General features: G+C 37.6%; 42 protein-coding genes and 7 long non-coding RNA genes across 144 annotated transcripts in view; 26 read left to right on the top strand and 23 right to left on the bottom strand.

Annotated features, from left to right (window-relative positions):
* Positions 1-555, top strand: part of LOC124298296 (anaphase-promoting complex subunit 2) — a 3684-nt gene extending 3129 nt beyond the window's left edge. Inside the window, exon 8 of the mRNA XM_046750119.1 lies at positions 1-555. This exon is cut by the window's left edge and continues 52 nt beyond it. Coding sequence (XP_046606075.1) covers positions 1-388 — 388 coding nt within the window. The 3' untranslated portion in view covers positions 389-555.
* Positions 1-12837, bottom strand: part of LOC124298299 (uncharacterized) — a 15867-nt gene extending 3030 nt beyond the window's left edge. Inside the window, exons 1-7 of one of the 4 annotated variants that reach the window (XM_046750130.1) lie at positions 12400-12530; positions 11357-11467; positions 9401-9801; positions 7755-7834; positions 6536-6629; positions 5627-5693; positions 3938-5226 (exon numbers count right to left, since the gene is read on the bottom strand). In XM_046750130.1, the coding sequence (XP_046606086.1) occupies positions 3938-5226; positions 5627-5693; positions 6536-6629; positions 7755-7834; positions 9401-9418 (1548 nt within the window). In that variant the 5' untranslated portion in view covers positions 9419-9801; positions 11357-11467; positions 12400-12530. Of the gene's footprint in view, positions 1-3787; positions 5227-5626; positions 5694-6535; positions 6630-7754; positions 7835-9400; positions 9802-11356; positions 11468-12084; positions 12256-12399; positions 12531-12729 lie in introns of those variants that run through there. The other 3 variants (XM_046750129.1, XM_046750128.1, XM_046750127.1) reach the window with 3 other exon arrangements.
* Positions 934-3907, top strand: LOC124298309 (uncharacterized). Of its 2 annotated transcripts, XM_046750154.1 has the most exons (7): positions 935-1142; positions 1355-1481; positions 1566-1712; positions 1826-1950; positions 2044-2282; positions 2466-2664; positions 2745-3907. In XM_046750154.1, exons 1-7 carry the CDS (start codon positions 1086-1088, stop codon positions 2775-2777), a joined length of 927 nt encoding a protein of 308 aa, XP_046606110.1. In that variant the 5' UTR covers positions 935-1085; the 3' UTR covers positions 2778-3907. The 2 variants fall into 2 exon arrangements, with proteins under 2 accessions (XP_046606109.1, XP_046606110.1); XM_046750153.1 differs by having other exon boundaries at positions 934-1142; positions 2466-3907.
* LOC124298300 (longitudinals lacking protein, isoforms H/M/V) lies at positions 11878-26726 on the top strand. 4 transcript variants are annotated; one of them, XM_046750131.1, is made up of 6 exons: positions 11878-12036; positions 13569-13917; positions 14618-14971; positions 15762-15891; positions 23323-23900; positions 24413-26726. In XM_046750131.1, the coding sequence occupies exons 2-6, from the start codon at positions 13606-13608 to the stop codon at positions 24683-24685; spliced, it is 1647 nt and encodes a 548-aa protein (XP_046606087.1). In that variant the 5' UTR covers positions 11878-12036; positions 13569-13605; the 3' UTR covers positions 24686-26726. The 4 variants fall into 4 exon arrangements, with proteins under 4 accessions (XP_046606087.1, XP_046606090.1, XP_046606089.1 ...); XM_046750132.1 differs by lacking the exon at positions 11878-12036 and adding an exon at positions 12375-12508; XM_046750134.1 differs by lacking the exons at positions 23323-23900; positions 24413-26726 and adding an exon at positions 19643-22517 and having other exon boundaries at positions 11879-12036.
* Positions 26727-26974: 248 nt separating this feature from the next.
* On the bottom strand, positions 26975-29171 carry LOC124298314 (NADH dehydrogenase [ubiquinone] iron-sulfur protein 3, mitochondrial). The gene is made up of 5 exons (XM_046750160.1): positions 28944-29171; positions 28792-28875; positions 27881-28128; positions 27459-27704; positions 26975-27330 (listed from the first exon to the last, which is right to left on the bottom strand). Exons 1-5 carry the CDS (start codon positions 29008-29010, stop codon positions 27175-27177), a joined length of 801 nt encoding a protein of 266 aa, XP_046606116.1. The 5' UTR covers positions 29011-29171; the 3' UTR covers positions 26975-27174.
* Positions 29172-29230: 59 nt separating this feature from the next.
* LOC124298315 (transcription factor MafK-like) lies at positions 29231-30595 on the top strand. Its single transcript, XM_046750161.1, has 2 exons — positions 29231-29441; positions 30091-30595. The coding sequence occupies exons 1-2, from the start codon at positions 29409-29411 to the stop codon at positions 30454-30456; spliced, it is 399 nt and encodes a 132-aa protein (XP_046606117.1). The 5' UTR covers positions 29231-29408; the 3' UTR covers positions 30457-30595.
* Positions 30596-30946: 351 nt separating this feature from the next.
* LOC124298310 (tRNA (cytosine(38)-C(5))-methyltransferase) lies at positions 30947-32839 on the bottom strand. The gene is made up of 2 exons (XM_046750155.1): positions 32702-32839; positions 30947-31983 (listed from the first exon to the last, which is right to left on the bottom strand). Exons 1-2 carry the CDS (start codon positions 32754-32756, stop codon positions 31010-31012), a joined length of 1029 nt encoding a protein of 342 aa, XP_046606111.1. The 5' UTR covers positions 32757-32839; the 3' UTR covers positions 30947-31009.
* A 17-nt stretch (positions 32840-32856) lies between these two features.
* On the top strand, positions 32857-38644 carry LOC124298293 (protein CLEC16A homolog). 10 transcript variants are annotated; one of them, XM_046750100.1, is made up of 15 exons: positions 32857-32997; positions 33299-33520; positions 33774-33902; positions 33972-34105; positions 34204-34361; positions 34595-34824; positions 34987-35179; positions 35334-35972; positions 36052-36175; positions 36259-36413; positions 36526-36687; positions 36838-36976; positions 37208-37511; positions 37676-37806; positions 37958-38644. In XM_046750100.1, exons 2-15 carry the CDS (start codon positions 33447-33449, stop codon positions 38413-38415), a joined length of 3030 nt encoding a protein of 1009 aa, XP_046606056.1. In that variant the 5' UTR covers positions 32857-32997; positions 33299-33446; the 3' UTR covers positions 38416-38644. The 10 variants fall into 10 exon arrangements, with proteins under 10 accessions (XP_046606056.1, XP_046606055.1, XP_046606057.1 ...); XM_046750099.1 differs by having other exon boundaries at positions 32977-33098; XM_046750101.1 differs by lacking the exon at positions 32857-32997 and adding an exon at positions 33209-33298 and having other exon boundaries at positions 33371-33520.
* A 433-nt stretch (positions 38645-39077) lies between these two features.
* On the bottom strand, positions 39078-42713 carry LOC124298297 (uncharacterized). 2 transcript variants are annotated; one of them, XM_046750120.1, is made up of 5 exons: positions 42532-42713; positions 41813-42107; positions 40709-41351; positions 40231-40506; positions 39078-40084 (listed from the first exon to the last, which is right to left on the bottom strand). In XM_046750120.1, the coding sequence occupies exons 1-5, from the start codon at positions 42560-42562 to the stop codon at positions 39386-39388; spliced, it is 1944 nt and encodes a 647-aa protein (XP_046606076.1). In that variant the 5' UTR covers positions 42563-42713; the 3' UTR covers positions 39078-39385. The 2 variants fall into 2 exon arrangements, with proteins under 2 accessions (XP_046606076.1, XP_046606077.1); XM_046750121.1 differs by having other exon boundaries at positions 41813-42104.
* A 150-nt stretch (positions 42714-42863) lies between these two features.
* On the top strand, positions 42864-75584 carry LOC124299223 (uncharacterized protein C1orf112 homolog). Of its 2 annotated transcripts, XM_046752275.1 has the most exons (13): positions 42864-43154; positions 69937-70042; positions 70778-70924; positions 71238-71455; positions 71604-71761; positions 71878-72074; positions 72296-72441; positions 72685-72811; positions 72944-73109; positions 73418-73619; positions 73930-74257; positions 74448-74648; positions 74817-75584. In XM_046752275.1, exons 2-13 carry the CDS (start codon positions 69947-69949, stop codon positions 75435-75437), a joined length of 2607 nt encoding a protein of 868 aa, XP_046608231.1. In that variant the 5' UTR covers positions 42864-43154; positions 69937-69946; the 3' UTR covers positions 75438-75584. The 2 variants fall into 2 exon arrangements, with proteins under 2 accessions (XP_046608231.1, XP_046608232.1); XM_046752276.1 differs by lacking the exons at positions 42864-43154; positions 69937-70042 and adding an exon at positions 70079-70455 and having other exon boundaries at positions 70747-70924.
* LOC124299226 (gamma-soluble NSF attachment protein-like) lies at positions 43802-47017 on the bottom strand. 2 transcript variants are annotated; one of them, XM_046752285.1, is made up of 8 exons: positions 46823-47017; positions 46633-46700; positions 46473-46557; positions 46247-46264; positions 45574-45781; positions 45236-45484; positions 44906-45157; positions 43802-44780 (listed from the first exon to the last, which is right to left on the bottom strand). In XM_046752285.1, the coding sequence occupies exons 1-8, from the start codon at positions 46870-46872 to the stop codon at positions 44646-44648; spliced, it is 1065 nt and encodes a 354-aa protein (XP_046608241.1). In that variant the 5' UTR covers positions 46873-47017; the 3' UTR covers positions 43802-44645. The 2 variants fall into 2 exon arrangements, with proteins under 2 accessions (XP_046608241.1, XP_046608242.1); XM_046752286.1 differs by lacking the exons at positions 46247-46264; positions 46473-46557; positions 46633-46700.
* Positions 47148-49203, top strand: LOC124299229 (DNA polymerase epsilon subunit 3). The gene is made up of 2 exons (XM_046752288.1): positions 47148-47370; positions 47558-49203. The coding sequence occupies exon 2, from the start codon at positions 47558-47560 to the stop codon at positions 47933-47935; it is 378 nt and encodes a 125-aa protein (XP_046608244.1). The 5' UTR covers positions 47148-47370; the 3' UTR covers positions 47936-49203.
* Positions 48438-54737, bottom strand: LOC124299224 (E3 ubiquitin-protein ligase LRSAM1-like). 4 transcript variants are annotated; one of them, XM_046752277.1, is made up of 13 exons: positions 54482-54737; positions 53855-54097; positions 52639-53052; positions 52505-52549; positions 52007-52108; positions 51841-51949; positions 51600-51761; positions 51423-51522; positions 51100-51343; positions 50861-50986; positions 50544-50738; positions 50235-50453; positions 48438-50149 (listed from the first exon to the last, which is right to left on the bottom strand). In XM_046752277.1, the coding sequence occupies exons 1-13, from the start codon at positions 54587-54589 to the stop codon at positions 50024-50026; spliced, it is 2193 nt and encodes a 730-aa protein (XP_046608233.1). In that variant the 5' UTR covers positions 54590-54737; the 3' UTR covers positions 48438-50023. The 4 variants fall into 4 exon arrangements, with proteins under 4 accessions (XP_046608233.1, XP_046608235.1, XP_046608236.1 ...); XM_046752279.1 differs by having other exon boundaries at positions 52520-52549; XM_046752280.1 differs by lacking the exon at positions 52505-52549 and having other exon boundaries at positions 54482-54736.
* LOC124299212 (uncharacterized) lies at positions 55986-65975 on the bottom strand. Its single transcript, XM_046752244.1, has 5 exons — positions 64151-65975; positions 60694-61036; positions 57851-57992; positions 57239-57399; positions 55986-56213 (listed from the first exon to the last, which is right to left on the bottom strand). Exons 1-5 carry the CDS (start codon positions 65973-65975, stop codon positions 56150-56152), a joined length of 2535 nt encoding a protein of 844 aa, XP_046608200.1. The 3' UTR covers positions 55986-56149.
* A 234-nt stretch (positions 75585-75818) lies between the features above and the next one.
* Positions 75819-80485, top strand: LOC124299225 (uncharacterized). Of its 4 annotated transcripts, XR_006906962.1 has the most exons (12): positions 75820-76118; positions 76544-76665; positions 76803-76973; positions 77178-77275; positions 77649-77693; positions 78092-78242; positions 78326-78460; positions 78519-78653; positions 78776-78907; positions 79039-79225; positions 79408-79627; positions 79737-80485. XR_006906962.1 is itself a non-coding variant. In XM_046752282.1 (11 exons), the coding sequence occupies exons 2-11, from the start codon at positions 76546-76548 to the stop codon at positions 79572-79574; spliced, it is 1341 nt and encodes a 446-aa protein (XP_046608238.1). In that variant the 5' UTR covers positions 75820-76118; positions 76544-76545; the 3' UTR covers positions 79575-80485. The 4 variants fall into 4 exon arrangements, 3 of the variants coding, with proteins under 3 accessions (XP_046608240.1, XP_046608238.1, XP_046608239.1); XM_046752282.1 differs by having other exon boundaries at positions 79408-80485; XM_046752284.1 differs by lacking the exons at positions 79039-79225; positions 79737-80485 and having other exon boundaries at positions 75819-76118; positions 79408-79540.
* On the bottom strand, positions 79835-82247 carry LOC124299228 (uncharacterized). 2 transcript variants are annotated; one of them, XR_006906963.1, is made up of 4 exons: positions 82095-82247; positions 81404-81570; positions 81106-81312; positions 79835-81006 (listed from the first exon to the last, which is right to left on the bottom strand). XR_006906963.1 is itself a non-coding variant. In XM_046752287.1 (4 exons), the coding sequence occupies exons 1-4, from the start codon at positions 81926-81928 to the stop codon at positions 80665-80667; spliced, it is 966 nt and encodes a 321-aa protein (XP_046608243.1). In that variant the 5' UTR covers positions 81929-82241; the 3' UTR covers positions 79835-80664. The 2 variants fall into 2 exon arrangements, 1 of the variants encoding a protein (XP_046608243.1); XM_046752287.1 differs by having other exon boundaries at positions 81679-82241.
* A 2942-nt stretch (positions 82248-85189) lies between these two features.
* On the bottom strand, positions 85190-86830 carry LOC124298101 (uncharacterized). The gene is made up of 4 exons (XM_046749701.1): positions 86265-86830; positions 85990-86156; positions 85692-85898; positions 85190-85592 (listed from the first exon to the last, which is right to left on the bottom strand). The coding sequence occupies exons 1-4, from the start codon at positions 86512-86514 to the stop codon at positions 85233-85235; spliced, it is 984 nt and encodes a 327-aa protein (XP_046605657.1). The 5' UTR covers positions 86515-86830; the 3' UTR covers positions 85190-85232.
* A 1879-nt stretch (positions 86831-88709) lies between these two features.
* Positions 88710-90639, bottom strand: LOC124298205 (uncharacterized). 2 transcript variants are annotated; one of them, XR_006906749.1, is made up of 5 exons: positions 90501-90639; positions 90156-90405; positions 89914-90072; positions 89215-89379; positions 88710-88846 (listed from the first exon to the last, which is right to left on the bottom strand). It is a non-coding gene; the product is annotated as an uncharacterized LOC124298205 (long non-coding RNA). The 2 variants fall into 2 exon arrangements; XR_006906748.1 differs by having other exon boundaries at positions 90168-90405.
* Positions 90640-90706: 67 nt separating this feature from the next.
* LOC124298202 (26S proteasome non-ATPase regulatory subunit 10-like) lies at positions 90707-92174 on the top strand. 2 transcript variants are annotated; one of them, XM_046749900.1, is made up of 4 exons: positions 90707-90842; positions 90930-91028; positions 91388-91676; positions 91758-92174. In XM_046749900.1, the coding sequence occupies exons 1-4, from the start codon at positions 90735-90737 to the stop codon at positions 91952-91954; spliced, it is 693 nt and encodes a 230-aa protein (XP_046605856.1). In that variant the 5' UTR covers positions 90707-90734; the 3' UTR covers positions 91955-92174. The 2 variants fall into 2 exon arrangements, with proteins under 2 accessions (XP_046605856.1, XP_046605857.1); XM_046749901.1 differs by lacking the exon at positions 90930-91028 and having other exon boundaries at positions 90710-90842.
* A 1905-nt stretch (positions 92175-94079) lies between these two features.
* On the bottom strand, positions 94080-132417 carry LOC124298199 (myosin heavy chain, non-muscle). 3 transcript variants are annotated; one of them, XR_006906747.1, is made up of 12 exons: positions 131763-132417; positions 109072-109228; positions 108313-108431; positions 102887-102910; positions 102400-102432; positions 101466-101558; positions 101203-101365; positions 99780-101116; positions 96740-99659; positions 96028-96643; positions 95834-95900; positions 94416-94573 (listed from the first exon to the last, which is right to left on the bottom strand). XR_006906747.1 is itself a non-coding variant. In XM_046749891.1 (11 exons), exons 1-11 carry the CDS (start codon positions 132117-132119, stop codon positions 94444-94446), a joined length of 5949 nt encoding a protein of 1982 aa, XP_046605847.1. In that variant the 5' UTR covers positions 132120-132417; the 3' UTR covers positions 94080-94443. The 3 variants fall into 3 exon arrangements, 2 of the variants coding, with proteins under 2 accessions (XP_046605847.1, XP_046605849.1); XM_046749891.1 differs by lacking the exon at positions 95834-95900 and having other exon boundaries at positions 94080-94573; XM_046749893.1 differs by lacking the exons at positions 95834-95900; positions 102400-102432 and having other exon boundaries at positions 94080-94573.
* Positions 94836-103633, top strand: LOC124298208 (uncharacterized). The gene is made up of 3 exons (XR_006906754.1): positions 94836-94880; positions 101215-101299; positions 101495-103633. It is a non-coding gene; the product is annotated as an uncharacterized LOC124298208 (long non-coding RNA).
* A 2860-nt stretch (positions 132418-135277) lies between the features above and the next one.
* Positions 135278-138648, top strand: LOC124298201 (probable low-specificity L-threonine aldolase 2). Of its 2 annotated transcripts, none has more exons than XM_046749899.1 (4): positions 135278-135978; positions 136530-136686; positions 136779-136862; positions 137144-138648. In XM_046749899.1, the coding sequence occupies exons 2-4, from the start codon at positions 136620-136622 to the stop codon at positions 138019-138021; spliced, it is 1029 nt and encodes a 342-aa protein (XP_046605855.1). In that variant the 5' UTR covers positions 135278-135978; positions 136530-136619; the 3' UTR covers positions 138022-138648. The 2 variants fall into 2 exon arrangements, with proteins under 2 accessions (XP_046605855.1, XP_046605854.1); XM_046749898.1 differs by having other exon boundaries at positions 135279-136496; positions 136569-136686.
* An 87-nt stretch (positions 138649-138735) lies between these two features.
* Positions 138736-140493, bottom strand: LOC124298204 (nucleoside diphosphate kinase). Its single transcript, XM_046749902.1, has 3 exons — positions 140249-140493; positions 139272-139373; positions 138736-139143 (listed from the first exon to the last, which is right to left on the bottom strand). The coding sequence occupies exons 1-3, from the start codon at positions 140375-140377 to the stop codon at positions 138904-138906; spliced, it is 471 nt and encodes a 156-aa protein (XP_046605858.1). The 5' UTR covers positions 140378-140493; the 3' UTR covers positions 138736-138903.
* Positions 140494-140853: 360 nt separating this feature from the next.
* LOC124298200 (UDP-N-acetylglucosamine--peptide N-acetylglucosaminyltransferase 110 kDa subunit) lies at positions 140854-179746 on the top strand. Of its 4 annotated transcripts, none has more exons than XM_046749896.1 (12): positions 140854-141509; positions 145115-145265; positions 145431-145674; positions 145904-145972; positions 150543-150739; positions 173197-173286; positions 173637-173817; positions 175143-175745; positions 175909-176423; positions 176602-177052; positions 177164-177540; positions 178523-179746. In XM_046749896.1, the coding sequence occupies exons 1-12, from the start codon at positions 141416-141418 to the stop codon at positions 178707-178709; spliced, it is 3159 nt and encodes a 1052-aa protein (XP_046605852.1). In that variant the 5' UTR covers positions 140854-141415; the 3' UTR covers positions 178710-179746. The 4 variants fall into 4 exon arrangements, with proteins under 4 accessions (XP_046605852.1, XP_046605851.1, XP_046605850.1 ...); XM_046749895.1 differs by lacking the exon at positions 140854-141509 and adding an exon at positions 144008-144399; XM_046749894.1 differs by lacking the exon at positions 140854-141509 and adding an exon at positions 144008-144462.
* A 1400-nt stretch (positions 179747-181146) lies between these two features.
* On the top strand, positions 181147-221002 carry LOC124298206 (uncharacterized). 2 transcript variants are annotated; one of them, XR_006906751.1, is made up of 4 exons: positions 181147-181360; positions 182168-182350; positions 220254-220463; positions 220800-221002. It is a non-coding gene; the product is annotated as an uncharacterized LOC124298206 (long non-coding RNA). The 2 variants fall into 2 exon arrangements; XR_006906750.1 differs by lacking the exon at positions 181147-181360 and adding an exon at positions 181858-182082.
* Positions 192218-228557, bottom strand: LOC124298207 (uncharacterized). 2 transcript variants are annotated; one of them, XR_006906753.1, is made up of 4 exons: positions 228407-228557; positions 194011-194785; positions 193891-193934; positions 192218-192753 (listed from the first exon to the last, which is right to left on the bottom strand). It is a non-coding gene; the product is annotated as an uncharacterized LOC124298207 (long non-coding RNA). The 2 variants fall into 2 exon arrangements; XR_006906752.1 differs by having other exon boundaries at positions 193891-194785.
* Positions 228558-242682: 14125 nt separating this feature from the next.
* On the top strand, positions 242683-248099 carry LOC124298209 (uncharacterized). Its single transcript, XR_006906755.1, has 4 exons — positions 242683-242872; positions 243162-243234; positions 244104-244310; positions 247699-248099. It is a non-coding gene; the product is annotated as an uncharacterized LOC124298209 (long non-coding RNA).
* Positions 248100-248111: 12 nt separating this feature from the next.
* Positions 248112-249558, top strand: LOC124298210 (uncharacterized). Its single transcript, XR_006906756.1, has 3 exons — positions 248112-248453; positions 248867-249045; positions 249448-249558. It is a non-coding gene; the product is annotated as an uncharacterized LOC124298210 (long non-coding RNA).
* Positions 249559-278602: 29044 nt separating this feature from the next.
* Positions 278603-293670, bottom strand: LOC124297898 (PHD finger protein rhinoceros). 6 transcript variants are annotated; one of them, XM_046749275.1, is made up of 10 exons: positions 293652-293670; positions 291259-291311; positions 290651-291168; positions 290145-290301; positions 289756-289908; positions 289349-289651; positions 288998-289171; positions 288705-288874; positions 288454-288577; positions 278603-288334 (listed from the first exon to the last, which is right to left on the bottom strand). In XM_046749275.1, the coding sequence occupies exons 3-10, from the start codon at positions 291109-291111 to the stop codon at positions 281360-281362; spliced, it is 8517 nt and encodes a 2838-aa protein (XP_046605231.1). In that variant the 5' UTR covers positions 291112-291168; positions 291259-291311; positions 293652-293670; the 3' UTR covers positions 278603-281359. The 6 variants fall into 6 exon arrangements, with proteins under 6 accessions (XP_046605231.1, XP_046605228.1, XP_046605233.1 ...); XM_046749272.1 differs by lacking the exon at positions 293652-293670 and adding an exon at positions 293258-293532; XM_046749277.1 differs by lacking the exon at positions 293652-293670 and adding an exon at positions 293258-293531 and having other exon boundaries at positions 289349-289636.
* Positions 293671-293852: 182 nt separating this feature from the next.
* On the top strand, positions 293853-297311 carry LOC124297911 (NTF2-related export protein). The gene is made up of 4 exons (XM_046749317.1): positions 293853-294242; positions 294649-294735; positions 294933-295077; positions 295178-297311. Exons 1-4 carry the CDS (start codon positions 294234-294236, stop codon positions 295351-295353), a joined length of 417 nt encoding a protein of 138 aa, XP_046605273.1. The 5' UTR covers positions 293853-294233; the 3' UTR covers positions 295354-297311.
* Positions 295839-307369, bottom strand: LOC124297901 (tyrosine-protein kinase Abl). Its single transcript, XM_046749280.1, has 14 exons — positions 306649-307369; positions 305159-305366; positions 304800-304909; positions 304314-304612; positions 304088-304229; positions 303815-303945; positions 303459-303721; positions 303195-303366; positions 302799-303054; positions 302484-302618; positions 302225-302357; positions 302008-302114; positions 299911-300122; positions 295839-299566 (listed from the first exon to the last, which is right to left on the bottom strand). Exons 1-14 carry the CDS (start codon positions 306773-306775, stop codon positions 297380-297382), a joined length of 4482 nt encoding a protein of 1493 aa, XP_046605236.1. The 5' UTR covers positions 306776-307369; the 3' UTR covers positions 295839-297379.
* Positions 307370-307881: 512 nt separating this feature from the next.
* On the top strand, positions 307882-313512 carry LOC124297905 (BTB/POZ domain-containing protein 10). 25 transcript variants are annotated; one of them, XM_046749304.1, is made up of 8 exons: positions 307882-307928; positions 308508-308555; positions 309493-309618; positions 310877-310972; positions 311374-311511; positions 311668-311939; positions 312621-312818; positions 312957-313512. In XM_046749304.1, exons 3-8 carry the CDS (start codon positions 309503-309505, stop codon positions 313415-313417), a joined length of 1281 nt encoding a protein of 426 aa, XP_046605260.1. In that variant the 5' UTR covers positions 307882-307928; positions 308508-308555; positions 309493-309502; the 3' UTR covers positions 313418-313512. The 25 variants fall into 25 exon arrangements, with proteins under 25 accessions (XP_046605260.1, XP_046605256.1, XP_046605259.1 ...); XM_046749300.1 differs by having other exon boundaries at positions 308508-308576; XM_046749299.1 differs by lacking the exon at positions 307882-307928 and adding an exon at positions 307935-308045 and having other exon boundaries at positions 308508-308576.
* A 787-nt stretch (positions 313513-314299) lies between these two features.
* Positions 314300-323177, top strand: LOC124297902 (protein nervous wreck). 3 transcript variants are annotated; one of them, XM_046749282.1, is made up of 22 exons: positions 314300-314429; positions 316097-316194; positions 316916-316961; positions 317547-317632; positions 317739-317883; positions 317988-318124; positions 318332-318395; positions 318595-318723; positions 318828-318950; positions 319042-319145; positions 319226-319370; positions 319471-319548; positions 319634-319685; positions 319839-319942; positions 320077-320236; positions 320333-320505; positions 320603-320912; positions 320997-321211; positions 321322-321421; positions 321534-321668; positions 321974-322005; positions 322308-323177. In XM_046749282.1, exons 1-22 carry the CDS (start codon positions 314409-314411, stop codon positions 322872-322874), a joined length of 3024 nt encoding a protein of 1007 aa, XP_046605238.1. In that variant the 5' UTR covers positions 314300-314408; the 3' UTR covers positions 322875-323177. The 3 variants fall into 3 exon arrangements, with proteins under 3 accessions (XP_046605238.1, XP_046605239.1, XP_046605240.1); XM_046749283.1 differs by lacking the exon at positions 316916-316961; XM_046749284.1 differs by lacking the exon at positions 321974-322005 and having other exon boundaries at positions 322308-322450.
* A 105-nt stretch (positions 323178-323282) lies between these two features.
* LOC124297908 (3-hydroxyacyl-CoA dehydrogenase type-2) lies at positions 323283-324881 on the bottom strand. The gene is made up of 3 exons (XM_046749314.1): positions 324609-324881; positions 324100-324264; positions 323283-323994 (listed from the first exon to the last, which is right to left on the bottom strand). The coding sequence occupies exons 1-3, from the start codon at positions 324615-324617 to the stop codon at positions 323401-323403; spliced, it is 768 nt and encodes a 255-aa protein (XP_046605270.1). The 5' UTR covers positions 324618-324881; the 3' UTR covers positions 323283-323400.
* A 483-nt stretch (positions 324882-325364) lies between these two features.
* On the top strand, positions 325365-331878 carry LOC124297904 (zinc finger protein on ecdysone puffs). The gene is made up of 10 exons (XM_046749288.1): positions 325365-325508; positions 326050-326288; positions 326540-326680; positions 327292-327527; positions 328737-329043; positions 329168-329326; positions 329450-329690; positions 329802-330002; positions 330089-330276; positions 330466-331878. The coding sequence occupies exons 2-10, from the start codon at positions 326055-326057 to the stop codon at positions 330937-330939; spliced, it is 2181 nt and encodes a 726-aa protein (XP_046605244.1). The 5' UTR covers positions 325365-325508; positions 326050-326054; the 3' UTR covers positions 330940-331878.
* LOC124297910 (selenoprotein F) lies at positions 331804-333156 on the bottom strand. Its single transcript, XM_046749316.1, has 4 exons — positions 332964-333156; positions 332663-332781; positions 332432-332550; positions 331804-332227 (listed from the first exon to the last, which is right to left on the bottom strand). The coding sequence occupies exons 1-4, from the start codon at positions 333006-333008 to the stop codon at positions 332046-332048; spliced, it is 465 nt and encodes a 154-aa protein (XP_046605272.1). The 5' UTR covers positions 333009-333156; the 3' UTR covers positions 331804-332045.
* Positions 333157-333334: 178 nt separating this feature from the next.
* Positions 333335-338236, top strand: LOC124297903 (pyruvate dehydrogenase phosphatase regulatory subunit, mitochondrial). Of its 3 annotated transcripts, XM_046749285.1 has the most exons (14): positions 333341-333789; positions 333877-334089; positions 334237-334400; positions 334507-334670; positions 335073-335256; positions 335343-335548; positions 335658-335973; positions 336096-336253; positions 336332-336480; positions 336562-336769; positions 336871-336960; positions 337381-337560; positions 337644-337844; positions 337945-338236. In XM_046749285.1, the coding sequence occupies exons 1-14, from the start codon at positions 333536-333538 to the stop codon at positions 338152-338154; spliced, it is 2697 nt and encodes an 898-aa protein (XP_046605241.1). In that variant the 5' UTR covers positions 333341-333535; the 3' UTR covers positions 338155-338236. The 3 variants fall into 3 exon arrangements, with proteins under 3 accessions (XP_046605243.1, XP_046605242.1, XP_046605241.1); XM_046749287.1 differs by lacking the exons at positions 337644-337844; positions 337945-338236 and adding an exon at positions 337049-337131 and having other exon boundaries at positions 333335-333789; positions 337381-337522; XM_046749286.1 differs by lacking the exon at positions 336871-336960 and having other exon boundaries at positions 333340-333789.
* Positions 335799-350181, bottom strand: LOC124297900 (CCR4-NOT transcription complex subunit 1). 2 transcript variants are annotated; one of them, XM_046749278.1, is made up of 22 exons: positions 349689-350181; positions 348553-348765; positions 347984-348418; positions 347588-347899; positions 346529-347472; positions 346282-346429; positions 345148-346149; positions 344717-345040; positions 344522-344635; positions 344164-344412; positions 343786-344073; positions 343399-343641; positions 342903-343319; positions 342305-342568; positions 341967-342184; positions 341644-341850; positions 341083-341209; positions 339465-340993; positions 337244-339315; positions 336516-337121; positions 336074-336413; positions 335799-335867 (listed from the first exon to the last, which is right to left on the bottom strand). In XM_046749278.1, exons 1-19 carry the CDS (start codon positions 349788-349790, stop codon positions 339237-339239), a joined length of 7215 nt encoding a protein of 2404 aa, XP_046605234.1. In that variant the 5' UTR covers positions 349791-350181; the 3' UTR covers positions 335799-335867; positions 336074-336413; positions 336516-337121; positions 337244-339236. The 2 variants fall into 2 exon arrangements, with proteins under 2 accessions (XP_046605234.1, XP_046605235.1); XM_046749279.1 differs by having other exon boundaries at positions 347588-347884.
* Positions 350182-353443: 3262 nt separating this feature from the next.
* On the bottom strand, positions 353444-383527 carry LOC124297554 (keratin, type I cytoskeletal 13-like). The gene is made up of 7 exons (XM_046748718.1): positions 382891-383527; positions 382364-382767; positions 379789-379897; positions 357374-357706; positions 354792-355024; positions 353993-354250; positions 353444-353727 (listed from the first exon to the last, which is right to left on the bottom strand). The coding sequence occupies exons 2-7, from the start codon at positions 382750-382752 to the stop codon at positions 353535-353537; spliced, it is 1515 nt and encodes a 504-aa protein (XP_046604674.1). The 5' UTR covers positions 382753-382767; positions 382891-383527; the 3' UTR covers positions 353444-353534.
* Positions 383528-383684: 157 nt separating this feature from the next.
* On the top strand, positions 383685-386109 carry LOC124297555 (39S ribosomal protein L38, mitochondrial). The gene is made up of 6 exons (XM_046748719.1): positions 383685-383861; positions 383952-384107; positions 384220-384550; positions 384676-384834; positions 384926-385062; positions 385401-386109. The coding sequence occupies exons 1-6, from the start codon at positions 383732-383734 to the stop codon at positions 385688-385690; spliced, it is 1203 nt and encodes a 400-aa protein (XP_046604675.1). The 5' UTR covers positions 383685-383731; the 3' UTR covers positions 385691-386109.
* Positions 386110-386737: 628 nt separating this feature from the next.
* LOC124297557 (uncharacterized) lies at positions 386738-396049 on the top strand. 2 transcript variants are annotated; one of them, XM_046748721.1, is made up of 3 exons: positions 386738-387545; positions 393361-393653; positions 395073-396049. In XM_046748721.1, the coding sequence occupies exons 2-3, from the start codon at positions 393477-393479 to the stop codon at positions 395490-395492; spliced, it is 597 nt and encodes a 198-aa protein (XP_046604677.1). In that variant the 5' UTR covers positions 386738-387545; positions 393361-393476; the 3' UTR covers positions 395493-396049. The 2 variants fall into 2 exon arrangements, with proteins under 2 accessions (XP_046604677.1, XP_046604678.1); XM_046748722.1 differs by lacking the exon at positions 386738-387545 and adding an exon at positions 390469-390628.
* LOC124297550 (ATP-dependent DNA helicase Q4) lies at positions 395912-420521 on the bottom strand. 3 transcript variants are annotated; one of them, XM_046748706.1, is made up of 10 exons: positions 420517-420521; positions 414585-414589; positions 399765-401549; positions 399577-399688; positions 398702-399501; positions 398239-398526; positions 397805-398146; positions 397552-397714; positions 397155-397477; positions 395912-397025 (listed from the first exon to the last, which is right to left on the bottom strand). In XM_046748706.1, exons 3-10 carry the CDS (start codon positions 401544-401546, stop codon positions 396795-396797), a joined length of 4041 nt encoding a protein of 1346 aa, XP_046604662.1. In that variant the 5' UTR covers positions 401547-401549; positions 414585-414589; positions 420517-420521; the 3' UTR covers positions 395912-396794. The 3 variants fall into 3 exon arrangements, with proteins under 3 accessions (XP_046604662.1, XP_046604661.1, XP_046604660.1); XM_046748705.1 differs by lacking the exons at positions 414585-414589; positions 420517-420521 and adding exons at positions 402222-402426; positions 402737-403137 and having other exon boundaries at positions 399765-402113; XM_046748704.1 differs by lacking the exons at positions 414585-414589; positions 420517-420521 and adding an exon at positions 402222-402520 and having other exon boundaries at positions 399765-402113.
* Positions 403619-448020, top strand: LOC124297548 (disco-interacting protein 2). 8 transcript variants are annotated; one of them, XM_046748701.1, is made up of 13 exons: positions 403619-403913; positions 421014-421085; positions 423825-424070; positions 433779-433910; positions 436400-438208; positions 438335-438765; positions 438872-439103; positions 440348-440478; positions 440601-440987; positions 441129-441464; positions 441611-441907; positions 442025-442578; positions 444845-448020. In XM_046748701.1, exons 1-13 carry the CDS (start codon positions 403829-403831, stop codon positions 445095-445097), a joined length of 4965 nt encoding a protein of 1654 aa, XP_046604657.1. In that variant the 5' UTR covers positions 403619-403828; the 3' UTR covers positions 445098-448020. The 8 variants fall into 8 exon arrangements, with proteins under 8 accessions (XP_046604657.1, XP_046604659.1, XP_046604658.1 ...); XM_046748697.1 differs by lacking the exon at positions 403619-403913 and adding an exon at positions 413722-416367 and having other exon boundaries at positions 440366-440478; XM_046748696.1 differs by lacking the exon at positions 403619-403913 and adding an exon at positions 413723-416367.
* LOC124297559 (uncharacterized) lies at positions 435038-453661 on the bottom strand. Its single transcript, XR_006906631.1, has 3 exons — positions 453165-453661; positions 448530-448540; positions 435038-435050 (listed from the first exon to the last, which is right to left on the bottom strand). It is a non-coding gene; the product is annotated as an uncharacterized LOC124297559 (long non-coding RNA).
* LOC124297551 (band 3 anion transport protein) lies at positions 449030-508568 on the top strand. 8 transcript variants are annotated; one of them, XM_046748710.1, is made up of 11 exons: positions 449031-449353; positions 449937-450288; positions 473783-473996; positions 486942-487116; positions 491189-491270; positions 497116-497556; positions 500601-501285; positions 502469-502531; positions 503827-504421; positions 504505-505576; positions 505672-508568. In XM_046748710.1, the coding sequence occupies exons 3-11, from the start codon at positions 473922-473924 to the stop codon at positions 506342-506344; spliced, it is 3861 nt and encodes a 1286-aa protein (XP_046604666.1). In that variant the 5' UTR covers positions 449031-449353; positions 449937-450288; positions 473783-473921; the 3' UTR covers positions 506345-508568. The 8 variants fall into 8 exon arrangements, with proteins under 8 accessions (XP_046604670.1, XP_046604666.1, XP_046604665.1 ...); XM_046748709.1 differs by having other exon boundaries at positions 449031-449550; positions 473786-473996; XM_046748708.1 differs by having other exon boundaries at positions 449031-449550.
* A 138-nt stretch (positions 508569-508706) lies between these two features.
* On the top strand, positions 508707-509971 carry LOC124297556 (serine/threonine-protein kinase mos). Its single transcript, XM_046748720.1, has 4 exons — positions 508707-508864; positions 508934-509142; positions 509232-509617; positions 509684-509971. Exons 1-4 carry the CDS (start codon positions 508791-508793, stop codon positions 509969-509971), a joined length of 957 nt encoding a protein of 318 aa, XP_046604676.1. The 5' UTR covers positions 508707-508790.
* Positions 509972-510060: 89 nt separating this feature from the next.
* On the bottom strand, positions 510061-511729 carry LOC124297558 (U6 snRNA-associated Sm-like protein LSm5). Of its 2 annotated transcripts, none has more exons than XM_046748724.1 (3): positions 511564-511729; positions 510295-510491; positions 510061-510190 (listed from the first exon to the last, which is right to left on the bottom strand). In XM_046748724.1, exons 1-3 carry the CDS (start codon positions 511583-511585, stop codon positions 510158-510160), a joined length of 252 nt encoding a protein of 83 aa, XP_046604680.1. In that variant the 5' UTR covers positions 511586-511729; the 3' UTR covers positions 510061-510157. The 2 variants fall into 2 exon arrangements, with proteins under 2 accessions (XP_046604680.1, XP_046604679.1); XM_046748723.1 differs by lacking the exon at positions 511564-511729 and adding an exon at positions 510730-510954.
* Positions 511179-557720, top strand: LOC124297546 (kalirin). Of its 7 annotated transcripts, none has more exons than XM_046748690.1 (35): positions 511179-511389; positions 513247-513546; positions 513636-513746; positions 514227-514551; positions 514656-515314; positions 515981-516091; positions 517731-517909; positions 518449-518596; positions 518687-518878; positions 518969-519172; positions 519325-519609; positions 519695-520021; positions 520323-520734; positions 520852-521090; positions 521178-521479; positions 521595-521841; positions 521931-522122; positions 522241-522504; positions 522621-522977; positions 531476-531776; positions 547745-547817; positions 550533-550884; positions 551189-551272; positions 551705-552030; positions 552187-552346; positions 552424-552651; positions 552738-552926; positions 553109-553341; positions 554742-555000; positions 555398-555436; positions 555542-556073; positions 556186-556714; positions 556783-557118; positions 557224-557416; positions 557508-557720. In XM_046748690.1, exons 2-35 carry the CDS (start codon positions 513286-513288, stop codon positions 557613-557615), a joined length of 8757 nt encoding a protein of 2918 aa, XP_046604646.1. In that variant the 5' UTR covers positions 511179-511389; positions 513247-513285; the 3' UTR covers positions 557616-557720. The 7 variants fall into 7 exon arrangements, with proteins under 7 accessions (XP_046604646.1, XP_046604650.1, XP_046604647.1 ...); XM_046748691.1 differs by lacking the exon at positions 515981-516091 and adding an exon at positions 516774-516869 and having other exon boundaries at positions 511180-511389; positions 513258-513546; XM_046748689.1 differs by having other exon boundaries at positions 511180-511389; positions 513258-513546.
* A 326-nt stretch (positions 557721-558046) lies between these two features.
* Positions 558047-562169, bottom strand: LOC124297553 (zinc finger protein 808-like). 2 transcript variants are annotated; one of them, XM_046748715.1, is made up of 2 exons: positions 561408-562169; positions 558047-561312 (listed from the first exon to the last, which is right to left on the bottom strand). In XM_046748715.1, the coding sequence occupies exons 1-2, from the start codon at positions 561711-561713 to the stop codon at positions 558766-558768; spliced, it is 2853 nt and encodes a 950-aa protein (XP_046604671.1). In that variant the 5' UTR covers positions 561714-562169; the 3' UTR covers positions 558047-558765. The 2 variants fall into 2 exon arrangements, with proteins under 2 accessions (XP_046604671.1, XP_046604672.1); XM_046748716.1 differs by having other exon boundaries at positions 558047-561309; positions 561408-562168.
* Between the last annotated feature and the right edge of the window lie 10965 nt (positions 562170-573134).

Raw genomic sequence — 573134 nt, 5'->3', positions numbered from 1 at the left:
ACTCCGTCGTAAAATAACGTTCTGGGTATCCCAAGGAGTTTTGAAAGAGATCTCAAGCGATAAGTTTTTACTACAAGAAGAAAGTGCAACTAAAAATCGGTCGACGGCTGAAATTGTTGAAGAAGAGGAAGTAGAAAGTGCAATGGCTTCGGCTAGTGATCAGAGGGAGGAGGAATTACAAGTATTTTGGTCATACATCGTTGGAATGCTGACGAATTTGGATTCTATGCCCTTGGAGCGAATACACCAAATGTTGAAAATGTTTGCCTCGCAAGGGCCAGGTGCTGTGGAATGTGGTTTACCAGAATTGAGACATTTCTTGGACAAAAAAGTTAGAGAACATCAGCTGTTATTTTCTGGTGGATTATATAAATTGCCTAAATCGTAATGATTGTCTTTACGATGACCGAAAAATAATTAAAAATATAAAATAATTGTAGGCCTTTTGTAAGCCAAAGAAATCATATTGATTCGACTATGACAATTTTTTTATCATCATCAAAGTGTAATAATTATTGGTTTAGTTTTTGTATAGAAAATATACCTTACAAATAGTAAATTGTAATTTTTTGACAAAGTTTTTTCCTACATATTTTCTTACAGCTTAAAATTCAAGCTTATTGAATAATTGTAAAAATAATTATTGGCAACTATTTTACAATCATATTATTTTTTGGAAATTTATTGTTGAAAGTAAGGAGTAAACTGTTATCAAAGTTTAAATGAGCTGTCGTATTACATTAATATTGATTTTTTACTGCAAACTTTCTGATTTATCAAGCTGCAACTCTACACATAAAGAGATGTTCGTAATCGTAGTATGAAATCGTAGTATGAAATTCAGTAGGTAAAGTATGAAACCTCTAAGAGATAAATATCGTATTGAAACACAATAACTGAGTTTTATCAGAAAAATCCAGATACCATGATATCAGCGTCAGTCAGTGTGAGTGGGTGGGTGTCTTGATGTGAGATCATTTATTGAGCATTGATTAGATATTTGCAGTATTCCCGCATATCAAAAGGCGTAAAACGTATTACAATTAACAGGAGGCAAATTCAGCAGATAGAGAGTCGATTGCCAAATGGCGGTCTCGTCACTTGTTCGACCTTTGTGCCTTTGTTTAGGCACATTGGGATTGGTAAGAGTCTAATTATACTGTATTTGATAATATATTCTGAAACAATAAGCGCTATCAAACTTATGAACGAAATTCAACATCACGAACTTTCAGATGATGTGAAAAAAATGGATTCGTAAACGTGCTTCACATTATTGTACCGATATGTGTTAATCAATTTTTGAACTCTTGTTATATTAAACTCTGTGCATGTGTAAAAATTTATGGCTTAGGTACAAGGATTGATACTCTGTATACTCACTCTATTGGGTGTTTTGGTACATCTTTGTGTAATCACAGTGGATTCCGATGAAACTTTCAGCACTTTTGTACCGCTTGTAGTAGGACTATACTTTCAAGGTAATTCTACAATTGCTGATTAAAAATCATTGGTACTTCACTGAAGTATGCAAAGTATAATAACACCAACATTTCTCATTACAGGGGCAGAATGTCAGGTCTACAACACTACGGTACTTTCAGATGATTACTTTTTAAACCTTGTCACACCAGAATGGCTGTTTATTTGGATGGCAGTTTACGTTGGAGTTTCTGGACTCTGGATCATCTTTAGTACACTGATAATGAGCGGTATGTACTGGAATATTAACTTTTTACGAAATTGCGACATACATGCATTGTGTACTCCACTTACCGAATTATTGTGACCCTAGCTTAGAACATGAGTTTATAATTTTGTGTAGGATGTGTGTACAGAAAAAAAATTCTGCATTACTTCCTCCCATGTTGGATTATACTAACACTTGGAAATTGTACGATGGATCTCGTATTAGCTGTCTACTTCGGATTTGATTTCACCGATCTTATTGTAAGTATTGTTGCATGCTTATTCAAATGACATCGAATGTTGTGTTAAGGTTCAGGATCCACACTAAATGTACTAATTTAAAATTTTTTATAGTCCAATGCTTCCGAAATCTATGGAACATCGCTGGTGCCTGTTGTTCCTTTTGCCATGATGATTTTAAGCGTGAAAGGTGGCGCTTTATGGGTCATAAATTTTATTGGCAGTATATTTGCTATAGTTGCATTGCACAACTTTGTGAAACACAAAGATGATCGTAAGCCACTGTTTTTGGAACGAGCTGGATTTCTTGACCAAAATCCAATCGATGGTTTTGCACCAATTGAAGTGCCAAGGTAATTTCCAATTTTTTATCCTTATGATTCCTGACATATATAATATTTAATCTATCAATTGGATATGACCAATGGAAAAAATTATCCAAAACTATTAACGGACATTTAAGTGAACAGCCTACATGACTATGGTTGATATGCTTTCTTTTGTAAAACGATCGAATTGTGCTTTCGTTTATTTAGGCCAACGTCGCTTTTGCTCAACACCAACTCAAAGAAAACAAATATTTCAACAATTCCAACGCTCCATAGTTATTATATAAATCATCAAGACACTAGAAGCGAACTGCAATCTCCAATATCGAATATTTCACCATTGGATACATGGAGAAAGCCGATTTTGAGGGATATTCCAGACCCTGATTACAGTCCAACATCGACGGTAACTGGTTTGAAAAATGCAACGGATTCTCAATCTACCCGGCAACAGCAGAGTCTATATAATCCAACTTTACCTTTAAGGCCAAGTTTGAAGAAGAGTCAACAGAGCTATGAAAGGAAGGAGGATATTAGTCTATAGAATCATAGGAAGGGCATGTTGTATTCAACGATTACTGGACAACTCTATGTTATCACATCAAACGAATACCAACTGAAAAATAGTAACAGGTATCAGAGCACAGTTGTATTTTTCTTTACTAGTGAGGTGCGGTATGATTTGTGGTTTTAAGTTGCGATCATGGGAATTTCTCTAGAAAATTAACTCATCTCTTTACAACTATCAGTCATCCGATCATCCTATCAGTACACAGATAGGTACTTCATATTCTTCGACAAAGTGAAATTATTTCTTCTAGTTACCATTTCTGCTTGAAAAATTGAGATGAATACAAAACGCGGTCAACAATTTTTGTGATCGATTCAGTGTGGAGATCTCTATTTATATTTCAATAGTGAAATCCTAAGCTGTAGCTAGTTTCGTTGCACATATTATTAAGAAAGTGTCTTCTGCATGTGTGACAATGAGTCCCTGTTCCTAAACTACGTAATTTCATCTATAGGTATTTCATATATTCTTTAATTTTAATAGACAATTAAAAAGATATTGAAAGTATACGATATCACTTGTGTCGCATAATTAGAAGAGTGAAAAAATCCATATCATAATTTATTATTCAATGATGTTGAAGAGGCGTGTGGAGAGCAAGAATCGTCTAATTTTCTGTTTCTTCTAGATATTATTAGATGCTGTATAATTCACGTACACTGTAATTACACGATGAAAATTATTTATCTACTTATAACACTTTTTTCAAATACAATATATTTTATAGTTCGGAAATAATTATGTACATACACACTTTCACGCGCATTGATCTGACATTTTTAAAAGTTCATGAAATAATCAATACTCTCAAAACTATAGATATACTATAATTATAGTCAATCGCTTACGCGTTAATATACTCTTGATATAATTGAACGTGCGTAAAAACAAGGAAATCATTGTTTAAAAATGTTGCAAAACACCATTTCTAACAATAGCGTTAATTAATACAAATGACTCGCCGATCTTCCGAGCCCTTTCGTTTTCCGGCCTCCAGCACCAAATCACATCTCAGAATAAATAGCAAGGATTGCTTGGTGTCAATAAAAGCAGCAAGTTACCGCAGTCCGTGTACAAATCAAATGAATCAAGATTGATAATTCCGGACTCAACGTCCTAATTGATACGGTTCACCAGAGATGACGTACTTCTTTGGCATGTGATTGACGAATGATTTATACCGCTTTATAATCTTTGTGAAACCATTTTTCTGCGGGATATGTCGTTTGTAAGTAACTCTGTGTCCTACGGCGTACGGTGAATTAGCAAATCCTTTAATGTTATGATCGGGGTATCTCTGCTGCTGATGTGAATGCGTAGGCGGTCTCTGAGGCGGTTGAACAACTTGAATTCCCCCAGAACCGAAACGCCCGCGAGCAGAATACACGGGTCTAGAACTGTAAGGATGGTAGGAATTCGGCCGCCTCTGATAAGCATCGCGGTATTGCGTTTTCTGCGAGCTTGATCCAAGAGATCGACCAATCCAAGAAGTCGAAGGGTACTTCCTCTGTCTTCCGTAACTCGGAGGCCTTCGACCGACGGTTGGATTTTTTTTCTGCTGCTGTTTATGACCATAAATTGGCTTGCGATTGGTCCCATAATCAAAATAATTGGATCCTAGATACCCGCCGCGATAAGGATGCCGTTTTCTTCCCTGTTCCAGATTCCCTTTGTGGATTTGGGGCGCGGCATAATCATCAACGTATTTCGTTGGCTCCCGGAGTCCAGGATTTGAGTCCGACGAGTAGTCATCGCCTCCGCCAGGAATCCCGAAGCTGTTCGTCCTGACATCCTCCAGACGTTCTTCCCTGACGTCATGCTTCACGTACTTCTCCTCAATCATTTCTCGCTTCGGATGGAGGAAATCGTTGTAGTCTTTAGGCCGATAAAGTCGCCCCCCTCTGACATCTTCGTCATCGGCGTCATCGAACGAGGGCGGGTTATACCCCATGGTTTCCGCCATGGGGTCATAGTACTCATTCTCCTTGGAACCACCGTTACCGGTTTCCGGCAATCCGCTGTTGAACCTGCTCAAAAGGCTGTCGCGATATTTCTCGTAGAGTGAGCCGTCATTCGGGATCTTCGTATCCTCGGCGTCGTCTTCGTTATATCCGCTCTTCACTTTCTGCGGAAGTATCTGTATACCTGCACCCTTCGAGTCGCGGATACCAAAATCGCTGTACATGTCCGGCTTCGAGGACGCAGAATCCGTCGAAAACGTCGCTGACGATGTTGCCGAATTGTACTTCTTCGGACGCAAGAACGATATGTCCTTGTAAGTTCGAGATTTTGGGGTCGTGATATCGATTGCGGACATGTCCGGGTGCGTCGTCACCATGTCAACGTTACTGCTGGCCTCGTTTATACTCTCTCCAGAGTCCATTGCCTCCCATTCACCTGTTTGCGATTGAAAATTTTTCACTTTGATTAAAGGGTTCGAATATTTAAAACAAATTTTATCAGTGATACTTTTTCTAAAAAGGACCATTCAAGTATCAGCTAGCGCTAAAACTAGCTAAAACGTAGTTGATCACGATGTGACTGTAAATAACATTTCTGCCATTCCCAGGTAACGAATCGATTTTTCAATAAACTTGTCAAAAAGTTTGCAAAAAATGCGATAGCTAATACTTGAATGGCCTCAAACTTACGTAACACTTCTTCAATCCACGCATGGACTTATTGAAATAGAATTTTTTCCGACTGACGTTCATAAATTTAGGTATTACGTGGTCTTCTAAAAACATGCGGTAGTACGTAAGGATATTTTAACATTTTGAACCTTAACGATACTCACCGCACTCGACGGCACAAGGATACATCATTTCCTTCTCTCCCTGATAGTAGAGCGGATGTAGATGATGCTATAAATTAAAGCTTGAAATTCACAATTGCATGGTCAATCGTGTATGGTACTTTGTAGATGAGCTTTGCGATAAGTCGTAAACACATGCCAAGGTTCAGCATTTAATTATAATAATTTGTACACGGTATCAACCGGTTACGCCGTAGCGCATATATCATTAATTACGCATCATGGATGTAAATTGGAAAGGGATTTCTCGAGCTGACGTAGTGTGACGATCATTTTATTCGGAATCTAGTTCAATTTCAAGAATGATCCGAATAATTAGCCTGAGACTAGATAAAGAACGATTGTGATACTTCCTCGATTAGTTTCAGCATTCTAGGCACGTCCGTACCTTCACACTTTCTCGGCGAATTTAAAAAATAGAAGAAAACTTCGTCAGAAATAACGGACCACTTGTTATATTATACGCAGTATCATTCGAATCGAGATACTTTCAATGATTACAAACTAGTCTATAACATCAAAGTACGTGCATTAGGGTGTTTATGAAAAAAATATTTTGTCATTTTCTGCCATGGCAATCCCTGAAAAGTTTGTTTAAGTTAAAAGAAAAATTCTGGCAAAAGATGAGCGTCCTACGTTATGTGGAAGATCACGCTCGGATAATTTTTCGCCTTTATACATTTTTTTAAGTTCACGAAGAAACGTGAATACATTTTTTTTATCGCTTACATCAATCGTTATATCAATTTACGTCACAAAGAAGATCCACACTTGTAGTATTAAGTCGAAAGAAAATCGTAAATTATTTTACATACATGCACAATCAGCCGGTCGAAAGCTTCATGCCGTATTTCGCCAAGAAAGTTAAGACAAAGTGAAAAAACAACTTACTCCGTATCCAACGCCCGCAGTGACTTCGCTTTTCGGGTAAGAATATTTCTTCATCATTTTATCCATCAGCGAGTTCGGATGAGGCAGCGTTTTTCTGCAAATGATATGAAACCTATACATTATAAGAATTTACCTTGTACAGTACTGCAACGTTTAAATAGCGTGAAAGTATACTCGAACGTAACGCGATCGGTTTGTCGCGCAAGAAATTACGTCCTGTGACGATTTTCTCACGGTATATACGTGTGTAAACAGTATGAGCGAAATTTTTTGATTATTTTTTTTTATTTGGTTTCTGATACGAGAAACTTTATACTTTTTCAGCCTAATTGATGTTTTTTGTAATTCAGTTTGGTAACTCATTGCCTGTAATCAACGATAGTTGTTACAAGAAACAAAAAAATAGTCAAAATTATACAGTAAAATTATTTGATTATTAGCAAGGTTTCGAGTTGATTGTTAATTGGCCTAAAATTCTGTATGTTTTGAAAAAACAAACAGCCATGCTCTGATCTCTTTAAACCGAATGATTAGAAAATGAAGAACTATACCGTGACTGTTCGAATAAATATAAATAATCAAGCGTGAACGATCTTTTACGTGTTTGTAAAAACGAAGAGAAGAAGCAGAGGTGCAGCACTGAGTCGTGTCATATTATTCTCTCACCGTTGAGGAATTAACATAACGGGTAACTGGCACTAGCGGGCCACATGTATCCATCACATATACACAATTATACAAATATACACGCATTCATTTACCACACAAATACCATGTCGAAGTAGATTTTAATCGTGACATTACACTGCTACTATACTTCTTCATGTTTATTTTTTGCCCTGAATTTCACCAGAATCGTACTAACAATGGATTATACCTGTACATTAACTTTACGCACATATTTATTAAGATAAGAGGATATAAAGAGTGTCCGTGTGGATGTTGGTGCATAAATTATGTAGGTAATGTACCTAAGAAAAATGCTTGAAATATTTTATTCAACAAAGATTTATATTATAGGGTTTCCTTTTGATTGCATAAAGTTTATATACCTTGGCGCACGAAAACGTCGTGCAGTGGATCATAATCGTAACCGTTTGAATCTAACATCATATTTATCCTTTCAGCTAACATTCGTCATTGGTACTAGTCCTATTACCGTCGTATTTTTTATTTACTAAGATCACAAGTGTATTCTATACAGGTATGTATAACTTACGTGAAATCCTGCTTCTTTTGCTCAGCTGTGAATCCGTGACTAATTAAATTAATCACCAACAATGAAACCCACCGCAAGCTCTGGAACAGTAACGAATGATTGATTTTTCTAGGGCTTACAATAATTAACTGAACTATAAGGACTCTCCGTCTTTCGTGAAATATTTTTTATAATTTTCAAAGCTACTAATTGTTAATCACGAACGAAAAAAATTATTCTAGACGAGTTGATGACGCATGGTTCTAGGCTTTTCGTCAACGTTTTGTACAGTTTTGCCCTGTTTGAACGAGGTTGAAGTTAGTAACTTTACTCTAACGAAACTTTGAGAGAAAATCACTATTTTCTTATTTTTCTGGGGATTTTGGTGGAACAAGGATTGCTAAACATAACTATATTTCGCTTTATTACGGTTTACTGAATTTCAAACAATTCGAAAATTGCGAAATAACAATTTTTTCTCAGCATGAATGGTTACGATAACGTTGCCAACTTCAAAGTGATCTTTTTGAAGAGACATAATACTATTACAACCCTAGCGTGATTTTCATTGTTCAAGAATGCTGAATGTACAGGTAACAATTAACAACAGCAATAAAAATACGTTTAGTTCCGTGGACAGGGAGAAAGATTTTTATACAAAATAACCGATTGTCAATAGCGAAATACTTGAAGATCAATCGTATTGAAGTTAGTAACGTTATCGTAACGATTCATGCTGAGGAAAAACCGTTATTTTGCGATTTCGAAATTGTTTGAAATTCAGTAAACCGTAATAAAACACAACACACTCACATTTAAAAATCTTAGTTCGTTAAAAATCATTATAAATTTAGAAAATCGTGATTTGTTCTACGATAAAGTTAATAACTTCATACTCGTGAAGATCATATCTCAACCGTTTGTACATTGTACAGAATATCCTCAAATAATTTACACTGTTGATGAAGCTTATGTACTGTTTGCAAGATTGTGATTTATATACTCTAATAATATTTACGCAAGTGATCACATAACAAAAATTAATGTGAACAGTAAATCAAATGAATGTAGGTATAAATCACTGAAATAGTATTTCTATATTTCAGTGGTACAAATATAGTGACTTGGAGCAATAAGTTCCGATCAAATTGACAGCAATTTTATTAAAATACAATAATTGACGTGTTAGATCATGTTTCCTACGTATTCTCACGATCGTTCTGAGCAAACTGTCAAAATTTGATATTTTGATCCTGTATACAACGACTAACAATATTTGCCACCTACACATGAAGAGGTCATAATACTTCGCTTTAGATTTTAACATCACAACATAGACTCGCGATTGATTTTTCTTATAATTAACAATTTTCTTTGTCCATTCGCAATATAACGGTTGCCCATAATCCCAGTCCCTTAATATATTCAGCACTAATCTCAATGAATATTCATACACTCGAGGGGTTTCATCCCACACGCACAGTGATGTAATTGTAGATTAATATAATTTTTCAACACTCTCTAAAATTTTAAAAACTTCGAGATCGTGCGCGATGTAAATATAATATGCACCCAGTGATCAAAAACTGTTGAAATTGACAAAACAAGAATCAAGAAACCAAAAACAAAATATCAAAAAACGTGTATAATTCTAATGATCTTCGTACCGCGATTTGGAATCGCATTTTGCCTTGGCAAAACACTGCAGATATATCTATATTATTGGTACACGTATGTTCACTTCGTCTTCGGAGCAGGATCCCGCTGTTTCGCCGAGGCGGGCGCGTATGAAAATGAGCTGCGACCCGAGGAGACGCGGTCTTTTGTTTATCATCTTTACGGTTGTTACACGCTCCACTTAGTTTACATCAAAGTTAGACGCGATGAGATCCACCTCCCGTTTCTCCAATCTCGCGGGTGTAACGCGTCTGAATCGGTATAATGACTGCCGGATTAAATCCCCTGCAGCGGCACCGCGACGCACGTCTGCCGATGAATCGCGAGCTTCTCCGATCTGTCCAGTGAAAAGAAAGTTCTTCTAGTCCAATCGGAATGTCCGAATAAACATCTGAAATTACAATTTTTAGATACCACCATTCTTTTTTTTTTTTTTTGCTAAGCTTTGGGAAAGAGAGAAATGGAGAGGAGGGGTGGGGGATCATTCTCGGTCCAAATTGGTCCAAATCCAGGATTTCGACCATATTCCGAAATAGCTTTGGCCGCCATCTTGAATTTATGGCTTAAGTCGGGAAATATCGGTTGTTGTATACAAAAATTTGTCACGAGCAAAGTTGTAAGAGAATTAAATTTTCTATAAATTTAGTTGTGACAATTTTTAGTCAAATGTTGCAAATGGGCGAGTTATTTGACAACAATGAATCCTTCCATAAATTCAAGATGGCGGTCGACACTCCTGCCAAATCTGGTAAGAAATTTTTATTTAGACTACCCATGACCCCCCTCCCTGACCTCCAAGGAATTTTAGAAAAAAAAAATAGTGGTATTGAAAAGTTATAATTTCACGCGTCTTGCCATGGTTATGATTTGCTTCGCCACTTTCTGCACCTGCAACTATGCATCAATCTATAGGACGCCGTTTCCTAAACTTGATGCTTCGGCGGATTCACGCGGTCGCGTAACAACCGTTTGACAATTGAAATACCACGCTCACTTTATTCGACTTACTGCAAGTTTCGGCAATCGTAATCATAACGAGTGCTCGACCAGAAAATTGGATTTCATTCAACACAACTTACGATACGTAATTTGTTATACCGGCCTGCAATTACCTTATATATATGCAACTTCAAGACCTGAAGCGAAATTGTGTACGATTCAGTTGAAACCAATCAGATTTATATCTGCCGCCATGCGCGAAGTAAAGCTCTCGTTTTCTACGGCACCGGAATAACTGAATTTCACTTATTTTCCACAGTTTTACATAGGATGTATAATGTTAATATATAGTTATACAAAATATATCCCCGTAAATTATTGAATCGTAAAATATACTTAATTCATCATTTTCACAATTGTTTATTACAATTGTAATTCCATAAAATTAATGTCACGTCAAATCAGATACATTATAACCGAATCTTGAAAATGAATAAACTATACATACGTATAATATTTGTCCCAAGTGAAAATAAATAGAGATAAGAAATTATTCATGTCAATTAATCAGCAGTTATACTTTCGAACGTGTGGTATATTAATTTGCTCATCTATTTGAATTTCTACCATTAGTTTCTCAACGGGGCTGTGAATAATGCACACAAAATAAATAAAAATAATTGTGAAAGCGAGTAAAATCAAATTCCCTTTCGACAACGAATCGATGGTTTGCTGATTTTCGCCAAGCGGCTACACTGGAATTTCAAGTCAGTAATGCGGAAAATTAATATAAGGTATTGGTCATGACTAACAACTGCTGTTAATTTGCTTCGCTATGCAGGCTTCCATTTCATGATAGACAATATATTTCCAACCATTCTAATATAAAATTTTTCAAGCACATGCCACTGCAAAAAATGTTGTTCAGAGAGGACGCATCGATTATGTCCATTCATGATCATTTTTCAGTCAACGGTACGGATCGCGTGTAGTGAAAAATTTCAAACCTCCACCAGTTCCTGTTTGAAAATGGCGATCCACTCGTCGTCAGCCCCATCGAAAAAATCAATGAGCTCCACCAATCTCTTCTTTTCTCCTTTACTCCGTCCACAAATAAACTGAAAATAATGCATTATACGTCATAATAAACTCCAACTGTAATTTTCGTTTTCATTATTCAACGTTCTGAAATAACAGGGTCAAATGACGATCGTTAAAAGCAGAATTACGGCTTACAGATCAACGAACTACAGAGACGATTTAGAAAAGATCACCTAAGCTAGAAAAATTTATTTATAACGTTGTAAGAAATGATCGAATTGAGGAATAATTTTCTGTCGTAATGTATTTGAAAATCGTATACGCTCGTTGATATAATCAATCGGGAAATTGAACTTGAGTGCGTGCGCCATGGAAGTGAAGTTTGCAAAATTGGCGAGAGATGGCAGCACAAACACGAATGGTAAATATATTGATCAAGTTAGACTTTATTAATGCAGGTAATCTTAGCGTCGAACGAATTGACGTGTCATCCGTTGATACTTATAAAAAATATCAATTTCGGTGTTAAAAAGAGTTAAAATAATCCGGGGATATTACAACTACGTAATAGGTTGGCTTATGACGTCATTCGTGAGTTACACCAGCGTCATCGGACAGTCTATTGTGGAAAATTTACCAGATCAAGGTAACTTGCAATAAAATTAATAAAATCCCGTTCGCGATTCGTACGGACCTCAGAGGACAGTTAGTTCGAAGATAGGCGAATACCGTGGGAAACAGGCTCCGTTTATCAAAGAACCATTTTGTTCAGCCTCGGCCGAACTCCCCTCTTAACCCCCGTTGCTTTTCGGACCGACTTTAGCGATCGCGTAAAACTGCTCATCAATATAGCATGTAAACAGACTGCTGGTCATAAACAATCCTATGGCGTTCAAGTGATCGATAATACGAACTCGATCATCATTTCAACCATTTTCTCTCCAAAGTCCGCACCTCCGCTTGCTTGCGTCGTCGGATTCGATAAATTCAGTGATACTTATATTCTTACCGTCGCCCGTCTTTCTGCACTTTGTTACACAGTTTCCGTCTCATCTTATTCTCCTTGTAGCCGTTAACCCCGAGTTACCTAGCAAATCGGCCTGCACTCGCTTAAATAGGTTGGTTCAAATAACAATCGTCATATTCATACAATCGAACTATTCTCTACTCATTTCATTTTCATTTAATATATACTCCGAATACATGCCTGCTTCAATCTTAAACGTTTTTACATCGATATATACAGTGTTACATTGGGCATTGACTCATTATCGCGACCCTTTACTAACTGGAAGAGAGAATAATAATAATAATAATTATAATAATTATTATAACTTACATTGTCAACGAGCAGGGCTGGTAGCAAGTCACTTTTCGTCACTTTAGTCACTTTTGCTATTTCCGATTTGAATTTTATTGTCAAATTTTTCATAGACTTGTTTGAATTATCTTTTTTGGGATTTTTTTTTTTTTTTCATTTACTGTAATTCTACGTACCGCAATCTCAAGCTTTGCTCATGTTATTCGACGTTCAATTTTGTCGGTGAGATTACGACGCCGCTTTGTTTATCCCAGAGTTATGATGTCATTTTGTTTGAAACAAGATTTAAAAATTTTACACTACTTTGGTTGGAGTAATTGCAAATTTAAATAAGAATCCTTTGTAAATTTTCTCATCCACATTTCATACTTTCCGAGCCGTGCGTTTTAAGCGATATTACTAACTGGCAGAGAAAAATCTGTGAAAAATTGCTGTGCGAGATATGTCGTGCGTCGTGTAATGGCTAAACTGTAAATAAAATTCATCAAATTTTCCCTTTTCATATCACAAGAAATAGTATAAATAAAACTTGGCCAAATACATATTGAAACATGCAATTTCACTAATATTTCACGAATCATATCCTTACAACATTATTTCACGCAACAACTCTACGAATAAAGTTATTAAAAATATCGAGAATAATGAACATAGAGACATAGTGATTTAGTCTTGTAAATTTTTTTTGAATAATTCACCTGCTACCAGCCCTGTTTTAACTAATTGTTCTTCATTGTATTTCATTCTTCATTTTATTTTATTTATTTTTGTTAATCATTTCTGCACGTGACGGTGTGTGTGAGACATGTAGATTATTTTGTTATCAATTTTTTTTCCTCATTTTTCTGAACTTTCAGTTAAATTTCAAGCGTCACAACGGAAACCGTATTAAGGATGTCGATGCAGCAGTTTTGCCTCCGATGGAACAATCATCAGCCAAATTTCATATCAGTTTTCTCAAACCTATTGAACAACGAGACATTGGTTGACGTAACATTGGCAGCTGAAGGCAGACATCTCCAAGCGCATAAAGTTGTACTATCGGCCTGCAGTACATACTTCCAATCGTTGTTCACCGTCAATCCTTGTCAGCATCCGATCGTCATATTAAAAGACGTCAAGTTTTCCGATCTGAAAATAATGGTCGATTTTATGTACTACGGAGAAGTCAACGTCTCCCAAGATCAACTGCCCTCCATCATTAAGGTAAATATTATTACAGGGCTGGTAGCAAGTCATATTTACCGTACAAAGCTGCACTTAATTTTATTTAATTTTTTTTTTTCCACATTCTAACATATCGCACACTATCAAACTTCATCCAAGTTATGCGTATCGTGTAATTTTTAACATCTAATTTACCAGGGAGATTAATGAGATTAGGTTACTCATTCCAAAGACCTTAGATCATTTCACTGCAAAGAAGTAATGAAATCTCATACCTAGCTTATTTTTTTTTTTCTGTCTTATTTTTCTAATTGACCACATTTCATTCCAATTTTTACGATCTACGACTTCACTTAATATGAATACTTAGCAAGCAAAACGGTATTAGAAAATATTGCAATGTGGGAAATTTTTTAAGTCCTGTAACAGCAATTTGTTGACGAAAATGTGTAAGCAATTTTTTTCACCTGCAGTACAAAGAAACAGTAAAAATAAGGATCAGATAGATTTTGAAAGAGCATAGCTGGGGTGAAGATTAAAGTTAAACAATTAACTGAATTAGTTTTGGTAATTGTTAAAGTCTACTTGTCATAAACAATAAACTCCCTACGAATCCTGGACGAAAATGTGAAAATGGGATCGAATTTAAATTATTACAGTTAGATTTTACAATTGCTGTGAAATTTCTTGTCGTAGCCAGCCAGGAAATTGCCAAAAAGCTATTCATTGATTATTACAGACTGCCGAAAGTCTAAAGATTAAGGGCCTTGCTGAAATGCATACAGCCTCTGTAACCAAGTGGCCAAGTGGAAGCAGTGAACCCGGTGGAGGAGATCGAGGTGAATCTTGTTCTCCCAGTCCATCGCCATTGTCACCGTCGTTGCGACGAAAACGTCTAAGGAAAACATCTACTGGTTCAACTTCTGGTTCAGGTGAAAAGTCGGAGGAAATTAATGAGATAACACTGGTAGCGACCAACGTCATCAAACCTGAGCCGTCAATGATGTCTCAAGAAACTGGCGAACACTTACGACGACCTTTGAACGCTAGCACGGAATCACAAGGAAGTATCGACGAAGACCAGATATCAATTGTAAGTTGACAAATGTATTGCCTTATAGTCGTCAGAAGTGCACTGACTCTTACTCTATGATTATTCATAATACAGGCTTTCCACTCAAATCCCTAAGCACCGCTTTGGAGCCTATTTTTAAAAATTCAAACTGACTATTTACCACTTATTTCAGATTAAACACGGAGGTTTTTTTTACTATTCATTATTAACGAAACGCCCTGATCATGTCCAGGAATAAATTGGTCAAATCAAGTATGAATATTATTCAACACATTCGACAATTGATCCAGAATTCTCTTTCATCGCTCTTTCTTTTAGGAAAAAAATTAGTAGAAAGCCTGTAACAAAATATATTTTATAGCTTGCTAATAATTTAAGAAAGTCAGTGCATGAAACGTTCTTTGTCAAAAATATTTAAGTCATTTTCATGGGTGTTGCTACATCTATAAAAATTCATGTCATTGTCAACAGTTGATGTATTCACGTTTACTGATTATGATAGATGATTATGATTTGATCCAGAATTCTCTTTCATCGCTCTTTCTTTTAGGAAAAAAATTAGTAGAAAGCCTGTAACAAAATATATTTTATAGCTTGCTAATAATTTAAGAAAGTCAGTGCATGAAACGTTCTTTGTCAAAAATATTTAAGTCATTTTCATGGGTGTTGCTACATCTATAAAAATTCATGTCATTGTCAACAGTTGATGTATTCACGTTTACTGATTATGATAGATGATTATGATTTTATTCGACATGTCGCGAAATTTTTGTGAGAGATGTAATTCAGTGTCGGATGTTTACTGCAGATGAGCAATATGGAAAGCAGTTCTGCTAATACACCGGCGCAGAGTGAAGCATCGATGCAAGATATAAGTCAACAATCCGGGGCTAATGCAGCACAGAGTTCAGCTGTTTCCCAGCCGCCAGCCCATCAAGGTAAGATACATTGAAAAATGTTTTTCCCTCTTCTATTAATCGTTGTCTGAATAATAAACGGTCTTTTGAATATTTAAAAAATAACATCACCACATTCGATAGTTTTACTTTCGTAATGACAATAATTCATACAAAGTCCCAAGCTAATAGAAATCCACCTCACAAATAATCATACTATATGTAGGATATTTTTGCCCACTTTAGTTAGCCCACGAACCTTGTGACATTCGATTTTGTTTTAAGTTTTAAATTTTACGCATCCTCATGAAAATATGTTTCGAAAATAATTCTAATGAATTCTTTGCGATGAAAAACGTTTTTTTTTTCTTTTTCTTTATTCTTATTCCTATTGAAACCTCAAAATTCTCTTTTGTTGCAATTTTCCCTTCAGACTCGTTGCGATACAATTTCTAAACACTCAAGTACATCTATTGTAACATTCATATTCGCGGGAGAGTAGTTATTCTCGTAATTCAAATCCGGTGAAGATATTACGACGAAAAGCTGAAAAAATTCATGAAAAACCATTTTGACACCGGTATTGTTCATAAAAAAATATACAACAAATTCTAATATCACAAGGGTTACAGCCTAGCTGAATTTAGCTTGAATGGCCTTTACATTTTGAACCGATATAATTGTTCTATTCAAAAATATCTGCCTCACTGGAAAATGGTTCTACATTTTCAAAAACCATGAACACAGAGAAGATTTCTTTGGTAAAGTCAAACAAAAAAAAAAAGATGAAGAACAAATCAGTAGTTGATATACTATTGGGGTTTCCTGAAGTGAGATTCTCAAGTCACTTGAGATGACTTAATACATCACTCTGAATATTATAAGTTGTCTCTGCATTAGCTTGAGGGTCTGGTTTCATAGAATCCTCAAAATTCATTTCTATTAATGTACAGTTCTTACTTCCGCATCAATATTTGTTAATTTTTACACGCCTATTATTATTGTTATTATTGTTGTTGTTGTTGTTGTTGTTGTTATTTTATTATTTTATTATTTTATTATTATTATTATTGTTATTAATAGTAGTACAAAGTTTTATATTGGCATCGTAAAAACAATGTTTACCTTTGCAACATCTCGTCATCTCATGTAATAAGCATCCAAATTGGTGGTGTGAAGATAGTCCATTTTTTCATATTCACCATCTAAATCATGACCAGTCCATCTGAGTTCCACTCTCCTACTGCAAATTTGGTAAAAGAATCATGCATGACTCCTTATGGGTATATATTATTAGGGTATTTCAGAAAAAAATGATTGCGATCTTCCACAATGATACCCCTGCAAAATTTGTTTGGGTTAAAAGAAAGGTTCTGGCAAAAGATGAGCGTTCTACGTTATATGGAAGATCACGCTCAGTTCATCATTCAAAGTTATAAATTTTTTCTAAATTTATGAAGAACCGTGAATATCAATTTACGTCACTAAGAAGACCCACACGTTTAATATTAAGTTTCCAGTCGATGTTTGAGAAGTGGATCTGACGCCTTTTTCGTTATTAATTCAATCTCATGAAATAGTTACAATTTATTACGATCTTTTGATTTAGCAGAATAAGATTCCCGAGTTGATATATCGTTGTGTTATGAATCGTGATTTTTTGACTGAATATAAATGTCAGGAACGAAATAATAATTGAAGTGATACTACGTGTTTCTTCATTTCCAAAAAATGTGACAATAAGCGAAAAATTACCATAAGCGCAATCTTCCACATAACATAGTATACTGATCTTTTTACAGAATATTTCTTTTGACCTAAACAAACTTTTTAGGGTGTGCCACGGTAGAAAATCGCTAAATATTTTTTCCTACAATACCCTAGTATATCATACTTAATGAGGGAACATGTAACCAACAAATAGCCACGTATTTTGGATAATTTTTTCGTGCCAATGCTAAGTAAACAGGATCTGTATGGAAATAGTTTAATTACTATGAGACTCACAAGTCGGCTCCTGCTAAATAAATAAGTACGTTACTTTGAAAGAATCGTTAGTGTCGCGACATAAGTTTCTTAACTTTCTTCATCCTCTGGAAACAATCATAAATTCATGGCTATTGGTAACATAAATATCCTCTTTTCAGTCGTGTCGACCCATGAAAGATGCTCTCTAGTATCCTATTAAACTTACCTCCTTCAGCCACAAACGGCACCCCTTGTCCTTGCGCCCATGGCGAATCATTTCATAATAGCATAATGCTGTCATAGTCATAATTTTTATTTCCTTTCCTCAAAGTCGTTTACAATTTTCATTTGATATATTATATTGGATTCATTGCTCTTCATTAGTACGTACAATTATTGTGCTCTTCAAAGACTTATCACCATTACTTTACTATTCATTCATTTTCTTCTTGTTATCATAAAAATTCAGAAAATTTTGAAACTTCATTAGGGTGTGTGAATTGGCGATGAGTGTATAATAATTGTTCGCGATATCTTGGCATCGATGATATATTATGCTACTTTCGAAATCATAAATTTAAATTTAACACTAGCGTCGCGTTACAATGCCTGCAAGTCTCAATGATTTATTTATAAATATATATCTTCTATAGCAGAGCTGGATAATAACGAAAAGTTTCTACAAATATTTTCCAGTTGTATTTAAAATTTATTATTACTCGAGCAATATTTCTCTCGTGGTAGGTATATCTTGATTGCATGTTACTATTTTATTATGTTACATAGATATTAGAATATATTACATATGCTGGCACAGATGCGTTCAAGTATGTTGCACATTGGATCAACAGACGTTTGACATGATAATAGATCGATGATAGATCCAAACTTGAAATTATATTAAAAAGTACGCATATACATATATATACACTAGATATATATATATGCATACACTTATGAATATAAATAATTTTCATTCACAAAATCATCATGGCACGCAGATACATAGCACACAGAATTTTTTAATTTTTTTTTTTTTTTTCTCTTCTCCGTCACATTTATGATAAGTATATGTACAGTCTCTCTTGTCACTATGTGCGTATGTGTGCTCTGTCTTGGCCTTAATTTTTGATAGAAACAAAAACATTAAGATTGTTTTTGCGAATATTTTGTGCTTGAAAATGTATCTGTGCCATGCCATAATTTTTCTACTTACAATTACTTTAATTGCGGTCATTTTTGGTTTATGAATTATTCAACGGCGGATGTGATATAAAAATTGGAGTTTATGAGAAAAAAAATTGCTGAAACAGGTTTAATTACTGATTCGATCTTTCTTTTCTTTGGAATATATTGCTAAATTAATTTTAGTAAAATACATTGAATTATAATGCTTAATCCCTGTACCTCATCTACTTATATTCCATTTAGTCACTGGATAATTATTTTAATTCTCATCACAATCACACAATCATATATTTCAACAAAACGCATGTCCGGCCTTTGAAAATGACTTTAAAAAAAAAAAAAAAAAATCATTCATAATTTTTATAAAATTCGCAACGATCATTATCCTGACCAAAAAAAAAATTGGTCTGTCCCGCAGGACTGCAATGGACAATAATGGAGCACACGTATCCCCGTTTCGCTCTGTCCTCATGTCAAACGAATCTGTCGATCCAAGCACCATCAGCTTTTACGACACCTGAAATAACAACGCCGCCACCGGTCAGTGGTCAGTACTCGACTACGAACACGACCGCATCTAGCTGCGCCCTGACCAACTATTCAAACTCTTCTCATTCAACGGTTCAACACTCCTCAGGCGGGACAACGCCACCGGCGCCGTGTACAACAAACTGCCAAAGTCCCTGCGCTAGCCCACAAACCGCAAACAAGCGAAAAAGATCTACAAATCCACAAGCTGATGAAAATTTTATTAGAGCTCTCGACGCCGTACGGTACGGAGGTATAGGTTTTTGCAAGGCGGCACGTATGTTTGGTGTTAACAATCGAACTCTTTGGCTCGAGTATAAGAAGCGAGGATACCCCAACAATCGTCCCAGTGTGAAATCCAGAGTTAAACAAGAAGTTAACGCTTCGCCGCCGCCTCCGACTCAGCTGAGTCAGCCCATCAATTCGCAAAGTCCTTCGCCCATGGGGCCGCCGTCTACGCCGCATAGTACTCTGAATGCTCATACCACGCATACAATGCACATGGCGCATACACCGCACACCATGCTCAGTGGTTATCTAGACAACAGGCATAGCGATTTTGCCCTTCAGAGTACAGCGATGCCTATCAATTTACACGGTGTCAATTATAATTCCATGTGAACTGAACTAAATTCGGACAAAAACCAGTATCGTTATTAAACTCTGACAAACCATACTTTTCATTTAGTTAAAAAGAAAAACAAGTATACCTGCTTGTGATAATGTCTCTGTACGATATTGTGTGGGGGGGGGGGGGGGTCGTCTTTTTTTTTTTTAATATTTTCTTTCTTCCCATAACGTTGAGTTTGAACTATATGAAAAGTGTTATTCCTTATTATTAACACAATGACAAAGAAATAACTTTCTCCAATCATTTTAAAATTCGCACAACTTTGTATATTCAATTTAGTCTATGGATGATACATTTTTTTACGTATATTTCCGAACTGTTTGATATATATATTTCTTTTTTTTTCAGTTCTGTTATTTCAATGCATCTATACTTTTTACCTTTAAAATAATTTTTACTTTCTATTCCGTAATAGAGTTATAAAATATATACTTTTTCTTTGTGCAATCTAAATCTTATCAACTTTTTTCCTCAGATGTTAATTAATTCTCGTGTGGAAGAAAAAAAGAAATATACAATTTTTATCTTTTTATCATACCGTTGATGGTATGAAAATAATCCAAATTAAAGTACGATCCAGGTGATTGAACGGCTCTTAATGAAAAAAATTTTTTTTTCCTGTTCTTACTAAAACTGTACGTTTTTTTCAGGTGCTTTGCTTTATATCAGTTAGAATATAATAATTATACATATACACGATCATTTATCAGTTGGTGATCGCAAATGCTACTAACGCATAGATTTTACCTCAAGTCCTTGTAAACGGCACCGTCTCGTTCCAAGTATCAGGTGTGTTCAACAACTGATAAATAACCCTATAGAATAAATATTGCATGACGAGATACGTATTTAAAGACATGATCACCAGCAGAGAGTCGAGATAATACTTTCCTTTTTTTTTTTCAGCTATCAGTTACTAAAAAGTATTTCCGTTTCGCTTCACATTTCACCCAGTATCAAAATTAAAAGCATATTTACATATACCTTTTATGTAGCCTGTGAGAATCTGCTGCTGTTGTGAACGATGTCTCATCGTCTTGAATTGCGTATTTATATAAGTGTTGTTGGTACCTAACTAAGCAAGCGTGTAAACCTTTTTGTAAACATCTTAGGGACGTCTAATTTCTTATTAATCAAGCAATCCGATTACATTAATGGTTATTACCTTCCTATCATTGTTGACATATACACACACATATATATATATATATGTATATATATATATAATATATATACACATTTTTTTATTTTTTTCATTTCTCATTTCTCTTCCTTTTATGCAATTCAAAATTATTGTAAAATTACTATTGTACTTATGTGCTTAGTTGTATCGTTAGATTTTGGCAAAGCTTACAGAAATAGTATCTATTATGTATGCGCACAATCAGAGGTATTTTGGTCGCTATATTTTTAACAAAGAAATAGCGCAGTTAGCAACATTCAATTTTATCGATAATACATTAGAAACAGCGCACCGGTGAACAGCCTTGCTTTTTTTTTTATTGTAACTCTTCCTCATATTTACTTCATATAAGCATCGTGAGTAAAAATCTGATGACCATACGAAAAGGAACATGGTCTCTCTCTTGTTTAGCTTACCTGCGGAAAGATTGCGAAAAATTGTTTTATCTGAATTTGAGAATTCTTACTGTGTGTGAAATCGAATTCAGTGTGTCAGTAAGTTTGGTGATTCTTTATTATCAACGCACATTCTATTGGTTGATCCGAGCACTCTGATTTTGAAATTTCATCATATTTTGTGGGCATAAATTGTACTGATCATGACAACTCAATTACTGGAATTAGCTAAAGTCTTCAGATGGATAAAAAATTACCAAGTTGCAACTGTGCTTTGCAATTTATGTATGGACTTTCCTAATCAACATCATATAAACAAATAAACATTCCACTTGATCATGCAGTTAAAGTATTAATACGCCTCATTTTACAGTACAACAAATCTATCTAACATTAAGAAGATGATGATTCATTAACAATATAGCTTCCAAATTATCGCTGAATATCTGTTCTTGGCAAATAGTGTTTGAGAAAAAAAAAATTAAAATAATAATAATAATAATAATAATAATAAGAAAGAAGAAGAAGAAAATAATGAAACCAACCATGCGAGAAAATGTGTATATTCTCTAGGACGCTATTTATTGAATTGTGTAAATAGTTTTGAAAGTCGTAACAAGTTTCAATAATACACATTAGGGCGTCTTTGTACGTATATTATACTAGCTACATGTAGTATGAATTTTAATTGTTCAATAATGATTATCCATGTTCACTAATTATTCATATATATAAAAAAAAAAAAAAAAAAACTTTGTTATTCAGAGTAGTATAGGAATAGATCTGGTAACTTAGTTGTTAGAATTTTTGTGCAAATGTGAGAAAAATTTATGGCAGGATTTTGCTTTTCATATTTAGAGCAATAAAAATAAACATAATTATTTACTTCTACGAATCCATCGGTTTGATCTACCTTTGCTATACCTTTGTTCTATACTATCGCAGTATATACCATATTTTCTTACATACAGATAAAAAGTAGCGTTTTCTTATGGCAAAGATTTGGTTCGTTGCTAGTTCGAATATGGAAAAACCAAGTTGAAACACAATCGATAGTATTCAATAGTCTGCTTCGGACTTGCGTATATAGACGTAACGTTTTATTTATTTTAATTTTTTTTTTCTTTCACATGAGCATTCTAATAACAAACACTTGGCCTCATAAGACACTTTTCATCTCAAAATTGATACCATAACGCTAAATTGAAATTATCCATTGTTTAAAGTACCAAAGGGTATGATTCCATTCAATATAACTATCCTCTGTTTTATTCTTCAACGCATTGTACATAAATTATATGCACTTTAATACTCATGCACAAATCATACATAACGCTTGGTATATAACATCACAGAATAACTGTACGATTCATAATTTGTCATGCAAACCTATAGACATGGAGCTTGTCTGAAAGATGGTTTAGCTCCGCATACCCCCATCCCTTTCCATCCATCATCACTCTATCGAAACATGAAACGATTAATGCGCACCCATGTCATGTTTTTTCATCATCCGATTACAGATAGCTAAATGGTGAATAGGTAGACGACTCATACTTTATTTCTACTGCAAATTTCAGCTGTCCAATGCAAACAGACAGGAACAAAACGTGGTCGGCTACTAATGCGTCAACCCCGTGTAAAAAAAGAATCAGAACCAGGTCATCCGTCGCCAGATAGCGAACCAGGCTCTCCTCACATTGTTGCCTCTCCGTCGAGCTCCTACACTCCTACGTCTTCTCATCCAACTACCCCAATTCTAAACCTTCCGCAATCTTCTCAAGCATGGGAGGAGACTCAGAGAACACCTTCGCCTCACATTGCTGTGGTTAACCAACAGAACTTATCGACGGCCAACACAGCGACAAATCTTCTAACCGTCCCGCAACCTTCCTACTTAGTCAAACAGCATTCCCATCCACTTTTACCGAGTCAACAGCAGAGCGTGTCCGGCGGTCATTTGATACATAGACAACATTCGAACCCTGAATATCCTGGAAGATCGACTAGTCCTAGTATCATAATAGAACACGCACCATTCATAAAGACAGAAGACAGTAGTCACGGCGAAGGAAGAGATATCAGAGAGCCTGGAAGCAGTATGGGCGGATTAAGAGTAAGGACAGCTGAGTTGAGGCGAAGTTCTTCTTCCCCGCAGGTTGGTATTAATTAGTAAAGTCTTGGAGAGGTGATTTACGTACCTTGAGTTTGTTGTTTGGAGACGATCACACCCTGAGCCAAATTTCTAAGCAGTTGAACGATCTTTATGCCGTCAGAGTTCTCATATGACTTTCTATTCCGTCTAATATCTCTCCCCTAAGATGTTTTAGTTCGATCTTGGTTCATTAACTCATTTGTTGAGCAATTACGCAATACCCTGTAAATCAGGCAGATATTCAAAATACTCAAGCTATGTTGAATCTCCTCAAACTATTGTAATGTTGAATGTTGCATGATACATTTCTTACGACGATCGACAACAATGTCAGCGGTATGTTTGAAAGTGACATGTCACCTAGAATTCTTATAACCGAACGGGTTGAATTTTAAAGTGATTTGACCAAAAGTTCAATAAATTATTGAATGGTATGACATACACGAACGATAACTGTGGAAAATCACTGTGTATAAATTGAAGAAAAAATGTAAAAACATAGCTTTCTCCAACAGACTGGAGTCAGAAGTGAATCGCGACTGTCTCGAGAAGGATCAAGCGATCAACGACTTGGTCATTGTCCGGTACAACGACCTGGACCAGCTTTGGGTTGCAATCATTGTTGGAACACGATAGACGCGCATGGTAGGATACTGAGGAGGAAGACTAAATATCACTGTCCCGAATGCCAAACTAATCTCTGCATTGTACCCTGCTTCCAAGAATTCCATGAACGACAAAGAGAAGTCTCTACCTTAAGACCTCTACCAAAAACTAGTTCTATATAATTTTATTATTCGTTTTCATCTATATTTTACGGCATTGACTTTTTGTTTTGCAATGATTAAATTTCAGCTGGAATTCAGCGTGTACAAAGGTGAGCGTGTACAATTTAATCATATGTGTTAAAAGTTACCGAATTTTACTGTATAATTTGTTTATATATTACTAACTGTATCGAGGAAAGTAACGACGAGGCAAGGATACAAATTGGATACGTACCAAGCAATTTTCATTTGCATTGCAGTAAAGTTTTACTTTCGTTACCGTTGTAGGTAATCATAGTACTGTATTATGGTTTTCACTGGTTTTCCCATTTTTTCCAAGTAGCTAAGAAACGAGTATATTACAGAAGTTTGTCAACGAACAAACAATTCTCAATGAAAATCAATATTTTAATCAAATCGACATCCTATTACTGAAGATAAAATTTATCCCTTGTGTTACTAACGAATTAAAAGTTCTAATTACGTTTTGTAATACCTCTCAAATGACACGATTATGTTCTAAAGATAATAGACAGACAACGAACATCATCCACGGTACCAATAATCTTAAAAATCTAGGTGGCTCTGCAAATATCCTGATAGCCGCAACTCCTCAGCATGCTACAGAATATCTTTAAATCTTACATATGACCTTGTAGAGTTTTGAAATCATCCAAATGTTTTTACAGACAATTAATTTAAACTTAGAATATTTGATATGAAGAAATGCACAACCATAGTACCAAGTCTCAAGCACAATTAAAAGACGAAAAGTATAGTTGTGGCTATATTTATGGATAAAATTGGTTTGACGGTGGTGATGAATCGCAGCTTCAATTACGAGACATTGCAAATTCACTATTTGTAGTGTAAACATGAACCATTTGTAAATATTAATCAATTGGTGAATATCCAGTTGGTAATAACCATTGATATGTTATTGTATTAATAACAAAAGTAGTGCAAAACTAAGCTACTCATATCCAAAGCCACAAAGTTTAGTATTTAATTGAAAAAAGACTTCTAGACCTGTTCAAGTCACGGATATGAGGAGTTTTATTTTGTTGAATACATCTTCGGTGTATAATTCTTCAAACTTAGTTAAGCTAATTTTTTTGACATGAAAAATTTTATGTATGAAATAATTTTGTACTCAATCAGTGTATCATTTTTATTATGATATTTTTCTTCCATTTTATCATGTTGATATAATTCATTTCAGTGTATCGATTGCAAAAGTACGGAATTACTTATAAATTTGTATTTTTAATGTTGATTGGAAATTTTATAACTACTTGAAATATGTTTTGGCAAAATCTGCACGAATTGATTTATGAAAAATTCAAAAATTTATATAGGTATAAATATGTCAATGTATATATCAGTGCATTTATGTAAGCAAGTTTTGATGTAGGTTTAATCTGGGATCAATACGATGTAAATCCCAAACTGGAAATACTGCATTATAATACTAAACAAAATATATTTTTGGCAAATTATATATTACATGTTAGATAAGCTCATCGTCAGTTCAAATACACAGTTTATTCATTACGTGAAAATAATTCTAGGCCACCAACCACTTGTCTGATAAAACCGAACGAATATTTTGAATCTAAAACTTGCACTGTAGGTCATGACAAGTTGCAATCTTATAAAAAAGCAACAAAGTACAATTTATTGTATATAATTGTAACAATCTTAGTATTTCAGATTTTTTTTTTCAAGCCATAAACTTAATATATTATTTATAACTGTATATTAATTACGTGCGTCTTGTTGGCACTAGAATGCACGTGGGTTTTAGATAACGCAAACACATCTACTCTGTTGTTGTTTATTGATTTCACGCGAGCAAGTGTTTTGAACAAAAATTTGTCTATTCATTACGTATATGTTATTAAAATATTTATCGTTATACTACCGAAAATGAAAACGCTTCATCTCCAATATAATTTGCCTCTTCGATAGTCATTAAAATTTTGATTAATTGATGTGTTGAAATTTGGGGTATAGGAAACACACGAATTGAGAATGAAATAAATAATTAACAATAAATTTATAGCAATTGTGTATCATTTATTTTTCAACGATTATTTTCACATACAGCTTTCGCTTTCTCTCTTTCTCACACTCTTTTTCTCTCTGGCTGTTCAATTATTTACGATATGCGTTTATTTAAATGATTTGCGTGTAACAAAACAGCATAATCGTTTTAGTATTTCTAGAATGGAAACTCAAGTGAACGGTAAACCAATTACATGTATTATACACGTATGTTTGCAGAGACACATTCAAGATAATATGAACTTCTCGAACAAAAGTTTTTAATGTAAAATTGTACAGTTGTTATACATCAACACCGGCGTACGCTATTATCTGGTAAAATCAGATTTGAGAAGAATATTAGAGAACTTGAATTGTAAATAAACAACTACAGCAACTAATACAATCTGGTGACAATCAATCCATGTTTATTGTGTATACTATATCAGAGCAATAATACATGCTTACTTCTTGTCGACTGGTATCTCCTCAGAACTGGGCGGTGCACCTCGGAAGTTAGGAAACTGTTCCCACGGAGCAGCCAATTCAAATCTTCGGAATTCTTGAGCCATTTCAAGTGGCTCTGCAACCACTCTTTTCTTTTCGTCGTCATAACGTACCTGAATAATTGACATGTTATAGATAATTGTGAAAACACACAGTTAGAGAAGGGTAAAGATTGTCATTGCTTCTTTGAAGCTCTATTAGGGAACGTTGGAGTGGATGATCATAAAAAAAATGTGTATACCTCGACGTATCCGCTCAATGGGAAATCCTTTCTAAGAGGATGCCCTTCGAAACCGTAGTCGGTGAGAATTCTGCGTAGATCAGGATGATTGGCAAAGAATACACCAAACATATCCCATATTTCACGTTCATACCAATTGGCACCCTTGAACACTTCGCAGGCTGAGTCAACTGGCGACAGCTCATCCGTGTATGTCTTGACTCGAATTCTAGCATTGTAGCGCAGCGAGAGAAGATTGTATATGAGCTGTGGATAAGTGATTATTGGACAACATACATGAATAAAAGTATGATGCAGGAAACAGTCTCAAGTAAATTGAGACTAACCTAATTAAAGATGTTTTGAACACTTTCGAATACTTGAATGAAAATTTTCCACTTTATTGCCACATTGTAATTTTATAAACAATTATCAAATGGTACCTCAAATCTGTTGTCTCTGCTTGGAACGTCGATTGCGGTAATGTCTACTATGTTCAGAAATTGAGCATTTTGATGATCTTTGAGGAAACTTAAAACTGGAACAACTCCTTCCGGTGCTATCAAGACTTCCAGTTCATCTCCTGCTGTCAGTTGAATCTTTTGTACATACTTAGGAACGCAGTCAGCAACGTAGCGACCAAAGTCTGTTAACTGACTGCGAGCAACGTGGTCAACTTTGCGAACAGTAGCTGAAAAATAATTCCGTTTTTAAAAATTTGCGATGCACGAAAATCCCATTCCTCAGAGAAGAAATATTAAAATATATAATGTGGTGATTCCGCTACCATATGAACAATTGATAAATCGATTACATCAACATTATCACATCATTTTACATGGAATAAGTTAGCATAAAATGTCACAGAGCACGGGGAGTTGAATTCGATTCAAAGTTTTTGTGAGGAAGAAATAATGTTAATCTTTAGACTGCAGTAATAATTTTTGGGTAGATACCTGTGGAGCAATGTTTAAATAAATGCAGCAGTTTGGAGTCGCATTTCTTTAAATATCCAGCTTCTACTAGGTGAAAAGTATTTAGAAAAGACTTGAATATCAGAAAAACTCAATCAAGTAAATCTCTAACATTTTCATACCTTGTGAAAATCTGGAACTTCTTATAAGATACTAGGTACATCTTTGAAATATCTTGTTCTACGGCAACGAAAACTTATTCATTCAAATGGCGATATGTGTCTATTCATGTTGGCCCTGTTACCACTCACAAAATTTGCATCAAATTTGATCGCTCTGACTGTGAAATCTCTCTTCGCTAACAAGACAGTTATTCCGCAGCCCATTAGACAAGTGTTATAAAAAATAGTGAGAATTGAACTTGATGTATGAAACCTTACGACGTGTTTCTTCTGTTTTTTCAGCCGGTGGTGCAGTTGGCGGCTGAGCTTGATTTCTTAGCGCAGGAAAGGCGGAAATACAACCTGCAATTGAAGTTTATATAACTTAAAACAGTACGTGATATTGTTAACCGTAAGATTAAAATTTTTACGTTTCGGAGCTGCTACTGAGGCTAGGCTAGCGATGGCCCGAAAATTTCTCATTATTATTGTGGCCATTTTGGAGTGACGCGATTATCAGTTAATTTTAGTTCTCAATTGAGAATTCTGGTCACTCCATTAATTTTCCTCGATTACAACAAATCCGCACATTTGCTACGTCCCTTTTTCAGCCAGCCAACACTGGCAATCGTCTGCTAAATCAGCTGCACAGCTATGTTCACGACGGTCATAAGTTATACTCCTGTTATCATCATAGATTTCGAAATCGATCGCGTTACTTCGACTACGGACCAGCTTCGAGCCATACGATGACTGGCTGCTTGGTGTACGAATCGACAATTTCGAAGCTGGGGAGCCGTCTTTCACGATGACAAAGCATAATATTGTGAAAAACGGAGAGCTAGGAAAAAGTAGCTCGTTCATTGTACTGTCCAACTCCTGAAACGAAGCTGATCATGCCTTCCGAAGGCAAAAGAATGATCGATATGGTAAGTTGTCTTATTCCAAGATATGAAAATTCTCTGATCAACTTCCCCCCGTAAATTCCAAATGCCTACACGCTCATTGATAGAACTACACCTTGTTTGTAATTACGATAGGCGTGTCACTCGTTCAATATTGTAATACAACGTTCGATTCGAGTGACGATTACAGTTCGCGGCTACAGTTTTCTTAATTTCTATTATTATCGTATGTTTTCACGTTTCCTTGTTCATAACCTAAGTAGCTGAGAGTCTTTGCATCGCTTCAAGGGTGCCTAGACCAGCTGTTTGCACAACGATATCAATTATATTGACATTCCTATCTTGTCATTCCTCTGCCTTGTCTGTTGTATATCGTCTGAAATCGTCTTTCTCTAGAAAATGTTGCTAATCGTTGATAAACAATTTTTTACTCTGATTAAACATCATCTTTAAACCAACTTTACTATGATTAAAATTGTTGTATTTTCTGTTCTACGAATTTATAATATAGAATCACAGAGTGACTAAATTTTCATTCATATGATTAGTATCTGTGATTCAGGAAGTATGAAGAAAACCAGAATGTTAGAAAAATGTCATGTATTCTTTGTCCAGTATTCAATATCACACTTAAATATGTTTTTCGAACAATAAATTTATGTGATGATTTCAGGATCCCCTGTCACCAGGACCTTGCTTAGACATAAGCGATGACGAGCTGGTGACGATTACAGTTCGTGACTTGAATCGTCAGCTGAAACTTCGCGGATTGACGAGGGATGAAATAGTTCGAATGAAACAGCGCAGGCGAACACTGAAGAATCGTGGCTATGCAGCAAGCTGTCGTATCAAACGTATCGAACAGAAGGATGAGCTTGAAACAGAAAAAACTCAGGAGTATAGAGACATGGAGGACATGCAGGATGATAACAACTCTATGAGAGAGGAAATAGAATCGTGGCACAGCAAATACGAAGCACTAAAAAAGTTTGCCTTAGGTAGAAAGATCCACATTCCTGCAGAGTTAGAAACAATGTAGAATATTTCCAATTTCATATTTCCATACGAACTTGAACTTTTCTTTGCTATAGTTTCCCTAATAAAAAAAATAAATAAAGAAATGAATAGGACACTTGAATCAACTCAAATTATACTGAATAAATATTATCCGGCAGATATATGACAAGCCTTTTACTCAATTTTAGTTTAATTTAAAGCTAGTATCGATTTTAAAACTGAACACAAAATTATCATGATCACTCATAGATTTGAAAGATGTATTAGCAGAGTGGCCATCAAAAAGTTACTCAAATTATTTGCCATTTCTGAGGTTTTAAATGGAAGGCCGGTAGAGGCTCTTAGTTAAATCATTCATTGAAACAGCTTTTCTTTGTAAATAAAACTATTAAACTAGTTGCATTCCGTGCTATATTATGTTAAAATTATTCTGTTTTCTTGCTCAATAACTACCCACCCATATTGAAGAGGTATCAGTAAAACGAAAAAAAAATCTAAGCAAAAGATGATCATTTGATAAAATGTATGTTTTTATTCACATCAGATCACGGAAATATTATTGTTCTAATAATGTCTCAATCCAACGCATCAGCATCGCCATATTTCAATAATTTAATTAATTGGCAAACGACAAAGACGTTTATCGAGTTTCCCAGTAGTCTGTACTTTTGTTTCGTCGTCGTAGTCTTTGGAAAGTGAAAGTCTTCCGGAAAACACATTAATCTAGCAATCTCACGGGGTGTAAAGTAACGCAATTTCAAACTATTCAATACTTCTGCCTTCTTTTCGATATCGTCTCCGTGCATTTTAGATTCTAAGTACTTCTCTGAAACTAGCTCCTCTGACATTGGACAAAAAACAGATCCGGTGCCTTCTGCATAACGACCGTAAGCTTTTGTGAAACAACAAGATTTAGTCGACGCTGCTGTCCGAATGTCAAGGACTCCGGCATGTTTCGCTAATATTTTAGTAGAAATAAGATAGTTGTTCTCATCAATGTTATCCTCCAAGATATTTAAAATTCTCTTGGCATCTTTAACATCTTCTAATAATTCCTTGGGATAAAATTTTGTCAAAGATGGATCAGTGAAAAAGAACTGAAGTTCTTTCCTTTTTGCTATCATATAATATCTCTGGCGCGTGTTGGGTATTCCAAATTGACACGGACTCAATAAAAATTCTTTGTAATTGAATCCAGAGTTAACAATACATTCTACTAATTTATCTCTGGCTTGAGATGTTTCGAAACCTTTTACATTCTCGACTAAAATATAATTCAGCGTTGAAATCTGTGGAATTAACTCTAAAACGTGTAAAAAAGAATCTGTTCTGTTGTCCAATATATCCTTTTTTAAACCAACTCTGGTGAATGGTTGACAAGGAGGACTCATCAGTATGGTATCTACAGATAGCTTTCTTATCTGTTCTATGTCAAACGATTGTATATTACGCCCCAAATTCACAGTATCGGGAAAGTTTTCACGGTAAACTTCGTTCGCTGCCGTGTTTATGTCAATCGAAGTAAGGACATTATACTGGATACCGCTTTCTGAAAAGGAAAACAAACGTTAGCAGTTATTGTCATTTTAAAACTGAAACTGCCATTACTACAATTTTTTAACAGAAATCTGAGTTTCTTTTGTTTCTCATAATGGATCATTCATCAACGTTGTAATTGCAGAACTTCAAGATAACCAGTGAAATTGAGACAAAAAAAATGACTCATTCAAAACGCATCTGTCATTAGAGATCAGACAATGTAACGAGAAGAAAAATCCGAATTTTTAGTAATTCCGTAGAATATAAATACATGAAGATTATTTTTAGTTATTTTTATTTACGTTCTTCGAAAAACTGAATCAGCTATCAAATGCTATATTAAAAATTCCTCGTATTTGTTTTAGTCTTATTCACGAATTCATTGACTGTGAGTCCGTGGTTTCGTAAACACGTTACACGTGCATTTAGTAACCTCAAATTTCAATATTTCTACGAATTGATCCGATCTGAACAAGGTGAATCCAGTTTGCGCAAAGCTGTGGAATCCGTTGGTTGATTTCAAATAATTTGGGCGTCGGTGTATTAGATTGAATAAACTGATTTCGAAAAAGCTTCGCACTCGACATCAAGATTCGATAGAGATAGGAAACACGTAAAAGGGTCAATATATTTGGAAATGATTGTAAATATGAGTAGTTTGGCCACGCGCAACAGGATCACACGCGTTCATATGCATAATTAGATAGTTATCTAGTTGAAGAAATTACCTCGCAAAGCGAAATGCATCCCCCCGACTCCGCTGTATAATTCTAAGACCTTCATATCCTTTTATGCGGTAGATTTTATTAACAACAGCAGCGAAACGTGCGGTAGTTCGTGGTTGTCAAAACAACAATGGCAGGCTGGTAGTTCAATTCGCTGTGTGTGCACGTAATTCGTATGGGAAACGAAATTTGAGTGTATATTTTTGAAGAATTCTTTCTACAATAACACCGATTTTTCGATAAGGCTAAGATACGGTATCCGGTTACATACGTCGATAATTGCGGCAGCCCTCTTCTCTGTAAGATACTGTTACCTATTTAAAGAAAAATAAAATAACCTTCGCAAAGATGTCACGTTCATACGTCAGTCCCATGATCGCAGACGACAAACAGTAACTCGGTGCGTGAATATTTTTATTTACCTAAATCATTCCGCGTGTAACCCGTTCTACGACTAGTTAATCGTTGTCTTCGGTAATAAGAATTAAAAATAATCGAAATGTAGGTCGGTGAGACGCGACGACGAATCCGTAGTATTAAATAGCGAATTTCTAACCTTAATTATGTGATGTGATTATAACCTTCGAGAATTCGTCACAGGTAGTAAAAAATTACAAATAGTATCGCAATACGGAAGAATAAAACCAGGAAAATATACCACCCAATAATCAGGCAATCTCAAACACTGTGAGGTGATTTGTGTAAATGAGAAGACACACCCTGAAATTGGATTCTTCAACGAGAGACGATGTTTCGAAGTCGTAGCTGGTTTGGCGGGGGCCTTTGGAAACCTAAAAATCCACATTCCCTCGAACATCTAAAGTAAGTCTGCCGTATTAGGTATATTCTTTTGTATCCAAGCATCATAATTTTTTTAGTATAACAGACAGCAAATTGTCTGCTCGTTACCAAAATCTTAACGTCACTTATGTAAATTGAAACTTCTTAAGAATTACATAGAATATCGGATTTTTTTTTGTAGTTATGTAATGGTTTTACATTCAAATTATTTTTAAATTGGATTATTTATTTGTGTCAAGAGGAATGATATTACTGTTAATTTAACACTTTTCAGATATCTTTACAACGTTTTATCTAAGAATCATACTGTCTCCGAGAATAACAGAGGCCTACTTGTTGAGACCTTGCGTTCGATAGCTGAAATTTTGATCTGGGGTGATCAAAATGATAGCAGTGTGTTCGAGTATGTTATGAAAACTATGTTTCTTGTATTGGGAAGGTATTCCATTTTGTTGATTTAATGTGATTTCAGTTTTTTCCTGGAGAAAAATATGCTTTCATTTTTTCTTCGGATAATGAAACAGAAATGTGGTAGCTACGTATGTGTTCAACTCCTCCAAACGCTCAATATCTTGTTTGAGAATATTCGCAACGAAACATCTTTGTGTAAGTTACGTTTTTTCAACCATCTATTCGACTATTGATAAAACTTTTTTACTCGTCACGAGTCTGTTTACTATCAATTTATTCAATTTTCATTTCAGATTACTTATTGAGCAACAACCATGTAAATAGTATAATAGTTCACAAATTTGACTTCAGTGATGAAGAAGTCATGGCTTACTACATAAGCTTTCTCAAAACTTTGAGCTTAAAACTGAACGTGCATACTATTCACTTCTTCTATAACGAGGTAAACGAGGTACACAGAACACTCTGCATATTTTATTTCCTCAATTTTACATGATTTCATGATTTTTCAGTAACAATCGAGATAACAATATTATTTAGTTGCAGATGCTTCAATGTACTTTTTCCCAATTACCTTCTAGATTAATGCAATACTTAACAACAACTTTCTAAACGCACTACACTTTCTCACTATCCAGATTTCGTTTACAGATTCTTCCATATATCTTGACATCTTAATTTCAGCATACGAACGATTTCCCACTATACACCGAAGCTATCAAATTCTTCAATCACACTGAGGGCATGGTGCGCATTGCAGTGCGCACTTTGACGCTAAATGTGTATCGTGTTGAGGATGCTTCAATGCTGGCATTCATCAGAGATAGGACAGCAGCTCCATATTTCAGTAATCTTGTTTGGTTTATTGGAAATCACATCATTGAACTAGATACTTGTGTTAGAAACGATGCTGAGTAAGTTTGTCATATTTAGAGTTAAACATGCATTACTTACGAAATATCCCATGAAATATTTTTTTGTCGTTAATACCGAATTTAACGAGTAATTAGCTGATATTTAACCAGAATAATGATGACTCACAAAGTCTACTATTTCATAGTTAATGTCCATTTTAGTCACCAGAGTCAGAATAGGCTCTCGGATTTAGTAGCTGAACATCTCGATCATCTTCATTACTTGAACGACATTCTTTGCCTGGATATACCGGATTTAAATCAAGTTCTTACCGAACACTTGCTTCACAAATTATTGGTGCCTTTGTACGTATATTCGTTAACCAGGCATAAGTCACAATTTTTTCAAACTAAGGTATGTTGTCAACGAGTGTTTCTTGTCTGTTTATAGATAAAAATAAAAACGGAAATAACCATTCAATATTTAGCACTTTGAACTTACAAGATAAAGACTTATAAGACCCAATGACAATAATGAATTCTGTTAACTTCATTTCATTAATTTTCAGGAGAAGAAAAAACACGTCAGTGCCGTTGTATCTTTGTTTCTACTTTCACAAGTATTCTTGATTATATCGCATGGACCACTTGTTCACACTTTGGCTGCCATAATATTGAAGTCTGATTTAGATATAATCGAAAATGGTGCAAGTAAATTACTGGAGGAATATACAAATGTGTCCGCAGGTGACAAAATAGCATTTGTACAGCCGCAGGAAAGCCTACAAAAATCGCTCGAAAGTTTGAACGAAACACAGAGCGACGAGGCGGTGTCGGAGATTGAGTTTACTGCCGCAGATACAATTGAGAAAACCACAGAATGTGAACTGACTGACAATCCACCTTCAGTTGAACCAAGCACTTCCAGTAATATGTCAAAAACTTTGCCACGACCTGAAGTTCTAAATATTGACATTTCAAACGATACACCAAATAAAATAAAGAACCTTAATGTGACAGATGAAGAGAAGGAACAGCGGCTGGCTCTCGAAAGCCCATTAACACCTCAACAATCGTCGAGTGATGTACAGGAATCCTTGGCTAATAAACCATTCTTGGAAGCTATATTAAATGCTTTGAGCTCTACGGAAAATGACTATGCAGCATTATTTTCATTATGTTTACTGTACGCATTAGCTAATAATCAGGTATGACTAGTCATTACAAATCGTTTTCGTAATGAAACTAGTAGAAAAATTAATTTGGAAAACAAACTTTCGATTGCAGGGAATCAAGCCTGAAATGTTGGACCTTGTATTATCCCCGTCACAAAAAACATCTACGAAAAATTGGTATAATGAAATTCTTGTAGATAGACTGATCCAGATAATCACGTTGAGTTGTCAAACAAGTTAGTTCACACTTATGTCTGTATTCAGTTATGACGCTAGAGTGTTGTTGCTGGGTATTAGTAGAAAGTGACATTTTTTTCAGACACTAAGGTACGGTTAGTCACTCTGGATTTATCGATCAAGCTACTTCTACAATTAGTCATGTCAGATGGTCAGAGTTTGTTGCAAGATTGTCATTTAGCAGCCATTGAATCTGCTAAAGAACAAAGTACTTCGTTACTTAGGAATTTTTATAAGGTGTGAAATTTCTTCATTCAGTTTTGGAGCATTTACTAATAGTTAAAATAAGTTGAAATATATATATCGCATAATTAAACAATTAACAGTATTAAATGCTTGGTTCTTGCAGAGCGAAGACATATTTTTAGATATGTTTGAAGATGAGTATAGCGAGTTACAAAAAAGGCCTTTGAATGTTGAGTGGTTGATGATGGATAGCAACATATTGCTTCCGCCCACCGGAACTCCGATGACTGGCATTGAATTCAGCAAACGACTACCATGTGGCGAGGTATACTTCTGTTTAAAATCAATTTTGGCTACAGTTAATCGAATAATTGACATGTGCTAAGTGTAATTATGCGTTCGTTATTTCTTAGCTATTAAACAAAATGGCAACTTAATAACTCACGCAATTAACTGATAAATTTGATCGCTTCAGGTGGAAAGAGCAAGGAGAGCGATAAGAATATTCTTTTTGATCAGGGAATTATCGTTAACACTTAGTGGACAACCAGAGACGCATCTACCTTTAACAAATTTGGCAACCTGCGTCCAGGTTAACAACGTCCTTGATCTAAGTACAAGTCATTTTCTTTTTCCTTACAATTTAAAATTGTCGCGTACGATGTCGACTTCTTTTCAATACAAAATTTTCATGTAATATCCCACAAATATTAAATTTGATGAACAAAAACAGAAATTACGTACAGTTTCAAAAGCGACATCGAAATATCTGACAAAAAATATAAACTACACCCTTTGCACTTGACATCTTTGTTAACCACTTGCTTTTCGAATGAATTTTACAGACAATACAGATCTCATTTCCTGCACCATTGTTGCAAAAGATGGGCAAAAAATTCGACGATTCTTAGTGATGGACTTAATTCAAATAATTCTTGTCGAACCAGATACGAGGAAGTTAGGATGGGGGGTAGCGAAATTAGTCGGCCTACTACAAGACATAGAAGTTACAGGTGATAAAGATGATTCCAGATGCCTCCATTTGACAATTCACCGACCTTTAAGCAGCAGTGCTACCAATAGGGTACCCTTGCTTTCGGCAAAATGTATTCTCGATGATCACATAAGATGTATGGCAGCTAAACAGAGGTGATTATGAAATTTCGATAATTGACTTAGCAAAAAAAAAAAAACATATGAAATATTAGGTAATTTATATGTATACAAATTAGCATTGCACCGATTGATTTAGTACCTTCGAATCAATGTGCTATGCATCTCGTTTATCATTGAATGTGGATCTATTACTTCAGATTGACAAAAGGAAGAATTAAGGCGAGACAAAAAAAAATGAGTCAAATAGCGAGGCTGCTAGATATTCCAACTGGCATTCCGCACTGTCCCACACCTCCGAATTATACATTGCTCAATGTAAGACAAGAACGTGAGTTGCCGCCTGTTTAGAAAGTTCGTAATAGGTTTTTTAATTCTCTTCTTTTATTCCTTTATTACGTCTGATATTTTATTTTGTAGTTTTCCATTCGAAAATAGAGAGTATGTAGCACCTGTATTAAGAGTGTTCAATCTGCCATCAGGTACAACAGGAAGAGGACAAAAACAAAAAGACCATCCAAGACCCATGTTTACAGTAAATAAAGTCCCAGGATTTGCAGCTCAAATGCGACGCGATAGTTCGGCACGTTCCGTTGCTGGGCAATCTGCAGCGACCGGTAAACGTTCTGATAGTAGTCCGAACGGCAAAGTGTGCGAAAATGGTCTGAAGTCTCGAGAACATTCGCCGAAATTACCAAGACCAAGAAGTGAGGAGATTCCACTTGAAGATATGCGTAGTAGAAATGCGTCTCTAGGGAAAAATGTCACTTGCCTCCCCATAGCAATTCAGGAGAGAATAGATGTCACAATCGCCAACACACCTCCTCTATCTGACACATCTCCAGTACTGAGAAAATCGTCTGAAGAAACTTCGTTCACGTCACCTCAAAATCAAGGAGAGCCAAAACCCCGTAGAAAGGGTCAGGTTGAAACTGTTTGATCTTTATCCGCAATGTAAAAAGACATGAAAATTTATCAAATTCAAGAGAAGTCATAATGAATTATTTGAAGATTCGGGTATCATAGGAATCACGGCTATAATCAATGTAACATTACACAAATTCATGACGTTCTTTTGCAATTATCAAGCTCATGTTACTGACGCATCCCTACATATCAATACTCAAAATAATGAATTGCTTAGCAAAGTCCTCTTTAATTATATTGTTTAAAAAAAAACGTTGCATTTGCTGAAAAGTTCTTTATTTGAATCCCCTACACTGTAAAATATTGTTCATTGATCAATATAATGCATTGAACTGCATTGATTTGTAATCCAATAGAATCATGGCGGCGATATGTGAATGTACCTACGTGCGAGCATCCAAATACGGCATTTTATTGTGAATCTTTACGGGTATGTGATAGCGTATCATTTTGTATGATAGCGAAACTCGATCATTGCTTTTTAGCCTTGTAAAAAAGAATGGTGGCACATTGTTGTCTAATAATAAGTTACTGACTACGTATGTAATTAAAATGTGTATATAAAATTTATTAATTGTTTATTACCGATGCTTGGATTTAGCATTCATTCTAAACTTGTATTAAATAAATTAATTCAATATAACGTATTTGTTAACTGTTGATATAAATTTTATTTGTTTTTTTTTTCTCTCTTAATTAATAAAAAAACTACACAGGAAAATATATGAATATTAACGATACACTTTCAAATTTATCTCACAAAATAAACACTCTTCAGTAAAAATAGATATTAGAAACAAAACATAATACTCAACAGTATGAAACTTTTTCAGATTCAGATATTTGCTGAGCATGATATTTTATACACACGAAATAACTTTCTTCGTTAAAGAATTCAACCTGAAATATTTTCATAGAATTCGTAATAATGATTTACATCATGATTTCAGCCGAACGTTCAAAGTGATTACCGTGAGGTAAACTCACTTTTGCATATCTAGATTTTTAAAGGTTCTCACAAGGGAACACGATACCATTGCTTCACCGTCGTTGTCTGACAATGAGACGTTATGACTTACAGATCTCATTTTTTGCACGCCTTGCTCACGATTTGTGAATCCGGACCCTCCTGTATTTCTGGATGCACTCAACGAATGCGATTCCTTACAACTGCCTCGGTTACTCTGCAACTCACGGCTTGTCCTCCCGCATCCTTGAGCACGCCCCTGGGTATTATCAACATTTCTCGGAATATGATTGGGTATAGAGCCACGATTTGATGTACGACCACGTCTGGTAATCCCTTCTGCATTCACAGAACCTTGATGAAATCCTCTGGCATAATTTTGGGTGTCACGAGCCGGCCACCTCGGAGTAACATTTGGTGCAGAGCCTCGATTTGTACGACCTCTTTCACTTCTGTTATTCCCTTTCGCATTGACAGAACCTCGATGATAATCGTGGAAGCTCTTTGCCGTTGGTTGACTCGACGTGTGTAATTCAGATGTAGAGATTGAAGGTAAATCTTTACAATTCCTATTACAGAGCTGCACTGTGTCGTTCAATATTTCCATTTCATCATCACTGAAAATTGTCGACTTGGTTTGTTTTACGAATGCAATTTCTTTTGCCAATACATGGTATATATTCACTTTGTATCCACGGAATAAATCAAAATGTTCCTGAAATGCGAAAAATCCAAATGTTAAAATTATTCATATAATTTTTTGGTTTTATGATTAATATTAAACGTGAACATTTTGAAATGATTCATATCATATGTTCATATTTGGAATGCATTGATAATGTCTGTACATTAATTACATACCCTTAGTGCCTTAGCATTTGGTTTAATTTTTATAGCATTGGTAATATATTGACATGCATTTAAAATGTCCTGCATTTCAAAGAGATAATACGATCCAATAGTAATGTTTATCTGTTGTTTTACATGATCAGAGTCTTGTGCGTATTTATTCAACAATTCCAACATGTACGGTAGTGGATCCCAAACACCTTCAACGATTTTCTTACATTTCATGTATTGGCACTCTGCCGCAAAATTTGTGCCCTGTATTGCTGCTGTATAATATGGAAGGGCAGCCTAGAAATTCAATCAATAATTATTAAACGGTTATTCTTCTGCTTTTCACGTATCTATGGACAATAATATTTTAGATATTATATTTTTCGTAATTTGCAATGATACTTTGGTTTAAATCAATGCAGAAAACACCCAGCTGAAATATTAATAAAGCAAATAAGGACGGATTGGCATTTACTGGACATAATTTATAACCCATTACTTCAAAATTTCTGTTGCACTTTTCCTCATATATACCCATGTAGTGTGCATATGCCGGAGAGTTAGGCATCTTTTCAGCTACAAAATCCAAACAATTTTTTGCCAATCGACATTTTTTCATTCGTATAAAACCAAGGGCCAATTGCAGTTGCACTTTGGTGCAATTCGGTTTAAGAGCATAAATTTGCTCATAGATTTTATTAGCTTCATCGTAGTTTCCAGACTCTCGATACATTTGAGCCAAAGATACACCGAACAAAACTCTTTTTGAAATTTTGTAAGCTGTCTCGAAGGCTTTTGCTTCTTGTTGATTTGGCCGGTTAGCTAGAGAATTATCCCTCCTTCTCAATCTTCTGTAATTTTTTCCCAACAAAAAATACCATTTGCCATTGTCAGTTTCGTATTCAATAGCTTTCTGTGCATATGTTATCGCCTCCAATTTATCGGTTGCATTATACAGTGACCAGGCTAAACACTTGCATCCATTCAACATAGCCAATTCCACGTTATTCATGCCATCAATAGGACAAATCCTCTTCAAAAGGTCATTCGCTTCTTTCAACTGTTCCAGCTTCTTGAGCACATGGTATTTCGTTCCAATTAAAATATGTTGTAAAACGTTTTCTACGTTTACAAGTGTTTTCCTGGTATTAAAAGAGAAAATTTCAGTAATAAAATGAAGCATGAATAGTCAGTAACATTACTGTAACGATGCATGTTTAGGAAAAATCGTTACTTCGCACCTTTAGAAATGTATGAAATTTGGTAAACCATGATAAACAAAACATACTCTTATTTTGAAAAGCCAACTTCCTTAAAGTTATTCTAAAATTGTGCATTTATGATTTTTTCACTAGATGTTTCGTTACATTAACGTTACTATCTTCAACCTCATATAATGTAATTTGGTAAGCTTGACCGGTTTTATAACCAGTTCTGGTAAACTATTTAAATAAACATATGGATCAGTCAAAAATTAAGGACACGCAAATATTTGAAATATCTGAAGCGATCCATGTGAATTCACTCTGAAGTGCAACAAGCCACAACATATAAACTTATGTTGGTGATACTAGATTGTTAAAACGGAAATTTGGGTACAAACTTTTCTTTAATATCTGTCAAACACTTTTCAGCATCCATAATGCATTGGGTGGCAGCCGACAGCTCATCATTTAATGTATTTTCGTACACTAGCAAAAGATGATATATCACTACAAATTCTGGAAAATCGTCTTGTATATCAGTAACAGTTTCCAAACGATATTCGATTGTGTCCAGTAATTTAATTCGACTTTTAATAGTATCCTCCATGTCCCAAGTGAACGGACAGCTGAGTTCCATTCTAAATTGACGATTCGTATCAATTTCCAAACTTTCCTGAGATGCAGAGGAAACTACTATAAAACATTAAAAAGTTATGCCAGCATTATTAATTATTCTGAGTCTTCTTGACGAATATGGTGAACTTCGATTTTATTAAGACATCAATATAAAAATTATTCTACCTAAATTAATTACGTTAGCCCGCGAAATGTCAACAACATAGCCACCTATATACTATAACCTGATCATTATCGTACAAAGTTAAAAAAAAAAAAAAGTCGAAGCTTTACATTCACACAAAGCCACGAATTTCGATAGAATACTTTTTGTATTGAAAAAATTCAAGGATGCTCATTTTTGTTTGAAAACGCGTGATCCAAGCTTCACTGCGCAGAGGTGGTTAAGTACGTACATACATACATGTAGGGACCACGCAGAGTAATGCTTACTGTTGAATATCGAGTCGCTTAAATGTAAATTAAAATGTTGATTAAATACCTGTTTCTTCATCCGTGGTTATATCACTCATGATTCCAAGTTTTTAGAATTGTTGTAACGCTTGAGCTAAATAATATCCAAATCGACCCAGCGAATCACGTGTGCATCCTGCGTCATAGACATGCATACACGAAAAATGAGAAAGATGGGGATTCCCCGTGTATTTCCGAGTTACCAACGTTATTCATTGCAGTGCTGGTTTATCTCACACATACGTTAAATATTGGTATCTAAAACTCGGGTGGAACGCAACAACTCTTGACGGTGCTGCACTCTACGCCAGTTTTCACCGTGGATTCTAATTCTAGGGAACCCACACTCCGTTCATTTCAGTAATTTCAGTTCAGTTCGGTGCCATTCGGTGCGAGCACCGTGGCGGACACGGCAGAACCATAGGCAGACACGAATTACGTAGTGAGTAGTGTGTGGTAGTGAGCTCAAAGATGTGGCTAGGTATTTAGAGGTTCCCGCGGGTTTTTCATGAATTCTAAACAATTCTGTGATATCTGATTTTGCAATTGTGGATAAGTGAACATAAAGGCTATAAAGTGATCCGGTGATAAAACTCGACGAACGTGGAATTTTACTAGCTAATGTCAACAGATTTTTCATAGCAAAAACGGGTGAGTAATTTTCAAATCTCGGCATGTTTACATCTGTATAATATATGTGCATTGAGCCGCGTGTGACCACTGAAACGTAACCTATTGACAGAGTATTAAAGTTTTGAATTTCACGCAAAGTTGGGTAAATATTATTGAAGCGTTATATTTATACCCTTTTTAGAAAACTTCTTGGAAACAAGTTTCGGAATATGATATATTCGAAAAATGGTCAAAACCATGTCAACGGTTCAATTTCGATGTATTATCGCTCACTCTGTAAATGAATATTCTACAAATTATTTAAACAATAAGTATTTTATGATGTTATTATCAAAAATATATCTTAGGTATGATTTGTAGAATATCCATTTACAAATGAAATGTGAAAAATTTTTGAAAGTTGGCGTAAAAAAGGAAAATGTTCAACCATATGAGCTCCATCTAAAGTTGTTAATAACTGAGTTTATAAATAAAAAATATTGGTTTTTGAGTTTTGTTTGTACAAAGCAAATATCGGTTCAATGAAATTGAACTCGATCATCCACATTTTCACATTTTAAACCTTTTTTTCGCATCTTTTTTGACTCGACCGACTAACAATAGCCAAAAATTACATGCATGTGAGTTTGAATGAATCCCCGAAGGCTCGATGATGGAAGTGAATCTTATTTTTAGAATCACTGAATAACTTTATTTTATTTATTTTGTCTTGACAAGGAATTGTTATGTGACATACATTAGTTGTTTTACAATTAAAAATCAAACATTACTTATCGTACAGTATATTTAAATAAATTAAAGCGATACATATTAGTTTCACTTTATTACTCCTATGTTTGATTAATCTTTTCATTTTCATAAAGTTACAAATAATTAATCACTCCGGCAAAACCGTTTCTAATCAAATCCTCTGATTGGCATAACTGTAGGCGAATGTCCAGATTTTCAATCATCTTGCATAGTAAAAATCTTTCACTATGATTTCTTTCTCATGTAATTGGAATATTTAAATGTCTCGCCGATTATGGATGAAAGTTCGCGCTTCATCATTATCAATACATTAAGACTATTTAAACAAAATAGACTACTAACAAAAATTTGAAACAACTGTTTAAGAAATATTCGCATTTAAAATTTCAAGGATAATGGAGAAAATCTTGCTGCAAAATGTAATTTGCATAATTTTTCTGTGCATATTATTTAAATCACGTGCGCGACAGAAATATTCGTATTTTTGCCAGGCATCTACAATAATCAACATATCGTTGTACAAATTTATCTCTGCATACGAGTATTGCACCATTGACGCTATTTGAATCATAGGAAATAGATGCAAACGTCATTGCAACAGTTTATACACTATTTGGATAGTAGTAAATATAAATGCAGAGTAAAGCGGAAGATATTGAGTAGCTAATAATTCACAAACAATAACCACCTATCGACAGTTACTTTATGTTACTACGGATTCTTATACCTAAACAATAGCATCAGTCAAAATTTAACAAATCAGCAAAGTCCCCCTTCATACTCATCTTCCGGCTCTTCTTCTTTTGTTGAACTTTCTTTTGGCTCTATGACCGGATTTGCTTTTGGATTGCCTTGACCGACTTGTCCGCTAGCAACGTCTGCAGCATTGTCTTCCTGTTACAAAAAAGAATATATCGTCTTTAACAATTTATGGTGATAAACCTTACTTCAGATGAACACATCGAGAGTTGTACTCAACAGCTGGTCACAAAATGTAACTCGAGCCCAGCGACCATTACCTGATTAACTTCAGCCTCAACCGTCGCTTGGCTAGTAAGTTTGGTAGCATTTGGCGATATGTAAGAAGCTGCGGCATTTGGTCGAACACCAGCCGGTGGAACTGCATATTCTACTTGCGGCAGAGGAAGCCCTCTTGCTAATTTGGCGTATTCTACATCCATGTGTTTGATGAAAGGACTGTTCAATGCTGACCTTGCAGAATCTGCATCCTCGTTGTCGTAGGCCTGTAGTAGCATTTCCAGAGTTTGTACCTGTGGAAAATGCCAATTTTACATTATTATACGTCCTTTACATGCCTTAATTAATAACGATTCCTTTAGTCTACTTGCCTCGGGAACGTCGCAGTAGTTTCCCCATTCTTTGAACGCCTTTTCTGCTGCCACTTGATCCCCTCTGGCGAGTTGAACCAATACTAGTGCTACCGCTAGTCGTCCTACAGACGGAGTGTGATCTATCTGTTGATGCATTCCAATCTCCCTACGAATCGCGTCTGCAGCTTGATCGTACATTTTTAGTTTTACTAGAATTCTAGCTACTTTGCTCATGTATTCAGCCGCTTGTCTCGGACTGTCTTCACTCTGTAACATTTTATAGCCGTATTATTTTTTAATCTCTAACGCTGGAAATACTATCAGGCTTTTTGTCATTATGAAATTATTTCTTATACCATAACAACATCAGCTGCACGCTTGTACAACTCCAGAGCTTGTGCGGGTTCAGTAGCTTCCAATAATTTAGCTGCTTTATCCAGTACCGAAGCACCTGATTCAGGTGAGCCGTGTTGCTGATATAACGAACATGCAGAATGTGCCAATTTCGGTACTTCGGTTAAATTTCCTAATTCCTTGCACACTAGAAGTGCCTGTTCCATACTCCTACACAACATTATTAGTCATTTTATTTAGTTTATGAAACCACCATTTGTATGCTCAACATTTTTTTTTTTGAAGGTGCTTATGCAAACTATTTTTAGAAAGCCTTTTATACTTATGAAAACGGATATTTGTTTTATATCAATTTCGTACAATTTGGGAGTAAAATCATAGCCATGGCAAAGAATGCTAAGACTAGATCTGATCTAGATTCGATCTAGATCTGGATCAAATTAAAACGAATATGGTTCGGTAAATTATTTTAACACTTGAGATAATTATTTGAAACAAAAACAATGCTGATTTGCATACATTGGTTTTTATTATTCTGTATTTGGAAAATATTTTTCATTTTCGCTTTTTTTCATCCACTTGATAAAATACCGTATGTCCAGTTTCTATAAACCAAGCATCGTTTTCCAAGTTTTAAAGTCTGCTTGAGTCTTTGAGTCAATTGGCCATACTTACTTTGCAGCGTGAAACCATCTATTAAACTAATTAAGGATTTAACTATAAACCAGAGAAAAAATTGTTCCGTCGAAACAGATGAAAACTCTGACGCATGATCTGCATGTTTTATACTGATTCAAAAACTTTCGATTTCGATATAAGAAAATTATGTACAGAATTCATCGTTAATGAAAAAGTAAACCATGAAAATTCAAAAAACACTGATCGATGTTTGAAAGGATACGATCTGTTCTGTTTGTGACAGTCTGAAGCCTTCATTAGGCATTCCTTGCACTGTTGAAAAGCTTTTGCATTTCGAAAACAGGTGGCTGTTGAATGGAAGGAGAAGATTAAATATTGACAGTAATGAGGCGCGCAAATATATTATCGCATGGTATATTTACCCGCATGGGAGTATTCATCAGCAGCGATTTCAAAATCAGGTCTCCACTTTAAAAGTGACGTTTTTAAACTAGGGGAGAAAATTAATAAATTATTATGATCTAAATTAATGGTACGTTTTTACTGGTTAGGGAGTTAAAATGATCAAATTCTTTTCTAATTTGGATTGATGTACTAAGAAAAAAATCTCACCTTTTTTCGGCCTGCCGAATGTGGGCCATTCCTTCCTCCATTTTTGACATTTTTCTCAAAATGTTGGCTCACGTTTGTAAAATCACTTTGTTTTTTCGCAAAAATATTACTGTCAAATTTTCTTGTGTCAAATCAATTCAATCCGTGAAATGCAGACGACGTATTCCGTACTACGAAGCAGAAACCTTGGGCGTGTTCGTAAACTCATTTGAAAATGTCCTGACAATGAGTCACGAAAACTAGACGAAAATATGGTACTTTGTAAAATCCTGTAGATGGCGTCTCAGAATCGCATGATGGATAAAAAAAAAAAAAAAAAAAAAAACATCACCCTACCGCGAATGAAGTTTATGGAGCGAATACACGACATGTTTATATTTGATTTTCAAATTCACAGTCGCGTCCCTCGGTGATACAATAATTACTTATAAAATCTGATTGAAATATCGACGAAAACGAAGTCAAACTCAATTGAAACGTCACCACTTGCTGATATTCTACTTTTTATTTACCTTCCGTTGAAAATCATTCAATCGTAAAAGCTAAAGGTAAGTGCATCAATTTTTCTCATCACGTTGTCTAAATTCTCGGTATCGTAGTTTTTATAACCTCAAAATTTCTCTCACTTTTTTCGACGAATTTTCTGCCATTGTAAAACGTGTTTTAATATTTCACGACAATATAATTTTGAAATTCTCTCTTCGCGAATTAACGAATAATGCTTCACCTCAATAGATGGCTGAGAGATTAGAAGACTTGAATCTCCCTAATGCTGTTGTAACAAGAATAATTAAGGAATCTCTGCCGGACGGAGTCAATATTGGCAAAGAAGCACGAGCGGCGGTCGCAAAAGCTGCTTCGATTTTTATATTGTACATAACGTCAACTGCCAATACAATCGCTAAAAAAGGAAAAAGAAAAACTATCAGTGGTACTGACGTTATTCAAGCTATTGAAGAAATTGAGTTTGACCAATTTCTTGAACCGCTCCAAGAGGCATTGGAAAATTTCAAAAAGTCACAGAAGGAAAAAAAGGATGCGACTACAAAGAGAAAACAACAGAAGAAAGATGACGAAGAAGTGGAAGAAATCGTTTGCGAAGACGCTGAGTAGCTTCTACTTTTTTTTGCATTTTTTACATTCACACACTATTTAATACATCGGATTTTTAACTTAAGTATATGTATAGGCTGTGTGTAAACCACAATTTATATTGAATAATATAAGAATATTTTTTTTTTTCACTCAAATCCTGATTATTATTATTATTTTCCCCTCGAAGTATCTACTTATGTTTTATTACTTTCTCCTTTTCCAAATTGACATTATCATGAATCGTTAATGTGACACCTGTGCTTTTACAAAATCATTACTGCAATACATTTTGTACAAGTGGGTCATGTGATGGAAGGGTTGCATACTATTCTGACAAAGTTTTGGTGAGTCACCAGGCTTCCGCTTTTTTGAATTGTATCACGAATTCAATAGTTTGTGGCATTGAATTGTATGACGAACAATATGCAAACAGTCTCAGAAAATTTTATTAATTGTATATAAGACAATATTGGTGTGAGAGTAAATAGATTACATAATATTTATGCAGAAATCGTTCGTTAAAGTGTGTATCTCAATGGGTACATAATAATATACATAGTAATATATATATACATATACATGTAGTTTTCTTTTTTTTCATTCAATATCATTAGATCAATAATTGAACAATCTTGCAAGCTTACAGTAATGGTAGGTATAGACTATAGGGTTAAAAAACATTTACTCCGCTTGTTCTAAAACTCCGTATGAGAATAAGAAAGATTAGCAATGTTCTTTCTATGTGGATTTTTAAATCAAGTGCAGAATGTGCGGTATAGGAAATGACTACAATTCGATCATTCTATGCTAAATTAATGGAATTTTTCATTTCACTACGAACAGTGTTTAGTATTCTGTTTACCAATAGTAGTGAGTCTAATCAATTAGAGACATGCCTATCGAATCCATATTTCGTTCTGTAATATTGGTTTACTTTGTGTCTTCTCCTTCACTATGTTATAAAGTTATATCTTATGCCTAGCTTATATCTCAGTTCCGTTTACTTACTTTACATAGGTAAACACATCGCAATAATATCTTATATGTAAGAATTAATTGTATGTGTATATATGGCACTTTATGTTTACAAAACATGCAAAGAAAGACTAGCATAAAATTATTGACTACTCAAGCTACTATTTCTTGATCAGCGCTGTTTATTAAAATTGAACGAATTCTAATTATTTCTAGTAATCAAAGAATTTTTCATCTGAATTAACTGCGATGTATATATATAGCGCCGCCTTCCAATAGTTAGGCATTCTTAACGAGTAGTACCACTTAAATGTTATTTAGCAAAAATTTACCATTACTCGTAGTTTAGAATAATTTCGGATCATTTTCATATCCTGCATTAGTAATTGTAATCATACTTGGCTTTACTATTCATATTTTAACAGTAGTTTAGAAACTTTTAAGGACATTTAAATTCTTTAATATCGTTCTTTGAGAAATGTAATTTTGATAGAAAAATTTATAAGCAAATAAACATTAAAAATTCTATATCAAATGTATATAAATATTATACATAGATATTTATGATTTGCATTTTCGATAAGTGCTCATCAACTTGAATCATAGATTTTGGTTGAAACTTGTCCAATATTTTGATACTTAACTTGAGAATGAAATATACATCACCATGAAAAATATTTTATAATAAAAATTGTTTGTCTTGCACATTCAATTCTGTCTCTATTTCAGTACACAAAGAAAGAAAGAAATCTGTAGAAATAACAAGACATTATCCAAGCATTTTTATCATTGGCTTTCTGAGATGTTCACACTATTTTTAAATACTGGATAAATATGCAATGATTTTCTTATGGAAACATCATGTTCTCTTGAGCTTCGCACATTAAGTCTAGTCTGTATAGTGATGCAAGTATGCAAATTTTATCCAAGGATCTACTTGCATCAACCATAACACAATAGATATTTTAAAATAAAAGATAGAATATTTTTACAAACCAACTTTTATGTCTTCATAATACAAAACAGGGGTATGGCGTTGTTTTCTTTCACACTTTGCAGTTCACCAAATCGTCTGACTAATTAAAACATTCTTCAAATGTTGTGCGAGTTTTGTAGAACATATCGCTGTGATCATGTTGTTAAAACTCGTATTCTACGCTCAACAACACTGCGACACATTGGACACTCCGTTGCTACTTTATTCGCACATTCTGTGCAACAGCACATGTGTCCACAGGGAAGGAAAATAACTTGACACTGAAATATGCAATGAAACAGGTTGTCGCATTACAAGGAAACATGTTAAATTTTCAATTTTGAAACTGAATATTATGAAACTCACAGCCATGTCGAGGCAGATAACACATTCCGTGGAATTTATGCCCTGTGAATCTTCGTTTTTATCCATCTTAGAACTTGTGCCAACTTTGTCTTCTGGAGCAGACGGTACGACAGATGGTATCTCGTGCAAATGCTCGCTAGCATGCAGCTTTTTCTCTGCTAGATAATTTTCTGTAGCTAATATGATTGCTGTTCGATCATTTGCGCTCTTGATTCCAACCTGTGAAAAAACAATTGCCAAATTATTCAGTTTTTGAAGTTGATTTCGATTCATAGTTTTCCATTTTCTTTGATAATTTTATGTCCTCACCTCTATTAAATCCTCATGAGTAATATGTGGCAAAAGTGACTGTATTGTACTCAAAAATGGGAGACAATGCATCACTCCTGCAATAGCTAAATGTCTGACTAACATTGGCTCCAGTGTCTCCAGTAAGCCTTGAGGCCTGGTTTCCATGAGTGATTGGTATTGCATTAGCCAGAATTGGCTGCCTCTTCTTGAACTCTTTAATAGTAAAAACGTAAATGTTCAGTTATTTTTGCTCGATACCACAATTACCGCACAAATCTATGCTCAAAACTTGAAAAGTTTCAAATGTGGAAGAAGATATTAAATATATTACTCACATCTGTATGTTGCTGTTGCGCAATTTGATTAATGGTTTCTATTAGCTGTTGTCTCCGATTTTCCTGCTGCTGTAACAAGTCCATAAGAATGATACTCAAGGTCACCCTTTTGTCAGCGATATCATTCTGAAAGAGAAAGTTTCAAATATGATTAATTGGATATTTGCTTTTGTATGTCATAGGAGTTGCAATAATCTAGATAAATTTTCACGGATGATTGCAGTAATTGAATTTCTTACGATCTGCTGGTTTGTTTCTAATTTTCGTTTTTCCAACTCAATGGCGGTGAGATTCGCAAGCTGCGCTTGAACAAGATTAACTTGTTGCACGATACTCCAGGAGCGTGTATCACTGCGTTCAAGTAACGCAGTGACAGCAGCCTTTTGTAGTGCTTCATCTTTACGCAGACTGATTACTAAATCTTGCCTTGTTCTTTCTTGATCTTGTACTATCTGCGTTAAGTGATCATTGTTTCTTACTTCTCTGTAATGAAATTTAGGAATTAATAGTCTCGTGAAATTAAATAGTCTGAAGATAATCAGTTTTTCCTTTCAATGCTTACAAGCCCAGTAAAGATTGGGCGGTATAATCACGGAATTTGGTATACTCTTCAAGTTTTTGTTCAGTTAGAAGTTCCTGTCCCAGCAACTCTTCCATAGCACCTGAAAAAATAATATGTAGGAATTTTATTTCATGTCAAAATGTATCAGTATTGTTGTACAAAAATCTTCTAACTTACTGAGGGTGTCTTTTGTACGCAAATTGAATTGTGCCGAATGACTTGCCGCCAGTAATTGAACTTCCTCGAGTTTTTCTTTCTCCAAAAGTTCTGCCTGGCTCTGTCTCTCTTCTTCGCTATGATGCAGGAATTCCTTGATCACATTGTCAGCTTCTTTTTCAGCTGAAATATCATTGGAGTATGAGTTTTTATCTAAAAAAATTTTTTTTTATATTACAGTCGTCAATAACCAGTGCTTTACCATTATAGATATAAGATAGCAAGCGTGCCCGATCATTGTCTCTTTCCTGTTGAACCTTTTCGATTTCTTGCTCCAACTGTGTTTGTTGCAACGCCAAATCCTCCAGTAGCTTTGAATTCGTAGTATTAAATAAAATGGAAATTGGATTTCAACAAGTTTTTCTCACCTTTTCTCTGTGAGCTTTTATTGAGGACTGCAATTCGTGCTCATATTTTTGTTGCTCGCGAATATTTTTCTCCACTTCTAAAAGCGCGTGTTGTCGGTGTTCCTGAATTAAATACATATTGTTAGTAGAGTAAATTGGTGCTACACATCAAGCTAATTTCGGCACCCAAATTGAAAGTGCTGAGAAAACAAAACGCTCACATTACTACATCCAAAGAGAAACAAAAAGTGTGCAATGAAGGAATGAATAGCAAATGAATTGATCATTTAAACTGGTAAAGTAAAATTTTCACGAATGATAACGTTCTTACATTTCTTCAACGACTATTTTCAAAAATTTACCTTGGGTTACCGAATACGTATAAAATATGAAAATTGAAATAGGTAGTTATGAGTAAATATTAATTATGTATGAATAGTGAGCAATAATTTGGAACCTACAATGTGCGTTAAGCTATGAGGATAATGTTGCAATGAAAAATAAATGAAGCTTACGAACAACGTAAAAACATGCCTTGTTTTTTTCTAACTTCATTAACGTCGCCTAAAAATGGAAAATTATAAAATGATTAACTATGGCGGTGCAGTGGTTACAACATAGATCCATCGATGAAAAATATCAATAAGTTGAACCTGAATATCATTGTCTACATTCTGATAGCTCATTTGTCTATTTTCAGAGCTTGAATTTCGACTGGTGTTCGTTGTTTGGATACAATTTTCCGGGGTGTATTCAACTCCAGATTCCTTAGCCAGAAACGCAACTATCACAACAACGCCACCAGATATTACGTCCTGTGGTGGGTAAGAAAGTTTCAGTCCTTCAATTTTTATCTCTGATAACAACTGTGAGTAACCTAGTGATTTTGGTAGCTTATCGAGGTGTTTGTTATGGCTTATGTCAAGCACGGTGAGCCGGCGTAGCTCTCCCATTGGTTCCGGTAAATATTTCAAGTTATTTTGAGCGACATTCAGAACTGATAAATTTGTTAGATTGAGTATTTCAATTGGTAACTTCCTGATCGTATTATTTTGTAGATACAGTTCCTGCAAGCAAAAAAATAATCAACAATTTACATTCGTACTGTACGGTTGTGGAGTATCCACATTTGTTAGTGACATTATCGATGTCTCATTGAAAGAACCACTATGAATTACTTTTGATAAATTGAGTACATACAAAATTTATTACTCATATAATAAAAAAACGTTTATATCACTCATAAAGATATAGGGTTTTGGGAAAGTTATTTCTGTCATTTATTATTGTTATTGGCAACTGACGATGGTTGGCTAGATCAAACAAATTGAAGGTTTTTACAAAGATAACTTGGTTTTCACAAAATTTGTAGAATCCCAGGCGTTTACTTTAACAAATTGATTTTATAATAATGCTAGAAAAAAGCCTATATTTGAGTTGTTATTTTTATTGCACGAAGAAAATGTAATTCTAAATAGAAGAAAATTTTTAACTGAGAAGAATCACGTTTTGCCGATTAACGATTTTTAGAAAGCTTGAATGTCTATTCACATCGCTGATTTCTTTTATGTACCTGAACACTTTAATTGATCAAGCTTGATCTAAACAAGTTCCAACAATAAATTAATAGATTAGCACAATTTTTAACCATAATTTTACTTGGTTTCATTCACACCTCCGGAATTTATAATCGTAACTCACTATCAGTGGCAACTCGAGTTTTTGATCAAGCTTGCTCGATTGAAATTTCAGACGCATCCTTGGAATAATCAGAGTTTAAAAAAAAATGTTCACAAGGTGACTGAATCTGCATTTCAATAAATTAGTAAAGCGAGTCGCAATCGCGTTTTCCGAATTGCATTACATTACCTTGAGCGATGTAAGGTAAGCTATATCGCTTGGTAAAAAAGTAAAGCAATTGTCGTGTAGATCCAATACTGTGAGAAGGGATAGATCGCTTAAGGCACCACCTCCTGACAGCGAACTTAACTTGTTGCATTGCATCCATAGAACTTTTTTCCTAAATACTTTACACAGAGAATATATACCAGACGGAACATTCTTCAGCGCACATTCCGATATATCAAATACCGGCTCTGGATTTTCTCGAGCCTGGAAAAAAAAACATTATGTAAATCTTACATAAATCGATCATTTTTTTTTTGTGTAATGCAACTTGCATAATTTCTCGTTTTCCCTTCTGCTCTTTTTTCCTTGCATTCACTCTTTTCGACATCTGAATAAACAACTCAATTACGTCATGACTCATAGGTTTATTATCAACGGTTGATGAAATATGTGTGTCATTAGTTTGTACGTTATTTTTATTCGTATATTTTCACTTTGGAATGGTTAAATATTAGCGCGCAATACGATAAATCGTGATGTTGCTTTTCCAAAATAACAGCTAGCTGATCGTTGTTTTCAATCTCGAAATGTATAAATACTGATGCATAAATGTAGAAATGCTTCTGAAATGAAAGAAACGACACTTACCAGATACAATTTGTGTTCGAGGCGAGCTTTGTAGTCGACTTGGACTTTATTTCCATATTTTCCCAAATTTGACATGATTGATTCGATGTGAAAGCAGCAAAAAAACATGACGAATACACCTCAGCACGTGTCATCGTGCCATTGCAATGAATTTAAGACATATCTGGGATTCTGACATTTAAGTTTATTACGTTTTTCTTAAAACCAAACCAACACTCACGATGACTCCCTTCTTCTTTCTCCGCCCTTCCATTCGCAGCGTTTATCAACATGCATAAACCTAGCGTAAACCGCATTAAAATTCTAAGTACAAAATATCTAAACAATAACCGTTTTCTGTTGGTAATTTCTGAATTCCTCATCTTTGATCGTTGATAATGCAGGATTTCACAGTCTTATCGACTACCGGTATTACAGTTGTTGTTTGCTAATTTTCAGACTTACCAACAGATGGTATCGGTATTCAAACATTTTCTTACTTTCATCTTTCATTCCCAAATTATCAGAAATGATTCTTTGTAAATTTGAAATTCATACTGAATAATTTGGTAATGCTGGTATCAATGCTGAAAACATTGAGCTCGACATTAAATACAATCAATTAAGCAGCGAACCCAATGTTCTTCGGCTGAGATTTATTTTCGGGATAACATCGCAGTAAATTCGTAACAATCAGTATACTGATGGGGATTAAAAATCGTATTGTAACAACGAGTCAACTGTTTTATTGAGCAAGGCGATACTTCAATTACAAAATGAGTCGAGTGGTAAAAATCTTTATACAAATAATAATAATAATAACAGCAAAGACACGTATAATATACAGTATAATACTAGATTCGGGTATCATAGAATGTCATTCTCAGTTTTTCTTTCTTTTAAATGAATGAATAAATTCTTGGCAAATTGTTATACAGCTACCACATCTATATTATATAATAATATAATATATTAGTAACAACAGTCTCTACACTTCTACAGTGTTGCGTATGTATGTACATACATATGTACATATCTAGGTATGTACGTTCTAAAAATAGGCAGTTTTAAACCAAAGCTCGTTACCGCTAATTTTCAATTGGATTTTTTTTTTTCTTATTACCTCAATCTCTTTTCATCTTCGAATTATCCACTTCCAACGCACCCAACGAGTTTTACCACGCTCGAGAATTTTTCAACGTATACATAGGTAATTTATATATCTATGTTAAAGCGATTGATGATATAAGAAGTGAAATCGCACGGTTCTACTGCGTGAATTCGTATTAATTTGTACGCATTGTCGAAACAAACACGTCGTACGTAAAACAAAAATTAAAATATAAGAAAAATCGCGAAATCAATAATCCACCGCATCGATCTTGCGTACAAAGATACTTTCAATTGTTAGCTTTACGTGTAAAAAAAAATTTCTGATTAATACTGCAATTATATTATACATATATGTATGTTTTGTTTTTAATTCTCTTGCTCCACATAATAACGAGCGTCGCGGCGTACAAATTGAAAATCTTACGTGTCGGTATATCTACGTTGGTACGTGTATTATTTTTATTATTCTTGTCAGTGAATTCGTCTGGTAATTTTTATATCGCTCTTTGTTTTCGTTGGCCATTTTCCCATGTGAAATCCATAGGGGTAAAACTCTTTGGTCTTACGCTGGCCACGTCAGCAATCAGACGGCGATGCTTCCTTTTGCCGTAATCGGTATTCTGTTGGTGTCAGCATTCCTCTGAAACATACAAAGTATGCTTTCAGGCTCAAGCCGATATCGAGTGTACAGTCTGTTCGAAAAATTATCGAACCAAAGGAAGAATAAACTGACGAAATAATAATGTTCAGTTCACAAGGTGCAACTGATATTCGTTGAATTGAATTCGACTAAAACAGTTTCAGCCTTTGGATGCATCTACAGAAAAATAACTGGGACACTTGGAATTACAAGTAAAAGAACGTGTTTAAAGATAAATATATATTGTCCGCTTAAAAAATTTTATAAATAGAGGTAGAACCGAAAGTTATTGAAAATCTGTTCAACGAAACGAAGGGGACGTTGTTGCAATAAAAATTTGCACCTCGGGTAACTTGACGATCGGTTCTCAGCTTGACATAATTTTTGTATTTTCGATAATATTTTGACCAGCCTGTCATTTTGACGGATGCGCTAATTGTAGGCAATCGGCACGTCGAATGTCAAACACATTATAATTAAAAGTATGTCTGACTCGCGAACTCGTCGAGGCCTATCTTATCTATCGTTTTATACATCCTCTTAATACAGTACAGCGAGCAGGACATTTTTATTACTTAACGCGAGCATATTTATTTTTTTTCAGGCATGTTTTCCGTACACAAAGTGCCCGTTTCTATGACAGCGAATTCGCACGCGCGAAGTACCGAAAAAACCATTTTTAAGTCCCAGGAGTTGAAAGTGGTAGTTTCTGCACTGCGCGCATGCGCTGACGCAAACAAACATCTGACATTACGCGACCCTAACCTCAATTTCGTGCTTCGCGAAAAAACGCCTAACGTACTCTTATTGTACAAAGAATCGTGTGCAACAAGCAGGCGACGGTCTTTTCGCCTCTCGTACTTGCAATATTCGTCTTCGACTTCACCAACGACTCATATTGCAAACTTACGCTCTTTGTTACACAGCATACTATTTTTTTACAAACGTATTGGGAATTCAATTTGCGCTTTTTGTCGCGATAAGAATGCAATTGTTTATTTGGTATAAATTTGATTACTGCGAACCTGAGAACAGTGTCGAACGATACGTAGACCCCTTTATCGCACATCCTTCTGTACAGATGCCAGCATTCGCGTTCTTTTCTCGTTTGAAATTGCGGCTCAGAGGAAGACGTAGGGGTTTCCGGTTCCGGGTCCAATCCGAGTATATCGCTCTTTGCATCGGTCTGATATCGTAATTGGAATGAAAAAGAATTACACGAATATCGTCAATTAATCACATTCCGAGAATTACCTCGGATAATAATAATCAGCAATATGTAGACATGTATAACTTTATCAGTGACATGTTTTATGCATACTTTTTTTATTTGTTATCGTTTAAATTTACCTCATAGACGATTATCGGGAAGAAACATCCACGATTTTGACGTCACTTCAATTTTTGAAGAAAAAGGAAGAAAAATAGCCAAGTGATTTTTGACTCCAAGAATTTTTAAATATCTTTTTTTGGGGTCTAGTTTGCGGAAAAAAATTATTTTCCAATCATAATTCGAAAATGGAAACGGTCTACTTTTCAACTGAGATTCATTTTTACATATTATTCTTTTTCTCGAATGACAATCTTATCAAATAAGCACACAGTTTTCACGAAAATAAATTTCCATCGAAACTCACCTTAGGCACCGGAAGTTCGTTACTCGCGGCTGAAAAAGCGGTCGTCTTGTCAATTGCAACATCTTGATCTCTAACTGTTCTCAAAGTCGAATTTTCTGCGGCAGGTGTAACCGGAGAATTCAAAAGTCTCTCGTCGGCAGCACTGAAAGCGGAAAATAAGAGAATAATAAAAATCGCTGCCGATCATTATTTTATCCTCTCATCATGCTTTTCATAATTCCATCTATATATGCATATGAACATGTATACGTTATGTATATACGTAGGCTAAATACACCGGGATTAACCGGAGCTACGGAATGTATTTAATCGATTGTCCCAGTTCCACTTACGAAACTGAATAATCATTGTCGTTCTTTTACAATATCTCTGTAGAAATACACCTGCTCCATCTTTCCACTCTCAGACACGAGTACGTGTTTAGACACACACACACACATGCATTTATTATTCATGTTGCGTAGCGCTTAGCTTCGATCATTTCACCTCAAGTGCATTATAGGTACATACACATAAAATCCGTATGATTGACAGTAAATAAAAGCGATTTCTTTCACTGCAGACTGTCAAGTGCAGAATTTTTTTCTCTTATCAACACCTACATCACGACAATGCGTTATATGTTGAGAGTTGAATCAATTAAAGTTTAACAGAAATCATGTGTCATGGAAAAATATAGGTCAAGAGATTAATTGACTCGATGGTTTTACAAATTCATCATCATCGTCATCGTCGGTATGATTGCCATTATTATTATTATTATTAAATTGTGAGTATGGCAGTGCATGAGGTAAAAAGAGAAAAATATAGAGTTTAAAAACTCTTGAGTTATAAAGTTTTATGACAGGTTTTACGCCAAGTCACTTTCCCTGTCATTCGTTGTATAATTATATGTATATATAATACACGCGATCAATTGGATCACTTTTGTTCCCGTATGTCTTTGGGGAATGTAAGTTGTAACTAACTTTGGAAGGATTTTCGATCGCACCGTAATACGCCTGTCTATAATTTGTGATGCCGATGAGAAATAATTGCGAAAAATGATAAAGCAGTTATACCGACAACATATGTATATATGTAAATAAATGTGTATATATATATATATTCGCGTATACATGTCCGTTAGAGATTAACGATGTACCTATGTAGAGTGATTAATGATTGACTAAACTCGCCACGTAATCGGCATCGAAAAGAGCAAACAATTCAGAAGTAACTTGTTAAACCTCCGTCAAAAACTGTGCGAGGAATGAGGGAGAAAAACAAAAAAGAAGAAGAAGAAGAAAACGTAGGAATGGAAAAAAAATCTGTAATCGAAGTTTTTGTCGATGTAGGAAATATTCTTTTTCAAAGTTTGCCTAATCAATATTATAGTTATTCCCATATTGAAAAGCTAAAGTTTTTTATGTAATCCTACACAGGCTTGTAGGGAAAAAATGTAACGAAAATTTATCTAAAAGTTGATTTGAAATAATCGGATAATAGTACATTGAAACTTCGCCGTTACTATTTTTTTCGCTTATAAACCTGACGTGATTTGTAATTTCAAGCCGAATAATGTTTGTAACGTTTAATGTAACGATTAATTTTTTTTTTTTTTCTTTCTTTCTTTCAAAAATCATTATTTCGCAACTGGTCTGATCGTCCCAAATCGAGTAATTTATTTTTAAAAAGCAAAGTGTATACAGATTTTGAAAAATTAAACTCCTTTAAACTCGTTCTAAATTTTAAAAAGAAATTATTTCAATTTCAATATTTCGTTACATTAACGTTACTAACTTTAATCTCGCGCGGTTATATTATACAAGGATATCAGCTATACTTAATTCGAAGATATTATCTTCCGCTTGGCGAATGGTCGAGGGTATATATATATATACACGTACACTCACCTGCAGAAGTAACACGACTCGGTGAAGCGTTCCATTTTTGGCTCGCGGTTCTCGTAAATCAGAACGAATCGAACCTATCATGCAGATCTGAGTATGTAGTATAACAAGAAGACCGGGAATCGCCGACTTCGTGATACCTTCGCGATTTTAAAACAACGATGGAATGAATATAAACGAGGCCGTGGAATTATCCTTATCCCTTATTCTTATTCTATTTCGCAGATTTATTATACGCTTGTACCACCTCGATCCTCGGCGCCGAAATATTTGCATACGATTTCCACGAGCCAGTTTCGACCCAGCACCACCCCCTATTTTTTCACCCTTTTTTTTTTTTGTCGGTGTTTTTATTTATATTATTTTATATTTTTGTCTCTTTTCTTTTCTTGTTTACTCTCTTTAATCGTCGAGTATTCAACGTACTTCGATCCATAAATATTTTCTAACAGATATAATATATTGTTTAAGAGGATGTAAAATCACTGCACACTGCGATCAAGTATGGCGAAAGAAAATACTGTTTCAAATTAAAGAAATGTCATTTTTTTTTCTCCACACTGACAAAGTAGTGGTCGAGTTAATAATTTGTGTTATCGAGGGAAATCGTATTTACTTGATGTAACGATACATTTAAACGTTTATTAAACAGCGGAATCTTCCATTTCGGAAGTTTGAGCCGTCGGTTTTCCGACCATTCGAAACTTTGTTATTTCTTCAAAGTTTGATTTCTTTACTTCAAGTTCCACCAGCAACAAATAATTCGGAATTAAGCGCTTTCGCAACTTCAAACCTCACACCCGTTTCGTCACCATATCCGGTAAATTACTAATCTTCTTTTTTTTCTTTCGCATGTGAAATGTGCAGAGAATTTTCCCGTTGGTTATTCAATGCTTTTAATTATAATATTACAATACCTTTGTTCTCCTAATGTTTGGAATAAAAGCTTACCAGGGATGCGGCGGCGTACTTTTCGTCCGCAGAAGCCTCCGTTTCTTGTCGCGAATCGGATCCCCGATCGGAACAGCCAGGCATCTTTTCTCCCGATCGGTTACCGGGGCGATAAAAGCGTCCTCTGGATCAGTAAACTCGTTTCTCGCGGTCGTCGACGAGAGCGGCGGAGCGTCGTCGGATTTCCAACTCGTCGCTTCTTCCGGTGTTGGAAGGGCACTTCCTCCGCTTCGGCATACGACAGGAAATTTTTGCTGTCCGAACACTCCGACCACTCCCCATTTCCGTTCATCCTTCGGATTTTCGTCCCTTTCAAAGTCGAACGATTCCTGTTGAAAGGACACTGCATCCGGGGAAAATATGAATTAAACACCTTTAGGTTTAGAGGTTCGGATTTGCTCGATTGATGTTGTTTTGAAACGTGAAAACCGTTCTGGGAATATCACGCGTTAAATTATATTATCGGCGGTATCTTTGGCTATGCTCTTATGGACATTGATAATCGTACTTTAGATTATTTTGATAAAACTCCAATTTTATTTTTGCGATTTCGCGTTTCATCGATATTCGTTAGCGGATTGAATCGCGATGGTATCACGGATCGATCGATAGGCAAAATCCAACGCAACATGCACGTCGAGCATCCCATTAACTACAAATGCTGAAAGGACTCGTTATACATCATTTAGTAAGAAGGAACGCTCTGCTATAAAATCAAATTAACTGACAATTCCTTCAACAATATAAGATATGTTTCGTGTATCCGTGAAAACGCGTTATCTATTTTCATAATATAATTGTTGCGTCCGATCGATCACAACTGAAATACCTGTCGGTTCATACTTGTTTATGATTTTCTTACTGTGCGCCCTGCGTTGCCGGTAAAAAGAGAATCCAGCAAGTATTTTTATGCATTAAAAACATCTGTCAATTAAATCGCACTAAAAACTTAACGTGCTAAGCTATCTGCAGTAATTGTTTGAAGAAGATGCAACAGTTTGACAAACCTGCTTCAATGCGATATACTTTTGACACGTGTTTTGTATATGCTAATTACTACTAATAACGAAACTTTTTACGGAGTTGAAAAAGTTTGCAAGCTGCACGAAAAATCTATTTTTCAACAGCTTATAACTTTGCTGTTTCTCGCGTACTTGGATCGTTTCAACTTTAGTGCAAGTGAAATTCTCCACTGTGTATAGGTATACATACTTATACGTGTATTAATCATTTGAATCACGAATTATTGTGCCGAGTCAACTTTTGTAAATCATTTATAGTCAACTACTACAAGATGGTATTCCACGATTTTCGGGGACGCTGATTACGAATCTCAAATCAGATTTAAAAAATTCAAAATGGCGGATCCAATATGGCGGACGAAAATTTCAAATTTGATCGAATCCGGTCAAAAAAATTAGATTTACCGTACTGGATTTTGAAAATCTGATTTCAGATTCGTAATCAGATACCCCGAAAACCCCTGGACAAAGTTTTTTATCCGGATTAGATCGAATTTGAAATTTTCGTCTGCCATATTGGATCTGCCATTTTTAAGTTTAAATTCCGATCTCAGATTCGTAATCACCGATCCCAAAAACTTATAATTTATGTAAAACATGTATACGTATAGAGGGGTAACTTTCTCGGAAATTAATTATTCCATCAATTTGCACGATTATTTTCAATAAATTTGTTTCTAACGATAATAATTTACATCATTATCGTTAGAAAATGAAAATACTTACCACTATGGCTCAAAGGGTTAAACACTTTAATATTGATGTGTATCGCGTGATGGGTTGATTCGCAATTTGTATTCAAGTAGAACTTGTAAGACCTCGAGCTGCGTAACGCGATACGATTATATTTTCTCTTGGCTTTAAACCGCAATCGACGTTGCGTTAAATTTTCGCATCGATAACGAAGCTCGCCGCTTAGTCTCGAATACGATTCAAAAGATTTCATCCATTTCGAGGTTTTCAAAGAAAGAATTTAACCCTTTTACATACACCCACCCCATATCCTTATCCGTCTGTGGTACCTTGTTTTGTCTGCTTCCTATGTTACACGTAATTCGGTTGCAAATGAAACTTTCACTTGTACGAACTGCACCCCGGCATTGATGGATGTGCCTGATTGACGCAGGGTGAAAATTATTATGCGCATCGATTTTAATATTAACTTGAAGCTGTTATAGATACAGGTAGGTGTGTACGTGTAGTTAAATTGCGGAGAGTGAACTGATTGTGAGTCGGTATCAAGTTCGTTGCACGAATTTAAGCGCGAATTTCATTCCATCCTCAATAATTTGCCCCCCTTGATTCAGTTGTCGCTATAGTCACTCATGAAATTATTCGCGATAATTTTCTTCTCCTTTCTTCCTCTTATGAAAAGGAAAAGCTCTGCTCATCATGTTGTGCCCGTCACACTGCAGTTGTTATAGGGATACAATAGACGGGTATAACGTACGGGAAACTTTTATCTCGTGACCGGTTTATTAGCGTTTGACGGTTCTGCAAAACGTTTGTTAAAAATTGGGTCAGGGACGACAGGTTGATGGAATCTGTTAATAACTGTACCTATTATATAATTCATTCATCGAGGCGGTTTCGATCCACAACTTTTCACTGCACACCACTTATCATACCGTCGATGATTTCTTCCGAATACACCCCGAGTCTTGATATATACATGTTTGGAATACAAATATAAATATAAATATAAGTTGAGGCGTTATAAGTCTTAACGAAGCTGGAAATTAATATTTGTGGACATGTTGTTTGTACTTGTATGTATATCTGAGATATCGAGAAGAGAAAAAATTACTGATTCGAACGATCGGATAAAGTTGTGCGCGTGTATGATGAACTGTAATGGATAAGATAAGTGAGATAAGTGTGACGAGTATTTCACAAATATTTTACGTATGCACGTGGATTATACGTATACACGGCGCAAGAGGGATGATAATTATTATGCGAGGTTGTGTGTCAACGAAGAAGAAGGTGGAATGCGGTGGTTGCGTGTCGTCATCTAGGGTCTAATTAACTCCGGCCAATTATTACCGCCGGCACTTTGCCACACCTCTGCCATTATGGGAAGTGAACAATATAATAACGTCTTTGCGTGTTTCTTATTAAATCGACACCTCGCCAAATCGCAAAGATCAATTTTGGTACCCAATGTTCAGCAACACATCAATTATATAGTGTTGATTTTGAGCGCATATCAACGTTCCGAATTTTCGAAGTGCGGACTGGCCGTTACAGATCATTGGGCCAAAATTCCGATTGGTCGAAATTCCGAAGGGTCAAAGTTTTTCCAACGTTCGAAGTTCTGAACATTAACAACCTCCGCAAATGCGATGAACGCTTCCAACCATTCGTAATTTCGATCATTCGTCATAAAGGTCAGTCTGAACTTTGACAATTCCTTTTATCTTTAAGTGTTTTACCTGACTTGATGGGTTTCCTCTGAAGCGTCGAAGCCATTGACGTACATCCGGCAGTCGATGAGGTCTTGATGATGGGCGTGGTTGGCAGCTTGTTTCTGAGCTCGTGAATGAGCTTGTCGTCCCTCGGTGAATTCTGGTCGATGTCGCTGTCGCTGTCGGCCGAACTGACGAGGGACACCATCGTGACAACGTCGGGAACCTTCGTCTGGAGCGAGGGCCGTCCCCGACCACCGGAACGTCGGGACTTACCGTCCGAATTCTGGGCCTCTTCTTCGCCACCGTCGCTGATCCTACCTCCGCCACTTCCGCCCGATCGCCGCTTGCCGCTTTTCGCTCGCCTTTTTATTATCGGAGCTGATTTTATCGCCCGATTGGAAATTGACGGTGATCCTTTTACCAGCGCTTCGCTCGCTGCCCCCAATTCCGGCTTGGTTTCCTGCGACGACGAAGACGACGACGGCCCGATTGACGGCGCGTCGATTACTATGCTGACTTGGGTTCGACCACCTGCTCCTGCGCTATGAGCTCCGGACGATTGTCGACGATGCTGGACCGGTGGTGCCGAATTTGTTCGCCGCATTCGACCCGTTTCCACCATTGAAATCACACCACTAGAACCGTAATTATGCTCCCTGGTAATCTGAGTTGGGACTTGGATCCTTTCCCGTCGCTCTGTTGTACTTTGCCCAGGAGTTACCGTTGCTGATCCGCTCGTTGAAACTCTTTGCGAGTGAAGCGAATTGTTTGAAAAATTTGCTCGCTTAGCCTTCGCGCTCATCGTCGACGATGTTGCTAACGACTCCTTGACGCCACCGCCATCCTGGTCCCTCTTTTTTGGAATGGAAGTAGAAGAAGATGGCACGTCATCCACTGTCACGTTTCCATTGGGTCTCGACTCACCCTCCACCACGTCCTGATGCTCGTCTCGATCCTGCTGCAGCGGTTCTCGACTCGGTCCTATTTTATCATCATCTGGAATACTGACCCTGCCCTCTTCGATGTCCTCAAAAATCGCAACTGCGTCAATGGTGCCTGAATTAGGAGCGGGTTGAACACGAATCAAACCTTGATCAGATGCCCTTTCCGTGGATATTTCAAGTTTCTCCATTAGAGCGTCCGTCGGTACCTTTGTCATGGCGATGATTCCGTTCTCCGATTCCTGCATCGCATTCAATGATGGTTTCAAACTTGTAGCGATGTTTTCTCCTTGGTGGTACGCTTTTTCAGGTGTCGTCATCGTTACGGATGTGCAAGACGTTGTTTCGCTGCTCGGCGTCACTCTGGAGCTTATCCTGTTGGTCCGCGGCTCGGTGACCGTCTCTCGTCTTCTGATTCCCGAAGATGGTGCCGAAGCGGCGCAGGACGATGGTCTGGAGTCGCAGTTTGACTCGACGGCGTTTTGGGCGAGGAATATATCAATGTTTGCTCTGTTCTCCTCGCGCTGTTTCCACGCGAGGCGTAACCTCTCGGCCAATTCTTGTCTCGAGTACAGGATCGAGGCTTTTTCGCTAATCGCTGGACGAGTCGTGACCTTCGTCCTGGCCGTTGGCGGTCTCAGCTTCCCCGGTATCTGCCTCGCGATAACCGCCACATCGTTCTCCACCGAATCCTGATTGTTGTCGTCCCACGCAACTCGCACCTTCGGACGGCCCGGGTCCACCTTTCCATCTTGACACTGAAGCCGATTTCGTATCGGATTCGCGAACACCTGCAGTGGCTTGTTGTCCTCCTCCGCCGATCGCTGACGTCGCACTTGTTGACGTCGCGGAGGCTGCTGGAGCGACAACTGACGCACTGGACCAGGAGGACGTCGTAGGTTCGACATTCTAGGATTGGTATAAGATGGTCATTATCGACTCCCTAGAAACTACTGCCCAGACGAAGAGCAAGATCACGATCGGTTTCCTAATTTTAGTAAAATCCATCCCAATCCATCTTTACAGACGATGCTTTACATGCCTACATTTTACGATTAGTTGTGATGGTGCTGCTTAATTAGAGCCTCTCATTTGAACTGTCGTTAGGACATTTCACTCGCAATTATATATCACGGTCTTCGATTTTTCTTACCCTACCGCGGTCCGTTGTGCATGCATTAATGAATATCGTACCAAGTTCACTGAACTCATATAGGGTTGCAGCTGGTGTGACTCGTTTCGCACTGTACTTGGATTGGTTAGCGTGGGGTTGTTACGACACTCGATATTATAACAGACGAAAATTGACGCAGTTTTACAATCCACGTAATGATTGACTACCTCGTTTATACCTCCGGATTGCTGATCTATATTGTATATCTATACCTGTATTTTTGAGCTATAAAAATTCGCCGACCGTCGTTACCTGCGAAACAGAACAGTCGCAGTTCTATCTCTGATTTTTTATTCGAGGTTCGCGTGCGGTACCAGCTAGGAAGGATCATGTTGTGCTTTTTCACTGATCAGGGCCTTTAGGGCGGTTATATAGGGAAACAGCGGGCAAAATGGGCTCCTTAAGGGTGGAATAACGTTAGACCAATTTCGAAAACGCAAGTTTTTTTTCGTCTTACATTTCAAGCGTTACGAACATTTTTTTAAATCCCACTTCATTGTACATGGGGCCCATTTTACACGCAAAACTGAACAATCGTCGTACTTCTACGCTAAAATTAGTAAATCAAAAGATGTCTTCCCATACTAGCAATTAAATGATGAAGAAGTCAGTGCAAATACTGCGTTAAAGTGATGACGATGAGGAGATTTAATTAATCGAAATGAAAAATTTGTACGGTATCGAAAGAACAACGCCGCAAAAGGAAAAACGGCGCCACCAAACCGCAATATCGTGGCTTATCATGGGGTGAAATCATGTTATACGAGACGTAGAATGAGACTGGAACTCTTTGGCGACTTTACCTCTGCAGAGCAGCGCGGCCGTAATTATATAACGCTCAATTCCCTGACTCGTTGCTGTCCCCGCGTTTCATGAATCATCGAATCGCACGGTCCACGTACCTCCTCCAGGCGGTTGTGGGACACGCGGTTTGTTCGGCGGGCAGGTCGGGTCGACCCGGAGTCGTCCTGGGCCGCTGGCACACGCCGACTGACTGAATGCGACCAGCAACCCTTCTGTAAACCACCCCGCTTTTCTGCCGCCCTCCTCAGGTTCAAACCTCACCATCGCCTTCCTCCTCACCGAGGAGAAGGTGGCGAAGAAGGGGTAGGACAAGGACTGCTGTTACCATCACTACTAATACTTTGGTGCTCGGCGTGTAGTATATCGTACATCGTTGCCAATAGTATGATTTAGACGAAGGAGGAACACGAGTGCCAGTACTATACGGCGGCTACAACAATACCCGAACTCGACTCAACTCTAGTAGTCACCTGTTATTGATCAAAACTTTACCTATCATCTGACAGCTTGTTGTCCATAGTTACCATGGCATCGCTCACCGATCATTCAAATCGCTCCAGCTATTCCGTATACCCTCCTTGCCCTGTTTCTCCTCCTCTCCTCTCCGCTCCCTTCCTTACAACCACCCTTCCCATCCACTCTTCCGCCAAAACTTTGTGGAGGAACAATTTTACCTTATAATGCAACCCACAACTCGGAAGCCTGAAAACTTATACCTTCACTTCGATTCCTCGATGAGAATCAAGTCTGCCAATTACAAACTTACTTTAATTGGCAATGCTTATCTAGATTCACTGACGCGAGGGGTTTGGATCTTCCAAACATCTCATCTACCAATTGTTAACCGATCATTAACCGCAGGGAACGACTTTTCTTAATGGATTATCTTCGTGGCCGCGTGCATATGTGATAAACGTGTGGTAGGCTGTAACTGAGACGTTACTTTGATCTGCACGTATTCGCACTGTAGGTGTTTCTCTATCAGATTGCACAGTCATCCAAGTGTAGTTAGTACCTCTGTATGTATAGTGTGGGCTGGCACTTCTAATTAAACAGAGGCCAACCCGTGAAACAACTCATGTATCTTCGATCCCGATCTTTCCTCGACGTAAACTTCTGCCCAAGGTTAAACACCGTTTTCACTCTACAGACGCGTTTATCATATCGTAAATTATTTCCTTTCCATATCATTTACTGGAAAAATCAATCAGCTTATTCGGTTCGTTGAACCTTCTGTTTACTTCTATCATTTTTATCCTACAAGTAAATGCTACTGACATTACACGTTGATTCTATTGATGAAACAACCAGTAGAACTCGTTCAATTTATCCAGTCGGAACAGTGATCTTCAGTTTTCTTGGGTTCCGTATGAGTAGTCGATAAGCTATCAGTTAAGTTAGCCTGATATTATATCTCCCGTTATATTTCTCCTTCTACTAAAGAACCTGCAAAATATATCGGACAGTATCGATGAAAACTGGCGATCATTGTTCTATTTTTTGTAATCAATAATGTTATAGAGAATACTAAATTTTCCTATTCTTACTAAGAAATACTTAAAAGAATTCTTGATAGAATACACGGAAAAAAAAATTCTGTTCGGCGAACTGTATTCTACAGCTCCAGTAACTATACGCACTCTACGGTCTATCTTGTAGTTACAGCAACTATATATTAGTCAGCTCTGATAGCTGCAAGTTGTTCAGCTCTCACAGCTGAATGGTTTTGCTCTAAGAGCTGTAAGTTGCGCTGTGCTCTGGTACGTTGACATATTTCATAACCTTCAAATTTCATGAGTATGATTTAAATACAGTTGATAGATAATTGTTTAAATAGTCCATTCAAATATGTAAATGACACTGAATAAATAATGATAATAATGATGAAAAATAATACTAATAGCAATATAATTGTACTATTTAATAATAAGCGCTGTGAGCGAAGCCGAAAAATTCTGGTCTAGCTCTTCGAACGAAGCTGTTTAGCTGAGAGAGCTGAACAACGTACAGCTATGACAGCTGACTAACAGTCAGTTATACGAACCATGCAGTGCTCTTCCAATAACAGAACGTTTAGTTCGACGAACTGTTTACAAGTAACTATCTAATATTTAGTTCCACGAGCTGAATTTTTTTTTCCGTGTATGATAAGAAAATTTGCGTGGCAACTGTTCATCTTTCTCTGTACCTTTGAACGGTCTTGACAGTACCGTCATTGTACCGATCAACTCCGTACCGTAAGGTGAACGACTTCGGCAAAATTAGATCAAAAGAGCAAGGGTCGAGAGAGAAATGGGGACTGCTGTTCAACTGCAGCTGCTGAGAACTTCGTTTCATACCTTAATTGTACGAACTGCGATAAAAGAACTGCGCATAGCTACGCCCTTCTTTTTTACGATTGAAATAATGATTTCATATCTTATAAAAAAACAAACAATCCTTGTATAGTAGTGTTTGACTTTTGTAGAGAAATTTTTTTTTTGTTCAATTTCACTTACACCTTCATGGAAAAATCGATTAGGCTTTATAATGCAATATCGATATTGATTATCAGCTGCTATCAGCACAGGAACATTAAAAACTAATAATGAGCTGACGGCAACCTTTTTACGATAGACGAAACAAATATCTCTTGTCCGAGAGGTAATTATGGTATTTTTTATCTATAATATACGTATATGCATATCATTGACATATTTACACAGTGTAATAATCTGACTTTTTAATTAGTTTGCGAATGTTTTTCCTCTTTCTTCTCATCGCAAATGAGGAAATGTGGTTTTCGTGGTAAATTTAATATTTCTAATGATCTGTCGCGTTTTTTTCTACGATATCGCAATCTTTACTCTATCCGTATTCATACCACATGAATTGCTTGCATATTTTTTTAGACAGAGCACAATGGGCAGCCAACGCTTAGGATCGTTATCACAGACGTCCGACGGCTGCTTTTCCGTTGATGAACGTAATTTCCAAGAACTTCTGCCAAGGCTTAAAATATCCTTTTATATGTATCGCATGAATATATTTATAAACTATGTTCGAAAACGCAAGTGCTGACGTACTCGCTTCTGATTACACCTCTGGCCTTCCGAATAAGGAAAAAACATATATCGTCAACTCGGTTCTGGAGCCGTACGAGATATCTTATCTTAAATGAGTTCATGAGAGATCAGTCATGAGAAAAACCCAAAATACTAGGCAATTGTCCAGACCTTACATTTCGTGTTTTCTTTTCTAAAATTAGAGATTGTTAATCAGTGATTGTATAATCCAGGAAAATGTAAAAATCTTATTCCTAGAAATGCCAGTGAACTTGAGCGTCCATTCATTTTCCGGTATATTCATTTATCCAATTCATGAATCACACCAGATTAGTCAGCCAGTGCTGCCGAGCTTGAAAAATGTCTATAAATGTCTAAAAAAGACTTTTTATACACGTCTATTTTATAGCGTATAAATTTGTTATGTAAAGGAAAAAGTGGATTTTTTTACAGTCAGAAAATTAAGGGTATAACAAATTGCGTGGATTATTTTACTGATTGTTGTGAGATGATTCTAAATCGCTGCAACGCAACGAGAGCCGTTACGCTTTCAAAAATGGATGAAAAAAAAAGTTAAAAAATGGCAGGCGCGTTCGAATCTGAAAGCCAAACACGCATGGCTTATACAATGTATGGTTTCAATTAGCTACGTGCCTGACGATATGTTGATCCTTAAAGCACGATCCACGATTTTCTTAGAGAAACTGATCGCCGAGTTCAGTTGACGGCCATCAGGACATTGTTGGGACCATGTATGGCAATTTGCTCACCAAATTTACTAGGCGAGACAATTTTAGACGATGCAACTCCCGTAGCGCGACGATTATTCTTCGAGGTAATTTACATGTGCCAACGAGCATTTGTAGCTAATGTTTTTTCCGATAATTTCAATGTATATATTTTGATGTAATTGTAGAGAAATTAAAGTACACAATAATGGTAGTCAATAACACAGCCTTTCTCAGTGACTGAATATTTATTGCACTATACATAAAATATAAATCTTTTAATAATAATTGTTTTCCGATAACAGCGTGCTATAAAGATTAGCAAAATTCCTACCGCGGGAAAGCATTCTTATATAGTATATATCTATACTTGAATGTGATTTATTGTTGAGGGAAAGAAATGAAACGATCGATTTACAGACCGTCGACGAGGTAGACGGACTGGTAGCATCAGCGAAATTCGATGTCCTGGATGATGTTAGAGGAAAATTGGAATGCTGTGAGGATTTGATGGAATGTTGGACTCAGTGTCTCGTCCAACTGTGCAAGATCGGAAAATTACCTGCTCTACAAGTACGAGCGGTTTTGGAAAATGTTATCGATGTAATAAAACGGTCCTTCGAACATTGCAAAACAAGGTCAGTGTGGGTGAATTTTTTTTTTTTTCCATTCAAACGTTTTTCTCGTACCTCGAACCGCAAAATTAGCAATTATAGTCGAAAACGATTGGAACGGTGATATTTTATTGCTAATTCATGTATGTTTAAAGAGACGATTTTTCAACAGCGAAGAAGCGTACGGAGTTTTTTTCGAAAAGGTTAACGAAAGGTTGACAACGCTGTTTCGAAAAACTAACGAGGTTCAAAAATTATTTTGTCACATTCTAGAACGTGCAATCGTATTTGATAACGATGCCAAATCTGAATTATCAGCTCTAGCTAAAGGTGAGCATTGTTATTGTGTAGCTTTCGTAAACACTTACGGTTACTGCAATGAGACACAAAACAGTTCGAGTATCGCTGGGATTTTATTTTACATTTCTTATCGTTCTTTTCGGCAGCTGTCAGCGTATCGGGCGATATCTGCTTGCTGATCGACGGATTGGATACGAAAAGTATGGTAGAATGTTGGAAGGGATTTACTAAAATCGCGGTAATTTATTGCAAGGACTTGAAGACATTTTCACCGCCTTGTGTAGCTCCACACTTGGCTTCACTCGCAGATGTGGTTTCTTCGTCTGTTCGAACGATAGTAGAAGTAGGCAAATTCAAAGATATACAAAATTAAGGAGGTGTGAAAAAGGTTTCGCAAATGGAATATCTCTACATGGAAAAATTTTATCACCGAGCGATGTATGATCACTAAAAAAAAAAAATACACAAAATTCACGCATGTTGGGAGAAACCTTTTTTTTATTTCTAGAATTGTAAATGAATTAGTGATGACTTTTATTGCGACAAATATTTATGCCTGTGTAGGAAGCTGACCAAGGATACGTCGAGCGATCGATAAGGTTGCACAAACTCTTATTGAAAATTTTGCACAAACTGTGCGGTTATTATTCAGGATATTTGGGAAACGTTGCTGCCTCAGCCGTGCTTCGACTGCTTGTTCAACTTCATAGGTTGATATTACAACTCTTGTTACTTACATTGCTGAATATATAGGAAAATTATATGAATATAAAGATTGGAACAATGCAAACCGTTCAAATATCTAATATTATAGTTGAATTTGGTCAGTCGTTCTGTTTTCATTATACATTCAGAATTAATATTTTTACTGTTCATACTAAGAGTTACATATTTCCATTACGTATGCTTCAAGGCTGCCTTTCACTTTTTCTGCTCACTCTCTTACCGAACAGGTATTCGCGATCCTGTCTAAAAATGCTGGACATTCAACTTGAAATTGTTGACTCTATTGAGGCTAATTTTACATCAAGTATAGATCAATTATTAGACACCGTTATCACCGACTCGGAACTTAAGCAGGTTTGTGATCAATCGATATTCTGTCAAATTTATTGTCGTATCATGTCTATTGTACGTATATATATATATTTATTTTTTTTTTACGAAATTTTTACAACATGCGTTGTACATATCTGTAATTAATCTTTGCAGGCTCTTTTCACGTACCAATCGAACGGCACCGCGGATGATATTGGATATTATTTTTTAACAGTAAACGTAGTGAATAAACTGATTGCAAGTTCTAGCGAATCAGAACGCTTATGGCGGAAGTCACCACACGATATTTTGGAAGTAGCTTTTACAAATGTCAACCTTCGTAAGTATCACATTAATGCGTCAAATGGTGTATCGACGTTATTTGTACTACCGAAACTGTTCGTCTTTGGCGTTGTTGAAGTTTTGGCACAAAAACAGCCGTATTGCAAAAACAACGAGTCATATCAGAAGTTAGAATTGTATTCAGCATGTTTGACGGCGTTAATAAATAGGAAAAAGATGAGAATGAAATTAAATATTAGATGCATAGATATTATTACTTTTTCACCATTTTTCCATGGAATTTGGGTCGAATTCAATGAATTAAAACTATAAATTCATATGCTTCTTTTCTTCTTGATTTTTAAGTACAAGAAGAACTTTTTGCGGGGGAACTTTATTTGGGAAATCTGCCGCTTTACGATGCTACCTTGATCGCGATCTGCGGCCTGGTAGCTTCGACGAGAGACGAAGATTTTGCATCCCTCGAAATTCTCCTCTTGAAGAATCTTTTGGGTGGAAATCTATGGTGTTCTCTAATGGCCGCGGACGTTTGGTGTTTCGTTGAAAAGTCAGTATGTCTACAGGGTGTATGTTTCTCTTGAATTAGAGATCTTCTTGGATCTCACTGTTTATCACGTAGTTCTTCGTATTTTCACTATCGGATATGATACACCAAACCTTACCACCAGTAACTTTTCTATTTTTTCAAAACTCATCCATATTTTAGCTCAGCTACTGCACTTAAATTTTTATGTATAAAAAAAAAAAAAAAAATTACACGAAATCCAAAAAGTTGTCAGGTCTTTAAATTCCACTCATAGTTTAAAAATTACAGCATTTCCGCTTTTAACATGTTTCTTTAATTTTATATCATTCAGGTACGCGTCCTCAGACCTGTGCTACAACCACCTTACGTACTTGTTGTCTGTATATGAACATTTAAAAAACCGAAACACCTCTCTTGAGGCTGTGATGTTGGAGAATCTGATATTTCGACTTTACGTCCAATCGCCGTGTGAAACGAAAAATCGTCTAATCGACAAATTCGAGACAAATAAGGCCCGTTTTTGGAAACCTTTAAGACGTTGTATTTCCCAAAGCGATAAAATGTTTTTGTACGAGTTGACTTCGCTGGAAGTTGAAAGTATTGCCACGACTTGGGAAACCCTTCACAAGCAACCCTCCGTTGCGAACTGGTCTCGTCTTGTGAGTTTTTAATTTAACTTAATCTCTCAGCCGCTCTTTAGTTTTCAATAAATAAACGAATTAAAAAAAAAAAAACAACATTTAAACTGATTCCTTTATAAATGTGCAGATGCAGTAATCATCTGTAAAGAATTTCGTATTTCGTAGGAATTGTTGACGTTCTGTATTGAATAATTTTTCGTAAAAACAGGTAAATCAGTTGGCTATTGTCGGAACTTTCGGTCAATACCCAAATGAAGAAATTGTCAGAACTCTAATTGAAATATGGAACTTCCTGGGGAAATCAATGGACGAGTTTCACGGTATACATTTGCATATTATCACTCAGCTGACTGCTGTTCTCTTTGAGGCTACACTAATACTCCAAGATCGCGACAAAGATCACTGCGCTGTAAGTGAGAAGAAAATTTCAATTAACTTTCCTGTTTGAAAGACTTTTTTTTTCAAGAAAAATATTGTACAATAATCCATTTCAAACGAATCAACGAAACTTGTTAATAATAGATGAAAATTGGAAAATTAAATAATGTTTTTTCTTCCTTTGATCTTATTTTCATAGATACTGTCAACACTCACGTCTCTGGTCCCTCAAATAGCTCCATGTCTGCGAGTTCGCGTGTCGAATTACCTGAAAGAATCAACAGAGAATTTTGAAAAAAGCGGCTCGAAGACGGAAGAAGCATTGTCGAATCTTTACTGTTCACTGTTGGAAGATTCAAATCCACGGAGTAGAGAGGAAGCATTGGAAAGTCTTGCACACGTAACGAGCGCGTCACGCAAAGAGTTGGCGTTAGGAATCATAGATGCAGTCGCTGGCGTTCCAAAAGTACGCGATAGCGTTTCCTTTTATCTATCTCGGACTCCCTTGGATAATCTGCGGGGATTTACATCGCCGGAATCGTTCCTTAGACAATTATTCCAAGTCTATAGACGAAGTACGGCGGGGAATCACGCTTGTACCGATCACGGGGAATCCCACAGAGAAGAGAAACGCCGGAAACTTGAAGCTGCCCCGCGAACGAGGCCGGGGACTCCAGAAGATATTCGATACCGGATCGATAGATTATCCGACGATATTGATCACATATTATCACGAAAGCAAGATCTGACCGAATTTTCGTTAAATAGACTCGGCGTCATAGCTAATAAAATAATTTCTTCTTCTCACCATGAAGGATGATTTTGAAAATATGAATTCATCCAGTACAACACACATGTTTCGACATAGTTGCTAAGCTTCACAATATCGTAATCTATATTTATTTATAACAAGAAAAAACGCAGTAAATAAGAACCTGAAACTATGGGATAAAAAAAAAATGAAGTGATAAAATAAATATTTTGAAAAAAAAAAAATTATAATTCTGGTATGAAAAAAGATTACAATTGACAATGCGCCTCTCCTGTGCGTATAATTTCGAATCGAATTTGTCGTGCAAACCCGCCTTAATACCGCCTCATGGCGAGTTGCGATCTTTGCGATTGGCGGAAATGCCGGCTGCGTGCTGCTTTATGAATCCGGTTTGACGTTGAGCTTTCAATGCAGGGAAACATCATTCGATCCAGAACCGTCTACGTGTCGTGAGATGGATTCCGGTCTATTTTGATCATTTATAAATCCGGGGAATCCTATAACGGCGTACAACTTCGTGTATAAAACAATCGAGCGGAAAATTGAATTTCAGTTCAACGTCGACGATTGACGCGTATTTTCGTAAATTCAAGGAAACACACTTCTGTCTATTGTTTATTTAACGAGTGTTCGATACGTGGTTCGATGTATGTCACATAACGCCGGGAGAATTCAAGTATAACAGTACGCACTCAGGTTTTCATAGAAATTCTTTCCCACAATCAAAAGGTACGTTTCTTTTACGTTATTTCGCATTGACTATCATTAACTAGTCTACAAATTTTCGACGATGAATTGATCATTGAGCCGCGCGTTTGCGAATACCAAGCTTTAATTTTTAACCACTTTTAACTAACTTTGTGAAACATTGTATAATTATGGATATCTGATTAGTTGTTGGTGATAGTTCAAATATTTGAATTCAAGTTTGCTAAAAATTTAATTTATATTTGGGTTTAATTAGGAGCTGCCAATAGGCAAATTACCGCGATTTCTGTATACTTATAGACGTATTTGAGATGACATTATCAAACTTGGATAGAAACGACTTTTGTATAAATATGTTTCAAGGAATATACAATTGATAGTCTATATTAGGAAACTGTTGACAGAATAACAGAAGGAGTTACGTATTTTATTTCAACTGATTACAGACATGGCGCCTATACCTGTCGATCCAAGATTTAAATCAGACCGCATTTTCAATGAAATAAATAAACAATTTGTCACATTGAAACCTGGCGAAACAAAGGAATACAATGCCCATTTACAAAGGGTGTGTATTATTATATTGTGGTACTTTACGAAAATTTGAAAAAATTACCTTTGTTAGACATACAAAATAATAGTTGGTAAAAATAAATAAATAAACGAACGCAAATGGAAATCAGTATTTACAATTGTGATATATAGGTCTTGTCGACGTTCATTGAAAGAATGAAAGAAAAGGATCCACTATTCAATGCATGTTATCGGCGGATTGTTTACGTGGGCAGTTATTATGAAGGCCTTAAAGTAGGCAAGCCGGAAGAGTATGATTTAAATGTTATCATAAATCTACCAATCGACTACAAGACTTTGAACGTAAGAAGCCCAAATATTAAGTTTCTTCTTATGCTTTCGTTGATGTATATTGAAAGGTCACTCTTTTTATTGACCAAACCTTAGGTACAAATGCGCTTTGAAATTGTTCATTGAGAAATAATTTTTGGAGACGAAGGAAAAATAAATTTGCAAATATTTGATGAAAATTTTGTTTTAATCTAGTTTTCGTCTTTTGCTTGATAGATTTTAATAGCTTCCGAGAAGCCAGGATATGTGAAAATTAAAGCAATGTCAGATGTTCTACCAAACTTAAGAAAACAACCTAGATGGTCTGAGTATAAGTAAGTTTTATCCACGTTCTGAGTTAATATTAAACTATAATATCAATTTATATACAGTGAGACTCGCACCTCTCAGTTAGATGTTATAGATATTGCTACTATCCAAAAATATGCCCCTGCAGCTATAATCGTGAAATACATTCAGACTCATAATATCTTGGAGATCAGTATTATTAAGACAAATTTCTTCTGATCTGATTACAAGCAAACTGAATAATAAAACGCTTTTTTTTCAATTTGAAATCAAGGTTTCATCCTATCAGTTGGATGCAGCAATCCAATTTGTGAATACCTGTTATGAAGAAACATATGCTAGCAATAATTATAATATATGTTCGAAGATTGATCAAATTCGGAATGAAAATTCTTTCAGGAGACCTCGTGCAGCTGTTTATCAAAGGCAGAGATATAGAAAGTTGTGAGTCAAGTTACCTGCAAACCTAATCAATAAGAAGACAGGGTTTTATAATCTTGCTCATATTTGATTTTCACGGTTGTCAAAGCTCAGATTTGCTCATGATTTTGTTTTTCTTTAGGTCTATGCAATGTGAAACAAGTTTTTTTCACCATAGTTCTGATGCCTGTACTTGATTAAATTTAATTTTCCCGTCATTTATTTTACCTTATTTTCAGGAAAGCAAACACTGTTTGAACTGACTTTTCCGAACTTTATTCTATTAAGTTTTGAGTAGCATATGATGTTTTCCGAGAAAAATATCCGAGAGAACCATCACTTCCCATATAACATACTTTGGCTTACTTATTCAAGACTTTACTACACGTATATTTAATTGATGTATTATTTTTTATCTTCAGAGTTATGGATAAGTGGTTTGACAAATCAATGTATCTTGATCAAAACCAATTCCGTCAGTGGTTCGAATCGGTTGCGAGTAGGGTGTTCCAATCATTTCCAACTCCAGCTAACAATGAGTACATTTTATCAGTGGACGGAATAAAATATACAGTAAGTAAAATAAATGCTGTTACCAGATCTGTTACTTCTAAGTCTCAGGAAAATGTAAAATAATTATACATCACTTATTTCAGCTGCGTCAAAAAAAAAGTGGCCCAGCACTAACGTTGAAAATAAACATACCGAACGGACACAACGTAGATGTGGATCTCGTTCCAGTCCTTGAATTTCTGACCGCACCTCCTCGACCATTCAGGAGTCACACTAAGGTAATACAAAATCAAATATTTCTCAAACTGACTATGCAACAAGTTTTTATAATTACAGAAGAAGAATTGGTTCGCCGTATCGAAACCATTACAGAATTGTTCCAATAATCATATACTGTGGAGACCAAGCTTCTACGAAAGAGAACAGGAACTGCTTAAAGGCAGTATTAAACAAGTCATCAGACAGATGAAGGTACTAATTATTGAATATTGCCGTAAAAATTAATACCATTATTTATCCTTTTTTGTCTTAAGAAACTTGGTTTTTCAATACATCCAAATTTAAAATCCTCAAATTTGTCCTTCTTTGTTTAGAAATTGAGGGATACCCAAAACTTTAAGAGCATCGCTAGTTACTTCATAAAAACTTTGTTCCTTCGGGAATTGGAGAACCAAGATTATAGTTCCGATTTTCAAAGATTACCATCCACGTGGATATTTTACTATGTAAGTACATCTATTTGTTTATTGCACTGTCAACAATTAGTAATTCCTACAGCCGTAATTTTGTGATTTCTTCGTATTACTGCCAATTTTAAATGTTTTCAAAATTCACTTTAGCTTGATAAATATTCCAGATGTTGAAAAAATTTCAAGAATCGACTGGAAAAGGTATAATATACGATTTTTGGAATCCGACAAACAATCTGTTGGTCAACATTAGCCAGAAAGAAATGTCAAACATAAATGACAGATTGAATAAAATAATCAAAGATATCGATAAAAAAATTCAGAGCGATGAGTATATCATTGCAGAATACATACGTAAGTTTTAAATTGTTGGAAAATTTCTTAGTATCGAAAGAGCAGATACGAAATTTTGATGATTAATGTACAGAAATTTTAACTAGAAAGGAAATTGTTACAAATCAAAATAAGAATATTTTGATATCAGCCTGTAAATAATACCTTCCACCTTCTAATTCAAGATGTATCTGATTTTACAGTGAACAAAGACGAATTGGCAAAGTTGAAAACGTCAATGCTTTCTTCTGCGATGACAGAAATGAGAATCGAATCCGCATCAGCATCAACTTCTCAAAATAATGGTATTTTATCAAGTCTATGGAACGCCTATTGGAATATTTCAGCCCCGAATCCTGCAATTCAATAACGACGATAGAGTGTGCATTAATGCAGCAGATTTTTCTTGATGCTTATGCATAGGTAACTTTTGCATTACTCAAGGATCAAATGTTCAGTAAACTATAAACGAAGATATACTTGGGTATACATAGGTATATTAATAGATTATATAAATTTTACACTGGTACAGGTATCACGTAGCACTTCGAATAGCAGTCAACAAACCAAATTGGAAGATAAATTGCTACCGAAAGCAATGTTTTATTATTGTACTTTTTTATAAGCATATTTGACGTACACTTGTACAGCACGATATTCGTCACTGTACATAAAAGTGCGGATGTTGCATAAATGTCAGCGGGAGTTTTAGATATTGTACATTATCGGGAAAAAATTGTAAATTAGGAATTCATGTGACAATATTATGTTAAAATCTCGTTAATATCGTAGGTTTATAAAAGGTTTTTTAAAAATATTTTTATTACAGTTATACAAACTATTTTAGTTAGAAAATTTTATCCATATAAAAACTATTTGTTTAAAATTTGTTTCAGCCTTTATCCGATCACATATTTTATAAATATTTTATATTTAATACGTGTTTCAGCTGTTATGACTTTATAGCTACTTTTAATCATTTTTAATTATAGGTAGGATATGTAAAATATTTTTTTACCCCGTACACATTGGTTTTATTAGATATAAGATTTTTGTACATGCATGAAGTAATATACGCGAAAATAAATTGTAGATTTTTTGTCTGGCAAATCCAAATATGACTTAGTTTTAATTAAAAATATATATGAATTTTAAATAGGTAAAATCTGATAAAAATTAGAGTAATCGATGGGTAGAAGATTGCATATCACAGAACATTCATTATGAAGGATAAATCCATTTTTGCAATAACTTCAAATTTCTCTTTCAACCCAACTTAACTTAGTAGAGCAAAAATGCTATGCATTGTATCTGCATAGTTTACATTCCTGTTATGGATAACTTTTATTCAGCAGCAACTCTAACTAGCATGCTATATTTATTTTCACAGCAACATTCACAGCTTCTTTTGGTACTGAGATCTCATAATAATAAAACTCCATGTAAAAGATGAAGCTGTATTACTTTTTTATTGCACATCGAATCAATGGACCAGCATTGCGGTCTGCCCAAGAAACGAACGAAACACCAATTTTGAGTACGCAGGTAAGCAGCGATAAAGAATCATCCTCTGCAGAGTGAGAATTGCGTGGATCAACACCTATGAGGTGCCTATATAGTGTTTCCAATTTGAAATTAGTGGGCGGACCATAGGTAAATGGCAATCGTTTTTTAGCTAGTGATCCATTTTTGTTCTTGAAGGGCTTACGTGGTTTAATATTCATTGGATTGCTTTTCTGATGCGTTGGTGTTGTCTCATTTAATTTTTGCCTTGACTGTACGTATTTTACATCAACGCACTCCTAATAAACAAAAGCAAAACTTGTCAAAATGCTATTTAGATTAGACATTTTCTAAATATTTGATCAAATTAATAGTTTAATTGTTTTAAGATCTCTTACATTTCTTAGAGACGTTGAAGAGACCTCATATGCATCGAGGGCTGCAGAGAGTTCTGCGTCGCATCCGTCATCAAAGAATGTTGTACTCTCATCGCTGGATACAATTAACGGCGCAACAGGTTTTTTACTTTCGTCAGGATGACCGTGGTTAAAGAAATTTTTAAACGCATCTAACGAATCAACGCATAAAATATTCTTGGATAAAGTCTGTGAAAATGAAAACAACAGGTCATCGAATATTGAGATGATGATGTGCATGAAACTTTAATCAATAAAGGAATTAATCGTGGTGAATTACCCCTCCGATACGATTCAACTCAGACAAAATAATCGGGTAGTCAAATCTGTTTCCATTGTGAGCCACAAAACATACCGGAGGATGTAGCCTACTGATAAAAGAGTTCAATAAGTCGGATGCATGGTGATCAAACGACTTCTCATGTTCCAGTAAATCGTTGTAGAGACCTGGAATTAAGAGAATCATTTAGTATTTCAGTACTGTTTAATTACTGTTTAGTTACTGTTTAAGGGAGTCTCATTAGATGATAACAAACGTTTGTGGTATGTAGTAACCTGTTATTTTAGAAATTTCCAATGGAATGAGTCGCATAGGTTGCAGCGGGATTAGGAGCTTGTGCAAAACTCTGGGCAAGGTAAGGTCCGTACTGAGTAAGGAATCTCTTGACGTTGCAATGAGAGATATTTCGGTTATTCTGGGCACACTAGAGCCATGAATGAAACCTGTCGTCTCCAAATCAAAAAATACAAAGGTCTGAATCTTAATGACAGATTCTAAGTCATCTTTTGATTCTGTCTCACTCATTTTGATATAGAAAATTATGATTACTGTGTGACGTGCTGAGACAAACAAGTTTTAAAAAATATTAATCCCCTGCTGTATCAAGTCTGAATCTATGCAATAATAAGAATTAAATAAATAAAATACATATATTAGTCTTTTGTTAAAATAATTTGGTCTTTTCCGTTACTTCGTTAATGTTCAATGGACGTCTCACACATCACGTCACAGTCACGTATCGCATGGCGTCATGTGTAATAAATGAGCACTTTATTATTATAACAGAGGAGTACGCTTGACGCGTGGCTCATGTCTCCTGATGCCTCCATTCGTCTTTGTGTTGTCTGTCGTGTGTCGCGTTGTCGCTAGGTGGCTACAAGTTTGGTCGTATGACCGGTCGTTTTTCGCTCTATTTGTATGACCCTTTCCTGACTAATTGGACCACCAAGAACTCAAAAAACGCAGCGAAAACAACGTGAGATCAACGGCAGAGAAATAACGAAGGAAAAAGTACCTGCTGAAATATGTCGAAAACACAGGTCTCGTTTTTTGGCTGTAACTTTTGATCCGTTGCTCGCAGCGTATTCGGACTGCGCCCAATCAATTTCTCTCGGAAAATTACGTCGGAAAAGTGCACGAAAGAATTTATTGCAGCACTTTTCAAAATCGCGAAAATTTTCGCCAAAAACACAAAGGGGTTAGCCTTACTTTTTTTTTGGGCAAAAAACTTTTGGTCTCAGATTCGATTTGGATGACTCTTTCTTGACTAATTGGACCCCCAGCAACCCAGAAAACGCAGCAAAAGCAGCGTAGGACCAACAGTAGAGAAATGACGACGGAAAAAGCACCAGTCAAAAAATGTGGAAATCACAGGTTCTTGTTTTTTGGCTCTAACTTTTGATCCGTTGCTCGCAGCGTATTCGGACTGCGCCCAATCGATTTCTCTCGGAAAATTACGTCGGAAAAGTGCACGAAAGAAGTTATTGCAGCAGTTTTCGAAATCGCGAAAATTTTCGCCAAAAACACAAAGGGGTTAGCCTTACTTTTTTTTTGGGCAAAAAACTTTTGGTCTCAGATTCGATTTGGATGACTCTTTCTTGACTAATTGGACCCCCAGCAACCCAGAAAACGCAGCAAAAGCAGCGTAGGACCAACAGTAGAGAAATGACGACGGAAAAAGCACCAGTCAAAAAATGTGGAAATCGCAGGTCCTTGTTTTTTGGCTCTAACTTTTGATCCGTTGCTCGCAGCGTATTCGGACTGCGCCCAATCGATTTCTCTCGGAAAATTACGTCGGAAAAGTGCACGAAAGAATTTATTGCAGCACTTTTCAAAATCGCAAAAATTTTCGCCGAAAACACAAAGGGGTTAGCATTTTTTTTTTGGGCAAAAAACCTTTGGTCTCAGATTCGATTTGGATGACTCTTTCTTGACTAATTGGACCCCAGCAACTCAGAAAACGCAGCAAAAGCAGCGTGGGATCAACAGGAGAGAAATTACGAAGGAAAAAGCACCTGCTGAAATATGTCGAAAACACAGGTCTCGTTTTTTGGCTGTAACTTTTGATGCGTTGATCGCAGCGTATTGGGACTGCGCCCAATCGATTTCCCTCGCAACATTACGTCGATACAGTGCATCAATAAACAGATTTCAGCAATTTTGCAAATCGTCGAAAATTTCACCATAAATCCAGCAAAAACGCTGAGGGGTTTTTTACTCGTGATTTCCAGAGCAAAAAGTTTTTGAACTCAGTATTGACTTGAACGATACATGTCAGATTAAGGGGGGAACCTGCTTTAGAGGCTTCAAAAAATCGGTTTTTTCGAGGATTTTTTTGGGAAGGAAAGAAATATCCGATTAAAACAAAACTTCCAGGATTCATTGTTATGTATTTCAACAGTCTTCTCGAATTTTTTTATTAGGATACATGTTATATTATGCCTGGTACAAGATTTTTTGTCTGGCAAACCCAAATATGACTTAGTTTTAATTAAAAATATATATGAATTTTAAATAGGTAAAATCTGATAAAAATTAGAGTAATCGATGGGTAGAAGATTGCATATCACAGAACATTCATTATGAAGGATAAATCCATTTTTGCAATAACTTCAAATTTCTCTTTCAACCCAACTTAACTTAGTAGAGCGAAAATGCTATGCATTGTATCTGCATAGTTTACATTCCTGTTCTGGATAACTTTTATTCAGCAGCAACTCTAACTAGCATGCTATATTTATTTTCACAGCAACATTCACAGCTTCTTTTGGTACTGAGATCTCATAATAATAAAACTCCATGTAAAAGATGAAGCTGTATTACTTTTTCACAGAATTGGGCAGCAGAAATTACTTTCGTCATTTCATTACCCGTAAATTACAATTACTGTGAATAACTGTAATATTTAGTAACTAATTACAATTGCGGGAAATAATTATAAATTTTGATTTATCAATTACAGTTGGTATAAACAATTGTAATTTTATGAGTATCAATTACAATTACTCGAAATAATTGTAATTTTTTTGTTGTCAATTAAAATTACTTGAAAAAATTGTAATTTTTTTGCTACTAATTACAATTACTTGGAACAATTGTAATTTTTCTGTTATCCATTACAATTAATGGAAATGATTATGTTTTTTTTTCAAATTTCAATTGTTTTTCATAATTTATTTAAACAAATTACCTCGGAAACGTAATGTCGAATTCTCAACATAATTTCAAATTCCGAAAACATCGGGAACTTCATGGAGCTTACATATTCACATTGACTGGTCAAGCAAATTATTTAAACAAATTAATTTTTCAAAGTAATGTGAAATCCTTGATCAGCTACCCAAAAAACTTTGGTAACCATAGCCCATTCACATATTGACTGTAAAAGACTCGTTCCGATCACACCATTTGAATACTCCAAAAACGGAGTAAATTTATTTGTCTATTTGTTATTATTTCACAGGAATAACGTTAGAGAAAAAAATTCAATTGGACCACATCGTGTGGTTTACAATTACTCAAAAGAATTTTAATAATGTCTGATTTACGTACAATCACTGAGGATAATTGAAATGATTTCTGATTAAATTCCAATCACTGAAAGTAATTTTGATAAACTTTGAATAAATTCAAATTACTCAATGTAATTTTAATGAAATCCAATTCAATTACAATTACTGGAAATAATTTCGATGGACTCTGAGTCAATTACAATTATCAAAAGTAATTTCACTGAACTCCGATTCAATTATTATTACTGGAAATAATTTTAATGGAATTCGATGTCATTAAAAATTATTCTTAGTGATTTGTAATTGTTAATTTTTTATTACAATTTTGCCCAACACTGCTTTTTTATTGCACATCGAATCAATGGACTAGCATTGCGGTCTGCCCAAGAAACGAACGAACCACCAATTTTGAGTACGCAGGTAAGCAGCGATAAAGAATCATCCTCTGCAGAGTGAGAATTGCGTGGATCAACACCTATGAGGTGCCTATATAGTGTTTCCAATTTGAAATTAGTGGGCGGACCATAGGTAAATGGCAATCGTTTTTTAGCTAGTGATCCATCTTTGTTCTTGAAGGGCTTACGTGGTTTAATATTCATTGGATTGCTTTTCTGATGCGTTGGTGTTGTCTCATTTAATTTTTGCCTTGACTGTACGTATTTTACATCAACGCACTCCTAATAAACAAAAGCAAAACTTGTCAAAATGCTATTTAGATTAGACATTTTCTAAATATTTGATCAAATTAATAGTTTAATTGTTTTAAGATCTCTTACATTTCTTAGAGACGTTGAAGAGACCTCACATGCATCGAGGGCTGCAGAGAGTTCTGCGTCGCATCCGTCATCAAAGAATGTTGTACTCTCATCGCTGGATACAATTAACGGAGCAACAGGTTTCTTACTTTCGTCAGGATGACCGTGGTTGAAGAAATTTTTAAACGCATCTAACGAATCAACGCATAAAATATTCTTGGATAAAGTCTGTGAAAATGAAAACAACAGGTCATCGAATATTGAGATGATGATGTGCATGAAACTTTAATCAATAAAGGAATTAATCGTGGTGAATTACCCCTCCGATACGATTCAACTCAGACAAAATAATCGGGTAGTCAAATCTGTTTCCATTGTGAGCCACAAAACATACCGGAGGATGTAGCCTACTGATAAAAGAGTTCAATAAGTCGGATGCATGGTGATCAAACGACTTCTCATGTTCCAGTAAATCGTTGTAGAGACCTGGAATTAAGAGAATCATTTAGTATTTCAGTACTGTTTAATTACTGTTTAGTTACTGTTTAAGGGAGTCTCATTAGATGATAACAAACGTTTGTGGTATGTAGTAACCTGTTATTTTAGAAATTTCCAATGGAATGAGTCGCATAGGTTGCAGCGGGATTAGGAGCTTGTGCAAAACTCTGGGCAAGGTAAGGTCCGTACTGAGTAAGGAATCTCTTGACGTTGCAATGAGAGATATTTCGGTTATTCTGGGCACACTAGAGCCATGAATGAAACCTGTCGTCTCCAAATCAAAAAATACAAAGGTCTGAATCTTAATGACAGATTCTAAGTCATCTTTTGATTCTGTCTCACTCATTTTGATATAGAAAATTATGATTACTGTGTGACGTGCTGAGACAAACAAGTTTTAAAAAATATTAATCCCCTGCTGTATCAAGTCTGAATCTATGCAATAATAAGAATTAAATAAATAAAATACATATATTAGTCTTTTGTTAAAATAATTTGGTCTTTTCCGTTACTTCGTTAATGTTCAATGGACGTCTCACACATCACGTCACAGTCACGTATCGCATGGCGTCATGTGTAATAAATGAGCACTTTATTATTATAACAGAGGAGTACGCTTGACGCGTGGCTCATGTCTCCTGATGCCTCCATTCGTCTTTGTGTTGTCTGTCGTGTGTCGCGTTGTCGCTAGGTGGCTACAAGTTTGGTCGTATGACCGGTCGTTTTTCGCTCTATTTGTATGACCCTTTCCTGACTAATTGGACCACCAAGAACTCAAAAAACGCAGCGAAAACAACGTGAGATCAACGGCAGAGAAATAACGAAGGAAAAAGTACCTGCTGAAATATGTCGAAAACACAGGTCTCGTTTTTTGGCTGTAACTTTTGATCCGTTGCTCGCAGCGTATTCGGACTGCGCCCAATCAATTTCTCTCGGAAAATTACGTCGGAAAAGTGCACGAAAGAATTTATTGCAGCACTTTTCAAAATCGCGAAAATTTTCGCCAAAAACACAAAGGGGTTAGCCTTACTTTTTTTTTGGGCAAAAAACTTTTGGTCTCAGATTCGATTTGGATGACTCTTTCTTGACTAATTGGACCCCCAGCAACCCAGAAAACGCAGCAAAAGCAGCGTAGGACCAACAGTAGAGAAATGACGACGGAAAAAGCACCAGTCAAAAAATGTGGAAATCACAGGTTCTTGTTTTTTGGCTCTAACTTTTGATCCGTTGCTCGCAGCGTATTCGGACTGCGCCCAATCGATTTCTCTCGGAAAATTACGTCGGAAAAGTGCACGAAAGAAGTTATTGCAGCAGTTTTCGAAATCGCGAAAATTTTCGCCAAAAACACAAAGGGGTTAGCCTTACTTTTTTTTTGGGCAAAAAACTTTTGGTCTCAGATTCGATTTGGATGACTCTTTCTTGACTAATTGGACCCCCAGCAACCCAGAAAACGCAGCAAAAGCAGCGTAGGACCAACAGTAGAGAAATGACGACGGAAAAAGCACCAGTCAAAAAATGTGGAAATCGCAGGTCCTTGTTTTTTGGCTCTAACTTTTGATCCGTTGCTCGCAGCGTATTCGGACTGCGCCCAATCGATTTCTCTCGGAAAATTACGTCGGAAAAGTGCACGAAAGAAGTTATTGCAGCAGTTTTCGAAATCGCGAAAATTTTCGCCAAAAACACAAAGGGGTTAGCCTTACTTTTTTTTTGGGCAAAAAACTTTTGGTCTCAGATTCGATTTGGATGACTCTTTCTTGACTAATTGGACCCCCAGCAACTCAGAAAACGCAGCAAAAGCAGCGTAGGACCAACAGTAGAGAAATGACGACGGAAAAAGCACCAGTCAAAAAATGTGGAAATCGCAGGTCCTTGTTTTTTGGCTCTAACTTTTGATCCGTTGCTCGCAGCGTATTCGGACTGCGCCCAATCGATTTCTCTCGGAAAATTACGTCGGAAAAGTGCACGAAAGAATTTATTGCAGCACTTTTCAAAATCGCAAAAATTTTCGCCGAAAACACAAAGGGGTTAGCATTTTTTTTTTTTGGGCAAAAAACCTTTGGTCTCAGATTCGATTTGGATGACTCTTTCTTGACTAATTGGACCCCAGCAACTCAGAAAACGCAGCAAAAGCAGCGTGGGATCAACAGGAGAGAAATTACGAAGGAAAAAGCACCTGCTGAAATATGTCGAAAACACAGGTCTCGTTTTTTGGCTGTAACTTTTGATGCGTTGATCGCAGCGTATTGGGACTGCGCCCAATCGATTTCCCTCGCAACATTACGTCGATACAGTGCATCAATAAACAGATTTCAGCAATTTTGCAAATCGTCGAAAATTTCACCATAAATCCAGCAAAAACGCTGAGGGGTTTTTTACTCGTGATTTCCAGAGCAAAAAGTTTTTGAACTCAGTATTGACTTGAACGATACATGTCAGATTAAGGGGGGAACCTGCTTTAGAGGCTTCAAAAAATCGGTTTTTTCGAGGATTTTTTTGGGAAGGAAAGAAATATCCGATTAAAACAAAACTTCCAGGATTCATTGTTATGTATTTCAACAGTCTTCTCGAATTTTTTTATTAGGATACATGTTATATTATGCCTGGTACAAGTATTTCACCGAGGCGTCTCCAGTATGCATTTGTCGTGCGGCCGGAAAGGTGCAGGTCGCAATTTCCATCTGAAACAAAGAAACCAAAAAAATTTTTACTTCTCAATAGTATAGCTTCTAGTTAAACCAAGAAAATTCCGCAAAAAGTGAAAAATTCAACAATTTTTCGCAAAGGAAAAAAAAATTCATTTTTCTTGCGAAAATAATTCACTTTAGATTCTTTAAAAAGTGGGTTAATCTCAACTTTCTCAAGGTTTTTTAGGTTCAACTAGAAGAGAATTTCATCCCGAGTACAATGCAATTTGTCTCGTTTCGAAAGGACGTTTAGTTTTTTTCCTATCTTTCCCGCCAATTAGGAAAAAGCGTAAAAATGAAAAACGGAGAAATCGTGCGTCAAAGTTTTCGTACATAAAAAATCGTAATTTTCTTGAACTTACCGCATTAATATGCTAATCGGCGATTCCTGGTCCATAGAGTTGCCCTTCAGATCTTCAAAGAACTGGTTCAAAACTTCAAAAAACTGGTTCAGACTCTTCAAAAAACTGGTTGAAAACTTCAAAAAACCGCTCGTATACCTGCTGGACGCTTGCTCACTATTTCTTCTGTAACTCCGAAAATATTTTGAATTTGCGACTGAAATTTTAGGGACACATTCTTGGATAGTTTGGGTAGACATCTATGCAAAAAAAAAATCGGTTTTTTGAAGCCTCTAAAGCAGGCTTAAATGGACACTGAAATATGTGAAAAACACATCCAAAACAGCGTCGGATAATTTTTTTCCATTCGAACACTTTTCGAAAAACAATTCTGCTTCTCTACCCAACGTAGATACTTCACTTGCGACTAGCTAAAACAGCGTTTCGATTCCATGCCTACGGAAATTCAAGATCGAGAGAAGAAATGAAAAGTTGTTGTAATAATTATGAATATTAATGTTATGGAATTCATCGAGCGCGTGTCGAATAGAATCCCATTTCGAAATGAATAATTCTTCTAATTTCATATTATAGCCGTATTATCGTAGATAATCTAGTTTGTCTCTAGGAAAATTATAAAATTTACGGTATGCACGACGTATCAATCGTACATGGATCATATATAATAATATCGTACATGGACCGCATATACATACATACTTCTTGGTCTCAGCATCATTATTACATCTGATCTATTATTATTTATGATCTATGTATACATTCTGCTCTCGGGTACCTATACTTCAATTAAATCACTGTTTTCAGGGTTTGTACGCTTTTTGGAACCCGAAATTCCCTGACTTTTCGAGGTGTTCCAGCCTGAAAATAAGATTTTTTTCAGTAACCTTCCAAGAAATATGCTGCTGGTTAATGACAATTTTTTTGCTTAATAATACTAATACCTTTAATATTACCTAGTAATTAATTTACTGTCCGACTACTAATTTACAAACAACAGCCAGCGATTTTCAGTAAGAAAAAAAAGAAAGTAGGTTTGATATCAAGTAATGTACGTATAAGAACGAATTTCTCCAAGAAACTTAAAATTCCAGTCCTATTTTCGAAATTCCCTGACTTCTCTCTGCTGTAAAAAACTCCCTGAGTTTTCCCAGTTTTTCAGGTTTTCCCTGTGCGTACGAACACTGTGTTTTGCTACAAATTTTGGAAGAAATTTACTCTCATTATTAATTTCTTGTATCGCCGACAAGGTGATAAGTACACACAGGCAAGTACCGGCTTGGGCTTACCATTTCGAAGACAGTGTTACTCGGAAGGTGAATGCAGCCAGGATCATGTCGACATCGGTAACTCTCTAATGTTCGGCAATAAGTTCTCAACTCTACCGTTAAAACATCTCAGGGGGCGCAAGCGCACGAAGATTTTCGGTTGTCACACCAAACCCATAAGGGCAACTGTCTTTATATTCTTTAGTCGACGGAATCTGGTTCAAATTAGTGAAAGTCATAAAATTCCAGTCAAAAATGGGGCCGCCGGTATCATCTGTATACGATTTGGCTTATCGAGGCAAAACAGAAGCCGTAAAAATACTTATCAATGAAAATCCAAAACTCAAAACCGACATGGACGCGGTAAGCACTGCATCTACAGTTTCTTTCACCTGAACCGCAGATACATGTTTATACCAAAATAACGCTCATCCATCACACGGCGTATAGAATGGCAGAATGCTCATTCATTGGGCTGCTTTAGGGGGACACGATGATCTGGTCTCGTACCTTCTGTCGCTAGGTTTTCCAACGGATCCAAAAGATGATGTGAGTATTCCGGGAGAAAATATGTTCATATCGGCAATACCCGTTGTACGCTATTTTACACGCCAGTTATGCGTAATCTTGGTTCGTCGCCATTTCTTAAAGCCTGATAACAATTGTACCGAGTGTAGCAACTGGAAAACGAATACCCAACAAGATGAAAAGTTTCTGTCATACGGAGCCAATGATAAGGCTTCATTTCGCCCGTCGCTTAAGTAGAACGCTGTTTGATCATGTGACCAATATGGAAATGCAAATCCATACGTAGGGTCGCAATGCTTATGAATTATCGTAGCTTATTTAAAAACGATTGAACGAATGGAAAACTATAATTTTTTCAAATTTGTCTTATTGTTTGACAGATGGAAATGACGCCGCTAATTCTTGCAGCTTCGGGGGGTCGTGAAAAAGTGGTGAACCTACTGTTGAGCCAAGGCGCTAATGTAAACGCTCAGACGAACGATGGTCATTCAGCGCTTCAATATGCAGCTTCGAAAAATTGGAAAACAATATGTGCCGCGCTGCTTGAACGAAATGCAGATATAAATATCGCCGACAAGCGGGGATCAACGCCTCTTCACCGAAGCGCGTCAAAAGGAAATTTAGCGATCGTAAAACTTCTCCTGGAGTACGGAAAACAGCTGAAAATCGGTAGGTTGAATTTCACAAAAATATTACTTTATTTTACTATAGAATTTATATGCATCCGTAACTTTTTGTTTTCAAATCCAGATCAGAGAGACGCGTATGGTAATAGTGCGTTACATTTGGCATGCGAAGAAGACAGACAAGAAGAAGCTAAAGTATTGGTTTCAAACGGTGCTTCGATTGAATTGACGAATAAAGATCGTAAAACACCGTTGGAGTTATGTAATGTTGTATTCGCCAAACAGCTGAAAGAACTTCACGATAAGAATTCACTAGTTTGAAAAATGAGAAGATGAAGTAAAGATCTGCGACGTGCTGTAATTTATGCATGAAATTGAATTTATAATATTGAATGTGTCAAGATTCGTGCGAAAGTATACTTACAATAATTAAGTTATACATGATATAAGTTTGCTACAACCTATGCATGCCTTGGACCATATATGTACATAACTTATGGCAAATAAAAGGATCGTTTACTTTTTTCATTACAAATTTTAATCAGCATGTTTTATTTTCTAAACCTAACATTCAGCTGAAGTAAAAGTTGCATGCTTTCTATTTCAATTATTATGTATAATATAAAAAGTTATTGAAAGGTTTTCTCCTAGTTTCCTTTCTGTTCAACAATTTCACTCTCAATCACCTTACCAATGACATACCACATAATAATGAAGACAGGAAAAAACAAAAAAGAAAGATATACAACATCTGATCATAACATTTTCGAAGAAAAATTAATATAATTAGCTTCCCTGAATAAAATATCCTGCGTAAACATATTTACAAAATACTTTCGCTAATTGAAGAGTAAAGGAAAAGAGCGTTGTATCTTAAATTACAAATTATTAGGAAAACAGAGTGACAAAATGTTCGTCTTTGTCTCTTAGTCATTCAGTACTCTTTCACGTTATCCTCTTAAAAATCCTACTATTCACGCTTGGGAGATAGTGGATTTAGAGTTTCAGTAAATCTCCTTGCCAGTATGATTCATTAGTTGGCTGGGAAGACGGCATCAATTACTCATCATCGGTTAAACTAATAAAAACTTAACTCCAGCTCTATATCCAATAACTCTGTGTTCTCTTCAAAACCAACAAACATTACAACTTTCTAAAATTACTCGATCTAAATTCTTAGCCTTTAGAATGCCATTTTGGATACTTCCTGCTTCGTTTATTCGATCAATTTCTATTTTTTTTAATCCTTTTCATCACTACTTAAATGTCTTTACATATTGATTAATATTAATATTTCTCACAATTACAAAATATATTATCCTTTCATTAAGAGGTGATGAAATGTTTCACCGCTTTCTAAGTGTAAATCATTCTAAACGACAGCTTGTAAAATGCTTACTGTATAAAAATGCACGTTTAATTCTTATTCGAATACACAAACTACTATATAATTGTTGTATAAAATGTTATTCTTTCATTTCTCAAGGGTTATAATGCCTATTATTTGTCCAATAGTAAAAGTTATTCTGAATTTTTTATCAGTCAAATTAGTATATTTCTTGCGAATCTTTATTTGATTTCTTCGTCTTTTTTTCATTTGGCCGCAATTGCTTTTGAATAACGTTATGTGTTTGTATGCCTGACCCGGTGAAATTTTATTTCAAGAGGTTAGGAAATGATATGATCCCGGAAATGGGAAAATTAAATGTCAATTAAGTACTGTATTCAGTTTTAAAAAATATATAAATAATGATAACAATTTTTAAGTATTTTATTTGCTTTTTTTCGGAATAATATATAAAGGACTTATTCTATGGTTTTATGAAATATATTATATAATCATGCCAAAAATAATAATAATCATAATAATAATATATGTATATATAAATGCGTATGTAGGTATGTATACTAAATGGTTTTCGAAATAACAGGAAAAAAAAAGAATTGTTAACGAAGAAGAAAAATACTGAAAAAATCATAAGACATAAAACCTTTTAAAATGAAACTACTAGCCCGAGAATGATGCGTCGCGTGTATATTATTGGTCAATTATTAAAATATTTAATAACCATAATAATATATGCGAAATAATTTACGGTTATCAACGATTTACACTAAATGTGTTATTCGTGTTTCTTCCTCTAATTATGCAGTATTTTTTCTCTACTTCATGAAATCTTTTAAATCCAACTTAATTTAAGTTTTACAAATTTTTTAGTCCATATGCAATTGGTACTATTAAAGAGTCGGGGATCAAATGGTTCAGTTTTCAATTCATCAAAATTCGTATTCCTTCATTTATAATTATTATCGTTATTCAATTCGTGATCTCATTAGTAAGGTGTAAAGTTATGTACAGATTGTAGATTTTTTATTTTAACTCTTTATTTTCTTTCATGAAAAAAAAGAACTTGCTTTTTCTTATTACTTTTCCTCATTTTTTTTCCAATGGCAACTCAGATTGAAGCCTTGTATTGAACTCTATCTCTACCTATGTATCTACCCTCTTTACTCTCTTTCGCATATCTATGACTGTATTAGTGGTTGAAAAAAAAAAAAAAAAATTAAAAAAATTAATTTAACATCAGCTCGGAGATGGCATACCATTTTATTATTTGTATATCTTTTCTACCGTTGAAAAATGGCTAATCGACGAATCATCCAATGGTTCGCTTAACTCTAGTATCATCTTCATATATCTTTTTAAGACCGTTACTTTCATTTCTGCAGATGGTCTGTATGCATTATGCGTTACGACATAATAACAGTATATTGTATTATATTGTTAAAAAGGAAGATCCATGGCCACTTTAATTCGCAGCTTCTTCGCCATCCATACTTTCGTCCTGGGTTGTTGAATCGTCACCGGAGCCACCGGTCTGCGAGGAACCTCGTTTTGTGAGACGAGTAGTAGAGCTGAGACCAATTCCTGGCGTTCGTCTTAAAAAAAATACAAATTTAAATTAGTCAAACGTCTTACTCTTGACGGATAAAACTTCAAAAATTTTTCACCATACTTGGAATATACAAAAAAAATTATAAAAAAATCATTGTTCAACAATTTTTAAATACAGTACTGGATCTAATATTATCCCTGCTCGTATATCAATGATATGCTTGGTAGTGCCTTCATGGTATATGAACCTCATTCTAAAAATAGCCCGCTTTTTGTATCTGCAGCGTCACGTGACTTCTGCATTTTTCATTCCTTTTTTGAAGCCCATAGGTAGAGAAAGAGAGAATGCTAGTAAGTAATTTTCTCCCGATCTTTTAATCGATGTAGGAATTGAACAGAAAATTATAAATGTCTGATATCATTGTACAATATAAAACTTTTGCCAATATTACGTATTCTATACTCTTCATATTTCTCAAAGAGTAAGACAAAGTTTATTTTTGAAAAATGTCAATACTAATAAGCATTCTATTATATTGAGGATTAAGAGAAATAGAGATATGTGAGAGAGAAAGAGAGAGAAAGAGAGAGAGAGAGAAATAAAATATGCAATAACGTTCGATATATTTGATTTGATACAATTTCGTACATTATTATATGCTGGGAGGATTTGACACATGAAATAGGAAGATATCAGCAACAGGACATAGAGGGTATGGATGGCAGTCATAAAAGCATCAGCCTCCTTTCAGAGAAAAGGCAGTGGAATTGTTTTTCCCTAAATATCATCCGCAGCTAAGAAGCAAATTATTTCTGTCCTATACAGTTGCGATGTAATGAAGAAAATGAATGACGAGCATTGAAATAAACCAAATATAGACTGGGCTGTAATAATATTTGAGAGTTGAATCATCAACTTGTCATGAGATAAAAATTGTCTCCCAGCTTACAGTTAATCAGTTATGCAGATTCACATATAAAATTAGTTATTAATTCAGTCATGATTCGTTAAGCTTATAAAAGTTCAGTCAGGATTAAATTTTTTTACTTCCGACATTACGAATCGTAATCTGTCTCCACTGGTTGAATAGTTAGAAAAACAGTTTAACCGTCTTTAAGAGATAATGTGATAACTTACTCTAAATATTCTTTATCACGATTGGGATGTAAGCTCATTCAATGATAATTATTCTTTTTAACGATGATCACCTGATTAATCACCTACGTCATTGATTCCTAAATATATAGGGATATACACATATATCACAAATTGATAACTTAATTTACAATTCGACGAAATGCACCTTGGGTTTCAATTGTATTATTGAAGCAGCGACTGCTCTTTTGCCTGTTTTCCAAGATCAGTAGGAACTAAAATCAATCGACGATATACATTGTAAAATGGATATCAACAAGTAAATTGAATAGTAATTACCAAGCCACCCTTTAATACACAGATGGTAAGAGTTAAGAGAATAGAAAAGGGGAGTATAACTACCTCCATTTATTCCTCAAGTTGGCAACCTCACGAGTCAGCGATTCGTGAGACTCCATCATGTCCTCCAAGTCCCGTTGTGCCTTTCGTTTCTGAGTTTTTTCTCTAGTTACTTCTTCCTCAGCTTCATCTAGCTGTCTCTTCAAAGCCTTCATTCTTACATTGACCTTTTCAACCTGTTCCTTATATTGATCAGCGTTTCTTCGCTCATCCTCGAGCTGTATAACCACCTCCTTGTACTTCTTGTCTAACTTTCTGTTGATTTTCTGCTGTGCAAATCGTTCTTTGCCTTCAGCTTCGAGCTGTTCATCAAGATTATTTATCTTCGACTCCAAAGCTTGAATCGTTGCTTTGGTTTTTGTACGTTGTGCAGTTTCCAGCTCAGCCAATTTCGCCTTCAATTCTTTGTTCTGCCTCTCCAGTAACATTCTGTGAGTTTCAAGTTTTTGGGTCGTCGAACGTTCCGTCGCCAAATCTGTCGTAAGCTGTTCAATATTGATCTGTCCTTTCCTGGCTCGGTCCATCAGAATCTCACTGTTAGATTGCTCCTCCTCCAGCTCTTCTTCTAAGGTCGCAATTCTCGCTTCCAATCTACGTTTTTCGTCTAGTAGCAAGGTACCTTAAATAATCGAAAATTGCTTCATTAAAAACATTCTTAAAATACTATCAGGAACAAAACAAATTGCAAAATTGTAAAAGAGGAAACGCATTGTACCCTTATTGGCATTGTTGTTGATTTCCTCTTGAAATTCATCCCTCTCGCTCTCAGCAGTACGCCGATTTCTTTCGCTGCTTGCCAAATCTTCAGTGAGTTGCATAAGTTCGGCTTCTAAACTCTTGACTTTTCTCTCAGTTTCCTTGGCGCTAGCGGCCAAGTCATCTCGCGCAGCTCTGGCTTCCTCGGTTTCTCTTGCACAGTCTTTGACCTGTGCCTGAAGTTTCTTAAGCTGTTTAAGAGCATCTTCCTTGACCTTGTTATGCATTTCCAACTGTTGTTCAATGTCCTTATAATCGGCTTCCATCTTTTTACGCTGTACAATGGCTGCAGCACGCTGCTTCCTCTCATCCTCAAGTTCGGCTTCGAGATCTCGCAACTGCTTGACCAAACCTCTACGTTTTTCTTCAGCCTGTTCCTCTTTGGCTTGGAGATCACGTTCAAATTGCGCCCTAAGTGCCTGCATGTTTACCTCTAGTCGCAACTTTGCGTCTTCGGTAAACTGAAGCTCGTCCTCCATCTCCTCAACTTGAGATCTTTGCTCAGCCAACTGGGATTCGAGTGCGCGTTTAGCTTTCTCGAGCTCGTGTACGTTCTTGTCGGCGGTACCCTGGTTGTTCACCAGTTCGTCGAGCTCAGCCTGAAGTCCCCGTCTGCCCCGCTCAAGCTCTTCAACCTTATCATTCATCTCGTCCAATTGACGAGTCAACGAAAGTACCCTGGTTTCCTTTTCTCGCGCTTCCCGTTCAGCGGCGTCACGTTGTTCAGCATACTGTTCAGATATCGCCTTTTCTTCCGCAAGTACCTTGTCAAAGTTCTTCTGTTTCTTTTCCAGCTCCATCACCTTCGCCCGCTGTACTTCCAGCTCGATATTACTGTCTTCCAATTCAGCTTGAATCTTCTTCTTAGACTTGTCCAATTTGTCGTTTGCCGCTTGTAGTTCCTCAACTTGCCTTTGAAGGGCTTCGATGTCTTTCAAACAGCGTTTTCTCGCCTCTTCCAAAGCCACCGCAGCCTCGGCCTCCTCGTCGCCACGTTTCTTTGCCTCGGCTAACAATATGGTCAGACTTTGTACTTGCTTGTCCAAAGATCGTTTGGCTTCCTCCTCCTCGTCCAACTGCTCTTGAAGACTCTCCTTTTCGCCTTCAAGTGCTCTCAGCTTGGAACTGAGGGCAAGTTTTTGCCTTGTCTCCTCTTCTAGTTGCTGTTGAATCTCGGCAAATTGCGACTCGCAAGTGGTGGCCGCTTTCAGTGCAGCGGACGCCTTCAATTCGGCAGCTTCCAGCTGTTGAGAAACACTCTCCGCTTCCTGCTGCAATTTTGCAGCTCTTTCAGCCAGTTCCTGTTTGGCCCTCTCAACTTCCGTAACTTTAGCATTTAATTCGGCTAACTGTTGTTCGGCTTGTTTGCGCCTTCGGTCAGATTCCTGTCTACTCGCACCAACGGACCTTAGTTCGGTGGTTAGATCGGCATTCTCAGCTTCCAGGGTCGACTTTGCCTTTTCTAAAGCGACTTTAGCCTTCTTCAGCGCATCCATCTGCTCGTTAATTACCGTCAATTCGTGAGAATGTTTATGGCGCATATCGGCCAAAGTACCTTCATGCATGGATGTCTCTTCTTCAAGATTTTTCTTTAACGTCGCTAATTCTTGTTCCCTTTTACCTCTAAGTTCCTGTTGTGCCGCTGTAACGTCCAAAGAGTCGAGTAACTCGTTTTTCAAGGCCTCCAATTCCTCGTTAAGGTCTCGTTTCAATTTCTCTGCCTTACTTCTGGCTATTTTTTCAGCCTCCAAGTCTTCCTGTAATTCTGCGAGTTGCGATTCCAGTTCCCTGAGAGCTTTCTGAGCCTGTGCTTTGGCAGCTCCTTCCTCGTCGATTTTCATCATAGCCTGAGCTAACTCTTCCTCGCGTTTACCCAGCTGTAATTGAAGCTCCTCGAACTGCGTCCTACGCTCAGTGAGCTGTTCTTTCAAGTCCGAAACTTCGGTTTCTACCTTACGCTTAGACCTGTCCACCTCTTGTCGCTGCTGATGATCCTTGAGCAATCTTTCCTCAAGATCGGCGATTGTCGCCTCGTGTTTTGCTTTCAATTTCGAAAGATGCTTAGCCTTCTCCTCTTCCTCGGCAAGAGTTTGCGACAAATCGTTGGATCTCTCCTCAAGAATCTTCTTTTCTTTGAGCAATTTTTGATTAGTATCGTCCGACAGCGCAAGATCTTCTTCGAGCTTCTTTATTTTAGCATCACACTGAACCTTTTCAAGCTGTAACTTTTGCCTAGCAGCCTCTTCCTCCTCTAATTGTTCTTCAAGATCACTTATGTTTAACTGCAACTTTTTCTTTTCTTGCGTTAGGCCGGTGCTTCGTTCCTCTTCCTCTTCTATCCGAGCCTCCAAGTCGTGTAATATTTCTTCCAGCTCCTGTTTTCTCGCAGCAAGTCTCGCCCTCATTTCCTCAGCTTCGGCACAGAGCTCGACTTCAGCCTGCAACTGTTCGGCTAGAACCGTTTTTTCCTCAATAGCCATCTGATACTTTCGCTCGTACTCTTGAGCCGAATGAAGCTGCATCTCAAGCTTATCCCGGACTTGTTTCAGCTCATCTTCCTTCTGCGTGAGCTTTTCCTCTTGCTTGGTAACTTCAAGAAGTGGCTTAACCTTCGTGTACAACCTCCACCATTGCCAGTTGCGAAGTTTCAAGTACGCTGCACAGTTCCTCTGTATAATACGTATAGCGTTCAACTGTTGTAAACGTTTTTGATAATTCCTGCGGGCCAAGAAACCGCGACAGAACGCCTGGAAATTCACAATCAGATCAGTGATTTTGTAATCTCTTTCCTCCTCAAGCTGCGCCAGCACTCCTGCACGGAAAAATATCTTCGACTGACCAACGCGGTAAAGATTCGGATCCAATTCCAAGGCTTGAATCTGTAAAAACGCGACAAAAATAAGTTTTATTAAATATTCTACATGACTATACAGCTTGTAATTATCATTTTCGGAATAAAAATCTACAACTAAACCGAACCCGAAAATCTCGACACTTACCATTTTTTCACAAGCCTTTTTGCCATCCATAAATCCTTTTGGAATAACATTGGGAGTGAGGAGCTCGTAGCGTTGCCTGAACTCCTGGAAGGGTATTCTGTTGGGGAAGCCTTGACGGCATATACGAATTCCTTCGAGAACACCGTTGCATCTCAGCTGATCAAGTACGAGAGGAGCGTCAATTTTTCCAGCCCGTTTCTCGTGATTCGGTATAATGCATCTGACGAAGTTCGGATTCGTGTTACGCAGAGTGACCATAAGCTTGGCCAACTGTTCTTTGTACAGCTGAGAAACGGTCCTGAACATTCCTTTCCGAGTTCTCGCCCCGAACTGCGTATCGGTGAGGGCTTGCTGCGCCATTCCAACGATTTCTGCATCCTTCCAAATGTGGCACACAAACTGATCCTGAGACTGCTGCAAAAGACTGACGACGTTTTCGTTCAGAGGATCCATATTCTTCATGAGCCATTTGGCGGCCGAATAATCGACCTTACCAGCGTAATGAATTATCGCGAAATCTGCGACACCGCGGAAATCGGTCTTCATGAATTTCGGATGAACGCTGTGAGCTCCGACCAATTTTTCAACGAACGTTTTGTCCGTTGCTTTCGGGAACCAGCATTCTTCGTCGAGCAGAGCCATTATGCCCATAGGTTTGTCGATAAGGTCGATTGTCGGCTGGAGATCGAGGCCAAAATCAATGAACTTCCACTCGATACCTTCTCGCTGATACTCTTCCTGCTCGAGGATGAACATGGTGTGGTTGAACAGTTGCTGCAGTTTCTCGTTGGTGTAGTTGATGCACAACTGTTCGAAGGAATTCAATTCGAATATTTCAAAACCAGCCATATCCAGTATGCCGATGAAGCTTGCTCCCTGTCGCTTCGTTCTGTCCAAGGATCTATTTATCCTGTTGACAAGCCATCTGAACATTCTCTCGTAGCAGGCTTTGGAAATGGCCTCGACCGCAAATTCGACCTGTTCTTTTGTCTGCGCTTTGGTCACAAAGTCTCTGCCGACTTTGATTCTCGGTTTGAGGAATGCCTTCGTCATTTCTGTCACGCTCAGACCCAACAAGTGAGAAACTTTCTGGGCGACGGTATTGTCGGGGAGTGTCGCTTGGTCGGAATTTCTCTCCTGTCGAAACTGCATCGACCCGAACAACATCACCGCCGACACAATTCTGAATATCGATGAAAAATCTTCGCTCGTCATGCCCATTATGTTCATTGATTTTACCGTCGACTGAAACTCGGCAGAATCGTCAAAGCCAGGCACTGGCAGCGATCCGTTGGACAGGAAGAGATAGTTTTTGGGATCTTCCAGAATGAATTCCTCTGAAAATGAGAAATGGAAAGAATTTTAATTTTAAAATTCTATTGCAATATCAAACTACTCGGTAAGAAGATTACTCCACACTTACTTTTCTGTTCAGGTGAGGCGCCGGCTAGAAGTTGATAAAATATGTGGAAGGTTCTCTCGTCCTTGGCCTGACGGATAGCCCTGGATTTTTCAAGGAGGTAAGTTTCGATGTTGGCTCCGGCAATGTAACCAGATGCATCAAAGTTGATCCTGATGAATTTTCCCTGGAAGTGTACAAAGCGCATAAATTTAGTTGCACTGCAATGTTGAGTAAACTAATGGAATCGATTTTTTTTTTATGTTAAATAACGATTTTATTCTTACAAAACGTGATGAATTGTCATTCTTGACAGTTTTCGCATTTCCAAAGGCCTCCAAGATGGGATTGGCTTGCAGTAATTGTTGTTCCAGTTCACCCTGCGAAACAGATTCAGTCACAAGTTAAAAATCTGCGAATAATGACAAAAATAATGCGAGACTACAGAGTGCAAAATTTTACCAAAATTCCCTCCTTTTGCAGCGAAAATTAATTAAAAATTCCACATGCGATTACCTAGAGTAACTTTACACGACACTTGTACCGTATCAAATTTTCATTACAAATAATAAAAAAAATACCAACTCTCATACAGAATCGTTCTACTGGTAAATATTTTTGACGTCATAAAACAAAAATCTGTTTGATCGGTGAAAATATTGAAGTTTTACACACATGCTGGAATATGATTGAAGAAATTTACTTTCTTGCAATACTACGTTTTTTTTCTATATTTTACTCTGAACTCATATTTTTTGTATCAGTATTGGTAACGGCAAAGAATTTTAAATACAGATAGGAAAAAGAACTTCAAACGTACAACATGATACGGCACAGCGACCGATGCAGAATGTTTACGAATTTTGCAAGCACTGCAGATACACATATACATATATGTAAGGAATGCGATAAAAAAAAAAAGTTGCCCACGTTGCAACACAGGTAATATATACCCTCAGGCAACGATTATTATCGTCCGCACATGAAATATATCAGAAGACACAGAGAGTTAAAAATTACAGCAAGCATTAATTCTGCACTTTTTTTTTTCAAATAAACTACCCTGTTTTAAGATTGTACAAAGAGAAAAGAAAAAGCAATTTTCAGGATATAAATAACCACATTAAAAAATATCAAGCAGGCAGCACCATCGTTATGCATATAATAATTATACATTATAGATTACACGTGTGTTCGTATATAATGATCAGTGTTAATTACCGAAAATTTTTCCGTAAGCGTCCCTGTAGGTGACTTCATTTACGATGAGCAGGAAAGCGAGTGAACAAAACAAAACAAAAAAAAAAGACAACAACAACCCATAATTAGATGTCATTATTTTTTGTTACTTTCACAAATGAATTTGTTACAAAATTGTAGTAATAATGAATATTGATGTGAGAAAAAAAAGCAACACGAAACAATGATACTGTTAATACTTAGGCCAAAATTTGGAAAAACTGAAAAAAAACACAGCCACATATATTTGTTAATTATATATATATATATAAAACAAGAGGAAAAAAAATCTGGTAAATTCCGTAGACGTGTTAAAAAACGGTCGAAACCTAAATAATTATTAAAAAAATTATTTTTCTTTCTTCTCATTTTTAATAAAGCGTCACATCTAAGGAATGGTGTATAAATTATATACCTATATAATACGTTAAACCTGATTTGGCTGTTCATATTTAATATTTCAACTTACAATGATCAACGCCGGACTTGGAGTCTGTGGGTGGATCCGGAAATGTCACCACCGAGAATAAAAGAAATTTTAAACATTAGATTCACTCGCCTCTTTACACAGAATATAACGTAATTTCGATAACATTTTTGCTTATATAACTTACACGTATTATATGCGTTTAATTATCTAAACTTCGTAAATTAGGATAAAAAAAAAAATAAATTAAATAAAAAATTTTCACATACATTCTTCGTGGAAAAAAATAAATTACAAGTATGACAAACCAATCGTGAAAATTAAGACGGATTTAACATTGTGCGGGTAACCCTGTGTACAATTCATTTATATTTTTTGTGCTTCTTACAAAAAAAGAGGGGCAGGGGGGGCAAGAAATTGGGAACACGCAAAGGTGTGCGCGGTGAATTGCGTAAAGTGCATTCATAATGCAATTAACGATAACTATCTCGTATAATAATGATTGACGGTGTTGCTCCTAATCTAATTTCATAATGTGCGGCACGCGATGCGAACCAAGTACCGCGTAGTTGAATAATTACGACAATAACAATAATAACAATAATAATAATTGGAACAAGTCGCAAGAAAAATAATAGTAATAATCGGTAAATACTTTTACAACTATTTTACAAAATTCCGTACAGATTGCTAAACGAATAAAAGAAAACAAAAAAAAAAAAAAAAAAAATAAACCATCCCGGATCAAACGAAGCATCCGAGTGCAAATTCGATTAGATACATTAAATATAGATCGATGTGATTTCTCAATTTACTTCAACGCCTTGTAAAATTTGTAAATACGTGTGTATAGATAATAATTACTTATCATCGTAAACATGATTATAATAACGATACTCTGATAATTGATAATTACACAATTATATGCTTATATTAATATCATCTCGACGATAAATGCTAATTGTTACTTATAGACGATGAATTTTCTAAACCGGAGTCACGACTTCCTGTAGATTAAAGATAAGAGAGGTAAGAAAGAAAGGAAAGAATGTAAGAAGAAGAGAGCAATAAAAGTAAATTACTTAACGGTTACGCATTACCGACCACGTCAAAGTCCCATGCTGTGGTCAATTTTCTGTCCTATGTTAATATCGTCGTTAAAGACTTGTTATAATTTATCCGGTCAACGAAGATAATTTATGCGCCACAATATTCCTGTCTGCACTTGTCTGAATGTAATATACAATTTATTATACAACTTTATTGTTCACAGGTTAATCATTATTATTACTATTATTATGTATGTATAATATTGTCTATAACTCTGTTTCTCGTACGACGAATGTTTTTTAATTCCTCGGATTTTTTCGGTTACCTTTTTTTTTCTTTTTTTTTTTCATTTTTAAATTCTTATTATTGTCGACTGTTGGAGACTGCAGAGAGACTCGGGAATTTCGTATCTCAGGTATATAATAACGATAATAACAATAATATTAATATACAAGCCGGGGCGAGTGACTCAACGTCTGAGACCTTTTCAAAGCGCGATGTGTAAAATGAACGTAAACGGAAAGAGTTAAAAAAAAAAAAAGGAGGGGGAGGGGGGGGGGGGGAGAACACTACACATAAAACCTGCCCCGCTGCTGCAACAACTGACGTTGAAACCAACGAATTTACAGCGGGTCCTTAAAAAATGTAAGAAAAAAAAAAGAAAATGCTCGTAATCGCCGGAGTGAACGAAGAAGAAGAAGAAAAAGGAAAGAATACACCTGAAGCGGTACACGCACCTTATAGGTATACCTATATATGTGTATACGTATATATATATATATAATATATTGAGGGATACATATTCTCGTTAATCAATTCGCGAGGCGATCTCAATATATTCGATGTATGTCGAGGTTGCAGGATTATAAAAATACCATTGCACGTATACTATACGTACGTTCTTATATACATTACGAGTCTGCAAGAACGTCCATTGATGAACATAAAACTGCAAATTGTGAAATTGTAACGCGACTTATATGGTTTGTAATAATGTACATAAGAATTCCGCAAGCCACGCACATGATTATTATAATATTATATATAATACTAATAATAATAATAATAATAATAATAATGCAATTTTCCTCATATAATAGCTATTTTATCAATAAAACATTTTTACAAATAAATTTACGTATCAACGAGTTACATCTGCAGAACGTCGTCAAAGAAATTAGACCGAGTGTTTGTAGATACCTAGGTATAATCAAAGGTATGTTACTACGTGTATATTTAAGAACAATCGAATTCCGCCGCAACCGTCAAAGTCAAAGGTCAAATCTTGGCCATTCGCTTTTACGATCATTGCCATTTACTACCCGCAGCTTTTTATACGACAATGTGCTGCGAAACTGGTCCGCGTTATGATTGTTGTTATTTGTTTTGTTTTTTTTTATTTTTATTTTTTTTTTTTTCATCCAACCTTTTCTTTCTTGCGTAGAAGAAAAAGAAAAACCGAACATTTTTTTCAGTCCTCAGTTTGGGTAATTTTCGAATTGGTTAGCATTGTTGTAATTTTCATACCAGGATGAGGAATAAAAAAAAAAAAAAAAAAAAACTTGTCGCATATACGTGTGTATGTATAAATATATGGGCAATGATTTTGATACGTGTAAAAAAATATTTCCGTACATTATATATGCAAATTGAAGAGCTAATGAAACTAACCCGACTCAACCGAATCTCGCTTGCGATCTTTAAACTATGTACTCAAATTGAAACGGTAAACAAACGCTACGGTGTATATATAACACAATAAAAATAAGCCTGCCTTTAATTATCGCATATCGTGAATTCCAAGATTTCAAAATTGTTTCAAATCCATTGGAATTTCCGAATTTCGGATATTGCACGTTACAGATTTTTCTTCGACCTGAGGATATAATATTTTTTACAGACTAAGAATTGGAAGTTCATAAACAAAATAAGGGCATATAAACTAACAAGAAAAATAAATAAAAATAAGCAAATAACAACAATGCTTCAATTTCGTATTTAAAAATTCACGAACAACTCCAACGATCCATTTCCTATTCAATATAAGCTACCTGTATAAAGTAACCGTGTTCATTTCGCAGTTTACTCCGTATATAATATCATACGCGAACGAATAAAATATAAAATATAACGCTCAAGTTGATGGTGTAACATCTGTGCAAATATTCTACAGATATGCTATATATATGTATGTGTATATATATTGCAGCCAAGTTATGCACGTGATGGCGGGTATGGATGAAAGAAATATTTATTTATTTTTATTATCATATTTGTACACAAATGTATGTTACGTACAGAAATGCCAGAATACTGTGCAATTGAGTGATACCCATAATTTTTTCACGGAAAAAGAAGAGATACGTATACCGTAAGTATGTAACACATACATATAATATGTAATATGCATATACGCGTATATAATAAATGAAAAACCGCGCTCATTGTCAAAACACTTTAATGTGTAAGTATTGCGTCATTTTCAAGTAGGAGGTATAATTTTAAACGTTGTTCGTAACGTCGAAACCTCTTATGTTATCGGTTAAAGAATACTTTATTGCGTCTAAGTATATATGTATATATATATATTTGTTTGAAACAGGTTGAATCAGTCAATAATTACAGCATTCTTCAATACCGATCGGTCTACTTCTCTGTCAGCCGGAAACATGTAATTTACGGTATTGTTCAATTTCGAATTGATCGAATATCCTTTTTTTCTTTTCTCTTTTTTTTTTGGAATTTAAAGTACCGACAAAAATAATTTATGTGTAGAAAAAAATACATTCTTTTGCGAAACAATACGACTCGCTCAAAACTGAATGTTATTATAACTAAAATTGTCGATTTACGTAAGTGTATTGTGTTAAAAATAAAAAAAACGTTTCCGGCTCTTTCAACGGATTTCACAAAAATTTTTCATTATCGCTACGGAATGAGCAGCTATAGAGGATCGTTTAAGCCGAGTCTCGATTGTTAAGTGTGAAATGATCTTACGATCATACCATCTAAGGTAAGTTGGTAAGATTTATGAACGTTTTTCTCATTATTACACGCCCTGCGGAGACCTTTTCCGGATTGCGGTTCAAGCGGTTAAATTCAACTCACGCGTTAATCTCTCGCATATTTCTCCATGTTCCGTTTCTTATTTCTTTCATTACAATTTATGTTTCAACGATCCTCGAAACGTTTGCAGTTTCATTCACATTTAAGTTGCAATGATTTTCATTAAATTAAATATATTATTACAATACTGAATCACGATAGAGACAAAGTTTAAGGTTGTTTTTCAAATTTTTTTCATGGAGACCGTAATAAGCACAGTATAAGACATCCTGAACATGTACCGAAACAATCTCTTGGGACTTGAAAATCAACCGCGCATGCGCCGAATAATTCAATCTCATTGGTCGGCCAAATCTTCCCGCGGCGATATTCTTGTCCGCGATGCAGGCGGGCCAACGTACGCAAAATGTGTACGTTTGAATTTTCAAAGAGCATAAGCGTTAAATTCCGACCGTTCTTTGAAGAATGGACTTTCCGACCCGATAACAAATGCTTCTCAAACCTTTCCGAGTCGCCGCCTCAATTATTTGAGATTCTAACCTCGAAAATTCGTATCAACCACATCGCCGGCAGAAACAGTTTGACAGATGAAACTCGGGATGGCCAGCCTGCGCGAACAGACGATAAAACTCGCGCATGCGCGGTTGATTTTCAAGTTTCAGGACATTTTGCCGGTATATCATAATCGTGGTGGCAACAATTGTGTTCAAATAAAATTTCCCGACTTTTTCCCATGAAACTTAGGTAATGTTGGGCAGATTTATAACCTAAAGCTCAAAAAGTTTTGTACCTTGAATATATAAACTTGGATCTAAAAAACCACACAGCATTGCTTCGTTTCGCACAAATAATTGGAAATTGAACAATACCATTTACGAAGCGTAGCTGAAGTTTGAAAAGGATTTACAATTAAACTACGTTTTTCCCTGTGCTCCATCGTGATTCCCTGACTATTTTCGGTTTTACCGGGAAATGCCGCCACCCTGATAATAATTAACACACTTGTCTACATGAATTTCGTATTTACTTTGAATTGGCAAACCGCGACTTTAGATTTTATTATTATTCTCGGATGTGCGATAGGCTCGGTTTAGTCATATTGCCGTAGCGGCTGCAGCCTTTGCAAAGTATTGAATTACGCTGACTGTAAATGATACAGTTATAATACACGCGAATCAAAAGTAATTCGCGCTAGTCGAACGTTACGATATCATCGCAGGTCCGTAGTTATTCAAAACTGATGGGAGAATTTTTTAAATTTATATACATCGATATATTTCTTACACATTAATTGATTTTTATTATTCAAACTTTGTAAATTATATAAACTTTCGATGAAAGTTTAAACTTACCGCGTTTGATTTTGGTTTGGAGGCAGCCACGTATGCCAAATACTGGATCACCTTTTTCGTGTTCTCTGTTTTACCGGCACCGGATTCACCCGTGCATAAAATCGCCTGATCCTCCCGATCTGCAAAAGAACAACAACAGGGATAAAAGGAAGAAGTCAAAGAATATAATATACATGATACGTAGTTAAATAGAGTATAAAATTTCTTCAACTGTAAAAACGGATTATTCGTAATGACGATAACTGCAAAATCGTGAATCTGCAAGTTTTATCGATCAGTTGCGAATTTAACTGAACAGCGAATCAACGACTTTATTTCCTTCGGATTAATTTATCCTCACGGCAACCGCGTTCGCTTTATAAAAGCTGGATATAAAATTAAAAAATTTTAAAAGTCTGCCATATTATTATTATTATCTATCTTAGACTTTTCATGCATACATTTTCCTCAGATTCGATTCGCATGAAATTTTGCATTTATGGGGTTTAGGGGTCGCTGATTACGAATCTGAACTCGAAATTCGAAAATTCAAAATGGCGGATCCAATATGGCGGAGAAATAAAACCAACAGGGAGAATGTTTAAAAAATTCTGTAAAACTTTTGGGCATGTATTAAGAATTTGCATACGGATTTTCGTTGAGAAGTAAAAATTTCCAACATTTCTTTACATGTGCTGTTTTTACAATAAATAAGTAAATAAATTTTGTATCACTTTGAGACTTGAAAATAAAAAAATTAAAAAATAAAAAAAGGTTTACCTTGAAGCATCGAACGATAGGCCGTATCGGTTATGGCGAAAACGTGCGGCGGTACTTCGTGACGTTTTATACCCTTATACCTCTCCATTATTTTCTCTGTATAAATCGGCAGTCTCTTGTAGGGATTCACGACGACGCAGAAGAGGCCGGAGTAGGTCTGAAAAATATAAGATGAAAAAAATAAATCATCGTCGTTGTAATAAACACTGCATTCATATTTTCTACACGTAAAATTTCGTTCAATCATCATGTGTAATGAATATTCAAAATTTATTGCAGGCAAATGCTTGAATAAAAGGAGGAAAAGAAATTTTATCTTGTGAGCGCGAGGAAGGAAGAAAAAGGAGCAAGGAAGAGAAAAAAAAAAAAGAAAAACCAGTTTATTTAACCGATTATACATCATGTGTATGTATATAATATATCAGGGACAATTTTTCGGAGCGAATAATTGGGATATGCCTAATTAACATCGATCGTATAATTAGCTGAGGCAATAAGAAATTCGTTAATCGGTATAATTAATCGAGCCTGAAATGATTTCATTACCTACACGGTGAAAACAACCGGATATACACGCGGAGCCAACACACCTAGTCAAGAAATGTGTAATCAATATACCGGGTGTCCGGTTAACCCTCAACGATGTAACAATAACCCCAAATTTTCTTTCATAGGTATGGTATTTTTAACAAACCGGTTTGATTTGTCAATTCATGTCAATTATTTCGCATAATCGGAGAATCAGGAATAATGAATTCTTTTCTTTTTTTTTTTTTGCTTATTTTTCCTTCTCTTTTTCTTCCTCCTTTGTGCGTATTTTTAGTATACATTAAAACCGCGAACGCGGAACGACGTTTTAGCGATTTTGCAACGGATATAAATTTACGGCGATGCAAAATGCACGCGATGTATTTACCGGTTCAAAGGAGTGATTTAACGATACATATACAAGCATATTTTAATCAGAATCTTGAACTATGCGATGAAACAGAAACTGAGGGAAAAAATCAAGTTTTTTTTTTTTTTTTGTCCACCCAATCAAAGTCATCTTTCGTCAAAACTTGATTTTTCTTTTCACCTCTGTGCTGTGAACATTGTAATATGTACATGTAATAAAATTGCACGAAACAGCAAATACGATCTTTCGTATACATACGATGGAGATTTGTTTGTTTATTGTTCTCTTATAAAATAACATTTTATTTATATTCATTCGCACCTTGATCTTTTTAAATTTTATGACGATTCAAAAATATCAAATGATGGACAAATAGATTGAAAATACATTTTACTCAAGCATTCTCAATTTTTCGTCATGGAATATTCGCCATGGCGTCGAAAAAAAAAAAAAAATAAATAAATAAATAAATCTGCCAGTACCCTTTAATAGTCAGATAGAGCATCGAAACTTTGAGGATTTTCTTTTCATCAAGATCAACTCAAGATTTTTCAACTTGTCGCATAAACATTTCATCGAACGGCCAATCCTGAATACATATATACACATATATATGTGTGTGTGTGTGTGTAAATGCAGCGAGTGCAAGAACGGCCGGTCATTCGGTTAATTGTTTATCGTCGTGTATTATGCGTTATAATAAGACCGAGAAGAGTTGTTTATAATAATTTTCGATGTAGGTTGATAATGTGCCGGGTCGTTAATTGCGATAATATATACGTAGTAATAAAATAACGATAAGAATAAACGATAAATCAATAAAATAGCCGTTTGAAAATAAGACGGTTAAGATGATAATCACGAAGCGTTTCACCGATCAAGATGCATTAGACCAAAATTAGCCTTTCTGCAGGCTGCAGGCACGCATTGAAGATATTTGCCTGCAAGAAGAACATCTCATCTCTCCCTCTCTCTCTCTCATTCTCTCTCATTCTCTCCCTCATCGCCTCGCGGAATTAATCTATATTTATACGTACTTACGTACACACACTCACACTCGGAAACTTGATGATAGAACATCAACCGCTGCAGAAATTCAAAATCTGTTTTTCTTTTCCAAAGAAATATATAATTCACACGAGTTACAAAGGAATTCGCCAAAAAATCCGCGCAAATAAGATATCAAATTTATCGCGTGCAAATATCGTCCGGACGTGATCAAGAAAAGCAAACAAAAAATTTACAATGAAGTTTACTGCAAAATTGCCGCGACAATACTTGTTCGTGGATAATTAATCGAGTAATTATTTATTCATCGTTGGAAGAAGACAAAATTGAAAAATTTAAAAATTTTTCAAACTCAATTATTTCTAATAGTACACGCTTGGTGTGGAAAAAAAATAAAATAAAATAAAAAATTACAGAATTTCAATATCTCGCAAAAGATGGACGATGACGAATTTTTTTTTTTTTTTTAAACAAACACGCTGTATATCGTTACGCAATAGAAACATGTCACCTACGTATGTATCTACGTTACATATTGCACCTACGCGACGTATTTTAAGCTAGACAAAAGTTTAGTTAACATGAATTTAATTCTCGCCCGATCAATTGAACACCATCGAGGTATTCACCTGTTGCTTGCCACGCCTAGAAGATAAGAATTGCAAAGTTCTAATACAGTAGGTAGATGTACCAAATAGCGCTAATATATATGTTGCTCCTAAATATTCGTTCGTATGAAAGTACGTTGCAGATACAAGCGTACATATATGTATAGCGAAAATAACAAATAACATTTGAAATTTCACTGATCGAATGAAAAAAAAAAAAATAATAATAACAACAATAATAATAACAAATGCGTTGTGTCGGATGTCGCTGAGTACGAATCTGAAGTAAGATTTTGAAAATTCAGTGTGGCAGATCCAATCAGCGATCCCGAAAATCCCTGCATAGAGTTTTAAAAAAATGAAGTAGTGGTAAAAAAATGAAAATAGTTAACCAAAAATTTCTCTACACGCATAGAGTCATACACATATTATATTAATTCATTATCGGCATATCGGATCGTCGAGTTACGGTTAATACGGTAAATCCGATACACTGCACATGCGTATTATTCGTGTATACATTGTACGTATGTACCTACATAGATCCATATACGTCACGAGGTCTTTTCTCTCGTCTCGTGTATAATATGATATGGCAGCAATTACATACCTCAGCGCTGCACCGCCATTGGTAGCAGAAGCAGAAGCAGTGACGTAATTGATTCAACATTCCGCCAGTCGTACAATATATTTATAATCTCTAAATCCCATTACGGTGTATAAGTTATACATATTAATACGCTTAGCAAGTGCATTTCGAATATAAATTTATACGCCGTGTGCTCCGTTATTACTAACAATAAATTACAACTTATACTATGTACGTATATATATATATATATATATATATCTAATACAATTCTTAGAGAACGTGCTTTCCACGCACGTATATAAATGAGAAAGAAAAAAAAATTGAGAAACAAAATTTTCACAAAATGTGTTAAACTCGACGTCCGACCGCATCGGTTTAATTTTATTAACAATTTCTTCTATTTTTTTTTCTCTCATTCCTCTTCAATTTAAGGTGAGAAAAAAGGAATCGTCGGCATTGAATTTCCACGTGACATTACTTTGACGAACAAGCTTTTTCCGTGAAAAGAAAAGGAAGAGGAATGATTTTTTTCGAAATTATTCCATCTTCGGTATTATGTTCTTCTTCTGATCGGCATCTAAATTCCGTTGCCTTTAAAACTTTCTTGCGAAATTAATGTTCACCGAGAGAGGAAAAAAGAAGAAGAAATTGAATTTCGACCAAACTACAGTTGCGTGAAAAATCGTTTCTCCTCTAAAAAAAAAAAAAATCCTAATCTCAAGAAACGACATTTTTTCTTTCTCGTATTACACATTCGAGCATGTCTGGAATGAATGAAAGCCCGCATTTCGTGAGTCCGTAAACGAAATCGCTTTCCGTGTTATCGTACCGCTATAATAACGAGGTTGATTCTTTCTATCTATCTATCTATCTATCCAGGCGGCATGTATTGTATATCTATCGCGTAGGTATACAACCTCCGTACAATCATCATTTCCACGAACACGACGAGTTATCTGGTCGCTGATACAACGAACACGGTGTCGAATAAGTAACGCATTCACAAGGTGTAAAACCATAAAATGACATAAAAAAAAGAAATATGTTATAAAATTATGATAAACATTTGAAATTTTCACGGTTTGTTCCTGTCATTGTAACGAATTAACTGGTTGTTGAAAAACTACACGTACGTTACATTTAAAACTGTTCCAGTTGAAATAGAGGCTTGAAATTTTATACAGATATTTTTTGTTTTATGATTTCGAAAAAAAATCTAGGCGGCGTCCCGGTGAAAATTTTGTCCGAACCCCAAATAAAGAGCAACCTGATATAATGACGAATGAGCATTCTCATTACGTGAAGATCAGCGGAAGATTTCTTCAAATAGACAAAAACAATAAAATAAAACATTTAACAAGAAAATTTACTCACGACAGACGAAATTCCAGGATTCAAAATCCGGCTGTTCTTTTTTTTTTTTTATTTCTTTCGAGAAAAATCATTCGAATCGCGAACTAATCGCCGTGTTTCATGGAATCTCGAAAGCTCAACTAATTATACGGGGAAAAAGATGATCGTCGTTAAGAAGATGGAAAGAAAAAGCGGTAAAACAAAAAATGATCCAAAATTCATCGATAACAAAACGATCGTTCATATTCAACGACCGTTGAAGAAAATTACAACTCGTCTGTAAGAAATTTAAAGATATCTCCTCGATTTCGAAAATAGACGGCGGCAAAGAGATGTTTGGAAAAAAAAAAAAACCAAATGTGTAACCCCGTTAAAAACGTTTCGGGAGATTATTCTCGTGGAATTCGTGATCACATGCACGAGCATTTCGAAGAAAAAAAAATGCATCAAGGTATATGTATGTACCGGAGTTCTTTCTTCGCTTCTTTACGATTAGCGCGAGTAAGATAAGGACCGACCGACGACCTTCTTCTACCTTCTTATTTCACCTTGAACATTACTGCAGCTCTACGTATCGCCGGAATTCTTATTATTATTATTATTATTATTGTTATTATTGTTATTTTTATTATCATTATTCACTTCACTTCTCTTCTCTTCTCCTAACGTGAATCATCGCATTAAATACATTCCCCTGATAGAGGCAGGCATGCAGGCAGCAACCAGGCAGGTATATTCGTCAGTGTATCGTAGATAAAACCAAACACTTCTGGATTACATACGCGACCATACGTGTGTGCGCAATGATGATAATAATAATAATAATAATAATAATAATGACAATGACGATCATATTAAAGAGTCAACTTTGTGTGTGTGCGTTTGTAGGTAAACATAAAATTTATACATGCATGTATGCATGTATAGTGTATGTATGTATACCTGTGCCCATGTAATAGCAAGATCGATTCTATTCGTCATCCATGCTGACCGCCATATATATGTATATATATATATATATATATATATATATATATATATACGCACGCACACACAGAATCGAATAGAGACAGAGAGTTGTATAAATACCGCTAACCGTATAACCATGAACAATTCACTCTGCGCACGTTTACATTGCACAGTATTTTCTTTCTCGGCCCACACGTGTCACTCGCAATGACGATTCCGCGGGGCGTGTAGGTGTTGACGAAAAGGATGAAAGTAAAAAAAAATAAAAAAATAAAAAAAAAAGCCAACACATTTTTTGCGCAAATTTTTCAATTTTTCTTTTCCATCTTTTATTTGATATTTTTTAATTTTTTTTTTTTTCCTTCTGTTTCCAGTCCTTCGACGGGAAGGTAAGAGGAAGAAAAAAAAGGCAATTATTTGGTACAGTCGCCAACGGTGAAAATGTTTGTTCTTCTGTTTTTTTTTTTTTTTTTTTTTTTTTAATATATTTTCCAATTGCTCGGCCGCTCTTTCAGGAAAATTTGATCTCATCGAACGTTGTGCAATGTAATAAATAGGTATTAATATCAGTGACTTTGGATACACATAATTAATGCATGATCAATTTTTCAACGAGGTGTACAATGTTCTTTTTTTTTTTTTCTTCTTCACTTCTCTTCTTGATAAACGGATCTGAAGAATTGATTTTTGGTTTGTTTGCATTTAGCGCTGCGAAAATTCGATGTACTTCTTGAAAATACTTCGGATACGCGAAAAAGAAGAAGAAAAATAAATATATCGTTGACCGAAAATCTGTCCGTACTTGATCAATTTATTGCAACGCTGCGCGCGAAAAATCGGGAAACAAAAAATTGCAAATTCCAAAATTTCTAATCGCGGTCTAATCAATTACAAAATAATCTCTCTTATCCGCATACGATCTCGGAATAATAATTGCCAAAATTTCTTTGCTGCAGTGAAATCAAAATCACGAGCGTGTGTTATTACAATATATATAATTTATGATTCTGCAAGAATTGGGGGAATGAAAAAAAATAAAAAACTACCAACGATTCATAAACGAGAATAAAAGTTCGGAGCCAATAATAATAACAACAACAACAACAACAAAACGATAATGAAAAAACAATTTTAACGGGGTTTAAAATACAGCGGTACAAAAATAGATGCAGAGAGAAAATGAGAAAGAAAAAACGAGAATCAATAACGAATAATATACATAATACGTTAAATAAATAACATAACGTTAATATTATTTTCGACATTATTATCCGATGCTGTTGTTTTTTTATTTTTTTTTTATTTATCGCTCGTTCCCGTCGTGTTTTTTTCTTCCGTCTCGCGACGCGACTCGAATTTATGCAGGCAGACCGCTCACTCGGACCCCGAACGATCTCGGCTAATTTCGCCTGAATTGGTATTCTTTCGTCGTCGGATTTTGAGATCTGTCGCTTACAAGACCCTGAAACCGGTCCCCAAGCCCGAATGTCGACGACCTGTCCAACATTCCTCCTTAGCTTACGTTATACATCCACGGTTAAACGTATGCATCCATAAGTTTACACAAGTTATGTAGATATATATATACATATATACGTATATACGTATTATATGCGTAATCGATGCGGGTACAAGTATGTACACCTACGTACACATATATATATATATATGTATGTATGTACACACGTAAGTACGAAGGTATGCATGAGCGCATCCTGCATGTGGTAAATATTATTATTATTATATGCCCGCCGATGACGTTGTTGAAAAAATTCCAGAACAACCCTCGGATATTCGGCAACTTGACATATGTGATCTTTATACATATACACACATATATATATATATATATAAATATATACGTACATTGCTGAATATATATTTTAATTGCTCATCGAATTTTAATGTGTTATTTATTACTTCGACGAATATCTCGGAACGACCTGGGATATTGTTTTGTGAAAGTAGAAGAAAAGTGTGAGTGTGATTGTATCGAAAATGTGGAGAAAAAAAAAAATTATCACACCGACTCAAAGCGGTAATTAAAAAAAGAAATTCATCAATGATTATTGTCAATAACAGTAACAGCACAACCGTAAATATATTTAAATCTAATTACGCATCCTCTGTTAGTCGTTGACATTCTATGATCGTAATCGCACGTCTCGCCTGTCTCGACAGTTTGAAAAACCAACGATTTCACGGATGTTACTCGACGTGGAAGAAAAAAAAAAAAAAAAAAAAAAAAAAACGCCGTTCGTCAATAATCCGTAAGCATCGCAGAAAAGTTTAACGTCACCGTGCGAATGGCGAACGAGAGTGAGAGAGTCTGACAATGAGAGGAGGTAAGTAAATAGGGCGACCATATAAGGCAGCCCGTTGCCGATGGGCTTTGCTCGCGGCAAGCGTAATTCTCCTCTTATTCTCTTCGCGAGACTTTTAAAACTTCGTGCTGATCGCGGCGCGGCCGCGGGATTTTCTTCTTCTTCTTCTTCTTCGCGGATTGGCCGCAGCGGCGACTCGTTAAGTAAACAACTCTGTATTAAACAACCGGGTAAAAATTTCCTTTCCTCGCCGTTTATACGTGTAATAATATCCTTTTCTCTTCCTCCGATCGGCCGACGCGACGTCGAACCGGGTTAAGGACGCTTTCCCTTATAAGGAGGCGTCTTTGCCCGCGGAGCTTAAACGCCACGAGAAGACTCTCGTCAACCTATATGTACATATATATATATAAATATATGTGTGTGTGACAAAGTAACGCCACACGTACCTAATTATGTCACACACATGTTAAACTCTACCTTATTATCAACATCATCATCATCATCATCATCATCATTACATGTACCGACATAAAGCTTACCATTTTTAAATGGCCTGTCAAGCGAATAATGCCGATGATGATTATGAAACTTCAGGGCGTAATTACTAATTTAGACTGTACGCAACTCGAGCGATTTATATATACATATGTTTCACATATTTCACGTAAATTTGCATTCGTACGAAATTAGAGCGAAATAAAAGAAAAAGAAAAAGAAAAATTAATCGAGAGAAGGTAAAATTTTTAGGTCGATTAATGTTTATCATTCATTTTTTTTTTTTTTTTATTATTTCGAGGAAAAATCTACTACCGACGAATGAGGATCTTGTATATATCATACAATTTGTACATGTGTACATAATACAATATACAATACCCTGATCTGTAAATAATTTTTTTTTTTTTAACTTTGGCACTCGCACCGTACGAAAGTAAGTAAGAAAAAAAGATAACCCGACTTCAGGATTTTAACTGAAAATAAGGAGGAAAGAAAAATGAAGGAAAAAATAAAAAAATATTATATCCGGACTGGAGATTACATTTTACAAACTTAAGGTTATACCTTCGATTTATTATTATTATACGCAAGTATAAACGCTTCTGTTTCCAGTTTGCACCCTCTTTATGGGTAAGGTGGGTATACAAGATCAAGTTTCGTCGTTAAGAATAACGAGCTAATAGGTATTACGTTCGCGTGTTGCGTGTGTTAACGTTTACGTATATACGTATATATCGTGTGGTAATAATGATTGTTTCAGCAACGGACTTTGAACTTATGAACTTACGAACCCCGCAAGTCGCGACGATAATAACTTGAACTGATCAGCTGCACGTTGACACCGACTGTTCGCGACAATTATTCATATTTCATAGAAGCGTAACGATATAATCACGTTATTGTGTAAACATCGATTTAATTTGATTTTTTTTTCATTTTCTTTTTTTTTTCCTACTTTTTTTCTACTTTTTTTCATTATTACTTTTCTCCTCTTTTTTCTTCCCCGACCATTTTCATATTGAACGAACGTACGTATTTACGAGTGATCTTCTTTCAACCAGAGACGCGATCTTCGCAGGTTTTAAAGTTCCGCTATTATGCGTAATATATTATTTACATAATATAGTTTAATTTGTTCGTCCCGCTTATTATATACAGTACAATCCTGGAATACGACGTGAGTGAAATTAGAAAATGTATAACGAGATCTCGATTTTGTAATTCAATTGATTACCATTCGCGATATATTCTTCGAAGGAGACGGAAAGAAATGTAAAAAAAACAAAAGGAAAAAGGTTCGTTACCGAGTTCTTTTTCATCAACCTGTCGAATTTCGTCAACATTTTCGTGTTTGTTCGTTCCTTTATTTTTATCCTCCCTCCCGCCGGTCGAGTGAAAAATCTATGAAAGAAACGAATGAAAGAACGAGAGAAAAAAAAAATAGTTAAATTTATGAAACTTTCCTACGACATATTCGCGTGATGACGAAACTTGAAAAGCGTTTGTCTCTTTTCATCGAACGGAACATGTAAACACCGAAAGAAAGGGAAAAAAAAAGAGATAAAAATGGTTTCCCGTAGGTATCGTTTGCACAATACGTGACCGGTAATAATTTCTCAGGCTTTCCCTTGCGACCGTAAATTAAAAAGAAGGAGGAAAGTAAGAAAAATTGAAAGAAAGAACGAGTGAAAGAAAAGAAAAAAAAAAAAAGGTTCCAGGGGATGTTTGCAAAACCCTGCTACGTAGGTACAACTCGTGACATGCATACACGCATATCACACAACGAATATACACTCTGAAAGGTAAACATTAATCCCCGGCACATCGGTTCCCATCCCATCCAGTCGTTTATGGTTTTAGGATTTTTTCCGGCTATGCGTTTACTCGCAGTTCGTCGGGCAACCAGTTTTATATTCGTTAAAGGTGTCCATGTAGCAGCGATGCGCAGGTAGGCAGGAATGCCTGTGTGATTTTACTGTACGTGTGCGTACACACACATGTACACATGCATAGACGCGAGTAATGCCCACAGGTCCGAGGCAGGTGGGTAAATACACCGTACGTGTACATACCGGAACAATCTCTTGAAACTTGAAAATCATCCGCGCGTGCGCCGAATAATTCAATCTCATTGGTCGGCGAAATATTCCCGCAGCGATGTTCTTGTCCGCGATGCAGGCGGGCCAACCTACGCAAAATGTGTACGTTTGAATTTTCAATGAGCGTAAGCGTTGAATCCCGACCGTTCTTTGAAGAATCGACTTTCCGACCCGATAACGAAATGCTTCCCAAACCTTTCCGAGTCGCCGCCTCAATTATTTGAGATTCTAACCTCGAAAATTCGTATCAACCACATCGCCGGCGGAAAAAGTTTGACAGCTGAAACTCGGGATGGCCAGCCTGCGCGAACAGCCGATAAAACTCGCGCATGCGCGGTTGATTTTCAAGTTTCAAGAGATTGTCCCGGCGTATGTATGCAGATGTATGTATTGTATATATACACACACACACACATGATGCAGGTTTTAGTACTTGTTAACAAACGTCGAGATGGGTGCAGGTCAGCAGGCGAAGCGTCCCTGGAACACGATTTTCCTATTGGTGTTTTATCATTTTAACACCCATACCCGATATTCGTATACATATGCATTCGTGTGTTGCGTGTACGACATACCGCACCCACAACCTGACACGCTGCCTGCTGGGCATTGTATACCAGCTTCAATTCCTTTGTTTATCAACTATTTGGTATGTACAGTGCGTGTATACAATTATAATTACGTACGGGGCATTCCCTGCCGATTGTAATGGTTTTGTCTATTTCTCTTTTGCTTTTTCATATTTTTCTTTCTATCCCACCAGCTTATAAGTAATTTTTCCCATATGATTATACTGCAGAAACGTGCGATGGTTGTAAAAAGCTTATTTCTAATTGACTGATCGATTAATTGTTATAAAACAATAGGCGTAAAAGGTTTTAAAAACTCGTCATTCGTGTTCATGCTTTCACACGTGCATTATCATCGATATTTCGAGCAGCCTGCAAGAATGATTGTTGCAAAAATATGAACAATTCAACAACAAGGAAGGATCGTTATCGTCATTGTAATTACAATACATGTTACACACGTATCTATGTATATTCAACAGGCGTACGCATGTTTATAAGATGATGATTTAAAGGGGGAAAAAAAAAAGAAAAAAAAAAAAAAAAAACCACATAGACGCGAAACAACGCCGTCCGCGCTGTTGAATCACACGTATATGTAACAAGTATGAGACTTGCCTATGTATTACACGTACACAACGTATGTGTTAAGTTTCGGTTACACATCGCGCGCCATAATGTTTTCACCAATAATTCATTGTCACTTATCTCAGATAAAACGGACTCGCAATTAACGAAAGGTGAATCATTTATCATTGGGAGTGCAAAATTCATTACATATACTTATGTAAAATTACAACGATATATGTGTAGACGCATACAATTTTTGTACGCACTCGAAGAAGCAAAAAAAAAAAAACAAAAAAAAAAAAAAAACACGTGAAGAGAAGACAGAAAAAAACCCTTAAACCGTCATAAAAATAACAATGATAATGATGATGATGATAATAATAATAACAACAACACACTCAAAGATACACTAATTTAGATTAAAGAAAAAAAAACGCGATAAAATTCTGTCAGATATATGTTACATGTTTATAAATAAACCTACTTGTGATACAAATTGTCAATTTTATAACCGTCAATTTATCAATTACAGAGAATAAATTTTGTCAAGCTATAAACTTAAATACATTATATATACACACACGCACACGCAATTTGCATTAAATTTGTATTAAATTTAGATTATTTCCTGTTTCAACTTTGACGAGAAGTGAACGAGACTCGAGATAAATGAATCAGGGGTTTGTGAATTGAACTGTGTAAATTTTTGTGAGTATCGAGTTACAATTCCGGTCGGTTGATTTCTTGATTGTGATTGTTTTTGTTTTTTTTTTTTTTTTCCCCCGCAACCTATCCCGCATTCACGTCTACCAGACATTTTTCTTCCAACCAGCAATAATTGTACAGGAATTAAACTTTCGACAATATCGCAATGTCTGCAAATAAATATTGTAAAATTGATTCCTCGCGTACATTCAATCAATATCTATTCGCCGACAGAGGTACGCACACATCCGGTAGTTAGCGACAATATTGATATATGTATACGAAGAATATAAAGAGTAAAAGGAACCAAAAGGAAAAAATAAATAAATAGAAAAGAATCTGTCGTTGTTCAAATGGCGCAGGAATGAAATGATAAAAGAAACCAAACAAATACCTATCAGACGATAATGAGGATAACGTGTACAAATGTCCATCATACTACAGGTATTCATTATACATAATATACAAATATGCATATATATATATGTATGCATATATATATATATATGTATGTATAATAATGAAAAGGACGGCAAGGACGTACGTATGGATGTACAATGTACAAATGTGGCGCATAATTTTATACTATACCTAACATGTACGCAAGTATTATACGTATACATACATCACCTCAATACAGACATCCAAACGTAACAAGAATTGGATAAGACGAACAATATCTCCTTTTTTGCATACAAAGTATGGTACACACATGAATACATACGTTATATACGAGTACATACGCTAACACAACAATATAATCGCCAAAATACGTGTTACCCGACATATGTGTGTGTGTGTATATATATATGCATACGTGTATGCATGTAACGCATGGATTCGAGTTTTTCGATATAATATGAAGGTACGTATAATTCAATCAATATATGTATGTATCGTTTCTTCTTTGCAGTCATCGACGAATGACTTGGTGGGAAAGGAGATGGAAGGAAAGTAAGGGGAAAAAAAAAGGAGAGAAGAAGAAGAATAAAGAAATACATAGACAGAATAACGTGATACGAACGTAAATGTTTTTACAGCGTGTTCGAAGCCGGTAATGACATCATCGTAGTTCGTTCGATAGGAATACGTGTATATGTAAACGGACGTAGGTATTGATAATACAACGCACAGACGGTCTTCCTCCTCCTTCTCACCAATCGTGTCGTCCGTATCGCGGTTCTCTCGTGTAAAAGCGCATAAACGATACACACCTACAAGCGAACCCTGTACGATATGTGTATATTTTGTAATTTTACACGCGCGGAGACGGGAGTGTGTGAAAAAAAATGTGGCCGTTGTTCGCCGTGTGTAAGGCAAAAACGCGTATAGTACGGTCTGCGTTTAGTCGGCGTGACGTCATCGTTCATAGTACGACACGTTGCAACGACATACCTGTGATTTACACGCCTACTCCCGAGTACGACAAACGTTCGTAGGGATGTATCGCGCGTAACGCGTACTGGAGTAAAAAAAAAAATAAAAAAAAAAAGAAAGAAAGAAAGAAAGAAAGAAAAAACTAAGACGAAGTGGAAAGGTATGAATATTCGCAAAATGTAGCGACAATTATGAAAAATAAAAGAAAAAGAAAATCGCCGTATTATTTTTGTTAATTAAAATCGACGGATTTAATTTGTGTTACAAATAACGAAGAGATTTATGCACCCGAGAAAAGGAAAGTAAACCGAGTCATTCAAATTCCGTTCGTTTCTTTTCTTTTTTTTTTTTTTTTCATCTTATTTTTTCTTAGTCACAACTCGATCAATTCATTAATCATGACTACTGTAATTGACAAACCTAGTTTTTGAACGTTGAAAATTTTTTCAGTCAATTTCAACGTAAGACGTAATCCCAAATAGAAAGTAATCGTTCTCATATTTTTCTTTTTTTTATCCACATCCGTGAAAGTCTCTGACTCATATTCGACATACTCTGCAGTCATCAATGATTACAGACCATTATAGCGTATGTGTTGAAAAATTGGTGGAATAACCGTTGAATCACAAACGTCAGACGCCACCGGAGTGCAACGCACTCTGAATATTGAAATGATCGTCGGTTACTTTTCCATATCAATATACATAATTGAATTTGGACGAGTCGTTTGAATCGTCGAGAACGGTTGGCTTATGATGATGATGATGATGACGATAATGATAATGGTAATAACGATAATATGCGATGAGGTAACCAAAGGAGGAGAGGATAAACCCCGTTGTGACGTTTAATTGATTGATTATATATACAAACACACACACGTATGTAATGATATATACTTGTATACATAAACTAGGTGCGAGTAAATAAGAGTTTAAAGTGATTAGGAGCGTCGATTGACGTAACGAGAACGCATTTTACGTGTACTTCTAATATTGGTTTTTATTACGATATAATCGTGCAAATTGGGTATAATTGTCAAATTGTTGGTATTCTTATCAGTTAGGAAGAATTTCAAAAATTCTAAAAGCGATTTGAATCGAAGAATCGACGCGATCTAAGCTTACCTTTACAGGCCCGATATATTTTCTATTTTTCTATTGTTAAAGAGATTCTTCTTCGTATAGCTTAATTGGAAATATAGGTAGGGGGTTGAAATTTGAAATTTGAAAAGTTCCGAACGCGAGAAAATGAAAAATGAGAAAATTTAAAAATCTGAAACATCGAAGTTCCGAATGATTGAAGATTTTCAGTTGCGTGAATTTCTGTCTCGGTGAAATTTCACCACTTGGATCTTTCTTTGTTTCGGATTTTCGATAGTTTAACGTTTGGAATCCAGGTCATCATTCCGATTTTTTACACCCACTGTTTGAGTAAACTACGCTGTGTGGGTATATTTTAATATTTCGAATTTGACTCCATCGAACTTTATTTTTCGTAATTTATCTCTATCGGAACTTTTTTACTCTTCGGAACATTGCGCAAACGTAATTTGAATTTTCGGAATCTTGCACTGGGAGAATTTTTTAGTTCCGGTTACCGCCCAGTCCATAACTATTTTCATTTTTCAATCAGGCGCTTTCGTAAAGTTTTTCAAATTCGGAACTTCAACCCGGCCGCGATGTATGTAACAACAAGATAAATATTCGATCAATACAATTTATATCTCGCAATGATATTGATAAATATCGTATTATCGATGTTTAGCCAACCAATTTCCTCGAATCAAATCTCGTCGCATACCTGCATCATCATCATTATCGTTATCACTGTCATTATCATAATCATTATCGCCCTCGTCGTTAAAACGAAATTACTAAATCACAGAAGAAACAAGGAGAAGTATAAGAGAGTGGATCGTGGTAAGCATTGAATTTTTACGGCATATTAGGAGCTGCCAATCGCAGCCAGAGATCTCGGTTCACTCTCAAAGAAGCTGCTGACCGCGAGAGATCAATTCGGCCCATTTAAGGTAACGAATTAAATCGTATCTCTCTCTCTTTCTCTCTCTCTCTCTCTCTCGCCGAACGTGTGCAATATTCACGCACGTATGGCCCGAGAGTAAAGCGATCAATGGCAATGATATGGGGAAAAAAGAGAGAAGAAGAGAACGGTTGACGTATGCTTGTCCTAATTTTCTTTTTTTACCTTTTAAAATTTTTTTTACACAACGCTCGTTCGTTATTATTAAGACGAAAACGTGATCATAGGTCAGTTTAAAATCTCCTCTGCACAATCATTCGGCACGACATTTAAATTGACGTAATATGCCTACGTCCATTTAAACATATAATACTGAATGAGCAAAGACTTGGTCTAGATATTCTTATTATTATCGTTATTATTGTTGTTTTTAATAATACACCGCAGCGAACCTGTCATCTCATCTCAAATAATTTGCCGCGGTGGATGCAATTCGAACGTTGTGTAATTATGAATCCGTCAAAATTTTATCATTATCATCGAGTATTCGCAGTTATTCTAATCATCGAAATCTAGCGGATTTCTTTTCTCGAACTGTACAACGATGTACATTGTATTTTATAACTATATTCTCAAATTCAATATTAATCAAAATAGTCCAATTAAATTATATATGTATATATATTTATATATATTAATAACAATAACAATATTATCGACAATAATTCGTAATTATTTCGAGGTTTATATAAATCAAGATAAAAAAAAAACGAGACACTGGAATGTTTTACCCGGGGCCAAGTTATTTTACCCCTATACGTATATCTCAATATAAATAATTGCAACCGGTTGTTTATGTCGTTATTTATAATCTTAGCACAAAAGAGACGAGTTCGAGTTGATTTGGTGGAGTGGCAACGGCAACAGCAGCATCAGCAACAACAGAAAACAGCATTGAGCGAGGGGGAATTTCGATATTTTCGAACTTTACCGCTTCGTAAATATACTCCGTATAGTTCTATTTATAAAAATAAAACGTTCTATTTTCTTCCCGTTAGAGACCACGTGGGTTTATTATACGTGCGAACGAACGAAAGCATCGCATCATCCAAACACACAAAGTGTGTATATAACATAAATAGAGAGTGTAATGTACAAAATTAGATCCGAAACGTCGTACTCATATTTTCACTTCTTTTTTTTTTTTCGTCATCCTCCCTTGCGTGAATTTGTTGAAATTGAAAGATTATTCTTATTTTTCAAAATTTTTTAATTTGTGGTGCTAATTTTTATTTATCAGAGTAAAAATGTCGTTTCATCGTTTTCACTATTTCGATATCTTAAATAAAATTCCTTGAGATTCGTTAAAGATCTTTTTCCGCGCTTCTTCCAACATCCGATTCGGACCGTGGATCCCATTCATTCTTAACCTAGCGCAACGACGACTGGACGAAACGACGCCTGCACGAATGATTCAAGGGTGCGTTAACCCCTGGCAACCACCCCAAGCCTTCTAACTAAGCACCAGACGTCGAGTATGGCCGACGAGTCTGGCCTCGGCGAACCGACCTTACCTTAAGGGTGCTACCAACGTGATACGTCGAACCTTAACCCCTTTGAGTCACACATTATTGTGCTGAGTCGACTTTTGTAAAGAAATAGTACTCGCTGATTACGAATTTGAAATCAGATTTTAGAAATTCAAGATGCTGGATCCAATGTGGTGGAAAAAGAAGTTCAAATTTGATCAAACATGGTCAAAAAACTTCTTCGCCGTAATGAATATTCGTAATCTGGCTTCAGATTCGAAATCAGCGACCCCAAAAACCCCTGAACAGAGTTTTTTCTCCTGATTCGATCGAATTTCAAAGTTTCGTCCGCCATATTGGATCCACCATCTTAAATTTTTTAAATCCGACTTCAGATTCGTAATCAGTGAGGCCTAAAAAAAAAATCATTTCTCGGAAATGAATCGTTCCTTCAATTTTTACGACTGTTTTGCATCGATTTGTTTCGAACAATAATAATTTACATGATCGCAATAATTAATCTCGAGTATTGAAAACCTATCAGTATACTATCGGAACCAGCAACACGGAGATATTAAGCATAACTTATTTTACTAAAAATTTTTCGCCAAATTTAAGAAAAAGTACGAAAAATAGAGAGTTTTTCACAAGCTAAAAGTGATTGAAAATCATCAGCTGCGTGTATTTTTTATAGTGTTTTTGTAAGTTTTTTTTTTCAACTGTGGTATTTTTCATTCAGTGATCGCGTAATGGAGAAACAATTGCCAAGTGTTTGAAACGATTTCTTTACCTAGGAAATATAATGAAAAAGTGTAAAATAGTATTTTCTCACTCGAACGAGATTTTTTACGAACAAGGAAACAATCTGAAGAAAAAAAGTAAACTTGTTGCCTAAATAAAAAAAAATCATTTCTAATCTCCGTTATAGAAAACTGATATTTTCAGTTTTTTTCCATGATCAAATTAAAAATCCCAAGACAATTCCAGGTTTTTCAGGTGTGTGTCCACCCTGATTGAAGAGTTACGAATTGACTATGAATAATAGGATCTAATAAAAAAAAAAAGAGAATAACAAGACGTGGTCTGCTAAGCAATCTTTATCGACCAGGGCGTTCTTCTTGGTGATATTCGTGAGTCATGGATGAGTGATTCAGTCAACATGAGCATGAGAAGAAGGAGAAGGAGAAGCAGAAGCCGTTAGAGACAGGAGAGGACTCATCTTTAGGATGAAATAGTTGGAGCAAATATTTGACGGTTTTTTTTGTCTGTTCTAATCATTTTTTCGCTCATCTCGTCATTGCTTAGCTATTTTTAATTTGAAAAGGGCATTCGGTTGTTCGTGAGAGAAGATCCGCGCGATTTGTCTAAGAATGAATTTGTTTATTATAGCATAAAATTCCCGTATATTATAATAAATACGATTTTTATATCTTAAACAAAGTTTGAATTTAAATTTCGAAAATTAAAGAGATATTTTCATTCAACCAAACCGATGCCGCATGTCTTGTATAATATAGCCTATCTTATTATTCAAGAATTAAGGAAGATTCAGGAATTCGTTATACCGATGAAAATCTATAAAAAAAAAAGAACAACGAAAATGAAAGAAAGGATGTAAGAAGAAAAAAAGAAATTGAAATACTAAAGTCGTGAGGATTATAATAACGGAACTTGTCCTATTATTTTTTCAATCGGTGAATACTCATTATAGCTAGCATCTTCTTAAGCCAGTGCAAATGCACTTACATAAGCGATAAGACTGAAATCGACGAATCAGGTAAAAAGTACACAAAACATTGTTTAAAAATTTTAAACTTGCGATTATAAAACAATCATGAAGCAAAAATAAAACATCTTAGATCATCGAAATTACGATGTAAAGATAAAAGAAACATGAGTCGGAAAAGTAAACTTCTCTCACGCGTCTCACTTTGACGGGTTAAAAAAAAAAAAAAAAAAAGGATAAGAAGCTTAAAATTCGTTAAAGATATTAAATAAATTCACCGCAGCCTGAAGAACCTGAACGGTAAACTCTCAAAAGTAAAAAAAAAAAGACATCCTTATCCATATTCCGAAAAGGAGTGTTCAGCTTTTTCTATGGCAAATTCTGTTGTTTTTTGTTGTTCTTTTTTCTGTTGTTTGATTTTCTCTTCTTTTTTTCATTTACGTGTAAAAACCGGAATTACGAAAATGTTTGAATTGTTAATGGTACTTGTACATGTAAAATACAAGTTTCCGTAGTGATTACAACAACAATAATAATAACAACACGACATATGGAACAGCCATAGTAGGCGTAAGTTCGTCATACACACATAATACGTGTATTGTGTACCTATATATACCTATTTATAGAGATAGAGTAAGTACAAGTCGGTAGCGTTTTCATTGTGGGTGGTTGGTTGGTTGGTTGGTTGGTATATAACAGAATATCAATGAAACGAAAAATAAAACAAACAAAAGAGAGAAAAAAAAAAAGAGAAAAGAGAAAAGAAGAGAATTTTCAGGAAACAGCTGTTGACGCTAGCTGTTTAAATACACGAGGAATTCCTTATCTTATCTCGTGTCCTTTTCTCTCTCTTTTTTTGTACCAAGCGTTATTAAAATTCGATACGTAATCGTCATATGTTTAGGCGGAATAAATATAGATATATCGTACAATCGTAGGTCGCATATCGTTTTTCACCCTCTAACTTCTTGCGAGACAGGGATAGCGATTGGTTTTACTATTTCTTCTATGAAATGAATGTCGACGATACGTTATCCGTTCGTTCGACTAGCTGACATTGTTTGACGAATTGACTTTGTAGGCGGATTTTCTCGATAAACGAATCGATAGTTTTTAAAAATAGTCCAAAATGTAATTACGTACATGTGTCGTAATGTATGCGAACTGCTTTCAAGCGTTTTTCTTCCACTTTTCTCTATCTCATGATCGATTAATTATAGTCAGAAAGCTAATTGCAAAAATCCATCTGGTTATAAGCGACGAAAATTGTACAAAATATTATACAATAATTTATCGTCAAGAAATAAAAGAAAATAGTAATGCGATGTAATCATTAACCGGATTCTGCCGTTGAAAAAATTCACGATTTTCTCGCTCTCACATCTCCCATTCTTTAAGATTAACTTGTACGGTCCTGCAGCTGAGCCTTTTTTAGACAACAGTAATATTTTTTTTTCACTCCCCCATTTTGCATCGTGATTCATTAGTAGCCAGATGTCGGTATAACGGAGTATTATGAATCCGATGTGCTGTACTTGTTATAAACCAATACATCGTTATTAATAATAACCGACGTGCAAACAGAATTAGCTACATATACACCGAAGAAGAATCGTGTGTGTGTGTGTGTATGTAAACATTGAAGAGGCGCGACGTCGTTTCGAGAGATGAGATACGTGCAGTATTATAAGACGCTTTGCAGCATCGAAGCTGAAGAAGAGAAGAGAAGCTGAGACGAAGAGAGGAGACGATAGAGAGAATCTGTCAGGCTGACAGCCGCGTTCAAATCGCGCACATATTTAGTCGTGGCTACTGCAACGATGTATAATAAATGAATGAATAGAATAAAAGGGTGGGGAAAGGTAAAGAAGATCAAAAAACTAAAATAGAGGACATTGGACTTTTTTAAGAGTCCGTGGGATACTTAAATTTTGGAAAAACCGCGATGAAAAATCAAATCCCAGAAAAGATGTGAAGAATTTACGGAGCGAAATCGAACGACTGATGACAGCGAGTTCCGGGAAGTTTGATTGAAGTCATCGACTGACTGGCTGTCTCTGGATATCGAAACTACATACTCGAGAATGATTGAAAATGTATTTTAAACGATTTCTCAGATGAGAAATCTCTAGGTTGATCTACGAGTGAGTCACATGTAGTAAGCAGAATTCGATTGGGGATTTGGCGATTAGGGAGAACCTCGAGATAAATTGACGGGCTTTATTGCTGTTCTTTTTTACAAGGTTGAAGTTATCAACGTTATCTTAACGAAATATTGGGGACAAAAATCACTATTTTCTTAATTTTGCACAATGATTTTTAAGAAACTAAGATTTTGGAAGCAGGTATGAGTATTTTTTCTTTTATTACGGTATACTGACATTCAGATAATTCAAAAAAGTTTTAATTGTAGGAGTCTCTGAAATGCAGTAAATTATAACAAGTCAAAAGCAATTCATGTTTTCAAGACTTAGCACCTTCAAAGTCACTAAAATTGCAAAGTAGTGTTTTTATTCCCGCAATGTTTCGTTACGCTAGTTCGTTACTAACTTCAGCCTCATTGAAATAACGGTTTTTCCTCGGCATGAATCGTTACGATAACGTTACTAACTTCAATACGATATCTTTTTCACGTGAAACACCTGAAAGCAAAAGAACAAAGCGAGAGAGAAATCAGATATTTAGATAAGATCGAGACGCGAAGTTGTTGCGAACAGCGGATAAATAAATTCTCAGGTCGATCCGCCGACGTGCATCTCTTTCTTGAATTTTTTTTTGTTGGAAAGAAGGCAGAAGAAGAAGAAGAAGAAGATGAAGAAATAAAGCACGAGGGTAACGAACGAAATATCGGTGCAGTACGGATGGGCGGAGCCCCCGAACAAAGACGGTCGTCATCGAGGAGAGTCTCTATCCTCTCTCGGGATCGGAGAGAGCGAAAAAGAGAAAGAAAGAAAGAAAAAGAGAGAGAAAGAGGGAGAGAGGCGTCGCACGCGTTGTGTGAAAAAGCTCACTCTCGCTCGGATAAGCAAGTTTTTTTTTCTCTCGTCACCTTATCAGGGATTCGAGTTCGATCGCGATAAGAAGTACGTTTCAACTTCCCGCAATAATTTCACTTGCAAAATTGACTCACGACGATTAGTTCGTTGTACAAGGTGGCTGTGGCACCGAGACTCGACTGATAACGTATCGTCGCCGGTGACAGCAGACGACAAAGTGTCCTGCCGATTCCGACAGGTATAATAATCCCGCAAATTGGCAAATGAATTATTTAGCGAAAAGTTACCAGCTGGCGGGAAAATTTGAATGTCTCTTCACCACTTTTACATATACACATCGCATTCTGTTTCTCTGCGGGTGACGAAAAGTAACTGTAAAATATTCTATCCGAAACTCTGACGCATCGCGGTACCATGATTCAACTTCAAGCAGGAGGTTTGTCACACGGAACTTGGAATTTGTGGGAAAGAAAGCCGCAATCACCTGTTTCTTTTTTTCTCCTCTATCACTCTATCTCTCTCTCTCTTTTCTCTGTTACTAGTCGCGTTATCAAACGACACGAAACCAGTTTTAGGAACACACCGTATCACCATCTGTACTCTTAAGTCTTATTTCGACTCCTTGTCTTCCGATCGTGGATATTGTATGTACTTTAAGGAATAACGAGATGAGACGGAAGGAGGAGCCGACGGTAAACATTCGCGTAAACACAGGAGTAGCGGCGAGGCGAGAAGATGAGAGGAGACTGACTGAGGAGGTGGGGAGAGGCAAGAATTGGAGGATCAGAGAAATGAGAGAAGGCGAGGAACGGGACGATATCTTGAAGAGAGCGTGTAGAAGATGAGAAAGAAAGAAGGAAAGGAAGGAAGCGAGTACTCACGTAAATCAGTCCCGAGTAGTAGCGATCTTTGAGGTTATGGAGCACGGACGCTTCGTTGAGACAGGTCAACTCAGCCATGTCCTCGACCTTGTCAAATTTCGGCGGATTCATCTTCTGTATGTCATCTTTGGCGACTAGTACGCGTTTCCCGGTCTCGGCGACCTCGACCTCGACTTCGTCGCCGCGTTCGCCCTTTATACCGGCGGCAACGAATCCCTGGGACTCGTGCGGCACCCAGACAAGTTTCTTCTGCGTCCATTCCGCCTGCGTGGCCGGATCGTTGAAGCTGTTCCTATCAACGGAGAGGTATTTCAGCTCGGGATCAGACCGGTCCACCCTCGAGTCGCCGTCCGCCATTTTTGTTTAGCGCGACAATGCGCCAGTAGCCGCACGAACACCGTTTTTCCCCCGTTTAAAATACGAACGATTTTTACCCGCCGGTTCACGCGACGCTTCCTTCGGACAACCGGTCGGTCACTCCCTCAAATACGCCGCGTTGCGATATCGAGCCCCGATTGCGATCGCGGGACCAAGACAACACTTCTCTTTCCCTTCGCGTTCAACTTCAAACCCACCGGACTCCACCGTTGCCACTCTACTTCTGCGAGTCTTACTCTCCGACTCTCGCCTGCCTTCTCGCTGCCTGTCGCTCTGCCCGTCGGCCGAGCCACCGCGCGGCTGTCGCCGCTCTTTTGCGTCTGTGTGCGTGCTTTCGTCCGTGTGTCGTCCGTCGGGCGACTCTCGATTCCGGACCCTCGATTATTTACCTCGTGAAAATTCTGCAAAACTGACCGCGTTAAACGCGTTCCCGCAGATAATCAAGCACGAATTTATCCGCCTACGCAATCACACGATCGCAAATCGATCGTAGCTTACCCCGATCTTGGTTAATAGATCGAGTTTACCCTCTTGTTGGATTATTATTCATGGGTCAAAACAACGGCCTTTACGCTGCACACCACGTTTCGATTAATCGCCGGGTGCGGTTATTCGTGTGTCACGTGTTGCGTTGTACAACACACGCACGAACGCGAAGCTTGATCGTTTGGCTAATTGAACTGTTGAGAACCGTCTCTTCCCTCCAGCCCCTCAACAAAAATCGACAATTAAGACACTGCTAACGACAGTTTCGGCTTTACAGGTGAGCTGCAGGGAAGCGTCGATTTTAGTACGCGGAATTTTATACTTAAAGCGATTCGACGAACGCGTGACGACGCACCATCTGTAGTTTTACTTATTTTCTCTTTCTTTTCATTTGAGAATATTTCAAGTCCTGGATGCCACGAGAAGGTCTCAGCCGTCTCAGCGGAAGTTCTTGGCTCTCCTAACGCCAGGTGATCGAAATATTCGTTAACGTCTGTTGCAGACCGTCAAACTCGCCATGCTTGCCACTCCCGAAGTTCAAACTTCACGAAACCAGGTTCAGAGCGCGCTGAAGTCGATTTAAACGAATTTGTGGCTCAGAAACTTGTTGAATTAAATACATAATAAGGCAATTATGATGTTTTATCGCATACGCCGCATATTCCATACCGCGAATCTTATATGCTGCGCTCATTCTAATTACGAATTACCGCCAAACGCGCTTTGCCAATTGTTTCGAACGTTCGATCCGTTGACGCAAACTCGAAATTCAAACGGTTCAACGGACTTTTGCCTGTGTCAAACTAAACCTGTATTCATTCGTAGGTATTCGATACGAAACATCGGGGAGTTGCGTATAGTATCGCATTTTGAATTGTTCAATTGTATGTATATGTATGTACATACCTTTCATATTGATGTGTATAGAGTATTTTCATTGAAAACAAAGTAGCGAATTCTTTACAATCCTATTTGACATACTTTTTTTAAAATTCTCTGAAAAGAAAGACATGAATTCTAGCGAGAAGAATGAAATAGATTTTTACATTCTGGACTAGGAGTCGCGATATAGGTATAATTATAATTGGCGAAATTCCGAAAATGGATATGTGGGACTATGTCGCGACTACGTGTGCGAATACCTGCGATGAATTACATTACAATTTCTTACAACCAGAGGGAAAAATATATATACGTATATAATGTATACGATCGTCTTAACCTGGTTTCTAGTATGTATAGAGGCGGTTAAAACTCGTGACTCATGTCTCGTTTCCAAATATGGAAGATATGTCGGTTTTATTTTATGACGCAACATATATTGTAACAACGTGTGTGTCAACAGCTATGTACACACACACAGTCGATATGTACACGCGCGTCAAATTCCGCAAGTTTCACGATCCTTCAGACCCTTTTTGGACTACTGCGAAGTTCGTATACCGTATGTATACATATAACCGCAGTGCAATTTGAAACGCGGATCGTTTGCGTAACGAATTTTGTATGATTTTTTTTCTCTCTCTTTTCTCTTTGCGCGGTAGTCTATGCAATGGCGAAACATCGAAAGCAGCTGTTATACATATAGGATAGGATGTGCCAAATCGGAGATCATTTTTCGTGCGATTTAAGGCCATGGATTCATCGTTCGTATTCTCATATATATTATGCATATAATCTTGTACACATCCAGCGCTTAATCATGCACGATGGTTTTTCGTCGTACATTACGAATAAGCGACCATATTTGGGCAAGCTAAGCTCAACGGTGGTAATACGTGTATGTATGTATACGTATAATATTGTGAAATCTGCACCAGTCGAGCCGAGAAAGTTATGTCTTTGTCGTTCCCGACATGCAATTCTCCTACTACAATTCGACGCCGCGGTCATTTCCAGCATTCGGCCAAACCGCATTACTGTATCAAGTGCGTGTGTATCGCTCTTTTTGGTATATGAGAGCCCAGACATGACATCAGCTGAGAACGGTAAAACGATCTCGTATTCCATTGCTTTCCGTTTCTAGTTGGAAAATAAAATATAAATATAACAAAATTATTCACATTTTATCTTGAATTTAAGTTCGTTTTATTTATCGTCGTACTTCTACCAATGGAGCAATATTTTTACCTCGTACTTACAGAACTAAACGAATTGCGGTCGGGGCTACAAGACGCGGCGGGAGGGCAAGCAGGCAACCAGGCGGTATATAAATTGAACTGTCTAAACTCTAAACTGCTCATAATGACGGCTATATAAATGCGTTAGCTCCATATTTGTCAAGATTGATCACAGCTCACGTATATATGTTGAATTGTTTGCGAAAATAACCGTGGTTTGATTTCAGATAATCAATGGAGTATTTATATATACCAATTTGGGCTGCAGAACTAAATGAGCGAATATAGCGGTGGCTTGAATAAACGTCATTGATAAGATTATATTGTCCGTTATTCAGAACGATCATTATGGCCGTTGCCTATCATGCCGTACTTCTCAATTTGAATTATTCGCGGGCTTCTTGTTGCCTCTACGTGCAGGCTGCGACTGGATCACGTGATATCGTTATAATGGCGGTTCGTCGGTTTTCAAATTTAAATTCAATTCTTTACAACGTAAAACTCACCCGTTAACACGATTACCAGTCTCGTCGTTCAAATACTCGTCGAAATTAACGCGCCAACAAGTCGCTCTGCCGTACCATTTTATCCTAAATCCAAGATAACTCATTCAAATATCCACGACTAATCTGACGCAATTTATGCTAAAACTATGCAAACGTAGATACGCTTATTCAAATTTTTTTTACTTCCTTTCCTCCTCGATGTCACGTGTTGGCGTGAAGCGACGCGATTTTCGTCGCCTCCTACGATAATTAGCGAACCGTAAAAACAGGCCCTTTATTTTCCATAAATTTCGACTTTGAACCAATACTTTGATCCTTGTAATTTACAAGGATTTAAATATCACTTCTAGCCACGCAGATTTTATCATAACATAAACATTTTTATAAACTGATAAATATCTTTCTTCCTGGAAATAAAATGGGATGAGTACAATAATTGATACCCCATAGTCTGAACGTTATGCATGCGTGTGTATAGAATGCACATACATACAATGATATCATAGGCAATAAAAACATTTTTTTTTCTATTCCTTCAACCTCATTTACGAGTTCGAGTCATGCGTTGACCTCTCGTTTACGATTCAGCCCCCGAGGAGATAATTTCGCAACTTGATTATACAAGTCCGCGAATGATTGTTCCGATCGCCTGCATATGGTTGAGGGGAGCACTTGACACAGGCTTGTGCAGATACAGACGGCTGGTCCCGGACCTTAACCAATAAGGTAGTATACCATATGGTCCAGGCGTAGCAACGACCTTTATCGCGTTCGCTGCACAGCGTTGGCCACACCTCCTCGCATCACCGGATCATGTTCAACGACAAATTCAATTGCGCATCCCCGGTTGTAGAGCTCGGATGATATTACGTAGTACTGTTGCGGTTTACGTTCTTCTTCGGATACGTACATGTCATGTATCTCTGACCGCAGCCCGTCCATATTTCTTGTCCAACGCTGTACTTTGACGCTGATCGTATCTCCGATTCTGGCTGCATAAATTTGTCTATGTGACGTTTCCACGCTTAGTTGTAGGAATTATCAGTTGTATTTTCGTAACGGTTTGATTACTTATCGCGCTGTTGCGTTCATCACGACCATAGCGGCTATTGCAATTTTCATACAGTAGTCCCCGCACCGCTGAGCAAACTAGTTGTGACCACAGACGTTAAATCGAAGAGAAAATGTCGTCCTACGGAGGGATCGCCGGAAATCAGATATACTCCTATGCCGACGAGAAAAATGTGAGTTATCACCTCGGTTTTCACACTCTCTAGATCTGTACAATGTTCCTTCAACGATGATCTGTGATCCAGGCCACCATCGTCGATCTGCGAAGCGATACGCTTTCGAGGCCTTCACTCGCCATGCGGCAGGCCATGTTTAACGCCGAAGTTGGCGATGACGTTTACGAGGAAGATCCTACCGTTGTAGGTACGTGTTTTTGGTCATCTCCGTGGGGTTAAAACTGTTTTCCATTTTTCGTAACTGACAATGAGAGAAAATATCTGCTTCGATTGTTACAGAACTTCAGGATAAGGCTGCTGCTCTCCTCGGCAAGGAGGCCGCCTTATTCGTTGTTTCCGGTACCATGGGGAATCTCATAGCGAGTAAGTACATGAACGACTAATCAGCGCAGTTCCCATTTTTATAGCTATCGCAAATTGATATAAGCCCTGCGAAGCGCAGACTTATATTATAGGTAACGAAAATATATGGAAATTTCAAAATTTCATAAGTTTCGGTCGTGGAGTTCGTCATGGTACATGCTTCATGATTCTTGTATTACCTCGATTCCAGATTACAATTCAGATTCCGCGACTTCCAGCAATCCGCAACAAACCCAAAGTAGAGATGCGCCAATTTCATTATACGTTTCTTATTTTACAAGTAATGAACCACTGCAACGAGCGAGGAAGTGAGGCTTACTGCGGCGAAGAATCTCACACGTTTCTGCACGAGCAGGGTGGAGCAGCTCAGTTGGCCGGAGTAATGCTCTGTACGTTGCCAAACAACGCGGACGGGACCTTCGACCTGAAGACTTTGAAAAACCGGCTGCGATCGGACCGTCTACACGAGCCGATCTCACGCCTTGTCCTCATCGAGAACACGTTCAACGGGAAGATATTGCCGCAATCCTGGATTGACGAAGTGTCTATATTCGCAAAGGAGAACAACCTCAAGCTACACATGGACGGCGCCAGAATCTGGAACGCCGCAATCGGCTCGGGCCTTCCGGCGAAAGAGATCGTCCGCGGTTGCGATTCCGTAACATTTTGCCTGAGCAAGGGACTTGGAGCCCCTGCCGGTTCCCTCCTCTGTGGAAGCAGATCCTTCGTCGAAAAGGCGCGGAGGATCAGGAAAGTTCTGGGTGGCGGGATGCGGCAGGTAGGCGTTTTGGCCGCGGCCGGACTGATAGCATTGGAACAAGGTGTTCAGCTCCTGAAGGAGGACCACAGGCGAGCTTTTCTCATTGGAGAAACCATTAACAGTTTGGGTTCCAAGACGTTTTCAGTCAACCTGAAAACCACCGCGACAAACATGGTCATGGTCAATATCAATTCCGAGGACATTACCGCACAGAATTTTGTCGACAGGTTGGAATGGGTCATCGACGACGTGCCGGATGATCGAACCATCGTGCGAAGCTTGGCGATCAACTCCAGACTCGTCAGGTTTGTCTTCTATTACGAGATCGATGATGAGGCGGTAGAGAGAGCTCGGAGAAAAATTTGTTACGTCATTGGGAAGCTCGACGCCACAGTTTAGCGACTCGTCGTTTTTCATCCTTCCAGATTGTCCTGAAATACGTAATTCAAGCGATGCATTGTTGATGATAATAATAATGAATTGTCTCGACCGTGAAAAACGTCCTCTCGCGTTCTCCGACGTCTGGTTGATATTGAATGATAATGAAGTAATAGTAAAATATAATCATTCCTCGATGTGATTGTGGTTACATTTATCAAGGCGTGCTTGCATTTTTTTTTTTGTTTTTTTTTCTTATTACATATATACACACACTTGCTCAGCTCATCGTTTATTAAAGTATGTATGTACTCAGCCGTAGCATAAAAGAAGCCCCAGACAAACACTACATATTATATCTTCGATATAAATTACAATAGGAATACCAGGCTATCAAGTGTTGAAAATATTATGTATAATAAAATAACGACGTTCTAATAAATTTCCAACACATCTTTTTTTTGGTCAAAGTGCCAAATACAAATTAAGAATAGTCGGGTGAACTGGAAACTAGACTTTACACACTTCAACTTTGTCAGAATAATAATGAATTTCAATTAAATCGAATGAAATCTTTCTAATTAAATTATTCCACCTGCAACCAAATCTTCATACCTGTTGACGAAACAAGTGATTCGGCACTGTTTTCATTCTATTGAAAAAGCGGTGAGGAAGAGGAAGCAAATGTAGATTTTCAGTTTGGAAAACTGGTACAGGTGAGGCAGATTCTTCCCCTTTTGTTTAACGTTTTTATTTTTGGACTTTTTGGGTTGTTCTTGTATGTACAGTTATAGTCGCACCCACGTATCTCCAGCAATGGGTATACCGTGAACTGAAGTAGGAAACTGGGTATAAATGATATCGTAGAGGTGTGAGAATGTTACTGTTTTATTGGACGGTAATCTATTCGTAGATCCATTTCTCAGCCCAAGAAGACCAGTCGACAACGTCTTTCTTTTCCTTCTCTCCGAACCACAGTTTGATCTCTTTATTGGCAGATTCAACTGAGTCGGATCCATGGATTATGTTGCGTCCTACCTGGATGCAGAAATCACCACGGATTGTTCCTGGTGCTGAATCCTTTGGGTTAGTTTCACCCAGCATAACGCGACCAGTTTTAACCGCATTCAGACCCTCCCAGACCTAATTGAGAGAAAGATACATGGTCAGGAACTGGCTCAAATTTCAACGCACAGAAAAAATCTTTCTGTTTTTAACGTTTCTAAGTTGAGTAACTGGTGAATGGATTTTACAACTTTTTTTATAATTACCATTGGTACGACTGGACCGGAACTCATGTACTTGACAAGACCTGGGAAGAAGGGTCTTGCAGCCAAGTCAGCGTAGTGCTGCTTGAGAAGGTCCTCCGAAGGCTGGAAAATAAATACAATGATCACGATTAATAAGAAAATAAATTACGACGATGAGATTGAACAACCCAAGAAGTATCAGGCCTACGAATTAGAAAATCATGCAAGAGGCAATAGAATTTCGATCAACTGCTGGTTTCATTGATTCTAGAACAAGATCTTGATAAATAAATTGATTATGCGCTGATCGGTTAACGACAGGTCATTTATTACTGCAAGTTTTTAGATAAAAATTGAGAAACTTTTCGACAAACTGAACAAATGTGAAAGTTTCAGGAATGGATACTGTGACTGAAAGAAGCGTCAGATATCGAGGTGAATTATCTTACTCAAAGTTCTTAAATTTTCTCACAATCCAAAATAATTTCCCCCACTAAATTTTCCTAGGTATGTCATCCTTGATCTGGATTGAAAACACACTAAAATGACTCTACTACTAATTAACCTTGGTTGCGTATTGAAGGTCGAGATTATTCCATCCAGTGTGTATACCTATGTGCAGCTGTATCGATTGCCCTGGATAATCCGATTCCATTTGATTAGATCAGAGGTTTATTGTTAGAACTATGATCTGAACGAACAGCGACAAATTGGACTAGATGGCCACGTAAGTATCGAGATCGAACAAAAATGCTCTACTTGAAAAATGCCCCTTCCGCGTCAGGCGATGCGTTTTTTTCAACCAATTATCGACATAGTCGAAGGGACATTGTCGCCGCATAAAGTTGGCTCATATGCAACACAAATACCGTAATTTGGTTACGAAATAACGAGGCAGTTAAGGGCAAATATCTCCAGTCGATACAGAGACACCTTGACCACGTGTTGCCTGACAATGATGGCCGCGATGCCAGAGATCATACAGTTCCGAGACTTACCCAGACCATCTTGAGGGCGACGAGTTTGAAGCCTTTTTGCTCAAACCGTTGGATTATCTTTCCTACAAGCCCGCGCTGCACGCCGTCGGGCTTGATCATGATGAAGGTTTGCTCTTTGTTATCGCCCATTGTTATTGTCGGTTATTTAGCAGAGGAAATTGGCAAGGCAACGGGCACAAGAGGTGAGACAAAACTTCGCCGGCGAACCACAAGAGAGTGAGAACGGGATGACTGCTGTTGCCGTCTCGAAGCCGGGAGGATTCGCTGTTTTCAATCAGGGGCGTACAGTCCAAGGCACGTGAATCGTTTTCACCATCAGGATGGTGAAAATGCCCTCAATACGCCTCGAGCGAAATCGCTACGAAATTAAATTTCTATTCGACGTAAATTCTAAAGCAATCTAATCAGTCGTTAGTGTTTTGTTTTCCGAGTCACCAATCGATGTAACAGAATACAAGTCCAACACCCTGCACGAAGTCTTCTCATATTCTTAAATAATTCACCCGAAACATCGAGCCATCATATCGTTCTTGCATGTCATTGCTAGACCACGCCCACAAACTGGATTTCAAAACATTTTGCAAACCTAATAATTGTCGGAAGATAACTAAGCCACGGGCCCCCGAGCTGTTAGATACGAGCCTTCTATTCACCGCCGGAAGTTGAGCTGACTCCATGCTTGTCGATACTGACGTCACGTGTCGTTAGCTCGTCACTAAAGTCTCAAACCCAGGCGTACTGCAGTGCTTATAATCAGGTTTAAAACGATTACAGACTTGCTTTTGTTAACTCTGAGTAGCTTAAAGTGAAAATTAGTAATTAACGAGCTCGTACACGAACGAGAATCCGTGAAAGTGATAGTTTTTAAAAATTTGTAACCCGGTGTCTCGACCGAATTCAAAATGGCCGCCGTACAACGATCGCGTTCTTGTTCTGGCTGATGAAGTCATATATCGCGATAGATATTGTTTTCTTTTATCAATTGGCCTGTTAGCGAAGTTGCTGCGTACGTCGAGTACGTCTGTGGATAAAGTTTAATCGTGACGCGACCTTGCGGACGAAGATTCAGCCCACGAAGTATCAGCATCAAGGCTAAACGACGGACCTGGATTGTATTTTTTCCCGCGATTTACGGGATAGACGAAATTTTCACCGTCACGAGTTTCGATGCAAGCCCAGCAGCAACAGCAAGGACACCAGCAAATTGCCGGAACAAATGTCATACTTAAAATGAATGAAATTCAGCAGTTGTCAACAGTCGGTGAGTCGAACTACTCTTTTTTTCGATGCAGGTTCCGCTGCCTCGGTGCTCCAAATTCCCTTCGACTTTGGGTCAGGAAACTCAGTGTCTAAATTCCGTACCTAAAACGAAAAACAAATAGGGAAGACATGACAACAAAAGACAGTCACGGAAATTTTTTCGGGGCATATTGTTGGGTCAAAATGGCTCCGAGGTGTTCTTTCGATTTACCAATTTACGTGAATGTAGGAATAATTTAAGAATTCCTGTCTATTACTCGAGCCCACGTGACTCTGACGATATAATTTCTCGGCTATTTCGGGATAGGTAAAAGTTTTCCACCAGTTTACTAAATATATATAGGTATACAAGTAGACGAGTTATGATTATATCGAATCCAAAATGGCCTCCTCTTACTCCTTGTTATAATTTTGCTGTTACTTCTGTGTGTAATTATTTGCACGAACTAAACCTGCGCAGTTTTATAGATTTCGTATGAGGGAGAAAAGACTCTGCACCTAGCCTTTCATCAATCGTTTTTCCTGTTCTTTATTTTACTCCTTACATTCCCACCACGTGGTTGCCGCAACGCGAGGAGTAATCGACTGGTTCAGTTTTTCGTAAGCCGATCACGCAGTCAGCCGTCCCGTAGAATATCCAACATGTACCCATCTGTCTCGTTTCCATTTGTCATACCATGTTCTCACATTTGGAAATCATTTTGTATTTGCAACTCCGCGGGAATAAATCGCATCTTCATCGTCCGAGCTTCGCTACGCTGCGCGATAACCACGCGAGGTCGTAATATTGAACTTGGAAATATCCGAGTTGCGCAATTGAGTTGTTCGAACGTTCAGATAAAATTTTCTAGAGGCCTATTCACGCTTGCGAAACTTGCGTTAAAACTCTGCAAAAAAATTTGCCTGCGGCATTGCAGGTTTGGACACGCGTGGCGGCACGCAAAAATCGATAATCGATAAAACAAAAATGCTTTTCTAGGACCCGCAATATGGTCATTGATACGTATGGTTATCTGTCACCTGCTGCTCACGATATTGACATAGAGTAACGTCATTGCGGCTTATCGGCATGATGCTTGTACGAGAGATGGTATAAATTCAGCACGAGGTTTGTTGACCCGTCGCTATCCGTCGTTAGTTAAAATCTCGCTAATAATCGGAGGGACAAAGATATAAAAAAAACCACAACGCGTGGTCAGTCGAAAATCTATAGATAGGTACACGAGTCTTCGCACGACGAGAAACTTAATTCTCGTTCAAAATGAACAATATCAATAAAAATGATATTATTACTTGAATTTCACGAATAAAAATAGTACCTAATCGTAGATGTTTACAATCAACGCAATTCCAAGTTTTGTATTTCTTCGCTGTAAGAACATCCCAAATGTAAATCCTTCCGAAATACCTAACATTCATTTGTTAATTCTTATCGTTAGCAGTTTCCTTGATCGGAAATCTCTTTGTTCCTTGTCGCAAGTTGATGTTTTCTTTTTTCGTCTTTTTATTTTAGTTTCTTGGTTTTTTTCCGCTATTCCCCTCGCCAGTGAAACTTCTCCCTCCCTTCCTAGCCGTGCGACCGAGCGAAACGGTTGGCTGCTCGCAACCCGTCGCCACTGTCAAAACCGATGGAATATTCCACTGCGTACTCCACCGACTATGCCATCTGCTCACCGGCCCCGGCAGCGCGGCGAAAGGGGGGCAGGGTCCCCTCGTCCTTTCGTCGGGTTAACCCCTCTTCCCCTCACCGCCAGCAAAGTATCATGATTTCGAGCACCATAGGTCGGAACACTTTTTGTTGGAAATTTATATTACGTACTTGCGTCTTACACGAAATTGCATAATCGTTGTTTGCCCGAAGTCTGTATACGTTACGTAGGAACAGCAATGGAACAGTAATTTTAACGAGGTTGAAGTTAGTAAAGTTATCGTAACGAAACGTTGAGAAAAAAATCACTATTTTCTTATTTCTACTATGATTTTTAAGGAACCAGGATTGAAAAATATGAGTTCATTTCATTTTATTGCGGTTTACTGAATTTCAAACAATTCCAAAATTTCGAAATAACGGTATTTCCTCGTCACAAATCGCGTTTCGATAACGTTACTAACTTCAATACGATGAATTTTACGGGTGAACGACGAGACAAATGACGTACTATCAATTGCCGAAATGCAGGGGGATTTCGGTAAGAGATGTAGGTACATCCTACTTGTTTTTTTTCTTTTCATGCTTTGCTAACAAGATCTTATCAAGTTTTTACGAATGTACGTACCTCTAACGTCTCTTTGTAAGAGAAAATAAAATTCGTCTTCGGATCATCATTACGAGTACTCGTTATCGGCAAGGAGATTTAATTTTTATTTGCTTTCTGCGTTTGCCGGCGAACACCAACCGCCTCGACGTGTAGGTTCGGCCCTGTTTCCTTCGTCCTCCCCTCCTTCGAATCCCATCACCTTGCTCACCCCTACTTTGGGCTTTGGCCCCCATCGCACAGAGGCCAGCTAGCATCAAGCGGCTTACAGACAGAGAACGTCGAGTCCGGAATTAAATACGCGGTGTGAAGTTATCCCGAGATTGACGTCGAACTTGTTTCACGGTGTGTTTCACGTCGCGCGTCTTCGTTGTTTCTCGCTCGTTTTTCTCGCGTGCCGGATTTTTGATAAAAAGATAATTAATAAAACTGATTAAGTAGATAAAGAAAATCATCCTCGAGCGCGGTTAAATATGATGAGCAGCCAGGTGCAAAATCGCGGTAACGTAAACAACGATCCGAAGGGTGTTACGGCCGTTAACAGCCTTGTGATTAACCCCGATAGCGGTACTCTACAAAGTATTCACACTCTTCAAAACGGCCAGAACATGTTGGTCGTTACGCAGGACGCACAAGGCAAGGAGGTTCTTGCCGTCGCTGACGAACAAACGATTGTTAACCTCACCCTAGATTCGTATTGTTCGTATTCCATTTCCTCGTTTTTTTTTTTTTCTCATCCTTATATCCGTCGCTTTCGAACTGCCTCTTTTTTTTTGTAGTCGCTATAGATTCGACATCACCTTTCAATGTCCGATAATATTTACAGTACTGGTTATAGAAATTCATACTTTTCATCAATTTTATCGATGGAGATTTATTCCACAAATTTTATCCTGTACCCTCTTTTCTTTCACTTTTCCGGTCACCTCACAGTTGATTAAAATTTTGAATAAAAACACGTGTAGATGCGATTAAATGAACTAAGATTTCAAGTAACAGTTTGTTTCGGTGGAAATTATTCACGCTCCGATTCCTTGTAGCAGAGAAAAAAAAAAAGAAGAAATTGTAACCTCTCTCCAAGTGAACCTAACGAATCGTTTCTGGCCAGATATTTCCGTTCTAAGATTATCCTGCTCAGGGGTTTAAGAATAATTTTTAAATTACTCGAAAATATTTTCTCTGCCAAGAAATACAGTGGAACTTTTTCTTCCTACGTTTGATGAAAGATTTGCAAAAGTTTTTAGATAACTTACTAAAAAGTTAGCGACTATAGTATTCCGAACTACAATGAAATTTCTTCGACTTTTATTCTGGTCAATTCATATTCATGCTTTCTCTTTTCTCATTACAGGGTTGTTGGAATTGGCGCATAGAGAGTACCAGGCAGGAGATTACGAAAATGCGGAAAGACATTGCATGCAGTTATGGAGGCAAGAGACCAACAACACTGGCGTTCTTCTTCTCCTGTCTTCTATTCACTTCCAATGTCGAAGGCTCGATAAGTATGTTTTAAGCAAATAAATATTTTGGGAAATATTATACTTCTCGGTGTAGTTGAAGGAAATTAAAATTCATATCCAAAGAGAATTGTATATTCATTGTTGACGGCCGACTTGTAAATGCGTTTTTTTTTTTTTTTTTATTAACCTGAGACCTTTTCTTTTAAGGTCTGCACACTTCAGCTCACTGGCTATAAAGCAAAATCCGTTACTCGCGGAGGCGTACAGCAACTTGGGTAACGTTTTCAAAGAGCGTGGCCAGCTACAAGAGGCTTTGGAAAATTATCGTCATGCTGTCAGGCTCAAGCCCGACTTCATCGATGGGTACATCAATCTCGCAGCTGCATTGGTCGCTGCCGGTGATATGGAACAAGCAGTCCAGGCCTACGTTACCGCTCTGCAATACAATCCCGTAAGTGGATTATCGTTGATTAATTTGAATGTTTTTTCTGTGATTTGTTGTGCTCGAATTAACTGAAAGTTTTTTACGACTCAATAAGTCATTCTTGTATGATTGAAGAAAGAGAACTTGAATACCTGCTGCTGTGTTCGAATACATTGAAAAGAAATTTGTTAATAATATAAATCTTACGGTATTCGAGGCCAGTTTTGTCTAACACATGGTATGCAATTTGTTACAGGATCTCTACTGTGTGCGCAGCGATCTTGGTAATCTTTTGAAAGCATTAGCAAGGCTTGATGAGGCCAAGGTAAGTTGACGTTCAAACCCTGTGTAAGTTTAGACACTAATCCTACACGCTACATCCTATATGTTTTTGTACCACTGTTGAATAGTGCGTAAAACTACACTTGAAGTCGTTTTACGATGATCAAAGTATCGCTACGAATAATTAATTCTCGTGAGTTTAAAATGCGTTGTTGAAACCGTTTTCCAGCTAGCAGAAGCAGGCATTTTCTATTTGTTACTTCGGAGTAAGATTCCTATAAACTTAGAAGCTGTTAAATATAGACATTAACGCGTGTTTTTAATTTTCGGAACTTCAAACTCGTACAAAGGCATATAGGTGTCTCGTGTCTCCTGGTTAGTGTAGTTCTGAGGAATGTGTAGAGCGAATGTTTGTGTATATTTAGCTCATGCAGAAAGCTGTCTTTCTTTGCCACAATAACGATATTATAACGAAAAGCTGCTGCGCGGCGCGCGATCTGCCATCAAAATAAAAACATGTTTACATTTTCCATTCTCTTGTTTCAGCATTTAACGTTTTGATTGCAGACGAAATATTGTTGTGTACTCTTGCTTTTGGGAATTTTGGGTTTACCATGTTTGACGCCTGTTCGTTGGCAAAAACTTTTTTTCAATTTTTCATCATATTCAACAAATGTTTCAAACTTGCAAGTCTCGAAAAAAGCGGTGGTAAAATTTGTGTCAGACATGGTTAATGGGTTTAGGTTTGTGAAGTTGTTGGAGGAGGCGCGGAAACAACGTCAACAATGCGCGAATTGATGCAACGCCATTAATTACGATCATTCTAAATGGTGCTACAACAATTGATTTCAAATACCTCTTTGTTGATCCTGACAATATTCATCATGCCACTAAAAGATTTTTTTTTTTTTCCTAAACACTTGCCACATGCAAGTTGTCACAATGTGTAAAGTAATTTCCTATCTGAAAATAGTCAAATCGATGTGTAGCATGAAACAGGATCAGCAGCGCGCGTGTAGTATGTAAGTTTGTCCTGATTGTTTGTTCCTACAATTTCTGTTTTTTTCTTTTTTTTTTTTTTTTTGTACAGCGCTTTCTTACATCCATACAACGGTTGATTTCAACTGTTTGTATTGGCGCGAGGTTACTTGACAGGATTTTTCGACAGCCATTACTGTGTCACAATTTCATACTCTGCTGAATTTCTAGCTTAATTTATTTTTCAATCACTTAATGCAAAATTGTTTTTATCGGTGAAGAACAATTGTATATCTAACAAATATAACCTGTTAGTAAAAGGGTGAAAATGTGACGCAAGTAATGGCTGACCTAGTCAACGAATCTGCTGCGGCGCGGTGCTTGCGATCTTCGATAAATCTGTGAACTGAATAGAAAGTATGCTTCAAACTGCGTAAAATTAACATTAAACGTTGTATCTTGATAGATGGCTAAACAAAGCTGAGTAAGTTATTCTATGAATATGTCAGACTTACCTTTTGAGCATAAAATTTCAATTCAGAGCATATCGGCAATGAGGGAAGTTTTCTGCAACTATTATCGCCATTCCCAAGAACTCACTAGCATCTCATTATTCCAACTTCCATCTCCATCAGCCACCTTTTAAAACAAGTCAGAAAGATAGATTTTTTTTTTTTCGTCAACTTATTGAGCTAGAATTTGAAAAAAATTGCCTAGTAATTTGATTTTAAAAGAAAATATTTTGACAGCTCAGCAGTCGAACCGATATCCTAAAATTTAAATTCCGAGTCTAGCATTCAAGTTTATTTTATCTAATTTATCATACTTAGTGACCTTACAATTACATATTCCGATCAGAAAAAATAATGACAATAAGTTCGACTTGATGAAATAAATAACTACAATAGTTTTTCTTCGTCACAGTTGCCAATTTAAAATCTTTATTTACCTTCTTTTTTTTTCTCAAGAATTTGTGTAAATAATAATATCAAAGTAGAGTATTAATTGAGATTCCTCTTTGTTCGCTGATTATTGTGAAAAAAAATAAATTAAAAATTTGAAAACACAAAAGCAAAACTTAAATTATGAGCAACTAAAAAAAAAGTTGAGGTAATATAGTAGTGAAAAGAGATTAACGCAGCTGTCTTGTTGTTGTGGATGGAATGAACAGCTCTAGGAGGGGAGATCGGCGCTATGCAAATGGTCGGTATCCGTGCTGGTTACTTCGTCAAAGGGTGAAAATCTGAATCTGGTTATTCAGTAACACACTCTCAGTCTATGTTTATTATGAGAGATTTCGACCCATACCTACCATCAACCTACCGAAGGGTACTCTGAAGGTAAAGTAGCTCCCGCGGCCGGTCTCTATCCCATCCCAATACTTTCCATCGACAAAAGCTTGATCCTCAAGTCGAAAAAGTATCCAATATCTTTCCGCGCTCGTCGTAACTGTCTGAAAAAACTTTGTTAATTACAATTGCTTACTTTTATTGCAACCGTCAAACTTTGGCGGCAAGAGATTAATCTTTGTCAAGAAAAAGCACTGAAATTGAATTGAATATCGAATTCCCCGCAGTTAAAACGAATGAGTAAACACTTGATTATCAAGTGAAATGGAAATGTATTGAATACTTGTAAGACTTGGATGTCGGCTGCTTTGTCTCGTCTCGTTCCGTTTCGCATAAACGTCCACAGTTCAGGAAGCCTTGCCTGTTTAGAGACCGAGCCAACTGAAAATCCTGTTTTTAAAAAATTTATTTCATAGGCACGGAATTATAATGTTTTTAACGCTGCCCACACCTCTCTGCGTGCGCGACTCATACTCATGCTTTTTGAATGGAGCGTCATTGTATTTTATCGAATGATGTTATTTTTTGGCGGGAAAAGTGGATATTTTAATTGATATAAAAGGACTGAGAGTTTGATTTTTTCTTCCAAACTTGTGATTCTATCAAATTCTCTAGCAAGTAACTGTCATTTTTCTCTTCTATCTGTTTTCAAGTTGTCGTTACTACTAAACGAACAATGTCAAAGCGTTGGCTGGCTTGTAATCAACAGTCCGACGATTACAATTTTTTGTCTGGTGATTGATAGATTCAAAATTTTGTATCACATGAAGATTTTTATCGAATCTCTGAAAAGCCGATATAAAATCAGTCGCAACGTAAAATCTATAGAATGAAATGAAGTATAATGTAAAATTCACTGTTCGTAGCGCCAGTTTTTTCTCCATTGTATTGAATGCAACACAGATAGATGATAAAAAAATCAAATGATTAGTATATTGGTGCCAACTATTCCGCCGGACGCATTCCGGAGAATCTTTAGCACCACGTTTATATGACGCTTCAAGCGCGTTGTTTGTTTACGTATACCTTTCACTAATATTCTGTAGATATTGTTTCTGGTGATGAAATAATGGAAATATATTTATACATATATTACTATACGAAAGGAGATATCTCGTATTCTCTGAAAGAAGCTTGTCGCTGTGAGAAAAATACAAATGTGATATTTTTTTCACCATACTTGTTGCGCGCATCGCAACAATTATCGCCTCATCAGAGAATCGCAGACTATTTCTAACCATACGTATTTCTGTTTTAGGTATGGTCTAAACCTGTGTAGACTCACAACTCGAAACTGTAAACAATGAACGGTTCTTATTTTATCGTCACACTCGCGTAGCGCAACTTGGAATTTATATGTCACGTATTATCGTTATAATCGATATCGCTACTACAGACAGGTTTAACTAATTAACCAAATATAACTTCTCACTTCTTATCCGTACTTAAGTAAAGTTCTAAGCACGTAACACCGAGTGTGACAACGATGCCACATACTTGGATTGTAGAGTTGATCGTACACAAAACATGTGAAATACTGTGTTTCATCATTGCGATTTATGGATTATTTTCTTTCTTTTTTTTTTCCAAATTTTGTTTGTTTCTTTTTTTAAATATATTTTACAAGCTTCTCGACATTGTCTTGTGCTCGCCAAAAATCATCGATTTTTCAACATCAATTTTTCCTCACTATATTATCTCATACTTTATCCTATCGTTGTTTCTATTCTTCGTGTGTGTGTCTATATATCTTTTGGAAAAATTTGTTTAATCTTAATTAAACAAGATTCACTTTTTCTCTTCTAACAATTGTCGCGTTATCTCGAAAGTTCCAGTTTCTTGTTGTAAAATAAGCATTCACTATCGGGCGGTGAAAAACTTAGAGCTAAAAATGAGTCGAGCGGATCTAAAAAATCATAGAGCCACAACACAATAATTGAATCCGGATTACTGCAGCCCCTGTTATGTATAATGATGTAAATAATGATAAAGCGGTGCGCAGTGGTTGTATGGTGTAAGGATTTAGCTCGACTTTTTTACTTTCTGTCATTCGAATTGTTATCAAGAGTTATTACTCTGTACGATAATTTTGGCGAGTTCGATACTTGGGAAGCAGCTGTGCGCGGGGGAAAAGAGAAAGAAAGAAAGATAGCAAGCGAGAAAGTAACAAAGCAAGCGAGAAAGAGGAAAAGAGAGAGGTTGGGCAAATGGCGCGGCGCATCAATAACTGAATCGCGAATATTATTTACTAATATATTTTCCCCTTTTTCTTTTTTTCATCTCTAGGCTTGCTACCTGAAGGCCATCGAAACCAGACCCGATTTCGCTGTGGCTTGGAGCAATCTTGGCTGCGTCTTTAATGCTCAGGGTGAAATATGGCTGGCAATACATCACTTCGAGAAGGCTGTCGCTTTGGATCCTAATTTTTTGGACGCTTACATCAATCTTGGCAACGTATTGAAGGAGGCAAGAATATTCGACAGGTAAGACGATGAAGTTTTTAACTTTGCTATACATTTATCCAACAACTAACGTACTCTCAACTTTATTGTTGTCTGCGTAATTGACAAGTAACGCAAAACCAGCAATATTTTTTAAATTGGGATTGTGAAGCGCGTGGATTGTGTATGTGTAGTTGATTAGCAACTTTCCGCAATGGAATGAAATATTATGTATACTGAAAGAATTTTCAATTCATCTCTTCTCATTCTTGATGTGGAAATTCACAGCTCTCTATCTATCTAATTTTCAACACGTTTTATTATTAAATCGGAGTCTAGAATACGGTAGCGGAATCCACAATGAAGAAGAAGGTAGAAAAGTTGGGGATGTGTTTTGTCGCAGAGAGAATATAAAAAGGCGAGCGGATGTGACGGAAAAAAAAAACAAAAAAAAACAATAGAATGAAAATTGAAAGATGGGAGGAACGTGAGCGGTTTTAGATCTTATAAAGTGAACGGAAGAAAGGAAGAAAGAAAAAAAAAAGCACGGTCGTATCGTGCGAGGAATAATTTTTTTTTAGAACTTCAGGGCACGAAGTCCCTAGCTTGCTAAATTTCCTTGTAATCCTCGACAAATTTTATTTTACAGTTTTATAACACCGCGTTCGTTCTCCTTAGTTTCGTACGCGGTCTGAATATAATAACGCAAAGTAAACCCTACGTTTCAGGATTTTATTACTTTACCTCTGCTGCTACTACTCACTAAATCAAGCTAATCTCTAATCGCATTTACGGCCTGCTGGCACTGCGGGAAAAATACTAACAATAAATCGCAGATGTGGTGATTTAAAGATTTATTTTTAAACAACGACGCTTTTTTCATTAAAAAAAATGACGCATTTCTCTGGCTGCTTTTAATTCTCTTCTTAGACGTTGTCCAATCCTGTGTGCATGTATGTGTGTACAAAAAGTACCTACTCTTCATTTTCGAAATCGATGAATAACTTTCTCTCTCCGGTTTATATACTTATAATTGTAATTATACCCCGATATTGTGATAACTTTTTTCGTGTTTAATATTCTCCTCGAGAACATAATGTAGATAAGTTATTAATTTAATTTCGAAATGCTGTAAAAGAAAGGCGAGAGATTGCCTGATGAATTATTTAGGTGACTGTAGGCGGCGTGAAGCCGGATAAGTTTCGACGTATAAGGCGGAAAAATACACCAGAAATAGGAATCGAAAGAATTTTATTATTCCGATAAAGGGGATGGTGCGAATAAACGTGAAAGACAATGTACGTACATATGACTATCGCCCCCATTCGTGACGGAGAACGATATCGAACCTCTGTAAATGTCAGCGTGGAATAGCGATCATTGGTCAATGAAGAGTCGGATATTGCCTCATGAAAAACTGAAAGTAATATTCAGGGAAGAAGAACTAACGACAGTAAAATGCGGTGATTGAAGCGTTATTTTAGTCGGTTAGTTGGAAAATTTTTACGGAAAGAAAAAAGAGAGGGAAAAAATGAGGACGAATTTGGTAACGTTATTGTATCGATTCGCGTTTCGAAAAATCCGTGATTTCGTAATTTTAGGAATCTCTGAAACGCAGTAAATTATAATAAGGCAAAAGTTTGTCATATTTTAAAAATTTAGCCACGTCGAAGTCACTAGAAAATTGCAAAATAGTGATTTTTTTCCCCCTCAATGTTTCGTTACGCTAATGTTACTAACTTCAGCCTCGTGGGGGGGAAAAAGGCGATTGTAACGGCTGGTTATTCATCTATTTACACTCTTGAAGAGGTACACGATTCAAACGCAGCAATTTTGTTACTTAAAAGCAACCTTATCCTCCTTCTTTCTTCTATTTACCGTCTTCACTTCGTGCAGAAGGAAACATTCCTTATTCTATAAAGTCGATTTTTATTACTTGTGGACCGTGAGTTTTGTCCCCCTGAAGCGCATGTGGCTGAAATTAGTAACGAACTAGCGTAACCAAATATTGGGGTAATAAAATCACTATTTTGCAATTTTGTCGTGACTGAAGTGGCTAAATTTTGAAAATGTGAATTACTTTTGCCTTGTTGTAATTTACTGCGTTTCAGAGATTCCGAAAAATACGAAATAACGGATTTTCCGAAATACGAATCACTACAATAATAACCTTGCTAACTTCAGACTAATCCACGCGACCAACGGCTGGGTTAATACTTGACTCTGAAGAATGCTTGCGTCATCTCGAATTTCACCTTTTATACATGCATCCATGTATGTACGACTATGTATTATATGCATAGAGGTATTTCGCGAAGTTGAAGTAAAGCTACACATGCGTGACGCATGCGAGAAGAGAAAAGGACAAATACGATGTATATCACGTGACTCGAGACGGTTAGACAAAGTTGAGAACTGAGTCGGGTGATATGTAATTCATAGAATATATTTTCCTATTTTCATACGAACGAAAGCTCCGTGGTGTATATTATTCACGACGATGATGATACCCACGTCGAATGAACTTTATCGAGAAAATAAATTCCGGACAATTCTTTTGCTTCCTTCTTTCTTTCTTTTTTTTTTCTTCTCTTGCTCTTCATTTTTCGGCCTCGGGTCGTTTTCAGGATACGTCTCGCACTTGTCAGGTTGATTATTATGATATCCGACCAGTCAATCGATCGATTTGAAGACTACGAACGCCGTCTGATTGGGTTGAGGGGAAAAAAAGCACATCCAACGTCTGATGAGATAGTACTTTATACTCTACGACGAATGGATCTCATCGTCTGAATCGAAAATTAGAGAACACGAGATTGCAGAATATTTTTTTAGAAAATTTTTTGGCATCTGGTCAATGAGTGAAGTTAGTCAAAGAACTTTAGAATCGGATAAAAATCCCAGAGCTTAAACATTTTCACGTTTTCCATTACACTTAGAACCTTTTCTTAAATTTTCGACATCTTAGATTGTCTCGATCAAATTTCTTCGGATTCATTTCTCTCTCATAGTAGGTCTGTTTAAATGATTCGCGTGAACACAGTGATAGTCACAAATGATATTGCTGGCGATATTTTACTTAAAATGTTCCGTTTTTCCTTCCAACTTTTAATTGAAACAATCGAGGCCGTTCATCTTTAAGCGATTCTGGTCGCTTCTCTGTCTGGTCTCCAATAAAATGGTAAGTTACCGCGAGAAATACACACACACTGTGTTTCTTTTTATCTTTGCTATCTTAATTTGAGAACCGCCACTAAATCTGTAACAATAGGTACCCTAGGTAACAAACTACCTCAGTATAATACCGTTTGCCTTTTACATCCACAAAGCGATTGTAAGACATATAGCAGACAAGTTGTCTACATCAAATGGATTGCACGTTAAGGGTTGAACCGTGTTTCCTCGAGGGGACGGTTTCTCGATCGACTATTTGGTCTCTGGAGTCTAAGGACTTATTGGCAAAGCACTCGAGGTTTCTACGAGGATGAGATTGAGCGGTCCGAGAGTTGCGGCTTGGGGATGGTCTCTCACCCTGTACGTAATTGAATGTCCTTCTTCTATACTTGCCTATTCAACAACCGCGATTATATCGCTCTCTTTGCCTACCAGAGATCGACCCTTACGTCATGTATAATACATGGTCATTTGGGTTTAGGGTCTCTGTATATATCAACGTAAACTTTTTTTTTTCATCTCAATGCAGAGCGTTAAACTTTTGATTACATAAGCCTCAAGTTAGGTATATGGGTAATAAGATCGCGCTAAAGTTCCATGGAGGATATCCATCTCAGACTTCGTTTAGACACAGGGTACCGAAGATACAGAACGAAAAAAGCTCTTATCTTCTGTTCGAATCGGATGAACCCGCTTTGATTCAATTCTGCAACCCTCGGTATCTTATTCAATAGCTGGGAATACTTGTATCCGGTTATTGGATCAGTACGAAAAATCTCTTCATCTGGAAAAATCTCTGTTGACTGGATACAAGGTTTACACAACCCATACTCGATATCGATACATTATTGTCTTTATCTTTGAAATTCTAATCGAAATGTACACTTACTTTTTCATCGAGGAAATAGGTTTCATTTTTGAGATGTGGTAGGTAGACTGAAAAAAATTCCATTCTCAAAGTTACTGGAATATTCTGTCAACATTAGTATCAACCATCATGAAAAATACTACTATTATACTACTAAGTAACAGGTACCAGATTTTTCACAAGTTATAGAACTAGAAAACTAATTTTCATTTTCTATCCAGAACTACAATGGTGCAAATAATAATAAGCAAGACAAAAAACATTAGTTTGGTAATGAACTTTATTATTAAATTTTGTCTTCACATTTGAATCACACTCCAACCTCAAAATTATTTTGTTACCGTTATAAATTTGTCGTTAAATAATCAAACAAACGATCGGCTTTGTTCGAATCAGCTCGGCAATTTCCGGAATAAGATGGAAACGGCGCTAATATCTGCGTGTGACTTGCATGGTGTACCTCTCGGTCAATCAATTGTCAACCCTTAGTCACAGAGAAATGGCGCCAGATTCAAAAACGTATATTCGCATTCGCTAATACTTAAAACTTTAACATTCGTTACATCGCTACTACGAAGACTCTTTGAAAGACTGGCTTTGGTTCTCTACGGAAAGCTCGAGTTGGGGTGCAGGAAAATTGTAGCCTGCAGCATCCGGGCTTCTGTTCATCCTGTGGTTTTCGGTCTTTTCTCTCTCTCTCTCTCCCTCTCTCTTTCTCTTCTCTCTCGCTTTCTCTCTCTCTCTGACACGAGAGATGACGGCGTCGCGACATCGGTCGCCAGTTCGCCCATACCTACCCTCCTCGAAGCTTATGACCCAGCAGCCGAGCGGTGGCAAGGGCGATACCTACACTCCTCGAATCAATAACGCCGATCTCCGGGCTGCGGGTAATAGGAGGCCAGGAAACCCAGCAACATTCCTTTCCTCCTTCATGGCTTAGTCACCCGAATAGGAGAAGAGTGCAGTTCGACGAAAGCTTGAAACGCACATTCCGTTTCCACGATACGAACCTGTACGGTGTTGTTTAATCATCGTTACTCATGCTTCAAGGGTAGACTAAATATATAGGATATTCGTTTCGTTCCGTGAATTTTCCCACGAGACTGAAGTTGGTATCTCAACGATTCACTGACTCGATTAATCGTGTAACAGGCAGAATTTTCTTCAACCGTAGAAAATTTGCTGTAAACGAATATACCTGTTATTTCGGAATTTTCGAAACGATAGGGAGAAAGATTAAACGTGAAGTTTGAAAATATTGTAAATCCTCGGGTGATTTAGAATTTCTGATTTATTACGATCTCTCATCTCAAGACTGGCGTATTTGAATAGAATAATATATTGTGTAACCAGAAGGAAACTGTATTTTCGTAGGTGAGACGAAGACGAATATTGAAAATACTCGAGGCGAAAAGACCGTCGCCTAATTGTTGCAAGCGATTCTTTACATAACGAGAGTACGTTACGTGTTTTTTCACCCAGCACAAAATTGAGGTTAGGGTCGCGTAATGTCAGATTTGTTCGCAACAGCGCATGCGCGCAGTGCAGAAATGACCACTTTTAATTCCTAGGACTTGAGAGTGGTATTTTCTCTACTCTGCGCATGCGCATTCGCAGACTCGCACGACCGTCACAGAAACTGTTACTTTGCGTACGTAAAACACGCATGGAAAAACGCGTAAACCATGCTCGCGTTGTATAAATAAAAACGGCTTAACACCGAACAATTTTCAAATCATTACGTATCACGACAGCTATACAAGGCAAATTTTCGAGAGAACGGGCTTGACAAGAACCTTTCGCAAGATGTAAATGTTGGAAAATCTCCAACGGGAATTTATGTTTCCTGCGTAAAAGAAATTCGAGACTGTAAACTTTCGTTGAAAAAAAAAACAACAATAACAATATAAAGTTAATAAATTCTCTATCTAACTTGCGAAAAAGGTATCGAGAAAACTAGCTGTTACCGAACCTATAAATCGACGTTGGAAAATTTATGTGTAAGAAATAGAAAATTTTTTTCTGATCGAAACCTCTTTATCATCGTGTATCTCTTCTCCCTTTCCCAGAGCGGAAGTATAATATATTCTTTGGCACCGACACCGCCGGCTTTTGTCAGGTTCAAAACCACGCCCGTGAACCTTCGATTCGTTCGGGTCGTATAGTCGCGGTTTACACCGTCAGACGACGAGAGATTCGAGGGATAATGGCGCGCTGCGTATGTGAATCTTGGAGCTTGTAACCAGCTGGATTGTAACCGGATCCAGTGCTCGGCTTCCCTAAACCGTTGATCTCACGATGTCTACCCTTCCTTCCGCCTACCGACGTTTCAGGGTTAATTTATTGGACGTAAAATTTTTGAGACTCGACGCGGAAGCGACTCCTCTTTGAAGATTTCGCTACTCATGGAACTTAATTTATTCCAACAATTTGTTGGAAGGCAAATTTTTATTGCAGTCGAGAAGAAATCAATGGAAGTATGAAGAAGATTAGCGTTGACTCGCTTGTCTCGCGGAATATCTCTTGTACAATATACAATAGGAATTCGTGAAATGCTAAAAATTTCTTGGCTCTTATTGCGAATTCCATTCCTTTTCTCTCTTTCTATTTCTTTCTCTTTGCAGATTCTGCATAAATCTAAAATTCCATTATTCAGAGAGAACCGTATTGGGGTTGGATTTATGTCGATAGACGAATCGCAGTTTTGCTTCTTTTTTAATACATACGGTGACCAATCAATTACATGTGCGAAGCGAGGTGTAGTTCAGTTTCTCTCTATCGGCAATTCACGAATTATTCTCGAGTTTATATTTTTTATACCCTCGCATTGGTACTAGTTCAGTTTTTACAACCAACTTTACCGAGACCAATGAATAAGGTGAAATGCTGCTTTTTACCAGTGCTTGCCAATGAAACGTTAAAACTAACCTCGATAATACACCATTGCACGTGTCATATATAAACAGTATATTTGGCAAACTCTTTGAGCGGAGGGTAAGAATAAGGATGTTAGTCTGCTGAGACGAGTTTCTTCATCGTCGTATAATTTGGAGGACACTCGTAAATCTTTGCAGAAGTGTTAATATTTCCGTGGAAATTACATCATTTCAGCCGTAGCTAACCAAGGTTATATAAAGGGGTGACGTATGCATACTTTATATCACCATCTTCCTCTTCCCTGGGACTTATTACTATTATCACTATTATTATTGTTGTTGTTATCATCGTCATTCTCTTCGTGTATAATAAGGGACGGTCAACGTGTCGGTTATTTATCTTCTACTACGCCTGTCATTGTCGCACCGGACTTGTAAATGTTTCTCTCTCTCTTTCTCTCTCTGTGTGATGTTGGTGTGACTTTATCGTAAGTTTCCTTGAAAGTTATCCCGATAGTGAAAGTCGCATGTTTTGAAAGGCTTGCGATAGGGGAAACTAAGATACGCCGAAGGAAATTTCTAGCTTTTAATTCAATTTTTATCATTACCAAAAAAGTACAGCTATGCGTGTAAAATGAAAATTAGTTTTGTAGCTGTAATCTGAAAATCTTATCTTTTTTTATTACGGTCACTTGTACTATAAATTTTTATTTTATTTTGAGGGTTTTTTTTCCTCCCCTTTCTAGAACTTCTTTCATCATAACTATAAGAAAATATCGTATTATTCTCAGTCGAAGAGTACGAGGAAATTTTCCACTTATCAAGAGAGATCTTCTACAATAGAGCAGAAATTCTCTGAGTGATGTATAATTATTAGATTATTTATTTTTTGTTTTCTCTCTCTTTCGCTCTTTTTCGCCTCGTTCTTCCACATCCTTTGCCGTGCGTTCTTTGAAATTCAACGCTCGTCGATATCCAGAATTTTTTTTATTTTTGTCTTCATGTCTCGAAATAATCAAAGCATATAATTATACTACGTAGTCAATTTTTACGGCACCTTGTCAACCGTTCAAAGAGGTTGTCCGGCGACAAATGGATATTCCTTTTGAGAAAAAATTTTTAAAGAAGAAAAGACTGAAATATTCGTCGATTTTGATGAATTTTGAAGCGTCAAATTTATAACTCGAAAATTATTCGACAAGACCATTTCTACCGCAAATTACATTGTTCATTTCATTTCTAATGATCTTAAGTCATTCCTTTTTTATATCCCGAATTGAGCCGTTCTTAACCAATGACTAGCTATTTGTTTTTAGCCGAGTTTACGTTTATATTTTCTTTTTCTTAGAGCATTCTTTTTATTTTTTTCATAACATATAGTTTCAGAGTAATTAACAGTTGTCTTAACAAATAAATTTCAAACGCACAAATTTTTCCATATAAAAACTCGACTGCTTGGCGGGGTGTGTTAGAGTTTTAATATCGGAAAATTTCGGGGATTTAGCCAGATTTTCTTTTTATGTATGTCGATTACTTTATGGACGGGGGGCAGATTCCGACATGACCAAAATAAGAATCACCCTAAATTCTATATAACGGAAAGAATTACGCTTTCGTGTTTTTCCGAAACTGTTTACCTCGGCGGGAATATCGATGCGGAAGGTGATTCGGTATACGTGATACGAAAACACTCGGGCATATATATTGTACGTAAGGTGTATAAATGTGTATATGTATATATAAGTATAGATATGTTACCCCCGGCGGCCATTTACTCGGGAATAATTAACTTTCCGGTCTTCGGAGGATTTAAGGAGCGGCTTTACGCCCCGCTGCACGATTTATCATCGACAAATATTTCCTTTCATTCGTTAGCAGTGGCATACTGAGGTTCACAAAATTAATCCGGCGAGTGCCGTTTATACGTAGGTAGAATTTTCATTGATATTCCGAATTTGAAAAGATCCCAAAGCGCAAAATTCCGAAAGGGCGTAAGTCCGAAAAGTCAAGGTTCCGAAAGTGCGTGAATGAGAAAATTAACATATCTCAAACATCGAAATTACGAACGATCGAAGGTTTTCATTCGGTTCCTTAAATTTCTGGCTCGGTGAAATACTTTCTTCGTTTTGGATTTTGCATATTCTTACTTTCGAAATAATATGGAACCTAATTTTCATTTTTTGATTGATTTATCAATATATCATTTACGTCCTTTTCTTCTCTTTTCTATTTTTTTTTTTTTCTACTGCCTTTTACCATGGAAAAACCATTCGAAAGCATGAATTCGTACATTGATTCAGGGATCTCTGTGTCTTTCGCGAACTTCTCTCCGTATCCAAGAATTTAATTCTTTGCTCGTGTATGCGTGTATGCGTTTTTTTTTTTTTTTTTGTTTTATTTATTTTATATTCTATATTATTACCCCGCATACTTTTCGATGCATGAATATTTATAGAGAGGTGAAAATTTTTTTCCATCAATTTTCCGCTTGCCTGCCGGCGGTGATGCTTTTTATCCTCGAACCTTTATTTCTCTTGAAAATTTCATTTTTCCCCTACACGTATGAGTTATCATTTTATGCAGATGAAAATTTTCTCTTCATTTATTTTTCCGCTCCACACGTTTTTTCGGACAATTCGTAACCCGCATATACAAAATCGAAAGTAAACAATATGGCAAACATTGCGATGTAAAAACTACGTACAAAATCAAATCATTCGCTCTTCTCATATTTATTACATACTTGATTCTTCTCTATTACACTTTATACATATATCTAGCCTATCTATATTCAAGATACATATTCCTGATCGGATAAGAAAAAGGTAAGATTTCGTAACCTTTTTCTTATCATAAATATACATATATAGCATAAATCTATACATCAGACTAGCGAATAATTTAGCCTAAATCATCCGTGAATTACAAAGAACGTAAACGATTGATAATAATAATAATAAAAGATAAAAATTGAAAGAAAAAATGTATGAATTTAACAATATTGTCCCTCGGAAATAAAAAGAGAGGAAACAAAGAGGGATTACTCAACTGTCTCCCAACGCACAGTTTGATCAATTGATGCCCCTTCAAATGTGGGCTTCAATTTTAAAGTCTGTGCTAAATTATACGCCTTTGATGCGATGCGGGCCACAGCCATCCTCCGTGGAATTCCTACTTTAGATCCCGGGGGATTTTCATATCGGCCCTACAATTCCTTTTTTTTTTTTTTATATATATACCCGATGTACGATTTTGAAAACTTTAAAAAAAAAATAAGTTCCCGATTTATTTCTTACTTTTTTTTTTTTTATAATTTTTCAATCTTCTTTCGATGATATGTAAAATCCTACGAAATTAATGTGATACAAGAATTAGTAAATTTATAGTGAAAATAATATTTTAAACAGAAATATTGTATTTTTATTACCAGAGTATATGAGTTGAGACGTAGGTTGCGGATTTTAAACCGCGTCTAAAGCTAAAAGAGAAAGAATAACGACGAGCGTCTCGTAATCTGACTGGGGGGGGGGGGGGGGGGGGGGGGGGGGTTTGGTGAAATGGACCTTTATGTTAAAACTTGACGATTCGTAAAATCAGATTTCAGCTGCTGCTGCTGCTTCCGCGGTTTGTTTTATTACTACGTACAGAGATTGATGCGATACCGCGAAGAAAATATTCATCTTTTATCTTGTACAAAAAAGGACGTTGTTTACCTTTCATGTACAAAGACTGTATCAAAAAAACGACTTTTTTTTTTTTTTAATTCAACATTCACGTTGAAAACATTGTTCAAATTACAGCTCTTAATATTATTATTTAGAGGTGTCGGATAGCGATTTTCTGTTTCCCATTTCTGTGAAATGAAAAATTGTTATTTGTTTGAACTTTGGAATTTTGCAACTCGTCAACGCATTAGCGTACCGATAGGACCGGAACGTATTTTTGTAGGGAATTGAATGCTCTATAAAAAAAAAAAGGTCCTTTGTAACTTTATGATAAATCTGCTATTCGAAAAGTTATCTTAGGTCCCTCCGTTGACTTTAAACTTTACAATAATTTGTTTTTTCTACGTTAATTATATAAGTAACGATGCTCAGCTCGATGAAATATTAAAAATTTCTAATTGCACGATTCATCTTTCTTAGCCTTATTTCTCTCATCCCATTTTTTTCCAACACAGACGCATTGCGTTAAGTACAATTATCCCAAAAATTTTACGTGTGCTGTGTAAATGTTGACGTACACAGATATAATAAAACTCGCTAACGAGACTATGTCGAAAATGTTGAAATTTTTCTCGCATTTTTTTTCCCCGCTCATCGCTTCACGTGGAAAGTAATTGAACCCCTCCCCTCTCCTCCCCCTCGAAAGCTCGTTAAATTAAATTATTTGAAATCCTCAAAGCTCTTTCGTTTACATTTTTCTGTATATTTTGAATGTATGCCTATACAAGCAATTACACGCTTCTCGTACTCTTGAAAGAGAAAATGGAAAGGAAAAGGAAAAAATGGAAGAAGGACAAGAATAATTTGTCAAATTTAAACGACGTGATTTGCATCGGTTTGTATACGTGTACGATGTACATGTAATCCTTAGGGAAAACTCCACGGTAAATCGCTTTAAAATCAAAGAATGAAAGCATATTTTCTTTCTTCAATTTTCTCTTTATAATCCGTCTCCTTCACTTGTCGTCAGCCTTGTTGTAATATGCACTGAGAGAAATTTTTAATTCCGGGTATTCTTTCTCCTTACGATCACTGTTGCTATATTTTCTTGCAACCGTTGCGATAATTTAATGCTCGTGCAAGAATGAATTGACGTTAAAGGCTTGTTTAACTAAAAAAGTAGAGTCAACCGAACGAACTGATTTTGCGTTGCAATAACCAAAAAAGGATCGACGATAGCGCAAAATGTTTTTCGTAATTCCAACAATATTCAAATAGTATTTTCAACGACATCTGTTTTACTAAATTTTTCTAGTCACTAGGTATAACAAATGAAATTTTTCTCAGTGCGTATAATGCTGTCTCGTCGACGCGAATATTTACCCCCGACTATTTATCAATCCGATTGAAAAGAAAGAAAGTAAGTAAGAAAAAACATCCCCAAGACCAGATTTTGCTTTTAAGAAAATCGCGAGGATTTTGCGAACATGAAATAGCCGTGGGTGAAAAATACGTATCTTAATTTATACAATATTTAACGGAGTGAAAATTTTCCTCTCTTTTATTCTTGAACATTTTTTTGAAATTTGCTGAAAATTAGGTATCTGCGTCAAATATACAAATATATATATATATATATATATATATATATATATACATATTTTTTTCTTCGTTTTAGGAAAAAAAAATATACGAAATTCGGTTCGATATCGAAGAATGAGTATATATGTATGTATAAGCGATCCCAGATGATATTTTAATCTGTACTTTTTCTAGAGCGTTGTATAACTCGTACATCATACAAATTTCCACGAGGGATTTTTCATTGTCAGCTTTTCTGTCTTAGGGGTTTAAGAAAACTTCTATTCCTTATATATATATGGATATATATGGATATATATATAAAACAATGGCGGCAGGAATTGAGAGTTAGCTTTTGGAAGTTTGGAAAATTGCCAGGACTACCGGGATTGGTTTATTATGTGTGTGTATATATATATATATATATATATATATATATATATATATATATATATATATATATATATATACACACATAATATATATATATATATATATATATATATACTTGTTATAACAGCAGCTGCGCGGTCTTCTCAAACAGACAAGAGAATTAGAAGTAGAAGAAAATGAAAAGGAAATAGGTATTGTCGGATATAAATATCGGTCGGTGAAAATTTACCAGAAATATTTTTCATCGACATTTCACTGTTTATTAATAATATACCGATTACATGGACGTATAACAAAGACAATGTTGAGAAACGAAAAATAAATAGGTTGTACGTTTTTTCTTTTTCGATAAAACAATAATAATAACAATAATAACAATAGTAATGGATTCGATTATTTTTTTTAACGTTTCTCTCAATGTTATCGCAGAATATTCCCGTCAATTTGTGCCGTGATGCCGGTTTTCCCAAAATTATACCTCATGCCCCGAAATTCCCTAATCTCAGTAAAGTTTCTCTCTTCACTTCTCTCTCTATCTTTTTCCGCAAGCAAAAGCCACGGTAATATTCAAGATAGAAATGCGAACGCTTGCCGCGCGTATAATAATATTTGCCTTTGAAATTCCCGCTACGGACATACCGGAGGTTAGAAAAATACACGCTGCGGGGAGTATAAATGTGAAATTGATTAACACTGAGCTGCTAATCCTAAACACTTCGAAAATTCCAACAAGAAAATTCTGAAACTGCTGCTTTTTTTTTTTATTTTTATTTTTTGTTCTTTATACGTAACGCGAAATTGAATTCTACTTCAATTTTGACAATCGTTCATTCGATATCCGTTTTAATAATTGACATTTGATCGGTCTTATTAACATTCGATTTCAACGATCTTGGGAGTAAGCGTGGTTTTCTATATCGGCTCCATTTATTTATTTTATCGACATTTTCATACATCGCTCCAAAAAACCAATACTTGGATGAAATTATTTCTTTCTTTTGTAATACCTAAAGTCTGTTAGAAAAAATAAAAAAAAAGAAGAAGAAGAAAGAAAGAAAGAATAATTTTTTTTTTTAAATTGCCCCAATTTTTTCCGTGAACGTTTGAGAATGAAGAATTGACGAATAAAATCATGATTATATTAGAATCCATCCACCTCCTAACAATACTACAACAACATAAAAACTATAAGCGAGTGTAATATAATTGTGATTTTATTCCTGAATTCTACGTTCTCAAAACACTGAAATTCATAAAAAATTTCTATTATTCGTACAATGAACTGTATTTATCTTTTTTCTTGTACCATCATTGCTAATTTAAATTATTATAATAATTGTAGGCATGTCGAGGTATGTGGGCTGGGTAATTGCGGCGAGATTATAAAGGACTAGAGTATAATATTCGTTCCTTGCAAAATGAGCGAGTGGGCGAATTTTCGCGTAGAATAGAATTAATTAACCACCGAGGGATCAGGGAGAGGTGAAAATATCTGGCCAGGTTCGCCATCAGGCGTTGCCTTGGTCACCGCAAACTTGCGCAATTAGCCGAAACTTTGCCACTACACGCGTAACTATAATTTGCGGTTTATGTATACTTCGTGTAATATTGCATTTACCTTTCTAATACGATTATAATATCTCCGGAAAAGAGACAAAATTGCACGGAAATCCCTGGAATGTGAGAAAATCGAAACGCTTCATTTTTATTATACATATTTGTACAATATTTTTCTCGTGCAGATGATCGTCTAAACAAATTTCACCGCTAATTATTCGAAACTTTTATTCTCATAGAGTACAGATTTGAAAAATCGTTTTGCAAATTATGTAGGTTTTTTTTTTTTTTTTTTTCAAGTTTTCATTTTCTTTTTTTTTTTTCTTCTCTCTTCAACTTCATTTTATTTCTACGATTTATTATAATATATACTTTGTGTAACAGCTGTAAAGTATAATTAATATCGGCAGATTTCCCGTTCCTCGCTGCTAATAAAAAATAAGTTTCTGAACTATATATATAGAGAGAGAGAGAGAGAGATAGAAATGTTGAGAAACTTATTTTTTTCTCTATACCCTCAGTTATTCTTGTTTCATTCTTTCTCTGTTTGTTTGTTTGTTTGTTTGTTTCTTTTCTTGTTTGCCCCGATATGAGACGGGTTTCTTATTACTAAAAGCAGTACGAAGTTGTGGCGATATTTTTTTTCCGCCACTTGCTTACCACTCATCACTTTCATTCTTCACCCAAAGTCTAACCATTTATATATATATATGTATTTAAAAAAATAGAAGTGTTTATGGAAAAAATTTTCTTTTCTTTCTAATTTTTACTTTTCGTTTCATTTTTCCTTCACTCGTTCCCTTCGTCACAGCTCAAAAGATGTTATTTCATTTCTTTTGTCTTTCCGCGACGATAAAAAGCGCGGTGGCGTCGGCTTCTATTTTTCTTTTTTCCTCTCATCTCTTCCTCCCTATTTTCTTTCCTCACCCTCTCATTTTCACCCCTGAAAAAAATCCTCGGCCAAACCGTCATGCTATGATAGAAAAACCGTTAATCGTCGGAAATTTGCAATATGAAATAAGAAAAAGAAAAAAAAAAAAAATTGCCGCTTGATTAACTCGATTATTATACTCTCCTAGATTTCGTCATCGCTCGTCTAATTATCGCGCGTAACGATGCGTGGGGAAGAAGAAAAAACAAAACGGTTACAACAATCATAACGATAATTACAAGTTTGTATATCTGCTTAAATCCGAAAATATACAGCGACGAAAATTTCGGTATTTTTATGGCTCGGTTGTAGGTATCGTCATCATCATTATCATCGTCATTATTGTTGCCAACTTTGTCGAGCCTCGGATTTAACTGCCGGCACTTTCTTTCCCTCATCTTTTAATTCCTTTTTGTTTTAACGGCGAGAATGTACCTCGGTAGAGAAAACAGAAATGCGGAGGAAAGGAAAACAAACACATAACGTAGTAATAAAGAGAGAAAGTATTCGGCAGTTTATTTAGTACGGAAAGAGAAATGATGGAAATGGAGAAAAAGAAGTTTTTAGCCAATCGGGGAAAGGGAGGAGGAGGAGGAGGAGGAGGTGGTATAAAACTTTATTGATCCGCTCACCGCGTGATTAAACGAATGAAAATCTAACTGACGTAATTCCTGATTATTATTTTTTCTTCCTTTTTTTTTTTTTGCGAACGCGTAGATTGGAATCTGCATCTGTGTAGAACGTCGCTGGAAGAATTCAATCCGCGTGCTATATGTATTTACATACATTGCGTAAATGTACATACGTATACAGAGATCTATTATGTGTACATAACTTGACTCGACGCGCGAATTAATCGAATCGATACGGTTTATTCTCCATTTTACAACGCAATTGCGAAAATTGTGCGCATAAGTTTATTTCACATGTAGATGTAGGTTGCGTTTACAAAAGTTACCCAATCGTATGTGTGTATAGAAAAATATACAGAAGATACGAAGATGCGAAAGTATATTGTTAAAACATGTCTAGGCAAGTTTTCTTCGGCTGGAGGGTGAATTTTTTTTCGATGAGTTTTATAAAGTGAGGGGGGAAGAAATGAAAAAAAAGCGTGAAAAAAAGTTGCGAGAGAAACTCGAAAGTATGAAGGAGAAAAACTCGATCCGTTATTATACTTCAAAGTCGTATTTCATGATTATCGTACTATTTTTACGCGCAGGTATGTATATACGTATATACATATATACAATGTGTATAAAAGTTGTCAGTCTGAGAAGTTTTTCATCGATCTATACGCGAGTATAGACACAACCTTATTCGTCGTATAGATATATGTATGCCTGCGTACTGTATACGTATATAACTTCATAGTTGGCCTTATGAAAATTAATGGTTCAATTTCACTCGCCGTGAAGTTGCCACGGCAGTGTTTATGCACTTGAAAGTTTGTTATTCGCGTAAAACGATGACGGGCGCGGTTTTCGGCTATTTATGACGGTATACGAAGAGGTTTTCAATTATCGAGAGCCATTATTGCGATATTATGTAAATTATTATTGTTGGAAGCAAAATTGATTGAAAAAAATTTTTTTACCCTCCCTCTAGACGTGTACATGTTTTACATAAATTACAAGTTTTTTGGGTCGCTGATTACGAATCTGAAGTTGGATTTAGAAAATTCAAGATGGCGGATTTAACACGCCGGACGAAAATTTTAAATTCCATCGAATCCGGGGAAAAAACTCTGTCCAGGGGTTTTTCGGGTCACTGATTTACGAATCTGAAATCAGATTGTGAAAATTCGGTATAGATAATCCAATCAGTGACCCCGAAAAATCCGTATTCGATCAAATTTAAAATGTTCGTCCACCATATTGGATCGCCCATCTTGAATTTTTCAAATCTGATTTCAGATTCGTAATCAGCGACCCCAATAACCGTAACTATTTTGTAATGAAAGTTAACTCGGCACGATAATGTGTGACTCAAAGGTTTAAGAAAAATGTCTCGCAAAAATTCTGCTGAAAAAGGTAGTATTTTTATTTATTTTTTATTTTTATGTAATGAGGTGTGTATAATTATTCAAGATATAACAAATACGTCTCGAAATCAGTGACGCGTCGATGTCGATAAGCCAATGATTCGTCAAACGCGATTTTCATTTACCGTGCAACAAATTTTTTGTCAGAGTTCAATATCGATCGCTGTATGTGAACTGTACGTATAACTGTTCAGGACGGATGCAGCGAGCCGTGTTGTTGCTACAGTAGGAAATTGGAGGATTATAGGAAAAGCGCTCCGCGCCACTTTGCCCAGGGAAGCTGGAGCTGAATCGAACCTTTCCAAAATATTATTGAATTCGGCCAAATGTCGAGCTCTCAAGGCTCTCCGAGGCTTCGCTGTTAATTAAATTGTCGAGTTACAATCGCAAATTGTTACCCCCTCGTCGTTGAATATTGCCCGGAAATTGTTGAGACGAAGTTATAATATTTAAGGGATAATTAATTCACCGTAGGGTACGGTGGAAATTATCAGCCGATGCGACAGATTCGAGATTTCGTTGAGAAAAATCTCGTTACGTTTCATATTTACAAATATATTTTAATCGCTAGGCGATAAGATTCATTTTTATAGATATAAACAATCATTTTCAGCTTTTGATCATTTTATTCTCACATGGTGTATTAAAATCATCTCCGTCAATGATTTATGAATTTATCGTGCCTATTTCGTGTCTCGTTTTTCACTGTTATCAGTATGTAATTGATTTGTTTTCTATTTTATTTTCAATTCATTTCTTTTATCTCTTTGTTGATTTAAAATCGTGCAATAAAATGATATAGTTTAATACCGATTTTGAGTGAAAACAGATAATAAGAGATTGCAAAAATAATCGCAGAAAAAAAAAGGGGAAACTTCAATTTGTTTTTACAAACAAATAAATTACGCGTCTGGTCCATTTCATTATTTGGACTATCATTTTTAGTCTGGTCTGGTTACAAATCTTTATTGCGATATAAATATTTAGGCTCAAGGTATATATATCAATTTTTTTTTCTCTCGCTAATCGTGGACGGAGAAATTTACGTTTAAAAGATGCGAAAAGGAAATCCAAGTGAAAATCGACAGGTTCAAAGATAGTATCGACAAAACGAATTGTACTTTATTTTTTTCCAAGTTGAAATACATCGCGATATCTTTTTTTGACTTCTTTGCTTTTTTTTTTGTTCCGGACTCGTTCATCATTTTTAATACAACGACAGATTCGCCACGCTCTTTTCTATGTTTACCCGTATTTAATATATAGCCGTATAAATGCTGCAATACCAGCATTCTTAATCCCCTTTTAATGTTACGGTACGCGAATTTGACTAATCTCGCAGATTTTACTTGTGTCGCAAAAAAGTTGGAAAAAAGGGTCTCCCGCTATCCGCGAGTGACTTTCTGTGTTTTATACAAACGCGTTGCTCTCATTTACGCAAATCTGTCAGCGTATAAACACATTTACGTTGTTAAACCGGATTTCGGGGTCTTATTTTACCACCGTTGGGTAAAATAAATTTGAATAAAACACTGTGTACATATGTACAATATAGTGGAAGAAAAAGCTTGTTTCATTGAAATTTCAAACAAGGTTTTAATATCTTATCATTTCGTTTTTCAATCACATTCAATGTTGTGTATAATTAATGTACTTGCAGTTTTTACAAGCTATGTTCTTTTCATTCCCGAAACAAAGATGTTAAACCGAAAAACAAGAGATAAATTTTCACTGATAATACATTGTTGGTAAAGTTTCCTTTCTTCCATCTTTTTAACAACGTATTTTTATTTATTTTTTTGTTTCGTCTGCTTCTTTACTTACATCGAAATTGAAAAATTTCTTTTCTCGGCGACTGCGTGGCGCCGGTGTAACAAATCATCTTGAAACTCGAACACCTCGTTACACAATCTAGATATATTATATTTCTATGTTTACTACGAAAACGCGACATGAAACGCAACGCGTTAACTGTAGATTTGAAAAGGTGTAAGTAAAAATCATTAGAGGAGTATAGAGTAAAATGGATTTTCTTGTTTTTATTATTCATTTTATTTATTTATCATTTTAACAAATATATACGGCGAAGAGAAAATAAAATGAAAATGAAAATGGAAGGGACGGAAAGTAAGAGAGATTAAAGAAAAGGGAAGGAGAAGAAGAAGAGAGAAAAAAAAGAAAAAGAAAAAAAACTTGTCGCCTAGCAACCGTTCGCGATCTCCCCTCCAACGTTCCTCGCCGCCTTTCGACGCCGAGCGTCGCGACGCACCAACGCCACTGCCGCACCGACGGCCAACCAACCAGTAGTTTAGTTCGCAGCCTCCGCAACACGCCGTCTGTCTCCTTATATCAGGATCTCTCTTTATCTCTGTCTATCTCTCGCTCTCTCTGTACATATATACAATAATTATAATAACAGTAACATCACCCTTCGATCGTATCGTTCTCATATATCACTGTCTTGTTTTAATGCGTAAACAAACGAGTAAATAATGAAAAGAGACAAAAATAAAGGAGATAAAAAGACATTTGAAATCATCGCGTTCGTTTGTTGTGATTTTTCTTAAACTAATCGTAAGTTGAAAAAAAAAAAAGAAGAAGAAGAAGAAGAGAAGATGAATAAATTTTGGAGAGCTTCGACACTTATTATTTGTACACACAATATTGCATATTTTTAGTCGTTGAATTTTGCATCTAAGTATCGTATTATAACATAAGAAAAAAAATATATATGAACTCGTATATGCGTCGCGAAAATACGACGATTTTTAGTAGCTCGTCATTGTATATTGATATATTAATACTGTATAATCCAAATGCAGCTGCCGTCTAATATTTGTCGTATTGAAAAGGAGAAAGCAAAAAAAAACAAATAGATTTTCGTCTTGTTTATTGAATACGTACAGATACGTGTGATATGTCGTAATTTTATATACTCGTGTGTATAGAAAACTATGGAGAGTGTCTATTGCGTGTTTGTATGTATTATTATATAAAATATAAACGAATCCGTGCACCGATCTCTTTGTGATTCATATAGAATTGTTCATTTTATTTGCATAAGTATTTCGTTTGTTTGAAATCAATTTTCTGCCGCGATCTAGAAACGAACATCTTTCATTATCGTTGATATTTGAATTGAAATATTTCTTTTACGTTTTCGAAAGAAATTTTCTCCGGAATATCGATGCACTAAAATTTTTTTATCGCCTGCTCTCGTTTAACGTCAGTGTTTACGTCACACGTTGTAATTTCGTTTCATTGCGTCGGATAAAAATCGCGATAATTATGTCGTTACATCGTAAAAAAGGATAAAACGTATAAAATGAAATGAAATGAAATGAAATGAAATAGCCGCTGTTCTATGTCATGTCTGCTGTAATTTATGCGCCTAATGACCGTAATTAAGGGACGAATGATCACATTATATATTTTCGCCGAAAGTAACGAGGTGTAATAAAAATGATTACAGCTAACCAGCGAGAATGAAGAGTTCGTTACTGTATATTTAATGCCGATGTAATATTGTCCAATTGATATTACATATTGACTGGTTACAATTATCGCAAGTTGGTACAGAACAATCAATTTGAACGTAACGATTTATAATTTTTATTCTCTTCGAAGAGTGTGCAGAAAAGAAAAAAAAACAAAAAAAAAAACATTCAAATCGCGATAAAAAAAACAAAAAAAAACAACCAAATTATACAAATCAATTTCATAATTCTGTCGACGACAATAATAACGATAAACAACAATAAACGATAACAATAATTACTCAAATTTTCGACACGGTTTTAAACTCCGCCAGGAAAACAATCCCTGTAATTACGTCTTATCGAGCTTGTATTAAAAGAGGATAAAAAGTGCGATTAAATATTTTAGCACCTATATTAAATACTTTACGAAGACTGATCGCAGTGCGGAATGAAAATTTTCCATTACGATGAAAGAGGAAATCGACTTTTCGAGCTTCAACGTATAATTACAATAAAAACTCTGACGATATAATAATTATCAGATACGTATAACTCGAGTTTGTGTCGTATTTTTAATTATTTTTTTTTTGTTTATCGTCTCGAGTGAAGTTTTTTTTTTTTTTTTTTTTTTTTTTCTGACCCCAACATCACAACTATCGCACCCAAGAGACTGAATCGTATAATATATACGTATATTACAAAAACTGCGAAACAAGCTCAATGTTACATATTATATATATACATATATATACCGTATGTACGTATTAAATGGTGATAAATATTATATTTATAATCGTATAACATACCGTATCGATCGATTGTTGAATGTGTGAGGAAATAAAGAAAAACGAAAAGAAAAGACGACGAGAGCCTTTTAAGAATTTAAAATTAAACAAATTAAAAACAAACGATTGCTGTGAGATAAAAATGATGTTTTTTACGTCTGTTATAATAAATCGCTAAACAAGGTATTCCAAACATATATTTGGTATATATTGTAATAATCGCGTAAAATTGTATTTACAAACACGTATTACATATACGTGAAACCTTTTGTACATTTGGAAGGGAAAAATAATAATAGCAATTCTTGAGTTTATACACATGATCGCGTGATGATCGCGTGGTAGCGATGGATAAGGAATGGATTACCAGTGTGTCATAGTTTATACGGTGATTTCACCATCGACTACGGTTGCACCGTCCTTTCGCCTTCAGCTGGAAAGCACCATATCTCGGCCAACACCTCCGGGATGCATTTCCTGGATCAAGTCCTGGATTAAGAGGTTCATCATCACTTGGCATACGCGTCTCCTTTTTCAATTTTTCAGAGTTAATTAAACCGCGTATATATTATTTTATTCTATTTGCGGTAAAAATTGTACGCGATCAAGCTTCAACCGTTAAACGGAAAACCGGTCCGTTTTCATTATTTATTCATTCGCTTTTTTTTTTTCTTTTATTTACTTCTGTACTTTCTTAACAAGACATCAATAACTAATCTATTGTTGTATTAGTTTACAAGAATTTATTCAACAACAGAGCGTGTCGTTCAAAAATGTCGAACTACTGAAATGAAATTCGGTATCTTGAATTCTGTGTAATAATTCAGCGTAAAATATTGTCAAATCGATAATCTGCGAGGAAAATTTTGGAAATTCCAGTCGGTGGTTGAAATTTATGCGTAGCCGCTCTCAAGTGTCGTAACCTTCGATTTCACACGATCAGTGCGCGCCGAGAGTTTATTAGCTTTCTTTTTTTTTTTTTTTCTCATCAGCGTATATCTTCGGAAAATGTTGACGATAATCTGATGGACGACATTATTATTATTGTTGTTGTTATTGTTATTATTATTATTATTATTATTTATTCTCTTGTTCTTTTCAAATGCGCTAGTGAAACTAATTTTAACGAACGATGTCTTTTTGTTTTAGAGCCGTTGCTGCCTATCTACGAGCACTAAATCTCAGCCCGAACAATGCAGTGGTACATGGAAATTTGGCCTGCGTCTACTACGAACAGGGGTAAGTAAACTTTAGGAGAGTAACATATTTTTGCACGGAATGACAATACTCGGAAAAAAATATTTTTTTTATTTCTTCGAGTTGATAGATAATTTCCGATAAAATGTGGATGTAATATATCTTTACAATGCACGGTTTTAATGTTATTGAAGATTCAAGAAAATAATGTTACTGCAACTAACTATTTAGTGTGATTATTAGTTTCGAGTATTAAATTTACTGGTTAAATCTGTTCTTTAAAAATGAGAATAATGATTGAAAAAAAAAAAAAAATTGTCGTAATTTATGACTTTGGAGTTATCAGATTTAGAAATATTTCTTTATGATTGTCTAATTTCTATATTTTTCAGACTCATCGATCTTGCGATCGACACTTATCGCCGGGCGATTGAACTTCAGCCAAACTTCCCAGATGCTTATTGCAATCTGGCGAACGCGCTTAAAGAAAAGGGCCAAGTCGTTGAGGCCGAGGAATGTTACAACACGGCATTGCGTCTTTGCCCGACTCACGCAGACTCCCTTAACAATCTGGTTAGTTATAATATTGCAATAAGAAGCAGTTATTTCTTTAAAAAATATTTTTCGCGTAGGTTTTTCAGGACCTTCACGCGTTGCTGAGCAAATTTAACCGGTCAATTGTTTAGAAATCTCTCGTACAAATTTAATCGCCGTGACGTGAAAAAAAAAAAAAAATAAAAACGCTGACGGATATGACAAAGCCTTTCTAAAATACAGTTATGATAAAAGAAGAGGGGTGATGATGCAATAACGGTTCCGCTGCTTTGAGTCTGCGTTACTACCCACGGATAGGTTTCAGAATATTTCGCAGCATCCAGTACCACCACCACCACCACGACCACCACCACCATCATTATCATCTCACCAAGCTTTGCTGTATATTTCAATTTTGTAATTTCTCAATTAGCACAACTTCGGTTTAAACAGTAAGCTACTCGCTTCCCTGCACCGTGTACCGACGTTATCGTCTGTCGCCGTGTTCACGTTCTCTCGGAAATCGGATTGCCATGCCGCCTTATCACTGACGCGATCTATTGCATTCATCTATTTTTTTTCTCCCCTCTTCTCTATCTCATTTTCTATTTATAGTTAGAACAAAGTTAGGATACAATTTCTACAACAATCCTCTTCCCGTTTCGTCTCCTTTCCTATTATTATTATTATTGTTGTTGTCGATGTTGTTGTTGTTATTTTTACGTTTAATTCTTACTGAACAGTACTTTATTTGTTTATTTCTTTTATTCGCAATTTCCTTTTTTTCCGCACTTAGATGGTACCCACTAAAAAATTCCGAAATAAGAAAAGAGAAAGGAGAGGAAAATGAAAGAAAGAACGATCCCATGATAACATAATCGCGATATTTTTTTTACGTGTAACTAGTTACGGAAGGTTTTACCTGTTTCAAAAAGATTTGAATCCTGTGTTAATATACTTGTTTAAAACGAAAGTTGTAATCAAATCGTAAAAAATGTTTCACAATGCAAAATGGGACGGATACAATGTCATGACTTATATGGTATGAATAATGTTTTGTAATAAAATTATCGTTTTCTTGAAGATAGATGATAACAATAGTATTTGCATTGCGTCGTTTCTCGCTTGGAGATTGGAAATCGCAAACGACCTGAATATGAAATATTGCAAAAACTCGGTGAACTTGAAAAAGTTGAAACGTTTCAAGAGATGCTAATATTAATTTCACTTATTCCAATCACGAGTAAACAGCCACTTACGAAATGCATGCAAATTATTGTGAGAAATACCAATGGCAGTCAAGTTTCTTCAATATTTTGACACTGCTTGTGAATGATTTTTGTTTTGTTTTTTCTCGTTTACAGGCCAACATAAAACGAGAACAGGGATACATAGAAGAGGCGACACGTTTGTACTTGAAGGCGTTAGAAGTGTTTCCCGAATTTGCGGCGGCTCACAGCAATTTAGCTTCAGTTTTACAGCAGCAAGGAAAACTAAACGAAGCACTAATGCATTACAAGGAGGCAATACGCATACAGCCAACTTTTGCTGACGCGTATTCAAACATGGGAAACACCCTGAAGGAGATGCAGGACATCCAGGGAGCCCTTCAGTGTTACACAAGAGCTATACAGATTAATCCTGCATTTGCCGATGCCCATTCAAATTTGGCATCGATTCACAAAGACTCCGGAAATATTCCCGAGGCTATACAATCTTACAGAACCGCTCTTAAACTGAAGCCGGATTTTCCTGACGCTTATTGCAACCTCGCTCATTGTCTACAAATCGTTTGCGATTGGACTGATTACGAGGCCAGAATGAAGAAGCTCGTATCCATTGTCGCGGAACAACTGGACAAGAACAGGCTGCCCAGCGTTCATCCTCATCATTCCATGCTTTATCCGCTTTCTCACGAATTCAGGAAGGCCATTGCCGCCAGACACGCAAACTTGTGCATCGAGAAGGTAGATCAATATTTTTGTCTCATCATTTTCCACCAAATTCCTTTTTGGTTGAAATCTTGCGAGATGCTCTAGAGTCGCTTGTTTTAGAAGCCACATTTTCTCATTTCTGTGATTTTTCGCAAGACCTCAGAATGCGCTGATAACCGGATGACCTTTATTTCAGATCCACGTATTGCACAAACAGCCCTACAAATATCCACGGGAAATTGGATCACGTCTAAAGATTGGCTACGTGTCATCCGACTTTGGAAATCATCCGACCAGTCACTTGATGCAATCGATTCCCGGTCTTCACGAGAAGAATAACGTTGAGATATTTTGTTATGCCTTGAGCGTTGACGACGGCACAGCGTTTCGTGCCAAGATAGCGAGGGAAGCAGAACATTTCATAGATCTTTCGCAGATTCCGTGCAATGGCAAAGCCGCCGATCGTATAAACGCCGATGGAATTCACATTCTCGTCAATATGAACGGCTATACCAAAGGTGCCAGGAATGAAATATTCGCTCTCAGACCCGCCCCTGTTCAAGTTATGTGGCTCGGCTATCCAGGAACTTCCGGTGCCAGCTTCATGGACTATCTCATCACAGATGAAGTGACTTCACCACTTGAACTCGCCAATCAGTACAGCGAAAAACTCGCTTACATGCCACATACATATTTTATCGGAGATCACAGGTAGGCAAATTCATGTTCATCGTAATCGTCATTTGAATAATTTGACAATGAGTCCTGCAACATTGTGTTAGAATTTGAATTTTTGTTCGTTCGTAAGCGAAAAAAACTGAGAAATTACGTAATGTATATGTGTACGAATTCCAGTCTCGATAATCGATGCAAAAAATTTGTTTTCCAGACAAATGTTCCCCCATTTGAAGGAACGTTTGATTTTAACGGACAAACTGAACTCTAAAGGAAAGGTTGCCGACAACGTGGCGGTGATAAACGCCACCGATCTTTCCCCGATGATGGAAAGTACATTGATAAAAGAAATCCGCGAGGTAATCGTACCGGATTCTAAGAAACCGTTAGAAATTTCACTCAAAGTTGCCGAACTACCAACGACAACACCGATCGAGACAATGATCGCTTCTGGTCAGTGTCAAATGTCCGTGAACGGGGTAGTCGTTCAGAATGGAATGGCGACTACGCAGGTTAACAACAAAACCGCAACCGGCGAAGAGGTGCCGCAAAATATCGTCATCACAACAAGACAGCAATACGGACTGCCGGAGGACGCGGTTGTCTACTGCAACTTCAATCAACTCTACAAAATCGATCCTCTCACTCTTCATATGTGGGCACACGTAAGTTTGCACAAGTTAGATTTTTTTTTTTTTTAGCTTTCCAAATCAGTTTTTACGACCAACGCGGACACGGAAGACAAGAAATCCCCTGAAACACATTCTCTTCTACAGATTCTGAAACACGTGCCGAACTCTGTTCTTTGGCTACTTCGATTCCCAGCTGTCGGAGAACCGAATCTACAAGCCACAGCCCAGCAACTTGGTCTTGCACCCGGTAGAATTCTGTTCAGCAACGTCGCTGCGAAAGAGGAACACGTGAGGCGTGGACAACTCGCCGATGTCTGTCTTGACACCCCTCTCTGCAACGGTCACACGACGAGTATGGATGTTTTGTGGACTGGAACACCGGTCGTTACACTGCCCGGTGAAACTTTAGCATCTCGTGTCGCTGCTAGCCAATTGAACACTCTTGGAGCCCCCGAACTTGTCGCAAGAACGCGCCAGGAGTATCAGGATATCGCAGTGCGGCTTGGAACCGATCGTGAATTGTAAGTACAAGACAAAATTACACTTATACGGGTGTTTCCTTTGACGATGATACTTGAAATTATCGGCTGCGAGGATATGCACATTAGAAACCTAGGATAGTGTTAGAGAATTTTTGTTGCGAGTGAAGTTGCTTGGTGCAGAGGAAAAAAATGGGAGCTATCGTTTTTTAGGTTCCCGTTTCTCTGTTTTCAGAGAAAAAAAGATTGTTAAAGTTGAGATTTTACTAGATTTCGACATTTTGAAATGTAGAGAATTGCCTCCGAATATTTTTCGATAAATGTTTGTGTGTGCGTACATACCTATGTGATAATTTTTTTATCGGACGTTATCTCCAGAACGAGTTATGGGATTTCAAGGATTTTGGTCTCAATTGACGAGGTTTTTTCAAACTTACAAGCGATTAGATTCTGGTTTTGATCGGTTGAGCACTTTTTGAATTATTTAAATAACAATATTCTAAAAAATAAAATTAAAATGACGATATCTTGAGAATGGATGAACAGATTTTAACGAAAATTGGTACCACGAGGATTTTTGGGCCGCTGATCACGAATCTGAAGTCAAATTTGCGAAATCAAAAATGGTAAATCCAATACAGTGGGAAAAATCTAACAATATTCGAATTTTGATAGAAATCGGTAGGTGGAAGTTTCTTAGGTCACCGATAACGAATCCAAGGCGAGACTTCCAAATTTTGTAATGGTGGATCCACCATAGTGGTTAAAAATATCAAGAATCGTCATATCGTGTAATGTGCAACCTGAGGGATTTTGAATCGTTCATTACGAATCTGAATCGGTAGTTCGAAATTCGAATTAGATATTAATATTTTCTATTTGTGACCTTGGCACCGGCAGTATGCAAACGGGAAGTTCGAGGGCTGGCTCACGGTCTGCCTAAAGCTGTTTGTGTTGTATCGAATTTCACAGTTCCATCCGTTCGATTTGTGTAAGTCAATCTTGTTTTTTTCCACCTCCACAGTTTGAAAGGGATTCGCGCCAAAGTTTGGAAGGCACGATCAGAGAGTCCACTGTTCAACTGCAAAATGTATGCACACGGAATGGAAATGCTGTATCATCGAATGTGGGAGAGGTACGCGCTAGGAGAGAAGCCGGACCACGTAGCAGCTATCGAGAAGTCAGAAAACCAGAACCAAATGTCTGACTAGATAGGCCATTTGGGATACGGTCGATGACCGTTGTTTCTTTGCTGTTGTATTCGATCTCTGGAGAGTAATTCTTGCAATCTGTTTACAGTGACAGTTACTTGGCGAGCGCACTTAGCCTAGTTTAACCTAGCCTCGACCTCCTACTGTGAAAGCTTAGCCTTCTATTCAACGCGCGCAGTAGTTCTGATGATCGTCGGTTGAAAAAGAAAGAAAAAACATGAAATGACAAGATGATAAAGCAGAAAATTTTTCGTTGTATAGTAACGGGGCGAGTTTAGATTATTAGACCTGTAATTCCTAATTTATATATTATAATCGTTTATCAACTGTTTTCGGTTGTACGTCCAGCGGCGAGCGACGACGCGCTAGTTATCGATAATGATAATTTATTATAACGTGTCTACGCCGGAACTGATTTCCTCTAATATCCATACTGACGCGGGTACGATTAAGTGCCAATGCGGTACTTTGATTTTTGTACAATTTCACGTCAAGATTGAGTGTAGTAATATTGCAATTGTACGCAAGCCGACCTCTATTATTATGCTTGAACCGTGAAACTCGCGGGGCTTTATGTGACACTTTCGTTTCGCTGATGACTAGTTACTATATCACACGCACTCGCGCGCGCGCGCACACACACACACACACACACACACACACACAAATAAATACATATATAAACTGACTTTCTAGGACTAGATATAATAGACACAAGAAGCAACTTAACTTATCCCTCTAAACATTCAATCAATGTGAGCGAGTATCGTCGCAACGCTATTTGTCACCAACGATCCAAAACTTACTATTATGATTGTATCATATTTGGTCGACGCTATTATTGATATACCAAACTTGTACATAGTTAAAATATATTATTATTATTATTATTATTATTATTAATTATTAATTATTATTTTAACTTGATAGTTTATAGAATCAATTGGAAGTTCGAATGTGTGTTTGAAAGGTATGGAAACATTGTAATACTGACACCACCATACATAATATACTCTGATGTAAGTTGATGAAGAGAAGAAAAAAAATATATATATATAAAATGTGTAAAATTTATTTTCTCATAACAGTAAAATAATTTTACCCATCTTATATACGGGTGGTACTTCTAAATCCGTATATCCTCTTCGACTCTGTGATTGGCAGTTTCTATGTAACTGCAGGGTACGTCAGGTGTACCCCATGGAATTATTGAAAAAAATTTAATTCCAGTTTCACTGGAAAATGTGCTAAAAAATCGTTTGACAAAGGGTTGGCTTAGCGTGGCTCAATTTTTGAAACCGAGTTTTGCATTTTGAAGAATTTCGTGAGATTCATGAGAGCGTCACCGTCAGACAAGTGAATTTATACTGTACGGGGTTTTCTCCGATGGGTTCAGAAAAAAAATTATAATACCACCCATTGAAACTTATTTATGCATAACAGATATTTCGATAATATTGTTCATCAAATTAGTCACTCAAAGTTTTGATTGGCAATTATTTTCAAGTTGACAAAATATTGGTTTTAATGAAATCCCGGCCATTTCCCGATGATATTCTTATCATCTTTTTGAACGTACGTTCCTGTGATTATTCAGATTTCACCTATAAAATTTTTACCTTCTAATTCTTGAGCACTTGCGTAGATATTCTGTGAAATTGATTGTAGAGTTCTATGAGGAAAAAAAAACCATTCACATTTAGGTTGTTCGCAACTGTGTCTACGATACGATTAATCTCATTTATTTTTTCTTTCGAAAGCGCATACATCGATAGACTAAAATGCAACTGATGTACCTGTATTAGTATCTAATATTTGCAAATTTTATTCTGTAACTCGCTATGATAATTTACGAAACACGATTTCCTGACTGCTTATGATTTTCATACTCATAACGCAACGCAAAAGAATTAAAGAAAGAGATGATAAAATTACCCTCCTTTTTATAGGTACTATTCTGAAGATAAACATTCTATGCGAGACCTGGTAGTGGCTTGGTGTACTAAACAAAATGGCCGCCACGGGGGTTCAGTCAGACATCATCGTAGGCATTGCTGCGCATTATTCGCACACATGGCGAATTGGCAGAAGTTTTATACAGTTTCGCACGTACTGCCCGTCTATCCACGTAAGATCATTCACCAAAATTTTTGCAAATGACGCGTTGATTAGTATATGGGTATATGGTAATGGTCAACCCTAATTATCAACTCCTTCGATCTTCATTGAATTTCAAGTAGCGAAAGATATCTTCGTCTATTCGTAAACCGATTTAAGAGATATCAACAACATTTTTAAAAGTAGAATTGAAATTGTTATCGAAGAAAGAGAACACATTCTGTTCAAATCAACGCGAATCTTGCTGGCGGCTAAGTACTGTAATAATACATTTGTTTGGTCGCAGCAGCGCCCTCTAGATTCTCGCGGATGTTTTCAGTCCGGATAATATCTTCAGAGGATAAACTGTGTTAACGAACGTTACCCGCTGTGCTGTTGAATGTATTTTCAGTCGGTTGAAAAACTGGAATCATTTTATCCACGGATTCCTTCCAGTTCCTTTGTCGGAACGGAAAAATCAATGTGATAGTCACAGGTCCCGGTAAGAATGCGCTGTATGCGATCGTTGTCGTAAATTACTGCCGTACTAATAGGTATGTACTGAAATTCCCGACAGGATAACTTCGTTTAGAATATAAGACATAGGACACATGTAGCATTAGAAATCGACCATATACTCGGTGTGTGTGGTAATACTAACGTGCATATCAATTCATTTCAATTGTTTGGAATTATTGCATCGTGCTCTGGATACCTTAACGTGGCATCGATACATGTCGCGTCTGTACTTCATCGACATTCATAATATTATGAGTATGAAATATGGAGAAAGATACAAAAACAATTAAAGGATTTTTTCTGGGCTGTTCAGTGCTCTGCGTTACATATTCTGTTCGCGTCACGCTTAGATCATTTTATGCAATGATACACTGGCCGAAAAGAACAAAAATTGTCAAACGATCGTACATACATACATGCATACATCCGCCTAGGTTCGCTTACAAGCATAATCCGATCAAGTGGCGCTTATGTGATTAGCGGCGAAATTTAGCAACTCCTCATCGGAAACAACTGAACATAAGTTGTGCGTGAATAAATATTCGACAGACATTTCACACGTCTCTATATTTGTACAAAGTGTGTTTATTATGATAAAATAATTTCAATGAAAGTACGCTGGTACAATACCGGTGATATACCTACCCTGAAAAAAGAATAACAATAATAAAACTCGAGGGTTACTTCTTACAAGATGGCGTTACTATTGCGACATTGAGTGGGTCTTGCGTTGGAGAAAAAATTCTATTATATAAAAGTAATGGAACTTTTTACACGGTTTTCTTAATTATTATCTTGCAGTTGTTCATATTACGTTATTAATTTGCTTCTTTTCATCGCAGATCTCAGGCAGGAGTGACGGAATCTGACGCCTTCGATCCCAAAAACCGCACACACGTCCATCTGCAGATCAATTTCACGGGTCTCCGCAAGTAATATCCGGCTGTTAACCAACGAAGAACGGTTTTTTTGGCGGCAGCGGCGGCGGCACAACGTCGTACGTGGATTCGACAATTTCGAACGAGGTGCGTAAGTCCATATCGTAGATTTATAATATATGCATACACACACACGTCGTTTGCGTTTACCCAACGGAGAGGCGGGCGTCCCGTTAATCCAAATCTAGACGGGGCCCGAGGCGTCGTACCCCGGTTATAGAATCCAAGCCGCAGAGTTGCCTCCTCTCATCTCATCTCATCTCCTCTCCTCTCCTCTCCTCTCCTCTCCTCTCCTCTCTTCGCTCCTCTCCTAGGAAACATAGCGATGCTCTGCTGCTGCACATACGAATAGGAGTGTTTAACGGAAGCGCCGGACCAGCGACGGGCGCCGCGACGACGCGGAGATTAGAGGCGGAAAGCGAGACGCTGGGAGCCAGGCACGAACGGCGTCGCGCCTTGGCCTTCCACGTGTATGACCTGCGGCTGCTATGCTGAGCGACACCTGCAGACTGCGGGTGCCGCAGTGGCCTGGGTCACATCCGTAGCGCACCTACCACATACTCGAAATCGCTGCCCCGTTACGCCTCCCGGCACCTACAAGGGCTGCTCGATATTTTCGGTTACTTATCGACGAAACGGTATTTATACGTACCGGCATCGACGGGCATCGATCCGCTTTTCGTAACAAAAATACATACCAATCTGAAGTTTCAACCACGGAGGATGTACGAAGGAAGAATTCGTTGATTTTGGGCATTGTAGACTTTTTTATCAGCAAATCTCGTCCTGAGACTAAAGTCTACAATTACCAAAACTACGAATTCTTCCTTCGAAAATACAGCCCGACGATATCCGCAGAGATGTACTGTATTTAAATTTAGCCTTCTAGTTCTTCGTTTATTTGTTTTATCGAATATATCAAGTTATTGTCGGTAAGTTTTTGCATACGTTAGGGGATGTGTGATTAATCGTTACGTTTAATTAATTGGTTTCTCTATTTATGTATTAATCGTAGACTTCGGTTAATTGTTTTTTCTATTAATCGTAGACTACGATTATTTATTTTTTCTAACAATCGATCAACCGGTATTTCCGATTAATCGGTTTATCACTTAATTCGGAAAACGAATAACCGACGTTACTTTTAATCGATTAATCGCAAAGTCCTAGCAGCCGTTGACAAATTCCGACTTTCTGATCAGAATTCAGGTTTCAATCAGTCAAGCTTAGGGTTTGATTAATATCAATTCAGTTTTGAACGGGATTTCGGTTCTCTAGTATATGGTATTTTCAATTTACTTGAATACCGAAATCCTGTAATCAGAACCCGATTCGTAAGGTCAGAGATTCAATTTAACCTGTACGATAAAACTTGAATCCTGATCAGAGGAAACGAAATATCAAGTAGTGTGAACAAATCAATGTAAAAGAATTTGGACTAATTTCGTGATTACAAATTATTCTTATCTTCGGTATTCTGGCATTATTGCATTATTTTTATCGAACTTACGTATTCAATGCGGTCTTGAACCCATTGCGCAGACTAACGCTAACTTATATAACATCCATCCGAATTAATCGGTTTCCCTTATCTTCCGCTTTCATGTGACCGCGATCAGGTGACTTGTGCTTTTATGGCAAAAAGCTTGCGTCAACCAGGGTATCATTGGTATGGAGTTTTATTGTCGTGATTCAGAGGGCGAGGAGAGTGCGCTGTCCCGATGACCTTCAGGGGCGAGAATGCGTGGGAAAGTCCCGCCTTCGCGTGCATGTATATAGACGCCGCGCTTTTGTTAAACATTTACATTTACCTCTCAATTTATGTTCTCCGTATGCGCATGTACATCCATACATACGTATCGTAAGGCGCCTCGGCGAAGCGGAAATTTTTATAATCTGCACTAAAGATCGTCAGTGATAAGAGTGCAATGCATGCAGCAATTTTTCTCAATCTTTAATCGTTGTCGAGCATTACGAAGAACTCGGAAATATTTCCAACTTCTTAGAATCTACCTGGCCTTTGATTTTTCATCCTAATACAGCCTTAAATCTGCGATCTTTGTAATTTAGTTCTAATAAAATTCCAAGCAGTGGGTGGGGGGGAGGGGGGCATAAGAAGGGGGACCGGAAACAAGGGTGCTTCCAAATGTTACTCGTTTTCTCATCATGCGTGCGTTATCCAGTGTGTTAATAATAGATTGCGTGCCGTGGAGAAGCTGAACATATTTTTTCTTTTCATATACACATATTACGACACACGTATATACATATGCACCGAAGCTTGGACGTCTACGGACGTATCCTGCCCATAGTTAGGTATCTTACTCCAGGAATTATATCCTTGAATACAATAGCCGTGAAAAAGTATATAGCATGTATTGTTCCTCCACTTATTACTATTATTCGATACAATTTTTTTGGTATAAAATTTCGAGGTGCAATAGGTATACGATATTCAGAGTTAATTACAGCAACTTAATTTCTGCCAGGCATATATCATTCGTTCGGCTAACTTTCGTTTAGCTCATTATATGTGGTATAGGTAATGGAGAAGTATGACAGTTTTCACTGAGTAACGACGTGTAACCGTTTGAATGTAATCGCACATCGTTTCGAAGATTAGGGTAATTAGCTAATTGGCTAATTGGCTAATTGTGTAATTAGCGGCACGATTCTGTAGTAATGATCGTTGCGCGCAAGTTTGTCGGTATATGCAATTACATGCACATAAAATTCATACACCAAAATCTGTATGTGTGTGTGTGTGTATAGTATAAGTATACATTACACTTGCGTGAAATCTATATAACGCAATTACCGCAGGCGTGCAAAATGTCACGGGCAGCTATTTTGAATAATTAGTCGGGCTAATCGTGAATAGATGCGTTTCTTAACGTACTTAAAATTCGAATAAATTCACAGAAATACACGTCGTTTAACAGACTTATAACTTTCGAACGGGATGCAGAGACGCGGTATGTATACTACATGTACGATATGCTGCGGCCTTTCAAAAGTTCGTTAAAACGGGGGAACCGCAGAACTTTATTGCACCTACAGGCCTATACCTAAACGCACGTATAACGGATTCCGTTTCACATGCGTGTATACCCATATCACGTTAGGGGGAACACTCGATCAGTTTCCAGGGTAGATATCAAAAATTGAGTAACTGACAACGTTACAGTAATTATTAGTTCCCATGTAATATCGTCGGCATTAAAATAGTTTCGTTACTGTCAATCAAATTAAAACTCAAAATTCAGAGCGATATTATAAAGAGGCTCGAATGAATTGTATTAACAAAATAGAAGATAAGAAGTTTTGCATTCACGTTATCGTGTATCTCGATTGTCATTTTAATGAAAAAGTATGTACGTATAATATGCATATGATATACCTATAATGTTATACCCACCTTGACCAAAAGACGCCAACGTTGTTCACAGCATGACGAATCTTCTTGGAGCTCGATTTCTGTAATTTTGTCAGATCCTACACAGCCGTGACGAATATACGTGCAAGAGCCGCCGCATCTTTATTTGCGTCTACGGGGGGACCGAGAATTACTTAGTAATATGATTGAAAAATGAGTTATACATCGGAAGAGTACCGAGGGGTCAACGGGCCTCGGTGACCTCTCCTTAGTTTCAAGTTAAAACTGGTTCCATTAACATCTGCGGGCCGGAAAGCCGCGGGAGATATATAATAATGGATATATATACATATAACAATAACAACAACAACAACAATAATAATAATAATAATAATAATAATAATAATACCTGCAGCGATGACTGGAGTCCAATTATCTTGCCTAGTATGTATATCATACATATTATATTATACATATAGGTATAGGTATATAATGATATTGCGAAGCATACAATAATTTCACATTATACACGGAGAATATAAAATAATTATTTAAATTTTTGTGCGTATTATCGAATAATCGCATCGCTGCAGATTTTATTGTATAAATAGTTGTAAGAATATTATAAACTCGAATTAGCGTCAAGGTATTTCCGTACGGATGTATTTTGTATCGCCGACAGCGGTGTGCAAAATAAGGTACGAAAGAAAAAAATGGCCTCGAAAGGAAAACAATTTTCCCCGGTTTTCCCCACTCCGCGTTTCAGCAAACCGCGAGGTTATCCGCGTCAATTCTCCCTATTCTCCCGTGCCTAGAACAATTCTTTCGAATGTTTCGGAGCGCGAGCCGCTCCCGAAGGATCATAAATCACGTCGAAGGTCGCAGGGGCGGTTCGCCTTTGCGGGTCTGGTGGACCGTATCCTGGGCCCAGGATCCACCCTCCGCCTAGGTTTGACTGCAGAGCGAAATAAGAGGAGAATATAAACGCCGACCGTGTGCGGCTCCTTTACCTGGAAAGCGAGGAAACCATTGGGCCACGGACGAAAATCCAAGGACTAACCCGGTAGGACGCTTTACGGCAACCTATTAGAAAGGGTCTGCATGTTTAATATACATGTGACTCCGAACTACATAGGCATTTATACCTTATACCTTTGCCAGGTATAATAAGATGAGTCGTTGGGTGGGCATGATACGCATATATATATATATATATATATATATACATATATACCTACCTAGTCGGCAGGTTAGTGGAAGTCTGCGGAGATCACGCCCTCCTCTTTTGTCTAGCACATACATTAGACTGGTTTCCCAAAATCAAAATCCCCTATGAAATACTTTGGGGGGGGGGGGGGGGGGGGGGATGCCTGTCGAAAAAGGTCGCTACCAATTATTGTCATATTTTTTTAATTTATCTTTACGTGTACACCTTAACGACTTGTATGAATACATTAGTTTATTTTATTCGTATCGTGGTCCAATTAATCATTGCTCATAAAAAATCAGTACTGAAACGAAACAGGGACATTAAGATATTGCGAATACTCATCTTTCGGTAACTAAAATTGCTATCCAAATTTCTCCGAGACGATTAATCTTTCTGATGAAAGACCAGGACAACATCCGCAACTGTGGAATTGTTTGGCGCAGTTTGCTGTTGATTGGTGATCGATTAATTGGACCACAATATAAGAAACAAATATTATTGTAAATATTTTCCTACCTCCTCCGGGTTTTACGACTGTTTTTTTTTTATTCCAGTCTTTATACACAAATTTTTCGATTCGCACCTTAAAAAAATAAAAAATTAAAAAATGAATGATGGCATTCCGTTGCGAATTCAATCAAAAATATTTGCAAATGCTTTTTTTGGCAAAATTGTCAGACAACGGTATGTTTTCGCGGACTTTTTAGTAGAGCTCCTCGAGACGTTGAAAACTCTTGGACATTACTTTTCTCTAAATGTTTAAGAGTTTAGTTGGCGTTTGCATAAGTGGCTGACACATATCATTATACATCCGAAGCTATTGGTCTGGTTGTAACGAAGTATAGCCTAAAATCTGGCCTGACGTTGTAACTATCCATCGAAAAGAAAAGTATCAAAAACGGTCCAGCAGTATTTTGGAGTTATAAACGAACGTACAGACAGATAGACGGAGAGACTTTGAGGATCGGTTTTATACTGTATGTACAGAGAAGTGACGATGAGAAGGGAAGGGATGAAAAGAGAAGATATAGTCTACTGTATACCGGGACAACCTCTTGAAACTTGATAATCAACCGCGCACGCGCGAGTTTTATCGGCTGTTCGCGCAGTTTAGCCATCCCGAGTTTCAGCTGTCAAACTGTTTCTGCCGGCGATGTGGTTGATACGAATTTTCGAGGTTAGAATCTCAAATAATTGAGGCGGTGACTCGCAAAGGTTTGGGAAGCATTTGTTGTCGGGTCGGAAAGTCGATTCTTCAAAGACCGGTCGAAATTTAACGCTTACGCTCTTTGAAAATTCAAACGTACACATTTTGCGTAGGTTGGCCCGCCTGCATCGCGGACAAGAATATCGCCGCGGGAAGATTTCGCCGACCAATGAGATTGAATTATTCGGCGCATGCGCGGATGATTTTCAAGTTTCAAGAGATTCTCCCGGTATGTACTTACCTGCGTGCAGCGTATCCATTTCCTGGTAAAATATACCCACACACCTCGTCGCCGATGTATAAATATGCGGTTATATACGTCCTGCAGGTTTTCGCCGAAAAATTATACATGCTATTAAACGTATACACCTAACTATATTATGTATACATTATACCATGTATCCGCTGCATATACATATATACCTATAAAAAACGTCGATCGCGAGAGGCGCGGGGAATAGGCGAAGGAAGGATAGAGGAAGGGATGAGATGAAGGAGCGGAACGCGATGAGAAGAAGAAAAAGTTGACGAAAAATAATTAAGTATAATGTGCGCGGTTCGGTCGGAATTTCTAAAATTATACGAACCGCGCGTTATGCAGCAATCGCCCGCGCTAAATTCATCTGAAATCATCATAGGCGGTTTAGCTTGACGGTTATAATGTAGCCATTATATATTATCCTATGGATCGACGTTTAATAGTGTACGGTATTACATACATATATATTTATACATATACACATATACAGACTCGGTTTCCCCGTGGCTGAAATAACTCACGCACGCAAACCTTTCTCGTTGCGAAAATTTTTTTTTGCAGGAAACAGAATAAAAAAAAAAAAAAAAAAAAAAACGACAACGATCGAATCCGTCCGCCATATTCGGTGGTAAACTATCCGTGTAAAGTTTCAAGCCTCTACGTCAACTAGAACACCTGCCTCTAAGCTACGAAAGTTTCAAATGTGATATACATGTAGTTTTTAAACGAGTTATTACGTTTTGTATGACTTTGGTATAAATTAAGGGACCGATTTGAAACTTCGCCAGAGTCGTTGCTTATAATGATAGGAACAAACCGTGAAAATTTCAACATTTTATCGTAATTTTATAGTGTATTTCTTTTTTTATCATAAACTTAATAGCATCACGTTTTTTTAGGCTTGTATGTGATAGAACAATAATTATAAAACCTTGAAATTTTCACGGTTTGTTCCTACCATTAAAAGGAACTACTCTGCCAAGTTTCAAATCGGTCGCTCAAGTTGTACCAAACTCATACAAAACGAAATAACTGGTTATGTAAAAACTACATGTATTTTATATTTAAAAATTTCGGAGCTTAGAGGCACGTTGTACATTTGACGTAGAGGGTGAAAACTTTACACAAATTTTTTTTTCATCGATTCGGAACAGATCTGGGGGGCGTCCCAACGAAAATTTTTTCGACTCCCAAATAAGGACCACGCTAATATATATATATATACGATATGAGTAAAGATCGTCGTTTAGAAAGAAGGAAAGTTATTTAACCGAAAACTTGATACCGATAATGCTTGTACAGTTTTTCACGTCAAGATCCGTGCACAGTTACAGGTGTTACACTGTACCAAAAAGTAATCACAATTAATAATAATCATCGCAAAACTTAATTTGAAAATTTACCTATAAATTTATTCACATCGAATTCATATTCATCGTCGAGTTAATGATACATAATGCGTTTTTCTTGTTTAAATTAATATAATCATCGTTGAAATCCGTTGAAATCAGGCAGAAAATTATCACCCTTTATATTATTTTCACGGTCCAAACCCCTAAAGTCAACAAGTTAATTGATACATACATTTATGTAATATTTACCTATGCGAATTGTAGAAAAATTCTGTCATATACGATCTAAGTGCAAACGTTTTATAAATTTATAAAAAAAGTTGACTTGCAATTGAAACGATGTATGCCAATTCTTCTTCAAACATTCGCGTACTAATATAACGTGCAGATACCTAGTCCTTTTCTATTTTTTCTCGGCTAGCTAAATTACGATTAAAGTCCGCCTGAATATATGTTATAACCTGGGTATAGCTTCCTCACCGTAAGCAGCATCTTGCGGTCGGGGCTGTAAAGACTCAAGGTGATATCGATTGGTGCGGAACTACTGCAGGGGGTAACTAGGTCGAAACTATCATACCCGCTCGTATAACTCCTTCTCTTCCCTGTATATAATATATTACATATATTAGGGTATTCAAAAAAAGAAAAGAATATTTTTTTTGTCTTTGAAACAGGTTCAAAAGATCCATTTGGGTATGAAAATACGCCTGTTCAAATTTGAGCTCTTAATATTAACATTAGGAGGTTGCGCATCGCATTTTTCTATTTTTCATAAGAATAACACGGGAAATATGGTTTTTGTTTCTTCTGAGTTTTATAACTATTTTATAACTAATTCACAGACATATTTTTGTAGCGAATTGAACGTTCTAGAAAAATGCTCTTTTATCATTTTACGATAAATTTACTCTTTCAAAAGTTATTTAATGGTCCTGGAATAACATCTGATATTGAATAATTTTTGAACGAGTCAATTTATCAGAAAATAGTAAACAACCTTTTTTGAAGAGCGTTCAATTCTCTAGAAAATTGTGTCTGTCAATTTTCTGTACGACTCATCGTCGCTCGAATTTTAACAGGCGTATTTTTATACCTAAATGGAACTTTTGAACTTGCTTGGAAGTGAAAAAAGAAATAAAAAATTTTATGTATATTTGCGATGGTAAACCTATACTTTAGGGTGAGCCAAAGAAACTAATCAATAGAATTTATGGTCATAAGAGGACCTATTTACGAAGAAAAAAATTCTCCCATTGGGAAAAATTTTTAGCTCACAATTTCAAAAGATGTCGGTGGCCATTTAAAATTTCCCATTCAAATGACAAGCAAAAAAAATTTTTTCCAGTAAAAATCCCATAACTTTTCAACTGTTTGAGATAAAAAAATCAACTCCGGGGTCTTTTTTTAGAGAATTTAACGCTCTACAAGAATATGCCTGGAAATTTTTTTTTATCTCAAACGGTTCAACAGTTACTGGATTTTTAATGAAAAAAAATTTTTCCGCGTGTTATTTAAATGGGAAATTTCGAATAGTCACCGCCATCTTTTAAAATTGTGCTAAAAATTGTTCCCAATAGGAGAATTTTTTTCTTAGTAAATATTTTAGATCCTTTTAAGACCATAAATTCGATAGGTTAGTTACCTTGGTTCACCCTACTATACTTTATACCATGGACCACCCCCGCAGCGCAGCGATCAAATGCTCATCGGGTTTCTCGCAAACGTCGCTGGTTCTGGTTCTGGTTCTGGTTCTGGCGGTGGTTGCGGTGCTACGGGATCCTTGACATAAATAATCAGGAGTAGAGCATCGCGGCGCCCGTAGCCATGACGACGCCATTGATCGAGACGCCTTCTCCGACGCTGTGCAGACCCGCCTCTCGGCTCCCGTAGTCGTGTTCTAGTTTCCCAAACTGGCGCCCTAGAATCGCGGGTCTCTGTTACACCCGTGATTCTCACGACGCATATATAGATATTCGTTTTTTTACTAAGTTCTTACCATTTTACCAGTCCGTCAAAATTCTAAACCGTCATTCGTTATGTCATCCCGCACCCCGCATCCATGCATGCGGAACAACACGAGAAGAGGAATACAAAGAGCCGTTATTTACGTCATGCCAATTAAAGAGATCTCTCCGTCAATTAACCAATCACGCGATGTATAGACTCTCGTTCTCGACGTTGTAAAACTTGAACCAGGAAAAAAACGAACTTAACTGCCTGATCATCCTTGTACCGATAACCTAACCTAACTTCGTATTTAAGATATTTTTTTTTCTCTCTTCAAGTGTAATTCATGGAGTTTATAGTATATATTTCTGGGAATAATATCGAAGGATTGTAATTATTCTCTGCATGCCATGGTTGGACGCTGGTTATAATATTACAACGAATTGAGTATTTTTTTTTTTTGCATTGATTTTCGAAACCAGATAATTCATCTCAAATTGATAATTTATTACAATTAAAACAATTGCGTGAAAAAATACTCTATTTACAGGTACAATTTTTACCAAACTTCGGATAATAACGCGCAAAAATTAACGTCGTTGGTAACATTTGCCTGGGTTGTGTTATATTGTTAAAACGATGCAGTCAGATACACATACACGTGTATTATACATATATGTTCGTCTAATTAAATAACGTCGATACATCGTGTATATTTGTATAACAATTCCAGTTCACTTTCAATCCAATGGTGCTGCGACAATACATTATAAGAATACAAATCACGACGTTCTATGATTCTTACACATCATAATAGACTTTATGGCACTGGGGGTACATTTTCTAACCCACTTCCGTGCCCGCCTCAACCTTTGGAAGCCACGCTCTCGGCCTCGCCCCAATTCCTCCCCCTGTCCGAAGGGTCTTCCCATGGTCGTCACCCCAGCCCCTCGTATTACTATAGGTAGGTGGGTCATGGTGAACGGTGAACTCCACCCTTCGCATGTTGCATATCACTATTTTTGGTTCCCATGTTGGCTAGTGTAATTTTTGTACGTTTAAAAGTCCTCTCTGTCCATGGCAAAAAAGTTTTATCCATCGATCAATGAGGGTAGATCCAATAATATCGTGTACGTTATCTGGTCACATATTGAAATTAAAAATAATGTATACAAATGAAAAACTATTAAATATATTTACATATGTTGCAGGTACACTTGGGGACAATGAATCTGAGATGGCTTATTTTTTCCACCAGACAGTTAGGTTGGCAACACAGTGAAACCTACAGCTCCACAGTCGGCCGAGCGCGAAACAAACTCAATCTCAATAAACGTAACGTAACCCATGGCCGTTGAATCTCACCTTAGAATACCGCGGGAATAATGACTTGTTAGATTGACACGCATTTTAAGGTTAGATTCGACAGTCATGGGTTATGTTGTGTTTATTGAGATTGAGTTTGTTTCGCGCTCGACCGACTGTGGCGCTGTAGGTATCTCTGTGTTGCCAACTTAACTATCTAGTGTGAAAAATTAGCCGTTTCAGATTCATTGTCCCCAAGTGTACGTGTATAAATTATAGGTAGATATTACTTCGTAGTAACATTATAGACAAGCCGATTGTCTCTGTCATTTACTGTGTTAATATAGGTGTATATGCATACCGTGTGTATAAACCGGAATAACCTTATTCGATTTGAACCCGCCGGAAGTTTGATACATTACGAATTGATCGGGGGATATGCACGTGTGGTATACCGGGTGCCGCGTGCAGTAAGCGCAGAGACCTGAGCAGGAGTATACTGTACAGTGATTTTAACGAATATACAGTCGAACCTTGTAAGACGGACAATTATACATATTTTGGAAGTTCTATACGGAGAGAAGAAAAAGAGCAGATTTTACTCAAAACTGCAGGAAAAGAGGGACGTTTCACCAGGTTTTTTGGTGAAAAGCTTCCCCGTCAACTATATTTTTTACTACAAATGTAGCAGATGTTACTTTGTGCACACAGTGGTTTTCACCAAAAACCTATTATTATAACTATTATATTTTATCAAAAAATCTGACGCGTCCTTCTTTTTCCAGCAGTTTTGAGTAAAATCTAGTCTTTTATTCTCTCCGTGTGATACGATTTTACGTGCAGAGTGCATGTGACATTTGGCAAATAAAATTAGCTAGGAATACGGTTTTAGAACGAGTTTACGTGACCAGTTTCGTATTGCGGTGACGTCATCGCCGCAAAATATCACACGTTAATTCTATATTCTTTACCCAATATCCTCGCTGCATCTCCAGGCAATCGGATCGAACTGCACCTACAAATTCTGGTTTATAGTAGCTGGCTGTCTCTTAAATACGCAGCGTGAATGTAACCGTTATCGTGTAACATACCTAATATCTGGTCATTTCGATCCTCGCGCAATGAAATGGTGAGAAAAAGGCAGGAGCGAAGTTGTTTCTCGCCTCTCGCATTTCGCCTAGCTACTTTTACCGCATCCGTATATTATTAATATTATACAGCCTACGTCAATACGTGCAGGTTACATATATAAGTAAGTAAGAAGTAAGCAGCATGCGTCGAGACGTTTTTACGCCGCGATAAAGGGAACGAACGAGGAAGGTGGGCAGGAATATACCGTAGCCGCTTATACATAGACGGTGCTTCCTGTACTCGAAAAGTGAGGGGGCGTTCCCTTTTTTGGCAGTTTCTCCTTAGTCTTGGCTCCTTTCCCTGGGGCGAGGCGATCGAAACGCCAGCGCCGCGAGGGATAACCGTTACCCTGGCGTCCGTTGTCTTCCTCTTCGAGGTTAGCTAGGGTATGGATGTCGGATAAACGTGCGGGCAACAACGATCACGCCGACGCCGCTGCGACGAGCCATTCAGAATTCGGCGTCGATCGAAGGCCCGAAGGTCGACCGGACGCCGACCAGAATCCTAGACTCGGTGTGCCACCCAGAACCCCCTGCATTCCATCTCGGCTACTTTGCCATTTTGCAGGACCGATCGCCTCTTATTTAATCCTTTAATTCACGCTGGGACCACAGCGTCTCAGTTTTTTTTTTTTTTTTTTTTTTCTTGCCAGCTTTTTATTCATCGAAACTACATTTTTTGTAACAACTGTCAAGTTTTTTTGGATCCACATGGTCCCTGCAATATCTCGTAAGTCTGAAAATAATGTGAAATTGATTTATTTATTGCAAAAATAACACGTGTAAACAAATGGTCGAAACTCGTGCTTTTTCACGAAAAAAAAAGAATTTTCTGCCATAATCTACCGTGAAAATTCGGATGCCAATTTTTACACAAACTCAGTACGCACCAAAAAAACTTGTAGAATTTTTTCAAAATTTTTCGTGTCGTTTTTGTTTGGCCGCCATATTGGATTCGTCATTTTGAATTTTCGAATTTCGAGTTCAGATTCGTAATCGGTGAAAAATTATGTAACATCAAGTTTTATCAAAATCAAATAACTTTTTGAATTTACGTCCGTTGTGTTGAATCCGTCATTTTGAATTTCTGAATTTCGAGTTCAGATTCGTAATCACCGACTCCAAAAGCTCGTGCATGCAAAATTTCAAGTGAGTCGCATTTAAGATAAAATTTATCCATGAAAGAGTTAACCGCAACGAATCCAGGGTATGAAGTATGGTGAAAAAAGGGGGAAGAAATTTTCGAGGTATGAGAACGAGAAAGACAGAGAATTCGTCAGGGCTTTTTTCATTATTTTAGCTTCTCAAGTTTTTATATCGACTCCCTGTCTACACACGTATCATAAAATTGACTTGCACCTTACTTTGGATACAGTAATCTACCCGTGAACAATCTCATACATATATGTATACATATACGCGCTTTGCTGCAGCTGTCCATTTGTTTTTTTTTTTTTTCCCTTCACATTTCGTCCTCTCTTTTTCGAGGTTCTTTTTTCTGGAGAGAATCTGGTTACCGCACAGTCCCTGATACCCGTTTTGCCTGGCAATCTTTTCACGAGTGTGGATGTACCTTGTTCGTATACCTTTCGGTGTGTAATACCATAGCTCTTGCACGTAGGAAGAGTTTTCTTTGAGCTCGAGCTAATCTAGGAGCACCTCGGAGTCCCACGCACAAGAGGCGCGCTGATCCGCGTGTCGGCATGTCCGGGTAGCCTTGACGCAAAAATACCGAACCCTCGTCGTCGTCGTCGTCGTTTTAACCTGCATAACCGGCAGGGGTTCACGTTCCCGTTCCCATGGCAACCAGCCTAACCTAACCCAATCTAATGTAACTTAACCCTAGCGCAACCCTAACTTCACTTTACCCAACTTAACCTAACTTTTATAGCCCAAACCCGATATGGCTCGTTTCAAATATATCCTGTTACGCAATGGTACAGGCGATGTGGATGATCATTGATAGGAATTGGGAACGATTTGCGTTATAATTGTTGAAAGAAAGATTAATTTCAAGGATGAATCTCTTTTTTTTTTTTTTGAAGGCATATTTACGAAGTGATTATATATAAAGATCACGTATACGGTGGTCAAAGAATTGCTCAAAAAAAAAAATTGAAGAACATTAAAGAATTAATTATTCAAGATACCTACCGATATGCGTATTAGAGTTTCAACATACGTCGGCTGTTTATCTGTCAAAATGGCGGGAAATTTGAATCACTTCGTTTAGGTACAATAAAATAACGATAAAACTAGTTATACATCGCATTTTTCTTTCTGCACTGACTTAACGTGTGTAGTACAAATCAAAATTCTGACAGTTAGTACGAGGTTTTTTTTATGGCTATGCGTTTACACGTATAATTTGAGTTTAAACTGATTATAGCCTTTTTTCGACGCCATATTGTTCAGCCACGCCCCATATATTAGGGATCCCAACCGCGATCGTGGGTCGAAATTTAACGAAACTCATTCAAGTTTTGAGAGTTGGACAAACGATGATCGCGTTACGAAGTTGAGAAAGCCTGCGGCGTTATAATTTTCGGCAACGAAAAGTATTAACAAGAAAAGAAAAATTTGAGAAATAATTAAAAGTAACAAACGCTTTCCATCGAGACCGAGAGTGCGTGATATTTATATTAAAAATTAACTGTAATATGCACTGTAATATTCTCGGAGTTTGCAGGCGGAGGCGGGTTTATTAGCGCGTTCGCGAACATACAATATTGATCCTAATTACTCGGATATGGACGATAAGTTGTGCGCGTGGGCTGGTGCAGAATCTGCGAGGGCAAATAAGCCCCGGCAGCTTCCAATTTATGGGACGAATATACATCAAAGGTTTTACGTAACAGGCTTCGACCCAACGACCCACGGAGCAACGGCTATAACCAACCGAAAAGATGCTCGGGGCGGTTGGTAATTACTGCAGAAGCGAGCGTAACTATGCTTCTCGCTACATGTGCGGAGTGAATTCCTAACGACTGCAAGGTTCGTCGTTTGCTAGAATTTGATGCGCGTGCGCTGATACGATCCGAGAGCGATTATTTTCCAGGGTTACCAACCGGCGCGGCGGCGTAGCCGAAAATGCAGTGAGTCGAGCGCAACTGTCACCAATTTTCGAGGTTAGAAACAGTTGGCGAACCTGGCAAACAATTACTGGCGGATTGTAGCGCGTGCGTATTTAACCTTAAACGAACGACGGACCATGCGGTCGTTAGGAATTTACTCTGTATGTACTAGCGATGTAACGAATGTAAATTTTCAAAAAATCCAACAAGTTTTTAAATCTAGCATCATTTCTCTACGGCTAAAAATTGACTATTCATCGACCCTCGGGCACACCGTGCTAGTCGCGCGCATAGATTGGCACAGCTTGCAAACTTGTTCCGGAAATTTCCGAACTCATCCGAACCAAGCCGATTGCTTGTTTGATTACTTAACGACAAATTGATAACAGAAAAAGAAATTAATTTTGAGGCTAGAGTGTGATTCGACCTTAAAGAAAAACTTTTATAATAAAATTTCATCATCAAACTAATGTCTTTTGGCTTATTTAATATCATTTTCACAATTTTTATAAGCAAAATATGAAGTATTTGTGACAATCGCATTCGCAAAAATCGTGCGAATATTATATATATATGTGTATGTGTGTGTGTGGGTAACGTATGTACCCTGTTATACCTACAGTGCACGTAAACACAATCCCGATACATATACCTGTGTTGCGACAGCGTTCCGTTTAACGACGAAACATTGTTCCTTATCCCGTGCGCAGCAGTGCTCGGCACTCTCTCTGTAATCTATCCTACTCTCTCTCTCCCTCTCTCTCTCTCTGCTCCGAGAATGCGAGCGAAGCTGCAGCACACCGAAGCGATAAGTTATCAACTAGGAGATGGACTCGGCTCGCGAAATTACTCCGCCTCTCTTATAGGTACGTATAAACTCAGCAGAGCTGGAATTATACATGCCCGCGAGGCTCTCGAGGATGGTAATTATTCTCAAACAAAAGACGACTCTAAATCTCCACCCGTTTTATAAATTAGTCAAATCTGCAACCATGCATCCGGAGGAGAGTTAATTTCACGATACACATTTATTATACATACATATATACCTACGTGTCAGAGTTACAGAGTTGGGTATATTTTATCCCGCCTTCGTATTAAAATCGTTGTTATTATCGTGCGTTTTTTCAGTCCGAAGAAAGATCCGTCCATTGTCTATTTTATACGTAATATTTATTTTACGATTTTGCCATTTTCCAAACGGAGAGGCAAAATTGCCCACCAGTCGAATTCTCACGGGTTTATAGGGTACGTGTATATCAAAAGTTTCTACGGGATATTTCGTTCGCGCGCTTTTTTTTTTCTTCGACGCCTTTGTAAGTATAATACAATGTAAAAGAAATTGATATAATATTATGCTTTCTAACTAACGATAAGCTGTGTAACGTCTAGTCTGAATTAATTATCGCATAATAAATGTGTGTGTGTGTGTGTGTGTACACCTATATGCTATACGCATTTCTTCTCCTATTAAGATGGAGTAATTTACAATCATCGCTATAACTTATCTATGCGGACGCGTTAATAGATTACACACTAGGTATATATGCTACGAACAGTATTTTATGATTCGTCGAGGAATCCGCGGCGTGAAGTACGCCGATTATTATCTACGGTCGCAACGCGGCTAGGGATATGTCTATATCTATCCTTGTTCTTCGTCTTTCCCCGCCCTCTACGTCGTTCTTTCTTTTTTCTTCCTTTTTTCATCAGTCTCGGATTTTTTTTTTTTTTTTCTCCCTTTTCGCTCATCTCGTTCACCTAAGACGGAATGCGGCTTCAATTTTTTCCAAGTGGATACGACATATACACGGTCTCCATCAGGAAAACGACTTTACCTTAGATTCCTGGCAATTTCTGCGTTGTTTCGGTTTGTTCTATTCTTTTCTGTTTTTCATACTAATTTTTAATAAAAAGAAAAGGGAAAAAAGAAAGACATCATTTTTTTCGAAACACAATTTTCACGCCTGAATTCCGCGAGTCACGAATTCGCGAATAATCGTCTGTATATACGGGACTTAAATTTGGCGCATGCAGAATATCGTAGGCACACCTATGCAAACACTGTCTCCACATCGGTGTATACAGTATGCATATAAACATATAGGTGTATGTGTTTAGACACAAGTATGCGTGTGTGTGTGTGTGTGTGGTAATCGGGCGAAGGCCAAGTGCCTTCTTTTTCACGACAAGCACCGTCAGCAGCTGGCACTCGGTTTGCGGTTTGCGCGCCAGCAGCGCATAAATACCTACAGTTTACTATTTTTCAACCTATATGGGGATGTTGGCGAGCAAAGGTACGCACGCGTGTGTAAAAGACCAAGAGACGCGAACACGCGGGATTGTGTAAGGCGTGCATAATTCCTGAGCTAATGCTTACCGCTCGGAATGACATGCTGAACTATCAGCTTGCGTGGCTGAACGGATATATAATAATTAAATACATCGCATCGTAGGCTGTCGTGTATGTAAAATGGGGATGCGGAACGTTTAAAACCGGACGCATAATTCATATTCATGACAATTATATTCGATGTTTTATTCCGCTATCGTCGTTCGAGTGGTTATACTTATTTATCGTAGATCTAAATTCGTATTATTTGCATTCGAAGAATTGTTTCAAATAAGTTCAATACAGATCTGTAATAATCACGTTCTCTTCCCTGTTATCTTCATTTTGTAGATCATTTTCTTTAGCAGCTAAATTCTCGGGTGTACCTACCTACTTATAAGTTTCGTTATTGAAACTCGTACTTTTCTTCTCTTTCTGGTCGTCCAGACGACGCGAGAACAAAACACCGAAAACACGGAGAACGGAGAATTCCTATTGGCAAAAATATATTCGGATGCAGAGACATCCTTGGTTTCGCATACAACTTGCAGGAGTAGGTATACGGTTTACGTAAGCGGACGAAGTCGGCTGAACCGGTCGAATCGGACCCTTATTGTTAGACTTAATACTTTTATTCTTATTCCCTCTGGAATGGAAAAGAACTGCACTTACCTGTCAAGCTGAAAAATTGTGTCGATCAATAAACGACTGCTGGAAATTTTTCACGTAATAATAAAATGCTCCAGCTGCGATTATTGATATTCAAAGTTGCGTAGAATTCTATAATACACAACGTTTAGCAACCCAGTTGACTAGTTCGGTGAAGAGTATAACAAGATATATTGTAAATGAATATTTTTTCATACACGATCAAACTTTTACGGAGGTATATCCACGCATGCACCGTCTGAAAAAAAATATCCCAGGAGGTTCACTAAAATTTTTCCAAAAAAATGGTCAAATGATTGGAAATATATATATATATATGTATGTGTGTGTATATGGCTGGAGGAACAGCAATAGTCATCTTACGGTTGGACCACCACTTTGCTCTCGCTCGCGACAAAACGCAGGCTAAACGCATGCGTGAGCGACTCGAGCTAGCAAAGCGGCTTGCCAGCTCAAGGCTAGAGACTTAATACCGTCGAACGTTTTGTTGCGTAACGTATACGTACGTGCGTGTGTGTGTGTGGAGTCAGGCATACGTATTTCGTCTTCGCTCAGTTACATGCTGTACGTGTATAAGCGGTAGGCTAGACACGTATGGATACACCTAATTATTTCCATATACGTATTATATATACATATAAAATATTCATGTATACCTACTCATAATAAAATATATATATACACGCGCACACACACTACGTGGTTGGGTAATAAAAAGTCGAGCCGTTTATACAGAGAGATATCATTGATGCCTAAATAAACGAAGAAAATTTCAGTTTCCATAGCAATTTCGTATCGAAAACTGCGCGCAATGACAACCAACGTGCAGTTATATCGGTTTGCCCAGCGATTCTTTCGACAGAATTAATCAAAACATTTTTATAATTGTTAAAAGTGTTGTTGATAAAAAATAAAGTAAAAAAAAAAAAAATCTCGCACAGCAGGGCGAGCAATCTCACAACGCGAGATGGCAATTATCGTGCACGAGGAAAATTTTTTTACATCCTTCAATTTTTTTTCGCGAATTGCAAACTTGCTTGCTTCCGTTGTAACATATATTGTGATAAGGCGATTTTTTTTCGGGATTTTATCTGTGTAATTATAACATAGTTGCATGTAGATACGTGCAAAACCGCGGTTAAAGTAACGTAAAGAATTTATATCGTGCACCGTATATTTTTAATTACTAAATTAGTATTTAATTAAGATTTCCTAAACGCTTATCCAAAGGATGCTTGAGTAAAACCGGACATGAGGTTGGTAATTACCGCGTGGGAATAATTAATAACTGTCTAGTATGTTAATATACTCGTATTATACATTTATATATATGTATGAATCCGGTAACGCGCTTGTAATGCGGTTTCGTCGTTTTTCCACCTGGTTAACTTTTCACGAGAACTGATATTTTCAATCGGGAGTCAACGTTGGCGATAAATAAATGAAAAATGCGGCTCAATATGAGATTAAAATTAAAATACAAAGAATATATATATATAAACAGCTTACCACTGTACGTACGAATAATTCGATTGTATATAATAACGGAATTATTTACAACACAGTCTCGGTTGGTTTTAAAACTGCGGAATTAATTAACTCATACGTTTAATTTCGTTTTATGAAAATTGCAGTATACTAAGATACAAATAATTCGAGTGTACTTATTTTTACATACATATACCTATTGTCTATAGAAAATTCATATTTATTAGAAAAAAAAAATACGCATAATTGTTGTAATAATAATATTATAATAATAATAATTGCTCGATACACGCGAGATCAGCGAAATAGCGAAATGATTGCTTTAGCTTGGAGATGTGCAATGTCAACAGCATGGATGTACATCTATATCCAAATTATATATAATAATAAATTATTATACATATATATGACATGTCATATATATATATATATAAAAAAGGCCAACTTTTTACGAGTGCTTTGCATTGGTAGGTACGTGTATGCGTAAGTCCATATGTAAATGATTCACAGTCAGCAGTTTCAAAGCAAGGCAGGTCTCACATTGTAAAAACACTGCAACCCAGCATCGTGTAGGCCACAATGATCATTTTGCGGTTTGATTATAATTGAAACACGCTGTTGTAACGTTGTAACATCTGCTCCGTTTTAAATTGAATATACAAGTTAGAAAAAAATTAAATAAAATTAAAAAATTGAATACTTAGTGTTATATACTCGGATTTGTTGAGGTTTGAGAAGCTGATAGATTCATCGATATTCGATCAATGATCAAAAACTCAATTACAATATTGTGCGTAACTTTGGTTGAAAAATAAATTTATGTATATCGTTAAATCAGATACTGCAAATACGGTGAATTCTTTAACTCTGTTGATTGAGATTTTGATATCCCAATTAGATTATTACTGTTAGAAAAAAATTGAATAAAACAAAAATCGTGATAATTGATGGAATAATTCATTTCCGAGAAAGTTACATAAATTATAAATCTTTGGGCTCGCCGATTACAAAGCTGGAAGCGGATTTTAAAATTTCGAGATGGCGGCTTCAATATGGCGGACAAAGATTTCAAATTCGATCGAATCTGGAGAAAAAACTCTGTTCAGGGGTTTTTGGGGTCGCTGATTACGAATCTGAAATCAGATTAAAAAAATTCAGTGTAGCAAATCCAATCAGCCACCCGGAAAACCCTTGCATACATTTTTTTGACCGTATTCGCTCAAATTTGAAATTTTTGTCCACCATATTGGATCCGCCACCTTCAATTTTCAACATCTGATTCCAAATCGTAATCGCAAAAACCACGGAATAGTATCTTGTTATAAAAGATGATCCGGCACAACAACCTGCGACTCAAAGGGTTACAAACTTTATCAATACTATTATAGACGCACTGCGGTTGTTCGATTGTTCGATTTCAATCGTGTGTATAACAAATTACAAAGCCGCGCAAATACCGCACAACGAATTAATAGTAACATATATAGTACATATACCCATAACGATCGTTTACAATTAGACCCGATATTGTTACAGGCACGTTCGCAATAAATATCCGCATGTCCATCTAGGTATAGGTATACGCAGGCTTGTATGTACAATCGATGTACACAACCATCTATACACGGATGTATAGTCGATGACTGAATGTACGTGCGTCGAGTACACGCGGATTTACGGCAAAGCCAATTAGCCAATATATCTGCGTACACGCGGTTTAACGCCTTCCTCCCTGCACGCGCAATTATTAATTGTCTATCCAATGATACGTATTTATATATATATAAATGCAGATTTACGCCCTTCGATTCGACCTTGTCCCGGCCAATTTTTTCCCTCCTCGTTGTTTTTTAACCAAAGCTTGCAAAGCCGTTACAGTATACATCCGATGAAAATACCGTCGAGTATGTGCACGTGAACGTAATTATAATTCAGTGAAAGTCGAGTGATTAAAAAATAAAAAACAAACCGGTGAACAGACACTGAGAAAAATCGTTGAAAAAACTGTTTGAATATTGTTGGAATTAGGAAAAACGAGGTACGCCTAACCATTTTGCGCTATCGTCGATCGTTTTTTGGTTATTGCAACGCAGAATCAGTTTCTGAGGTTTACTCTACTTTTTTAGTTAAACAAGGCTTTAACGTTTTTTTCAAATTTCACCCCCTGCTAAAATAAAAAAAAGTGAAAAAAATCCAAGACCTTTTTGGGTAGATGTAAACATCGTACTAAAAAATTATGAAAATCGAAGAGGGTGAGGTACACGAACTTCTAATTTGACGTGGAATGTCCGATGTATACCACGGAACGTTGTTATATGTATATAATATACACGTGTACGTTATTGGATAAGTTCGTGGCGTGATTGATTCGCGACATGGGCATATATACGTACATAACACGCGTTCTATATCCTGAAATGTGCTTACGCCGAGATCCATTATAGACGGGGATTTTGGGCCAAGGGAAAGCCGCGTTATTGATTACCGCTGACCGTATGGTAAAGCGCGTTGTTGTACGCAGGAGGAACAAAATTCTCCAATTAACGGGTTCCGGTCTACGGAACTTGTTATACGCTCTGGGGGCGCCTCGCGTCCAATCATACGTCAAACTTCGTATCTATCTCTATAAATTTCGGAAGGGTTGAAATCTGCAGGCTGAACAGATTTGGCACGGCTTCGTAATTCACTGAGAGAAATTTTTAGTTCGTTTCATTTTTTACCACAATCGAAAAATATAGTTATAGTTATTTAGATAACAAGGCGTGATAATAATTTACGCAGAGATTGTAGGAAGAGGACTTTGGGCTAACTGAAATTCAACTTATGTACCTGTGAGAAATCACAAGGCTTTTTAGAAATGCCTTAAAGATACTTGAGAGCCTCCCTGACCTCTTTCAAATGTTACAACACCGCATGTTTTGACTTGCAATTAGATCCGCAGATCGAAGAATAACCGTCAATTTATTTTTACGGTGTGTAACAGACGCACACCCACGTTTTTGTCAGTAAGGTCGTGCCTAGCTGTCGTACGTGATTTTAGAATCGATGAAAACGGTAATCGGGGAGTCGGCGACGAAAAATTGGCTATTGTAATCTAAAAATAACTTGATAGAAATTATTGCAAAAAGTGGCCGGTATACATACCTGTTATTAGTCGCTGAACGCGTATTACAAAACATGCTAAAACAAAAGACACGCATATTTCGAAATCTTAGTTCCTTAAATATTATTGTAAGATTAATAAAACAGCGATTTTTCCCCCAATTTTTCGTTACGATAACGTTACTAATTTCTACCTCATCATAGGATACAGTCGATCAGGGGTCATGCCAGTAGATGTATCATAATCTCGACGATTTTTTATCGTTGACAAAGACAAGGATTTTTGACATAAAATTCATAAGGGTAAGGATGTATCAATTAATTCAAAAACAATACTTTAATTTTTCTCAAAATTTTATCTCAACTCTGAATCTTTGCCTGTAAGAGAGTGGATTTCCCCATTTGAAATAAACGTGTTTCGGACACATTCTCGGTATATATACATTTTATTGTAAGAATGAAAATGTCAGCTCAGTTAGTAGCACCAATCCCCACTAAAACCTCGCAGTTACAGATTTTCTTGAACATTGTTATTCGTGAAATAAAATATATTATACCGACAATACGTATCTGCAACACGTCTGTTTTAAACACGGGGAGGAGTTGTAATAAATTCGAGACAAACATCTGAAAAAATTAGCCAATCATTTTTTTCAATCATTTGAAATTTATTTGGTGGTCGGTGCAGCAAACAGTCGTCAACACCCCATATACGGACCACCCTAATTTATAAACATATATATATATATGTATATATATATATATACTTACATGTGTAGCAGTAGATTATACTGTGAAAAATTTATGACAAACTTCTATGAATTGCGGCGTAATGATGATAATAATGTTAGACTTCGAGAAAAACTCTAGATGTTCGTATATACATACGATATCCCTCGCATACTACCATACAGATATATTCTGCAAAGCGGATGACATCACCATTGGGGGGGAGAGGGGGGGGACAATAGTTCTTTGAGCGGAGATGATACACGGAGACGTCGGTTTCTCCCCGCTTGGCGCGTCGCGGAGCGTCGGGTCTGAGCTGACGACGCTGGTTTTCAGGCCTCTCATAATGCGCGGCGGAGAATTTTTCCTAGAAGAGAGTGTGTATCTCGCGATCTTCCTCTCCCTCCCCTCCTTCACCCTCTTTATCGCTCTCTCTCTCTCTCTCTTTCCCTCCCTCCCTCCCTCCCTCTCGCCGGCGTGCACCGATAACTTCTCTCGGGATGCTTCGCATGTGTGAAGGAGGAAAATAGAGAGGCGAGGCGTGCGGCTTACGTAAGAACAAGACGACCGGTTATTCGGAGGATCAAGGCAAACCGGTGTTGAACACACACGCTCAGGCGGCAAAAACCCCTCCCCTTGGATAGCGGCAGCCCCTCCTCGCCTCCCCCGCAGCGGCATGGTTAAACATAGCCGTAGCTGTCGTAGCTCTAGCCCCTCACCGTCCGCCATTATTTCGGCTTATGTTCTATCCCTCGATTCTCACTGGGCGAGATCGCATCCGGAACCCAAAACATCGACGAACTACGTATACCACGTTGAAGCATGCATTTTCCCTTTTTAGTAAAGTTCCTTGAAACTGGGAGCACAAGGTGGTTTTTTTTTTTTTTTTTTTTAAACGGGGTCGGATATGAGAAATTTTCAAAGTTCAAAATGGTGGAATTCAAATGCATTACGCGTTTTGAATTTTGTAATTTTTACATTGAATTCAATTTCATCGACTTCGAAAACCGGCCCGAGTGGCAAATTTCAAGCAAATCAGATCGGTTTTCATATTTTCAGTCCGCCATATTGGATCTGCTATTTTGAATTTTGAAATTTTTACGAAATTACCAAGTTCCACTCTTCTAGTTCCCATAAACTTTTTTATAATTATGCAAAAAAAGTGACAGCGATATCTCAAAAATTGAATGTCAAACTTGAATAACCGATTCAAAAGAGTTGTCTCATATACTAGACACTGTGTTGCAAAGGGATACCCTGTCCTGAACCTAACCTAACTTTTCCCACAAACGCGTACCTACTTCTGCAGTTATTTCCGATTTCGCCATTACCCAAAACCCAATACCGGTATTCTCTATGAGTAATTGATATCTATTTGCATTACATGCCGATTCTTTCATTCGATGTATATACAACAATGTGAACCTTTTTTGAAAATATTTTATGATACAAAGTTGCAATTTTTCACGCTATTCTGTTGTTTTAGAACCTATCACGTGACACTCTCTCGCAATCTATCCGCATTGCTGCTCTATACTTTCTGTTTCTTTCCTCTTAATATCGGTCCTTGCAAGCTGTGTGGAAGATATTGTTGCATCGACAAATTGCCAGCAGAAAAAGAAACATTAATACAACGATACATAATAATATATATATATATATATACGTAAAAGGCAGATTAATTACGAGAACGAAGTTTGAGCGGTGACGCGAAGTTAATTCCATTCTTTTTTTTCTCATTTTTGCCATTCTTCTTTCCGATCGGTCGAGGGTCTCAGCTCTTTTCTCGTTTCTTTTCTCTGACGGCAACCGTATTATATATCCTGAATTGCCGCGCCACTACGGTGATCCATCCAAACTGACTGTGCAGTACAGTAATTTCAGTCAAGTAGTTGACCTTGCGACTGCGCCGAACTTACTGTACATTATAACGCCATACATTATACCTATAGTATCCCCTGTAGACTCGCATGTACAGACTTTTCGATTAATTCGGACGCATTCAAGACCAGCGGTAGAGTCCGATACACCACTCGCTTGGCGTCGAAAACAGACGCCATTGGTGGCCTTGAACGTGTCAGAATCAATCCGAGGGTATGTACCTACATATCTTTACTTTTTACACAATATACAGTCACACGAGGTTTTTCTCTATGCAAATTGGGTTACAGACTTTAAATCTTACGACAGTTGAACGGTATCGTAGAATAAGATAGAACGACTAAAAGTCGTCACGGAGGTTACATCGAACCTGTTCGAATTATGCTGTGTATATTACACTGTACACAATATACGGGTGATTCGCCCAGAAGTAACTTACGGCATGGGTAAGCTGTTACGGCTCGTTTAATTATTTCGCAGCGAGTTACGCTGACACGTATTTCATATCTTACGTCACATCCCGCGTTCGTGATCCGGAAGTCTTGGCGTACACATCATGAATTCAATTATCGTTAGAGTTCGTTCTGTTTTGTTCAGTCGCTCCAACCTTCGCAGGGCTTTATTCGGTATGATAGTGTGAAATTTTCGATAACGTATCGCAATGAAAACGTACTTGGGTTTTAACACATTCAAGTAAGAAGTAGGTACGAGAAAATTCGATGTTTTCACAGATGAGGTGACAATTAATATACCAAATACATCAGAATTTTCTCCCTGTCAGAATATTAATGGGGTGTCCCTTTGACTGTTCATTAAATTTTAACTTGATTTCCATTTCACGCTCAACTCATGCAATGTGTATGATACGAATTATTCTTGATATCAAAAGATTTATGACACGTCTGAAGATATAGCCATAAAGGACTACTTCCGATTGGAATCTTAGTTCAAACAATGTCAGCCGTCTTCAAACCATACCGTAAGTAATAACTCTACAAGTTAGACATACCTAGTTATCATATTCGATTGTAACCTTCACAGAAATGACATTCTGAACAGTTCGAAAGAGGTGGGTGTCAAAACTTGGAAGGATTAATACTTGGAAAGGCCCATATATCAAAATTTCAAACATACCAATGAGTGACACTTTTAAAAATCAAGATTTCGAAAAATTCATCTCTAGTTCTTTTATTTTCGCATGTTTGAAATTTCGATATACATCGGCCGTTCCGAATATCGACTCTTCCGACTGTTGACCCCCCACCGTTCGAAAGTGCAAACGACATCGGTTAGCTGTAATAAAAGTAGCCAGGTTTTAAATATCCAAAAGTACAATAGCTGACTACTAATTCCTGTTACACGTAAGCTGAAAATAGTCGCGCGGTTTAGGCGAGGACGACGCCATTTTGCCACCGTATAACCGTCGTATTATAAGCTAGGCAGACTGCAGAATTAAGGCTACTGGGCCGTCGGTGCCCCACCACCTCGTCCTACTTGCGGCCCTGCAGTTGCGCCCTACTTATATCAGAGCTAATGCCCTACAGAGACACATGGCAGAATTGTGCTGTCCGCACACTTTGAGAACGTAATCGAAACGCGTACGTACCTACGCGTGTTATGCACGCGTGTATCGCCGTCTGGGGGCGTTGCGTCGTCTATATCTAATCACAAACCAAACACATCCATCCCAGTTTCCCGCTTCGTTGTCCCTCCGTGAATGTGTAGGTACGTACGTACCTGCATCGCATGCCTGCCAACCTTGTACGGTAACTCTATAACCTATACACCTCTCAAAGAGAAACCGCGCGTCCGTTCCCGCACGCAGAAAGCTTCGTGAACCCAGCTTCTCGCGTAACACCTCCACCATATTCGCAGCGTCATATGTGTGCCGGCAGATTACAGCGACTTCCGGTCCCCGGCGGGCAAATGTTATACTCGCGCAGCGTGCTCTCCTCTTCTCTCCGCGACTCATGCCTCCCTCTCTCTTCCTCCTCCTCCTCCTGCTCCTCATCCCCTCTCCCTCTCTAGCCAGCCAGCTATTCCTCTACACGTGTCCTTGGGGTATCCTTGGCGTGGTGCGGAGGCATTAGTCGACGGAGGGTTTCGTGCGCTCTCCGTGGGACGGGAGGTGATGGGACGTGATGGGACGGGACTAGAGTTTCACCCCCACGATCGGGAGATGGCCGTATAACCAAACAGCCGAGCGGGCACCCGGCCAGGGCGTGGCCTACGCACCCCCGCGTTTCAGGATGCCTAACGCCATCTTGAATATCTGACCCGGGTGCAGAGGGCGATGCTTACACTCCTCTGGGGGTTAGGGGTTGACGGCTAGGGACGCCGGATACAGGCGCACCACGATATTTCGACAATTCTCCATTTTCGATCATGTCGCATCAATTGTTTATACTAACGTGCTGCGAGCTATCTTGTAGCCTTTACGCAACAACAAATAATAAATACAAATGAATCCTAATTTACTAAGTAAAATAAAAATTACACGTCCGTTGTAATACACGATTCTTTGCGGGAATTTTTTAAGGATATTTACTTTGGAAACATATTTAATATTATTTATAAATCGCAGAAAATTGTTATAAAACTCGAGTTAGTTAGCATCGCGAAGTTAAAGCTTTGTACATAGGTATGTGAATATATCTAACGCCATGATCGTCGACGCGTGATGTCATACATACCCCACGGATTACGTGATCGCAATTCAAAGAGCAAGGGTATAATAATATTTGCAACCCAAAGGAGAACTCCATCATGTATATATGCGGCATTACTGGCTGCACAAAGATGAGTATAACAAGTATAATGTGTATTGTCCGTGAGAGATTTTTCCTACAGACGATTATACCTACCTACACTGGGAATTCGTCCTACGGATTATATGCTTTTCTACAACGCGAGCATGTTTTAAGCGTTTTTCCATCCGTACGCAAAGTACCCGTTTCTGTGACAGTTGAGTGAGTCTGCGAATGCGCATGTGCGCAGTACCGAAAATACCACTTGTAAGTCCTAGGAGTTGAAAGTGGTAATTTCCGTACTCCGCGCATGCGCTGACGCGAACAAATCTGACGTTACGCGACCCTAACCTCAATTTCGTGCTTCGTGAAAAAACGCGTAACGTACTCTTGTTATATAAAGAATCGTGTGCAACAAGGAGGCAACGATCTTTTCGCCTCGCGTATTTTCAATATTCGTCTCCGGCTCATCCACGACTCATTATATTGGAAACTTACGCTCAACCCGAAAAGACCGAGTTTGCCTCCTTGTTGCACAATATACTGTAACGTTTCAAGACGTTACGGAATAACGTAGAAGCCGCTGAAAAGCAACAACAGCAACCTTATTCATTTTAAGACATAAGACGTTTATAAAATTCTTTTATCCACGATGACTACCAGATCGTTAAAAAGTGGGTAAAACGGGTGATTTCACCCTATGTAACAATAATATTTCTTATCGTACTGCATACGCCGTGGAGATCCATCGATCTATAAAATGATCTCTTAGCGTATAACAACGCGTCCTCGACGATCTGCTGCTGTTGCCGCTGCAGTTGCGTCACCGTGCGGATGTTACGCCGCCCCTCGACCGCTGCCGCCCAGTTAGTTACAGGTTTATCCAGAACCACGCGGATATTAGGTACACATGTCGTGTGTACATACCTACTGGAACCACAAACCCACTTGCCTTCTATGCCGCGCTCCGCGCTTATTTTATATACACAATTAGAACGCACGTCACCGGCAAGTTTTTTGCTCGACTGTCTGCAATTTTATCCCGAACCGACCAGTGTCTCCAATTCGATCATTTTCGTCGCTCCTAATTCCGTATAATATATATTGGGCTGTCCCAAGATATAAATAAAACTGGGAAATATTTCGGGTAATGAATATAACTTGTACAATAATAGATCGCTTGATCATTGTGTGAAAATCAGTTTTGTTTTAGTCATTTCTTGATCCCCGAATAATAAATCACTTCCGAAAAAGGTTGCAAGTTTATTGTGGCATAGATTATATACACCCAACTATATTACTCGAAAAATTCTTATCGTTACGTTCGTTGTCAGAATTTCAGATTTATATCAGACAAATTTTTTCAGATTTTTCAATTAACTCGTTTCGAAATTGGTTTTCTTTTTTTTTTTTTTTTCTCTCAAACCTTTATATCATGGAAGATTAAAGTCGGGAAAACAAATTATAGCACAAAAAAAAATTATGTTTTCTCATGAACTATTTAATGCATATTCCTTGTATGCACTGCAGGTAAAATCGACAAGTCAAGCTGATCACCGGTTCGGTAATCAGTCTGAACCGATCACGATTGCGATATCAAGGTACCACTATAAATAATGTCAATAGTATATAATATATCTTCTATATCTATAAGATTCTTTATTTCCCTGTAAAGGCACGTGGCGTCGCGTTTATCTGCATTTTTACATACATATTTAGTGTCGTTTATTCACAGGGAGAGATGCATATGCATACAAATAGAAATATAACGAGTGTATCATCCGTATAAAAGCAGCGAATTCTAGTTTCGCGTTCGGAAATACCTACGCCGTGCGAGAAACACACACGGATGATTTCTTGTCCACACCAGCTGTTCAAGGCTAACTCACCCAACCGTCGGCGTCACACCAACTTTCCACCCTCCCCCCCCCTCCCCTCTCCCGACAACTGGAGGTTCGCCAAAGCCGCGTTTCGCTCCGTTCCGTTCCGCTCCGTTCCGATCCGTTCCTCCCAGCAGCGCGCGGCATAGACAATGTACGCGTGTAGATGTGCGAACGTAGAAACGTTTAACGATCCTTCTTTTCCAACGGAGCATCTCGGCTTGCTCCCGACCATCGTTGTTGGTGAATAACGCCGAGGCAGCGCAGCATGACGTCATCTCCGTGAATTCTTTTGCGGACGAACCGACGCGCCGCTTTGGTAGCGAAGTTCACGCGGTTGAAAAGGGATCCGGTCCATTCGAGTCCAGGCTGCGGCCCCCCCCTCCTCTCTCAAACTTTTTCACCTTATTTTTCTCAAATCGCGCTCTTTTTTTCCACCTCTCGTCTATCTTTCTTTTCTTCGTATAACACGCGCAGACTAATTCTCTTTCCGCGATCCGCAACCTAGGTCGCTGTTCCTGCTCCTCCTCCTGCTGCTGCTGTTCCTCTTGCTGCCATTGCGGAGCCGTCGGATTGCTTATATAAACCCCGTTATATGTATACCTACCTACGTTGTAAGCATACATATGGTATACTAAACCGGGGAGAAAGGGGGACGCGAACTCGAGGACCAATTCAAAATGTCTGCCACGTTGCCGGCGCGGTTGCCACCCGGCAGCCTCGAGCTTTTTACCCACGCGGCGACGCGAATTATACGTATACCACATGTGTACCCAAGATTTATGAATGATTGCCAAGGTGTTGCGGGATAAGAATAAGTAATTATTATTCATGATATGAAACCGTTGATTAGTCGTTTACTGTGACAATACGGCTAAGATATAATTAGGAATTATCCTATAATTATACACGAGATTATGCGAAGCCGATCCAAACCGGACAAATTAATTGACCCACATCACCATTGATGAGAAGGGTTAAGTTGGTAACTCTGCAAAACTTTTTATTTGAAACTCGTATTGTTCTTTGTTTCCTCATTCCCCCATTTCTGCGGTCACTATACGCGACTATATGTATACATATATGCAGCAGAAGTTCAGCTAGCGCGGGTTAGTAATTGGAATCATAAACTTCACGGCGCTGAGTCACCTTTTCCCCGAAAATTAGTTTGCCACCGTGTATAATGTAACATATATAGGTACGCTTTTTCAGTATATACACAAGGTCACAGTATATGTCCACATTTTTATGAATAATATACGCGTACATGGAAGACGAGAATTATTTAATTTATTAATTTTCACTCCGAGTTCGCCGTGCAGGTGGCGAGATTAGCTTAGGTTTTGCCGTCCGTAAAACGAGGCTTTGTAAGTTCGTATATCTGCGAACGCGTTGCGATCAAAGTTTTTAAGCGTATCTGATTACGGTTGCTGAATTATAAGAGATTAGGTTAGGTTAGATCCACCGAAAAGGGTGTCTGCAGTTCGCACGTATAGGTATCCGTATGTAACATATGACGTGCCTGCAATGTGGACAGCTGTAGGTTTTTGCATCACATTATATGCAGCGAGCTTTTAGTAGGTATACATATTGTAACGGACTGGGCGTTGCAGAATTAATAATTGGGTTCGTGAGCTTATTAAACGAATTATCAGGTAGCAAAATTGAATGTTTGGAGAAAAATTGTTTAACGGGTAAAATGCGTGCTTACAGTTTAAAGTCGGTAGCAAGACTGTTTTTACAATAATGATGATTGACGCGGCAACCTTGTACATTTTATAATATATGAGAGATCTTTCACGTCTTTTATATACGATGACTGCTAGATCAATAGAAAGGCGGGCAAACGGGTGATTTCACCCTATAAGTGCAGTTTCGTGTTTCGTTCTCTGGAGATGAGGAAGTTTCTCGTTTACCGCGACGCGGTTGGTGCAATAAGCCAACTAAATATATAATGTTGATTGCGGCCCGAACCATTGCAAATATACATAGATTAGCGATATTACTGCACTTTGATCAGCAAGCTGACGCAACGCGATACTCCTATAATTTTATATGACGTTTTTAAACATTTATCTTCTGAAACCGTCTAGTATTATAATATACCCAAAATTAATATCATAAATGATTTTAATTCTGTTGCAAATGCGTTTCGCGTATCTCAAACATCTCACAGTTCGGTTGCAGGCTAAAGTTGTAGGTGTAATGAAAAAAAATATCAGACATCCGAACTGAAACCATGGCTAATACAAAACCAAGATGGCCGCGCGCTGTTAACACGCTTGCCGTTTCATTATAACTGCACGCTCATTTCCGGCACTTGCTTATTATCGAGCGATGTTTTATGGAAAACAAAATGACGGCAAAAGTCGTTTAGCTATGACTTCACCTCTGCAGATGGACGGCTACCAACTGAGAATTCACGGCACGGAAAGTGCTCGCACACACATATATATGGATATATATATGGATATGTATATATGTACATACGTGTATTGCCTGCAGTTCACTCCGTAAGGTCGTTGGACTAAAACGGCGGAAATGATACGTATAACTGGCAGGATACATGAAGTGAAAAGTGCTGCGATCTGCAAACAGAACGCTAATCGGAGCAACGTATTAATACATTCCTAATATATACCTACGTATTATAACCGCAATTCAACGCTTATAATTCGCACAATCGTTGCGAATTAATAATTGCAGAATTCCAATGCGACTGTGTAGATGAAAGATTGTCTGTTAGTGTTGGACCGCGTAGCTGCTAGCTTATGTCGCGAGACCTTATTTTTGGTACGCATGTAACGTACTTGTAGTTATTCATTAACAAACAGCATGTGCAGGGATGCGAATGCCTATTTTAGATACATAGAAATTCCTGGGTTTAACGTAGATATAGTATTACAGTAACTAAAAATAGATTACGTGTACCGCGAATTCCGCGACGCTCTGTGGATTTCGGCAGCTAAACGTGATCGGTATTCGTTCTAAAATACCGTACGTTAGAGATTTCAAACGAGAATAATTATTCCTAGTTTATTTACATTTTATTCTTTTGTTCAATATAGTGAAATAGATATTTTCCTTGCGGATAGGTAAACTTGTGAAAAAACTTCATTGACGATATTACGACCAAAGTAGGACGAGTATTGGTCGAAATTCTTGCTCGGATGAACTTTGGAAAGCATATAAAATAGGATGTATAAAAATACGCTTGCCAATGTATAAACATTTCAGCAAGATAAGATGAAAGGTGATAATATTGAAATTCACGGTGCAATGTTGAATAGTTAAAAACACATTTATTTTAAACAGTGTACACAATCATACATTGTACAGAAGAGAACAATTCTAAAGATTTCGATCGACTTAAATCCTACACTTTGTTACATACTCTAACTCGTATGCAGTCTAATCGTACTTTTATCATCCATGGATTTGACCCTTCGTTAGCCAACTAGGAGGAATTCGTTCTGGGCTGTTTTTTACCTACTTAGGAATGAGCAGAAATTCTAAAAATTTCTTGGCAGCTAGTTTGAGGTTTCTTTTCGGTATCCCGACAGTCGGAATAATAAAATATTTAGTCACGCAATAAATAAAAATGACTAAACAACGAGAAATCGAGTCGAGCAACCATTCCAGAAAAAGTACGACTAGGAAGAATTCTTCCTAGGTGGCCACCAACGAACGGTTAAAAACGGCGCCTGGGCGCAGTTGGTTTTGCGAATTAGAAGACGGCGGATGCTTGTGGCAATCTTATCGCTGCGCCTAAACACTCGCCCCATAGATCGCGTAGATAATACATACGTTATACGCATACGGCGCTAATGTGTAGACACGTATGTGCGTGTGTAAAATAAAAAGAACATACGCACGAGCAACGCATACTTACGTATCGTTGCACGTGCCGCACGCGCTTCGCCGCAAGAACGGTCGAGTTGAATATTCTCACGGTCAACGATTTTGCACACCGGCAAAGCGTCCCGATGCGTTGTGCCTTTACATCTGCACGATATATGTTTATTTCTCCACACACTTATACACGCGCGTGTTACACGCAGAATTCGCCATTTCCCCATTGCCTGATAAGGCTTCGATTATACATAGACGTAGGTGGACGACTCGAATCGGCCACTCGGTGGTGGTGGTGGTCTTGTTAGGATTGGACAATAAATAAATTGCCCTTTCGTATAACACAATTACTGTCGTTGTTATTATTATTAAATTATATCGTCATTGCGTTTCAATTTTTTGAATTTCTCATTCAATTTTCTAAATTTATTGCTGGCGCAATGTAACATATATGTAATATGTATTACAGAGTGTCGACAACATCGGTGCTCGCGACCTCGCTGTTTATATTATAATTTTAATGTCTTTTACACGCCTCGTTTGTATTACTTATGTAATATAATAGATGTATGGAACGTATCATGATGGACTTCAATTTCATTACCCTTGGCGTGTATGTGTATGGAGGCCTTGGACGACGCCGGTTATCGCACACACACACACACACTCACACCTTGTGTATACCACGGCGAATTATGACATGTATGAGAAAATTAATACGCTGTGAAACTTAAATTAAGCATTTGACGGCCAGTCGAAATTTTCCAAATTTTTACGCTTAACCTTCGACCTTAACTTTCGACCAATTGGTTTTAGTCATCGAGGAATGCACAATTTGTCCGGTTAATTTATAATTTTGCAAAATAAAAGGGTTAATAATTGGGTCTAAACGTGTTCATAACTGGTACACTAACCCTAACAGAAGTAAAAGATAAGTAAATGCTTGCGTACGAATTTCGGGTAATTATTGACATTTTCGTTAGACAGAAACGAGCACTCGTATGAGAACACGGTTTCAATCACTTCGAATCTCATGAAGTTTTTGTTGGCAATAATCGACCAAGAATTTCGTAGTTTTGCCTGTATCTATTTACTTCCTTTTCCCTTTCCAATGCTACGTATGCATAGCCATTTTGGTTCCTATAGAAATCATCGTCAGTTATAATTTTACCAATTGACGAAATAAGGCCCTTTTTGTTCCAATAGAATTTAAATAGCTTTGTTTGACGACGTAGAAATGATGAAGTGTCATCGTAGATACGAAATTGTAATAGTTGGCGATTGTCAACTGCTACAAAGATATTTGCATTTCAAGATGAAATAAATCGGACATTTTAAAACACATATTTATTTATTTGATGTAACAACCATTACATTGCACGTCAAATAGTTTGAAATCATTTATATTTTCAAATTGTTTTATTAGACTCATCGTTTTGATCGTTTCATGGCTTTTTTTAAACAATGATTATTCTACTTGTTCTGGTAATTTACGTATTGGCGTTTGTTTTTCAGATAAAGTACAAGATTTGTGATCAAAGCCTCAAAGAAGATATTATAATAAGATAGTATGAATTTCTGTCGAGTTTGAAATTCGTAAATTCCCTTTTACGCATTGAATTCGAAATCTTCATAAATCACTATGTAATCAAGAATTTTCATTAGATTCCTCTTCACTCTCGGACCTATAATGACAATGACTCACAAAGCGTCGGGTATCACTTAAAAACAAAGAACTACAATACTTGGATCATTAGAAGAAGTGGAATTAATGTTAACAAAAACAGAAAACGATCCAAACGATGCGTCTGAGTCCGGAGAGGATGGAACGATCAATTTGAATTGTGATCACGAACAATGTTTCGTTCCGCTTTTCAAGATGAACTATAATTTGTGCATTGTAATAATTGATTCATCAATGTAACCTAAAACTTCGGAAGGTAGTATTGAATATGGTTGTTATTCAAAGCACTAAGAACCGTACGATTTCTGCCTGATCTTCAAACACGAATATCTTTGTAACCAAGAATCTTGGAAGCCTAATCGAAGTCTCAAATTACAAATTGGAGTTCAGGCTTTAATTTGTTTCCTTGAAGAAGTTTCTATCACCAAGTTATCGTATAATATTCATTGTGCGGTTGTTTCATACAGTTCCATACCAATATGCGTCACCGAGTATAAAAGTCTGAACAAATTGTATAAAATTTTTCAGTTTAATGCGGGGTATGCGCGATGTGTTTTCTGCGATATCACTTTGAACTTTTTCAGTTGATAATATTTGCAGCCATTCGATTATCGTAAATTAGCAGTATTGAAAACGAGAGTGGTATAATAACCTCAGCTCGAACTAATTGAAATTTTAGTGAATATATCAAATTAATTTTTCTTTTCTTTGGGAATAGCGCGGAAGAAAGTCACACCCTAGTTGTACTAGAAGACAACCTGGAGTGGACACGAATTTCCAAGTATACTGAGATGCAGATAAATAAACGAATTACGAAAGTCACGTATCCAAAACCGTACAAAAAGATATAATACACACCATGCCATTACAATAAAAAAAATTAATTTCCGATGCATATCCGCGGGCACTGGAAAAGTCAACGCGTGTGCATGTGCATAAGGATTTCGCGGAACGGTAGGTGGTAAGGTTAGGGTTAGGGTTAGGTGAGGTTAGGTAAACGGGTGTATCGGTGCCTTGGAAATATTCGATTTCCTAGGTGCCGCGTGGCAAAGATGGCCGTCGTACTCTGTCGGCGTCAGGTTGGGTCGGTTCGGGCCGGTCCGAGGAGAAGAAGAAAATGGCGGTTCTCCGCACACGCGTATAATATACGTTCGCCGAAAAAATTCCGTCTTCTCTCTCGCCGCGTACCGGGCAGCACATCTGCACACATACGCGGTACCTACGTGTGCGAAAGAGATGCTCGAAAGATCCCCCCTCCCCGATCGTCCAGCGTCATTCGCACACGAAGTGGAACCAGCGCCAGATTTCCACACAGCCAACCCCCCCCGCCCCCACATCAACGCAAACACATGCTGCTCGTTTTGTTCTTGAGTAGTTCTATGTATATTCGAGATGCATGGTATACGTGTAATAAGCGTCGGGAGAAGAATTACGAGGAAAGACGAGGCTGAGTTAGTGACGTTATTGCAATGATTCTTGTTTCGGGAAACCGGTTATTTCGGAGTTTTAGGAATCTCTGAAATCAGTAAATTGTAATAAGGCACATGTTATTCATATTTGCAAAACTTAGGCACTTCAAAATCAGTAAAAAAATTGCAAATTAGTGATTTTTTCCCCCCGTCAATGTTTCGTTACGCTATTTCGTTACTAACTTCAGCCTCGTGAGGAAAGCCGGTGTTTCGAGAGTGCGAGTTGCCGCTCTAAGGTGTGTATACGTTTTCTGAACGGTTCGTTTCATCTTTCTCAATTTCACTTTCCAGCTCTCACATTGTATAGCTGTTGCGTATTTACATATACTGTATCTTCCGAACAGTGCGCGATCATGTTGGTTGAGTTAGAAGTTGCGGCAAAACTAATGCTTCTTGAATCCTCCAACCCACGCTCGGTTTTATTTTCCCGCCGATTTGAGGGGACAACTCGAAACTACGTGACTTTTACTCTCGACACAGATGCCGAGGAGCGGAATCGCCTTCCGCTACCACTACCACGTCTGCCGCCATGCAGCGTTGCGTTTTGTTACGAAAGTATACAACGCGGTACGTTGCATGTACCAACTCAACGGATTAGAAAGTACGCGGTAGGTACGATAATGTTGGCGGGGCAAGCTTTGAGAGAATGGTTCATTGCAGCATACACCAAAAACCAACCTTTGCAGGTATCAGCGTTATTATAATTATCTCCGTTTGCGTTTCCATATTGGTAATGTTATTCCGATTTTGCGTACAAGAGAACACACAGGCAAATCGTCACCTCCACACACACTGCTTTATACATAACAATAAATATCGCAGGACTTTTCTTCTAACGAATTACCAATTACGGAGCGTATATCTTGAAATGTTAATATCTTTTCATTTGATGTCTGGCTAAAACTCGCTGCAGTGGATTCCATGATTCCAGAGCCTCTGCAATTCTGACAGCAAAGGAAACACAGTTTTCACTGCTGAGTCTGGCCTTTAATCACGCTATCGTACACGTGACTCGAATATTTGGGCGCAAAGCATCGACAGGGCACAACTCCATCTTTTCTGTCCAATACAGTCATTATATGTGTATATATATATACCATTTACATATATACGCGTAAGAAGAACAGAAAAACAAAAAAAACGGGGCGTACCTCTGCCGGATGATAAGTCATTGTGTCGATAGGAGAGAGAAAAAGACTGACTGCTAAAGCAGAGCCAAGCCAGTTTCTCACCCCCACTGACCCAGCGACGGAATATAAAAATGTAGCGGACGATATATGTCTTCTTTGTTCTTTAGCTGCTGCGGCGGGTGAGAACAACTCGTCGTCCTTCCCTTCGACGTCCGATCGGTAAAATGCTAGATCACACACTAGCCTGGCTAAAAAGACGACTAGCCACGGCCTCGTCACGTGATGATTGCGTCACTCTACTCGATTGCCCCACACCACCAGCTACGGCGAACCGGGCGGCCATCTTTACCCAGTAGAAGAACAACGGACGGCAATAGGTAGAGTTAGATAAATATATAGATACACATTTGCAAACGTCATCTCCGTGCGTGTGTGTATGACACGTTTCAAATATTTCTTTTTTTTTTATCGCTCTCTTCTCTTTTTACCAGTTACTATGCACAAGAGTAAATTCCCAATATTTATTTATTCTTCCGTGACGCGACGCAGTTTTATATTTAATTTTTTCTCATCTTTGCTTTTTGTTTTACTCTATAAATGTAACAGCGCACAATCAGTTTTCACGACATTAATTTCACGTTAGGTCAACAACACACGAATATTATATATATGTATATGTATATATTTTAAAACTGCACTGCTACTGGTTCCAGTTCTGCAGGTGAAGGGTGGGTGCAGCTGATGGGGGGGATGTGAACCACAGTTACTGTGAATGGAACAGGTACCGTAATCAACAGTCTTCCGGAACAAAACGGAGAAAAACAAAACAACAACTCACGAGTTTCGGTGTACGCAATAGACGGAATTCGAACAGAATTACGATCCGAAAATAAAAAAAGAAAGCTGTGGTCAGTAATCGCGGTGACCCACTTGATGCATTCAAGATGGCGTCTCTCGTTCGCCAAGTTGTGAGATTCGAACAATGCGGAAGTACCGTTGGTTGCCGATAATTCCGTACGTGTTCTTCACGCGCGGCACACCGACTTAAGTTCGATCGTAGTAGTTAGATATTAGAGTAATTTCGTGGATCACGAACGTCGCCTGCATATTACAGAGCTTCGATGTACGTGAAGAGGTGAGATCTGATTAAAAAAAAAAAAACGGGTAAATAGATATAAAATTAATTATATACCGTTTCAACCGAACCACTTGCGCGCAACGTAGTCTTCCGTAATTTTATTCCACGGTATATTAACACGGTTTTTTGGTAGAATGCGATAACGAAATTTATTAAAAATCATTTATAGAAGGTTATTAATGTACAGAAAAATCACATTATTTGTGTAATTTAACTTGTTATATTTTATTAACAACTAGTCGCTGCTGCCCATTGACCGACTTCTTTTTCTCTTTCTTCAGCGTGAATTCCCGGCATTGCGTACAAGTCGACGGAAGTTTATTCGTGTTACGTGCGGTATTGCGAGGGCACGATAAAGAGAACCTGCGAGCGAGGCAGCAGATCGCGGAGAACCGACCCCCTCGACGGGCAGCGGCGAACGAGGATGTTGTATTCCGCTTAGCCACCGGCGCACTCTGCCAATCTCCCACCACCGGACACCCAGATGCTAGCCTTGCGCACTCTCGCACAAATATCGCACTCTCATTGGTCCACCACCACTCGGTTTCACTTCCTGGTTGGCTCACGCGCGCGCGCGCGCGCTAGACGAAGATAGCGAGAGCGAGATAGAGTCACATGACATGACGCGCGGATAGCGGAACGCCAGGCGCGAAGCGCGGTCGAACGGCAACTGGTCGTACCACGCGTCAAATGCGCTCTACTTATACGTTCAGCCGTGATTCGGAGGGGGAAAATAGCTCGGATAATTTTCGTTCGTTGATGGTTTTTTTTCCGGTTTTCTTCGGGTAGGAAAAACCCCCCTGAGGGGCGCGCGACGCGCTGGCACTCAGCGCGCTCGGTCAACGGCCCGGGAAAATGCGATAGGTGCTCACCGTTCGAACTCCGGAAGGCAAGTGCCACGGATTGCCAAACGAAACGCGCAGAAAGACCACCGCCCCATCGCATCGCCCCACCGCAATACGGCCTTTTCCTTCCCCTACTCGTTCGCTCTCCGCCCTCCTTTATTCCCGATCGTAGCAACTCCACCTCCGCCACTGACCCCGGCCCCGGACTCCAGTCCCTCCGCCCCTACTCAAGCTGGCACAAATTTTGCTTGCCCTCCCACGCCACCTACACAGAGATAACCGAAAAGCGCGCGCGCGCACGCGGCCATCTATGACCTATTTTTCCATCGATTTCCCACGTGGAAAGTAGGACGGTAAAATGGCCGCTGCCATAGTAATTTCCGCCACTCCCTATCTGAGCGAAAGAGAGAGAGAGAGAGAGAAAGAGAGCGATTTCGTAATCGCTATTTAACGCCCATGCCACCATATACCACCACTACTACGAATCCCACTCCGTAATCTCGTGCTCTATAATACTCGGGTCCCTACCGAGGAGGGTACGGCTACTACTCCGTATCTCATGACACGTTCGCTCGTTGATTGCTGATTGCTACATGCCATGCCATGCCACGACTCGCCGCAATCCTCTCGCTTGTAATATTGTACGGTACTCAGGCATGCCAGCCACTCACACTGCTCTGACCAGGTTCATTCGCCGATCGAGAAAACTTATACCGTTAGAAAAAAATATATCTCCATGAGTATAAAGTAGCAATGATATGCGAGGATGATTATCTCGATACGCGTGAGGTTCGATAAAAATATCGAGTGCAATACGCTTTTCTCAGTCTATTCACGAAATCTATGGCGGTGTTTCAGAACCGAATCTTAAGCGAAGGTAACGCATGAGAAATTTCAAATTTATACCAACGACCGTGCGTATCGCTTGTAAACTACGCGCGGAGTTTCCGTGGATGAAGTGGATAACCGGAAAAAGGATAACAACTACGTGAGAAGAAGAAGAAAAAGAAAAAGTGTTGCGGTGCGGAAAAAAGTAGTGCCGACGGGGGAGGAGCCACTGGTACCAAGTGCGCGTCCTATTTTCGTGTTCGGTGCTGCTCGAGAGCGGGCCGATCCTGCACGAAGTGAGGCTGTAAGTAGGTCGCTCAGAGCCGCACGTGTCGTCCTTGACTCACATAGCGACTCGCGCATGCGCGTTGCGCTGCCGCATTGCCGGTCGACGCGGCTCTTTGTTCTTCTCCGAGTGTGTGCAAGAGAGGGAGTGAGAGGAGGAGACAAACGACGAAAGAACGAAAATCCCCAGTTCTCTTCACGCACACACAAGTTGGCTGCTTGTAAGTATATTGCTATGTGTTTCCACGCATTGCGTGTAGGCTACACGCGAATATGTATGTATTGTGCATAAATGATCAACGCAAAGGCAAGCTCGACACGGCTACCAATAAAAGAGCGTGTACATATGCGATATGAATACACGGGGGTATCCCAAGCGTGCTAATTGCTGACCTGCGGTAAAACTCACCTCGGGATAATGAAAGGTATCTACTTGAACGATTCGAGAGGATCCTTTCGTAGCTACTTCTCGTTGTTTCGTTATTTCTTTCGCAACCCGGGGTATCGAGATCGGCCCTGTGGCGGTATCTTTTTTTTCCTCCTCTTCTTCGAACCGCTACTTAATTTATGCGATTCGAAAATTATAAGATATTCGACGTTCGTGTTGGAACTGGAGAAAGAAGACGGGGTACACTGTATTACGTGTAATAATCGGGACGCGTTTCGGTATGTTTCTCACGCGACACGGTCACCCGAAACCTGGTCCCATTGTGAGTAAGTAGAGCTAGGTGTACCGCGCAGCAGCAGCAGCAGCAGTACATCAGTGCTCTTTGTTAACGGTGTAGCTCACCGTACAGTAGTAGTTGAGAATAACAGACATCGGCGTAGGAGCTGAATTCTACATTATCCAGTATTCAAACGAGGACTGAAGTTGGTAACGTTAATGCATCTAAATGGTAAAACAAGAATCAATATTTGGCACCTTTAAAATACCTGAAGAAGTTGAATTTTCAAAATTCGAGTTTGTTGATGCTGTATTAACAGTTTACTGAATATCAAGTAATCCCAAAGTTGCAAAATAACGACTTTTTTCAAAGATGCATCATTACAATAATGTTACAAACTTCAGCCCCTAACAAATACCAACCCGAGTAACAATTTAACGAGCTGAACACACTCTGTGTGCCTTAGAAATACATTTTATATCCGCGGTTTGTGCGTGTACATAAAGAAATCCAAATACGCAACTCGTATATATACTCATACACATATAGTATATCTCCTCTGCTGCACGTGTCGACTGTTACGTACGTAACATACCATATTGTACACCGAGTGGAGGCCACGAAGCCGCGTGTGTCGCTCCACGAGGATCGTTTATAATCACAGTAAATGTACGCGCATGTAACACGAACAACGGGTTGCCCTCACACGATACTCGTTACAAGAACGTACGATGAAAAAATACGTCAAGATATGGTAGAACCGAGAGTTAAAGGTTATCGCCGATCTCAACCATGATGTCATTTCCTTGTCGGCCTTGCCCGTTACACTCGCTGAATTTCAATTTTATCCGCATAGCGCTGAAACTCATCCGTTGATTAGCTTATCTCTTTATTCTTTCCCCGCTCAATGGAAAGAAATAAAATAAAAACGAACATCGCTCGATTAATTTCCACGTTACAATCTTAACTCCATTCCTGTGATTGCAAATCAACTCAAAGAGTGTTCAAACAGAACCGTTGGACGGTTCGAACGTGTTCAATGTCATTCGCGGAATTTTGTTGCGGTGCAGACGGGAAGAAATTTTCACCATCTACGCGCTCCTTGGGAAATCGTGTTGAGAAATCCATAGGCATATATACGACTATACGCACATACTCGTACCTACTGTATATATGCATGTGTATCTCATAAAAGATGCAGGCCGCGCGTTTAGACACCGTCGAGTATTGATCGTGCCTGGCGGAAGACCGTGTGACGGCCGCCACTGCGGGCTATTTAAGCGCCAATTGGGTCAGGCCTAGGCTCGTTGAGCAACGCTTCTCTCTGTTTTATATAACCTATACCTACACATCGCTAACGCCGTGACGAACTGCCGCTGCTACTGTTGCTACTGGTACCATTGCAGTGCTGCTGCCATGACACGGAATAAGACAAGACAACTATTATACGCGTCATAATTATAAACGAAGGGGGTCACTCGGCTGTTTTAGATTACCTACAGGAGTACGAAAGCGGGGCGATGAAATATTCAATAAAATATCCCGCCAATCTATTTTCCTCTATTTATCATCTACTGCACGCGCCAAGACAAATTATATCTTCAAACCGCACGTTTCACGTACAGTTAGATTGCTTTCCGGTCCCAAATCTCCGACGTATACATATACAACCTAAACAAAGATTAGACGATTCTTTGCAGAAAATCAAATTACGTATTGTAAAGTCGCGTTATTTTCAAAACTAGGTGTCGCATCTATGTAAGTATTCTCGCGAGCATATCAGGCACGAGTTTTCATCGCACGAAAGGGTTACCCTCTACTTGGATAGAAAGAACGTAGGGAAAACAGGTGCGCTCGGTCGTGTGGGACATAGAACGAATTATTCACGAGATGTTTAAAAACGCAATATATATTAATGCAATAAAGTAGAACAAGAGGGGATAGAATTTCACCGAATAAAGTTGAGGAAAAAAATGAGATGAGTAAAGTTGACAAAAATTAAAAAAAAAAAAAAGAGACTCGCGTGTGTACAGATTTGTATATAAATAATTCCAGATGTTATTTACCGCCGCGTATTACTATTGCCATAAGGAAATATAAGATGCGTTGCGTTATTTTTTTCGACTGCTTTCTAAAATTTTGCATCACGAAGTGTCTACATGTATGTGTATTATATACCTACGTATGTACAAAACGATGAAAGTATATTAAAGACTTTTTAGAGACTGAATCTTACATTCTCGCATGGCCTCAATTTCTATTATAATACGTAATAATATATTCCTAAAGTTTTTCAGATACACACATATCGTATTCTGGCTAATTTTAATCAAATCCATGGACAAGATAATTTATAGAAGATCGGGTATTGCAATATATACCTACGATTTTATTTTCTCGGACAAAACCGAATACTCAATCACGAAAATCAATTTGTGTACCCGTAGGTGATTCCTCGAGTTCCTGCAGACTGTGCATATGTACGCTCAATTTGAATAAAGAGTAAATTTGATCACTTCATATATCAAGCGACTGCAGCTCCACCGCGATCGCACACTGTTATACAGCAGCGACTTTCTATACTATGTAATATATACGTATATGATACACATACACGATAAAGGAAATGAGTTATTACGTATAACGGTATTACAAGTATGTGTGTATATGTATCGTGTGTACTTGAAGGATGGAATTGATCTCGCGGGAAAAGACGTTTATTCTTTCGTCATCTGAGGAGAGAGAAAAAAGAATGCATACAATTCTACGAAATATGAAGATAGCTGGATCGTGTATATGAAACCGTAGAGAAACGATGTAAAATCTAGCTGATGAGGCCGAAAAGGATGATTGGGGGGGGGGGGGGGGAACTGGTGATTTAATGATTACGTATTATACTGTCGCGACTTGTATATACGGATAGTTGTGCAGTTGAAGAGAGAGTGAATTCTAGGAATGGAGGGTACAGTGACTGTAAGCATAGTAGTCTGCAGCAGTTGCCTTGCACCACGATCAACTGTAACCTAGATAGGTTATTATACTAGAATTCTCAACTTCGTCACAAATCTCATGAGTATCTTGAATACGGCTAATGCATTACATGAAATTTCTATCTTACGTGGTATACGGAGTTTGTATTAAACTCGTGTGTAAAGCTGGTAACGCACGCTGCAGGAAACTACGCAATCATATTGTGGTTCCCTACTTCCGGTGGTCCAAGCACTATAAGCGTCGACGAACATAGCCAACTTCTAATTACCTTGCTTGCTCCCCCGCGCAACCCCCTCCCCTCGCCCCTCGAGCTTAACGGACTTCTACGACCGAATCATTACTTCTCGTAATACGGAATATAAAACAAATATAAACTACGAAAAAAACCTTTCATCGATAAATGTGGGGTAATAAAAAGGAAGAAAATCTCTACAGGATGCAATATAACGACTCGGGAGTTGAAGGAGGGGGGGGGGTGGGGGGGAGGACGAGTGGAATTAACGGTACGATAAATGTCGAATCGCTCGAGCGAGTTAATTATACGATTTAATTGTATACGCTATTAGAGATATTATATATGATATATTACAAGACTCATGTGACGGTGACTGTATTCGTGGAATACTACTTGTATAGTTTTATTCGATTTCCTTATTTTCCCTTGTGTAAGACTGTTCGCAAGTATCGGAAAATTTATCCGCATCAAAGGTGATTAATATAAGCTTCATATTGGATTAAAATCGATGTCGTAATTAATGCATAACATAATTAAAGCTAAGCCTTTCACAGTGAATGCACTGATGTTTGTATTGTATCACCTACGTGGTGTTGCTATAGTTTAATAGTAGGTACGTACACACTAATACGTTCACCGATATTGCCCTAATGGCCACGTGGTTTAGATAAGCTGCTGACTGAGTCTTATCTGCTATAAAAGAAGAGAGTGAGCGCGTGAAGAGGAGGAGGGGGAGAGGGGGGTGGGGGGTGGAGAGAGTTGTTGGTTATGTAACCCGTGTGCCCATGGAACAATCACATCCGAGCTGGAACGTCAATGGTATACTAAATAGAATGGTGAAATAGTGACTCGATGATCGGCTAAGAAATACTAAATAAATCGAAGTACTGAAGGACTTGAGTAGTTTGAAAATACTCGAAAATAGTAGGTACCATGTAGCGTTATTTGGAAACACGATTTGAAGAAGTCGTGGAAAAAATCGCTGCACAATAACGAAGCCTTTTATTACCGCGATCGGGTTAAATGCGATCGTAAATTCATCGCGGCGGTGCCAGTTTGCCCCCACTCTTTGTTCCGCAATGCGTTTTGAGCCCAATGTAAAGTTTTTTTCAAAACACGCGTGTGTATTGGTATAAAAATTACGGATAGTTGGTAGACGCGTTGCGTTTGAATTTGAATTTGGCGATCGGACCGTAGGAGTAGAGTGCAGGTATCACGTGAGTTTAATATTTCGCGTTATTGGCTGGGCTCGAAAGTGGCGCAACTCCAGGGATTTTGAAATTTCTTGCGGGTGTCTCCGGGTGGTTGCGTTCAAAGAAATCTGTTCCCATACCTTGATCTGCAACGCCCCCCCTCGTCGATACGTCCTTCTGAAGTTTCCAGATTTCTCGCTCGGTGCCCGTCTCAGTTTGTCCATCTACTTCGCAAGCGACATGCCACGCATAAAACGAACCAGTGGAATTTAGACTCTACCACCGACTGGCGCTAACGGCGCGCGCGGCAAAACCGTTTCCGCTCATCGCGCAGCCGGCTCGCGCAGCTACCCCCCCTCTTCGTCCTTCACTCTACCCTAACTCGAACCGAACGCCCCTGTATTCCAGAGTCCTGGATCGCTCCATGCCCGGAAAGCCCGAGCCTCCGGTAGCAGGTGGTCCTTGTCGATTCCACACGTACATACATGCCTGCGTACCGCAATGACGGGGACGACGAGGTTCTTCAAAGTGTAAAGGGGCCTTTGTGTCGAGAAGCAGAAAGGAGGAGCAGATGAGAAGAAGGAGTTCGTCGAGGACTATAGTCTTTGTCTAGTTCACGCACTTTATCCTCGCGGCTCTACGACATGCTCTACAATTTTCACCGGTTTGTTTTACCCGCAAACTAATTCCTCCCGCTCTCTCTCTATCACGCATTAACACTGCAGGTCCGTAGTGTCCTGAATCCCATGTAGCATTGCCTTTTGCTCTTCCTGTGTTTTAAGGAAACGTTGTACAGGGTATCGAATGAAACGGAAAGAAAAAAAGAACGCGAGGACGAAAGCGAGGCCCGCTACACCCGCAACATGAATTTGCAAATCATGTTTCTCTCTCTGCCGCAATGTCAAGTTCACTGTACCTATGTTGACTGCCGTACAGACTCACTTTTAACACGGTTGTAATTGCATCTTATAAATGCTGCTGTACTTTTCTCACGCGCCTTTATCGTGTATATGATGTATGATACCTACTAAAGCGTAATACGATCTGCGTTCGTACCTTTTAATTTTCTGTTCTTCTCTTCTTTTTTTCCAACTTACAGGGAAGTTCAGTAGGTCGGTTAGGTAAGCCGATGTTCAGGGTCGTGGAATCCAGAGATTATATAATCTTCCCCCAACACATGCTTGGAAAGTTACGTTTCCTAAACCTGTGGAGTGTGCGTAAATTTCCCTGTTTCCTTAAGTCAAATTCTCTATTTTACGCACTATGGCCTTCCTGGTGCATGCGCACTTTCCACTTACTTAATTTTAACGCACGGACTTTACGCACCGCCAGTGACGCCGTCGGGCTGAATTCTACTTGAAGTTTTCGCATTTAGGTTAGGTTTATGAAACCCGGCCTATACCTCTTGATTGCCCTTGATATACTTATTTTAAGTCATTATATTACATTCATTTGCCTCTCAAATCAAATTTTCCTTCACAGGTGTTAGAAAAAATATCGCGCGTATACTGTATATGTGCGGATGGGTGATATTTGACTCGTGTGCCTATAGCGGCCGCCTAATTGGCTTATGCTGCGTTTACATTAGTACTCGACCAATTGCAGCACTCGATTTCGGCTCACGCTGCAAAGGTCACACTCGTCGGAAATCGCTCACTTTCCACACTTGTAACACAATATACTAATCTTGGTACATGTATAATTCTAGGAACCCTCCGCTTGATCGACGATGTTAAATTACTAAAACCCAACAGCTTAAGAATCTTTCAACTAGGACAAGAAGGATGAGATGATAATCAGTGACAGTGAAACAGATAATGATACTGTAATCTACGATACGCACAAGGTGCACTTCCTTGAATGTTTCTATACACCATATTATGCAGCGAGCGGGGTGCCGAAGGAAGGGTTAGCCTGGCTCTAAGCACCCTGCAGCCTCCCCATACAGGCTTCACGTACGTGTAACGTCTGAACGCGTGTGTGCGTCGTGGGGAGGAGAATTTATCATGCATTATATCGGATAGAATCTAGGTACATGGACACAGACACGGACGAACTGCGGTTATACATATATGTGAAGGGATATCTGACACATAGACACAACCGTCCTTGTCCACTGAGGCGATAATTCAGACTCATGATTAATCGCCTGTTACACCTATGTAACTATACTGGTGTGTAAGTAAAACTATAAGTTATTGCACAAACCGGCTCTGACGTTTTGATCATGCTTTGCGAAATATACTTAATGGCATATACCTGTTTCGTGAGATTGTTCTAGTTGGAAACAAAGTAGATTTATCAGGGTCAATTCAGTAATTGTGAATATTCTGGAATAATAGATTCGGTTTAACGGCTGTTCAAAGACCAAGGAATTTTTGATGGCCCGAGAAGCTCGGTAAGATCGACTCCTAAAGTAAAAGAAATTCTCGCAGTCCAGGAGAGAGGATCGTACAGTTATCGACCTATAAACGGTTCGTCATCCTGGACGAGGACACGACAGTGGTCGAAGAGGTACATGAAGTATAAGTGTTCATCGCGCAGGTTTCATTCGAAACGTTGAATTACCCAACTAAAATTCGCGACCTCCTTGTAACGCGGTGAAAAATACGCACGTAATGCGGAGTACCATCATCGTGATCAGCACCGTCATCAGCAGCAGTACCTCGTTCTTATCCTGGATGAAAAGAAGAAACCGCTGGAGGAGGCCTGCGAGTATTACGGACACGAGAGCTGGTGGTGCAGGTTCCTTTGTTACACAACCAACACCAGCAGCTATCGACCCCAGCCGCCCCTCACTGCCTTCGCGCTTAATCCTCGTTCTCCGTAAGATGGTGGGGAGCCACGTGCTCGCGCTACGCGTCAGGGATGGTTGACAGTCCTGGAAGGAAGGGTAGTCACGTGGTGCCCCCACCTCGCCATCGTTTCGCGTGGTACCAACGTGATGCATGTGCGCCCTTAGTCCTTACCGAAGACCCGCGTATATCTAGGCACATGCCCTGCTGCATCGGAGCGTGTAAGAGCGAGTCGGTCCATAGTTCCATTGTGCCTGGCTAACTGCGGGGGTCTTTGCAGTCGCATCCCTACGCTTCTCGAAGCATCCGAGGCATATCTCGTAACCTAGCTCCTTAGTTCATGCTCGTCCTCCCTACGACATGATTATATTCATGTATTGTTTCGACAAAGGGTTACAACGGGGTGTAGTACCAGCTCCGATGGGATGGATTTGATTAAGACAATGTGGCAAATGAGATGTATTATATGCAACCGGGATTGAAAATGTCGAGACACATTTCACTGTTCATGTATAGAATTTTTTTTACGAATTAGATAGTAGAGATAGACGCAACTTCCGCTGTTGCAGGTAATACGGACAAATTTGTGATTAGAGAGAGTCAAGGATTAACCGATGTTGGTATTTGCTGATAAAAATTCAGAAACGTCGCGGTTTACGAAACTATTTCATTATTGGTTGCGGGAACAATCGTTCGTGTCGTTTTCATTAGGGGTAATGAGGAATCAATGAAATTCTAAGACACCTGCGGTAGATATCATCATCGTCATATACCTGAAAATACTACTTTCTTGTGCATAATCGCTTTTTAGTTCTGCTCCCGCAGTAACTAATTCCTTACATTTACACAGATGTACCGGTAAGCTGCACGTTTATATTCAATGCCGTATCACCAATTATACGAATTTACCAATCTTACTGGATGGGATTGAAAAATCACGATCGCATCGCGTTTGTCTTCAAATGCCTTTTTTCATCCGCACTGCAAGCTTCTGTCACATTCGCGTACTCATTCCTTCTCTCGTTAATACCTCTATTTACTAACCCGTTAGAGCGGAGTGGCAGGGGAAGTGTAGTAGTATATTGTGTAACAATGAAGCAAACTCGGTCTTTTCGGGCCGAACGTAAGTTTGTAGGTTAGCCAAAGACGAATGTTGCAAATACGCGAGTCGAAAGACCGTTATCTCCTTGTTGCACACGATTCTTTACATAACAAGAGTACGTTACGCTTTTCTTCACGAAGCACGAAATTGAGGTTAGGGTCCCGTAATATCAGATTTGTTCGCGACAGCGCATGCGCGCAGTGCGGAAACTACCACTTTCAACTCCTAAGACTTGAAAAGTGGTATTTTCGGTACTGCGCGTATGTGCATTCGCAGACTCACTCGACCGTCATAGAAACGGGTACTTTATGTACGGAAAACAACCATGAAAAACGCGTTGAACATGCTCGCGTTTAGTGAAAGATTTTAATTTGTAATTCAAGGTCGGCACCTTTGATGTTGCGTATAGATCAGATAGGAACGGAAAGTCTCTACAATCACCGATCAGCGATCGGCACGGTTCTCTATCACGCTCGTGTGCGGGATTGATACTGAATGAACCGTAATGCGAGCTTGTGTGTGGTCGGTGCTGCAGAGTAGCTGCATGAATGTGTTCAATTAACCGGGTCTGCATGGTTACTACACAGGCAGGAAGGGAGTCGGTTGGGCGGTTATACCCAGGTCGATAATTAATTATGCAATTAGAAGCAGATGCTAAGTACACCGCCAAAGCGAGTGTTTCGATTCAAAGATTCGCATTGTTCGCGGTCGGTTGGCAGATTGTACATGAAACTCGAATACCTAGGCTCTGAACCCTTTGAAGCATCGATTCTTGCACCCGAACTCTGATTATCCGAACTCAAATTTTGAACATTTATCACAATGTTAACTATACCAGATTTTATCGGTGATTACAAATGTGGTGTTTCTGTATAATAATCAACATGCCGCAGATGCGGTACGACAGAAACTTATCAGACGATAGCGGAAGTTGGTCATATATGGACCGGGGAATCCGTGACCCGGAGAAACGTGGCAACTCCAAGGGATGAGTCATGGGACATTCGGCAGCAAGAACAAGAAGGCTAGCACAGTTCAGTGGTCAGAGATCGGGGTGAGATAAGGACGTTGCAGAAGTACGAGAGAAATTTTCTTGTTGCAAAATTCCAAAATTCCCAAACTGTTGCGGGTATCTTTCATCTCATGCTATAAAAGAGGAAAGTTGAAAACAATCAACAAGTAATTTTATTCCGACGCGATTTAGCTCGATGATCGTGGGTATGTATTCAGGAGGCAGGTCACAATTAATTTGATACTTTGTCTTTATCGGAAATTTTCTCGACCTTATTATGCCGTAGCTTTATTCCTGTAATCTACCATCATAGAATCAACCTTGCGCGTGACTGATTGTGAGAAAAAGTGAGCGCAGGACGTCCGATCTTTTGCTTTCAAATTTTATTCATGTTTTTTCTCTTTTTTTCCCTCTTTGTTATTCTTTTTCACTACAATTGAATTCTGGGACAGATGCTACGTGGAGTAGATCGTATATCCATGCAAAACCTGCATTCTCACCTTGCAGCGACCAGCCAAATTATACACGAACAATTCCACCAGACTCAGCTGTGACTTTTCTTGAAATTGAATCCGGCTGAATGATTTCCTTATCTTTCCTATCTGTAGATTCGAGCCTGACCAGGTTTGCATTTTAAATGTTGATTATCGCGTGATCGTTCGGCGTAATGTTATACCTACACCTTGGCGCATAATAGTTGTAATTTCTGATCTGCAAGAATCTAGAAAATTTCGAGTATTCTTTATTGCTTGAGTATTTTATATCGGGAGCATGGTTACCAACTTCTTCATTCTTGCATGAATTTATTGACGCAGTGTTCCTTTCACGCATGATGCACTTGGGTGTAATTACCCGATAGTTCAATGCTACATCGATACATAGGTACACATGCATTACACCTATAGGACTGCAATTATAACGGGCCGATAATACACCGTTTCAACCTTCACTTATTCATGGCTGGATTTCTCAAGCAGCCTGGACGTATGATAGAAGAGAAAAATGAGAAGGGGTCTCGCAGCTTAGCGCGGAGACATCAAAAGGATACGGTATGAGAGTTAACTCTCGACTCGACTCGACTCTACTCGACTCGAATCCTATGAAATGAAAGTGAGGTTGCCCAATTGAGGCTTGGCCTCGAGGTACCAGTTTCTAAAAATAGAAGATGCTGATAGGTGACGAGCCGATGGGCCAATAGACGAGGAAAAGATGCCCAATAGTCAATGCTGCTGCACGTAACATTGTTACAACAAACGATCTCTCCAAATTTTTTAAACAAAAAACTTTTTATTCCCATATATTCTGTGCAATTAAAAATACTACCAAATTGCTAAGAGATTTTTTTCCCGTCATTCGGTCATTCATAATTCAAATTTCTCGTAACTGTGCGTTTGTTATTTCACTGCATCAAGTGTCATATAATTATTGAGGTATCTATAATTAAAAATTTACCAATAAAATTTCAAACAACTTTGCGCAATGAGTCTTGGTAATAATTATGGAAGAAGAAACACGGTTTAGAATACACCTGCAGTGTCTTCACCTCTCCTCGAGTACCCTATCTTACCATCGTCTCTACAGCCAAATTGAGATTATGCACAATTACGCATACACGCAAACAGCGCGATATAAGTGTGGGTGTAGTAATGCAGGGCGCGTTGTTCAAATGACGTGGGAATACGTGCTCGGACGTTTAAATGAGGAGACAAAAAACAAAAAGAAAAACAAATAATAAAAGGAAAGAAGACGAAGAGGAGAAGAAGAAAAAAGAGTCACTGCTACTCGGTTACGCTAGAAAATAAATTTCACTTTCGATCTCCTATATGTATATGTCTGCGTACAGTGGAGTGTTCACGCACTCACGGTATACGCATATATAACAGCGACGCGTATTCTACACACTTGAGTAACATATATTTGAGTAGAAGTTTTATTTTTTTCTTCCATTCCCTTTTTCATTCTCTCTTTATTTATTTCTATCGTTGCTCGCTTAAGGCTGGTCGCGTATACCGTATAATCTATACCGTTTATACAAGTTTCGAAAGAACAGTGCGCAGCTTTCTTTACTTATACCAACGGTTTTTTCACAGTTGCCTGTGTGGCGTTATGTAGAGAATTCTTGGGTTATAAAGCGAGCGGGCAAGCCAAGACGTGCCCGAACTTCGGCTATAGGTAATAAACAAAATTCGTTGGAATCAAAACTGTGTGAAACAAAGAAATCTATTTATATTAATTACGGTCGAACGGTGCAGGAAACCTTAGTCGTAAATCATATGTGTTCGGTAATAATGTTACGGACGTTTGCAGGATTAATCGAAAATCGTACAATCTTGCGCAAATATCGAATACGATGCTTATACACAAGTTGTGAAAAATGAAAGGTAATAATCGGAACAATTATGGCTTGTGATATAAATGTTGTTACGTAAGAAATCTGTTCACCATTAATGTCCGTGTATAAATAACAGTATCTCGTTCCATGTACTTTCGTAGTGGATATAACGCGAATTCTAGATCAAAGTGCAGTCATAACGCCGGTTTTCCTTTATGTCTTTTTTTTTTTAATTTTTTTTTCCACAGTCTGTTGCGGTAGACGTTTACTTTTATGCAGAAGCTGTATATGTTTGTTATTATAATCCGAACATATATCGTATCACTTGATAGCTGTATCATAGACAGGTATAGCATGTGATATTCGACACTGGCCAACTCAAAGAATATAATAATACAGGTTATGTACATATTCTTTCCCTAAGTTTGTACTAATATTTGAAAAGGTTTTACAGGAAATTTGTACCTGCAGTGGCGTAGCTATAAGCGTGCGTAGTATAAAGTGCATTATAAACAAGAGTTTTGTCGTGTTCTTTAGCGAACAATCTTAGGCGAGAATTATTGAATTATCAAACAACGGTTTGACCAAATGTGCAAGTTCTTTTTTCATTTTTTACCCTACGAATCTACAGCAAGTGTGCTTGATTAAATTTGCCTTAATTAGAACAAAATTATCCTAGATTTATTAAGAATGGTAAAGTTTTGTATTGAAAAAAAAAAATATATCTATCACGTATCTTTGATTCGACAAAGCTTCGCGAAGAAAATACTTATACAATGAATTCAATAAACTTCTGAATGCTAAATTTTGCATCTTGTTAAAATTGATTCAATTTTTGAATACATTTGACACGTGATACGCGAAGTGAAATGCATTGCGATCGCATTGCTGCCACAAAATCTTTTCCCTGTAGTTGTTACGCCACTGATTACCGGCTATATACAGCCCTTTCTCTTTGCCAGGACCAAATATTAGCTCAACACTAGTCTAGGAGCTTATGTGGTGTGACATCGACTCACTATTTCACGCGTCTTAATCGCGGGAACAGCTCGCTATAAACAAGCGGCTCTGCGAGAAAGACTTTAGAGGCACTCTACGATCATAATTGATTCTTTCCATTATCGCCGTAGATGTCGTGATTTTTTGTTACACAAATGAAAACGTTATCTCTTCCATTCTTGTTTTGCTTGTGTACCTAAACGTATACATAAAACGTAGTTTTTGCAATTTTAAAAAAGTCAAAAATCTTCTTTTTGTGATTGCATTATGTACTGTGTGTATATATATATATACAAGTATATATTCTACATGTACCATATTACCAACTTTTTTCGAACGGAGACCAACATGATTTTAAAACTGAATCAAGATACTCTGTACAGTCTCGAGCCAAATACTACACACAATATAAATTAGAAATTAGAATCGTATTAGAAAGAATTTCTCTTTTACGAGAATGGAGCTTAACTGGGTGTTCTTTACTGCACTCTAATGTGATTCCTATCCGATTCGGGCCGACAATAAAGTACACACACAGTGAATATTTATAATTATCTTAACCCTAGAACAATAATGTTATTTATTTCAGTGTCTCGAGTCGAAAACGTAAGTCGTTCTCTTGCGGCGGGAAATTTAAATTCGCGTGGGGTATTTTTTTAATCCCCCCCTTCCGTTACCGTTCTAGGGTTAAACCGAGTGGAAGGCGTCTGAATTCATTTGAGAAATGCAGGAATTAGTCGTTGGGCCAAGCCCAGAGCCCCGGTTCTGCTATCATTCAGTTTTGCCCTCGTTTCGGGTTGGTTCTGTCCTCTTTTTGCCCTAGTTTCCTCGTCCCACGCGAGGCGGCACGCAACTCAGCCGTTTTTAGGTTAAACTAGTCAAACAGTTTGAGGCTGGGCCCGGGTGTGTGTGCCTTGGCTTGTATCGCATGTGCGGCTATGCGGGTGTGAGTAAATACGCATCCGTCCTTCTAACGCGGTTGTCCACATATCCATATCTATCTACATGTGTGCGAACAACGATTGGGCAATCTAGCCTCAATCTAGCAGCAGTTGGCTCTCGCGGGCTACAAATCTGCCACGAATACACGCGTATTATTTCTCTCTATACGTTTGCGGGGTCCACGGTTATATACCGTTAGGTGTCTCGAATACGTTATTAATAGCTTTAAGCCGTAAAATTTGAAACGTAAAATTTACCATCTTTCCTCCTCCTTTTCTTTTTTCGCATCTATTTAACTTTTCCCCCAAGCTTACACGTAATCCCAACAAGGCAGCTCTCCAAAGAATCCCGTAATAATCTTATGGGAATTGGGTTTCAGTGAAATCGTCCGGGTTTTTGATATGTTGTAGATCGTGGTATTCTGAAACAAAATTTTATTTTATACAGTCATAGTCCCGAGGAATATATATATATTCCTCGTGTAGAGACACAGACGCTATTGTTTAATATAAATATATAAATAACTGTTGTCGTCTGTTGAAACCCAATTTATAGGTTCTTAATTTTTACGCATTGTTTTTTGTCTTCTCGAATTTTTCTTTTTTTTTTTCTTTACCGCGGAATATTTTATCGGGTCAAGTGGAAAACGAACGCTCGGCACAATTTAAAAGTTCTGTTGTGATAAGAGACGAGAGCGATCACTGCGACGCCCTCGCATCGCACAGTGAAATGCTAATGGACGGCTATGACACGGATTTATATACGACGAGTTCCGTATCGCGCCAAGTGTGGCATGTCAATGAAGCAACTTTGTTTAAAAAGACCTTCACCTGCTCGACTGACACGCTGCTGCAGCCGAGGAAAATTGTGCAAGTCATCGTTGGCTGAGGTAGATAGTTCGTTCCCACCTAGCGTATGTTATAATATAGAGATATTACATGTACGATATACTTGTTCGTGGTGAAAAATGTGAAATCAAAAATTTTCAGTCAAATCTATGCTTCGATCTGAAGGAATAAAATCAAATTCGTTACCCCGCTGGCACTTTAAGGGTGGCTTTGAACTCTGTATGCACAAAACCATACGAGCTGCCTTATATTTTTATTCTTATTACCCAGATACATTCACGTCGTAAGTAGGTGAATGTTACAGCTTATACATTTTTATCCTATACGGGTACGTATGTACGATATAACGTGCGTAGTTTCATCTTCAGGATTGTCCGTGACTTCAGCAGACATGTGCACAGCGCCCTGCCATGCATGCTCTCCTCGGCTCGATATAAACTCGAACCTTTTGACCATCGGGCAGGTGTGGTAACAAGACAGGAAACAGCAAAACCTTTCAGTAAGCCATGGTGCAGCGGTCGCTGGATCCTGCTACTTGGACGTGCAGTAGCTTTTGGTCTGTACAGATTACTAATATCGCCGGGTCGACTTTCATTGTTGGGGTATATAACATTTATAAACGCATCGAATTCAGAGCCCGTGCGAATCAGGTTTATAATGCAATGGTGCCATGGATGGAAATCTCCGAATTGCAACTTTGAGAAACAACATGTTGGTAGAACACGGTGTTTATTGAGGTTCCACGGATTCTCCGGGGAGTTTCAATATAGGACCACCCCTGTCGTATCCAGTGTAACGCATCAACCGGATATCATTTTTTCATAAAACTGAATACGATTCGTGGGGTACGAGGAGAGTAGATTTGGACTTCGAGAAGGAGATGAAGAAGAGGAAGAAGAGTAGTGCTTGCTCGGCTTACAGTAGCCGAGATGCTGCGTTACGGGGTTGGATAGCATCGGTCGATGCAGTTACCCTGGCAACCCCGGTTATGAAACGGGCGGGTTCTATTGCCCCCGTTACTTCGGCTTCCTTTGGTTCACGTTGAGGCCCACGGGTTTCGACGGAGGATCGGTAGCAGTCGATCCTTAATCGTCTGACAAAATTTTACCTGAATATCATTATTTCCTACCGGAGAGGGGGAAAGAAGAGAAAAAGGGAAAAACAGAAACGGGATAGAAGCGGTGCGAAGCGATGTGTCAAAACTCTCTCTCTCTTTCCCTTTTCCAAACAGCCGCTGAAGTGCCTCGTGATCTAAGACCGTTATCCAACCCAAATCAAATAACACTCCTCGAAAGCACGTGTCCGAAACAAACACGGTCAACACGAAGCCTCGAAAAAACGGACGAGCCTATCCTCCGGAGGAAGGAAGAAGAGGAAGAAAAAAGAAATAAAAGAAAAGCCAGTCGAGGACCTGAAGAGATTTGATCGCAGAAGGAAGTTGTCGAGGTTAATAGCCGTTCGATGCTGTTTTTTTTTTTTTTTGCTACACGAAGCGCTCAGTTCGCCAAACTTGGTGGCATCGATTTTTCAAGAATGAATTTTTCATGCAACAGCCACTTCACCTCAATAAAACATGGCCCTGTACGGCCTTCAAGTTCTTCTTCTTCTTATTCGTCTTCTTCTCTTTGTAACTCCAGATGAGCTGTTTGAGGTGAAGCTTGAAAGTGAAAAGCTCTCGGGGTGAATAGTCCTTTGTTTTTCAGTCCTCAGCGGTCCGGAATGATAATGACCAAGAGTCGAGATCCCTTTTCTGCCAGCGATGCAAAGCTACTGTACACGTATAAGCCGTCAAGCGGATCACGTGACGTGATCCACGTATTTGAACCATCGATTATCACTGCAGTACCCAAGAACTTTCTGCCCTTTTACAATTTTTTCGCCGTTACTTTTTTTTTCTTTTAACTCGGTTCCCACCGCGGGGCGAGAAGGTTCTTCGTATATATCTATAGGACGTCGCTCTGCGCCCTCGTGAACACTTCCTAGAGTGCAACCCATCGTGCATTCTCTCCTGCACCGCGCGTTACGCTCGGAAGGAAATCAAATTTAATCCAACCCGGGATCGACGACCTTTGGACACGTGCGCGTTGCCACGTGCTGCACTAGCTGTTCCATCCTGCAGGCGCTGCGCCCTACCGCCTCTTTCCTTCTTACGAACGTGGGGTGTAAGACAGCCAGCCCTTCAGGACTCCGGCACGAGGCTTGGGCACCCCGTATAGTATCCGTCGTATCATTCCTAAGTCCGGGGAAATTGTCGAGCTTGTTTTTTCTCCGCGTTAACCATATCGGGAAGGTACACGCGTGCTTCACCTGCAGTTGTACCTCATTTGTGCCTGATCACCGAGGTCCGTTCTCCCGTAAATTACAACTGGGGAGGGCTGCTTAGACCACGGTCTTGTCGTACGGTCGCTTCGATAGGAGAAAAGCAAGCCAGGTCACTGGTGTGTTCGGTGTACGGAGTCACGTAGGACTCAATCAGGCCCCACGTGACACTTGACCCCAAGGTTGAACAGGGATCATTCCTTTCTTTCTTTCCTCTTTCTTTCCCCTCTTCCTTTCAGCCGTCTTATGAACTCCTCGACTTGTTATACCGAGTAAAAGTCAATATTTGATCAATGTACATTGTACTACGGTGTTAAAGGTTCCGAAGGCCGTTTCAACGGATGTGCACTGATTGTGTAACGTGGGGATTTCTCTGGGTTTATCTGGACGAGTGAACCCGCAGGCAATCACGAGTATCTACACAGCAGCTGGATAGGTTCAATACCGTAATTCCATTTCCTCCATCGAGTCTTCAGAGAATATTTGAGTTCTTAGATTCTTGTACTTATAGCCTAATTTCTTGGCTGACTATGAAATGGGTTTTTATTTATTTATTCTCTTTAAATTTCTGAATGTCGACTGAAAGAGCAACACAGACGATTCTGCAACCGTTTGATTACATGCTGGAAAGTATATTTTACATAAAGTGATTCTGTAATCTGCATAAATATAAAAGGTATTTCTTGAGAATATACCTAGTAAATCTTTCAACACACACGTACAGTTATGCGCATAGGTAATCAGCGGGGTTCGACGGAAATCCATAAATTTTTAATTCACGGACATAATTCTTCTCAACCGGAATGAGAACAGCGTTTTAAATGTCAAGGGTTTCGAAATAGCCGAATAGGCCGCAGCAAATCGAAGATATACATAAAGAAAAGGAAGAACGGACAACGCGAATATCCTTGAAAAATGGTGGATCTTTGTATGTGTGAACGGCAAGACTACATGAGAAATCATTGGCTTTGGACCCAGGGGCATAATTCTTGACTGAAACGAGCGTCGCGTACTAAAACTCGAAGGTTTTTGGGTCAATTGAGTAGGCTGGACGAGTTCGTAGAGAAACAAGAATATTTACATCTAAAACGGTGAATAATACAAACGGGCCAGAAATTACGCGCGTTTAGTTTGAGGGCATAATGGTAAATGAATAGGAATGAAGATTGCGTGTCAAAAGTCAAGGTTTTCAGAATGTTCGTACGAAATTGGAATTTTTCCACTAACCTTAATCCAAGTACAAAGAATGGATGAAAGCTTGGAATGAGAGTTCAAGAAACTTGAATCATAGAATTTCTCTGGTATTTACAAAATGCTGTTCTAGCATGGGTTTTTTACTGTATAATTATAAAGTAATGTATTATGAACAAAATACTCGACGCTCGTCACTCGAGTAACTTTTCCCGAACCGGGTAACCTGACGTTTCAAGCTGTGCACGAACCGAATCACAGATAATTCCGGACTTGGACAGCCGTGAAAGAAACTCCTCCGTAACATCGGGACGCGATTGTAACTGACAACAACGAGCAAGTTGAACAGAGAATAACTCGCAGGGAAGCAACGCGGAATCACTCGGGTGTATCGGAGGCGTGAGGCAACGTCGAGAAGCTACACGGAGTGAGATTGGTATCGGGAATACAAGAAGGAATTTGAAGGGAGCGAAAGAAGAATAAGACGGGAAAAAGATGTCAGAAAGAGAGGAAGAAAAAACCGTGGTGTGTCTCGGACGATGAAATGCCAAAGTGTTATCGATATAAGTGGCACGTGGGGCCGAGGGAGTTCGAACTGCACCCGGACTTGTATCGATTGATAACACCAAACGTATGAATTCAGTACGAAATGGCGTGGAAGGATGCGGCCATACCTAGGATGAGTATATATTATTCTACTTGGCTGCGCACGATTGAACTTGGCAAAGAATGAGGAACAGAAGGAGTAAAGTGGGCGAGTCAAAAGCGAGGATGAGAATGAGAAGGAACAAGATGGAATTGTACAAGTTGGAGAAAATTCACCATCGACTTCGGTGTAGTCAAATTCTAACTCTTTCGGATAACGGAAACCCGGCTGAAAGACCTTGCGGAGTAGGAATACAAGTAACGGTTCACCGATCCAAGGCAAACTTGCAGCACTTGCCTAAGCATCGGGCTTACGTGGTTGCCGGGTGCCAGAGCCTGCCGAAGTAGTTTGGAGTGTCTAATGGGGCTCCCTGGGCTGCTGATCACTACTCGCCGTATTACTCCACGTGATAACTAATCGGTATAATTTACTTCTAGCCGATCCAAGTTAAGCCCAAATTCGATTACATCCATTAGCAAATTTACGAGCTACTAATTGCGCCCCCAACCATCGTGTTAACCAAATGTTAACAACCAGTCGGACCGAGTGTTTTGTCCCTCTTGAAATGTGTTCATTTCCGATGGTGGGATTTCAGACTCCGAATGGCTTCTGATACCATCTAACATTCCGGCTCTTCATCATCGTTATAACTCGGCGTGTGACGTAACGAGCTGATTAAAACACAGTAAATGCCTCTGCATGATTACAGTGGGAGGTGCATCTACCGGCAGGAATGGCGTGGTCGTTGATTCAAAAGTTTACATCTTTCAGCCAGAAAGTAGGTAGGTAGAACTCGGTGAGCATACTTGCGAAACCTCACTTGAAACGTCAGAATGAACAGGCGAGTAGTGGGTGTCCGCGCCATACGTCGACTGGCATAGGCATGTGTGTAGGACCGAATTTTGAGTGCTTATGTCAAATATTGACTTTGTGATTATACTCGGTGTTGACAAAGATAACTATCTTTTGTTGTTCGCGTTGTACGATATCGAACGTTTTACGTTACGCACATGTATTTCGTGAGTTGTTAACAAGAGAAAAAAACCCGTTTATTTTCACTACTGAGAAACGAGAAAACATCTTTCAAACGCATAATACGCAATTGCTCATTCACCTACAGTATAGACGCGTTATTCATAAGCTTTACAGGTATTATCATTTTTCACATGTAATAGAGTTGAGAAGTAATTTGGGAAATCAGACCTGCGTGTCGCTAATTAGCGCAGCTGCCTACCATCAAACGCGAATTAACTGGTTTCTTAATTCCATCACCTGTCTCATTACGGCTTCATCAATAGGCAGACCTGGCCTATTTATCCCGGGTCCTGATGATCGGACATGTGCTACTTTCAAATTTGTTCATATTTTGGGATAAAATTCGAACTGGAAAAAGAGTCGTTATCTTGTAATTGGTAAGAACACTTGTTCAGTCAAAATAAGAATCCACAGACGGTTCAGCTACCCCATGAAAATACATATTACGAAGCATTATGCCTCTTTTCCATTTCCACAACGGTGATGTAAGAGCGTAAGTCAGGAAAACGTAACCCGTCATTCTAAGTCGTGACCAACGCTGCGCACCAAATCGTAATTCCTTCTTACAAGAAACTCTCTCTAAAGTCTGGAGACTGACTATTTGTGCTATTTCTAGGCCTGCCCAAACTACTTGGCAAAGTTGCAACTGTGACGAACAGGCACCGTCATCCAGAGTAACCAGGGGCACCAGGTGGATCGAGGTTAGGTGCGAACGTGCAGAGTACTGCCATTTAGACGCTTGCACGTGACTCTTCCCACGCCCAGTCCGAATTCTGTATTTGAAATAAACGACTAAACGACGGAAGCTCGAGAACTTAAGCAGGTGTGCCTCACGCAAGTCTATTGATCTCCAATCTATCAGGAACTCCTAGCCTTGAGCATTCCCTGAATTCCCTTTGTCCAAATACTCGGAATCCCTAACGGTTGACGTTCAAATTTCCCGCGCGCGGTTTTTTTCAAATTTCAAACGCTTAATCATAACATTTCGTATCTTAGCTACTGATAAGTAACAGTTTTGTCCCGAATGTTAGAGAAAATAATTTTTCGTACATATCTAGGTCATTAATCTCTGCATAAAGGTGACGTACTCAACAAAACCTATGACACTATGTTATTCTTTCGAAAATTACTGCAGGGATTTCGCGATCGATGCGAATAGTGGAAACGAAAGTAACTCAGAGTCAGCAAGATTGCTCAAGGGGTTGTACCTAGCCAGAATTTTTCGAAAACCGATATTTTTTTTCATTTCATTTTCGTAATGTACATACATTCAAGTATATGTACAGAAAACTATGTTTTCAAAGTCGGTAAGCGAAATTTCTCGGAAAGAGCTGAACCGAAATTTTTACACAAGCTTTTCGAATATATTATTCATTCCTTGATAGCAGGTTTTTTTTCGCCGATAAATATTTTCCATTTTATAAACAAACTGAGCCGAAAATTTTTATGAAAAATCGAAATTTTCTTTCTAAGAAGCTGCCGTTTTGTTAAAAATTAATATATTGCTTATTCCGTCGTTTAAAGACCAGATAACACCTTATATTACCTAAATCTTTTTTGTCTCATTATTTTGGATGATCCAGTTTAGAGATATTTTGCTCACCGCAATACACCATTTTTAGAGCTGTTCTCGACGATCGTACATACATAAATTTTTATACTAATAAATTGAAATGTCTCTTCTTGTAAAATCCTTGAAAAATCGCTCTCTTCGGTTTCCTGACTAGGTATAACCCCTCAAGACGTTTACGCATTTCTCAGGCGCCTGGAAGATGCGTGTTCAGTCCTTCGGTTTTCTGTTACCATGCCGAGTCGCAATGTTTGCGCCCGGCAGGTTGCAGGGCGCGGGCGGCGTCGCGACGCGGGCTTCGGTATTGATCAAACCCGACTCCCACGGTGCCTGCCTACTTCACATCCGCGCAGACCCGGGCCCGCAACCAACCCTACGCAAGCTCTGACCCATTTGGCAGCATTCCCAAGCTCGAGGTGAAGTTCCGGCGTCGCGTCGCGTCGAACCGTCCGATCATTATGCGTGCCTACACGGAGCCAGCTACCGGGACGCCCGAATTCATCTTTACAGATTTTTTATACACCCTTACTATTTACGCTCGGATCGAACGCTGAACTAAATATCATCAATCATCGATCAATTGTGCATATTCAGGGTTCGCGCGCACAGGGAAAAAATCAGGGAATTTTTTGTCTGTCGGAGAAATAGAGTCGTTCTTGTACAAAGTACTATCGATCTTAAGAAAAAAAAGAATGGTACTTAAAATTTTGTTTCGTCGCATACCACTTCGTAACTTCTATGTACATCACTCAATAACGAAAACCTCCCTTCGTTTCTTCTTACGGAAAATCGCAGCCTGTTGTTTTTAAATTTACAGTCAGACAGTAAGATACTTGTTAGGTATTAGTATTGAGGTGTAAAAAAAGATTGTCATTAGTCAGCTTTATATTTCTCGAAAGGTTACTGGAAGAATTCTATTTCCAAGCTGAAATACCTGGAAAAGTTGGGAAATTTTAGATTCCGAAAAGCGTACGAACCCTGATACCAAACTTATACCCCGAGTTTCCATCCTTTTTTACATCAAAGAATTCGACATCTCGAATCTGTGTACGAACTTTTCTCTTGCGTAGGTGAGTGTACGGTCACTTTCAAGAGTCCGAAGCGTTGACAGCAGATTTTTTACCTTTTCTCCTGCATCCCAATTCCTTTTGTGTTGTTTGTTTTTTTCCGATATTATCTAGTAATTTCATTCGTAGCAGTGAAAATATTTTAAACGACTACATAGTATAATAGATCGAGTGGCCTAGTTTTGTCCACACTTTATTTACCACAAGAATCTGCTTTATCACCGCATCGAATCTTGAAACCAAAAATGATCCACAGCAGTTTATGTATGCAGGCATCGATCGATCAAGCAACTTTATAAGGATAACTAGCGATAGATTGAGACCGTGTGTATAAGCACCAAGCCGAATACATAAAAGAACGGACGTATCATCGATTTCCGTATTTTGAGAACTTGTATTGGTTGGAAAATATGTTTACGAGTCCCGGCGATATACATATATCGTAAATAGTTGATTTTTGTTCGATCTTTTTTTCATTCTTCCCTGATATATATATATCGTCGGTGAGGGGGGAACAAAGAGAGCGAAAGCAAGTCCAGCGCGCGATCGACCTGAAAACGGCGCCGCGACGGCAGTCTCTCGGGTTGTTTTTACGCCGTTTCACTCGAAAGTAGAGCAAGCAGCGAGCTTTCGGGAAATGTGTCAACCACGGGTATGGATCAATACTATGCAGCCCCGGGCGCTTTTTCGCGCCCCCTCCTCGCCCTCTCTCATCTCAGAGAGAAAGAGAGAGAGAGAGAGAGAGAGAGAGATGGATTGGTGGATGGATAAAGAGGGTGCAGGACTCTGAAAGAGCTGGCGATTGCGCGGGCGCGGAAAAGAGCAAGAGAGAGAGATAGAGAGAGAGAAAGAGAGAGAGAGAGAGTACGAGCTATACGTGAACCAAAGGGGAAAAACTGCTGGCTTGCAAACCCGTACCTGTAACAGTTTATAAGTTTATTTCAACATCACGAACGGCGAACGATGAAAGCTCTCATTGACCCCGCGTTGCTACGGAGGCACATCATGTGTATTATAAGCGATGAGAATTAGTAATAACCGGAGTTATTTGGAAGATACAAATTTCCTGCCAACTCTATATTCGAAAGGGTAATTAATTATCAGAATATCCGTTGTTAGATTTTAATTTTAATCGTGGTATAACCGATGGATTGAAGAGAAACAGAAAGCAGACAACCGCATGACGCGTGTCAGAATGAAAATCGTTCGTGTCTTACGACACCGCTTCCCACTGAATTGAAACAAATAATAAAATGTAATTTCGAAACATAGTTGCGTGGTATCTCTGAGAGGTTAATCGGCCCAATAAAGATTCACAGGAGTATCATATTAGAATAAGTAATATTCATTAATGAATATCAAGCTTTTGCATATGTTTACATTACGCATCTTTTTCACGAACTGACGCCTCTTATCCATCGGTCATAGAAGGTTGGTTATTCAGAGAGGATGTTTCGTACACACACCTATGTGTCTAACTTGTCCATCAGACCTTAGCCTAACTATTTTTAAATTCAGGTTACAATAGTCGTGTACGGTAACTCGTTATTAAAAATCCCATTTTACGTCCACAGGTAGGTAGGTCAGTAGAGGTTGACCTGCTCACCCCGTTCGCTGGATTTAAGGGTGCGGAAAATAAATCGGAGACTAGTTTTTGGAATAAATCTCCAGTTTCTGACTTGGCTTGTGATGGTACACGCAAGAAACAACGACGGAAGAAAGAAATGGAGCAGAAACTCGTAGGAGGTTCGAGGGGGCGCAGAATTACAGGTTGCACCCCTAGTTAGTAACGCGAAGAGGCTATAAGAGGGATGCCTGGATGGATGACTCTGATGCACAGTTCATTAGCGGCTCGAGGAGAGAAGAGGAGAGGTGCCGGACTCTTGCTCGGAAACGAGGCTACCAATCCGCTCCGCACGCGCTCAAGAGGCCGCAGCCGCGTTTCGTTCCCGCGCGAGTCGCGGTGCCGTGTCAAGAGGTGGATAGAAATAAATTGAAAAGGCCTCTGGATGTGTATGAGGTGTTTGCGGTATGTGTTAGAGGCGAGGGAAGAAGACTCGTACCTCGGATCGTCTTAACTGTAGTACCGCGGAAAGTCCACATCGCTCATTGCCGTTTGACACTGTTTCGAAACCGCCGCTTCGCTTCGCCACGTGAAGACGCGTATTACGTACAGCGGAGGCGACGGATTTCGTCACACTTAAATGTACCCAATCCTCCGCCATTAGGAATAAGTATATTATTTCCTGGTGACGAAGAACTGGCGAAATTGCACTCTCGGCAGGTTGGCACTAAAAAAACACCACAACACCACGGAAGAACCTGCGAGGTGACGCTCAAAATTTGTTACAGTCTTCAGATGTAACTTGTTTGAATGTTCAATTCTGTTGGAATGATTACTAGTGGCCAAAATCGATGCGGGATTTTTCATATGTCTTCAACAGAGTGGTTCATTTTTTAAGTTTTTTTTTTTAAGGTGCCTACCTGGTGAAGGTAGATAAATATTTAGCGGTCGCTACCAATTATTGTAATATTTTTTATTTATTTTTATGTGCACACCTTACGGACTTATATATATATATATATATATATATATATATTAGTTCATTATTTTTTTTTGTATTGCAATTTCGTAGAGTCCGTGCCATTTCTTTATTTCAGCATCAAATGAGTTTGTATTGAAGTGTTTTTGTTCAGGATTGTGTATAGAATGGAGCTGTCGAGCCATTTCTCACGCTTCAGATACATGGACTTCGATATTTGGCGATATATACGTCAACGTCGAAATGGACTAGGACACCCTCTTAAGTCAGGAACCCGTTTGTCATTAATTCGATCCGCTGAAATTCAAAAATTACGTCTGTAATATCGTAGGATTAACAGCATGCAGCGAGAATGCGACGTTTCTTAGCGTTTTCGCTGTAAGTTTTTTGTGGTTGATGACAGCGACTTGTGAGCCCGAGAAATCGATTATTCACAAAAAATGACGTCAGTCTAATATCATGCTCAAAACAAGGGCCAGCATTTTTTCTAATCAAAAATTGAAAGAGACGATGATTGTTACTTCCGCTCATTTCACTTTCCGAGTTGTCCATAACTGCATGGATAAGTTTGTCATTAAATGCAATCGATGCGATATTGTTTCAGTCAAATTTGAGTAAATGGACTTCTTCTCTACCCTGGCAAATTCACTGACAGCATAATTCATACCGTGAAGAGTACCTCTCCGTAGTAACAACCGTTCTCTTGTTGCATGTCCTGTAAAACAAGCGTAAACAGCTCGACGAATCATACACCGTCCTAATCCATTTTTGTCGTTGCAGATTAGATTGCACGGAAGTCGTGGCCACGCCACAGCCTTATTCGTAGCTTGCGTAACACCGCAGAGAGTGATTCCAGAAATAGGTCAGAGAATTTTCTCTCGCAATCTCTTGGAAGCATGGAGGTATAGTATGTCAACTCTGATGTAAATAGTCATGTCCTCGGTTGATTGCCGGCACGTGTATTACATGCATCCAAATAGAACAGATCAAACGGTCGCTAATGAGCAATTAGAAATCCTATGATTACCTCTAGGCTTGTACAAAGTTTTTATAATTGTCAAACAAACATCTAACCTATAGTACATCCATTAGTAAAAATTTGTAACTTCCAGATGTTCCGATGCATACACCTACAAAGACAAAACAAAATGAATTAAAATAAGAAAACTTATGACAGGTATCGCGTAGCACGCGATGCGTCGTTACACAGAACCGTATGGTTGGCTTAAGTGAGATTCAAAAACCCGACGCGGCTGGACTGATGGTTGTAAATATTCCGATTATTTGACTGCACAGCTTTAACGGTACATACGCATTAATTATCTATCATACATTCACACCCTGCATTCAGAGGGAAGCTCTGCGGTACTGGTCAGTTCGCGACCAACCCCAACGTAACTTATTATGTACAAAGCATAACTACGCCGGTCTAGCGACGCGTCGAAAATCTCACCCTCGGACCTCCCCAACGGTTAGCTAGTGAAGCAGCTCGGCTCAGCGAGCTGCAGATTATGTCCCGAGGTAATACAGCACAAGGACTTGTGCATTCCTCGCTCTCACGCGATTCCGTGTTTTCCGTATCTTACTCTTCTTGTTTCCTTATCCTTTTGTTACGGGTGCAGAAAGGAGGCACCCCTGCACCTCCGAAGGGCGTGGATAAAATTATTGCCCAGGTCTTACCCTGCAACGAATTGACGTGTCCCGTTAACGCGAGGCACCATAGAGTCCTGCGGCATGCAGCAGGGGATGATGGAATCGATCGACCCCCCTGCAGGCGGTCAACTCGGTGGAACATTGTAGCTCGTAACCCCACCAAAGAGAGAAAGAGAGACAGAGAGAGAAAGAGAGAGAGAGCTCATTTTTCGCCCCAGGTAGTAGCAGTGGTCAAACCGGACCACGGACGTGCTCCGCGAGTTTTCCCTGACCCCAAATCTATTATCCCAGCTAAGCTGCAGGGGTTCGAAACATCCCCCAACCCGGAGACGATACCCCATGAAAAACTCCGGTCCAAGGGTTGACATTCCACCACGCTAAATATTATACCAACGACCGAAATTATCTTTTTCACACCATCAATGCGTGGACGATTCTTTGAAACTCCCTACCCTTTTATGCATTGCTCAGCTTCTTACTGGTTGGTACTTATTTGTAATGAAGTAGATCAGTCACGTAGTAACGTCGTCGTCAATCTTTACAGAACGAATGCAATTTTTAATGTTAAACAGAAGCGATCAAATTATCCTTAACCGCATTTACTCTTTCCAAGAGAAATCGCTTCTAGCGTTGATCGGTTTCGTTCCATCATTCTCAACTCATTGTGCAACCAGCAGAAGTTCTTCTAACCGCCATTCCGTAATAGTTAAAAATGCGATAAACGAATATCGTTGAAGGTGATACATCGATTCTACTCGAGTATCCCGACATCTTATAAATCTTTCACCGAGTGATTACCGATAGAATAAAGTCCACTCTATAAGCACTTTTGAAGGGCCCTCGTGCAGGATAGCGAGTGGTTACATTCTTCGTATTCTTTGTGTACACACTTTCTCATTCGACATGATTGCAAGAATTGGGAAATATTCATAATTATCTATGCCAATAGCTTGCTCAACCGCGATGCAAGCTCATGTAAGTGAGTAAACGTTTATTATGAATTTCAATAAAGCAATTACACAGATGTAAATTGATACACATCGCAGAAAGCCTTCTGTACGTGGTTATCACAGAGCTGATATGGAGCCTACGTAATCCACGCACCTTAAATTTTGCTGGTCAATTCTTTGACTATACTCTTAGTGAATATACGTTTACAGATATAAGTAACGCGACTAAGTGGACTTTCGCACGAGTTCAGTCTGCGTGTAGCGTCTAATCAAGCGATATGAAACTAGCCCAAGGTCGTTGTCGAGTTGATAACTACGACCTCTTTCAATTCCATTTCCTCAGCTTTGTAATACCATATAATTCAGCGTTGTATAATCGCGTCGTGCAGCTGTATAGAATATTGCGGATATTTTACATGCCGCAGGGTTAATGTTATTATACATATACTAGGTATGCAATTTATATCAGGATGTGTAATACAGTGATTAGTGCAGAGGCACAACTATGGAGACTCTATTGCGATAAATATACGTACAAGCATTTTAGAAAGTAATTTATATATTCGCCCGTGGTAGACTGACAGTAACCTTAATTATATGTAAACCATACGCACATCTAGGTATACATCGCTCGACAAACGTACGACTATTTACTTTTAATGAAAGTTTCCACAATATCCAGATACCTCAATACACACGTATAATATTGATTGTCGTTTTCAGACTTATATATAATTATTAAATATATTTTTAACCCGCGCGAACAAATATTATTCGAATTAAACTGCCAATCTTGTTTCAATTTCCAAGCTTCTGTACATTTTCTCCAAAGATTAACAACTCAAGAATGATGAAAGTAGAGCTCGCAATCAGCCTCTCCAACGTATTGGATAAAATTTTACAATCGAAATATTTTTCGTCAACGAAATCTCGCAACGAATGACTGGAACTCAAAAATAACACAATAGCTTGAAATGGGACATAACTGTTTTGAATATAGCCACAATTGAGTCTCAACCGTAAATTTATTTCAGCCATTGACAAGTAGCACATGCATAATCAAATGCTTCAATTATGGAAATAAATGTGAAACAGTGTTCAGCGTATGAGACGAAACTTTCTTGTTCGGTGAAAATCGAAAATTGGAAAACGTCAGAGGTTATAGCGGCAACGCAAACGTAATTAGACCCATACGTGGTATTCTACAACTAATTGTGTACATTGTATTCGAAATTACACGATCAGATAACTGATTCAAAATCCTGTTACACATACACATGATCCCATTCGAACACGGTTTCTACTTTCCTCAATTTTTTCCTAATCTGCAAATACATAATTATCAAGTATACCTATAAAGCGATCAAACGTTCTAAAAAGGTTGCTAAAATTCATCTTGCGACACGTGTAATTACACCGAGAATGATGAATTATCGCGTTTTCATCTACTCCGAATTCCGCTTTACTCGACGTTTTACAAATTCAACAGTACAAGGTACACTAGGAGACAATGAATCTGAGACGGCTAATTTTTTCCACTAGATAGTTACGTTGGCAACACAGAGAAAGCTACAGCGCCACATTCGGTTGAGCGCGAAACAAACTCAATCTGAATAAACTTATCATAACCCATGGCCGCCGAATCTAACCTTAGAATACGTGTCAATCTAACAAGTCATTATTCCCGCGGTATTCTACGGTTAGATTCGGCGGCCATGGGTTATGTTAAGTTTATTGAGATTGAGTTTGTTTCGCGCTCAACCGAATGTGGCGCTGCAGCTTTCTCTGTGTTGCCAATGTAACTGTCTAGTGTAAAAAATGATCCGTCTCAGATTCATTGTCCCCAAGTGTACCTACCTATGGACCTCTAGTCAATGTCGCGGACCGTTTTATAAACTGAAGCTTGTGTACATGTAACCGTGTAACAAATTATTCCAGTTGTTCCTCGGCGCACCTTGTTGAACATTCGGTACCTAATATACATACGCACCTATATATACACGTATAGGCGCCTACCTATAATATTTTCCAACGTATTCAGAGGCACGAATGCCGCAGCAGACTACGTTTAGTCCAGTTACCTTCAATGTCGGTCTACACTTTGTCTGCTTATCATTACGTCGGGCAAGAGCACACTCGTACGTATGTATATTGAAACTGAAAGTTTGGTTTTAAAACCCGCACGGGCCTCGTCGCATGAACTGCGATAATATCGCCTCGAAGTCCTTGGACCCACCCGCGCGTTTTGCACTTTGCATGATCTCGCGATTCGTATGTACGTTCTTTTCTTTTTTCTTTTACTATTATTGTTGTTATAATTTTTTGTTTTTTTCTTCAACCGCGAAACTTATCTGCTGTACGGTTGGCGGGCGGATGGCAAAAACGTTAGTTAATATAAAAATTTCCGCCTCCCTTGATCGAAGATAAAAACGTATCGTCTGTAGTACAATAGATTATTATATTATACATGCATTTTATCTTTCGGTGGATGATATATTTTTACAACGGAAATATCTTCTATATTGTTGCGTAATATTACGTCAAGGCTCGTTCCTTGAAATCCATGATACGATGGTCAGACTATCGAAACCGACAGGAAAATATTGATTTATAACAAGTATTGTGGGCATACCTATTACCGGTATACGTATGGTAAAATATCACTTACGTAACCTCCCGGTTTAGTCAAATTAAATCAGAGGTTCTCAACTTACGTGAGAAAGAAAATCCGTAGCCCGTTTTCAATGTTCTTCTATTTGAAAGAATCGTGTCATTTATTGTGTACAATAAATATATTTGCTTCGTCGTTGAATACACTCACGATCAGTGAGATTGATTCTGAAACGGAAGTGATAGTTGGACAAGTCGTTTAGCATTGCCCGCAGCATTCGCCCAAACTAAATGACTTGTCCAACTATTACTTCCGGTTCAGAATCAATCTCACAATTATAATGCACGTATACAGTACGCAGGCATGGGTATACGTTAGGGTGTTTTACAAAAAAATAATTTGCCACTTTCTACCGTCGCACCCCTAAAAAGTTTGCTTGGGTCAAAAGAAAGATTCTGTGAAACGATGACCGTTCCACGTTATGCGGAAGATCGCGCTCAATTTATTTTTCGCTTTTTTCACATTTTTTTGAATTTCTGAAGAAACACGTTATAGCACTTTAATTATTATTTCTTTCCTGACTTATTTACATTCAAACCGAAAATCACGATCCGTAACACAATGCTTTATCAATCGGGAATCTTATTCTTCTAAATTGAAAGTTCATATGAAATTGTAAGTATTTTACGAGATTGAATTAATAATGAAAAAGTCGTCAGATACGCTTCTCAAACATCAATTGGAGACTTGATATCACAAGTGTGGGTCTTCTCAGCGACGTAAATTGATATTACGATTGATGTAAGCAATGAAAAAAAGAATTTTTATTCACGATGCTTCATAAATTTAAAAAAAAATTTAATAAAAATCAACCGAGCGCGATATTACACGTATCATCACGCATCATCACGCATACACGGTCATCTTTTTCCAGAAACTTTCTCTTAACCTGAAAATCGCAAAATTATTTTCTTCTGAAACACCCTAGTATATACATCCACCTTCTGCTGCGTAAAGTAATAATTCCAGAGACGCAAAGCGGCAAAGTCTTGGGCATTGGCCATCGGTGTGTAAATAAATGAGCTATCAGAGTGCATGTATTACAGGAACGAGGTAAGGTAACCACAAATCGTGCGTATCTGTACCGCACAATGACGAAGATCCATCATTGTTCGACCCAATCGAACGAGCTCTATCCATTCCGGGTTTAATGCACCCTGATTTGTCCGTTTTTGTCGTTAGAAAACACGGCGTTCTTAATCGAGCCAGCTTCGTGGCTTAGACTAAAACGATGTTTAGCCTAAAAAGAATGTCCATTCCTTATAGGTACTACATCAAATCCGTTATAAAGACAATTATTGTATCTCTTGGCGGATGAACAATTCTGCGATGCACCGCGAGTTAAACCTGATCGAGCTGGGATTAGATCTGGCGAGTATATTAAAAAAAAGCGCGATTGCGACTGATCCGGTCTTCAGAGATAAGATTTTAAGGGATAAAAGTTGCTCGATGTCCTCGGCACTTATCTCCGTCTTGATGTAAAAACATGATCATTTATATGTAGGTAGACGTACGTAATATAATAAGAGTACCAGGCGATTGAAACTGTACCTGTGGGGTCATAAAATAGTACGAGGTCATTGTGCTTTTAAAAATCCGTTGTCATGCTCGAGTACAAGAGTGTGTGCGTGTATATACATATATTAATATATATATATATATATATATATATAAATATATATATAAAAGGTATTACATTGTTATACCTACACGTACGTATGTATCTGGCTTTGTAATATACCGCGTGCAGAAGAAAGTTAGTTGCAGGGAACGGAAAATAACGATGAAGCAATATTAGAAAGTGGTTGTAGGTATACATGGGAAGTTTATCTGTATAACACCTTATTGTATGCTCGTGTGTGTGTATCCATGTACGTACCCCCTACAACGCTACAATAATATCCATGAACTGTACTTCATATAACCATAGGAGACGAGTTGTTGGGTATAATATACCACTTATACTTCTCGCGACGTTCGACTAACTGACGGTTGTTCGTAAAAATAAAAAGTTTTTATTCTAATTTCATTGCATGCAACGCTAGTTTCACTCGGTAATCACGCTTTTCCGTCCACTATTATTCTCGGATACACGTGCGTGTATATCGACAAAAAGATAAAAAAAAAAAAGAAAATCGAAAAAACATCGAGACGCGGTTTTTACTCACTGTTGCCAGCTCGTAAAAATCTGAGTCTAGATTCAGGCTAATCCGAAATTCAAGCAGTTTTTGAAATTTTTGTACTTTTTTTTTGAAATTAAATAAAATCGAAATACAACTCTTCTTCACAATGAAAAGCAGCTGACTCTATCCTCTATTGCAAAACCTTGTACCATGAGAATCTGTCGGAAGTTCAGGCCACATTTTTCTCAGCGTAAGGAAAATGGAAACAATCAGTTCTTGCGAAGAGTTGCAAGTTGTCGATTTATTACGCATGTTCTTGATCAAATGAGCCACAAATCTTGGCATTTTGTGATGTAAAGAGCGATTGTCTAGGTACACAACAAGTTTACATAGAGACTTCGAGCAAATTCGATACCGTTCAATCTCAGTAAAGTTACAAGTTTATGGCATCGTTTTTAGAGTCCAAAGTCACACGAATAATTAAATACTAAGGTTGCATGAATTTCAATACTCTATAATATTGTCTTTATTTAAAGAAATAACTACCAGTACATTTCAGCTGAATAAATGAATATTTAATCATACTGTAACTTTTTGCTTTGATTCCAGAGATAAATGTTGTTTTGCATTTGGTAAGCAGGAAATGAATTTAAGAGTTAATCGAATCTTTCCTTTTTTTTTTTGATTCCGTAGATCGATAATCGATTGCGCTAATAACAAAGCAGATTTCTATTTTTGGCGCTAATATTCAAAAGTAAAGATTTGAAGATAATGGGACGAGAGAAATAATTAGGTTCACGATATTGAATTTAACGGAGTGATTGTGGTAAAAAAAAAATGAAAATAGTCAAGGACTGAGCGGTAACCGGAACTAAAAATTTCTCTCAGTGTGGGGGAGGAGAGGAGGGGGGGGGAGGTGGGTGGTTCATTTACGGATTCGGACACCCTGTATACCCCCGGGTCCCTCTCTCTCTCTCTCGCAGCAGTCTTTCTCCTTATGCAGTCTCCCTCGTTCCGTAGTGTCGTTATAGTGTGCAGCGTGACGTAATCGTGTGCGTGTCTCATATCTTTATATCCGGCGGGTCCGCCGTAGAGTGTACATAAGGCCCTTGAAATTTTATAGTTTATATCCGACCCCCTTTCCCCTGTCGCTCGTCGAAAGTTTGGTTAAAGAAAAAAAGAAAATAAAAATTCATCATTTTCTCACCGTCAGGCGTTTTTACCTGGCGCTACAAAAGCGGCGTCGAGGGTTCCCTCGAATAGATGGCAATGCGCGGGGACTTATCCGCGCAGAGCATCTTTGTCAAGGAGACAAAAGCGGCGCAGCCCAGTTAACCATTAAAAGGGAACACGAATCATTTTTATTATAACATCATGCGTGGTTTATGCGTTAAACCTATGTTATACCTACGTGTATAACGTATATGAAAGATACGATTTGACGCGCTAGATAAACGGGGCAAAAAAATTTTATATCACAATTTAAATCGCTCTTAGAGTACCTCGCAGCGACACGCTCACGGACGTGAAATTATACACGTATGCGTTTTTGTTTTCCCACCGACGTGTATTGCTCCTCCAGACTCTCCGACAGCTGTCCAACGGGCGTAATATCACCGCAACGCAACATTTCCAATTCGGTTTGCAACAGTGCAGGACACGGCATACGACCGTGATAAAAACCGTAAAAGTTTAAACGCCCCGCTCCAGCTAATCGGCAGAAACTTGTTTCGTTATGTTGCTCGAGTCAAACGGGTTGCGGGAAAGTAAGGGGAATCCCCATAGACTTCTGAACCGTATCTATCTTCGTGTATAATTCACTAAGTCGGTTTTACGATCTTACATATATATCCTACGTTGATCGAATCGCCGCGACGCGCCGTGACGCCGGCGTAATTGGGTAATTAACTCCCCAGGGCGGCCGGCACGCGTCCTAAGCCAATTTCGGAAAAACTAGACGAATCTGGTGTACGTCGCGTATCGGCGTTTTTTTTTTCTTTTTTATTTATTTATTTTTTCATAACATATGAGCGGGGTGATCAACGGGAATACTGCCTTCACGTACGATGATCCACAGACTTGTGTGTCAAGTATTTCAAAACTGTACTCGTGTTTTCGCGTCCATCGTTTGTCTGAACGGGCCAAGTCGTTTCGTCATCGTTTTGCCATAATTGAGAGAAAAAAAACAACCAAAAAAAAAAAAATTCTGGAACAGGACGGACCCCCTCCAAAAATTTTACAATTTTTTTTTTCAAATAACTGCACCATTTAATTCTACCTGTATTAAATGAATCGTCGATCATCTATCAATATGTATGAAAAAAAAAATTTATGTTCTGGAGCAAATGGCCTTTGTCGAAAATCTCAATTTTCAAAAATCTTGAAAAAAAATTAAAAATATCGAAAATCGAAAACGAAGAAAGATCAAAGTGGGGAAATTCTACCGATCCAGAAATTCACGCAACTGAAAATCTTCGATAATTCAGAATTTCGATGTTTAAGATTTTTAAATTTTCTCACCTTCGCACTTTCGGAACTTTGACTTTTCAGAGTTACGCTCTTTCGGCATTTTGTCCTTTCGGAACTTTGCACTTTCGTAACTTTGAGCCTCGGGTTTCGGACCATTCGAAACTTTGATGTTTCGTCAGAGTTCTATTTCTTTAGTTTAAGTTTCGCTACCAAAAAATTCGGAATTTGTCGCTTTCGGGACCTTTAAAATTCGTAATTTCATCCCCCCCCCGCTCGAGGGTGTGTCAGAGTTAGTTGTATCGGAAAAGTTTATACCCGCAGTAAGCCCCGGTATTCTTCGGTGCGATGCCGGGGTAAGATAAAACAAATTGAATCGATCAAAGCGAAATTAGAGTAGACTTTTCGGGGATGGAGTCAAGCGTATTTTCCGGGTTACATAGGGCCCCGGGGGCGAGGTCGTTCAGGGCGGATCTATCGAGGCTACGGAGACCCGGGATCTGGGTCAAATCTGGGTCATATATGGGTCACCAGGTCGCCTCTTTCATTGATCCAACCTCGGCGCCCAATTTTCCCTTGTTTTTCCAGCCCTCCACGCGAACTCCTCATTGTGCACAATACCGCGACCCTCTTTTTCAGGTCTAAATTACAGCCAATTTTATTCCCGACACGCGCCAAGGTAATTCGACATCGCTCTGGAAATCTGACAGCATTCGCTTAAGGTCAAAATCGCTGCGATACAAGTCCAAATTTCTGAATCGTCCGAGAATTCCCAAACACGATAAAAAAAAAAAAAAATTTCTTCCTAATCTGTAAAATTTCATCACTGATAATCGATAAACCAAATCGACTTATAGCTCGATGCATCATCGATACTTATTACAGTCGCCGTTGTTTTACAGATAAAATATGTTGAAAAATTTATATATTACAACCGAATTTATACCAATCCGGACTTTTCTTTCCATTTGTAAAGGTAAAATGAAACGGCTGGGTTGCTTGTTTAAAAAAAATTCAATTATCCGCCTGCCTAGCGATGCGACGTGTAAGGCGATTCAATGTTTTGCTTACAGGGGTTGAATTTCGTCGGATTTAAGTGGCGCGGAGTGAACGGTTGTAAAACCGTCGAAAAGCCGAATGATATACGTCAAGTGGGAAAAGTCGTACGATCACAATATTAATATTTACATTCGGTTACACATTCGTTGACTGCAGGATCTTGAGATCAGTCAGGTATCTACGTAATACGTATAACCGTGGCACATGTGCGTGCATACGAATCACTAACGCTTCGGTTTCTGCTTGTTATTTTTAGAAATAACTTCTTATATACTTGGCTCAAACTCTCTCAGAACCCGTGGGAGAGATACGGTTCCTGTAGACCGATGGTATCATCGCTTCTTCAAGTACCCGAATCAATCGTAACGACAAACCGTGGCGTAAGCATACGTGTTTAATACGTTTTATACATCGATGACTGCCTCGCTCCTTTATTATACCTACGCGGTAACTTGTCAGGGAATTCCTTTGAGGATTTCCACCAATGCCAAACGAAATCCGTTGGGTATAATTCGCGATACATCTTCTCGGCGTACGGTGCATCCGTAACATATTTCTTTCTCGCTCTTTTGTTCTTCAAAGTCTCAAGTATGCTTTACACCTTTTTTATCGCAGTTGAATGTATAGCCGCATGCATTGAAAACTGTACCACCGCGATAATGTTTGAAAGTTTGAAAGCGAGGCACACCTTTACTTAGGTTTTTCTTGTATAAAAAGTTTATTCGTCTACTCGAGCTGCCTCTTTTTTCGTCTTCATTCTCCTTCTCGAAGGTTTTTCACGCTCTTACTTATTCATACTTATTCACTTAGTTTGTTGTAATCGAAGCGAATATACTAAGGTTTCCTGAAAAGCTGCTCGATCACGGACCAGCTGGACACACACATCCATAACGACTATAAATATCGCGTGAAACCAGCAAAGGACAGTGTGAAACACCTGGACAACTTCCATATGGGCATAAATTTTACTCGACGAGGTATATAACAGATACGTTCCTGGATACACGGACATGTCATACACAAGTGTATCCTCACAATACAGAGCAAACATTATAAATCGTGGAATTTTTTTTATAAAGCCCAATTCAAAGAACTCCTTTCACCTTTGCCAGGACTTTCGCTATCTACGGAAATTCTTCTTTTTTTTTCTTTTCTATCTTTACCATGCCTTTCAACAGTGGAATTAGGTGGTCGTTAAAAGCACAAAAATTTCATTCTTTCTCTGTGTAACATCTGTGAATTTAATTCACCGGAAATATTCGGCTAGTCTCAGCTCCCGGACGGTGTGTTTCTATTTCAGTATTTGGCACCAGAACCTGATGCAATTTTCAATAGCTATACCCTCCACTGATTTTCATTTGATATAAAACGACATTTTAAGAGAAATCAGAATCAGTACGATGAGAACGTATTAGTACTTCTCTAAATATCGATGTAATATTAGGGCTGAAAATAAGTCTCTTGAATCAGGATGTTCTCTACGGATACGATTTACCTCTTGTCGTAACTCTTAAGATGGAGGAAAGTCCATTCATTTAATTTCCATTAGACAGACAGGGAGTTTATTTAATTATCGTTCACTACCGTTGGCGAAAATAACCACGCTGGAGATATCTTAAACGGTATTTTCTCTTTTCCTGTCAACTTCCGATTCAGACTCCAACGGTCCATTCATCCTTTATAAGCCCCGTTCGTGCCATTCTCTGCATATTATGCCATCGGACCGCACATAACGTAGGAGTCAAAAGCGAAAGATATATGATAACAAATCACGTATATTTATTGTACATATTTATTGTATATATATATATATACGTCCAACCCCCGCGCGACGTGATGCAAGCGGATGTTTCTCGCTAGGATGTTTACAAAACATAAAAGGGTTATTGATGCCTATGGTCGTTGTCGTATCAAGTATGGACTAATCGCATAAGTCAAGCTGCAGCATTGCTAGGCTTGGAAGGCAGGCAGGCACATATAGTCATTCACCACTCGATTGTGGGTGGAGAGTGTTGAAATAATATATGTGTAAGTACAGGCCTCAGAATCAACATGTAATACACACTTAGCAGCCGATTCATCAGGGCCACCTCCAAGTACACGAACGTGATTATTTCACTTCTGTACCTAATGGAAGCAACGTATAGTCTTTTATTTATATTTTCACATACCGATGATAGACGAACTTGATTATGCGGTAAGAAACCTCGCTCTCGTTGCAAGAGCCGATGAAATTTATTACACGATATATTTCACCGTAACCAAAATTCATGCCAATTAACACACCGCGGTCTATGGAGGTCAAAATGACCTCACTCTCAACTTTAACGACATATAACAACAAGTTGTTGTTGTTGAATGAAGTTTGTTCGCTATCTGGTAGCGTTTTGAAGTGTCCTCCGAGCATGTTAATATCCGTGCAAAAATCGTTGAGAAAACATTGCGTGCGTGTTGGGGTCATACTGGCCCCATGGCGACTTACGAAGAACTGTTTCGTGAAAATCGTGTTTTATTTTTGTTGTTTTTTCAACACCGGAGTAGCTAAAGGAAACGTAAGTATTAATATGATAACCCTTTTTTTCCTAACAAGTATATTACGCGCACTTACTGCGATATTTGTAATCAGATGGTGTACAATTTACGAAGTCGCATGTTTCGAGACACCTTACTTCGTGATGTGTCCCCAAAAAACTGACCGCTAATCGAACATTTTGTGCATTGACTATACGGGACTGGGGTACTGCAATACCTTTTGTTCGTAATTGATATGATAACCTATTCCTATAAGAATATTTAATAAAATGACTCGAGCTTTCAACAATTTTCCGTTTTTACTTCACTCCAAAATAAACCCTTTTTTAGATTGTTCACCATCAAGCTATTTTTTCCTTGAAAGTACCACGTTTAAAGAGTATTACCCATAAAGTTCATAATAAAATATTGAAAAACGCAAAAGCTATGAATTTTTTAGTAAAAAAAAACGCATTTTTCACACTTTTACACATTCCAGATTTTTTTTAGCCACTTTATCATTTGATTCTACGCATAACAACGATTGATCCTTAATTCACAGTGTCCGAAGTGCATCCGTTAAATTCTATGAGTCGATAGAGGCGATACTGTTCGTGCGACAGCTATTTAAAGACGATTGGGGTCATTCCGACCCTTTCCGACCAAAATGTTACATGCATGAAGTATGACCACGGAGGATTAAAAACGTGATAACATATGATACAATTTTTTTCTCTTTTACTTTTCTCGCTCTCGAAACCGTTGTGGTCACGATTTATGTGATCTCTTCGATAATACCAACTGGGTAATAAAGCCGCAAACCATTCTGGAAAAATCTACGCGGTGCGAAATGTGCTGGGCATGTGGATCTAGAAATATTATCGTATTCCAAGTAAACAAACGAACGAGTGAACGAATACGAAGTATCGCGAACTCAAACGTAAATTAACGCAACTGGTAAGCTTGATAAGATTCTTTTTTACCGTATTCGTTAGGTCATATATGCGGGGCAAAAGCATCTGTGCGATAACCGCACGATGTCATGTATATACATGTACATGTGTGTAATAAAGTAAATTGTACACCGGCCATACTTCGTGAGATGTTTTGCAATTAATTTTTGCGCGCCACGCGTTTAATAAACTACGTATTCGTTTACAGACTTTTGGTTCTTATTTTATTTCATGTATGTACGTATATCTTCTGTCCGTTGGGTTTCGCAGATCTGAAGTAGAAGTGGCGCAATTTCCTGGGGCCACCTCGAACTTCTATATCCATCTATGCGTATATGTAACAGTAATATCCGCGATCTTGTATACACACATATACATTTATGTACACACAGTTTGTCGGAGAGTAACGATTGTCAGAACCCGAGAGAAGGAGACATGTTTTTCTTCATTTTTTGCTAACGATCACCTTAGTTTGGGACTTGGATGAAAATCATCCTTATAACTTTTCTGCGTAAGAACATGATAACAAGATTTTTTACACGTAGTTACTTTTATTATAGCTGTCACGTTGCTAATTACAATAGATCAATAGCCGTCTTGCATGATGCTAACTTCTGCGATGTATAATTTTTTCGGTTGTTTACTTTTACACATCTTATTCAGTTTTCACTCAGTCCAATATACGGAGTGAATTGCTAACGATTGAATGATTTAATGCGCATGCGCTGAAAATTCGAGAACAAGGGCAGTGCTTTTATCAGGGTGAGCAATATTCATAAATTCAGATAACATTTTACCGCGATGTATGTAACCTCAAAAATTATCAAAAATGTCGGTCATCTGCGACCACCTTTGCAACCATTCAGACGTTAGCAATTCACTCTGTGCATTACTTTTAGGCTTTAAGAGCACCCAAAATTTAAACCGTGCAGGCAATGGTACAACTCGTTTCAGATCGAAAGCTATAATAGCTCCCGAATAGATAATAATGCTAAATTCCCTCAGGAAAAAAGTTGAGGATACGAACTTACACCTAAGTTGAGGTTTTTTTCCGTGAGAGAGCTAATCAAAATATTCAAAACCCAAAACCTGCTCGTCACCTTTCGCACTTTCTGTATTTTGTAACGTAAAGAAATATTTTATACATAACATAATTTTATTTAAAAACCCTAATCTCGTCTGGCGCCGGTATATTGGAACCTAAATTTTATTTTCTCATCTTGTTTTTCATTTTTTCAGAAAAATGCAGGTGACGGTCCGCTATATGAGAAACTCGCCCGCTGCAACGGTAGGTGTAATATGGTTCGTCACGTAGTTCCGAAATTGGAACTTGAAGAAATATGCACCACGAAGACGGAGAACTAATTTTTTACTCTCCTCTCAAATCGCTGCTATTTCCGTTCAGCTTGCAAAACTCAAAGTACAGTAAGTTAGTAGCATTGATTTTTTTTTTTTTATGAAAAATTCAATTCCCATCATGAAGCCTTGTACTATGATACCGAGACTGTAAAATTAAATTGCTTTTGAAAATAAATATGAAGTTCGTTGAATAACACCGATGTATGTACATTTGTTAATCCGTCCAGGTATCGACCATTGTAAAATTTCTGAACTCGATCGTAACACGCCTCGATATAAAAAAAGGGAATTTCTTGGCCTGCAGGGGTCAGATATTCCCCCAACTATCACATTACACATATTCATCAGGTATTGGGATATTTTTAAATGCGTTATTGCCTATGGTTATTACTCGACTCTCTCATCCCGTAGTCAGGTATCTAAGGTACACGAATTCATCTTTCCGAAATACACAGCTCAAAGAAGAGACTTGTATTAGACGAGACATCACGGAATGTGCATAGGAGTCTTTGGCTGAATGGGAACAAGTGGGGAGATTGAAAACCGAATGAAAGCAATGAAAGGGGGGGGGGGGGGGGAGGGGAGAAAAATGTAAGAAAAACTCGGAGAATCGACTATGTCGTCGCATTGTCCTGCTTAATGGAAAGGAAAGGTGAGGTGGCGCTCGACTCGGTCCCCTTCGGAGCAGCGCAATCGTTACGGTGGCTCGGCAGCTCGAGGTCGTACATCCAAGTCCCAGTGTGCACGCTTCCTTAAGGGTTTCGATCGAGTGAGTTTTCCCAGTGCAGCGCGGCCTGCGAGTCAGTCGTGATCGTATGCAAGGCGAGGCAAGGCAAGGCAGAGCCCGAGAGGAGCATAGAAACACGAGCTAGGTGGCACGGCAGCGTAGTATAGCTGTATAGTACTAGCACAGGCCACCCGTAGCATAGGCGAGGGGAGAGGTCGTTGACCCGCACACGTGGAGCGGCGCAAAGTAGGCCACGCCGTGACATCACACAAAACCAAGATGGCCGACCAGTTCGTTCCCACAATGCCGCGCGCGCAACGCTAGCGCCGAGTCGGCCCGATACGCACCGCGACGCGTTTTGAACGTACGTTACACGACGCGTGATGAGTTACCACGCCACTGCGAAGTGCCGAGAGACGAGAGCAGAGTAGGTGGACGAGCTGGGCTAGGCTAGACTTCTTCGCTCTCACCTACTCGAATCTGCTTATAACCTGTTGATGATTATGATGAATTCCCCGATCCCGGCGATAGCTCGTAACAAAGGGGGTGTCCGTAATTGGAATCGGTGAAATACGTTTACGTTCACATAAACATGTTGCGCAACCGTGTGCGCCGGTCATTGGTTGCGAGGAAGACGGACGAAGGAATTATTGTTCAAGCTCGCTTTTATCGTACCGGTGAAACGGAGATAACGGCCGAACAGTTGTCATATAGTTTATGCTTACTTGTACTTAAAATAATGCCTGCACTAATTGACATCCACTTATCTCTTCGAGTCCTTGGCTTATAGCTACGTGACCTTTTGCATTGCTTCCGAGGAATCAAGATAGGTGTGAAGATAACACCATCAGCTTGATATCATCGATCAAGTAACGATGCTTAATTGAAAGATATTTTAAAGCGGTAATTAATTTTCTGCAGAGATAACAACCTGAATAAAGGAGAGTAAAGAGAAAATAGAGAAAAGTATTGTTTCCCTTCCTGCGTGAAACGAGACTACCTGTCGACTCCGTGTGCATACTGCATTACCGTTTTGTTTTTCATGCCCGGAAACGGAAGAGAGCACCGATCCGCAGCTGCTTAGTTTTGTGATGTTTAAATGCCTCTGGTCCATTTGGGGTCTGTCTGCAGCGCTCTACGTAGGATCTCGAACTGCATTCGTAAACAGGGAAGGTCGTTTTATTATACGGACCTCGATCGGGAGCCATCCTTTGTCATTGCTTGCATACACCTCTAGTTAAAATTATTGCCATTGAAGTAAGAAATGTGCGGAAGGGAATCTAGTTCCCTCACTTCTTCGGATACAAACTGCATTCTTCTCCGCATAGATATATTATATATATATATATATATACGTATTCTTCATTCAGCGTTTAGAAGCTCATTTGGGCCTCTGCGCTGATTGTTTATTCAATAGATTGATTAATGCAAAAGGAATCGTAAGTACTGCAGATATGCATTCCAATTTTTAATTCTACTAACAAACTACCAATGGCGTAGACGCTGACTATACAGTGAATGTGTCATCGTTCAAAATATTACGAGATGTATTTATTGCTCGTCGTGTAATTATTTTTAATAGCGTTGTAGCCGTTCCGCCATAATTCAGACTAATGGCTAAAATTACTTTTTTCAAACTTGGCACGATAGATACGAACGGCTAATTCTTATAGAAGATTGAGAACGTGGTGATGTATTATATGTACATACATACATTCGAGGAGTGCTGCATATGCCCGAGGAGCCCCCGTTCGCGTACGTTTCATGAGAATAAATACGTACGAGCATGCGTGGCAAGGAAAATTTCCGAGGCATATACATATACGTAGTTTGTATAACCGGCGAGGAGGGACACGTGACGCGAAACTAAAACGAAAATTCGATTTCGTGCTCCGTTGGCCTGCGATCAAAACTCTTGGCTGTATAGGTTTATCTATGATACTCGAAATTATCGGCGCACAGTTTTAGGCCTCGCCACGTGTCACCGAAGGCCAACGTAGTTTATGCCTATGTATATACGATCTGCTTCTCGGTATAGGATATAAGAATCGATCGTCGTCGTATCTTTCCAACGCGATTCTACATGTGTGACACTCAAAACGCGATCAGTTATTATTAGCAATGTAGCGATTAATTCTACATCGAGAATAATCATCGACGTTCCGTAATAAGCGAACATTCTATTACTTGAATTTATACGACGCAGATGCAGCGACATGCGCGTGTGCGATGTGCAATGATCGTTTCGTGCAACGCCTCTCTTTTCTAAGTCCTATCATTAATCCAGTAATGTAAAAAACGCACGCGCTGTGAACAATTGAGTAACAACATCGAGGTCACCGCGTGGAATGCTGGGTATAAGGTGTAATCTCACGCCGCGTGATCGCTGATGACTGCGATTACAAATATCGTAAAAATCGACGGATGCTTCATCGCGCCTAGGCACGCTACGTCAAGCCCCATGCTTCTTCACTTTACATGTGTACAATGTATGTACATACATGCAGCTCTCGGGTTGAAAGCCTACGGGATGCAGGGGACGACGAGAGTGCAGTGCTCGCTCGCCTGGTGCACTTTCAGTTTTCAAGGTCAACGCGTTCAATTACTCTTACTCTCGACAATAGGAACAGGAACTGAAACTGGAACTGGAACGCTTCGGCGTGTGGTTCGAAAGGCGATCTTTCACGTTTAAAATAAAACTCCCGGGTAATTTGTGACGCAACCTGCCACCGCGCTTTCGGACGTGCGTTATCGATTCTATGGCGTTACGACGCATCCGAAGGTTTCAATTTATTATACATTCGTCGATTAACGACTATCCAGATGCATAACGCGTTCTTCAACGTACTATGTGATAAATTCTACAACAATGCCACGGCTACCGATACGAAGACTTATAAGCCGTGTCCTTATGTGTACCGTCAACTAATTATAGTAATTATCGTTATTGGTATCATAAAAATCTGGATTTGCGCTCCCACTACTGGTTACACGAAATACTATGGCAATGAGCCGCGCAAATACCGGTCATGGATTGATCATCGAATCGGTATATCGTTGAGAAATATTACTTCTCATTCTTAAGTTTCGTTCAGGCAACAATAAGACTTAAAACATCGAGTAGTCACCGGTCATATACACAGAGATTTCTGCATTGCGACTATGATCCATCATATTTTCAAGTGATTTTCAAAGCCCGTTTTATACACAAAAAGTGCTTTCTACGAGCTAAACACTTTATGCCTACCTGTTTAATCATGCGTAACGTCCGTTCATTGCCACCAGCTTCGACAGAACGACGTGTTACTGTCATTATTATCATTACATTTTAACCGCGTTCAATTTTTTGAGCGGCATCATTTACGGCTACATAACAAGTTTACAGGGGCTACATAACACGCGTTGAAATGGTGAAAATAATCTTTAATAATAATAACCGCATAGATCTATCACAGCCTGGTGATAGGTGGTTATTTTCATAGCAAGGCGTGTTTTAAGATAGTTCGGTTCATTTACGGATCGTATAACTTGATGGCGTGAAAAATATATGTCGGTGGGGATGTTTTGTAGCCTCTTTCATCTATGGAGTTTTTGAATTTTTAATTCTTTCATAAATTGCAGGTTTACTATATACCATATAAGTGAGTGCCTCGGCTTTCACGGAGTCAACTTATGCTGCGCAGAATTCTTCAACGGGAGAGCTGTGCTCGCTACTCGAATTTGAGAAACCTTGTTGTCGCATAGCCCTATGCTGCCATCTAAGAGATGCTTAGAGAATATTCGAGCTGCAATGGCGCAGCCGATTAGATTACAACAGTGTGTTACCTGTTCACACAATGCGGGAGATAGTGGTCGGTAACTGTTTGGTGGGTAACAAGATTACAATGCTCTACTTCAGGCTGGATTTTCACGGGCGTCAAATTGACGCGACGGCAACTTGACGTAACAGCGCCACGCCGTCGGCGGGAAAAGTCGCTCGGTTGAGTCAGTGGTACTGTTGCGTTTTTATCCTAAGAATTGAAAAATCTAGGATTGTTAATACGAAATTTGAACAAACGAAGATAATGAAGAAGCAAAAAGGAAATCAATTTAAACGTTAGCAGTTTTTTGAGGTGAGAAAATAATCCAATTTATTCTCATTACATATTCCAGAATCGTGCACTCGTGCATAATTATCATGCCTTTTCATACGTTTATTACCGCATGGTCTACACTGAAAACATTGCGGTGTGTCCAGGGCCTTTCTTCTGAACAATAAACAAAAATGAAAAAGATATTAACACTTTATTCATTTCACGGCATTACATGTATGACGATTCTAGAATAATGAGAATGAATTAGATTTTTTTTCTCATATCTCTAACAGCTACTCATAGAGCTTATAGAAAAGTTTTGTGGAATACACTGCGAGCGAAGTATCAAAAGTACAGCCGAAGACGTAAGATTTTGTTCGTAATTCCTCTGCTGTTGGTCCTATGCACGCTTTATTAAATGTCTTTTCGGCATTTTTCAGGGTTAGAATTATCTGATTTAAAAAAAGTCCTGCAAAACGATTTTACGACGAAAAGTTTCCAAACTCCGAGAGTCGCAAATTTTTGGCTGATTTTGGGATATGCTGATATCGATTTATTCACACCCAGTATCAACATAATTTTGCAACGAATCAAAACTTATGGCTGAAAAACATCAAATTTGCACTGGATTTTTAACGAGGTGGGAAAGGAAAATCACAAACTCGTAGGGACAAAGTTCCAGTTCCAGTTCCAGTTTATTCAATGTAGTACAAGTGTTCTGGTGTCAGTGTATACTACTTTACCAAGTTACCAAATACTATGAATCTATTATGTTATACTAGTACAATATACTAATGATTTTATACCGATAATTACTATAATAATATTCTCATTAATATAATTAGCATGTTATTTCTATATAGAATAGATACTGCGATATATATTGCATTGAGCAGAATATAAACAATGTTGTATAAAATAGTTATTAATGTTGTTTGTAAGCGCAGCTTGGGTTCCAGTCTGAGTACCTACAATGCTAAAAGCTAGAATGCACCTCTGCAGGATTCAAGATGTGTAATGTTGTATTACTATTATATGTAATATTGAATAAATTGAATAACACCTACTGTAATTTCTCCGTAATTTTTTCGTATCTTCTCCGGTATTGGTCCCACGAGGCTCCAAATACCTTTTGGTAATACTAGAGTTCCAATGAGTCTGGAAAAGGGTCGTTCGGATTAATTCTATGACGAAAAATTATCCGCTCGAAAAAAAGGGAGGTAGACCTCGTCAGTTTTTTTCTATCCGCTGTTTATGAATTTTGGACAATGCTGAAATCAATCTCTTCATACGGTACATCGACGTCGTTTACTGAGAGAAGTCGATTCGAAGCGGTTCCAATACGCTGCGAGGAACACACCAAGAGCAGCGGACAAAAAATAGAAGATTCCGTTAGTAGTTCCCCTGCTGCTGATCCTACGCTCTTTTTTATGCTATTTTTGCGTGCCTGTGGGTCCAATTGGTGTAACGGGCATACTAATCGAATGAGAGACTAATATCTTTCGATCAGAAAATGAAAAAAAAAGTCAGGCTAACCCCTTTGCTTTTTTGGCGAAAATTTTCACGATTTTGAAAAGTGCCGGAATAAATTCTTTCATGCACTATTCCGACGTAATTTTGCGAGAGAAATAGATTGGGCGCAGTCCCGATACGCTGCGATCAACGCATCAAAAGTTACAGCCAAAAAACGAGACCTGCGTTTTCGACATATTTCAGCAGGTGCTTTTTCTTTCGTAATTTCTCTCCTGTAGATCCCACGCTCTTTTCGCTGCGATTTCTGAGTTCCTCGGGGTCCAATCAGTCAGAAAAGGGTCATTTAAATCGAATCTGAGACCAAAAGTTTTTTGCCCAAAAAAAAAGGAAGGCTAACCCCTTTGCTTTTTGGCGAAAATTTTCGCGATTTTGAAAAGTGCCGGAATAAATTCTTTCATGCACTATTCCGACGTAATTTTGCGAGAGAACTCGATTGGGCGCAGTCCCGATACGCTCCGATCAACGCATCAAAAGTTACAGCCAAAAAACGAGACCTGCGTTTTCGACATATTTCAGCAGGTGCTTTTTCTTTCGTAATTTCTCTCCTGTAGATCCCACGCTCTTTTCGCTGCGATTTCTGAGTTCCTCGGGGTCCAATCAGTCAGAAAAGGGTCATTTAAATCGAATCTGAGACCAAAAGTTTTTTGCCCAAAAAAAAAGTAAGGCTAACCCCTTTGCATTTTTGGCGGAAATTTTCGCGATTTTGAAAAGTGCCGGAATAAATTCTTTCATGCACTATTCCGACGTAATTTTGCGAGAGAACTCGATTGGGCGCAGTCCCGATACGCTGCGATCAACGCATCAAAAGTTACAGCCAAAAAACGAGACCTGCGTTTTCGACATATTTCAGCAGGTGCTTTTTCTTTCGTAATTTCTCTCCTGTAGATCCCACGCTCTTTTCGCTGCGATTTCTGAGTTCCTCGGGGTCCAATCAGTCAGAAAAGGGTCATTTAAATCGAATCTGAGACCAGAAGTTTTTTCCCCAAAAAAAAAGTAAGGCTAACCACTTTGCATTTTTGGCGGAAATTTTCGCGATTTTGAAAAGTGCCGGAATAAATTCTTTCATGCACTATTCCGACGTAATTTTGCGAGAGAAATAGATTGGGCGCAGTCCCGATACGCTGCGATCAACGCATCAAAAGTTACAGCCAAAAAACGAGACCTGCGTTTTCGACATATTTCAGCAGGTGCTTTTTCTTTCGTAATTTCTCTCCTGTAGATCCCACGCTCTTTTCGCTGCGATTTCTGAGTTCCTCGGGGTCCAATCAGTCAGAAAAGGGTCATTTAAATCGAATCTGAGACCAAAAGTTTTTTGCCCAAAAAAAAAGGAAGGCTAAAAGGAAGGCCCTTTGCTTTTTTGGCGAAAATTTTCACGATTTTGAAAAGTGCCGGAATAAATTCTTTCATGCACTATTCCGACGTAATTTTGCGAGAGAAATAGATTGGGCGCAGTCCCGATACGCTGCGATCAACGCATCAAAAGTTACAGCCAAAAAACGAGACCTGCGTTTTCGACATATTTCAGCAGGTGCTTTTTCTTTCGTAATTTCTCTCCTGTAGATCCCACGCTCTTTTCGCTGCGATTTCTGAGTTCCTCGGGGTCCAATCAGTCAGAAAAGGGTCATTTAAATCGAATCTGAGACCAAAAGTTTTTTGCCCAAAAAAAAAGGAAGGCTAACCCCTTTGCTTTTTGGCGAAAATTTTCGCGATTTTGAAAAGTGCCGGAATAAATTCTTTCATGCACTATTCCGACGTAATTTTGCGAGAGAACTCGATTGGGCGCAGTCCCGATACGCTCCGATCAACGCATCAAAAGTTACAGCCAAAAAACGAGACCTGCGTTTTCGACATATTTCAGCAGGTGCTTTTTCTTTCGTAATTTCTCTCCTGTAGATCCCACGCTCTTTTCGCTGCGATTTCTGAGTTCCTCGGGGTCCAATCAGTCAGAAAAGGGTCATTTAAATCGAATCTGAGACCAAAAGTTTTTTGCCCAAAAAAAAAGTAAGGCTAACCCCTTTGCATTTTTGGCGGAAATTTTCGCGATTTTGAAAAGTGCCGGAATAAATTCTTTCATGCACTATTCCGACGTAATTTTGCGAGAGAACTCGATTGGGCGCAGTCCCGATACGCTGCGATCAACGCATCAAAAGTTACAGCCAAAAAACGAGACCTGCGTTTTCGACATATTTCAGCAGGTGCTTTTTCTTTCGTAATTTCTCTCCTGTAGATCCCACGCTCTTTTCGCTGCGATTTCTGAGTTCCTCGGGGTCCAATTAGTCAGAAAAGGGTCATTTAAATCGAATCTGAGACCAAAAGTTTTTTGCCCAAAAAAAAAGTAAGGCTAACCCCTTTGCATTTTTGGCGGAAATTTTCGCGATTTTGAAAAGTGCCGGAATAAATTCTTTCATGCACTATTCCGACGTAGTTTTGCGAGAGAACTCGATTGGGCGCAGTCCCGATACGCTGCGATCAACGCATCAAAAGTTACAGCCAAAAAACGAGACCTGCGTTTTCGACATATTTCAGCAGGTGCTTTTTCTTTCGTAATTTCTCTCCTGTAGATCCCACGCTCTTTTCGCTGCGATTTCTGAGTTCCTCGGGGTCCAATTAGTCAGAAAAGGGTCATTTAAATCGAATCTGAGACCAAAAGTTTTTTGCCCAAAAAAAAAGTAAGGCTAACCCCTTTGCATTTTTGGCGGAAATTTTCGCGATTTTGAAAAGTGCCGGAATAAATTCTTTCATGCACTATTCCGACGTAGTTTTGCGAGAGAACTCGATTGGGCGCAGTCCCGATACGCTGCGATCAACGCATCAAAAGTTACAGCCAAAAAACGAGACCTGCGTTTTCGACATATTTCAGCAGGTGCTTTTTCTTTCGTAATTTCTCTCCTGTAGATCCCACGCTCTTTTCGCTGCGATTTCTGAGTTCCTCGGGGTCCAATTAGTCAGAAAAGGGTCATTTAAATCGAATCTGAGACCAAAAGTTTTTTGCCCAAAAAAAAAGTAAGGCTAACCCCTTTGCATTTTTGGCGGAAATTTTCGCGATTTTGAAAAGTGCCGGAATAAATTCTTTCATGCACTATTCCGACGTAGTTTTGCGAGAGAACTCGATTGGGCGCAGTCCCGATACGCTGCGATCAACGCATCAAAAGTTACAGCCAAAAAACGAGACCTGCGTTTTCGACATATTTCAGCAGGTGCTTTTTCTTTCGTAATTTCTCTCCTGTAGATCCCACGCTCTTTTCGCTGCGATTTCTGAGTTCCTCGGGGTCCAATTAGTCAGAAAAGGGTCATTTAAATCGAATCTGAGACCAAAAGTTTTTTGCCCAAAAAAAAAGTAAGGCTAACCCCTTTGCATTTTTGGCGGAAATTTTCGCGATTTTGAAAAGTGCCGGAATAAATTCTTTCATGCACTATTCCGACGTAGTTTTGCGAGAGAACTCGATTGGGCGCAGTCCCGATACGCTGCGATCAACGCATCAAAAGTTACAGCCAAAAAACGAGACCTGCGTTTTCGACATATTTTAGCAGGTGCTTTTTCTTTCGTAATTTCTCTCCTGTAGATCCCACGCTCTTTTCGCTGCGATTTCTGAGTTCCTCGGGGTCCAATTAGTCAGAAAAGGGTCATTTAAATCGAATCTGAGACCAAAAGTTTTTTGCCCAAAAAAAAAGTAAGGCTAACCCCTTTGCATTTTTGGCGGAAATTTTCGCGATTTTGAAAAGTGCCGGAATAAATTCTTTCATGCACTATTCCGACGTAGTTTTGCGAGAGAACTCGATTGGGCGCAGTCCCGATACGCTGCGATCAACGCATCAAAAGTTACAGCCAAAAAACGAGACCTGCGTTTTCGACATATTTCAGCAGGTGCTTTTTCTTTCGTAATTTCTCTCCTGTAGATCCCACGCTCTTTTCGCTGCGATTTCTGAGTTCCTCGGGGTCCAATTAGTCAGAAAAGGGTCATTTAAATCGAATCTGAGACCAAAAGTTTTTTGCCCAAAAAAAAAGTAAGGCTAACCCCTTTGCATTTTTGGCGGAAATTTTCGCGATTTTGAAAAGTGCCGGAATAAATTCTTTCATGCACTATTCCGACGTAGTTTTGCGAGAGAACTCGATTGGGCGCAGTCCCGATACGCTGCGATCAACGCATCAAAAGTTACAGCCAAAAAACGAGACCTGCGTTTTCGACATATTTCAGCAGGTGCTTTTTCTTTCGTAATTTCTCTCCTGTAGATCCCACGCTCTTTTCGCTGCGATTTCTGAGTTCCTCGGGGTCCAATTAGTCAGAAAAGGGTCATTTAAATCGAATCTGAGACCAAAAGTTTTTTGCCCAAAAAAAAAGTAAGGCTAACCCCTTTGCATTTTTGGCGGAAATTTTCGCGATTTTGAAAAGTGCCGGAATAAATTCTTTCATGCACTATTCCGACGTAATTTTGCGAGAGAACTCGATTGGGCGCAGGCCCGATACGCTGCGATCAACGCATCAAAAGTTACAGCCAAAAAACGAGACCTGCGTTTTCGACATATTTCAGCAGGTGCTTTTTCTTTCGTAATTTCTCTCCTGTAGATCCCACGCTCTTTTCGCTGCGATTTCTGAGTTCCTCGGGGTCCAATCAGTCAGAAAAGGGTCATTTAAATCGAATCTGAGACCAAAAGTTTTTTGCCCAAAAAAAAAGTAAGGCTAACCCCTTTGCATTTTTGGCGGAAATTATCGCGATTTTGAAAAGTGCCGGAATAAATTCTTTCATGCACTATTCCGACGTAATTTTGCGAGAGAAATAGATTGGGCGCAGTCCCGATACGCTGCGATCAACGCATCAAAAGTTACAGCCAAAAAACGAGACCTGCGTTTTCGACATATTTCGGCAGGTGCTTTTTCGATCGCCGTTTTCCTCCTGTTGGTCCTACGCTCTTTTCGCTGCGTTTTCTGAGTTTCTGAGGGTTCAATTAGTCAGGTAAGGGTCATTCAAATCGAATCTGGGACTACAAATTTTCGGCTCCAAAAACGAAGAAAAAGTATGGCTCAGAGAAAAAAAATTTTGGATGACGTCACTTTCTGATTATCGGAACATCCAAACTTTGGTTTCCAACTTCAATACTACGAATGATGTATTATACATGATATGTATGATACGTATGATATGATGATACAATATGATACGATGTATAATGATTTCAGTTTTCACACTTCAGACAAGAAATACGCACTGCCATCTTTTCTCCCGATTGCAGACTTAAGCCGCTTGGCCATTCGATGGTCAGCCGTGGAAAATTCGTGCATCCGTGATGTATTACTCTGAATTTTTTTCCATACAAACACTTTTCGAAAAACAATTCAGCTTCGCTACCCAACGTAGATACTTCACTTGCGACTAGCTAAAACAGCGTTTCGATTCTATGCCTACGAAAATTCAAGATCGAGAGAAGAAATGAAAAGTTGTTGTAATAATTATGAATATTAATGTTACGGAATTCATCGAGCGCGTGTCAAATAGAATCCCATTTCGAAATGAATAATTCTTCTAATTTCATATTATAGCCGTACTATTGTCGATAATCTAGTTTGTCTTCAGGAAAATTATAAAATTTACGGCATGCATCACTCATTAATCATAAACGGATCATTATAATAATATCGTACATGGACCGCATATACATACATACTTTTGGTCTCAGCATCATTATTACATCTGATCTATTATTATTTACGATATATGTATACATTTTTCTCTTGGGTACCTATACTTTAATTAAATCACTGTTTTCAGGGTTCGTACGCTTTTTGGAACCCAAAATTCCTTGACTTTTCGAGGTGTTCCAGCCTGAAAATAGGATTTTTTTCAGTAACCTTCCAAGAAATATGCTGCTGGTTAATGACAATTTTTCTGCTTAATAATACTAATACCTTCAATATTACCTAGTAATCAACTTAGTGTTCGACTACTAATTTACAAATAACAGCCAGCGATTTTCAGTAAGAAAAAAACGAAAGGAGTTTTGATATCAAGTAATGTACGTATAAGAACGAGTTTATTTCTCCAAGAAACTTAAAATTCCAGTCTCATTTTCGAAATTCCCTGACTTCTACCTGCTGTAAGAAACTCCCTGAGTTTTCCCGGTTCTTCAGGGTTTCCCTGTGGGTACGAATCCTGTGTTATGCTACGAATTTTGGAAGAAATTTATTCTCATTATTAATTTCTTGTATCGCCGATTAGTTGATAAGTACACACAGGCTAAGTACCGGCTTGGGCTTACCATTGCCAAGACTGTGTTACTCGGAAGATGAATGCAGCCGGCTTCATGTCGAAATTGGTAAGTCTCTGATGTTCTGCAATATTCGTCAGTCAACGATCGAGCAGATCGACATTTCTAAGTCGCACTTGATGAGTAGTCTCACGCGTTCACTTTGTACCTACTCAACCTCAGGCATCCATACCGATACTACTTTGGCTGCTACGAATGTCGTTGCGAGCCTGTTAGGTAGAGTCGATAGAGCAGAACCCTCCTACGTTCCCAGGCCCTCCTGGGCCCACTCTCCCGACGAAAAGTGGACACAAAAATTTACCCAGGGGTATCCCTCTTTATATTCTTAATAACTAAGAGAGGGACGGTGAGGGAGCTTTGCTACAGAAATATCCTACCGTTACCTACTCAGTTAACATTGTAAGCCTTACAACCGAGTCGGTAAAAGCAAGGTACTGCCATTACCCCTACACCCGTCACGCCCTTTTGCTCGCGTTGAAAGAATATCCATGTATGGCTGTCTTCAGCGATCTTCAGTCAACTCTGTAGAAAAGAATTTCAGTCTGAAGTACATTGAATTGCCCGTGATCAGGGGCTTAACGGATTAGCGTTTTAGTACCTTTAGAATCGATCGATTGGAGAAATTTACACACAACTACACCTTACGTGCTATATTATAGTATTCTTCGTTATCAAACGAAAATCACTAATCTTGTTTAAGCGCAAGCAAGGGTTTCACCATATTTTCATTGGTTATTTGAGAACCAACCAGTAGCATCGATTTCTCAACTAAGCATATACATTTCTATGTTCCGCTAGAGTACGATGCAATGCATTCTTATGATTCAAATAGAACTAAACCATCTCTCACTTCTGAAGTTTAATCGAAAATGGCCTCATTTATGAAATGGATCGTATGATATGTATTGCAATAATTCTCCGATTTTTGTTCAAATTAGTAGATACAAATCATGAATTTCGCAATATTTCAAAAAAAAAAAAAAACTATCAACAGATACTCGTTTGTTAACTGAATATATCAAAACCAAATAACTGTATTCTCATTAGCAGATTATTCAAATTAAGTATTAGACAAGATCTATATATATATATATTTAGCAAATCGATCTAGAATTGATCAACAGTCTAGATCAAACCGAATATTGATAACACTGACATTGTCAGAAGTTCGAGCCGTTTCCTCAATCTGCCAAAATACCCGATCGGGATTGCACACGATGTATTATTATTGGTTTCACACATGTGAAAAGTAAGGTAAAACTGTGCTCAGAAACATTGTATCGTTTGGCATCCGTTCGTATGTATATAGCTATAACAATGTGGGTTAGAGTGTGTAATCAATTAACAAAATATGTAATAACTGAGTCACAAGAGACAGAATTTAAAAAACTGTAATTATTATTAATCGTAGTAATATGATTATTGACAATGACGCGGCTATGTGCACATTAAAACACCTTATCTTTATCTTACAAGACCAGCTTCTCTTGTACACTATATACAATAACTAAATATCATAGTACTTCATTTATATTATAATAAAACTATATAATATTAAATTTATTATTATTATCAATTATGTGTACGAAACAATCGAAAATTAACCAATATTTATATTACATTCTGTACAATATAGGCTTTTAAAACTTGATCTCTTATCACTGACAATGTACAGTACACACTGTAGGGTATGAAGTGCAGATTTGCAAATTGTATAGTAATTCGCGGAGCATATATGCAGCTAACGAAAGGAATTGCATAGGGAATATTCAAAAATTATAATCGCGACGTCTTACTGAATTATCAAATAGTTGATATTTTTTTCACAAATATTGCAAGTCCTTGTCGAGGCCAAGAGAACTGACAATGAATGTGTTGTGGGTGTGCAACAATTTTGCGAACTCCGCAATTAATATCAAGTACCTAAACGTTCTACAGGTTTCAAGAAAAACTCTTAGGGCAGTAAATAATTACTCGCCCATGTCAGTTACTCTGTGATGAAATAATATTGCCAAATTGACAAAGAGAGGATAAAAAATGTTCAAACCGCGACATTTTACCAAGTAATTCTCTTGGCCTATGATAATCTAATCATCGAGACAAACACTTTAACTATAGTAACAAAATAGTTGGAAGATAAGACCATACAACTTTACACAGCCGTCAAAAACTTTATACCAATCATATTACGAATTAATGATAAGTAAAGATTCAGCAAAATACAATATATACAATTATTTAATCTTTCGATTGAAAATTTACATGCCGACTATTTTGCGAAATTCAAAACGAGATTTCACTTACAGCTGAAAGTTTACATACGTGAGTCTTTCACTTATTGCATATACTAATTACTTTTCTGATAAAATATAGCGGGTTGATTACACGTGGTAATTGGTTAGTACGGTTGTTTTTTTTTTGGCCAGAAAACGGAAACCCACAACAATGCAAAATATAAATGATACAGAAGAATTTTATATAAAAATTTATTTTAAAAAGTTATTAAATGCATAATCAATCTCACTATATTTTATACCCAAATAATATTCAATCATTTATAGCGATCAAAAACTGACGCATGTATTAATACCAACAACTTTCGGCTAAAACTGAATTCTTACTCTTCTATAGCATCACATTCCAGTAAAATTAGATATATATTCATTACGTCTTAGCAGCAAGTAGTTTTAGTAAGCGGAAAAAAAGATCTGTATATTTTAGAGCAATCACCAACTTTTGTACTTTGCTACTGAAATGTAATGGAGTGCCCTCTTATTTTATCACAATTATCTAAAATTCAACATGGTGTAAAAAATCAGTACAAAAAAAGAAAGACAAAATTTTTGCATTATTAACAAATGTACATTTTAGAAGTAGGATTCGAAACAATAACTAATATGATTACAAATTTTTGCACAATATCAACAGTGATACTATTTTGTTGGAAATTGGTTAGTCAAATTTATTAGTCGTGCTAAATAAGCGGATTGTGGATTTTTATCTACCGTGTAAGGGAGTTGAGTTCAATTCATAATTTTTTTTTTTTTTTTAAATCATAGAATTTTTAGTCATTAAAAATTGATACTGACCCAACACCCAATACTGATTGCTAAAACTAACTGTTACACTTTAGATGATCTAGAACCTCTGTGCACTTAGGCAGTCGCAAATCCAATTACACACACAGTAGCATAGTTTGATGTTGAAATTGATCGACAAAATATATAAATCTTTTTCAATTAAGCTTTTCATCTCAAATAAATAATATGATCTGCGTAGCTGTGTTCATAAATAAATATATATGCTATACACTGCAGAGTTACGAAAGTTCACAAAACAAGTTTAAAAAAATACTCAACAACTGGGTGTTAACTAAAATAAGATATACGCCTTTCGAATAGATTACATAATAGCTGCAACTATACATAAAATAGTGATAAAAAAAATCGTGGACACTTAATTTAATGACTCAGTTGGGCTGATTATTATTCGTTTAAACTTTAAGCAAATTTTACCACATGGTACATTGATTGTAGTAGTTATTTAAAAGACACACGTCATGATACTCTGCATGTTATATAGCAATAAAAATGATTATCTATATAAATTGATGTGAATGGATTTTCTTCTTTAAATAAACTGATAATCTAAATTCTTTTAGAAATAAAAAGTGATTTCTTTCATTACTATTATTATTCCTCGATTAATATATATAATATATATATAAATATATATTCATATACAACATATATATATGTATATATTGTATATATATATTTTATTAAACGTTAATAATAGTCTTCGGAAATATATTTATATGTATAGTATTTTATTAAAAGTAATTATATGTAATGTGTTTAAAATCACGATTTTAAACTGTGATTTTCTGAATATTTGTACAGGGTATTTATTTATTTTCATTTTTTCATTAAAATTTAGGGTGCCCAGAACGGTATCAAACGTTATTTGAATAAAATCATTTTCAATTGCCTTTATAAGAATATGAGTTTGAAATGACGTTACATTGTACAGTTCGACAAATGAATGATACCTTAATTAACAACCTGCACTTTACTCTTGCAATGCACATGCTAATTGTGGTGTATTTTTTCGTTTTGGGCACTTTGTGACATTTCACTTCACCCGTCATCAGATCATCATTTACATGCCATTAGTAATATATATTACACAAAACTTTTTCTAGTGAGTCTCTGTCTCAACATTAATATAATATACATCATTTTTTGTAGTTTTTTTGTTAAATTTTTTTAATAATAATAATAATAATAATAATAATAATAATAATAATAATAATAATAAGAACCATTAATTACTGTATTATACAATTATTATCACCTAACTTGGCATCCCTGTGGGAGTGGTGCAGGCGGACAGCCTGGAGAGTTGTGAGCAGTATGTTGAGGCAGCATAGGAATATCGTCCTCCTTGGAAGATTGCTTTGTTGAGGATTCCTCGCTCTCCTTATCAACAACGGCCACATCTTCCCCTCTGGATATTAAATTTGAGGTCACTTTACCACTGTCGTCGCACGCACTACTGACCACCGGTGCTTTCAGTTCATATCCTTCTTGGCATCTAGTTAATTTTAACCTTATGGGTGTGACTTTTGCAGAACGGACATTCCTTAATGAAGTTATACTGGCATTTGGATCAGTTGGCAATTTTTCATCAACTCGACTATCCAGGGGGTAGCCCACTTCTTCCTTCGACGGTTCAGGTGGCGGAGGACCAACTCGACTGTCTTGGTTATCAGGATGATTGACTCTGCTTGCCTTGTCTCCGTCAACTATGCCAACCGGATTGATGCTGGGCACCTCATTTGACGTAGTTTCGTGAACATTAGTTGCTGAGTTGGTGCCTTTCCCTAATCTAATGATCAATTTTGGAGGGGCAGGGCCATCGCCCACAATTTCTACATGTCCCTCTTTTTTGTTAGATTGTTTCTTTTTCCTCTTACCATTCTTATCTTTTTTACTCTTGACTTTAGGCTTCTCGTCGTTATCGAATCCCGCCATAATCATTCGACGGAATTTCATCGATTCTCTTTTTAATTCTTCCATTGTCGGCAAGCTAGAAATACTGCTTAATCTTTTCTTTGGCGGTCTTATTCTACTACGATCATCTTGTTGCACGTTGCCCAATTCCTGTCCAATTATGCTATTGCCGATTTTTATTTTAAGCTTAGGAGCAAGACCGCTATTTGTTACTGTGGTTGCTGAAGGTCTTGTTTGTCTTCCTCTTCTTCTATCTATATTACTGGCACCTACACCACGCCGCCTGTCCGACGCACCTTCTTCGTCAGGTAAATCAAGGAAACTTCCCCCTCTTTCCTTTCTTCTTTTTTTCTCCATGTTTGCATCGACGACTGCTTTGTAATCCTCCCTAGTTGGGAAGCTAGTCATAGATGCAACTGCCTTAGGAATAGTAATTACATTTCGACTAACAGGTGGTATTGTAATTGGTGCCGAAGTTATATTGCCACAAGTAGAATCTTCCATGTTCATATCTTGAGTACAGTACTGCCGTAAGAGTTCTTTTTTTCTCATTCTACGCAGATTCGACGTTCCCGAAGCAACTGAGGCGTTAGTTGCTGCAGGAGTTATAATAACGGGTGCTTGTTGTGCAAGTGGAGGTGCAGAAGTCGCGGGTACATAATTAGCGTCCAAGAATGGGCCCTTAATTTTAACTTTCAACTGATTACGAGAATCTGTAAGCAGTACTTTATTGGACTCATTTATGTTTGACGAAGGTGCTTCTGCGGTTGGATTGGATATATGGCCATCTCTGCATGGGTCGGATTGCTTGCTTGCTATAAGAGCGGAATGTAATTCTTTCTCTAGGTCTTCATCAATATCCGGTAATGATTGGTCCGCAGATCCACTTGTAAAGGGGCCTAGTAAATGATTTGCATATGCTTGTGTGTGTATCGACGATGTTTGTGCATCAATTGTTGAGTTATAGGTTCTCATATCAACTGGTCCTGGTAGCAGCGGTAATACGGTGTCAGTAAATGGCTGCCCTGTTGTGGCTTCAGAATCTCCTATGCCAGCACTGTCATGAGCTGTTGGCGATGACAGCCTTCTCTCATCATTATATTTCTTATGTAAAGTAGGACTAGATAAATGAGAAGTTTGTAAACCCTCATTTAGTATACCCAAACTTTCCCGTTTGTCGTTTACATCCGTGGATTTCTTCCTCTCGCGCATAGTACGCAGGTCTGCGATGTTTGTTTCATTTGTAGAATCTTCATCGGAATCAAAATCATACACAGTTCCCACTAACTTGCTACGTATGGTATCTTCGTTATTGTGCATTGCATTCACAATATTGACATTCGACATTGCAGTTGTTCCATGACTACCGCGTCCGCGTCCCCGACCTCGGCCTCGTCCACGATTCCTGTAACCGGCTTGTTGCGAAGATTTCGAAGCTCTGCTACGTGCTTTAGAAGCTGGAACAGTCTTTGAAGCTTCTTGACGTGGTGACTTTCCAGGAGATTTTCCCTGTAAGGATGTTACTCTGGCTGAAGATCTCGTTGGTTTTGCAGGAGATTTCTTTCCTGGTTGCGTAGATTTATTTTCAATTAACATCTCCTGAAGGGTATCAACAACTGAGTCGGACACTGGGGTTTCAGACATATTGTTCAAGAAAGGCATTGGTACCACAGGAGGACTTGGCTGTTGTTGTAATTCTTGAAGTTGTTGCTGTTGCAATTGTTGCTGTTGATGTACTTCCTGAGTCTGTTCTTGTTCCGAGATTATAGGTGGTGGTGGTGGAGGAGTTGGAATCTTTGTAGGTGATACCATGGCTGCGGTCAGAGCCATATTATGAGATGAAGAGGTAAATGCTGCTGTAAGTGGTGATGCTTGCATATTGAGAGAATCCTCCAGAGGCTTTGATACATGTGGTAAGAGAGATCCAGAGGTGGGAAAAGGTGCTCCAAAAGGTGGAGGAAACATGCCTGTGCCTGGTGACGGATACGGTAATGATGCTGCACAGGACTGAGGTGGAAATAATGAAACTGGACCAGCATACGTACTTGGCTCCGAATAGGAATGATAGGCTCCCGTCTCCATAGAACGTGGCGGGAAAGGAATTGGAGCCATATTTTTGTACGATGGAATAGTAGACGGATCTTCATTCGAGGAAGCAGATGTAATTGACGATGACGTAGAACGACGTGAAGGTAATACTTGGCTCTCTGCCCACCTAGTATCCTGACGTGAGTTGCTAATATCATTGTAAGGTGATCCGCCTTGATTATAATCCTGCCTCATGTCCGACGACATTTCGTCTTTTTCTAAGACTTGAGCTTCAATATCATTAACTTGATCTTCCTCCGAGTTGGGTGGTTCGATCAGATGTCTGTTCACGATTTCCATTGGTGTTATTTCATCAACGATTTGACTTGGTAATTGTCCAACTTGTTGATCAATAATTTGAATTGGTGGCACTCTGGCCTCGGGATGTGGATCGACATGTTGCGCTGGGTGCATGAGCTGATGCGTTTGCTGAAACAGCTGATACTGTTCTTGAATATTCATATTAATTTGTGGATGCACAAGCACCTCATTATTGCTTTCTGACATTACAGCATCATTCGGATATTCATGTCCGCTGTAGCGATGATTCTGACTTTCTATAAGCGTGTTGAGATGCACTTCATTAGGATTGAAATTTTCCATACTTGGCGGTACCCATCGTTCATCAGCTTCAGCCCTATCCAACTTTTCTCTTTCTGCAACAGTGACCTTCCCAGTTTCACGTCCTTCGTTATTGTATGGTGCATAGGGCTCATTATTATGTGTATAACATGATTTGTCTTTTTCCTCTATACTTTGATTTTTGCAATCCAAGTCATCAGATATTTGGTTAATACTATCATTATGTTTCACATCAGACATAGGTTCGGGTTCCGGCTCTTTTAACTTAAGTTCCTTGTTCGATGAAATTTGTTCTGTAGGCTTTTCCAGTAGAATCTCTTCTTTCTTAACCTCCTCTTCTATCGCTACAGATTCCAGCTCAGGTTGTCCAGTATTTGATTTTTTCGATAGCTCCATTCTCAATTTTTCAACCAGATGTAGAGTTTCTCTTGCGCTATCTTCCTTAGAGTCTTCCTTGAACCAAAGTTCGTTATTAAAGGAAAACGTGAGTGGCGGAGCGCGTTCTTCTGGATCACGTGGTATACCGAACCCATCATCATTTACCATATCATCGACAGTTAATATATCATGTTCAAAGTCGAAAAATTCGGATACACTCGGATCTTTTCCTGCATGCTGGGGTGAAAATATCGAACGATTCGTAGATTTTCTTCGTTTATGGCAGTCTTTTTCACTTGCTTCAAGCTTCTCCGATGTACATTTTGACACAGTGTTGTCTCTAGTTTCTTTCGTGTCAACATTTGCTGTCGACATCTCAGTATCTTGGATTGATATTTCTGTGCGCGTATCAATTTTGTCTTCACTTTTCTTCTTACACTCTGGATATTGATCAGATATTATTTCACTAAAATCACTCGACCTCCTATCAACATCTGGTAATGTAGTTCCTACATCATTATTGCTACCTGGATGATGTTTGTAATGCTCATTCTTAACTGATTCTGTTGTAACAATCTTTGGATGGTATTCGTCCTTGTGTATACTTTCAGAATCCTTGCGAATTTCTTTCTCTATCTTAACATCAGAGTTCTTGGCTTTAGATAACTTATCGAGGTGTTCTCTTTTTTCGAGAAGTTTGTCTAAACCTCTGGATGATTTCTTGGGACTATCTCGTTCAGCTTTCCTTTGCTTTATTTCTTCCTCTAATGTATTGACTGAGCTTTTTGCAGCAGTCTTTTTGTATTTTTTATCATCAGTCTTTAGGGCGGTCTCTTCTAGTAGGTTTTTAGATGTGTCTAGTTCACTAATATTAGTGTCATTTTTGCTGTCACACTTTTCAGTTTCTATCTGTCGAGTGTCAGTTACCTTCTTCTCTATTTTCTTGAGCGAAGCCAGACTTTTGCTGTTCTTTTCCTCTTTTTGAGGTACTTCGCTTGATTTTCGTTTACGAGCATCAACTTTTGTTTTTGTAATGGCACTTGCTTCGTCTTTTCTTGTAGAAGTTGATTGCTGCTGATGTGGCTGTTTGGAAATCTGATTTGTTTTCTTTGCAGACTTGGGCCCAAGTAGATTTCGTGCCCCATCATTATCTCGACTCCCACTGAGTGGACTGCTCTGGTTTGAATGCTGATGTTGTGGGGTGATAACTTTTTTGGTCGATTCTCTTTGATCTGACTTTCTATCATGTGGTTGTTGTTGTTGTTGTTGTTGTGGTGCTGGTGGGTGTTGAGGTTGATGTTCTTTGGACGCTGAGAATCTACTTGATTCTTCTCTCTCAAAAGGCGGCGGCTGAAATTCGGGTCCATGCCGCCCGTCGGAAGTTTTAAGCTTCTTATCGGGCAGCTTTTTGACTTTTCGGCCAACCGACTTTTTCTGCGTAGTATCGGAATCCGTTGCGTTATCTGCAGTTTTGTTGTAATGCCGTTTATTGAGCGTCTTTGCTTTAACTTCGTTACTGTTATCTGTATCGGAGGAGGTAGATGGTGAGTTAGCTAGCTCAATAGCAGGTGTAGTAGGAACATTTTGTGCAGTAGTTTTGCACTCGTCAGAGTCGCTACTACTGTCGGAAGAACTACTGCAACTACTACTGCTACTACCATCACTGTTACTGGACAATATTGAAGGTACCAAGCTTTCCTGCTGCAATTTTCTCGTTTTCTTCGATGCCTCTTCTTTCTTCGGTGTTTCTTCTTTTTTCAATTCTTTCTTCCTAGGTTGTTCTGGAGAATCTTTCTTCGTTTTCACTTCAGGTATTTCTGCCACCTCTGGTTGACCAACCTTTGTACCCATGCCACTTTTAATATGTTCTGCTGCTTTTTTGGCTGCTTGCCTTTGCGGTACATATGCAAGAATTTCCGAACCATCCCCAAACTCCTTATCAAAATCATAAATATCGTTATTTTTAGAATCCTTATTAACTTTACCATCCCTCGGTTTACCTGATTTCTGCTTCACAGATTTAGCAACCTTTACTTCATCTGTAGGAGATTTTGTCATATCTGGCTCTATCGAAGGATCCTTTTTGCTCTGAGATCTTTGCATAATTTCGGATGCCTTTTTAGCTGCTTGCCTTTGCGGTACTATCAAAGCAGTTGGGACATATTCCTTCTTCTTCAACACCTTTGCATTATTATCCTTGCTCTTGGGAATTTCATCTGCTGAATGATCTTGACGTGATGTATCTTTAGTGGCAAAATTCTTTTGCGAATTTTTCGATATATCGGCAGCTGAAAATTCCTTTACAGCAGCCTTCGTTCGAAGAACAGCTCCGTGTGCATGCTCCTGTGAATCGGAATCAGTATCTGAGTATATGGCAGCAGCGTGAGACGGACCAAGACGTGAGGCAGATGTACTACCAAGCGGTAGCAGGTCATCACTGTCACTAGCAGAACCGCCTCCTTCAAGCTCCCTCTCCATTTGTTGCAAGGTACGTAACTTGCCTACGTGCGTATCCGTTTTGTCGCTTTCACTACTGTCATGTAGTGCAGTCCGAGAACGACCAGGAACATTAGTTTTCTTATTTTTTCTCCTATTGGTTTGTGGTTTAGATGGAGCAGACTCTTCTTCTGTACTTGTATCAGTGTTTAGTTCAAGCTTCGGTGTTTTGTTCAAATTTTTATTTGGCGATTTAACTGTTGGTTTAGCAGTATCCGTTTCGCTATGGCTAATGGATGACAAATCACTGTCGTATAAACTTTTTCTTCTCACCGAGCCGTTCAGGTATAGCCTCTTATACGGATTATCTATTTTAGAATTTTCTTTCGACGCTCCGTTAAAATCAGTTTGAATTTTCTTCTCGTCGCTAGATACTGGCGTGGGGGATTTGATCCCTGCAATTCTTGCAACGATAACATCAAAATCATGTGTATGATCATTGGAGTACGGATCAGAGTACAAGCGATCGTATATCGAAGGCCCATGATTAGCTTCTAGTACCGCAGCTGCTGCAGTCGGAGGTAACAATGACCCAGACATAATCAGAGCTTGCTTATGAAAAGTTTGCTCGCGTAGTTTCAAGAATGTACGACATAGTTTCTCACGTCTTCCCACCATGTAACAAAGATTCCTTACGCGTTCAAGGTCTTGACGTAGCTGTACAAACGTACGCATTTTTTCCAAATCCGCAGCTTGTCCTTGAGCTCGAGCACCAGCACCTGATAGTTCACCGCATCGTGGTGCCAATAATGGCTTGTTATGTCCAGCCTGTAAATATTCGTTAACGTTAACGAGTGAAGTTTGTACTGACGTACTTATTATATTATTAGTAAAAAGTAATAAGTGATTTCAGTATAAATAGGGAAGAAAAAATAAATGAAACTTACTCTTCTCTTCAACTTCCAGTAATTATAAATATAAACAATGCCATCTGGGTCAACGTCTAGTTGTTGAGAAGTAATGTCTTTGAGACTGACATGCTTATCGAACTCTGCTTCAATTTCTTGCAGCCTATACAAAAAGACAATTTCGATTAGCAATTATCCAGTTCATATGGATATTTTCAATTCTCTGTAAGTTCACGTCATTCAGTGACTAAAGTTTCACATACTAGAGACTGGTAAACACTTTCACATACTTAGCTGCACGTGCTTGATTCTTTTCTTCCGACGTCATATCCTTGCGCTTTCGTTTCCTCGCCTCACCGTCTTCAGAATCGGAAGCACCTTTCCCACTACTACCACCTACAGCTCCTCCGACGCCAACTTTGTCTTTAGTGTTGGTTCTACTATGCTTCTGACAGTATGACTGTGAAGCAATTTTGTTTAATTTTTAATTGACCTTTACTAGTACAAAAAAAAAATGTCGTTTTAACATAAACTAATCAATCAATACGGGTTTTGTAAAAATTCTGTGAACAAACATGCTTACTCTTAATTTAACACCATCATCTGCCATTTCGTCTTCGATTATTGCCTTCATCTCAAGTCCGTGTTTGAAAGCACAGGTAACGTGATACGCTGTTTTACAAGTTTTTATGCTGCATTGAATGCAAGCACCAACGCGTTCGCGACACAACACGCATATGAGTGCCCATCTGCTTTGCTATAAAAATTTATTGTTATATGTTAATTATCTTTAAAACATATCTGGCATATGTGGCTCCAATATTTTCTGCTAGACAATCTATTCCATAGATTTTACACTGCTCATAACGAACTACGGCTTATGATACTCGAAAATCATTTACCCCAACAGAAATTTAAACATATCTAAACCTACCGGAATACTAGATATTTTGGTGATTGGCTCCATTCTTTCAACACAACCAATGCTGACTTCAGGTATCCACAAAGCACAAGAAACGTGTGCCCATTTTTGTCCACTTCGTGTACACTTCATTGCACCACCTTTGTTTGGACACAAAACACAATCCGGACGTTGGCTCAGAGAACATGTCCTACACAACCAGGAGCCCTCAGGTATTGAAGTGATCCCATAACAGGCCTGGTGTACGCAAATGTTGCAGCAATCGCAGAACACCATCTCGTTACCTTCTTCGGAATCAGGCTGTAACCAAACGTTCTGCTCATGTACCATCAACTATTGTACTATAAGCATCCAATCCAAATGATGTAACTGTTGTTGGAAAAATTCGTTTTTCTAGTAATTTCACATAATATACTCACAGATCTACAAACATCGCAGATGACATTTTCGTCAAATTCGATGCCAAGACCTTCTTCATTTTTTACAATCGTTTGAATTCGCTCCCAACAACAAACTTCAAGCTCTTCGATGACACGCTCCAGTTGCGGTTCAGTTATAGACGATTGACCAGCCTAAAAATGAGGAAATTTTTAAAGTTTAGTATAAAAAAATTTGGGATTTTATGCCATCTTTACTACGACATATATCAATTAATTATTATGATCTATATCAAATAATTACAATTCTAAATATCAGGTTGCTGGAACGATATAACAAGAAATATCCGAAAGTTTTAATTACCTGTATTAGAGTACAAAATACAGTTTTAAAACTGTATTTTACTGATTTAAACAAATTTTCATTTTACCTGCGCCCTTTCCCCATTGAGCACTCCAAGCCATGCAATATCGGTGTCATCAAGATCATATGCACATGCTTTCTCTGCACGTGCAGGTGTGGTACTCAAATGATGATCTTCTGAATTAAACCAATCATCCCGAGATATTCTTATAAACTTTTTTGGCCTGAAAACAAATTCAAAGTTAGGATTTGATAAGAAGATATAATTGAAAAAAATACTATGACTTAAATACTAATACAAGAAAGACAAGCATAAAACACATTAGAACGGATAGAATCCTGGTTTAAGGCACGACAATAACTATCAATATCTGCGGAGTATCTATTTTTTAATTTAAGAAATTCATTCCACATAGAATCTGTAATGCTTTTACAATAATATAATTAGAAGAAGAGAAAAGAGAAAGAAAGAAGGATACCTAAGTTAGTTCGATGATTTTCATTCATCCATAAATCTGATATTTCGATATATAACAATATCATAGGAATATAAATGAAGAAAGTTTTACTCACAGTTTAAATTCACCATGCAGTTTGTTAGATGGTGAAGTTTGAGTGACAGTGACCGCAGGTTCAGGAAGAGAGTCTGGATTAACAGGCACCTGAACGCCTCTTTCCCATTCTTGCTTCCACTGATCTGTGATTACCCAATATTCATTCGGACTTAGAGGTTCACTGTCCGGTAATTTCATAGCACTGATCAGATCTTTGCGGAACAATTCAGCTGGAGCTTCTGTTGCGGAACGATTGTAAATAGTAGACTTGATATCGCTGAGGGGGCGGGGGGTCCAGGAGGCCCCCCCTTGACTGGATGACGCCATCGTTTCCTCCTCCTCAGAGGGCCCCAAAGCTGCTGCTGCCGCCAATGAGCTTGGGACTGCTGGGCCCAGGCGGCATTTACGTCTTTTAATCGCGCCCGGACAAGACGCCGGATCATTGTCGCTTCTGTTTATTCTCTTGCCTCGTTGTGCCATTCTACTAGACCAAATAAGCTAGTGATACGTGGCACATGCAGGTGAGCTGTGCACACCCTGAAAAATAATAATACAACAATTTTTGGTTTTTCCGTGGAAACAGAGCATGAAAGATCACAGTGATTGTACAAATTATTGAATACTCACTACATAGCTGTCCATAGGATATTTATTATCTTGAAACTGAACGTCCTTTAGAACTGGAAGAAAATCAGAAAAAAAGGAATGGTCAGATATAGTAAAATACGATGGTGAAGATGGAGAAACTTATACAAACTACGTATTTAAAGTATGCGATTTCTAAGAACATTAATAAGTTACAATAAAATAACTCATGTTAAACAACCGCTTTTTAAGCGACTAGCCAAAACAATATATTTGTCACATTTACTCATAATTACTATTGCAGATGCAGTGATCGATTCAACTCTCAATGTATTTTACAAGTACCAAGTTTTACCAGAGTTACATATACCTAGTTTTGCAACTCTATTTAGACATGGATTCGCAAAAAGCCTTATTTGGATGCAGATGGAAATAAAGTTTAAAAATAATATGATTACATTACGTGACAGGTCTACAATGAGTGTCTTGTGAAAAATTTAAACTTATACTAGAAAAATAAGTTACTAAGTTTCAACCAAATATGTGATATTTTAATATACATCTTTTGGAAGCAATGTACAGCTCTAACACACACAAGTAATTCTATTTTTCATGTTATTTACACAAGCAAATCTGTGGTTCATACTGCTTAATCGATATTCACAGCGCAGTAGGTTACTTCAACTAAAAGGTCAATATTTCGAAAATACCCTAGTAATGGACCGCACGATTTGATTCGGCAATAATATAATTAACAATAGATAACAGAGTTTAATTTGAACATTTGAAAAAAAAAAGGCAACGGACTTTCGATGAATGTAAACAAAGGTTGTAAGCACGGGTATAAAGTTTACCCGTAGAACATTACAAGGAGTTGGAATAGCAAACACCAGTTAATATCTATTTATAATTGTAAGTAACTATTGATTCAAAGAATCATTAGTACAGAATGACATGAATTAGTGTTACATATGAAGCATTAAATGAGAGAAAATCAAAGAAGAGTTTCACATAGCGCTTGTGAATGATTTTTGGCTGAGAAGACGGTAGGTCAAGACGACGATAGTTGTGAGACTGTTTAAAAATTAAGATATCTTAAAACAGGTGGTTTGCAGAACTTGTTTGCAATGAAATGAAAAAAATAGGTTATGGACAGACTAAGTTAGTTATTCATAACTTATCGGTGCGCAGGTTATTCGATCGGGTAATATCGGTATGTTAATCCCTGGGGGTTTTAGGGTAAGAGCCAATATTTGGGTGAAGAAAATAGAAATATCCAATTGGTATTTGCATCGAGATATTGTAGTTGAGAGGCAGTAACGGTAGGAATAGTCACCATAACACATTCCTGATGACTAGATGAAGAGAATTGGGTCCTGTTAGTTGGATGCGAATAAAGAAAAAGAGGTTATAAAAAAGTCACTGTTATCCGGGTAAATACACCCCCACTCGCGTGTATACCGATAAAACGTATCAGTTTAGTGGTTTTTTTTTAATGCAGTTGATGAATTTATTGAAAAAATTATAGAATAGATTAAAATCGTAAAAAGGTTGCTCCCATCCTAAAAGCATGTAAACATTGAGACGAAGCGATATCGTGTAATAAATAGCGTATTGTTTGTAAATATCTATCACTCACTGCACAAACTGAATAACAACGACACGACAATCGGCATAAAATCGCATGATATACACAAAACTACAGAAATTAGTGTGTTCACACGGAGAAAATGCTCACGGCTCCATTATGCTGCTGCCCAACAACATTGACAATATAGATGGCAGCACCCGCTCAATCCACACAGTCTACACACTCGAAATCCATTAAATACCTTATTATTGATCTATTAGCCGAATATACTTTTAGGGTGATAAGTAACCAAAATTAAATATGTCCACTGCTAAATCTATTATTTTAAATGTATGGGCCCGTTTTTAATACCGCAACTCCGTAAACGTTAAATGCGTACGTCTCTGTCAGCAGCCTAACCAACATGTCCTCATTAGTTATTCCACCAACATATAGTCAATCCATACTCACTCTCCAAAGATCCTACGTATCAGTATTACTTTTAAATCCTATTTCCCTGGGTCTCTTGAATAACGATTCATTTCAAATAATATTTTCACCAAATCAATAATATATTTACATAAATGGTGATACTAGCGTTTGGCGCCATCATGCCTGAAAAAATAACTGTAGAAGTATACCAAAGTCACGTGACATCAAAACGAGATCTCGCAATTCGTATTCACAGATTATAGATCAAAAGAGATCGAAATTCTATTAATGAGCAATAGCCCTATAGCAGCTCGACCGGTACGGTACGCCCCCTTCTCACGGCGTGTATCACGGTGCCCCATTATTAACGAAGCTCGTCCTAGCGCGCGGTTTATTTCGATTTTTCTCTATGTACTTTAATTATTCCTCTTACTGGGTTCTTCGTGCCTGCATGGTTACCCTGCCTGTCTTTGCCTTCGCTCTTCGACGCTCTTCGGCTCGTGGCGCGCAAACGTCACGTTGGTGACGTTAGTGACGTTTACGAATCTGACTATTTTATTGGCTCTCCGACGCCGATGTACGGATTATGCCCCGACGACCCGTCTTTCGCCTTCTCTCTCTCTCATCCTCTCACTCCCACTCAATACGTCCATAGATTGCAATCTTAAATAACTTCGATATTTTAAAGCAAATTACTGGCATGTAGCATTTTCGAACTAAAAATTGGAATATAACTACATATCGTTGTATTTGTACTTATTAATTTGATTGCGAAGGAATCTTAGTCACCGTTGCTCGCATCTATTGATTTGTATATCCCCGGATTTCTGTGTTCATACATACGTAGTCAGATTAAATGGATACTGCATTTTGTTGCATCGACTAGCGCTAAATTCCGGGGGTAAACGACACGGAACGTCATAGCTGCTCAGGATTATTTTTGAAACGTGTTCATATTATCTCATTATCCGAGGACGTATATACTCGAAAACCAGCGGCGGAAGTAGCGTGGAAAATGGAACAGGTAGCAATTTAATAACCTTCGCACTCGACTTGTTAATATTTATCACTTGCGCGTGTTTTAGTCTTAAATGTAAGATAGCCACGCTTCATGTAGTTGCAATCAAAATTGCATCTCAATATTGCGTTGCACACTGGTTGCGTATATGTCAGAAGTATAGGTCTATTTCAATTTATAGGTTAGGAACGCAATACTATAGGCTTGAATTGGATGAAAATTTCACTTTTGTTAGTTACAGTTTAAATAATTCCAATTACACAGTCTACACTATTCAGAGTTTCGATTCCTTGAATTCATAGTTCATTTCACTATTTTGTGTTATTAAGTTATTCCCATTTTTATGATTAACTTTTAAACAAGGTAATAATCATGCAACCGATTATAACTATCCTGATTACTATCATTTCAGGATATCAAATCAAAGATCGACGAAGCATGTCGAACGGCTGAAGAATTTACCAAATTATATTATAAAGCCATTGATAAACAGAGATATGTAAGTTGGCATTTCGTAATTATTTAAAACATTATGGTTTGACCTGAGACAATGCTTCCTAATGTTGCATATAGAAACTCTCTGAAAGCTTTGTACAAATCTTCCTTAATTGAATTTGTATTTCTTTTATGGAAAAAAGATTTATTTATCTTAATACAATGATACAATCAAATTGCGGCTGTTCATTTTGGTTCCAGATGATATCAAAATTGTACCTAGACACGGGGATCTTAATTTGGAATGGAAATGGCATTGTAGCTAAAGATCAAATTCAAAAATTTTGGATGGACCTCCCAGCCTCTGATCACTCGACCACGACACTTGATGCTCAACCTGTTACTGGTAAATACATATATTTCAAAATGGCAGTATACTCAAATTGCAATAGAAAGCCTTTAGTTAAACATGTCTGATGCCATACTTTTATTTTATCAATTAACAGGTGCAGCAGTTGGAAACCAGCCAACATTTCTAATAAAAGTTAGCGGCCAAGTCAAGTTCCAGGATAAACCTTCAAAACCATTTAATCAAAATTTTCTAATCACCGCAGTGGGAGACAAATGGAAAATCGTTAGTGATTGTTTCAGAGTACAAGAAGCTCTGGACAGCACTACGTAGGAATTGAATTACTAGTGAAATAAACTTGACTGTTCGCAAACCGTAGTATTTGGCAAGACTAAATAAAGCTAGGTCTAATATTCCTAATTTAAATTATACCTAGTTTATACATTGCACTTGTCAAATTTTGACATAGCAAAACAGCGGATACAGGATTATCATTTAATTGTAAGCCGTTCGTCATTTTTTACATAATGAGCAGAATTAATCAAGTGTGACAAATTCCCGAGACAATGCATTGAATAATTACATTTTATAATTACCTATTTAAAAATTAAATTTGCTATAAATAAAGTTGCTATCAATGAAATTCATTTCCAGTTATTCTATGATATTTAGAATTTGGTTTTTCGGCATACATAATGATAAATTAACAACTCTTACAATTTGGTATTTATTTTTATTCTTATATATGTCAATGTATAAAGGATTATTAAAATTTTTTTAAAGTGTCTGTCGGCGGATCAGATGTTGGTCATTTTTTCTTTTTAACAGGGATAATTTCATGGAAAAATTATAAAATAAATATACATATAAATAATCATAAATTTACTATAATACATTATTATATAAGACATTGATTTTCATATCTCTCAATAATACAACGTCATTCAAGTGTAATTTCAATGACTTAGGAATAATATTTGAAACGATTTTTATTTATTAATTTTTTTTTCTTGCGAATAAGTTGAGCATAATTCTTCGATTAAAAAAAGAAAACAAAAAAATTGAAAAATTGGGTAAGTTTATCACAGGTATAAATAATATAATTAAACTGGGAGAGGGAACCGAAGTATTATTCTTATATGGAATAATGTTAGGGCGTTGATTGATGCGTTCAAACATCAATCACATTATGGGATGATAATAGGCAGTGTCATAAAAAAATTAGTATAATCTGACCAATTCAAAACAATTTTTTTCGAACCAAGAGTACTATTGCATTCCTCATAATTTGGAAGAACATTTGTTTCTATTCCCCTGATGAAAATTACAGCACGTTTACACTAAGGTCCTGTATAATCGTATTTAAATTGATTTCCAGATAATTTATATGCCTAGGCATCGAATTAATATAGCCATTGTTATATGTATACTTATACAATTGTTCTATACAAATACAAAAGTGTTATATTGTCCCACGGTACACATAAAATGACTTAACAAGTATCTTCCGTATTTATAATAATCTAGTCTAAAATCTCGCATATAATAGTCTAAGCGATATTCACGTATGTGTATAAAAGTTACATGTAAAATGGGATGGTTTATGATCATAGGTAATCAGCAACCTAAGTATAAAAAAAAATTTCTTTAAAATAACTAATACCTAGCAGTATTTAATGGCTTTGGTCCGAATTATGTTTAATAACGTTCTATTTGTGTTTCCTATATCTAACCTGCGATATGGTATCCTTTTTTCACTCTATCAACAGTTTGAAATGTTGAATTTTAAATTCGGACCACACAGAAAATGCGTGCATATTTTTCAACTTTGTGTTTACCCTTCGGAATAGACATTTGTAAAGAATAATAAATTCGAATCAATACTGAGATAAAATTAAAACAATAAGAAATCGATTTCTTCTCGGAGACAATGAATGAAATCAGTTACGTGAAACTAGTATGAGACGCTCATTAGAAGTAAATAGGAACGAATATAATAGAGAACAATTCATCTCAAACGTTGGGCTTTGAAAATTATCTTATCGGATCTTTGAGTTTTGGATTCAGAGAAATATTAATTTCCCTTGAATAATACTTGGTACAGATGATTATTATTTATTGTTGTAAAATTAATAAATTTTAAGATTTATTCACATTAGTTAATATTCGATGTCGCGAAATAAATCGCGGTTTCTGCTTATCAGGAGGAGAATTAGTCCATGTATGGACAACATTACTAGTGACTTAGATACGCCGTCAAGTCAATCAATACAATAGTCCTCTCTCTTGTTGACCTCACGCAAAAATGATAAAAGAACTGGTTTAAACAATGTATTTGATTTCTTTGCTATCAATATCTTTATCTTTGCACTGTGTTCAGTACATCTTTTATCGTGTTCTGTACTTCACCAAGAAGTCTTGAATTCTCTGTCACGTTTCGCGTACCAGCAGCTCTCAATTGCCTGGCTTGTAATTCAAGCCGAGTAAGTAAGTCACGAAATTGAAACCTTGCTTGCGGTGCTATAACAATATCGGTAAGGTTCGCACATTTTCCGTGTAGAAGTCCAACTTTGTCAGAAAGTTGTAGCCAATTGGCTATTACAATAGTCGGGCTTCCTTTTAAATTTAGTATACTGGATTCAATAGCGTTTGATATTTCCAATACATTATTCTTAACACTTTTAGAGTCGTTGCTTTGCTTGCACGTTTCCTCTTCGGAAGGTAATGAAAATTTATTACAATTTGGTGTTGCGTAAATTGAAGAACCGAAATGCTTGCTGGTGGATACCAAGGGTTTTGCTGGTTTGGCAGGAACAACAGGTTTTTCAATGTCTGTTGATGACGTCGGTGGCCAGACTCTGGGGTCTCCCTTGCTGGTTGAACTGCGTGTTGAAGCCGCACTGTGATCTTCTGGAGAATCCTCACCAGGATCTATATCTTGCCTGCTACCACCCTTGGTACTCAATTTAGGACTAAGCGCTTGATTATCGCCAGATGCTTCTTTGTTTTCCCACAACTTCTTTAAACTACTTATGCTCCCAGTACTTCGTCGTTTGTCATCCATTTGATCGTCAGTTATTGATTCTGCAACAGATTCCACCAACATGCTCCCACCCATTTCGTCGGAACGTTTACTCTTTTCATCAGACTTATCAGCATTATCTACTTTTCTCAGTCTTGCTTTGAAATCAATTATCTGCCCTTCGACAACCTCGTCCTTTTGAGAATTACTTCTTTTGTCAACTTTTTTCAATTTGAAACCAACATTTCCTGCGTTCAAAATGCCCTCTGTAATTGGTGACGATACACGCGTGTCCTTGTAGGTCCCATATTTTTCCGTCGAACTCCGCGAATTTACTACGCGATCGTGCACGCTGCCTGGTGCTTCAACATTTTTTGGAGTAGTAGTCGCGTATTCGTTCTGTAGGTTCTGTCTGTTGGTGTCCATGCTAAAACTTGCACATAGTTCAGAAAGCAATTGAGACGCAGGATCTAATGGTGCCGAAGACGAGTTATTCGGATTGTTAGTTTTTTTTGTCGGATTACCATACTTCATGTCGGCACTTTGTTTAATCTCGTTGATTAACTTTAGTTCTAACATTTCCTTCATTCCCGGCTTTGAAATGAATGTATCAACGCTATCTTCGGCCAAAGGAAGAGGTGGAGGTGGTGGTGGTGGAGGAGGCGCTTCTTCAGGTGGGGAAATGGAACTAATAGCTTCCATTTTGAAACTAGAGGATTCTTTAGTTTTAAACGTACCTTTCTTCTCTTCCGCTGGTTTGCCTGCATTGGAACCTAGGTCGCTAGAAGGCTCTCTGCGCCTTAAACTGACACCAAATCTGGAGCTGGCTTCTCTCACTGACGGCTCTGTATTCCTAACGTCGTTATTTCTTTCATCGGGGTCTTCGTTCGAGTCATCCTTAGATTTTCGCTCGTTGTTTGCTTTTCTTATACCGATAGGTGAACCAGCTATTTTTGCATGTGACGTGTCACTTCCGGGAGATGCGCTCACTGGTGGTAATAAGTCGCAAGGATTGCTTGTGCTGAACATGTCGCAAGGCGGTGGTGGCAAGTCTAAAGGTGGTGGTGGGAATTCCAAGTCCGCAAGTGTTGGTTGAACTGCTCTTGAGGGACTAGCAGTTCTAAAAGTAGAAGTATTTGGGGCTCGAAATGTTCTGAAACCTACGCCTTCAGAATTAGTCTTACGAGCTGTAACCGCCCTACTCCGAGGAGAGCTGGGAGGCTGATAGGTGCTAACGACACCGCTGGAAGAATTGCTGCGAGTCATTTGTGGCTGATTGCGTAAATTGTTTTGGCGTGGGGAGAGTGAGCGATGTTGAGGAGTGTCCAATGAATTAGCAATTTCATGCTGCTCGATCGATGTAGCTAAAGCAGTCGACGCAACGACTCCTTCCTGATTTGATGGAATTCCGCTCTGTCGCAGAGATTCCAAGTACGCCCCAATCCGTGCACCCTTAGGTAAAGTGCCGTATCGATTAATTGCCCTTTTAACATTTTGCACCTCCAGAGCTCCTACTTGCACTAGCTGTAACAAATTCCAAACGTTAAACTTAAGATTGTACGATTGAAAAAATTATTCAAGCAGTGCTGTGTGCATTTACCGTTCGTTTTTGCATACGTAGCAATGTAAAGTATAAAACGAATAACGTGTTATTCACATTTATTAGATTGCGACAAACGGTCACAAAGCAAAGAAAAAAAATGAAACGAAATACATATAATTAAAGATTGTTGTACTCGTATAACAATTTATGCTAACACAAGTATCTTCTCACTAAAGTAATTACACCACTTGATGAAATTCTTTTCTGCGACAAAGAGCTTTAGGCTGAGATAGCATTTACCTATACCACGCAACATCTATTATACCTTCTGTGGTAGGGTGTCCTTAGATGGGTACGGTCGTGTTTTTATTTGTTTCTGATTGCTCTGTGCGTTGGTTAAAGGTTCTGGCGAGGTTGATGGCTGTGGAACATAATTATGCTCCACCGTTTCCTGTGATCCATCTCCATCATCGTCTGCTTCACAACCTCCTGTGGTAATAGACTGTGTAGCCATTGTCACAAGATCTCGTGTGATACCTGAGTTGTCATTCAATAAAAAAAAAAAATAAGGTATACTATACATTGGGAATGTCTGTGATATTTGGTTAAAGTTTGGGTACTGTGAAAGCGTTTTATGCGTCTGATGTGCCTTCTGGATAACAGTCCTGAATTTTGAACTCAATTTATTAGCTGATTTGACAATAGTCAGGATCTACTTCTCACGATTTACCATATTTCGTGCAAGAGCACTTCATGTCGGGTGACAAGTATTAATTTTCAGATGAAAGTATGCGATATTTAGCCATGCAAGTAGCAACAATATTTTATGAAAATATTATCACACACATGAAATTTTCGCGTTTCATTTAATTAGGTATAAATTCATCTGTAGTAAGAATTCATGCTAAATTATTCATTATTGACACCCGCTTTAATTGTAAGCTTTGTCCGTTTTCATTCAGGTCATTCTCCCTATATTGTATACAAAAACAGGACGATATGTTGCTGTAAATGCCAATCTGAAATAATTATTATATTTTCATTTATAAAAAGCAAATTGAAAATATATCAGAGCTACGAAGATGCTAAACATTCATTAAATCGCACTGATATGACACTTCGGTGGCAATCTAAATGTATAAATGTAAAAAAATTATGTTATGCCTGAATACCTATAGCTATTATAGAATAGGCAGCAAATCGATGATACTCTTGTAATAACTTCTGTATAGATTACATTATTACATATGCATTGCGATTGGTAAACTCATGTAACACTGCTTGATATTTATGATGAAACTGCTTTTTTGATTTAATGTGCCGATGACAAGAAAAAAAAAGAAAAAAAATACAAAATAACTGAAGTTTCTACTGTTGATGGAAAATAAATAACCAAATCGAGTATACTGCAACAGAAATTAGATTGCAGATGCATAAGAAAAAAAGTAGAGAATAGAAACTCGACTGTGAATGTAAAGAACGGAAAACTGAAAATTAATTTTTATTGGAAATATCAATTACGAAAATCGGCAAAAATAAAAACATTTGTAAAACTTTAGTACATAAAATTTTACTGCCGGTGGACAGAAATGAAACACCTTCAAAATATTTTATGTCTGACAAATGTTTAATTTAATATATATGTGTGTGTGCATATATATATATATGTGTGCATAATATATACCACTGTACAAAATTGTACAAAGGTACTACAATTATGTTTAATTGTTCATGTAATTTATGATGGGAAAGTCTATATGAATATATAAATATGTATGGACGCACAAGGTATGCTAGCTGAATCATATGTGTCGAATATATGCAAGATATAAAAACTCAGTAAATATTCGATTGCGTGGTATTGTGATATTGTATTTACAATAACAAATGCTCAAACTGTCATCCCAATATTGAGCGTGATATGTTCTTGTAATGAAACGAATCTTGAAAAGAATTTGATGAAACTTTTACACTGGTTAAATGAGCAAATAAACTAAGTCGAATGTCATTGTACATCAATTTAGGCTCAAAGCAAATACGACTATAGAAAAGCAGTAGTACGTAAATACTTCTACACCGAAATTATTGTTAGTGTCAATCACATGCAAACTTGTCAAGTTACCTAAATGTTACATAGATATAGTACCAGTGTTTCATCTTTTTGTTTTAAATATATAATGGGAATGTTTAATAAGATATACATATGTAAAACAAAGCTTGTAATTCTTACTTCAATTTATCCATGTTACCCAATTTCTGGAGAATGACCCATCTACTGTTAGGTTTATCTGCTAGTGATGATTGGAATGCGAAATAAAAAAATTAAAATAAAACAACACAAGAATAGCAATTTAAGCAGAACGTGCATACATCATTACGCTTAATCATTGTAATTGAATACCTTCAAAAATCTTATCAATACCATTTAGATCTGTGCCGTCATCAAGCGTAACTGTCCCCAACTCCGTATTTTGTTGATCTTGCTCTTGATACGCTGAGTCACGAAAAGAACTACACGAAGACAACAAGCTGTAACATAGCGAAATAAAGTGTATAAAGAAGTGAGTACAATAACGAATATGGATACATAATAGCAGTTGTGTTCAAAATACATTTACATCAGAGGCGTTTCAATATACCTGGTGCGTTTCGGCGGCGCTGGTGCCTGTTTCCCTTTTTTATTTGTGGAACGGCGCATTTGTACAATATTACTATTACTTTTGCTTGACAAACCTCCCATGAATGTACTTAGCTTGTTGACCGACGCATTATCTGAAACCAGATAAAGACTTCAGACCAAGAAATACGCTTGTATGACTCTGATTTTGTAAAATAAGAAACAAAACTTACAAGCCAGTTGTCAATGGAGTATGTCTGGCGGGTGAATTTCAAACTCACCTTGAATCAAACTTGAGGAAGATAATTGATCTGTGACAAGAACCAGTCCATGAATGTTTCCGGTACTTCCAGTCTGAGATTTTTTGTAGGAAAGTAATGGGATTTCACCGCCTCCTTGCAGCTGCTTCTCTACCTCTAAACAGCATCATGAAATAATATTATTACTTTCTTTAATTTTACCATACGTAAAACGATATTTAGTTGACAATGACTTATGTTAAAATTCAATTACTAATACAAGATGCGCAAAGTGATCGAATGTTATCGTTTCTACACAAGAAACTGAAATATGATTTCATGTTTTACAGTTATTACCCTCTGTAATGCTTGATTCTTGAAACATATTTTCCAGAGAATGATGTATCTCCTTAAAAGATGGACGTTCTGAAGCAGACCATTTCCAGCACTGCCTCATCAATTCGTACACTTTCGGTGGGCAGCCGGGTGGACATTCCATGCGATAGCCTTTTTCCAGCATGTGGTAAACATCGGTTAAATCGACACCTGGATATGGAGACATTCCGTAGGTTGCTATTTCCCACAGTAATATTCCAAAAGCCCACACGTCTGACTGCGCATGGAAAAAAATACACAAAAATTTTCATAAAATTCACTCAAATATACAAACTACCGACCGTATGATTTATACATATTTTTTATTCAATGGTCAAACAAAAATACACATCAACAAAAATATGAATAATTACGTACTTTTGTTGAAAATTTGTTGTAAGCTAATCCTTCTGGAGCAGTCCATTTAATCGGGAATTTCGCACCTGCATGGGCTGTATAAGTGTCGTCTCTCATAAGTCGAGCTAAACCGAAGTCTGCAACTTTCACTAGATGATTTTCTCCAACTAAGCAGTTGCGTGCAGCTAAATCCCTAGTTGACCAAATTCAACCATGTGTATAAAATGCTAAGCTTTATTAAGGGCTTGAAGATTGTATTGAGGGTAAGGCCATGAGGTTTTTTACCTGTGAATGAAGTTCCTACTTTCCAAGTAGCTCATACCGCTGGCTATCTGTGTAGCCATGTGCATTAGGACAACAGCATTGATTTGGTGTTTACTCTCGTTTCGTAAATAGTCGAGAAGGTTTCCCTTGCTCATAAATTCAGTAATTATATAAAATGGGGGCTCTCGCGTACAGACGCCTATCAACTGTACCAAGTTTCGATGTTTCATCTCTTTCATTATCGCCGCTTCTTCCAAAAAGTCTTTCAATGCCATTGTGTCCTCCTGGAGAATGGCAAAAGTGTGTTTTACGTTATGGAAATATTACAAAATTTTACTAAAAGTAACAACGCAGTGATAAAGCACTTTGCATCTCACCTTCAGCGTTTTCACTGCGACTGTCATGTTATATCTTTTCCATAATGCCTCGTATACATCGCCATATTGGCCCCCGCCTAATTTATGCTTCATTACTATGTCTGTCCGATTAATTTCCCACTCGTCTGGTTCTAAAATTTTTACAAATAGCAATTAGAGTTTGACATAGTACGAATCCAAATGTTTACAGATTACGCTCACACATAATCAATGACTTGGATAACTTTGTTAGTAATAATTGAAGATACTTTAGCCCGTGCCTTCGTATCTTACCTGGACTTAGTGGGAAAACGGTAGGTTTGTTGCGCTTGGGGGCTGGATAAAGTAGCTGAGTAATCAGACCATCGGCCAGCATGGAATGATGATGAACTAACTCAGCTAACGTATTGAATTTACTCTCCGTTGTAACAAACATCTGGAACAATAGTTTGTTTGAAATTTGAATTTACCATAAGATGATGTCTACGATATATGTTATTATACTAGAGTTATTACCGACCTTTCCTTCACTGTCTTCATTTATTCTGTAATGATAAACGCGCCCTTCATATCGTAATGAAATACTTCGTTGCCCAGGACTGCTCTCTGATTCTCTAACTAAGAAACTTCCGTTTATACCCGAACTGAGCAGATACTCTGCAGCATTTCTTGATATTCGCCCATGGTACCACGAATGTTTTTCCAGCGAATTCACGGGGGTTACGTAATTTGAAGGAACCCAGCCAACCTGGCCTGTACTGGAGTGGGCTTCGCACCATTCTCCACTCTTGTTGTAACTTGATATACGAACTTGTTCCCCTATATAAATATATTTCCAATAGTAACTTCAGAATACAGTTTTTTTTTTCATTTTGAAACTACAATTTGAAATTAAATTAAATCTCCTCAAGTCAAGAGTATAATGTATGCAGTGACGAGATTACAGTACCCAAGTGAAGAAATAATTGATACTGTAGATGGAATGGAAAAAAATCCTAGAAATTACCTTTTTTAAGGCTAAGTTGATTTTCACCACCAGCTTGGAAGTCATATAACGCTACAAATAATTGCGGATCATCTTCTTCTTGAGCCAGAAGATTTTCTTTGCTTGTCCATCTACAATCAAGGGTAAGTAAACAGTTTCTCATATTATGTTCATCGAAGCACATATGGCAACTCGTCATTTTTTAGGGCTGGATGATGATTGTTTTAAATTTGAAAATTATTTGAAAATATGTTCTATTCAAATGAAATTAAGCCCATGCATTGAAATATCCAAATTTTGGTTAATATAATATTTCTTCATATTATGTTCTATTGCATTGGGAACAATATAATGAAATTATAATTTGCAATATATTTTACCGATTAGCAGCTTCCAGAAGTCCTGTAGTAGTGACGCTACTATGCTGCTGCAGGCTGGACTGTTGGGAAAGTGATTGAGAACTTGAACCGCTAGGTGGATCTCCTTCAGGTAAGGCTGGTATATGAGGTAGAGGTCTACTCTGTAGTAATGCCTCTGAAAATGTATGATCATCAGTCACATTTTGCCTCAAGACAAGTAACGTTAGATCTAGAATATCGGTATGAGTAATTGAATAACAGAAGTCAAATGAATTTAACCGCCTTTTTTTCAATGCAAGTATACATAGACTCAAACTATAAATGAATGATATCATTAATTACATATTTTCAGTTATAAAACAAAGAAAATGCATTTTGTAAAGGATATTGATGCTATATTGCAAGTTTGTAATTTGTGAATATTCCCGTTTCTCTAACTTTCCAATGGTTTGAAAAGATCTCAACTTTGTTCGATTTTGTTTGTTTTCCAACAGTCTTATAGTGAACTGATCATTCTAACAAGGACATATTATAGTTCGGCACAATTTGTTCCTGAATAAGAATTAAATACTGCTTCTCAAAAAATTTGTGCAGCTCAGAATTAAGGGCAAAATCTACTGTAATTTTGTTCCGATAAATTCAACTTTAAAAGAAATGATCTGCGACACAGACAAATGCAATTAAAGAATTCATTACTGATTATTCGGACCACATACATTAGAACTAGTTGCAGGAAATGAACAGCTACTGTTCATTGATAATAAAGAATATTCTATTCATAATCGTTGCATTGCAAATTTTATTAATCAGAATCCAAAAACTTTGATAAAGAAATATCGAACACAGAGTTAAAAATAACTGCAAAAGGAAGTCATATAACACGATTCACGCCGTTTCTCGTTTGTTTTGCTTCATGTTGTATTAAATATAGCTGTGTACGACAAACTAAATTCCATTGTAACAAATGAGTACATTTTTTTTTCCAAGTAATCGATTCCATTAATATAAAATTCTTATAAGTATAGAAGTTCAATTGAAAAATTTAATTCTGTGTAAATAAACCCGAATAAGGAAATTCGAAGGTGGACATAAATTAACACACTGTGTCGAGGAATGGAAGATAATATCGAAATTTGTACAATTACATTGGCTCTGGATTGACTATAATGAAATAGTAGCAGTAAATCAGAGATGAATTCATTCTGTATCGATGTGATTTTATCTGCGAGGAACTTCATTGCGAGTCTCTATTCCATGTTTCATTTGGCAAACAAATGGATAAAATAATTGTATTCGAAATTGGACTTATGCAATGTGTGATATTAGTACATAACGTTGTGATGAGATGAAGGTTGTCAATGAAAACGGAAAAGGTAAGGAAAAAAGAAGGAAAGAGTAACAATGAGTGCGTGTAGGAAGTGCGATTGAATGAAATGAGAAGAAAAATGAAACTGTTAAAACAGGAAAAAGGGAGGGGTAGAGTCTTACAATGAAAATGGAGATCAGCTTACCGCTGTGTTCCGTAAAAATGTTCGATCCAATGAGCCTGGATTCCTTCGGGTTTCTGGGCTGTTTCCGAGTTTGTCGTACGGCAGACCCGGTGGGAATCACTCTATCCTTAGTCTGTTGAGCACCCATAGTTCCTCGTTTAACATACCCTTATATTCTGCCCCGGCTGAAAGTACGCCGAGGTCAACTGCTTCGCGCATCAACCTCCAGGAGCACTTGATACATTTACATTATACGGGAGTTTGTGAATAGTTTAAACAAGAACTGAACCGCGAACTGCTTCCTCCCCGTGCTCGCTCACATTTTTACATGTCAATTAGATATCACAGACCGTTCGCCATGTTTGACAGCTTTGACGTCGATTATTTAGTTTGTCAGTGCATTAATGCGGGGCAGCACGGTGACGAAGTGGAGGTGGTGCAGCCAGGGAGTAAAATGTGCAACTGCTTCGATATGTTGTTATGAATGAGATAGAACTCGGATTAATCAAAACCAGGGTTGAAGCAATCGACTTTGCATGTACGATAAGCGGTATCGATTCTCTACACGGGATCAAACACGCTGACAAAATATTGAACAGCAAATCTCGCATTACTGGCAACAATAAAAATTACTTTCATTTTAATACAGATATAATCACGATACGATGTGCAGTAGTAGTACGAGAAAAGACTGCCATCCCAGTCGCCAGTTTTTTATTTCATCCGAGCATTCGACCCTCTCCAGATGGGGCGACAAAGCGACTGAGGAGCCAAAAGCGAACCGGTCGACGTACCAAGTTCGACCAATGAGGAGTCGACAAATTTTAACGCTATCGATTGATGCGTTGAGGGTTTAATGACCGAAATCGTAATCGATTTTAAACTCCGAAGAATTGTTATTACTCCAATCACGGTTTACCGTCGAAATAAATCGACGACGTATGTACGCATCTACGTATGTTACATACCTAGAATTTATTCCTTCTAATTCAGAAAATGCTAAGAGTACACTACATAACTACATCGGTATCTTTGCCCAGCTTCGAGAATTCCCCGCGTCTGCGCGCCTGTCTGATTTAAGTCCTTTCAGCCCTTAGAGTATGTCATACTACTGGTTAGCGTACACAGAAAGTGCAGCAAAGGAGTGAGAGAGAGAGGTGTATGTTGGTTATAACCTGTCTCTCTCATTACTCGGGCTGCAACTATCGCGAGGTCGATGGAATAGGTAGCTCCCTCCAGTAGTATATGCTCCAAGTTTCAGCCAAAGGGATTTCTCCTGACCAACCATTGAACCCCGTCCGGTATAGACCGTGAAATAGTCCTTAGTTGCTAACGGGGAGTTCTTTGACAGTTTCAAATCAAATGTTAATACCATGTTGTCTTTTTGAGCCAGTAGACTGTCGTTAAAATAATCATTGGTACGTCAATACGGGCCAAAAGAGTGCCGTAAGTTCGATTTAAGTGATTCATATGACACGAGAATACAGTTTATTTATTAGGAGTGACAGACGGAGTTAGGAAAAACAAAAAAAGAAAAAATATTGTCAATTTGATATTAATAATCATTCTACCTGTGCGTTCTGTTCATAATGAGAAAAGTATAAGAAAAGAAAGAAAAACCAAAAAAAAAAAAAACACTAACTTAGTCACGGCTAGTAATTGTTTCTGCATCTCCTTCCGAACATATGTACCTTTGTCTGCCGAAGTTTCGGGATCCGTAGAACAGACGAGAATAAAGTTATTGTAGAAAAAACCATAACAAATGGCCTAGTCTATCAGGTAATTGAGAAATATCAGACAACCTTTAAGGGTATTAACCGTTGGTTTGGAATGCGATTTACTGTAAAAAAAACTAGACAGGTTAGGTTTTACTTTTGCAGCGTTCAAATTTGCTCCTCATTAAAGTGGCTATTGGAGAAAATAGAGTGGTATTTACCATTTTATCATTCGTAAGTACATTATACACACAACAACCAGACCTCTAGTATTTCTCAGTAACTAAACTTCATAGTCCCAACAATGCTAGCTGTACTCTATTCAAGGGATTCCAACAAAAATCGTTGGATCTATGTTCTTGTCAACATATTTTCCTTATTTCTCCCCACGAGATTTCCAACCGTGCTGACTAAAAGAAATTAGGATTACGAAGAAAGAAAGATAAAAAATAGGGAGTGGCACGTTTTACTGTTATTATAGGTTGTTACTCGTACGATTCGTCATCTCACTTATCAATAATACGACTGCGTCGTACAAGCAAGGCATGCTTCTCTGCTGTCGAGTGAAGTGTTGTATAACATTTCATTACCTTTGTGATGATCCTGTGATCTATTAATATAAAGTCTTGAATATACGTATGCAAGTACGATGATACGTGATTACTTTTGGCAAATGAACTTACTTCAATTTATTTTGAGACTCGAGACACGCCACAGCTTCTGTATTCTCTTATTATTACCGCAGTCAAGTTTGACTTGAAAGCATAACGTTGTCCAAACTTTTCATGCATCGTTTATAATTGTTCATCAAACATTGAAATTTCTAAAAGAAGAATATTTTTATAAAGTGTTCAAGGCAACTAAATAAACGCGGAGTAGTTTACTTGTTATTTCATTGCTAAGTTGATAAGGTCACCTTGGAATCCTGTTTCTTCATATCTGTTTCTCAATGGATAAAACATCAATTTCACTGTAAGATTTTTCTATACTGTAAATTTTTCATCCCGCTCGGAAATCATGCAAATTCAGATTTGCCGTCTTCATTCAGATCACCTAGTCATGTAGCTCATTGTTGTAAAACTTTAAAGTATTTTACAGTCAGTGATTAATGAATATTTTTCTGGTTTTTTTTCTTTCATCATTCTACTAGCTGGCCTGACATGTCAAATCCTGGAGATCGTTTAAGTTATGTGCAAGATAGTAGCAGCGATACAGAGACAGACTACAAGGAAACGGATAGCCGCGGTCGCCACCGCGTATACAAGAACAGATTTGGGTAGGTTGGATTCTGATACTAAAGATAAACGGTCTGAATAACGATACGACGTAGTAAACGTATTAAAATTTCCTAAGCTATAAATTGTTCTCTTAAGATGATGTGAGGTCGTAAAGAGAATGTTTAAAGTAAATAAAAAATATTGTACACGTCGTTGAATATTGATGTTATTATTACATAGAAGATAGTAGTTTAATTGTAGCTTTAGAATTCTCTGCATGTTCGTACGTTATTTGTTCAGAATGAATATAAATTATCTACTATAATAAATCTTTTTCTGAACAAGAATAATGTGTCTATGGTAGAAACAAGCAAGTGAATAACATTAAGCACGCTATTAGCTGTAGAAAATAATTTAATATTTGATTGTTTTCTGAAGTATATTAGCAAGATCAGATTAAAATAGAGGCTTGATGACTTGTTTAAATGGGTGTACAAACGAATATATACTGAGAATCGTTTGACGTTATAACGAGTAGCAAAATTTATTATTGGCACAGCCAGAAAGGACAAATGGTCATCAAATGGTACAGTAGGTCAAATGATTTAACAAAGCCCTTTTGAAATTTGGTAGAAATATTCTACAACGAATCAGAAAATGACTACGTGAATCTGGGTAAAATGTAGAAAACATCAGTGCATGGTTGTTTTTATCAACCATTATCAAACGGTATAAATGTAAGTTTAATTTTATACAACATTACAATTTCAGGTACAAAACTTCTTGTGGCTTGTCTCTGATTCTTGGTATCGACACGAATTTTATTACTTTTCCACCCGATAAAATCAACCAAAAATACATTCGAAAATTAGCTTCATGCGCTGTAGGTGGTCTGAATAATATTTCATTACTATTTTTCTATTCCATTATCATCCATTTCTCCATAATTTCCGATATAAAACCCTAAGAGTTAGAATCAGTTCGTTTTCCTTGTCATTCAGTTTACTCTATGCTGGTTTTAGGTAGTGTGTTTAGGAAAAGCGGAACTTCCGACGTTTAATCAAATGTACTAGCTTGATGAAATGGTCGTTGACAATCGTATAATAGTACTTATTTTCGATATTTCAAAGGTGTTGTCATTCGTTGTTGTCACGTTATGTTGTGACATTATCTTGATTATAAGTTGTTCACTGTACGCTTATTTTTAGAAAGTTTCTCTTAGCACTCTCTCGTGTTAAATAACCAGGTACTGGTAGTCCTTGGATTGCTTGATATTAGTAGAAGATTAGTAAGAAAATATGGTTGTTTTGCATGTAGTTGTGGTGGCTCAACCAAACCAAAACCTTGTCTGGTACAGCGGGATGGAAGCAACGACCAGCACTGTCGTTCCCTCAATCCAGAAAGACAAAGCACGTAAGTGAAATAGATAAGAAAGGTAAAGAATAAAAACAGTAGTTGGTCTAGCTTGATGATAATATCTGTCGATTACTTCTAAAGTGTTGTCAGTATAAAAATTAATCACTCGTAATCGAACTCAGTTTTGATAATCATTTGATCTATCCACTCTTACTGTTGCCACTGTAAAGTTATTCATCTTCGAGGATAAGGTTCCGAGGAACTAGGTGAGACCAACAGCTGGTAGCGCGTCAGGTATGTTTACATGCGTCAATTGCTACGATATCTTTTCTCAAATCTCATGTACCTACCAAATTTCCAAAGTAAAGGGGTCACGCAAAAGCCATTCTGCTGTGTGTCATTGCCGAATATTATACATACTTAGTATTGAGCTATCCTTTTATACTCTACTGTTACAGAATGCGTTCATCAGTCGGGTTTGCAAAACCTCAGCCTAACCAAACTCATGATAAAGTATCAGCGCCGGGAGTTGCATCCGGCATGAGTGGTGCACCAGCCAGTGAAGAGCGGATAACGCTCATTGTTGATAATACTAGGTAATAGATAACATTCAATGCTTGTTTATCGAAGAATTTCAATCCCAGTCAGATGAAATGTTCATGAATTATACGAGAAATTAGCATTTGTGTCCCAATCGAGAAAAATCAACTGCCTATTGTACGATGTTATAACGACTGTTGAATGCTTTATAGATTCATTTTAGATCCGGCATTATTCACTGCTTATCCAAATACGATGCTGGGCCGTATGTTCAGTTCCGGCATCGAATTTGCTCTGCCAAATGAAAGAGGTGAACACGAACTTGCGGATGGAATTTCTGCCATGGTGTTCAGAGCCATTTTGGAGTACTATAAAGAAGGCGTAATTCGGTGCCCTCCTACCGTTACTGTACAAGAACTTCACGAAGCTTGCGATTATCTTCTGGTACCGTTTGATGCCAACACAGTTAAATGCCAAAATTTGCGTAAGTTTTGAACTGCACTGCCCAATTTAAAAGCAAACTACAATCACTCTAAAAAAGTGGTATACAATTGGATTTTTTTTTTACTGATACAATCAAGTTTCAGTAGTTATTATTAGAGTTAAAATATTCAAGGGGTTTTAAAACTTTAAACTCCATCACGTATCACCAATGCCACGAGAAACTAATTACAAGTAGGTATTTGAGCAAAGTTTCAGGCAATAAAATTGGGATTGTATATAGGGTGTATTATTGAGGTTGAAAAAAACATCTAAAGTCACGAGATAGTAAATGGGACAAAGATTGTCAATGAGTTTTTGCCTTTTCCTACGAAGGTGAAAATTTAAGAGGCACAGATTCGTTTGAAGTTTTACATTTCTAGAAACACGTGGTTCCAAGTTAGGTTTCAAATCACCCCAACTATTCGAATCTATTCTTTAACAATTCTTTTTGTTAGAACAAAATAATAACTTTATGAAATTCAGTGTATTTTTAATATACTGTGCATAAAGTGGTATCCAAAAACGTAAGATATTCACTTATGAAACATCTCATTGACTTTATAAAATCGAATGATTCTTGAGAAAAATGAATACACTACGGTATCTCAACATCTAAATTCTATAAAGCTTGGAGAAACAAATTTTTTACCTGCATCCAAATATGAATTGAAATGTGTTACAGGGGGACTGCTTCACGAATTGTCTAATGAAGGAGCTCGCTGCCAGTTTGAAGTTTTTCTTGAAGACTTGATATTACCACTAATGGTTAACAGTGCGCAACGAGGAGACAGAGAATGCCACGTCGTAGTTTTACTCGAAGATGACGTCGTAGACTGGGATGAAGAATATCCACCCCAAATGGGCGAGGAATACTCACAGAGTAATACATGATTTGATATAAAATATGCACAATTCGCGATTCACATCTTTCACTTCCCGAATTTGTTTCTCACAGACGCGATAACGAAATCCCGAAATGCCTTACTTTGTAATGAACCGAATCGTTGTTTTTTCGTAGCGGTGAACAGCACGGCCATGTACCGATTTTTTAAATACATTGAAAATCGAGATGTGGCCAAACAAGTGATGAAAGAACGAGGACTGAAAAAAATACGCTTGGGGATCGAGGGATACCCAACGTACAAGGAGAAGGTGAAGAAAAGAGCGGACGGCCGTGCGGAAGTTATATATAATTACGTCCAACGTCCTTTTATTCACATGTCATGGGAGAAAGAAGAAGCCAAGAGCCGTCACGTCGATTTTCAATGCCTGAAATCTAAGTCTGTAACAAATCTTGCCGAGGCTACAGCAGATCCTGTACTGGATGCTGGAGAAAATCCCATAACGGCAATCGGCATGGATCCTATACCTCAACCATTAGCAGCTAATCCCATGGGCATTGATACTGACGCTGAAGGAGCCGTTGGATTACCAGCGGACTCGGATCTCAACCAATTATTACCCGACGAAACCTCTTAAATGATATAATTATACCAGTAAGAACAAATCTGACACATTATCTATACCTGTTTATACACTTTGAAATATATTTAATAAAATTTTCAAACAACATACTGACCCGCTCTATCATTCACACCTCAATTCTCACCCTAGCGTTATTTATAGTAATAATCGAATGTGTGAGTAAAAATCGAGGGACGATAGAGATTAGCCACAATTGTTTAAACTTTAAAAAATTTTACGAACGCTTACGTTTCCCGTGATGTTGAAGTGTAGGTGAAAAATCACTGGATCTGAAAATCGAGGTACCAATAGACGTAGGGGTTCTTTGAACAAAAATAGATCGGCCTTGGGATCAGTTAGCGATTGATCCTTTGATACATTATAAATTATAATAGATGATAATTTACGCACAAATGAGCGTTAGCAAACGGAACAGTCTAATCATGCGTACAAGCGCGCTAGTATCCTTATTCATCTCATCTAATCGAACTGTAGAAAAATGTAGCGTCACCTTAAAACGAGTGTTACATATTATCCATATTATACACGAACGCGTTACATAATTATTGAAGTGAAAAAAACAAAATCTCAAATTTTTCACGCGTGTTTTCTCTCTTTGTCCCATTATCAATTGCGGAGGGTTGAAATTATCACCCGCTGTTGATGATGATTATTTCTTTTTTTCAATCCGCTTTAAATTTATTTTCGCATTTATTCATTCAGTTATTCGAAGTCCAAGCGAAATTAGAAAGAGGAGAGAAGAAAATAGAGAAGGTATCTCGTGATAGAGAGCAAAGTGGAGAAGAAGAGTAGGCGGGTTTGATGGTCTCGCGCGTATATCGTGGACCGACGAAAACACACCTCCGGGCGCAAGCGTCGGTTCGATCAATAAATAGGTTGAGACGAGGGCAAGAGAGCAGTAGTATACGGGTTGGTAACCAGTGAAGGTATTTCCAAAAAATTACAGTACTTAGTGGCGAGGCTGCAGCAGCCAAGTGTGTTCAGCATGCAGCCGCCCCCAAGAAAAGTAAGTGCATTATCGCCGATTAAAAGGCGAACGATACCCGAAAGGCGTGTACCTACCCACAAATTTACGGCGGAGACTGGATTTATTAATTAAACATTTCATCCCCCTCGCCCTGAGAATCGCGGTCAAGTTTACTGTTTACTTTTACATATCAACCGTATAATCGAATCGAATATACACGCGGGGGTTTCCGACCTGCCTTATTGATTCTGGGTACCAAATATAAAATTGATACCACCGACACACTAACCGGGAAAATCAATGCCCGGGTCTTTTACCTCCGCAAAATTTGACACGAATACTATATTTTACTTTCGCACCTTTTATTTTCTGGGTTGTTTCGTTATCAATGTAATAATCGTTCAAACTCTCGAATTTTCGTCTAGAATAATATGCAAGGGACTTTGCAATGAATCGAAGATTAAACCGAATCGTTATTCAAATTCAAATTATCGCAACTATCGCAAAACGATCTTCACTCGTGAATACATCCGTCATCGTTCGTGATGTAGGTTTGATATGGATCGCATGCACAATTATCTTCAAAATCCATGATCGGCCTTGGCTGTATATAGTGGATATGTGGTAAATATCTACCTACAAATGATGACCTACTGCACGTTTGATACAGTGATGCTTCATTCTTGAATGAAAAAATGGCCGTTTATACATTTCGAATGAGATTTATAAATCGCAGGTATGACCGAAATCCTTCGTTAGATTGGCGGACTTTAATTTCATCCTTCATCCATAATTATACAAGTAGGACGAGCAGTCCTGGAGCTAGTAAAAAAAAAAAAACCTCTGCATTACCCACTTCCTTAATTCACGTCAGAGCTTTTTCTCAAGGTGAAAAGTCTAAGGAAAATTTAATGCGATTATGTACATTATGTGAATATATAAACCTACATATATACAATCTGCGCTTCGGTATTTATGCATAGGTATAGGTCACGCCGATGTTACTCAATTCTTTTTTCTAAATACCTAAATAATTATTTTCCGCACACCGTACTGCTGCAGTTTTCAAATAATTCTATATCAGAGTGCAAATCAGCGAATCTTATTTTCAGTAATACGCTATTTTAGTGCCGAATATTGAATTATCTTGGAAAAAAAAATGGAGTCATACATATTTTGAAATCATATAATATCATTGATTACGTGAGGCGTGCGCTGTGAATTCGGAAGAGTATAAATATGTGTGTGTATATATATATGTGTGTATGTATAAATTGTAACTGTTTCATGTTATCGTTATGTAAGCGTAAATCCGTAAGTATAAATTGAAGGAATCGAAAAACTGAAAATTTAGCAAACGACTATCTGCGGAACATCGTCGCGATAAGGAAAGAAGTATTTGGCACGTTTCTCTTACCGTGTACAATCAGTGATTGTCCCACTTCACCATCATCGTAAGTTCACATCGTCGTTGTTTAAAATAATCCGCATATGCCTTATATCTATGATCGATATTCGTTGAGAAAGTAGGATACATGCAAGATTCTCTGTGGGTATACTCTCGTAATGCGGTTCGTACGGTATAATTATGAAAAGCGAAAAGGGCAAAGTACGTCGTGATTGACGCGTATTCCAATCCCATACCAATTATAACCGAATGCAGGTAATTACTGTTTTAAAGAAACGTATGAATATTTTTCGTACAGGGAAATTATGCAAAGTTTTTGAAAAACTTGCATACCGAACAGGCAGCGAAACTGCAGGCAAAAAATCAACATGAATGCGATTTGTTGGAGGATATACGGTGAGCTTGATTACAATTAGATATAACGCTGCGTCATATGTGTTTTTTTTTTTTTTGTTCGCTCGCAGAAATTTTAGGAGATCATTGTTACGGCATTTTAGCGTAGTTTTTTTTTCGTTTGTTTTTTTGCCGCTTAATATTCACGTGTTATGGCTGATGGCTATAAATAAACTAAATACGTATATTAAACGTTGTTATATTACCCTATCAATCACATTTGATACTATCTGAAGCGTTGCTTGATTTGAAACTTATCAAGGTAATGCAATAGCATGATAAGTATAAAGTATAATATCCTCAAGATTTCATCAGAATTGATTTCTGATCGATTAGAATTGAGTACCGAAAGCCGTGCCATCAGTCATAAAAGTGAGAAAACGCTTCTGACAAATAAAAAAAAAATTTTTATTTGATATATTTAGATTCACGCAAGAATCTGTCTATATTTTCAAAGCGCATGTATCATTATACAGAATATACATATGTATAGTGTAAGAAAAATAATTATATATCATGTTGTATAAATTTGAACGAATTTCATATTTTGTACAAAATAATATTATATATAACGGATGGAATATCTTGCGTTTTGAAATTACTGCCGCAAATTTTTGTTTCGTTCTTGTATACATCATATTATATTACTGTAACGATATATAGCTTTATCAATTTGTACATCTTCATTATAATTAAAATATTCAATTAATATTTAATTGTACAGAAATTTCACGATTAAGAAATCTGCAATCGAAAAGTCCTATTCTGAGGTGAGTTTCAGTTACCATTGTAGTATAGTTATTAATAATTACCCAATCATCGATCTGCCTGTTTCTGTTGTAATTCCCGGTTTACGTTCCTTCTTTCATATATACTTGGTTCCTAATTTATGAATGGGTAGCATCCCCATTCGGTCCGACTACGTATAAAAATACGTTTGTCAATATATTATATACCGAAGCATACATTACGCTGTATATGTTCCAACTTTATATCTATATTTGCATACTATTTCATCACATCAACACACCCTGTTGTACAAATTCTGTTTACTAAATGATCAACGTTCCAATACTATGCCATTGATCGTTTTTCTCTTCACATTGTGAGGTAAAAAGTTTTCATTCAAATCCAAATGGTGAAATCGTATGTATTTCCTCGGGTTTGTTATGTGATTTATGAGAGTCATTTGTATAGGTATGCGTTTTATTTTTTAACGTATAACTGGTCTATTCTAAAAAAAGAAGAGAAGAAATACGAGAATTTTTCTTCGGACGTTGCCATGAAATAGTTTATATGTTTCCGCACATAAAGCAGGTGTGTTATAGTGACTCAGATTTCGAATTATTTTTCAGGCGTTACTTAAAATATCTTCGGCATACTTGAATAAAAAGATTCCAAATATACCTGATATCAAAATCGAGGGTGGAGAAGAAAAATGGTAATTATATATGTTTCCATTGACATTTTTTTTAAACAAAATGCAGAACAAAAAATTTTGTAACGTCGCACTTCAACATTGCGAAGTAATTTTAAATGATTCATAGGAACATGTGGAATGTTTGGAGAACAGTATTAGAAGAAAACGAGAAACTAGCTAGAGCACGTTTGGCAGCAATCGAAGTCTTTCAACAACAAATTGCCGACGATGCAAAGAGTTTGAAGTTGCACAAAGTTCAAATTTCTAAAAAGGTATAATGAAATATAATGTGAAATGAATGATTTACAACGTATCGATAATTTCTAAACACGTTATTCACGACGCAAATTATATGCAACTGAACCACCTGTTTCAGGCTATCGACCAATTGATGATGGTACAAAAAGAGCTTCAAACTTGCGTACAAGATGTTGATAAGACAAAAAAGTTTTATTTTGACGAAGAGCACAGTGCTCATGATGTCCGCGACAAAGCCAAGGATATCGAGGAAAAGTGGGTGGAAATTTTTAATCAAAACTTTACATCTTGTTATACTTGTAAATTCAATACTCAAGCGGAATGTTTCTCAAATTTTAAATTCACGATTCACCCTAATTCGTGTCGCATTTTCTTATTTCAACAATCATGGATATGTTTTGTTAATTACGCAATGTCTGCTATTACATTCGTAAAGTTTAATTTGTATTACACTCATTCCAGGCTCAAGAAAAAGAAGGGATCGTTCTTCCAGTCAATAACATCACTGCAAAAAAATAGTGCCAAGGTATTTTCAGAAACGATGTGTAAATTTAAAAATAGTTATAATAGATGAAGCCAAAAGTATGATGTAAAAATAATTTTTGCAGGTGACATGTTCATTTTTAAACACACTTTTCCTTGTTTTCATTTACTTTGTACATTTTTTATACCTTACTTCAAGCCGATTCAGAATAATCAATGTCCCTCTATATCTGCCAACGTAGGTCAGTTCAAAGCGGGATGCCTTGGAGGAGAAATCTACTGGAGCACGTAATGATTATCTACTTAGCCTCGCTGCTGCTAACGCTCATCAAAACAGATATTTTGTAGTGGACTTGCAGACAACGATGCAGGTATATTCTACATATATATGAATATTGCATCAAGATCATTGTCCTATTTGATGTCTCTTCTCTATTTTATCCGCTTCAAGTTGTTTGACGAATCGTAATTACAGTTCCTAGAACAAGGCGTTTATGACAAGGTAGCCGAATACCTAACACTCATGGGCCGCACAGAACTCCTCACATGCTTAGCAACACAGAACAGTTTTGGTAAAATCCGTGATCAAGCTCAACAGGTGCTATTATTTTCTCAAAATTTAGAATACTATACTACGTAATTACTCGACGCTTGGTTCAAGAGTTGCTTAAGGTATTTTGATTCCACAGCTTACCCGGGAGTATAACTTACAATGTTGTTACCTGTACTATCCAGTATTGAAACAACATATACAATATGAATTTGAACCTTGCGATAGTGACCCAGTCAACAGGTAAGAGAACTTATATGATTCACAACTCTACTCTACGTGGGCACGATCAGTTAGATAGTAATAACATCTGTCATGTTCAGAGTTACGGCAGACCATTCGGCGTCGTTAACATTAGGAAAAGAAGCTCGGCGATGGGCAACAAGAATGGCCAGAGAAGGGAATACTATAAGAGAAGCTACTAAAAAATTGCAATTTGTACAACAGCTCAAAGAATCTGGACAAAAGGTAAAACTTCAACAGAATTTGAAGTCTTTTACCATTTATGCCGTGATGATAAAGTTTGTGAAAATAGGTGATCATTAAATAAACGCATTTTCAATTGCAGTCGGATCCTAATGATCCGAATGGACCTGATCTGGATACAAAGATGGATGAATTGAAACAGACTATCAGGCGCTCAGAAGTACGTTTTCACACAAATCATATAATTGCAACTGTAAATTTGTTTTCTACAACTTAACATAATATTGTTCATTTTTATCGTGCAGACTGCAAAGATGAAGGCGGAAGCACGGCTCGATTGTCTTCGCAACGGTGGTGGTGAGTTAAGTAATATAGAATGAATACTTCGTTCATGGGGATAATGTTCTCCGGGCTATTTAAAAGCACTAAAATTCTGTGTTTCTCATAAATTCGACAAAATGTATTCAATATAAGTTTTCCCTCGTGTTCAAAAGTATTAATTTGTTATAGTCAACATTGATGAACTGTTACAAGAAGCTGAAACGTTGAGTGTGCAAGATATGCCTCGTTCCGCCAGCTCTATATCATTTCGCACTGATGCATCTGGAGTAGCGGTACGCATGAGCGATTATTTTGTGCTTAATGCATCAAAATTACTATCAAAAGTTTATAAGTTTGTTTTTATTCCTTCTCACCTAATTTCCAAGAACATCAAGTGCAACAATGTGGAGAATAAGGATATTTTCAGGAACATCCGTCTTCAGATTCGTTTTATGACAGTGATGGTGACGGTGGCAGTGATCTCACTACAGTTGAAAGGCCAGGCACGAATCATGGCGCCATAGAACAATCTGAAGAGAATGCGGAAGAGGAAGATAGGCAAAGGCATGACAGTACAGAAGTTGATGGTAAAGGACAGAAAAAAATTGTTCCTAATCGTTGACTACTAAGTTCTTACCTGTTGCGTTATTCATTGCTGATTACTTGAAAAAATTTTTTTTAAGCAATGTTGGAACAAGAACAGCAACGAATAGAGCAACTCACTGCTGGTTGGGATGATGCAACTGCAGTCGACTGGGATGACGATGACAAAGCTGATGCAAATCAAGCGCAAGAGTCATCAGAGGTCGCTTCTAACCAGCAAATATACAAATGCACAGCACTTTATTCATACACAGTCAGTATATTCGTATTCTGAAGTGTAAATTAATAAAGACTTACTAACGAACAAGATGATGGAGTAATGGGTGAATAAAAAACTGATTTTCACCTAGGCACAAAACCCTGATGAACTATCGATTGTTGAAAGTGAGCAACTCGACGTTGTCGGTGAGGGTGATGGAGACGGATGGCTTCGAGCACGAAACTACCGTGGTGAAGAGGGATTTGTGCCTCAGAATTATCTAGATGTTGAAAGAGACGTCGACACTACAACTGGTTTAAGTTCACAAGGACCTGGAACTCTTGTTCAGCAAATCTCATTCTCCTCAGTCGATTATACTATTGATGACCATGACGCTGTTGACCCTGATATGAATTTACAGGACACAACTGAAAACACAGTCATAGAAACCCACATAAATGGTAATTATTAATGATATTCATTAATCATTCCTGACTTGGACTGTGTTACTAGTAGAGCAATCCTACATTTAAAATGCATTCCAGGTACATCACAGTACTGCATAGCGTTGTACGATTATGATGCCAACAGTGCTGAAGAGCTCAGTTTCATGGAAGGAGATGTGATGCGAGTTTTACGAAAAGAACCACACGATGTCGATGATGGCTGGTGGGAAGGAGAACTACGTGGCCAATGTGGCATTTTCCCATCTCTTATAGTTGAACCATGCGCCGCTGATGGATCGCCCTTGACACCGCAGGTAAACTTTGAGCAGGATTTGATTCGATAGAAAATTTTGAGACCAATCTAAATCAAGATCTGACATGTAAAACTCATAGAAATAGTGAAATCATTTTGATTTCATTACAGGAGGACAACACACCGCCAAGTTCAGCACCACCTGTATTTACACCACCTGAAATACCAGAGTTCTTGTTATCTGATGACATCACTCAACCTATTCCACCTGGTAATAACAAATATTATTAACTAAGTGAAAGTCTAACAAAGATGACATTCACATTTATCCTACAGTAAAGACCTATGAAATTCCTTTATTCCTCATCGCTCTGTTTGTGTAGAGTTTTCTGAAAATATGCCGAGTCAAGTGATGAGCGATCAACAGGGTTTTGCAATCAAATTATCTAAGAACCAACACGACCATTACGGGTCACAGTTTGGAGACGATGTTGATACCCAGCCACCAGGAATAATAGGTACTTTCAAAAATGACAAATACACCGAGTGCACGTTGATTTTTTTCGTTGGGATCATGCATGTACTTGAAGAGTACCAAAGTTGAAGTCCTAGAATTCATCAATTTTTGGCAACGAAGTAAATTTTTCAAATAATCATTTTTATCGATAAAATAACTTACATAGAATACTCTTTTCTTTTGGTATGCAAGTTCATAGAATATCATTTTATTTTCTCTCTCGTTCTCTTTTTATTTATTCATGTGGTAGCCGATATTTTTCATGTGTTTACATTTTCAATAATAAATATTCTCTCGCTGCTCAAGTTGTGGAAGTTACTGATGAATCGGTTCCTCAGGTAAATCAAGAATTATACTGAAATAACTCCTAAGTAAGATTTTGACATCAGTAAAAAAAAAATGTTCAGACAAATCCAGTGTTGTATCACTGGAATCTTGGCTAACAAAATTGTAAGAAATAATATTGGACCAAAACATTAGTCAAGTCAGATTAGTAAAAACAATCGTGCACACAAATGTGTATAATATCAGACAGTAGAGGGAATGTCTCAACTGAATTTTATTCCACTTTAGAAATTGCGCATAAAGCTATAGATCCTGTCTAACATATTGTAAATTATGACTTAACTTTGGATTGTAGGAAGATGAGAATCAACAAGAGCAAGAATCTGATGTGGAAGTTCAAAGGATAGTGTCCTCTCAAGAAACTGACGAGTTTGGTTTGGGTGTAGCACAGATAGTTATTACCGCAGCTACGCCTATGGAAGAAATCGAGCGATCGTTTCCTAGTAATGGAGACGAAGCTTCCGAGGAAACAAAGGACAAAGCTAAAAAATCTTCAAAAGATTCAGTTAAGAAAACAGCAGAAAGTGACCTTCGGGAACAAGTTGACGTACAACAACGAGACGAGGTGGAGGTATTAGAGGAAACTGATGAAAAATCTGTCGTCGACGATTTCTCTGCTGATTCAGCCCCCTTTCCAGTAAGCAGCAGCTCTGGTAGTGAGGCGGATTCAACATCTGGGCCCAGCACTGCTGAGAACTCACAGTCTTTGGTGACGCGTGACACAGAAATTGATTCTCAAGTGGCAGATATGCCAGACATTGTCCAAGAAAAGGTAATCGTTGGAGGAAGAGCGAGCATTCCAGATGAACTACAACCAGATCAATTAGAAAAACTTCAAAACTTGAAAGAATCTAATGCCTAGGATTGACCTGGCCTCGGAGAAACAACAGAATGTCCCGCCTTAACAGAAAAATTGGCTCTTCCGAAAAATCATCAGTACAAATTTCAGCACTTGTTGGAATTTTGGAATTCTCCTGAGGTTCTTGGAAAAAAAGACTAATCATACTGTAACTAAATATTTTTATGTTAATATTATGTACACAATTTTTGCTAGCTAATACTCTAGGTGAAAATAGTTAAAAAGTAAGTTGCGATTTTTGCAACATATTTACAAGATATTAATATACAGACTTCAAGTAATAAAGAGAATTGTCGATACCTGTAATATAGCTCTCAGATAATTTTCCGAACGCCTTGATAAGTCTCAACTTCTTGTGGGATTAGGATTGTACGGGTGGTGGCTTTCCGCATTTCAAGTGGAATATCTCAATCAATGTCTGTATGACTCGAGCTGCTAGCTCAGATCCATTTATTTATTAATAACAATTATTCACATAATTAATTCAACGTAATAAATAGATCTGTAATAAAAGGAGAACCCATTTACTTTATGCCTGCATTCTCAAGGCACCGTCCAGTCTTATGACTTCGCCATTAAGAACTGGACTCTCGATAACCGATTCTACAAATTGTGCATATTCAGCAGGAGTTCCCAGTCTTGAAGGAAAGGGTATCGAGTTTGCCAAAAAATTTCTCACTTTCTCAGGCAGTCCTTGTAACAGTGGCGTATCGAACAACCCAGGTGCAATAGTCACAACGCGAATACCTTGAGTTGAAAGATCTCTGGCAATGGGAAGAGTCATGCCAGCCACAGCAGCTTTGCTTGCTGCATACGCAGCCTGGCCGATCTGTCCATCGAAAGCTGCTATGCTAGACGTGTTGACTATGACTCCCCGCTGCCCATCTTCGTTAGGTACATTCTCGCCGATAAGACCAGCTGCCAATCGAATTACGTTAAATGTTCCAACAGTGTTGACCATCAGTACATTTTCAAAATCACTCAATTCATGAGCCCTCTTCTTATTGAAATTGTATGTTTTATAAGCTATCCCGATACCAGCACAGTTTACGACCACATCTAATTTACCAAACTTTTCTTTCACCAAGTTCAATGCTGTTTTGACATCTTCCTCTGATCTTACCTGGGAATATGTTGTTCATTTCAATATTTTCAATAAAGATCATACCTAATATATTATAAACTATAATTTTTGAAACATCAACTTATGATTCAATTGAAAATTTACATCAGTTGGGGAAAATGCTGCAGATGGTCCAAGCTGATCTGCTATCTCATGTGATTTAGATGTGGCAAGATCAGCAATGACAACTTTTGACCCTTGCTTCACAAATCTTTCGACCGTCGCCAAACCCAGGCCGGATCCCCCTCCAGTCACTAAAGCAACAGCTCCCTGTTGAGACAATTGATAAAAGCCCAAATAAAGTACTCAATCGTCGCAGAAAAAACTTGCAAAGATTTTTGCCCCCCAGTCAAGTTTATAGTTCGAACAAAATGAGAAAACGCCTAATATATTATTGAACTATTGCACTCTTAGGCGCGATTATTACAACAATCGACCATCTAGTAATTTTTATTTGCAGGGATGGAAGGTGGGTAATCTAAGCATCGTGAGAATTCACTCTTTCAACGATAAGCGTTACATTCATAATTCAATATGCATTTTTCAAAAAAGATGAACATACCGGCGTTCGGCTGTTGGTCAGACATAATTGACTTAGTTAAAATTTATCATACCTTCAACATGTTCTGTCTGCGGTAGAAAAGTCGGATCAACAATGACGGATCAAAATGATACTGGTTCTTAACTAGATCGTTCTCGTTGTACTGACGATAATTATTCAGTTCTTATCAAAACATGATTAAGCTGTTTATTTTTTCCACTTCTACAAACCACGTGTCCTTCAATTACACTTTACTACTCCGTGATTTTACTACATGTTTAACTAGCGCGTGTGATGTGTTGTATCTCGAAGGGTCGATTCTCCACTCACTAATCACTGGTGATTTGAGACACGAAAGTAATTCACAGACAATTGGACAACTATTGAATAGGCGTGGCCAGAAATGAGGTAGGCAATATGAAAATGTTTCTAAACAGAATGTATTTGTAGGTTTTATCGGAAGCAAAATCACATCTAAACAATAGTCACATTGTCATTTTATTTTGCACGTAATATCGATTAATTAACGAAACAGAACCCGTAAATATCGGCCATGTTAATGTTCGGTATAGAGACGCTTTGGAATCTACCTATTAAAGCTACCTATCTAACTGTCGAATTGGCGAATATGTTCTCGTGCGTAAGACGAATTTTTCAGGTCGAACTTGAGCAATGGATTTCGGTTCCCGGATTTATTTCTATAGTCCAAATTCGAAACATACCTTTCTATTTTTCATTATTCATCTTATATGTACTTTGTTTGTGCAATGGTTGACTCTCTTATTTCCCCGCTACCAATGAGCGATCGTGTTGAGGTTGGCCAACTTGAAGTGAATTGAGTGGGTGAGGACGTTATTGACCCGGCGGGTTGTCCTCCATTTTTTCCCGCACGAGGCTTCCGTTTGTGTCATCTTTAATTTGATATTTATACCTGATCTGAGATTATTGTGACGGAAAAAATATAATTTTTTTGGTGAGTAGATGTTGTTTTTAATGTGTGACGAAAAATAAACCACAGACATCCGGCATTGACTCGGCATTCGTGATTACTTTACATTTTTTTTAAACATTCTTTTCAATCGTCTTGGTTATATCCAAGCTATCTGTCGGCAACCATTTGCAACTTTAGTATACCTGCTACTTTTACCAAGGTTCACAGCATGTACATTCTTTCTTTTCCTTCTATTATAGCGTGAATCAAGTCACGAAGAATTCAAGCTTTTTCCCGCATAATCTATTTCTGTGGAATTTTTTCACTCAAAGATATTCTTGTCGAAATTCGCATAAAGACTCAGCAATCTTATTTTAAGTAAAAAAAAAGCAACTATTTTTCCAGTGCACCAAAGTTTTTTCATACATTAGGCTAATACTGAAGGTTTAACATAATATTTAATCACATATGGTAGCAGCTGTTCGCTTCGCCTTGGCTCAGCTATAACTAGCGGTGCATAAGAATGAAGTTGCTATTTGCCATGCTATGATATGATACGAATATAGAGGTATTTTTGTTTCAGACAACATGTCGTTCAACCGAGGAACAAAGAGGGATGCTTTCGGGAATCGTGGATTCAATCGGAATCCTGGAAATGCTGGGGGCGGGGTTAATCCTTGGGAAGGAGGCATGATGCCTGGGCGTGGAATTTTGCCTACACCAAACAACAACCTTGCTCTTGCTTCACCACAGGCTCAACTTGCGATAGCCAGCAATCTTCTCTCTAATCTACTCCGTGGTCAACAAGATGTACAACCGCAGGTAATATTTTAACTCTCAGGATTCCAAAGTTTTGTCAATCTTAGAGTTTTAAGGAAAACAGCAGTGAGTAAGTCAGCTCCGAATATTTCCAGCTCAACTATTTGAGAATCGTATTCATTCTATTTGAGTGCCGTTTTTTTTTTTTTTTTTTTCCCTATATTGACGCTATTTTTGAATTTGTTGTAATATACTTAATTTGATTTAGAATATCAATAAATGTTTCGATTCAAGTTTTGTCCTGTACATGTTAGGTGCCTTCGTTGTTAAGTCTTGGAAACAACTTTGGTGGGCCAGGGCCAAATTTTCGAGGTCAACAACCTTTCGGACCTGGTCGTTTTAATGACCGTCCAATGCGTCGTCCGATGGAGAACCGTCGCTCAGAGCCCTACAAGGTATGAATTGAAATGAATATGCTGATTATTTCATACTTGTGAATTTTACAGTAAATTTTTCGATATCATTCCTCAATGTGACGAGTTGAAGAAACTTTTAACTACAGTGTTTTTTCTTTCTCTTCCTTCCTCTCTCGAGTCCTGGTTCTCAAGAAGAATTGTTGGATAGAAGCTTCCAGAATAATCTTTGAATATGTGAAACTTGTCTTCATTTTGATCTGTTCAACTTTTATGTAGTTTGGTGGACATTCACTCCTGCTCATGCGCAGATATATGGTATCTGCATAACCATCATTTGTTTCTTAGACAAAAGTGGAAAATTGCAAGTATTTGCTTTTGTTGCCCCACAAACATGTAAAACGAATCTCCGATAGTATTAGACACAAATGCGCACACATGCACGCATTCAATCTCTTTATCTTTCTATCAACTGAGAAAAACTTCCCTAATTGGTTTATGTTATTACACTCAACCTTCTTACACGGGCATGTATTTTCCTGCCCTAAATATCCACTTGGTTATATAAGAATCAAATTCGATTCAAGAAGAATCGTTTCACGGCCAATCAGAAACTTCTTATGACCATTTGGTCATTTAACCCAAATGATTAGATGGGCCCTCGCGCCCGCGATGGCCCTGCTGGGCGACGTGGCCAATCTGCGCAACAATCTCGTGCAAACCAGTCCGGCAATCAACGTATCAATGGAAACCAAAATCAGCATCGCAACGATAAATCTTCTAAACCAAATCCTGCCTCTAAGCAAAATCAAACTGCCACTGTCAAAAAGGAATCACAGGATGTTAAGACTTCTGATATTGAAAAAGCAGATACATCTGATTTGAAAAGGTAAGCAGCTGGTGATTGCGAATAGCTTCTTCAGTCTTCAGCCAGTCTTACTCTATCATCTTCTTGGGTGTTTCTTCCCCAAACAATTAAACGAAAAACGCAATCGCCAAACCTTTCTCTCCTACTGACCACATTATCTTAGTCAATGGACTATTGTCATCTGCGTTGACTATGTAAAACAAGAAAAAATATTTTCCCTTAGCAAGAGTTTATGGAACTTTGCAGGAAATTAAATCAGTTACATCTGCTAATGGAGAAAAAAATCAAAATTGATAATGCCATGATTCCTTGCATCCAACCATTCCTACTCTATCTTCGTTACATTTGAAAGTTCTCCTACGAAATCGCCAATCTTCGATTATCCAAGGAATGTATGCACTTCAGTTTACATAATCTTCAGATAATGAGACATTCTCCGAAATTTTCCATTTTCGACAGATGACTTGCTATATCAATTGTTGTTACTATTTAAACTGAAATCCAAGTGTCGGTTACATACAAGCATATGAAACATCATTCAGTCTGCTTCAGGATTCGAACTCTTTAGTTTGTTCAATATTTTTCGTGCAGCGTCGTTCTCTAAATGGATTATGCCTGAGTATTTGACGTTTATGATTATTTAAAGTTTGAATGTTATCAGTAACATTTGAGATGGATTTCAATCAAACTTCACTCATGGCCGAGTCGGATTTCATCCTCGAGTTAATGGGCATCTGTTAATGATTCAAGTTTAGATTTATAATTATCGTACATGGCTATTGCAAAACAAACCCTTTTAGAGTTTCGTTGGTCTAATGAATCTTCATATATTTAAAGATGGAATTCTTCATCTACATAGTCAGCTTGTTGAAAAGCTGTTATATTTATTCTTCCCTGGAATTCACTGATAACGCGATGTAATTTTTGTAGCAAAAAAGGTAATTATATGTATATTCTTGAATAGGATCAAAACTGAACTCAGTGACTAATAACTGTTGATACAATTGGTGTTAAGTTTATTGACTGTAGAAAGTTACTAAATTTTTCTAATACATTTTATTGTGAATTTTTCAATACAATTACATTTCAACAGATATGTATTTTAGTGTCATGTTGATAAGCAATTAACGAAATTGATCTCTTAACTCTTTAATAGGGATGAAGAAGTCAACCAAACATTGAAAAAATAAATATATGTGGTAATTAAAGATTATTTAATTTTGCTAATAGTGAAGAAACCGACGATGTTGACACTAAAAAACGCGATTGGAAAGATGAAAAAACAGAAGAATCTACACTATCAAATAAATCTGAAACTGCGGAAGATCTGGGCCAAAACGAAGACACTCTGTCTCCAGAAAAAACATCGGCTACAGAACCTCCAAAAGATGGAGATACCGCAACTGCATCTACTGATAAGGAAGGAAAAGGAAGTGGCAAAAAGTGCGAAATTCGGCATGCGGAGAGCCGTTATGCCGATGTTCCCATGACCCGCATGTTTTGTCATGTCTGCAATAAGCATATGTGGGACGGTTATGTAAGTTAAGTCCTCCATAATATAAATCAGAATATTTCTTATCTCTTTCGTACTCACCAATCCGATATTTATTCATTATCTTTCAATTATCATTTCGTATCATCACAAATTAAATGGATTTCAGTCTTTCGAAAACCATCTTCGCGGACGTGCACATCAGTTGATGATGGATAAACTGGATGAATCTTATAAACTGAAGGTAGATTTGATGAGACATGATTTGCGTGTAGCCGAGGAGCAACGCGAACTTAGTTTGACCAATTCAAAACGTCGTGGCAAAAAGGTATAAGAATTTGATGAGAATTTTATCATATTTATATTAATGACAATAAAGTTTTAGCACTTAATTCTAGATTAAAGCTGACTCAAATATTAATATATTCATGAGTAAATATTTTTCTTCCAGGTTTCTGTTGATCTGAGTGTTCGAGAGTACTGTACAATGTGTGATCTCAATTTTTATGGAACATTGTCGATCCATCGTAAAAGTGAGAAGCATCAACAACTGAAGACATTTTTACATCCGCGTTGTCTGGAATGTGCGAAGGAATTTCCATCTCGCATCGAGTATGATGAACATTGTCTTACACCGACCCACATGAAATTGATAGTACCAGTTGAAAATCAACGGAAAAGCAAAAAGAAAGGTGAGTTGTACCACCAAGTATAATTTTTTCGTGCAATCAATTCGTAAATGACTACAACGTTGCTCTCAAATTGTCTTGGTACAATATCTTTATTTGTAATTTATACAACAGAAAAACTACCCAAGGGAGAATCTGAAGTAAGTACTGTCGAAGACGAGGAAAAAGAAGTTCTAAAAGCAGAAGCAAAGAACGACAAAGAAGAAGAATTGCCTGAAAGTACTCCACTCATAGTTGACTTTGCCGATGTCACGAGCGATCCTCAATACAAAATACCAACCTTTAAACAATGCCGAAACAAGCAAATCACTATCGGTAAGAATCTATGATTGAATGTATCTCAGTTTATAACACAAGTTTAGTAACCGATGATACCAACTGAATTTTATTCTGATTCACAGGGAAGTCAATGGTGAGAGAAGTTAATGGGTATTATTGTGAGAAATGCCGTCGCTTCATGCTTACATCTGATGACATGACTGCCCATTTACGCGGAATCACCCATTATCGTAACTTCGTACAAGAAGTTAAATCTCAGATATCTAAATCCATGACTGACGCCGCTGCAAAAACTACAGAAGAACCCGAAGTATGTTCATTAGTTCAATAAGTATTACTGTACTTCATGAATAATGTTCATGGTTCCCAGAGTATCAAATGTAGAGAGAAACTATTGAATTTTTGTGTATTGAGCATAATACTTTCTCAACGTTCAGCATTCCAAGTCTGTGAATCATATAAGCTCTGGCTGAGGGAAACCAATTTATTTCAATTATAGGCAGACAAGGACCAAGATAAGATTGAAAAGGACAGCGAGGAATACGAGGGTAATTGGAAACGGCGTAAAACAGTACATTCAGAAGACGAAGATGATTCAGATCCTAAAAAGACGAATGTAGAAAACGATATTGAAATATCTACCGCAGTAAAGCCAACCGATGGTGACAAAAAATATGATCCGTTGGAGGCTGATGCTGAAAGTGAAGATGAGAATCATGAGGGTGAGGGAAAAAAATCATCCGCCGAAAAAATGTGGGCTGATATGGATAATGACATTGATGTTGAAATTGGCAATTTACTCGAAGACGATACCGGCGAGGAGAAAGTGTCGATTTTAGAACCTGAAAATACACCACAGAAATTAGAAAAAGAAACTACTCCAATTATCAAGTCTACCAATCAAAACTTACCGCGTGGACGTGGTGGTGGTTACCGTTCCCGTGGAAACCGGGCGCGGAGATCGCGTCGTTGAAAAACATGCTCAACATATGATGGACATGATTTATTCCTCATATTCCATTGACCGATAGCAGAATTCACGGGATCGTTAACAGAAGAAATAATATGACTTTATCAGTGTGAAACATATACCGATCTACGATTTGCTGTTTATGTTCGAAATTAAGAAAAAAAGATGGCAGAACAGTTCGACAGAAAATCCAACAAAGACCATAGGTATTCAAACACGGTCGTACCTCATTTAAATTATAAAAGCAGTGATAACTTTTTTTTATGTATGTCGTCACGCAGACAATATGAGCTTTTGTCCGTACCTATTGTTCTACACATATAGGTATGCGTATTATTTATTATTATTGATAAATATACCTGATAGAAATTCATTGTATATGAAATCTTGAATGGTGGGAAAATGTTTTGTAACATTTGGTTGTTGGTGAAATTTTTATGTATGCCATTCTTACATTAAACTAGCAAAGCCGCGTAATTTAGCAATTCGTAGAAATTACATGGCTATGGTATATCACAGTCAATTGTTTCGTTCGTACGAAAACTTTATTCATTTAGGTTAATTTTTTAACAATTATGATTCCGAGGAGATCATGATATTCTGTTTTTATGCAACGAGAGTTAGAACAAATTTCTATTGTTATAATTATATATTCGTTTATATGTCTCACAGTGTAATATTACAGGCAGAAGACAAAGCAATGATTAACGAGATTCTATAGTAGGTTTGAAATCGTAGCAATGAATGGTAATTTTTTTCTTATTTGTTTCAACTAATTTAAGTATTGAATTAGTAGCTTGTTATTTTTAAAGGTTATATGAATCAGTACTTTTGTGACTACTGAACAAGGTTAGGTTTTGATTTTTCCTGAGTGACTGAACACTTGACTCATTTTATTTTTCATATTTGACAAAACTGTGAAATAAACAAATTTTGAAAAGATGTTTACTTATTTTGAATCCTCGCTACAGTTTCGAATGTGAAGTGGGTGTTTTGCAAAAGGTAATACATAATAGCTAAATCTCATAGTATATTACCGTTTATTACAAATAGTGATGATAATAACAGATAACAGATTTAGAAAAAAACTTACGATGTATTCACTGTTACTAATCCACAACTAGATGCGTCGACAGAAATTCATCTACTGAGTCAGTGTCCCATTTGTGAATATCAAGGACATCTTCAACCTTACCATCCTCATCAAGCAACTTAATAACAGGATCCAATCCACGAAGATATTTGATTTGTAGATTCTTGAACTTGCTAGGTCTATCACTCTTGATGAATGCTGCATAGAAGAATTGAATATGCAACGATTCAATATTTGGTCAACTTAAAAAACGACTGATATAAAATATAGTACATTGATATGTTACAAGCACTCCGAATTATTTGAACCAATGTAGATTTTCGTAGATCAATTTGTAGATTTCAATACAATGAACCTGGAAACATGCAAATACAGAAAAATAATTATTCATGATTAGAGTACCTTGAATTTGTGGATATGCCCCAAATTTACAAGTGCAAACTTCAAGTATTGCCTTAGGATATCTTCTTAGACTGGAACCATCATCATCATCTTTCAGGCAGCACTCTCTGCACTTTTCTCTAAAAGATTTCAAAATTAGAAGGGATATCTTTATCGAAAATGAATTGAGGGTAAAAAGGTTCTTGTATACTTTATTATCTAATTAAAAAATTCTTAGTGTATTTTACTAACTCTATATCATTCAGTTTGAAATTGTTTAAATTGTCACACGTTGAGCATAACAAGTTGGCCTTATTAAATCCCAAAATTTTACAATCTTCAGGTGTAAATTCTGACGAAGCAATGGTTACCTGCAAGCATAAATGGTGCCAAGATATTTGTTAGAAAGACGTGTAAAAGAGGTCTATGTGTTACAATAAAACAGTTGAAAGCAGCCATCAAAGAGTTTCCGAATGATTGCTTTTGGTGTTAACAGATAAAGTGGACTTTACAAAATGAGAGGTTAGGGTAAATTCGGTTTAAATCAACTTACCAGCACTACGAAAAACACCGTGAGAGTCATTTTAGGAACGGACATTTTTGATTCAATGATAATTACTATAATCTGCGTTTAAGCAACATCCGTGAAAAGTATTATTCGAAAACTGGCCAGAATACCAGCGAGACAACGAAAACCGTTCAATTACAGCCAGTAGATCAGTTTGAACCACTTGCAACTGCCAGATCACTACACGGATATCAGATGATTCTGACACTTCTTTACCCTCCAAGTGCAGCAATGCCATACTCCTAACTAACCGGTGGAAATACATACCTATGTATACATACATAGGTATATTTAGTCTCCATGATATATATGTATTCGAATCGTTATTTTTGGTTATTTTTGACAGTTGGAAATGTTATGTAGTATTGTACATACTTAGGTAGATGCGAAGTAGAAATTTAAGGAAGATTCACACTACGTACGAAAACAATAATTTTCATTTTGTTCAAACCGTCCCCATACCTTGAAGCATAAGTATTTCATTTGAAGAAACGAATCACCTTACATTCGTCAGACAGATCAGGATGAGAAACGTAATTCGTTGAAAACGCGCAACGATGTGGTGTCAACCAAAGTTGTACCCTGGAAGATCGCATTTGCGAAAATTCTATTTGCCATGGAATACATATCGTCGAGGTATAAGCTCTACAACTTCAAGACTCGAAGACAATTCACATCCAAATGTTATATCAGCACCTCCAAAAGAAGCTCGTGTTGTTATTTGCGGAGGAGGTGTTGTGGGGGCGGCTGTTGCTTATCATCTTGCTCAGATGGGATGGGGACCCCAGACAATTATAGTTGAAGGTGGCAGGTGGAGTATTAACTTTTTCACATATGTAAATGAAATGTCTAAGACACACAAAAACGAATTATTGAATTTATGTTGTTTTGCATATAGATTGGGGGGTGGTACGACATGGCATTCTTCCGGCTTGATTGGAGCATTTAAACCGAGTCTTGCTCAATTAAAATTAGCTCAAAACAGTATTGCGTTGTACAAAGCATTGGAGAAAATTGGGAGACCTACTGGGTGGAAACAATGTGGAAGTCTTTCTCTCGCGCGCACCAAAGATCGTATGACTGTATTTCGCAGGATGAAAGCACAGTCTGTGTAAGTTTGCTGTAATGATGCCACATCATTCACATGTCTTTAACTAAAACACCGAATGTGATTTTATCTGTTTTATAAAACATTTAGTAACATTTAATATGATGGTTGAAATGGGATCGATCAGATTTTAATCCTATTCATTTTTAGCTCCTGGAATATAGAATGTGAACTGATATCTGCAGAAGATGTTACACAATTGTGTCCCATGCTAAGAGTAGATGACTTGGCTGGTGCTTTATGGATTCCTGGAGACGGTGTCGGTGATCCATATCAAACTTGTATTTCATTGATAACAGAGGCTCAAGAGAAGGGTATTTCTGTTGTTCTCCACTCTTCAATGTCTTAATGCTCTTATGAGAATAAATACTTTCTAAAACATTAAGGGAATTTCAGGAAAATAATTGAACTATTTGTTAGGTGTTAGGGTGTACGAAAACTGCAAAGTGACGCACATAGTCAACAAAGAAAACTCTATTGAGGCTGTTGAAACAACATGCGGCACTGTTGAATGCCAGTTCTTTGTTAACTGTGCTGGTTTCTGGGCACGAAGTGTTGGGAAACTAAGTGAGCCTTTTGTCAAAGTTAGTGTTACCTCACTGCACGATGTAAGATAAACTGGTAGCTAAAGGTTCCCTTCTTTTAATTTCTCTGACTCTCTCATCTGTCACTCATGCACTGTAAATTTCAATTCCATTTAATGCAGTAGAATGTATTCTGCCAATAGAAGGATATCTCTTGCTCCATAAGTTTGGCTCACACCATGCTTCACCTAACTTTCAATAGGAAATCCTAAAGTGAAAAATTGCTCGTTTTAAAAAAACTGCAGTTAATTTTTAATTATTTAGAATTAGTAGAATATACCATTTTAATTCTGCAGATTCATGATGTGATAAAGTACATCTAGAGGGTCAGCTGGTAATTATTCACCTTAGGATGATTAACAATAGTATCATTTCATTGTAATGAAAACTCGTGATTTGTAGGTTCCTTTGCATCCAGTGGAACACTATTATCTGCATACAAAACCAATGGTAGGTTTAGATCCAATGACACCGGTTATTCGTGACTTGGATGGATACATATACTTCCGTGAAAATAACGGTCGACTACTGGCTGGTGGATTTGAACCTGTCGCCAAGCCAGCCTTTGAAAATGGAGTAATCCCTGGTAGATCATGTTTCCAAGTTTCGAAGTAAATTAAGAGATTTAGTTTCTTGCAGCTAAATAATTATTTTTGCACATCTTAAACGTAGGTAATACTAACGAGCGATATTTACCTGAAGATTGGGATCATTTCCATGTATTACTGGAACAAATGCTCCATCGAATGCCTAGTTTAGGAAATGTTGTGCTTGAAAGATTATGTAATGGCCCAGAGGCATTCTCACCAGATTGCAAGTGGATTGTAGGAGAGGCTCCTGAAATACAAAATTATTACATTGCTGCTGGAATGAAGACTGTAAGTTTAGAGCTTTAACATATGTAACTAACATTTATACTGTACCGATATTTTCCACTTATATTTGATAACTATTTTATGTCACAATTAAAAATTACTTTATCATCAGGTTGGCATATCAGCTGCTGGAGGAATCGGTCAGGCAACAGCTGAGCTGATAGTAAATGGTTCTACGTCGCTCGATATGTATGAACTGGACGTTTCTCGTTTTCTTGGGCTCCATAACAATCGAAAATTTTTGCGAGATCGAGTAAAAGAAGTTCCTGGTATGCATTACGCATTGCAATATCCCCAACACGAGTTTCAAACTGGCAGAAATCTGCGAATGTCGCCAATATATCCAAAATTAAGAGAAGCTGGTGCTGTATTCGGGCAAGTAATGGGATACGAAAGACCATCTTGGTTTCAACCAGCAGATGAAAATGGTAACAATTCAGGTCTTAGCATTGCAAATACGGCTTTGAGAATAAAAGTATGCATGTATGGGCTTGGTTAATGTTTAAAATTTAAGAAAGATATACAAACCTGGTATTTGAATTCCATTTAGACATAGACCCGATTGATGGATCGCGGAAATACAAAATTGCATACACGAACACATTTGGTAAGCCGCCCTGGTTTGATTATGTTGCAAACGAGTATGCAGCTTGTCGTGAAACAGTTGGGCTGAGTGACTACTCGTCTTTTACGAAAATCGATTTATGGGTATAAATATATATTTTTTTCTCAAGTTTTACACACTTCCATTTAGTCTAAATTCTCAATTATTATTGATTCTCATAGTCGAACGGTACAGAAGTTGTGGACTTGCTTCAGTATTTGTGTTCGAATGACGTTGACGTACCAGTTGGCAGCATCATTCATACTGGAATGCAAAATCATTTGGGTGGTTATGAAAATGATTGTAGCTTAGCAAGAATTGCTGTGAATCAGTGAGTATCTATTTATAAAATGTTGACAGTCTCACCAGCATATTATGTCTACAAAAAATGTATCTTGGTAATTATATCCAGCTATATGATGATTGCCCCAACAATACAACAAACTCGTTGCAAAAACTGGATTCGACGTCATTTACCTTCTGACGGATCAGTAGCGGTATCAGATGTCACCTCAGCTTACACAGCTATTTGTATTATGGGTCCTGCCACTCGAGAATTGCTGTCTGAACTTACAGATACAGATCTAAATGCAAAGAACTTTCCCTTTTTCACTTTCAAGGTATTATACCTGAGGTTACAAAGTTTATTACTTTTGGAATTTCTAGAAGTGATAATAGACAGTGAATTAGAAACTATTGCATAACTATTGTTGCTGTTTAGGAACTCGACGTCGGCTTAGCCAATGGTATAAGAGCGATGAACCTCACACACACGGGAGAGCTCGGGTATGTCCTGTATATACCAAATGAGGTACGTGTAAAATCAGCAGTAGCGTTCCGCTACTCTTATTTAAAATTTGTACAGCTAATAGCAGGACATTGATTCAATACTATCCTAGTTTGTTTGTCCATCAAAAGCGAAATGGAAATTCTCCTTTCTGATGTCCCCACGTTATCCAATAGGTCCTGAAACTAGTGAATGGTAATTAATTATTTTCCTATCAATACACTGTAGAATTTGGTTGAAGTTCGGCTTTGTTAATAAATAGCACCAATGGTAAACATGTAGCACTCGGTTACACATGCTTACTCACCATTTTTCAGCCAAACCTGTAGCTATTCTTGTTCATCATCACTATAATTATTTTCTGTGAATGATAGCTCGAAAATCATCAACATGTTCATATAATTGAACCATTTATGTAAGTAATAACTTTTCCGTGTGTCGCAGTTTGCTTTACATGTCTATACCAGGCTGATAGAAGCAGGAGAGAAATACGGGATAATGCACGCTGGTTATTATGCTACGAGGGCTCTTCGTGTTGAAAAGTTTTATGCTTTTTGGGGTCAAGATTTGGACACGTTTACTACACCATTGGAATGTGGTAGAGCCTGGCGTGTGAAATTCGATGTAAGCCTAATCGAAACAAACGTTATTGCATATCCAACATGATAATAATTTGATTACAAAAATGTTTGAAACCAATTTTATAGAAAAGCGTAGACTTCATTGGTCGAGATGCTTTATTGAAACAAAGAGCAGACGGCGTCCGTCGCAAGTATGTTCAATTATTAGTTACTGATCATGACCCTGATATTGATCCCTGGTGTTGGGGTGGGGAGCCTATTTACCGAGATGGAAAATATTGTGGCATGACTACAACAACTGGTTATGGTTTTACGTTCAAGAAACAAGTATGTCACTTTTCTGATGATAATGGAAAATGAATAAAATTTTCTTGAATCATAATTGAAAACCCGATTCATTGATTAATCAAACTATAATGTGTTTCAGGTTTGTCTTGGTTTTGTACAAAATTTAGACGAGAACGGAAAAACTCAAGATGTGTCAAATGAATATGTTTTATCTGGGGACTATGAAATTGATATCTCAGGTATCAAATTTCATGCAAAATGTCACCTCCACAGTCCCAATCTACCAACCAAGTTCCCAGACACAGAGAGAGACTCATATCACGCTACCCGTGATTTACAAAGCACATAACGTATTCAATTAATATTTGTTACAAGTTGTACAAATAATGTATATATTTCATGTGAATAAATTATTTAATATTTATAAATTATTTTATCCAGGGGTTTTACGTTATTGGTCTTTATATTATATAACACTTATTGTCATTTTAAAACCGTATAGTATGCTACTACAACGGCGTCTGGGAGAGTATTTGATAAAAGTGTGCTTTGGCGTTATTCAGAAAGTAATTTAATTCTATTATATTCTCATAAACAGTTACATAAATCTTCAGAACCTTCATCCGAATATAGAAATGCATGCACAAAAAATTCTGGCAATTGGATAGGTTTTAGTATACAAAACGAAAAGAATGTTTATTTCATGAGTTTGAACTTGTTTCAAAGACAAAATTATATTAAAATTGCGTGGTACCATAATTGCATACACCACTCGTCAGAGTGATTGATATACATGTACATATCTATATTTAGCGAACATTAGTCAACTGAAACCCTCATTGGCCACCAATGTACTTCTGATATAGGTATGGTACAAATTTATTTTTCACTTACATAAACATATAACTTTGCACCATTTAGTTTGAAACTTTTTCAGTTCATTGGTCGGTCCATTATGTGCTAATGAAAAAAACTCCTTATATTATATACTACTGAACACCATTATTACACATTTCAGCTATTTTCAATTGCATGATTATGCGCTGCATTGTACTATTTAATATTTATAATGCAACTGATATCAACCAAGTCTTCTTTTCATCAATTATTCAAAAGAAAGTTTTTTCTATAGCTGAATTGTTCGTTGCATCTTCACCGATGCAAGATAGAATTTATTAAAATATTGACATTTTAATTACTTGTTACTTCACTTACACTATTTTTTAATTATTATTATTGTTATTATTATTATTGTTATTATTACAGTCACTATAAGATTATTTTTCATTCTTCACCAAGAAAATCATTAATACGTTAAGCCCAAGTTATTATTACAGTACATCTATTCGTAGATCAACAACTTTTTACACGCGATTCTTATTTACCAATTTACTGTACACAAATCGATATTTTCAAGTATAAAACGTTTTATCACTCTGGGATCTCCGGTTCTGGAGGTGGCTGGACCTGTTTCTGTACCATACACGATCGAGCCACTGATTCGAATAATCTGTAAATAAAAAATCCCAGATTAATTGGGCAACCAATAATTTTCCGTCGAATATGTGACAAAAAAAAAAAAAAAAAAATTAATTTCGAAAGGAAGGTCAATTTAATTTTCGTAAACATTAAATTATAATACTGGCACTAGATACGTACTTTTCGATTTCTGGTGCACAGTGGACAAACTCATGCTTCCAGAAGTTGTAGGTAGGATTTTTAATGAGTTCGATAAAGGTAATGAGAAGTCCCCAGGGATGTGGTCTGTTGACAATCAGCCTTTCAAGAAGGACTCGTGTTATTTGTTCTTGAATAGCTTCAGTGTTAGCTTCAGCGAATAGGTACAACAAGGTACAACTGAAGTAATGCGTATGACTGTTGGGATATCGCAACTGATTTGCAATTGCATTTAGGAATAAGTAACGCCCTTCTGTATCGAGATCAACAGCTAGATTTTGGAATATATCCATGTGTGCGGCATGAGCAATTGTCGACATGTTGGGAGTATGTCCTTTGCTACGAATGAATGATATAGCCTGTGTCCCGACATACAGAACAAGGGCGTTCATCAATTGAATATTGTAGCGCATTCCAGCCTCCTGTGAAACCTGCAAGTTACTGCGAAGTTCTGAAAGGAAAGTAACAGGGGCTCTGGCTTTCAAGTATGAATCCAATTCTTTCTTGAAACTAAGCGGTTGTATCATAGAGGCAAAGTTCGATAGAACTCTTGGTGCATGGGCGATTTCTTGCAACATGTCGACTTTCAAATTCGGGGTAAAAGGATCGGGGAGGCGCATATTTCTCGGGAAAGCACTGAGAATGAGGTTTCTCATTTGAATACAATTTGGGGGTATCACATCGCAGAATCCGTAATGATAGTCGCATAAAAATTCTGGGAAGTCATGTAATAAAACCAACAGTACTCGCAGCGTCCCCTTGTATAAGAGAGTTACTGGCTTTGCTAGCTCAGCATTGCGCAGATATGGTGCAAGATACTTGAAGAGATCAATGAGCAACTGAGCGTACATGCCCCAGCATTTTTGTTGTGGAGTAATAGCGAGCATACGACCAATAAATACTCGGTGCGAAACCAGCTCCAACCAAGCGTAACAAAAGCCCGAGGCCTTTGCTGGACGTAATATGTGCAGGGTGTGGCAGAAGGCAGTCAGTACTTGGTAATTAACGGCCTCAAGCACAGGTTCGGGAGCACACAGCTCAAGGAACAGCATAACAAATATTCGATGATAAGGTAGCTGTTGAAAGTCCGTTCCGCGCATTTCATGATCTTGCAGAAGAACACCGGCGACAATGCCCAGAACCTTGTTCAGGAGGTTGATTTTAGTGTGCGTATTTGCAGTGTCCCCTGAATGCTTTACCAAAAGCGCAACAAGACGAACAAAGGCATCCAATGTATGGAAGCACTTCGCACGCACCACAGAAGGAGCAGCATTTGGTTCACCCAGTGCTCTGTAGCAGAGATCAACGCACATTTGTGTACTGAGCTTGAAGAATCGTGTTATGAGATCGTCAGTTTTTAATATTCCGTGAATATTCATCTGGTGGACAAACATTCCGAATGCTTTTGTTGGATCACGGGCGTGCGTTGGATTGTGGTGCATGGATACCCATTCTCGTAACAAGTATTCGGTCTTTTCCATCAGTCCAGGAGGATCGTCGAAATCCCGAGTCTGAAAGGGATAAATTTTCGGCTTAAGTTTGCTGCAGTAGTCGCATAATTTATTATTCAAGTGTGGATGAGTTTGCGAAGTTTACTTACTCTCACCTGGAGAATCCCTGAGTGAATGTGAGCAGTTGGTCCAGCTGGGGCTCTGTCTGCCAGTACAGCTGGGTCATGATTAGCCCGTAATGATTCTATCAAACTCGTAAGCCTGAATATTGAAATCCTGCACAGAAAGATGTCCAATGTGGGGTTTAAGTAAATAAGGAATCAAGGAGCCTGTCTACGATCAAGCTATTACTATTTCAAGGTTTCTATCTCTACAACTCATTGTCAGCTGTATAAATACTTTAAAATCAACTGCTGTCTATGACAGAAAGGAATATAAAAATAGCAATAACCATTTACATGAGATGAAAAACCTGTCCTTATTAAATTACGCTTGTTCGTGATTTATTTTTAACCATTTGCAAAATCTATATTTCTACCATGATTAATGATAATGGTAATGAAGTTTGTTATCCTGGTAAGCAGTAGTTAAACTCTCAAGCAACAACTAGCTCAGTTCACGTATTTAATATCGTTTCTTCAGATAAAAAAAAATTTGTGTCAAATAGTCTTGTAATTATAATATTATAGTTTTACTAAATGTACACTAACCCTTCAGGTGGTGCTCGATGATGTGCCATTCTAGCTAGAATTTCAATTGTATTGAATAAGTCAGATTCCGTAACATGAGTAGTTTGTCTCTCATCAATTAGATAGAGCTGCACTAGTTGCATAGCAAAAGCAGTCGCCATGGCAGCACCAGCATCCATTGCCTGAGCCAGAGCGTAATCAAATTGCGGTAGGTTCAACAAGTGAGATCTGGAAGAATTATATTGATTATTACAAAGAATCATTATTTAATGTGAAAACCGCGTTAACACTAACTTGCCTCAGCAATGATTATGTTCTGACTGTTTGAAAAAAACAGAACTCACCTTATCAAGTAATCGACAGCTTCAAAATTGTAACGGAACTCTTCTCTGCATTCCGTTAAACATCGAGTTACATGTTTGTTTGTCCACTGCATGCCATAAGCTCGTGGATCTTGAAGGCACTTAAGGATACGAAGATGTAATTCCCTGTATCGCAGCATTATTTCTCCGTCATTAACACCAGTTGAAATGGTGGGACCATCTAGCAATCCTTCTACAGCCTAGAAACATTCAAAAAAATTTATTTTACTGAATAAGAAAGTATTATATTAAGTTTGCGGGAAACTTGTACTGCAGAAATAACATAGATAACATTTTTTTGGCAGTTATGAGTTAATTACCTTTTTCAATAGCGCCATAGCAGCACCAGTGTCCCTAGATCTTCTGGTAAGGATGATAGAATCGAGAAGTGCATGTAGCGCAGCGTGTTGTGGTGGCGGAACACCTGGACCCATAGCTGCCAAAAGTAGATCTACTTCTGTGGCAAGTTTTTCTAACATGGCACCAACTTCGTCATTGTTAACAGCAGCTGCATATGCTGCGACTTGCTGAGGTGTAGCAACTGCAACTGCCGGATTTGCCGCGAATGCTGTAGCAGCAGGTTCCTTCAACATTACAATAGAAATTTTGTCCCTTAATCCTAATGGTTATTTAAATTTACCATTTTCGGCCTCTTTATTTTTTTTTCCTGAACGATTTTTTGTATTTACTATAAATACGTAGGTAATTTAATAATCGAGTAATGGGTCTTTCACCTTTAATTTACCAAGTTGAGGTACCATGCTGGAAGGGATTCACTCGGAGTGACTTTGTAAAATAGGAGATGGAGGTTTTTACTCTTTTTCATATTTTCCTCACTACGCATCGGCATACAATTTTATCTACATACATAATATTTGATGCTGAAGGATTTATAAAACGGAATAATAATATACTCACAGTGACCGGCTTAGGCATAAAGAGAGCTTGAGTGTCACGTTCGGAAAGAGGTAGAAACCCTGGAATGTTCCTTGCGAATTCCTCATAAACAGCCATTTGTTGTGGAGTAACTCCTCCGACTTTAAGTCTTATTTGTTCAGGCATTCTCTCTGCCTGATATTTAGCTAAGGGATCACAGTACCTCCTTCCTTCTTGTCTAGCAATCTTACGTAGTTCTATCTCATTTAATAGTCTCTTATCCATCTCAGGAATAGCTTTTTCAATCGCTGTTTTCTGTACAAATGCGCACGCAAGTTCCATGTTATCAGCAGCCACTATACTCGCCGCTTGTTCAGCTAGCTCCTTTTGTTGTGGAGTAGTTCCCATCAGTGCAGCTACAAATGATTGCTTCAGGTTTGTGCTGATTGAAGTGAGTACCTGGATTGACGAGTTGATAATTAGTACATCACCCTAATCAATGAGATATCTAATTTCCGTATGACTTAGTAATTCATACCTGTTCTCGGCACGTTATCATGGCCATTCCGGCAGTGAGATTGCGCACCATATGACGGGCAGCAGTACGCATCCTGATCTCTTCGGGGTCGAGTGCAAAATCTTTTCTGACAATTTGTTCACTTGTTGTCAATGCTATTTTTATTGATCTATCTACGACAGGGTGAATCCACTCTTGAATAGCTCGTTCAACAGCGGAACGCACAAATTGTTTGAGTTGTGGGTGTGCTTGGAAAAGTGGCAGCTAATAATAAGACACAAACATTTTATGAGAAAAAATATTTTTGCTAATTGCATCTGGTCTGAGTCACCGTGCTATCATGACTTTTTAGTTCATTTAGACTTCTGATTTTATTGACATCACGGTATATTTGAAAGCGTAATTCACCTGGTTGTTGATAGTGATGTGCTGTGAAGCAATACCAGTCACTGATATATCCATGTAATTGAATCGTGGTTCGGGTGGACTAGTCGGCAATGAAGGTGTTGTATTTACAGGAGGTGCCTGTTGTGGGACTACAGTTCCAGTTGTTGTTGGTCTGACAAGTTCCTCAGCAGGAGGCTGTGGTGGGAGCGGATTTGCAGCGACTTCTGGTTTCTTATTCGGGTGTGATAATTGGTATTCCAAGTTTCTCAGTTTTTCGGGATCTTTCAAATAGATGGCTGGCTTCAATTCCTAAAATAGAGTAAATTTTGTACATTGAAATGAGGTTGATTCTATCTATTTCTCAATTTCTATAACAGTAATAAACGAAGGAAAACTCACGGATACGTCGATACTCAGATTCTTGCAGAGCACCTCAATTTCAAATTTCAGATTCAGTTTTAGATCAGGTTCCTGATGTAACTCAGCCAAAACATTCATTATTGCCATAGTCCAGGGATTGGGAGGACGAAAGACACGGCTTTTTGCACAGCTTTCCAATACTTTAGCTACGAATGGCACAACATACAAGAGTTCTTGTTGACCTTTGTGATACGCCTCGACAAGTAAGCTTTTCAAATCTATATCAATCTGTAAATAAAATAGAAATAATTTTTCTAAGTAACATTCCTCCAAGATAAACTGGAATTTACAGATATGCTACACAAATATTTAAGAAAATAGGTAAGGTTGTGGTTACATGGAAAATTGGATTGTTTCTTCCTAATGTCAGCATTCCCAGCCAATGACCCAAGTTCTTCAATAGAGAGCGGTCAGAAAAGTTTGCTATTCCTTTGTCGCTTCGTAGCAGTACCTGAAAGTATACAAAAATTAAATGTAGGTACATTTATCCATCAATTTGTTTATGAATTCAATAAAGAAATGTAGAACCCACCTTGATGTTTCGGAAAGTTTCTCTGGTGACCATTTTATTCACATCGGGTACTTTAAGACAGTCAAGAAAGTTGGAATAAAGGGCATGGAAATTCAATTCAATGCTAGCACGTTTCATAACTAAATACTGAGCCATCCATGGCCAGTACTCTTCGGTAACTATCTCTCGAATTTCATCACATTTCTGTTGCAGATTAAGCTGACTCAAATTATTGAATATAAATGCAGTTTTATCTTGCAAACTTTCCGGTGGTGCTGTAATCTTCTCCTCCTTATCCGTGGCAACAAGTAATGTGTCTATGTTGGTCGCATTTGCAATTGATGGCTAAAACAAGCAAACAAAATACCATAATGAATGTATACAACCAGTAGATGGTTAAATTTGCTCATTGTTCAAGTTCTCACATAATGATTTAATGTCTCAAGTCTTACCCTGGCAGAGAGTGACGTAGTGGGAGTTGTAGATGGTTTGGCTTGGGTAGTAGTTGTTGTAACAGTCGTTGTAGTGATAGTTTTGTAAGGAATAGTAGCTGGTGCTAGCATGGCAGCTATTGACTTTGGAAGTACTTGACCCTGAGGTCTGGTGGGAGGTTCTTGTCCCTGGAGGCCATATTCGACATACTCGATAAGATGTGGTGGGAATTCACTGAAGTGTTGGATAGCCCTGACATGTTCGCAATACTTCTGATATTCCTTTAACCGACTTTTGAAGCGGTCCAATGCAGCGATTCCAAAATAATACATTTTACTAGCCTCCGGTTTTCTCAAAGCGTCAAGAACACAGCGTAACGCCAATCCCAAGGCGACATAAGTGTTAACAAGCCCTCTCTCAATAATACCTCCAAACAATTGAGCTGTTATATGCAATTCCTTATCAGGATATTGCGGAAAGAAACGGTACTCTTCAAACAAATTGCGCAACATGCAGTTGAACACATCACGCTCTCTTTTGCTACCGGAATCTTGAAATTTTTTCAACATTTCAAGTACTTCGTCAATCGACAATGTGGGATGTGGAGGGTGATTGTATATGCGTTGAAAATAGCTGTTCGCTTCGTCTTCAATTTCTTTAGATACATTCTGCGACATATCAGGAAACAAATTCGAAGTCTCTGGCAATCTAGCCTTTTCAATACCACTTGGTGGACCAAGACGGCTTAATCCTGCTATCGTTGTACCACCTGGTACAACTGATGGTCCTTGCGTTCCAACGGGCCCTGCGTGAAGCTGGGCGGAAAGCGGCATCAAAGGGAATGGGCTCGGTGATGGACCCATTAAGCGTGAGGGTGAACCAGGTGCAGAAACCAAAGGACCAAGGGCCCCAGGAAGATTAAAAGCAGAACTGCTAGGAGGTCCCAAACTAGAGCTCAAGCCCATAGAAGCTAAACTTGAGCTGAGATTTCCCAATGGATCAACTTGCGATGACGAAAAGAGCTGTAATAACGTTTGATCATGATTTTATAAAGTCTTTGGCTTACTTATAAGAGAATTATTATACGTTCAAATATAATTTACTGTGACACAAAACTTTAATTAGTCCAAAATAGCACAAACTCTGGGGCTTACCTGTCCTCCTAAAGTAGCAGGATTGAACGGTTCAAGCGCTCTGTGTCTAATGACAGGAGGTGGTCTGCTTAGGCTTGCTTTACTAAGCATTAGATTGCAGTTCTGAACCATTGTCATAATCGCATCGGAACACTCTTGAGACACATTTCTGCAATCGAAAGTGATAGGAATATTACAGCGATACTCTGAATTTTGTTTCATAAAGTTTTGAAATTGGTAAAAAGTATGAATAATCAAAATGGCATACCCAGCGCAGACTTGCAGGCAAGCAAGAATCGTATTGAGTGTTTCCTGAGGAAGTTGAGTAGCCTTCGGAGTTGAAGGGTCTTCTTTCATAGTGGGCCCCATAACGTGCGGACATCTTCGTTGTAGGAATTTTACGCAAGCAGCAACAAACAATTCTCCGTGATCTCTAATCTTATCTGTAAGCCACTTTTCCAGTTTCAAATATTCTCTTCGTGAGGCTAGACAGGCCAGATCGATAACAAAAGGAAAAGATTGGGCGTTCAGAAGCATCGAAAGAGCCTTCAAATCCTGAGCCACATCTAGGATTCGCGATAGCCTTGTTTGATCATATTCCCCACGCAAATACCACTCGGCCATGGCATGCATTATTATCGGCTTGATTGTAACATTGTTGGCGTGCCAAGCATGGTGTAAAATAACAGCGGAATTCGGATGATTGCCAAGGAAAATCGGCATCAAAGTGCTGAGCAATTCCTGCCGGAGTATCGTGAGTGGGGGATTGATCTGAAGTAGGGCCAGGACGAGAACGTCCGGACAATGTTGAATAGGCCATTTGAATATTTCCTGAACTGCGCCGTATAAACCTCGTTCAGCCATGTGAAGCAGAAGTTCGACTACATTCAGTGATCGCCAGGTTCCGGCTTCCTTGCTGTCGCCTTCTGGTGCAGCTTTGAGAACATCAACTGTTACCGAATGGTACGGGTAATCAGCAAAACAAAATATGTCCGGATTTTTCAGAACTTGCTGTACCAATGAGAATTGACCTTCTACATTATCCCAATGTCGGTAAAATAACTCAACAGGGAACATATCCAGAGGATATCCTAGATGCTGAAGACCTAGACGCAGGCCTGTTATTAGCAGGTTCAAGCCTTGTCTGTCCTTGATTATAAAATCAGTGTGGTCAAGTTTAACTATGATCTCATTCCATGATAAAGTAGATTGCTGCAACATAAGGAAATGGATACTATTATTATTATACTATGACAATGAAAAAATATAATAATTTTAATTAAAGTAAACTTCATCTGTACAGAATATTATAGGAATAATTACTTACAAGATCTTTCAGAGTCTGAATGAACACTTCGACGTTCCATGTAGTAGGTGTACTGCCGTCAGAAGATTTCTCTTTACTGGAATCTTGATTGCCACCGGAACCTCCCCAGAATGACTGTAAACCACCAGCATCATCAAGACCGGAACATGTACGAGCCATGAGGGATAACACCCGAGCAGCTGCGGTTGGTGTAATTTCTCGGGCCCCCAGTCCAGCAAGGGCGGAGCGGCATTCGTCAACGCTACTGGTGAACCCATATCCGAGTTCCATAATCATCTCGACCAAAGCATTTCCATCCTGAAAGGGAAATCCCTATAAGTAAATTTTTACTGTTTCTTAGTAAAGTTTCTTTGCACAAATAACGTATAGCTGAATGTATGTAAATGGAAAATTTACCATTGGATTGGAAGCCATGTTTAATTCAATTGCTGCTTGCGGAATTTCCCCGTCGCCTGGATACAAGAGTGGTGCTAGCACCACCGGTACCAGCTCACGGGGAAAATCACGCCTTAAATTCTTGAGAAATTTTTCCTTTGCTTCGATAGGCAGGCCAAACTGGTTGGGTTCGTGAAATGCCTGCGACAGTATGAGATGTAGAACCTCAGGTGACGAATCGTGTAGACCTCCTTCGTGGTGTTTATTGCTTATTTCCGAGTTTATGTAATTCTTTATCAATTCAGGTAGCTGTTTTTTAATGTGTTCCAATGCTAATGTCTGGATATCTGGATTTTCAGAATGCAACAATGCTATCGCGAAGGCAACTTCTTGTACAGATGTCAATTTCAGAACCTTGCGAAGGTTGAGAAAAAATTTTGATGACGGATTTAAGCTCTGAAATAAAAAATGAATAACTGAATGTTTGTAGCTCATCTTTGATTATAGAGAATTACTTTAATTACAGCAAATTTCCAGATGTAACAAGTTAAAAATTATCCTGTGTTATATTTCTTTACATTTAAACTTACTTTTTGCTGATGTAAGGGGCGATCAATGGCGTAACAGAGGTTTGATATGAAGGACGGCTTGCTGAGAAGATTAATGCACTCTTGGGTGAGCAACTGAGCTTGATAATAATCTTTTGCGTTGGGCTCTGGCTGCTCTCCCGTTGAAAAGTTGACATGTGAGAACAAACAGCGCAGCAAGTGTCTGTCCGCCTCCAGACCCTTCCACTGCACCAACTGTTCAAAACATAGAGAATAATTCTCAGACATCGATGATGTAGAACTCGATTGGGTTTTGAATAGTGCAATATGAAAATAAGATTCGCTACTCGTATAAATTGTAAATAATGAAAAGAGGATGTGAGTCCTCTGCTTTCTTAAAAAAAGTAAATAAACTTAAAGACATAGTAAAGATAAAAAGTTTAATAGATAATTTGTATCATATATTCGATACATAATTTTTATCAAAATATTAAAATAAGTATCACAACGTCGCTGGTATCTGTGGGCATTAAATTTCAAATGTTCTTTTTTAGGAAGATGTGTTTTTTTTTTTCAACCAATTATCGGGGATGGTGAATCATTTCCTTTTTTTCAGTGTTGCTAGGAGGGATAAAAATTGAAACTTAACCTAACTGTGTTAAGGTACTTCAAATTCTCCATTTATAGTTTATCTCTCATTTTTTTTCGCCGGTATCTGACCTCGCACGGCTTTACTTAGCATATACAAGTACAAACACCGACAACTATTCCCAAGGCAATAAAGTGAGCCATGAGCTTGTTTGTTGCTACCTCAGGTACGTGACGTTTACCAGATGAATAGCAAGCTCTGAAGTTGTTACCGCCAAATTTACAGTTAGCAATATTTTCATCATTTCACGCAGATATGTCGAATTTATCCTGCGAAATGCGATATATGGTAACAGGAGACTCTACGCATTATGCAGAGTTTCGCGAGGTGTTGGGTTCGAGAATTCGTTGAAAAGGGGTCAAAGAGACGCGGAGGAGTGAAAAATGCTTAGCAAGCATATTGCGTTGATTCGGATGAGGTACAACGTCACGACTCGACGACGAGCATACGGGCGTTGGAAAAGGAACGGTGAAGAGAGGAGGGGTAAAAACTGAATATAAACGGTATAATAAGAGATAGTTTTACTCACAACTGATATTTCCTGAGCGCTTTCTCGAAAATTTTTCTTGTTCAAATTTGCAACCAAATAACTGATTTGTGACAAAGTAAAAGACAACGAGTCCAGGTTCATAGTTCCATGAATACGACCTCGAAAGCTTCAAACACGTTTGAAGCTTTCTTCGGTATCCACGAATTGCTTCCCCGGATTTTCTCCTTGTTAAAAGCATGAAAACTACATTTGTACAGTCCTACGACCAACATCGGGATTATTATTTTTAAACACAATTTCAGATCAACGTCATGGCGAAAGGAACACAAAAAGAAAACGCGAAAAACGGTGATACCACCACGAAATCACACCACACAATCCACTCTACTTCTCCCTCGTTTCGCTTTTTTTTTAATATCCTTCCTTTCTTATTTAGCGTTTCTCCTTTTCTTTTTCTTTTTTCACACAATCTGTCTCTTCTTCTCGCTCCCAGGCAGAGAGATAGCTGGCTGGCTAGTTCGTCAGCGATTTCTCATTTACTGTTGGTGCCTCGGTGGCGCTGATATCCGCCGTGACTTTAGCACATTTGCCAAACGGACGCTTCCTTTTTTAGTACAATCTTGGCCGCCAGGTAGCTCTTGATTACCTAGCGCAAAATTTTCATTGCCGTCGCGACATTCGTTTGTCATTGATATGAATTTGGAACCGGAAGAAAAATGCACCAGCGTTCGAATGAGATGAAGATTAAAATAAAGTTATTGGTAGTAAAATTCACGAAATACTTCATTTTTTCCAAATTGATTTCGATTTTTATTTATTTTCACAATAATCGTGTGGAATGCAACAGGTTTTTATCTTCAGATTCGCATTGAATTTATATACGTAAACACGAAAAAAAAGTTTTTATACGTACATAACAATACTATTAGTTTGGAACAATGACATTAAGTATAATCCGTAAGATCCACATGATTTTTTATGTTTCATACATATTCACAATACTATAACGTTATTTTATTTTTGTTTGTTTATTTCTTCGTAATTTCATTGTAACGATACAATGGGTATATCTAGTGATAACAACAAAAATAAAAATAAACTGATTCAAGTCTATCCTCTGGATCTCCCTCGTTCTAGCAGAGGGAGGCAAGAGGTCCGCTCCGCTACAATCTCACGTGTGAATTTATATGCAAATACAAAAACAAATTATTATCATGTAGGATCAAAATTATGTACGCTAAAAGTTTTCATGGAAATAAAAACAATAATGGTTAAATGATAGTCGTTCGTAATTCGTATGCTAATAATAATAAAACTACGAAATTTTTTTTTTTAATGCAATAAATATAGAGATGAACGATTGGTTCAAAAATCATAATAGTAATAGAATTGCAGGAATTTTTTCTGCTTATTTTAATATTTATAAATGCTGCCTCGCCACAAAAATTTTTTTCAATAAAATGCCCGAAGCCTTCAAACATTTGATAGAGAAAGGTCACTTTAAAACAATGTAAATATATTTAATATGAAAAAAAAGGCAACAGATATTTATCAACGTATCGTATATTCTGCCAATTATATGATCACGCCAAATCACATCGAATGTCTCTACTGTTGTTGCGTATCAATTCAAGTTTGGCATTTGCAAAATCTTTTAACGCTGGTATTGTAGCACAGCTGTAAATTGACTGCGTGTGATGTAAAATATTGACGTCTGCATATTTTCGTTCCAAAATTCATCATATTCAATCAGAACTACGGCAGAGTATAAGTTCTAGTGGTAATGACAATTTATTAACAGTATCTATCCTGTGACTATACCTGTATACGTATTTTTACGCGTTACGTAATGCCGATTTCGCGTCAGCATTTGGTAGCTCAATGAAAAAAAACAAAATCTGCATTGCGTAGCACGTTTTTATCCAATTACATTTCTATTATATTAATCTACGAATTTTCTTTGCTGTAATAATGCAGCTTGACAATTATTCTATCATTATAAACATCAAACAACTGGCAAGAATTACACCAGAATTATCGAGCTCGACATATTGCCTTGTAGAAGGTTTTGTATATGTCTCTGCGTTTACATATTTTCAAATTCGGTTCTCCTTTTGGTAATATGATCGTTCGGTTAGTCAAGTATTACGTTCCTTCGTTTATAATAAATAACTCTAATCCAATGGTTTTAACAATTCAATTAATTTTTATTGAATTTTTCTTCTTCTTAAACCTAATATTTTTGTTTCATAAGTCACGCGCTTTGAAACGAATTTTGTATATCTGTAATCTACAAGGCGTCTATCTCAACTTTATAAACGAAGGTATGTGATAAAACCTGTGGTATAATTTTATCGCTGAATATGATTTATTCTGTAGTTAATTAACCAAAGATGTTTAATTTAAACATAACAGGAAATAAAATAAAAGAAGAATAATACGTTGGCAAATGTAAATAGAAATCTTAGTGTGGAATAAAACTATTTGTTTCGCTTGATTCGATCTACCTTGTCAACTTTGAATGTTAATATTCAAAATGCGTTCAATTTCCAGTTTTTCTTCTGCAAAAAGTGTATGGATAACGATTTGGAAATATTAGAATAAATTTAATTATTATCCGCTAAATAAAATATTTCAGGTTTGTAGGAAATTATATTGAATTTAAATGAAAACTTATTATAGGCATTCGAGTGTAGGAAGGGCTGAAATACATAAAGTCGAGACGTCTAAATTACATTGAAATTGGTCGCGTTGAGTATTGTCGAATATAAAATAAACAAATGGTCAATTATCTGTAATATAAGTAACACCTCGAAAAAAAATTCCTCACGCAACCATAATATTGCTTCTGCTATGTTGAAGATAAATATTACGCGTAGTCGTATACTTTCTTCATGTAAAGTTATCAATTCACATAGTGCTTAAATGTATAACATTACAGGAAATTATTTTGATATCATAACATAAAAAAACAATTTTTTTTTCCTTTTGATCAATATAATTGGAATAGGAACCACACCCTGCGCGCAACTTACGAATTAATTGTGTTGGCATATGCTAATAATTCCATTGGCAATTGGTTTATGTATATACCTAAAAATTAGGAGAAGAGTGATGTATGAAATGATCAATTGTTATTCCTTAATGACAAATAAATGCAAGATGATTTGCAAAAGTAATGAGAACAAAAAATGTAAGTACAATATTTGGGCACAATTCAGAATATATCGTGGTATTCTTGCAACCCTTACTGGTTATTGCTTCAAATTTATTCATCTACTTAATCTAAATGTAATTTATTTATGAAATTTTATACGTCAACCGGAGACTGTTGCGCCATAGCCGTTGATTCTTATAAAATCACCACGATCCCATATGCGGCCAGATTCGCAGTAAATCACAAAATATCAGAACTTCTCGGTAGTTTTGAAGATGTACAGGCGTTTCATATGAGTATCGTTAATGTGATGATAGAAAAGTGATCCGGCTGACGAGGGAAGCTTCTGGTTTGAAATGTTTCCAGTTTATAAATTTAATTGAATGACAACAACCCTGAACCGAAATTCGTTTCTCTTTTTTCACCGCATATATTTTACATATTTTAACGTTTACCTAATACACTTTTAATAGCATCCAACACTCTAACTCCTACTTGGATTCGGGCCCGAGCAAAACATTTCATTCTCAAATCTTAACAAAGTTTATATAGCCAAATACCTACATGTAGTAATTGTACCACGTAACATTTCAACTCTTGCAACAAATAACGGCACTATAATAAATGCATCGTCATAAAATTTGCACAGGCCTTTTATAACATATCATACCTACAACGTATGTGTACATAGGAGAATTTATTTATTATATAAAGGTCACTTGGGAGGATTAATCGGCAGTAGGTTTGGCCTTCGACTTGCGCCCTAGTAGTTTGCGAAAAGAGGATGTCCATCGAGAACGATTGAACCCTCCACCATTCCTTGGACCTTCGGGTTCGTTGCTCGAAGATTCACTGATCTTTCGGCTATTGTTGCCACCTTCGTAAGAGCGCGACCTACGATCACCCATTTCCGACGAAAATCTGTAGAATGGAACGACATTTGTTATTAAGATGTTGAAGGATTTCCCATCGAGGCATTTCTTCTTAACTTGCACCTTAACTAAAACAAATACATAAGAACAGTTAAAATACTCTACGTTGTTCCAAAATGCTAATCGATAATCGAGAATTGATCTTTGCACTCCGCTAAATAATTCTATTGCACCCATTAATAGCTCAGCCCGCTATTCAATTACAGTTCCAGAACAATAGAGTGATCAATGCATAAAACGACGCTGACAATTACCCAGAGTCGGAGGAGAATGCCCTGGCAGTTTGCGGCGCGTTTGAATTAGTCGAGGATAGCGAAACGTCAGCAACTGGAGTATTGGGGTAAACTTCATCCTCGGAAATGCTGCTTGAATCGTCAATGAAACTGATTCCTCGGTCCATCGGTGAGCTGGTTCTCAACGGAGGAAGCGCGGCGTTGGTTACAGTTGCACTGGGCCGTAACCACGTGCGTAAATCCTGTAGAGGGGCTTGAAGGCACCTGAAGAGTTTCCCACTGTGACAAAAAAAAAAAAAAAATCAAACACATATACTATACTGAAATAACCAAGCATGACTGCTCGGTTCTTTGACCGCAGACGTCTCTACGGCACTTAAACTGAATTTCTATCATCAAATTAGGGCCTGCAATCAGGCTGAAAGTTCATCAACCTCTGCTACGCTTATAACTTGCCTGTGTTAACTGTCCCTGCTAACAAGCAATTAGCAATCTACAGAGCTGTAAGTACTTTTAGGTATACTATTCGCAAGATAAAAGTACCTACGATACGGGTCGCAGCTAATCGCCTAAGTTTGTATCACTAATTTAATTTGAGTCGACATCTTAACTACAACAATGAGTAACGGTAGAGGTTTTCATTAGAATTAACATTACCGACCGAACGCAATAATTTTTTTTATTTGTTTTTTTTTTTTTTTTTTTTTTTTTGTTTTCTCACTCCGTCCGTTTACCACGCTGTAGAAGTGACGAAATACAATATCCTCGGAATTGTTGGATGAAAATTGAACTAAGAAAGCGAATACCGCGGTATACTTACTCGTCGCGAAAGTCTTCGACGTCGCCAAATGTGCGTTTCGCATAAACGCATACAGAACAACGACGCCGACGTCGACAAGCCGTTGCGTGTAAAGCTGCGGCTCTTAGATGACGAGCGGCATGCCGCAGAGTCGCAGCCTCGTGGCTAAGCGCCGCGACGCCTTCCTCGCGACGACGACGTTCAGCGCCCAATTCTCCTTGCTCGGCCCTCAGCCTTTCCTTCAGTATTTCATTCTGTGCAAAAGAAAAAATCACACGTTATAAGTAGGGAGTACGGATAAAAATTATTAAAACCATTATAGGAATGCGTTTTTTTTTTTTTTTAACCAGATAATTCAAACACGGATTTCGTTTAATGTTTTTTACCACATGGCGTTAGCTGTGCGAAAGGAAAGTGGAAATGAAAAAAGAAAAAAAAATCTGATTAACAATTCATTCCAATCTGCCGGTTGTAATTAAATGACACAGTTTGCTTTTTCGATCGTCATAGCTTTAAATTTTAAATTTTTTGCCTGACTATACTTGGCAAGAAAATTGTTGCAAGAATCGATTGATCGGTATCTTGGAGAGAAAAAAGAAAGAAAAAAGAAAGAAAGAAAAAAAAAAAAAATAACGATAGCCCGAATTCAATTATGCTCTTGCATACGCAAAACGACGTTTTTATTATAAACTATATATTTTGCTGATTTCTCTACGGTGAAACAAGAACAAGAGGTTGAAAAAAAAAACAGTGAAGAAATAATAGTGATAATAGTGATAATAAGAGAGAGAGAGAGAGATGGAAAAAACCTTTCGGTCGCCTGTCGATTTTTCACGCTGCTTCTTCTTCAACTTCGAAAGTTGCCTCGTCAAGAACGACGACGAGATAACGGAGAAGCGAATGAGACCTAATTCACCGCCGTTTTATACTACGATTCGATACAGTGTGTACATTATTATTGTCATTAAACTAACGCGTCTGTTTACGCCGAAAGTTGGATTTTTTCGCGCTACCATAAACTAATTGAGAAAAAAGTAACACGAATTTGAAAGAAAGCGTAGAAAAAAAGCAAGCAAGACGTCGAATACGTGTGTTTAGGTTTCGCAGAAATCAGGCACAGATTTCTCAAGTTCAATGTCAGGATTGACAAGATTTATGGTCGTCTTACATCTGCTGGTAAGCGCTTTGCAAATACCGCATCGGTATACATTTGAACGTGGATGTATTAATTGAAAGAAAGGTATGAAATTTTCAACATTCTTACAAAGATCAAAGCATGCCTCTGTAGCTTAAATGCGATAACGAAGGAAAAAAAATCGATTTAAGGGATCAAGAGAAAGATTTTATCACGAGGAAAAATTGTCGTAAGGAATTTGGTTGTTCGACGAATCTCACATATACATACAATATCAACTCTAAGAATTTCCGGAATCGTAGAAAATTGCAAATATGTGGTAAATTGGAAGAGGAAATAACATAGTTAGTAGAGAAATTAATAATACATAGAAGGTAGAAGGATCGCGATGCATAAGTGTCAAAACGTAGGAAGTTGATGTATAGAAAAATCAAAATGTAGAATTGTCAGATTTAATAGGAATATATATAGTAGTTGAAACGATTTTATATACCTACTCTATCTGTTTACATTTACAGCATTCTTTCTATTACGGCTTTCAAAATTTCGTAAATTTGATAAAACAGAATTTTGCCTTCTTGAAAATTCGATATTTTGACCCTTCTGCACGATTAAAAGAAAAAAATAAATGGTCTAATTTACCAAATACGGTGAACAAATTGTAATCATTTACCTCAATAACCCCAATTTTTGTTTTAATCACTTTTTTTGTCGTTGTCGAATCAAACGACACAATTTCTTCGTGTAAAATAAAAGACAAAACAACCACTTCTTTCGTCGTCTTTGATAAATTCAACAGAGTCTCGTGTAAACGAGCAAATTGCGAGGGATTTCTCGACAGAATGAAAAAGAGGAACGTACAGAATAATCCAGTCGGAATGTAGATTCGAAATTGCAATTTTTCTATACCACCATATTATTATTGCTAATCGTTAAGAAGGGGGTCGTTGGTAATAAAAATCTAAAATTTCACTCAGACTCTGCATTAACTACGGCCGCCATCTTGAATTTATGTGCTTTATTTAACTAAAAAAGTAGACCAAACCTCAGAAACTGATTTTGCGTTGCAATAACCAAAAAGAGCATCGACAATAGCGCAAAATGTTTAGGCATACCTCGTTTTTCGTCATTCCAGCAATATTCAAACAGTTTTTTTTTTTTAACGATAGCTGTTTTACTCAATTTTTCCAGTTACTATAACAATGAAAATTTTTCTCAGTGCGGAACGTATTTGTATGGAAAAAAAAATAAAATAAAATAAAATAAAATATAGTAAACGATTCCCTGACTTTCCGCAAAAACCCCTAACATTCCAGAATGTAAGGATCCCATAAAATTCTCAGGTTTTCCAAAATTCCCTGACCAACGACCACCCTGGGTATCTAAAAGTCCAAGGTGTTTCTTTTTTTTTTTTTATGCATTGTCACGTCCATTCCGACCGGGTTGGGAGAGGTTTCCGTGATCTTGCCTCGAGTTCGAGGGCGTCTCGCTCCGCCCGGATGACGGTGGCTTGCTTTATGACATCCTGGCGAGCTCTTTCGAGGGTCCGCCTGGTCGCCTCGCTCTGCGAGTCTTGGAGTTTGAGTTGGCGCAGTGCCGCGGCTCGTTCTTCCTCTAGTCGGTCACGCGCCGCGACGCAGGCGTCCCGGTCGTTCCGGATGCGTTCGACCTCGTCGTCGAGCCGAAGGCTTCGCTCCAGCTGAAGGAAGAGCTCCTCCTCCTTTTCGCGCAGCTCCGATTCGCATCCCTCGAGCCTTTTCTCCAGAGCAATTCGACGGGCCTCTAACTTGTCCTTTTCAGCCTGAAGAAATAGAAGAAACGATTCCTCGTTTTATGCGAAAATAGAGGTGAGGAAAAAAAAAAAAAAAAGAAAAGAAAAAATATTGGCCGACTTGAGAAATGAAAAACTTTCGTCATTGATAAATTCAGCTGCAGAATCTTCCGATTGTTCAACTTTTTAATTTTCAATTTCTCGTTAGACAACAGTTTGAAAAATCATCTTTTATATACTTGAAAAAAAAATTCTAATCAGTTTTAAACGTGAAATTTAATATCAACGATGCGAATTCGTACATCGTCGTTGTCCAAATATTATAGGCAAGATGAATTTTTTCACGACGTAATCAGCATCGCATGTATACATGTATAAATAATCTATGCTTGCCTGTACGTAATATAATTATACTTGCATATTTGTTTTTTCATTCTTTTTTTCTTTTCAAATACTAATTAAAAAAAAAAAAAAAGAGGTATAAAACGTCGCCACGAATACTCCGTTATACTGTACAGATTTTCGCACGCAATTTTAGATTTTTATTTTTTTATTCTCCTTAAGAGAACGTCGGAAACTCCCACGCTTTGCGGGTGAAGAGGTCATATATTATAAAAGTCTCGCGATAATTTATCCGGGTCACGATACCGGCGATAATTCTTTCAAGATACAAACAAACAAATATAATAAATTGTCAATCATCACAAACGGCGCAATGACGTGCAGATTACTAACAGGAAGAGAAAATTAGGGAATAATTATTATACACCAGGCAGCGGATCGTCCCGATTATTTGGGGGCATTTACGGTCAAAAAATCGATTTTCGGTTCTTTGTATTTTTAATTTGCATTAGTCTGCGTTCTGCGACTCGTTGAGAATTTAAACTTTAAATGCATATTTCTTCACTTCTGATTTCTCCTAAATTTTTTTAACCGATTCATCCGAAACTTTTACACGTTTTATTTCAGTATTTTTCACACATTGTTACAAGTTTTTCCCAAATTCTCACCCAGGAGTGAGATACTCTAAATTTTATATCGAATAACGGCTCGTTTTTTGTCATGAATCTAGAAAATGATCTGTTTTCTTTCAAAACGAATCCATTGAAAAAATCCTTCAACAATTTGTGGAATATTTGCAAGTAAGATTGTGCCAGGAAAATCTGTATGCAATAAGAAATCTTGCGCGGAATGAATATTCACCTTTTTACACACTCTATTAAAATTGCACTCCGTGCATCACCCTGATACATTTGAATGAGGATCTAACAAGGCAAATTTACTCTAAAAGATCTAAATAAAAATGCATACCTAAGGCGTGAGAAAAATAATTAGCTGAAATTCCTGTAAATGCCTCCTTAATAAATAATTCTGTTTAAACTAATTATCATCTATATTTAATCAAAAATTAATAAATTGCCAGACGGTAGGTATAATAATATAAGAAGTAGATCGAAGAAGGAGTAACCGCAACATCGGATCATCTTTCCTAACTAATAATCCAAACTCCCGGACCTTTTCGCCTTCTGGAGGCTTATTCGAAAGTATAAATGACACGAATATGCTAATTTCAAAGAAATCAGTTCCTATCCTACAATTTTGATGAATAAAATGAAAAAAAAAAAAAGAAAGAAATAAACAAACAACTTCCGTGCAGATTTGATGCTGCGGGATATCTGCAGGTATAGCATCAATTACGCCGAGGCGATACCTTTACTAATAAAAATTAAGGATATATTTGTCGATGGCGAGTCGATCGCTACGGGGAATGGAAGTGGAGGAGGAGGAGGACAACGGAGGTATTTTATTCAGTCCTGAGTGCAAAATACCGCATCTTGACCCATTTTTAAATCGCGTGAGATCCGGATCGAGAGCTTACTACTCTCCCGCAAAACTGGTGTGTCGCCAACAACTCTTCTCAGCTGTAGGCCGAGTTCAAAGTACCGCAGATGTAAGGTATACGACTGCAACTCGCCTACGTACACGTATGTATACATATAACATATATCGATACATACCCATAAGCACTAATGTATAATTCTCGGAGCATTCTCTCCCGCCTTTTTCCTCGTATATATGTATAGGTAGATGTATCAACGCTACGTGTACAGAGATTCAATCGATCGAACGTGCAAAACAATTCCCGATCCAATTTTGTCTGCAGCAAGAATTACGGTATTTTCCTACATTAATATACTCGCAGGTGTAGACATTTTTTTTGAACATTTTAATTTTTCCCGTTGAATTTATGACACGTGACGAAAATAGTATATTGTGTAACAAGGAAGTAAACTCGCTGTTTTTGGCCTAACGATAAGCCTAAGTTTGCAATATGAGTCTTAGGTGAGCCGAAGACGATTGTTGCACACGATTATTTATGTAACAAGAGTACGTTACGCATTTTTTGACGAAGCAAGAAATTGAGGTTAGGGTCGCGTAATGTCAGATTTATTCGCGACAGCGCATGCGCGGAGTACAGAGAAGACCACTTTTAACCCCTAGGACGTAAAAGTGGTATTTTCTCTACTCCGCTCATGCGCATTCGGGTACTTTGCGAACGGAAAGCACGTATGGAAAAACGCGTAAAACGTGCTCGCATTATACAAAATGATTTTTTTTAATTAATTTCAAGAAGTTCTTTGCTTTGCTGCAAATATATAAGCCTCAATTATTACTGCATACATATTTTATCACCGTGTTTTGGAAAATTCGATTAATCATTTCTCTGAGCGATGAATCGGTTAATTCGTGAAGATTTTCCAGAAAATGGTTGTCGAGTAAAAATTTTTCCTTAACCAAACTCAACTAACCAGTAAGTCGAGTTTAGTGAAATCTGTTAACGCAGACAATATTTCCTAGCAACCGCGTGTCTAGACACGTATATATAATGTATGTATTCCTACATATAATACAGTATATAACTGGATCATTGATCGAACGAAGAGCGTACGGATCTGGAACGCTGAGGCGGTAATTATCGTAATTAAAGCATGTAATTACGGTGCAGAAGCGGTTCGAATCCTCGATCCGTTTAAGTCGTGACGATAATACGGGCATGTATATAATATTTATTAGATTGATCATATTTACATAGAAATTTCAACGTATAGTTATATTATCTCCGTAGTTCTAAATAACTGCATATTATGTTATACGATTATCGAAGATTTTACTGTAATGCACTTAAAATTTTACTGTATAAAATATGCACTTCACAGCGATGAACCGTAATTTCAATTACGTACTATTCAACCACGGTTTAGATACTCGATTGATTTATATGGAAAATTCCACTTTGCTGTAATCATTCGCGATTCAGTGATTAATTTGCTTGTAATTTATATACCCTGATCAATTCATCCGATTCGCAGATTTCTCGATCTTGATCAATCTTGCACCTGCAAAAAATTGCTACACATATGTGTATAGGTATATACGTAATATGACCGTCTGCGCATTTTTTACGAATTGCAAAAACTGCACGTCGTCCGCGATTCGGACACTCGGGGATAAGTAAATTTATACGTTCACGTGCGTTTGTAATTTTGCACATTTATGCAGCGCATGCAATGTTAGTTTGTTTTTTTTCCTTTTTCGTTCCCCAATCTTACATGTATAATATTCATTTATGTACGACGTGTCGAGCATATTATCAACTTTTAACGGTACAGCAGGCGTTTCGACTTCTCATTAACAATAAGACATTGTTTTTTTCCTCTGGTAGAGAATAATTCATCAGCGATATTTTTCATCCAAAATCTCGATAAATATCGTTGTTCTCCCTAATTTCTTTCTCTTTCTAGATCGTTACTCTGCGCCGAGTCAATCCAACTATTCTTTTCAACAAGAAAGAAACGATCTCAAGGATTCCCGAAAACCAGTTGATTATTTAAAAATTCCAAACATACAAAAAACTGTAATACCGCAGCCAGAGGCTCGATTTTACTGATTGAAATTTTGTCAGCGATGAAACCTGCAATCTTAGCAGGTATACCGGGAGAATCTCTTGAAACTTGAAAATCAACCGCGCATGCGCCGAATAATTAAATCTCATTGGTCGGCGAAATCTTGTCTGCGATGCAGGCGGGCCAACTTACGCAAAATGTGTACGTTTGAGTTTTCAAAGCGCATAAGCGTTAAATTCCGACCGTTCTTCGAAGAATCGACTTTCCGACCCGATCACAAACGCTTCCCAAACCTTTCCGAGTCGCCGCATCAATTATTTGAGATCCTAACCTCGAAAATTCGTATCAACCGCATCGCCGGCAGAAACGGTTCGACAGCCGATAAAACTCGCGCATGCGCGGTTGATTTTCAAGTTTCAAGAGATTGTCCCGGTATGTAATTCGAACTGTGAATTCAGACATGGATAGGTAATCAAGGATATGGATGGTTGTCAATTTTTATAGAGATCCTTTTAGATCGACCCAGTTTCTTCGAAAGTACGGAGATCTCGAATCGTCATGCGTCGCACCGTTAATTCACGTTATACCGCAATATGTTACGCGTTACGTATGCAGGCATGTCTAAATTGTACGTATACCTGTTACACCTATCCATGTAGAAATGTAAAATGTATTTTCTGGCTGCAGATAGGCACGAAATACACACACATACGCAAATATATCGAACGTGTACTTGTTCGTTCCGAGTAACTCGAAATACCGGTTTTTCACGCCATGTACGACAAATCGTGTAACGCAATTTTGACGAGAGCTGATGCTGCAGCTGCATAGCGTAGCGAAATTATTGCTCATTGTCGGTGTAAAATTAAGGAACCCGATTTCCCTAACCCGAAGGAAGGGCAAATTGTCATTAATCATGAAAGAAAGGATTTTAGAAAATTGTTTCGTCGGGTCCAAAAAAAAAAAATAAAAATTGTAGATCGAATAATCGGACTATGTCATTAACAATTGTGCTGCCTGAACTCCTTAAGAAATTTTCTTTACATGTCCAATGCGATTATTACAAAGGTTTAGCCCTATATAAAATGCCTAAATTATAACGGGAATCAGATTTAATCTTTTTAGTCACACGTCATTTTGCTGGGTCAAATTTTATAACGAGATAGATAATTACGAATCTGAAATCAAATTCAAAAAATTCAACTTGGCGGACGAAAATTTTAAATTTGATCGAATGCGGTATAAAAACTCTATGCATTCAGGTTTTCAGGGTAGGTGAATGGATTTGCCGTAACGAATTTTCAAAATCTCACCTCAGGTTAGTTATCAGCGACCCAAAAAATCCCTGGACACAGTTTTTTTTCTCCAGATTCGATCGAACGTGAAATTTTTGTCCGCCATATTGGATCCGCCATCTTCAAATCTTTAAATCCGATTTCAGATTCGTAACCAGCGATCCGAAAAACTAATAATTTACGTAAAAAATGTACACGTATAGAGGAGTAACTTTCTCGGAAATTAATCATTCCTTCGATAATCATCATTTATTTTCAAACAATTTTTTTCCAACAACAACAATTTTCATTATATCGCAATGATTACTCTCGAGTATTGCAAACCACTTGGTACAATGTCGGAAATAGAAAAAGCTGCAAAGAAATATGTTCCTAAAGTTCTCTAAACATACAAAAAAATGCGTATAACATAGGTGATTAGAATATTTGCCACTATGACTCCAAGGGTTAAGTTTAGGTGTTATAATATATGCACAAGGCAGAACTGCAGAGCGACGCTTCTGTTCTCCTTGTATTTTTTTTCCCCTCGTGTACATTCTTTACTTATTTTTCATCGATAGAAGAAAAATCAAGACCACCGCTGTGGCTGCTGTTGCAGCTGCTGATGCAGGAATGGTAGAAAGCAAAGTTGTCAAGCGGAAGTAATTCGATACTTTGCGGAGCCGGCAGGTTCGTATATATATATATTATATATATATATTATATATATATTAGATCCCGAAGTGCAGCAGACGCGGTTTCAGGCTGCACGTCTGCAGTCCGTGTCTGTAAAAACTCTTTGGAAAGTGCAACTATTATACAGTTGCTTCTATATACTTAGAGTGGTTGGAAAAAATGTAGAAGGATCTGAGGATTATAGAAGGGGCACAGTATCGAATTCCCAAATAAGCGAAAAGTCGATTTACACAATTGAAAAATATAGAAAATAGCCGAAGTATGGACAAGTGAAAAAAAATTCAAAGTTCAGAATATAAAATGCCAAAATGTAGAATCGTCGGACTTCGTCTCGATAATATTATGGAAACGTGTAAGGATGTTAGATTTTGTTGTTTTACGTTCCGACATTTTTATATTTCGTTTATCTGTGCTTCGATTTTCTATATTTTCAATTTTCCAACTTGGACTTTTGAAATTTTTGATAATTCTACGAAATAGATTTTCGCGTTTTTGAAAATTCGACGTCACGATCCCTCCATCGATCGGTCATTCTAGTTTTTTACCTCCGCCCACTTTTACGAAACGATAAAGTTTCGAAAATATTCGGAATTTGGCGATATTGGAATTTTTCAAATTCGAATTATCAACCCTGCCCCCAGAAATTTATAAAAACTTAATACGGTAAGGTTCGTGAATATAGGTATAATACGGTCTATAAGTGCAGTAAACTTGTTTATCGTACAAGTATGTAGGTTATAATAAAGTTACGTTGATCCGGCTGCCTCGTTGGGATATAATATAATGGTACATTATACAGTATAAGCCGTAGACCGTAAATTGTACTTGAAAACTTTTTATTACACGCGTATATAATATGTATTACATACATGTACGAAGATTATTACATATACACACATCATACGTGCATACGTTTAAGAAATGAGCATAATTATCGCGTGCGGTATAAACATTATACCGGGTGTCCACTTTTTATTATACCTACACATGAAAAAAAAAAAAAAAAACAAATAAAAAAAAAACAATTAATTACACTTACGTAGTTACGAAATTATTTTCAATCATATCAATAATCGCGAAGCTGATATCTCGGAATCGGTATTATATTACATATACTAACAGGTATGTACATATATTGGGGGTGTTGTGAAAAACAAAAGACAACAACATTTTTCTTTCCTTTAAACGTACATTAAAATTTTGATAGATCATCTCAGGTAGAATGTCTGTGCTTGAACTGTGTAAATACTATTTGAAAAAAATAGTACCGAGATACAATTTTCCCAACTCTAACCGACTAAGTGATATTTGCCTGTAAATATTGAATTATGAAATCACAGTCGAGGATTTCTCAATTTTTTTTTTTTTTTTCACGGGCCGTTCAGATGGAAAATGGATCAAATAAAATAGGTGACTCAAAATATCGATATTAAGAGCTCATGTTTGTCTGAGATATTCTATTTGAGACGCTCTATCGAAATTTTGATTCGCGATTAGACAAAAATTGTTTTTTTTCTCTCAACACCCTAATATATATATATATATATATATGTTTTATTTCTGCCACGTGCTGCAAGCGAGGAATTTGGTAAGTGCACGCTTTGTTTACGGGTCACGGGGTCAAAGTCTGTTAAACGTAACGTATCATGCCGTTAATATGCTGAGAAATATGCCGCCGACAAGTATTCGTGTTCCAAACGTTGGTCAGGTTTTATATTATCGACGAAATTATTTATGATATTATTATAATTATGATTTTACCCTCGTCGAAATGTTTGCAAATATATCATTTGTTATTATATAACAGATATCTTAAATTCTATTTTGTTCGATTGAAACAATGAAACGTACGATCTCTGAATGCGATGAATAAAAAAGAACAAGAAAAAAAAAAAAACAAATCTGAATTAAATGGTAAAAAGCGAATTATCACCTCAGAGTTAATTTAAATTCGTCAATTAATATCAATCGATTGTTATATCGATACGTGGAATCGTATGAAAAATCGATCAACTTCACAAATTATCCCTCATTTCACGCGGATCAAGTTTCGTAATCACGTTAATTATATGTTGCTCATATGCAACTCAAGTTGACTGACGAGACATTTTTTTTTCTTTTTTTTTTTTTAAATGATTTCTCACAGAGAGGATCTGTATCCTGATCCTGTAACGCTTGTAACAAATTACATTGTACGTTATAATAGAAACGCGATGATTTCATCGATGAATAATTCCGATCCATACGTATAATGCTCTGTGATTATTTCTACAATTCGAATGCAACTCAACTTTCGGACGGCCGGTAACTCGAGGCGTGAATCGATTTAAATTAGAGAAAATATAAGTGAAAACGAGTAGAGAGAATGAGATTTGTATTGAATAAAAAAAAAAAAAATAAATACAAAGAGATATTCACACTCTGTTTCTCCGTTTCCGTTTTCGAATCGGTCAATCGCACGAATAGGAATAATAATCCTACATCATCAGAATTTTAATACAAATCGATTAAGCCTTCGCCGTTTATTGTTCTGTAATTAATATTGAAAGGGCATCGTCATTGCGTATTTATACATACGTGCAGGTTGGTATAATACATGTGTGTATATATATTATATATATATATAGACACAGATAATTATAATAATGAAACTGAGAACGAAAAGAACCGAGTCTCGCACCGTGGAATTTCGTATATAATGAAAATTCCAGAGTCATTACTCCTCATTCTCCTGCCGCACATCGTCAAGCATACGCGTTCGTTTCTCTGTCCGAGTTGCATGCGGGATAAGATTAACGACCAATAGTCATCTATTTTCGATCATTTTTCAAAGTCGATTAACCGACCGACTCGATTATTTTTACTCCCATCAACGAGGCAATACAATATCAATTTATGTGATCAGAGTGTCGATTATTATCATTGTCTAACTTACCAAGATACCAATTTGATGTTGTAAGTGAATGACGAAAGAACATTTTTAAATTATCAATAAAACTTGTCCGTGATTAAGACCATGTAGTGATGTTTGCGAAATTTTTGTTTCATACGCAGAGTTTCAAGTAAAAAGAACAAAATACGAAATAAACGATTAATCAGTCGATTTTTACCGATTCAACCGAGTCGTGTTCGATTAATATTTCGAAATCGATTAATTTTAGCTTATTGTTAGTGGCCGTCGCTTTTGAATTGCAATAGCAAAATCGACGACTTTTTATCTTCGTCACGCGCATACCTATTAATTTGAAATTCGATTTCAAATAAAACGAGCTTACACGTGTAAGTTTTTCTTAAAACCAGGCGAGAATCTCTTGGAACGAAGATTCCTTGGTGAAAAAAATAGTATAGAATAACCCGATCTCTCTGACGTCATTAAGATACGTAACAAGGTCATTACATGCATGAATTGAAATTTGGCGTTTCATCATTTAGTTTCGCCAGATTGCAAGGACTTTTAAAATTTATATATTTTAACCTGATTCGTAGATTCGCGTCGCTTCTAATTCTTAACGAGTTTCAAGTTAGCAACGTTATCGTAACGATTAACGTTTCAAATACGGCGAATCGTAAAAAACAATTTCGAAAACATTACTGCTTCAAAGTCACTATAAATTTGCAAAATAGTAATCCCAGTGTTTCGTTACGTCAAAGTTACTAGCCTCGGCCCCATTTTTTCCCTAGATACATTCGATGCGGGTAAAACGTTGTCGAAACCTTCACACGTGTTTTCGTAATATTTATATCGCGTATAGTTGTTCGAAAAATTGCATCCATCATGCATACTATACGTCGTACGTTAAAACTAGGCGTAAGAAATAAATACAGAACATAGTGGGTGGGTGGCTCTTTTCCTCTACGGTACTGTTACCTGCGGCCTCGAAACACGACGGTGAGGTCACCTCTCACGGTCCGTTGATTACCACCGACTAAACGCCCGTCGTTACAGCCGCGTTCTTCCTTGCCGACCGAGCGAGGAGGAGAATTAAAAAAGGCCGCCAGCGAGTGTTATTATTTTTTTTTTTTTTTTTTTTATTTAGAAAATACTGGCCTTGGCGTACGGATACTTTCTAAAGTCGGAAGGAGAGAAACAAAAAAAAAAAAAAATTCTCTTCTTTTTCTTCAGTCAAAACTGTGTCCAAGATTTTCCCAACTCCCAACTCTAAAGCGTTCCACTGAATTTTTTCAGATTTTTTTACTCAACTGGTTAATTGTTTATAAATATCGAACGATTTTGAAAAGGACCTTTTTGAAAATTCTTTAAAAAATTTAAAAAAACTGTATTTTCTCTTGCAAAAATTTCAAAACCGGACCCGTGACGGATGTAATTTTTTTTGATCAACTAAAGCATTGTTTAAGCGGTTTAAAAATTCATGAAATAATTGTCGAAACTTTTATTTTTCACTCAGAATATTACTAAACTAGTTCCGTTGTGAAGTTGATAAAAAAAACAAAAAAAATTTAATACATGCAACAACGAAATAAATATACAAAAATCGTTTCGTAATGGGTACCGGTTTATAAATGTTCTAAGTGAAAAACGGAAGATGTGAGAATTTTACGGAAATTTTTATACCATTTAAACAATGTTTTAGCTGACCAAAAAAATTTAAAAGCTTCTTTTCAAAATCACTTTAAATATTTACAAATAATTGAGCAGTGAATAAAGATTCTGAAAAAATTTATGTTACTGTTTCAGAGTTGGGAAAATTGTATAAATTTTTTTTCAAACAACATTACAAATGTCGAGTATCAGACGTTGGTTCGCTAACCATGGAATTCTCCTTAATTATACATTTCTGTGTATTAAGCCGACAGTTTGTCGAAGTAACGTTTACAGGGACTTTGTATAAACAAAAGATAGATTAAACACCAGTGCATAGTTACCTTTATCGCAAAATTTGACCTTTGCCCGAATACCCAACCGGCTATAAGTGGTTATAATTAAAATGGTGTATTATAGAAGATAAAGTGTACCTACAGTTTCGTTAACCCTCGGATCTACACCTGAATCATACAGGGATCATCCTCGTGAAAATAAACGACTAAAATGCGCACACAGCGATATATAATACGGAAAAAATGACGATCACGGTATGAAAAACTCTTGGCTTCTACGTAGATTCTAATAATAACAGATAATTCCAGATACGTCTGACTAAAAATGCTCCGAACGTTTTCCTCGACAACCGTTTTTTCATACCCTTTTAATGTATATATATATACCGTTCAGTAGTTTACACAGGATAATGTAGATTGCTGTACTATAAATTATAGGTACTTGGTACATGTACCAACTTAATCCTAAGTTTACTTTCTCTGTATAATTGCTCGTTTGCAGTTATGGGTCACTACCCTCGTATAATAAAACATGGATCCGTCTATCTACGTACATATCTATCTATCTATCCATACATGTATCTATCTATCCTTCTATCCATCTGCCTTAACCCGACTGTACCTGCAGCACTATCGACCTGGTTGATGGGTGTGCTCGCAGACGTCACAGCAATACGACATTACACATACATAGCAGGTATGTATAAACGATGTAGTTTCAGAGACGAGCGATACGTTCCTCGACCATAGAGCAAGATTTCGAGGTGAAGCTACGTGGCACGTGTAATAATTGCGCCATTGCAGAGAACATAAATCGGCGTCTTAGCAGGCAGGCCACGATCCCAGACGACTTTATTAAAGCCTTGTACGCGGTGTTCGACTGATCCAAATGACGATTCGTCTCTTGAAACGAGCCCAATTTGTACACGCTTGAGGATACGTAATGCGGCAGTAGGTAAAAGAGAAACCGGCTAACTTGCGAAGATTTGAACACCATTCGGAAACAGGTGATGTCGATGATGAGCGTGATGACGAAAACAACACGCGTAGGAGCCGATGACGAGATTAAAGATTTTGCGGATGATATAATATCGGTAGTTTTGTCTGTAAACAACGCCCAACAAGATTTTCAATCGTCTAAGAAATTACAGTCGTGTCAACAGTTTGGTAAGTTGTTATTATTTATCATTTATACTCATCCGAGATAATTTTAAAACAAACGTTTGCTTAATTTTTGCAACTTTCGAACGTTTCTTCAACTCCCACACGCGACGCGATTATCTCATCCGTTATACAGTGATCAATCAGACTCGGGATTGAACGTTGCAATTATAACGCGACCTTCTAAACTGTTACGTAGTAAGAGTTTTTTACTATCTCAGCACTGTTGCACTCTCGTTAACAAATATTGATACGTTTTTTATGAGATTATACACGATCCTACCATGGATGATGATGAATGAAATGAAAACTTCACGTCTTGCAGTGTAAAAGAACAGCGCAGAAAGAAGATCATTGCAATTGATTCGCGATTATGTAACAGATGATGCAAAATAAATGAATATAAAAATTGACCTGCAAAATAAAAAAAAAATAAAAAAAATACGATTGTTCAAATTAGACCGTTGAATCTAAATGCTACCAGAATAATTGATAGTTCATTTGTCTCTAGATTTTCGTACATTTCGCACCGCCGCTTTGTGATAAACCTGACGGACTTCTCCATACGTTAATCGTGTGTTTACAACTCCAAAATAAAAGCAAGTGTACTTCTAATCCACCGCTTCGCAAGACAACAACTACCCAAATATCTTTGAAATTCTTGATAAACCAGACTTAAAAACGTTAAATAAGTTTAGCTATATCGCTGGTAAAGCACGTATTATACGCGAGCAATGCTTCTAGATCCCGATATGTTTCTGCCACTCGATTTGTACAGTATTCTTAACTCCGTCTATCTATCGTAACATTTTTTTTTTTTAATCACAACGACAAAGGATCATTATACGTGTACATAATGGAGAATATCCGATCATCACCCGCGGACCTGTTGTTTATTTAACGTGAAAAACTCCGTACTTTGATTATCAAACTTTTAATGAAACACATTGTTCAATTTAAGAAAGGCACGTCGATTTAATTCAAGACCATGTGTTACACGTTAATGACCACATGGAAAATCACAAGATATTTTTTTTATTCCGCGGTTGTCGAACCGGTACAACTTTTAGGAACAAAACGTGCCGCACAGGTTTCGAGTAAAAATCCTCGCGTGTAGTCCAGCTATTTTCTAATATCCTTGATAAGGGTGCGGGAGAATGGATTGAAAGAGTAGCGAATAAGGGAGGGTCCCGGTTAATGCACCCTGCTGAATAGACCGTGACGAGGGATGCTATGAATACAGTAACCACACACACGCAAATTCAGGTGTTACACCAAGTGTTAAACATACGTGTGCGGGTGTGTCGTGGAGTATAACGAGTTGGTTAGGTTAGGTTAGGTTAGGTTAGGGTGGTGGGAATCCCTTTAACGACGACTCAACGACCGCTGGAGCTGAAGGGAAAGAAAGTCGTCGACGGGGTTTACTTACAATTATCCATAAGCCGTCGTCTATGTAGCTTCCTTTACCTGTACATAGTGACTTTTCTTTTGCGGGGACACGTGTGGATAAGTATGGATAATAAAGTTCGTCAATGCTTCGGGCTTACGACTAACTTGTTTTCGAATACGGGACTGAAGTCAGTAACGTTAACGTATTATCGAAACTTAAGAAATTTAAACAAATATTACTACAAAATCTGATTTTCTTGATACGCTGTATTAACGGTTTAATGAATTTCGAGTAATGATATAGTTTAAAAAATAATCACTTTCGACAAAGATAAATCATTACATTAACGTTACAAACTTTGTCACGATTTTTCGGATCGAAAAAAAAAATGCGAGCAATTGATTCTATGTAATGTACGAATTATGCGGTAACAAAGTGAGAGATTGGAAGTAATTTTCACGTAATTTGTACAGAGTCGAACACGCGTTTTGTTTAGGACCAAAAACAAGTTAGACGTAAAGCCCTGCAAGGTGTTGACGAACATTAACGTACCACCTTATACAGTATGAAACTTTTCTTTGTTTTTTTTCCGTCCGTCTCTTTCTTCCGAGTCAATTATGGCGTCTAAATAAATAGGTGTAACGAGGTATAATATGAATTTACGCTTTGCAACAGTTATTGTGCAGTGCAGGACGGGAAATGTCACGCTGCGATTTATTGCTTTCACGAATAACTCGTGCCGCATGTTCAACTTGTGTACAAACGTCTCTCTATTTCTTTATATCTATATATATATATCTATCTCTCCTTCTCTCACAATTAGTAATTATTTATGTGCAACGTTTGGTCGATAGACGAATGAAAGCTTCAATAAATACGTGTAACGAATGTACGTATACATAGATGATAAGGAAACGTCAATTAAGGTCGTTCGATTCGCGCTTGTTATTTATACAGCCGGCGAATTGAAAATAAACAATAATCTTTGCCTGGAATTATTTCGTCGTACAATTAATAACGTCATATCCTGCTGATATCACGATCCTTGAATCATATGTAATGTTCCATCGGTAATAATATTTCTCATTATTGCATAATGCCATCTGGCAATAAAATTATATTCATACCTATACAATGTTGTTGTAGTAACATCACGTGCGAGTTCCAAACGTATATAAATATGTCATGTGTGCTGTATAAAAATATAAGGTATTCCACGCCAATTTGACAAAGGAAATTATTGAAATAAATTTTCAAAGATCCAAACAGAACGGCATTTTTCAAGTTTTCCGAAATAATTCTTAAAAATTCTACGATTAAAGACGATTATTTGAAGCCAAATTCTCAAGTATTCTATAAGAATTTAGGATCTTTCATCTTTTCGAAAGCAGACAATTAGGTGTAAAAATAATGGTTGGTTTTCACTTCCGGATTTAGTCGACGAATTGTTGAGAATTTTTTCGGAAACTTCAAACATGCCGTTCTGTTCTGTTTCGAAGTTTAAAAATTTGTAAAAAAAAAAAAAAAAACGAAGAGAAACTAGCGGTTGTATTTTCTTAAAAAACGTCCCATCTTACAAGATATCCCGCCTCCTTCTTTTTCTTCTTCCACGCACAATTTCAGCAACAACAAATTTCCATAGATCTCTTTTTTTTCTTCCATCTTTTCGTTCGCCTTTTATCGTCATTTTCTTTTACCAAGGGTGATGTGTGCTTTAAAACCCTATAATCGACTTAAGGGGACGAAATCCCAACAGCGGCAGAAGCAGCAGCAACGGCAAAAAGCTTTTACGCGAAGGTACGTTAAGTTTAAGAAAAGATCGAGGCGCGTGAAACCCGAGCGGAAGTCCGCGCGGCGTTATTCTTTCATGCGGAAAAATAGAGGCGTATGTGTGTGTGTGTATAAAATACAGACACGATCTGTACGTCGTAAAAAAAAATAAAAAAAAAAAAAAAAATGGGGGGGAAAGAAAAAGCAAATAAAAATTAAAAATAAAAAATTCAATACATGACACAGAGAATAGTCGTTGGAGGGGGGGGGACGAGGATAAGTCATGGGGAGGGAAACTGACCGTGTTACATTATACAGATCATGCATGTTATACCTGTACTGTAAACGTCCGAGCGTTGGTTAAAAACGTAATTATACGCGGTTGTAACAGCTTATGCTGGGTATAGTGAGTAATCGCGTGTTTTCCGTGTCGTCCGGCAAAACGTACGTACGATCATTAAACGTTATACGTAAACGTGTGTACGCATACGTGTATACGTGTGTCGTGCTCTTTTTCTCGAGAATGATCAAAAAAAAAAAAGAAACGAAAAGACCGGTGATTAATGGATGAGAAAACAAAATAAATAAAGAAATAAATATGAGTAAAAGACAAACACGGAAACTGCATGTCAAATGTACCACGACGAAGATACAGGCTGAGTATAATATTATACTGTGAAAACTCGCATTATACGAAGAATAATACATCACAGATAATGAAGAATTGTATATATATATATATATATATATATACATATAGTAGATGTCACGAAGCGTTATCAAATTTATTAATTAACATCGCGACGCGCAACGTGTTTCAATTCGATATAATGTGGGTACGCATATAGGTATAATATTACGTATAATACAGACGCACGGTGACATGTTATAAAAGAAAATGTAAAAGAAAAGTGGATAAAGAAAATGATAAAGATTAATTAAGAAATTTATACACGGAAACGCATATAATTATCATGCAGAGATTATAACGTGTTATAAATAGATGGAAGCATATTTATTACATGTTGCACATGTGTACGTATCTATGTCATGGATACAGATTATAATTGTTCCTCATCCGCAGTTCGGATATTCCCAAAAAAACAAAATAGAAGGAAAAAATAAACAAATACGTACAGTAACGATAAATCAAATGCACTACCACCCTTATCATCGTTTCAAATAGTTATGGATTACAGATAAGACGATGATCGTGTGTTTGTGTATGCGTGTGGGTGTTTACTCTACGTGATCGTTGTAACTTGTAACTTTTTCAAGTAGGTATTATTAAATATATAGCACACTGTGTGATATTGTCAAGCTATATATAATACGAGTACCTCTCAAGCTGCATGATGGTACGTGGTATAAAGATTAAACAAACTCTTCCCGGTTTGTATAATAGCACGAATGTTGATGAAAAAAAAAGAAGAAGATAATACGCGTTTGCTCGAAGCTGAAGCGACTTATACTTTTCAAGGTATTCACGGTTGTAGATGTAATATAGATAGTGTGTAATAGAGATCGTATAATGATTCGATATTGATGAAAAAAATTTATATTGCAAATTATAAACGAATATACAAGGCTGATAATAATAAAAGGCTATCTATGTATTTATGCAAATGGCGTCTGACGTTTCGACTCGGAATATGTCGGATTTTCTTATTAAACAATATCCATACACTTTTGGTTGATGGTCGAAACTTGGAAGGATCAATATTTGGAATGGCTGATATATTACAGCAGCTTCAAACATGCGAAAATAAAACAACGAATGATGAATTTTTCGAAATCTTGATTTTTGAAAGTGTCACTGATAAGTATGTTTGAAATTTCCATATATCGGCAATTCCTTCCAACTATTGACCCCCATTCATATATTTTTGTGTGTGTGTATTTTTTCTACTTTCTTTCGAATTTCTCTGGACGATAGAAAATTTCAATGTTTGATATATACAAAATCCTGTTTTTACCGGACACCTGTATATGTATAATGCATAATAAAGACGTATAATTGTTATAAAATGGTAAAAGATGCGTGCTGCGCAAAGTGTGTCAACGCAAGTCAATCGCGTCATAATCTTACACGTATAATGATATCTATATTCAATACGGCATATATATATAAATATACACACACATCACATTAGCGTGTGTATTAATTCGCGTCTTAAATCATTATTTCCGTTGTTCGTAAAGGTAATCCGAATGAGTTGAAATATAATAAACACAAGAGAGATGAGAAACTTGAGAAAGTGAGGGAGGAAGAGTAAAATGAAAGAAAAAGAAGGATTCTTTCTTTCTTTTTTTTTTTTTTTTTTAACAAGAATTTTAGGACACGGTGATTAATATATATATACGAGTATTTATTCAACGAGTTTCCAGTCGTACAGTTAACGTTATATGCACATACATATACAATAAATGCGTATGTATAGGATGATGGGCGATAAAATGGAAAAACAAACATTTATAAGATGTAAAACAACAAAACTTTCATATCGTTAGCAATGCAGTAAAAGCGGATATTGAAACTGTATGAGTATAGTGTATAATATGTAACACGTCTCTATTTATTTGTATACGTGTGTGTGAACGTATTTATTTATATCCATTATATACATACATACATATATATATATATACCATGTACCTGACGCAACGAGTAGAGAGAAGCTCTGAGCAGGTAATTGAAAGGAACTTTCTGCAGAGTGCAGAACAATGCATGCCTGGCTTATCGATGCAAGTATAACGAAAATTTATACATACATATACATGTATGTACGTATGCTTATACAGATATTTGTATACAATATACAAAACCCTAAGAAGAAAGAAAGTGATTCGCGCAGGTCGATAAAGCAGAAATTTTACTGTACGGTTGTAAAACAGGTTTCAAAGATTTTTTGCTCCTCCCCCCCCTCCCCCGCCCCTCTCACCCTCAATTTTTCCTGTGTAAAATGAAAAAAATTTTCCGAATCGTCAAACCGCCGCCAAATATCGCTGTAAATTTTTTTCGACTTATCGAGATCGGTTCATTGTTACGTCATATCACGTATCGTGTCCATCGTAATTGATAATTATGTATACCGATACTCGAGAGTCGTGGCGTAAGGAAATCGCGGGTCCCGCTTATTATCTAACGATATTAATAATAATTATAGACCGACGTGCCGAGGCTTTAACTATCCAAAAATCGTAACGTCAAAACTTCTTTCAAGGATGAAATTCTCTACAGCGAGTTAATTTATTCGATACACTTTATAGGTATCGTTTATCGATGTTGTAATATAAGCTACTATAAAAAAATATCCCATTAGATGTTTTTTTTTTTTTAAATTGCATTCTTGATATTACGCGTAATCTTTTGTCGATAACGAATAAATTATTTACGTACATATGTGAACGCAACGGTAATTACATTTTCAAGAATTTATATCACGTAATATATAATTATAGACAGTTTGCAGCAGTGGAGAAAGCATCGACGAATTGACCGTGAGAAACTAACCGAAGGAAAATAAATTATTGGTTTATTATTATTCGGGGCGGGATTGAAATTCCGACTTTGAAAGGTTCCGAAAATGCCGAGTTACGGTTTTTTTTTTCTTTGTGGCGAAACTTAGAGTAGAGAAATCAAACTTTGACGATACGTCTAAGTTTCGAATGGACCGAAAACCGAGGCTCAAAGTTACGAAAGTGCGAAGATGGGAAAATTTTAAAAATCTGAAAAATCGAGATTTCACCACTTTCATATTTCTTTGTTTTTGATTTTCGATATTTTTGCGTTCGGAATCCTTCGGTTTTTCTGATTCTTCAAACTCACTTTTTGAGTAAACTACGCCGTGTGAGTATATTTTAATTTTTGGAATTTTACTCCATCGAAACTTTATTTTCCGCAATATTTCTCCATAAGGACTTTACTTTTCGAAACTTTGCTCAATCGTAACTTGAATTATCGGAATCTTGCATTTCGGAACTTTGAGCCTTTGAGTTTCAAAACTTAGTCGTTTCTTCAAAGTTAGATTTCTATACTTCAAGTTTCGCCATAAAATAATCCAGAATTAGGCACCTTGGCAAAATTTCAAACTCGGAACTTCAACCCCGCCTCTGTTACTCCATTCGAGCCGAATGTCTTTGCTGTAATACTACTTCAATAATTATCATCGTCCTCGTTTTACCGTAAACAGTAAAATAGCAGTTATGATAATACAAATAACAAAACGAACGAGGAAAATTTGATCCGCAACTGTGCCACCGGAAGAGAACACCGCGTTCTCTCACGAATCACTTCTAATCCCCCTCCAATATCCTTTGCATTACAACTTGCAGAGCGAAGAAAGAAAGGCATCTGCAATGGCGGATGCAGCGCAACTCTCTACCTATGCACCTACATTATCTATATATAATACACACGATGCACCGCAGGTTCGTTAGTTACGTATAACGTGGGAGATTCCCGTGGCAGAGTTGAGCTTACCGGAAGTAGTGGCACACATACATTTACGACCACGTTTTTCCGTTCCGAAATGTAAATATTCGTACCGAGTGCAGGAAGTTGTAAAAATTATACCTGTAACAGCGATTTTTTCCCTTAATCTACTCGCAGATGTTTTCTCATCTGAATATTTCACGTTGTTATACCGGGACGATCTCTTGAAAGTTGAAAATCAACCGCGCATGCGCCAAATAATTCAATCTCATATCTCATTGGTCGGCGAAATTCTTGTCTGCGATGCAGGCGGGCCAACCTACGCAAAATTTGTACGTTTGAATTTTCAAAGAGCGTAAGCGTTAAATTCCGACCGTTCTTCGAAGAATCGACTTCACGACCCGACAACAAATGCTTCCCAAACCTTTCCGAGTCGCTGCCTCGATTATTTGAGATTCTAACCTCGAAAATTCGTATCAACCGCATCGCCGGCAGAAACAGTTTGACAGATGAAACTCGGGATGGCCAGCCTGCGCGAACAGACGAGAAAACTCGCGCATGCGCGGTTGATTTTCAACTATCAAGAGATTGTCCCGGTATATATATATATCACTTTGATCGTGGTCTCAAAATTAACTTCGTTAAAAATAAAAAACAAAATTAAAAAATGAATCAAAATAGTTTAAAGCTAATAGATAACAGCTATTGATTAAAAATTTCAGTTTTCGTATTTTTGGTAGCAGTAAAAATCAAATCCGTGATCCAAAAAATCTATAAATCCGTGAAAGATGTTTTTTTTCGCACACTGTATACCATGCTTAGAAATAAATTAAATCACCGACGGTGAGAGTCAGACGTAGGTCGATTTAAAGTGGAATGCCTTGTATATCCATACGTAACAAACTACTGCGAAAGCAATGCATGAGGAAGTAAAATTTCTTTATTATAACGTATCATTTTATACACGATATTGTAACATTTGATAAATTTTTACGCTTGTCACGCGCGGCTACAATTGATCGATCCGATCATCGATTAGAAGTGTACCTTAAACCTACCTACGTACTCTGAATGATTACGCGAAGCCCGCGAGCGATTAGCGGGACCGCGTTTCAAGCTGTGGAAGTGAACGCGAAAGCGAATCCAAAGATTGCACAAGCTCACTTTAAACACCGGTATTATATATAATTTTACCAACAACGGTAAAACGAGCCGGTGAAAATTTGACTCGGCATTTATATTGGCGCGCTAATTCATCCACGGTTCGTTGTATTAATTACCGCAATAATCGTAGGATTACAAACGCATCCCTAACGCGCATGGAAATAGCGAGGAATGAAAACAAATCAAACGTTTTTATAAAGTGTTCGATAATTAAGGCCCGGATAAATATGTATTCAAAATTACAAAATATGTACATCGTTATAATATAGGCTTAATAAAACAAGAATATGAAGACAAAATATGGAAACTTAAATCCGTATTCTCTGGCTTGAAACAAACAACAAACGACGTTAAATGAAATATCAAATAAGGAAAATGATTCGAATAAAATATATTTATTTACACATTAATCCGGGTCCTAGTTATAGTTATACAGTATTATTTATACATAAAGTGTACGATTTCGCGCTGCTGTGCAGAGATTCGAGAAACTTGCAAATTCGCAAGATTCTTAAGCGGCCAAGGATAGAATTACAGATAGACTGGTGTCTGTGCCTGTGTGTTTGTAAATGCACTAGTAATTAAATGCACAGTTATAATACAGACTGGTTATTGTTCAATTCAACCGTAAAATTAAGCCGCTGCACTGCGACCGACTGCAAACGCGTATTTTACTGTATAAACGGATTTCTGTCTATATATTTTTAGGTATATGTAACAGATAAATCGCGAATATCATCGCAGTGTGCGTGTATTTATAGATATTTATATACATATACGTATTAGGGTGGTCCTTGTCTAAGGTGTTGACGAATCCTCCCCACCCCCCCTCCCTCCCCCCCAAATCAATTTTAAATGATTGGAAGAACTGTATAATTTTTTAAAGATTTTTACCTCAACACTAAAATGTCAGTCAGAAAAACATTTTTTCTCAGTATTTAATTTATTGTAAGTGTAATAATGTCGGAACGGTCGGAAATTCAACGCTTTACTCTCATTGAAGATTCAAACGTACAAATTTTGCGCAGGTTGGCACGCCTGCATCGCAGACAAGAATATCGCTGCGGGATGATTTCGCCGACCAATGAGATTGAATTATTCGGCGCATGCGCGGCTGATTTTCAACTTTCAAGTGACCGTCCCGGTACAATCGGAACAACAAATCTGCGTAATATAAAACCCATACGGTTGCTGACAAAATTGACCGCCTTCAAGATTTATCATTATTTTATCCAACTAGAAAAATTGAAAGAAAAAATATAAAAAAATGAAAAAAAAAAAATAAAAATAAAATTAAAAAAAAAAAAAAAATAATAAAAATGCAGATACGCGTAGAATCGTCGGAAACTTCAAGGCAATTTTTATAACCCATGTATATTATACGGGTTTCGGGATCACTGTATTAATACCAACCGGTTTTCAAACACACTGACAATATTATTACACACACAAATGCAAGCGTATATAATACGTCGACGTACCTTGACCTCGTGGTAACGCTCTTCCAAGTAGTAGGCTACCCCTCTTGCCTCCTCGTACCTTGCGGCCAGAGCGACGTACTTGTCGTAGTGACGTTTGAAGAGGACGAATCTGTAGAGTACAAAGGGATGTGATACGATTGTTACATACGTACAAGGTGAGTACTACAGGGTCAAGGCATGTCAAGGGAAAAAAGTATTCCTACATTCGGTGTAAACACGGTGTACGAATACTTTTGTCCTTGCCGTAATGGGGAGTGGTTGTTTTTTTTTTTTTCACTACGGAACATAAGATAAACAAGTCCGATTCTATACGTTTGTTTGTTTACGTTAGTGCCCTAGCATGATATAAAACAGCACAGGTTTGAATAAATAAATTGTTAATAAAAAAAAAAATTTCCATTTCTTGTGATTCTGGAAAAAAAAAAAATGTTACCAAAACGGTGCCAGATTTCTTTTCGTAAAACGAAGAAGGAGCTGATTATGGAATGAGTGGGTGAAATGATCCGACCTTTTCATCGTTCAGCGGGATAATCCGCGAAAGGAAGAACGACGTTTAATTAACGGCCTGCGGTTTTCTAAGAGTGACGTCATGCGCGGGAGAGATTTTTGCGCATCCTGCATCGCAAAATAGATACGCGTGTATATGTACGTTATACATATGTACATAACCAAATACGATATATGTGTATAATTGTATGCACACTCAGCGAGGAATTCAAACCTTTGCAAAGTATGTTTCGTTCTATTTTTCTGTCATTTTTCTTATTCGCAACGCGCTAAAGATAGTCCTGCATATAAATACTCGACGTGACTTGGATGTACGAGTTCACTCTGAACTGTACTTGTATCGTTGCACTCGCTTACTCTGCATACCCTTGACTTTTCCGTGATAAAAATTGTAATCGAGATTAAAATTAGGTTCGTATATACATTAGACTCTATCAAAAAAATGAGCTATTTATTTTTTTTTGCAAAGCTCAAGTCGAAAATACTGTTCCAAATTACGAAAATAAGCTGCTGTCCAAGTTTCAGCTCTTAATATTAATGTTTAGAAATGCCTCAACGCGATTTTCTATTTCCCATTTATATAAAATCGAAAAAATTTGTTCTTTAAACTTTGGAATTTGATAACTCGTCAACGCATTAGTCTATTCATAAAACCGGAACGTATTTTTGTAGGGAACTCAATGCTCTAAAAAAAAGTTCTTCTATCGTTTTATCATAAATCTACTATTTCGAAAGTTAGTCAAGGTTCTTTGTTGACCTTTGAACTCAAATAACTCTTGAAAGAGTAGATTTATCATAAAAAGATAGCAGACCTTTCTTGTAGAGCGTTCAATTCCCTACAAAAATACGTTCTGTTCTTATCAGTACAGCAATGCGTTGACGAGTTATAAAATGCAAAGTTAAAAAAAAATGTCTCATATTGTTTAAATAGAAAATCCCGACGAGGCATCTCTAAATATTAATACTAAGAGTTGAAACTTGGGCAACATCTTTTTTTCGTCATTTGGACGAATATTTTCGACATGAAGTTTGAAAAATAATAAATACATAGTCGATTTTATGTTGATACAGTCCAATGTACACGATACTTGTTTACATTTCACGAGTATTTATTTATCATGCAAATTAGCGCGCTCGTTTTCCCTTCATTGTCAGTTTACGGTAATCGCCAACCACGAGTGGGTTAAAGAATGTTCGTCGTAGAATGAAATCTTGATGACAATGCGGCGGACAAAATTGATGATTATTTATATTCATAGATGATTTCTTCTTCGTTTACGCTCTCTTCGAAACGTACGTAATTGATTAGATTCAACTTCGGCGTTACATTAGTATTGTACAAGCGTAAATGTAATCACTCGCAAACTCCGATTACCGATATTATTCCTCACGTATTTAAGGTCGAAACGAATTTTGTTTTGGCCAATTTGCGACGCGAAAAATAATGATACTCTGATACATGCATACCCGTGTACAATATATTATATGAGTAATAATCTAATCCGACGATCCATCAGATCTATCTCAGCATCAACCATCAGCGAGGAATTCAAGATACAAGATTAATTAAGCGGCTGCGTGCTACTCTGAGACCAGTTTTCGGATTATACCTGACCAAAGTGATAATAAAACAGAGTATTTCATCTGATATTCAAGAATGAACGACAAACGGAACGGTCCTTGCTACAGATATCGATAAAAATTTGAAAAAAAATTCTGGCTCTCTCTGTTGGTAAGGTAGTGGTAAAAAAACAAAACAAAGCCAACTGTTTGCAAATTCGTTAATAAAGTTATTCAAAAATTTCATATATTGTATGGAAATTGAAAAAATTCTTGCACGCTCTGTCGATAAACTGCTGATAAAAAAAAGACAGGCAACTGTTTGCACATCCAACTCAAATAATGCGTTATAATTATTTGAAACAATCGCTGTTCTAAAGCATTGTTCAAATTCTTGACTCTGGGTGGAAGGAAATTGAAGTAACTCAACGATGGTATATTTATATTGCTCTGTGACCGAGAGTAATCGGAAGATTTAAAATACACAAGTAACGGGAAAGAAACGAACCTGTACAAATCGTTTTCGGTGACGATATCACGGATGGAATCTTCGGGGTCAACGCGATCGGCTAGAACGCCGGGAGGTCCGGGGGTTCGGTAACATCCCGGCGTTGACGGGGGGCTCGAGCATTCGTGGAGAGCGGTGGATGCGACCAGGTCGTCCTCCGAGGCGGCGGCGAGCATGGGGCTGAGGGGGCGTCCGGAGCCGAGGAGATCCTCGCTGCGAGAATGTCGCATCTCCGAGTTTCTGAAGGCGCTTCCACCGCTCCCGCCGCCGCCGCCGCCGCCGCCGCCGCCGCCGCTGCCGCCGTTCCTGTAAACCACCTCGCCATTCCCGTGATTACTTCCAGGGCAAACGAAAGCGCTGCCCGCTATCCCGATCAATAGGTCCGTCATTGCGCTGCACGAGCTCTGTGAATTAGCGAAGGAAAAATGAATGACAGTTAGAGGAGGAGAAGTATGACGAGAAAAGGGTGAAGAAGAGGGGGGGGGGGGGGGGGGGCGTGTTTCGGGCGTTCGTGACGCGGCGCACACCTGTTATAAACTCCTGTAGTTTCTTTCTTTGTTGTTTTTCCACAAGTTACGTCACGGTGTTTTAAATCACGATCACATTTACTTTGACACTTTTCACTTTTATTTCTGAACTCCCCCTCAACCGTCAGCACCCTGTGTGATTGAACGGCGTATTAATCAATATATCTTTTTGCATTATCGGCTTTAACATTAAGAAGAGATAGGCAGTCAGTCCCGTCGTTTGTCGTTTGTTTGTTTTTTTTTTTGTTACGCGCCGATAAAAACCTTCCGTAACATTTTACGTCTCTTTAAGTTGTTCTTTTGTTTTGTGTTTGGGTGTGGGTCTTTTTTTTTATGAACTATTTCATCTTTTCTTACTTTTCTCCGTTCGTCACGAACACTGTTGACACTTTGGAATATGCACCACTTTTTTTTTATAACATTTTAACGTTACGAAGTATAAAAAATATTATTCTTCACAGCTGCCTAAAATTCGCGGACACGACAATGTTACTCACTCGGTATTTTACGTATCGTTCATTTTCGATACGGGTATTCGCGCTCCATCTCTTTCCGTGACGCGACACCTTCGACGTTTACCTGCCAACTGGTGCGAACTGTCGCCCAACTCCCTCCGAACTCTATCGCACTCGAAACGTTCACCGTAGTCGCGTCGATTGCCGTACGACAACAATAATAACCATAGTATAGCAACTGAGATTTCAAAAATGGCGCAGGCACCGCTACCGGCTAGTTAGCCGGATCTTCTGTTTGCACGGCGGTGAACGACATCTGCCGGAACTTAAGTGAACTGAAAAAAGTAAAAAGTATGTTTACGGGGGTAGCAGACGAAGTTTGAAAAATGGCGAACGCGTTATTTAGGATAATTTCGAGCGAGTTGATAGCTACTAAAGGTCAGCAGATACGTTATGGGCACAGAATGCGAGGGAAACCGCCCGGAGTAGCAAGGAGCTTGGAACAACGACTTGAAGGTTATATTGTTTTATCGCCGATTAATTGTTCCGGTCTAACCTCAAAATATCATGGAAATATTGACTTTACAAACGGTGAATAATTTTCAGAACTCAGACCATATGACCCTGCGCTAAACTTTAAAGTGGATATTGGATTACCGGCTGTTCGAAGATCTAGAAGTGAAATTCTTGCTCAGCAGCTCGAACGTCGCAAGAAAATCCAGTCAGATCCCAACTTGGAACGACTTGCACGACACTTGCAGCGTAAGATTATTTATTTATTCTATCTCACGACTGTCGCCTTGTTTCTTAGTTGATAAAAATTCATTGAATCGTGCGGAACCTGCTAATCTTTCGTTTAATTTTTACCTTTCAGTTAGAATTGATCTAGATGAGACACAAAAGATATGGCAGCAGACTTCCGCAGCTGACGACTGTCGTAAAATTGCTGATCACTATGGCATCTTCAAAGACCTTTATGGAGATGCTTATTTCACTCCCAGAGTCCCACTGAACATCAGTTACACCATTAATGATGATGGAGATGTCTCAAAGGTTTTTAGGGGAAATATTCTTAAGCCTCTCGAAACTAGCAAATCACCTCAAGTTGCATACGAGTCCGACCCAAACACCTTGTGGACGCTGCTGCTGACTTGCCCAGATGGAAACTTGGTTGAGGAGAATAGCGAATATTGCCATTGGTTTATGTAAGTTTCAAAAATTACTGAACAAAATTGTACCGTTATTTATTATCGATGGTTAACCCAGATCGTACCATGTTTCAAATTATATTCTACTCGATTCACGCGTAATAATAGATTATTAATTTCAGTGGTAATATTCCTGGAAGCGATGTGGAAAAAGGCGAGCTGTTGATGGATTACCTGAAGCCCATTCCGCTAAGCGGAACTGGCTACCATAGATACATTTTCATTCTTTATAAACAAGATAAGCAACTTGATTTTTCAGCTTTTAAGAAGGAACAGCCATGGTGAGTAGCGATATTCTTAATTTGCAAATGAGTAAAAGGACTGTTACCTCTGGCTTTGAAACTATGGTACTTAGCTTTTCTCTGTTTCAAGCCTTTCCTTGAAGGAACGTAACTGGAACACTTACAATTTCTACAAAGATCATCAGGACGTTTTGACGCCTGCTGGGCTCTCCTTTTTTCAAGCTGACTGGGATCCCTCCGTCAAAGACTTTTTCCACGAAACTCTTGGTAAATTATGTATTCAATTAAATTACAATTTATTATTACGCAAGTAGCATGACTTGTATTGACACAACTTTTGAGGAAAAAGAATTAAAATTAACTTTAATGAAGAATCTGTACATAAAATAATGCAAAGAAAATCTGTCAGCTAGCACCGAGATTTTATTCTTGCCATTTAACCATTTAACTGATGTGTTGTCTCTGTTTTTCATACAAAACTTTAAACAATGATGAAAAAATTTCGTAGCTATTCTTTGTGAAAACAAACCATCTAATACTTGTGCTCACTTTTTATTAGCCGAAAAAAATGTTATGGTTGAATGTGACGGATGGTTTCATTACAGGTACAAAGGAGCCCACATTTGAGTACGATTTCCCACCACCTTATATTGCTAAACAGAGGTGGTTCCCTCTGAGAATGCCGTTCAATCTGTACATGGACAAGTATCGAGATCCGAAGCAAATTCACAAAGAATATTTGTTGAAAAAATTGAAGAAAGCTCATCCATTTAAAGAGCCAGAAGCACCTCTGCGCTATCCAAATGCTCAATACATTGATCGTAGCGTTCCTTCCTGGTTGAACCTTGAAATAAGAAAAGATCGCCTGGGCTGGGGACGAATCAATGATGTTTAGGTTTTTCAACATCATAGGTGTTAACATTACATAATGTATGAATATTATTTTTTTTTTTTTTTTCAACTGTAAAACGTCATAAAAGTCTATACTTTAGCAGTTTATCACATCGTTTTCATTTCAATCTTTCAAAAAAAAAAAAAAAACAGAAATGCGTTTAACATACGCAGCAGTGAGTGTGTGTCAACACATCGAAAAGGCGAATCTTGAAGTTTTTTCGTCTTATTGTACATGAATCAATCATGTAACAGTGCCAGCTCCTATTTAAGCTACCAAAAATGAAGGACTAGGAATTACCGTCGTTCTGTTTTTGCGGTCACGCATCAAAATAACACTTCCTTGTATAAAAATCACCTGTTATTAGACGGAGAGGAAAAAAAGAGTAACAAATGAACATACAATTTATTATTTTTTGAGAACAGGTACTTTATTTTTTCACCACTTCTAACCCGAGTGTTCCGATTACCACACGCGATTAGCTTGTATTTGATAATAAAACGAACGACTATCTTACCTAAACAATTCCGCTATTCTGATAAATTCTTGAATAATCAAAGCGTCTACCAGTTTGTTCTAAAAATCTTACTACCTCGTCCGAATCTACGATATCTCGATATAGATATTTAAGTTCAGGGATATTCGTTAATTAATTGCCAATTGCGTAAAACTGAGTACAAGGAGAAATACTGTTTACACAAACCTGTATCGTCTGGTAGTATTCTCAATGTCAAATTGTAAACACGGTGAAAATAATTGAGTACACGCGGCAAAGAGTATGGAAATGGCCAAGGAGATCTGTTTACGCATTAATCGCAATAGAACGACGGCGTAACTATACGCATTACGCAACAATCATTTTGCGTACGTGTGTTTCTTTGTATAGAATTTACGCCAAGTTTTTAAGTAAGCGTAATCAAGACACGATCAGTCAATTTCTCGGCTCTCTATTATGCGCCGTTACTTTTTACCATTTGATTTTTACGTGGCTGTCGATAATTAATCATTTATGCATTGTGTAAGTATATACCTGTACCAGTTCATAAGTTATGTAATTCATCGTTGTTAGAATTTATTATTATTATTAATATTATTATTGTTATTGTAATTATAGCTTGAAGTTGTAGGAGATCTAATCGTCTACCGATATAATTTATCACACACATACACCTACATTATACTCGTCCAAAAATGACTGCGTTGCCGAAAAATACGAAAAGATTACCTTTTATCTCTGGTATAACTGACACCTGACACACACACACACACTGTGTGAAGCAGGTACCCAAGTTTCCACATACATACATATGATATTAACAGGTGTATATGCGCGAGTGCAAATCGTCGGAAGTGTCAAGGTTGGGGAAGAATGACGATATATCTGCACGCCGTTGGCCGAAGGCATTGTCGCTCGGTATTCGGAGCCCGACGGAACGTCCGAAGTGACAGCGAATTATATTTAATCGAGGATTAAGATTCCCGATAGTATTGTTAGCTTTTTTCGTAGAAAATGTGTCGCGTTTCGTTAATTAGTTAGTTTTTATAAGTAATTTGAAAATTTTACCTCCGACAACGTTATCAAATTCAATGAACATTGACGAATATCTTGTGCAACAAAAGACAATACTCGCATATGCAGTTTTACCGTTGTGCAATGCTCTATTTTTATTCTAATTATACGTTCGCCTAAAACTGTAAAAGTAAATAAATAAACAAATAAACAAATCTGAGGTGATGCGAACGTGAGTCGCCATTGTTTTACCTCGTTTTAAATTGGAAGAATAAATAATTCGTGGCAAATACAATCGAGTCGGTTACATGCAAGTTCTGCAGTGATCCGGGTTCATTTCACAGTCAGGTAAGATTACGCTTTGTTCTGCGTTTTGTACATCGATTTTCACATATTCGTTACCTGAGGGCGATTAGTTATTATTTTTAATTTTTTAATTTTTTTTTTATTTTCTACCAACTAATTTCGCAAGAAGTCGTGAATACATCGCAGGTGTTCAAGTCGCTGACTTTACGCGCGATTATATCTATTGTCGTTATCAATAATTCTGAATTAAACTCGGCAGCAAATTGAAATTCAATAATTATCACAACGTTTATGTGCATGTGTGCGTGTGTGCGTTTCTCTATTTGCCAACGACAAACAGTTAATTTTTATTGCAGGTATAACCGTTTAATACACATATTTGAACATCGCACGTGCAACTCGTACGATAAGGTATATTCCGCTATTATCCACAGTTCGTTGTGTCAGGTGCATTGGACGATAATGGCGCGGACAAATTTTAGTATTTTTCTCAATGATTTACCGTTGTACGGATGCGTCGTAGAATCGTGCAGTATAATTCCATCTGCGCGACTATATTACAGGCATTAAAACAACGTTGAGATTTCATTACCAAACCGACCTTGCGAGGATGTGAAATTTGAATTCATACGAGTATCAGAGAGAGCTCTGCGCCTCCTTATCTATTTTATAAAATATGTTTATATAACGCGAGCGTGTTTCACGCGTTTTTCCATACGTGTTCTCCGTACACAAAGTACCCGTTTCTATAACTGTCGAGTGAGGCTGCGAATGCGTATACCCGGAGTAAAGAAAAGACCAATTTTAAGTCCTAGGAGTTAAAAGTGTTCTTTTCTGCACTGCGCGCAGGCGCTTTCGCGAACAAATTTGACTTCACGCAACGCTAACCTCAATTTCACGCTTCGTGAAAAAACGCGTAACGTACTCTTGTTATATAAAGAATCGTGTGCAATAAGGAGGCGACGGTCTTTTCGCCTCGCGCATTTTCAATATTCGTCTTCGTCTCGGCACCTACGACTCATATTGAAAACTCACGCTCGGCCCTAGAAGACCAAGTTTGCCTGCTCGTTACACAATATCCTATTTTGTACCTCACACCTAGATACAGGTATAGTGTAATGACTATCGGTATCAATACCTGTATAACATAGGCATATTTCACAATTGCCTGTAAGGCAAAAACTGCACCCGTGATTGTGGAAATAAAATCCTACAATAACACGATATACATAACATATTGCAGCATACTTGATGATATGCTAACGGTGTATCTATATATGCATTACGACCGTATGTCAAGTGGAATCTTTTTTCCGTACAATTTTACAATTATTTCCACCTCTTGTCATGTCGGCGATTAATTATAAGTATATATTATACGACCATTTGCGTAGGTATGTTATACATAACACATTCGTTTCCGTATAGACGTATAATTAACAGCGATTATTCGCAGGTAGATAGAATGTTTTATTACAAGATGATATAAAATGTTCGCGCCATTCGTATAGCTCATGTCGTATGTATGAATCCATCATCGTGTATGTACAGCGTAGGTGCGAATTTTGAAATTTAATCAATATTATATATACACATATACATATATGCATATAAAAAAATATATATATACACACACGCATGTACGTTATATACAGAAATTGTATTACATATACAGGTATCGCACCGTACTGCACGCGGTATAATAATACAATGACGAGCATATAGTGCACGTAATTGTTTGCTGATGAGTTGAGGTATTTTCAGGGAAATCATTAACCCAAACGTTTTTATATACCGTGTACGATCACCATGAAGAAATATAAATATAAATGGCTCTTTGCGGGCGTAGATGTTTTTTCGTGGATTCGAGTCCCTGCCATACGTTTAAAATGGCACGAACTTCGTAAACTTATACATACGCGTATATTACATAGGTATGTATTTTATTATAGAAAGAATATTATTACAGGCAACACGCAAAAATACTGTAAATATAATATAATAAAAATGTTTTTCTATTTCATTTTATTTTATTTTTTTTTCTCGATGGGCGAAATTATACTTGTATATACACAAGTATTGTATATTATTCGAACCGGTTATACGTTTCAGATTATCGAGCCCGTATAATTTATACATCTAATATGAAAAGTCGCAATTTTTTCAGAGTAGGCACAACAAACTTACAACACCTTACGCCACTTCGATTTAATTAAGCGTCTTCAAGCCTGATAAAAAAATATCTGTACACGACAGAATTTTGTGTATGTTCCTTTTTTTTTTTGTCACCGCGTATAAACGTGCCGATCGTACAATGTAAAATATCGTGAATCGATTGAATATTTCTCGAACTTGGATGTGGTACTTTTATCTATCGATAAATTCATCTCTCCGCGTCGCAAAACGAGAACTTACGGTACACATAAGAAACATTGTGGTGATAAATTCAAATGAAAAAAAAAAAAAAAGAAAAATGTTTGTAGAAAAATAAATGATTAAAAATTTGCGGACAGTTAGTTACGAGGTGTTTTAGTTTACGACGATGTGTTGCATATTAGAAGCGTTTTGCTACTGCTTAGCGAACTCTTGCAGACGTTGCGGGTTCGCATTCTGCAACTGTTGCGAGCAGGAAGAATCAGAGGAAGAAGTTTACTACGTTGAATCACACCGCTGACCGCATCGCGTGCATTATTAATATTGTACTTAAAATATTATCACAATAATTTCTCGCAGTGACAAATCTTCGCGGGAAGATTAATTTTTTTCAGCGTGTATATTTCCTCGCGGTGCAATACGTATGCACATTAAAACTAACGCACACGAGACGCAGAAAGGCGACGCAAAGTGGGAAAAAACAAAGCCAGCGCCGGTTACAGTCATCGCATCAACTCCGTTAAGGTCAGCAGTCAGTGTAAAAGTTCCTCGGTGTGATATTGACGCCCGACTTTCTATAATCCGCCATTTTTGTATTTCGTGGAAATTTCTACTTTTCTTTTCTTTTTTCTTTCTTTTTTTTTTATTATATTATTCACTTGTGCGATGTTTCTGTTTAATGCGAAAAATTCGTAACCAACGATAAGGATTACGCAGCGATTGATTCTCTGTTCCCAGCTGCAGGAGCTACGGTATTTCGATAATTTGCTAGTGTTTAACGAGATTGAAGTTTTAGTAACGTTACCGTAACGAAACTTTGGGGGAAAAAAATTACTATTTTCTCAATTTTACAATGATTTTTTCATGAACTAGTATTACGAAATATACGTGTGTTTCGTTTTATTACGGTTCAAAGAATTTCAGAGCAATTCCAAAATATCGAAATAACCGATTTTTCTTCCGCATGAAATCGTTACGATAACGTTACTAACTTCAATACGATTAGTTTTCAATTTATTATAGTTATATATTTGTAATGTAATTCGAATTGTGCGACAATTTGCAGAGATTTCTACCTATCTTTATTTCCTTCGTTTCTTTTTTTATTCAAAATTTATAACGGTCACGATTTTATTTACGTGATACTTGTAAAATTTCTATATCTACATTATTTCTTCACGTGCAAAGGTCTGATGTGATTTATAATCACTCTGAATCTCTTGTCTCTCGCAATCAACCATTTTATTGTTATAATGGTACTGATTAGCTGTTACAATAATTGTACATACACACTTGTGAAATTTTATCGTTTTCATATTCACTCCGATGTTTTTTTTTTCTCGCCTGTCTACGTGAACGCGAATGATGATGTCCTTATGTACCGGGAAAATTTCAAACGTCAATAAAATCAATCGCGTACATTTTAATTGTATGTTTGATAGACTCGGAAAAGATGGTAATCATCCTTTTGTAATATATGCTACTGTACAGTTTACTTTTACCACGCAGAAAAGAAACCCAAGTCAAGTTCCTTGCCAAGGTTAATTGGCCAGCTTCCCGTATGAACGTTATATTCCTTACCTTTGTATATTTATATCGTGCGATTTTATGTTTAACTATGTTGAAATATAATTTCGCCGACGGACCCTAAGAATGACCAAAATTAATCGATTATTTTTCCTCGCAATCGGTTTTTGTTTTTCACTCCCATCAACGATGCAATGCAATATTAATTTGTGCGATTGGAGTATCAATTATTATCATTGCGTTACTTAATTAGTACCTATTTAATATAATAATTGTAAGATAAATGAATATTTTTATCTGAAATTGACAAATGTTTCGAACTAAACTATAAATCACCAAAAAAAATTTCCTCCACTAAGACCATATACTGAAATTTACGAAATTTCAGTTTCAAATGCACAGATTCAAAAAATGCGAAATGATCGATTACTCGATTAATCGATGCATCGATTATTTTTTTTTCGCCCAGTGGTTATCGTTAAATTTTGACCCTCGCTCATCTCAATTTGTTAACTCTCAATAACGTGTTACCTGCATCGACAATCTATAACAGACAAGTGAGCACGTGTTTGATGGCAGGGGAAAAGAATAAGAGATTAAAAATTCAATTGATAGCTGTTGGTTGTGTTACGTAGATCACGCAAGAAACCGACGGGGTATAATAATTAACAAGCGGACCATGTTATGATATATGTGTGTATAACGCCACTGCGGTAAATTATAATCAAGGTATCTTCGAAGGAAATATATGTGACGTATACACGTTTCAAAGTCTTTGAATTAACTTGTCTCATAGTCAGAAGCCGAGACTTTATTCGACGTCACAAATGCAGGCCAATAATAGCTCGTTTATAGCAATGGAATTTAAAAGAATACCGATTGTGCGATACCAAGCTGATTGTAATTCATTGTCGCGATTGAACAAATGGGAGCAGGTACCGAATACGATTAAGAATCACGTGATGACTGTTTTTTTTTTCTCCTATTACGCTACAAGAATTAAAATTTTCGGAAGGTCGTTACGATTAGTCTATTCGTCCGCGGTTTAACGATTATTTTTGAACGTTCAAGTATAGAATCAACGGATTTTTATATCACTGGGATAATACCGATTTCCTTGAGAAGTTTGACTTTGAATAATTGTCTAATCTTTTTTTTTTTAACAACTGAAATGGTTTCATGATGATCGATTGATTGATTGATTTTTGTTAGGAAAGTCCGCGTCGGATTATACAAATTCGACTCGCAGATAAAAGGAAGATTCGTTATAACGGTAATTTATTTTCAACACTTGTTCTACTGTAGTTTTTCAAAAGATGGCAATTTTTCTTTCGTGAATGAATTTTTACAGTAATTTGCGGTATTATAATCGGTTTGACCGTCTCGAATTTTACAACAATAATCGGCTAAGTGAGCACAAATCGTCGAATAAAACGAACTGCAATTTTGCAAAAGAAACGAGAAATACTTTGATGAAAGTATAAACTGATAATCTCGATATTATCAACGTTTTGACGTACGATGGTAGAATTTTTACAGTTTCCCTCCACATAAGTATAATCGGAAAAAAAAAGAATGGTATAAATGAGGTCGGTTAAGAAAACAGGGAGCACACGGTAAGAAAAATATTGTAGATTTTACATCTCATGTGGTGAATAAATAGGTAAAACAATTTACAAATCCGATAACAAGAGTTACAAAACCAATATTAAGAGTTACGATATGCTTTTAGGTAGATCCATCACAATCGATACGTTGATTTGACTGGAAAAAGTGTTGTCCATATATATTCACCACGACAAATGTAAAATCTATCTTAAAATTTTTTCCACGCAGACAGCCGCTGATTCGTGATCTTTTCTCAGGAATTCTCGTTTCTTTCCGTACAAAGTCCGACAGCAGTCGTCGACCAGCCATCCGTCCATCTCATGTGTGTAATTATAATTTCTTTCATTAGCATACCGCGAGCCAGTTTCCGGGAAGTGACCCCAGCGACCCCGGAGGCTTTGTCGAGACTCGCAAGGCGGACTTGGTGTCTGTCGAGCTTACGAGCGCAAAAGCAGAGCTTTAAGAATGGACGTTTTCGTAGACGAAGAAACAGGGGAAAGCCTCGAAAGCGTGGCGCTGCGAGGAGCCGGCCAGTCGCTGACTCTAAACTTCACCGATCCCGAAAACAATAATCTCGAAACTGGGGAGCCTGAGGAAGACCCTGGAAACGGTCGAATTGTTCGCCGACGGGTTCCCTTCCAGGTAGGTAAAAGTTGAGGAAAGATTGTTCCCGTAAGAAGTCAAAGTCTGTTATTTCTTATGAAAATGAAGTTATCATTAGAACTTGAGCAGTTTGAGTTTGAGGGCTTTATTGTTTATAGTTTCAGGAACATTTTAGAACTTTTTCATTCACATTGACAACAAAATGGCGGCATGGCGCATATAAGTAGCGAACGAGTCCGAACTCGATGGTTTTTCCGGTGGCGCGTCTCCTGACATCACTGTCCAACTTGGAACACATATAGAAAAATTTTGTCGACTCAAAAACACCTTTTCAGGTTCGAGCTCGTATCCCAAACGTTGAAAAATATTTTTATTAAAAAATGTTGGACTTGAAATTCAAAAATCTAACCACGAGCTCGAATCGATAGACAAGTTTTAAAGATTGTGTCAAAATTTCAGTCGTTTTGATAAAAATTGAGGTAGGAATCTTCGTCACTGGATTGACAACGTGGTCTTTCGCTACTTATATTCGTCATGCCGGCATTTTGTTATTAATTTCAATGAAAAAACTGTACATTTTTTTTTTAAATATAAATAATAAATTCCTCGAATTCAAATTGCTGTAAGGGTTTTCATTTTATTAAAAAAAACAAAATGCTAAATATAGGTATGATTTTAGACCATCCAAGCAAACCCCTCCCCCCTCCAATCCAAGTACATACATACATCCATATTCGTAAATTTGCAGAAGTTACACGCTTATGCACTTCCTGCGTTTCATTCCGATAATTTTATTTATTAATAACACCGACTTTATGTCTTCGTGTGGTTATTCCATTATGACGGTGTTCACCGCACATCGTGCGAAACTCATAATTACGACAGTTGGTCGTGTTGCGTGAAGAGTTAGTAAGTAAAAAAAAAAAAAAAAAAAAAATTCAAGAGTGAATACGTCGACGTTGGCGACGTGATTAAAGAAGAAACGGCTAGGAGGCATTTGTTTCAAAATTGAAATACGGACGGTTTGCGTCGAATTCGAAAACAAACCTATAAGAGTGGATAGCAAAAGTTTTTAATCATGGGTGAAATATTGCACCACAATATGTCGGCGTGAATAACAGAACGATCGCATCGAATGATGTTGCAATACTTGCATCATCGTTTGGAGAGAGAGAGATAGAGAGAATAATAAGATACAACATCCTTATTTTATACACGATTGATACTTGTTAAATTTACATAATATATTACAAGCACGCAGACATATCCTGATAGGTAACTCGTTATTAATACCAGTAGCGATAATGACGGGATATGGAATTGAGTCCAAAAATAGACGCCACGACAATAAATTGACTGTGCAGAAACTGCGTAGCACATATTTGCAGATAAGAAAACGATTATGAAGATGACAATAATAGTGATGATAATGATAAGGTGTACCTTGTAATTTTCCAGATACCTCGTGCACTACAGAGGCAAGATAGCGGAGAGGAGGAGGAGGAGGAACGAACGGCAGATCACATACATCAAGATAATCACGAATGTTCACGAGTAGTAAAACGGGTTCTAAGGCGAAGCGAACCATTCGGCCAAACGAATCCAACAATGCTACTTATACCCCTAGTATTTTATTTCCGTTGGGTAATCGCGATACTGATGTGCCTAGAAGTGTTTCTTCACGTGTGGGCCCACCACAAGAACAAACACCTCAAAAATGCGGACGTCTATTTCAGATCTCCGTTTCATTCCATCACTTCGGAATTTTGCGCATTGTGCCAAAGCGAAACGTGCATGGATAGGGTGGGAAAAATGCAGGAGATACGAGCAGGGAAATTTTTACGACAGTGCAATTACATGAAGAGAGTCGTTACCTGATTGACCCTAGCCACCTGAGTAATCGTTAAACAGAAAAGAATCCCATCAAAACAATGTTTTCCTGTATACGTACATATATTAATGATATTCATATGTATATATACATGTGTACGCGGTACGTACATATGAAATTATGTGTATATATCAGTTCAACACTTATGTTGGACCCCGCGAGCGTCTCGAAAGATCGGAAAATGTTTTACGTAAGTTCCGTACTTGAACAAGTTGGTCCGGTAAAAAGTTGCGTGCTTTTTATCAACACTGTTAGCTATACTATCGGATTTGGAACTTATATTCAACGTAAATAATAAGTCCTGCTCGGTTTAACGAGTGCGATAAATAGTCGAATCCAACTATTTTTACGCTTTTGTATAACATGTGATTGATGTACATAATGAATTTCTTTTTTTACGCAGGCATATATGTAATTTGTGTAGATTACGTGAGGCTGACGAGCGAATGAGGTTCTGCACAGCCATGAAAACGACATGCTTTAGAATTCAATGCAACCTGACGAAATTGTAAATAATTCAATATAGCCATGATCTTTGACTTTAGTCTTGCCTACTTGTTTTTTGTGCCTTTTTTCTGGTAATAAATACAAATTTTCGTCTAGCGTATAATAGATATTAGAAAATATACAATTATAGTCTTCGTGTATGCAATTTTTTCTTCCAGTTTCTCCGAATTGCTGTGTAACGCGTGCAAAAGTTCAACCACTCCTTATTTTAAATTCTTATTCAATTTGCTCGGGTGCATAGAAAAAAATACACACGTAAAATTGTTCGTATAGTTCGCATCCGATTTTATTAGCAACTCAAATATTTAAATGTAACTCTATTCTATACGTATTAAAATATACAGATACTGCTATTAACCGCGAGGTTTTAAAAATTTATACATAAATACATAGGTCTACCGGCAAAAGGCACCAGATAACAAAACATGCTGATATTTCGGTAGACCAGCGTTCGTTTCACAATGTATGCCATATTACCACTTCAATTGACTAAAGAGATAAAAATCTCATGTTCTCAAATTACTTTGTAGAGGGCTGAATACGCAAGTAATAAATTCAGTCAAACTCGTTCCGAATTTGTCAAGTTTTCAAATAACAAACCAGAGGTAACGAGCGAACCCTTTGTGATCACTATTGCTACATCCTCTGATTTTATGATCGCGAGATAATAAATTAGGAAATTAAATAAGTTATAAAATGTACCAGTCATTCGCAAGTCGTTCGATACTGACAGATCGTAGAGTGATTACTAATTACAATTGTAGATTTTGCGTGCACGCGTGCTATCGCATTGCTAAAATCTCACGTGTAGCTACTTGACAAATGAGCTCGAAATTCGAGGCGAGATGAGCTCTCCAAAAGCGGCAGCGAGACCATACCATAGCTGGATAATTGGGGCTTTGAATCCCGTGGAAAATCCGAGCAACCGCTCGCCCCGTAAAATTATTGTCCCTATAACATTGGACCAGGCTGCGAACGTCACTTGCAATCTGGTCTTCGTTAAGCAGCTTCGTCTGCGAATTTGAAATGCAAATGAATCGTATGATAAATTTGATAGTATCTGAAAAAATATTCGTACATGTTTTATAATATGTTAAAAGATAATCGTGACAAGTGTGATTGAATAAAAGTTGTAAACACACCTCAAGTGTCAAGTCTGTATTTTCCATGGGATTTTCCGACTGGAAGTAACTCCTGATTGTCGTCTTTAGAGTATCAGACTTAATCGTTAGTTCTTCAGTGAGTTCTTGACATTGCCTCACAGAATCTACGCCAACTTCTGTTAACGCAGAGTATATTGACTCCAGCTGACAAAGGCTCGTGCGCTGCTGATTCATTGCACGATCAGCTAACGCATCTAGAGCTTCATCCAACTCTGCATTTGAAAGATCTCCTGGTGCTTTTACTCTGAAGCCGAGCGTGTCGAATGTTACCGATATCGCGCTCCGTTTCCAGCCGCCCGTGTCTATCACAATACGTGCAACAAGAATGTAATCGATCTTTATAAGGAGAGGAGTAACGGAAATATTGTGAAAATACCTGTGGTTTTCCACTCGAGATCCTTCAAGTGACCTTTGACTACTCCACTGTCCCATCCAATAGCAGCTGCGACATCAACGACCGGAAACTCTATGATTGAGCTGTCATCATGAGATTTACCTCGCTGTAGATCTAGAGCAATCGCCATGGCCAGTGGTGCTGACTAGTAACAGAAATGTTAAATCTTAGAAGTTTCCTACCTCACAGATCACAATTTAAATCAGATGCTAGTCAAGTTCTAATTTTTCCTTACAGATTGAGCAGCAGCTTTCAGTGCGTTGGGACCGGCGTAGCTTGTTACTTTGGCGTTAACGTAAACTGATGGTAAAGAGGTGATGAATTTTTTTGGATGAAGTTCCAGGTAGCAAAGTAGAGTAGAGATAATTTCTTGAGGAATGTCCAATAGCTTTACAGTTTCGTCTACAGGTATCGCGACTTCGTGTCCAGGACATCTTTTGTTCACTTGACTATACTGAGAGCCAATTTTCGTGCAAGAACAAGGAACAAATACTTTCTGTAACAAACGCCTAACCATGTGTCTGTCAACCCCATTGGCGTAGATGTGACGACGTAGCTCAGACTTATCAGCTGCTTCCTGAAAAGAAATAAATAAAGTGAAAAAGGTGCGCCTAGAAAAAAAGTGTGCTTAAAGAAATGCTCGATTCAACAGTCAGTAAAGTTTCTCACCTGTGAGCTTATGAACAGGTGGCAATGGGCTGGGAGACCATCCCTCCCGGAACGTCCAACCTCCTGTACGTATCCCTCAAAACTTGAAGGCATGTTGAAATGAATAACTGCCCTGATGTCGGGCTTATTGATACCCATTCCAAAGGCAACTGTAGCAACCACAATCCTAGTTTCTCCGCTCATGAAAGCCTTTTGTACAACCTTGCGCCGACTAGCAGACAAGCCTGCATGGTAGGCTTCCGCTATGGCAGATACTTTTTCATCGGCTCTTGAATGTCGTTTGGGATTCTGTTGAAGAACAATTTATTAGGTATTTGCAGAGAATTTTGACAATTGATATTATTCCTCACAGAATCTAACAAGGAATGAGTGTCTTGAAGTGGGATAGACTAAATAAATTTTCAACTTATTTTTTCGAAATATTTACTTTTAAGATATGTATAATACCTGAATATGTACTCACAAATAAGGATGTTCTCAAGAGTGCAGCGAGTCTGACACACTCGTCTCGGCGAGTGCAGTAAACAATTATAGAATCCAAATCTTTGAAACGGCCGCTTTCCAGGAGAGCCACTAGCGCACGATCTCGATAAGCATCTTTCGATACAGTCAATGTCAAGTTTCGGGGCAAGGGGGTATCGGAAATGACTCCGGCCATACCGTCTGGAATTCTCAAATGATTGACAATACTCTCGGCTGTTGATTTTGTGGCTGTGGCAGTGAGACCCAAGACAGTTTTAACACCTAACTTTTCTCTCAGTACTTTGCTAACCATCAGATAAGACGGTCGGAAATTGTGCGACCACTGAGATATGCAATGAGCTTCGTCAATGCAAGCAAAAGCAATGGGAGGAAGCTGCCTCAACAAGGCACCAAAGCCTGTCGATTTTTCGCCAGCAACGACAGCCTCCGGAGAGACGAGAAGAATATTTAGGGTTCCCTCCTTAACCATGTCCATTACTTTTGTACGGTGCTTTGCCCCCATCGCAGTGTGAAGGCAGGCCGCGGACAGGAACTTTGGAACACCGGTTACCTGGTCATCCATCAAAGATACCAGTGGAGATATGACCAGGGTGATGCACGGCGAATGCTTGGCATAAAGATAAGCAGGGAGCTGGTAGCACAAACTTTTTCCGGACCCAGTCGACAGAGTGACTAAAGTAGACTGGCCTGTCAATATTCTCATCACAGCTTTCTCTTGACCAGGTCTGAAGCTCTCATGGCCAAACTTCTTTAATGCCTCTAACACTTCATTTGGCGTTACTGAAAAATCAAACAGCAGTTAAGCAAACATACAGTTCGATAAATGGTTGTCTGAAGAAAAAACAAAAATGTTACCACTGGGCTCGTCGATCGACCCCATGGGATACAAAGGTTTTACAGGTCCCACTTCTGGACGAAGCAGTTGTGCCAGCAAGTGCTCGGGTACCTTGTGGCTTGAAGGGACGTGCTGGAAAAATGAGCATATTTTTACGACTTCCCCATCATTTTTTGCTCGGAAGTTAGAAATAAAGTGCCTGACTTACAGTTTTCGGTTCTTGGTATTCAAGATCCTCCTCGAAATCAAGATCGTCCAAGTTATCGGTGAGGTTTTCGTCGTTAGACAGAACTGCTTCAGGTTCTTCTGAATCATTTGGTACATCATTTCCATCTACTTTCTCTTTCGGCATCGTTGTGTCGATGGGTCGAGAAGCAGTTTGCGGGATAAGATTCAGTCTGTTCCTGTGCGCGCCAAGAACAGCTTCGTTTGCCATCTTAGCTGCTTCTTCAAGCGTCGGATATTCAGATGGCTCTTCATCAGCAGCCAGTGGCAAGAGATCGGCGGATTTCAGTGATCTACATTCTTTTGAAAAATGTCCGATATCGCCGCACTTGAAGCAAGTTAAGACTCCTTTCTTCTCAACCAAGTCAGCCAAGTCCAAGCCACCTTCCCCAGATGCCAGCTCTTTCTTCTTTTGCTTCCATTGATTTTTTTTGTACTTCTGAAAGGTCATTGTCTTCTTTCCACGGACAAATACCTTCTTTTTCAAATTTATTCTCACAAAGTTTTCGTTTATATTTCCAGCTGCTACTTTCTGTTCCAACTTCTCCTTATCTGTTAACTTTTTTTTCAATTTTATGCCCGTACTGGAGTTCTTTTCATTTTTCGAATCTTCATTCGCAATAATTTGTGAGAAATCGGCAACTAAATCTCCGCTCTCAACAGTTGGTAAGGAGAATCGAGGCACTGCATTAACTGTCTCTACTCCATAAATTGGAGTTTCTCGCACATTTTCATCCACTGAATCAGTTTCATCAATTTTTTTCTTACTGTTTCTTGTCAGCTGTTTTCTGGCACCCCGTACTGCTTGTGTCCTCCTTGGCTTTCTAACAATCTCCTTTTCTTCTTCTACATCATCATCTGCAGTTTCTCTATGATTTCCTATATTTTCATCCTCCGAATCAGTTTCATCATTTTTTTTCTTAACGCTTCTTGTCGGCTGCTTTCTTACACCATGTACTACTCGTGTTCTCCTTGGTTTACCAACTATTTTCTTCTTATCTTTTACATCGTTGTCTACAGTTTCTGTATCATTGACAACATTATGCTTAATACTTCTATAAACTGTTCCTCTGGTTTGTCTATTTAATAAAGGAGGATTTTCTGGCAAAGAATTCTCAGGTAGAGGATCTTCGGTCTCAACAACTAAGGATTTATTTTTTTCATCAGCAGGTGAAGGTCTTGTGACATCGATAATATCCTCTTTGTTCGTTTTACGCACTCCTGATTCATCAGTTCTTGTAATCAATTCTTGTTTTGCATCAATTTTCACAACGTCGGCAGGTCTCTCAGAGTGAGAAAGATTTTGTGATGGGTCTTCGGGTGTTGTAAAATGTTGGGAATTTGCCTGATAAGAATGAATGCAGGGCCGTTTAGCCATCTGGCTTTCTGCAGCATTGTAACTTTTCCTTTTGTTTCTGATACGTTTGTTTTTACGTTCCCCTTCCGAATCACTGTTACATATGAAATCTTCTTCATCTGAAAAAGACTGCGGAGTTTGCGAGCTAGTTACAGAAGTTGCGTAGTAAGGCGAATACAAGCTTGCCTCCAACGATTCAACTCCAGAATCGCTGGTCCCGGACAATCTATTCATGTTTCCTGCGAGGGGTTCAAGATTATTCTGCTTTGAGCATCTATCTATCCATCCGGCGTCTATTTTCCTACAAACATTGATCGTCTTGCCATCTATCAGTTGACGAATGGCACTCACAGACTGGGTGACTACTTTATTTTCAGCCTGAACAACTTTCATCTTGTCCCCAAACATCGGCTTGAAAATGTCACTTGGGTCAAATCCATCCTCTGCCTTATTTGCAGTACTGTCTTTCAGAGAAGTTAAGGATGTGTTGCTGTTTTCCAATTCCGATCTGCTCTTGGATTTGACCATCGACAGCGACTTTCTAGGATTTCTTTTGGTGAAACTAGTACTATTGAACATTTTTTGGGACAATTGAAACGAAGACGATCTACCGACAAGTAAATTTTGTTTCTTTTTTGGCGTAGGCAGCTTTTTCTTGTTCAAATGATCGCCCCATGCACCATCAGGATTTAATCCCTCCGCGAAAGGCACTGCCTCGAATTCGCTGTTTTTCATCGCTGGGACAGACTCTGGTTTAAGATTTTCTGAATCGCGCGTATCGGACTGTGGAGTATTATGCTTATTGCAATCGTTTTCTACAGCAGATGTGTTCAACGTTGAAGTGGTCGATATATTGGCTTGAATATCATCGGAGAAGGTTATGTCTGTCAGGGTCGCCTCTAAGGCTCGAGTTTTCAACTTCCAGTACATTTTGTATGCGTCTCTTATGGTCACGTCTGCATCCTTGATGTCGTTCTGTGAATAACATATTAAAGGTTAGTTCAAGATGCTTGGAAACGAGGAGTAAAAAATTAACAACTTCGATTGAGATCATAATACGTTGAAAACTTTGAGTTTACGCACCTTGTTAGGTTTCCGTCCATATTTTTCCATAAAGTCACTTTCCCATAGTTTTACCCTCAGTTTTGACTTTTGATATTTGTTTTTGAGCGTCCGATCATCTAGGAGATCCATATTGTTCCAGTGCTTGAAAATCACTGTATTCAAGATCAACCGATAAGCTCAGCTTATCGAAATCAACATCACGTTTTGGGTTAGTCAGCTGTGCCTGCACCGTACTTCACCGTAGATTATAAAGTGAAGACAGTTATCATTTGACAGTTTAACGCGCCGAATTGTCGATACCAGCCCCCTGACACACGCTGCTAACAGTGGTTCGCAAAATGTCCCTCGATTCTGCCGCCAATTTCCACCACTAGTGGCGCTAGTAGCTGTCTGACAAGCTTGCGCGCGGTCAGCGAGGGCAGTGTCAGAAGTCTACTAGCGCTTTGTAGAGGAACTAAAAAACGGGGACAAAACGCGTACAATTTTTTAGTATACGAGCAGTGGAGAGTGTCAGGGGGATGATCGATACTAACCTGTAAGATTTTTGTGGCCAATAAACGGTCAGTATTTTAATATTCGTTCTTATCGATAACGCATTTCGATTCTTGGTTAAACTCGCACTAAATTCGCAATGTTGGTCATTCTGCGATAACAATTATTCAAGTAAACCGCGTAAAAAAACAATTGAAGCTGTAAGTGAATTCTTTGTAAATCGTTTGATCCATCACTATTTGTCAAACAAAGTGTTTCTTCCAACAATTCAGTGAATTCCTTGAGACGTGACAATACTGTGTAAGCGAAGAAATGTGCAAGTAATATTTGCAAGACGTAGAATTCACAAAATTCAGATTTCTCGTGAGACTTTCGTAACTTCGTATATAAGTATTGGCAACTATGCGGCTGTGAGATTTCGAACATATCGAAGAATCGAATCGAAACAAAAGCAGAGCGGGATGGCGAATGAGATATATAGAGCTGGTCCGCGGTTGCTTGCTTCTTATTGTTAATTAACAACGCACAACGTGATAAGTGAGTGGTAATTATGGTTTCATCGGGACGTCGCACGGCGCTTTTAAACACCGCTTTAAAACGAATCGACATGTCAGTTTTCATCGTTGATACATGCCGAAAGTTCGACAAAGCGGCGAACGCGAATCGTATTGAAGTTAGTAACGTTATAGTAAGGATTGATGCTGAGAAAAAAACCGTTATTTCGCGATTTTAGAATTGTCTGAAATCTAGCAAACCGTAATAAAACAAACCTCACTGATATTTCGAAATCTTAGTTCGTTAAAAATCACAGTAAAATGAAGAAAATATCGATTTTCTCCCCACTGTTTCGTTACTACGATAACGTTACTAACTTCAATCCCGTGAATGCCGGGACGGAGGCAGCGCCACGTTCGCCAGTCTGCGACCGTTGGTGAAGGTGAACGGTAAAAATCAAGCAAGGTATCGAAGATCACCTGTTTCCGAGGTTGACACATCTGCCGTGTGTCTCCGTCTGGCGTCGGGCGTTCGAAACCGTTTGAGTAAAAAGCAAGATGGCCAAGTAGTGTTAAACGGGTTGTGGAATGTGCGGTAGGAAAAATTGGAGATTTCGGTAAAGCGCAGATGGCCTAGCGATGGCCGAGTTTAACATCGACGTGAGCAAGCTCCCGGAGGACGTTAGGGAAAAGCTTGCGGAGCTGGACCTCGAGCTATCCGAAGGTAAGGTGTCGCCGCGCCGAAGTGCAAGTGCCCAATTCCGAAAGGTAACCCCTTCTGACTCACCGCGTACGAATCCCGCAGCGAGCGAGCTGAGCGGCCGAAAGCGGCGGCTGCCGCCTCCGATTAATCGATAATATTCCACTCTTGCCATTTTAATTCACCCGAATAATGCCCACCACCTCATCGCCAGAAGCCCAAAGGTGCGGCCTGGTCCCTCGGCTCGTTCCAACCGCGCTTAATTACTGCTTACGAGCCTCTAATTGAACCCCCGGTGGAGCCTCTAACGCGAACCGCACCTCGACGTTATTTTCAATTTTTCATCTCCGTCGACGACGTTCGATAATCGGGCGAAAAATCCTTTAATCCCTGCAGGTTAGACGGTTAAATAGTCCTTCCTTCATTTTTTTCTTCCTTTGCCAGGAAAAGAACCACTCTCGTCTCTTTAACGATTCTTTTGTCCGACCGCTCTATTGTGTCACACTCGTTGCTACCCCGCGTTTCCTTCGCAGCACCGTCTGGCAGGTCCTCTCATAATCCTCGAGACGAGTAGACGTACGTGTGTGACGTCACTGGGCTGCAGGTGCGAACGAGGCTGAAGTTAGTAACGTTAACGTTACTGCAAGTTTATAGTTAGTGACTTTTAAGTAGTTGAGTTTTTGAAATATGAATAAATCTTGCCTTGTTATGATTCGCCGAATTTCAGACGTTCCTGCAATTTTGAAATAACGATTCTCCGAACCGTTAATCATTACAATAACGTCACTAACTTCAGCCTCGTGAATATTTTTAGTCAAGGATATCGTGTTGAAGTTGGTAACTATTCATACTGAGAAAAAAACGTTTCATATTCCGCAATCCTAGAAAAGATAAAGAAAATAGTGATTTTTTTTTCTCAACGTTTCGTTACGATCGCGTTACTAACTTCAGCCCCGTTCGTAGGTGCGAAGTGTTTACCCGACCGAGGGAAATGAAAATCTGCAATATCCGACAACTCTCGCAATCAGTCCAGCTATAAATCAAAGAAGAAGATGTTCGATGACGGTTGATCTTCAGAAGTTCGGAAAGATCGGCAAAAATATTCATATTCATACTCATATTCACGTTTATATTCGCGTTCGCATTCGTGTATTACCAACGCCAATTATCCACTTGTCTCTCTTTCTTTATTCCCTTATTCAGCCGCTTGGTTTCTGCCGTTGCAGCTACACTCCAAACGCGTCATCCTCGTGTTAAATTATTAAATTAATATCTCTCCTTTCAGGAGCGTGCACTCGCACACTATTTTTAGATTTTATAACCGTCCAAAGTGTACAAGCACTGCCCTGGTTGCATTTTATTTACGTTGCCTAAAACCAAACATCATCCAATATTTCCGCATCCGCTTTTTACGCACACAGCGGCTACCCGCCGATGATAATAGTTATTACGAAATATTCGTCTTCTTCGTTTCGTCCCAATTCTTTTTTTTTTTATTTTATTTATCTCGTTTTTTTTTTTCTACACCGTTTATCTTTACCATCGTGATCCCATTACCAACGAGTTACAAAACCCGCGTGTCTGACAGATGTTACGGCTTGTATACACACATGCATATATATATATACACACCGTATGTTTTGTTGTGCATGCATAGACGGATGGGTGGATAGATAGACACTTGTTAGCATCGAATTCGACGTTTAATCACAGCGGCGACGTTACATCGAGAAAAATTTCATTCTTTCTGTAGTTACTACGGAAAGTTTTTGGAAAATAAATGTATCGTTGGAAAAACGGTTTGAATTACTGTTGAAATTATACTTGGAATAAAATTTCACACGAGTCACCGTATTTAATTAGTAAGCCGGCAGATTATAATTATAAAATTTGTTTTGTTAATCCTGGATACTTCGATCCTCGAACGAGGTTCAAGTCAGTAACATTATATCGTAACAAAACGTTGAGAAGAAAAAATCACTATTTTCTTATCTTTGCAATGATTTGAGAAGGAATTGGGATTGCAGAATATGAGTATATTTTGGTTGTTACGGTTTACAGAATTTCAAACGGTTCGAAAATTGCGAAATAACGGTTTTTTTTCCGCTATCAGCACGAATCGTTACGATAACTTTACTAACTTGTGAGTATGAAGTTAGTTACGTTGCCGTAACGATGCATGTTTAGGAAAAGTCGTTACTTCGTATCATTGGGAATGTCTGAAATTTAGTAAACATGGATAAACAATTACATCCATCCTCTTATTTTGAGAAACCGACTACTCGAAAGTTGTTCTAAAATTGCCCACTAACGATTTTTTCCCTGATGTTTCGTTACGTTAACGCCACTAACTTCAACGTGACATCCTTGATTAAAAAAATTCGGGGGTATGTGCGCAATTCTAAAATCGAATTACTTACAACACCACGTATATATATATATATATAATATATTTTAATTTAATATCTTCAAAAAAGGTCTCTCGTCATTTTATGACGAATGTCTATTCTTTCAAAAGTTATTTAAGGACCTTAAATAAATTTTCAACGAGTGAATTTATCAGAAAATAATAAGAGACCTTTTTCCCCGTGCTCATTCTATGGAAAATAGAAAAGTGCGACGCGCAACCTCTTAATGGAGGGAAAAAAGAAAAATTTCAAACACCCTAATATATATATATATATATATATATATGTACAGAGTGAGTCAATTGAAACTCCGAGAATGGGAGGAGCTTATATAGTTGATGAATTGGGTCGTATCCCTCAGCCAATCAAGAGTTTCGATTGACTCACACTGTACATGCGACATAAGTTTGTCTTAATTCTAACGCGGCAGGTAGAAACGCGTGTATCAATTTTTAAACATCCTGGAGCGCATTGTCAATATTACACAGGCAACTTCCTATAACAGGCAAGGCCCCTAGATAGGGTGACAAAAATTATTACACAACGGGGCCTTGCTGCCTCCTCATGCGGAGCTGCACGGCACGTGTTTGCTTGCGGTATATTCTCTGCGCTCTCTTCCGTATAACGCGAGCCGCCGGTGCTGGCAGCAAATCGACGGTATATCACATTATCTATTCAGAACCGGTGACGTATTACTTCCTATTCATACTTGCGCGACGTTTTTTCCATCCATTTTTTCTTTTTTTTTTTTTTTTTACCCTCTTCTCTCATTCCAATTTTCGCATACATAAGTACGTGTATCGCCTATGTGATAAATAGTACCTTTTATATTTTTACGTTTAATATACCTCCGGTATTCGGTTATTCAATCGTCGTTTTCAAAATATCTCTGCAAAGGTTTCAAACGCGATCCCGTTACAGCAGAAGAGTAAATTACTTTTCACTTGTATCTTTCGGCATTATTAATCCATTGATTTTTTTATATTTATTTTATTCGTAATATAAACTAAATTCTAGGATAAAGAAAGAAGGGAAACTAGAACATCGAATTACGAAAGTTTCGAGCCGACAACATTTTTTTTGTATTAGCGATATGAAATATGTTATAAAAACGTATGTTAAAAATAATTCACACTAAACGCGGGGGTAAATGTTAACATGTGTATTATCGTTGTGTACCTTGTATAATTTGTACAATGTTAGGGTGTTTCAGAAAAAAAATTTGCGATTTTCCACCACATAGCACTCTCTTTAAAGTAAAGTTTTTTCAAGTTAAAAGAAAGATTCTGTGAAAAGATGAGCGTTCTACGTTATCCGGAAGATCGCGCTCAGTTGATTTATCACTTTTATGCATTTATTTAAATTGATGAAGTATCGTGAATAATTTCTTACTTATTGCTTACATCAATCGTAATATCAATTTAGGTCACCAAGAAGACCCACACTTGTAATATCGAGTCTTCGTTTTATGTTCGAGAAGCGTATCTAACGACTTTTTCATTATTAATTTAATCTCATAAAGTAGTTTTAATTTAACACGAAGTTTTAATTTAGTAGCATAAGATTCACGGACGATATATCGTTGCGTTGTGGATCGTGATGTTTGGGTTGAATATAAATTTCGAGAAAGAAGTAATAATTGAAGTGCTGCAACGAGTTCAAAAAATGTGAAAAGAAAGTGTAAAATCTCACGATCGCGATCTTCCACATTTAACGTAGAACGCTCATCTTTTCACAGAATCTTTCATTTGATATAAACAAACTTTCAAGAGGGTGCTATGGTGGAAAATCGAAAATTATTTTTTTCCGAAACACCCTAATATTATACGCTTTAATTCATACATGAACGGTTATAATTTTCACACGGGCTTAAATTACCTATTTTTGATGTAAAAATAAGAGGATATGCGAAAATAACCGAACACGTTTGAACATCATTTGATGAATTTTTAGCTGTATAAACAAAGATAGAAAATACGTGATAGGTAAAGATCCTGTTGTATTAATTAATCATTATCACACGTATTTCGAGCCTCCAGGCGTTGCCCGAGATAGGAAAAAATGATTCAACCATATCAAAGTTAGCAACGTTAACGCAACGAAATATCGAAACTAAAATCATTGTTCTGAAAATTTCCAACGACTTTAAGGTAGTTTAATTTACGACATCCAAATACACTTTGCTTTTTAAAAATATATCACTCAATTTGAGACGATCCTACACAGTTACGAATGATTTGTTCCTAAAAAGGAATCGTTACATTAACGTTAAGAACAATTCACTCTCTTAGGATCGAAACGGTGCTGAGGCACGCCGAGTTTCGCCGCGTTGCACGCCCGTGGACCACCTACCACCTCCTCTTAGAGATCAAGGTCGTTCCTCGTTGGGTAAACGTCCTCAAAACGCCTTGAGTACTCGGCTATACCTACCATACCTTTACTGATACCTGTGTACGCTTCTCGATGTTGCAACTTCGTCGTCGCCGCTGCTTCTTCTTCCCACACGATGGTCGTTCGTTCGTTCGTTGCCTCTAAGCTGAATTCCATCGTAACCACGTAGATCTATCCGTACGTATCTAAAAGTATGGGTAACCCGGATATCGCACATTCCTCGTATAACGCCGTCCGACGCGTCTGTCGGGGAAATAATTTCTCAGCGAAGAGGGTGAAAAACGAAAAAAACAATTTCGCTACAGTTGGAAAGTTTGACCAGAAACGAAATTTTCGAGAGTCGGGATTGGGGAATTTATCAATACCTATCGTAAATCGTATTACGTGGATCTTTTGGAAAATGTAGCGTATTCTGCTCTCGCGGATCTCATTCCCTCGTTGATTATATTTTTAATTTGTTTTCATTCTTCCTTTTATGTCTAAAATTCTTTTTTTCACTTTACCAATTATACAGTGTATTGTAGAGTATGATAAGGTACAAAGCTCTTACAGCGACTGTAAAGGCTGGATGTTGAAATTTCAAGTTGTTTTGTAAACATGATTTTGAAATTGAAACTTCGAAACCACCATTTTTTCATATAGAATGTATTGTATGTATGAATATATATCGATCGTTTCTCGCTGCTTCCTTAATTTTACAATTCAATGGAGCCCTTCTTTCCAAAACTTTATTTCTCATTATACGACGCGAATTGTTCATTTCGTCGTCGTACAGACGGTTGTATGGCATTAAAACAGCAGTGTGAAGTCCTGCAACTGTTTTTTTTTTTTTTCTTTTTTTATCCTATAAGTACATTTATACACCATACGGGGTGCTGGATGGATTAGGAGACACTTGATACGCCCGTATAAGGCAGCCAAGCGTTGATGGTGCGGGGTTGAAGTTCCGAATTTAAAAAGCTTCGAAAACGCCTAATTCCGAATTATTTTGCGGCGAAACTTGAAGTAAAGAAATCGAACTTTGAAGAAACGACAAAGTTTCGAATGGTCGGAAAGCCGACGGCTCGAAGTTCCAAAATGCGAGATACCAGAAATTCAAGTTACGATTGAGCAAAGTTTCGAAAATTGAAATATAAAAAATAAAATCAGAAAAAACGAAAATCAGAATCACCAGGAATTGAACCGTAAAAATACCGAAATCCAAAACAAAGAAACATCAAAGTGGTGAAATTTCACAGAGCCAGAAATTCACGGAACTGAAAATCTTCATTTTTCATATTTTCGGCATTTTATCCTTTCGGAACTTTACAAATTCGGAATTTCAACCCCGATTTAATAACGCTTGTCTTCTTATAAGCACAATACGGATGTTTTCATCCCCGTTAATAATAATATCTCGTGTATATACCACGTGTCCGTTAACGCGTGCAGTAAACGGGCGGAAGTAGACGACGTTCGTTCATCATCCCGCAGGTGTGACACTTCTTACGTTACTCTATCGCCGTGACCAAACACACTTCCATGCACGTAGTGTCAAGTTATACGGGTGCTGCTGTTGTAGCACGTGTACGTCAGTTCGTTGATCGCCAAATCGAGATTATCGTAATTACACATTCATCGCAATATATGTATACGATATTGTATTTCACATTACATGTATGTAGAAGAAGCGGGAAATAAATATATTGCGTGGGTGTAACGATTACGATACCGCTCAAGTATGATAATGAGATGCCGATAGAAACTGGTATACCTGTAATAGAAAAAAAGTGAAACCGCCGCGCAAAATCCTCGGGAGAAAGACAGCAAGAGCGATGAAGAACCTCAAGTCGATCCCCCTCCCTCCCCGCCATCATCGCCGCCCACCGCGGAAAGTTGAAACGATTTAACGCGGTCTGTCGTAGCTTCAAAGGTGGGCGACTTACGGCGACATCGGTTAACTGCGATCCGATCCTCGTATAAATAAAACATCTATATATACATATATATGCATACGGGCAGCCTACGTATATGGATTTATGTTGTACGAAATTCTTTCTCTCTCCGTGCGTGTGTCCAAATACATATTTTAATACTATGTACGTATACGTGGGTGGGAATCACTGGGATATTTCCCGTTTAAGTTATATAAATTCAAATTAAACGAACGAAAAGAACTGCGAGAAGAAGATGTGAAAAATAACTCTTTTTATACCTGTTGATAGCAAGTATAGGTATATTATTTATACATACGTATGATCCTCACCGTCGGCGATTTTTTTTTTTTTCATTTTTAAGCATGTTGTAGCGTCGAAAAAAAAAAAACAGCAACATCCGTCACTGGGTTTGATTTTTAATGCTTTGAAAAATATGAAAACCCAACTTTCGAATGAATATAGTCGTAATCGATTGGGTGTAATTTTTTTCAAGAATTCTTTGTTAAAGAACGAAAAGTTTGAGTCCAAGCTGGAAGTGGGAAAGCTTTTGGGTTAGAAGCTACAGGCGAAACGAGTACGCTAACAGTGAGAAAAAACGTATGAAATATAAATTTGTAGAAGATTTAATTTATACAGGGTGTCAGGCGCCCGGGAATTCCTGGAGAACCGGGAATTATACGGGAATTCGAAAGTGCTCTTGAAAATGCGTGAAATATAAGGGAATTTCATATAGCAATCGGGAATTTTTTCATCCAATTGAACTTGCGTAAAGTTTCATCCTAGGTCTAATAATGAGAGCTCTTACTCAACTCATTTCACATTAAAATCGTATCTTCGAAATATTATATCATAATTCATTTACTATAGTTATATTATTAAGAAATATAATTCTTCGCTGCAATGCGAAGAATTTATTCTTTTTTCGCGTCAATATCCTCACAACATCTCATATACATGCAACTACCGTAGATACACGTCTTAAGCAGGGCATTGGGATGTTTAACCCTTTTGGGGGGGGGATCACCTGATTCGGAAATTTATATTCATCGACGAGCATATTATTTACAATAAGTATCATGCGCATTTAAAGATTACTATTTAAAACGAATAATATTCTGTAGTTATACAGCTGAAAATAATGTTACGAATGTTCAGGAATTTTTATGGACACCCTGTTTACAGTTGTATTTCCTTGTTTCATCTCTATCTCTTCTGGTTACTGAACACTATCTTGAAAGAAATATGAAACTCAAGCTAGCAGCCAGAGTTATTAGTCAAATATGTCAACCTTTTTCGAAATAGAAAAATGCAGTTCAGTTTTACCATTACAATTCTATAAAAGTATGGAGGGTTCAAGGTATTTCACAAAATTAAAATTTTTGAACTTCACTACCTTATTCCATTGGAACATTTGGCTACTAAAAAATGGTAGTATAATAATCGATTCTACCGGACGTGATTTGTCCTGAAAAAATTTGCAGTAGCCTTTTAGATTCCCTCCCTGCAGCAGGTGATGGGGGATTGGATTGGCCTTAATTTCGCTATTCTTTCCATCTATCACCCCGTGCGCCACTTTTGTATCACGGCCTGCACAATCATGCAGCGAGTTTACAACAACCGCATGTAGGCTTTGTAAACTCTGTACCCATAAAGTAACACTGATCGAGTTCCTCCGCTGCGTTGCTGCCGTTGCTGTTGCCGCGGAGACTCAATATTATCTATATACCGGAGAAAGGGTCTCCTCGGTACAAGTTTAACAGTGTAGAGCCGTAAAGAAAGGCGTGTACACCTCTAGGTGTGTTACATGCACATACCTATACGGTTACGCTCTCACAGCTGCAGAAGAAACGTTGGAGGTACTTATTTATTCATGGTGTTATATCGGTATCGAAATTCGATGATAACACAGCTTACGATCAGGAATGAATTCAGTTCATTGTCAAGCACGACGGATTTTATTACTTGGACGATGTATTTTATATACCTCGTGGACGAATGGGGCAGAGGTTTAATACCTATAGCTAGAAGGAAACAGAGAGAGAGAAGTTGAAAAGAAAAAGGAAGGATACGCGGTAAAACGAAAAGATGATTCGAAATACCCGGAAATGAAAACGCTGTAATAAATTCAGCAAGAAATTCTTCCGATGATGTTTCACACGGGATTATAATTTGAATTAAAACTGCATGGGGCACACATACCACTGCATCGAGTTTGTTTCTAATGCGCAGGGTTACAATATATACCACACATGTATATGTGTGTAAATGTCACGTGATCGAGGAGAAACTGCTCGACATATATACACTCGAATGTATAATCTAATCCATGTTATATCTATGTACACATACCTCGAGCGAGAGATGGAAGAAGAAGACCGTGAGGTCCAAACGAGGATGGGATGCGGTAGAAGGTATTTTGCTTCCATTCCCTTTCCCCTCGTCGGTGCTGCTGCAGGATGGATCATTCAGTCAGCTATTCCTCCTCCTCCTCCTACTCCTCCTCATCGAGTTCCTCTGCAACGGCAGAGATATACCTGTATAGGTGTAATGTATTATAATACCGATCGCGCGGGCTGCGAAGCATGCGATGGAGGCGCAGACGACTGGTCCATGCAGCAGCTCATCGACCCACTCAAACGAGGAGGAGAAGGAGAGAGGAAGGAGTCAGGCAAAGTCTTGATCGCTGCCTACTCTTCCTTGATTCCTCTCCTCTCTCCTGCTATCCGTCCGTCTGCCTCAGATGGTTTTGCTCAAGAGCTCTTACGGACACGTAGTGTTGTTGACGACGTCTCGACGACGATCATCCTCGAGTGACGAAACCTGCCTAGATCACATTGGTGTACAGAAGAGAAGAAGAGAGGCTTTCTCCGACTTGCGAAGATGCTCGGCTGCATCACTTAGGTGGGAAGAAGGAGGAAGAAGAAGATGCCGGTACAGCGGCAGCAACGTCGAGGGCAAAAGCAAAGCGCAACAGTACCAGTAACAGGAGGAACGGCGGCCCCCACGTCGTCGGAGAGAGTGGCCAAGCGACTTGCCACCACCACAAACCACCACCACCACCACCACCACCATCGCCGTCCGTCCGTCCGTCCACAACAACGAATCCACGAATTCACCGAGAGTGTGTAACCAGCCACGAGCACGAGCCGCACGGGTTCCACCGTAATCACGAGAGGAGGAAGAAACGGGCTCGCTCCAGTGTCGCTGGCTTAACCGTCTATAGATTTCGGTTTAGTGCTCCGGGGCTTCGATCCCTCGGACCTTTTACATTTCGGCTTGTGATCGGTCCTTCTGCCGCACGGTAACAGAGCTTGTTATCGCGCGAGTGTGCGTTTTTCTTTTTCTTCTTTCTTTCTCTTTTTACTTGTGTATATAAAGATAGTGATGAATGTCAACAAGTGTCGTTCAAACAAGTTTTGTTATTACAAGTTTGACGTGCTGGTGGCGGTGCTGGTGGTGGTGATTGTGGCGGTGCGGAAAGAAGAGGAAAAAATAACGCGAAATCGTGCAGTGTCGACAAGGAGGAGGTGTGAACTGCAAAAGTAGTGGTACGCATAGGAACGAGTCGAGCTTTTCTGCCTTCGTCGATTGTACTTCGCAGTCCTGTTACACTCCGGACCGTTGATACGATACTCCGACGATCGGATATCGAACTCTGTACCGCGTTATACCCGGGCCGAGTCGAGCTGAGTCGGCGAAGGGCGGAGAGTCAGAGAGAGGAGGGAGGGAAGAAGAGGAAAAAGGAGGAGGCAAGTCGAGGAGAGAAGAGAATCGAAGCGTATAACGTGTGGGGCCTCCGCTGGAATGCGGTATTGAAGGATACAGCCTAGGGGTGGTGGGCAGCAGGCGGGACAGCCATCGCGGGTGTGTTCATGAGGCCTCTGTCGTTCGAGAACCTTAGGAGGCTGGTGGGCCGGGGTAAAGATAGGGACGAGCCGTCGTTCAAGCGGAGCGAGTCCTTCAAGAGGATATCGATACGCAAGAGCTACTTGGACCGGGGTAAAAGGCGTCAAAAGCTTCAGCAGAAGAATGCCGCGGAGAAGAAGGCTGCAGCCGCCGTTGAAGAGCAGCAACAACCGCTCCTGAAGCTCGAAGATGCCGAGCCCAAGGTGTCCGCATCATCTCGCGACGGCACCGTCATCGGCTACGGCGAATGGCTTCACGGGGTCAGAGCGACGTCGGCTCAGGACGCCGGTCCGGAGTCGAGGAACTCCATCAGCGTCGACCTCGTCAACGGCTTCGAGGTTCTTAAGCTCGAGAAATCTCCCGTCGTTGGAAGACGCGCGACTCGCACGGTCAATAGTACGGAATGTCTGCAGATCCCCAAAGAGAAGACTACCTCGGATCAGACCTCGCAAGTCATTGCCGATCAGCAGACGACGACGACGACGACGACGGTGGCTGGAGTTTCGCCCAGCGTTAGCATCAGTCTAGGCAGGATATGGAGGGACGGTATACCTGTCTCGAATTTGGGGCCTCATCATTCGCTCGACAGTTGCATCAACCAGCAACGGAAGCCCCAACCGACTGTTGCTAGGACCGTTTCCGCACCGGAAAAATGCCACGTTAGTGTTAGGGAGGATGCTGCTGAAACCGACACAGCTAATCAGGGCTTCGGATTCTCCCTGTCGATATCGCGGTTGGCCGCGTTCAGGAGGTCGAGGAATGGCTTCTTCAGGAAAAAGACCACCTGCCCGAAACCAGCTCTCAGCGTAAGCGCCGATGGTTACTTCAAGCGTACTTCGTCACCGCGGAAATCAGCCTCGTCGGTTAAACAACGAAAGGGGCGGAGATCGTCTGGGCGAAAATTCGAACAGACTAAAAACGCAGCCGCTGGTGTTGCTGCTTCAGGATCAACCCGCACTCGGAGAAACGACTCGGCGGTTTCCAATCCTGATCGATCGCTTAGTCCCGTATGGTTCGTTCCTCCGGAACGCAGGCGGTCTAGGAGGCAGAGACGCGTCTGGAGGGAGGTTCGATGTCTACCCTCCACACCGGGGACCGAAAACCACATCGATGATACGGCATCTAATCACTCGGACGAATTCGACGATCAGAAGCTACTCTTGTCCGGTGACTTTAATCAGAGACCATGGTCCGAGGGTAACGAGTCGAAGTCTGTCGGGCGCACGGCTTCGCCTTCTGGCTCCTCCTCGCCATCTTATTCGTCCGCATCAGATCGGCGTAACAACTACTCGGGTCTCGTTGTTAAGATCAGCGATTTCAACGAGGACAAACTCGTCTCGGCCGAACTCAGGGTCTCCGGTGCTCTGGCGAAACGGCCAAGCTGGCGTCCTGATATCACCAACAATTATTTCGCCACTAGAAATTTTTCAGACTTCATACACCGCGAGGGACACGAACCTGAGGACGAACAGAACAGTTCGGACTGTTTACCGATCTACCGGTGCAAGGCCCAGTCACATTGTCGAGCGATCAGGCGACGACGCGATTCTCACAATCGACGGTCCTGCTGCTGCTATTGTACCAGTGAAAGTGACTCCGAGGTTAACGCTGCTGCCGTTGATACCGCTGCTGGAAATATCGTCGATCCGGCATCGCCTTGTTTGGTCATCGGTTCAGATGATAAAAATCGGTCGAAAATACGACGTGGTACGCCGACCGCCGATCAGAGACACCACAATCATCAACAACGACGAAGACCCCTCAGACGGAGGTCTCAGCTTCAACGGACTCGGGCTAGCGGACAACCCGTTTATCTCGTTAGAAAATGCTCATCTCTCAGACGAAGACCCGCCAGTCGTGAGTGTAGCAGTTCTTTTTCGTAGTTGTTGATTGACGACTGCGTGTCGTCGGTGTACGCAGGGTTCGTTCCTTCACGGTTTGATCAGAGCTTGTCGCATGGAGGGAAAATTTCAAGTGTTCCACGTCAAGTACTTTGGATTAAATAACGTCAACTCCTTGACGAAGTAGTAGAAGTAGACCATTGACGGAAAAAGGTGAATAATGAAGGCGGAGTATTTCAATGGGAATATATCGACGTGTCGTACTTCAACAGATTGGCGTGAATTCTGCCAATTCCCTGAGTTGGAGCATTGAAATTCTCTGTTGAAGAATCTGTTGAAGTACGACTCCTCGATCGTCGAGGTCTGGCGCGTCGTTTGAAGTACATACGATCCAAGGGTATCGACGTAAATCAGTTCAAATTTTCTCTCCGTTTATAGACACTGCCGTTTAATGAGCAAGAAGACAGGAACGTTAGTGTAACGGTGCATGTTTGGGAAAAATCGTTACTTTGCACCCTTAGGAATGTGTGAAGTTTAGTAAACCATGATAAACAAAACTAACTCTTTTATAGTTCGTAAAGCCAACTTCTTGAAGTCGTTCTTAAATTGCGCGACTATGATTATTTTATCCGATGTTTCGTTATGTTAACGGTATTAACTTCACCTTCATATCATTTATGGATTTATTGAAACTGCAGATCGTCCTACGATCATTACAACCTGCGTGACGTTATGTACACTTTTTGGTGGTAAAAATACAAATGGCCTTATCTTTGGTGGATATGCAGTTTCGGCACCAAAATATATTCCTATTTATCGCATTCGTAAATGACATAAGGTCGTATACGCCAGTTTTGTATTTTCTTCGTAAACGATGCGAAAACCTAAACATAGAAATTTCCATTTCCTCAAAAAACGGCGTCGAACTTAGCCAATTTTATTCTTTCGCAAACGCTTTAAAAACATTTGATACGTAAAGATTCGTCGATTTCGGTAATAATGTTTAAAATTTTTTACTTTCTCTCAAAAAATTATATCAAACGTAAATGTACGGGGTCGTATTTAGGCACATTCGACCTTACACCATTATAGCGAACCTGATTAATTGTCATAAAGTTCGCGAGGAAGGGTCATAATCGACAGTACCTACGACCTTTCACCGTTAATTGATATCCATTTTTCAATTCCAACGTTTTTTTAATGCACAAAGCAGATAAAAATACGCGTTTTTAACCTTACGCGTGGTGAAAGGTCGCATAACAGTCCATACGTCCCTACACTATCGGACACGCGATATTGTACCTATAACTCACAAGGCGAAGGTTCGTTCAACCGAAACTCGCCGCAAGAATTGAGCGAGCACATCACGGTCGAGTGAAGAATCGGGTAAACATTCTCGTGGTTTTATATACTGTATATACGCGATCGTTATCATACCTACTACTCTCGTAATCTGTGTCACAACGCTTCGCTAAGCGTTCACCAGATCGTGAAACTGGTTTTCAATTATTCTCACCAGAATCCACAGAATTTGACGCCCAGCGTCTCAAGCCTTCCTTATCGGCTTCCAAGACTCTCCAGGGTATCTAGTAGCGTAAAAGCTTGCGTTGCTCTTTTACTCCGGCTGCAAAAAAGTTCATTCTTACGGAACACTTTCTTGTCGTTGCTGATGCGGCATCGTCGTGTAATGCCGACTTTGGTGCTCGGAAGTTTTTTTGTTATCGTCTTATATTTTTTGTTTATTCCCCCTTCGAATGATGGAGAAACGAGATGCCGTTGCTTAATCGTGAGAAACTATTCGTTGTTGTTGGACCATTTGATCGATTTCACCTACAAAACGATACAATATTCGCTAACGTTTTGTAACGCAAAAATTTGTTACAACTTTATTAGTTATAAGAAAGAAAAACGTGTCGTGCGTTATTCAGTTTTGTTTTGTTCAATTCACACTTTGCATTTCATGTATATATATGTATGTATGTATATATCAGGAACAACGTATTTACGATTTCTTAAAAAAATTTTAGAAACCGTGCAGAGACTTTCAGGTCGGAATATTGGATAAATTGGAGTTTTAGAAAGTTGAAGTAAAGCAACGTGCCGAGTGCATTTATTATATCATTAACCACGTGATGCGTAGAGAGATAAGAAACTTTTCAACGTTTCCACTGAATAAATAATACATATACACACATAGGTAGAAAACAAGGCTGTAGGTTTAGGGCAATGTTAACTCACGTGATATTACGGAGAATTTTTCAATTTATGCGAAACATATTCAGAGGATTGATTAAAGTTAGAAATTCTTATGGTATAAAGATTCATCTGGCTCGTCTGGTTAAATTAAACCAATTTTATACCAACGACGGCTAATTGATAGACTAATTAATAATTATTCCTTGACATGGTGAAAGGTTAAATTACTTTATGCTTTTATCCTGTAAGCTTTCAAGTTTCACTTACAACGACAGATCGCATCAGATTTCCGAAAGATACAAAAACTGTTCAATATTCGAACTTTCCATTTTTTTAATGTACGGTATAATCTTTACACTTGACTTGATTCGTTGATCCCTTTTACGAGGTTTGAAAAAAATAATAACGGCGTTTCGAAAACGCAATTTATGCATCATCATATTTGGGCGAATGAAAAGGTTGGTAAAAAATCACGGTATTTTGCCCTGTATCCAATGAAAATCCGTCGTTGTTCAGACGTGCAAACTTCTCGTTCTCTATAATCTGCGACGACGACGATGATGACGATGATGCGATGATTACAGCACGATGACGATGAAAGACGATGTGGGCTGCAAGAAAGGCCAACGACCCGGTTATTCTTCTAATTATTCTTCTCTCCGTCTATAGAATACTCTCGGCGATGCAAAACGGCGTGATGCAGGAGAATTTTTCTATTGGTAGAAATTAGGGCGAGAAAAATACCCGTAATAAACCACTTCAACTTCCGTTTAACTTCGTAAAATCCTGCACAAACACTGGCAAACGAAACCACCGTCTCGTCGTCGTATTCTTCAAATGCAACGTGCATCGTTTTAGACGAGACATTGCAGGTCTCGATTATTACTACCGATGCAGATTTTCGACGCGTTTCTGCGTTCCTCTTGCAGTTTTCATCCTGCACTTATATACGTGCAATTTTCTCTCAGCGTGTTACCGTTTCAACGGTTTACATCCGTAGAAATTTTACTCACCATCCGCAGTCCGTTATGCACCGATATATGCTAATACGAAAGACAGATGGATAGGTATTCGCACGAAGGTATTCCACGCCAACTCGACAGATGATTTTTCACCACCGTTTTTGACTTCGTTTATAATTTTTTACACGATTGTCCTAAATCCGAATAGCACTACTGATTTATTTTCAATTTTTAACTCCAACTGTATTTTCGTTTTTTTTCTTTTTTCAACTTTTAAGAATTACATTTTTGATATTTTCCAAAAGATTCTCAGAAATTTTTCGATCAAAGACGATCATTTGAGGCCAAATCCGGAAGTATCCTAGAAAAATTCAGAAATTTTTATTTTACACTTCAGGAATATTTACTTCCGGATTTGGCATCAACTGATTGTTTTTGATCGAAGAGTTTTTGGGAATTTGAATATAATAACGGTTGGAGAGAAAAAAGTGATGTAATTCAGGAATGCTATTTAGAGTTGGGACAATCGTATGAAAAATATTAACAAAATAAGAAATGGCAAGGTAAAATCATTTGTCGAGTTAGCGTGGAATATGTACCTCGCCTATAAATTGCATGTACTTCATACCCATTACTCCATATAATCTCTCTCTATCTCTATCTCTCCCTTTCTGAGCTGTATAATTTATAACGACCCTACCGAGATTGACACTATTTCAGCCTGACACACATATTTATCTTATAATTCCCTGTCACTGTAGTTTAGTAATCACACAGAGGACGATGATCCTCATGCTTCTCTCCTCGTTTAGTCCAGTCAAGTAGGTCTGAATTAAAAATATTCGGGATATGGCTGCGTTTTTGTGTCTAGGGGTTTTCGACCCTTAGGAACTCAAATCTGAAGTCATTTTTGAGCTGCAGAACCGGCGTTATAAGAAAACAGCTAAATTTGACGTTTTTTGCGTTTTCCTCAATCACTGCTATCGATGGATGAAAAATGACTTGACCATCGTGTAGGACGGGAAATTCTACATCGAATTATATGTTCATATGTCGGAAACGGAGTCGGATTAACATATTGATAAGAAAGAAATTCTACTTATCGACGGCATCTAGGGAATTTTGGTGAAATAATTTCTGTTTTCTTAATTTGTCAAGACGATTCAATTTCCGACATACGAGGACATAATTCGATGTAGAATTTTCCTCTTTACACGATGGTTAAGTCATTTTTCATTGATCGATAGCAGTTCTCGAAAAAAAACGAAGAAAACGTCAAATCTTGCTGTTTTATCGAAACGCCGTCGAAAACCCTGTTCACATAAATGCAGCTACGTCTCGAATATCTTTAATTCAGACCCAATTTGACTGGACTACGTTGGCACCCTTTCTTCTTTATCCTCCTCATTCAAATCGCGAGAGAGAAATCGCAAGGAAAGGAAGAAGCGCGCATTAAACATTTAATGGATGCTAATTTTTCTTTTCTTTATTCTCTCTGTCGCAGGGGACATTACGCAAAAAGGATATGAGAAAAAGAGGACGAGGCTGCTCCAGCAGTACACCTCCAAACAGCAGGGTAAGTCCTACAGATTATCGGCATGACGAGAAAGGATCGCAAATAGTTATACTAAATTTTACTCACATTACCAAAAGAATTGAAAGAAACTTATTCATCCGCTATATTTCATATTTTTATTACCTCCATGGCTATCATCATAACATTCTGAAAATTATTTACAGTTATAATATCTCGTGGAAAAGCGAATTGACTCTTTTTATTCCACATGTCTTGATTTTTTTTTTTTTTTCATTCGAGACGTACAAAATACGAAATATTTTATCTATTAATATCTATAATTTTATCTATAATTTTACGAACGTTTTTTAACAATCGCGTTCCATTCTGTTTTTATTTTCTTTTCTCCTCTTCCGACTCCACACCAATTCGCTTTTGCACAAGAGGTGATTATTATCAACTCGTAGCAAATGTGAAAATTGAATAATTGCGTACAACAGCCGTATACTTACACCTTGTTCCCTCGTCACAATTCTCACACGGATAATTAAATAATTACACGAGAATATATTCGCCTTGGATTCCCTTTTCTGCATAATAATGTACCTACATACATATAAAAAGAGTTTTCTCTACGCGTTTATACATTACATACATACATGTATACCCATTTATATATTTATTATTATATCCACTTTACATAAAACTTTTTTTTTTATGCAATATGTGATAAACGATAACACCTACATACATATATATATAACATTCAAACTGTATATTACACATATATGTATGTATACTTAGTTATAGGCGGGCGAGCCGAGGCGAAGTTAACACGCGAAACGAACAATGGCAGATCTCTCGATCAGTGAGAAAAAAAAAGTGAAAACGCATTTATATTAATAACGCGGTGTAGTTATATTATTAATTTATGCATAAATTATTATTATTATTACATATTATATGTGAATAGTTATATTTCAATGTACTTGAGGTTTGAAAATAATTTACTACGTTTTTTCCTACTGTGGAATTGAGAAATTCCTATAGTTACTGTAAATTATATCTAAACAAAAACAGAAAAGAGAAAAGAAAAAAATTTACTCAACGCTGAACATTTTTCACACCTAATTGTTTTATACGTTACACTCATTTTTTTTTTTTTTTTAATTTTTATAGTGTATAATAACGGTTGATATTTCTCTTCATCTTTTACACTTTTTTTTTTACACACGCAGCAGCTGCATATCACATATTTTATATATACATATATAATCGCAAAGCGTACTGTAGTGTAATAATCTACGAACATATTCATCTGTTTTTAACTCGATTTCGTTAATTCATTCATACGCGAGTTGATTATCTAATATGTAAACACATTTATAATATCACATACATAGGTACAAGTATTTTTCAATAACACACTGTTATTTCATTCGCACGCCATATTTATACAAGCAAACTCTTCATGCTGCTTTAGCCTTGAAATTCAACACACACTATATTTATATAGTCGAAAAAAGTATGCACACATTATATTATCATATTACAGTAATTGACAAGTAGAAAGTTGGCTTTGTACCTGTGTAACATTTTATCGTTTACGGTATGTTTACTGCGCATATTTTATATACCTACCTTATACGTTTTTGCCGCAGCAGATTCATTTTATACTGTTTTGCAATCGTCCGTAGAACGTAGATTAGGTAGTTTATTATTACATGCGTAGTTAGTGTATGCAGTGTAAATTGACCAACAAAACCCTGACAAACGCATTTTAGCAAGAGAAAAATATGTAATAAAAAATCCGTTTCAACACGGGTAATAGTCAGCTTAAAGTGTTCTTACACAGTCTACATTTTGTATGATTTGAATACGAGCAAAAAAATTGCACAGATCCTTATATATATCAGATATTTGTAAAACGTGTGTATAATGGTTTCAAATTCAATTTGCATGAGAAAATTTCGAACTTTGCATCAGCAGCTGATCCTGTGGAATCTGCATGTATAACAATTGCGGTGCGGTACATGAGATTGTGAACAGTGGAGTAATTTGAATAAATAATTCAATATGTAGTGTACATTATAAATACAACCGCGTATCAATGTATAATGTTCAATCGATATGGTAGTTTAACCCTCTCTGCTATACAAGCGGTAAATGTGTGCTAAAACGTATAACGAAGTTGTTGCAGATGTAGTCACGTCGAGATACCGAAACATTAAAAAGGAAAAGATCCTTCTTCGGAAACTGATAAGACAACTTGATTTTTGCGGCAATCATAAAGTGTTAGAATAATTAGATTTATATATTAGATTTATGTCGTTGAAGAAAAAAAATAAATAAATCAGGTCCTGAGATTAAATTTACGATAAACCTGAAAATCAATCCTGAAAGTAGATACGTCCCACCTTCGAGGATTCTAGAGAAAGGTTTGTGGCTTGGCTAAGTGTCGGTAACGGAATCTGTACCGAGAAGCCTGCTTTACCTATCTACCAGCGTCTCGGGATTGATGTTAAAATTCTTTTTTCTCAACACAGTGCGCGCGTCACGTTGAGCATTTCAAAGCAATGAAAATAAGAAATAAATTCGCTACTGCTGAAGAAAATCCGTCATACTTTACGAACTGTCTTCTAAAACATATCTGCCATTGTCCGGTTCGCGTGTAGAGCGAACGTAAAAACGACGAAGCGTCGTTCATTATTCATTGATGAATGAGAAAAATTATCGCAAACCCATACTGTCACACCTATCCATATTTCTATTCGTGCCTTTCGCGTGCGGCTCTCGCAGGGATTGGTGGAGTCGGTGTCGGTGTTGGTGTTGGTGTTGGTGGGGGTGGAGGTGGAGGTGCGGATGGTGGCGGTGGTGCAGGCAACGCCGTCGTTGGGGTTGTTGGCCCTGCCGAAAGAGGCGGCAGTGGCGGAACCGGATATGCCGGAGGCGGTGGAGGCGGCGGAGGTGGAGGCGGACGCCCCCAGCCACGCGCCCGTCGCACTCAGCGTCGCGTCACACACTCGGAGAAACGCTATCACTCAGGTAGCTGGTATTCTCTCTCTCTCTTTCTCTGTCGCCACCTTTCTCCCTCGTTTCCCTCGCTTATAAATTCGCTCCTTTTCTTGTCTGCATACATGTATAATGTATATACCTAATACATGTTAGGTATCACATCATAATTTCTCAAATAGTGTCTTCACCGTGCACTGTTGTTTTACGTAGGTACACTTGGGGACAATGAATCTGAGACGGCATATTTTTTACACTAGACAGTTACGTTGGCGACACAGTGAAACCTACAGCGCCATCGTCGGTCGAGCGCGAAACAAACTCAATCTCAATAAACGTAACATAACCCATGATCGTCGAATCTAAACTTAGAACAGAATACGTGTCAATTCAACAAGTCATTATCCCCGCGGTATTCTAAGGTTAGATTCGGCGGTCATGGGTTATGTTGCGTGTATTGAGATGGAGTTTGTTTCGCGCTCGGCCGACGGTGGCGCTGTAGGTTTCACTGTGTTGCCAACGTAACTGTCTAGTGGAAAAAATTATCAGCCTCAGATTCATTGTCCCCAAGTGTACATTTATATGGGTATATTGATAATTATATATTATGTGGACCGTTTCTCCGGCTTTCGGTAAGATTTTTCGAAACGGAAAAAGTTTGCGTCGCGGATCAGCACATTTGTATTAATAATATATGGATATACCCGTAACATTGTATATTATACCTATATACCTATAGTTTTGTCGTGATCGGCTTTAATTTATCATACACGCGGTTGTCGCTTCGGTTTGTGTGTGTTCTTTCTCTCTCTCTTTTTCTCTCTCGTCCTCACCCTTCTTTCTCTTTCTCTTCTTCTGCCTTTTTCTCGCTATATTATTAGAGTTGAAATTTCCTCGATTTTCGAACCTCCTATGTCGGTTTAGGAATAAAATTAATCGCTGCAGGTAGGTTTTTACTCTTGAAACGCGTATAACGTAGCTTGTAGTATGATGTTAATTCCGAGGGGAATTTCACTTCTTACGATTAAACGTCTTCTGGCTGGTATACCTCCGTCACCCGTATAAAGCTGTTTCAATCGCATTCTAAATCACCTCGAATCACTTGAAATTTCATTTGAGAATAAGATACCTAATTCCGATATCAGGGGGTAGAAAAAATCAATTAAAAAAAAAATAGAGTGAATCACCCCTCGGTAGCTGGTATATATGTACGTTCGTGTAATATATTACACGTATTAAAGGCGTGTTGTTATTATTGTTAATCTTATCATAACTGCATTGTAGTTTTCCATTTTTCTTATTTCCATTTCAATATTTTATTCTATACATAAACAACAATGTTTAGTTACACATCGTAGTGAGTGTAGCTCATAGTGTAAGTCGTCGTTTTATCGCCTACGCGTATACATACGTGCATGGGTAACCACATACACTAATATGTCACGGATTATGATACATGTGTGTACAAAAAATTCTCCGAAACCCTTTTGGGCCAATGAGAACATCATAGAAAAAAAAAAAATTGTTAAAATCGAAACGGGTGCGGTACATGGGCTGCGAATTTGACGTGGAATGCCCCATATACATACATATACTTGCATTACAGTTTCTCACTGCGCGCACAGTGCAGGATAGGACCGAACATGTGTAGGCCATATTGCTGTATGTACAATATACGTACTGTTGTAAGTATGAAATTACGGTCAATCACTCGTTGATTGCTACAACAGCGTGGCTGCTAAGACGTCGTTTAATTTATACGTAATGGAGAGTTCAGCGCTATTTAATGTCTTTGAATGTAATGTATGCAGGCAAATGTAAGTGTATGTATTGTATGTATACATATATATATGTGTATATATATATATATATATATATATATATACATATATACATATGCATTTAGTTAGAAAAAAAAAAACGAAGTAATATTTTCTGTGCAATACAAACACATATAATATTAGATATCCGTTTCTCTTTTTCGAACTTCTTATTCGTCTTGAATCATAGTTAATTTTTCTGTACCGCGAACTAGTTTTATGTAGATAAATCAAGGGTTTAGCCACCGAAGCATTCATTGTTGTCATCCGTTACTGTAATCATTTTGCAAATAAACGTCTGTAATCCAACAGTCATTTTTTTTTTTTTTTTTAAATTGTAGTCATTTGCCACCATATCGTTAGTCATTGTGATTACAGTAATGACGAAATCTTCAAAACCTCGATGATGTGAAATTTAAAAATCGTGCAAATAAGAGATTTATTCGTTCCTCGTTTTTTGAAAAACAATAAAAAAAATATTGTAACAGAGAATGCTGTTAATCTTCCCGTCTCGCTGCTCGTTTTCAGCTAGGCGAAAAAAGTATGCACTGCACGTACTTTGGTATACATTATTTAACTCGTGAAAAAAAAATCACCGACGATTACAGATGATTACATATGATTGCTTTTTCTTTTTATTTACTTTCCTTTAACGCGGTAGTCATGAAATTTGTCCGCAGTCACATGTAATCAGATTTTTATACTTAAAAACGGGAAATCTTTTGCAATAATGAAAGATTTTCTTCAATCTTTTCTGCAGAGTCTTCAATAACTGTGTCACTTTTTTCCGGGTGGCCAACCCCTTGGTTGTAAATGTGGAAAACTAATCGTGAGAAATGAAAAATTTTTCCTTGTATTGTAATAAATTCTTGTCAAATTTAATCGAAAAATGATGAGAACAAATTGGGACGGAAATTTGTCGTCTTCCATATAAACCCAGCTCAATATTAATCATGTACGTGTGCGTTTTTATTTCTTAAAATTTTTTTCAATTTTTATTCAACGTTGTTAGTTTTTCATCTATTGTATTGTATACGTATACGTAAATGTCGTGTAAAATGAGAAATAATCAACTCGTCACGGTTGTTTTAATGTATGTGTGCAGCACATATAATGAGTCACGTAGCGATGCCGTCATAGCGATTCCAATTAATCGCAGTTCCTTCAACTCTGTCGTAATACAAATATACGTGTGCAACGTATGCGCGTACGTCCTTTTTTCTCTTCTCACTTTGTCCGTTTGTTTTTCGTATTTTCACCGTTATTGTCGATTTTACTTATTTCTTTTTTTTTTTTTTTCTTTTTCTCTACTTTTTCCACAATTCATTACAAAAAAAAAAATAGGAAGTAATATCAGGGGAAAGGGAAAGGCTGCAAAAATAGCGTCGAAGTGTGAAATTTTTTTCCCCGATTCGGATGCGGCTGATTAACTTCCGTTCGGTCGGTTTTTTTTTTTTATTTTTTGTTGCTGTCCTTTTTTTTTTTTTTTTCTCCTCTATTCTTCCGCAACTCGTTTTACCTGCGTTTGGAGACATATATTGCAAATAGGGCGCGTTCGAGTGCAAAGCGAATTTCAAATTATTGCAAATTGCGAATTGACACCCTGCGTTTGTATATTGCATGTATAATATATACGTTTACGGTCGACTTGCTCTGCTGCGTAACGGTATATTATTATACACGCTTTGAATAGATAATAATGTACATACATGTGTATACATATATATATATATATATGCACATTCATGATGATATATATCTATTTATACACAATTTAGAAATCAGTTTAAAGGTAAGGAAATATGTTTCTTCACGTAGGCGTAGTTTTCTTCGAATCTTATCATCACACGGGGAACAAATTTGTCACGCTTTGTACGCGCAATTTCTGTGCAACGGTATCAAGTTTTCACATTATATTGTAATACGCTTCAACCTTGATGGATGTATAAGGGGGAAAAAAAGAAACAGCTAGAAGAACAAACTTGACGCTGACGGGGGAGTAGAAAAAAAAATTAAAAAAAAAAAAAACAAAAAAATTAAAAACGAACAGACGGTGTAATGTGTCATAGAGAAATCCTGTTATTTTCACTCTGTAATACAGATATGCTACTGCAGAGTGATTTACAAACAGATCAGATGTTATGTTAAAACATACACGTTTATATTAGAATGTTTGAGAAAAAAATAATTTACCATTTTCCACCCCGACACCCTTTAAAACTGTTTTGTTCAGGTTGAAGGAAAGAATCTGTGAAAAGATGAGCTTTCTATCTTATTTTTCACTTTTCTATATTGTATTATTTTATACTTACGTTCATCGCGTTTGGTTATTTATCATCTTATCTGAGAAATCCGACTTTCAGTCATTTGAAAAACTAGGAAAAGTTGTACAAAGTATTTTCCAATGTAACTTCCTGAAATTCCCTCCTCATCCTTCTTCTCCCACTTCTCCTCCCGTAGCTTGCCTCTTTCCTTTATTTGTCACGTTTATATCTGTGGTATTGAAGTAAATGTAAATCCATGTCACGTCACGCGTCATATCCATGCATCCTACGTTCCGTTTTACACGTTGATTATCATCGGTACAGTTCGCATCGCTGCAGACAATAAGCTCCGTTAAAAATGTGAATTAATGTATTACTTTACCTAATAATATACATATATATATATGTATATGTGTGTGCGTGTGTGTATCCGCGAAAACATTTTTCATCGACGATTATAAAAACGGATTATTGCAACTAACAGGATTATAAATGTTCTACGTATCTCGAAAGAAGAGAGGTAAGGACATAAATTGATCTTATTGAGCCAATTCTTTTTTTTCTCTCTCATCCAAAAACCAGTTACGTCAAGTTTCTCATATCCGTTATTTTTTACTCTCACTATATTTTGTAATTCCCGGCTAAGCTTTTCTCTTTTTCACGTGCGTAGTCTCGATTGAAAAAAAGAAAAATAATCAAAAGAACAATATTCACAAACAGAAATTCATTTCTGTAAATCGTATTGAAGATAAAATATATAATTATTAACGATTTGGGAGTGAGTTTGTAAGATATATCGTATAACGGATAAAAGGTTTGCCGAAAAACTTGACGCGCCGTGCTCTTTTTTTTTCTACTCTCTTTTTCCCTCCGGAGTTGTAAGAAAAATAAGAAATACAAGGGAAATGTAATGACTGTGTAACAATAATGATGCAACGATACGACTTCCTTCTTAGAATTTTGTCATATCATTATTATATTTGATAATAACGATACATATTTACATCCCATGCATTATGTATACACACACATACACATTATATGCATTTATAATACCTACCTTATATACTTAATCACTTACTTGCTTACATCCGTTTCGTTACGAAAAGCTACAGGATGTCGAGGGAAAGTTTTCAGACATTTTCTTATGTACGAGAGGAGTAAAATCTTGAAAGTAAAGCTGCTGCAGATGTTTATATACTATATATATATATATATGTGCGCATATGTATATGTATATGCGTGACGAATATTGTGAGAGGATACAATTTCTTATCTCATTATGCCTACTGTACAATTTCTAGGATGGTAAAACAAGCGCGCGCCTAAGTGCGTAGAAAATTGTTCTCATTTGACCCTGGTTCTCCGAATAAGGCACACCTAACTATTTGGTCATAGATCTTACCGATATGTTATCCGGGTGTCCATTATGTGTTTCTTTTACCGATAGAACGGCCGTATAATTTATCCGAAATTCCAAAAAAAAAAAAAAAGAAAGATAGTGTCAACAGAATGTATTTTACATTACAGTATACCGGAATAATCTCTTGAAATTTGAAAATCAAACGCGCATGCGCGAGTTTTATCGGCTGTTCGTGCAGGCTGGCCAACCCGAGTTTTCAGCTGTCAAACCGTTTCTGCCGGCGATGCAGTTGATACGAATTTTCGAGGTTAGAATCTTAAATAATTGAGGCGGTGACTCGGAAAGGTTTGGGAAGCATTTGTTATCGGGTCGGAAAGTCGATTCTTCGAAGAACGGTCGGGATTTAACGCTTACGCTTTTTGAAAATTCAAACGTAGACATTTTGCGTAGGTTGGCCCGCCTGCATCGCAGACAAGATTTCTCCGACCAATGAGATTTAATTATTTGGCGCATGCGCGGTTGATTTCCATGTTTCAAGATATTGTCCCGGTATACAATACTGCATATAAGGTTAATAATGTAACAAATATCGTCAACTTTTATTCTAAACTAAAGTTTCAAATGAAACGCTGTATAAAATATGTGTATCGTGTGTATCACGAATTTTCCCACAATTATTGTGATTCTTAATTTTTGTAATCTCAGTTTCGAAACTGCTTATCTTTACCGATAAATAGAAGTCCTGGAATCATATCGCTTTTTTTTTTTTTAGAAACGAGCCGGAAATCTTATTGCACTCGGTAAATTTATTTTTATCTTTTTTTTTTTTTTTAACCGCCGACGTCACTTAAGAATCGAATAATAATCACACCGGCTGACCGAGGGTGTGGATTACTCATAACGTACGGTGCATTCCACGTTTATAATCGGCACGATTGTAAAACAGTGACTCATACAAAGTACAACAATTCATACATTTTTTCAACTAAATGTAGCCCTGTAATGAAATTTGCATATTTCATTTTTTTAATTTATCTGCACTAATTCTCCGAAATATTCTCACAATTAGATTGTGAGACTAATGAAACGTATGCTTTTACAGAAATTCGAGAAACTAAGATCTTCTTGATTGATACAAAAAAAAAAGAAAAAGAAATAAAAAAAATAAATAAAAAAATATTCACCAAATTCGAAACGCGCTGTCGAGTGATTTTCCTGCAAAGTTTTTCTCAAGTCAGATCGATTACAACCGGAATGCTCCATTTCGTTTCTCCCCGGCTAATCAGCAGGGTGTTTTTTCAACACCGACTTCCTCCGGCTATTTCGCTCCTACCCCAGCAGATATTCGGCTCTCTCTCCATTAGCGGATTGGCCATGAATAGAATAATAGAGGCGCAGACTAGGATGCTAATCGATCCTCACCTCGGTATCAAAATACGGATGAAAACTGCGAATTGCTTAGTTAAACTCACCCGCCATTCACGCTTATTGTAGATTAAATTGGCGCGGCGATATTTCCGGGAAAACGAGGAATAGTCAGGGAATTTCGTCCATCGAGGAATGTCAAGGAAAAGTTAGGGAATTATGATGAACCATGCAAAAAAGCGTAAGTTTTTTTTTTTTTTTTTTTCTTTAAATAGTTTTCAAACTTCAGCTATAATGCTTCGTAAATTCAGTTAAATTGATTTTCGGTAATCGTATTGTGCAATTTCTAATTATTTACGAGATTAGACGAGTAAAGTTAGGGAATTTTGTGTGAAACAAAATGTTAGTCACATTGTAAATGCGATCGCAATTTGTTTCTTTTTATTTTTCCTTTTAGATTGTACGACACTTTCGATAATTATTGTAGATTTTAATCTATAATTTAACGTTTTGCAGCTTGTGCGATTTGAAATTAGCTATTTGGACAGTCAAACGTAACTTTTTTTCAATTTTTATACAACAACTGCCTGAGCAGTTGAATTCGATTCTTCAACACAGTTTCTTGTTTCTTTCGTTCTTTCCTCAATTTTTTTTTTATCCTCTACTTTTCGTTCACCTTTGGCGGCATAAGAAAAGTATTGGCTACGGTCTCAAATCACTTTCTCTAATTTCAACGAATCCTTACGTTTCTAAACATTTAATTCGAACCTCCGGTTATACCGGAAATGAATCGATTTTCAAAGTTTTACCGATAAATTTATAAATTTTCCTTCTTATTATTTTCTCCGAGTAAACGATTATATTTTTTCCCAGTTTTTTTCAAAATGTTTTTTTTTTCCAACTTTCTCATTCAAAACTTTTTCATTTGGCTGCCAAGTCCTGTCGGTTTAAGATTTTTCTCTCGATCATTTTCAAGATCGTCGCAGAAGTTTTTCGGACAGATCGACAGGCCTTTTTTTTTTTTCTCTCTTTTTCTTTCACGGCGATGAAAAGTATCGGGGAAAAAAACTGGTTTTCCGGCTTTATTCTATAATCGGTAACATTTTCCGATAATTTTGCAGTTGGCTTATGCAGGCCGCGCAATTATCGCACTGACTGCAATACGGTAGGTATTACATAGCGGGAAATCGTTCAGAGAATAGAAATTCAATATAAGTAAGTAGAGATTCAACAAAAAGTTGCTATACCTGTATACAGCTATCCTGTACCGTATACCATGTATAGTGCGTGCACGCGTGTTTAAAGCGTAATCGTTTAACAACCGCGGGCTGCGGTCAGAAGAATAATTTACAACCCGGTATCAATTCCTTTCGACAAACTATACCTGCATATTGTGTATGTATATGTACATGGGGCATTCCACGAAGTATCGATCAAAATCGGAAATCGATATTTCCGATTTCATCCAAACCTTTTTCTGCGAAAGTACTGGTCGAAAAACAACTCTTTGATTTTTTTTTTTTCCAAGTTTTCAATCATTCGTGTTCGAGATTAGTCTGAAAAAATTTGGAAACTTCCAGGAAAATATGAGAAGATTTTTTCGCATCCCGGAACTAATTTTTGAAATTTTCCAACCTTCGCTGTGATGAATGTAAAATTTTGTGATATTTTCTAAGAATTTTTTTTTTTCAAAAAATCACCTCTTTGTTTTCTGACCAGTACTTTCGAAAAAAAAAAATATTAAATGAAATCGGAAATATCAATTTCCGATCTTGATCGATACTTCGTAAAATGCTTCATATACATTGTAACATCATTTATTTTTTTTATACATAGTATTGAACACTTTTAAAAAAATTATACTTACCTCTATTCTCGTTTATTCGTTTTGTTCTGAATTCAGGCTGCGAGTATTAATGATTTTCAACAACCTTGCTTGACAAGTATACGTATAACGATATTCTATGAAAAACTTATGTAGATTTAGAATAGATACGATGTGGGTATAAATATTTGTGTTCATTGTTGCGTTCTGGTGGTATCGCGGGTTGCGGTTTTCTTACTGTATATACTTACATTTCGTCACACCGTCTGTACAATTCTATATATTATAAATATACGTAGGTATAATTATTTGGTACATAATTTAGCAATTATAGAATTTCTTACGGCGATGGTATTGTTGTATCATATTGCATGCACAATGATGCACGATTAAAGTTTGTATATATATACAATATATGTATATACAAATTTCGCTGTAGTTAATTACCTACGCACACCGTATTCAATAATGTATGTATTATATACAAAAGCAGTGGTGGTGATGGTGGTGGTGGTGGTGGTGGTGATGATTTTTAAAGAAAATATATATTACATGGTACTTAACAACGTAAATAAAAATTTTTAAATGAGTGGGAAGGATTATTCGATATTATGCAACAGCAGGAATGAATTAGGGTTCTAATTATTATTTTTCTTTTTATACATACACAACTAATGGTGATAGGAAAAAAAAGAATAATAATAATAATAATAATAAAATAAATATAACACGATTTTGAAAGGCGTTTTTATATCTACGAGGTGATTCAGTTTTAACTTTGAGCTCGAAAGTATGATTTGAACAGTAATAATTATGTTCGTATATACGTGATGAATTTTTTGTCGAGAACAATAAGAACAGTCGTAATATATAGAAATAATATCGAATATACGTAAATTTCATTATTACATTTATACGTACGTATAAAATTACTTGAATCACTTCGCGCGGTATAATTTCCCGGAGGTTTTACAATAAATTGTCAAATCAGCGTAATAATATTGGTTGAATAATTCTTGCTTTCCGGTTTTTAAATAATCGTCGTTGCCGCTGGTGCTGCCGTTGCTGTTGTTGTTAGATTGTTGTTGTTGTTGTTGCATGCAGGAGGCCGTCTGGCCCCAGGAATAGCGAGTCCCTCGGGCTCCGCCGGTTCAGGGAATGCTGCGAATACAAACACGGCAGCTGCCAGACGCGGAAATCGAAGACTTACGCGCAATGAAAGTCGCTACCATTCCGGTGAGTATATGACGTAAAAAAGAGAGAAAGAAAACACAAGGAGTGAGAAAACAGAAGAGACGAGAGAGGAGATGAGGGAGATCAACGATTACGAGCGAAATTTTATCATTCGCTGGTTTTTATTTTTTTTCTTTTTCAATTCAACCCTTTGAGTCACATTTCCGTGCCGACTCAACTTTTGTAACAAGATGCGAAATCAGATTTTGAGAATTCAAGATGGTGGAGGAAAATTTCAAATTTGATCGAATATGGTCAAAAAAACTCTATGCAGAAGTTTTCGGGATCGCTGATTGGATTCGCTGTGGCGAATTTTCGAAATCTGATTTCAGATTCGTAATTAGCGATCCTAAAAACCTTGGAACAGAGTTTTTTCCCCGGATTTGATCGAACTTGAAATTTTCGTTCACCATATTCGATCCGCCATTTTGAATTTTTTAAACCCGATTTCAGATTCGTTATCAGCGAACCCAAACACTTATAATTTATGTAAAACATGTGTACGTGTAGAACGGGGTAATTTTTTCGGAAATGAATTATTCCATCAATTGTCACGATTTTTTTCAATCAATTTGTTTCTAATAATAATAAATTACGTTATATCGCAATAATTACTCTCGAGTATTGAAAACCTGTTAGTATACTATCAGAAATAGCAAAAAACCGCAAAGAAATGTTTTGCAAAGTTCTCTAAATACACGAAAAATGTATATAAAATAGGTGATAAGAATACTTACCGCACTATGACTCAAAGGGTTGACCCCTCTTTTTGCGATTCGCTTATGATATAGAATTACTCACGATCATAAGGTCACATGTGACCGATCGACGATCGATCCAATTTCACTGCGAAATTGCAAACGGGAAACTGAAATCTGACTAATCCGTAAATCTTGGAATCGTCGGTAATTTTTTTGCCTTATCTTCTATTCAAGAGCTTATCGCGAAATGATTCATTATACTTGCGACCTCGACACGTTAATCGCAAATTCATTATCACGACGTTCCGGGTATCTCTTACCGGCACGTAGATAAACAGATCGACTAATTATAGGCATTATACTATATCTTAAAAGGGAGAGAAAATAGAGAGATGAAGGACTAAAAAAGTAGGATACTTTAACTGGATATTTCTTTTTTCATCTTGTCTTACTTACGATTAGATAACGCACGTATCGTAAGAGCAGTTATATTCACTTATAACGCTATATTTTTATCCACGAGCGGTGTGCCTAATGTGAGATTGAAAACGCAATTATGCCGTATCAAACGGTCAGCCTATATAAATAAGTAAGATATAATTATAATAATGAAATATAGAAAAAGGGGAGGAATTTTTCAACGCTACATACGAATGTAGTGTTATTGCTGCATGTATAAGCTGGATAATCTGCATTGTCTATTTGTTGTTCGGCTAAATGTGTAATTATTGTTGTTATTATTATTACTGCATTATTTATTAAAAATAATTGTTATTTATTGTGGATCATGCCAATGATATATATATATACATATATATTTCATATTTTGACGTTGCATGTGTCTATAATTATACATTGATATATACCCTGTTCAGTAAATACATACATAAATAACCATGTTAACTGTACCCACAAAAAATTTTCTGTTTCCCTAATCGTTGTTATTGTTTTCTGCATCATTAATCGTTCTAAAATCTTGTGAAAATTGAAATTATTGGAAAAAAAAAAACGAAGATGCGAAGTTAATTAATTAACGAGCCTAGATGTCGCTGTGTTTTGCTTTAAAAAAAAAAAAAAAAACCAACAAATAAAAATTAAATAAATAAAAACTCGTCGCTGCCATTGTTGTGATTTTATGTAATATTTAAATACATAACGCTACAATTATCGGAGTGAAGGAAATTTTCTTCGACGATAACCTTCACTCCTTGTAGCGTATCTGAACATGTCTATGTGTAACTCGTTTGACGTTTGAACTCGAGAGAATGAAGTTGGTGTTTAATATTAGTGTTTAAAATAACAAAGTAGTTTTTTCCCATTCGAGGTATTTTAAGCACTGTGTCACGTGACCGATTTCGGAGTATTTATGAGATTCCGTACTAATTTTTAATAACTAAATAAAACATCGGTTCGATTTGAAATTCGATTGAAATCGAAAAAAGTAAACGAATATGTAACGTTTAAAAATTATTTTCTCTTCTTCACGAAAGCTTTGATTTGGGATAAGAAAAAAAAAAAAAAAAAACAGACCGATTAACGTATTTTAACGATTGAAGAAAAAAAAAATCGTGACAATCAGCTATTCCGCTAGACTAAGATGATCCCTTGACAAAAATTTGGAAATCGATCAGAAGGTTGTGAAAAATATTATACCGAATCTCGTAAACTATATATGCTCTTTGAGTCGGTCACGTGACACCGTGATCGTGACAACTCGATGAAGAATAGCGAACGTTTCGCCGAAAGTGTTTCGCATGGTACATGATTAACGCAAGGTGTTTGGTTGTCCAGAGGTGCGCCAAGAGGCGGTCCAGCAGGCACTAGCCGCGATGCAGGGTCGTCCGAAACCCTCTCTCCCGATGCCGTCTAAGCGTACGTCGGTGATGGCCAGGAGTCCGGATCGAGAACGTCGCGACAGCGGCGAGTCGAGCAGCGACGAGGACAGCGTCGTCACCGAGGAGAGTCCCGGGGCTGGGGGACCGACTGGAACCGGTCTCTCGGACACGAGCAGCACGGGATCGGCACGAGACACGCCGCCGCCCCCGAGGCCGCCGGCCAGGAGGCCGCCCGCGGACATAACGGACATCGCCGAGTACGCACCCCACGCCTACTGCAACATCCAACCACCCGACGTGACGCACACGACGCAGTCCAGGAGGCCGGGGGCCGACCGGGTGAACCGGTACCACGTCGTCGAGGACAACACGGGGACCACTGGACGGTGGAAGGTATCGGCCAAGATCCAGCAGCTGCTGAACACACTGAAGAGACCGAAGCGGAGACCGCTGCCCGAGTTCTACGAGGACGACGACATCGAGCTGGAGATCGCGGCCAACCCGAAGGATCCTAACGCACCGAAACCAGAGGGCGGATCCATGACATCCGCCGTTGGTGAACCGCTTTCCGTTCCATCGGGACTGCCCAGGTCACTCGAAGCCGCCATTCAACGGTACGGATCTGCCAGCTATAAGGCACCGGCCGCCACCGTTTTGGACCCCAATGGAAAGCCATCGGTACCTTTGACCTACGGGAAGCTACTCAGCAGGTCCCACAAGATAGCTTACACGCTGTTAAACAAGGCGCTCAGTCGGAGTGGTGATTGTTGTCTGAAACCCGGGGACCGGATAGCTCTCGTCTATCCGAATAATGATCCGATAAGCTTTATGTGCGCGTTTTACGGATGTCTTCAGGCTGGGATTGTTCCCGTTCCTATCGAGGTCCCGTTGACGAGACGCGACGCTGGTTCTCAGCAGATTGGATTTTTACTGGGTAGCTGCGGGATCCAGGTCGCTCTTACCAGTGAGGCGTGTCTAAAGGGGTTGCCCAAGACCGCTGCAGGCGAGGTTGTAGCGTTTAAGGGATGGCCGAAGCTGCACTGGTTCGTTACCGAGCATCTTGGAAAGACGCCCAAGGATTGGATGCCGCCGCCGAGGCTTACCGACGACACTCCTGCCTACATAGAGTACACTACCGACAAGGATGGATCCGTCATGGGAGTCACTGTCACCAGAGCAGCTATGCTGGCTAATTGCAGGGCTCTGACAATGGCCTGCGGTTACACGGAGGGCGAGAACGCCGTTTGCGTTTTGGATTTCAAGCGAGAAGTCGGATTGTGGCACAGCACTTTGACAAGTATTCTTAACGGCATGCACGTTGTCTTTATTCCTTACGCTCTCATGAAGGTCAGTCCCGCTAGCTGGATGCAGATGATCACGAAACATCGGGCCAGCGTCGCTGTCGTCAAGTCGAGAGACTTACACTGGGGTTTACTCGCTACCAAGGATCACAAGGATATTTCACTATCGTCGCTCAGACTGCTGCTCGTTGCTGACGGCGCCAATCCGTGGTCACTGTCATCCTGCGATCAGTTTTTGTCTGTCTTTCAATCCAAGGGTCTCAGACCAGACGCCGTCTGTCCCTGCGCTTCGTCCAGCGAAGCACTCACTGTATCGGTTAGGAGACCCGGACGTGCCGGTGTCAACGCCACTGGAAGAGGCGTATTGTCCATGTCTGGTTTGAGTTATGGAGTCGTACGTGTCGACCAGGAAAATTCTCTCACTTCGCTCACTCTTCAGGACTGCGGACAGGTTATGCCCGGAAGTAAGTTGAAGGATAATTTATTCACCGAATGTTTAAAGAATATTCTGGTACAACGGTATCATCGCAGAGTCGTTACGTTGTCCCAAGCTTGATCACAGTGATTTATCCGTTCGTTTTTAATTCCAGGTGTCGTTGTGGTTGTCAAAATGGAAGGGCAGCCATTCATTTGCAAAACTGACGAAGTTGGAGAGATATGTGTACATAGTTCTGCGACGGGTAGCCAGTATTGGGGACTCCAAGGATTGACTAACAACACGTTTAAAGTATCGCCTTTACTACCAGATGGAACGCCGCAGGGTGAAGTTGAATACGCAAGATCAGGACTGCTCGGTTTTCTCGGACCTGGAGGTCTCGTTTTTGTTTGTGGTTCGCGAGACGGCCTGATGACTGTTACGGGAAGAAAGCACAACGCGGATGATATTATCGCTACGGTACTCGCTGTTGAACCAATGAAGTTTATTTATCGAGGTAGAATCGCAGTCTTCAGCGTCAGGGTACTCAGAGATGAAAGGATATGCGTCGTCGCGGAACAGAGACCAGACTGCAGCGAAGAAGAGGTGAGCAGCTGCTGCTTATCTTCAGTTGATCTTAGTTAATTTTAAAAATTTTTTATCCACTTTCGTTTGTCAAACGATGCGAATTGAAAATATTTTTTTATTACAGAGTTTCCAGTGGATGTCCAGGGTACTACAAGCCGTCGACTCGATTCACGCGGTTGGCATTTATTGTCTCGCTTTAGTGCCACCTAATTATCTTCCCAAAACGCCTCTAGGAGGAATCCATTTGTCCGAGACAAAACGTCGTTTCCTCGAGGGAGCGTTGCATCCTGCAAATGTATTACTTTGTCCGCACACTTGCGTGACCAACTTACCGAAACCTCGCGAAGTACATTCGGGTAAGCAATACAGTCCAGCCTATGTCATAAATCATCTGTAGGGATCAGGTGTGTAAACGCGATTTCCAATCAGATTACGTGAATCATGTAAGTAAATACTTTTGCTTCATCGTGAACATTGGCTACAGGACAACCAATACTCGATGTGTCTAGCTTTGACACAAGTTTTTTTTTTTTTTTTTTTTTTTTTTTCTAAAGAAACTTAATACCAATGAAAGTATCCTATAGGCTATAGTACAACGAATTACTTACGAAAATATGTTTCAATTGCACGTATTTTCGATCGTCTGTTCTCGATCGTGATCAAATATTATGTTACCAATTTGTACACGTTCCAGGATATCTTCTTGTATTTAATGTTCACTGGCGAGTTTTAAAAGCTTCTTGACTCACTATTGAAGTAAATGTTGCTACTTGTTTGTACTCGTATTTGTATATTTCAGATATGATATATAACAGTGTGAATCAAATGAATCGACTAGCTCTACGTTTTTCTATTGCTTCTTATTTTCACACTAATTATTACACTGTATTGTTTAATTATCTATCTGACTGTCGAGTATTTAACAATTGAACGTTTTGTTAGTATTCACTCGATACTATAAGTATGAAAATAATGTTCATATCCTTTTTACACACGCAAAACTGATCTTTCCAAGTCCCCTTTTTGTAAGCCTACTGTAAATATTGTTCTACAAGCCATGATACCGAGTCATCAAACCAATCAGTTGACAATATTTTCTCCATTTAAATGTACACAGTGATCAAAGTTTTTTTCCAGCAATGAATCTGGCTCATGGTGAAGTGTCAAATTTGTTTGTCCTTAATGTTTAAAATGCCAAAGTATCGAACAAAATGTTAGAAGCACCACATTAGCTTTACTTCCTAGCTTGCCACCCTTGCGCACTGCGTCATATTGTGTACCCTTATAAATCCAGTGCTTAGCATGTGTACTCCATGAGTTATAGTTATTATAATTTTTTTTTTAATGATTTTTTTTCTACATTCCTCTTTCTGTTGGCTGAGCCCTGAATGGTCCTTTTATCCCAAACCTGTACTATTCTACACTGTTGAACAATGTATCATTGATTATCGTCAAAAGAAAATCCAACACAGAACAGAATACACCGCCTGTTTGCTAACTTTTATTTTCCGGCCTCAGTCAGGGGAGAGTGTGCGAGGTACTCATTACTGGGTTGAGTGTTTGTGTTGGTTTACTAACGGAATGGTGCGGGGGCGTGTAGCGGGGGATTCTGTTGCAGACGTCGGCCCAGCGAGCGTCATGGTTGGCAACATCGTACAGGGTAATCGGTTGGCTTCGGCACAGGGGCGTGACATGGGGATCCTTGACGAAGACAGCGATAGTGCTAAGAAGGTTCGTGTCTATGTATTTGTCATTTATACTCTCCATTACGTCTGACAATGCATGCCAAACTGACTTACACAGTGTGAATTTGCACATTCCTGAAAATTATTCCAAACTTATTTTATTTTCAGTACCAGTTTATATCCGAGATTCTTCGGTGGCGGGCCGCCAGCACCTCGGATCACGTGATATTCACGCTATTGAATGCAAAGGGTGCAATTGCGACGTCGCTCTCGTGTTCACAACTGCATAAAAAAGCAGAGAGGATTGGAAATTTGCTGCTCGATCGTGGACGGATCAATACCGGGGATCACGTAGCGCTTATATTCCCTCCTGGTATAGATCTGATTTGTGCTTTTTACGGGTGCTTGTACGTCGGTGCTGTTCCGGTCACAATCAGGCCACCTCATCCACAGAATCTTCAAACTACTCTGCCAACTGTTAGAATGATCGTTGACGTCAGCAAATCCGTACTCGTATTATCTAATCAAAATCTGCTGAAGCTTCTGAAATCGAAGGTACAAATCTATGCATCCGTTGTCTAGAGTTCAAGATTTTGTCAGTTTTGAAATTATCATTGTCATACCTCCCAACCGTTTTCCGAATACTTTCAACTTCTGGATATAATGACTTAATATTTTTTGTTTCAAACTCAACAGGAAGCGAACAACGTAGTCGACATGAAAACTTGGCCAACGACGTTGGACATGGACGATATGCCGAAAAAGAAACTTCCCGTTATGTACAGGGCTCCGACAGCAGAGATGTTGGCGTATCTAGATTTTAGTGTATCAACAACGGGAATGCTTGCGGGAATCAAAATGTCGCATGCGGCAGTGACTTCGTTGTGCCGAGCGATGAAGCTCGCCTGTGAATTATACCCGTCGCGCCATATAGCTTTGTGTTTAGACCCGTACTCTGGTCTCGGATTTGCGTTGTGGTGTTTGAGCAGCATATACAGCGGCCATCATTCAATCCTCATACCGCCATCAGAGGTAAATCGCCCAAACGTTACTTGCATAGTAAATAATTTATCGTTATTTTCTGATTCGTCGAATGGAATCACGGTAAACACACGAGAACAAGAAATTAAAATCCTTGAAGGAAAAGCATAAAAAATTTTACCAACAACTATGTGTAGGTCGAAGCAAATCCGGCCTCTTGGTTGTCCGCCGTGAGCCAGCACAGGGTCAGAGACACTTTCTGTTCCTACGGTGTAATGGAGTTGTGTACAAAAGGTTTGGGCTCTTCGGTGCATGCTCTTAAAGCTCGCGGGGTCAGTCTCGCCTGTGTTAGAACCTGCGTTGTCGTTGCCGAAGAGAGACCACGAATAGCCTTGACGACCAGCTTCAGCAAACTATTTTCCGCACTTGGATTGAGCCCTCGTGCAGTCTCAACGTCTTTCGGCTGCAGAGTAAACACAGCCATATGTCTTCAGGTTAGTAAAAGGAGAAAAATCTGACGGTTAAATTGACGAATAACCGACAGAATGGATGTTATAAAGTTCACCAATGCTAATTTTACAAGCAATCTTGGAAATTTTCGTTCAAAACAGGGAGCATCTAGTCCAGAACCGTCAACAGTTTACGTAGATTTACGGGCGCTGAGGAACGACAGGGTTTCGTTGGTGGAAAGAGGTAGTCCGCACTCTCTCTGCTTGATGGAGTCAGGCAAACTTTTACCAGGAGTGAAGGTGATCATCGCGAATCCGGAGACCAAGGGTCAGTGCGGGGACTCGCATTTAGGTGAAATATGGGTTCAGTCGTCGCACAACGCCAGCGGTTACTTCACGATTTACGGCGACGAAAGCGACTATGCGGACCACTTTAACGCTCGTCTCGTAACTGGAAATACCGGCGAAGTTTACGCGCGGACTGGATATCTCGGCTTCCTCAGGCGTACCGAGAGCGTCCAACAGTCTGCTGTCGGTGACACAACTGGGGACAGCTCGGCTTCCGACGCCGAAGGTCCGCCTGTTGACGCGGAACTCCACGACGCTGTATTCGTCGTTGGTGCTCTTGATGAGGCAATTTTACTCCGAGGAATGAGGTATCATCCTATCGATATCGAAAACAGCGTCATGAGGTGTCACAAGAAGATCGCTGAATGGTAAGACCCCACATTTACTCGACGTAAATAAATAATTTGTAGTCAAATTGTCTAGCTGCGAAAAAAAACTTTCTGGATAAAAAGAATAGATGTATTTTCCATGAATGGAGATTTTACAAGTTTACAGAACGAACGTAGCCATTATGATATTGGACAGTCGATTTGTTCCTGTACCCGTAGTAGATAAAAATCTACTTAGAAATATTGCATGGATGAAAAGTAAACGTCGAGTCTTTGGAAAAACGTTTGCACAAGATCGTCGAAATACGGGATCGTAAGGATGTTATTTTAGAACGAGATATACTATTTTTATACCGTCATTGATTGTGCTGCAAGATGAAGAGTTGTTATTGCTGAAATTTTGTTTTTTTTCTCTTACCGGTTTCCTGTAAATTTACGCGATTGTGTGTTTCCATGCATCTGTATGTGTATATTTGCGAGATAAATCTTTTCTTTAATCGTGTGCTTGCACCGAATTGATCAATGTAAGTGTTTGTTTAATAGCCGAAACCAGTTTCATCTTTTACACACCAGACTCGCTAACAATAAACGTCTGGTGAAAAGGATCGATCAATATTTACAATGACGCAATTAAGTTCTTTTTTCTAACGGTTGGCGTTGAATTCCGTGGAGTCTGATACTTTTCGACTTGCTAGAAATGTTAAATTCCAGCTGCCCGATCAAGTTTCACGATAAGTTTCTTAAATCGTCATTCAAAAAGATGCATATATATAACAGGGATAAAACAAGATTAACGAGCCTACCGAATAATTATCAATGAAATAACTTAGAGGAATTATAACCGTGAATTATGTGGCCCTTGAAACCCAGACTCGCGCGTGATTAGATAATCGTTATTTTTACACTGCTATTTAATATGTAACTCATCCTACGAGCGTAAATCGATAATATTATTTTCGTTGTATAGTGTTACATAAAATGGTGGATAGAATTAAAAAATTTTTTCCTTTTTAAAGAAATTTTACACCGCTCAACTGTATATGTTTCAATGCATTTTTGAATGCATTAGCTGTTGATTAGATCTAAAGAAATTCAGTCCAGTTATTTAATGGCCTTCAATTGATATTGATTTATGTCACTTAGTAAATTGTGAATCGAGTAGCTATTATTATGAGAGAAGTAGGTGGGTGCTCAGATGAATAAACATGAACGGCCATTCGTTGTTGATATCTCGTTTTGACCGAGATCATCGTCGCGATAATCGAACTCGGGTAATTTACTAATTACCCTGCCTTCTGAAGTGAAACACTTCAGTAATTATCTCTATCTATCAATGATGTTTCGGTTAATTCTAATTACAGTAAAGATTATTATCCAACGAATTACGTAACTTTGAATTCACGCCGATTACCCCTTACTGAGTGCAATGTCGTCTAATTTAAATGCCAATGCGATTTGAATATCAATTGAATGAAGACTGGAAATAGGCACCTGCGATGTATAACTTATAACAACCCGCATCCAAGAGATAGTCTTTGGTGTCTGTAATTAAATCCCAGCTGTGTGCCTGAAAGAACATTAGCTTATTAACTGTTCCCTTAAATAGCATCAGTTGTCGCCTTTCACATACTGTATCATATTTATTTACGGACTGTTATTTTGTAGAAGAAAAAAAAAGTGCCACTGACTGACTGACTGGCTGATTGTAGTTTTACGTAATTTTTTATAATTGACACAACAGTCGTAGTAACAACAACCTGGCTGCACTTCTGTCCAATCAAGTCAAATGGGCACTGTGCCAATTATCATTGAAAACAAAACACCGACAATGAGAGGCTTGTACAGTCTACGTTTGCATAACGAGAACAAAAATACAAGTTTTTCAGAGAGACTGTAGTGGGCGTAGTTTATTGTACCGTGGATCATTATCGGTTATTTTTTTTTCTTCCTTTATTTTTAAACTGCCAAAAGTCTTGAACAACTTTACATCTATAAAACTTCTAAAACTCAGACGTTTGTTTCTTTTTTTTCAAATCTGCTGTTATTACTGAATAAACCGAAATTTTGTGGTCCGTTATCTCTCTACGATAAAATCTGCTGTTTGAATTGTATGAAAAACGGATTCTTGAGATGGGATATTAAGTGAGAATAACACCTCGACAAGTTGTTGAACCTGTTTAAGTCTCATGAAAATTGATCATGCAGCGATAAGAAAAAATGAGACCTGGTAACGTGAAAAGCTTAGTTAACAATTTATCGCGAGTGTTGAGTAATCGGTATCTTATATCGTATTCTTCTGTTACAGCGCCGTATTCACGTGGACGAATCTCCTGGTGGTCGTTGTCGAGCTGGACGGAAGTGAAAGCGAAGCCCTGGACTTGGTAGCTCTGGTGACAAGCGCTGTTCTTGAGGAACATCATTTAGTTGTCGGAGTAGTTGTTGTCGTCGATCCTGGCGTCGTACCAATAAACTCTCGCGGCGAGAAACAACGAATGCACCTTCGTGACGGTTTCCTTGCAGATCAATTAGACCCTATATACGTCGCGTACAATATGTGAATCTTGTATTCACGATTTCACGAACGATTTAATACGACTTTTTGTGATTTATATATATATACATATATATATACTATATATGATATCTACTACCCAGGGAGTCAATCGACTTGAAACTATAGTTGATCAGGCAAAGGCGATGGCATAAGTAAAAGAAACACAGGTCGACCAGAGAAATTTATGACGCAGTGAATCGTGGCAATTGTCTTTGTTTTCATGAAAAAACTGAAAGGATTGGTAACTCGTGTGATGATATATCTACGTGTGTATGTGTATAAGGTAAATATTAATATTTTGGTAGATGTATCGTATATCAAAGGTATTTCAAAATCGTGACAAAAGTTTTTTATACGCTTTTATAAGGCAGACATAAATCATTGTCGTTAACGTCGTAGTCTCCCTGAAGGACACTTCGTTGGATGAAAAAGCTTTTTAATAATTCACAGCTGGTTCAGTTTTTTTTTTTTTTTTCTCTTTTCAAGGAACCAAGCTCGCACTGGGTGCTAAGGTACCAAATGATGAGAATATCGCAATGCGCATTATTTTCCTAAGCTCCATCTATCAATTAGCCAATCATACGTCGCTGTACTTTGTCATCGCCTATTTTCAGAATTCCATTTTATCAAGTTTCAGCGCACTAACAAAACTAAACGTTGAAACCTCGAACGCATTTATAAGATTATTGTCGTTACTGAAATTTCAAGTCTTTGGTCACAGTGACGAAGCTTTAGCGTCGAATTGAATCCGTAATAATTCGATTCGAAGACTCAATTTCGTATATTATTATATTTAAATTAATTCTCACAATTGAGACTCTGATTATTCAATCAGTATAAAGATAATTGTAAGAGAAAATGATATGGCATTTTCTAATATCAAAAAAATCTACAAATTTAACGACTCTTGATTTGCGCGTTAATTTACAATTCGATATTTATGAAGGAAGCGTGTTTCCCTTGAGAAAGCTTTATCTCAAATTGCACACAACTAGTAAGTTAATTGAAATACGTGATCGACCAAGCAGGATAGGTATTTATTCTCAAAAACCTTGATTCTCTCGATTGGAATATCGTTTGGTGTTTCAATGCTATAACGCACTACCGTCATTTTATTATTATTATTATTATTTTTTTTTTTTGTCTAATCGTTTAGTTTTAGAATTTATACTACTAGGACTTACGCAGAATTTAAAGAGCAGCTCATTTTATCACTTATCAACTACTTTATAATCTGTTATATAATCTTTCTTTACTGTGGCTGAGAAAGATATATAGTCGCAGTATTTGCCTTTTGTAATAGACTTAAAACAATAGCAATTGTATTACACCGACGGTTCAGGCTCGCTTTATTAGCTCACATTGTCGTCGTAGCAAACATTGAAGTTGATGTGTTTTCTATTTTATATATAATTATATACCATTATAAATATGTATATGAAGAATCGCACAAAAAATGCGCACGAATATTTACAAATATTTAAATATGTAAAAGGAAAACACATAAAAATTGGAAGAGAAATGAACGTTTTATTCAGTGAAAAATAAAAATTCACACGGACAAAAACCCTAGATAAAAAATTTTATTTGACGAAAGCTCAAATCTAAAGTATACGCATGCCGTATCTTCTACAATAAATGCGTACTTGTTTTCAAAAATTTTCATTTCTACTTTTATTTTGGGACTCTATTGGAATGTATATTTGTTAATAGTTTTATAGTTTTATATTTTATGTTTATTTTTATTAACACATACCTTACATGAGTACCAATATATTATTGTCGTTTCGTTAGTGCAATATACGTATACATATACATGAATACAAACATACATACCTATATACATAATAATATAAAATATCTGTGTAAAATCTTGAAATTCGACGTGACAGATATTTTTTTTTTTTGTACATAGAAAATGATAGGAATGATGAGCCAAAAGAAGTAGAAGGGTGTGTAACAAAACGATTGAGCTTAAAAATTTTTTCAAAAATATCACGCCAATTGTTTGTTATAGTCTAGTATCGCTCTATGCTGTTAAGATTTTTTAGGGTTACTAGAGTGACCGGAGAACGACTAGAGGAAGGGATCTGTTTGTGACAATTTTAAGATTAAAACGTGCCATTTCATCTCGTCTCATCTCCATCTCGTTTGCACTTGTTCGTCAAGTGCTTTATAGAAACTACCTTACTACCCCATAGTGAGAGAATACATGAGGAATTTGGTTGTGTTATGTATAAATGTTGATACTAGTTAGTAGTTTAACTCGTTAGGGTATACTTGTACTACGTCATCATAGTTTTCCGATATCCTTAGTAGGCAATTCTCTTTATTACCCTAAAATCCAAAGTCCTTAATTCCCATTTTCTACCCGTTTTTTCTTTCCTCACTTTTCTAATACCCATCCATCCCACCCTTAACACTGTGTATATAAAGCACAACAACCGCGCGTTAAAGTTAAGTATATATAATATAATTTTTAAGTTTACGTAAAAAAAAAAAAAAAAAATCAATAATAATATGATAATAATATGAGTTATTATTATCATTATTATATGTTGCGTAGCGTTATTATCTTCAATAATTAATGTTCACTCGTTCATCACTTTCTTCCCCATTATTCCCTCTCCATTAAATCATAAAAATCCCATTGATGTATCTATTAAATACATTATATACGAAAAGATAACAGATTGAGGCCGTTAAAATTTTGCGGCTCGTAGTGTTTTCTATAATAATGAGATAGAGCATATACATATATACATAGAATTATAGCTAAATCTCCAATTCCCAAACCCAAACTCTTTAAATTTACATCCAAGTAACACACAATTTGTAATCGACATTGTATTACATACGAAGTACATTAGTAAATACATGAATGCATATAGCAGCCAATCATCAATAAACGTAATTGTACATTTTTATACCGCGTTAGGTATATTATTTTATTTCTAGCTTGTCACATTATCCCTAAACGATTATTGTCCAGCGGGTCATTGGCATTGTTCCAATGAAATTTGTTTTCTGGGGAAAAAAAACGGCACGATATTTATTTATTTACTGTTATTTACACTTCATCATAATTTCCCACAACTATAAATTAAAAAAAAAAAAAATTAACACCGGAAACTGCACGTAGGCACCATGCGTTGTTCTTGACGCTGTGAACGCGTGGTGTGCACGTGGTTGTAGTAATATAGTATTCGTCACGGTAATCCGTGTACAATATGCATACATATCATGTATACGTATTTAGGCAAGGCTTTGAACATGGTCACAAACGTATATTCAATACGTACTTCATTTTTTTTTTTTTTTTTTTTTTCTTATCTCACTTTTTTTCCCATTATAGAATATACACTGTGATGTATTTGCTGCGTCACTTGAAGTGAGGCTGAAATGGGATATTCGCGTCAGCACGATACTAGAGAACCGGAAATTTGACTCTCGATTTCCAGACTCCTCCCGGGCGTTATCGAGTCTCCGGGGATTTTTGAAAAGCACGCCTCGCGTTGTTCGCTCGACGAGTTAAACAGACGCGATCTACGAGGCGAGAGACGTTCGCCCGGCTTGTTAGCGGTGTTTATATCTTGCATAAGTATGTAAATGCTTGCAGCCGTGTAAATATCTGCACGCACGCATGCCTGCACAATCAGACGGTTAAAAATTATTCGCGATGCCGATCGCTCCACGGGGGAAAAAAACATCACGCTGGTATTCATTCGTGAAATAAAAAAGTTGTGCGTCGTTTAATCGTGGTTTCTTGTATATACTTATGTACATACATACATACATATACATATGCGGTGTCGTTTTACGCCGCATCTAAGTCTCCGACGACGTTTTTTATTTCCAGTAGGTATAAAAATTTACAGTTCGGTATCGACACGTTGCTCAGTCTGTGCCGGCGGTAGCAGCTAGCAGCACATAAAGATCAACGGTGTAACAACCGCTAGGCAATCTCACTGGAATACGGGTGGTAAAATTTTAACATGGCAACGCGGCTGCATTTCATTCGTAAACTATCGTGTGCTTCGTGTATATAAAATCTGTTTGGTGCATGCGATAAATTGTTTGCGAACCGTACGGTGATTTATTTCTTCGGTTAACTTTTCCTCACTTCCCGTCCTTCTCCCCCCCATCGCGAAGCCTTGAACTCGACCGTGAAAAATTGGAGGGAAAAACAGTGGTTAAAAGCAGAACGAAAATAAGAACGGATAGAGTGGTGACATAACCGCGACGGACAGACACGTCGAGGTAACGTCGTCTCTGTAATAATTACAGACGTAAAACTGGGCTTTTCGTTCCCGAACAAAAATAAAGAATTTATTTATAACCTATCGCTACACCGCTCGTTCACCGGACTCTCGTCTGACGTGTAAACCATACGTAGAGAAATTTGTGCATGTAGTTGGGAGAGTTATGCCGTTTGTTTTCTCACGAGTTTAGTGTAGGTATGTACGATATAACGTAACATAAAATGTATCGGACCGTGAGCGTGATGATAATGATACACACGTGCCTGAGAAAATATGAAATACGTACGAGCCTGAAGTTAGTAACTTTACCGTATCGAACCGTTGAAAAAAAAACTACCATTTTGCACCTTGTTAGAATAACTCGAAAAGTTGAATTCTCAAAATCTGAGTTTGTTCGTGCTTTATTAACGGTTTTCTGAATTTCCGGTTATACTTTAAAGTTTCAAAATAACTAGGTTTTCTAAAGTTGCATTACTACAATGACGTTACAAACTTCAGCCTGATAAAAATACGTTATAAATTACATACAAGGGTTGTGAAGGAATCGTTCATTACTTCTTTCTTTCTACCTTTTTAAACAGGGAAACAACGCGAGAAGTTTCGAGGTCTTTCTTCACGAACCTCAGACGCGGGCCAAGAACGACGAGGAGATGTTCCTGGCCGGCCGGGCCCTGAGGAAGCCTTGAGGAACGACAGAGAGACAAAGAGAGAGAGAAAGAGAGAGAGAGACGTCATTACGAGTAGCGTCGAGGCGTTGAAGCGGCGCTCCGTTCCTCTCGACGGAGTCAAAGGACTCGTCCATCAGACACCGCATATAATACTGACAATAGGCAAGCGCCGTCTCTTGCGGCATCGCTAGTGCGACCCGCGGCGTCGAAGCGTTCGGGTGAAAGTCCGGTATCGGGTTTAACCGTACCGAGGCCGGAGTCAGAGGTACGTACCAACGCACACTTATCGTTACACACAAACCCTAGAAACACAGGCCTAATTTCGTTTCGTCCTTTTTGCCAAGGCTGCGCGGATACTGCTTGGCAAACTTCAATATCGAGGCGGGTAAATAAATACAAATTAATTGAAGAGCGCCTGATCGCGATTCGACGATTCGAATGTCGCGGGGTTCGTCATCCCGCTGATCAAACTTCTTTATATCTCTTGTCTTACGTTATGTTTTTTTTAGATATGTTGTACGATGGTGCGTATTTACACTGCACATGTGTCGTGATGTTGTCATGATATTGGGAGAGAGGACCGCGTGGCGAATTGCTAATTCTGACCGAGGTGTGTTGTGAGAGATGTGTGTCTATAGCTGTGATAAAACCATGCGGATAACAGACAGACTCCCGCCAAGAATCTAAACTCCGCAGGAATTCCGGGAACGCGAGCATCGATTGCCGCGGCAATGGCATGGGGGAAAAAACGTGGAAGAAGGGAAACGTTGATTTTACTTAGATGATTGTAGGTAAAACCATCAAGTCACGACGTGTTATTCGTAACGATTTGCCAATATCGGGATGTATAAATTGTTGATTGAAATTTTGTCGTGTGTGGAGGCTACAGAAATCTAGAGGTTCTGGCGTTCGTTTTTCTGTTGGATTTTTTTTCCGTTTCTACGTGAGGCAAGTTCTTATCAACTAATCGATTAGTTGCTTTAAATATAAAGAAAAATAATATAGAGAATATGAAGAAAAAATCAGGTTCATGTAGTTTTTGCAGCGAATTAAAGCAAACTTACAACACTGCATTATATAGTATAATTATGAAAACGGAGATATAAGGAAATATATTCTTTGCAGAATAATTGGAATTACTATTCTGGGTTGATTTGAAGAAAACTCGTAACTTTAAAATATAATCATACATATACACACTATTTACACGGCTGTCGCGAAAAACTGGGAAGATTAAAAATTTCATACAAAATTCGCGCATATCTCGGCACGTGTATCGCATTTATATATCAGGCATCGTAATGCCTATGCAAATTCTACACATGAAAATAGATGGAGATTTTTGAATCTTAATATAGTATCCGTCGTATGCTAAGTTTGCCAATTGGCAAACGGGAGCAGCTACTATACCTGTAAAGATGACGCGGCGTTAACTGGTTTCTATGAAAGATGCTTAAAAAAATTTTACCGCCAGGATACAACTGATGAAAGTATTCAATTAACACAAAAACTTGTATATTTCCATGCTCAAGAATAATTTAATTCACGTATCAACGAATCTCGCGGAAGTCTAGAAGGAAAGGAGTTTTAGTTCTAACTAGCTGAAAATCGAAGGCACGTGCGCTCCTTTATATTTACATACTTGGTAACGAAATTGCTATCGCTTTTCTAACCACAGATTGTGTAAATACAGGAAACCAGTAACGACGAGAACTGTACTGCAGCCAGATAAAGTCAATCGAAGCTTTGCTATATAAACATGCATGTAGAGCCAAATAATGTCCCGTTCAATTTGATTTCCCACTTACAATAATTAATACACGTATACATGAAGTATACTTTAATACATGTATATGCGTACCGTTCGATTCTTTGGACCGGAGTAGATTCATTGGTGTCAATTGTTGCTGTACAGTGTAAAGAGAGAAAGAGATATAGAGAGATACGCGATGATCGTGATGTAACTTATTTAGTCGACGGCGACGTCTGTTATAACAACAGACCGGTATTATAATAGTGGCTATGCGTGTCATGCAATTCGATTTAATCCTCGATGCCAAATGGGTACATATGCATATTATTACACACACGCCTCCTTCGTTACCATTCCGGTCGACGTTATATCCAAGAAATCTACTACTGCCTACCTACGATGCGGACACAAACATCTCAAATCATATTAATCGAACATCTGCAAAGGTTCAAATTTATAGGCGTAAGGTGTTTACTTTTTTCTTTTCTTTTTGTTTTTACAGATATTCGTTCAATCCACGTTTTTTGTCCTGATATCTGATTTCCATTCGGCGTTTTTTTTTTTTAAATCCAACTTGTGTGCTTACGCACATGCATACACACATACTCACATATATGTATATATTAACTCAATTTAAAACTCCGGACTGACGTGTTCGTCACGCGCTTTCAAGTATATACAATAAGACGCACTCGATATCTCTCACCGTAATATATTCTTTAACGGAATATCGAATGTCGCCTCCGCCTCGATCCATTACTTCGTCTGCGTTGGTCGGACAACAAACAGAAGTGCGAACACACGTTATATCCATTATTGCACGGTTCTCTCACGCGCGCAAAGATATTATTATTGCGTAGATATTGTTATTAACAATATACGTATAGTTATTCGTTAACACGTACTAAAACAGTTGCCACGACGACTTGAGAATTAGTTAAATCGCACTTGTTGAAAATACTGGGAATCGGGGAATTTCACACTTTGAGTCTGTTCTCGATATTCTCTTCTACTCTTCTCTTACGTACTTATCGTGGACGATTCTAGCGCAATAATTATTAAATTCTCATACATAATCACGCATATGTAATCTTTGTAATACGTGTGTATTGCATTCACGCGAACGTGGTCGCTACAAATAATTCCAAGAGTTAGTCAACCGCGTAGAATACGTAGACAATACGTATAGAAGCATTCTTCGAGGAGACACATTCCTTTCTCCCACTAAAACGTTTTTTTTTTTCTTTTTCTTCCCTCTTCTCTCACTACAGTACATAATTCTCTTCTGTCATACATGACGCGATACATATGCGGGCCTCATAGTTTATTATATTACATACAAATAGCTCTGCTGCTCCGCATATATATTCACGTTCTTACAACACAACTATACCGGGACAATCTCTTGGAACTTGAAAATCAACCGCGCATGCGCCTAATAATTCAATCTCATTGGTCGGCTAAATCTTCCCGCGGTGATATTCTTGTTTGCGATGCAGGTGGGCCAACATACGCAAAATATGTACGTTTGAATTTTCAGAGAGCATAAGTCTTAAATTCCGACCGTTCTTTGAAGAATCAACTTTCCGACCCGATAACAAATTCTTCACAAACCTTTCCGAGTCGCTGACTCAGTTATTTGAGATTCTAACCTCGATAATTTATATTTTCAACTACATCGCCGGTAGAAACGGTTTGACAGATGAAACTCGGGATGGCCAGCCTGCACAAACAGACGATTAAGACTCGCACATGCGCAGTTGATTTTCAAATTTCAAGAGATGGTCTGGCCAAATTTTGTCGAGAAAATTCATTTGCATAGATCCAAAATTACACAGGTTGACGTTTATGTGTATAAATTGATTTACATTGATTATAATCACGCTTGAGGAAATCTAATTACACGAACATAGGTGTGTATCACGAACACCGGTTCGACACCGTGACTGTACAGATCAAATATTATTTAACACCACGCGGCTATATATATATACGTAGTTTATAATCGTGGTTTAAGCGTGGTGCATGACGGATCGTTAAATTATCGCTTTCGCTTAATTTTCGTATTCTAATCGTGCATCGGCGATGCGATAGTATAAAACACGTACTTATATGCGGACGGGTAACTTTTGCATACCCCGGCGAGTAAAATACCGCTTACCTTTGCGTAAGTGTTGGTAATTATTATTGCAGAGTCGCAACACAAACGTGAGATATTTTCGCGAAATAGACAGGCACACATTTAACGCGTATCGTATGTATAACGACACACGGAGTATCGATTGGGAATGTAAAAGAAAGAAAGAAAGATCGAGAGAAGAAAAAAATCGACCATCGAGAAAAGGAGAATAAAAAAAACAAACTCGCTATGGTAATTCGACTGTACGTGAAGCAAAAAAATATTTTGCAATTCGACCTCTACATCCATATACATACCTATATATATCTGTGTTCCTATTTCGCCTGTGGGGAACAATCTTGTGTATCTATATTATAGTATATATACGTATATAAATAATAGATGTAACGTTTTGCTACGTGAAAGTTGAATTTGGCTCAATGAGAGGCAAACTACTGTATGTATATATATATATATATATATGTATATATGTTTATACATACCTATTAAATAATGGAATATCTATTTGAATCGTAGACATATGATACGTGGTGAATTTTAAAATCGACGGATAAAAAAAATTCTTGCTTCAAGTTCATTTGTCGTACAGCATGCTGAGAGAAATATGAAAATGCTGAAGTATCATGTACATAATTATTGAAATTATTTCATTTACTTTTAACTTTACTTTCATACGTCGTCGTCGGGGTATAATTTTAATTGTCCCAGTACACCTAGAAAATTTAAATACACTGTGTGTATATTGTAATATATGACACATGTAGTTACTTACGCTGCAGTTCAGCAGTCGATTCCGATTACACAGTTACAAGTATGCACGATGGATGGATCGCATACGTATTTGAATCGCGGTTACACCGATGTGCATAATGGCGTGCATATAAGTTGGCTACGTAACTTGAGAAGAATATTATTATACATACTGATAACTGCAGCATACTCAGGCGCTTCACCGAGGTTCAAGTTTATTTCCGATCGTTATAACATGTAATATGTATGTGACGTACCGTAATACATATTGTTCGGATAAGTATTCTTTGAACGTGCGCACGGGGAAATGGGAACCGGATCAATTGCTGCGCGTATTCGATACACATACTTTATGTGTTATACCTATTATTTCTTCGATAAAAAGGATAATCGGTCGCAGCGGTGTAAGTGCAAACCTGAAGGGGGGGGGGGGGTTAAAGTTTGGTCTGTCTAAAAACATATCTATATTTATGAGTTTTTTTTTTTTTAAAAATTGGGAGCACTTGGAGCAATTTGAGTTCGAGGGCTTTATTATTTATAGTTTGAAGAACATTCTGAAAATTTTTCATCGAAATTAATAACAAGATTTTTCAGTTTCGTAAAAAAAAAAAACCTAAGTATAGGTATGATTTTAGATCGTCCATCGTTCATCGGCTAATTATTATAGCGTGAATCGTGATATGTACGATTATTCTGGATGACATGAGGTGAGATGACGATTTTGTTACTGTAACAAGTACGATAGTTGCGTGCAGAGTGACGTCAGTGAGTAAAATTGTCACGTGATTGTCGTAGTCTCGAGTGTAAACCATATTTTGAGTTTGAAATTTTCGTCGGGCCATATTGGATCCGCCATCTTTAATTTTTTAAATCCGGACTCCGCTTTTTAATCATCGACCCCAAAAACCTTAGAACACTATCTTGTTATAAATGTTGAACAAAGTTTTTTCTACACCAGAGGCGCTAGAGCTGCTGATATCAGATTTTTCAAATTCAAGCAGGGAAATACGATACAAGCAGCAGCAAACGGGCGCCATGAACCTGACATTTTGCGTTGCAATAACCAAAAAAGGATCGACGACAGCGCAAAATGGTTAGGCGTACCTCGTTTTTCGCAGTTCCAACAATATTCAAACAGTTTTTTCAACGACACCCGTTTTGCTCAATTTTTCTAGTCACTGTAAGAAATGAAATTTTTCTCAGGGTGTATCTAGGCTCCTAGCTAGCGATTCGCTCGCCATGCGCCACGTTACATTTTATACGTTCGAAAAGGAGGGTGTAGCTCCGTGCATGGTGGGGGTCGGCTTTGACCGGTCGCCGGGCGTCTCGCCGGTCAGTGTGCTAAGCAAGCACAGGTAGAGAAGAGGAGGAAAAGGCTTCCTTTGCTCGCCGGATCGCGATCGCCGAGTAGAGCGTCGCTTTGTCGTCGTCAAGCCGTTTACAAAGTCCGACTCCTCCGCTAGCTCGTCGTCGTCGACGTCGCTTCGCGTCGGCTATCCGACGGACCGATTCGGCCGCGTCGCGCGAACCTCGGTTTTTCCACCGGACTGCCGCAACCTCCGGAGAATAAATAATCTCGCCGCAAAACAACGCCGAGGGCATCGCCGTCCGTCTGTGAAGGTAAGAAAATTGCATCTCCCATCAACCGTGACGATACTCGCCGTCGTTTATCGATACCCAAGCTCTGCAACGACGCTTTTAACCGTCGGGTTAGGAAATCGCGGTTCGGTGTTTTTGCTTCTTTTAAACCGACACTCCTTTCCTCTGGATACACGTAACGTGTCATTGTTCAGTCTTATTCGTGACGTTCGATGGATCTTGATCCAAGATCATTGAGGATTTACGGTTTTACGTACTCGTGACCCGATTCAAGTGTTTCCTTCACTTCTCGACGAGGTATTGACAAAATGAAACGCTCAAATCATCCGTGCGACAATTATCTAATTGGGTATGTTTAACAGGTATCTGTTTCGCACGCTCAAAATATTATACTTTTATTTTCTTCGTTCGTTTGTAGAGTGTAAAATGCGGACAACGCTGTCCTGTCTATGTGTGTTTGTGTGTGTGATTCTGACATTCCGAAAGTTGAGAACGCAGTTCTGACCTGACCCAACACATCGAAAGTACAGTGCAGACTACACTTATACTTACATGTACAGGAAGCATTAGAAATGAGAAGATATATGTATTACACGTATATACATCGATAAGCTTACGTTTATAATCGTCGATCATATGATCCGCACTCCGTAAGATTTACCGTACGAACAGCCGTATTTATCATTTGCCATTTCTTAGTTGAACCGTTCGTTGTTGCCTCGTCGCCATTTGAAGAAAGGGACGCTTGGCGCAAGAACGGAGCTTGAAGTCAGCACCTAACGTCGTCGCAACGAAACGTTGGAAAGAAAAAAAAAATCATGATTATCTTAGTCTTGCAACGATTATATACACTGAGAAAAATTTCATTTGTTACAGTAACTAGAAAAATTGAGTAAAACGGGTATCGTTAAAAAAACTATTTGAATATCGTTGCCAGTTTTTTTTCTTCCCTTTTCTTCTCTCTCTCTCTCTCTCTCTCTCTTTCTCTCCTTCCAACGCGGTTGTAAATCCGCGTAACGCGACGCCGTTTCCACGTGTTTAAACGGAAACGAAAGCAACGACGACGAAGACTGTTTTCTGTTTAGTATGTATTATCGATTGACACTCCCTACCAACCTACACCCCGTGTTTAGAGGCCACCCTAGTAATGCCGGCTTATTGTTGGTTGCCAGCTGACGTCTCGTCGCCTGGAATAACGTACGCGACCCTGGCCTCCGTTCCCTGGGTTCCACTACGACCGCTACTACGTACTACTACTAATAATGGGTGCGAACCGCGTCTTGATCCGATACAATCCTTTTCCCATGCGTTATTCATGCAAAACGTATCAACGCCTCTCACGAATTACAGGCAATGCGTGCGACTTGTTAGTTCAACGATTCAAACTTCGATTGTTATTCCCTCCTTGCCCGTGAATTATTTTTCCTTTTTTTTTTCTTTTTGTTTATTCAATTTATTTCACTCTACGACTTCGCTCGATGTTTCGATAAAAAAAAAATTACCGTCCCGTGTATGAATGTCGGTGAATTGTTACGGGGATTCTTCGTTTACATGAAAAAATAACGTATAGTATATTGGAATTTTTTGGTTGTCCAAATTTTCGCGAAAAATTGAAGTATAAAAATTGAATGCTTCGTTATATCCTTTCAAATATTATTATGCAACAGTTTTTGCGATACCTGATAACAATTGTTTGTATTTGAGAAAAAAATTTCCAGTTTACAATAGTGAAGTAGACTTTGAAATAAATTAAACGTCATTTGCAACGGTAGATTAAATTTCTTTTATGTTCAATGTTTCGAATTTTATGTTTATTTTATTTATTGCACTGATAGAAAAATTGTCTGGAAAATTGAAAAGATTTTTGACTGGAAAATTTTTAAGAGACGGGCAATTTTATCACAAAAAACTAACTATATACATATAACACACAATATAAACATATGTACAGTCATGTGACTTGTAAAAAATTCACAAGTACGGCATTATCTATCCTGTAATAATATCTATCTTTTTAGATGCCCGAATCGTGTCGTTTGCTCGTTATTTTTTATAAAAAAAAGTGATAGCTCATCGTTTGAGTAGAATTAAAAGTTATTTTCTTTTTCATCTTTTTACTATTACAATCGTAGAAGAAAAAAGAAATATTTATCTGACACGCTGTTTGTATTTTCATACGTATGCCCACGCATGCAGAGAATTCATTTTTAACGACGTATAATTGGTCTTTAATTCTTTCTAACGTATGTTTTTCTGTTTTTTTTTTCCTCCATCTTCTTAATAACCGTCAATAATAGTCTCCTCAGCAGCTTTTACTCTCGTCCGCAGCACACACATCTGTCTTTGACAAAAATTCGTACGTGCATAATTACCGTAGTCTTTCACTCAACCCGCGATCATCATATTTTGACGGAATTTTTTTTTTTTTTTTTTTTTTCACACAAGCTGCAGAAAACCGAACAACTCTGCGGGCGAAAACCAATAATCGTATAATATACCCATGTAGGATATACAGATGTGTTTAATATGTTTGCCTGTAATCAATTTCGCAGATAAGTATTATACGCAAAAGTAGCAAAAAATAAATAAAATAAAAAATAATTAAAAACAAATGAATCTACGTGCGTGCCTTGGTATGCTCTCTAGGTTTTCATGCGTCTCGATATGTGTGTAAAATGAAATATCTAGGTACGCACATGTCTGTTATATTATACACTGGATTGTATAAAAAAATCGCATATCGTTTTTTTTTTTTCTTTCAAAATTCAAATCGAAAAAAGAATGCTGTCCGAGTTTGAGCTCTTAATATTAATATTCAAAGGTGAATCATCGGGATTTTATATTTCTCGTTCGAATACTTTGGGATTTATAATAATAATAATAACAATTTAATATTGTAGTAATAATATTATTTTTTATTTTAACTTTGGAATTTTATAACTCGTCAACACATTTAGCGTACTGTTGAGACCAGAACGTTTTTTTATAGGGAATTTAACGCACTAAAAAAAAAGTTATGCCATCGTTTTGTGATAAATCTACTCTTTTAAAAGTTATTTAAGGTCAAAGGTCAACAAAGGACCTTGAATAACTTTTGAAATTGACTAATGACGATTCATAAAATTCCAAAGTAAAAAAAAAAAAATTTCTTTTCACGTTATTCAATTGAAAAACAGAAAATTGCGATGACGCAACTCTAAATGTTATTACTAACAACTCGAAACGACTTGAATTTTGGGGGAAAAAAAAAACGGTCGATTTTTTTGACACAGTCTAATAATATACAACACGTATTGTTGTCGGGGAAAAAATATTCCAGTCTGCTTGATTAAGACCGACGTATGTGTAGAATATTATTTTCTTGTTGGAAATAATTTTTTTTCTTCTTCTTCCCTTCTTTTTCCCAGTCTGTATATAATCGACGCATCGTCTCTCCGTTGCATTGTATTACACGGTAACGTTTTACGTCTTACACACAGTTTATTATATTATACACGAAGGTAGTAATAAAAGAAACGACGACGTTTGAAAAAATACAGATCGATGTGCGAAGGTGAGAAAAATATGATTCAGGGTACAATACGCATTGAAAATTAACGGTATAATAATACATTTACATAGGTATACATATAGTATGCGTATTTATGTATATTAATAACGGTGACAATAATAATAATAATAATAATAATAATAATGAAGCGACACACGGTATCCTTCGCGCAAAACAAAAACGGGCAAGTTTCATTGACAGTCGTGTTGTTTTCGTTACAATACGAATGTATGCACTTATGAATGTGTATATATAAGAAGGGAAATAATAAAAATTTCTGTGACTCACAGTATTAACGAACACGGGCAAGCAAACGATCTTCGGATATATATTTTTTTTTTTTCTTCATTTTTTGTTCATTTTTTTTCCAAACCTTTGGACGATTTCAATTGAATTCAAATCGATCGTTACAGCTATGCGTACATAAAGAAACTAACGAACTCGAGAAGAAGAATTTCGTTTTACATACACCTTGGTTTTTTTTTCTTCAAGTCAATCGCAATCGCATTATGTATAGATAGAAGAGTGTTTCAGCTGTGACAAAAGTGAAAAAACGATGTCTCGGAGGTTTGGTTGATCGTGACTCGTTTTTTCTTCTTTCAATCTCCGTGTGTAGTATGAATTTTACTCGTTCAAACTTGTTCAAGATGTATATTGTATATATTATGTACGTTGCATATATACAGGGTGTCTCCTGATTTGAAAGACGCCTTACGCTTTCAACCGACCTTATGGTTTAATTGGAAAACGTGTCCTACAAAAGTTTGTACGTTTCAGAGGGGAACGCGTGAAGAATTTTCTTCGCGAGGTCGAGCATCGCAACCGGTGATGCTGCGGAGGATGGACCAGTTTTTTTTAAAATGGAATCATAAATTTTTGATTCAACTCAAATATTCTTTACTCGAAAATGTACAACTTTCTTGGGAAATTTTTTTATAAAGCGAATAGTTGGTGAGTTACGACAAGAAATGAAATTCCGCGGGACGCGGAGAGGTTGAGACACGGTGAATAGAATTACTAACGCGTGCAGAGCAATTCCAAGGGCGATCCTTTTGCATCCACCTCCCCGTGTCTCGCAGAGTTTCATTTTTTCTTGTAACTCACGAACTATTCACTTCGTAAAAAAAATTTCCCGACGAAGTTGTACGTTTTCGAGTAAAGAATATTTGATTTGAAACAAAAATTTACGATTCCATTTAAAAATACTGGTTCATCCTCCGCAGCATCACCGGTTACGATGCCGGACTGTATGAAAAATATTCTTCACGTGTTCTCCTTCTGAATCGTACAACTTTGGTAGGACACATTTTCCAATTGAACGATTAAAATGCAAAAATAAAAAACGCAACCGTCGGAGAACGTGATTGATTGAAGTTGATCGTACCGCACAGCGATATTTATTTGTATATTTATTTTCTTCTCAAATCAAACCTGCAGCAATATGAATGAGATTCGAAAACCGCACGATGTGATATTTTGAAAACTCACGAGGCTGAAGTTAGCAACGTTAACGTAACGAAACATCAGGGAAAAAATCATTGTCGCACAATTTTATAATGATTTTCTAGAGGTCGGTTCTTCAAAATAATGGTATCTTTTTTTTTTTTATCGTGGTGTACTAAATTTCAGACGTTCCCGAAGATGCGAAGTAACAATTTTTCCGAAATATTCATCGTTACACCAACGTTACTAAGTTTATTATCATGAAAACTCGTAAAAGAGCGAAACAAGGTAAACAATGCAAATACTGTAATAAGTGTCTGCAGATTAGCGACCGCATAAAGAACCTTATTCCGCATGAGTGGAAAATCCATCAACCTTATAAACGTGTAATGTATCCATTATACACATATAATATTATTATTTCATACATGTGTATATATATATATATATATATATATATATATATATATATTATATACATATATTTATAATATATATGGAGTGTTCCATGTAAACTCGACCAATGATTTTCTCCTCACTATTTTTCATTCTTTTCGCAATTTGTCATACAATTTTCCCCTCTCAAAAAAGCACTCTTCAATTTTTTCAGTATTTTATCTCCAGTCATGAATTTTTTTTGATTATTCAATCCCATCTAAAAAAAAAAAATACGGTATTTTGTCAGAATTTTAAGAAAATTGTCAAAAATCTTACTTCCCATTTCAATCATTTTGACATCTGTCTCATAATGAGATAATTTTTTCACTATTTTTTACTTACAGCACTTTAATCATTTTGTACAAACGACGCACGATGTTTCAATGTTCCGAAAAATTTTCTTTCAAATCCCCAAAATTTTGTACAGAAGAAAAGAATTCCAAACATTCTGTGCAGAATTATTCATAATTTTTTGGAAGTTAACGGATCGTTGAAACGTGGTGTTCTGTTTGTCCAAAATGCTTGAGGTGCTTTGAAAAAACAAAAAAAAAAAAAAAGAATAGAAGAAAAAATCGCGGAATATTAAGTAAGAGTTTTTGAGATGTTTGCAAAAAAAAAAGCCGATTTCGTAGATGGGTTTGAATAATCATAGAAAATTCACGATCGGAGATAAAAATTTTAACAAAATTCAGAAGTGCTGAGTTTGAGACTGTTAAAATCCGTACAAAAAATTGAGAAGAGAATCACTGAATTGTGAGGAAAAAAAAATCATTGGCAGAGTTTACGTGGAATGCTCCATATATACATATATACATATATATACTACTTACGCATAATAATCGATACCCACTAAACGAGTGATAATTGGCAATACTAACAAAAAGTAAACTAATAAACGTAACGGTCGTGGTTACGTGTAATATATAACACGTGGCTTCGTGTTACGTTATAGCCTCCAGGTATGTTTGTAATACCATGTGTCTGTTATATTATACAGTCACCCGCGACGACTCCGCGTACGGTTATTCATAATTGAATTATAGTCAGGTTAGGTATTATCTATACTTAGTGGATAACCGCGTCCTTGAAATCGGCGAGAAAACTATTTGCGACTCTTGCAATTTACACACTGAGAGAAATTTTTACTTTCGGTTACCGCTCGGTCCTTGACTATTTTCATTTTTTACCACGATCGAAAAATATACTTCTAGGTAGAAAATGAAAATTAGTTTTATAGCCGTTACCGGAAAGTCTGGTATCCGTTACTATTCTTTCTCATTACAGTCGCTGTTGCTATATTTTCATGCAACTGTTGCGAAAATTTAACGCTCGTGCAACGATAAATTGACGTCAAAGCCTTGTTTGACTAAAAAAGTAGAGTAAACCTCAGAAACTGATTTTGCTTTGCAATAATCAAAAAAAGATCGACGATAGCGCAAAATATTTAGGCGTACCTCGTTTTTCGGTAATTCCAACAATATTCAAACAGTTTTTATAACGATACCCGTTTAACTCAATTTTTCTAGTCACTGTAACAAATGAAATTTTTCTCAGAGTATGATCGAAGAACGGTATATATATATATATAAATTCAGTTTTAATATCGCAATTTACTTATACGTCGTTGGAATTGTTTATATCAAATAATTAAATCGTAAGAAAGGAAAATGATATCGTTAATTATATCGCAACTTTAGAACGACTTTAAAGCAGTCGATTTTGCTAAATAAATGCACATTCATAAAAATGCAATATCTTGCTTGCTTTGTTACTATTTTGTTGCCGAATTGTACGCAACTTTGTGTGATATCGGCGAAGTAACGGATCTTTCGAAAATAACGTCTAATATAATAATAATAATAATAATCATATTGACCTGTAGCAAAAAATGTTGACCTTGACGTGAGTGGTTGACCCATTGCAGTTTACTTTTATAGAAATAAATCAGCGATTATGTATGAATTTAAGAAAAATTAGGAGATTGAAATGTATAATTAACCACGTGTTTCTATAGCGAGTTAGGTGAACGGTGTAATTCTGTCAAGTTGAAGCTTCTTGATGACGATCGGGGTTCGCGTCCAGCGGCAAGAACATCGGCAAACAACAATTATCGCGGTTAATTGGTCAAATTAAACGTTGAGGCATGCACGCAGTTCTCTGTCGGTGACGTTGACAAAACGTCGTCGTATAATAACCGACATCACAATCGTGTCGGATTAACGAGCCTTGTTTATTTCAACTTTAAGAATCGTCTAATTAACTTCTTCTCTCCTCCTTCTTCTACTCGAAACGCGTCTTGAGGCATGGCTATTGTTGTTGTTGTTACACCCGTCAATTGAAAGGGTGGCTCATGATCAACCGCTGAGAAATCGTTTGTGATCCGTAATACGGTAGACACGTATCACGATCAGCTCGAAATTTTCACAACGTTGGAATAACAAATATAGGCTAATTGCCGGACGATGATGATTATTTTCACTTCGAAGATATTGTCGTTCTTATTTTATCGTTCGAATTTTATCAAATTCTTTTTTTTTTTTTTTTGACCAGTTGTCATCGTCACTTATTGAACTGAAAAAGAATCTCGTATCGAATTTGGCCAACCTATGCAGTACAACATACAGTATAGTTGATTGAATTCGATACATTTTGAAAATATTTCCAGTGATTTTGCACTCTTTTTTCCTTCCTCGAGAATCTTTCGATTTTTTTTTTTTTATCACGTATAACGTAGCTTAGTTGCACACGTACATAAATATTCAAACATTTGATATAGTTTCGTTTCCGCATCCTGTACAGAGCTTTGAGGACGATGTTCTTTTTTCTTCCACTAATCGCGAAGTAAAAATAGGTTTTCTTTTTGGTCGACGTGATTGCGAGAAAAAAAAAACATCTCCAAGTATCGAAACTGGAGTAAATGATACGTAACCGTTTCACAGAATGTAGAGGGAAAAAAAAGTTGTTCTCCGAATATTTAAATGTACGCATCATATACGGAAAAAATGTATAATCAGCGATAAAATCGCTCGAAAAGTAAACCTTGACCTTTGATGGAATTCTCTTTACTCGTACATCAATTTGATCGGATATTCTGCGAAAATAATAATTCCACCTTGTATGTGTATAATTAGCGGGAAATTCGAACTCGATTTATCTGGGAATGGAATCATTCCCACTAAATTTAATTTATCGTATAACAGTGTAAAATCGTAAAACAAAAACACGTGGATGGTTTACACTGTTTGATTCGAACATCCTCTGCTCGTGATGTTGTTGGGGTATAATTTTTATCACAGTTAGGTTGGTAGGTACGCATGTACAAGGTACGACATGGACGATCGTAGGATCGGTACACAACAACTGATTGTGAGAGGAGAGAAAGGCTGCACGTGATGCGATTGGTTCCTTTGACCCTTCCCTCTCCCTCCCTTCGTCCCTCCATACTCCCCCTTATTTGTGGCACAAGGTTATGCAACCCGATCAGCCGTCGGTGCAGCGGCATGTCCATACATCGATATGAATCACAAGCCGTAAGGTGTCGAGACACTTCACGTCAGTACCCAGACAACGGTGTTACATATGTAACATAGGCCTCGAGGTTTTTGACCTGGATTTATAAATCCAACGGTCGCCCGGAGGCGTCGCATTATATATATATATATATATATATATATAATTATGCATATACAGGGTGTCTCCTGATTTGAAAGACGCCTTACGCTTTCAACCGACCTAATGGTTTAATTGGAAAACGTGTCCTACAAAAGTTTGTACGTTTCAGAGGGGAACGCGTGAAGAATTTTCTTCGCGAGGTCGAGCATCGTAACTGGTGATGCTGCGGAGGATGGACCAGTTTTTTTTTAAATGGAATCATAAATTTTTGATTCAACTCAAATATTCTTTATTCGAAAATGTACAACTTTCTTGGGAAATTTTTTTATAAAGCGAATAGTTGGTGAGTTACGACAAGAAATGAAATTCCGCGGGACGCGGAGAGGTTGAGACACGGTGAATAGAATTACTAACGCGTGCAGAGCAATTCCAAGGGCAATCCTTTTGAATCCACCTCCCCGTGTCTCGCAGAGTTTCATTTTTTCTTGTAACTCACGAACTATTCACTTCGTAAAAAAAATTTCCCGACGAAGTTGTACGTTTTCGAGTAAAGAATATTTGATTTGAAACAAAAATTTACGATTCCATTTAAAAATACTGGTCCATCCTCCGCAGCATCACCGGTTACGATGCCGGACTGTTTGAAAAATATTCTTCACGTGTTCTCCTTCTGAATCGTACAACTTTGGTAGGACACATTTTCCAATCGAACGATTAGGTCGGGTGAAAACGTGATGCGTCTTTTAAATTGAGACACCCCGTACATACACACACGCGATTTATTCGTGGTGTACGTATAATGCCATAGGTACGCAGCCCATTTCGCACTCTCCACCTTTCTACACCTCCTTCTCCCATTCTCTCGACTCAGCTGTACTCCGATCCTTGTTACTCCCATGCTGCATCCCTTCCTCCTTACCAGATCCTCGATTTATACGTATCCTCCACGCGATGTCGCGGAACAATACCTTCTCCGACATCCGGAGAATTGACCAGAGGCTCAAGGCAGGTAGTCGGTGGACACGTTTCAGCTGGATGGATGGATGAATGGATGGTTCGTTGGGTGTGGGCCATGGAATTTTCCACCAAAACGTTCTGGCCGGACAGTCACCGTTGGCATTCAACTTTGGCCTAGATAGGTATTGCTTAACGCACGATTTAACAAATGGAGAAAACGAAAGATATGATTTTCTGGGCGTTTTAATTTCGTGGTGACGCATGGCGGTGGAATTGTACGCGTGTAAATTCTACGCGAGACTCGCATGCTTTTCCATTCGCGATATCGGTGGTGTCTCAAACGACTCCGTTAATTACTGAATTTTCACGGTACACTCGAGTTGGTGCGATAAAAGCTGGAAATTTTGTAACGAATTGATTGATTTCCGACGAGATTACCTTGATTTTACGAAAAATCGTTATTTTGCAACTTATTTATACCGTTGGTTGAAATTTATTTAGTACGTACTTTAACTCCTTCAAAGTCAGTAATCTAAAGTTGTAAAATAGTGATTTGTTGCTCAAGATGTTTCGTTATACGTTATAACGTTGGAAACTTCAATCTCGTATTTTTTGTAATAAATTTTCAATCAACACGTGTGAGACATGAAAATTAATGACGTTCCATAAAAATGTTTGCTTCATTCCCCGAAATATCGGACTTCCTTCTCATCGTACATTTTACGGTGTCGATGCCGACTATATTGTTATTTATACGCTATAAAATAATAGTCAGAGAAAATGTTGAATTTGGGAAAGTGAAAAGACGTTAGATTCCATCTTTTATCATAATAGTTGATGCATAAATTTCTTCTATTTCCGACCTGCCTTCGTTTACTTTGAGGTGCAGGCTTGTCGCTTCTTCACCTTCTAGCAACCTTAACATCGCCCACTTGTAATAATTCACCTTCTCACTTCTTTCTTCTTCTCTCCGCTGCTTCAGGGCATATCGTGTCAGTCGAAGTTTCATCAAAGAGAATTCTTTGAAAGTGGGAAAATCCAATGATCCGATCGTTTCTATTTTACGTGTACCTATATCACGTGTTTATACGATAAGCTTTTATTACCCTCTTCTCTTCTTCTTCCTCTTCTTTTTCTTTCTCTTTTTATCTCCACCTCTTTGACGGATAACGTCCGCGTTGACAGCAAACCGCGCAGGATCACAAAATATGTTCACTATCCACATAGTGGCAAAAAAATATTACGGGACATATCGTATTTGCAGTTTTTACGCGGTCTTTTTTTACAGTAAAGAGAAAAAAAGACAAAAAAGGAACCTGCACCGACCGCTTATCGACCGGAAATCAGTCTGTAAATTGAAAATTTTTATTAAATTATAGTTGTACCGATCGATCGATCGGTCACACATTTCATTTTTCAACCAACGGGGAATGGAATGTTTTTAGAATTTCTAACCCATGTAAACTGCTGCTATAAGTAAAAATGAAAAAAGTAAAAGAAGGAATCTGCACCGACTGTTTATCGACTGGACGTTAGCCTGCAACTCGAAAATTTTTATTCAACCGCTGATAAAGGGTCGTACGCTGAATTTTTCAACTAACGGCGTATAGAAAGTTGTGAGAATCTCGGACCCACGTAAATTGCTGCTGAAGCAGAAAGAAAAAAGTAAAAGAAGGAACCTGCACCGACTGTTTATCGACCGGACGTTAGCCTGCAACTCGAAAATTTTTATTCAACCGCTGATAAAGGGTCGTACGCTGAATTTTTCAACTAACGGCGTATAGAAAGTTGTGAGAATCTCGGACCCACGTAAATTGCTGCTGAAGCAGAAAGAAAAAAGTAAAAGAAGGAACCTGCACCGACTGTTTATCGACCGGACGTTAGCCTGCAACTCGAAAATTTTTATTCAACCGCTGATAAAGGGTCGTACGCTGAATTTTTCAACTAACGGCGTATAGAAAGTTGTGAGAATCTCGGACCCACGTAAATTGCTGCTGAAGCAGAAAGAAAAAAGTAAAAGAAGGAATCTGCACCGACTGTTTATCGACCGGACATTAGCCTGCCACTCGAAAATTTTTATTCAACCCCTGATAAAGGGTCGTACGCTGAATTTTTCAACTAACGGCGTATAGAAAGTTGTGAGAATCTCGGACCCACGTAAATTGCTGCTGAAGCAGAAAGAAAAAAGTAAAAGAAGGAACCTGCACCGACTGCTTATCGACCGGACGTTAGTCTGCAACTCGAAAATTTTTATTCAACCGCTGATAAACCGATCGATCGAAGGGTCGTACGTTGTATTTTTCAACTATCGTCGTATCGAAAGTTGTGACCCGTGTAAATTGGTGCTAGAGTATAAAGAAAAAAGTAGGAGCAGGTGTTTTGTCACACGATACAATGCAGAGGCTGTTGGCTGCAGCTGCACCGACGTGTTGCACCGATGATCATCGTTTCAACGGCTGGCAGCATCCAGTTTCCCATATTCGTCCTCGCCCCGTTACACTCTGACATGAAAATGTACGCTTCTATTGAATTTTCCGTTGCAGTTTCGCACCGCGAACTTTCACGGGAATGCCAAAACATTCTCTCGATTTTATAACACGTTCCTAACAAAATGAAAGTAATTTCTTACAGCCCGTGACGATTTTTAATTTTTTTTTTTTTAATTTTTTTATTTTTTCTACCGTAACTGAAAAATATGTTACAGTCTGGGTAAGAAATGAAAAACATGATTTTTTTTTAACGATTTCGATAATTTGATATTGGTGCGAGAATTCATTGACGAAAAATCTTTGTTCAACCGAAAGAAGGAATGTTGTAAACTAAACGACTATTATTGAATTCTTTGTACGGTAACTATTAAAGATGAAAAAAAGAGTAGAAAAAAAAAAAAGAAAAAGGAAAAAAAGTGGCGTCCTTTGAAATACGCTCAAGTTAAACAATGTTGAAATTATACGATAATAAACTTGCGCAGCTGTACAATAATTGTATGAAGAAAAAAAAAATCACCTGTTTATCACCGTTATTATTAAATACCTAATTGAAAACTTGCCGCAGACGACGCGACTTGATGCAACGACGAATATTGCAATTGTCTCTTTAATAGTCTTTAAAACGTACAACAATTGGTTGGACAAAAGTTGGTACACCTTGAACATTGCCAGACAATTATTACACAGCCGTGCGCATGCGGCAATTTTTTATATATATAAGGTGCAATAATAATACATACAATGCACACTACAGCAGCCATGCACATGCACAGATCACTTTGTGCCGCAGGTGGAACGATATATCGCTCGTGATGGTAATAATAGTTATGAATTATCGACGACGGTAGGTTTTCATCAAAAATTCGAGGAGGAAAAGGATACGTGCAAAACTGAGAAGAACGTAATGCGGCAATATTCTAATACAACAACAATTAGCTTACGTCTTATCCCGAAAATCGCAGCTATTATTATGGCTATTTTTAATACTCATGACAAAACAAGCCGCTTGCGAATTGTGGCGGCATCTTCTCGTTCCCGTGGTACAAAAATATACGCAGCTCTGATATACGTTGAAAGATCTCGAATGATTTTCCCGGTTGTGTAATTTAAGGCAGGGATTAAGTGTATATATCATATATGTATATATATAAATGTAATAAAATATCTTACTTAATAATTACTTAGGTTTACACAATTTTACGTACATAACATAACGTTGGTCAATAATTTTTACAAGATCATTTTCTTTATGTAAACATATCGCAAAGATACGCGGGAATAGTTGCAGGAAATTATTGTTCAAAAGTTGACAGATTATTCACTGAAATTTTGGTGATTAATGTATCTGCTTAAAACAGGTAGCTTTGAACTGGCCATGAGCCAGCCCTCAAATTTTTCATTCTCGCATTGCAGGTTTCAAGTTCATAGAGTGAAAAAAAAAGAATAATATCCGATTCGAATTTCAAACAACAAATTCGGGCTCGTGATTAACGCTTTCAAAGCTCTCGGATACCGTGTTACATGGTGATAGGACGACTTTTTTTATTTCGCACCATTGCCAATTTTGCAAATTTCATTCGAATCCATTCGTCCGTTCTCAATGTATCGTCGTTTGTATTCGATTTTTTAGAATTTTGTTGTTTAAATAATTAGAAAAGTTCCGAACCGATCAGAGCCAAAATCTGATCAGTTCTGAGTTTGTAAAAGCCGCGTCTGTTGATACCAAAATCATTGAAATCCGGTAACTCGTTTCTCAAAGTATCGTCGGACTAAAAATTGATCACACACACACAGACAGACAGAGAGAGACGTCCATCTGAAAATGATCAGAGGTGATTCTCTAATCTTCAAAACGTGGACACGACTTTTCATTATCGAAGTAATTACAACTTCGTTTTTTCTCCGAAAACAAAGAAACGGGAAGTTAATTCCGCCTTATCGAGATTCAACGTGCGTGGAATAATAATTAAAATCTAAAGAATCCAAACGACCATTTTCTCTCCCCCTCCCGCTGCCTCCGTAACGGCATTGAAACGTAACATAAATAACGTAACACGTATCGTCAGTGATATATATATATATTCATCCGTCAGAAATATTCACGGATTGATCATATTTTCATCAATTTCTGGGATCGTTATCAGAGAATTGTCACTGCAGAGTCCGATCGTTGATATTGCCGAGAGCTGTTTGATTTCGAATTTATATACACAGTGTACAATTATCTATCTACACACGTACAACGTATGCATAGATAGAGTGTTTACGAACTCACTCTCTCTCTCTCTCTCTCTTTGTCAATATACACACACACACACTCCTACGTATTGATCAGACGCGCGTTTTAATCGCGCATCGAGGCTTCTGACAATTTTAATCCGCGAGTCGCGAGATATTTGACAAAGACAACGTAATTCCTCTCCCTCTCCCTCCTCACCCTCCCCTGCATTACACCGAAACCCAACAATTTGGCGCCCGTGCCCATGCGTGTCACTGTAAACGAGGTTCATTATCAACGTCTGGATCAACCGATCATCCCGAGGAAGACTCAAACTCCTCGATCGGCCTTCTAGCCGTGGCATTGATACGCATACCTCTGTACCTGTGACATAACTACGTATACGCCGACCTCCTCTCCGCTCGTGCGAAAATTTTTTCAAATATTCTACACACTGAGAGAAATTTTTAGTTACTGTTATTTCATTTTTTCCTATTTTTTTTTTATTTTATTATCCTATTTTCATTTTTTTTTTTTACCACGCCTTGCTTGACTATAAAAGTAGAGTCAACCGAAGAAACTGATTCAGCTTTGCAATAACCAAAAAAGGATCGACGATAGCGCAAAATGGTTAGGCGTACCTCGTTTTTCCTAATTCCAACAAATAATCAAGCAGTTTTTTCAACGATACCCGTTTAACTCAATTTTTCTAGTTACTGCAACAAATGAAATTTTTCTCAGTGTATATGTATACATATTCTACAGATGTTTTCTATTATTTTAGTTGTTGATTGTAACTGTATAATTCTTTTGGCTGCGAAGAGTAGCAATTATTTTTTTTTTTGTTCTTTTTTGTCATTTCTTCGATCAATCGTGCGCTTTTTTTCAAGTATGAATAATTAAACTTTTCTTTCAAATTGCCAGACATCTTATATCTTGGGTTAGTTTAATTTGCCCGGATTCATTTTTATCGCACACTAAGGATGTCGTTTCATTAGTTTTTGCTTTACTGTTACCCGTGAAATTAACGTAGATTTCCGGAGATTTTTTAAACGGTTTTTCCATCTTCGTATTTATTTAGCCTAATATATGGAGAGCTTCCGATGTGCAGGTTCATCTATTGAGCCTTTTACTCTCTTGGATAAATTTAGCTACCGTATCGGATTATGCATCGAAGATTTATAAAGCTTACATTTGACTATCGAAATGAAATGACGATAAATCCGTTTACAATTCAGTCTGTAAAATCCTGTCGTATGAAAATTGATCGGATAACAACGGAGATTCATATTTATATTAAGAACGATACGCGCAACGGGTTTTATTCATTACGACATTTCACTCATTAAATTACCGATACAACGAACTTCGTCCGGAATGAAGAGACGACTATAAGTTGATGAAAAACATGTCGGAGACTTTACATTTTGCCTCAAGGAAACCGTCCTAGAAATTTCAACAGAATTCATCGTCCAGATCTCGGGTATCCTTCTTCTCGGACGATTATACAGTCCATTCATTCTTAAGTGGCCGTTCAAATATTAGCTAACGCTAGAACAAGGGCACGCTACTCGTAGAAACGTTATCAAATGTTAATCTATAGTATTAGGCATTCCAGGCAAGCTTTAGCTGACACGGGAAATTCGAAGGGCGTGCCGAAAGCCAACGCGAAGCCGCCTGCTTGAGAATAATCATGAAATTTCCTTAAAAGGAGTTGTTAATAATGCAGTAATTGCTCGATAACAATATCTTGGCAAATATAACGTTTATTGCATGGATTCAAGAAGAAAGACAATATAAAATCTATTTAATATTCAACGAATAATGAATTCACGTTTTATTTAACACGTTAATAATGTGTGTTAATAATTAATAATAATCAATATCTAATTGAGCATAGGAATAAATTGATCAGAATGTAACTTTGAATGACATTTCTGACATTTACGGGCTGCTAATCGATTTACCAGTAAACTTTTGAAAATACTTTAGCTAACGTTAAGTGGAATGCAAAAATTTGCAAAAAATACGTTAGCTAGTATACTTTAATGGCTCGAAAGTATCAGATTCGAGGTTCTCTTTCAATTCCCAGGATGGTAGGTACACGAAAAATGGTGAAAAATTGCAAAAAAAAAGGCAATTTTTTAAAACATTTCTTTACAAGATACAGGCGATGTATCTCAAATTAACCGATTACAGCATTGCAAAGCAACGTATCAAGAATATTTTCTAAAAATTTCGGTTTTTTTTTTCCATTATTCCTTCAACTTTTGGTAACACCGGAAGGTCAAAATTGCGATTTTCGCTAAAAAAAAAAAACAAAAAAGCAAAAAAAAAAAAAAAAACTCAACAGCGTTACCTGCGGAAAGTCGTAAACTAACGAAATCAATTTAATCTTTTGACAACCGAGCTACAACCGTCACCGCAAAACAAATTTTTTCATTTTTCGAAACGTCACCGGAGATTTGCCGCCAACGGCTTAGAGTTTTTGATATTTTCCACCGAAATTTTATAGAAAATATTCTCGAAACGTTACTCTGCAATACCGTAATCGGTTAATTTGAAATAAATTGCCTGTATCTTGTGAAAAAAATGTGGTTAAAAAAAAAAGTGTCTTTTTTTTATTTCACCGAATCAACGACACTCCCCCTCCTTTAACCGCCAGACTCGCGATCACTGATCGTAGAGCCAGCCAGTCTCGGTTGTTACTCAGAGTCACGTTGTTACCTGCACTCCGGAAACTCGAGTCATTCGCTTAGTCAGTAATCAGTCAGTCAGTCAGTCAGTCAGTCGGTAAACTTCTGTTGCAGCAGCTAGCAGGACGGAGTTGCCATCGCAGCGTCTCCTCCACATGTGGACATCTCCGTCCCAGCTTAGGATTGGCCGAGCACCCAGAAAAAAGATCAATCTGCATCCCTAGTCCTTGTCGACAAGGATTATACAGCCGCGATGGATAACCCCGACAAACGTACACCGGGGACCAAGCGCAAGTTGTCCTTTCTTGGATTTGGCAAACGGAGCTCGGTGAGTTTCATTTTTTTTCTTTCCAATACACGTTGTTACACGTAAGCTGAGTTTTACGGTTGCTTAACTTTTCCCTGGGTTGTATCCGTTTCGAGCCTACAACCCTCCGGAACTTTGTCTTAGTCGTCGAGGTATTCGCAATTTTTTATAATTTTGAAGAATAAAAGGGTCAATTATTTATAACACTTACATGCCTTACGTTACTTGTGTTCGCGGCGCGAGTTGTGGAAGTTCAGAATTATTGTTGAACTATTCGCTTGTTATTGTTGTTGTTGTTGTTATTATTATTATTATTTTGTACACCGTATCGTCCAATCTTTATTTTCTCGAGATATACTGCATTTTATTAAATAATTCTCAAGTATTGTACGTATGAAATAGGAGGAAAATTTTCCGACAAATCGATTGCCGCTAGTTATTTTCTAGAATTGTTCGCGCGTTGCGAGAAATACGCAAAATATGAAAAATAAAAAAAAAAAAAAAACACAATTTCTGAAACATGTCCGAAATATCTCAAAATCGTTCAAAAAGTGTTTTTTTTTTTTTTTTTATTTTCGAATTTACACAGACATCGAAATTCGCAAAGATAGGTTATAGGTTGAAGGTTTTTATTTTTTTCTATCAATGCGTTACGCGTAGACACGCGTTGTTTTTTTTTATATACGTTTTGAAATTATATTTATTCGTATAAAAGAAAAAATAGATTTTCGCCAACCCTTTTATTTTCTAACGTCAAAATTAAAAAAAAAAAAAAAAAAAAAAAATGTTATTTCCGTTATTACTTGTAAAAAAATTACGCCGCAAGGATCGGATTTATTTTATTCCTCATTCTCATTTCTTGTTATACCATCTTCATTTGCATCCGCGCGTACATGAAAAATAAAATGAAATGCACCAGTATTTATATTTGACTCGAGAATTCGGTCGGTCGTAATATCGGAGTTTGATACAGAATACGGTAATATGAGTATATAAATTTTATGTGTATGCGTGTTTGTGTGCGCGTTTGTCTATAAGTAGGTATAAACGGTTTGCGGAACGGTTTATCGGAGAGTTTATAACTGTTGACGATACAAATCCGAATTTAACGAGCTCGCGTGCCGCACGATTCTTCTTCTTCGTCTTCTTGAGAGTATTGTAGGTATGGATACATATGTACACATTTATTATATAATACACAGATACTGTGCAGTCAAGAATTGAAATGAGGAATTTATTATAATACATATAATATATAATATTCGTTATGCTCGTGTTCGCGGTGTAATAATAATAATAATTATATAATATATATATATATATATAAGAGATTCGAGGTATGGATTTGTTTCTTAGTCTAAAATACGGAGAAGAAGCGTAAGTAGAAGTAATTGGAAGAAATAATTGGTTGAAACTCGTACTCACGTACACATGTATAATAAATTTGTTCGTCCGCTTGTGCGTATACTCGTCGATGATTGTATTGAGCGCGATATAATTTGACCGAGTGACGATTTTAATTACCCGAAAAAATTTACGCCATGGTTCATAACGCTTGTGTAAAAAAATTAAAAAAAAAAAAAACAAGTGAACCAAACGAAGGAAGTAATAAAATAAATAAAAAGAAGGAAGAAAAAACTTGGCTAAACGAAAATTAACCAACTATCATCAACGGGGGTTTCCATTTTACAGTTATAATATTAATTGAGCTAACGTAACGTACAATTTCGTAAATAAATCATTGATTTTTTTTTTTTCTTTCCACCAATTCGAGAGTTTCGTTGAATTGTGGTAATAATTAGTATACTTGTCGATGACGGTAAATTTTCCCCGCGTTTCTGCAGTGTTGAACATGAATGGGGGGGGGGGGGATTAATAAATAAATTCAACTTTCACGTATCTTGTACACGCGCGAGAATGAAACCGATCGATTAATTATTATTCGATCGATATGAGATTCGTTTTTCAACGCATTACACAAACACGTCTGCCGATGACGATGTAACCAATTTCTTTTTTTCTTCTTGCTATCCGCGTAATAATTAATTACCGTGAGAAAAGAAACAAACTAAAAAGAAAGAAAAGGAAACTCGGTGTTCGTTTATAATACGAAACGATTTTAATCGTCGTTCGAATCGTAAGATCGTCTCGTGGAAAAAAATCTACACGATATTCAAATTCTTCGTCGTTATATTCAGTCGGATCGCAAGAAAAAATAGAAGAAAAAAACAAACAAACAAACAAACTGTAACCTAAGGTTTTTTGTACTGCACAATTCGTGTAAAGTACAATGAATATGAACCTGTAATATTCAACATGTATAAACAAAGACCGTTAAAGGAGAACAAGGACGATTAGGAGCATATATATATACATATATAATATATATATTATTTTATATTACTTTATATATATATATATGTATGTATATGATACTGTTTGTCTTAAGCACGTGGGATCGAGAGATCGAGAAAAATCTCTCAAACGCGACGTGATTGTAAAAATGTGCGCACGTATTGGGTTAAGGCTTTGGCGTTTGCCCTTGATCGTATTTTTTGCAAAATTTGAAAAGCCGTTTTTCTATCCCCAATTCTCTTTTTCTCATTCAGTCGCGATGCTGTAATAATATTATATACTGCGTTATTGTACATTCAACTACATCTTTCAATATTATACACGATATAATTATATTGATTTTATTTGCAAACTTCTGTGCGGCGAAATTTTAAATTCGCTGTCGGAAGAAAGAGAGGAGAAAAAAAAAAGAACAAACAAACGAACGTTAAGGCACAAATAAAAAAAAAAAAAAAAAGTTGCAATCCGCGTACGTTCCGATTTAATTTTACTTTTGTTTACGCAATATTCATCGAATCGTTTTTAAACGCTGCAGGTAAATGAACTCTTTTTAATTTATAAAAGTTTCGTGTGCGCGCGCTTGCGTTTCGATTGATCGGATATCACAACGTAAGGATTATAATATTACAGCTAACACGAAGACTCAATTTTATGGTTAACGTATACCTATAAAAATCTAATCGCATAGATAGAGAAAAAATTTTTATCTAACGCGGTAAGAAAGTTGAATGAAAATCGATATCCGAAACTGATAACAACAATTACGTTGTAACAAACGAATGTAAAATTAAAATTCTATCTCTATTCCTGAAATACAATTCTTTAATATACAGACAAACGTAATATTTATACATATGTATATATATACATGATATAATACGAAAGTTGGGCGAAAAAAATTGCGCGAAGAATCAAGCGACTGTATTTTTCTCTAATGTTATCACACCGGGTACACTGTAATCAGATAATTGTTTGTAACCGATCAATTATACCTAAATTATGGATTATCGTTAGTGTCAGGTGGAGGAGGGGGGCGACAGTTTAATTAAAATTTTTTTTTTTTTTTTTCACTTACTTTCACGACCAGTCGCCTTGTTGTTATATTAATACAACATAGAATTACTTCTACTTTTGCTGGCTAATTGTATATCTGCGAGCATGTATTTGCAAAAAAGGGGGGGAAAGCAAAGCAAAAAAAAATAAAAGATGTAGCAGCGGTGCGGATTAAGCTCGTATCTGAGTTTCGACGACTGATAAGGACTCAGCAATGTTACACTAGGAGCCAAGGGAATTTCCTACAATCTTCTTCTCTTTCTCTCTCATTTTTCTTATCTCGCTGCAGGAAGTGGCACTTTTTTTTTTTTTTTATATGTTTTATTCCTTCAGGAAAGGTTGGACATATCCAACAGGTTGGTCACATATCTGGAAAACCTGGAAATTTCAGGGTATTTAAAACGGTTCGTGGAAAACCTGCAATTGTTTGGGAATTTTGAATTTTCTAAATCGAAAAAAAAAGAAAACTGAAAATATCAGTTAATAAGCTGAACGATTCAGGTTATAGTAAGTTACTAGAACTGGGGAAAATGTTTGGCAAAACTGGGTTTTTTTTACGTTATGGAAAATCTGGAAATGTCATGGAATTCTTTGTTTTTTATTTATTTATTTTTTTTTTTTTTATAAATAAATATTTGCGTTATATCGTTACAATAACTAGGAAAATTTTATTAAAACGGACATCGTGTTACGGTTTAAATATCGTTGAAAAGTCATTTCTCGTTCATTCGTTTTTTTTTTTTTGTCATCCCTACCCAAAAAACTAAAAATCATTTTTCGTTGATAGTGCAAACATTGAAAATAGTTAAAGACTGTACAGCAACGTATCTGACCTATAGAATTAGAAACTTTGTTTTGTTGTGGTAATATTTTTTTTCAATTGTTTTATTTCTTCTTCTTCTTCATCTTCTTCTTTCTTTCCACATTCTCGTTATAATTACTATAGGCTACGTTGTTTTAATTTCCTCGTTAATATACTTACTTTTGACACAGCTATCATCAGTCGCTTTTGTCATTATATACTCTCTGCTCCATCTAATATCCACTTTAGTTATTCGTTTTACGTAATTTACTTACACGCTCAAAGTGTGTCAAGTTATACGTATACTATTGTAGATTTTATACGCGTACATGTATAATAACAATACTAGTAACAATAACATGTTCACGTACAAAATTTGTAACTACAGTCATCGCAAAATCCAATTATGCGTGTATACGCGTAATTATACGTTGTTTCTTTTCTTTTCATTCTTTTTTTTACTCTTTGTTTTTTTTTTCTAATTATTTTTTAATCAACACCAAACCCAACGGAAACTTGACAAAAGGGCTAAAATTTTTTCCTCACAATCGTTACCGTTATCAAAATCATTGTTGTATACGTCGTTGTTATCGTTATTATTGTTATTACACATGTCGCAGCTGCAATTTTCACACAACACATTATTAATACGTGTCGTATTGCGTCAGGTTTATAGCAAGTCGACATGTGTTTATTGTGCGTATATATATACATATGTGTGTGTGTGTGTGTGTGTGTGTGTGTGTGTCGTGTATGCTTGTGTTTTTTGACGATGTTAAAAAATGTGTAAGGAGTTAAACGGATGGTTGACACCAAGCGGCGGTGGCCGCCAACCAACAATCAGGCCGTGCGTTCGACGGTGTCTCTCACCGAGGTCGTTTTTATAATATTTCAAATCGCCGAACGAGAACGCGGGCAAATATACGCAACATCCATCTCTCCTCGATCGTGTTACGTCCGTGTTTCTTGTTTTTTGATTTTTTTTTTCTTTTTTTATCATCTCGTTTCGTCGTTTCAACCATCGCGATTTGACGGAAAAAGAAGAGAGAAAACGCGGGCGAAAAATCGCGCCGCGTTTCCGGTTCCTTGTTTTTTCGTTCCTTTCTGTTCTTGGTAATTTTCTTTTTTTTTTTTTCTCGCTTCTTTTTCTTACAGTCTTCACCCTTTCGTTAACGATCTATTTGTATACGGCTTACGTATGTACGCGTATGTACATCTACGTGATAATTATTAGGACGATGAACAAATATGTATTTCACAATTGCGAACCCTGATGTGGTCTGGAAGCGTCGTCGCAAGTTGGTACGGAAAAATCTCGAGCATTGCGCGATGATTGATTTGTACACCAAGTAATTCGTAACGTTATCAATTCCGGCTATGCCGGTAAATGACGTATGTGCCAATATATACATATATATGTTTATGAAAAATACCGTGGTTTATGAAAAAAAAAATTTTCCCGTTGTACCGTCATCATCGTTATTACTTAATTAATTAGCGCGAATAGATGTTGCGATACGTGTTACGAAAATAAGAAAGTGGAAAAAATTATTATGTGTTAAAAGTTTTTTTCCTTGTTGAGAAAGTTCTGTTTTATGATTGTATTTTGTACACACACACACACACATATATATATCTATACATATATTATACGATACAGTATTTGAAAAGTCTACGCTGCTGGCATTTGCGGCTAAGCTTATACGATTAATCGCTCGCATTCCGCGGTACGAAATTGATTAACATCTTTTATTGCGAATTGAATTCTGTCGTACGATGAACGGTTATTGGTGATTGGATTCTTTATTGTTGTTGAGAATTTACCGTGCAACGTGTCGATGAGCCACGTGCGTTTATATACGGAGAGACGGATGTTATCGTAAAGGTAATTCCATCGAGTTGGCATTATTGACGATTCGTTGTTTGAAATAATTTATTCTTGGTTTTTAAAATTTTTTTATTTTATTTTTGTCTTATCATCGCCGAACAAAGTGACGAGAATTCTAATTTTTATCGCTGATTTATAGTGGATCGAATTACTTTCAACATTACTTCTGATGATTTCTTGCGGTTTCAAAAGCGTTGCGTTCCAGGGTATTTTCAGCGAATTTCTGGTTTCACGGAATCGCCGTATACGTGGTAAAAAAATGATTTAAAATTACTTGGAATGCCGGGAATAAAAATATCGAAAATCCAAAACAAAGAACGATCGAAGTGGTGAAATTTCACCAAGCCAGAGAAATTCACGAAACGGAAAATCTTGGATCATTCGGAATTTCAACGTTTCAGATTTTTCAATTTTCAAATTCGGAATTTCAAACCCGCCCGATTCTCGGGATTTTTTCACCGCTACGTGTATGTTAGGTGCTTTCAACCGATTAACGCAGTGATTTTGAATAGTAACACGATAAAAAAAAATACTGGAATTACAAAAGATGCGTATCAATGCTTCGTTTATACGATCACCTTAAAACAGTTGAAAATCAATAATATTATTTGTAAATTCAATCAAACAGATTTTCCTCGTTTTTCAATAACCGCAAAATATTTAACGATGCCGACGCGACAGAGAAAAAGTATTTGCAACAAAATTGTAAAAATTCATACAGTATTCCAGCTGTAAAAATAACCCATCGTAAAATGAAATCCATAAAATCTCTCTGATTTTTGTTTAAATCAATTTTCAACCGATTTACAACAAAGTATTTCATCGATATCCAAACTATCGTTTAAAACTCTTCGTCACATCTCCCACCACGATATTTTTTCAAATAATATGGCTTCCCGCCACGACTTGAACGATCACACCGCACGTCATAAACGACGTGTTTAATGTCTAAAATCGCCGATAAGTCTGCGAATAAAATTTTCTGCAAAAGCGTTGAGCCTCCATCGCTTCTTCGTCGAGTAAATGAAAATAAAATAATCCCGCGTGTCCCTCTTTCGTAACCGTGCACGCGCGTTGCCTACGCGTCAGGCGTCGCCGCCCGGCAACGTGGCTTTCATTTGTTTTCAGGTTCAAGGTCGCCGAGGATTCGAGGCCTGACGTGCTCGGCTGGTTGCCTGATTGCCGGCGCTCGAATCACCCGGTCGATACGCTCTGACCTAGGCCTACCTTCACCCGGCTCAACAACCACCGACTTCCCCACGTTTATTACGCCGGCAAAGCGGCGGAGGCTCGCCTTACCTCCCCTCCCCTCTCCTCTCTTCTACATTCACGTGACCTGCCAACGCCCGTCCGTCCTTCTTTCTTCTTTAACGTTTCATCCTCTCTATGAAACGCCACTTGTTGCTGCATTCAGCGCTGTCGGAGTCGTCCAGTTTCCTATTTTTCAACACCGAGAGTCGCCACATGCAGCCGATTGATCGTTGTTTTTTTTTTTTTTGTTTTCTCGTTCTATTGCGTTTTTCGAAATAGTTGTAATATTCTTTACGTTTCTTTTACGTATGAAAACTATTACACATTGTGTGTTTGTATATTAATTTACAAGATCAGCGCTCAAGAGAACTTTGATTCGAGCGGATATTCGTATCTATGTTTTGAATGAGAATAAAACAATGTATTCGATCGTGCATTTCTTCAATTCCCGTTTCTCTGTTCTTAGAGTAAAAAGGTAGTTACTGTTATCACCCAGAAAATGATAAGTCGAGTTTTTACTAGATTTCTACGTTTTGCAGATTAGAGAATCGACTCCAGTTATTTTCATATGGACGTCTGTGGTTGTGTGTGTGTGTGATCGATTTTTTTGTCAAACGATATTTTGAGAAACGAGTTACCGGGTTTCAACGAGTTTGGTCTCAATCGACGCGGCTTTTCCAAACTTAGAATTGATTAGATTTTGGCTTTGATCGGTTCGGTACTTTTCCAATTATTTAAACAACAAAATTATAAAAAATCGTATATAAATGACGATATATTGAGAGTGGATGAATGGATTCGAATGAAAATTGGTACCGTGAAGTTTTCTGCGTCACTGATCACGAATCTAAGGTCAGATTTGCAAAATTTAAATTTGGCGTATTCGATGAGCTGAAAAATAATGAAAACGTTTGGATTTTGATAAAAATTTGTACTCGTCGGTTTTTTGGGTCGCTGATCACGAATCTGAAGTCAGATTGCGAAATCCAAAATGTCGATCCAATATGCTGGAGAAAATTATAAAAATATTTCGATGACGAATCCAAGGTCAGACTTCCAAAATTTGTAAAGGTGGATCCCCGTTACAGTGATTGTAAAATTGAATTAAAATTGTCACATTTCCATGCAATATATGGCACCCGAGGGCTTGAAAATCGTTATCGACGAATCTGAATTTGCAGTTCGAAATTCGAATTGGATGTTAGCATTTTATGTTTTCTGTAAAATTTCTTGGTACTTGCAGGGTGAAAACGTAAAATTCAAGGGTTGATTCACAGCCAGCCTAAATCCGCTCGTTTTGTTCCGATGATAGTTAGTTGTTTTATTTTTTTTTTATTTTACACACATGCATACACATACTCGATTCAAAAATTAACATCTTTACCCAATCCTTTGAAATTCCGAAAGGGACTTTTTACGATCATATCGAAGCTGGTAACGTTCTCTTATACGATACATGCTGAAGAAAAAGCGTTACTTCACAATTCTAGAATTGTGTTTGAAATTCGATAAATCGTAATAAAACAAAACACACTCGCATATTTCGGAATCTTAGTTCATTCACAATCGTTACAAAATTAAGAAAACAGTCAGTTTTTCGCCCCAGAGGTTTCGTCACGATAAAGTTACCGATTTAAACCTCGTTTTCTTTTTTCTAGTCACTTTGCCACGTCGAAAGCAAAAAAAAAACAAAAAAAAAAGATGAAAAAGTTTATAGAAAATGTAATTAGCGACGCTCTTCAACGTCCGTGTTCTATTAAAATAAGCAAAGAATTAGCCGTGAATTTTGAAGTGAGACTGTGTAAACGGCCCCGGATAAGGTCTTCAATGTTTCCTTTCGGCGTAACAACAAACGAGGCATTTCAAGCGGCGTTCGATAACGCGGCGAGCCTCCGGAGAACTCCGGAGACACGGTTTCCTGGGTCAGGGCCAAGCGTACCGGGACATTGCGGCATCAGCAGAGCTAAAAACCGGCTGCAGATTTTCGATTATCCTCCGACGAAGTAACGACCGGAAGACAAGTTTTTTTTGTTTTTTTTTTTTAATAATTTCACCCCAGAAATACCGATCCTCGTTTTTTCCTCTCGTTATTAGAATTCTTATTTTTATATTTATTATAGTTTTTTTTCTTTTTTTTTTCATTTCCAGTTAGTCGGGTTGTTTCATTTCATCGTTTGCGAAAATTACTTATCATCGTGAGAAACAAATTGATTGAATAAAGTCGTGAAAATTGAAGGAATAATTGATTTACGAGAAATTTACCCTTATACACGTGTACGTGTTTTGCATAAATTACTAGTGTTTAGGCTCGCTGATTAGGAATCTGAAACCGGATTTGAAACGTTCAGAATGGCGGATCGAATATGGCGGAAAAAAATTTCAAGTTCGATCGAATCCGTAAAAAGAAACTCTGTCCAGGAGTTTTTGGGGTCGGTAATTTCGAATCTGAAATAATATTTCGAAAATTCCGTACGGCGAATCCAATCAGCGACCCCGAAAACCCCGGCGTAGAATTTTTTTAACCGTATTCGATCAAATCTGAAATTTTCGTCCGCCATATTGGATCCGATAATGTTTGACCGAAACGGCTAGCCTGGATAATATATTACTGAAAAAATTCCTAATTGTAAAAAGTATTTTGTAATTAGAAATTAATCGCGCGTGCTTGTACCGACCCTAAACTTGATCACAATCACTCACATCTATCGAACGATCGTAGCATGCAAAGAAGAATGCAGGGGTCGTTCAATGCGCGATCACTAATATCGTTGAAAACAAAATTCACCACCGATTTTTCAAAGGGATCCACCTTTGACTCCCTTAAACCCTTGAATCGTCCCGAAATCGTTCGGCTTTTCTCTCCCACGCTCCGTCTCCCCAAGAGAGAAAGAGAGAGAGCGAGTGAGATGTGTATGTATATGTATACATATAAGAGTGGGATACAGCACAGCATCCCCTCGCTCTCTCTCTCTCTCTCTCTCTCCTCCTCCCTCCTCTCCGTTTGGGCGAATGTTGGGGGTTGTTATCGACCCGTCAGCAGGCGACGCGACTCGACGACTCTCGGGGGTTCGGCGAAGAGGAACTCCGGAGGCAGCGGAAGCTCATTTCAGCCCGGGATGCCATGCCCGAGGCTGGTGGCAGTTCCTCCGGGAAGTCATTCCTTCAAAGGGCTGGCGGCAAGGTCCTGCGCTGGCTTCGACGTTCCCTCAGGACGCCCCAGGTCCGTTTTATTCGAAATACGGAAACGTTTTTGTCGCGGGATATTTACAATAATAGAAATGAAAAATACGAAGTAAAGATAAGTAAACGAAACTGTCGTCGATGTCGTTAATTAAAACCGAGGCTGTCGAGTGCGGCATGTGACGAAAAAGTTTTTTAAACATGTGAGGTGATCGTTTAAACGCTACGGGATTTTTTCTTTTTTTTTTTTTTTTTTTGCAATTTTTTTATTCACCATTTTCCTCCTTTAATTAACAATATTATACACACGGTGTATAATTGAAGAGTGTATACTTACTGTACTGGTGCCAGGGAAATTTCTGCCGCATTTCAGATTTTTTTTTTGCTCCGAGAATTATGTTTAATTTAGAATATCTAAATTATTATATAATCTATTAGTTATTCACATTGAGTTCTGTCATTCGTACGATTCGTTGCGACGAATGTTTTTTTTTGTTTTTTGTTTTTTATTCCTCACATGCTGCTCTATTTCCACCCGTGAACGAATCAAGGGATGTTTCACTTAAGGTATCCATGGTTTCGGTATCGTTCGAAATCATTTCGTAATCTCCGAAATCACACTGAAAACACTGATATTGAAGTAAAATTTTACATTGGCGATCGTCGGTAGTCGTGAGAAATTATTTAGTAGTATTAAAGAGATCTCTTTGTAATCTTGGAAAGTCGTTGTGAAATACTTAGATATCAAAATAAAATTATTTTTCAATATAATCTCTCGTAATCACTTCTGTAAAATTTACGTAATCATGAAGTATGCTGTAAAATCATTGTTTTGTCAATTTTTTCTCCTGTTGAACAACACTTGCACCGAATTCGTATTCACATCTTTCAACGATGAGTTATTTTTTAAATTTATCATCATCATTATCATCATCATCATCATCATCATCATCATCATCATCATCATCATCATCATCATCATCATCATCATCATCATCATCATCATCATCATCATCATCATCATCATTATTATTATTATTATTACTATACCGAATACAGAGGATTATCCCTTAGAATTATATCGTTAGAAATGATTTTGTAAATAACATAATTTGAGTATTTGGCTTGCGTAAAATTTTTATACAATCACTTGATGTGTTTAGAACATGTCGGCAGAGTTACGCTTGTGTATCATCGATATTGGTACACTTTATGCGTGTCGTTGAGTAATGTTTTTTTGTTTTTTACTTTGAAATTTATGTTGCAGAGTTTAATTTTTTTTTTTTGTATTTTGTTTTCCTTGTATCGATCAGCTATGCATTATGTTTATACCAGTTTTTTTTCAATCGTTCCTAATTTCAATTTCTCGTTTTTAACCCCGCCCCCCCTCCCCCTCTTTTTAATCAATGAATAATAAATTATTGTGATACGGTTTTGAAATTCTTGTCAACTTTATTTTACGGGTACTGTCAGTGTAGCAGAATGTATGAAAAATTCCGAGACAGCAAATCTGAGAGATTATTTTAATTTAGGAAAAACGTTGACACGGTAACCGCATTGTTGCAGCGATTGTTCGTTCGATTGTTTGATGACAATTTTCTCGTCACGTGGGGTGTATAGGTCTCGTGATTTTTTAAGTCATAATCGTGAAAATAAAACTGAGAAAAAAGAGGGAGAAGAAGAAGATGATGAACAGAAAAGCAAATAAACTTGTATTATTCACATGTAGAAGCAATAATAATAGTATATCTTTACCGCATAACTATCTAAAAATAAAACACGTAAATATTTACATACGTAAGAATCCATTCCGTTCATCTCTGATGTAGGTAAATGTAATGATGATGAGGAGGCGACGATACATACAATAATAATTAAGATGATTTGAAACATAACATCTAACAGCCGTTATAATGCTCGTGAAAATAACCGCGGACGATAATTTTCCCGCCAATTCTTTTTATGCCGTTTTATCCATATTTATGCGGACAACACCTTGTCCGTTTATTATTTCCGTAATAGGGTGATTTGGGGCGGGGGTGAAATTTCGAATCTGAAAAGTTTCGAAAGCGCTTAATCGCGAATTATTTAGCGGCGAAACTTGAAGACTCAATGTTCCGAACCGCAAGATTCCAAAAATTCAAGTTACGACAGAGCAAAGTTCTGAAAAAATAAAATAAATAAATTTTCGATGTAGTAAAATTTCGAAAGTTAAAATATACTCGCACAGATCAGAATTACCAGGATTCCGAACGTAGGGATATGGAAAATCCAAAATAAAGAAAGATCAAAGTTACGTCTTTTCGAAATTTTGCTCTTTCCGGTTTAGGACCATTCGAAACTCTGGCGTTTCGTTAGAGTTTGATTTTGTTACTTTAATTTCGCCAGTCGTTTCGAGATCAATAATTTTACTAAATGTCTCTTGGCGATTGTTCAGATCGACGGGCATGGCACGGAAACGGGACCGGAACTCGACGAGGAGATGGAGAAGGTTTTCGCAATGGATATGGGGGAGAAGTTCAACGTTTCACGGCTTGGATCTCCCTCGGAATCGGCTGGATCGGATCGAGAACGAGGAGCGCCGCCTAGATACGGAGAGCGTGACTTTAATCGTAAGCCTTTTTCATCGCAGTTTATTTTTTTACTTTGCCCAAACATTCGAGATACGTATGAAGAAAATTCTTAAAATTTTTCAAACCTCCATCTAGGCGCAAACTAATATCATTATGCAAATTGATAATTTTCGAAATGTCAAATATTATCAAACGCGATGCTATTCAGTTTATCAAGTTATTTTATATACAGTCTGAAGGTATGTGAATAAAAAACACTGTAATTATAAATAAAAGCTGAGATGCTTCAATCACGTTTCCTTTGACATCGTTTGAAAATTGCTATAAAAATTCGTTAAATACGTTCGATTTGCAGAAAATTATTTTCCGCAAAAGTCTTTGAAACGGATTTCCTCATTTTTCAACAGTCAATTTTTCAATATCCTTTTTAAGTTTATCATAAACAAAAAAAAAAAGCGAAGTAAAAATATTTCCCGTCCTGTGGGGTTAATTTTCGATGTCTAAATAATAGCCGAAAAATGTGGCCATGTTCATTAATAAAAAAAAAAAAAAACGAAACCATCGTAGAGAATTTTCTAAAAATGCAAAATGTTTAACTTTTAACGGGGCAAGAAATTTCTACCAAAGTACATGAACTTTTGGCCGGCGGTGTTTATTTATGTATAAATATTGAAAAATATCCAATCTTTCGTTTACGATTTCGGTATTTTTTGTATTTCCGTTTTTTTTTTTTTTTTTTTTTTCAGACAAACATTCGTTGCCTACGAAAATAATAATTTGATTAATACTCGAAACGCACGATCGTCTCTTAAGAAAATTGACGAATAGCTTCTTTTTTATTTTTCTTCTTCCTTGTAAGACCAACCTCCTTAAAGAAAGCCCGATTTGATTGATCGAGTAATTTTGTTCGCAAATTGAATTGGATTTCTTACGTCTACCTCACGTAGACGGAAACTCGATGGTATTACTCGCCACTTCTACCACTTCTACTACTATTCCTATTGCTGATTTACTATTTCTATTGCCCGGCTCTGACGGAGTGCGAATTCGAGACGCGCGGAGAGAAATAATCGTTCTTATATCAGGTGCGTTAGACTCGAGGTTTTCAATCGTCTCTCACATCGGATAAATGAACTCCCATTTGTTTTACTCTCACTGAAAATCACGTTCCGTTCTTCTCTGTTTCATTGTCGATCAATCCTTACGAATTTACTCGTTATTGTTATTAGTATTATTATTATTATTAGTATTATAACGAGTATTACGCAGATAAAAACAATACGCAAAAGTTGAAAGTAAGAATGCAAAATAAATCAAACAAACAGAGATATACGAACGTTTTTTCAACGTCGAATTACATACAAAACCTGTGTCCAATTTATATTGTATTACGTGTAATCTCGCTGATTCGCGTTACGGAGTAAATCGATTTTTAATCAACGATAATCTGCAGCAGTGTATATATTATTTTATACTTCACTTTATCATTATTTACACGCACACTATATTATATTTTATTACCAGACCTGCAACAACGCGTTTCTTATATAATTCATTGTACGTAACGCACGTGTGATTTATTATTATTTAACAAAAACCATAAAAAAAATAAAAAAAAAAACTCGTAAGACGTCGTCATTGGATTTAAACGTCGTCAATCGGCAACGATTATTTCGATTTGTGAGACTTAATAGTATCTTTGCACATATACACACATATTATATATATATATTATGACGTCGCGTGCATTCGATTGTTATTCGATTTTTATACGACGATTATTATCGCATTAGTGTTAATGGATTTTTCGTTGCATCGTTGTTCCCTTTTCTTTTTTTTTTTCATAGTTTTTCTATCGCCGTATCCGTTTCGTGGTTACGAAAAAAATATATCCAACCGTAATAACGACAATAATAACAATAATAATAATTGCAATAATACTCATTATACTCAGACATTTAATTTCTGCGGAATCACGGAGATTACAAGGTATACGTATATATATAAATGTACATATATATATATAATGGGGAAAATATAACGCAGCGAGAGTCTGAATGGAAGTTTCGCTTTTTCTTCTCCTATATGTTGCTTGTCGATTTTTATCGGGCTTCTTTTTCGTCTTTTCTCCCATCCATTATTGCGACGATAAGTCGGGCAGTTTTTATAAACCTATACATTGTATGTGCGAGTGTGTAATGGTCGGTATTATTGTTGTTAAGGGTATAGAGTTACTTGTGTAAGGGGGCGACGTTGTTAGGACGACGATAAACTTTGCAAATCAATCCTTGAAACTAACTACTTTTTCTATTTAACATTTCGTGGAATTGAAGAAAACTTTGAAATTGGTTCCTTGTACAAAACAAACTTTTCTTGACCGTCCGTAATATGGTATAATATAATATAATATACGTAATAAACAACTATTAAGTATTATACGAGTTACGTTATGATATTGTTTTGTGTAAATTTGAATTTACAACGCAACAAAAGTTTCATATAAAAAAACCGGTAAAATCAATTATTTTATACTGCAAAACGGGTGGATTTTTAGAATAGTTATAATAGCTGCAGACTGGTTGTATTATTATTAGAGAGAGAAAGAGAGAAAGAGAGAGAGAGAGAGAGAGAGAGAGAGATAGATAGATAGATAGATTTATTATGCCCTAGAAAACTTTGGGGCAAGAGAAAAACTACAGTGTAGGAAAAGTATTATAAAAGTATACCTACAAGTATAAAAGCAAAATAAAATGAAATAAAATAAAATATGATATAATATACAATAAAATAAAATAAAATAAGATAAAATAAAATAAAATAAAATAAAATAAAATAAAATGTAATAGAAATATATAAAATGATAAAATTTAGATAGATTAAAGTAAAGTGAGTAGATTAAATGAAAAACTCAATCAAATAAGCAAGATAAAATAAAACAAAAATAAACTAGCACTACGCAATACTATTACTTCAGGTAATTTAATGATAGATTGGCTTTCAGTGACTCATGAATATAACACACAACACCTCTACATCCCTTTCCTATTCTATCATGACGAATAATAAAATAGTTCGGAATCTTGACAAGATCATTAGAAATTTCAGGCTTGAGCCATGCTTCAGATATGGAAATAAAATAATAAAAATGTTCGCTAAGATATGATTTGATATAATCTATATGGACCAATAACAAGTTTGCATTAAATTGACAGATTTTACAGTGCATAGAACTATCGTGCAATGTCACTGCTTTTCGAGACTTCTGTATGATTTAATCAACCTAACTTGTCAAGATCAGCCTCCGAGGTAATAAAAGAGAGAGAGAGAGAGAGAGAGAGAGGAAGAGGGGAAAAAAGCAATGAAAAATTTATCGGACGATAAATTCGTTACATGTCACGTGAATATATGTCGCATAATACACATATTTTGTAAAAGTTAACGGTTTTGAAAGTATGATGATAAATTACTGTGGCAAAGAATAGGAAAGAAAACATCTATCTTGATCCCGTTATTCGCAATATCAAATTATCGTAAACTTTGTTGCTTCTTTTTTCTTTTTTTTTTTTTACAGCCAACCAATATTTTCGATGAGTTGTAATTTCCGACACCTACTCGTTTACATTCTTTCCTATCATGGAACAAGATTATATATATTACAACTAAAATGGGTTTCACTGTTCATATTTTTCTGCGTGTAATAAACTTTTGATCGTAGAAAAAAGTCTTACGGATAAATCGAAGTACGCAGAGGAGGAAAAATTCTGTAAATACATGTTATTGCATTTCTGCAGTTTTGAATTTTTTCAGGACACGAAATTATTTCGTGTAATTAAAATTGAGGACAGTATAAAAAAAAAAATCGACAGGCATCAAAGTGACTAAAATTTTTTAATCAATATTTGATTCTAATTTTCCAATAACATGATCATCGAGTGTGACGAAATAATTAACTTATTGTCAGCTTTTCTTTGTATCATTCTTCAAATTACGCGGTAAAATTTACAGCAATATTTGTCAAAGTTTCGCTTGTACCGTCACTTTTTTTTATATTATTTTTTTACATTACGGTACAACAAGCAAGGTTTAATTGTATTTTTCTTCGTCTTTCCAGAACATCGGAAACGAAGTTACCCTCATCCGCACATGCCATTGAAAAGTCTTCACTCAAGGTCAATGAGGCGGCATCTTTCACCGTGAGTATATTAATTATTATCTTGTACACGATTGTTTCCAAATAATTTTCCAACGAAAATTCTTACCTCGAAATATAATTGATAGAATATTTTTCCTTCCTTCTCTGTCTCGTTTCTTATAAATTAAGTTTCGTAAGAATTTGATTTTTCATATTTTTACCTACAAAAATTGATCAACGTCGAAAGTTTTTCTTATTCATCTCCTTCTTCTTCTTTCGTGTAACTGAGACGGGCCGCGGTTTTGACAAAATGCGCACCGCTGAAATATAATTCGCGATTATCCATAATAGCAAAAAACTTTTCAGAGGGTGTCACGTCAGAAAATCGTTAATTATTTTTTAATTTTTTTTTCCATGAACTCGATCAAGAAACAAAAATAGCCACAACGTATAAAAATTTCAACGTATCGCAAATATTTTTTTGCTGTCAATATTTTATTACTTATCACCGTTTCCAAAGGGCACGCGTCAGTCGGAACGAAATCATGATTGATATTTATCTCGTGCTCGATGATAATCCGCGTGAATAACCGTTATCACTAATATTACACGTATATGTATACGTTGATATATGTCATTATTACTCTGATCAAAGATACCCGTCGTTAAAGGTATAACTAAGGACCTTAACGTGTCACTTTTGTGTATCCGAAGGTCCATAAACTAATATAATAACAATATGACGTCGATTCAACGATAACTGGCTTTATTCGAGTTTTAATCATACTCTTCAAGATACTGATTCCTCGATAATTTCCGGGTGCAGTCTTAAATCGCGTAACTCTCGGTGTAACGTCGAAGCTCATCGACATCTGCATATAATCCAATAAGCGCAAAGCATCTAACATGTTTCAGTAATAAGGGGGATGAAAAAAAAAGGATATTTTACTTTTCAATTAGGAATTAATTCCTGTTTAAGAATTTCTTTAACCTTTTATTATTATATCTTGACAAATATATATATCTAATTCTTCTTACGAATTTGTGTTTAAATCAAAGTATAAATGGTACTACATGAGTTTTTGTGAAAGATTTTGAAGAAATTAGATTTTTTTTTTTTTGTTCGACTGTTACAGTTTGAATTTCGACGTGCGATTTATATTCTTTTTTTTTTTTGCTCCCGTTTTGCAAATAAATTTAAAACGTGCAAACATGCTCTGACATAGTGATGATATTGTTTTTTGTTTTTCTTTTTCCTTCTTTCTTACAAACTGTATAGAATTATGGAATAATTTGTCAGCGTTGTTGTATTCGGCGAGTTACGAGATATGAACATTTTTTTACGTTTTAAAAACGTATCGCAGAGATATACTTGTGTAAAAGATTTTTTTTAACGACAGTTTTTGAACTTTCGCTAAATCGATGAAAATTTCTTTTTCAAGCTAAAATAATTCTCTCCTGCTATCGTTACAATTATCAGTTTCGTCGTCATTTTTATTTCACTTAAGCATACATATTATATAAACAATCGACGATGAGTATAATTAATTCAGTAATTTTTTCGTCACTTATTATAGATCCACGATGAGATGAGACCGAGTATAACTGAACAATTATACTGTATTAAACTGTTTTTCATCCGTCCAAGGAATTCCGCGGGGAAATAAATGTCCGCGAAGCGTTCTTCAGTCTACGAGTCACATTGCATATATACATATACTGTATAAGTGTAATAAATATAAAATCGTTCGTGCTTCTTGGCGATCGCGTGTCTCTGAATTATCCTTATATTTCTAATTTTTCGCCTATAATACATATGTAAACAGTATATGACAACAGACTATGGGTCGTTCCATGTCAACTCGACCAATGATTTTCCCTCGCAATTTTTCATTTGATTCAGGATTTTTTATAAGATTGTCCGACGACAAAAAAGCACTCTTGAATTTTTTCAAATTTCTTAGTACAACCGTTAATTTTTTTATAATTATGCAAAACTATCTAAAAACTGGCTTTTTTTTTCTAATTCTCAAAAATCCTGTTGTCAATTTCGATCATTCTGATCTCGCTCCATGATGGGGTGATTTTTTGCTCGATTTTTTTTGGCACTTTAAAAATCTTGAAGAAACAAAAGACCGTATTTCAAGGTTCAAAAAGTTCTCAAAAAATTACCAAAAATTCTGCGTTCAATTTTGAATCGTTTGACGCAAAAGACGCAGAATTTTTGGTATTTTTTTGAAAATTTTCTCAACTTTGAAACATGTCAGAACGATCGGGATGAAAATTAAGATTTTTGAAAATCTTGATGATATTTTAAAAGAAATGCCAATATTTTATATTGGTTTGAATAATCATAAAAAATTAACGGTTATAGTAAAAAATGTGAAAAAAATCAGCAGTGCTTTTTTCTGACCGGAGAATCGTATGAAAAATTCTGAAGTAAATCAAAAATTGTGAGGGAAAATCATCGCTCGAGTTGCCATGGAATACCCCATATATACGCGTGTGTATACTTATTTATTTACGAAATGCCACTTGCTTGCTATAAATTTCTTCTAACCGCCGAGTTGACGTCATCGTATAGCGGATTAGCTTGTGTATGTAATAGGAAGCATCCATCGGATTAACAGCGTGCGATTTAGTCATCATAAGGGTGGCGGTTTGATTAATTAATATTATATGAAGGCTACGAATGAACAACGAGGCGAACGATTAACATTTGTGAGAAATTAACACCTTTATGTATACAATACGTGTGTATATGTGCGTATATATTGCGGGTAAATTGAAGAGCGGAAATTAACGCTTCGCTTAGTCGTCGTGTCCTTGCAACGCTACGGATAAATAGTCTGTCTAATTTTACGATTAATCGATCAACGCGACGAAGGACAAAGGTAGAAATAAGGGAGAAAATTTATTGTACTATTTTTTCAATTGTTTAAGATCAACGTCACCGTACAATTCATAAAGATTTTATATACGCAATATCCTTTAACCTTGATCAACAACGATACGATTATAAATTATTGCAGTATGCATCGTCCATTGAATGCCTAACGGTTGGCAGGTTGGATCGATAATATGGGGATAAATTATTGCGTATGGTACAAGAGACGCGTTACTTCTGCCCTATAATGCAACCGACGTCATGAACAGAAACAGAAGCACTCGGTGTTAACATTGAGAGGTAAATTATTGTTCGATTATTAATGGAAACGTCCAGCCTATCTTACTTATACCGGGAGAATCTCTTGAAACTTGACAATCAACCGCGCATGCGCCAAGTAATTCAATCTCATTGGCCGGCGAAATATTTCCGCAACGATATTCATGTCTGTGATGCAGGCGGGCCAACCTACGCAAAATTTGTACGTGTATTTGTGTATTTTGAAAACGGATCAGCGAATTTGTATTAAATTTTGTTAGCAGAATTTCATTCCTTGTTCATAATTTTTTGGCGAATTTATTAATACAACCTAATACGATATTGATATTTGTCTTCACGCAACTTCGATGCAAAAATAATAGTTGACAATGAATTTGAATCGCTGTTGAAGGCGTTGAAAAATGTTCAGGGTTGTTTATTCTTTTTTTTTTTTTTTTTCCTTCTTCTCCCTAATATAGTCTATAAGGCTTGTCTTTTGCATTGGGGGCGAAGTCGAGATTACGTCGAAAGGTGAACTTTGAAGTTACGAGGCGGTTGAAAGCCACTGTAAAAACGTCAAAAGTTTCGGCACTCGTTTCTAGGAGGGGTTGAATTTTTTATATAGAATATAAAGACCGTTTCAAGGATCTCTTGGGAATATTTACCGAGAGATCGCGATGATACCGACACGCCTCACTTCAGCACCACAATATTATTCAGCATTGTTTCTAAAATATTTCTTAGACATATCTTTGTTCTTTTTATGAACCCTTCTTCTCGAGTGAACTCGAAATTGTCGTCAAATATTTGCCAGGAATTATAAATTTGCTTGCTCGAATTACTTTTCAATTACATTTGCGTGAACTATAGTTTATATGGATTCTGCCAAATACTCCTGAACACTGGCTTAACCCTTTGAGTTATATTTCTTCGCGGTGTGTCGCTATTTCTCATAGTATACTAATAGGTTTTCAGTACTCGAGACTAATTAATGCCATATAATCTAAATTATTATTGTTGGAAACAATCGTGATTTGACAAAAATCGTGAAAATTGAAAGAATAATTCATTTCTGAGAAAGTTATCACTCTGCACGTATGCGTGTTTTACATAAATTATAAGTTCTTGGTGTGGCTGATTACGAATCTGAAATCGGATTAATAAAATTCAAGATGGTGGATCCAATATGGCGGACGAAGATTTGAAATTCGATCGAATCCGGAGAAAAAACTCTGACCAGGGGTTTTTGGGGTCGCTGATTACGAATCTGAAATCACGTTTTGAAAATTCAGTATACTATACAATAGAATACTATCTTATTACAAAAGGTGACTCGGCGCAATAATGCATGACTCAAAGAGTTAAAATACTCTTTTTATCATTTTTTCGGCTCATCGCCGCACGCAACTAACAATCGATTTATCATAATCTGTACATGTGTAATATCTACTATCATTTTTCAAGTCGGGCAAGTCGACGGTTGTTAACAATTATTATAGCATTATTCAGAATGAAATCTTCGCATCGCAATTTATTTTTCTTTACTTTCTTAACGAGAATCGCAGGCGATAATGTCTCGCCGGGAAAAGAATTCGGGAAACAAACAACATCGTTTTCAAATTAAACTGAATTACCCGTGCTGCTTACATACGTAACAACGGTTATCTCTAATCGTTCTGTTTTCATATCTTATTCCTCTTACGCTTTCTCACAGTCATACACGTATATGACATTTCGTACGTGTATAGTTACATGAAAAATCAGCTAGGATACGCCTTTCTGTTTCTCTCGCGTCAAATTTTCCTCCTTTTATTTTTCTTCTTACCTTTGCAACTTACCTTCTTACCTCTCCGAGTGTCTCGGGACCTTCGTCTCGTCCGTCTGTCAACTGGTCTGTCTGTCATTTGTATCCCTGATCAGCCGTAGCTTTCCTCTTCCATCTTGTGCTATTTTTGTACCTCGATTCCTTCCAGCTTTTTCCTCGTGTATCTCACCCGCCCAGTTTTCGATGAACGAAAAAAGCTCGATTGCACCGAGATTCTGTAGGCAGATTTGAAATCCATCGATTTTTCTCCGGGATTCTATAATCGTGTAGCGATAATGCACGATTTAAGCTGTTTGAAAGAAAATCGCTACCAAAATACTCTTTAGACTCGAGACTTGTACAAAAATTTTTCAAACACGGGAAATAATGTAAAGAAAAGCAAGTCAATCAAGATCAAATCAAAGTAACGATCGAATTTCTTTTCATTCCTGTTCCTCTATTTTCAGAGGAGAAAAAAAAGAGAACAAGAAACGTTATTCTATTACCACCCCGAAAATTAATAATCGAGTTTTCAAGATTCATAAAATGAACCTCTGGTCATTTCAAATGGATGTTTGATGAAAATTTTGTTCGACGTTATCTCGATTATAAACGAATGAATTTCGATGATTTTTCTCTCAATTGGCGCTTCTTTTCATAACTCAAAATAGGCTTGACTTTGGATTTCATTAGTACGGTAGTTTTCGAGTTATTTGAATGACGAAAGGAAATTAAGAATAACAAAAAAACTTCAACTCGTGATATATCAAGAACGGATCAATGGATATTAATGATTTTGGTTCTAATCTACGCGACTTTTGTCATTTTGAAAAATCTCATCGTTTTCAAATTATTTCAATAATACAAAGTTATACGTAATATTTTATACAAATAATTAATCTAAGACGAATTTATCACGCAGCGAGATTAACGAATTATTTTTATCCCACGAAACAGGGAGGGATCCGTGACCGAACCTGGACCCGAGGAAGATCACCCCTTGAACGATCATCCGATCTCGTCGACCGGTAACGGGGAAGAACCCGACGATGAGGTGGAAGAGGAGGAGGAGGAGGAGGAGGAAGAGGAAGTCGACGCGTTGATAAACGGCGGAGGTCATCGCCAACAGCAGGCCGGCGAGGCTCCGAACTACGTTTCGCAGGGTATCGAGAACGACGAACGGCCGATTCCCGACGACGGGGAAGCAGTTTTGAGCAGCGAAAGCGAGGCGCCGATATCCGAGAGAGCGGCGTCGGGATACAGCGAAAGTCCGGCACTCGGAAGTCCCAGAGTTCAGTTCGAAAAGATTAGAGAAGAGGGCGCGGCCAGTCCGCAACCGGAAACGCCACCCGGTGACGAAGACCGGAAACCTCGACGGCTTCACAAACACGACCACAAGTAAGCCTCGCGATTATTTATCTTCAACGGTTTGTTTTCTCGTTTCCTACTTTTTTTTTTTTTTGTGCCATTTATCGTTCTTTCTTATTCGTTGAATATTCCTGTTGTGTAACTCACAGGGTATGAAACGTGCGGTGCAAGCGTCATTCCGATATATTCTTATCAAACTTGCGTTTTGGTTCACAGATTCCTACTTTTGACGCAACGATTATATGGGAAATATGAAATTCGGAAGTTTAGTCTGTGTTGAGTGATCGATTGAATTATGATTTCACTTTTCTTTTTTTTATAATAATTGGGTAACTTTTGCACCCCGAGGAGTTGTTGATCTTGATTATCGGGTGTTTAACTAACTAAATATATGTGATTGTTTTTTATATTTTCATTGGATCTGAACGTTTATCGCGTTACCTATACACCCTGTTATTGAATTGTTGGAAGATGCGTGAAGACGGTAAATTTGTATTAAAATTATTCATCGCTATATTGATATTGTTGTAAGAATCTTACATCCTGATTTTTTATCTCGACCAGTCAGTAATAATTATCCAAATGTACGTGAATTTGAAAAAAAAAAAAAAAACACCCCGTTAATTTTTTCATTCAAACCGAAGAAAACGCCGGAATATTGCTAATTTTTCTTATAAAAACCAATAAGTAGATGAAACTAGAATCGTATTCCACAATCGACAAAAAGCAAGCAGTAAAGAAGTTTGAAGATTCGTCACTTCGAACAACAGCAATATTGACAGACAAAATTATTACCATTAATTAAATGGACTCGATATTTTCCATCCCTATTCTCCCGATCTCGTGACCGCAATGCGGAAATTCTTTCTCCTTGAATTTTTGCCTACTTGCCAGTTGCGGGTTGCAGTTTAAACGCGATGGGGATTCCGTACCGTAAGCGTGTCTCCTAATTTGTATCAGGTAATTCAGGGGAAACGAACGAAACAAATAGGGGGAAATAAATAAATCTCGGCAGTTCCTGGCGCAGCCCCTAAATATGTACCTATGTATAGTATACAATTAGGTACCTTACACCCACTCGTTCAACTAGATTACACTTACAATACATACGTACAAAACCAGAACCAAACGTCGCGATTGGGACGGGATGGTGCCATGGCCTTCGGATGTACCTACACAGCCATTATCTTCTTCGTTTTATGTATATATATATATATATATTTATATATTTATACACACACACACACTTATATATTTACCCGTGCTTATTTATTTCTACATAATAATACATATATGTGTATAGATATACGTATAATTGGGTCGGGAATAATCGAGTCGTCGTGTCTTCTAAGCTCGTGCCAGCCAACGGCCAGGCAGGCTAGTTTAGGTATAGGCGTCTGCCACTTGCCATCAGCAATGCCCGTCTCGTACGAACGATCCCAGGATCGTATCGGTAACTTTCGACGGTATATAATCCGATAAACAATAATTAATCACATTGTTGGTGTTTTTGTTGGGATTTTATGCATTTTTTTTTTTTATTTTTTTTTTTGCAAGTCGTACCTCATTATTATCGTCGTGCAATAATCGCGTCGTTGTAGTTACTTGTCTGTAACGTGTGTTTGGTGTAACGTGTTCCGAGTTGGAAGTTGTTTCTTCGTATCGTAGAAAGCCAGCACACGCGGAGATAAAATGAGTCAAACCGCAGACGGAAGTTGACGTGATTGTAACTGTTATGTGAAAGAATAGAAGGGAAAAAGAACGATTATAAATTAATAGTAATCGAGGGATCGCGGTGTGGGAATGAAATTAAAAAAAGAAAGAGAAAATCAAACCACGGAAGTTGAATCGTTTTTATCGACGATATAAATTGATCGATATTTTGACAATCCTGGATTCGAACTGTATTTTTTTCTACTTATAAAATTTGTCGAAACAATCGTAGAAAATTTGGGAGAGTAATTTTTATTTATTCATTTATTCGTTTATTATATAAATTTGAGTGATTTGTAATTATTAACGAAGAGAAAAACGATGCGTAACAAGCGAATGGAAAGATCAAGAAATAATTAGTTTTTGTTTCTTGGTAACGGATCGTGAAACGGGTAGTTTAACGATGTGAACGGAAAAGGTTGACCCTCCTCCGCTTCTCAATGCCAGGGTTAAATTCTTCGTTAGCAAAATTGGCACGCGTTCGACCTTGTCACGCGACGTCGACGTCTTGAAACGCTTTGCGGGGTTGCGTCGCGACGTCAACGCGTCGATACACAATATATTATTCAAGAATTTGTCACTCGTATGAATCCTTGAAATTACATTAGTTATTATAAGATTTTCGTATGTATACATAGCAGGAAAAAAAAACCAAGAATAAATTGAAAAAAAAGAATATATAACAAACCTTGGGTACAGCGTCAAGGATGTTTAAAGAATCGGTTATTATTTCCCGCTGTAAAATTTCTACTTTGATTTCAACAATATAATACGTGTATTAATATGTTATATTCTAAAAATTTACCCTTCACCTTGTTTCAATACCTGAGTAAAATTCGAATAGTTATACGCATTTTTTTTCTTTCTTCGTAGACTCAAGGTGTAGTTTTGATTTTGTAATTTCTTATTTTTGATCCGATTTCCTAATTTCGAAACGTTTGGAAATAGAAGCTGCCGAACAATCAACTTTAAAGTTTTTTTTCTTTCTCTATTGAAAGTTGAAAAAAACCAAAAAAATAAACGAACAAACAAACAAAAGTCGTCCTTTAAATTGATTTAGAAACCACAGCATAGTTCGAATCGTATGCCAGATTCGATTCTTTTTTTAAACGTTTTCTAAACTGCTAAAACAATGTTTTGAAAATTGAATTTTCAAGGTGAATATTTTTGACTATATTTTTATTTATCGTCATTATTATGCTTAGAGATAAATTTTTACGGACGATTACTTTTTTCTGTACATGCAAATAACTGGACAGATTTTGCTTTGAAGAAGGAAAGGAGAAAGAAAATGAGAACAGTTCTTGTTACGTTATGCAAAAATGCTGTAAAATATATAAAATATTATATTCTTTTTCCAGACGGCACCATCACAAGTCGAGAAAGTATTCGCTCCAGGAAGATCCGCAATGGAGGAAACGCTCGGGTGCCGGTATCACGGACGGAAACAACGCGATGGGACGTCGAGTCAGCGTCCAGCCCGACGAGGCAAGCACCCTCCAGGAGCTGGACATAGACGGCCTGGAGTCCCACAGGAGCGACGATCCCCGGGGTATGCGTCGTCACAAGACGGGTCACTCGACGGTTCACATCGGGCGAAAAATGGTCGGGGGTATATTCCACGACACCTTCAAAAAGATGTACGATCATTCGCCCCACGAGGTATTCGTCCAGCTCGATGAACTCCACGGAATGGGCGAGGATCGCGAATGGCGGGAAACGGCGAGGTGGATAAAGTACGAGGAAGACGTTGAAGAGGGTGCGGACCGGTGGGGGAGACCACACGTCGCATCGCTTAGCTTTCACTCGCTTCTAAACCTACGGCGATGCCTCGAGACCGGTGTTTGCCTCCTTGATCTCGAGGAACGTGATCTTCCCGGCGTAGCTTACAGGGTCGTCGAGCAGATGGTCGTCGAGGAGTTGATACTCCCCGAAGATCGACCCGTCGTTATGAGGGCTCTGCTTCTAAGGCACAGGCACGTCAATGAACATGATAGATTTCGATTTGGGGGGAAGAGGAATTACGCCAGTTACACCAGTCTGCAGGTAATGTTTTCATCTTTTACTTTTTTTTTTTTTTTTACAATTTCTGTTCATTATTATTTTTATTCAAGAATTCAGGAATGATCGGAGCAATGGAACATAGATTGAAAACCAATTTATGGTGTGGATAAGATGAATTAGGGAAGTTTAATGGATTGCTTATGTTTCTTTCTTTTTTTTTTTTTTTTCAATAAATATTTCGTATTTTAGTATAGTTGGGCAAAAATTAACGCGCTCACCGTATTCGAAATTCAATTGCATATAATTGGCAATCATGGTTTTTAACGAAAATCAAAAGGTACGATTTTATTATTTTGAAACTCTACTTTACTTTATGAAACGATGAAAGTTCTTTTTCTTCCGTGAAACTTCCCGATCTACATATTATCCCGCATTTTTTTACCGACTGAAGGAAGTAGTGTTTTTAAATTAATTTCATTTCTTGATTAGTGTTGAACTTTCCGAAATTATTCAATCTCCTCAGGAATTACTATACTTGTACCTAACTTTTTCTAAAGACATCTACTTATCAGGCTAATGGTGAAGAACTGAATTCTATTTTATTGATACTCGTTTGAATTTATTTGCGTACGGAAGTCTATAGATTGGTCAATTAGCAGTCGCAAGGGCATGATTACGAGGAATTAATGTTGATGTTTGTAAAATTTTAAGCAAATCCGCGAAGGATTGTAAAATTGGCTACCAAATTAAAGATATCTATGCGGTCGTTGTGGAAACCCCGATATCCTTGTCACAGTATAAACTACCTATTGAAATCCTATTGAATTTTCCCAATTATCTTTCAAACCCTCATTAGGATTAGTCAAACTCTGGGCGAAACTCCATAGTATTAAAAGTCTGAGGACAAAATAAGGAAATAGTATAATAGGTACGATCTCCTCCTGTAATTGATGAACATTACAGTGTGAATTATAAGACATAATCTTTGTGCTGCGCAGATTGAAGACAAATAGAGAGATTAGATACATAGAAAAGAAGATGAAAGAAATATGCGTTTCCACCTCTACTTCGTTAGATGTTCTCTTTATACCGTCTGCGGTTTAGAAACCTCGCAAATCTAGAGGATGAGTATACGAGGAATTGTTTAAGCCGAGGTAGAGGTGGAATATGCTATTGAAAACTTCAGAAACGATTTGACTGACGGATGCTAATATTGTTTCCGTAGTCTATCTGGCTGGAGGAGGAAGAGGCTGCTCGAGATCCGACCGAGAACCATGTGAAGCAACATGTAAATCTCTCGTTTCCCAAAACACAAATTTTATCGCTAGCTCATCTGTCTTTGCCCCACTGCCCTCGTAAATAGGCGTCTGCCGTTGTTAACACTGTTTAAATAATAAAACAAAAATGACTTAAACGAAACAAAATTAGCTCATGAACTTACAGAGAAACTGTACGGTGTTAGTGAAGGTTTTTCACTCTCGTTTTCTAACGAGATTTTCGAATGCCTTACTCTAATTTTAATTACATGTTACAATGTGACGAAAAATTCTACCGAAAAACGATTCTACAGTATTTGCAAGTCCATGAAGCTATATCGTAGCACCTCCTCGTGGCAGCTTGAGTTTTGACTAATTTTTTTGTTTTGTTTGATTTAATTTTGCCGATGAATCACCTACACTTCACTTCCACTCATCATTCCATTCTAATGGGTTGTCGATATTTGATAGCAACAACAGCCTGCGCATGGTTGTATTAAGTATCGCACCTTATGTCTTTCTCCCCCATATATAATTGAACTTTTTTTTACAACTCATTCCTAGGTTTAGACACACATGATATATAATGCAGTATACCACTTTATGGACCATCAGAAACATAGCGTAGGTTTTCTTGATTAATTCTTGTCAATCTCATTTTATTGGCCATCTACGGTACTTTCACATTTTGGTATATAATGAATATAGAAAGAAGAAAAAAAAAAAAAATAACAGTAACCGAGTAGAATATGTGTGATACCCAATACTAACCTTGACGTTTGAAATGATTCGCATGTTCTTCATGCAAATGATGAAGAATTTTTACCTTTGCAAGAACGGAAGTTATCATTCCTACATTAAAATGCAATATAGTTTTTGTCCCTCTTGTCATAATTAGCGGCATAATTTCACGTAGAATCATTTTGGCTTACCAAAAAGTTTTTCAAGTAGAAACTCCTCATGGTATTCTTTGTCAATGTTTATTCTCGTCGTCCTATAAATTTCGAAGGTATTGTAATCTGAAATACTCGCTGTGCAAGTATTTTAGCAAATATTGGAGAGCCTGACAAATCTCACTATCCTCCGATCTAGTGTTTTCCGTTGCCTCACAGTGGAACATGTTCGTTCCAATCTTATTGTCTTCGTTTCTCTTCTCTCTGATGTACTATAAATGGATGATGTTGATCTGTCAAACTCTCCTCTGATTGTAAGAAAGCCTATGCATAGTTTTCGCTGACACCATGTATATACGTACCGAATTCCCAGCATTAGTTTCTGTCGATGTCTTATATCGATTTTACCTAATTGGCTCTTATCATTTCCACAGAACCTGAGCGATTCTAAACCAAAGATCGTATCGTCCACCTTGGCTCTGGACAGCAACCATACAGCGGTTGATATAAAAGAAGAGTTGACCTACACGAGTAGTAACGAGGACTTGAAGAAAGGGCACAATGATTATATATTGAAAAGAATTCCCGTCGGCGCTGAGGCAACTACGGTACTTGTAGGTGCCGTAGATTTCCTTGATCAACCTACGATAGCATTTGTTCGGCTGGCAGAAGGTGTTTTCATGCCCTCTTTGACAGAAGTTACCATTCCTGTTCGATTCATGTTTATTCTTCTGGGGCCACGAAATGCCGATCTTGACTACCACGAGGTCGGTCGATCCATCTCAACGCTGATGGCCAATACCTCATTTCACAAGATTGCCTACAAAGCTAACGAAAGACGAGAACTGCTATCGGCAATCAATGAGTTTTTGGATGATTCGATCGTGCTGCCACCAGGCGATTGGGAAAGACAAGCACTTTTACCATTCGACGAACTCAAGGCAAAGAGCGAAGCTATAAGAAAACGCAAAGCTAAAGCATTGGAAAGAATTTCACCGCAGACACAAAGCGATGCCGCTATTAAGAAAGGTTCGTGTTCTTTATCTTCCGAAACAATTACTCGGTCAATTATACCATCCCATTTTTTAACACAATCTTATAATTGTTTACAGCTCTTTTAGCTGGTGAAGATGAGAAAAAACCCCCAGATGATGATCCGCTGTGTAGAACTAGGCGTCCTTTTGGTGGGCTTATTAACGATATCAAGAGACGCTACCCTCTTTATTTATCTGATTTCACGGATGGATTGAACTCCTCTAGCGTTGCGGCAGCCATCTTCATGTACTTTGCTGCTCTTTGTACCGCTATCACATTTGGCGGTCTGATAAGTGACAAAACAAACAATTTAATAGGCATCTCAGAGACTTTAATTTCTGCCTCATGGACAGGAGTGATAATGGCTCTTTTTGCCACGCAACCTCTCGTCATTATCGGTACAACTGGACCGCTTCTTCTCTTCGATGAAAGCTTGTACAAAATGTGTAATGCCTATGAATTCGAGTTCTTAACGGTCCGGATATACGTTGGCGTTTGGCTCGGTGTGATTGCATTAATCATTGCTTGTGTCGAAGGTTCAGTACTTGTAAAACTTTTCACACGTTTTACGGAAGAAATATTTACCGGATTGATATCAATTCTCTATATCGTCGAGGCCTTCCAAAAGATCTATAAATACTTTTTAATAAATCCACTTCTTCCTGATTACTGCTTCGCCCCACACGAAAATGACACCAGTTCTAACAATACTGACACGAATGTGACGGCTATGTGTGACAACTCTCAGCAGATGAATTGGCTTCCTGACAGTAACGGTCATGGCCTTATAAATCAACCAAATACTGCTCTCATGTGTACAATTCTTTGCTTGGGAACTTTCCTTGGTGCGTACTACCTGCGCATATTTCGTAACAGTCACTATCTGGGTCGCAGCGCGAGAAGAGCTTTTGGTGACTTTGGAGTTCCAATAAGCATCGTAATTTTTGTCTTGATCGATTTTCTCGCTCAAGTTAAGACTGAGAAACTCCTCGTACCCGACGGCTTGAGTCCTTCAGATCCCGACAAGAGAGGATGGCTAATACCGCTAGGGGGTGAAAAACAATCCGTTCCCGTTTGGTTGGCACTTGTTTGCGTGGTGCCAGCTCTTCTAGTTTACATCCTTATCTTCATGGAAACCCAAATATCTGAGTGAGTCTTATTTTAATTAAACTTTGAAAATAGTATATTAAAAGAAATCTGAATTGACTATTCCTAATCAAATTTTCTTTTTATCACCCAACCAGGCTCATTATTGACAAGAAAGAACGCAAGCTGCGTAAAGGCAACGGCTATCACATGGACATTGTTGTTGTCAGCTTGATGAACGTTGGCTGTGGGTTCATCGGTATGCCCTGGTGTTGCGCAGCATCGGTGCGTTCTCTGACCCATGTATCCGCAGTTACAATAATGTCAACGAACCATGCTCCTGGTGACAAGCCTCACATTGTTGAGGTCAAAGAACAAAGAGTGAGCGGTCTCTTAGTCGCGATCCTCGTCGGTCTGAGTATTTTGATGGCACCGCTACTAAGACGTGTTCCCATGGCAGTGTTGATTGGAGTTTTTCTGTACATGGGCGTATCGTCAACCAACGGCGTTCAGCTGTTTGATCGTATAAAGTTATTCTTTATGCCTGTTAAGCACCATGGTACTGCGAATTATGTACGCAGAGTTCAAACCTATAAGATGCACATATTCACTTTGATTCAAATATTTTGTCTCTCGGTCCTTTGGGCTGTTAAAAGCACCGCAATCTCCTTGGCTTTCCCATTCTTTTTGATCCTGATGATACCGTTGCGTGCTCAAATGAAGCGTTATTTTACACCTGCAGAACTACGTGCTCTCGATACTAAAGAACCAGAAATGGAGAGCAATCAGGATGAGCCAGACTTTTATGAAGAAGCACCCCTCCCTGGCTAGACTGTGCCTTACCTTACCTTGTCCAATTAATTACCTTCATACTACCCTTGTTGTATCCATTGACGGCGTTTGTTAGATAATCCAAGTTTTTCCCGTGAAAACCTCGACATTCAGGGTGACTCAAAAAGTTTTTGCTGTTTTTAACATATCTTTACCCTTATTGACGCGAACAAAGAATATATTTGATATGAATGTTACGGGGTTTGACATAGTTTAATATAGTAAGAGTTCACTTACGGACGAAAAAGAAATCTAGTATTATACAATATAAGTATAGGTACATACATATATTTATAGTTAATTCTTATTTTACTTAGACTAGTTGTAATTTGAAACATATTAATTTTGGTTCTGATTTATTGCGGGCATGTAACGTTTGTGGTATCGGTAACATTTCATTTTTAGCTAGTCTAGAGATTGTCTGAAATTGATTCGAAAAAGAATATAAATCAATTATTTAATAGCATTATCAGCGTTCTTTACATTTCACATAAGCATTACAAATTGAAAATGAATTATTTCCGAATTCATGAACGACCGTTTAAACGTTTAATGCGCTCAATGTATAACGGCCCGTTATAATCTTCTATTTTTATTGTTGTTGACTGTCAAATTTACGCTGGTTATACGTTTCGTAAGATCAACAACAATAAGAGCAGAAGATTATAACGGGATGTTATATATTACACCCGTTAAACGTTTAACGGACGGTCATGAATTCGGGGGTAAGAGTGCCAAAAGGAATTCGTTCAATCATTTATTGTTACGCGATTGTCAATAATACGCAGGAAGATTGATCAGTATTCTAAATATTTTTTTATGAATCCCTAATGATAGCAGACGTGTAATTCTGTTGCGATTCACAGCGTTCAATTAGTTTGATCATTTTAAAGTCTCAGCTATCACAGTAAGAGTTTAAAAACACCAAACTTTTTGATACCCTGATCGTTCCTATTTATCTGACGATCATTTCCATTTGTACTTTATTCACGCTACCTCTATGGGAACAGACAAGATTCACGAGAAATTAACTATTGTTAAGTATAGACGGTTTTACGAAAGTGGTAAACCGAAATTGTCCGTGTGGCATCTCATGCATGTTATTAAACTAAGTTGGTTCATGATGTTCAGGCCTTTGTCAGGAGAGTACCAATAGATGCAACACGAGATTGGTGCATGGTGCCAGGGGATGATTAAGATTGACCAAGAGGATTGCATGTGATCTTTGTTAAAAGTATAGCCAATTTTTTGGCGTAATAGGGTATGAGCGTAGGGTTGCATTTGGGTAGGCATTTTTTTTTTAGTAAGACAATAAAGTTGGTGCTATATGTATAAAACTGTGTATACACAAGTACCTGATTGGTGAATGTATGCAGCAGGATTAGATATGAGCTTTGTTGGAGATGAATGGGAAATATTAGTACGGTACGGATAAGCAAAGGAGGGATTTCCATAAAATTCTAACTCTTGACAAAAATCTGTTTGTGTAATTTGAATTACATATCGTGCAGGTATAAGTAATATGGAAATTCTTATATTTTTCGACAAATAAGAATCGTGTATGCTTATGAACGAACTCTTTCGAGAGTTATAATATACGAAGGCATAAACATTTTGAACCAAAATCGAAGTGATAGTCATCCAATGATGTATCGCAATAAAGCAGATATAATGTATTAGATATGATATATACGATACAAAATAAGAAGCAAAGAAAATATTGTATTTTGATTCCGTAGAGTATTTTACTAATCAATATGTTCTTATTGAAAGTTGAAAATCATTATTGACACTCCTTCGATCCAACACGTAGTACAACCATTTAAAAAAAGAACAGAGAATGAAAAACGAAATTACTTAACTATTGTTATTCACGTAACACAAATAATTGAGAAATGGTAATAAATTCTTCTAGATGATTGTGATAGAAAACCGTGTTGATCTAAACTAACGGTACTTATTATTGTTAACTATCTAATAAATTAGATTTCATTAGGTATACGGCTTTACATCTACAGTATATCATTGAGACATGTTATTATAGCCACACCACAGATATTACCTATATTGAGAGATTATTACAATCATCCTTGTTATTAAATAGTGAAAACGTTATTGTAAATAATCAAGTTAAAAATACAGTATTAAAAGTAATAATTAGTAATAGGCTCGTAGCAGCTGGATTATGCCTTAAGTTTAGAGAATAAAGAAAATATTTAAAATACGTCAGTCATTCACCTTCATCTTAGAATTGAAAAGAAAAAAAAATATCTGTACATAATACATAAACATGCATCAAGTTCAATAATACCCTTCATAATATTTGTTTTGAGTTGTGTGTTTAGTCTTCCGGTAGACACATAGAGGTAGATATTTATGTCAATCACTGTAATTGGTTAAGTTGTTCATTCTACCTGCAGAAGAAATTTAATACAATATATTTCGAATGGCTTCTCCAAGAGGAATTTTTGAGATCGGAAGGCTGGCACCACGGTCGCCTCAAATTGTTCAAAATATAAGGTGTGTTATTATTAATACTTGGTCGCTAAAACTGCAAATGTAATACATATGTGTTTACAATGTTCAAAGATTTACAAGTAGTCCAAAATCACCTCTCCGGAACAATTTGAGCACAGACTGTGTGGAAGCGAAAATAAATACGAAACCATGTACATTGTCGCTAGTCAATGTCGATACTCCAAACCGAAAGAAAATTTTAAACACTGGGCTTACCCACTGTACAAGAAAGATTCTCGGCAGTGGTGGATTTGGAACCGTGATTCAAGCATCTTACAAAGGTTTGAAGAATATTGTGAAATGCGGTCACTTGATGAAAGGGAGCCGATATTTTTTTCCTATCCTGATCTTATCATATCATATATAACAGGTGATCAGGTAGCTGCGAAAATACTTAGAAGAAGGAAAGACAGTGATAACTCCGTGATATCAGAGAAACATGCCACCACTTTGAGACATGCTAATGTCATCAGGATACTGGGCATTGAACAGGGAGAAGTTTTCTCAATGATCACTATGGAATTGTGTGGTAAATCTCTGCAAGAAAGGCTGGATGAGGGACCATTGAACTGTCAAGAGCGATTAAATATCTTCAAGGCAATTACTTTCGCTATTCAATTCTGTCACCGAGCTGGCGTGGTTCATGCTGATGTGAAGCCAAAAAATATTCTCATGGCCGCAGATGGCAATCCAAAATTAGCAGATTTTGGTAGCTCCGTTCTTTTGGGGGAAGAAGACACATATACAGGAATTCGAGTAGGTTTTTTAGTTTTGCATCACGATTTCATTCCCTAAATCACCAGGTTTATGCCATATTTTCAGGGTACACCTGGTTATGTAGCCCCAGAAGTAATCAGAGGGGAATTACCCTCTCCACCTTCAGACATATATTCCCTGGGAATTTTGGCCTGGCAAATGCTAAGCAGGACTTTGCCATTCGCTGACCTCCATCCTCACGCTATTTTGTATCTCACTGGGAAAGGTATAAAACCGGAGGATTCAATGCTGGATGATAATTTAGGTGGCAAGTATAAAGCGTTGTATTCAAAGATGTGGTCATTTGAAAAAACAGATAGACCCAGTATAGATGGAGTTGCAACGGAGCTTTGAGATTTAGAGGTCGAAGCAAAGTGTTGAAGTTAATTAGAAATGGCAAAGGCTTAATGATGATACGGGATAAAAGGAAGATAATGCAGAAATGTTTACAAAAGAAAATCATTGTTATTTGAATAAATTTTTACAATCACATAGCAGTAAATGTCAAAAGTATTATACATGAAATCACAGGGGGTGAGATTATGTTTCTGGCATATCACCTCCAGGTACTAACTGAAACAGGAAAGAAAAAATGATAGTCAAACTGTTATAATAAACCTTGTTGTGCATTTTAAACACATCATGCTATCGAAATGTATTCGTATTTCCATATTAACCATCGTAATGTTATTTCCATTGAGGAGGATCTGATCCAATTTTGTAACTCTGCGTCCCTCGGGCGTTGCTTCGCTTTCAGTCACATCATCCAATAACATATTCACAAAGTCATCAAATCCTTGTAATGTACCCACAATTTCTTTATCATTTTTCATGATAATGTGAATGCGGGAGCCGATGCACTTGTCCACCAATTCTGTAAAGTAAAATTCAATGAAATAAAACATCAGTTAATAGAGAAAATTAAGATGATCGATAATGAGCAAGGTTGCAGAAAATACGAGAATGTCAAAGACACGTGGACTACCCCGAACTAATGGCATATATTTTAAAACGTATTTTAAAAATACACAAAAAATAAATAATAAACAACGTCGTTCTGTCGTTAGATCATCGAGGTTAGGAAAAATTTCGTTATTATTTTATTTATTTACCTAGCGGCAAAAGCGTGGATGGATTCGTAGTCACAGAGCTAGTCATTTTGGGAACAGAATAGTCTCGTCTATCGGTATTAATATACCCTCACTTTTTAACCAACTAACAATCAACTAATTAAGCGGGACGGCAATCCGGACGTCCTGTAAAATGACTACGCGTCGTTGGATTCGAAACACCGGTAGTTGTGCGCACATTGCCGTTGCCGTCGTGCTTATATCGCATGGAGGTAGCTTCCCAGTAAAAGGCAATTGCCGTACACTCTGTTTCTCTCGCTCTGCGCTGCGATTGGCCGAACGCGCATATCTCGTAATGCTCAGCCAATCAGAGTGTAGAGAAAGAGAGACAGAGTATACTGGCATTGCCCTTTGGCCGTTGCCCATTTGGCGCATATTATTCGATGATGATTCGATGTCGACAGCAGCGCCGCCGCGACGGTCGACGGGAGAAGCAGAAGGTATCAGCGGCGAGGTTCAGCAGCAATGTAGAATTTGTAGCCGAACATGGCAGAAGTATAACTCTTTCGTTATTTGTGTGATTTTGTAAATGTGCCAATGTGCGAGCAATATGAGTTACGTTAAAAGTTATTTTCCAATTGGACATGACAATTGTATTAAGTTAGTGATTCAAAGTGATTTCCCGGAGTTAACTGTACCGAGGTAAGAGATATCACAATATTCATTTTAATTGTTGTGTCCGATGGGGTGGATTTGACAAGCTCTCCACTATCCGTAGATACATAGCTATTAATACATATATATCTACATGCAACTTCTAGTATCTAATTATAATATCGTTGTAATGAAACAACAACGGTTATGTATAATACGCACGTCGCTTTGTTAGATGTATCATCAAACAATGTCAAAGGGGACGTTTTGTTCACGCTGTATATACCTACTTCAGAAGCTGTCTACCCAGCTCCCTGACCACGCGATTTTTTTTTTTCTTTTCCTCTCTTTCTCGCTAACGTACAGACTTCCCGATTGATTTGCCCCGTGAACACTCACCGAATGGACTTGGTATCTGGATACCTAGTCACTCTTCCATCCTAATTTACACATGGTATATTATCCGTTGAAAATGATGAAAAAATGATAACAAAAACACCCCGTCTTCTGTTATGATACCATCGAAATGTTCTATTCTATCACCTCATATTCCGGCTGCCGCACAATTTTCGCCTCCACAAATTTATTACGCACATATATACGTGCGTGTATTCATGCGTACGAACACGCCAAATACATATTCCATTTTGCATTCAACGTTCGTATTATTATTCTTATTCTATCTTCGGACCAAATTTGACTACTTGTCCTCGCAATTCGTCGCACGCTGCTCGCGAATTGCTAATTTAAATAATTCCATTCAACAGGTGTAAATTTCACGATTTATTTAATCGAATTTCAATCAATACTAATATTATTTATCTATCACACACCGCTCAACTACACCAGCTCTTACCTCACAATCTCATTTAAACCATGAAAACTATTTTCCCAAATATTTCGCCAGTTACAAATTTTATTAATTTTCACCCATCTGGAAACGATTATTATTCTCATCTCGTTGTTCTTTGTGCCTCGTTTCCCTGTATGAGAATTACCTCTTGACTCCTGAAGAATGAAAAATTTCCTAGAATCTTTGTCCTGCTCAGAATAATCATAATAATAACAATAACAATCTTTTACCAGGGAACACGTTTCTCGTAGATATTAATTTTCAGAAATGATGTTTCCTCTTGCTGCATACTATATTTAACATATCAAGGCCATCTCAGGCATTTTTGACAAATGTTAAAGTACTTTTATTGTTGAATTCATTGTTTGCTAGAATTGTTTGAACGTGGAAAATACAATCTGTATGTTCTTAAATCTATATAAATAAAGTTAATGATTGTACCATAATTTTTCATTCAGTCTTATGTGAGTGAGTTACATTTAAAGGAAAAAATTTTCTGCATTAATCTTTATTCACTAGATGTTATTTCATTGTTATATTGTATATTGTACGTGTAACATTTCCATACTTGTTTGTGTGAAACCATTGACTTATCAGCGATGTGATACTCAGTTCAAAGAACATCCAAGGCTTACTGCTAATGATCTATTTTAACACAGTCATATGTTAAAATACCAAGTATTTCGTTAGTCACTTTGATCGCTAATATTGAGTAAGTAGAAAAGTTTTTCATCAGAATTCTTCGCCCTTTCTGCAGTACTCTCTGACCGTTTCTGGTCAGGCTATCCAATTTTACTCAAGTTTATCTTATCAGCTTTTGTGGCAGTGAACTGTTTCAGCACCGAAAAGGACAGGAATGTGATTTTCTCTTATTTTAATTCATTCTTTTACTATTCTTTGATATCGAATAAAATTGATGAATTTTCTTGATTTCAATGGATCTACTGAAAATACAGTCCGTTCTTTATCATTTGTCTCATTATGTCTCATTATGTCTCATCCTCTAATGTTACTTCCATTCCTTTCCCTGCATTGAACTTGTTATTCATCAGTTGATTTTCAGGTCGGATGCTCACTAGGGTACCGACGAAATGGATGGCACTCGAGCGGCAGAGGTACTTCCTCTGCTACAAGAACGACTAGCGATATTACCGGGTGGACGCGATCGCCGCGGCGGTCCCGTTCTCGTCTTTCCCACTACTCCGAGACGAGAACGTGCTAAACCAGAAGATTATCGTCGTCTTTTACAGTATCTTCTAGCCATTCCTAATGATGAAGCAAGGGGGCTTGGTTTCACCGTCGTCGTTGATATGCGTGGAGCTACCTGGGGTACAGTGAAACCAATTCTCAAGGTTTGTTTACAGAAAACTGAGACTTGAGCGTAATTGTGACAGTGCAAATATTTGGCTGTACGACAATGAATTTCAATTGACACTTTCAGGTTTTACACGAACATTTTCCCGGATCAGTACATGTTGCCTTTATCATAAAGCCTGACAACTTTTGGCAGAAACAAAGGACCTCGTTGGGCAGCCACAAATACAAGTTTGAGGTAAATATTAGAATCAATAATAGGTAAGGGGTGAATAGCAGAGCTATATAGGAATTGTGCAAGGCCTCTGCTGCAGTAGCAGCAGGGTCTTGTGCCCTAGTTTGGCACAATGTCAGTTTTGTATGGAGCGTTCATTAAATTCACTGATGCAGCAAAATGTGAAGCCCTCCTCCCCATTGTACCGCAAACATTGGTGCCAAGAGTAAATACATTGCAGCATTATTGAACTTCACATTCACAATCTCACTTGCATTCACACGCATGTCTCGAGCACCGGATTACACTTTGGTAGAGGAGCTGACCTTTAAAAACCAATATGCAACTCGTTTGTCTATATCGCATGAATCCTCATGTAATTGCGTCAGCAGCATATCTTTCTTTCAATTACGGGTGGATATAAATAAACGATTGACAATTACTTTTAGCGATTGACGTGTTACTCATAATAACACATCGATTTTTCTTTTTTTTCACTTTCAGACCAACATGATCAGCCTTGAAGCATTGAGCAAGGTGATAGACCCCTCTCAGCTCACTGCCGATTTAGATGGAACGCTTCAGTACGATCACGCTCAATGGATCGACACTCGGCTCGCTGTAGAGGATTTTACTTGGCAGGCCGCAGACCTGCTCGACAGATTGGACGATCTGCAAGAGGATCTCAGTCGCAATGACTTTGCCGATGATGTTGGAGGTGCTAAACATGGCATCGATCTTCACAATGAAATGAAGAAGAAAATCATGAAAGTACCTGTCGAAGAGGTTGAAGTAGTCGGACAACGTCTGCTTCAACGCTTCAACAGCGGTATGTAAAAATTACACTCTCAGTGTACACTGCTAAGTGATGAAATTCATTCAAAAGTAGCAGTACAGTTTATTTAGATCCTTTGGTCAATTATTGGTGTCTAGGAATGAGCGGAACAGGCGGAGAAGGCGGCAGTATTGAGGCTGGAGCCACTGGTGGAGCAGATCCCGATGGCCGGGCCCTGGCTGCACTGGTTATCCAGCATTTGGATTCCGTTCACGCAGCGCAGCAACATCTTCTGCAACTTTGGCACATAAAGAAGATGAAATTAGACCAGTGCTTCCAACTTCGCTTGTTCGAGCAAGATTGCGAGAAAATGTTTGATTGGATATGCCACAACAGGGAAGAATTTCTCAAAAATTACGTGGAGATTGGTAGATCTTATCAAGCAGCTAAAACATTGCAAGAAAATCACAAGCACGATACCATGAGTTCGATGAACGTTTACGTTAATATTAATAGAATATTAACGATGGCTGGTAGACTTCTAGAAACTCAACATTACGCGGCTGGTCACGTTCGCGCCGTTGCTGGAAGACTGGACAGAGCTTGGAAAGAATTTGCGGCAGGACTTGACGAGCGTACCGCAGTTCTTGGTTTGAGCGTTGTCTTTCATCACAAGGCAGAGCAATACGTAGATAGCGTTGCCGGATGGAGTCAAGCATGCGATGCAACAAATTTACCCAGTGAAATTGCAGTTCTTGAATCTCACATCAGACAGCATCAAACTCTCTACGAAGCTATGTGTCAAGCTTACACCGAGGTGAGTTTAAAATTTTTCACTGCAATTCTGTAATTTACTACAGTGGTTTACAGAATTGTATGAAACTTATTCTTGTTTTGGGTAATATCATTAATTCGAATGATTATTTATGGTGAATGGCTGAAATGAAAACTATTAGTGAGGTAATTACTGAGCAACACATTATTGTTCCATAATTTTAATCTTATGATGCAATCATCAAAATTTAAAGGTTTTTATATTTTCATTGACATTGGCTTGCAAATAACTAGCTCACTGCTGTTTTAATGATCCTCTCTTTTGTATTCACCTATATTTTTATAACCATTGCTTGTACATTTTTCTAAATTTGATCGCAAAAAATCAAAATCTGGGCAGATGTATGTTCAGTTATATTCAATGGTTCATGATCAGGATTAGGTGCTTTGGTGGTTTGACAAGATATAGCATAAATAGCATTATGTTTATTTACGTTACGATGGTTTAAATCAAGATCATTTAAGTAATCTTAACCAAAATGCAGTACAAAGTAAACAAATGGCATAACGGATTGCATGGCGCATATTTTTTCTTACTATGTTTTATTTCAACTTTCTTTTTTACCATTGTTATTTTAAAGTTATTGTGTAAATTTTAATTCAAATAGACCGCAACGTCTGTTTGGTAAGTCATTGTCATATTTAACAGGTATACAACGCGTATCAAGCGCTTTTGAGTGGGCTGGGCTCAATGCTCCACGTTTGCCATAGCGCAAGTACAACCAGCAGCACTGGGGTGGATGAATTTCACGTCAATTATGTACGAAATATTTTTTTATAGTTTCTAGCTGGTGGCTGTCCAATGCTAGCTTGGTATCCCGGTGCTATTGGAAATATATCCTAATAATCCAATTTTCCCATGCATCAAAATAACACTCGGACAGTATTATTATACCTTACCACGGATAATTATTCCAGTTCGGGTAGAACGTAATGACGAAAAATAAAATATATAAACCCGCGTTCTCAATCACGTTTTTGCTTACGAATTTTTCAAATACTCATTTCTTTCGAAATATTTTTGTATTTTCGTCATTATGTTCCACTGAATACATATTTGATGTCCTGTCTTCCTGTTTCTGTAGCAATGTTTTTCTGACGAGCTAATAACCGTTGCATATATATTTCGCCAGTCAACTGGAATGTCAAACCTGCGCAATCTCTTTTTCACTTTCAATAGTAGAGAGTCATACATTTTTTTAAAGAAGTTACTATACGTATATGTAAATAGAGTAGATGACACTGGTTTTGGCTCGTTAGCGCTGTGAGATGTTCAATATATCAATAGTAAACTTATCCCTGATAGAAAAAGAATAAACTACAAATTAAATCAGTTGTAGCGTAATTATGTACTGTACAGGTTGTGGCCGAGGTAAAGGTGGTTTAATATTTACCAAAGTTGAATCTACTAAAATTTGGGTATGGATGGTGATATTGTTTAGGTACACAGTACCAGTAAGAAGCTCCTTTACCAGCTGGATCACCTTGTTCAAGTCTGTAACCAACCTCAAGGGATTGACCACGCCATCAGAAAACATGTATGTGTGTCCGTCTGCTTGCTAGTTTGACGTTTGTGTGTGCATTTGCTTATGTTTCCTACCTTGCTATAATTTTTTACTCGCTTGTTATTTATCTTATTTTATAATCATCTATTATTAACTCTGCAGATAATGGTTATTCACTAATTTTCAATAGTAGTGGTGAGAATTTGCAGTTCTGAACGGAATTGACGCAAAATCTGGAGGCCTGAAAAAATTGGAATTTTCACGAAATTCGAGTATTAAATGCACTTGGATACTCATTTTTTTTTGTTTTTAAGTCACTGTGTAACATGCAATATTCCATTAATAAATATACAGTGCCAATTCTCACACTTTTAACATATTTTTAGGTTGATAAACTGGCTGACACTGTTTCTTTAATAAATTGTGTTTTATTTCAAGGGTGGTGTTTTTTCCTTTCTATTATACTGTACCAAGTGCAAGAGTGAAATCACTGTTTTTTTTTTTCTTTGCTCTTTTAATAAAATTGAAATTTTAATTGGTTAAGGTGACTTGACTTGGATTCATGAAATAATTTTTCCTACAGTGGAACATGTTCTTTTCTTCTATTCTCCTTTGTATTCAATGTGCATGCCAACCCTTAGCTCTGTATAAGTGGTACACAAATAATTACTATTGTCAATGTTAGTCAACAAATAAGTTGTAAAATCTATCTAATTAACAATCTGGAATAACTGTTTGTTATTGTTAGATTCGTTGAAACTTTGCATGGGTGTTTTTATGTGTTGTTTTATATTGGCACAAGATGTATTTTGAGATTAGACAATCTATACACACTTGTGTATGAAATACGGTGTTCTGTATGAGTGAATAAAATGAAGATTAAAAATTGGGTAGAGTCAAGAAGGGCACGTTATGGATGGACGAGGCGGTATGAGTGGAAACCCAGCTGAAGATTACAGTGCAGGTGCATCTCATGTCCTAGCTGTCATACATCAGATCCTTGGTCATCATAGAGCTTTGGAGGCTCGATGGCATTCCCGCAAAGTCAAGTTGCATCAGCGTCTTGCTTTGAGGTATGGTGTTTGGTCACATTTCAAGCCATTATTTCATCTTCTCTTTCATCTTTGTCTTTCACTAGTCATAGTCATAGTCTTTTCATAAAATTCACAAATGCTCTATGTAAAATTTGTGTACAAATTTTTTTTCTTACTCTTGAAGAAGTATGCATGAGAATGTGTTTTTTTACTTTCTTCCCACAAGCGTGAAATATAATTGAAATTTTTATTCAAAGTAGCCAATAAATCACTTTACAAATTGTTGAAAATTTATATACTCCTTTTATCGCTTGAAGATTATTCTATTTTATTGATAATATGTATTTTGTCTCTGTTCGCAATTATCTCGTTTACATTGCTTATGATTCGATGATTTCACAGTAGGTAATTATCAGTTGTACACAGTTCTGATTAGCTTCCGTTTTCTAACTTTTTCAAGTTACATTGTTTCGAAAATTTTAGTGTGGCTATCTGATTTTCTTCAAATATTCTCTTATATTATTAATATTTTACACTTATATTATTAATATTTTAATGTTACTATTATTGTTGTGCAGATTATTTCAAGAAGATGTGAAGCAGGTTTTGGACTGGCTAACAAATCACGGTGAAGTTTTCATTAGAAAAAATACAGGAGTCGGTAGAAATCTGCAAAAAGCTAGAGTATACCAAAAGAGTCACGAACACTTTGAAAATGTTGCACAGGTAACGATCGATTGCTTGTTAATAATTCGCAGTTGGAATGAAGCTGTGTATAAAACTGCAATCTGACCTTACAAAATATTTCCTTTACAGAACACTTATACAAATGCCACCAAGCTACTAACAGCAGCCGAGGAACTTGCACACACTGGAGAATGTGCAGCGGATGAAATTTATGCCGTAGCTCAGGAACTAGAGGCGCATGTCAGCAGTTTTGCAGCCAGGGTAGAACAGAGACGTCGTAGACTTGATTTGGCAGTTGTTTTTTATACTCATGAGAAAGAGGTGAGTGTATCGAAGAAGAAACATGATTTCGTATATAAAATCTCTCGAAAATTTCTCACCTAACGATTCCTCATTATCACCTATCTACAGCTCTCTGGATGGGTAGATGAATTGCGACAAGAACTCCAGCAAGATGAGGTAGCAGAGAGTCTTGAAACAGCGGAAAGGCTATTGGATCAATGTGCCCAGCACAGATCCTCTTGTCTCGAAGCTTGTGCCTCGACGATTGCTCAGGGAGAAGCCCTTCTTCAGGAACTGAGAGATTCTACTGACGCCCCAGACACAACGGGATCGGTTAGTCATTTTTATTTGTAATTTGTTATTACTATTATCAACATCATTGTCATTATTAACGCCAGCTTGGAGGGCAGTTTGCAAGAATCTGAAGAAGATTCAAGGTTAATACGAAGTCTCTGTAAGTGATTTGAATGTGAATATGTGTTCAGGTTTCTGCAGTTGAAGCAGCTCTGGATCGTCTATCAGGGCTTCGTCAGGAGCTTGAGGAGCTTTGGGCGACCAGAAAATTGAGATTGGAACTCTGTCTGCGGTTGCGAGTTTTTGAAAGAGACGCACTAGAAGCCAGCGGGCAGCTGGAAATGTGGGCCCAAGAGTTGCAAGGCCCTCCTCGAGAGGGCTCACCAGAACAATTGTTGCGCGTACACAACGACGGTGTTGCGCATATGCAAAATACCGCTTTTCAAGTTTTGCAGCAGGGTCAAGAGCTCGCACAGGTACGTGGAGTAGAGTGTCTTGTGTTTTTCTGCATTTCGTCAACGTTTACTCGGAATTAATCAACAATCGTTAAAAAATTCACAGGTTCTCGAGCAAGCTGGCGTATGTGTCATGGCAGACGGACAGCACAGTGCTGCAGCCAGGGTTCAAGTACTTTTAGAATTTTTAAACGAGCGAGAAATGGATGCGGAAGATCTCGCCGAGATGCGTCGGGTTCGTTTAGAGCAGGCGGCTCAGCTTGTTCAACTTCAAGCGGATGCAACCCATGTTGCTAATTGGATTCGCAACGGAGAAGCTATGCTTCTGGCGTCTCTCAGGGTACCGGAAAATCTACAAGATGCCGAACAACTCAGGCTAGAACACGAGCAGTTCCAAGTCGCTATCGAGAAGACTCATACATCCGCTGTTCAGGTAGGAATAATATTTTTTTTTTTTTCACAATACTCTCCCGTACCGATAATGTTACATTGCATCATTGTCGGTGAATGCGTCAACTACGGTACAACTCGTGCAAACCTCGATGTTTCGTTGACAAACAAGAGACAGTACAGCTAGTCTTTGTATACTCAGTACTCATTTAACTATATGTATATATCAATACACCGAGCTACACAGACTATTGAAGTTCTTTAATTGGTAGGAGAGCTCCAAGATCTGTCAGCAGGAGCACTATTATTTATTACACTTGTATTGATTTTTTTTTAATGTACAGGTAAAACACAGAGCGGATGCATTGGTAAGCGCAAACCACTATGATCCAAAGAGTATACGAGATGTGGCAGAAGACGTAACGAAACGATGGCAACAGCTGGTTACGTGCGCCGAGGAAAGACACAAGCTCGTCACAGCTAGTATAAACTTTTACAAAACAGCCGAACAAGTTCGATCGGTCCTTGACAGTCTGGAGAGAGAATATAGACGAGACGAAGATTGGTGTGCTAGCGGGGATAAAGGAGGACAAGTTCCTACTTTGGTTGGCAAACATCAGGAGCAGAAAGAAGCATTTCTTAAAGCTTGCACTTTGGTCCGTCGTACTGCAGAAACTTTCCTCAAATACACCAATCGGAGTTTACAATTTTATAGCTACCAGACAAGCAGTGCCGGCTCTGAGGGCAAAGTTAAAAGTTAGTGACATTCAAACAGTTCATCAGAAATAATAATGAAAATTACTCATCCATTTTATTTGTTGAATCAAAACCTTTTCTTACCTTTGAATATTCGCATCCTTGATAATATTGTAGGTATTCTGGAGGAGCTACTGAGCAAGGAGAATAAAGTTCTGGAGCACTGGACACAGCGAAAGAAGCGCCTTGATCAGTGCCATCAATATGTATTGTTCGAACGCAGTGCAAAGCAGGCTCTAGAATGGATTCGGGAAACTGGAGAACTCTATCTCGCTACGCATACAAATGTTGGAAAAAATCGCGCGGAAAATGAACAGCTACTGCAGGAACACAATGAATTTAAAGGAGCTGCAAAGGTTGGAAATTTACCGGGCTATAAAATACATATTATCACTGCGGAGTGTGTTCAATCATAGCATATGAAATCGTCGTTTTACATTCAGGAAACTCGAGAGAGGGTTAAACTGCTTATTCAGCTAGCTGACAATCTTGTTGAAAAAGGACATGCTCATGCCGCTGCGATTAAGCAATCTGTTGCTGAGGTGGATCAACGCTACAAGGACTTTAGTTTACGCATGGATTGTTACAAAACTCAAATCGAGGGAGATCTGGGAATTCAATCTGATGACGGTCACAAGGATCTGGCAATTGATAGAAACTCGGATCCTCTTCTGGAAGAAAAAATCAAAGGAAAAGATTTGAAAGAGCTAAATGAAGAGAAGAGACGATCTGCTCGTCGAAAAGAGTGAGTTAATGGAGAAAGATTGCAAAATATTCATGATTTTCGCGCAAGTCTACACTCAGCATAAAATTGTAGGAAAATTAAATTTTGGCAATAACTAGATATATTTCATTTCCAGGTTCATCATGGCCGAACTCTTACAAACCGAGCGAACCTATGTTAAAGATTTGGAAACATGTATTCGATGCTTCTTTGAGGAAACGAGAAGTGGACGAGGCAACGTTCCTGCCGGACTACAGGGAAGAGAATCAATGATATTCAGTAACATGGAAGAGATTTACCAATTCCATAGCGATATATTCTTACGTGAATTGGAAAAATATGAAACTATGCCAGAGGATGTTGGTCACTGTTTTGTTACCTGGGTAAAATTTGTCATGCACTTTTTGTTAATTGTTTTCTCGATGCCCAATTTCACTAACTCGTTATTAATAATTGATAACCCTCTCTCCAGGCTGCAAAATTCGATATGTATGTTACATATTGTAAAAACAAGCCAGAAAGCAATCAACTACTAGTCGCACACGGGGGAACGTGGTTTGAAGATTTACAGCGAAAGCACAGAGTCGAACATCCCATCGCCGCGTATCTGATTAAACCTGTTCAAAGGATCACAAAGTACCAACTACTCTTAAAAGACCTTCAGGTACAGAGCACAATGATATTTTGTACTTTGCAATTACCAAAAGCGACGATTTCTATTGCTGAAACAAATCGCGTATGCGTACGAATGGTGCGGTAAATTTTTTTTATTATTTTGACAGGCCTGTTGCCAGGAAGGTCAGGGTGAGATAAAAGATGGTTTAGAAGTAATGCTAAACGTGCCTAAAAAAGCAAACGATGCTTTACATTTGAGTCTTCTGGAGGGCTGCGACGTCAGAATAGATACACTAGGAGACGTAGTGCTTCAGGACTCTTTCACAGTTTGGGACCCTAAACAGCTGATCAGAAAGGGTCGAGATCGGCACATATTCCTTTTTGAATTGTACTTGCTGTTCAGTAAAGAGGTCAAAGATTCAGCTGGAAAGGTTAGTTAACAATCGAAGAAGCTGACGTCAAAAGATTATCCAGTTTACACCGTCAAAACAATTTTTTTCCTCTTTTTTTTATTTTACTATGATAGTGTTTTCCAAATAACCTGCAGGTCAAGTACATCTACAAGAGTCGCCTGATGACTTCCGAGCTGGGAGTAACGGAGCACATCGAGGGTGACGAGTGCAAGTTTGCAGTTTGGACAGGACGGGCGCCGACCAGCGATACTCGGGTTGTTTTGAGGGCCAATTCCTTGGAGGCGAAACAGTTGTGGGTGAAGAGGCTACGCGAGGTCATTCAGGAGACGTATTTCAGTTTGAGCATGCCCAAGAGTCCTGCGAAGAAGAGTTCCAGTCAACGATCCAGCAGAGACCTCGAGGAGTGTGCATCCCTGGACGACAGCGTTGAAAATCTCGATCGAAACTCCCTCGCGTCATTTGGATCCACAAATACGACGGACTCCGACAAGGTAAGAGAATCTACAACGGTTTTCTAAATTTCATTAGATCTGATTCGAGCGGTAAACTAGGAAATGCAAGTCCGCTTAAAAAAAAAATATAAACATCGCCGCGTTCGACGTTGTATTATGTGTTAAAAAAATACTCTAAATTGCACACCTTGGGTTGAGAATGTCGTATTGCATAAGTATATTTTTTTCGCTGGTAGCGATAAATTAACGGTAAAATATAACCGAAGCCCCAATTCTACTGACTGTGGTCTTATTATTCTTAGATACACAAGCCTCGCCAGTCGTGTTTACAATAAACATTTAGCTCGCACTGTCCGTCAGACAAGAGCCTGGAATACTTTGCAATCCACCAGGATCGTAAATTTCAAAGAAAATGTTTTTCGCCAACGGACACCTCCACAATTTTATGTCTGTTGTATTATACGTGTATTTTTTGATCCACGTGAGTCGTGCCAATTTCCACACGTACACTATAATTTATGCGATCAGGTCAGGCGTGATAAGCTTTATACGCTTATAGGCATATACAGACAATGCTCACACTTACGAATAAGCATATCCGGTTTCGTTTTCTTATCTCTAGACCCTTCTCGATGGTTTGTGGTTTGGAACATGTAAGAAAAACGAAGGAACTCAAGTTTTTTCCCAACGTTTTCACTTTTCTTTGTTTATTTATTATTCATTATGGTTACTGTTATTCGTGTGAACTTCTTTAAGGGATAAAAATTCTCTATGATCGTTTCTTTGCGTCCCAATTGTCTTTAAACCAACTGGAAACGTTGAAAGTCTTTCACAGTGAATAAATATCGTCCAGAGATTGAAAATTTTCACATTACTCTTACAATCGTTTGGCAATGCGCAGCTCATTGGGAATTTCGTATTACTTTCGCAATAGAAAAACGGAAAGATCCTTAAAAACAGACTGGGAGAATAAATCTGTTGATCCCAAAAGTAATTCCACCCTTAAGCATACTACTCTATATATTGTCTTCATGAAAATCGTGAATCGTCACAAATTTCTCCGTTAAATCCGATAGGCGAGATCGGTCGACTCGCATCTTGGTAAATTTCTCAAGTTTCTTAGTTATACAAAACTGCGCACCAGAATCAATTGAATCGATATCGTATGAAAAATGTATATGCATATCGTATGACGAATCCGATAATTTGCTTATTATATATCAAACTTAATCTCAGAATTTCAAAACATCCATATCAAATCATGGAAGCTGGATATGGGACGGAGCTTTTCTCGATCCTTAATCTCGTTTTAGTTTTTCAGATTTTTTTCCCCATCACCATCATCGTATCTGTTATGCAATTGTAAAGTACTGAATGATTGACGATGAACCGTCTGATCATCAATACCGAATAATAAGGTATAACTTAGATCCACACGAAACGTGCAGATGAATCCCTCTTCATCTTCATCTTCATCTTCATCTTCGCGTTCTCCGTGTAGATCTATATTTTTTATCGTAATTTTTTTTTTTTTAATTTCTCTTCATGTTTAATCCTTTTTTATCATCGTCAGTGGAGATATAGCCATAGGAAAAGAGACAGCCGACGAGTGGTAGAAGTAACCACCCCTACCTTCCCCCCTTTCCCCGTTGAAGGAGGCAGCTGCGCGGGGGTTCTTCACCTAACGGATCGATCCTTTCGAAACGCCTCTTTCCCCGTGCTACCTCAACCTGAACCTCCAACCGTCCGTTACACAGGCGACGATAAGGGGGCGGCTGTGTATGTAAAACCGTAAAGCCAAGCGTTCCCCGCAGGACCGACGAAGCCGACGCTGACGCCGACGCCGACGCCGACGGCAGCGTCGTGACCGCGCCATCGACGGCGCTAAGCGTCGTTACTATATATCTAACACTAGGTGATATGCGCGGTGGCTCAGGCTGCGGCGTCAGGCCTCCGCCCGGGCGACGACGCCGGCTCCGGAGAACGTCGAGGAACCTTTCAGGGACCGACCGATCAGTGTCACCGCGACTCTCGGAACCTCCGGAGCGACCGATCCGCTCCCCGTCTTACATATGTGCGCTGGTTTATCTTAACATATGTATATATGTATATACAGATAATAATCAACTCCATTCTCATACGCACATTGCGGTCCAACGATGCCAATTCAATTACCGTAATTATTAAACGTTTATTTTAACGTAACGTTGAACATTTGTCAGAGATACTTACGGGTACGGTGAGTCGAAGGTACAGAAAAAAAAAACTAGGAAGATCACGGTCAACGAAGGAAAGTCCAAATTGCCCTAGCTCGAATCGCTGACGGCAATCGTAGAGTCGATTTGTCATTTGCATCTTCTTTTTTTTCCGTCAATCGAGCGAGACGCGGACACTTTTTCTCAAATCTGAAATGCAGGAGATGATCTCGGTGACGATGATGATAAGGGATTCACCTCCTCGTCGTTGTCCTGACGGGTGCTCGAGGTGCGCCGGCTCGTTCAGGTCGTTTTTTACGCTCACCGGTATAACCGATGAATTTTAAATCAGAGTCGAGTTGACTCGCGATCGGGGATTATTTCGGGTCTGCGAAAACCCGGTGTTTTTGTTTGTTGGTTGAGTGGTAAAAACGGCGGTGGTGATATTAACCTGTCATGTCTTCGTCCTCGACCAGCAAGACTTCTTCCATCGCCCAAAAGGCCAGACGGAAAATATCTCTACCATGGTTTCGTCAGGGTTCCGTTGCTCCGCCGCACCCCGCTCTTGCAAGGCAACACACCATCGATACACCCGGTTCCTTTCAGGCAAGACTTCTTCGACGGCAACCTTCCCTTTCCCAGGTAGAGAGACAGAAGTCCACAAGCACACACACACGCCTTTCTTTTTTCTCTTTGCGCTATTTCGCTATCTAATTTTTTTTGATACCCCAAAAATTCCTACCCAAGTCCTCGAATATTGCGACCATTGTGAAAATGTTATGCGTACCAGGAATCTTTCGTTGGTTTTTCCAAAATTTTTTCCGGAAAGAAAGAAAGAAAGTTTCGTCTTACTTTCCTTTTTTTTTTTGTTTTTTTTTTTCGAATAACTAGAAGGAACGAGTTTGATTCAATTGTTTTTACGAATTACATTTTATTATTTGTTTCGCACAAATTCGCACTACGGATGGCTTAACGCGGATGCGTTTGACCTTCGTCGGCGAAGGGTGAACTTGGTAAGGAAAGGGGACACCGGGTCGCAGATGCGGCGGATCATCTCGACCTTGTCGCGCGATACGGGGGGATCTCCTCGATCAAGCTTTGTATATATTTATATGTATATATATATACACACACATATATATATATCTGAAACAAGACTGATAAAACGTCCGTAAACCCTGTTGCATGTTGCAACGATTAATTGCACACTTAATAATAATTACACTGTCATTTTTCTATCGCATTATCTGAAAAAAAATTGAAACTTCTCAATTTACCGTATGAAATGAATATTATTATTATTATTATTATTATTTTGAAAATTGAATATAAATAAAACAAATGAAATAAAACAAATCCGTCATCCTACAATTATTTTCACGGATCCGAAGTTCGTTTGTGTTTGAATTTGTGATATCACAGCAATGTTTAAATACGTGATTTATAAGTGTATAATCGTGAGAAATGCACCGACTACTGTCGCCTTTTACGGAAGTATAAATAAACCGCGTTGCACGTATACAAATGTCCATGCAGCTGAGTTTCTTTCGAAATAGATAGTATACGACTCTGAGTTTAGAATGCAATAGTTATAACGATGTGTATGAAATTCTCTATGTTTGTACAAGTTATGCGCAATTAATCTAAAACCGTATCGCTGTACAGAGAGAGAGAGAGAGGGAGAGGGAGAGGGAGAGGGAGAGAGATGGAACAATATTCAATTTTTAAATTCAAATCATACAAAACGATATTGTAATGTTTTAACTTTTCCAGTGCCACGCTGAGAGAAATTTTTAGTTCCAGTTACCGCTCAGTCCTTAACTATTTTCATTTTTTTATCACAATCGAAAAATATACTTCTAGGTAGAAAATGAAAATTAGTTTTCTAGCTGTTACCGGAAAGTCTAGAATCCGTTACTATTCTTTATCATCACGATCGCTGTTGCTATATTTTCTTGCAACTGTAGCGAAAATTTAACGCTCGTGCACCGATAAATTGACGTTAAAGTCTCGTTTAACTAAAAAATTAGAGTAAACCTCGGAAACTGATTTTCCGTTTCAATAACCAAAAAAGGATCGACAACAGCGCAAACTGGTTAGGCGTACCTCGTTTTTCGCAATTCCAACAATATTGAAACAGTTTTTTCAACGATACCGTTGTTACTCAATTTTTCTAGTCACTGTAACAAATGAAATTTTTCTCACAATCAGTGCATTTGCCACTAATTTTGCCATTGGAAAAATCGTAGTTTCTTCTCTGTTAACACGTATTAATAATACGTCCGTTTACCTATACCTTCGTAATATCGCGTGTAGGTGTGCCGTCACTAGTTTGACAGATGACAGATGTCAGACGTCGACGTGCGCCTTATGGCTTGATACATATATACACAGTTTTAACACGCGTATCCATATGCGCTGCGTTTTTATACATACCTGTTACGTTCGAGTCATTAACGCTGCTTACCTGGCTAATATCTATCTGTAAAACGTTGGGTACATACCATCAATCGCAGAGATTAAAAATTTACGCGTGCATGTATACTATTATATAATACGATGTAATATAACACGTCCGACATAACCGGTGGAGCATACGTTTGAAAGAAAGATAAAAAATGACAAAAAAAAGAAAATAATTATAATATTAATAGTAATAATCTGCAAGGGTTGAGAGAATTTTTTTAAACACGTAAAAATATTTATAACGGGGGAGCGGGGGGATTGTTCCTGCAATGTCATTTCGTGCGTATAACATGTATATATGTGTGTAAAACAGACGTATGTATGGTATGAGTTTGGAATAATCAAACCGTAAACCGTTGACTATAAATATCTCTCGGTTTACTTTAGTTTCAAACTAACGTTTATATACCTATCCTAGGTTTATATGTGTACAGTTTTTAAGCTGCACAGGGACATACATTACAATTTTCACTGTATACAAACTCATCGATGCAGATATTGTTCGCAATTACGCGCGCGATGCGTTGTAATGTTGTAATACGGATGAAGAAAAGGGGGGAAAAAAAAAACAAAACCGAATACAAAATCAGTTTTCAACTGAAATTGAAACACGTATTATTAGGTGTACAGGCTTACATAATTTTCGTATTATTATTAATAACACGTTGGCAAAAAACCTACGTTCTTTACAATGTTCGGGAAGTAAAAGGGAACGGTGATATATTTTTTTTAGCGTCTAGGTTATTTTTTCATTCTTTTTCTTCTCTCTCTCTCTCTCACTCTCTCTCTCTCTCTCTCTTTCTCTACATATCCGTTTTGTACGCGTGGTAGGAATGACGTAACGAAATTGTTACCGAAAATAAAAAAAAACGTCCGATGTTACCACTCGGATCTGTTGCAGGCAGGTCTGCAGTGGACAGCGAGACAGTTATTTTTCGCTAATTTTTCACCTACGGTGCAGCAGCTTGGCTCTCTCACGCACGGCTCTCGGCTGGTATCCGAATTAAACGTAAACGCGCACCTCGGTGTATAAACTTAATCGGAATTTATACGTTTCAACCCCCCCCCCCCCCCCCCCCCCCCCCACCCACTGGTCGGAGTTAATGAAATTCCGCTTTCTGCGTCGACTCCTGTCCATCTCTCTCCTCTCCCTCCCTTTTCATTCTCTCATTCTCTCGTTCTCTAATTCTCTAATTCTCTCGCTCTCTTATCACGTTCTCCGCCCTGCCTAGTACACGAATTTACGAATACGTCATCCCCTTGCGAATATAACTAACGTCGGTGCCTCTCGTACTTTATATCACAATTATCAAAGCGCCGAGGATCTTGCTAATTGTGTTTGAGGGACCGTATAATATATATACATATATATACATACTATATACGATGATTTTCACAATGAAGAAATTAAGACGAAATTATTTTACGAGAATGTACTTAGCCTGACGAATGACGATCGTTATTTAATTATCTTCTTTGTTTTTATCCATTTAAAAGACAAGGTATAAATTTTTAGGACTGTATTAATTGAATCGAATTGTACACTGAGAGAAATTTCAAGTTCCGGTTACCGCTCGGTCCTTAACTATTTTCATTTTTTGCCACAATCGAAAAATATAGTTCTACGTAGAATATGAAAATTAGTTTTCCAGCTGCTGCCGGAAAGTCTAGTATCCGTTACTATTCTTTATCATTACGATCGCTGTTGCTGTATTTTTTTGCAACTGTTGCTAAAATTTAACGCTCGTGCAAGAATAAATTGACGTTGAAGCCTTGTTTGTCTAAAAAAAAGTAGAGTAAACTTCAGAAACTGATTTTGCGTTGCAATAACCAAAAAAGGATCGACGATAGCGTAAAATGGTTACGCGTACCTTGTTTTTCGTAATTCCAACAATATTCAAACACCTTTTTCAAGGATATCTGTTTTATTGAATTTTTCTAGTTACTGTAAACAAATGAAATTTTTCTCAGTGTATGGTAGATGAACTAAGATTTAAAGGAATTTGCGGGAAAATACGGAAACTAGAAAATTTAAAAAAAAACTGCATTTAATTATATGCATGATTAAATGACAGGTCAATTTATGCGAAAGTTTCGCAAAATTTACGAACGACGCGTTAGAGTCAGTTTTATCTAAGAAAATATTTTTGCAACCAGTAATCTATTCGTTTACGTGTAAAAAATATAAAAATAAGTCGCGTAAGCTGCGGGGTGAAATCCGTGGGACCATGAACACATTGTCGATGGTCGTTCGGGGTCGATAAATTGTCAGGGGAAAAGCTGTCAGAAACTGGTATCAACGGCAGAAGCAGCGACGACACTGGGCGAATGGAGGCGGAAGGTTTCAACCCTTTGAATTCACGGTTCGTCGAGCGACTAACACGTTTTACCGATACCGCCGATGTCGCTCGTATTACGTATAATCGGAGGCCGCTCGCGGTTGTCAAAACCTCAATAAACATTAGGCGGCTCGGATAAGTTGCAAGGAAAAACCGACCTGTCTGCCTCTCGATCAATTTTCATTCCGAACTTGAAACGTCACGAAAGCGCCTAATTCCGAATTGTTCGGTGGCGAAATTTGAAGTAAAGAAATCGAACTGCGATGAAACGATGCAGTTTCGAATGGCCGGAAAGTCGACGGCTCAAAGTTACGAAATGCAAGATTTCGAAAATTCAAATTACACCGACACTTCGTTACGGTAACTAGAAAAATTGAGTATTTTATTTTAAGTTTTACCACCCAAAGAAGGAACTTTTCAAATGCGAAATTACCGCCCCCCCCCCCCTAAATCTGACGTCAATTCATGCTAATTTTTTTTACTCTAATTATATAACTTACTAAACCTCGGGCAAGTTCATCTGGATGACTTCAAGCTGGATCTCGATGCATCGGTCTGAATGTAATGATACAGTATTATTTCAGGATACAGAAATTATATATATATATGTGTGTGTATATATATTTATATGTATGCATATATTTATAGATATATTTTTATACTTACGACTATTTCTATTTCTATTTCCGATCCGTGTTTGTATACCGTATTACTTTATTTTTAGATCTTAAGATCGTTTCAATCAAGGAAACACCGCAGATGTACACACACACACACACACGCACTCGCACACAAACACCGAGACACACTTACGCACACATCATTCGTGCCTGCGTGCGTATTTACGTCGGTGTCGTGGGTATAAATTTTCTCGGGATCAAGTCCATTGTCTGATTTTTACGTATCAATCTACGGGTTTCATCGACTATCATAAACGATGCAACGAAGTCTCGATTGTTTCAGAATTTATGCCAGTTTTTTCCACCTTATCTCCGTGTTCATATCATCGCGTTCCATACATTGGAAAATGGTGGAAAGGAAAAAAAAAGAAAAAATAAAAACGAAAAACAAAGTTGAGGTTAATCGCGCTGTCGTTGTGGGAGAAATTTTGAAAGTTTTGCTATTTTCGAACCAACGCTTTTGAGAAACGTCAAAAGTTATGGGAATTAAAATTCGATCGTTGTTTTTTTTTTTTTTTTTTTTTTTTTTTTTGCACCTCGGTTTATCGAAAATGTTTCAAAACCTTTTACATAGTATACCGTGTATATAAATGAAAATTGGTCAAATCGTCAAGCTTCGACTTATCTCCGTTATTATACGGTTGATTCTTTACTCTGACCGAATTTCTTCCTTTAGAAAAAAAAAAAAAAAAAACAGCACATAATGCGATTGCATCCCGTAGGCCATTTTTTACATACCTATAGATTGAACGATAAATTGTTATTTGTTTCCAGTTGTTTTTTTTTTTCTTCATTTCTTTTCAAACCTCCGTACTTCCGTATCCATCTCACGCTATCAATTTTTCTCTTCCTCCCAGACCGGAGTCGCGGAAATGACATGGGTGGTCGCTGATCATTCGGCAGCACCGGGATCGAGGGAATTGACCGTTTCCAAGGGGCAGCAAGTCGAGGTTCTCGAAAACGGTACCGGGGAATGGACTCTTGTTAGACTCTCTGTCGCACCTGGACAATCCGATAATCCTCCTCTCGAGGGTCTCGTTCCAACCGCCGTTCTCAAGCAGCCGCCTACAACAGCCTGCAAAACTTCACCGTCCAGGAAGGCTCCGTCACAATCGACGATACCCGTTGCTCAACAATCCGTCAACGCCGAAGACACCGGTGAGTCAAAAATCGATTACTTTTATCCAAATTCAGGCGAAGGTCGATGTTTTTTTTTTTTTAACATCGTCAATTTTATTCAGACTTATAGGTTGTCAACGTTTCCCAATCGTTGGATTATTATGTTTTTATTAAGCTGCGAAGGTCTCTTTCAACGATTGATAGAAAATAGTTGGAAAAATTTTCAGTAATCTATTTTTAAAAAAGGAAATTTTATTCAGATTTTAGAAATTAAACTGCTTCAAAGTCGTTATAAATTTTCAAAACAATCATTATAGTCTCGATATTTCGTTACATTAACGTTGATAACTTCAATCTGGTAATTATAAATAAAAACTTATTGTTAGATATCTGTGATTCGTTCCATTATATTTAGTTTGATCGTTCGATTTCACAGTATACGATGCATGGGTTATTTTATTCGGAAGACTATTTTCTACGAAATTGCTGAAAGACTTATTTTTATTATTATTTATTTTTTTTTTTGTTTCTTCTTTCTTCTTCATCGTAACATTTAATTTTACAACATTGAACCGGTATACCGATCGCGATCAACAAATGAAGAGCAATGTCGAATCAACTGCTGGAAATTGGAAAAAAAATCGGTTACAGCTACGCAACAAATTGTTGATCGTAATGAAATTGATGAAATTTATCGAGTTTTCGTCAACGAACCTGCGAACTTAAATCGTCAAGAATTTATCATCCCTGGAATATCCTGAAATCACCTGAGAGTCTGTAAAAAATTTTCTGGAGGGATGTGTCTTAAAAAAAAAAGCAAAATCTAAATCACGTGAAATGTTTTTCATAAACCCTGCGACGTCCAATGTGGAATCTTTAAAAAATCTTTTTAATAATTTTAAACCTTTTTAACTACATTAATCTTTGGTGTCGTTTTGCCAAGTCTTTAAATTAATATAAAATAAAAATAATAAAAATAAACGAAAATTAAAAATTTTAGGAAAAACATTCCGCACTCTTTGTAAGAAAACGTATCGAGTTGGATTTTCATTTTGTTATCACTTATGCAACATGTATTGCCGTTTTCCAAGGAATTTAGATATTGGCGAAAATTTGTCATTCGTTTTACAGTCATTCCGTCCACCAGACTCGACGTTTAAACGTCCTCCTAATTTTGCGCACCGGAAGTTAAGCTTCGTTGTATTTCGGACTTCGCCTTTCGTACTTTATTTCCATTCAATTTAACTGCTTTGTTTTTATCGTCCGCACGAGCTATCGTCATTTACTGTTTATTTGATTCTTCTTTTAATTTTGCGGTATACTTTGTGTTTCATTGCAGTTTAGCGTCCGAATAGCAACTGCGAATTTTTCGTTTTTCTTTTGACAAACCTTTCAAGTAACGCGGAGAAGATATGAAAAAAAATATATCATGAAGGGTATATTCGTAAGAATTTGATAAAATATTTAAGCTAACTTGTCGATGCATATTTTTTTTTATGTATATTAAGGGGGGAAACCGGTTTATGAGGTCGAAATTTTGCTGTTTTTCATGATTTTTTTTTAACCAGGAGGGAATAATCACAAATTGTTTAAACTTGGAGGATATTTTATTTATGTTTTCAAGTACACTTTAAAAAATTTTTCAAACGATTTCCGCCGGAAATAGTGGAGTTACCGCGTGCAGTCCATGGGCGATTTCCATCCGAGCATTTGGCTGGCGTACATCCCTGACGTCGCAATTTTTATCTGTAATCATCAGGATTTTTTTTTTCATTAAAAACATATTTTCTAAGAATATGAACCTAATTTTGATCAAACAAATTGAAAATTGCATGTTTTTGAGGTGTTTGAACACAATGTCATGTTTTTATACTATATTTTTTCATCTTTCTTGCATCAAAACATATATTTTTAATAACAATATAATCCCCGAATTTGGTTCATGTCACGTGGAATTGAATAAAGAATATCTACACCAAATTTCAGAACGATTGATCAATAACTTTTTGAGCTAGAATGTACGCAAATCGAAAAAAAGTCGTTTCGAGAAAAACGCGTTTGAAATAAAATGTAGCGAAAACGAGAAATTCAAGGCAGTAATTAATTATAGAAAATGCTCACCGGTTAATCAACTATTCCAGCACCATATAGCAATCCCTCTTTCTATTATTCAATAGCATAGCGGTATTTTGAGGCAGGTAGCTGGAAAAGAAGGGCCTGGGCGACCGCTCCGTTATAATTACTGTGCGCTTCTTCACAGAACCGACGGGCGGTCACTTAAGTGCTCATTGTATTCGAACTAATGGGAATTTTGCTTTGAAATTTTGACCACACATTCTTGAATAGTTGTACTAACGGTTCATGCAATAAAATAAAAGAAAGACGATTTTTCGATCGGTCTAAACTGGTTTCCCCCCTTAAGCGACATATGGACTTGGATGATTTCGTTCAATTTTTCATCAGCAAATCTATATATGTATATGTATGAAGAGAGAGAGAGAGAGAGAGAGAAATAATTGCAGAACTAAATTGTATGAACACTGCTCGGTGAATCCGAACCGCGGTTCAATTAATTTTTAACAAACTTATCGCCGAACTGCAGCAACGAATATATGCCTGATTCTGTAGTTAATGGAATATAGATTCAATTTTCTCGATACCAATTCTATTTTTTATCGGTGCAATATGTTTACGATCTTACATGCGAAAAAAAATAACCGATACTCATATTTCGATGTTTTTTCTCCTTTTCTTTTCGTAATCCATCACCTCAACTTGTGTTTGAGTTAAGCAATCATCGGGTAAAAGAAATTTAAAGAAAAGAAACTAGAATAAATTTGTCTTGTAATAAATACATAAATTTTACATCACTTTTTATTCGTTGCGATTTATCAATCGGTACTTTTCCTGTGGTATACTCGCTTATTATACGTACAACGTGCGTAACTACGTATCGATTCGATATCTTGAGTGATTGTATAAATTCATGAATATACCGGTGGTATGAACATCGTTGAGAGAAAAATTAAGAGTCTCGTCGCAGCGTCTGGTTGGCAAATGCGTTTGACACAATGATACGTATTGCAAACAGAAACGAAGACAAGATAGCCTATTTGCGATATCTCTTATTGTAGATACTCGTTACAGAGCATCTCGCAATCAGATATTATTAAACGGTGTTACGGAATTTATATTTTCGATTACAAAAGTGCGGGGGATCGATTAAAACTCGGAACGCTATAAAGTTGTTAATGGATCAAATCGAAAATTGTTGAACTCCGCGACGTGGCGACTCATATATAAAAAAAGAAAAATAAGTTGTCGAATTTCTTGAAAGTCTCTTTTCACCTCTTCGATTGTTCGAATAAATCCGCGTTTTCTATGCAAGCTTGTAAAATCTTTGCGCCGGTGTATTTCCCAAGCTAAACTGAGAAAAATTTTTAGTTCCGGTTATCGCTCGGTCCTTAACTATTTTCATTTTTTACCACAATCGAAAAATATAGTTCTAGGTAGAAAATGAAAATTAGTTTTATAGCTGTTAACGGAAAGTCTAGTATCCGTTACTAATCTTTCTCATTTTTTAACAAAAATTTAACGCTTGTGCAACGATAAATTGATGTTCAAGCTTTGTTTAACTAAAAAAGTAGAGCAAACCGAAGAAACTGATTTCGCGTTGCAATTGCCAAAAACTTTTCCACATTTATTTTCTCATTACTCATTAAAATAGCGGGAAAAATTCTTTTATTTACAATTATACCGTGAAACTAGTTCACCGCATGAGTCAAGAGGAAAATGTTCAAATTCTCGAAAATTTTCATCATATTTATTATTATACATCGGATTAGAATTATGGTTACGAAGAGTGATTGTTGACAAAGGATAATATAGTTGGATTTTTAAATACGGAACAATAAAAATAAATTTAAAGCAACGATCGTTTTCAGCTGAATCTTTGTTGAATTTCGGCACGAAGTTGGCGAAAGAAAAAATAGGTCGTAACGAAATTGAAAATCACGCCTCGCGGTACAAGCGACTGTTTTCCTAATAAGTAACTCGTGTCCCTGATTGACGCGGAATGATAAAGAACGGATCGATGATTGATATCGCAGAGCTGCGTGATGGCCGAGGCGATCAGGCGCCCGTCCGCCTTTATCCTCAATTGGGTTTGTTGAAACAGGACATTTCATCCTGTATCAGATAATCCGCGAAATGGATCGTCGCAAAGGACGAAACTGGACTAACGTCGAGGACGTTGATTCGGGGAAAAAAATTTAGGCTTTTCTTTACCGACATTTATTCATACGATCGGCAAATGGCAATGTGTGAAATTAACTAATGATGTGTTGAAGAAAAAAAAAATAAATAAATAATGAAAACATGAAATAAATCCGTCTAAAATATAGTATTGCGAATAATATCGGAACGAATCTAATAGACTTTTAACGACTTGAACTTTGACGTTTGGGTGTCTGAGCTTTGGTTCATAATTTCAGTGTTTTCAGTTTTATTTATTTGCCAAGGATTAACCCTCTGAGTCACACATTGTTGTGCTGAGTCAGGTTTTATTACAAGATAGTGGTTTATGGTCTTCGGGGTGGTTGGTTACGAATCCGAAATCAGCTTTGATAATTCGAGATGGTGGATCCAATATGGTGGACGAAAATTTCAAATTTGATCGAATAAGGTCAAAAAACTCTATGCAGGAGTTTTCGGGATCGCTGATTGAATCCGCCGTAATGAGTTTTCAAAATCTGATTTCAGATTCGTAATCAGTGACCCCAAAAACCTCTGGACAGAGTTTTTTTTTTCTCAGGATTCTATCGAATTTTAATTTTTTGTCCGCCATCTTGAATTTATAAAATCCGATTTCAGATTCGCAATCAGCGACCCAGAAAACTTATAATTTATGTAAAACACGTATACGTGTAGAGGAGTAACTTTCTCGGAAATGAATTATGCCTTCAATTCTCACGATTTTTTTCAATTAATTCGCTTCCAATAATAATAATTTACACTATATCGCAATAATTACTCTCGAGTATTGAAAATGTACTAGTATACTATCAGAAATCGCAAAAAACCGTAAAGTAATACGTTGAAAACTTCTCCAAGTATACAAAAAATGTATACAAAATACATGGTAAGAATGACTCAGAGGGTTAAAGATATAATAATTTGACAAATATTCAATCTTTTACGATTATATCCTCGTAAAATTAATGACAAATATCTCGTTATAGTTTTGGGTATAACCAATTTGCTTGAGAGATGTGAAAATCGTTGAACCGTATAATCGAGAATATCGTTTAGGGCTCGTTATCACGCAGGGTAATCCAGGTACCCAATTAGACTGAAACTTTCTTGGCAAATTTCTACGTGCTCTCGACTAACCCTCTGAAACGTCAGAGAGAGCGGTGAAACAACTCCGTGCCTCTTATCCCGACGAGTGTTGCCTACTCGTGACAACGAAGTGTTTCGGGCAAGGGGTGGAAAGGGGGTTGTTTGAGTTTCCGGCGCTCCGTCTTTTCCCGTATTTCCTCCTCCTCGTACACTTTGCGCTCTAGACCGTCTTTATCTGCACCCATCTATCTAACCGCTTTACTTCTACGCTTAACGATATCTTCTCTATACCGATAAGTCACGAATGCTTTTGCCATTTCATGTATTTTATTACACTTCTCTAAGGTTAGAGTAATTATCGTAGTCGAGATAAGCGCGGCGATTTGAGTGGCTGAATTTGTCTCTTTTTTTTTCCTTTTTTTTTGTAATTGTTAGTATAATTATATTGTAGCGTTTTATCGAATGTTTAATTAAATTCTTTATCATTGTATTATCGTATGCGGAATTAATTTACTCAATTGTGCAACAGATGCGCGCGTGCAGTTTGTAACTGCATATTTTCATTCGATTAATACGCGTTTAATCTCACTTTATTCTTATATCGTGTTCAGACTTTGCACAGATCATGTAATGAATACACATGAATTGAAAAAACAATAAGTGCAGTTGAGTAGAAGTATATAATAGGAATATAATGAAGAAATAAAAGTAGAATATCGTCGTGTTTCGATCTCGCATTTTACTTATACCGGGACAATCTCTTGAAACTTGGAAATCAACCGCGCATCCGTCGAATAATTCAATCTCATCGGTCTTTCAGTTTTTGACAGAGTTTGACAGATGAAACTCGGGATGGCGAGCCTGCACGAACAGCCGATAAAATTCGCGCATGCGCAGTTCATTTTCAAATTTCAAGAGATCGTCCCGGTATACCTGATCACGTTAGTTACACGACGAATGTTGAATAAATATATATCCAAAAAGTAAAAGCCGACAAAGTTGTTTGAAATTGTACATCTGAACCTGCAATTGTACTGCATTGGTGATCGTTAACCTCTAGAGGACCGGAAAACCGATATATCGGCTCACCCTGTGATATGACCGTTGTATTATATAGCTGATACACAATACCGGACCCAATTTTCTTGAAATTAGGGGTCAACCGTTATTGTCACATATACCTGGAGTTTGAAATTGTTTCTATTCCAGGTAAAGCTTCACTCCATAGAACCCCATGTACGGATTATAGGCTCTTTGTGGATTTTTCGAGAAAATTCATTTTATAGGTGGTAATAAATGACCTCATTAACGGAATAGTTTGTTTTCAATAGAATTGAATGTCCCGCAGTCGGATTGGTTGCCGAAAAATAGTCGGCAACCAATCAGAGCTATCGAAACCCTCTACGTTGTACGAAAATTTTTACTATAAATACAGCCGTGCGTTTGTGCGAAAGTTAGTTGAGTTTGTACCTCTGGTTGAGTCAAGAACTCGTGCGTTGAAGTCAAATTATCCGTTTCAAGTCTTTTCTCAAAATGTCTTTCGCCGGCCGATTATTTGACATTATAATAATATCTTACGAGTTCGTTTGCAAGTGCGGGGAAAAGCACGTCGTCTGGTTCGTTGTTGTGATTGAAAAGAATTGAGTCGTCATGAAACCGAAGAGATTTACACCGATTTCGACGGACGAATCGTCATCGTCGAGACGGAATCGTGTAGTTGATGTTTTAGATAAAGTTCACCGGCCTCGAGACTCGATCGCGTCCCGAGATCAATTATGCGCCTCATCGCGTCGTACGAATGAAAATCGTTACAATTTTTCAAAGTACTTGTTGGGAAATTGCATCCTCGTCAAATGTCGTCGTTCGTTTTCATCACGGCAGCGAAATGACAACAAAGATATTCCAAACGGTAATGTCGATTTTATAAATATTTTTATTTTCACAATATTTATACGTATCAGGCTATCAACTCCGCGTTGTCAGTTTGCGAAATTTCAATCTGACAACAAAATTTCTTTTTTTATTTTACTCGTACCTGTTCAAATCGCGTAATTTATTCAATCGAGATTGAATCTTTTCATCGACACGTTTGTTAAAGTGGTTCAAAAAAAAATGAAAAAAATCTTTTTTTCAAATTTACAACTCCGATAGTTATAAGAAGTGGAAATAAAACGCCTGTTGAAATTTGAGCCCTTAACGTTAATATTTACTGGTTTTTGAATGCCATTTTTCATTTTCCATTTGATTAAAACGCGAAAATAATTTTACTTTCATTTTAAATTTTGTAACTGAGTAACGAGCCAATGTAGATAAATGTCCGATGCATGATTTTTCAGGGAATTGAATCGCACAAAATTTATTCTTATTTCTAGCACAGGGGCGTGTTTTCTCGGCTTCATGGACAAACAATAATTCGAAATAAACTTTAGTCTGCAAATATATATAAATTATATATATATATATAATTATAATATATATTAATTATATAATATATAATATAATATATATAATTAAAATATAATTTTAAGCAATATTTACAAACCTCTAATCTCTGCCCACACAACAAATATTGTTTAACCCTAACTATTTTTTATTTTTTATTATTTAAAAAAAATTATTTTGTCTCCATTTACAGTCCTTTCTACATAACCTTTCTTACAAAATATTTATTGTTTTTTCTGAATAATTGTTTATAATAGGTTCACCTTCACTCTGGATTATATTGTTTTCTCCCATCAGTCGTTATTCACCTGTTGACCCAATTGGTTCAACCAACAATATTTCGTTAGACATGTAGAACTTAATTATAAAGAGCCTACCTCCACTTAATTGACACCTGTGAATTAATTTCATTGCTAAAACGACCTTCTTTAATAACCTTTTAACACTATGACATATTGACTGTGAAGAAACATAGTTCTTTAATCTTTTTAATTAATGACTACCAACTTTTAACTCCCACATATAAAATAACTTGAAGATTGACATTGTCTACCGTCACTCAAAAGAACACTGTTTCCACCAATTGTAATTGTGAATTCGACTACATCTTATTACACTTACTTAACTCAAAAGGTAAATAACACCATAAAACATCCTTATCTCAATTAATCATAAGGTTCTTACTATCAACAATATTTAATAGCTCTAAGAGTATTACATGTACAATATTTATGTCCGATTACTTCTAGTACCATTATTTATATTATAAAATCCTTTTTTTGTTATTTTTGACAGTTTTTAAAATAAATCGTTCTGAGGAGGGCCCATATCCGGGTCGAAACGTTAACTAAAAATACGTTTTCTTAATTGACCGATCACCAAGACTCTATAATATATATGTATATATACACTTTTTTACGTCATCAATTTTCATTATTATACAATTGAATCAATCTATAATACATTACGCGTAAAGAAATACAAAAATTTCTTGTGCATATTGCACAAATCTTTCTTACACTCTGACATCCTTGAAGCTAATTCGCCATCTATGTAGGTATAGGGGTTGGTTCTAAATGCCCTTCGTCCTTTGGCCCAATTCGATTTTCTCCGTCCCCTTTTCACCTAATTTTCTCGCGATCCCTTTCGCGCGAAAGTGATTATCATTATTATCATTTCTGTTACATTCGATCAGAAACCATACCGTAGGAAGAATTGTCTCGCACTTTTCGAACTCTTCGACTCTTTGCAGCATACGTTTCTTCTTGTTGTTTGACTTAAGAAATAGGCTTAGAGCTGAAAAATTTTCAAAGCTCAGAATGGCAGATCTCATATCAGCGAATACGATCAATTTTTATATTTTCAGTCCGCCATATTTGACCCGCCATCTTGAATTTTGAAATTTTTACATCGAATTCGTTTTTAGCGACACAAAAACCGATGATTACCGAGTTTCACTTTTCCAGTCCCCATAAACTTTTCACAGTTACATTTATTCTGCAAAAACAGGCATTTTCAACGCTCTGTTTATTTATAGCGCTCATTTTATTCGCGGAATCGTTGTATAATCCCTTTTAAAACATCAACGTTGACATCTTAAGTCTGAAAGGCAGCGATATGTCAAAAATTGAGTATAAAAATCTTGAATAACCTATTCAAAAAAGATGCCTCATATACGAGACGCTACGCCGCAAAGGGTTTAGAAAAGAAAAAAAAATCATAAAATTCAATTTTCGCATTCGTAATAATATATTTAGTAAAATATACAATAGCTTTCTCGTTACTTTATATCTTTTTACATACATGTAGTAAAAAATATCAAAGTTGACGGAAGACACAGCGAGAGGATTTAGGGTTAACAATCAGAGACGATATTTCGACGATTCTATTCTTTCTTAACTTGGAACCAATATCGGGGGCGTCCAGATAAAATTTCGAAAAATTTTACAACAATTGCCCTCCTGATTTCCATCGTAGGTACAAGAATAAATAAAAAGCACATACGTGATATACGTAGGCACGCGAAACGGCGAGAAGTGGGTGTAACCGGCGACGAGAAGAGAGGCAGGCAGGTCTCTCCTCTCCTCTCCTCTCCTCTCCTCTCCTCTCCTCTCCTCTCCTCTCCTCTCTCCCTTCGTTCCTCGATCAATACGCGTGTCCTTGACCAGTGTTCGCAGCCTCCCGCGGATGTCCGTCCGGCTGCGCGACCTATCGCAACCCTCCCACCCTCTCTATCTATCCATCCTAGGGTAGAAAATCATCTCCTGCGCTGCGCTACTTTTTTTTTTCTCTCTCCTCCTTCCTCCTCCTCCTCCCCCCTCTCCCCTCTCTTTCCTTACCTACCTCCACCATCCCCGTGTGACCCCGTTTTCGGTGACGGAAAGAATTCCGAAAGGAATGGCAGAGAGAAAAAAAAAAAAAAAAAAAAAAATTACGGACAGTCAAGTGGAAAATAGTCAACGAGTGTTGCTCGGAAATTATTCGAACGAAACTTCACGGCTCGGTTTTCTCGTTCGGAAGTTTCTTTTTTCTTTTTTTTCCTCTCAATTTTATTTTCATTCTTTTACCACATCCACTTGTGTAATAGAAACAAAAAATGTATATATATATATGTGTGTGAAAAAACAAAATTATCGAGGTCGATTAAAGTGTGTATATATACAATATATATATATATGTATAAAGATGTTGAAGATGAGGATGCGGTAAAAAATCTGCACGTTATACTTTGATGTTCGAATTCTATTTTGAAACTTGTAAATAATATATGTATATATACACACATATACACACATGTATAATTATATTGATATCGTGAAGGGTTCGTCGAGAGTGATTGATACTTTGGAATTCAAATTCCTCGCCTTTGGATTTTATCGCTGTAACTTTCGTATTATTATATCACGCAGCGTATATACGGTTGTTATAACAAAGGTGATTATCTTCGGTGGGGTGTAAAATGAAAGAAAATGAAGGAGAATGAAAAATAATATTCTCCTACACAAGTATGTGTATAATAATACGGTGTAATATTTAAATATAGATGTTATTTTATTATTACTATTATTATAACGTCCTTGTGGGTCTAATCCGGGTTTAATCGTTCTCAGATTTTCGCGTGTAATGTATATTATGTGTATATGGGCTGTGCCTGGGTAAAACATTTATTACACATGTGTAATAATAATAATAGTAATAACAACAATAATAATAATAGTGATAGTTATACTAATAATTTGTGGCTAGTACGTGATCGCCAAACTCTCTGCTCCAGATCCTTGACGTTTGATAACGGCGAATATTTTGCAACTAGTATAACTCGAATTCATACAAATTGTGAGAAAAGATACAACAAAGAAAAACAACACCTTTTAAAAAAACTACATGTGTTATACGCATTTGCTTGTTTCTTTTTTCTTTATTTCCTTTCTTTTTTTTTTTTTTTTCATATATTCTGTGAAAAATTTGTAATCGCGTATGTTGTCAGTATATGTATACATATAAGTATAGGATAAACTGTGGCAAAATGAATTCTTTCAACGTATAAGCTCTTTTCGAAACTATCGTCATTGCAACCGCCGCCGAGCTGCGTGCAAACGTAAATTGTATAATAAATATACATACACGTCACATGTGATCACCGTCAGTGTTGGGAAAATTGGGGAAAAAGGTCAGGGTAAAAGAAGTAAGGTATGTAAGTTTCGAGGGAAAAACAAACATTTGCGAAAAATTTGATGTTCTCCTTTTTTTTTTCTTTTCTTTTCTTTTTATCTAAATTCACCTTGAATTCACATTATATATTATGTCGGAACGTGTTGGGATTAAGGAATTTTTCTTATAATATCAATTTGTAAACTGTAAATCGAAATTACTGAACTTTACACTAATCGAATCTGATATATATATATATATATATATATATATATTACCAGTACGAAATTTTTAACATTTTTTTCCTTTAGCGTATTTATAAATATATACGCTAACTAGCAGCCCATCCCGGCTTCGCACGGGCATATAATAATATTAAGTAATAATATAAATGTTATTTTTCTAGAAACTCACTGTAAACATTGTGTATTTTCTTTTATTATATTATTATATGCCCGTGCGAAGCCGGGATGGGTTGCTAGTTATGCTGTTAAAATGTATCTTATATGACACGTTCGTAGATTTACCATAGCAGCGCCATCTATTGATTACTTACTCAACCCAATCGAAAGGTATCGACATCTGTTAGAATCATTCGGAGTTAACAGATAATTGTGACTGTCAAATAATAACAGACAAATAATTAGCAATATATTATAATTGCGACTATAATTTGAGATTTAAACTATCCTATCTCTCAAGTTGGATCGAACTGCACATGGTGTGCGTATTTTATTATAATCGGTTAAGTGGTTTAGGAGTCCATTGAGGACAAACATCGTGACACGAGATTTATATATATTAAGATTGAAACCTCGAGCTTTTTCAATTACCATTTACATTGTAAATAAGTATAATAAGCTGTACAATGTGTATCGAAAGATTTTTCGCAGCGTTCAAGTATACGAAAATCGTTTTTACTTTCTTAGTTCGAATTCGGTTTCACGGGTTATAATTTAACCTTAATATTTGTATAATATCAGAATAACGCTGCGGGTAATTTCACTGTCGCATTTAATCGGAACGACTTTATGCGACGACGACGATGACGAAAACCGCCTGCTTATATATATATGTATATAAGCGATTCTACGACCTCGTGCTCGTGTTTTACCGGCAACGGCCAGACCGCATTCTGACCTGTTTAGATGATAAAAAAAATCCCGTCAGGTTAACCCACAAATTATTTAAATCGCAATTTACAAATTCTTTTTCAATTCGTCGGCGAGTTTTTATTATTATTATTATTATTATTATTATTGTTATTGTTATTATTTCCCGATTTTTGCGTGAAAAAAGCGGGGGAGTTATATAATAATACAATAAATGAAATATGGAAAAAAAAAAATTAATTTTGATATAGAATTGTTATGATTATGGAAAAAAAACAACAAAAAAAAAAAAAACAAATTATGAAAAGTTCAACGGGCGGCAACGTCGCAAGGCCACAGCCACGTGGCTTCTGGCCAAATTTTAGATACCTGTATACGATTTACATGTTATATATGTTTATATACATATAATATGCATACGCGTGTATTAGCGAAGTTTTATTTCCGATTAATTGGCGCGGCTGCACGGAATATTCAGTGAAAATCGTATATTATAGGGTGAACATGTGCTTGCTCGGTCTCAAGGGTTCGTTATTGTTACAATTTGTGCTGTGCGCAGTATCTGAAATATTAATTTATTTTCGTTGGAAACTCTTCGTATGGTACATTATATAGCTGGTCGTTTCTGCTATGCTGCCCGGTTTCCCAATATATGTCGAATGTTATTGTATTGCCAAAATTTACCTCTTGTTAAATATAATGCAACAATTCTTGCATTTTTTTTTTTTTTTTTTTTTTTTTTTTTGGCAGGAAAAAGTTTTTCTCTGATATTATTTGTATATAATTATTTAAAATAAGGCATGGGTTACTTTTGATAATTATGTTGCTACTTTGATTTGCCGGTGAGAATAATAATCATTCTTTCATTTATTTATTTTTGTTACTTATGATAGTTCGTTTGATAATTTTATTCAAAATTCTGGATGCTGCTTTTATTAATTTTACCAAGATTTTCCACAGTTTCGATAATTTCTTGTCGGGGTCAGATCTTATCCGTTTCGTTCTAAATTCATATTTACAGCAAAATAGTTATTAAACTTGTTACGATATTGTTGTGAAGAGACAATATAATGATTTTATTCGGCGAACTTGATACGAAGTCGATATTTTTTTGCGAAATCCGTAATTATACGGTGCAATATTGCATTATCCGTTTCTCTCAGTTATGGATTATTAGCGATTACCGCAAAACTTGCACGCCGCTGTATTGTCTTCTGATAATTAATTTCTTCATTTTCTAAGGAAAGTTAACGCAATCTCTTCAACGAAATATATCCACGAGATATTTCACACGATGAAGCAACTTTAATAACGAATAAAAACCGTGTTCTCAGTTTCTACCTGTAAGAGAATTATACATTTCAAACTGCTCAGAATTGTTTAGAGATACATATAACATGTCCTTGAATATTATATTTTCTTCCTAAATATAAAATTGCGAATTTCTCGGTCTGAGTGAATGATGTTAATTCCTCGTATAACGTTGTCGAATTTTTCATCCCGTGAAACTGATGCAAAGAAGGACAAATTAAAATGTATCTCAAATTCTAAGAAAGTCGTTTAAATCGTTCTCGCGATTCTTCATTTTTTCTTTTATTGCAATCAATTCAAAATCTATACTTCAGAAATTAACAAAGAATACGAATTTTGCCTCAACTCTTTTAGTAAAAACATTTTTCAACTAAATATTTTCACCCGAATTTTTTTACTCGGGGGGTTTTCCGGTCGCTGATTACGAATCTCATGTTCGAATTTGATTATTTCTAAATCCAAGATGGCGGATTCAATATGGCGAATCCAATATGGCGGATTTAAAATCGAGAAAACTATCAAAATTCGATGATTCTGACCGGAAGTTGTTACTCGGGGGTTTTTGGGGTTATACGAAGTAACGAAGATCACTCGAAGTTATAAATAAACTGTGACAACGGTAGGACATGGAAATTTTTTCGTTCAAGTGCAAATCGGTCTAATGAGTTACGCATTATTTTAAAATTACGATGAGCCTCGAATCGACTACGGAAATCCCCTACCGGAAGTTACAGAGCCACAAGCTATCGGGTTCTGTGTTCTCATCGTTTATACAGTGAGGATTAATACAGCGTGTCTACTATACATTAGATTCGTGGAATATTCGATGGGTTTTTCGTAACACATGTAGGTCTAATATTTTACAGTCGTCGAAAGGCTGTATTTTTTTTAAATCTTACATCGTTTCAACGTTTAGTAATATTTATTTATATATGATATTGGGGGAGGGGGGGGGGGGGGGGGAGTGGGGGGTCAAAACGAAGAAAAGCTGAACAAGAAAAATTAAAATTGCCTTTGAGAGAATTGAAAAACGGATTACATATATATATATAAAAATGCAGCCTATAATTCAGCTGTTCCGCGATTAACTTTGTTAATTAATTACACGTATATTATATTCTATAAATATAATAGAAGAAAAACGGCGATCTCCGAATTATAATATATCATATTATATTATATGTATAAAAAGTATATTTTATTGGAATCGCACCAAGAGATGCAGCAAAAAGGCGGTGAGGGACGCCTATTTCTGATCGTCGAGTTTAAAAGATGAGAGGCGAGAAGAGGACGCGTGTCTTGCGTCGCGACATCCGGGAGCCGCCGAGAGATGCAGGTCGACGAATAAAGTTTCCTCGATCATGATCCAGGGCAGAGCGCGAAAACTGGATCATTTTGGTTACGCTTTAACTTGCGAACGTCTATTTTATAATGCAATAACGCATATATATATATATATATTTATATACGTATGCATGCATACGTACGGCGAAAGCGTGCGTGAAGTGAGTCAGTTTTGAACATTGCTATCTCAATTACCCCCTCCGCGGTTCTTTTTATTTTTCCCTTTTCTCTTCAATGATCTTTGAGCAATAGACCAACCCGCTGCGGTTTCAAGCCGTTAGTTATATACGCCGAGGAGAAGAAGTAGGGAGAACCCCTTTGCTCGCATAACTGAGAGCTTTATACCAGAGGCACGCGTTATCAGAAATACATCGTCCGCGATATTGGACGCTCTCTGCTTGACCTGTCTGGCTACACGTAAAAGTTTATATAAAATACCTGGTGCACAGACGGCCATCATTAATTGGTTAATTACTCGTGATGTATTAAGAATAGTCAACACTTGTTACGCGGAGAAGGAAGAAATATATTCGATTCTATGGTGCTGCGATTTGGGATCGAAAACAGTGTTGCATTTTTTTTCTTTGCTTTTTTTTTTTGGTTTGTTTCTACCTGTGATGTGAAAAGGGTGCGGAAATGATCGAGTCGCAGGGATTTAAAGAAATTTACAAGATATAATACAATTGATGTACAGGGATTTAGTGTGCAAAATTGAAGGGAAAAAAGTGAATAAATTTCGTATAAAGGTGACGCGCGTTTGTGCAAATACCGTTAACATGTTTCAAAATGTGTTGTACGATGTTTTAGAACTGGGAACCAGCGACGGAGGCGGTTCTGCAAGCACAAGCTCACCTGGGAACAAACGGCGAGTTTTCAGCGGGTGAGTACAAGTTTCTTATTCTATTTTTTTTTTTTCTTTTCTTTCGCTCTCTCACAAGCCGTTTTTCAAATTCGACAAGTATTTCCGGGTTACGTTTTAATCCGTTTAACGTTTAGAAGGAAATGATATTTTACTGCAACCGCGAACGGAGAATTTAAATTATAATAATACAGTGGATAACAAGTCTTATTTGCTTCAGAGATTTTCATTTAAAAGCAATTACGATTGAAGAGAAAAAATAAACACTGTTATTTTATGTATACCACTCTACGTAATTTCACATTTATAGTACTCTAAAAACACCAACCGGTGAGGTAGTGATGATAAAGCGACGGATATCCTACCACGATTATCACGATTCAGCGAGAATTTCCTTGACGAATTTATTGAACTCAGTGATTAAGTATATTCGCTTAGGTATTGTAAAGAGACGTAAATATTTTTACCACTGTGGGAAAGAAAATAATGAAATAACTTTATTTAGATGTGAGATAACAAGTCAAAGATTACGATTTAAACCATTTCTTTACTGAACGTTTTAATATACACTTATATATTTTGTTTTTAACGTTTCTCTTGCTACGAATTTTTCTCAATGCAATCACACGCGTACCTGTGTATAGTTGTACATATACAGTATACGCACCGTGTGTTTTATCTATCGATAAAAATTAACGTAGTAGTACACGTAGTTATAAATTTATCTGAACGATTTATTGTGTACTGCATGTATAGGTAGACGGAAATCAGTAACTCTGTTGTACGACAAACGCGGTTAAATCATCACGATTGTATTCTACTGTGAATGAAGAAAGAAAAAAAATATGTATATAAAAATATGTATTATACCGTGACGTTGAAAATATTATATCCGGAAATAAAGTGCGAAATTATACTACTATGTGAGTTTCACCGCGATTCATGCACCTGATCGGCACGTGAAAATTCAGATTTAGCATTTGCCAATATAGGTATATTTCAGATATTATCATAGTATATATGTACGTCAGAAAAGCCGTGTATAAATTAGGCAATTATTGCTTCTGTTTTTTCTTAGAGAGAGAGAGAGAGAGTGAAGAAATCAATGAAGGAAAAACAGTATAGAAGTATACATATATACATATATATATAATATACTATATGTATTTATGTGGTTAAAAAAAATATTTACATGGACGAATTTCCGATCGCGTGTCAAGAACGATATCCGCGTTATTTAATAGATTGACGCGGGTAATTATATGCATATTACTGAAATTAATATCAATAAATTTAATCAATTTAATACACACGATATTTATGCGTATACGTGTATGCAAATCTGTAATCTCGCGGTGTGATTAATATGCCATTTGTAAATAAACCGATTGTACGGGTTAAACTATGTAAAACGTTACAACGCGTTCTGGATCGCTTCGTCGTAATTATTATTTGTAATGTATATATATATATACTTACATACAGTCATTTAATTTCTTCGCGGAACACACGCGATGTATTTACGCTTGCATAATAATATGTGTGTACCTTGATGTGGGGGAATTTTTTTCGATACGATTACCGGTTAAACAATTATACGTGCAGAATGCACGCTTGTGTCTTTTCACGCCCATTCATATGGGTGTTTCCATTAACGAACCAACTAAACTCTAAGTTTTCGGAATGACGGATGGGATTTTGATAGAAAAATGACCAATTTTCATGTGCTGCAGGTTTTTTTTTTTTTTTTTTTTCTAAACTATAGTAAAATTGCTTGTGAATTTAACTTGATTACAAATGTTGTTTTATTAGATAAAATTATGCATTGGGTTAATTTTATCGCTAAATCGCAGCCTGTGTCCTTGTCGAGTGATGTTCGCAACTCCGAGGATGCTATTGATATTTGTCTTGCTAGAAAATTGTATTGCAAGTCCTCAGAACATCCGATGTCTCATCGTTCCATATGAATGTGGCAGTTCTTATCGTTTCTGAGTTAACCGGATTCTGATGCATCCCCAAGTTTACGAATATAAATAAATACTGCAGTTGACGACGCACTTTTGATAAGACGCTCTCTGTTTTTTTTTTTTATCTGTGCAGCAATTTCGTAAAAAATTAAAAAAAAAAAAAAAATTTAACCCGACATGCTTGACGAGCAGGCTGGTGTTTCCGATCGGTTAAACGAAGATCCTGTTCAACACAATTGTTGTATGTTCTCCTCCGCCTTTCTTTATGATTACACGAGGCAGAGTTTATTGCTCATATATAGGCGTAGAGCCGGTCTTTAGCGGCGTGACACCGCATTACGGTTTTCAACGGAAACCAACATCATCATCATCCTCATCATCATCATCATCATCATTGACATCTTTGTTCGGGTTTTCACACTCTTTTTCTACAAATTAATTACATTGCCGATTCGCCTAAAATAATTCTCCTTGGATTGAATTATTTTTCTCGTTATTAAAAAAACTGTTCACGATAGGTCAGGATATAATATGATAATAATAGTTGATGAATTGAGAAACATTGAACCAAAAAACAAAAAATACGCTGCAGCGTATTCAATTTCATGAAACTTGAATAGTTTGTGATTGATTTTCCTGGATTTCGTAAAAAAAATGTATTCAATTTGAGATGTCGAAATAGCGTACATAAATCCGCTAACGATGCTCATGTGAGAAATCTAAAGTGGCAAAACGTGTTTCGTCAATGTTTATTGGATTTGATTTTCAGGAGAAAATGGCTGCCGCCACCGCTGCGCAAGTTGAGTCAAGGGAAGGTAGAAAAGTCATCGGCATCGACGCCGGACAGACTGCCGCCTCTGAAGAAAACCGGATCAGACAAACGGTTCAAATTACCGAGTGGTGACAAATCCGGAAGAGCGGCCTCAGAGGGCGAAGAGGAAGAAGACGTCGAGGGCGAAGACGGCGAGACGCCGGCTTTCTTGGAACAAAACGGGGGCGAGGATGGGGAGGATGATCTCGAGCTACCGCCGCCGATGAAACCGATAACAGAGCCAATTGTCGTCGTAACGGGAAACGGACCACCCGGTTCAACGATCCCCGACGAATTGTCTGGAAAAAGAGTAAGCCTAATCCGATGAGGGTTAATTTCATTTTTTTCTCACCCAATTTTCCCTGACGGAAATTGACTTTTACACGCTGATATTATACTTACGTATATGCCAGATAACGTCGGTGTGGGTGCACTTAATCGACGCCATTTTATCCGAGACTGTAATTTTATTTATTATTATTTTTTTTTATACCGCGTTTATCGATACAATCAAGGTGAAGTTAATTGCGGAACGAAACGATATTTGCATTTTCATCGCGAATTTTATTTTACACCTATAATTTATATCTATGTGTACCATTTTGCGATTGCAGGGTTCCGAGAATTCCATGAGTAGTTTGGACGGTGCTACGTCAGCCGATCTTGCAGAAATCGAGCAAATAGTCAAAGAGAGAATGGTGAGTTCGGTGCAAGATTATTTTTCTGCATACTCGTCAGGCGTTGTACAAACGTGTTTTAACAGACCTTCCACTCAATTTGCTATTTCTTAATTATTTTCCGTCACTTTTTGTCAGTACTTAACCAGCGGAAGACAGTTTTTCAATACGAAGTATTCTCATTAGTTACATTTTATTCTATCACATTCCATCTTGTAAAGTACAACGCATGTAAGAGAAAAAATAAAGGGATAATCTGAAAAACTTGTGTCTTATAATACTCTCTGTCATGATAACTATTTGAATTGTTACTGGGTTTTTTCATTGCTCCTTTTTTTGAAACTAGAAATAAATGGAAGGCCTGCAATAAACAAATTCATCGTACTATATACCGTTTAACTATTTCTATCGGACTTTATCTTATGGATATATTACATCGGCTAAATGTAACAGGAACAACATACGGAAAACCAAGAGAGGAACAGTTTGCAACGAGTGCCTAGTAAAGCAACGGGCAGCGAAGATGGAGTCAGCCTTGGTGTGTCAGCAGTAGAAGAGACAGATCCAGAAAGTGCAGCAATCGTTAAGAGACAGTTCGTTATCAGTGAGTTAGTTGAGACTGAAAGACTATACGTCAGTGATTTGAAGCAGATCGTTGAGGGATACATGGCGCTCATGAGAGATCCTGACAGCGAAATTCCTCTACCCGAAGATCTGCGTGGTGGAAAAGACAAAATGGTGTTTGGCAATATAGAAGCAATTTATGAGTGGCACAGAGAGTGAGTATTATTTATACTTCTGATTTATAGTATCAATGTTAATTAAATTTCAATCTAATTTTTCATGCTAGACGTATTTTCTGCTTTGATGAAATTGTCTTTTCTCAATGCAAAGGTCTCCCGATATTTGAAATTTAACACTATTTTGAATTGCAGTTTTTTCCTCAAAGCGTTGGAACATTGCCTGGAGAGACCACAAGATTTGGGTCCACTGTTCAAAAAGTATGAGAGAAAATTGCACATGTATGTTGTCTATTGTCAAAATAAGCCAGTTTCCGAGTATATTGTATCTGAACACATCGACACATACTTTGAGGTAATTATTATAGAAATATACAGTCTCATTTGAAGCGTCAATCGAATTCTATGTCTAAGTTAACTTCAAATTTACAGGAATTGCGGCAAAAGTTGGGTCACAGGCTTCAGTTATGCGACTTACTGATCAAGCCTGTACAGCGAATAATGAAGTATCAATTGCTGCTGCGCGAGGCGTTAAGATTAACAGAAAAGACGCAAAATCACTCAGAGATAGAAGGTCTTCGTGCGGCAGCACATGTTATGCACATCATTCCCAAAGCAGCCAATGACATGATGGACGTAGGAAGATTACAGGGCTTTGATGTAGGTCAATCTTTTCCTGTTCTTCATTTATTCACGTTTGCTTCCTAGCTTCGGTGATTTAATATTTAAGGGTTCGATGTTTTCAGGGTAAGATTACCGCCCAGGGAAAACTACTACTCCATGGCCCGCTGTTAGTTTGTGAAATAGGAAATGTACCTGTTCGCGGAAGAGAATGGCAGGTTTTTCTATTTGAGCAGAATATTATATTCAGCGAGGCTGTCGGGAAAAAAACCCAGTTCACTAATCCCGCTTACATATACAAAGCTCACATACAGGTAGGTTCGGTTTCTTATTTGCAAAAACTTGGGTTGTTAGATTCAATTGAGATACTGTCGCAAGCAGCTGCTTCTTAACAGTCGGTTGAATGTTAGACTCAGAATCAAGCCCATCAACAGGGTGGTAAATATGGATGAATAACACAAATTTTCTCTTGTAACTTTCCAATAACGCAATACAGGTGAACAAAATGAGTCTCGACGAGTTGGGAGATGACCCTGAAAGGTTCGTGATCCGTTCGACGGATCCTCGCAAGCCAGGCTTGGGATTCTCGTGCGCAGCAGTGGACGAGAATGAGGCGCGAAAACAGGAATGGGTGGATACGATAACAGCGATCCTGCAAACACAGCGCGATTTCCTTAAGGCAATACAGTCCCCAATTGCCTACCAAAAGGAACTTACCAAAGACCCACTGTAAGCGTCTCCAACTACTCAACTCTTACTGACATTTAACACTCAACCTGTGAATATTCGTTTCAACATATTTTTGTATATTTTATAAAAATACGAACGCTGTAAGCTAGTTAATGGTAGTGTCTCCTTGTCTTTACCCCAAACTTATCCTTTCGTACCCCTCGTCTTTCGCCCTGCTCTTTAGCTTCTCTGAATCTTCTCTCTAATTATTACTCTTTTTACTTACTCTCGCTCCCTGAGCCTGTCACGTGTGCTAATCCGTTCCAATGTGCATATATACATATAGACATATATATATATATATATATATATATAAAAATTCATATATATATATTAATATAATATATTATATAATATATATATATAATAATAATAATATATATATGTATAAATTAAATAATAAAGTGAGGCGCTCAAGAGAGCATACAGTAATAAAATTGGTTATTATTATAATGCAAAATGTACGATATATTTATAATAATTTTAATAACGTTTATAATGGCGCTGAAGTGAACGAGCTGCAGTGCGTGTACATAATACATATTATTGGAAAACTAAAAACAAAAAAAAAAAAACAAAAAAAAAAACTACTATAATAATCAACTCCTGCGCATAAAAATTTTGTTTAGAATAAAAACGTAAATTGATTGAGAATGTCATTGTGATGCATCGTAATCCCTATTCCCCTAATGCCGATGCACCCTAACTAACTGCTTGTTATTTTATGATTTACCAAAAACACAGTACTACAATATCAAATCGATCTTTCTTACCCAATGTCCACTTGCAATAATTACACCCTTTCACCAAGGTAAATAACTATCATTTCAATAAATAAAGTCGTGGGCGTGCGATTATGTAATTGAATAAGCAAATTTAACGTAGTGAAATTTTTCTGTATCTCACCCACACCTTGAAACCTATACGCAAAAGCTATTCAACATTACCTTAATAATAAATTCGACAAATATACAAATTTTATAACATTTAACCATCGATTCAGGAGTAACTTTCACATTAACATTAATTGCTTGACTATGCACGAAAACGCAATAAGAAACGAACGGTGCACATTAATCATGCTTTATATTCTATAACTCTATCCAGAGGTCTTGGCGACTTAATCTAAGCAAATCCAAGAGCTTTTTTCCTTGACCTGCGATGCGCTTGAAATAACTTACATTATATTACTACCTTGCTGGATAAAAAAGCAACAGACACAGCTTCTGTTTTGGTCAACATTTTCCCTCATTAATAAAATCATTTTCCATTTCACTGTTAGATAGCAAGAAAAAACATAATCGTGACGACTGACATGGTTAACATCGATTGAATAATGTAGGAAAAATTTGATCTGTAGTACTGTGTTTTCTATTCATTTTTAATTTGCTGGCGTACAGCCGTGGCTCGACACCGGAACCAGTCATTCAAGCAGCGGTGTCAGTTCCCCCAATGCTGACAGTGTCTGGAGCCGCAAATAAGGAAAGAAGCAATCAACGTAAAACGCAGCTGATTCAGCGGTCACACACCGCGGGTGGCTTAGATGGCGATGCGCTGCCTCCTCGGACACCCAGCCCTACTAAGAGTAGACTTAACTTCTTAGAAGGGTTCAGGAACACTCTGCGAGCACGTTCGCCAGTTCGCAACAACTCAATTCCGGTGAGCCCCAATCCCTCTCTGCTATGAAATGAAGTGGAGCCCAAGACTGTTATAGCATTCTTACTTACAGCCAAGGGACTCTTCCGCTTCTTCCTCTTGATGTCTCTCGCTATCCGCTATCTATTGCATTGCCTTCTGTTGTTGCAATGGCAAACTCTCGCTCTTGTACTATTGAAAAAATAAAAGAAAAGATAACAAAAATAACCAAAAAAAAAAAAATAAACAGACAGAAAAAAAGAAATACCGTATGCCCCTAAAGTACAAATACGTATGCCTATAGTTCCACTTTGTAGAAGAATTAAGACATTATCCACTGTCAAAAGATAAACTAGAAATGCTAGAAAAAAATGAGATGAAAAAAAATTCAGAAAAAAAGTATTGGTTCTGAACTAACTAGCACGATGGGTGGTGGTTCTACTGTACATCCTACTGTTGGGTGAGCATGAAATTCTGATGCACGTATATGAATAAAAATCGCATGACGAAGCCGGGAATGTTGCCAGAAAGCAAAGGGATTCTCTTTAATGCGGCGATTCCTCAGGTGGCTCCAGGTGCTCGCGTACGATTAGCCGCTGACTGGGTCAAACTACACGCTGGAGACGAATTGGTCGTATCTCACTTAGATGGACCAGGGCTAGTCGTTTCTCCTATTGATGCAAAGGAAGAATTATGGATTCCAGCTAGTTTCATTCCCAACTCATCAATCAGCAGAGCATGGTCGTTTCGCCCGAGAAAAATAGACCCAGATCAAGCAGTATCTAGTCCGCAGAAGGGGCTTGGAGAAAAAATGCCACCAAAAGTACTCAGTGTTTTAACACCTGTAAGAGTTACTGCCGGCGAGGTAGCCAGACTTTCCATAGAAATTGCACGGGCTGAAGGTGCCACGATTGTTTGGCGGAAGGAGGGAGAATCTCATGATATTGTACCGAGCGAACGCCATAGGCTTTACCACAATTCGGGATTTATATATCTCGAAATTTCTCGTTGTCGTCCGGTGGATTCTGGTGCATATATTTGTAGTATACAGTGTGATAATGGTTCCTGTTCCACGAAAATCTCACTCAATGTAACAGGTTTGTAATGCCGTGTGTACGCACGTCAGTGAAATAACATAATTAAATTACATACTAAATTTATTACCACAACTACAAACTACAAGTATATTTTCTTGACTTCAAAAAATAGGAGGAAACGGAACAACGTGGGCACGTATTTTGGGCACCACAAAGGTTGAAGTAGATTGGGAGTGCCATGATACTGGGTCCTGTAACTTGGAATACAGAACAATACCATCGTTAGAATGGATAACTATTATAAAAGAAGTCAAAACGCGTCCGACAGTCCTGGAATTACTACCTGGGACTTCGTACAGTTTTAGAATAGTTGCAAAGACTGGAAACGCGACATCACCTTCAGCTGTGATAACATTGCCCATGGATGAGGGAATAAGCTGGGAAGCTGAGCAATTCGTCGGACGATATCTGGAGTTGGATGAGCTGGGAAAGGGGAGGTTTGCAGTCGTACGGCGCGCCAGAGACCGCGGTACTGGTCATGAAGTTGCACTTAAACAAACACCACGTCACAAACAATCTAGATCATTCACTCGTTCAGAATACGATTTACTGGCTTCAACGCATCACGCAAACATCGTGAGGGCATTTGCCCTTTTTGAAAATGCTCCACAGCCTGGAGTAGATACAATCGTACTTGAGTTGTGAGTACAACGAAAGATTGTTATTATTCTAACTGATTGAACAGTAAGTAATCGATGCTTTATTTAAGAGTTCGGGGTCCGATGCTGTTCACATACCTATGTGAGAAGAAAGAATATACGGAAGCAGCTGCCAGCAAATATACCAGCCAATTGCTTTCCGCTCTGGATTGGTTACATACCCGACACTTTGCTCATCTCGATGTGAAACCTGAAAATGTTCTGGTCGACCAAGAAACAGAAATCGTCAAGCTTGTTGACTTGGGTGAAGCTGTTCGAGGGCCTGTCGAGGAAGTAGTACCGCCTGCTGACTTAGAGTTTGCAGCTCCTGAATTAGTCCTTGGCAGACCTACTGGTCGTCACACTGATATGTGGGCAACTGGAGTATTCATTTATGTGTTGCTAAGGTGCGTTATGCGTTTCATAGAGCTGTTGAGTAATATACATTGCTTCCCTAGGGCAGGTTTTGATATTCATCGAATTTTTGTACTGATTGCTGCCGAATGTTTCAGTGGCTTGTCACCGTTCCTGGATGATTCGGTCGAGGAAACGACAGCAAATATATTAAAATGTGATTTTTGCTTTCCTGATGAATATTTCAAGAAGGTTTCAAATGATGCAAAAGATCTTCTCGGAAGATTGCTCTGCCTGCATGGAGAAGATCGTGCGTCAGCAGAGAATTGCTTAGAATCTCCGTGGTTTAAGGTGATAGTCAGAATTCATTTTTTTAATTGTAAATTAAAACATGACTGACGAAGGAGGGAGTGAGTAACTTTTCTTATGCATACTTTTTTAGATTCCCAAAGGCACTACGATACCATCATCTCGAATGGCAGCATTCACCGAGCGTCGGGCACATTGTTCCAAATCACATCAAGACCATAACGATAGTTTTTATTCTTAACAATACATATTGGTCCAGAGTGTTATATCCTATTAACAGTTTATAAGGAAATGCAAAAAGTGACATGTAAATAACAAAGATATATTTAAATTTGTATACCTCGAATGTTGTTTCATATTCATAATCCGTCTTTTTTAATTTGTTAGAATTGCGAAAAATCTTTACCACAAAGCAAGCTAAAACGTTGTAGTATTGTTATTATTATTGTCTCATTATTTTCTTGTTATAATTTACAACATAATTATTAATCATCAATCAAAAATGACGAAGACACGATACGTTTTGATATTTCACAACGTATAAGTGGACTGATTTGTTTGTAATACGGTCTGAAAAATTTAGAATAAAGTAAAATGAATATTGTCAAGAATTTCCGACAATAATATAAAAATTACAGGGTTGAGTGTGGCAGAGAAAAAACAATCGATAAGTGATTTAAAAACCTTGTATTTTCGTCATTACCCCAAAATGCTGAATATATGACAGTTATAAAATTAATACATAAAAAGATTCTTTACCCTTAATTTTTCTGAACTGTTTGGGCCCAATCAAAGGTTTATTTGTATGTGATTTTTGTTTCAAATCTCTTGGGTTCATCAATAGAAAGTAATTCAAATATATAATACATCAATAGTAGAACTATTATACGTATAGAAAATGCATATATTACACGCGTACTAACAATTAGCAGGAAAAAGTACTTAAAAGAAATTGATGAAACAAATGAAATTCATTTTAAAAACTAATAATAGATAATGATGGTGTGTGAACTGCAAATGACAATTACTAGTCTCAGCAATATGTCTTATTCTCTTAGGTTTGGTATTTAAAAAAAATCTAATTCCTCATAGTACGAAAGTTACCACCGACATAGCTGATGTAATTATGGAAATAATCGGTGGCAGCTGTATATACAAATGAATTATTTTTTAATTATATTAATTATACAATATCTAGAAAAATATTCGACTTGATGGTACTTTGTTTTTGACCTGAGCAATTCAAAATAACGTAATAATACCAATACATACCAAGATATGTGGTAACTGATCTCAATTAATTGAATGTATTGCCAGCCACTCAATATTCCAATTATACTAGTGCTAAGCTTTGACTGAAATTGATGCAATAAGTATTGGAATTATATAATTTATTCACTGTCACAGTCGAACGAATCACTTTTAAACCGTTTTGCATGGTGATTATCTTCGTGATTTATTTTATCTTTCTCATGTTCAAACTGTTTTTCACAGTATTGGCATTTGTGAAGTTGCATATCTTTGTCATGCGTGAGCAAATGGTCACACAAATCCCTTGCTAATTTTAATTTGAGTCCACAAATATAACATGTGTGTTCTGTGTCAGAATGAATTCGTTTCATATGTGTATCTAGGCCGCTCTTGTGCTTAAAAGTTGCTTCACACTCTGTGCATTTAAATTTTCGATATTTCTCCAATGTTTGAATAATTGCTGCATTCTCTTTATCTCCGTGTTCACTGAGAAGATGCTGCCGTAGTTTGTGCATGTAATAGAATTTCATACTGCAATGGTCGCATGAATATCTTTGGGCCCAAGGAAATAATTTCTCCAAATTTTTAAACGGTTCTTGATCTTCTTCATTATGATCGCTCCTTTGGTTTTTGGAACTTGAACACTTTTCTTCTAAAAAGTTTTGCGCTTTACTTGAACTTTGTCTGTTGGAATTGTGAACAGTGGTGATATGATTTCTCAGATGATCTTCACGTTTTATTTTGAGATTGCAAATGGGACAAGAATGCATAACATCGGAATGATATAAATCTATGTGATTTATTCGACTAGAATTTGAGTTGAAAGCCTTTCGACAATGCTCACATTTGAAATTTTTCAAAAGCAAATGTTGAAGCTCATTAGAATGCGATTTGATATGTTTTTCATACTCCACGAATGATTGAAAATCTTGGGTAACTCCATCACAAAGTAGACAAATGAAATCACCCCTTTTGCTAAGATGGTACTTCATTTTATGAATTCGGAACTTTTCCTTACCTATTAATCTGGCATTACATTCACCGCAATATAAAATTTTAGTTCTATACTTTTCCCAATCCTCTGAAGAATGAGATTCTATGTGTTTAATTAATTCCTCAGCTATTGTATATGAAGCATCGCACAACTGACAATGGAACCAGACCCTTTTCCTTTTATTCCATGTGTCACTATCATGTATGCTTTTATGCTTCTCTAATTTCTTGGTGCTGTAAAACATTCTGCCACAATCATGGCATGGAAACAGCGGGGCTTTATCGTGAGTTGTCATGTGTTTATAAGTAGCAGCCTCGCTGTACATCACATTGTTGCAAATTGTGCAAGTATAAGCAAAAGGTGGATGTAGTCTGTGAATATGTTTACAAAGAGTTTGCTTGCAGGAAAATGTTTTCTCACAGTCATCACAGGTAAATGTTTGATCAAGATGTGGATTCGTGTAACTATTTTTTTCAGGTATAATGGATTTTCTTGAGTCGAATTGCTCGATGTGTGACAGTAACTCATCTTTCTTTGAGACTGTACTGTCGCAATTATTACTATTGTATCTCTGTCCAGGATGAGCCTGAACATAATGTTCTGACAAAGATTTTTCACTCGTGCAGGAAACACTGCAATGTTCACACGTATAGTTTATCGGCGAAGAATGATTCATTGCTATATGGGTTTTTAATTGTCGTCGTAATTTGAAAGTACGGTCACAATGTTTGCATTGAATTCGAAACGCAGCAACTGATGATTTCTCTACAGCTGTATTAGATTTTGATGCATTTGGTTTATGTTCTTTCTTTATTGTACCCACGACGTCGAGCCAGTTCAATGCAGCATCGTTGTTACTACAGTCTGACAGTAAGTAGCTCACAGTGTTTTCAGTATTTTCACTTGAATAAATTTCGCTATTCAAACTAATTTTTTCTAGAATATTATCGTTGTTCTTCATAATCTCATCAAATTTAGCAACTTCACTATCCATCCATGTAGTATTCAAATTATTTTTAAGCGATAGATTATTTACTTTCAATCGAAACTTCTGTGCCTTACTAACAAGTTTATCTGAAGTCTTAGGATTTCGAGAACAAGCTACATCACCATTGCATTTATTATGACGGTTAGAAAGAGATTCGCTTTCTTGTTTACATTTAAATAGCATACCACGTAGAGTACTGTCTGCTTTGTATATTTGTTGAAAAAATTTATACGACTGTTCCAGTTTTGCAAGACATTCGTGGCATATTTTTTTCGGCAGATCATCACTGTTCTTAATTTCTATAAGCAGTTTTAATTTCGTCAATATACTATTGGAAGAGCGTGTCGTTTCATCAACTATATTGACGAGATTATTTTTCTTCCTTGCACACGTTCTACACATGTTTTTGATAGTTCTCTTCAATTTCATCAAATCACTCGTCGATGTCAGGTGGTTTCGATCATCATTATATCCAACGGAATTTAACTTCAGCTTTGTGCACAAATTTTGTACCGAATGCTGAAAATCCAAATTCTCAGTACTTGCTGATTGACCATGGAAATTCTGGACTGAATTTAATACAGCCTCTATTTTGTTGCCTAATTGAGTTCGGAATTCATTGTCAGATCCTAAATTGGAATCAGTTTCAGATCCTGTAGTGGAGAGGCTCTCAATGCTGTCATTCTGTGTTTGCTGATCAATCTGCTGAGACAAATAATAGAAGTTAAAATAAAAATAATAACTTTTATAGCATTTGGAATGCAACAATTTATTAACATCGCACAACTGTTGTAACTTACGTCAGCATTTTTCATTCCACCAATTTCAATAGAGTAGCCGAGATCCCAATATTGAATTGGAACTGCGTCTTCCTTCAAAGCTCCTCCTAGGAGGTAGTCATCATCATGGAAATGGTTGCTACAAATAGCAAGTTTCAATGATTCTAATGCAGGAGTCTCACGTGTAAGCAAATCCTCCCGGCCGCTGTTTATCAACCACTTCACACAAAGGCTCGAATTTTTCAGTGGCAGATAATGAAATTGTTGTCCAAGCCGTTGTTTACCACAATTGATGTAACTGCATCGCTCGGTGTTCGGTTCGGTCATTGCAAAATACACTTTTATGAAACTCGTTTTACTCAATACCGCGATACTAAAGAACTTTATGAAATATTACCAATTTCAAGTTGTACGCTTCACCGATGCAAGTACGATTTTATACATTCCACACTACGTAAATTACTGAATATGTCCGGTAATTAACCTCAAACGACATACATAACCTAACATTACAACTGGCACCAACGAGCTCTGATCGCTCTAATAACATTGAAGTTTGATACGGATGGTGGGGAAAAAACACGGAAGCAAAGTTTTTCAATAAATGAGGAACTATACGGCAGTTACTATCATTCTTGGCTGCAGTACTGTAGTGATCGTCACGATTTCAGATGAGTGGAACGGCCCTTTGAATTTTTTCAGTCAGACATTTGAACTATGTACAAAATGCTATACTAGATCGTTGACTGAAAATTATAAAGACAGTTGCCCCAATGAGCTTTGGTGTGACAAGCGAAAATTGTCGTGCGCTTGCGCCCCTTCAGATGTTCCAACGGTAGAGTTGATAACTTATTTGCAGAACATCAGAGAGTTGCCGATTTCGAGATAATGCTGGCTGCATTCACCTTCCGAGTAACACTGTCTTCGAAATGGTAAGCCCAAGCCGGTACTTGCCTGTGTGTACTTATCACCTTGTCGGCGATACAAGAAATTAATAATGAGAGTAAATTTCTTCCAAAATTTGTAGCAAAACACAGTGTTCGTACGCACAGGGAAAACCTGAAAAACTGGGAAAACTCAGGGAGTTTCTTACAGCAGAGAGAAGTCAGGGAATTTCGAAAATAGGACTGGAATTTTAAGTTTCTTGGAGAAATTCGTTCTTATACGTACATTACTTGATATCAAACCTACTTTCTTTTTTTTCTTACTGAAAATCGCTGGCTGTTGTTTGTAAATTAGTAGTCGGACAGTAAATTAATTACTAGGTAATATTGAAGGTATTAGTATTATTAAGCAAAAAAATTGTCATTAACCAGCAGCATATTTCTTGGAAGGTTACTGAAAAAAATCTTATTTTCAGGCTGGAACACCTCGAAAAGTCAGGGAATTTCGGGTTCCAAAAAGCGTACGAACCCTGAAAACAGTGATTTAATTGAAGTATAGGTACCCGAGAGCAGAATGTATACATAGATCATAAATAATAATAGATCAGATGTAATAATGATGCTGAGACCAAGAAGTATGTATGTATATGCGGTCCATGTACGATATTATTATATATGATCCATGTACGATTGATACGTCGTGCATACCGTAAATTTTATAATTTTCCTAGAGACAAACTAGATTATCTACAATAATACGGCTATAATATGAAATTAGAAGAATTATTCATTTCGAAATGGGATTCTATTCGACACGCGCTCGATGAATTCCATAACATTAATATTCATAATTATTACAACAACTTTTCATTTCTTCTCTCGATCTTGAATTTCCGTAGGCATGGAATCGAAACGCTGTTTTAGCTAGTCGCAAGTGAAGTATCTACGTTGGGTAGAGAAGCAGAATTGTTTTTCGAAAAGTGTTCGAATGGAAAAAAATTATCCGACGCTGTTTTGGATGTGTTTTTCACATATTTCAGTGTCCATTTAAGCCTGCTTTGGAGGATTCAAAAAACCGATTTTTTTTTTGCATAGATGTCTACCCAAACTATACAAGAATGTGTCCCTAAAATTTCAGTCGCAAATTCAAAATATTTTCGGAGTTACAGAAGAAATAGTGAGCAAGCGTCCAGCAGGTATACGAGCGGTTTTTTGAAGTTTTCAACCAGTTTTTTGAAGAGTCTGAACCAGTTTTTTGAAGTTTTGAACCAGTTCTTTGAAGATCTGAAGGGCAACTCTATGGACCAGGAATCGCCGATTAGCATATTAATGCGGTAAGTTCAAGAAAATTACGATTTTTTATGTACGAAAACTTTGACGCACGATTTCTCCGTTTTTCATTTTTACGCTTTTTCCTAATTGGCGGGAAAGATAGGAAAAAAACTAAACGTCCTTTCGAAACGAGACAAATTGCATTGTACTCGGGATGAAATTCTCTTCTAGTTGAACCTAAAAAACCTTGAGAAAGTTAAGATTAACCCACTTTTAAAGAATCTAAAGTGAACTATTTTCGCAAGAAAAATGAATTTTTTTTTTCATTTGCGAAAAATTGTTGAATTTTTCACTTTTTGCGGAATTTTCTTGGTTTAACTAGAAGCTATACTATTGAGAAGTAAAAATTTTTTTGGTTTCTTTGTTTCAGATGGAAATTGCGACCTGCACCTTTCCGGCCGCACGACAAATGCATACTGGAGACGCCTCGGTGAAATGCTTGTACCAGGCATAATATGACATGTATCCTAATGAAAAAATTCGAGAAGACTGTTGAAATACATAACAATGAATCCTGAAAGTTTTGTTTTAATCGGATATTTCTTTCCTTCCCAAAAAAATCCTCGGAAAAACCGATTTTTTGAAGCCTCTGAAGCAGGTTCCCCCCTTAATCTGACATGTATCGTTCAAGTCAATACTGAGTTCGGAAACTTTTTGATCTGGAAATCACGAGTAAAAAACCCCTCAGCGTTTTTGCTGGATTTATGGTGAAATTTTCGACGATTTGCAAAATTGCTGAAATCTGTTTATTGATGCACTGTATCGACGTAATGTTGCGAGGGAAATCGATTGGGCGCAGTCCCAATACGCTGCGATCAACGCATCAAAAGTAACAGCCAAAAAACGAGACCTGTGTTTTCGACATATTTCAGCAGGTGCTTTTTCCTTCTTAATTTCTCTCCTGTTGATCCCACGCTGCTTTTGCTGCGTTTTCTGAGTTTCTGGGGGTCGAATTAGTCAAGAAAGAGTCATCCAAATCGAATCTGAGACCAAAGGTTTTTTGCCCAAAAAAAAAGTAAGGCTAACCCCTTTGTGTTTTTGGCGAAAATTTTCGCGATTTTGAAAAGTGCTGCAATGAATTCTTTCGTGCACTTTTCCGACGTAATTTTCCGAGAGAAATCGATTTGGCGCAGTCCGAATACGCTGCGAGCAACGGATCAAAAGTTAGAGCGAAAAAACAAGGACCTGCGATTTCCACATTTTTTGACTGGTGCTTTTTCCGTCGTCATTTCTCTGCTGTTGGTCCTACGCTACTTTTGCTGCGTTTTCTGGGTTGCTGGGGGTCCAATTAGTCAAGACAGTGTCATCCAAATCGAATCTGAGACCAAAAGTTTTTTGCCCAAAAAAAAAGTAAGGCTAACCCCTTTGTGTTTTTGGCGAAAATTTTCGCGATTTTGAAAAGTGCTGCAATAAATTCTTTCGTGTACTTTTCCGACGTAATTTTCCGAGAGAAATCGATTGGGCGCAGTCCGAATACGCTGCGAGCAACGGATCAAAAGTTAGAGCCAAAAAACAAGGACCTGCGATTTCCACATTTTTTGACTGGTGCTTTTTCCGTCGTCATTTCTCTGCTGTTGGTCCTACGCTGCTTTTGCTGCGTTTTCTGAGTTGCTGGGGGTCCAATTAGTCAAGAAAGAGTCATCCAAATCGAATCTGAGACCAAAAGTTTTTTGCCCAAAAAAAAGTAAGGCTAACCCCTTTGTGTTTTTGGCGAAAATTTTCGCGATTTTGAAAAGTGCTGCAATAAATTCTTTCGTGCACTTTTCCGACGTAATTTTCCGAGAGAAATCGATTGGGCGCAGTCCGAATACGCTGCGAGCAACGGATCAAAAGTTGGAGCCAAAAAACAAGGACCTGCGATTTCCACATTTTTTGACTGGTGCTTTTTCCGTCGTCATTTCTCTGCTGTTGGTCCTACGCTGCTTTTGCTGCGTTTTCTGAGTTGCTGGGGGTCCAATTAGTCAAGAAAGTGTCATCCAAATCGAATCTGAGACCAAAAGTTTTTTGCCCAAAAAAAAAGTAAGGCTAACCCCTTTGTGTTTTTGGCGAAAATTTCTGCGATTTTGAAAAGTGCTGCAATAAATTCTTTCGCGCACTTTTCCGACGTAATTTCCCGAGAGAAATCGATTGGGCGCAGTCCCAATACGCTGCGATCAACGCATCAAAAGTTACAGCCAAAAAACGAGACCTGTCTTTTCGACATATTTCAGCAGGTACTTTTTCCTTCTTTATTTCTCTGCCGTTGATCTCACGTTGTTTTCGCTGCGTTTTTTGAGTTCTTGGTGGTCCAATTAGTCAAGAAAGTGTCATCCAAATCGAATCTGAGACCAAAAGTTTTTTGCCCAAAAAAAATGTAAGGCTAACCCCTTTGTGTTTTTGGCGAAAATTTTCGCGATTTTGAAAAGTGCTGCAATAAATTCTTTCGTGTACTTTTCCGACGTAATCTTCCGAGAGAAATCGATTGGGCGCAGTCCGAATACGCTGCGAGCAACGGATCAAAAGTTAGAGCCAAAAAACAAGGACCTGCGATTTCCACATTTTTTGACTGGTGCTTTTTCCGTCGTCATTTCTCTGCTGTTGGTCCTACGCTGCTTTTGCTGCGTTTTCTGAGTTGCTGGGGGTCCAATTAGTCAAGAAAGTGTCATCCAAATCGAATCTGAGACCAAAAGTTTTTTGCCCAAAAAAAAAGTAAGGCTAACCCCTTTGTGTTTTTGGCGAAAATTTTCGCGAATTTGAAAAGTGCTGCAATAAATTATTCCGTGTACTTTTCCGACGTAATTTTCCGAGAGAAATCGATTGGGCGCAGTCCGAATACGCTGCGAGCAACGGATCAAAAGCCAGAGCCAAAAAACAAGGACCTGCGATTTCCACATTTTTTGACTGGTGCTTTTTCCGTCGTCATTTCTCTGCTGTTGGTCCTACGCTGCTTTTGCTGCGTTTTCTGAGTTGCTGGGGGTCCAATTAGTCAAGAAAGAGTCATCCAAATCGAATCTGAGACCAAAAGTTTTTTGCCCAAAAAAAAAGTAAGGCTAACCCCTTTGTGTTTTTGGCGAAAATTTCTGCGATTTTGAAAAGTGCTGCAATAAATTCTTTCGCGCACTTTTCCGACGTAATTTCCCGAGAGAAATCGATTGGGCGCAGTCCCAATACGCTGCGATCAACGCATCAAAAGTTACAGCCAAAAAACGAGACCTGTCTTTTCGACATATTTCAGCAGGTACTTTTTCCTTCTTTATTTCTCTGCCGTTGATCTCACGTTGTTTTCGCTGCGTTTTTTGAGTTCTTGGTGGTCCAATTAGTCAAGAAAGTGTCATCCAAATCGAATCTGAGACCAAAAGTTTTTTGCCCAAAAAAAAAGTAAGGCTAACCCCTTTGTGTTTTTGGCGAAAATTTTCGCGATTTTGAAAAGTGCTGCAATAAATTCTTTCGTGCACTTTTCCGACGTAATCTTCCGAGAGAAATCGATTGGGCGCAGTCCGAATACGCTGCGAGCAACGGATCAAAAGTTAGAGCCAAAAAACAAGGACCTGCGATTTCCACATTTTTTGACTGGTGCTTTTTCCGTCGTCATTTCTCTGCTGTTGGTCCTACGCTGCTTTTGCTGCGTTTTCTGGGTTGCTGGGGGTCCAATTAGTCAAGAAAGAGTCATCCAAATCGAATCTGAGACCAAAAGTTTTTTGCCCAAAAAAAAAGTAAGGCTAACCCCTTTGTGTTTTTGGCGAAAATTTCTGCGATTTTGAAAGGTGCTGCAATAAATTCTTTCGCGCACTTTTCCGACGTAATCATCCGAGAGAAATCGATTGGGCGCAGTCCGAATACGCTGCGAGCAACGGATCAAAAGTTAGAGCCAAAAAACAAGGACCTGCGATTTCCACATTTTTTGACTGGTGCTTTTTCCGTCGTCATTTCTCTGCTGTTGGTCCTACGCTGCTTTTGCTGCGTTTTCTGAGTTGCTGGGGGTCCAATTAGTCAAGAAAGTGTCATCCAAATCGAATCTGAGACCAAAAGTTTTTTGCCCAAAAAAAAAGTAAGGCTAACCCCTTTGTGTTTTTGGCGAAAATTTTCGCGATTTTGAAAAGTGCTGCAATAAATTATTCCGTGTACTTTTCCGACGTAATTTTCCGAGAGAAATCGATTGGGCGCAGTCCGAATACGCTGCGAGCAACGGATCAAAAGCCAGAGCCAAAAAACAAGGACCTGCGATTTCCACATTTTTTGACTGGTGCTTTTTCCGTCGTCATTTCTCTGCTGTTGGTCCTACGCTGCTTTTGCTGCGTTTTCTGAGTTGCTGGGGGTTCAATTAGTCAAGAAAGAGTCATCCAAATCGAATCTGAGACCAAAAGTTTTTTGCCCAAAAAAAAAGTAAGGCTAACCCCTTTGTGTTTTTGGCGAAAATTTCTGCGATTTTGAAAAGTGCTGCAATAAATTCTTTCGCGCACTTTTCCGACGTAATTTCCCGAGAGAAATCGATTGGGCGCAGTCCCAATACGCTGCGATCAACGCATCAAAAGTTACAGCCAAAAAACGAGACCTGTCTTTTCGACATATTTCAGCAGGTACTTTTTCCTTCTTTATTTCTCTGCCGTTGATCTCACGTTGTTTTCGCTGCGTTTTTTGAGTTCTTGGTGGTCCAATTAGTCAAGAAAGTGTCATCCAAATCGAATCTGAGACCAAAAGTTTTTTGCCCAAAAAAAAAGTAAGGCTAACCCCTTTGTGTTTTTGGCGAAAATTTTCGCGATTTTGAAAAGTGCTGCAATAAATTCTTTCGTGCACTTTTCCGACGTAATTTTCCGAGAGAAATCGATTGGGCGCAGTCCGAATACGCTGCGAGCAACGGATCAAAAGTTAGAGCCAAAAAACAAGGACCTGCGATTTCCACATTTTTTGACTGGTGCTTTTTCCGTCGTCATTTCTCTGCTGTTGGTCCTACGCTGCTTTTGCTGCGTTTTCTGGGTTGCTGGGGGTCCAATTAGTCAAGAAAGAGTCATCCAAATCGAATCTGAGACCAAAAGTTTTTTGCCCAAAAAAAAAGTAAGGCTAACCCCTTTGTGTTTTTGGCGAAAATTTCTGCGATTTTGAAAAGTGCTGCAATAAATTCTTTCGCGCACTTTTCCGACGTAATCATCCGAGAGAAATCGATTGGGCGCAGTCCGAATACGCTGCGAGCAACGGATCAAAAGTTAGAGCCAAAAAACAAGGACCTGCGATTTCCACATTTTTTGACTGGTGCTTTTTCCGTCGTCATTTCTCTGCTGTTGGTCCTACGCTGCTTTTGCTGCGTTTTCTGAGTTGCTGGGGGTCCAATTAGTCAAGAAAGAGTCATCCAAATCGAATCTGAGACCAAAAGTTTTTTGCCCAAAAAAAAAGTAAGGCTAACCCCTTTGTGTTTTTGGCGAAAATTTTCGCGATTTTGAAAAGTGCTGCAATAAATTCTTTCGTGCACTTTTCCGACGTAATTTTCCGAGAGAAATCGATTGGGCGCAGTCCGAATACGCTGCGAGCAACGGATCAAAAGTTAGAGCCAAAAAACAAGGACCTGCGATTTCCACATTTTTTGACTGGTGCTTTTTCCGTCGTCATTTCTCTGCTGTTGGTCCTACGCTGCTTTTGCTGCGTTTTCTGGGTTGCTGGGGGTCCAATTAGTCAAGAAAGAGTCATCCAAATCGAATCTGAGACCAAAAGTTTTTTGCCCAAAAAAAAAGTAAGGCTAACCCCTTTGTGTTTTTGGCGAAAATTTCTGCGATTTTGAAAAGTGCTGCAATAAATTCTTTCGCGCACCTTTCCGACGTAATTTCCCGAGAGAAATCGATTGGGCGCAGTCCCAATACGCTGCGATCAACGCATCAAAAGTTACAGCCAAAAAACGAGACCTGTCTTTTCGACATATTTCAGCAGGTACTTTTTCCTTCTTTATTTCTCTGCCGTTGATCTCACGTTGTTTTCGCTGCGTTTTTTGAGTTCTTGGTGGTCCAATTAGTCAAGAAAGTGTCATCCAAATCGAATCTGAGACCAAAAGTTTTTTGCCCAAAAAAAATGTAAGGCTAACCCCTTTGTGTTTTTGGCGAAAATTTTCGCGATTTTGAAAAGTGCTGCAATAAATTCTTTCGTGTACTTTTCCGACGTAATCTTCCGAGAGAAATCGATTGGGCGCAGTCCGAATACGCTGCGAGCAACGGATCACAAGTTAGAGCCAAAAAACAAGGACCTGCGATTTCCACATTTTTTGACTGGCGCTTTTTCCGTCGTCATTTCTCTGCTGTTGGTCCTACGCTGCTTTTGCTGCGTTTTCTGAGTTGCTGGGGGTCCAATTAGTCAAGAAAGTGTCATCCAAATCGAATCTGAGACCAAAAGTTTTTTGCCCAAAAAAAATGTAAGGCTAACCCCTTTGTGTTTTTGGCGAAAATTTTCGCGATTTTGAAAAGTGCTGCAATAAATTCTTTCGTGCACTTTTCCGACGTAATCTTCCGAGAGAAATCGATTGGGCGCAGTCCGAATACGCTGCGAGCAACGGATCAAAAGTTAGAGCCAAAAAACAAGGACCTGCGATTTCCACATTTTTTGACTGGTGCTTTTTCCGTCGTCATTTCTCTGCTGTTGGTCCTACGCTGCTTTTGCTGCGTTTTCTGAGTTGCTGGGGGTCCAATTAGTCAAGAAAGAGTCATCCAAATCGAATCTGAGACCAAAAGTTTTTTGCCCAAAAAAAAAGTAAGGCTAACCCCTTTGTGTTTTTGGCGAAAATTTTCGCGATTTTTAAAAGTGCTGCAATAAATTCTTTCGCGCACCTTTCCGACGTAATTTCCCGAGAGAAATCGATTGGGCGCAGTCCCAATACGCTGCGATCAACGCATCAAAAGTTACAGCCAAAAAACGAGACCTGTCTTTTCGACATATTTCAGCAGGTACTTTTTCCTTCTTTATTTCTCTGCCGTTGATCTCACGTTGTTTTCGCTGCGTTTTTTGAGTTCTTGGTGGTCCAATTAGTCAAGAAAGTGTCATCCAAATCGAATCTGAGACCAAAAGTTTTTTGCCCAAAAAAAATGTAAGGCTAACCCCTTTGTGTTTTTGGCGAAAATTTTCGCGATTTTGAAAAGTGCTGCAATAAATTCTTTCGTGTACTTTTCCGACGTAATCTTCCGAGAGAAATCGATTGGGCGCAGTCCGAATACGCTGCGAGCAACGGATCACAAGTTAGAGCCAAAAAACAAGGACCTGCGATTTCCACATTTTTTGACTGGCGCTTTTTCCGTCGTCATTTCTCTGCTGTTGGTCCTACGCTGCTTTTGCTGCGTTTTCTGAGTTGCTGGGGGTCCAATTAGTCAAGAAAGTGTCATCCAAATCGAATCTGAGACCAAAAGTTTTTTGCCCAAAAAAAATGTAAGGCTAACCCCTTTGTGTTTTTGGCGAAAATTTTCGCGATTTTGAAAAGTGCTGCAATAAATTCTTTCGTGCACTTTTCCGACGTAATCTTCCGAGAGAAATCGATTGGGCGCAGTCCGAATACGCTGCGAGCAACGGATCAAAAGTTAGAGCCAAAAAACAAGGACCTGCGATTTCCACATTTTTTGACTGGTGCTTTTTCCGTCGTCATTTCTCTGCTGTTGGTCCTACGCTGCTTTTGCTGCGTTTTCTGAGTTGCTGGGGGTCCAATTAGTCACGAAAGAGTCATCCAAATCGAATCTGAGACCAAAAGTTTTTTGCCCAAAAAAAAAGTAAGGCTAACCCCTTTGTGTTTTTGGCGAAAATTTTCGCGATTTTGAAAAGTGCTGCAATAAATTCTTTCGTGCACTTTTCCGACGTAATTTTCCGAGAGAAATCGATTGGGCGCAGTCCGAATACGCTGCGAGCAACGGATCAAAAGTTAGAGCCAAAAAACAAGGACCTGCGATTTCCACATTTTTTGACTGGTGCTTTTTCCGTCGTCATTTCTCTGCTGTTGGTCCTACGCTGCTTTTGCTGCGTTTTCTGGGTTGCTGGGGGTCCAATTAGTCAAGAAAGAGTCATCCAAATCGAATCTGAGACCAAAAGTTTTTTGCCCAAAAAAAATGTAAGGCTAACCCCTTTGTGTTTTTGGCGAAAATTTTCGCGATTTTGAAAAGTGCTGCAATAAATTCTTTCGTGCACTTTTCCGACGTAATTTTCCGAGAGAAATCTATTGGGCGCAGTCCGAATACGCTGCGAGCAACGGATCAAAAGTTAGAGCCAAAAAACAAGGACCTGCGATTTCCACATTTTTTGACTGGTGCTTTTTCCGTCGTCATTTCTCTGCTGTTGGTCCTACGCTGCTTTTGCTGCGTTTTCTGGGTTGCTGGGGGTCCAATTAGTCAAGAAAGAGTCATCCAAATCGAATCTGAGACCAAAAGTTTTTTGCCCAAAAAAAAAGTAAGGCTAACCCCTTTGTGTTTTTGGCGAAAATTTCTGCGATTTTGAAAAGTGCTGCAATAAATTCTTTCGCGCACTTTTCCGACGTAATTTCCCGAGAGAAATCGATTGGGCGCAGTCCCAATACGCTGCGATCAACGCATCAAAAGTTACAGCCAAAAAACGAGACCTGTCTTTTCGACATATTTCAGCATGTACTTTTTCCTTCTTTATTTCTCTGCCGTTGATCTCACGTTGTTTTCGCTGCGTTTTTTGAGTTCTTGGTGGTCCAATTAGTCAGGAAAGGGTCATACAAATCGAGTCTGAGACGAAAAATTTTTGGCACCAAAAATGAAGAAAAAACCGACGCTAAATATTGCCACAGAATCTTGCTGCGATTGAAAATCTAGCCTTGGGATGCTATGTCATGTATATAAGCTAGATAGTACCGAGCTTGATGGGGAACAATTTTCCCTGGCATGTTCCCTGTCCACCAGGTGAATTACCCACAAATCCTGAAGATCCCTGGAATCCTGTAGAAGCAGGTGCTGCCCTAGAGTATATACTACCATTGGTACAAAAAGTACGGCGGAGGAGTGAGATAGAGCATACATGCCACGCAACCAGTCTCTCGCTACAACCTAGTTGGCCGATATGTTTTCTTCTATAGCTTTTTTCACTAGTTGCACTGAGTGTGAACCACGGTCTTACATACTGTTAAGACAGCTCCGACGGTGGGGAAGGGTCCAGAACGTCACTCGTTTTTGCATTTCACTTTCTGAGCGTGTCGAGCGCAACGATCTAGGGGTATTTTTTGAAAGTAATGTAATGGCTTGCTTATGCTGAGAACATAACCTCTATTCTCCAAGTATTGTTGTATACGCTGTACATTGTATCTCATGATAATAATTACCGTTCAAAGTCTATGTAAGTCGAAAAAAATTATCGCGAGTGAAAAATGGGGAAAGCTTGTGCTGTTCCCGAATGTAACAAACTGCACAAGACTAATAAGCGTTCTATGTTTAAAGTACCGTCTAGCGAAATAGAACGCAAGTTTCCATGTTTTCTAGTGTATCTAAGTTTTGGTTTGAGCGCTAGTGTGTATAGGTCCACACAAAAATAAAGAGAGCTGTAATTTAAAAAAAATGTAGATATAACAATTATGTAAACAAGA

The sequence above is a fragment of the Neodiprion virginianus genome, chromosome 2 (genome assembly GCF_021901495.1).
Source record: "Neodiprion virginianus isolate iyNeoVirg1 chromosome 2, iyNeoVirg1.1, whole genome shotgun sequence".
NCBI classification, from domain to species: Eukaryota; Metazoa; Arthropoda; class Insecta; order Hymenoptera; family Diprionidae; genus Neodiprion; species Neodiprion virginianus.
The sequence above is the reverse complement of the archived record's forward strand: the minus strand, read 5'-3'. Positions and strand labels throughout refer to the sequence as shown.

Coding starts and splice junctions, on each gene's coding strand:
- LOC124298309 (XM_046750153.1), top strand. CDS start 1,086: ATGGCGGTCTCGTCACTTGTTCGACCTTTGTGCCTTTGTTTAGGCACA. Junction 1,482..1,565: donor AGTAGGACTATACTTTCAAG/GTAATTCTACAA, acceptor TTCTCATTACAG/GGGCAGAATGTCAGGTCTAC. Junction 1,713..1,825: donor TAGTACACTGATAATGAGCG/GTATGTACTGGA, acceptor AATTTTGTGTAG/GATGTGTGTACAGAAAAAAA.
- LOC124298300 (XM_046750131.1), top strand. CDS start 13,606: ATGTCGATGCAGCAGTTTTGCCTCCGATGGAACAATCATCAGCCAAAT. Junction 14,972..15,761: donor ACGAAGACCAGATATCAATT/GTAAGTTGACAA, acceptor TGTTTACTGCAG/ATGAGCAATATGGAAAGCAG. Junction 15,892..23,322: donor CCAGCCGCCAGCCCATCAAG/GTAAGATACATT, acceptor TGCAAATTTCAG/CTGTCCAATGCAAACAGACA.
- LOC124298314 (XM_046750160.1), bottom strand. CDS start 29,010: ATGGCCACAATAATAATGAGAAATTTTCGGGCCATCGCTAGCCTAGCC. Junction 28,129..28,791: donor AAAAACAGAAGAAACACGTC/GTAAGGTTTCAT, acceptor ATTATTTTTCAG/CTACTGTTCGCAAAGTTGAC. Junction 27,331..27,458: donor CATTGAGCGGATACGTCGAG/GTATACACATTT, acceptor TCAATTATTCAG/GTACGTTATGACGACGAAAA.
- LOC124298315 (XM_046750161.1), top strand. CDS start 29,409: ATGCCTTCCGAAGGCAAAAGAATGATCGATATG. Junction 29,442..30,090: donor GCAAAAGAATGATCGATATG/GTAAGTTGTCTT, acceptor TGATGATTTCAG/GATCCCCTGTCACCAGGACC.
- LOC124298310 (XM_046750155.1), bottom strand. CDS start 32,756: ATGAAGGTCTTAGAATTATACAGCGGAGTCGGGGGGATGCATTTCGCT. Junction 31,984..32,701: donor GATGCATTTCGCTTTGCGAG/GTAATTTCTTCA, acceptor TTTCCTTTTCAG/AAAGCGGTATCCAGTATAAT.
- LOC124298293 (XM_046750100.1), top strand. CDS start 33,447: ATGTTTCGAAGTCGTAGCTGGTTTGGCGGGGGCCTTTGGAAACCTAAA. Junction 36,414..36,525: donor TACTTAGGAATTTTTATAAG/GTGTGAAATTTC, acceptor TGGTTCTTGCAG/AGCGAAGACATATTTTTAGA. Junction 36,688..36,837: donor AACGACTACCATGTGGCGAG/GTATACTTCTGT, acceptor TGATCGCTTCAG/GTGGAAAGAGCAAGGAGAGC.
- LOC124298297 (XM_046750120.1), bottom strand. CDS start 42,562: ATGAGTGATATAACCACGGATGAAGAAACAG. Junction 41,352..41,812: donor TTGACAGATATTAAAGAAAA/GTTTGTACCCAA, acceptor TTTTAATACCAG/GAAAACACTTGTAAACGTAG. Junction 40,507..40,708: donor AGTGCAACAGAAATTTTGAA/GTAATGGGTTAT, acceptor TTGAATTTCTAG/GCTGCCCTTCCATATTATAC.
- LOC124299226 (XM_046752285.1), bottom strand. CDS start 46,872: ATGTCAAAAATGGAGGAAGGAATGGCCCACATTCGGCAGGCCGAAAAA. Junction 45,485..45,573: donor GTGCAGCTGATGTTGTTATG/GTATAAGAAATA, acceptor AAAATGTTACAG/AGTGAAGACAGTCCGAGACA. Junction 44,781..44,905: donor TTGAGGCTGAAGTTAATCAG/GTAATGGTCGCT, acceptor TTTTTGTAACAG/GAAGACAATGCTGCAGACGT.
- LOC124299229 (XM_046752288.1), top strand. CDS start 47,558: ATGGCTGAGAGATTAGAAGACTTGAATCTCCCTAATGCTGTTGTAACA.
- LOC124299224 (XM_046752277.1), bottom strand. CDS start 54,589: ATGTTTTTTTGCTGCTTTCACATCGAATCAATCATGTCAAATTTGGGA. Junction 51,523..51,599: donor GCGTACAAAAGACACCCTCA/GTAAGTTAGAAG, acceptor TTATTTTTTCAG/GTGCTATGGAAGAGTTGCTG. Junction 50,739..50,860: donor CGCAACAGCAACATACAGAT/GTGAGTAATATA, acceptor TTACTATTAAAG/AGTTCAAGAAGAGGCAGCCA.
- LOC124299212 (XM_046752244.1), bottom strand. CDS start 65,975: ATGTCGAACCTACGACGTCCTCCTGGTCCAGTGCGTCAGTTGTCGCTC. Junction 57,993..60,693: donor AGTACGCCGCCGCATCCCTG/GTAAGCTTTTAT, acceptor TTCCGCTTTCAG/TGCTGCCGACGAGAGACTTT. Junction 57,400..57,850: donor ACGAACTTCCGGTGCCTAAG/GTGAGTTTCGAT, acceptor TTACGATATCAG/ACCGATGCAAAGAGCGATAT.
- LOC124299223 (XM_046752275.1), top strand. CDS start 69,947: ATGGGCAGCCAACGCTTAGGATCGTTATCACAGACGTCCGACGGCTGC. Junction 70,925..71,237: donor CGCGACGATTATTCTTCGAG/GTAATTTACATG, acceptor ATCGATTTACAG/ACCGTCGACGAGGTAGACGG. Junction 72,442..72,684: donor CTGCTTGTTCAACTTCATAG/GTTGATATTACA, acceptor CTTACCGAACAG/GTATTCGCGATCCTGTCTAA.
- LOC124299225 (XM_046752282.1), top strand. CDS start 76,546: ATGGCGCCTATACCTGTCGATCCAAGATTTAAATCAGACCGCATTTTC. Junction 77,276..77,648: donor CCTAGATGGTCTGAGTATAA/GTAAGTTTTATC, acceptor AAATTCTTTCAG/GAGACCTCGTGCAGCTGTTT. Junction 78,461..78,518: donor CATTCAGGAGTCACACTAAG/GTAATACAAAAT, acceptor TTATAATTACAG/AAGAAGAATTGGTTCGCCGT.
- LOC124299228 (XM_046752287.1), bottom strand. CDS start 81,928: ATGAGTGAGACAGAATCAAAAGATGACTTAGAATCTGTCATTAAGATT. Junction 81,571..81,678: donor GGAAATTTCTAAAATAACAG/GTTACTACATAC, acceptor TCTTAATTCCAG/GTCTCTACAACGATTTACTG. Junction 81,313..81,403: donor AGTTGAATCGTATCGGAGGG/GTAATTCACCAC, acceptor TCATTTTCACAG/ACTTTATCCAAGAATATTTT.
- LOC124298101 (XM_046749701.1), bottom strand. CDS start 86,514: ATGAGTGAGACAGAATCAAAAGATGACTTAGAATCTGTCATTAAGATT. Junction 86,157..86,264: donor GGAAATTTCTAAAATAACAG/GTTACTACATAC, acceptor TCTTAATTCCAG/GTCTCTACAACGATTTACTG. Junction 85,899..85,989: donor AGTTGAATCGTATCGGAGGG/GTAATTCACCAC, acceptor TCATTTTCACAG/ACTTTATCCAAGAATATTTT.
- LOC124298202 (XM_046749900.1), top strand. CDS start 90,735: ATGGGGCCGCCGGTATCATCTGTATACGATTTGGCTTATCGAGGCAAA. Junction 90,843..90,929: donor TCAAAACCGACATGGACGCG/GTAAGCACTGCA, acceptor CACGGCGTATAG/AATGGCAGAATGCTCATTCA. Junction 91,029..91,387: donor CAACGGATCCAAAAGATGAT/GTGAGTATTCCG, acceptor ATTGTTTGACAG/ATGGAAATGACGCCGCTAAT.
- LOC124298199 (XM_046749891.1), bottom strand. CDS start 132,119: ATGGCGGACGGCGACTCGAGGGTGGACCGGTCTGATCCCGAGCTGAAA. Junction 101,559..102,399: donor CGCTTACGGAAAAATTTTCG/GTAATTAACACT, acceptor TCTGTTTCGCAG/GGTGAACTGGAACAACAATT. Junction 101,366..101,465: donor ATGACAATTCATCACGTTTT/GTAAGAATAAAA, acceptor GTACACTTCCAG/GGAAAATTCATCAGGATCAA.
- LOC124298201 (XM_046749898.1), top strand. CDS start 136,437: ATGTCGTCCTACGGAGGGATCGCCGGAAATCAGATATACTCCTATGCC. Junction 136,687..136,778: donor GGAAGATCCTACCGTTGTAG/GTACGTGTTTTT, acceptor CGATTGTTACAG/AACTTCAGGATAAGGCTGCT. Junction 136,863..137,143: donor CATGGGGAATCTCATAGCGA/GTAAGTACATGA, acceptor TTATTTTACAAG/TAATGAACCACTGCAACGAG.
- LOC124298204 (XM_046749902.1), bottom strand. CDS start 140,377: ATGGGCGATAACAAAGAGCAAACCTTCATCATGATCAAGCCCGACGGC. Junction 139,374..140,248: donor TCGCCCTCAAGATGGTCTGG/GTAAGTCTCGGA, acceptor TTTATTTTCCAG/CCTTCGGAGGACCTTCTCAA. Junction 139,144..139,271: donor CCGGTCCAGTCGTACCAATG/GTAATTATAAAA, acceptor TCTCTCAATTAG/GTCTGGGAGGGTCTGAATGC.
- LOC124298200 (XM_046749894.1), top strand. CDS start 144,237: ATGATGAGCAGCCAGGTGCAAAATCGCGGTAACGTAAACAACGATCCG. Junction 144,463..145,114: donor CCTCACCCTAGATTCGTATT/GTTCGTATTCCA, acceptor TTCTCATTACAG/GGTTGTTGGAATTGGCGCAT. Junction 177,541..178,522: donor CTTGGAACCGATCGTGAATT/GTAAGTACAAGA, acceptor CCACCTCCACAG/TTTGAAAGGGATTCGCGCCA.
- LOC124297898 (XM_046749275.1), bottom strand. CDS start 291,111: ATGGCACAACGAGGCAAGAGAATAAACAGAAGCGACAATGATCCGGCG. Junction 290,302..290,650: donor CTGCATGGTGAATTTAAACT/GTGAGTAAAACT, acceptor ATTTGTTTTCAG/GCCAAAAAAGTTTATAAGAA. Junction 289,909..290,144: donor TCAATGGGGAAAGGGCGCAG/GTAAAATGAAAA, acceptor CCTCATTTTTAG/GCTGGTCAATCGTCTATAAC.
- LOC124297911 (XM_046749317.1), top strand. Junction 294,736..294,932: donor CCATTGATAAACAGAGATAT/GTAAGTTGGCAT, acceptor TTTTGGTTCCAG/ATGATATCAAAATTGTACCT. Junction 295,078..295,177: donor TGATGCTCAACCTGTTACTG/GTAAATACATAT, acceptor ATCAATTAACAG/GTGCAGCAGTTGGAAACCAG.
- LOC124297901 (XM_046749280.1), bottom strand. CDS start 306,775: ATGGGTGCTCAACAGACTAAGGATAGAGTGATTCCCACCGGGTCTGCC. Junction 303,946..304,087: donor CGTTTTCCCACTAAGTCCAG/GTAAGATACGAA, acceptor TAAAAATTTTAG/AACCAGACGAGTGGGAAATT. Junction 302,115..302,224: donor GCGCCGCCGAAACGCACCAG/GTATATTGAAAC, acceptor GCTATGTTACAG/CTTGTTGTCTTCGTGTAGTT.
- LOC124297905 (XM_046749289.1), top strand. CDS start 308,458: ATGCGATTTACTGTAAAAAAAACTAGACAGGTTAGGTTTTACTTTTGC. Junction 308,577..309,492: donor TATTTACCATTTTATCATTC/GTAAGTACATTA, acceptor TCATTCTACTAG/CTGGCCTGACATGTCAAATC. Junction 312,819..312,956: donor GGGCGAGGAATACTCACAGA/GTAATACATGAT, acceptor GTTTTTTCGTAG/CGGTGAACAGCACGGCCATG.
- LOC124297902 (XM_046749282.1), top strand. CDS start 314,409: ATGCAGCCGCCCCCAAGAAAA. Junction 316,962..317,546: donor TCGAAAAGTCCTATTCTGAG/GTGAGTTTCAGT, acceptor ATTATTTTTCAG/GCGTTACTTAAAATATCTTC. Junction 321,669..321,973: donor CCAGCCACCAGGAATAATAG/GTACTTTCAAAA, acceptor TCGCTGCTCAAG/TTGTGGAAGTTACTGATGAA.
- LOC124297908 (XM_046749314.1), bottom strand. Junction 323,995..324,099: donor CAGCATTTTCCCCAACTGAT/GTAAATTTTCAA, acceptor ACATATTCCCAG/GTAAGATCAGAGGAAGATGT.
- LOC124297904 (XM_046749288.1), top strand. CDS start 326,055: ATGTCGTTCAACCGAGGAACAAAGAGGGATGCTTTCGGGAATCGTGGA. Junction 326,681..327,291: donor GTCGCTCAGAGCCCTACAAG/GTATGAATTGAA, acceptor CCAAATGATTAG/ATGGGCCCTCGCGCCCGCGA. Junction 329,044..329,167: donor AGCATATGTGGGACGGTTAT/GTAAGTTAAGTC, acceptor AATGGATTTCAG/TCTTTCGAAAACCATCTTCG.
- LOC124297910 (XM_046749316.1), bottom strand. CDS start 333,008: ATGTCCGTTCCTAAAATGACTCTCACGGTGTTTTTCGTAGTGCTG. Junction 332,782..332,963: donor CGGTGTTTTTCGTAGTGCTG/GTAAGTTGATTT, acceptor TTATGCTTGCAG/GTAACCATTGCTTCGTCAGA. Junction 332,228..332,431: donor GGCATATCCACAAATTCAAG/GTACTCTAATCA, acceptor TCTTCTATGCAG/CATTCATCAAGAGTGATAGA.
- LOC124297903 (XM_046749285.1), top strand. CDS start 333,536: ATGTGGTGTCAACCAAAGTTGTACCCTGGAAGATCGCATTTGCGAAAA. Junction 337,561..337,643: donor CCTGGCGTGTGAAATTCGAT/GTAAGCCTAATC, acceptor CCAATTTTATAG/AAAAGCGTAGACTTCATTGG. Junction 337,845..337,944: donor GTTTTACGTTCAAGAAACAA/GTATGTCACTTT, acceptor AATGTGTTTCAG/GTTTGTCTTGGTTTTGTACA.
- LOC124297900 (XM_046749278.1), bottom strand. CDS start 349,790: ATGAACCTGGACTCGTTGTCTTTTACTTTGTCACAAATCAGTTATTTG. Junction 345,041..345,147: donor CTACGTCACTCTCTGCCAGG/GTAAGACTTGAG, acceptor TGCTTGTTTTAG/CCATCAATTGCAAATGCGAC. Junction 343,320..343,398: donor TGATAACGTGCCGAGAACAG/GTATGAATTACT, acceptor TCGTCAATCCAG/GTACTCACTTCAATCAGCAC.
- LOC124297554 (XM_046748718.1), bottom strand. CDS start 382,752: ATGACGGACCTATTGATCGGGATAGCGGGCAGCGCTTTCGTTTGCCCT. Junction 379,898..382,363: donor ACCGAAAACGATTTGTACAG/GTTCGTTTCTTT, acceptor TGTACTCTACAG/ATTCGTCCTCTTCAAACGTC. Junction 355,025..357,373: donor GAGACGCCCTCGAACTCGAG/GCAAGATCACGG, acceptor TCTTTTGCACAG/AATGAAATACTGAAGGAAAG.
- LOC124297555 (XM_046748719.1), top strand. CDS start 383,732: ATGGCGAACGCGTTATTTAGGATAATTTCGAGCGAGTTGATAGCTACT. Junction 384,108..384,219: donor ACTTGCACGACACTTGCAGC/GTAAGATTATTT, acceptor TTTACCTTTCAG/TTAGAATTGATCTAGATGAG. Junction 384,551..384,675: donor GAATATTGCCATTGGTTTAT/GTAAGTTTCAAA, acceptor TATTAATTTCAG/TGGTAATATTCCTGGAAGCG.
- LOC124297557 (XM_046748721.1), top strand. CDS start 393,477: ATGGACGTTTTCGTAGACGAAGAAACAGGGGAAAGCCTCGAAAGCGTG. Junction 393,654..395,072: donor GCCGACGGGTTCCCTTCCAG/GTAGGTAAAAGT, acceptor GTAATTTTCCAG/ATACCTCGTGCACTACAGAG.
- LOC124297550 (XM_046748705.1), bottom strand. CDS start 402,332: ATGGATCTCCTAGATGATCGGACGCTCAAAAACAAATATCAAAAGTCA. Junction 402,114..402,221: donor ATGGACGGAAACCTAACAAG/GTGCGTAAACTC, acceptor TGTTATTCACAG/AACGACATCAAGGATGCAGA. Junction 399,502..399,576: donor GTCGATCGACGAGCCCAGTG/GTAACATTTTTG, acceptor TTGATTTTTCAG/TAACGCCAAATGAAGTGTTA.
- LOC124297548 (XM_046748696.1), top strand. CDS start 414,477: ATGAGGCCTCTGTCGTTCGAGAACCTTAGGAGGCTGGTGGGCCGGGGT. Junction 433,911..436,399: donor TGAAAGTCGCTACCATTCCG/GTGAGTATATGA, acceptor TTGGTTGTCCAG/AGGTGCGCCAAGAGGCGGTC. Junction 440,479..440,600: donor ACAGCGATAGTGCTAAGAAG/GTTCGTGTCTAT, acceptor TTTTATTTTCAG/TACCAGTTTATATCCGAGAT.
- LOC124297551 (XM_046748707.1), top strand. CDS start 484,446: ATGCCCGAGGCTGGTGGCAGTTCCTCCGGGAAGTCATTCCTTCAAAGG. Junction 484,545..486,941: donor GTTCCCTCAGGACGCCCCAG/GTCCGTTTTATT, acceptor GCGATTGTTCAG/ATCGACGGGCATGGCACGGA. Junction 504,422..504,504: donor CGATGCCGCTATTAAGAAAG/GTTCGTGTTCTT, acceptor AATTGTTTACAG/CTCTTTTAGCTGGTGAAGAT.
- LOC124297556 (XM_046748720.1), top strand. CDS start 508,791: ATGGCTTCTCCAAGAGGAATTTTTGAGATCGGAAGGCTGGCACCACGG. Junction 508,865..508,933: donor CAAATTGTTCAAAATATAAG/GTGTGTTATTAT, acceptor CAATGTTCAAAG/ATTTACAAGTAGTCCAAAAT. Junction 509,618..509,683: donor ACACATATACAGGAATTCGA/GTAGGTTTTTTA, acceptor CCATATTTTCAG/GGTACACCTGGTTATGTAGC.
- LOC124297558 (XM_046748723.1), bottom strand. CDS start 510,775: ATGACTAGCTCTGTGACTACGAATCCATCCACGCTTTTGCCGCTAG. Junction 510,492..510,729: donor ATCCACGCTTTTGCCGCTAG/GTAAATAAATAA, acceptor TTTACTTTACAG/AATTGGTGGACAAGTGCATC. Junction 510,191..510,294: donor ATGGAAATAACATTACGATG/GTTAATATGGAA, acceptor TTCCTGTTTCAG/TTAGTACCTGGAGGTGATAT.
- LOC124297546 (XM_046748690.1), top strand. CDS start 513,286: ATGGATGGCACTCGAGCGGCAGAGGTACTTCCTCTGCTACAAGAACGA. Junction 521,091..521,177: donor AATTTAAAGGAGCTGCAAAG/GTTGGAAATTTA, acceptor TTTTACATTCAG/GAAACTCGAGAGAGGGTTAA. Junction 555,001..555,397: donor TTCGCAACAACTCAATTCCG/GTGAGCCCCAAT, acceptor TGAACTAACTAG/CACGATGGGTGGTGGTTCTA.
- LOC124297553 (XM_046748715.1), bottom strand. CDS start 561,713: ATGACCGAACCGAACACCGAGCGATGCAGTTACATCAATTGTGGTAAA. Junction 561,313..561,407: donor GTGGAATGAAAAATGCTGAC/GTAAGTTACAAC, acceptor TATTTGTCTCAG/CAGATTGATCAGCAAACACA.